The sequence below is a fragment of the Neodiprion virginianus genome, chromosome 5, assembly GCF_021901495.1.
Source record: "Neodiprion virginianus isolate iyNeoVirg1 chromosome 5, iyNeoVirg1.1, whole genome shotgun sequence".
NCBI lineage: Eukaryota > Metazoa > Arthropoda > Insecta > Hymenoptera > Diprionidae > Neodiprion > Neodiprion virginianus.
The window spans coordinates 33,733,705-34,294,673 of NC_060881.1; the positions used below are offsets into that span (position 1 = coordinate 33,733,705).

At 39.7% G+C, this 560,969-nt stretch overlaps 18 protein-coding genes and 5 long non-coding RNA genes across 59 annotated transcripts; 13 read left to right on the forward strand and 10 right to left on the reverse strand.

Annotated features, from left to right (window-relative positions):
• The first annotated feature begins 4,745 nt into the window (after nucleotides 1–4,745).
• LOC124304414 (tyrosine-protein phosphatase 99A) lies at nucleotides 4,746–322,977 on the forward strand. 4 transcript variants are annotated; one of them, XM_046762635.1, is made up of 19 exons: nucleotides 4,746–4,845; nucleotides 122,713–123,015; nucleotides 228,010–228,133; nucleotides 276,838–277,019; nucleotides 284,593–284,780; nucleotides 285,299–285,413; nucleotides 299,295–299,495; nucleotides 310,165–310,445; nucleotides 310,530–310,786; nucleotides 313,055–313,350; nucleotides 314,334–314,554; nucleotides 314,667–314,792; nucleotides 314,873–315,048; nucleotides 315,112–315,403; nucleotides 315,483–315,654; nucleotides 315,768–315,892; nucleotides 315,975–316,252; nucleotides 316,374–316,509; nucleotides 318,398–322,977. In XM_046762635.1, the coding sequence occupies exons 1-19, from the start codon at nucleotides 4,761–4,763 to the stop codon at nucleotides 318,872–318,874; spliced, it is 4,035 nt and encodes a 1,344-aa protein (XP_046618591.1). In that variant the 5' UTR covers nucleotides 4,746–4,760; the 3' UTR covers nucleotides 318,875–322,977. The 4 variants fall into 4 exon arrangements, with proteins under 4 accessions (XP_046618591.1, XP_046618593.1, XP_046618594.1 ...); XM_046762637.1 differs by having other exon boundaries at nucleotides 314,876–315,048; XM_046762638.1 differs by having other exon boundaries at nucleotides 313,067–313,350.
• Nucleotides 109,090–110,557, reverse strand: LOC124304421 (uncharacterized). Its single transcript, XR_006908182.1, has 3 exons — nucleotides 110,529–110,557; nucleotides 110,336–110,421; nucleotides 109,090–110,217 (listed from the first exon to the last, which is right to left on the reverse strand). It is a non-coding gene; the product is annotated as an uncharacterized LOC124304421 (long non-coding RNA).
• Nucleotides 301,634–309,437, forward strand: LOC124304416 (uncharacterized). Of its 6 annotated transcripts, none has more exons than XM_046762654.1 (6): nucleotides 301,634–302,253; nucleotides 303,749–303,820; nucleotides 306,511–306,727; nucleotides 306,909–307,729; nucleotides 308,404–308,573; nucleotides 308,787–309,437. In XM_046762654.1, exons 3-6 carry the CDS (start codon nucleotides 306,526–306,528, stop codon nucleotides 308,827–308,829), a joined length of 1,236 nt encoding a protein of 411 aa, XP_046618610.1. In that variant the 5' UTR covers nucleotides 301,634–302,253; nucleotides 303,749–303,820; nucleotides 306,511–306,525; the 3' UTR covers nucleotides 308,830–309,437. The 6 variants fall into 6 exon arrangements, 5 of the variants coding, with proteins under 5 accessions (XP_046618610.1, XP_046618607.1, XP_046618608.1 ...); XM_046762651.1 differs by having other exon boundaries at nucleotides 301,649–302,253; nucleotides 308,417–308,573; nucleotides 308,787–309,190; XM_046762652.1 differs by lacking the exon at nucleotides 303,749–303,820 and having other exon boundaries at nucleotides 301,649–302,253; nucleotides 308,417–308,573; nucleotides 308,787–309,190.
• A 778-nt stretch (nucleotides 322,978–323,755) lies between the features above and the next one.
• On the reverse strand, nucleotides 323,756–332,858 carry LOC124304419 (uncharacterized). 3 transcript variants are annotated; one of them, XR_006908179.1, is made up of 5 exons: nucleotides 331,855–332,858; nucleotides 330,690–331,385; nucleotides 329,575–330,567; nucleotides 329,193–329,387; nucleotides 323,756–324,427 (listed from the first exon to the last, which is right to left on the reverse strand). It is a non-coding gene; the product is annotated as an uncharacterized LOC124304419 (long non-coding RNA). The 3 variants fall into 3 exon arrangements; XR_006908180.1 differs by having other exon boundaries at nucleotides 329,575–329,726; nucleotides 329,818–331,385; XR_006908178.1 differs by having other exon boundaries at nucleotides 329,575–331,385.
• A 1,963-nt stretch (nucleotides 332,859–334,821) lies between these two features.
• LOC124304418 (galactosylgalactosylxylosylprotein 3-beta-glucuronosyltransferase S) lies at nucleotides 334,822–336,834 on the forward strand. 2 transcript variants are annotated; one of them, XM_046762656.1, is made up of 6 exons: nucleotides 334,822–334,961; nucleotides 335,257–335,639; nucleotides 335,715–335,980; nucleotides 336,072–336,278; nucleotides 336,368–336,506; nucleotides 336,595–336,834. In XM_046762656.1, exons 2-6 carry the CDS (start codon nucleotides 335,270–335,272, stop codon nucleotides 336,639–336,641), a joined length of 1,029 nt encoding a protein of 342 aa, XP_046618612.1. In that variant the 5' UTR covers nucleotides 334,822–334,961; nucleotides 335,257–335,269; the 3' UTR covers nucleotides 336,642–336,834. The 2 variants fall into 2 exon arrangements, with proteins under 2 accessions (XP_046618612.1, XP_046618613.1); XM_046762657.1 differs by lacking the exon at nucleotides 334,822–334,961 and adding an exon at nucleotides 334,973–335,162 and having other exon boundaries at nucleotides 335,255–335,639.
• LOC124304420 (uncharacterized) lies at nucleotides 335,903–336,890 on the reverse strand. The gene is made up of 2 exons (XR_006908181.1): nucleotides 336,774–336,890; nucleotides 335,903–336,261 (listed from the first exon to the last, which is right to left on the reverse strand). It is a non-coding gene; the product is annotated as an uncharacterized LOC124304420 (long non-coding RNA).
• A 180-nt stretch (nucleotides 336,891–337,070) lies between these two features.
• Nucleotides 337,071–457,902, forward strand: LOC124304415 (plasma membrane calcium-transporting ATPase 3). 16 transcript variants are annotated; one of them, XR_006908171.1, is made up of 17 exons: nucleotides 337,071–338,067; nucleotides 371,294–371,318; nucleotides 406,366–406,645; nucleotides 406,728–406,925; nucleotides 407,276–407,505; nucleotides 407,602–407,737; nucleotides 407,862–407,996; nucleotides 411,444–411,479; nucleotides 413,588–413,964; nucleotides 414,052–414,536; nucleotides 414,810–415,855; nucleotides 416,293–416,507; nucleotides 416,635–416,786; nucleotides 421,134–421,266; nucleotides 431,297–431,365; nucleotides 434,355–434,441; nucleotides 456,323–456,455. XR_006908171.1 is itself a non-coding variant. In XM_046762646.1 (16 exons), exons 3-16 carry the CDS (start codon nucleotides 406,489–406,491, stop codon nucleotides 456,542–456,544), a joined length of 3,591 nt encoding a protein of 1,196 aa, XP_046618602.1. In that variant the 5' UTR covers nucleotides 337,071–338,067; nucleotides 371,294–371,318; nucleotides 406,366–406,488; the 3' UTR covers nucleotides 456,545–457,902. The 16 variants fall into 16 exon arrangements, 10 of the variants coding, with proteins under 10 accessions (XP_046618602.1, XP_046618601.1, XP_046618598.1 ...); XR_006908173.1 differs by lacking the exon at nucleotides 456,323–456,455 and adding an exon at nucleotides 448,531–448,551; XR_006908172.1 differs by lacking the exon at nucleotides 456,323–456,455 and adding an exon at nucleotides 439,444–439,579.
• LOC124304422 (uncharacterized) lies at nucleotides 379,558–398,652 on the reverse strand. The gene is made up of 3 exons (XR_006908183.1): nucleotides 398,422–398,652; nucleotides 398,282–398,352; nucleotides 379,558–379,946 (listed from the first exon to the last, which is right to left on the reverse strand). It is a non-coding gene; the product is annotated as an uncharacterized LOC124304422 (long non-coding RNA).
• Nucleotides 457,903–460,784: 2,882 nt separating the features above from the next.
• On the reverse strand, nucleotides 460,785–461,410 carry LOC124304423 (uncharacterized). The gene is made up of 2 exons (XR_006908184.1): nucleotides 461,373–461,410; nucleotides 460,785–461,016 (listed from the first exon to the last, which is right to left on the reverse strand). It is a non-coding gene; the product is annotated as an uncharacterized LOC124304423 (long non-coding RNA).
• An 8,421-nt stretch (nucleotides 461,411–469,831) lies between these two features.
• LOC124304424 (enhancer of polycomb homolog 1) lies at nucleotides 469,832–476,531 on the forward strand. Of its 2 annotated transcripts, none has more exons than XM_046762659.1 (7): nucleotides 469,832–470,281; nucleotides 470,585–470,723; nucleotides 472,270–472,511; nucleotides 472,688–472,944; nucleotides 473,025–473,160; nucleotides 473,309–473,623; nucleotides 473,937–476,531. In XM_046762659.1, exons 1-7 carry the CDS (start codon nucleotides 470,129–470,131, stop codon nucleotides 475,482–475,484), a joined length of 2,790 nt encoding a protein of 929 aa, XP_046618615.1. In that variant the 5' UTR covers nucleotides 469,832–470,128; the 3' UTR covers nucleotides 475,485–476,531. The 2 variants fall into 2 exon arrangements, with proteins under 2 accessions (XP_046618615.1, XP_046618616.1); XM_046762660.1 differs by having other exon boundaries at nucleotides 473,312–473,623.
• A 6,679-nt stretch (nucleotides 476,532–483,210) lies between these two features.
• On the forward strand, nucleotides 483,211–491,396 carry LOC124305300 (segmentation protein even-skipped-like). Its single transcript, XM_046764553.1, has 3 exons — nucleotides 483,211–483,686; nucleotides 484,282–484,469; nucleotides 489,576–491,396. The coding sequence occupies exons 1-3, from the start codon at nucleotides 483,419–483,421 to the stop codon at nucleotides 490,416–490,418; spliced, it is 1,299 nt and encodes a 432-aa protein (XP_046620509.1). The 5' UTR covers nucleotides 483,211–483,418; the 3' UTR covers nucleotides 490,419–491,396.
• A 19,550-nt stretch (nucleotides 491,397–510,946) lies between these two features.
• Nucleotides 510,947–513,371, reverse strand: LOC124306392 (protein FAM185A-like). Of its 3 annotated transcripts, XM_046767057.1 has the most exons (5): nucleotides 512,999–513,368; nucleotides 512,532–512,796; nucleotides 511,950–512,155; nucleotides 511,630–511,813; nucleotides 510,947–511,557 (listed from the first exon to the last, which is right to left on the reverse strand). In XM_046767057.1, exons 2-5 carry the CDS (start codon nucleotides 512,698–512,700, stop codon nucleotides 511,232–511,234), a joined length of 885 nt encoding a protein of 294 aa, XP_046623013.1. In that variant the 5' UTR covers nucleotides 512,701–512,796; nucleotides 512,999–513,368; the 3' UTR covers nucleotides 510,947–511,231. The 3 variants fall into 3 exon arrangements, with proteins under 3 accessions (XP_046623013.1, XP_046623012.1, XP_046623011.1); XM_046767056.1 differs by having other exon boundaries at nucleotides 510,947–511,548; nucleotides 512,532–513,371; XM_046767055.1 differs by having other exon boundaries at nucleotides 512,532–513,369.
• A 157-nt stretch (nucleotides 513,372–513,528) lies between these two features.
• Nucleotides 513,529–521,072, forward strand: LOC124306394 (uncharacterized). 2 transcript variants are annotated; one of them, XM_046767059.1, is made up of 5 exons: nucleotides 513,529–513,655; nucleotides 514,773–514,838; nucleotides 519,928–520,450; nucleotides 520,536–520,698; nucleotides 520,818–521,072. In XM_046767059.1, exons 2-5 carry the CDS (start codon nucleotides 514,795–514,797, stop codon nucleotides 520,925–520,927), a joined length of 840 nt encoding a protein of 279 aa, XP_046623015.1. In that variant the 5' UTR covers nucleotides 513,529–513,655; nucleotides 514,773–514,794; the 3' UTR covers nucleotides 520,928–521,072. The 2 variants fall into 2 exon arrangements, with proteins under 2 accessions (XP_046623015.1, XP_046623016.1); XM_046767060.1 differs by lacking the exon at nucleotides 513,529–513,655 and having other exon boundaries at nucleotides 514,754–514,838.
• Nucleotides 513,678–521,604, reverse strand: LOC124306390 (mitochondrial tRNA-specific 2-thiouridylase 1). 3 transcript variants are annotated; one of them, XM_046767049.1, is made up of 8 exons: nucleotides 521,480–521,604; nucleotides 515,347–515,495; nucleotides 515,115–515,280; nucleotides 514,864–515,048; nucleotides 514,557–514,783; nucleotides 514,321–514,488; nucleotides 514,025–514,252; nucleotides 513,678–513,916 (listed from the first exon to the last, which is right to left on the reverse strand). In XM_046767049.1, the coding sequence occupies exons 2-8, from the start codon at nucleotides 515,429–515,431 to the stop codon at nucleotides 513,728–513,730; spliced, it is 1,248 nt and encodes a 415-aa protein (XP_046623005.1). In that variant the 5' UTR covers nucleotides 515,432–515,495; nucleotides 521,480–521,604; the 3' UTR covers nucleotides 513,678–513,727. The 3 variants fall into 3 exon arrangements, with proteins under 3 accessions (XP_046623005.1, XP_046623006.1, XP_046623007.1); XM_046767050.1 differs by lacking the exon at nucleotides 521,480–521,604 and adding an exon at nucleotides 516,300–516,389; XM_046767051.1 differs by lacking the exon at nucleotides 521,480–521,604 and having other exon boundaries at nucleotides 514,018–514,252; nucleotides 515,347–515,739.
• LOC124306378 (presequence protease, mitochondrial) lies at nucleotides 516,408–519,748 on the forward strand. The gene is made up of 2 exons (XM_046767007.1): nucleotides 516,408–516,471; nucleotides 516,598–519,748. Exon 2 carries the CDS (start codon nucleotides 516,600–516,602, stop codon nucleotides 519,651–519,653), a length of 3,054 nt encoding a protein of 1,017 aa, XP_046622963.1. The 5' UTR covers nucleotides 516,408–516,471; nucleotides 516,598–516,599; the 3' UTR covers nucleotides 519,654–519,748.
• On the forward strand, nucleotides 521,598–525,655 carry LOC124306398 (uncharacterized). Of its 3 annotated transcripts, none has more exons than XM_046767076.1 (4): nucleotides 521,598–521,998; nucleotides 522,145–522,446; nucleotides 522,553–522,807; nucleotides 522,969–525,655. In XM_046767076.1, the coding sequence occupies exons 2-4, from the start codon at nucleotides 522,222–522,224 to the stop codon at nucleotides 523,197–523,199; spliced, it is 711 nt and encodes a 236-aa protein (XP_046623032.1). In that variant the 5' UTR covers nucleotides 521,598–521,998; nucleotides 522,145–522,221; the 3' UTR covers nucleotides 523,200–525,655. The 3 variants fall into 3 exon arrangements, with proteins under 3 accessions (XP_046623032.1, XP_046623034.1, XP_046623033.1); XM_046767078.1 differs by having other exon boundaries at nucleotides 523,023–525,655; XM_046767077.1 differs by having other exon boundaries at nucleotides 522,204–522,446.
• Nucleotides 525,656–526,622: 967 nt separating this feature from the next.
• LOC124306388 (membrane-bound alkaline phosphatase-like) lies at nucleotides 526,623–530,243 on the forward strand. Its single transcript, XM_046767046.1, has 7 exons — nucleotides 526,623–526,771; nucleotides 527,577–527,681; nucleotides 527,880–528,100; nucleotides 528,188–528,553; nucleotides 528,894–529,236; nucleotides 529,320–529,631; nucleotides 529,888–530,243. Exons 1-7 carry the CDS (start codon nucleotides 526,696–526,698, stop codon nucleotides 530,073–530,075), a joined length of 1,611 nt encoding a protein of 536 aa, XP_046623002.1. The 5' UTR covers nucleotides 526,623–526,695; the 3' UTR covers nucleotides 530,076–530,243.
• A 1,389-nt stretch (nucleotides 530,244–531,632) lies between these two features.
• On the forward strand, nucleotides 531,633–534,956 carry LOC124306387 (membrane-bound alkaline phosphatase-like). Its single transcript, XM_046767045.1, has 7 exons — nucleotides 531,633–531,813; nucleotides 532,502–532,615; nucleotides 532,804–533,024; nucleotides 533,127–533,492; nucleotides 533,561–533,903; nucleotides 534,000–534,311; nucleotides 534,700–534,956. Exons 1-7 carry the CDS (start codon nucleotides 531,738–531,740, stop codon nucleotides 534,885–534,887), a joined length of 1,620 nt encoding a protein of 539 aa, XP_046623001.1. The 5' UTR covers nucleotides 531,633–531,737; the 3' UTR covers nucleotides 534,888–534,956.
• A 2,979-nt stretch (nucleotides 534,957–537,935) lies between these two features.
• On the forward strand, nucleotides 537,936–543,786 carry LOC124306381 (sodium-dependent nutrient amino acid transporter 1). Its single transcript, XM_046767037.1, has 10 exons — nucleotides 537,936–538,175; nucleotides 539,524–539,583; nucleotides 539,663–539,743; nucleotides 539,806–540,290; nucleotides 540,748–541,122; nucleotides 541,213–541,402; nucleotides 541,487–541,663; nucleotides 541,727–542,003; nucleotides 542,075–542,169; nucleotides 542,841–543,786. The coding sequence occupies exons 1-10, from the start codon at nucleotides 538,161–538,163 to the stop codon at nucleotides 543,009–543,011; spliced, it is 1,926 nt and encodes a 641-aa protein (XP_046622993.1). The 5' UTR covers nucleotides 537,936–538,160; the 3' UTR covers nucleotides 543,012–543,786.
• LOC124306399 (uncharacterized) lies at nucleotides 543,500–545,474 on the reverse strand. Its single transcript, XM_046767079.1, has 3 exons — nucleotides 545,218–545,474; nucleotides 545,031–545,108; nucleotides 543,500–543,942 (listed from the first exon to the last, which is right to left on the reverse strand). Exons 1-3 carry the CDS (start codon nucleotides 545,431–545,433, stop codon nucleotides 543,850–543,852), a joined length of 387 nt encoding a protein of 128 aa, XP_046623035.1. The 5' UTR covers nucleotides 545,434–545,474; the 3' UTR covers nucleotides 543,500–543,849.
• Nucleotides 545,475–546,534: 1,060 nt separating this feature from the next.
• On the forward strand, nucleotides 546,535–551,455 carry LOC124306382 (sodium-dependent nutrient amino acid transporter 1-like). 2 transcript variants are annotated; one of them, XM_046767038.1, is made up of 9 exons: nucleotides 546,535–546,678; nucleotides 548,016–548,376; nucleotides 548,672–548,942; nucleotides 549,016–549,390; nucleotides 549,462–549,651; nucleotides 549,990–550,166; nucleotides 550,241–550,340; nucleotides 550,420–550,691; nucleotides 551,063–551,455. In XM_046767038.1, the coding sequence occupies exons 2-9, from the start codon at nucleotides 548,025–548,027 to the stop codon at nucleotides 551,240–551,242; spliced, it is 1,917 nt and encodes a 638-aa protein (XP_046622994.1). In that variant the 5' UTR covers nucleotides 546,535–546,678; nucleotides 548,016–548,024; the 3' UTR covers nucleotides 551,243–551,455. The 2 variants fall into 2 exon arrangements, with proteins under 2 accessions (XP_046622994.1, XP_046622995.1); XM_046767039.1 differs by lacking the exon at nucleotides 546,535–546,678 and adding an exon at nucleotides 547,213–547,366.
• On the reverse strand, nucleotides 551,374–555,872 carry LOC124306385 (sodium-dependent nutrient amino acid transporter 1-like). 2 transcript variants are annotated; one of them, XM_046767042.1, is made up of 9 exons: nucleotides 555,554–555,872; nucleotides 554,553–554,856; nucleotides 553,782–553,998; nucleotides 553,338–553,712; nucleotides 552,679–553,045; nucleotides 552,518–552,617; nucleotides 552,029–552,205; nucleotides 551,852–551,946; nucleotides 551,374–551,776 (listed from the first exon to the last, which is right to left on the reverse strand). In XM_046767042.1, the coding sequence occupies exons 1-9, from the start codon at nucleotides 555,590–555,592 to the stop codon at nucleotides 551,630–551,632; spliced, it is 1,821 nt and encodes a 606-aa protein (XP_046622998.1). In that variant the 5' UTR covers nucleotides 555,593–555,872; the 3' UTR covers nucleotides 551,374–551,629. The 2 variants fall into 2 exon arrangements, with proteins under 2 accessions (XP_046622998.1, XP_046622997.1); XM_046767041.1 differs by lacking the exon at nucleotides 555,554–555,872 and adding an exon at nucleotides 555,006–555,275.
• Nucleotides 555,873–556,042: 170 nt separating this feature from the next.
• On the reverse strand, nucleotides 556,043–560,551 carry LOC124306384 (sodium-dependent nutrient amino acid transporter 1-like). The gene is given in 7 exon segments (XM_046767040.1): nucleotides 556,043–557,004; nucleotides 557,081–557,175; nucleotides 557,253–557,529; nucleotides 557,642–558,008; nucleotides 558,073–558,748; nucleotides 558,878–559,124; nucleotides 559,662–560,551. Coding segments are annotated over 7 exon segments (1,833 nt in total). The 5' UTR covers nucleotides 559,698–560,551; the 3' UTR covers nucleotides 556,043–556,869.
• Between the last annotated feature and the right edge of the window lie 418 nt (nucleotides 560,552–560,969).

Genomic DNA, 560,969 nt, shown 5'->3' on the forward strand with positions numbered 1-560,969 from the left:
ACTGTTGTCTATTCTTTCGCATGATATATGATAAGCTACGACGATTATGTATGAATTGTATCAAATTTGAAATGATGAAGAAACGGAGAAGGAGAAAACAGGCTGTCACACTGGCTATGAGAAAAATTTTCATTCGCCTGTAGTTAGTAGAAATGTCGAGTAAAATGAGTATCGTCATAATATATCGGTTCTAATATTGTTGTGGAATTACAAGAAATGGTGGTGTACAAATAACTATTCAATGTGATTACATTTTTTAATATGTAATATATATATAAATAACGTTCAACACGTTTCATTACTTTACTAGTTGTTTCAGTCAAGCGAGGGCTCAACGTCAATTAATTGTCTTACTAACATAAAATTATCGCAATAGTTACAAGAAAAATAAAATGAAGCAAGTCAAGGGCTACAATAGCAACCAAAACTAGAAATTTTCCTCAATTCATTCTTGCAATGACCTCTGATAGGTTTCATATTGTTTGCAGCTATAATATCGTTATTATTTTTTTTGGTCTTTTCACGATAATGTCACAGGATGTACATCCGCGTACATAAGGAAGTGGTACCTTTGATAAATCATTGCGAGGGTGAAATTAGAATGAGAGAAGGTCGCGGAGGCGTTTACAAGATATACATATAAAGTATCATATACCTATACTAGAAGAGGATCGTTGATTCGATAAAAGAGGGCTGAGGTTACGCTGGTGAGCAGGTTCACCTCTGTGGGATACGTCGGGTCACCTTGGCTTTTGGTGGCCCCCGCGATGCGATGGTCGCGAGGGACGAATAGTAATGGCGTCGTAAACTTGGAAATTACACCCAAAATATAGGTACCCCAGCATCCGCGGGGGGGGGGGGGGGGGTGAGAATCGTTTGAGATCGTTAAAGCGTAGCAATGCAATTATACGGCTGTACACACAGGGTGGTTCCGTCGAATCTATTTTGTCAAACACTTTGGGCCCCACGGTTTCCCAATTCCGACTTGCAAAATTCTAGCGGGATAAAAGTCTTACATATGCGTATTGGGGTTGCAATTCGTTTCCAAGGGTTTTAAAAGATCAATTGATATATTTACATTGGATTCAAAAGAATATGAAGAAACTTGTCTTGGGGGAGAAAAAACGGACGGAAATGAAGAACGTCTGAGACTTTTGGTCTCACCAAGTAATCACATTTCATTTCAAACAATTACGTAAGAACCAGACCGACTGAGTATGAAATTTGGATTACTACCGAGAATTATCTTATAACGTTAATGTTTTATCGTTTAGGATGCAGGGAATGTACAAGTATTGGTTTGAAAAGAAACATGCGAAATACATTAACATTTGAATGTTTAAAAGGAATTGGATCGTTCCTTCGGTATATAGACACCGAGCCATGTCGTTTCGCACCCTCCATATCGTGGTATTCATCCGACGTCCAGGTTAGCTTTTCATTCATGCATAGCCTGCAAGTGAACGCCCGTCGGCTTCACTGGTCTCGGTTAGGCTCGCACGCACTAAGACGATTGTCTATTGCCTGTTCCTCTGAGTCCGGCTTACGATGCCTTGAATGTAAAATGAAAGCTTAACCCCCTTGCGAGAGTGCGTCCCGAAGCCCGCAACATTCACCTCACTAAGGCCGCGGGTATGAAGCTTCTGGGCCGTCGTTTTACTCTCCGTTGAAAACCGCAACCATCACCAAACCCACCGTCAAACCAGTCCAGAACGGCTTTGGCCTCCTGTAGAAGCCTCTCTAACCGCTGCCCATCGCTGTCCGTAACAGAGGTGAAGGACGTGTAGCTCGGTTCATAGTGCATGACTAATTGTGTAAGAAAGACCTTCGCTATGTTTGACAATTGGAATTTAACCATCCTTCAGCGTTAGGTGAATCATGTCCAGTCTGTTGAATCCAAAAGTTCGTTTATCGTCGTTTCGTCCGATCCTTTGACGACTGTCTTTGACGCGGTGTTGGCTTATTGATTCCAATCAAGGTTCAAATTCCAATCCGAGACGCTGATAATACCTACGAGGAAGGCCGTAGTCACACCTTGGTCGCCTCTACTTGTGAAACTATCTTCCAATTAGCGAGATGTTCGGTATAGTTATAGAAGAAAGATGTTGAGGTTATGTCCATGGTTGAGGTCAGAGTTTAGGGTGTTGAGTGAAAGGACTAGGAAAGTGAAGTTTTGGAGTCTTGATGCTAGATTCGGTTCGGTTCATAGGAAAACGAGATTTAAGGGAGACTGGAAGGCAACTGCGCTCTCTATTGCGTCAATTCGTGGCTTTGATGATGAATTTTGTTGTGGAACGGGACCATGTAATAACCTATTCAAGGTACCCACGGATCTTCGGAGAAGCACATTTTTGCGCGTTATGGTACAATGGCTGGGGAATGGGGCGAGGAAGATGACGTAGAGCTATTTGAAATGGGATTTCATTCCCAGTCGAACGAAAGAAGGAACGTCTGTATCACGCGACTCGACGCAGGGTTATTGTCAATCGTATATATCATACATACACGCATACACATCTCTCGTCGACGTGAAATTGCCGAATCTCTTTCGAGCATCGTTTACGATACGTTATCGCTCCGCACCATCCAGGTTGAGGAAATTTTTATTGCATACATACACATGTCCTTACGCAGCATCGTGCAGGTTAGTCTAGTCATTCGTATTTGTCATGCTTAAACCGATTTCCAATTTACAATATCAACGCATGGTTGCGTAAGGAACGGCAAGTTTGAACTGCGGGTGTAAGAATCGTCGGATATAAATTCGTCCATGTGGTTAAAAGTCACCAACGATAGTTTCATTGCACATCGATTTCACTTTGAATATAAAATACCAGAATCACTTATTCAACTACTTCTTGTTGGAATTATTATCACGATCAAACATTACAAGGCGGTAGAAATCTCAAGAATCTTCATTTCGCTCGAGTTCAGTTCGAAATGGAGATACTGCGGTTCGCCAGAAGCTCGCCCACTAACAATACTCCCGTAAATGCATGTCAGTGTGTACGTACTATACATCTATACACACGTTGTAGACTATGAGTTTAATAATTCACCACCGATTTAGCCCCGTTATTCGCATTTATTTGCGTTGGGCCGACTGGATTTGCGAACTATGACTTGGACTGAAAACACCTACACATAGATTGTTATTAAATTTCTAACGTTTCTCCGAAGGACTGAACGGGTTAATTTAATCATGTGTAACTTTATCAACCGAAACGTCGTTTCCCTCCCCTGAAGTTGAAGCCAATGATTAAAATCCTCTTCGTTTTGATTTTGGACTTGGAATGGTTTTAATGGCGAAAGACGTCAAAAAGAAAAAAATTTCGACAGTATTTCACATCCCAATTTCCATGACCTTCGTCGCGAATCTGTATCGACGCGTGCGCTATCGGTCCTATGGTAAGGACCCTTGCAGACGGAAGGGGTAGTTTGCCGATGGAGACGGTGGGGGTAGTCAGGGTATTCCTGACGCTCGATGGCCCGCCAGTGTGAGTCGTGATTCTGCGGGACGCGCATCGCCGCGAATAACTTCGTGCGCGACTTTGCCCTCTCACCGAAACCACGAATTCGCGGAATTGAAGATCGGTGAAAGTTTCATCCTAACCGAGATGTCGTCGACGGGTTTTCACCCTCGACGTCAAGCCCTTATCTAATCGTATTCGCGAGTGATGAAAGATGCTCTCTGTTGTTATCACTTTTAAATCAGACCACCTCGAACTTAGGAGGACCTGCACGAAACAGACTTTTTACCCAGTTGGAACCAATCAACATGACGAGGAGTGCCGTCATTTTATCCATCGCCAGATCCCATGAGAGTCTTCACTCTCCCCGTGCGTCGTTTTATTCAGAGTACAACGTCTGATTCATTGATTGTGAATGTTTACAACTTATGGTTTGATGGATTGCCTGCGGGACAAGGTGTTAGGTAATTTGTAATAATACTTGCAGGGTGAATTTCAACAACTTGTCAAACTATTGATAAAGTCTCTCTCTCACTCTCTGGTCTGTTGAGGCACACTCTTGATATTCGTTACACGACTGGTAATCATCGATGGAACACTATTTCAAAACAGTTTCAACCGATGAACCAGCTTTGACAGATACGTTGAAACTGTGACGCTGTGGTTTCTTACAGTGGTAACATTCAGTTACGAAGTGTCAGTGATGCTGTAACGTAGTAAAATTGTTCGTCAAATCTTGGCGCGAATTACAGTGCGGTTCTCCTTCTACGGTGATCCACGGTTTTGGCTAATTGCTTTTCTAGTTTCGTATTTCGTACAATTTCATCGGATGAGGATCGCGTGTTGGGTGTAATTTTATACAGTGTCCGTATCAATGCAGGTATAACCGTTCGCGACTAATCGAATCATCTACGCAACGTGGGTATAAAATAAATAGAGTGAGAGGAGCACAGATGTATGGATGATAAATAGAGGGATGTGACCGAAGGGTTGGGGGGATGAAAATGTGATTATAACTGAAAAAAATTGACTGTCTCATGCAGTAGAGATGAAAACTTGATGTACGTACACTTTATGAAGCTGAGATTTGCCGATGGATCTCTCTAACGTCTTTATGTTCATGATCGAGGATCAGTTCGGTAAATTTGGACGCCCTAAGTCTCGACGAAGGTTTTTACGCGAGTGAAGTTGGTTTAGTTTTTTTATTGTTTTTTTTTTATACCCAGTGCCGATTGACCGAGGATTTCGAAACTAGTCGGCGATCGTTTCAACCGAAAATACGACCTCGTCATGGATCTCTGGAAAAATGGACAACTTATTTATGCCTATTTTATCTGGATCTTAGTTCGAGCTGTAGCGGCTGGTCGCGTATTTGGTGAGTACCTAGCTATGATATAGATTAAAAATTTCCCGTCGGATTCGTTCATCGTGAAATCCCGTCAACGCGTCTTACAGATACCTGTATACAGGATTTGTCGAGGAGGAAATAGTGGTGCGTAAATTTTCCTCCAAGGACTATAAATAATTTCGAAGGGCAAGTTAACGACACTCGAGATCCCCTTCAGCCGAGGAATGGACCTTGCAGATATACTTTTCACTCCCTTTATATATATATATATTTTTTTTTACCGTACACAAGGGACCCAAGGGATTATTGTGGTTTGTTTTCTTTTTTTTTTTGAAAAAAATATAATATCCTTGGAAGGTGGGCGCCGGGTCGTTTTTCTCTTCGTTTCGTACACAGTGGTCATGGCTTAATCAGTCGCGTCAAGGAAACGACTCCGAAACACGTTCTCTGGCAATAAATAACCCCCAATTAATCACTGCGAATAGATAACCCGGATCTCCGCAGGATACACCGAGGGGTGCGTTTGAAGGTTGATAAACCAAGTTTATGCGATTATTAAATTAACTCCGGATGGTTTCTACTTTGAAGTGAAATGCTGCACAGACTCGCCTAGATGTGCGACACGATCCCGCTGGAAATCGCGGTCTTGCTTCCATTCCATTACAACTTCTTACCGCTACATTTTCCATATACTTTGCAGTTACAAATTATATTTACTGCATGACCTAGTATCATAGAATAAACTTTAAATGCCGACGATATTTTATCAACATTCGTACAGTTGGTGAATATTGCTGCTTTTCACACGTTCAAAGAATAGCTAATGTCAATTGAAATGCCAATTTTATGTCAATTTTTTTTTCCTAAATCTCACTAGGAACGTATGTGTGTGTGTGTGTGTTTTTGTTTTTTTTTAAGTTGATTAATTTTTTCCCTTCGACTTATAACGAATGTCGAAAATTTTTCCTCTGTACTGAATCAAAAAATCTGAAAGTTTAAAACTTCTGATCTGTTTGAGGGGTGGATTTTAATTTAGTATTTCTAAATGACGGGATGATCCTTGGTTATTATTTTTTTTTTCTTTTCGTCTTCTTCTTCTTTTTCTTCTTCTTTCTTTACCTTTACTGATCGACAATATGAAGAGGATGATGGACAAGTCATCGAAGTTTTATAGAATTCGTAACAACCGATATCAACCTTAGTTTTCAATCAGGCTATGATGATCCGCGAATAGCCCCGTCAGTCTTGCGTATTTTCAATTAGTGATTCTTAATCCACGGAGTCATTAATACCGTCGATACTTAACGACGGGTAAATTCCAGCCTGACAACCACCCGGCACGATGGGGTGGCGACTGCGGCGGTTCCTGGCTGTCGGTACAGCGAAATTGAATTTCACGAAGCGATTAGGGATGAGAGAGAGCGAGAGAGAGAGAGAGAGAAGGATCGGAGGTGCGGGAGAAGAGGGAAAGAGGAGCACACCGAAATTGCGTAGGTACAAGGAATATCGATTTCAGCCTTACGTGTGTCTCCGGTCCATCGTTCCCTTATATAGGCATATACCAGCTCCATTTACCCACAATTGTTGTTCTGTCTTATCTCGTTTTTTCCTTCGTTTCATCTTTCTTGGAAAACAACGTACTTTCTCTGCGATTGTACTTACGTGTAACACGTGTACAGAATTTTTCGAAGCAATTTTTTACGTACAAGTTGAGGTTATATTAGATTACGTTAGTTTGAATTAGGTTAGGTTAGGTTTTTTCATCTTTCTTACAAAATAACGTAGTGTCTATGCGATTATACTTACGTGTAACAGTGTACAGAATTTTTCGAAGCAAATATCTGCGTACATGTTCGGATTAGGTTAGGTTAGATTAGGTTTTTTCATTCTTCTTGCAAAATAACATGGTTTCACTGCGATTATACTTACGTGTAACACGTGTACAGAATTTTTCGAAGCAAATATCTGCGTACATGTTCGGATTAGGTTAGGTTAGATTAGGTTTTTTCATTCTTCTTGCAAAATAACATGGTTTCACTGCGATTATACTTACGTGTAACACGTGTACAGAATTTTTCGAAGCAAATTTCTGCGTATATATTTAAGTTGGATTAGGTCAAGTTAGGTTAGGTTAGGTTAGGTTTCTTTTCTCAATCTCGCTTACTTTCTCACGTGACGGGCGAAAAATTATTCGGTTATATTTCGTCGACAGTAAGGAGGAAACATAAATAAAGGAAGAAAAATCGTTGGAGTTAGGTACTATCGGTTTTCATCTGCAGAAGTCAGCCAGTGAGCCATATAATTGTTCAAGGTATAAACTTGTCAAAGTTTCGAAAAGTGATTTATCATCATCATCATCATCATTATCATCGTGGTACTGCAGTGTGATGAACCCATTAATTAAGATTGAAGTGAGGCAAATTAGAAAATGCTCGCTTGTCGTCGAGCAGCGCGAGTGTGATTGGCGTGTGAGAATTATGTATAATTACATTAAACACGTGCGTTAAACGACTGTGCATGGAGTTGAGAACGGAAAGGGAGAAGATAGAAAAAAAAAATAATTCGTATGTCAAGTTCAAACCACTCGGCTAACGTGTACACAAATGTCAGAGCCGGAAAGCACAGCTTAATCCGTACGATCGACGCACGATCAAATTTCTAAACACTCCGCACGAGGGGTTAAAACCTGGGGTTGCAGGGGTTGCGCTCGTCTCTTTTCTATCCTGATTAAGTCGTTGCAGATCGTGCCGGAAAGTGTCTTTAGACGTTGAACGCGCCTTCTTGAGGTGAGGAAGGGTTTGCGGATTGGCACCTTGATCTTGACGGAAGGAGGAGGGGGAGGCAAAAACCCTGAGCCCTTTACGGGGTTGAGGTTTGAGGTCAGAAAGGGGTGAACCGTTGAACAGGTAGGGGGAAGTTCCCATCAGTTGTGGGAAGGGGGGCGGAGCCAGAAGTTAATTAATACGAAATCCGAAAATCAACGGAACTTATAGCATGAAGCCTGAGTAGAAAGAGAGAGAATTCCCTCGAACTACGAAGTGTAAATAAAATGTGCGAGGGGCCATTTACTCCTCAATAAATTCATAAAGTTAACAGCTGGAAATTAAATTGGTAATCTAAGGAACTTGAACGCCCAAAATTATTTTTGAAATATACGACGTGGAATCTTTTGAGGCAACTGAAATTCTGAATTTAAAAAGTTCCGAAAGCGCCAAATTCCGAATATTTTCGCGGTGAAACTTGAAGCAAAGAAATCAAACTTTGATGAAACGTCAAAGTTTCAAATGGTCCGAAACCCGATGCTCCATGTTCCGAAAGGGCGTAACTTCGACGAGTCAAAGTTCCGAGAATGAGAAAATTCAAAAACCTGAAACATCGAAATTCCGAGTGATCGAAGATTTTCAGTTCCGTGGATTTCTGGTTTGGTGAAATTTCACCACTTTGAGCTTTCTTTGTTTTGGATTTTCGATATTTTTACGTTCGGAATTCTGGTCATTCTGATTTTCGGTTCTTCTGATCTTTTACACCCACTCGTTGAGTAGACTACGCCGTGTGAGTATATTTTAATTTTCGGAATGTTACTCTATGGAAACTTTACGTTCCGGAATTTTGCTCTGTCGGAAGTTTACTTTTCGGAACTTAACTATATCGTAACTTGAATTTTCGGAATCTTGAATTTCGGAACTTTGAGCCGTCGTGTTTCCGACATTGGAAACTTTGTTGTTTCGTAAAGGTTTGATTACTCTACTTCAAGTTTCACCACCAAATAATTTGGACTTAGGCGCTGTAGGAACTTAAATCCCGCCTCCTGAAATCATTCGAGATCACTTGAAATAATATGAAATTAGTGACAAGAATAGCGTGTTTTAAAGTGTTAAAAATCATGAAAATCGTTGCAAGTATTGCGATAAAATATGCTAACCGGTGCCAATTCATAAACATTATTACAGTTAATTTTTAGTTCATCGAGTGATTTCAAGCGATTTTTAGTATTTTCCTTTGATATGGAAATCGTTGAAAATCGCCCAGAACTCTTGTGGAAATCATTAGAAGTCAGTGGTGACGTTGAAACTCAATGGAAATGACTTCACGATGGGACGAAGATCGACAGAAATCACTGGAAATCGATATTAGTAATTTTCAAGCTCTTCGCTGTTCTTTTAACATATTGAAGTTAGTTACATTATAGCAACGATAGCATGCTGAGGAAAAATCGTTATTTCGCGATTTTGGAGTTGTCCAAAAGTCAGTAAACCGTAATAAAACAAAGCACACTCGTATTTCGAGATCTTAGTTCCTTCAAAATCATAGGTATATTAAGAAAATAGTGTTTCCTTTTTTTTCCCCAATGTTTCGTTACGACAAAGTTACCAACTTAAGCCTCGTCTTCTTTTCGAGACGAGAGAAGAGCAGGCTCTCTCCATAGATCTTTTGGACTCGCCTGTTTCGCGGAGGGATGAAATTTACAAGCGTTTGTCACGGAGTACGGAGAAGGCCGCATTCGCGTTCGCCTTCCCGCACCCTGAGATTATCATAAAACGTGCATTCCGGGCGAATCCCCTTGAGAAAAACACTAAAACCCCCGTCGAGAGGCGAAGCCTCTCGCGTATCTCGCGGTCGGAGTTAAGGAACGAACGGATGAAGCCTTTCGCGCACCGCTTCTTCAGTTTCGGTTTGAATTTGAATTTTCTCAGAGAGTTGGTTCAGAGTCCTCTAAAGCGCCGCTCGAGCTTTTTGCTCTGAGAATTTTGAAACCTAACCTAACCCAAGTTAACCTAATCTAACCTAACCTATACCAACGCTGAAAATACAAGCGATTTCTATTGACGATGGTTAATTAATAATTGAACGCGTATAATATTCGCGGTTTGTAAAGATTTTAAGGCAGAGTTCCAAATTGATTCCTGAGATTCCACAGATCACCGAGTTTCCCTCATTGTCGTCAATTTCATAATCGGGAAAAATACTGTTTAAATTTTATTTGTTTTTATTTTTATGGATTTAAACAGCCGATGAGGAAAAAATAATTGCGCCGCGTATTCTTTTATTTCAACTTTCTGAAACTGCACTACAATTATACCTTGTTCCCACGGTGGATTGTGATCGAGATAGTTATGACGTCTCACGTACGTTAAGATGTATCTGTTATATGGCGAAAACACTGAAATTCAATTATCTGTAAAATTCGCAATTTTTAGTTTTAATAAAAAAGTAAAAATGCCCCTCAATTATCTGAAGTTACTGTATCAAGATTCGATATGAAAATTCAGAATAAAGGCTGATTGCTACTGTTGCTGCTGCTGCTCCTGCTTCTGCTTCTGCTGCATATGGCGACGCACTTGATTTATGTTTTCACCTTATACACGATCGTTCAGGTTATATTTTTCGATCGCGTATACGGAATATGAATGGGAATGGGACGGGGGTGCAGGGTTATCATTGACAGGGTATATATATGTAAACATGTACATGTATATATATATATATATATATATATATATATGTGGCGAGGGAGGGGGGGGATATTATTGCATCACGTCGTGAGAGGAAGACGTGGATAAATGGGAAGATAGATAGCTGGAGAGAAAGTAAGTTTGCGTGTGTGTGAGTGTGTGTAAAAGAGGGAGAGAGAGAGAGAGAGAGAGAGAGAAAGAGGGGGATGAAAGGAAGAGAGTAAAAGAGGTATGGAGGGTGAAATACGGAGGGGAGTTTTAGGACGTAGAATAAATCGTATAATGAAACGGTAATATCATCACACCTGATTGGCTACTCAATCGATCTGATGCCATAAAAATCGCTGTTAAATATTGCTCGATTTTCGTGCTCCCCTCTTGCAAAGGGGATTTCATTTAGCAAAGTCAGAATCGAACGAAAACGTGTATAAGTATAAGGGGAAGTAAGACAGGAAGGAAGGAAGGAAGGAAGGAAGGAAGAAGGTCTCCGCGATTCTCCGAAAGCTTCAACAGAGTCGATCATCCCGATTCTCCCTGAATCTGAGGCAAGAAAGATAACGGATGGGAGGATGGGGTAGGGAGGGGGTAGTGGAAAGAAGACAGAAAGGAAGAAGTATAGAGAAGAATAAAAAAAATTTCTCGCGAATCCCGCAGTATAGATGGCCGTGTAATACTTCGACACTTTTATCCAATTTTATTTTACAATTCTCTTCTTTCCGGGTTGGTGAAATTGTTTCAAACTTTTGGGAGATGATAGTGTTTACAATTGAGCTGCTTGTCTGTCGGTTCGAAGAAGTTTGAAAAATTGACGGAAAACACTGAGCATACTTGTGTGAATTTCCCGTCTTTTCGTATTTTTACAAAATTTTTCACACTTTCGTTCCGATCGTATAAAAGAGCTCTATTTTTGAAAACACTGTAATTTCGAATTGAGGTAAGAGGGGGAAAAGTGTTAAAAAAATCTCCAGCAACGTCATTCGCGTCAATCAGTCGAAAATCACTGAAATCACCGGATCAAAAATGTCACAGGTTGACAATTTTGAACGTTGCAATAGTAAAACCTCTTCTCAAATTATTGCAATTTCAATTAGCGTTATTCGAATTTGCTGAAATAAATGTTTACCGAGCGGTAAGGATGTCGTTCTATTCGTGTTCGCGCCCGAATAACATAGTCGTAGATTTTTCAAACGGTTTTTTTTTTTATCTCCTCCTAACTTTTGATTCAAATGGTCCAGTCGATTCGTCCTTAAACTCCATTAATTTCCCTTCGCCTAACTCCGACGCGATACGCGTCTGTAGCTACGTTAGATACAATAATGTACATATATATATATATATATATATATATATGTACATTATTACACGTACACGTATATACAGATACATAACTTCGATAAAAGCAGAAATAACGGAGGCGGTTTGTTCCTCCTCGATTAAACGCGCCCCCCCCCCCCCCCGTCTGTCCGCCCGCTCGCTCCGTTACGCTTCCTTTATTTCTGCACGTTTCGTTTTGTCCTTCGTAGCCGAAATATCTACCCTTCGTTTAAATCCTCTCTCGTACACCATCCACCCTTAGCACGTACCTGCATATTTTTTGCGGAAAGAGGAGGAAAAAAAAAAATGGAGGGTGAGAAAAAAGGAAAAAAAAAGAAAAGAAAAAAAAAAAGATTCTTCACCCTGTGCTTTTTTTCCCCCCCTCTCTGGGTATGATGCGCAGGTGTATTGTTGTTACATAGCTTTTACTTTGAACTCGGTAAATTGCACGTGGATAACTGAGGAGGGGGATGCAAAAGTGGAGAAGAAAAGAAGTGAAAATTCGAGTTTTCATCCAACGTATAAAAAAAAGGGGGGGGGGGGGACACCATTAACTGTTTCTCCGCAATCCTTTCTCCTCTGCGGAGATCAATCCTGCGATTTTGTTCTCCCTGTAACGTCGTAGAACGAGAACCCGATACGGATATCGCTACCGAGAACCGAGGGACTTAGTCCCTCAGGATAACCCTTAGAGACAGCCGAAAGGACGGGGTGAAAAAATTCCCGCCTCGATTTCGACCTCTATCGATTCATTGTTATTTTTTATCTCGATTTCTCACCCCACCAACGCTCATAACACCCTCTCTCACAATCTATCACCAACTTTTTTAATTGATTGACATACAAAATACGATTTTTCACCGTTTGATTCGATTTTTTCTCCTTTGTTTCACCTAACTTTTTCTCTCCCACTCTCTCTCTTTTCAACATCAAGTTTCCGCCCTGTTGGTAAATTTTGACGCTGAAATATCAGGTTCATCGTATCAATGTTTTGCGATGGGAATTCGATTTTATATACAACAAGAGAATCGTTCAGTCAGTCAAACTTGTCGGTTTTCATTTTGGCAGGATACATTTATTTCTGACATTAACAAATTACTTATTTAATAACCATCGCGACAAAACACGTCAGATTTTCTAGTTATTTTTTTGAATCTGCAGCATATCGATGTTGCTCTCAATAACATGTTTTTCCATTCGAATATCGACAACCTTTCATGTTCACACCATTTCACCTACACATAGAGGATTCAATTTTTTTTTCCTACCCGAAATTTTTACCTTGGCGCGTAGAAAGACGGCGGGAAATTGTTAATGACGATTCGGTATATCTTGCGCTGAGAATGGCGACCTGCACGATGAGATTCGGGGACGCGGTAGATACCCGTTGAAAAATGAGGCCGATCCCATTTCGTAATGGACGTCCAACCGGCCTGAGAGCAGAGTCCTCGAGGCCGCTAATCGGGTCGGTATTTTTTCAATTTCTCGCACCCTTCTTTGACCAGAGCGTCGTTAATGAATCGGACGAGAATTAAACTCGAGGTTAATTACCTAGTGGCAGCGGTGGGATTAACACGGAAATTGAACTAATTACACTTGCGTGTACCTACTGCGTGTAGATATATTTCAAGTCTATTGCAGCCAGCGATTGAATAGGGCGTAAAAAAATTATCCTCGGATCGATTTATTATTGAACGGGGAAAATTAAGATTAACAGTAAACCCTACCGGGAGAATTCCTTCGGGTTTAATGATGCGAACGACGCTTCGCCGGTAGATAGGCAACTTAAGTCACATCTCCGGTACTTGCCGCCTGTAAGATGTAACTCTGATTGCCTATCTCTTGGCGAAGCGTAATTCGCATCGTTAACCCTCGGTTTTCTTTTTTTTCGGTAGATTGAACAGTCTCGAATTAGTGTAGCATTCTTTTCGTTTTCGCTGAAACAAGGTCCGAACCTTGAACTAGTTTGTGTCATAAACAAAACATAAAAAAGGCATACCAAAGTACAGATGTAACCGGAATGCAAAATATTTAGACCAAGGTCCGATGGGACAAGTTAGACACATGTGTGTATGTCACGTCCTCTCTAAATAATCAACTTTCCATGGCTGACGCCAACCGGCGTTAGTTGGTAACGAGACGCCTAATGTGAAAAAAATGTAAGAGCCTATTATTCATTAATAAATATTATCCGGTGAAATATGAACTCCTGTGCGATTTTATTTGTGCCAGACCATACGGGCGAGTAACCTTTTAACCCTTTCGTGGATACATTTTTCCTTAGGGGTCGCTGATTACGAACCTGAACTCGAAATTCAAAAATTCAAAATGGCGGATATAATATAGCGGACAAATAGAAACCAAAAGAAAAATTTTGTAAATTTTTTTTAGTTCGTATCGAATTTGTGTAAGAACTGGCATTCGTATTTTCATGGTAGATCAGCAGAAAATGCTTTTTTCGTGGAACAGTACGAATTTCGACCATTTGTTCATACGTGCTATTTTAATATAAATAAATGAATACATTTTTATCTTTAGACTTAGAAATATTTCAGGGATCATGCGGAACCAAAAAACTCGGCAGTTGTTACCAAAAAAGTAGTTTCATAAATAAAAAGCCGCAAAGAAAAAAAAAAATGTGAGACGGCTGAGCTTTCCAACGTGAATTAAATGGTCGAGAGATATCGCACAGGAATTTTAGAATTTTGTACAAAGTAACGTTTGGACCTTCTTCCGCTTGAGAAAAGGAGACACAAAAAGAAAGAAAAATACCGACATTAGTCCGAAACGGTTTAGTGCCGATCCTAGCGCGCTGCTTCTCCATCAAATAATCGAGCTCACCTGCATTTGCCGGTTGGCTGGCAAGTCCCGCGGAACGTTGCGTCATCGGCGCTAACGACACGACTGCCTGCAGAGGCAGTGTCAGCGTCATAAGCACCGCTAGTGACGGTGGTCGGTGTGCTAGTCGGACCAGCAGTGGCGGCAGCAGGAGGAGCATCACCATCACCACCACCACCGGCAGCGGCGGGAGTTTAATTAAAAGTTTCTGAGATGTCAAACGGGAAATTTCGCGTAACCATGAAGCATGCTTTGGACGACTGAGAGACGCAGAGAGAGGGAGAGAGAGAGAGAGAGAGAGAGAGAGAGAGAGAGAGAGAGAAAAACGACATCAGCTGCCGGCTTTGTGGACACGAGCATTCGCCTCACTGGTTAAACTCACGCGCTTTCAGAGCTTTTGCCGGTCTTTCGTAACCCAGGCGCAAAAATACCTCTTGCAACTAAACGTAGCCTTCGTATAGGTACATACTTAGAAAACGTGATAGATTTGCAGGGATCGATTTACATTACGCTCAAATTGTTTATCTTGCAATCATTCGATACGCCTACATCCCTACTAATGCATTCTTCGTACAAGTTTTAGGATGTAATATTTGCACGAGGTTGAAGTTAGTAACGTTATCGTAACGAAACATTGGGGAAAGAATCACTATTTTCTTAATTTTACAGTGATTTTGAAGGGATTGAGATTTTGAAGTATGAGTGTATTTTTTTTCATTACGGTCTACTGAATTTCAGACAATTCCAAAATGGCGAAATAACGGTTTTTCCTTAGCAAGAATCGTTACGATAACGTTACTAACTTCAATATGATGATATTACAGGGATCTGCAGTCAGGTTACAAATTTGACGAAACAAAGATCGAGAAAAGGTACTGACGTTTATTAAGTTTCATCCAAATGACCGAGACCCTGTGATACAGAAGAAAAAATCAGAATCAGAAAAGCAACAGCGATTGTTCACCGAAATCAATAGTAGAATGTACATTTTTTGCTGCAACTCGCGGACTTTTTTTCAGCTAAATGTTACTCGAATAGCTTCAGTCATACCTTTTGAACTTCTGTCTCTTAACGTTTGTCTTTCAGCACTTTTCAGAAACGACTGTAAGTCTCATGCACCTTTGAAAGTGTAAAGTACACGCCAATCGTGGAACATGTAAAACGATATTTTCGTGTGTCTGCGCGATAGCAGCGCAGGCCTCATTAATTAAATCTCCGATAGTGTTTACCTTTGGCGTTTGGTTAATGGCAGGCATTTTTCATGCAGACTAAGAACTTAGTAAAGGAGAAAAACACTTCTGTACGAGTTATAAGCTTATTTTACGCGCGATACTTGATTTGACATCACAGAATTTAGTTTCCACTGCAGTCGACGGGTGGACGCGAGGATATTGCTTCCTGTAACTGAAGCATGTTTAGGTTTTGGTAGAATAGAAATAACGGTCCAAAACATTGCATCTGTAATAGTGAGAGACCGTTTTTTTTATTTGGAAAAATCGTCGAAAAGTTTCGTCAAAGTTTTCGAAATGCATGATTCAATGTCAACCGAAACAAAAATGAAATTATATCAAATAAATATATTTAGCAACAATTGATCAAAGTTCTTCCTGCGTTGCTATAATTTCAAAAGACACGAGGTATGTATGTTGAATATAACAATTTTTGCCCTCGAAGACTTGAAAAACTTTGAGAATATCCAAATCCAAAATTAGTGGTAAGCTTGGACAGTTGATAATTGTGATCGATTCGTAACTTAATACTCGTAAGACGGTACAGACGAACGCAGCCGGATAAGCTCTATTACACTTTATATCCTGCACGTTATTTGGTGAAAAAGTGTATATAAGATAAAGAAAAAACGACTGTTACCCCCTCAAGGTTGAGTTACACGTGCGGGCGTGTTACACACACACACACACACACACACATGTATACATATATATAGATATGTATTATGTAGGTATTTATGTAAATATGTATGTACATCAATTTGTGGGTATTCAAGAATCATTAGGTTATCCGGATAATTAACGATCTAATTTTGGATAACCCGGGGAAATGAGTGAGTTCGGTGGCGGCCAGCAGCAACGAGGTGCTTCCTAACTTTTAATTATGATATCGCGTGAGCTTCCATTTCGATCGAGGAACCCAACCGGACTCCCTGGCATGCAGTGGAAGCAAATGGTCTGCCGGCCCCATGGAATTGCCAAAAAATTACCCTTTCATTTCAACAAATTGATCGTGGAAGGGGTTAGCCTAAACCCTGATAACATCGGGCATCGGGGATGATCCTTGCCAAACGAGACCTCCTTTCCCTGTCAAACCTCTATGCATGTATTATAGATGTATGTACATAATGGGCCGTTGCGGATAATATCGAAATCGCTATTTTTAATTTTATTCCCCTCTTAGCACGTTTCAAGGCATAACAGAAGAATATGACACGATTTGGAAAATATATTTAATATTTAAAAAAAAAAAAAATTACTCTTCTAGTATTTCTGCGATTTTGGCGAATTAATCATTGTTACTAATAATCAATTTTGATAATTATATAGAATTAAATATATATCGAGGGTGTTTTCACAAGCAAAAGCCGCAGTGTGTTAGTTTGCCTAACGTTGGGGGGAATAAATATCGGTAAAAGAGGCCGTTTGTTTTACCGATATTTGTTCCCCACAGCGGTAGGCAACCCAACATACTGCGGCGTTTATTTGGAAACATCCTGTATATAAAGCTTCCTAACTGCGATGAGCGTTTGAAATGAGGAGTGATAAGTTAACAAACGTTTCATAAATATTAATTAATTGCGAATAAACCACAGGTGATAAATGAATCGCAACCTCATCCATTTCTCACAATCAGCCGACTATTTCTGTAATATCTTATCGTTTATGCCAAGTCAATTTTACTCTTCGGTATTGTCAAATGCAAGCCGGATAAATATCACAGATGAACAGTGACAACGTTTCTCCTTTTCTCTATCCACCGCTCTTACGTCCTATTTACAAGGTCGCAATTGTCATTGTTTTCACTCTTTTTTATCCCGAAGATAAGGAAAATACTTGAATTTAGCATAACGCTTGTATATACGCTGTGAAAAATTTTTAATCATGCTTACTATCCAGTCTTCTATCAACTAGATTTCTCAATATCATCGAAAAATATAGTTCAGGGGTAGAAAATGATAATAATTTTTCTAGCAGTATTCAGAAAATTTACTATGTGTCACTGTTTTTTCTGATTATGGCCACTTGTAACTTTTGAGATAATTTTAACGTTGGTGTTGCAATAAATTAATTTTGTGGCTTGATTTAACTGAAAAACATTAGTAAACAAAAGAAGCGGATCAAACGTTGCTGTAACTGGAAAATGTAGCATTGCCAACTGTGAGGGCACTGCATGTTTACTTTTATCATGTTTCACTATAATACCAACTATATTCGCAACGTTCTTCTAACGAAACTCATTTTACTAGAATCTTCTAGTAAATACAAAACATGAAAGAGTTTATAACTTTTCTGTACTTGTGACTTTGACTAGTATTTAGCCGTTAGTAAATCAGGCTCAAGTCGATGACCCTCATTCTGCCATACAGGTATATACATGCCTATCTATCTACCCATCTACAACATCGAATCGATAAATTCAACGATTTCCCTGCGAAATTCTGCGAGCGTCAAATTGGTCGCTATAAAACGAAATTGCCACGTTGCAGCTCACTTCCACCCCATGTAGAAACATGAAAAAATTTTTATTGGCCGAAAATATACTTTTTTTTTTTTGTTCCACCCTCATGTATGACACGAGTATATCGGTATCTGTTATGTACAATATACGTATATAAATATATGTTGTGCATACTCGGACGGTGAAAATCATAAATCAATCATTTGTCCGTTAATATAGACGATTGTATTAAAAATTGAGATGTTTTTCCATTTCGTCCTTCTCCAATTTTTCTACGCAACCAAAAACTGTATAAATATCACGTTTCATCTCACCGCGTGTGAGTGTGTGCGTATCTTGAAGGCAAAAAAAAAAATACAAAATTATCTATCCGTCTGTTTCTTGGTTCCCCATGAGTTAGGTATTACGGGATTGTATTTAGTTTGCTAATATGGAATATGAACTCTCGGGTACATAATATACGGGGTCGTTTTATACGTAGGAATAGCGCTGGGGTGGAAGTTTTGTGCGAGATTTTAAAGGTACATTAAAAAGATGGCACCGAGGTTGAGGTCTGAAGGTTGTCGCGTGGTAAAGTTGAAAACCGCGTTGCCTTAAATTCGCGGCGAGAGAATGAGAGGGAGGGGAAGAATTTAAAAAATTTCAAGAAATACAGGATGAAGTGTATAAACATGAAACGAAGAAAAGCCCCTTAGACTTGAGCTTTAAGAATTTTAACATTTGTGAAAAGTTTTTGCACAACAAAATATGACGGTCCAAAACCTTTCGACCCCCAAAAAAAAGAAAAAAAAAAAAAAAAAGAAAAGCAAAGTTAGACAAATGCAAAACAATTTGTGTGTTTCCTCTCTGGCTTGTGCCACATTTTTTTTTACCGATGACGTTTCCGCGTTACCAGGTTACTGCTTTACATGTATAACGCTGTCAAAAGAATAAAAAAAAACAATCTCGGAACAATTCAATTTAACGGGTGCCAATTCACACCTCAAATGTCCGAGCCAAATATTTTGTAGGACTGCAACGACGCGGAAACAAACCGCCAGGGGCGGCCAACCTTTGTTGTTGACATTTATTACTATTCTCTTTCGTATGACTGCAGGTATAGAAATTTGTTATTTGTGCTGTTATTTTTTTTTTTTTTTCTTCTTTCATTCCTCCCTTCATCCTTATCTTTACGTACAAATTTGTATGTATTTATTTTCTACATTCGACACGCGAACGGTAATTCAAAAAATCTCTCGCCATCTGCAAGGGGAGGATTTCCATTCGGAGGTGTCACGAGTACATGTATACGTAATATTATATTTGATACAAGCGGGAAGACAATCGCCGCGGGATAAAAGTGCGCGTACGTAGGTACGTATATACATATATGTATATATGTAATATGCATATGCATGTATATCGGTCGGGGGAAAGCCGGACCGCGCGGTTTAAGCAGCCAATTTAGGCTAATGGAGCCTCCTGTGGTTTTTCCATTCGCCGCAGGGACAGGAAGCATCGGAACCGCGACGAGTGCCTTTGCCCTGCGTACATAACACCGCGTATCTCGTCGTCCTTCTCCGAGGGTCCCTCGGTTTTCCACTCAAATCGCGTCGTCTCACCCCCTTGACAAGCGTAAACAGCCCGGCAGCAGGCCGGCCGGTCGGTCGGACAGGAACGCGTACCAGTCAGGGTGCATAATTTATCTTCTTTATTCATCATACGCACCAGATATATGGGGTGCCTGCCTGTCCTTCCACCGGCACACGCATTACATCCCTCGCCGAGGCATTAACGACCGAGTGGACTATGCCTTTTGTGTTTATTCTTTCCGCGGCGAAACAGAAAGAGAGAGAGAGAGAGAGAGAGAGAGAGAGAGAGAGAGAGAGAGAGAGAGAGAGAGAGAGAGAGAGAGAGAGAGAGAGAGAGAGAGAGAGAGAGAGAGAGAGAGAGAGAGAGAGAGAGAGAGAGAGAGAGAGAGAGAGAGAGAGAGAGAGAGAGAGAGAGAGATAGAGAACCGAAGAGATCAATGGCTGTCTTCACCCCCACCCCCCACTCAGCCTCTCCCACTCTCTCTTCCTCTCCATGTCCCGTTTTTGAATTTTTACTCTCCACTCTCTGGAGCCTGCCTTGTTTTCATTACACACATACTTTGGTTGCTCGGATTTTCCCTTCTTTCATCCTCCCCCCTCCGCGCCTTATTTTGCCCGGGGTTGAAATCAAGGCTTCCCTGCGGGTGCAGGTGAGTCTCTTCCTTTTCCACCCTCTTTTTATTTCTTCTTGATATTTAATTAGGTACGACCCTTAGGCGATGACGGTGGTAGGTTTAAAGAGGATCGTAAACTAATTTTGTTACCTCAAATATTGTATCTCACACTATACAGCTCGTTATTCAATCTCTTCAGTTTTGTGGGGTGTGTTGTACGTATAAATGTATACCTATATACGCATGGGAATATAATATACAAGCTGCGATGATGCGATGTGATAAGGGTCTTCTTACTCGCGATGTAATACACCGCGGAGCGTTGGATACCGTCGAGCCTTGTTTGTAGGGTGAAAAATCTTCACCGAGCTTCCGTCGTCCGTCGGCTAATTGGATTCAAACTTATCCTAGGACTACGTGATCGCCAAACAATGAACCGGGATGTGAAAGTGGTCAATTTGCGGTCCGGCACGCGACGCCATTCTCCAACCCTAATGTGCACGAGACTCGTAAACTTCCTGATCCGGGTGACCCTGACAGTCCAGGGACACCTGAGAACCTCGCGATCAAATCGCGTCATTGGCCAACATCGATTCTTCCACGTGTCATATCCCTTCCAACTTGGGGCAGACATATTTTGTCACACGGATATTTATGTGGCGGGTTAGGGGAGAATGAAAAACGGATCAACGGTTGTCGATGTAACTGATTATAAACTAAGCTCTTGTCAAAGGTGTTAAATTTCGGACAAACTTCTCTTGCCGTCGTTTTTGTTCAATCCGATATTCTGTTCGAAAAATATTCAGGAGTTGAAATGATATCGGGGCTGAAATAAAATTCGAGCTGCGCTTCAGTGGCGGCCATTTTGGTCTTTTTGTCTGCGTCATTTCACTGGCGTTTGCGTCGTGTATCGGTGTGTGTTTTTTGCGTCGAACAGCGTATTGTTCACCCTTGACATATTGATGGAACGCGATCGGTTCTCCCTGCAAAGAGGTACCTATGGTTTCTAGGGTGTCTAGAGCGAAGTCTGTGTACAACTAGTTAAACTTTGTATTGAAGTTACCCTGACGACCTCTCGAAGTGGATAACACATCTCTACTCTGCATGTGCAGACTGTAACCAGGTCGCTATAACCAGGCAACCCCCAAAGGAGAGAGGAAACTTGACGTGTGGTATTCAGGTTTCGCGATATCAATGAAAATCGGTAAATGCCTATAATACTTGCCTCGAGTCCTTTCGATATCCCGAGTCCCATTGGCCAAGGAATAGGTGGGGATATTATACCGCGGGTGATTAGTGACCGTGTCATCAATAACCAGGAAATTAATTCGAAGGGCGAAATAGCTACGGGAGGGGGGAGGCGCAAGCTCTTCGAGTAAGTGGTTACCAAAGGACCCGATCCTGTCTTCGCTAAGAGAGAAAGAGAGAGGGAGGAATTATTACAGTCAGAAGGGCCATGAAGCCACGCTTCCTGGCATATAGCTGCCGGTGAAAGTTCCTCCGGAGTTGAGGAGGGGCCAGCTAGGCATACATACACAGGCACCTTTGCCTCTCTCGCAAACTGTCGTCCGTATAAATCAAAAGACATCTGCGACTTTGCACACCCGCCAGCTAGCGGGGGCTGCAGGTTAGTTTAGGTTGGCTCATGGTGCTCCGAGCCTAGCAGCGCCACCTTATTACCCTCGTCGAGTCACGTACAAGAACGACCAGCCTTGAAACTCTCTCTTGCAGGCCACCGTAGCATGAGTTTCTTTCCAAAAGTGTACCTACACCTATACCCATACCACCATGCACTCCCTGTTCGCGATGCTGTTACAACCTTCGGCTGGCGAACATGCCGTTGGAACACCCTGACACCACACTTATAAACTGTTGTACCTAAGCGTTTTCCTGCAGAGGACTTTGTTGTTTTTTTTTTTTTACCTCTTAGTTAGGAGAGGATGAAAGGTGGGACGGATATCTTTGCAGTAATATTTTACACATCTAGAGTGAAGTAAAGCACTTCGTTTTCTTCTTTTTCTTTTACTTTCACTCTGCTTCCTCTCGCATCCAGTGTTTATCCTTGACGAAGAGGGGAGCGACCCAGTTTAGCCTCATTTTGTACTTGAGGAGATCCACTAATTTTTTCGTCAAAGATCAAACGAAACTTTTTACGTAACCTCTCGCTTCCTGACTCCTGTATTTTGACTCGCATCGGTTGTTATATCTTCAAAAACTTTTTTTTGGTGTGCGTGCGTTACGTATTTATTAAACTAAGTGTTAATAGGAGGTTTTTTTCATCCCTGTATAATATCATGTACACATTTACTTTGAGCAAGAAGAGACGAAGGAAAATTACCTCCTGAATTAAGAGACTCTGAAGTGCGGAATGGGCGCAGCCGGTGCTCTGCTCCCATATTTTAAACACTTAACTAGGCGCGCAATTGCCTCCCAAAATTAAAAAAACTTACTCAACGTAGCAGCTCGGTAAAAGTAAATATCCTGCGTTCATGGGTATCGATTTTTTGAAAAGTTGAGCGGTTAACTTGGAGGATGAAACGCATTTTAAAGCGTTACTTATGGTTGATGTTATGGTAAATATTGATACTTCAATTACTTCGTTATCAGTTTTTCATTCGATTAAATAACTTGGCGAACGAAAGTTAAGAATTTCAAGCCAAGAGTGAAGTTTAGTGATGAAAATTGACCGAAGCTCTTCATATCTGCTTGGCCATGGAGATGAAAGATTGAACAATTATCGATTTATCTATGAGAGGTGCAGGGGTTGTTTCAATTGAAAGTGGACGTAGTTAGGCTTTGCCGGTTTCAAGTGACGACAGCTTTTGTTGCAGGTCTGGGGTTTTCGGACGGTCGTTAACTAAAAAGGGGTTAAAGTGTTGGAAACGAGGTTCGCTAGGTACGTTGGGTGGGTTTAGCATAGTTGCGAGTCTACAGCGAAGGATTATAATTTGGGTAGCTCCGGCTCAGCCTTCGTGACGATCGTTAGCTCGGCCTCGAAGCTGCCAAGCTGCTACTGCTGCCATGTAGTAAGGATTCGATGCAAACTCGAATACTAACCGAAATGTGTCAGCCGGTCATTAGGAACAGTGAAAACAGTATGGAATTTCGGAAAACTTAGGGACAGCTTTTGCCACTTGAAACGCGGCTCCGGACTCTGAATCAGTTGAAAATCAAGTTGCAGGGATCAGGGAAAATGCATAAGAATGTGAAATCGTGTTTATTGATCGTCGAAACAAATTACTCGATCAAAAAATTTCGTTAAAAATTTTTATCTGAATGTAAATTCTAGTTTTAGAATACCGCTAAATGCCAAGCACAGGCAAGACTCAATACACGTGTGTATCCTATACGCGACAATTTTTTAAGTTTAACTATCGGATCTAATAATACTTTTATCAAAGCTCACATTGTAATTGAATTATTGTTGCCGTCATGGCGTTTACTGAGATGAAACGCTCGCTAAATTGCATGTGCTGGAAATAATGTTAGAGCAAAAATAAAATTCCAAGTGTGTCAATAGCGGCCATGTTGATTTCATGCCATCGTTGGAATCGGCTATTACGTGAAACGTATATTGTCCAGACACGCTGTTTTAGGAAAATTGATGAACTTTTTTTGCGGTTAGTTATGTTTCAAACGAACAGCTTTCTCATTTGTTGATAAATTATTTTGAATTATTAATTTGTGACTTAGCGCCGAAATGTTAACGTCGTTTATTCTCGAGTCGTTAATATAACCACTATTACTACCCTTATTGTTATTCGTTTCGAGTTTGTTGATATCAATCAAAATCTCGTCACTCTGTCATTTCCATTTGGCAGAGTTCCACACATAGAAAATAAATTCGAATAACGGAGCAGAATATATTATGCGGATTCACTCGGGCGGATTCACTTGTGTGACACAACATTCCGGGAAATCTATAACTCTGCTTCCAGTTGCGGACGAACAAGTGAATCTTTAAGTAACGTATCTCCATATCATGCTACGCATACTTACATACTCGAGACGGATATCGATCTCGATAAGTGTATAGCAACCCTTGGAAATAAAGTATAATATAATGTCGTAGAAACAAACCTGCTCGATGCCGCCGTCGTAAGGAATCTTCTATTCCAACCACGAATCTGGGGGTGACTGTACGTCAAAAGTGTTTCAAAACCAAATAAGTCCATTAAAACGTTATAATCGCTTCAAAGACATCAGAGTTTAACCATTTCGAACGATGTAGTTATAAAATCTTTTCACAAATTGCTGACATCTTAGGCCATGTTATACAAATTTATTGATATTCATGTTTTCCACGTATCAGGGGTGTTGTTTCATTCGTGTTTACCGTATCATCGGCACGAATAACATTGCCGGAGTTTTTTTAAACGGTTTTTTTCTCACTTCCCAACTTCTGATTCAGATTCTTGAACCACGCGACGTTACACTTATGATTACATTTGTCATCTCATCTCTCTTTCTCCATGTATCGTATTTTGCTCTTACTTTATCCTTTGCCTCTATCTTTATTTTTGTTTCCTTTTCACCCCACAATAGCCCCCTGCCAATAAGTGCTCGCCAATAGAGGCGTCCTCAATCCGGAACGTCGGTGACATTACGACAATGCTGGATGAAAGTTGGCGGTGAGGGGGGAGAAATAGTGACTGACAAAAGCCACCGGATAGCGAAGAAACGCATATAAGCGAGAGAAGGAAGAGACTGAAGTCGGACGGAAGGGATGAAGGGAGAGAGAGGAAGAGAATTTTTTCGGGGGGTTGGGGACATGCTCGGTGTGTGTCTTTGTCGTACGAAGGGTGAAGTTCTGTGCCCTATGTACGCGTATAAATTTAGGTATAGATATACCTACTACACGTATGAGGGCTACGTAGAAAAAAAAAAAGAAAGAAGAAAAAAAAATATATATATATACCTATATGTATACATCTCACCCCTGCGGAACGAATCGAAGTGGGCAACCTTTTCCCTTATACCCATAAATACATGCGGTGATTGTGCGGTGGTGGTGATTGTCCCGCGGGTCTATCTCTCTCCTTCATCCTTTATCCTTCCTATACTTTCTCTCTTCCCTCTATCGCTCCATTCCGTTTATAGTGCGAGAATACACGCCGAAAACTGCGGGGTGGCGGCTGGCTGGTGTTGTTTTATGCTGATGAGTCACAGTATACGCGGCTATTTCCCAGAGATTCGCGCTACGACGGTAGTAAAAATTAGTCTTGGTACATTCCGTGTAACTATGTGTGTACAAGTCACACCTACATAATACGTCTACATATGTATGCAAGGGTGTCGCCGTTACGTTTCGCATACATATAAGCTTATACCCTACATACATTTTACCGGGTCGTCCTAAATTTTCATCCCCCGTCCCCAAAAAATTCGACACCCCTGCAACCACACGTTATATCTTAAATTTTTTTTTTTTTTATTCCCCCCACCCCTTTCCTTTTATCTCTTTATCTCGATTCTTCTCTTTCCTCTTATATATTTCATTTCTTTTTCTTTTCTTTTTTTTTTTTTTTTTAGATTTATATATCTATAATGTATATATGTACAAGACGATTTCTGATATTGCTTTTCGGTCTATAAATCAGGGGAAAGTCTTTCGCAGATTCGTATAATATGAACGTCGTGTCATGGGTTTTTATTACATACGGGAATACGCTTCCTGTGTATAAATATTATATAGTCAGTGGGTGTACAGAGAACGCGTTTGCCCGTTACATTGTATAACGTCGAACGGCAAATTATTATTACCGTCACTATTTTTATTTCATCTTCTTCTTTCTTTTTTACTTTTTTCATCACTACTCACATTCCTGGAAAAGCTTGCGCGATAAAATCACTCATTATATAGGCATGTGATATATGTGTGAAAAAGAGAAAGAGAGAGAGAGAGAGAGAGAGTGAAAAAAAGAACAGGAAAATGTTTATTGCTTATGATTTTTTAAGTATACTTGCGCCACCCAGCGACACTCTCTAGCTTTTGTGCTTTTACGAGCCGAGACGAGACGTATAAGAAGCGACGTTAGGAGAGGAGAGGAGAGGAGAGTGTGCAGGGCTTGTAACCAATATACTTTCAGGATTAAGTAAACCATTTCCTTCCTCGCGTTATTTACATGACGCGTAACCAAACGCGTTACGTTACCCAATTACATTTTACGACATTAATATCAGCTCCTTATAAAAAATTCTCTCTGCTTATCACCAGAACGACGGTCATATGCAAATGTAGAGAAACATGTATTTTGGTTTGCGTATGTATGTATGTATATGGGGTTTTCAACGTGAACACAGTAAGCGGTTGACCGTGATATTTGTTTATTTCATCAAGGAATTTTTCCATGTTGATTCGCCCCCTGAAAATCTGCCTAAAAAATTTTCAAATTTTTCGAATCACTCGTTTTCACCCTACGAATAAAATCTCAAAAACATCCGAATTGATTTTTTTCGAAACAAGAAAAAAAAAAAACAATCCGTTTTCGGAACAAAATATTTCACCCACGATTTAGAGTGGAAGGACGACTTTTTTTTTCTATCCTCGTACCTGTTCAAAATGTATTATAATACATTTGTTTAGTTTTTGGATTTTGTTTGTCAAGAGAAAAAAATTTTTCTTGAAATTTATTTTTAATGATGGTTTCTTGTGGTGAAATATGAAATAAAAAGAAGCTCCGTTTTGTAAAATTCGATCTTCTTTTCAACGAAATACATCTTTACTCCAAAAAAACCACCACTTGAAAATAAAATTTAAAAAAATAATATATTCAGCATTCTCATCCCATTTTTGAATCATTACCAAAAAATAGGTGTTTTCGAGTCCCTGATGTTACAAAAACGTTCCGTTGATTTTAAAAATGTTCATCTTCGTACCCAGGACATTTCCTCGGTTCATGAGGTCGCTACACTTTTACAAAATGGCGGAAAAATTTGAAAAAATTATAGGTATTATTTTTGACCAAAACAAATCGAACAATCCGTTGCACATTAGAATCCCAAAGCGTCAGGCCGATGACACGTTGTTTTGACGTGAAATGCCTCATTTATATATGTATATACGTATGAATGTGTAAACTGTTACTTTCCTTTCTCTTCGCAACCCCTTCGTATACCTCGTTTACAATTGGGGTGGGTCAGTAGCGCACAAACGCAGATGTTATCGCGAAATGAAATGAGAATAGAATACAACGACAACGGCGAAAAAAAAAAACGAAAAAGAAAGGGTGAAATTTTTTTTAATTTCACTTCCAGTCTCGTAACTCCGGACAATGCATTTTTTCATTGAAAAAAGACAGGATACGTACGTAAATATTTTTTCCAACTTTTTTTTTCTACTCTCATTCTCTTCTTCATCTCCAGTCACGTGCAATTCGGGGAAATGATAAACGTTGGCTTTTCGCCAGAATAGGTTCAGGGTGGGCCCAATGGATCTGTTTGTTCTGTGATTCAAACCTTGTCGTATATACCTAGATATTTTCCTGTTTCTCTTTTGTGCATGATATTTTTTTTTTTGTTCTGTCTTCTCTTCATGTTTCTTACATGCTCGCGTTCGGGTGACTGATTTTTTTTTATCCTTTTTTTTTTTTCGTTTTTCGCGGTAAGCTCTCAATACGACGATGCAAGACAAAAGAAGATTAAAATTTATTCGAAAACTCGGATTACACCTATACGATATACTTTTTACAAACCGTTTTATTGGAATGCTTTTTGTTCCTTTTTTTTTATCATGCGTACAACGATATCTCTGATCAGGCTTCCCCTAACATTATACATAGGCACATGTATATACGTTTTTACACACATATATATATATATATATATATGTAATGTATCTGACGCGATGTGTAACTTATCGATTGCCCTTTACGGTTTACCGCTTGTATAGCTTTTGTGATTTATGTCATCCATTGACATAACCGCGGGAGGAGATACTCCGAACATAATCTTTCAAATCTCCGGACTAGGGGACGTTTCTATCACCGTTACTATTGTTGTTGTTTTTTTTTTTTTTTGTTTGTTTTTCCTTACACAATCATGTCTCATTCACTTACTACCAATATAAAGCTCCGCGAAGAACCAGAAGGAGAAGACGAAGACGAAAAGAGAGAAGGAAATTAAAAAGGTACGGGACTAGAAGTTTCTTGTTGAAAACTGTTCCGAAATAAGGAGGTGAGGTTAAAGAGAAACACCAAGAAAAAAAAAAAACAGAAAAAAATGGAGAGGGTAAAAAAAAGTATAAAATGAATAACACGTCCCGTCGACGGTAAAAGAAGCCGTGTACATATACATGTATTACACGTAGGTACCGGGAATTGAGATTCTCCCTTGAGCAAAACTGTTGTGTGCATCACCTCGTCTCGTTGTACACGTATGTACCTTCTCAAGGGCGGAATACACGGTATTTCATACATTCACCGAAAACGGCTGTAAACCCTCTTGTAATGTAATCCTCAGTCCTAAAATTGGGACGCCCACCCTTTCAAACCCGGCACGGATCAGGTTGGGAAAACCTTTGCTTACCGAGTCTCAAAAGAAATACACGCGGGTTGTCGTTGCCTCTACTTTGTGCTCACCGGTTAAATAGGATTAAAGATAATCTTCAACATTTGCATCGAGTTGTTACTTTTATTTATGGATTATATCTTATACCTATATACAACCTGTGTACAACCGCAACATCAGAGGATACGACGCACGCAATCCTTCCTCACATTTTCCCTTCAGCACGATTCATTCTCACCCTTTTCTTTTCCCCTCTTTGACTTCCCAATTAACAGATCGTTCATACGTTTTATGATTACAGTCGGACTCTCGTTATTGAAAATTAGAAACTATAATACAGTGAAGTGACCGACGGTGTTGCAAGATGGCTCAACCAGCTTCACTCCGAATCTGCCAACGTTTCCCCCTAAATGTCCCTAAATTGGAAATAAAGTCTTACCAGATTTCCACTAGATTTTTCCCCAGTGAAATGGCGGGTACGGATGGCCTTGCGGATGTGTAACGCAGTTGTCTAATTTTAATTTTCAATCTTACATTTATTCTATTTAATGTTTGCAGAGCAACGTGAAACACATTGGTAACATTTGATATCTCAGGAATTACAGTGGTATTGAGGAATCTCACGAATCAAGACCTCCTAAATCCAAGGGAAAAACCCCAGATCGGGCAACACTGGTTATCGAACTCGATTTCAATCTCGAAACAGGTTGTGCGGAATGAAAATCTCTAGCATTCGAACTTGTCCTCATTTTCACCTAGAACTAGCGTTGACTACGAACTGTTCTATCAAACTCAAATTTTAATACTTCGCTTTTCTTCCATGCTGTTTAACGAGTTTGGTAGTTTTCAGACGAAATATTAGCTCGAGTCTTTCATGCAGTCTACATTGTTTGAGAGTTGTCCAATTCTAGGGAATCGGTTGAAACGATCACGCCGTGAAAGTTGACGGAGAAAAAAAACCCTAGATAGGTTTTCTATTATTTTCATCTCGTATTTCCTTTGCTTATTGCGAGGGAGCAAACCGCTGGAATTGGACCGGTGGTACTTCCAATTCCAGAGCGTAGGGTTATAACGCGGGGATATAACCGGGTGAAAAGCAATTAATATGAATGACAGGAAACAAAATTGAGTAATTGGTGCGAAGGATGGCGCTCTGCGTTGCGGAAGGAGGAAATTATTTAGTTTGCCGTATAGCAGCCATTACAAGCAAGGATCCCTGAGTTAAGGAGGAGAGAGAGAGAGAGAGAGAGAGAGAGAGAGAGCGGGAGAGCGGGAGAGAGAGAGAGATGGTGAATTTGAATTTCCGATGGAATATCTAGGCCCAACTGTCGGCAGGCAATGATGTTTGCAAAGTCTTGAAACTAATTAATTAATTGCCCGAATGAAATTTCCCTCGTTGGAAACAGCCATCATTTCAATATTGGCACCCTCCCACGTATAGGTATCTGTAATGCGGGATGAAAACGCGAAACAAGATTCCACTATCTCTCGGATTTACGGCGATGCTGCGGAAAATTCTGTGTACCTAACTTTATCACATTTCATTCGTGGTTCATTTTGATGTCCTTTAGGATGGTTTAATAAAAAAAAATTTTCTTGTCGCACTTAACCCCTCCCTCCCGAATCCCTTGCCGCCAAAACGTTAGTATTTGACAGAAAAAAGATCCTCTGGAAAGATGAGCTCCCTGGTTCAAAAGTCTGAAATGTGGTTTTTTAAAAATTTGATTTCCCATTCATTAAACTTTTTTCGTAATTTTTGTTAAAAGTTAAACAACTCGTAAACTGTTCATAATTTTTTTAATTTATGTACGGACCACCGAACCTAATGTCCATGTACATACAGTGCATACATGCATAGCTTATATATTTGCGTGTTTAATTTAATTCGCGTGATTCCTTGCTGTTTATCGAGGATTCGAAATTCCGTACGTTGTAGCTTTAGAAAAAATATGTAGTTCCTCGGAGCCAGCCGTTGGCTGCCGAACGATTATGGGCTGCGGGTCAAGTGGACGGTTCTGGTTAAGCTCGTGCTAAATTCCGTGTACTTGCTGCAGCCGGACTTGTAAAACCCGGATTTTGTTCGACTCGCGCTGTATATGCCATTCCGACTTTTGTGCAATTCACAATAGGTGGTAATAGCCATGAGCGTTGTAGAAAATCAATGAACAGTAATCGCAAATCGTACGAGAGTAAATCTGTACTGTGAAAAGAATGATCGATATTTTATCAATACAATTGTTGTGAACTTTTTTCGCTCTCCCCCTCCCCCCCCCCCCCCCCCCCCCTACTTTTCAATTGAGGTGGCAACTTGCCCGAGACTCTCTTTCTTTATACATAACAAAACCGTGTAAGAAAAGAATCGAAGGAGAGACCGAGGGTTGGTTATATATGCTAGTAGTAATTGGATGGGTTATTTCGTATTCAACTCGCAATGTAACAAAGCAAGGTTGAGGATAGGCGGTAAGTTGTAAATCTGGTTGGGAGGCCTCGGCCATTCAGGATGTAGGTATTCGGGCTTTTAAATAACAACTAGAAGCTCTTCGGGCCCTCCTGCTCCTCCAGGAAATGGCTTGGCGGAACGCGATACGTGAATTGTGAACTAATTAGACCCTTCGGTCTTTTTGAAACTGTATAAAGAATAATAGACCGAATCCGGGAAACGCAGCTGGAAAGTTTCCTCCATGCACTGCATATTGAGCGGTTTAATAACCTCGGAAAGAATGGACGAATTTTTTTGCTCGTGTATTTGATTACATCTGTCATGAGAGAATATGATAAGAAAAGAGAATATTAGTTATAAAGTTGAGATTGATTTTATTATTTCATGGGGAGGAAACAGCCTTTGCGCGTCGCAATTTAGAACGCTACAAATCGACAGCTCCGTTATTCTTGTATTATTTCCGAGCAGTGACTGTTAATGCGGAAGATAGTTGATTGGGCTTTGCCAAGGGTTGCGAAAAGAAGTATCCAGGCTCTCGAACGGTTCCTTTAGGATTGAAATTTGATCCGAAAGTGGTGTTGGTTCGCGGAATTGATAACGAATAACATAGGGTCAGATATGGTGGTGAGAAAATGCAGAGAGAGAGGGAGAGAGAGAGAGAGAGGGAAGGAGAGAGAGTGAGAGCGAGAAAGTGAGAGGGGAGGCTCGTCGTTAGGTTGTTCTTCTCAAATTGCTTGAAGAGCGTTCAATTTTCGTGAAAATTAACGCTGCTCGCGGTAGAGAAGGCACTTAGAGAGAAAGAGAGCGAGAGAGAGAGAGAGAGATAGAGGTAGGGCAACTCCCCACGGAGATCATTTTCCGAAACAACGAAACAATTAAGGAAAATTGCCAGGGTTCGCCCGCGTCTTTCTTGGGTAAGAAATTTACTACGCTATTATTGTTTTGCAATGGTGGCTGTAACCTACCAACCAACTCAAGTCTTGCTCCCTTGCCTGGGGGAACTGCTTCTGTTGCTGTTAATGCCACTCTGTTCCGTCAAAGGGAAAAGATACCTGCTGGATCAAGAAAATGGGGGGGGGGGGGGGGGATGGAAACACAGACGAGCTTTTTAAAATGTTTTTATTCTTTCTCTGCACAAGATTTTACGCGCCTATTAATTACGTTCTATTAGGTATTGTACAGGAAATTGGTTTTGATATTTAAAGACATAAATGAAGTTGAACGGATTTTGTAACATTATGCATAAACATTGCGTAAAAATCAGATTCAGGAAACTGAATACCCAATTGCGCATGTGCCAAGTTTTCTGTGTCTGATTGTGTCGCAAGTGTTTCGAGGTTATGTCAACTCGAACGCCGAAAACAAAACACTTAAAACTCTGGACGCGACATAACCTCGAGAAGCCGGAAGATTTTTGCAACTAGCGTCCTTTAAGTTGGTAAACCTGACAAGCTGATCCATCTAATCGAGTCACATGATTTTGCACATGCGCATTTGGTAGTTTAATGTTTGGTATGGTTATAAAAGTAGCAGAGATCACTTTCAAACGGTATGCACGTGGAAACATCTCTGTTACAATTACCACTCACGTTGAGTGATGACGCAAAAAAATAAAAGAATATAAACAGAGGACAAAGTATAAATCCAATGCTCGGGTCGTTGGCAGCTGTGTGCAATCCGCGCAAACTTTTCTCATCCGCTAATTCAAAGAGCGAGTCTCAGTCATTGTCCCTCATTCTCGTCACAATTGAGTGATTCCAGGCAAGCACTACTTCTAGTCCGTACAATAATTAAAGTGCACTCAGATTTTGTCCAGATACTCGGAGTTCGTCGGAGCTTTCGAAGCAGTGGTGCGGATTCAGGAACTCGCACGTAGGACGCATTTCCGGGTTGATTCATGCCTCGCCGAGAGCCGCGGCGATTTATATACATATATATTTCTACGTGTATATATGTGTATATAGTTATGTATCATGTAGTATACGTATACGTTATGTATTATTTACGTACCATTCGGTGTGGCACGTGTACATTGCACACCTTTGCATTCTGCACTACACCTGAAACGTGTCTGCTTGCAGAGAGGATGTACTATCGAGTTCAGAGTCGTCCTCGTCGTCAGACGAACTCGTGCGAGGCGAACAGTGCGGCAGACAAAGTACAATTTGCTCACCAGATCACATTAGGAGATTAAACCTCAGTCGCGCAGACGTTAAGTAGTCTAGTCGAGAAGTGAGTTTTCTGCGAAAATTAGTTACAGGTCTCGTAAAAATATGAGCGATAGCTCATTCGATCCGGAATCACAACCCGAAAAAGGAGTTTTTTGGATTTTTTCTGCCGATGAAAATTACGATTGTTATTAACAAAAAACTAAAAAAAAAAAACGCCCTTTCGTTTTTTGGCTATAACTCAAAAATTATAAGTGATAGCGAAATTTAAAAAAAAGATCCTAAAAGAGGAGGAAATTTCCGATGAAAAACTCCGTACTCCCGGAATTCTAGCTCCATTATTTATAATTTTAATTTAACGCTGAAAGTAGGCTTCCGCGCGGCAGTTTCAGCATGCGCGCGCCGCCACTATAGAGAGTACTGCACATATAATAATTTTTTTATGTCATTTAATGTTTTTTTAAAAATTTGAACAAATTCAGGAGTCATCTAGAGACTTCAAAGAATACGGTCCCGTTGGAATTTTATGTCTATCTCAATTTTTCAAAAAGTTATGCAATTGTTAAGTAACTAACTTTTTCCGGGTTTCCGTTATTAAAGAACCCGGTATAAAAGTTTAAATAATAAACCTAAAAATATTTTGCTTCTTGGAGCCTTTTTTTATAAGCATGCTGAATAATATGACGTCATAAAACTTTTATAAAATTTTTTATTTTGTTAATTATGAATTTTCACAGTAACAAAAAATGGAAAATTCAAAATATTGTTGTTAAAAAATTTTTTTTTTCAATATGTTAAGCTATCACTGATTTCAACTCTACTTTATACATCAATCAATACCAGTTTTAATTTTTTTATGTCATTTGTTTATAAATTTTTTATAAACAAACTTATAAATTTACAATTTTTCAAAATTTTTTTTTTACCATATGGTTGTAATGTAGAAATAATGATTTTTAAAAAAAAAATTTTTTCTTAAAAACATTATCTTATTGTTGTTAATCGTTTGTCTCATTTTTTCATTACTTTAATAAATTATTAAGAAATCGTTTTTTTTCTAAAAATCATCATTAACATTTCTCAATAGAATAGCAAAAAAAATTTTTTTTTTAATCAACAATTTGTTCATTTATTTATTTAACAATTGATTATAAACTATTTTTTTTATTTGTTATAATTTTTTTCTAGAAGATCAAAAAATCACAAAAACAGCTACCTGCAACAATATGGCAAAAAAAATTTTTTTCTATTTTTAAAAAATTATCTTGTTTTTTTAACACGGCTAAGTCCAGCGCTGACTCGATTTGTTAACTAACAACTTGCTGTAACTTTGCAACTATTGCAGATACAGTTTTCGACCTTCGAGTCATTTTTGTGCAGCATGAGTTGAGCTTCCTAATAAAATTTTAACCTAACGTTTATCAATTATAGTTTACTAATTACACGCTTTTATTTACAAACGTTTACATTGTCCATTCCTTACAACCCTTATATCTCATAAACAATTAATGTTACGACAAATATGCTTCAAGGCATTCTTATCACCCGATTATTAAACTATTCGAATATATTTTTTTTATATTTTTAATCTTATTTGTTTATGAGATTTTGGAATTTTTCTTCAATTATAACATATTTTATGGTCTTCTTTTTGGAAAGAAAATTGGATAGAGGAGATGAGGAATAAATCGTCAAAATAATATATAAGCAATAGTTACGTGAAAAATCATTTTTATTTATTACAGATGATAAATTCCAAAATCTCATAAACAAATAAGATTAAAAATATAAAAAAAATATATTCGAATAGTTTAATAATCGGGTGATAAGAATGCCTTGAAGCATATTTGTCGTAACATTAATTGTTTATGAGATATAAGGGTTGTAAGGAATGGACAATGTAAACGTTTGTAAATAAAAGCGTGTAATTAGTAAACTATAATTGATAAACGTTAGGTTAAAATTTTATTAGGAAGCTCAACTCATGCTGCACAAAAATGACTCGAAGGTCGAAAACTGTATCTGCAATAGTTGCAAAGTTACAGCAAGTTGTTAGTTAACAAATCGAGTCAGCGCTGGACTTAGCCGTGTTAAAAAAACAAGATAATTTTTTAAAAATAGAAAAAAATTTTTTTTGCCATATTGTTGCAGGTAGCTGTTTTTGTGATTTTTTGATCTTCTAGAAAAAAATTATAACAAATAAAAAAAATAGTTTATAATCAATTGTTAAATAAATAAATGAACAAATTGTTGATTAAAAAAAAAATTTTTTTTGCTATTCTATTGAGAAATGTTAATGATGATTTTTAGAAAAAAAACGATTTCTTAATAATTTATTAAAGTAATGAAAAAATGAGACAAACGATTAACAACAATAAGATAATGTTTTTAAGAAAAAATTTTTTTTTTAAAAATCATTATTTCTACATTACAACCATATGGTAAAAAAAAAATTTTGAAAAATTGTAAATTTATAAGTTTGTTTATAAAAAATTTATAAACAAATGACATAAAAAAATTAAAACTGGTATTGATTGATGTATAAAGTAGAGTTGAAATCAGTGATAGCTTAACATATTGAAAAAAAAAATTTTTTAACAACAATATTTTGAATTTTCCATTTTTTGTTACTGTGAAAATTCATAATTAACAAAATAAAAAATTTTATAAAAGTTTTATGACGTCATATTATTCAGCATGCTTATAAAAAAAGGCTCCAAGAAGCAAAATATTTTTAGGTTTATTATTTAAACTTTTATACCGGGTTCTTTAATAACGGAAACCCGGAAAAAGTTAGTTACTTAACAATTGCATAACTTTTTGAAAAATTGAGATAGACATAAAATTCCAACGGGACCGTATTCTTTGAAGTCTCTAGATGACTCCTGAATTTGTTCAAATTTTTAAAAAAACATTAAATGACATAAAAAAATTATTATATGTGCAGTACTCTCTATAGTGGCGGCGCGCGCATGCTGAAACTGCCGCGCGGAAGCCTACTTTCAGCGTTAAATTAAAATTATAAATAATGGAGCTAGAATTCCGGGAGTACGGAGTTTTTCATCGGAAATTTCCTCCTCTTTTAGGATCTTTTTTTTAAATTTCGCTATCACTTATAATTTTTGAGTTATAGCCAAAAAACGAAAGGGCGTTTTTTTTTTTTAGTTTTTTGTTAATAACAATCGTAATTTTCATCGGCAGAAAAAATCCAAAAAACTCCTTTTTCGGGTTGTGATTCCGGATCGAATGAGCTATCGCTCATATTTTTACGAGACCTGTAACTAATTTTCGCAGAAAACTCACTTCTCGACTAGACTAAAGCCACATTTATACATTATGTGTTTTACATACGTACGTATGTATGTCATTTACGCGTTTCACGTTATGCTGTATGCACAAATGCGTGTACTTGTTCAGATTTTATACCCGGTCCTCAATCGTTGTTAGAATTTTTAAATCATCCATTTTCATCGATCGATAATGCGTCGAAAAATTCATCGTGTAAATTTTATTCAGAGCAATCGAGAAACATTTTTTCGTTTTTTTTTCAATTTTTGGGTCAAACCAGAGAATAGAAAAAATTCCCGAAAGAGTAATTAGGCTTGTGGTTTTTAGTGGTCGTTCGATGTTATTTGGGAGAGGTGCGTGCCACCATTCTGTAAACGGAGAACAAGAGGCGTGTAGACGAGTGTAATTGATGTCACTTGAAAAAACGTACATCTATCTATAGCTGTCAAACTGTGAACCATATTGCGAGTATTTTTTTTTTTATTATTTGCTTTTTTTTCTTCATCATTTCAATCTAGTCGAAGTGGACAATTTCTCGTCATTGGGTTATTGTACGAGCTACGATATGCAGTGATAAAACAAATTCCAATCGGGATTTATCGCTCTGGAACACGATCGCGGGTGGTGGATTTAAGTATGATTTATTCAGTTGGGTGAAATGAAATGTTTGTTAACTCGAAGAATTCAAAGCAAATTTGATAATATACAATTTTCAGCTGAATGAGTTGTACGATATTAACGAAAGTCTTCTAGTTGAAATATATGTCGAGAAGATCATTACCGAACGATTAAACTAGTTTAAAAGGGGGCAGTCAGAAATCGTAAGTGAGTTAAAAACGACGATGAACTAAGCGGGGAAATCCGATTTCTTTCCCTCATTCACTTGAGATGTTAAACTTGTCGATATCGTGCTTAAAAACGAAAAGTCACTTATTGTGATTCAATAACAAAAGCCGCTAATTCCAAATGACGAAGATTTCATTTTCATACTCACTTCGGACATACCTATAAGTTGGTAAAACGTAGACTCGTTACGAATTTCTCGAAAACGCTGTCCAATTTTTTATTTTCTGCACGTATAATTCCCTGATTAAATTCGCGACTGGGAAAACTGTATCGGTTTCCATAGCCGTGTGTATTCATCCATTTTGGAACGGTCTGCGGGATCCAAGATTTAACACCTGACGGCTCGCATGCATGGAGTCCGCGGACTCGAAATCCGAATGCGGCAAACGTTCTTCATACACCTGTCAGAATTGCAGTGACACACGGCCAGAGGAACGTGCTGGTATCTGGTACGGATATACGGCTGCCAGGGAAACTACAAGCCTGCGGACGCCTCTGATAGCAGGGAGGAAACTGCCGGTTATCCGTGATACTGGGCGCAGGGCGAAATCAAGAGGGAGATGTATAGTCGCCATTTATATGCCGCGTAACGTGTAACCAAGCACCTTAGGGGTGAGTGTATCGGATTGTCTGAATCAAAAGTTGGGAGAAGAGAAAGAATACCGCTCACAAAAATCTCTAGCAAATGTTATTCTCTAACCTGAAAATCGCGATTTCGTTGCCATTTCTTGACACTCGGGATGAACAGTACGGGTCGAAACTGGTACGCATAAGGTATTTTTCTTTACGAAATGTACTATTATGTAACGCCAGCAAGTTTTAAGTGGTTTTTCGTGATTGCTTTTCGTACGCAAAGTACCCGTTTCTATGACGGTCGAGTGAGTCTGCGAATGCGCATGCGCGGAGTACTGAAAAGACCACTTTCAAGTTCCAGGAGTGAAATGCGGTCATTTATGTGCTGCGCGCATGCGCTCTAGCGAACAAATCTGACGTTACGCGACCCTAACATCAATTTCGTGCTTCGTGAAAAAACGCGTAACATTCTCTTGTTGTATAAAGAATCGTGAGCAGCAAAGAGGCAACGGGATTTCACCTCGCGTATTTATTGCAAACTCACGCTCGGTCCGAAAAGTCCGAGTTTGCCTCCTTGTTACACAGTATATTAATCTTGCTGTATGATAGAATTGAATCCGAATAAATTCGAACAGCGTAAGCTAAGATGTCAAAAGTTTAAGAAACGATTTTATCATTAGAATGCTCCAAGTGATTGAACTTCGGTGATTTTTATACGATTCTGATGGTTTTGAGTTTATGCTCTGACGTGAGATTTGTTGATGTTTTACGACAATTTGTGTCAACCCAAGAACATTAAAAATATTGTCAAAAACAGCAGAGTTCAATCATTTTGTCTGAAAAACGGTCTGATTGAAATATCAGCAATTTGTTGTCAAAATCACGTTTCTTTTTCTCGTAACATACGTCAATCAGTCTAAATTGACATTTATTCCCGGAACGGTTAAAATTTATGGTCGATTACTTGAGATATGTTTATTTAGAAAATTTCGCGTTAGTATCGTAGAATTTTTGCTTTTACCTTCTTTTTCATCAAGTAGAACAATAGCAGAACAGTGTTTCGGCACCGTGTGCATTGAAACGCTATTTTTTTTTTTGATTTTTGTCACCAACGCAAACTTGGATCATTTATTCGACCCAATTTTTTTTCCCTTTACTTTTATTTTCCTTGATCTATCAAATTACACTTTCTTCATCTTATATTATCGCAGGGGTTTCTTTTCCCCCAGAGTATTTCCCCCGCTTTGTTATTGCGGTATGTATTTTTCATTTTTTGCTTTTTTTTTTCCTTACTTACTCTCGCATTCTCTTCTAGTCGATCGTTATTTTTTATTTCTCGACAATTTTTTTCTTTTCTCCTGTTATGAAGGTGAAAATCGGAGGGGATTCGGGGGTCGATCGTTCCGCTCGGAGCGAACTTGGAAATATTGTAATCCCCGATTAAGCTTCACGGTGGAATGGTTCTCGAGCTTAGCATAATTGTATAAACGGTTCATATATTTCGAATTCCGGATAGCGCGTCGGTTTTGCATTTTACGGGCGGCGTAGGCGACAACGACGGGACGAGAGACGAAAGGTGACGCCGTTTAAAATAATTCCGTACCCTGCCTCCTGCGCCCAAATCCCCTGTCTATTCACCCCTATTCTTTTCCTCCTCTTCCTTCCCCTCAAAAGAATTTTGCATACAGTGCGTCAGTTTCGTAATTTTTGCACGCGACTCTCCCGTATTGAGAAAAATTTTTTTTTCAAATGTAATAGAAAAAAAGAAAAGTAATTGTCAAGAAGAGCTGAAATATCGGTTTGAAATGGTAAAAAGTTTGGTAGATTCATTGAATTTGATTATGCGGTGGCTTGTTTTATTCAGAGGACTTGTTATATACTTTGTTTTTTTCGTCACGATGGGCATCGTGAAATATTAAATTTTTCAAAATTGAACCGAGTGTGATCGATAAATGGTAATATCGAATTTTCAGAAATGTGAAAAACAAAAATGACAAATATCCTTCATAATTTCAGTACTCTTTCTTCGTTCAATTGATAAAAATCATCTTTCGTATAACTCACGAATATGTTAATTTGACGAATGCTCAATGAGCGACTACTTCGTGATAAAAATTGACAAATAATATTGATGTTCGATTGACCGATATCCTCGGGGAAGAGTCGAGGCCTCCCTCAAGTACTATCGGGCGAGAGCGAAAGGGGAGCAAGAGCGGAAAAGAACAAAGCAAACTTTGGTCGCACGAGCGATTGAATCTTATATATATTGTATAATAATACATATGTATGGCGAATGTGTGGCATAGTTTTGTTTTTGTCATATACGAAATCTTTCACGGTAGAATGGAGGGGTTGGTGGATATACACGTGCGTATACGTATATGTATATATATATATATATATATATATATATATATATAGTCGTTTTGTGTGTAGGTGACGTTTTGACGCCGGTACCGAAATATTAAAGATGAATTATTATATCGGCTGCAAGTTGTTAAAGAGGGTTTTTGGCTTGAACGCCATCGATTCGAAGCATCGAGGGGTGGTAACCACACTAAAAATATCCATAAAAAGTGATTTACATTCAAGCTTCCCTGTGTATACCTTTATATATGTATATATTTTTTTTTTTAAATAGGGGTTAAAAAAAATAAATAAAAGACAAAAATCGTAAAAATGTTGATAACACAAAGAAACCGAAGAACAAAGGTATACGCGATGGAAAAAAATGATACGCGGAGCAAAACGCGACAGAGGAAAAAAAATTTGGCAAATCGTTTATTATAGGCATTAACACGCTTCGATTTTCGAAATTGATCTCTGTATTTTTAATATTGGGAATGAGATGCCGAACAATTATTTACCTTTTTTAGTATTGTTTTGTTTTTTTTTTGTTGCGCTTTTACTTGTTGACAAACGTATCGTTAGAATCGATGATTAACGCACACGATAAATCTCACATTTATAGGTATTTGTATGATTTAAAAATGCGACTGATTCGATCTTATAAAATAGTGAGTCTGACAACGTTTTTCGATTCAAATTGAAAACAATTCAGAATCCTTTGAAGAGCGGCAAACTGGAAAGGAAAACCAAAAAAAAAAGAAGGCGCAAAAATGAGCTGTTGGTCCATTTAATCCACTCGATGAATCTCAGATTCACCGCGCTTTATCAACGCATCGTTATAATATGAAATATAGGTGTACACGAGTACGTAGGCACGAGTTGTTAATGAAATATTTAAGGACCATTTCAATAAAAGCTCTTCAGAGTCCTTCTCTACCTGTAGCAGCATGTTGGTAAAGAGGATGAGAATGCGGAAGGGGTTGTAGGGGCGAGGCGTACGGGAAGGGTTCATGAATTATTAAAGGATCGTATTAAATTTTCGAATGGCAAATGTGAGCCTTATCAAATTACACTTGGCTTTATATTATACCTGCCTATACGTTACATACCATATATGCTTATATCAATGACGATAACTCGCGAAGAATGATCGAGAATGTGTTTGAAACAAACGAAATTTCCATTTCAACACACGTTATTCCATCCGAAAGAATTATCATAACAGCAGCATTAATTAACGAGGGCCGATGGAATACGTGTGTAAAAAACAAAGAAAAAAAAAAAAAATGGGGCAGGTGTTAAATATTCCCTGCATACAGGTGAAAACGACGCAGGCAGGTTTTCTCACAAAACGTGATACTTGTTTGAATTATCAAATTTTTCCCCCTCATGCCATTCACGAAGTTCAGCTCGCATGGCGCCAATATCTGAAGTTAAGTCTGGCGATGCACGGTTCACTCGGTAATACTTTGGACCAAACTTCTCCTCGCCTTCCCTACAACCTCTTCTTCGCAAACTGTCTGCCGGTTAATAACTGGCTTTGGTTACGTGGCGTATAGACGCGCTGCTAGTTCGATCAAGTGTAAATCTGCACTCCCTCGGAAATTGGCGATGCATGAACTTCCCTAAATAACCGTCAAGATGCAATGCTGCGCGAATGCACGGCGTAATTGTCTCAAACACGACACGTGATGAGAGCCGCTGTGAATACGTCGGTAACGCCTTAGTGGCGCTCTGTAATATCAGTCCCACTCGACATGTTGGTGTGCGATATTACCGATCGGCTTACCGAATCAGCGGTTCTCATCGCATTTTGTTTTCAATTTAAATACGCTTGCTACGGAACCGGTTGGAATCGAAACGTTGAGTGTACGTTAGCTGTGACGTTTGCCTTCTCTGTAGGTCTGAGAGTCCTGCGTTAGTCAAAAATAGAAAACGTTCAGAAGAACGTAAAATTTTAACTTTCAATAAAGGTTAACGGTCAAGCATGTGTTTTGCTGGATATTTGAATCAATTTGTAACCGCTCAGTTTCTGGATATTCGGCCGGATGACGCAAAGAATTTAGTATATTGTGTCACAAAGTGGCAAACTCGGTATTTTCGGGCCGAGCGTAAGTTTGCAATATGAGTCTTAGGTGAAACGACGACGTAAAATGAAAATAATATTTGAACAGATATTCAGGGACTTACTGAATAAAACGAATTCAAACATACACGAGAATAACTTGTTTCATGAAACTTTGTTGATAGTTGAAACTTCATGTAAATCGAAAATGTTTCGAGTTTCACCGAGGTATGCTGTTGAACTGTTTTTGAAGTAGAAATCGGAATGAGTATCGGTCGAAATGTTTCACTCACATTTCATCCATCCGACACTTGCCAACCAGATATATAATACCTAAAAAAGGTTGATTTTCATCGACGAAAAGTCGAGCAACGAATCAGGTAAATAACATGTCACATCAGAGCTGTACTGAACAAATCTGAAACCGAAGGATTTGTAACTAAATCTCATCGAGCGAAGCTCCGAAACCAGAGAATTTCTATGGATATCGGAGGGAAAATGTGTAACGTTGTAAATGCATGGGTTGCAAGGTGCAGCGCGGTGAAAAGATGTCGAGAAAATTCAGCGGGCATTCAAAGCTGGTGTGTATACATAGGTATAAAATATGTCTATATATATACGATCACATATGTATCTAGTGAGAAAAGAGGTGTCTAGTAATTTTAGCATCCGAATCGTAACGGAATAAGAACCCCTCAGGTTCGTTTCCCCGAGGACAAGTGAGAAATATATATATATATGTATGTATATATTATGTATACATACACACACACACACACACACGTTATTATTGTACGCCATAGGTGTGGTATATCGATATCGGGAATGTTTCATCCGTGTCTTTCCGCACTCCAACCTCCGTTGGTTCTCTCCGCTTCTTCTTCACCACCGAGTGCTGCAGGGAGCTAAGGGAATATATACTGATACAATTGCGAGGGAGGTAGCTGACTAGATTATTTCGCTTGGCGAATAGCGAATAGCGAGTGACGGAGAGAGAGAGAGAGAGAGAGCCCAGCAGCTCGGCTCAGCTCGGCTCAGTTCAGTCGAGCCGGTAGGAATGCCTCTAGGGAATCGCAATTTACGACGTTAAATTCGCGTCACCAACTCTGAGCGCGAATTTATCAAGTCTTGGTTGCAGCGAGGAACCGGAGGAGAACCGAATAGCGATACAAGCCATTACATTGTCAATTTTTTTTTTCCCCTCTCGGATCTTTTTGCATCACTGGTCTCTTGCCTCTCTGGTCCAATTTCTCTGCACCTTGCGATCCTTTTTCACTCTTGATTCTCTCCACCCACACACACACACACACACCGTAGGCTATTTCTATTTGCGTACGTGAATGCGTATTAATAACTGGGCGAGACACGTCGTTAAAACTTGGCTTAGATATCGACCACTTATTCCCTTTATATATTCTCTCTCCGTTTTGCACTCGTGGAAGTTTGAGAAAGGAGGATACGAATTGAAAACCAATATAGCCCGCGAGATGGGGTATTACAGAGGTGTGCTCGGAGGTTGTTTTCGTATTCGTATTCGTCTTCGTCTTCGTCGCCTTTCTCGACGAATATATAGTACATATGTATATATAACTGTCAATGGCAAAATATAATTTATAGAAATCTAAGAATCTGCAAATTAAATTCCCCGCGCGCTAACGCTTGTCCCTCGATCCTTTCCCTTTCCTTTTACTCCTTCTTGCCCCTTCCGTCACTCTATCGCGTTTTCTTCGATTTAAGAACTCCACGTTTGGAAGGAATTAAAAAAGTTGGTTGGACAAATATCGATACCATATTTCATTTTTATTTTTTTCAGTTCACTTGAAAATTGCTAGAAAGAAAAACGTGCACATTTGTTCGATATCATTTTACGATGGTTCATTTTATTCAGAAAAATATTTACTTACCTACACATACTCGTAGCTTAGGAATATGATAACTTGATGAAAAATCAATATGCGAGTGTCGCGTAGTGGAATGATTAAAGAGCATCGTTTTTGTGGAATAAAAAAAACGCTACGCTATTTCGGGTCAAGCTTGTAGCATCGAAGGCATCAGCATTCAAATCTCGATGTTACGGAATGTTGTCTACACCGCAAGTGGAAGGAGTCAATCAAAGAGGATATCTTAAAGGGTGTCGTTCAATATTTGTCTAGCTTCTTACCCCGAAACGCGCGAAGCTCACTTCCCCTCTTTTCTGGTGTCAAGACTTCACCGAATTGTTGCGCGTTTGTCGTCTCGTCGACTGGGACCTTTTCACCACCAGAGTCGAGAAGCTCGATCACCGTAGAGACACTTGTGGATATTTAAGTGTCAAAAAAGTCACGGTTTGGTCAAAAAAGTGTTCTAACAAAGGTTCAAAGTGTTTCACTAAAGCTGATCCGTTTACATGTATCCGACGGATTAATCACTCATCGATTTGATGTACTTCTGATTTCAAGATTACAAAGATTCCAAAAGATTTCAAGGATTACAAATGGTTTTAAAGGATTTCAAAAGATTTCCAAAGATTACAAGAGACATCATGGGATTATCAAGGAATTTTTTGAAAGAAAATTTCAAGGATTCATATAGATTTCAACAAGATTTCTGGAAAATATACCAGATTTCATGAGTGATTAATCCCTCGCATGTACCTAAATATATTTTATGTAATAGAACTTGACCGGTCTTTATGTTGCATTAGACATGCTCTAATTCGCACTCGCTAAATTCAACTCGATTGTGTTTTATCCGAATTTCCGAAGAAACTGACGGAAAGAGATGAGTGGAAAAATGTTGGACACAAGATTCTGAAACATTGCGCACCGTATAATTTCGCTCCGAAACGTCGGTTTATTAGAACTCAAGTTTGCACCCTGCTGTAGGTGCAATTTAATGCGCATGCAGAAAACGGGGAAACTGCGAGGGACAGCGAAGCGGAAACAAACGGCGTTTTTCAGCAAGATAAACGGATGGCTGAGCCCGAAACGAATTGAAATTCGTAAATATGCGAGACCGTATGCAAATTACGTACATGTACTATATCTACTGCCGTCGTGCCGTTTCTAACTAGAGTTTCGTTATAAACGTTACGCCGAGTTGTCACTTTGTGCATGAAGAGCAGTGAACTGAACTTGCAAGACAATAGAAAATTCTAATAGGAAAGAATTCCGCACATCTCGCGTACATGTTACACATGACGTATCAAATATGGTATCAAGTAATTTTCACGCAATATATTTAATGTGACATTTTATCTCTATGGTATAATCTGAAATTTGTTGTATCGTATACATCAAATGAATTCAAGCAAATTTTATGGACGTTGACTTTAGATTATAACATTCGAAATGATTGAACTGCCTGTGATTTTTATATGATTCCTCGTATGTCTTTGGGCTCATTTTGTTTTCGCAATAGTGATGTACAGAGATGGCCTGACAATATTTTTTACAACGATGTATTTCCAAAGTGGGTAAACACAGATTTGTTCTAGTGCCGTGCAGCAGATGTTTGCCCGTTTATTAAAGGAATATTTTTCAAAAACTAACAATTTTTGGGTGCCTGGTCAGCGAGTAAAATGAGCCCAAAAACATCAGAATCGAATCAAGAACACCAGAGTTTGATAATTTTGAACGTTCTCGTTATAAAAAATTTTCTCAAATCGTTGTTGTCTTAGCTTGTGCCATTCAAATTTACTCAAATTCGTGTCTAAACTATAATACATGGTAGAAATATTGTTACATTCGTGTTCACTATCCTTTTAAAATTCTTCTTCATTCCGCGGAATGTAACACAAACAGAACGTGGCTGCGTTTAAAATATCTTTTCGCATATTCCAAAGGGGGTGGAGGTTTCGTATTTGGGGAATTATTTCGTCGTCTTCATCCATGCGGGTTAGTTGATACGTTTCTGTCCTGTGCATTGTACATATACAGTATATAACGTGTATCTATAAGCCAAGAGCGGTGGGAGAATCTCTTTGACAAGGAATCCGCTGGCATCCTGTGCATATACTTCTCATCCCTTTCACCGACCGAGTATGGCGTTCGTCTGCCGTTGGCGGGCTGTTAGGACTCACGGTCCAATGGGCTTCACCCTGGAGCATTTAATTTAATTCAAACGCACGAATTCGCCAGCTCGGTACTGCGTGGCACACCAACCAATGCGTAGAACCAGCTGCTCCATTTGATTCTCAACCGATTACCGATGCGAGGATGGACCCTTCTGGATACCGAAGAGGATGCGGATCTTTTGCCGTGAAAAATTCGCCTCGATTCACAATCGTGTCTCATTTTCTGGGTTGGTTATTTTGCACACTCAACAGCGCGGGGTTATGCCTTGTCTATATGCACATCTATGTGTATATATACTTGGAAACCATTTGGAACTCAACGATGTCGATACACTTGTTGAACGAATTGGGAAAGAGGAATAATCACTTTATACTCGGTGAGCTTTCTTTCAAGCTTCTTTGACTCGCAATATAGTAGATGTTTTTTCTGGTTTGAAGCTTGGGATGTTCAGTAAGAGAGCTGGATTGGCTGGAAAGCTTGGTTTCGATGTTGAAAGTAACGAACATATGGAAGTTGGAATGCAGGAATTGGTATTAACGAGTCCATTGCATGATCAGCCGCATGCTCTGGGGTTCGAGGAAACGTTTTCGCTGTCGGTCATTAATCAACGGATCGTAAATGTAGCCTGGACTTTAGTCTTTGGTATCTTCGGAGCTGTGGAACACGGGAATATAATCAAACCGCGCGTGTACAGCCATGAAAATGTTTTATGGGGCCGCCCCGTTGACACGGTGGGTATACGTATACGTATATCCGACACAAGCATCCGATGTGCGACTTGCATCGCACCTCATCGTAAACTTTTCCTTGTCTTATTTGCACCGCGATGTCAGCGAGCTTCGCAAGTTTCAATATTACACCTTTCACAACGTGCGAGCTTTCGAACGCTTCCGGCTGTTCCAAACCTTCTTTCATCAATCACGCGTTTATACGACGTTGAGGAAGTGGCATGTGTGAAAAATAACCCCAATACTATATATGTATATGTGCGTCAGAGAGCGACACACTTTAACTTTGTTTCCATGTTCACAATATTCGAGTACGTGTATTTCTTTCTTGGATTACCCAACGAGATTACCTGAACGAACATGTTTCCCGTCCTTCTGGATGAGAGTGCGGAAAAATAGTTGACAGTAAAATGAGAAATTTCAAAGTCTTTCAAACAGATATCATTATTACAGGTTCCCACTCTCAGCGCTTCAATTACTTCCCAATATCCGTTTGGTCATCAAGGCCAAGGTTCGTGGAAATGTTTGTACGAAATCGTCAATGGATGGGGTGTCCGTTTCACGATGGTTCAACCTGGAAGTGAATATGAGCAGTGAATGTCGTAAGGTTGAATTGAACGTGTAACAAGCCTGGAGACAGGAGATTTTCTCGGGTAAACAATCGCTGGACCATTTCCTTACTGTCGTCTCAGGTATAACCTGGTAGCGCGAAAGCGCGGCCAATCGAATAAAGGACCTCATCCTGCGGCCGGTGGCTCGTGGCCTCGGGCTCGTTTGACCCTGTACAGCAGAAGGAGCCTGTGCAGACGTTGGTCGTCTGCTCGTGGAGTAGATTATGTTACGTTTTACGCACGACGGGGTGGGTCAGCCTCCGGGGCAGAAGATCTCTCTCCCTCTCTCTCTCTCTCTCTCTCTTTCTCTCTCTTTCTCCCTCACCGTCTCTTTTCCTGTCTTTCCTCTCTTTTCTCTAATGCCATCAGGAATCCCAAGACCCGAAGGTGTCGCGTGGGTCGTTGGGCAAGATGTGCTCCTGGGGGTGACCCGGCCCATCCCCCACGTTCTCATCCTAGTTATTCTTCCTCATCTTCTTCTTTGCTGAATATAAATAAGCTCAGACCAGCTCTTTCTCTATCAGACTCTCTGTTTCTCTCTCTCTCTCTCTTCTTCGGTATTACACGGGTGAGGTGTACCGCCAGCAACGTCGGAGGTATCAGATCGGCGAAGAATGACGTGGAATACATGATATTGAAATGTAGATAGATACATAGGATGATGGTAGGATGAAGAGAGGTATAAATAGATAGATGGAGTATTGTTTTGCCTATAATAGGTAGGATGACAAAGCAACGGACAGAGTTTTCTCTAATTACAATTTAACGTTTAACAACAATTTGGCAATACCAAGATAGAACAGGCTTTTTCCAACTGATAAAAAAGTTTCGAGTAATCTGACTGTAACTTTGACATTCCTTAACCAAGCTGATTTGATGTTTAGTGGAATACCATCCCAAAATCTCATGGCTGACACGACGAAGAAGGAGTTTTCGTAGGTTTTGGAGACGTGACTGGGTGTAATTAAACATAATTGAGACCGATGAGGAAAAAAAATTTTCTGCGGACGGATGGTTTTCGCATTGCTCGAAGCAAGGCTAACTTGTTTTATTAGATATCCTAAAGAGGAAAACTTTATTTCTCCCTAGGAACTTTTTATTTCCTTTCCAAAATTATCAAACACCATCACGCGTTGAATTAAACCCTCGGGGTATTTTATTATACGCTGCGTGGAAGCGGGATATCGGTTATGGCAGTTTTTTTTTCTCTTATGATTGGAAAAATTTTCCAACCGTTTTTACCGCTGCAGGGATAATTTCGTCTCTTTTCGTCGCCCGAGAGAAGGTTAAGGATAATGGCGTGCCGCGAAATCCTGATGGGAAATGCGGTTCGGGCGGGAGTCAGACCGACGTCCAAGTTCGGAACAGTTTAAAAGTTTGCAAAGTGGGACCAACTGTGTCTCTTATTTACTCTGTGTAGTTTAACCGATCGTGTATGTTTAGCCGATTCTTACCCTGCAGTTATAACGACGCGAAGTTCTTATATGTCATATATCAAGGATTTTCACCTCTCTCTACAACTTATAACAACAATTTTACCACTCTATTCCCATCCTTTGGATTCCATTCCTTTTTGACACTGCTCTGCGAAAGATTTGCAAAATTTTTGAAACTTTGCTTTATCGGAATTGTAGAACTCGTCAAAAATGTCATGTTTTCTTCAGCCTTGTAATGAGCTAGTTGAATTTCTGTTATATAAGATTTAGAATTAATTTTATTTCAACAATTTCAGTCCGTATTTCGGGAAAAATTCACTGTAAATCAATTCCACCTACTGCGTAATTTTTTAAATGGTGAATCCGAAATTTCCAAAGTGATACAGAAGAAAACAAAAGAAAAAATATAACGTCACCGTAAAATGATCGGAAGAAAAAGCTGAAAGAAATTCTTGTAGATTTTTAAAAACGGTACGTGATAAGAGTGTTTCAATATTCACAATCCAAAAACACTTGCATAAATGAAATTGTAGAAAAAAATGATACGCTGGTCTTAGAACCGATTATACCTGAAAAATTGTCAACCGAATTGGACACTGCGAGATCAAAGTGATCAAATTGGAATAGAATCCCCGGTATGTAATATGTACGTACACGTTTCTTGTGTAACCATAAAATGGAAAAAAAAGTAAAAAAATGGAAACTCATATATGGTTGAAATTTGTGGACGGTCATGTAATATGCGGCCTCGTATTCATCGCGACTATAGCTTCACCAGTATAAAATACAATCGCAGATTGTAAAGGTAAAAATCGTAAAATAACGATAAAACTGACGCGATATGCACGGTGCCTGGGTGCATTAAAATCCAGCGAATCACCGCGGATGATGCGCTCAGTGTTACATTGGATTTTATCCAATAAGATCGAAAGGAGATGAGAGCTTGCGGATAGGATTGGGTGCCCATCATGGAAGCAGAGGCAAAGAGAAAGAGAGAGAGGGAGATGGACGGATAGATAGATAGATAGATAGAGAGAAAAAGAGGTAGATAGATAGATAGATAGATAGATACACAGATAGACAGATAGAGAGATAGATATTTTAATGTTATCCATAGCGGTGTGGGATAAGATGTAAACAATCAGAACGCAGGAAATATACACAGAAAACGAGTAGATCAAACTTTACAAGAAAAAAAAGTAAGTACGACAAAAATAAGAATAAGGATAGACTTAATAACTAATAACAAAGAGCAGGGTTCAAAGTGATACTTGCAAGAGAAGTAACTCAAAACCGAAAACAATTTAAAAAACTTGAAACTAAACTAAACTTGCACCCAGCGAGTGAGTCGGCTTCGATGGCCTCCAGATATTCGACAGAGGGAATACGAACAGTTCAGGCACCATCTCTCTTCCTGAGGGAGAAGAACTAAGAAAGAGACTCTTGTCAGAGTGGATGTCGCGCTCTGTAATGCCGGGTATTTGAGATAGGCGAGAAAATATGGTCTATGATACGTATAATACAGGGATTTAGGAATGAGTAATAATTACAATCAGTCGGGAATTATAGTAATGGCGAATTAGCCGAGGACTAGGCATTGTTTTCTCTTACAAACAAACAGCTAACAGCAACCTCTCAAACTTAGCTCGTGTGCATAGACCATGTGAATTTCTACTGCGGCACACGAGTCGCAACGAGAAAGGATCAGAGGGGAGGGGGATAAAGGAGAGACTCATCCTGCACACCAATTAATATTAGGATTAAACCGGCAATTAACCTAGCCCTAGCCTTCGGTATAACTAAGCACAAACTACCAACTGCGTTTAGAGCAGTATTAATTAATCTTACAATTTCTCTTTCTAATATATTATACCCGTGAAAATTTGGCATATTATTTTTTTTATACTTTTAACACGTAATTTTTACATAATTATATTTATGTAACTTGGTCGGAATTTTGATTTGACGGTTGAAATGAAAAAAAAAAAAAAATAATACAACATTAACACAGTGAATTACTAAATATCGAATGGTCCGACAATCGCTACGCTTTAATGCGCATGCGCTAAAAATTTTGACAATTGTCGGTGTTGAACACAAATGTCAAAAACAGCGGTAAAAATTTTTGAGGTTACGTTCATAACGGTTGGTTGCCCTGGCTTTCAACTGCTCTCGGATTACAGCGCATGCGTATTGACGTGTAGCAGTTGATTGAACCATTCAGTCGTCAAAAATTCATCCGGTATATGGATGAGACGTGTAACCTATAATGGCTCTTTAAAATTTTCCTCGACTCTTGGTGTTTTATAAAACTTTTGATTACACGCAAAATTTTTTTGCGTTCTTGTAGGATTGATCGACTTTCTAAAAATAATATCACTCTGATTAGATTCACAATTTTTGGAAAAATTATGTATAGACTGGCATCAGCTCCGGTTTTTAAATGTTTTGCTTATCCAAGTACAAAGTGAAATGACGGTCTTTTACAATCGAAAGGTTGCTTTGTAAAATGAAATATTTACGTCACTCAGCTGGGTGAACGTGAAACTTACTCGTATAATTATACTTTACCTACTGGGATTTGAGATTTTTATATGTACATTCGTTTGAATTTTGTAATCCTTTACGTACGATGAGAGTATTATAATACCATCGATATGGAGGCAAAGGAATGGCACGTGCACGTGATATGTGTGTGTGTATGTGTGTGTGTGTGTGTAACATCATCGAGATTGGCATTGCATCGTGATATTTTTAATTAACTTCAAAGAGTCAAGTTAATCGGTAATATCTGTAAAAAAAAAAAAAAATTTCCCTTTGCGTGAAAGTTCTCGTACAAATTATTATATACTGAAAATATAAAAGGGGCGAGATTTTCATTTGGTAATTTTACATACTGGTCCGGATCATGAAGTAGAATTTCCCACGTGATATCGAATCTCCGAAAGTTCAATTCGCAGAATTAAAAAATGCATATAGTCGAAGTGTGTACAGAAAAGTCGGAATGTTGAAGATAAAAATACAGAATTGTCAATATTTCTATCACTTTTATGTACTCTTATGTTTATTCCGACGGTTGTATATTTTCACCTTTTTACATTTTGACTTTTGACGTACTTCAGTCTCTTAAATTTTAAAATAATTCTGGACTGAAATAAAAAGAGATCTATTTCTCTTGAGAATAATTGATATATATATATTCAATTGCCTAAATTACTTACTTTTTCAGCGTACACCACAATTGGATTCTCGCATAATTGAAAATTCGACATCGTGACTAATCGTAAGACATATCATAACGTTCGATCCCCATTCACCGATGGGATTCAATTACGTCGTTGTAGAATAAAACGGGATTGCGGTATCGGAGATATAAAATCCCAGGGATGTAAATCGAGTGAAAATTGTGCACACCGATAAATTCAAATCTCTTATATGCTCAAAGTAATTCCTGTGTGTGTACTTAGGGGAAAAGATCACCGAGTAGTTCAAGGAAGATCTCGCGATATAGGAATATTACATATTATAATAATTCCGCCAAGTCTAAAATTTCGAAGCTTTCGTGCGACAATCGACTTACTTAGTCGAGGACTTTTTCTTCGTCCTCTTTTTATTCCCTTTCTTCTCATATTCCCAATGTAAACGGAGTGCTAGCCGTCTCTCTCTCTCTCTCTCTCTCTCTCTCTCTCTCTCTCTCTCTCTCTCTCTCTCTCTCTCTCTCTCTCTCTCTCTCTCTCTCTCTCTCTCTCTCTCTCTCTCTCTCTCTCTCTCTCTCTCTCTCTCTCTCCTCTCTCTCTCTCTCTCTCTCTCTCTCTCTCTCTCTCTCTCTCTCTTTCTCTCTATTTCACCCCGTGAAGTAGGAGAACTTTTGCAAAAATCTCAAGATTTATGCCTTGCGCGGGGTTTCAAAAGTTGGGTAGTGATCTAGTTTTCTCGATCTTCTCTCGATCTTCCCTCTCACCCTAACTTTCTTTCCCCAGCACGTTTTGCACGGGGTTATCACCGCCCTGAGTTTGGAAATTATTTGCAAGGCTTCTATTGTGTTCTTATAGCTCGTCTCCTTATTATTATTATTATTATTATCATCATTATAATTATCATTATGATTACAATAATAATTATTATTATATTTCCAATATCGCTCCCCGCAGTAGCTTTCCTGAACTATTAATTGCTGAACTTCGTAAGTTTTTGTTGTGACTCGCCCTGTTCGTACCAACAGTTCTCACAGGTTTGTATTATATATTGATTGAGAACAAGTGAAAGGCGGAATCGAGAAGCATAGCATGGATGCGCGTGAATCCATTTTATTTGTGTATATTTATTATTTATTTACAGAGTGAATTTTTAACGATTGCACATTCCGTCGTCTGCTAAAATTTAATGAGCACGCGCTCCTATCCGAGAGCGATTGTTTGCCAGTAAGAATAACGTTCGTAAATTTTGATGACAGTTCGTTTCGACGCGATGTGTGTAACCTCAAAAATTTTAACAGTTGTGAGTTGAGCTGAACTGTCAGTTACGACTGTCGACATTTTTGAGGTTACGTTTATGACGGTTGGTCGCACTGGCCGCTCTTGGATTGTAGCGCATGCGCATTAAGTTTTAGTAGAGAACGGAACGTGCAGTCGTTAGGGATTCACTCTGTTTGTATAAATAAATGTTAATATGTTCCAAATTTTCAGCAAATTTTGATCAGCTATTTAGAGTGAAAAAATGTCTGTTTGACTACAATTTAGATACGTACAATTATTCATGGCGTACGTTATGATACGAAAATCCGACGACCTTTAGGCGTTTAAACCTTGTCGTTTGCGAGAAATATGTCGATTATATTTATCACCATTTTGAATTAAAGCTTTATTTTCAAATTTTCAGCAGTTTATAACGTCGCGAAATAAAATATAGCATCATCTGTTTTTCCGTTTAAGAAAGTTACGTCTTTCCGTATATAAAATACGTTTTGATGTATAAGATTTTCAGAAACTGCCGAAAAAAGTAACGATGTTTTTTTTTAAACATATATATGGTCCCCTATATGCAAAGTACCGCAACATAAATTGTTATGATTGTTTTGTGTGAAAAAGTAGACAATTTTGAATATATCCTAATATTTGTATAGGTGGATAAATAAGGATTATAATGAAATCGCTATAAATATTCTAGGTATGTAGAATATATTCAGATAACTTGAAATCCCTGGAATATTTATGTAAACTATCCAATTATGATTCCATTTTGAACCCACTTTATCAATTTCCGGGAATTCTCTGTACTGTCCACTTTTTTGCACAAAAAATAAAATAAAATAGACATGCATTTTTTAATCCCCTGTGATTAAAAATATCGATAAACGTCTGTATGGATAGTTCCTCAGAATCTACGTTAAAATAGATTACATATTCAGAAAAATGTGATTTAATTCTTGTTCACGGAAAGCACATTAAGGTCACGTTTTTTCTCGATGCCAAGACAAACGTTCAATTCGAAAACGTGATAAAAAATTTTAACCTAGGCATAAATAATTCCAATAGTTTCATGTTTTAGTGTACACCGTAACGGAATATCCAAATTGCAGGCAGATTGAAATTTTTATTCTAAAAAGGTGGGTGAAAAGTACAAATATCAAAAAATATACACGGTTTCACGTTATATTACATACCGATCCACATACGTATACGTATATGTAACATATATTCATATGTATAGTAATTGAAATAAAATTTCATGAAATCTCAGCCTTTTCATCCCCTTCATTTTCTTCCGACCTCACTCTCTTTCCTCGATTTCTCTCTCTCTCTCTCTCTCTCTGTCTTTGCACACTGCCGCACGCTACCATTTCTCGTCCTTTTTTCACCCCCCCCCCCCCCCCCCCCTGTTCGGCTCTCTTCTTGTACATTGAATTTATTTTTCTCTGCAGCACCTCGTTGCGACGTTATTTATGCGCACAAATCCCTCGGGATATCGACATCTTTCTCGCTTTTCCCCATCTCTAAGCCACCCTTATCCATACCTCCTCTCGAAGAAAGAAGAAAAAAAGAAAAGAAAAGAAAAGAGACAGAGAAAAAAATGAAATAAAAAAAAAATACCACCCTCATACCGTAGCGGAACGAAATTTCATCCGTATATAATTTGAATACACGGCGATGACAGGCAACCTGCGAAAACTGCATTCGTTTCACACGCGGCAACGATCAGAAGATTTGAAGATGTCGAAAATAAAAGGAAGTAGGCTGAGAATAAGAATAAAATTTTAATATGCATCCCATCGAGATGAAAGACGACGACATTAGAACTGATGCAGAGGTTTGGATTGTGCTGGAAACACGAACGAGGAAAAAAAAATCAATGAAATCAAATAAAAAATAGTAAAAACGAAAATAGGAACGAAGCGAAGAACAAATAAAAGTAACCGATGCGTCGTTATCGCTGCAGCATGCGTGCAAGCTTTTATATACCTTAGAAAGCTTTCCCGCTTTTCGTGTTTTTAACGATGTGGAACGATTCTTGTGGAAGTTTTACGATATAGCACAGGTACGTAGGTGCAAGGATACATCCTTTGAACCCTTGTGGAGTTTTGCAACCGTGAAAGCTCAAAGTTAACCGCTTTCCTTTAGTAACGATAGAATGGAAAAGTATTACGGAGGGAAAATTTTCTTCAATTTCAATTTCATACTCACGAAAGATTGCAAGATATGACCGAGTATTAATAAGAGACGTCAGAGGTTAAAAAGATTATCAGTCCTGACGAAGACTCCGGACTTTATCGCAGTACAAAGTCGATCAAACGGATGATTAATTGAATGCTGAAAAAAAATAAAATAAATAAAATCAAAAAATAAATAAATACTTGTTCGTCGATTCAAGCGAAAAAATGAAACGAAACGATTGTACGATGGAAAATTTAAGAACAGAAAACTCGTGTGCAGTTAACTGTAAAATATCATTAAAATCCGTGAAGGATCCAAATTCCAAAATATCCACGCATGCGGATCGAAGTCATTGCTAAAGACGATCCAAGACGCAGAAGGATATTCACCGAAAATATATGCAAGAATGTTATACCTGCAACGTTGTAATGACGCGTAAAAGAAATGCACACCTATGTACAAATCTACATGTGTGTATATATACATGTATTTACGTACATGCGTCACACTTTAGGGAAATGGGGTGTACGGATGCATACCTCATGCACCGTTATACGTGGTTGCCTAAGCGTATGAAACCTGTGTGCCTTGAGTATATATACGCATAGATACTTATACGTATATGTATATGTGCAATATGTGCGGTGACACTGTATAAAGGTGAACATTCCACGGATCGTTGATTAACGCATGCATCCGCGCAGTTGGCGGAGAGCTAGGAGAGACTGCGGCATAAAGAGAAAAGGAAACTGGCTGGTGAATTAGAACATATAAAGACCGGGAGTGAGACCTTCGTGTATGGTACGCATGTACGAACATAATGTAGGTACCTACAACGTTCTGTTCCGCGTTATGCGACATCCATGGAAAGCCTTGCTTTACCACTTTTGTCGTCTTTGTTTCGTTTTGAAATGGAAAAACATCCTGTCACCGACTACCTTACTTGTTATGGACAAAGCTTGTGCAAGTACTGTTGGAGCTTGACGTTGAAATTCAAATTCGAATCAATCGACGAGTCACGGACAAGAAAGAGACAATAAATAACCACGAGTTGTGATGAGGATTAGAGGAATTGAGGATTACATAAATGGGTTGTAGTGCTCAAAATTACTCTCGTCGTGTTCAGGGGGTGTCCTGGTAGATTTTGACGCTGTTGAATACATCAGCTCCCATATATCACAAACACGAAAAAGGACTGGACCCTTCAATTCACGCTGAGACGCCCAGCGTCCTACCTTTTTTTTCCCAACTATTTTTTTATCAAACTACTTTTTTTTATAACAACTGCCAAGTTTTTTGTTTCCACATGGTTCCTGAAATATTTCTAATTCTAAAAAAAAAAAAAAAAAAAAAAATACAAAATTCATTCATTTTGTTTATTTATAGCAAACATAGCACGTGTAAACAAATGGTCGAAATTTGTACTTTTCCACGAAAAAAAAAACATTCTCTGTTAATCCACCATGAAATTCCGAATGTCAATTTTTACACTAGTTTTTGTTTGTCCGCCATATTGGATCCGCCATTTTCAATTTTGAGTTGAGATTCTTTATTAGTGATCCCAAAAACGACGTAACCTAAGGTTTTATAAAAGTTTTTGAATTTAAGTCGGCCATATCGGATTCGCCATTTTAAATTTTCAAATTTTGAGGTTAGATTCATAATCAGTGACCCCGAAAGCCCATTTATGTAAAATTTCAAGTAATTCTCGTGTAGCGAAAAATGTATGCGTGAAAGTATCAAAATCCCAATTCCACATGAAATTGTGAACAAAAACAATCCAACATATTTTCATTTGAGGCAGGAATAAAATAAAATGTCCTGTATTCTACCAAACCGTAATAGTAAATTCGTAGAGTCCATACCATTTCTTTGTTCCTGCGTCGAACGAAAACGTGTCGGTGTATTTTTTTTCGGAATTGCGTATAGAATACGGCCGTTGAACACTTTTCCATGCTTGAGATACGTGGAATTCGATATTTTGAGATACATACGTCAACGTCGAAATTGACCAGGGCTTCCCCGTAAAGACACTTCTCACCGGTATGACGCTAGAATATGTACCCAATTTCTGGCTGACTGTATGTTTTGCGTGCCACCGCGATTATTATCTTCTAATTTGCGGTAGGTGAAATGTAAAGTACCACTCGATGTTAAACAGGATATTGGTCTCGGGATATTACACCAAGCGGTTCGCCGCAGCTCCAGACGGTAATTTGTTACTCAGTAAATTTCTCTGAAATACTGACTGGCTCAGTCTATGTTCCACGGTAAACCCTCTGCAGAGGTATTCGCAACGTTTCATAGAAATTAGTTAACAATCCTACAAGGGATATGCGAGAAACTAACATAAATGTCCTGTTCGGACAATCAATGTAGTCGGTAAAGTGTACAGTATCGGTTGATTCGATCGTCATCGATTTTGAAGAATTTCATCTTCTCCCGTTTATCGTTTCGGATACACCGCCTGTTGCGTAATTTCAACATTCAAACCTGTCATAGACTCGAACAACTCTGAGGGACGAAATGGGGACGCTTTACCTTCCAGTTCCACGATATTCGAGGGTACCTGGTGCGCAGCGTCGAAATGCAAATCAGGGTTATGATTATCGCCGAGTAATTGGAAGGTACGGGTATATTGTATCAATCGAATTGAATTCGAACGTGATAGCTTGCCGATTGGATCGGGTGATTGTGTTACTGTAACTGACACTGACCCCATGTCAAAGGACCGAATGCCTATGTGGGTGAAACGAACGGCAGAACCCCTGGAGGAACTCGAGCTGGTGTTTAAATTGCTTTGATTCGTAGGCGTTGAGAGCTTTTGCCGCATTGTACGTATAGTATACTAATTGCAGGAGCCAAGTGGATCGAGGGGACCGGTACAGCTGATTTTTCGACAAACCACGAAACCGACAAATAGACGAATCTTGATCATTTCATCGTTGATGTCGATGGTTCCGTTTTCGTGACGTGGAAATTTACGTAAGATATCAATAAGAAACAACGACACAAGGTGTTGGTAAATAAGTCAGTCACATTTCAAACAAAACTGGTCACTTGTTTTGAACATCTTGGAAAATCATCGGTTGCATTGAACTTTTTTCGCAAGTATTTTGTTCGGAAGATTTGGCATTTTCTATTTGAACGAGGGAGATATTTATTTTTATTTGTTGTTCTACAGTTGTGCATCAGTAGATGAAGGAATATTACATTCTTGTGTTTTTTTTTGAAGACATTTCGACTTACGAAAAAAATGATTGTCAAAGACGTTCAATCGGACCAACAATGCTTGAAAATCAAAGTGATGGATTTTGTTTTTAAAGTGAACAATATTTCTATTTAACAATGCCTACCTGATATGTTTATTTCAAGTCTTGCATAAATTACAGGTCACGAAGCCCAAACCATCGACATCAACCATGAATTTTTACAAATCTCCATAACGAAGGGAGGTCAGAAAAAGACGAAGATATGGTTATACTTGAGTTTCGCGGATTATTGAGCAATGGACTCTACTGGTATTCTTAAGATGGCTCAAAAATTTGACGAACGTTATAAAAAGAAAAATGCACGAGTTTAAAAAGGTACTCGCTATACATTCTCAACCAAAAGTAAGTCTCGTTGACAATACGAATACTTTATGATATGATAAAAAACGGGAACAGACCAAACGCAATAAAGATCATGAGGAAATTAAATTTGAATGATAACGGTGTTCAAAAGATATGAATAAATTGTTTAAACGAAACATTATTCAACAAATTTATAGGCATTATTTTTTTTTTTGTCATATGAAATGCATTCGTTGATTTTTCTGAATACACTTGAATACACTTCTGAAAAACCTTGTGCATTGCGATTAAGAAGTTTCCGGTGAATTGAACGAACAGTTTCGTAAATACAGCATTTAAAAATTTTCGACCACGGAAATTTCCAAATAATGAGAAACTTCATCAAAAATTCATGTGTATTCGGAAAAACACAACGAACTCATTTCACATGACGAAAAAAAAAAAAAAAAAAAAAACGTTACCTAAAAATTTGTGAAACTCTTGGTTATTATTGTTGTTAAGATTTAATTTTCTTACCGCATTTGTTGTCGTTGATTTTTTTCCGATTTTTATCTTATCACAAAGTATTCAATATCGTCGACGAGACTCACATTTGGCTGAGAATTTACTGCCGGTATATCCTTAAGGTTAGATTATTTTTTATCCCGCTAATACGTCGTTGGCCGCCTGCATATTCATGGCCGAAATCGGATGAAAGCGAGCTTCACATCGCGTGTCAATGTTTGTTTAGTCTCTTAAAAAGAGCTCGGAAGCGCTGGGAGGCCGAAAAGGCGGAGAAAGCTAATGGTGACACCTGGGCGGGACACCCGTCATTTATCAAAACATGATCAACCATTGTACAGTTCTTATTATTATACAAAACGGCTCGGTGTGTAACAAGAATTTTCTTCCCTCCGGACATTTCACACGTTTTCCATTTATAATACTCGAGGCTGGCAGCGAAAGGTGTAGCTTGTTATTTTTGTACATTTGGACACGTGTTGTTCGCTTTTTTTTTTCTACCTTCGGACGGTACACACAAATTTATGTATAAGGTTGTTATACACACAGCCAATATTCCCCGGGCTTTTTCAATCTCCCGGCAATCATTGCGCACCTCGCGAGAATTAATTGCTTCAATTGACGTACATGCATATTAAAAAATCCATCTCTGAACGGAGGGAATTAGTCGAATCGGGTCTTTGCATTTGGGAAGAGGGAAGAAAAAATAAAAAAAATATTCCACACGTATACAACAAATAAAACGGCAAAACAATTAGGTTATATTTTTCTTCTTTCTCATCAAAAAAATATGATTGCGCATGTTACCAGTAACGGGATTTCACTAATTTCGTAATATATTATACAGAGTGAATTCCTAACGACTGCACGGTCCGCTGTGTCCACTAAAATTTAATCCGCATGCGCTACAATCCGAGAGCGATTGTTTGCCGGGGCGACCAACCGTCATAAATTTAAATGACAGTTCGCTGCGATGCGATGTATGTAAACCTCAAAAATTTTGACAGTTGTCGGCGCTGAGCAAGACCGTCAGCGACAACTGTCAAAATTATTGAGGTTACGCTTATGACAGTTGGTCACCCTGGCAAACAGCCGCTCTCAGATTGCAGCGCATGCGCATTAAATTTTAACAAACGACGCACCGTGCGGTCGTTAGGAATTCACTCTCTATGCAGATATACTTTAGCAAGAGTGACGTCTTATTGATGTATCTTCAAACCTATCGTACCATCGGCTTTGATCGTAAAAATAAAAAAACATCACTCAATTATTTTTGCTTTCTCGGCTAAATTCCCATGTAAAATTATTTCACACGAATCCGTCAGTGTGGCGGTTCAGGTGGATTTACTCATTAACTTTATTTTTCTAACTTTGCCCTTTTTTCTTTTATCTCCTTTCTTCTTTTTTCAACTCTCGCTTGTGGACAATTCTCTAGTCACCGCTTTTCTTTTATCAATCAAACCCCCCCCCCCCCCCCCCCCTCCCTCTCTCACTCTCTCTCTCTCTCGTTCTCTCTCTATCTCTCATTCGACTCTGCACAGCTGAATTTCCGACAGCCCGATTAGAACATGCTGACGCAATCTGATGGTAACTTTCGCACCATCGTGGTGTAATATCTCGGCAAGCGTTGAAAACAATTTCACCAGCTTTCCCCGCGCACCTAACCACCTTCCGTTCTCCTCTCCTCTCCTCTCCTCTCTTCGCCTTTCCTCTTGGTCTCTCTATCTTCGTTTCTTCATTCATATTTATCTTTTTCTTTTCCCTCTCGACGCCGTGTCGCGTTTCCCTAGCCTCGGGTTATGAGTTCTTTTCCCTCACGGACTTTTTAACGCTGTAAATTCCGTCCGTCTCTCAATTAACCGGTATTAAAACCGTTTTAAAGTCGTCGGCTATTCTCTGTCTTTCGGAGGAGGCTCAATTTCGTTATCCCTTTTTTTTCTTTCCGCAGTCTCATATTCCATTTTTTGTCGAATTTTTTTAGGTCATAAACCAAGAGATTTGAAATTAGACCGGGATAAATTCTAACTGACAAACTGTAACGCTGGGTTGACGAGTATTCGAAATGATATCATCATACGTGTGAAATAAAATAAGATATCGGTCAAAAAGCAAGTTCGCGCGATTTAATGAAAACCTTTGATCATTGCGAGCTGCGAACGAGGGATTATGTGAAAAACCTGTTACACGTTGAACGAAGAAAGAGTAGAGTCAGAGGATAAAGGCACTCGAAGTGATGAAAATAAAAAATGGCTAAGATCGTCTCAATCGTCAAATTGAGAACCGCATCGCGTGCTACGCTATGAAAGAAGCGATTCGGTCGTTTTATTTTTAAATTTATTTTTACTTTTTTCAAAATATCTCACTGCTTCATTTGATGACATTTTAATTACACCGTGACCACCAATTAGAACATGGCTGGATATTAGTCGGATGGATTTGATTGTAATTAATCCTCTACGTGTCGTGTATTACTGTGTGTATATGTATAATATATAACAATTGCAACCGATTTATAATTCTCATTCGAAAAGATATGTTCGATTGTATGATGCAGGGCACTGGCGCGTGATGCACCCTTCGCATTGTTACCTCGTAATTATAACGCTGCGGTATTCGGCCGAGTTAATTAATCAACCCTGCAATTAATGGCTGACGAAGCAAGGACGCGGTGGCATGGCAGCGATCGTAACTGTAGGAATTGATGGCTCTATTTTATCGCGATACGCTGCCACGCCAGTCGTATAATGAACAAACGAAAACCGGTTGTAATATATAATATAATACGAGAGAAATTTTAATGAAGAAGAGAAACAGAACAAAAAAAAAAAAAAGAAACTAAAAAACAACGACATATCATGTATGTATATATATCACTAATCTGACTAATCTCTATTGTAGCTAACGGTCGAATGATCAATAACGCGCATGTGCTAGAATTCTAGAGCAAATGCAGTTGTTTTGCCAGGCTGACCAATCGTCACAAGTTCAGGTGACAGTTCGCCGCGATGTGCCTAACCTGGAAAATGTTGGTATTCCTGACAAAACAATTGCTTTTGCTCTAGAATTTTAGCGCATGCGCGTTATAAAGTTCAACCGTTACCTACTCACTCTGTATGTATACGTTATTGTTATTTTTGTTGTTCTTCGAGGTTTTGAATAAAACGCACGCGCTTATAGGAAAATAAACGTAGAATAGAGATTTATTGCTTTAGTAATATGTCGAACATTGGAGCCATAAATCTTTGTTATCGGGTTACTAGTACGACTTCGTTTAGGGTGATGCCTAGATCGTGGTGTATAGATGTAATACAGAATTGATTGTTATGAATTCGATCACGCGATTTGCCATCTTCCTTTCACTATTCTTGTTGTTTTCATTATTTTTTTTTCTCTCTCTCTCTCTCACACTTCCTACATCGCGAAAAAAATTATTCAAGGCTGGAGCTTACTTAGCGGTTGTAAAGGCAAAGGCTCGCGACCAGCTAATTAGTTGGACGAAGCACAATATAAGGTGGGTAGGTAGGTAGGTAGAGAAGGGGGGGGGGGGGGGGGGGGGAGAGGAGTGGAGGGAGGCAGGCTTAGACCAATTAAAATACATTAGCGGAATTGCCCGCGAGTATTTGAGCCCCTGAACACTCGTTAAGAGTTCCCTGCTCCCGAGACGCTGAGGATACTGGAGGGATGTTGGTACACTGCAGGATGCTTTTGGTTGGTCGCCTTCAGCTAACCGGCGAACCAGAAGAACGGGACGAAGAAGGCCTTATTGTCTTATGCCGCCATGCCGTTGGGCTATGTTGTTGCCTTCCTCATAAATGGCATTAAAAAGATTTATTGCTCTGCCCTCTCCTGCCCTCTGCCCCCGTTTCTGTTACCTCAGCAAACCCGGCTTGAGCAGCATCCCTGTATTTTTCCGAGCTTTATGCCCTTTATTTATTCATATATTTTTTTTTTTCTTCTTGTTTTCTTTTCTTACTCTTGTATATTATATTCCTTCACATTTTATGTGCGTCTGCCCTCACTGCAATACAGTAACCATTTTTTTTTCTAGTTAGCGAAGCGCTATCAAAAGTATCGTTATTGTTGTTATTATAATCTTATTTAGGTGAAAATAAGTTATTCGAAAAATACAGTTGTTCGAATATTACCGACGTTTATTGGATATATTTCTTCTAAAGCGTGGTACACCTGGACGACGCCAGCGCCTCCCTTACGAAATCATACTAGTAGCTTGGTAACAAAGATGCATAATTGCCATGATCGATATATTATTGGAGCAATGAAACTTTTTTTTTTATCATCATTTTCGCTAAACGTTTGAGTTTTATTCAAAACCTCCAACTACAATAATAATGATAATAATGATGATCATCCTTCATAGTGATATTTTGTGCACACACGTCTTATCACGATGCTGCGTGAATTTGTAATTATAAATGATTACAAGACTTTTATCTTGTAATTGAAAACAAAATCAATTGTACACCACAAAACTCAGTTTATATTCGAAACAAAATGATTGTCAAATTGTAATGGATGGTTTTTTTCGAATCCAATCAAAGGCAATTTGCGAAAGTAACTGACGGTATTTTGAATAAATTCCATGTCCAAAAAAAGAATCGTAGATGGCATTGCACAATAAAAATTTATTCGAGAAAGCTGTCAATACCTTTTATGAGTTGTAAATAATAATAATCGTAATAATAATGACTTCAGTCTTGCCATACTCTTTCGGGTATGTCCCCAAATCAGCTGATAACTTGTAAAGGGTGAGGGAGGGATGGGTTAGTGACCATCATTATGGGTCTGCAGCTGTCTGTCCAAAATGTAATTGTATCCTGCCCAACGTTCGTGTTATGCATTCATTGAAGTCAAAGAAAGACTAAGATAGCTTGACGGTTTATACCCTACGATGTTTTTACAATCGTTTCATTCGTCACGTAAATGAAGTTGAGGTGCTCTTTTATTTCCCGATCGATTCGCTTGGAACCTTTATTTCTTTTCGTCTATTTTTTTCTCCCCGTTCGTGGGAAATGGTTCTTGTCCTGATGATTCGACGGGAAGTTAGGTGGAGCCGAAGAGATAGGAGGGGAAAAGGACGGAATAAAGTAGGGAACATTCACTTTGATAACTGCACTAAAAGCCCGTCCAGCAGTTAGAGTCAAATAGGCCATCTCACCTGACGATGAACCCCCTTACACCCGCACTCCGGGTCGTTCTCACGTTCAGCGGCACCAGCAGTTGTTCCCTCTCTTCAGGCTCGACTTACCAATCCGTTCTATGTAACCTGGTTTCAATGTCGCCCCTTTTCCTTTATAGGATCACCTAATATGATTACGGTTGAGGAGTTTGCTTGGTCGGGAATCCGCGCCGCCTTGCAGCTTTCTTCGGCTAATCGGCAAACACACCGCTCGAAAGGACGTCTTCGAGGTCCTAGCTGCCCTTGATTCGGATCGCAGACGTCCTCCGGGAGAGAAGGATACCCCAAATCGATTATTTCGCAAAATGGCCCCCGTGTTTTTTCACTCTTTGGCTTCGCCCTTGCATGGAATTAAGTACTCTTACTGTGGATAACCGCAGGTCACACCGACAACTGTGAAAGTGTAACGTGCCTCGTAAGAGGATGCGGCAACAAACGCTTCACTCCGATTTCACCCACGGCTCTTTTGTAATTATTAAACGTAACGCTTCCGCAAATGAGATTTCTCATTGTACCATTTAACCCGCTGTTATTGGGGGCTAAAATCCTCTGGTGGTATCGCAGTGCGGCATTTATTCGAGTAATATTCGTAGCTGTTCGATGTAATCGAGCGTGCGGAACTTAAAGTATTTTCGACGAAAGAATCCGCTTTTTTTTCTCATTTAAAGGTGTCTCATTTTTATCGAACTTACATTTCCTTGATGCTGTACGTTTTTAACACCGTTATAAAAATCCGCGCACCGACTGCCCTGGAATTCGATGAGAATTTGATCGTCATTCTATACAGTTCTATACCTGCAGAATACACACGGATATGCAACAGAGCAGAGGCGTTCTGTTCTGCAGTGCACGGAATCCAGGACGCACTGTCAATTCAGTCTGTCCACATGCAAATTTTATTGCAGTTGCTCTTCAACAAGCCCCCAGGGTTATTTATGTCATCGAACCTAGCTTCGATATTCGTCCCACTTGTTTGGCCACCGCATTTCCTCCCTGTGCAAATCGTTCGTCTGCTTGCCCTCTAACCCTTCGACACGTGGTTAGTTTTTTTCTATTTTTTATTTTTTTTTTCTCGTCAATTTCAGACGTCGATCATTTATCAAGTGCTTCGAGTTACCCTATGTGCAAAGTAAAAAACCCCCCGAGTAAAAGGGGGTAACTACCGTTGAACCCGACTTCAGAATTTCAAAACTCACACGACTTCGCATGGCTTCAAATAATTTCAAACGACCTCAAGACACTCCGCATGACTTTATATGACTTCTCGACATCATAGCATCACACTTCCAAGTAACTCCAAGTCACTTGTCTTCATGACTTCTTGGCTTCAAGTGATTTCAAGTAACCTGAAGACACTTCGCGTGACTTTACATGACTTCAAGTGATTTCAGGTGACTTTTCGATTTCACGACTGCAAGTGACTTTATAGGATGTTTTTTACAGTATATACCTGACTTCCATAGTATCCTGACTCTCCCTCACCTGAGTATGAAACGACGAGTATCGGCGGTTTGCAGCTAAGTTTGATAAAATTACATCCACTCCTCCCGTACCTTTTCCTCGGTAATACCATCCCTCGTATCGTCAGCTCGGTGAACTAGCGGCGTGAGTTGAATTTCAATTGCGTGCCAAGTCCTCGTCGTGCCCATCTCACGCCCGCAGGTAGTCGAAACGAACGGACCACCGCGGAACTTTCCTATTGAAAATAGCTCTTGGGTTGGAAAAAAAAGATGTTGGGGCTGCATGGGTTCACCCTGGGGATTTTGAAAACGATCCCGTATCCCAAACGTCCTGGAGGAGGGAACCCTCCGCACTGCACATTCTATATTTCATGACCAGCCGAGCGTTTTCCCAGCTGTGTCATTTCTGGCACGCAAAAATTAATCCAATTCTACGTTACTGGTCATTTTCACGTTACACACTTGACCACTTTCGCCGATGGAACTCGCATGGAATGGAGCTATTTGTACTAGCCTCAATTCACCATGGACTATTAACTCGGTTATATTGTGCACATGGATCAATCCCCCTATGGGATCCGATAACGCACGCCAAGTGCAGCAAAGAGACGTTTGCCATGCTTCAGGTCGGTTAATACGCTTGGCTCAAGGTCCGTTCAAACGGTATGAAAGTGAGTGAATAGTAATTCACAGCCATGGTTCAGGTGCGCATTTCATGATAACCAGCGGAGTAACTCAGGTGATACGTTTGAAATTGGAGCAAACGCGTGATTTCAGTTTGTACAGAGTACACATGTAACAAAGCAAAAACTGAGGCGGAAAAGATTCCCTGAGAGAATTGAATATCCCGGAAGAAACTTGGGGGAAGCTTTTTACCAATGTAAATTCCTTATCAAACTTTCCCGCCGATTACAAATTCGGAATAGGAGAAAGTTTTCTCTTCCCACAGACGAGAGGAGCACACAGTCGATCCTTGTTCACACCGGGCAGGATCAGGTCGTTTCCAACTGGGTTTCGGAATGAGGAACGGGACGTTGTCTGCAGAATTACGGAACGGAGGAAGTTGCCAGGCGAGGAAACACGAAAGATCCAGATGAACAAGAGCTGAGTCCATGATTCGGGTTTCCGAACGAAATGAAATCGATTCGACACGTCAATCCTTGGCTCGTCAGTGATCACAATCAATCTGCGCTGTTGGTGTTGCGATAGAAAATTGCAAAGCGTTGACATTTAGAAGACCTGGAATGTCGATTGAGAGTTCGGCCAAGTATCGTTCATTATTTTGAGTACCAAACCGCTGATTAATGATCTCATGAAATGCAGATTACACTGCGTCGTGACGACATCCGATATTCATGCGGTATAACCCGAGAAGATCGAAACTTTCGTTCGGTATTCAAGAGGCCGTTTCACGAGGTTGTTCAAGGATTTCAAAAATAATTAAACACTGCAAGCTACCATTGGTTTAACCGGCAATCCGGAAAATAACGGTCTCTCATCTTTTGATTCAAGTGTAATGGCATAATTTTTGGACAGTGAATGTTAGAAAAAACAGAAAATTCGATCATCCTCGACGGTGTTGCAAAACAGCGCACTTAGTTGCCTCATACCGGATATGACGCTGGATTAACCCGTAGAGGACAGGTGGTTTACTTTCCTTATTTGCCCGAGGCGTTTAATTGTTCCGGCACTGGTCTGGTCTGACCCAGCAGTCCTGAGTCCGTTCACGTAGAACGGATTCCGCCTTTCCTGCTTTGGCATTGAACAGCCGTTTGTGACCCTCGATTAGCCGGGAGCACTCGAAGCAAAGGCACAATCGCATCTCAAACGTGGCATTGCAGTAAACGATCCTAATTCCGAGGGTCGAGATACCCAGATATCAGTGACTGCAAAGTGATGCAACAAGAAAGTAAAGCTCTCGAGTTTGGCTCTCCCATCGTTGTTTATAAAAACTGGAAGGAAATGCGCACGCCGAGTTCTTAAGTTGGCCGAGAGCGTACCGGGTACCTAGTTCGCTAACTAATTGAACTTCTACTAACTCTTCCGGAGAGCGTTGACCTTGGTTTACGTTATACGTATACGTTGTATACACGCGTCTGTGTGTATGTATATTAAAATATATAGGCCAAGGGTATAACGGGTGAGGGTGCAAAGCTTCCCTAAAGGGGATGTGTTGTGTTTACATCATACAACGCAGTAAGACGATTTCACTTCGAAACATCTTTTCCCAATCATACCTAGGTATGTTCACTCCATACTTTGCGAGTGTTGTTTTTCTTTCGTTCTACTCCCGCAGTGTGGTTAGGTATCTTATTTTTTCGACATGTTATACCTGGGACAGCGGACATCGGAAGGACATTCAATATTGATGATTACAGATCTGGAAGATCTGTAGGGAAAAATCAACCCAGGTGCAACGGATAAAGTCGTATGGTGTATAAGGGTGTACCGTGGAGAAAATTGATGAGAAAGTGTTCGACAGGGAAACAGATACAGTGAACAATGTGGGGCAGGTATACTACATTGTGCGACGGGGTTTGCGGGAGTTTCTCAACGACAGAAATAGTTCGTCGAGAAGTTGGTTGGTGTCGTCGTCCGCGAGGCGACCTCGCTTAAATAATTTATTATTGGAAATAGCTAGAGGGACGCGGTGGCGGTTGGGATCGTAGAATGGGGATGAAGCAGAGAGAGGACAAGGAGGAGGAGGAGGAAGGCTAGAGACGCACCTTGGCGTGTCTTTAAATTTTCACGAGTAGGTAAATTCAATTACCAGGCTTTTCGACGATTCCTGAACTTCGCCTAAGCCTTTTTACGTATTGTACGTAATACCCTTCAATGTTAACTGAATTTAAATTAAAGCAATTCACAGTTTGAAATCTCGATGCGGGTATTATATACACACGATACACAAATCACGTAATTATTACGTATATTATATATTCTCTTCATCATTCCTTTCCCCACCCATAAAAAAAAAAAACAGAATTTCTCGGTGATTATATATTTTCTGCATATAGGTACTCTAAACAATTCGTATATTATTCACAATTTGTTTATTTTTTCTTCTCTCTCTCTCTGTTTTTCTCCGCTAGTACTATCTACACTCTGCTCACCATGCTCACGCTTATTATTATGAATTAGTTGTTTAAGGCACTATTGTCCCTATCTACCCCTTTTTCTCTGTAAACTAGCTTCAATTAGTCATTAAGAAACTACTTTTTTTTCTACAATCTGTTCTCTTTATACTTGCGGGTCTCCACCCTAATATAATAATAAACGGTCTATTATATTCTCTTTCTCTTTCTCTCTTCCTCTCTTTCACGTGTTTTGACTAACAATGCGACAGGAGAGAGAAGCTTTATAAAAAATCTGAAAGATCGCAACAGCATATAGGGTAGATATTATAATTTTACGGAAGTTTGCGTTATATATAATTTATAAATTCCCTGGGGGGGGGGGGGGGGGGGGAGGGCTTCGGACAAGGAGGAGAGATTTTTTTTCTCTTCGAATAAAAATTCGTTGAAGAAGTCTCGCGTAACCAAAACTCTGTTCACGGTTCGAGTATAGAATTCCTGAAAATGAAGTGAAAATTCAGGTGCCGGAGACGACGAATATGAACGCCCGAGAGGCTATCAGTCGAGATTCAAATTCAATTTCAAACCGAATGGCAAATCATTAGTGAGCCAGTCGTGACTTGACAAAAACTTCTCGGACAATGATTGTAAAAGATTTTCGTTCCTTTTATCGGACTGACAATCAGTCAATCTTGAGAACGAGCCGAACATTCAGCGCTGAAACGTCAGACAAATAAGGGATGTAGAATGGAAGAAAGAGGAAGAAAGAAGGGAACAAAGCTTTCAGCTGAGAAAAATAATCAATTACCGAGGCAGATTTTGTGAAATAGATAGATCGTAATTAGTAGTGAAATTTATTGTCTTCCATTCAATCATACAGAATGATATAAAAGATCTTCGTTTTGCTTAAAGACACATGCTTCATTAGTTTTCCATCATTCTTCTGGTTATACGTAGTAGAAATACAAAAGGAGAAAAAAGACGAAGTAACACGAAAATAAAAATGCTTATTTCGTTTTACGAATGCAAGGATTTTTATTTTACATTATTCTGATAATTTATATTTATACACAACGTCTCCTTTTCTAGAACTTTTCTTTCCCATTCTTTTCTTAATTATGAGAATAATTGCAGCTTTTTTTTTTACGCTATCTTCTATAAAAGTTATGAGTTTCATAAAGAGTTCTTTATCGGAACCTTCAAAAATGGACATGGAAAATATATGTATCTAAACTATCGTCAGTTCTCAAAGGTTCATGCGATATTTTTGCATTTGTAAAGTATAAACAGTCTATTAAGGAGTGTAACAATGTTAAATACAGCAACTTTTGCACAATAATGACAGTAGTATTCATTTATGCGGCAGCACATATCTTCATAAATGACTTTGTAATTATATGGACTGAGAAGTCTCAGGTGTACAAAGATTTTACGAATATGCATTTGGAGCTTCAACACCAAATAGCTTAGAAGTTTACCCTTGAGATGAAGGTTCGGGAAAAAACACCATTGAAGAGGACTTTATTTTCTTTTCCATACATATAAAAAGGAACGATATTCGGCGTATGCTTCTAGTAATGCTTTTATAGGACGGAAGAAGGTATCTTTTACCGGAGCAATCCAATTGTACTTAGAATTAGGGTTTGTTATGAAATTCTGGTGAATTAAGTTTCGTTCAAACATAGGAGGGGGTATCTTCTGTTATGTAATAGTGATAGGTGGCAATTATGCCACACCGAGACTCGATTACTGATTTCGTTATATCGACTACGTTATAGTGCAGATTCTCAATATATTCCGTTGCATAGTTGCTTAGCCCCGGTTTACAGAAGCTGAGGAATCTTATTAATATAAGCTCGACGCGGGATGTTTCCCGGCCGTTGAAAATGCCAATAATGATATTTCACGTTGGCGTATCAGCGTCAAGCCAAGGTGGAAATTAAAAGCTTCATCTCTTCTTCTGCCGCGGGTACTCGCGAGAAGATGACGCATACTTACACAGAGATTGAGCTCGGTGTTGTGGGTACAAACGTTGATGTGGTGTGATATAGTGAGCCGCTCGGTAGCTGCTGCAGGAAAGCGAAATAGTCCCTAGTCAGCAGAGCCGAGGAATGACTGAGGGAAAAGTTGGAGGAGTCAGTTAAGGCGTTGGCTCCTCAATTCTTGTCGAAAACTGTGAAACTTGATTTGAAACTTTCATATCGCGAGGTCAGCATTCCTCTCGAGTATGGCTATGCCGATCTAACGATCAACAAACTTTTCAACAATTTCATACGTAGCTCGCCTTTCCGAGAACACACCCTTCAACTTCGGGCTCGGGAAATTCTACCCCACAAATCTGTCCAACTCCCGTTTAGTCTGATAGTTTGCCAATCCAGTGTCGGTCTTCGGACCTACTGACACCTCGGAGGGACAAAGGCAGCGAGTGTCTTTAAAAACGGCAGGGAACCGTCTAGGTACTGTCAAATTACGATGTTTAGAGATGGAAAAGTCTGCAGTACTCGCTAAGCTGGCTAAGTTGATACCGTGAACGAAAACTCGAAAACTGAAGACTCTCGGCGTGGAAGAAGACAAGTGTCTCTGCTCCAGAAAAGGGTGAACCAATAGGTGTCAGATCTATCCTTTGCTATTTATTAAAAACAGATCTCGAATCAGGCTGACATCGCGAAAATATCACGAATTACATACTTCGTACATTATCCATTGAATTTCCTGATTGATTAGAATACTCATTAAACATAGAAATGTTAAGAATCCATCGCGCTTATGCGAATAATAAAATATCTGTCAATTATAAAAACTGATGAGTACAATGTTGCAAACGGCAAAAAAGAGGAAAAGACACCCACTGTCATCCAATATACTTTTATTCAAACGTCGAGAGGTCGATGAGTTTCGGTTTAAACTAAACACTGTGTATCGAACTTGCCGAGATTACAACTTGTAGCAAGGGTTATAAACTTCCCCCAACTTTCTCATACGCGGAAGCTGGGAGGCTTGTTCGACGACGTGAGCCGAGTCACGCCGGTACTGCAGACATGCAGAGACCAAAGTCATCCATTACCTCGAACCGTACGACATGCCAGAAAGACAAACTGAAAAAGAGCACTCTGGCAGTACGTACTTCTGTTAATATAAAAAAATGTATCATGTGTACAGTCCAGTGAAAACAATGCCCGCGTGAAAAGAATTGCGACGTTGAAACTGGACAAGTACAACTGAGCCTATAACCAAGTTAGATTTGGATAAAATGATGTGTTCTTAATACAGCTAAACGTAAGAAGAAAATTATTACGATTTCTTTCAGGCATTATTGCGTATTGACGATTTTTTCATTTACTGGACTGCACGCCTGATGCATTCTGAATTCGTCAACCTAACCTAACCTAACTTAACCTGACCTGACCTGACTTAACCTAACTTAACTTAACCTAACCTAAACTAACCTATCGCAAATCAATCCAACGAAATGTTGAATCAGGAGGAGAATTGGAATAATGGTGTGAACGTGAGTAGCTTGCAGGAAATGCAGTAAATACTTAGGGGTACATTATGCGAGAGGGAATATAATTTGCGGGTAGCAGCTGCCCGCCTTACATGGCTATATATATTTGTATGTGTGTGTGTGTAATGTACATTATACGTACGGTTCGAGTGTATAAATGTAGCCTCGTTGCGGATGAGATGAGGGACGAAGTGGGGGATTTTGTATAAAACAGGGGCATTTGTAAGGAGTCGCACAATGGCACTGAATAATATCACCTAAATGAGAAGAGACCTGCGGAGTAGAGAGAGAGAGAGAGAGAGAGAGAGAAAGAGAGCAAACTAACGCGGCAAATTCTCGGCTGAGGGAGAAAACGAGGCGAGAGGCGAGATTTCGACTACTGTTGGTACGCTCTGCCTACAACGGCCATTTTGATGCCCCGTTAAGCTGAAGCGACTTACCACTCGCAGAGTTGTTGCACTGCACACGATATTATTATTATTATTATTATTATTATTATTATTATTATTATTATTGTATATATATATATATATATATATATATAATACAAAGGCCAAAAGTGGCAGAGACGAAACGAAGGGGGTAATCAATACCTGGCTGGTGCAGCTTTTCTTGTCGTCTAAAAGACGACAGCTTAAGGGCGCAGGATAGGTGAAGTACGTACACCTATGTGCCATAATATATCTAGAGAGGTGCACATGCACGCGTCGCTTATATACGTAAAGAGGGGGATAAGAGAGGGAAAAAAGGAGGATCGAACCTCTTTTAAAAGCCGCGGAGTTGAGGAGGAAAGGGAAGGGGGCAAAGGGAAGAAGAGGATAAGGAAGAGGAAGAGGAAGAGGAAGAGGAAAGGGGGATCGATTTTTCCACTGTATGGTTTTCTTTGATCGTCGGTACCTGCCGGCTTTGCTGGCTCTCTTTCTCTCTCCCTCTCCTTCCCTCTCCAACTGCGTACCTACCAACCTACTTAATTACTTGAGGTTTGCTCGGGCGTGAGACTTAAGTACTTTGGAATCCGAGGATCCAGTACAAAGAGTCACCAGAGATAGGTACGTAGTTGACAAACTAAATTCTAGAATTACTCTTCAAAGACAACTCGAGCTTTGGTCCGCCCGTCCCCTTTAATTCAAGCTCAGTATCCTGCGGGAGCATGATCTTTCCGGTCCTTTGACAAAGGGATTTTCACGCTGGGAGATTAGAGCGGGGGATATGATTTGGGATTTTGATAAATTATCGAAGGAACATAATTTTATTTCCGGTAGAAAAAATGTTGGTTTTTTCTTTTTACTTGTAAAATAAACAAATAAGAATAATATAACTTTACCATACGCAATACTTACGGGAAAAGGATACGCAGAAGAAGATTTACACGGATGGATTTACGCAATTGCAGATCTCGTTCGTAGACGGTCGTTTTAGCTCCCTGGACACCTGGGCTTGTTACCCTAATTGATTACGTCATAAAACGCCTAGTTTACTTCACCGCGGGTCATGACTGGTACAAGTCTCAAAGGGGGTCGCTGAGCGATCCTGTGGAACTGAGCCCCGAGAGGAAAAATAAAAATGAGTGAATAAAAAGAGTGTGAGGGAGAGAGAGAGAGAGAAAGAAATGGTGAAGAAAAACGAGGGATGGGGGAAAAGTTTAATAAGTGTTGACAGTCACGCGTCGGCTCAGGAGCGACCTCTTGAAATTATTCGGGGCATGAAAAGCGGAGGAATGAGAGAGAGAGGCGAGAGTTTAAATAGGTGTGAGGTAGACCCAAAACAGGCATAATACCTGCAGGAATTTGACGATAACAGAGGTAAAATCTCAAAAACGTAACGTATACGGTGCTGAGTTGTTGTGCCACGTGGAGAGATATTGAAAAGGCAATGAAGACGGGTGTGGAAAAACGGTGGATGTTGCATATATGTAGGAACCGTTTCAATCCGATTTTATCTAGAGGTTTGAAAAAAGTGCAGAACGATCGAACCGCGTAACGTGTTTCAATTTTGCAAGAGCGGTAGCAAAAAGGCTGGGGGCTTGGATTTCACATTGCGGTGGATACCGGGAATCCCCGTTCTGACCCGCAAGAGCTTTCAGACTCCGGGGCAACTATTAACCCAGCGCCGTAGATATTGAGGAGGAGAAAAAGGCGGGAGGAAGACGGGGGTGAAATCGGCAACGCCTCGCCTCGTCTTGCCTCGACGTTCTAAGAAAATGCTAAACACTCGATCACTTATTGGAAACGATTTAATGGATTATAGGAAGCCCCGAGGGAAAGAGAAAACTGTGGATCGCGGTTTCTTTTCGAAGGGGGAAAGTAATACCCTGAGTCAATACCTTTTGGGGGGTGGAAAAATAACGGCGGAATCTCTTACCGATGACAAGTATGCCTTTTTAACCTGCTCGTCGATCCGACCTCCCCAGAATTCATTAGCCTTTATACATAAGCGTTCAATTCACGACAAAGAGACTCTCTTAGTGGCAATTATACGATTCCCGTTCAAAGTTTCCGAAAGATCACAGGATAAATTTTCCCATCTCATTTCGCGTCGCACGGAACGAGCCAGTAGCAATTTTCCAACCTATTGAGAATTATCCAATACGAATTCTCGACAATTCTTCAAATGCTTCAGTTATTCGATTTCGAATTGTTTACGTCACGAAAATACGTTTGCAGAATATTTGACAGACTCATTGAAACATTGGCAGAAAATCAACATGGCCGCACGTTTGCACGCCTGCGATTTCATTTCGGCTGTACAGTCGTTGTCAAAGCTTTAAAACTGTCAAGTCTTGTTTTTTATCAGAGAAAAACGTGGCAAGAACAGTTTTTCGTCATCATCACCCATCCAGGGAAACTCCGAGACATGAAAATTAGGCATGGAAAACTCGCGTGGATCCGTATACGCGCTTTGCCGGCCGGTTTCTCTCAAGGAGCGACTCGACGCGTAACCTTGAATCTGTGTAACGGATACCTTGAATTTGGAGGGTGAGCGGCTGATCGAAGCGAACGCGAGGAATAAATTGGCGGACATAAATCGATCGGTTTGCTTTTAATTAAAGTAATGCTCGTCGACGCAGTGATTTTCTCTCTTATACACCAAATCCCTCTTCTCAGTTCCACCGGTGACAAACTGCTTCCGAGAGCGAGAGCTCGATATTAATCTCTCTGTGCTACGGATTCTGGAGAGATTTTCCGTTCTTCGCTCTGCGAGAGAACTCCAAGCTGTTGTCTCTCTTTCTTCTCGTTCTTTCTCTTATTCAACTTCTCAATACCGATCAAGAAGACTTTTGACGAGTTCGTTTACGGGTTTTGTACCTACACGTCGACATAACCTCTGAAGTAGATGCTTGAAAATTGAAAAATCAAATTTGTCGCGAAACTGTGAAATTTTTTCCAGTCTCTTTTCCATCAGCAAACTGCAATCGAGGAAAGAGAAAATTTCCTTCCATTTCAATCTAGGTATATTATTTATTTATCTATTTATTTACTCTCAAACGAAACAATGAAATATCACCGAGACGCAATATCGGAGAAGTGATAAGCCGAAGGGGTGAAAATATTATATACAGGATCGTAAAGTGTCAAGATTCGTATATCGCTGCACATAGAAACGTCTTTGTGTCGCGCACGAAACTATCGATAAGTTGAAGCGGCCGCGTGGGACGATTCGAAGGCAATAAATTTAGGGATTTAGTTGCGGCGAAACGTGACGGGGAGGAAAAGCGCTCTGAAAACTGGCGCCGAATCCATATCGCCGGTTATTGACGTACCCGGCTATTGCTGCAGATTGTCTTTTTCCTCGCCTCCCGGGCGAAGGAATACCTTTTCTCGAAATTCCCCCCCTTTTATTTCGGGTCACTACTGCAAATTGGCGGGTCCTCGCGGCGAGAAGAAAAAGATTCGATGAGGAAGTTCGGTCCGGATTAAACGTGTGAAAAATGTATCCGCTTAGTTAACCTCAAAGTTTGGCGGTAGAAATGAGGGGAGAAGTAGTTGCCCTTTTCATTTGATAAATTTTTTCCCTTCCTCAGAGCGAGGAGAAGACCGAGTGCAGGGCATCGAGGCGAACAATGGTAATGAAATTTTAAATGATCGAGAAAAACCAATGATCCGGTTCAGAGACTCGAGTAGCGTTCAAAGGCGACTCGCCTCTTCGTCATTGATAAAGAAAAGCCTTTCGATTCTCTCAGAGGAAGAAAATTGAGTCGAATAGGATCGACGTGAAATTTCTCCTTTTCCCCGAGTGCCACACGGGTTTCGAAGAAAGGCTCCTCCTCTCCAAGCCTTTGCCGACTTTATTCCCATTCGAATCGAGTATTAGCTCAAGAGTTTTGATCAAAAATTGAAAGAGCCACGGTGCGGGCTTCGTCAAGTGGCTTCATAATCACCCCGATTTGCCCTTCGGAGATGCCTGCTTCTCTTCTTTTCGTGTGTTCGACTCAACGGTATACCTTTTGTTCATTCGGCTGAACCTTGAACTACAGTGACGCGTAATTGGGTCACGGATTTTCAGAAACTCGACATTTCGAGACCAAGATTCGCAACGAAAGAACAAATTCGCTCGACAAAATAACCGCGGCGTGAATTTAAATATGGATAATATCTTTTCATTAGGTGTAAGAAACAGTGATTCATGCCTGAAGTTTGCTCTTTCATGCTTATTATTAAAATCCAGCGTCAAGTGACCCGGGGGTACGAAAAATTTCCTGGCAACGGTTAAACGGAGAATTTTTTCCCCCAACCCTGATGTTTTTTTAATCAGCTTATATTTATTCATGCCTTTAATTGTCAGCGTCACGATCATTATTATCATATAAAAGTAAAAATCTTTTCCTTACAGAAAAGTGAGCTTGTTTGAATTTGATATGATCGAATAAATGCATAATTAAATTTACGAGTTAAAATATTTATAAATGTATATGTATGTATATTATCAAATATACGTATAATCTATACAAGTGGATAAAAATAAAAGTGGAAAAGGCTGAAAAGAGATATTCTTTTCGATTGGAAATTTCTCCGGGGGTGAAAGGATGAGCAGGAAGAAAGAAAAACTGTTTAAAACTTGAAAGAGATTTACTTGGCAGTCGATCAAGTCGAATCCTTCGGGTAGGGAAATTTTTATTAGACTCTCTTTACGACGTGCTTCGTTCAAAGCAGCGCAAAAGATCTATTCAAATCTCGGAATGAGAACGGGAGAACAAATACGTGGGTGGTGGGAAGCGGGATCGAAGGCTCTTTGCTGCATTTATTTTCCTTTTCAAATGCGTTATTGATCTGTTGTATACGGATATGTAAAACCGTTTGGTTTCTACCCTAAAGAATAGCAGCAGCAGCAGCAGAAGGAGCGGTAACGCGATACCAAAGATATGTCGGAATACAGATACCAATTTCGCAACAATTTCATAACACCCTTGTTTTTATACCGTAGGTGCTAAATTTTTCTACATTGAAATTGTAAGCTGCACGACTTCTCAGCGGATATCTTCTTCCGATCCCAGATTTTCTCATCCCTCCTTCTTTCATCCCTTCTCGAAAATGTACAACGGAAACAAAACGCGACGCGGCGGGTTGCTTTTGACTTCTCTCTATCTCTCTCTCCGAGACGAAATTGTAAATTGTTAAATTGTTTTGGTTGACTATATTTTAAAGTCTTATTTGCGTTTAGTTGGTATATACTTATGATTATGTTCTGTGTTCTATTACTTATATATTGTTATTCCAGCTTACCTCCCTATTGTAGCTCGATTATCGGTTTCTGAGTAATTTGTTAACTCATTCACTTTTTTCTACGGTATAATGTAGAATCTTGATTTTCGTTTTTTACGATTTTCTCGAGATATATCGCATATTAAATAATCGTCAAGCATGCGAAGTAGAGGTAAAATTTTCTGACAAATCGATTGCCACCATTTATCTTGCAGAATTATTCTCACATTGTGAGAAAAACGCAAATTCTGAAAAAAAAACAGTCTCCGAAACATGTCCAAGACGTCTAAAAAGCGTCCAAATTCGCAATTTGAGCCAATATTCTCATTTTAAACGTGAACGGGTTAACTTTATTCTCGATGCATAACACTTGTACGTTTTTGTGCCGTATGGTTTGTTACAAGTCAAGGAAGATAAATCGAATCTATATCTATCTATCTATCTATCTATCTATCTATCTATCTATCTATCTTTTTCTGTTCTTACAATTAGCCTAATTGCTTTATACCTGTAGGTTCACTGCCTTAGTATAATAAATATTGGTCTATTCTATTCTATGTATCTCTCTCTCTCTCTCTCTCTCTTTTTATATAATAATATATATATACACTTTGTGCTATGCGGGGAAACCACCGACTTTGCTGCGGGATTTTGGCCACTCGCCGGCTTTGGGACAGGGGTTGAAACGCGAAACAAAGAAGGGATGACGAAGAATGGAACGCGTCCGAAATCCGCCACACCGTTCAGGGATTCCTAATGCAGTTATCACGGGCATGTAAGCACCAATGGCCGATCGCCCTTAACGCTTAAGCAAATCTCTAACCGCAAGCTGCAGAGAAATCTTTGTCTACGTGCCAACAAATTTGGGCAACAGTCGCTCAATTCCGGATTACCGATAATATGCACGATTTAATCATAAAAATAAACGATCCGAATCCATCTTTGAGTGTTTTGTGCAATTTATTTTCGTCAGGTTGAAACTCGTAGCGTTTTCGGGAATAATTCTTAATTGGTAAGCTTAGGATTTTTTCTAATGTCCCGGTGAACAATGTTAAAGAGAAACGGATCTGTTCGTATTTCGAAAAATTTCCCTCCCCATAAAATCTGAGAAAATAGTGATTTTTATGTCGGTATTTTGTCACGTTTAACCCTGCTGTTGTGAAACATCGTATTCGTACGCCGATTTCAAACTGACGAGACGCGAGTGAAAGTTTCGAAGATCGGTTGTCATTTGTGGCGTCGATGGTGTTATTTGAAGAAGAATCTCCGAGCAAATTATCCGCTTCGTCCAATTTGGGGAAAGGCTCCCTATTTAAATCCCTCGTTCTCCCCGGTTTTCGGTCGACGGCACTTCCCTCGGCTAGAGCCTGTTTAGGATTCACGTCGCGCCTACGCGATCCATTTTACATGTCGAACGAAGAAACGGCTTTCCGCAAACTCACGCTCAAATAAGTTCCAAGGAAAATCCTAAGCGTTCGCCACTCGATAACCGTGAAAAAAAACGAAAGAAAAAAAAAAAAAAAAAAAACGCTACATAGATAGTTAGACACAAAAAACACTCAAATTCTTACGAATTTTATCCTCAAATACTACACTCCATGTCAAGCTGGTTTAATCCTGGGAAGCTCAATGTCTCTCCTTTCTTTTTGCAACTTTTTATTTATCGGACTACTTTTTGGTGACAACTACCGAGTTTTATGATTCCACATGATCCCGGAAATATTCCTAAGTCTAAAAACAAACTAAAATTTATTTATTTATTCATTGCAAAAATAACACGTGTAAAAAAATGATCGAAATTTGTACTCTTGCATGAAAAAAAGCATTCTCTGCTAATCTACCATGAAAATGCGAATGCCAATTTTTGCTCAGATTTAATACACGTCAAGAAAGTTCATAGAGTTTCAAAATTTTTCTTGTTGCTCTTGTTTGTCCGCCATATTGGATCCGCCATTATGAATTTTCGAATTTCGAGTTCTGATTAGTAATCAGTGACCCCAAAAGCACATGTATGCAATGTTCCAAGTGAATCGCATGTAAAAAAATGTGAAGCGAATATCTCAAAGAATTTTCCTGAGAACCGATCTTATATCTTATACTTATGTAAAGTATAAAGATCTGCGTATATATATATATATATATATGATATGTTATATGTTTAATATTTCGGGGCGGTATTCTCGATGCCATTTTATGAAAATTGATAAGCCTCCTTGACTGGCAGGCAGCGAGACTCATGGAGATGGGAAGGATCTTGCGATTAGGCATGGAACGCCATCGATAAATTGGATCAAGTTTTTTTTTTTTTTTTTTTCTTTCTCCTTTTTTCGGGAAAAGCTTGAGCTGCTCGAAGTCAGCTTTGTCCCTTCGTCAGGAAAGCGGGCCGAAAGATTTAAGGGGAAACTGGCTTATACTTTCGGTATACATGTATATATTTATACATGTATACTTATACATGCCGAAACGGTGATCGGTGAAAAAGGCATTTGCGTTACGGGAAAATCGAGATTATATCGAGAGGATCGATCCTCGAGTCGAGTTTTCTGTGAAACTCACCGTTAAACCCAAACAGATAGGCAACGATACGAAATGTAACTTGGGTCGTCTATCCGTTGGCGTCGAGCGGTATGTTTCACGGAAAATTCTTGGTATGCATTGACTTCAAAATACTGTTGTTTTTTTTTTCTCTCTCTCTCTCTCTCTCTTTTTTGAATGACAGTGTAAATTTTATTCACTCGAAAAATGAAATATTATGCAAAAGACGGGAAGGAGACGGTGATTTTTGTTTTTACTTGTTCTCGATTTATCGTCTTTTGTCGTCCTTTGGTGTTCGATCAAATGGCTATCCAGCCGTCTGTCACCAAGAATTAACGCGAGCTCGGGGATTAGTGTAATTTACTTTTCCATTCCTGCGGGCAGGAGCGGCCGGCGAGTCGCAGGTCTTCCGTCGCTAATATTAAAGAGTGAGAGAGATGGGAAGTGAGAAAAAGAGAGAGAGAGAGAGAGAGAGAGAGAGAGAGAGAGAGAGAGAGAGAGAGAGAGAGAGAGAGAAAGAGAGAAACACGGGGCTCAGTTAGTGAGTCCGGATGAATACTGTCTGCCCGAGAAGCTGCTAGACCGTAAAACCAAAACCCTGTAACCAGAAAATGGAATTCGCCAACCCACCGTCCGTTATTTAATTTGAATCCTATATACATGCATATACATACCTATATATATACCTATATATATATACTTCCAGAAGAAGAAGGAAAAAAAACAACAACGAAGAGGAGAGAAAAAAACGAGACAAAAGACGGTGGAGGTACAAAAAAAAAAAAAAAAAAACAAAAAAAAAACGTGAAAATATAAAGCTGCAGATTTTTACGCTTGAAATAACTGACGCCTCCTCCCGGTTATATTCGTCGCGTCACACGGTACGAACGTTATTTTTTTTTTCTCCTTTTTTCGCAAAGTACGAATCTTCGCGGGAACGTAGATAAATAAATAAACGAAAAATTGTGTCGACGTGTAACAACATTTACGCATGATAATTAAAACGTGGTTAATTTTCAATTATTAGTTTTTAACTATTGACGATTTTAATTTGGTGGAAATTTATTTTTCTTTTTCCCAACATTAGCGCCAAATATTTATTATTGTAATATTCTTGATGACGAAACTTGAACTCGGAGGTAGGTAAAAAAATATGAAAATGAATTAAGTAAACAGAATTTTCCTGTAATTTTAATCACCCTTTTATCATCATGCTCAGCCGCATTTAGTCGGTGCTTTTTTCGCGGCACGTGAAAATATCAGAGATTGATCCGCGTGGCAATCCATCATTCTCATAACGTTGTTGGGGGTAAAAGTTGGAACTGTCTTTTCTGCTGGTGCGGGGCCCGAAGGTACGATAAAGGTATATTTATTTGTCCATTTCTGAGAAATATTCGTTTTCCCTTACCTAATATTGTTATACGCTTAGTGTTTGCGTCATTTGTACTCGTACACAGCGTGGTGATACAAGTTTCACATTTTCACTTTCTTATTTGAGAACCTACGACGTTCTATTACCGCAGCAAAAAAATATATATGTTTGAAGGGAAATCGACTAGTAAGCAATGATCTCTGTACCAAACGGATCGCCGAGTCTTGCTATGCTTTCAGCACATGGCAACTTGGGCCGATTAGAAGTCCCAAAAACTGACATTAGCGCTGCGATATCCGAAGTCAAACTAACGGGTCACGTGGGTGATAGCCTATCAGAAACAGACTTAGTCACGTGGTTCTGTCACCTGAACCAATGACATACGCAGTGAACCACGTGATTCGTTAGTTACACCGAGAGTATTGAAGCGCTGGTGTCGATTTCGTCTGCTTCTAATCGACTCATCCCGAGGACGCTAGTCTATCATCCAGTTAGTTTAGAGATCAGCGCTTGTAAGAATGGTAGCAATGGTAGCTGTAATAATAACAAGCAACGGAAATTTGTTAGTTTTTTCATCTCGATAGTGCGCTGCGAGAAAACTGTGTTACCAACAAACGTGGGGGATAAACTTGACAGTTTTACTAATCTTTGGTTACTTCGTCATCCAGCTTCATTCAGGTGATAATGTTTTTCCATCTAGGTTGTCTCGAACAAGGGTCCTATATTAAAGCATTGAGTATCACCCCGCTGCTCGTAGATACCTAGGTGTAACATCTGAAGAGTGAATACTACTCGCAGCGTGGTCTTCGTTTGAAATTCTAGGCTCTATCCGGGTTCTTAAGGAAAGACAATAGAGAAGACAATAACGTCCCTTCAAATCAATATTCCACGGTCGGTTGCTCTGAGCGTTCTGAACGTAGGTGTAGATGTACATACCTAGGTCTATATGCACGTACCATATATATATATATATGTACCCTTGTACGTAAATACATGTAGAGATATGTGCATATACGTACAGGTACGTATGTGCACACACTGGGCAAGACGTGTGTGAAATATTCACGCGCGCATGCCGGGTCTCTCTATGCAGAACTTGAAGATTCTTTTTCTTTCTCATCCAAGTCTCATACATACATATATAATATACATAGATATATAACTATATACATATATGCATATATGTATACATACACACCCCATGCATATTTTCGCCAGTCTGAGTTTTCTCTTTTTTTAACCCCGTTTTTTCGCCGTCTTCTTCTTCATCTTCTTCTTCGTCTTTTCTTCTTTGCCCTATTCTTTTCACTTTTATTTTTTATCATTGTCTTTTTTCTTTTACCGCCTAAAACTCGAATCGCGTGAGTTCTCTCTCTCTCTCTCTCTCTCTCTCTCTCTCTCTCTCTCTCTCTCTCTAAGACCGATCAATAATTTCAACACGCCCGAAAGCCATCTTTTCGCTCGATGTAATCCAAAGTCCCTCTTTAAGATGGAAACACGTGTAGCTTACAAACGATCAACACTCTTTCCATGTTCCAAAAATTTCTTCGCCTCTTCTTCACGAGCAATAAGATGAAAATAGGATACCAATTACAATGCTAGCGTTTATTCGATCGATTTGTACAATAAAAATACGGAGCGGAAAAAAAGTGAGGATCACTCGTGTTTCACCTATAACTTTAAACGCAACTATTGGTTTTCAGTTTACTCTCGTTAAAAGAGTTGTCGATGGGCTGTCAAGTAGCCGGAGTTGTTTTAACCGTTAACGCTTAGGTAAAAACGGAATTGTAATTGATACGATTGTACGTGGTGTAAGAATATCGGGAAAATCCTGCCGAGGGATCTCTGATCGGTAAAAATGATGCGGGAAAAGAAGGTGGGGAGAAAGTTTCGAAGTGGAAGAAAAGCGAAGCGGTGTAAGAAGTCAAGTGTAAAAAAAAAAAAAAAAAAACCAAACAAACAGGAAGAAAGAGGTTCGGTGAAAAGTCGCCTTCGTCGCACTTTTCGTTCCGTTATAGTTATATAACCTAAAGTGTACCAGAAGCTGCCTGAGTTATGTTTTCCATTCGAGTACAACTACGTACGTGTATACGTACGTATAGGCAGGTATGCATACATATAAGGCCCACTTGAGCAGGTCGAGGAACTCGTTATTCCCCCCACAAGTATGTCACACCAACCCTTGAATATGCGTTTAGAAATTGTTTAAAGTCGCATATTTTGCTACTGCATGTAATACTTTCGAAATTTTCTCCACTCCTCCTCGTTATGGTTCTTCTCGAGTTTTGATCGCAGACATTTTTTTTTATTTCAACGTAAAGATTACATTCCATTTATGGTACCCTGACAGTCTCATGAAACTGAACACCCAAATGTGGCTGCGCCGAATCATGTGATTCGATTGGTAGATTCGACTAATTCGTATCGATGTGATTTCGTCTGCTTGCCAGGTTCACCAATTCTCAGTTGCGGCCTAATGCTAGCTATCGAAATATCGAAGACGTGTTGAGGTTATGTCGCATTGACTTTTTGGGATATTCAGAACGTGTCGGGCTGCATCCAAGTCAATATAGCCTCGAAACGCTTTCGCGTATTGACAGTTTGCGATAGGACCCAATCAGAAAAGTTGGCCAGCCTGTAGAAACAGGCGAAATATTTTGCGCATGCGCACTCGGGCGTTCTGAACAAGAAAAGTACCGCGATGCCGAGGAGATGGTAGGGTTTAATGTGATAGACGCTGCGGAAGTCGGAAATTTGATTAACCAACAAGGTGACACTGATTAGTTTGTGGTATGAGTCGCTTGAATTAGTTTTCTAACACTTGCTCCATGCATCTGTCAGGTGTGGCGTAAAATCAGAATATTCGTGACGATCCGGAAATACAGATGAGGATAAATTAATTAGCGTCAATTATCGGTTTCTAAGTATTTCGGCTATACATATATGAGACTAGATATGAATCCATCGCTATTTCAGATTTTCATCTCGTTTATCACAAGTTCTGGGAAAATTCTTTGCGTTGATGAACTCTGGGTTTTAAAATTATATTTAGTTCTTGGATTTCGGAATGAAAGCTGCAACTTCTTTACAATCCTGGGAAATGATTGGTTGACTTGAGCAAATACGCCGATGAAATATTATGGGGAAGGAAATGGTTTCGTTCATGTAAGAAAATGGCAATCAGAACAATGATTTCGCTTATTCAAGGAAAGCACGCTTACTCGGATGAACAGAAAGAACATACCTTTCGTCGTGTTCGGTAAATATTGAATTTTTCTTTTTTTTTCCGTGCCATCGCTGCTGTATGCGGATACGAAAAGAATGTCTAACTTGAGGAGGAGAAGTTGCGTGTCAAACCGCGCGGTTTCACTGGCGTAAATATCGAGTAGGGAGATGTAGGCTTGAGGGTGGAATACGAGTCCCAAGCTGGTCATCTCGGCGTAACCGAAGATTGTTCTATACCTTTTCTGAAACAACCGAAGAACCGCCACAGGAGTAATTCAGTGGCATACGGGAGTCGGCAGGGCAACTTTACTACGGAAAAACTGGTTGGTGGATACATATATATGTATATGCGAAGGTCTAACCGAAGGAAATGACGCTGGCTTTTTCACTCTTCGAACAATCGATGTTGTTCCGTTCCGTTCCGTTCCTCCCGTTTCTTATACCCAACCCACCCTCCACCCTCCATCTGGCGGCTCAGCTACGATCATCGCTTTTCTTCACTCTCCGCACACTTTTTTCGTCCTGTATAATTTATTTTCTATTTTCTCCCTGATTCTTCGCATCGATATCGTCGCTACTTACGACTTACCTCGGTTTCCTAACCTAACCTAACCTAAACATCGTAAGCTCGGTCGACTATCTTCGTATATAAACTGTATTGAGAAGAGCAGGCTAATCTCAACATTTTTTTAAATTCATCTCGAATGTTACATAACACTGGGATGATTATACTGGCCGGAACGCAATTATCGCCCAAGGACAGACAGTAGCGAAAGCTCCGAAAGAGGAGTGCCGACGATAAGTAGGGTTATGTCAGCAGATGATTAGTGGAACGCGTCACGCGCAGCTAACTTCACTGATGTTAAATCCCGGCTCGGGTTTCTCCCTGAATTCGTCGATATTGAAGATGATATTTATCGGGCAAAGAGGGTATGAAAGTACATCGGCCCTTTCCGGGGGAAATTCTAATGTTCAAAGACGCTCTTTATTGCTAAGGATCCCGCATAAATTTCGAATCTCCTTTGAGTATGATAGCAGAACCGTACATGGTTCTTGTGAAACGGAAATTCAATATCATCTCGTTCATCCGATGAGTGTTAGGCGGTTGCCATTTCGACGAGGAAGTCATCTGGTCACCACTCGATGTACTCTGACCTGCGAACAATGAAAAAGACGAAGAAGAGCGTATTATAAACCGCGGGGTGAGATTTCTTTTTTCCAAATTCCGCCGGCATGCGGATTGAGGACCACTTTGAAGCAGCGGCGACACTTTATGTACACTGATAAAAAATGTTTCGAAAGGTCACATAGTAAGATCAAAGCTAATAAAATTATATCTGATGTAAAAAGTTCTTGCGATGAGGAATCAAATGTTGAAACACTGAATTTCAAGTGTAAAAATACTTTTTTCCTAACAACACCAGAGAAGTCATAATATTCTAATGTTTTTTCACCAAAAAAGCTGTGTATAGCTCGTCTAGTTCCGAAGAAAAATATCTCGTATCGTTCATAAATGAAATCCATGCGAATTGTCTGAAGTAGAAGACTTGGACAATTTTTGCAAGTAATTCGATTGCGGACAACATGAGCTATCCTTCAACAAAGTTTGACAAACATTATAGAATTTTTCCGTGAAAAATGCTAGAATTTTGTGATTTCCCTAATGTTAGTGATTTAATGAGCTTGCCGCCGTTAGAATCCATCATTTGAAAATGTTTTATTCATCACGGAAGTATTTCTAGTTAGACGTAACTGGATTAGTATCTATATTAGTAGGAGCTTCGAAGCTTTATTTTATCACATTTTTGGTTCAACCCCTTTCCGACCCGACTGTACGTTCTATACATTTTTAACCTAACCGAACCTCACAGAGTCACTCCTTATATACGAGTTTTTGGGGAAATGCTGAGGGCGCAAGAGTGGCGAGGCGCGGAGTTTGTCGATGTCGCTGGGTTAGAGGGGCCCCGGAATTTGAAGGAGCGGACTAGATCACCAGCGCTCCTCGCGTCTCCTCCCTAGGGAGTTTCATTCGACCTATCAAACCTAACGCTTTCACCTCTTATCTCGACTTCAGACGCCTTCGGTGTGTGCCGCTGCTGGCTAACTGGTAATCGTATATCGCGTCTTCTTAGCTCAGGGGGTTTCGCCTCCTATGAGCTTTGGAGGTTTAACGCGACCCCGGCATCACATAACCTAACTTTGACAAATTGCCCAAATACTCATTCGGACATTCTGTTATCATTATTATTACTCTTTCTAATTCATATTTTCTTTTTATTTCATATTAATACCACGATCTTACACAGAGGTTTGGAAACTCGAGCACTTTTTTGAAGCGGGGGGGTGTATGACTTGGTGAAGCAAGTTATTTAGTTGCTGTTACGACCGCCAGAGTCGTTGCGATCTAGGGACTTTCGGCTGGATTCGGGATTCGCTTAGTTTTACATCATTGTGCAGTGACAATTGCGAGCTCATTACGTGTTACATTATCGAGGTTAGGTGAAATAAATATAGGCTGCTAGACTAAAGTTTTAAAGTGCGTTTCTATCTCTATTGCACAGCCACGCTTAGATTACAATGGTCCTACCGGCCAGGCCGATAACAACGAAACGAGCATCACCAAGACTGTATGTAAGACCGCGATTAAGACACGGACTTGTTCATATTACTGAACTAGCCTGCAGACAGTTCATTGTCAGAATTACATGAATCAGAGATCAAGTTCAGGGTATTGTCGAAATCGTTACAGTTTATCGGAATCGTCGTGGAATTGAAGAAATTAACAAATTTAACGTCCGCGACTTCTCTTCATTCCCCGAATTGCGATAGAATAAATTTCAATCGTTCGTTTCCGTGTCACCTGCAGCCTCGTCACTGTTCTTCCGTGTCATTCGTCAAATCAGCGAGTCTTCGGTGAAACGAAAGTAATAAAACATTCGTTTCCTGGATGAAAAGTAGTTTCCTCGTAGGTTCCTCGTAGGTTTCCTCTGTCGCTCAGGCTCTTGGCCTGTAAAATTAACGAGCATGAATGAATGCAACATCATCACCGCATCGATGTGGAATGATTCGATTTGATAAACCGCCGTTGGCGTCATCTTAGACAGGTATGACAGGGTAATTGACATGCGTATATTCCGGTGTTTGCATCGTAAATGGAAAAATATGCTGAGGCAAAATTGGCGAAGAGTCTCTTAGTATAATCCGGAGTGGTGCATAGCTTTCCATTCTGTTCCATTTCGTCTCGTTTCATTTTATCTCATCTCTACTCGACTCTACTCGACTCGTGGCCCGTTTCTCTCGATAAAGCCTTTATTGTTTGCGAACCGGCGTACAAACAAATCCAGCCTGCGATTCACTCGAGACGATGAGTAGCTACTCCGTAAGAAATGTACGCCCTACAACCTTTCTTTATGTACCAAGATTGCGAATTTGCCTTAGACTTTTCATAACTACCTGACCCGAACTCGCTTTGTTCTCCGATCGTTCGGTTTTTTTTTCTTCTTTTTAGTCTCGAATAAATCGTCCATTCGATTAACCCAACCTGCAGACATGTTGGAAAAATTGAACCTTCGTCGATATTAGCGAGCAATTTTTATGATGCTGAAGTTGGTAACGTTAACCTAACGAAACATTGGGTAAAGAAATTACTATTTTGCATGTTTATAGTGACTTTGAAGTAGTTAAGTTTTTAAAATATGAATATATTTACCGAATTTCAGACATTCCTGCAACTGTAAGATAAAGATTTTTCGAAACGTTAATCGTTACAATAACGTCACTAACTTCAGCCTTATCAATTTTTTACATCGGATATTTAAATCAGTGAGAAAATACACGTCTTAGCAAATTTCTAATTACACATAACACGTGCAAGAGCTTTGTTAATTTAACTCTAAAACTTCATTTGTATTTCAGTGAATTGTAATTAGATATAACGAATTCATTAGGGTATTCGCTTTAACTGAAACATTATACGTTTATATAAATACATATATTCATACACATATTCTTCAAGTTAAATTTTCAAATTACCATTGCGGAATTCGACCGTTATTCAGACTTGACTTAGGACCGTCTGATAATATACGGAGAAATGAAATGAGTTGGGATAACCTAAGTATATATTCTATACTTACCACATCTCAGCATCACAACTCTCGTCTCGCTGATGATATATTTCAATTACATCGTTATTATTCCAAAAAACATCGAATCTCCATCGAATTATATTATTCGCAAAACTCTGTGCAGGTAATTAATACAATATTTTACAAATCGTTCATCTCTCGAGACGGAATGAAATATTTTTTTTTCCCTCCCCCCCTCCCCCCCCCCCCCCCGGAGTTGAAACGAGCTACCTTAGCAGCCGCTCGCACGAGCTTCTTTATGCTGTCATGAAATTTACGATTACCGGCAAGAATACCTTTGCATATTTCCCGCGATATATAACGCATTTTACTCTCCTTTTTTCTTTTTTTTTTTATTATTCTACACTCCTTCTCTTCACCCTCTCTTCCGTTTATTTCTTTATTCCTTTGAGTGTGTAATGCCTTCTTTTTCTGCTGTTTTTATTTTTCATTACGACTTCTCGTCGCAAAACTTGTATTATATATTAATATACGAATGGAATTATCAAAGAAAATTTCAACGACACGGTGCAGTGTATATATATATATATATATATATGTATGTACATACATAAATTAATAAAATTCTTTTGTCACGCTTTTTTTTTTCCTTCTCTCTCTTCTTCTTCTTCTTCTTCTTCTTCTGTTCTCATGTATATTTACTCAAATATAAGAGGGTGAATTCGTTACGCTTTCATTTCAAACTCTAGGACGACGACGACGATTATACATCGCTACGATCAATGATCAGACGGTACAAACAAAGCGCAATTTTCACGCCGCTGCCTGGATGAGAAGTTTAAAGCAATACCAACATCGACGTTAATTCCCGAATCTCCCGAACATCAACGTCCGCAGTTCCGTCTGTTATTTCGCTAATTAAGCTGGAACGGGTATCACGTGCGTTTAACTCGCTTCCGAAAGCATCCCACCCCCTATCCACCCTCCCCCCCCCTATCATCCTGTCTCTGTCTCTCTCTCTCTCTCTATTTTCTCGAACGAAACGACGAACGGGGGCGAAAAGAGGACGGAGAGCTTTTAAACGTCTGGGTTTTCTGGCATTCGTGCGTCTATATACAGGTGTAGGTGTATATTGTGCACACAGTTGGTCGTTGAGGACGAGTAAACGAAAAGGGAAAACTCCGGAGGGTGTTCACGGCTCGTTTATAATCCTCGCGCGGCTGTCAGCCTGCCCGACACTTCGGCAAACGCCCTTTAACAGCCGCAAGCAAGGACTCGGAGGATTCCGGTCCACCGATGTTTGTCGATCCGTTTCCAAAAAATTCCCCGGCTCTATGCCGCACCTGCCGCTCTTCTACATACACGATGATATATTATCGTCGTAGCGGCGATCGAGAATTTTAAACCTCTGTGGCAAAATTTGGTATTTTAGGGAACAGACGTTTTCTAACTAGCAATTTTTGATAACAACACTTACAAAGTATCGAGTATGCCAATTTTTGGATAATGTAGTCGACACTTTTATAGAAGAGACTCTGGATTTTTACTGATTTCTTAGAAGCCTAGAATACTTTGAAAAGTTTTATGGACTAAAGGTGTGAAAAAAAAAAAACATGTGTTCTGAACCCCTTGGATAAAATTGTCGAAGTGGATTCTTTGCGTTTTTCATCACCTTTGATGATATATTAAAAAAAGCATTGGTTTCGATCGAAAATTACTTCTTCGAATTTCAATGAATCTTCACGTTTTCAAACAACCAGAATCCGAAAGACGGGTTTTTAGAAACATGTCGGTTCTGTCCGACAAACTATCGCGATGATATCGGAAACGGCTCGGTGAAAAAATCTCAAGCTTACAGGATTTTACAATCAAATGAGGGTCGTAAAAATACGGCTACGTCTCGTTTAATTTTAACTCCCGGTTATGCCGGAAACAAATCGATCCTCAATGCTTGACCGACAAATATTATATACTTTTTCCTCCTTATTACTTTTTCTAAAAATAAACGATTATGTTTTTCCTAGTTTGTATATTTGTTAAAAAAAAAAAAAAAAATTCAGAAACGTTTTTTTTTTTTTTAATTTTGCCGTCAAAACTTTCACATTTGGCCGCCAAGTCCTATCAGTTTCAGATTTTTCACCGGACTGTTTTCTAGATCATAGCGACAAAATTTTTTTTTCTGCTTGTTCTTCCTTTTTTTTTCTTTGATATTTTATTTATTTATTTTTTTTTTTTTTTTTTTGCCTTCTCTTTTTCTCTCACCCTAGTTTTACGCACCTTTCGACGCTCGCCTTCGATAACGGCGGCAAATGGAAAGATTTACCACCTTCTCAACGGGAGCCCGATATTTAGAGGTATGCTGCAGGAGTGCCTTATTCGCTAGCTCCTAGCAAATATCGGTTGATAACTCGACCGTGCTTTCGGTGAGAGCTTGTGACAGGCGTCGCGACGTAAAAGCGAAAACCCTCTCGGCCCGAAACCCTATTCGCTTCACCCTTCTTCGACGTTTTTTTATACACAGGTTTTTACCCATACCCACAGCTTCCGTTATAAAACTCTTTGTCTCTGTTTCGGTGTAGCGGAAAGTGAAAAGAAAAAAAAAAAACCATTGCGATAACTCGAGTGTGTGGGTGAAATTTTTTCGGTCTATACCATATATATATATATGTGTGTGTGTGTGTGTAAAAAGTGAAGGTGGGTAGGTATATAATAGACTGTCTCAAATATTGGGACACATTTTTCTTCTTCTTCTTCTTTTTCCCCCCTCAAACTCTGGAACATGGGATAAAAATTAAGTTTTGCCACATATTATATATATGTGTGTATATATATGATAAAAAAATCTTCTCGTCCTGTAAGATTTTCAGTTCTGTGAAATTCTGGCTTGGTGAAATTTCACCACTTTGATTTTTCTTTGTTTCGGTCATTCCGATTATCGGTTTTTCTCATTTTTTTTACACCCACTCGTTGCGTGAACTACGCTGTGTGAGTAAATTTCAAATTTCGGATTTCTGCTCTATCAAAACTTTGTTTTTCGGAACTCTGCTCTACCGTCACTTGAATTTTCGTAACATCGAATTTTGGAACCTTGAACCATCCAAAACTTTGTTGTTTCCCTAAAGGTTTGATTTCTCTACTTCAAATTTCGTCACCAAGTAATTCAAAATCATGCACCGTCGGAACTTTTGAAAATCGGAACTTCAACCCCGCCCCATTTGAACGAATCTCACCCCTCGCGGGTTTCGTGCATTCACGCGAATTCAGGTAATCGTCAAAATATCTTGGAGCATGCACGACGACGATGACGATGACGACTGGGTGGCGTATAAGCCTTGCCGGGTAAAGTACACAAGGTATCTAATACACCATATATACGCGTATAATACATACGTAATCGCAAGAAATACACCTGTGTTTATAAAACGCTCGGGGCTAGAAACTCCGGCATAAGGGTTAGTCCGATATCTAAATTCACCCATCAAATATAGATGACAATAGCGATACGTTCCTCCGTCGTATTATCTATATTGGCCACTCACTCGACTCACCGCCGGCGCAAAGGGCGCCTGTGATTTCGTGGTGGAATCGCTCTCGTGGGGAATGTCAGCGTAGCCATGTATAAGTAGTGGTTAGCCTCAGGGTTTCAACCCCGTGCGCCAATCTTAGCCTCGACAACGAGCCCATGGAGGAGGTAATTTTCTACTCACTCGGCGATCGGCTACGTTTCCCAATTTCCCGATATCCCGACTCCGCTATAACCCAGTCCCTTTTACCGCGTCGTCTTTACTGGCGACTTGAAGAAAAACAAAAATATACAGGTACATATATGAAAAAAGAAAAACAAAAACGGAACGTACGCAATTACACGTCCATATCCACGTGAATAAACGTGATGGAAATTTATCCGAAATCAATGAAGGTGAATTTCATTGCGCCAATTTAGTCGGGTTAGGGTTTGCGGGTTGAGGTCGTTGGGTACCTAGAGTCCTATAAATTTGACGCATGATTATGGCTCCCAACGGAGTAAAAGCTCGCCATTCGACACACAAGCACACGCCCAGTGGAAGTGTCTGTGACTCCCTTGGTTTGCGCGAAATCATTATAACGGTCTCTGGTCGGGTGTAGACTGTCACGTGGATGTTACATGGATAGCGGTGTTGTTTTCGTAGCCGACGTTGTTACGTCAGGTGTAGGATCGTACCATGGTCATTAACGAGCAGCGCAAATCTATTGTTAATTGAAGCGAATGAAGTCGGCCATTCCACAGGTTACCCACCATTTACACCGTATATTGATGAGCCACAGGTCGAAGGTACGACAGCCGACGTTGAATATCATCGCGTAATCGGATCAATGTCGTCTGCAGAGGACGGTTTATCATCGTATAATGCGGAAGTGATGGGCGAATAGATCGAGCGAACGGCATACAACCTTATTTATTATTCCCATCGGTTACCTTTCGTTCATCGCCTTTCTCGTCATCCGCTTCACCTGCAATAAGCTCAATCCCAACTTGTTATCTCTCTTTCTGATTCCCTTCTTCTTCTTCTTCTGGTTCAGCCAACCGACCCCCCGTTATATCGGAGCCTCCGAGCGCACCGCAGCCAGGTCTCGCTTATCGGCGACGGATTCGCGATCCACTTTCTAATTTTCCACCAGAGAAGAGCCAAAACCAATCCTGGTTTTCCCCACAAAGAGCGAAAAAGGGACTCCCTTCTCTTCCTTCCCCTCCCCCCATCCCCTCATCTCCACCTACCCCTCCATCTACCACCACGCTTCGCCTGTCGTCGCGACGTTAGACGCCGCCGGGGTCAGCAGGCTTGGTAGACCTCCACCTTCTCTTCACTCTTCTCGTCATGAATCTTCCAGGAACGTTCCTATGATCATCGTTCCCTTATCCTCAACTTGGCAATTTGTTCAAAGCGAGTTCATGGTTGCTGCAGGCGATATGAAGAAAGCGAGAGAGAGAGAGAGAGAGAGAGAAAAAGAAAGATAGGCAGAAAGAAAGCACGATAATTAAACAGGGTGTTTTCTGTCAAACTCACCAGTTATTGACCCTGTCCCAATTATTCACCTTTTTTTGATTGTATCTGTTTGATCCTTAGTTCTAATCGATAGATCGATAATTTATTAAGTCCGTAGCGATATTGGACAAGTACGCAAAGACAGAAAATTAATACAATTATTACAATTGATAAAAAAAAAAAAAAAAAAGAAAATCACATGTAATATATACGTGACAGCGAAAAATTGAAAGCTGATACAAATTTGGCACATCATTAGAACCATTATATCTATAATGTTATTTGAGGGAGTATTTTGTTGCAGATCTGTGTAAATGGGTCTAAACGTGTCAATGACTGGTACAATTACCTTATCGTTCCTCGTTCGCGATGATCTTCTCGTTCAGTATACATATGCCGGCGTTGAGCGGGTAGTTTCACCGAAAACACCTTATTCTACAAACGGCCGTTTCTTTATTCCGGGGTATGATAATGAAAAGCCGGCGATGCGAACCAAGATGGCCCGCAATGTTTTTAGCGGTAGGATATGTAGGTACATGGGTACCTGTATTGAAACAACAAGCTCAAACTGACTGGTAGTATCCGCGCGTGTAATTTCTCGGCATAGGCTGCGCGGCGTGCGAAACTGTAAATTAATTAAAACGGTATATTGTTGGTTGAAGGGGGGGGGGGGGGGAGGGGGGCTGCGGCGTGTTGCCATACACTTATATACACATTGTGTTGGTACCGGCATAACCGGCGGGTGAGAGACCCGGTAATATATGGCCGAGTAAATATCGTCCTATCTTTATGAGTTACGGGGATTTACACGCCCGACTACCGGCAACATGGTAATACACAAAGTCCTTTTGACTGACGCGCTTCCGCCGTTCAAACACTTTGCCCCCTTGCCACGGCTAGATTCAATCGATCACATACCTCCGAATGCACACTAGAGAATCTCATTCAGCTTATTCACGGCTGTCAAATGACTCCTTCTAACCAAGACGGAAACTCCTGTCTCAATTTCTTGACTATACGTTTAGAGGTAGGGTTATAGCTTCATTCGAGGTTCATTAACATTCATTATTCCACAGAACATGCGATTTGTGATTATGTTATGCGAATACTCGTGGATCGATGCCGAATAAAGTTTACTTTAATGGAAACATCAAAGTTTTTTTTTCTTCCTCTTTGTTGTTGTGAATATCTACAAGTCTGGGAACTTAAATTGCAATTATACTCCTGGGAATGGGAAAGTTTGACGGGAAAAATATTATCTCTTTCTCACATTATCGTTAGCTAGAGTAAGTGTTTTTTATTGTAAGTTACATAAATTATCATTTGCGAAAGTTATAATATGCAATTGAGTCTGGTGTGACGTCGCACCGTATTTCTTTCCAACCTGTTGAATCGGCTTCAACTAGTTTGTTGTCAAAAGAAAATGGGAAAACTTTAAAAAGTGGTCAAATTATTTTACTCCAAACTAGTGCTGTGCGATTAATCGATCAATCGGCAGCCTCAAAATCGATTAATCAAAGATTTCAGTTATACGTTTTTCCAATTAATCGATTAATCTAAAAAAAAGTTAATCGAAATCGTCGATTAATCGATTGATCGAAAAAACGAATGAACTATAATATCATACTCACTAAAATATAAAAATGAAACAAAGCATCCAGTAACGATCAATTTTGAAAGTATTATATAGTGGTTGGTACGAAAAGCTAAGGAATCTGTAAATTTGGTGAACTTGTCTGGCATAGAGAGACCTCCATCCCCTAATATCGTTCGACGGATTGAAACTAATGTTGGGAAACTCGGTTAGAGAATTCAACAGCTTGAAGCCTGCTAGTCCTGGAAAAATGTCGCTGGCGTCAGACTGCCAAGTTTCTACTCGAACGGACTTGAGATACTTGGACTCGACTGCACAGCCAGCGTAGCTGTAAGGAGGACGGCGCTGGCATCAGCGGCATCAACGGGAGTTGCTGGAGTCTCATGGCTTGAATATTTTAGACGGGATCCTCCGCCGCTCAAACTTTGGAACTTGATTCGTTTCCAAGGCGCCGCACGCGACCCTCGAACGTGCTTCGCTCGCTCCTCGTTTCCACCCCCAGAGCCGAACTTGGGAATTATAAACCACCCCTGCATCCGCCGAGGCTAAACAGCTTCATCAAAGAGGCGAAATACAGCCGAGTCCCGAGTGGCAACGCGGACGAAAGAAATCTCAAACTGTTTTTCACGTCAATCGATATTTTAACACCTCAAGAATTTCCGCGGATACGTCTAATGATTATCGATCAAACCGGCTGCTTACCCTGACTGAGACACCTTTGACTTATTAAATCAACTTCGAAGAGACAAGATTCGCAAGTCACCAAGAATCCCGCGCAGCTGAAAATCTTTCGGCCAGTTTTATCTTCACTTTAAAAATTGTTAGTTATAACACTTTTTACAGGTAACTGAATTTTCTCAACGAACCGGGACTTCTTACATCTGTCACTACGATGATATCCGTTCTCTGAACGTTTCATCGGTACGTTTTACGTGATCTCATCGAATCTCGACACTTCTTTCATTCATAACCATCGGAATCTGGATCTGACGAGAATCATTCTGGTTTTTGCAGAGATCATTTTGTTTTTTTCTCAAATTTATTATGTCCCAACCGTATAATCGTTTGTTATTCGCTTCTCGTATCCAATCGCACTTGTTCAAAGTGGATTCAAAAAGAATTATGCGAAAGGGTGACCAGTCAAGCCTTCCCGTTCTTTCCGCTTTCTGAGCTCCTTGCCTCGATGCTCTTTGTCGTTTCTTCGGCTAATAGAACCCTCGACGTGTAATTTGCAGCAGGGCACAAATCTTTCATGACGTTTTAGTGTTTCTGGCTAGAAACCGTGCCGCCTCCGTGGCACGAGTTAGACAACACGCGAATGCTCTGTAAACAATTACAGTTATACGACTGGTAATAATGTGTCGGTCGACCCGTAGCGAGAACAGCCTTGTACCAGGGATCGATCGATCGATCATTGTGCAGGCACATAATGCGCTTTGAGCCTCGAGGTCCCTTTTCACGTGCTGGAAATATCGCGGCACCAGCCGGTCTGTCAAGGCAAGGTTCGCGTAATCAGAGGAAGGACATTAGTGAGAAGGAACGTTTTCCCTTCTTTTTTGTTTCCACGCCGTATCACCGATGAACCGATCGAACTTCCAAGCAGCTGCAGCACGGGGATCAAATAAGAGAGATAAATCCGGTGGGGTCGATATCTTCGAAAGTCGTTTCTTGGCCGCAAGATGGCGACTGCGATACAACTGTTACCGGCGGAATAAATCCGAAGGAATAAAATTGAGAGTGGAAGAAGGGAAGAAGATAACGGTTTCGAAAAAGCGCCAGCTCCTCTCGAGTGATTTACAGGAATCGGGTATAACAACCCCACCGCCCCGCATACAAAGATAAACTTATGCCTGATGTAAAAGTTTCCCTCTTTCTCCGCGCACCATTCACTTCATTCCTCTTCATCTTGGTGACTCTGCCTTACATCCACCATCCAGGCTGTCTCTTTATATTCCTGTCCGATGAGATAGGCGAAGAAAAAAAAGTTGAAGCAAACCGAGTTAATTCAAGTCAAACACCGTATGTCTAGTCAAATTTCCCGCATCGATCAAAACTAATTCATCCTTGGGGCCGAGCTGCTGTGCAGAGGATCCCGGGTCCTGGGCTAGAGGTGAAAGGCAATGCGTATAGCTTAACGAATTGGATTAAACTAAGGACAAAGTTTCACGAGTGAAGGATCTGTGTTGTTAACAGCGATTAAGTATACGGTATTAAGATAATTAGTCTCAGAGTCCTTAATCACGGTCGGTTCCCGTTTTTCTGCTGCCCGTTTGTTTATTTTTCTTTTCGTGTTTTTTTTTCTCCGTTTTTTTTCCACATCGCACTCTCAACTTCGCTTCGGCGAACGGTCTGCGGTAAAGTCTGAGGAAATAACACTTGCGACCCGTTCGCCAATTGATCCTCAAACATCGTACCCACCTAATTTCATTCCTTTACCCAAGTTTGCCTTTGCGGTGTTTGTAAGACTTGGGTGAACAAGGGTGGAAACTGGATATTTGAGAGATCAGTTCGGGGGCTTCGAACTTCGGTTGGTCAAAGGTCGTTCCGGCATTCCCTCAGCAGCCTAAGCGGCATGAGGCATGAATCCACGACTTTGGTACCGTCGGATCCGCGTGGCCCAGCTCTTTCGAAACTTTCCTCCTGCGCAGTGACACGTGAATGGTATCACGTGGGCTTGACACGACGGTTTGAAACCTATGCAAATCGCTCGAATCTAAACTGGCATTAACGGATTTAAAAGCGATACACGCTTCCCTCCGCGGGGAGGACTAAAGTCCCTCACCACTCAGCCGTACTCCGGCTATTAGAATTCACTGCTCGACTTTGCCTGGCTAATCCATAGTTTAGGGACATGTAAAACCGCTTATCAGACTCGCCCTACTCCCACGACTGTGCACGACCCTCGGCAGCTTTCGAGAGTCGGCATTTCGGGTATTGTAAAATACCTTGAAGCCAACTGAAAACTGTTCGCGTATCAAAATGCGGACCCTTATTGTCCCCAGTCAACCGACGGACGACGTTCAGGAATTACAAATTCGAGAATCGGCGGGAAGATAAAGAGATATGATAAAGAGTACGCCTGCAGGAAGAAGATGAATATTCCGTAACGTTTTAATCGCACCAGTTCGCACTTCGTAACTATACCTCGGGGAGTCGGACGCGGAAGTGGGTCGGTATCTACACCAGAAGCGGTTTGAGGTGGCTTGGTACGTTCCCGACTGCTGTCGAGTCCCGAATGAATTAAGGATAACGAATCCAGTGTGTCGCGCAGTGTAAACTGCTCAAAGCAACACTCCCATGTTTCGGAGGAATGTGGAGGTGTGTGTCGTACCGCACTAACCACCGTTGGGACTCCACATCGCATGGAGTGTTTTCTACCTGCAGACGTATCGTCAAGAACGGGATTGGACGTGTTTTACTGAGGTTCTTTCCTAGCGTGGTTACGAGGTACATACCAACCGCCATTTCGATGAACCTCAGCCGAGCTTGTGTTCAAGTTCTTTCCTCTTCGGCGTATCGTGATTGCCCTAATCCACGCATCAACGACAGATTTTCGGCAAATGGTGGATCTTAGGGGGCGATCATGTCATCGAAATATTGCAACCAGCTATGGTTTCGAGTTCACGGTATCGATGTTGAAATATAATTGACCTAGCCAATTGATTCGTCAATATCTCAAAGGTTTACTATCTCAGGGATACCAAAATGACTCTTAAGGGGTTACATGTACCTGATTGTGAGACGGCTAAAACTGGAGTTATGTTTAAGAATTTTTTTCGTCTATAAAACTGAATTTTATCTAACACCCATTTATATGTCTTTTAAAGTATGAAATTTTATCTACATTGTGTGAAAATTTGGTTGAAAAATGTCAAACGGTAACAAAGTTATTTTAAACTTACATGAAATCGTCAATTCCTGGATCATATGACAGATCTTCCTGAGATGCCGACACTGCCATTAGATCTTTTTTTTTTTGCTGTGTCCACCACATTCATTTCGTCCTTTGATGCCCTTATCACTGCTCATCCGATCGGTTACAAAACGCTATAACTTCGTCATTACTGCGAATATCTTCATGAAACTTCCAGGGTAGAAATTGAATGGATAGTACTTTCGAATAAGAACCTGTTTAAAAATGCTTGTATTTTGTTTTTACTTACTTAGGTATATGTAACTCCTCGAAACATCCCTCTTAGATCTTTTCCTTGGGACAAAATACAAAATTCACAAATTCTCCTCCCGACTCACGTCGATCACGACTCGTTCAAACTCGATCCAAACACTGTTTCCGGAACCACTTGCCATCCTGCAAAATCCGGGAAATTAGGCAGGATGTCGTCGAAGTGAGCCGCGAAGGCATAGCGGATTCCGTCAGCTCGACGCCACGACCACCGCGCGCGCGCGCGTGTGTGTGTGTGTGTGTGTAGTGATTCAATCAGGATGTTTGTCCGTGAACAGTCAACCGGCGTAAACCCTGCAAACCCTTGCAAAGCTCAACGCGTGCTTCGTAGTCCGATCCTAATAATTATTCCAAGACAGTGCTGTTTGCCAAATCCACTTACCATCCGCCACCCCGAGTGTGTGACAACGGCGGTGTCGGCGGGGAAAAACCGGGTAGCTATCCACGTACGTCAAGTGACGGTGACGGTGCGAAGAGAATACAGATCACGCGAAAATCGGCCGCGATTTGGCACCTCTCCGAAGATTTGGAACATCCGCAAAAAGACGAACCGGTGAAACGTTCACGCGTGAAGCTAAATTCACTGGCTCTAGCTGTGCTTGTAGTCAGTCATCGTTGCGAGAATAAAATACGTGATTGCTCCAAGATTACAGTTTTTCCTACTGATTTCTAATACGCACTTTTATAACGTTGTAGATTTCCCTCTCGTACTATGCCATTACATTCGATATATGCCAGTCTTAAATCATTACACTTTTTCATCAATACATTATATATAAGATATTGTACAATGTTGATTAGTTTCTTTTTCACTTCATCGATTACATCACCATTTATAATGTTTACGCCTTTGTCTCTGATCTTGTCAATGAAATTTATTACATTTCCATAGGCTTCCCTCCAGGCAATTATGCCATGGGTGGCAATACTATGTTTTTCGAACGTTGAAATGCCTTCCCTGACTAAATGGACCCTCAGTCACGACGTACCTACATACCGACCTTGCACTGGCCAATTCACACGCATGTGCGAGTCGGTTCCTTTGGATGATTATGCGTACATATATGTACATACCTATATATATATATATATACACATGTATGTATGTAACAAAGTTTCGTGGTGTTATCTTAATCCGAGGTAGCCGGTAGGGTTTTGTTAACGCTTAGTTCGTATTCCGTCATTGTGTCCCATTGTTGCCACCTTGGGATGAATGAAACTCGGCCTCGAGTCTCAAGACGGTGAATTATGCGCACGAAGATCAAGTCTACGGTCTGGGTGTCGAGGAAATTGCTGTTTCGTACTTATGCAACGGTACTCGGTGTAATCTAATTATTGCAATATCAACCCTGATTTCATATCTCGACTGACAAGAGGTAAAGTTTCGGCTCGAGGCCCCCGGTACACACTAGTTAGACGTTACTCACACCCCCCTTGGTAACGCCTTCGTGCATACTAATAATAATTAGAGCGTCTAAATAGGGGCTCACGCGTGTTGCCTGCCGGTTCGCTTTCTCGAGCAATCCCTGAGCTGAAATCGTCTCTTACTTAGTGTTTTTATCACGTTAATACCGACGGTAGACTTCGACTCGGCCAGCACCGAGGCAAGGGCGCTCATTGTATCGCGAAATAGACTTTTTAAACTCCGGAGAATAATGGCCGGATGGGAGGTTATTGTTTCTTTTAATTAAACCCCGCAACGAACCTGCGAACCTTACCAACCCTCTTCCAAGAACGCTCGCACATTTTACTAGATCGTTTTACAAGCTTCACTTTGCCGAGCCGAGGATGAGGATTGGAAGGGGCGAGGATATTTCCAAGACAGTAGCTTCGGCGCCTGTACCGGAGCGTCTTGGTGCGGGTGGAAAAATTTAGTGTGATTAAATTTCCTTCCTTATTCGACGTGTAGCCGTCGTTGAATCGTCGACGAGTGACGCGCGACGCAAAGAGAGGCGAGACGGTCGAACACCGAACTGCGAAATAGACCCGACGGGGGGTTAAACGGCACTTTTCAATTAGGTGCAGGGTGATACGTACGTATTACGCGTATAATCATACGGAACTTGAGTATAACTCGAGTGAAAATTCAATCATAATAAAATTCTCGTCTCGATGCGACGTGTGGGTAGAAATTTATAATAATAAGCCATCGTATCTGCGACATGACGGATGGTAAAAAATCCGTAACAAATGCAAGGACATCGAAAGTAGAATATTTACATGACCTGTGAAAAATTCATTGTATAGTCTCCGGGACTTTTGAAGAACAAGAAAAATTCAGGACCACTGCAACTGCAGGACGCCATGTGGAAGTGGAAGGCAGAGCTATCAATTTCTGAACCCCGTTAAGAGGGGGAAAATTAGTATCCTTTTGTTCTGTAACATTTCGCACCTAGAATACGAGTATATATGTATATGTACTCGAAGCCGTCGTGCAACTGATGCAAATTTAAATTCTTACAAATGTAGCGGGTATTGTTCCTGCAAGTGGTTTATACCGCTCAGTGCAGTTATGATTACTCGAAACGACCAGCGGTAATGATGAAAACCACCTCGCAGTTTACCGAGCCCACTAAATCACCGTACAATTAAGTTGCCGCGAATAGTTATAAGCGCGAATGTAAGGAACGGTAACGCTGCCGCGTCATTCGTTCCAGGGAGTAGTAATTTCCTTCTCTCGCGAGATATTTATTACTGATGAATTACACTTAGAGCCTTGGTCGTAACTAAATTATCTTCACTCCTGCCAGACGGTGCAGTTTCTTCTCATCAAAGGATAACACCGATTATAATTTTATCCGGTAACAGGGGGAAAGTAAAACTTTGTCATTCAGTACTTGCGGGGTGTTACAATTATATCACTCTGCAGCGATGGGTTCAACAGCAACGATTTACTTCCCTCCCATTTTCCAGCGTGATAATTTAAAAGTTTTGACATAAAGAAGGAAACAAACAAACTTTTTAAAAAAAAAGATTGGTTCAATTTTCAGAGCTCAACAAAGTCGTGTCAATTGTAACTTGGCAAACCTCACGTCTCGGTTGACACGAAGTGAGCTTTAGATACCGTCACGGTGTAAGAAAATAAGGTGTGTTACTGCGCATCACTTGCCGCGTCGACCAATGAGACACGTGCCCCCGTATGACGTCATTTTGAGCGGCATTTTTAAAATCTATAAATCAGCCATTCCTTCTCACGTCCGCCGAGTCTTATTTGATTGGGGAAATAATATTGAAATGTGAAATAATCGGTTACAGAGGTTATGTCGTACTTTTCACGACAGAAATGGAACTTTTGTCGTAACGTCATGTGGGGATTACGTGACTTTGCTACCGCGCTGCTCCGTTCAGAGGACACCTTGTTTCCTTACGCCGTGGGCACTCTGGTATAAAATAGAAAAGAGGAGAGGAAACTGAGATGCAAATTAAAGGACACAATGTTACACAGATTTATTCATGTTCGCGCGTTCGGTATCGACGCCAGTCATAAACACGTCGAGAGATCTCTTGTGCAGGTTTCCCACTGAAATCAGTCCGGATCCGAGTTCATTGTTCCGGGATTTCGGTAGTTTAATTAAGAGCCGAACAAAGGGTGGACTCCGAGCCGTTCTCATACCTACTACTAGAAATCGGAGTGTGATACGTCCTGCCGCGGCCGCAGCTTCCGACATGTGCCGGAATCGTTACACGTCCAGTCGGTGAGAGCCGCAGCGTTTTTCCAATTAGTAAATAAACCCGTACGTGTATGGCCATCGGTCGATAGAATGCATGGCAGGGTGAAATTTTGCCGGGGCTAAAAAAGGAACGGGTATCGATAAACAAAAGGAAAAAGGAAAAAGGTAAAGGGACAAACGCGAAGTTGAAATGCCGGGATGAGTAAACCTCGCAAGCTGGATAAAGCTGGACGATGTTGCTCGCGTTTCCAAATGCTAATGGATTGGCGGTGAGACAAATTACTATGAAAGATTTTCTTCAGGTAGAGATAAAAAACTAGAATTTCCGACCGACAAAAGGACCAGAATATCGCATTATAGAGAATTTAAAAATGTGGAAATCTCAAGCGGAGAAAATTGAAAATATAGAAAGGTCAAAACATGGAACAGAAACTGTTTGACATTTTACGTTCTGACCTTTCTAACCTTTTACCGCTCCATATTCCGAGATTCAACATTTTTAAATTCTATAAATCGAGTTTTCGCTTCTTTTAAATTTTAATATTGTGTCCCTTTGATTTTTTCATCTTTCTATATTTTTACCCTTACCATTTTCCTCGACCCTGTAACGACCTCGCAAAGTTGATGATAAATCTGTGTGATTTAATCACGCGACGATTCTTCCATAAGGGTGAGTTAAATACTTCTCTGAGGCATTAACGTTACTTTAAAATGTCGCGTCACCTAAACGTAAACTGCAAGTCTGAGACGTGATGGGAAGATACTCGGATAAGAATTTCGGTGCAAACCGCGGCTGGGAGTAAAAAAGATTGGGACGTTTTATCCTCTCCAACAGTCTCTGCCGCAAACCCACCATTGCACGGTTGGAGAGGTGGAAAAGCTCAGTGCTTAGGTGCACGGAGTGAGAGTTTCTTAGGAATTCCACGACAGCGTGAAGAAGAAAGGAAAGGGAGGATAAGGATAAAAGTGAGGATAAAAAATAAAACGAAGTAAAAAATGAAGCGGAGAAAGAAAAAGTAGATTTAGTTCTCGAGCAGGACAAGGAAACTCGGGACCGGCTTCGCTCGTTTTTGTGTAAGAGCTAAAACGAAGCTAACAGAGATGATTACTATCCCTCCAGGCAGTTATCATAACTCCTGTACTTTGTACATAAACATGCCTCCATGCCCTGCGCTGGGGGAAATTAAAGTCTTTGCAGGGACAAAATGTACCTACCTTTACGCCTCCTCGCCTCGTTTTCCTCGGTGTTCGTTAAATAACCGACAATTTTCTTCGCCCTTTACGAAACGATTGATATTATTTAACCTTGATTATCCAATTTCTAAAACTAATCGAACATTAACGGTTATCGCGAGGGAACGAGAGGCTGGATTCGTATAAAATCCATGCAGGCAGGAAAGTTGGATTTTATGAGAAGCTTATCACATCCCGCACAATGTGTGAAAATAAAAGTCATCAGAATCTGTGAATTTTTTCCACGGTTACGAATGATTCAAATTTGAATGGTTGAGAATATCATTCTTTTTGGAGATAATATACATACCAGCTTTACCAGCCGTCAGCAATATTTTCACTAGAGAAATCCCGAAGTACGGGTCCCTTCCGATGCGTCATGGAATGACAAACTTTATTCTGAATTGACGGATCCAACCAAGATAAAATCGACCATCAGGCACGGTAAAACGTGAATTGAATCTTTTGCCCAAGGAGGATAAATTCCAAGAGCTTTTTCTTCGCAGTTAGTCGATCAGACCAAGAAGAATTGAACGACTGAGAAAACACGCTGATGACCCTGATGATGAGAACGATCACCGGTGTGTAAAACCTCGAGGTTCGATAGTTGGGCACGTTACCTCACCTTAAATGAAAAAGATTTCCTTGGGTTTGTCTCTGCGGAGACGAGTAACGGCGGTTGGTTGGTTGGTTGGTGGGTTGGCTTGGCCAACGTGGAACAACGGAAATCTAATTTCAATCTGGGTAGGTGCTCGAAGAAAGATAAAGAGAAAGAAAGAAAGAGGGAGAGAGAAAGAGATTGCGAACGAGTACGAATAAGGATCTGCTCGGAGGGATGGGAGGTTCCAGAAGCGACACCGAACAGATACAAGTTCCTATGTAAATACCTACTTGACTCGAACTGCGGAATCCTACGCGGTGCAGGATGAGGACAATGGTAGTAGGTACCAGGTAGACAGACTCCGTGAAGATGGGGCGCGAATCAAGAGTCGCCTCCTTCCGGACGACGAGTATGTGTGCATTTGAGGTAACTACGTTACCATAGATTGGGGTTAAGCTCGCGCGAAGGAGCTTCAAACTTTACTTGTTCCATGGCTCGTGCGCTTTCGGTCTTCGGGATTCTATACCCGGTTCCGTGCCGAGGCAAAAGAGGGACGGGAAAACGAGCACGAACTGGAAGAAGAAGACGATTCGAAAAAAGACTGAACTTAGCTTCCGGGAGGAGGTGATTCGTTGAATTCTCCCTACGAGTTGAAAATTCTCTACCATACTTTTATTGCTCTTACATGCGGGATGATGTCGAGATCGATCGATGTACTCCCGCGAGGGCGAATCGATTTATTCCACTCTCCTGGATGAATTTAATTTCTGAATAATATATTTTAAATTCAAACAACGTCACGGTCTTTTCCTATGCAAACAAAATCTCAAATTCATAAGTGATGCACTTTTTTATTCCTACGGGTGGTACCTCTTCGATGTTCTCAGACATGGTGGCGTGAATAGAAAAACATTTGTATTCATTTTCAGATAAACAAGGCTTTTTCCGTTGATTGTTGGTCAATAATTATCTGTTTGTTTGTTCTCTGCGGCGAAACATGTTCAGGCTATTGGCTACAAAAATTCACTTGTTTTTAGGATAGGTTTTCAAATTCACTTGTAAATTTGATTATATCACAGAAAGTTCGCACGTTTTTCTTTGTTCGATCGAAGGAAATATTGGTTAATTTAGTTCACTAGATTCTTACCTAAATTCTACTTGGCTGAGTAGTAGTAAAAGCCCTGAACTAGAAACGAACGAGCTTCTTTACAGACTAGCCTGAAGTTGGTTAGCAATACTAATCGAAAAGTGGGCCGGTGGTACGGAATAAAGAAACAGTCGATTATTGGACGTCAATCGATAAAGAACCTTACATATCATCCTCATGACCATGAAAGTCTACGAATAGAAATAATATACAAGTGACGGAAAATTTCATATGAATTAAAACAGTCTTGGTAAATTATGAACGTGAATTCAAAGAAGCAGGAAATAAATCAGTGTTTAAGTCATTATTAATCATCGTGAAAGAATTTCAACGTTTCTTTGCAATAAAATCATGGAAATACTCTTTCAATGAGATATGAATATTATGGAGACGGATCTGAGTTTGACAAAGTGCGAAGCCTCGTTTCGTGCAGCGTTGCACGTTTTGTTTCGAGACTTCGGGGTCACTTCAATCGGAATTTCTCCTTTGTTGCAAGAGCCGAAAATAGATGAAGAGGGAGAAGAAAAAGAAGTAAATGTATCAGGAACTGGAACACGAAACGCGTTGGTCAGCTAACGAGGGAGGTTGTAACTACATCCAAGGATTCCGCCCCGTGTAAAAAGAAAGAGGATGAAAATAAAAAAAATTAAAGGACATGAGAAGGACTGCCGTTAATGTGAGTAGTGAGAAAAAAAAAGTATAAGAAAAAAAGAAACATTCACTGCCGTTGCCATGGGAGAAAAATGTTCACCGTAATGACGAGGGTGCAAATATTGCAGGTATAATTGGGGTGTATATATATATACATTTTGGAGCATGAACATTTTTTTCAGCATCCACCCTAATATATATATTGAAAATTAAAAAAATTAAAAAAAACATAATTGAAAAATCTTGGGTTAAACTTGAAAAAAGATGATCCTCAAAGTTTCAATGCTCTATCTCACTATTAAAGGGTGCCGGCAGATTTTTGATTTCGTTTTTTTCCTTAGAAAATAAGATTTAATTTTTTTCAGACCTTGATCTTTTTGAATTTTATAACGTTTCAGAAAAAAAATCAAACGGTAGACAAATAAGTCTGGGATTAAACATACTTTTTACTTGAACATTTTCAATTTTTCATGATGGAATAATCAACGTGGCATGAAAAAAAAAAAAAAAAACAGCTTAGAAATGAGTCTGTGAAAGATTTTAAAGAAGGATGAAATAAAAAATTAAATGAAAATAGTTCATAAAAAATAAATCATGTGTGCACAGACGGTGTACGTTTAAATTGTATTTTTTAAAGCTCTCTTATTTATTCGTACATTAATTGAAGGATTTCTCAATAGTTAATCAATGGGACGCGATAAACGTAGTTAATAACTATTGCTATTACTGATAATGCGTCATATAATATATATAAATGAATGAATAAATACATGTATAAAGAAGTATTACTTTACCAGTCATTGTTATACCTGCAAAAATGATTTGCCTACAACTGCATTACTTCGTTAATTTGGAATTTTTTTTTCCGGCTACGGTGAAAAGTCGAAATAGTTATGAAATGTACGGTATAATGAGAGGTGGAAATTTTTAGGGTTTCGGTATACGTACCTGCCGTTCTTGGGTTTCACCGTGTTATATATTAATGGTATTATTGTGAACCAGCCGCGGTACGCCGACGAGAACGTATCTTGATGGTTTTCGCCACAAACAACTCGCGGCTAATCTATTATTGATACGCGCAGGCGTTATCTTCCCGACAGTAATAGCAACGCAAATAATTATACTTGGGAATACCGGCTCTGGGCCGCCACAACCTGCTAAGGCTGAGCCAACCGCCCCTGCTGCCGGCTGACACGCGACCATAATAATTACGGTCACCCCATCGTATTTCTTACTCGGCGAACGCCTCTCCCTGCACCAGCTTCAAGGCGAGACACCCTTTCCGTCACTCCTTAATGCCCTGCGGGTGAAACCGAGAGATGTGCCGTCAAAATATCGCACTGCATGCTCTTCTCTCCCTTTTCGTATTATTGTTTTCCCCATTCATTCCGCCCGAAGACTGCAAGCCTCTATCGCCGTCATTTTGACCGGAGGGGTCCGTTTCTTACATCCGAACTACCGATCGACTGTCCTTTTATATTAAAACAATAAACGAAGTTCTGGAAGACTTTCGGTAGGACGTATTGACCGAGACACTGTTAAATATGAACAAGTCTTAATAACTGTGCAATGGTACACACATATCGCGTCCTTACGCCATCTTTTTTCGTGTTATCTTACTGCAGCGGTCGTTTTCTGTTCCACATTCCAACCCGGTTCCAGCGTTCCTGTCCTGTTCCACATTCCCGTCCCGTACCATCGTTCCGCTCCTGTTCCAATTTTCTCTACCGCATTCCATCGTTCCTCTTATTTTCCACATTCCTACTCTGTTTCTGTTTCATCGTTTCGCTCTTGTTCCACATTCCTCTACCTTATTCCATCGCTCCTCTCTTATTCCACCGTTCCTATCAGACCGAGCAAACTTGAGCTGCAACAGTTGGAATTTACTGGATGTGACGGGTAAGATATTTTACTAAATCAACCAGATTTCGTTTCAGTTTATAACACAAATTGTTCTTCTGACTGAAAAAAATACCATCCCTTACGCCACATTCGGTAAAATCAACAAATCCTGTCTCTGTGTGTATTGTTCAATCTTATCCAAGGGCCTGACTCGCATGTCAATCCGAATCTGGTGAAAAAATCAGCCAGGTTGTTTAATTTCCGGTGGTAAATTTTGCCGCGTATAAGGTATACTTTTCGTATGTTTATACGAAAATCCAATCCACTCATTCTGACCTGCTATACTCACACTGTCGAATGTTGTTCCTTCTATATCGTACTGCAGCACAACAGCGAAACGAGGTAGGAAATGGCTGAAGCGGGTATGTAATTACGAAAGAGCTAATAAAGAAGGTAATTACAGTGTTCGACAAGGTATCATTTACCTTATTGTGTACTGTGTCAGCGGGCGGGTCTGCCTAGAAACCGGCCGACTGGTCACGTGACGTACCTATGTCATTAATTGTAACCACGCGATTCGTTTCATGCAAACACAAATATTTGCCCTCTCGACGTATCGCTATCGCTATCACGCTCAGCTTCTCTTCCGTATTTCAATGCATGGCCTGCGGGTCATTCACTAAAACTGAGTGAGTAAATATCAAGTGTTTGTACATCAACTTCGAAACTGTGTAAGTTGCACAGCTTTCCACACGTTCGAGGAGTCCGTTTTTTTTCTCTCCTCATTTCTTCCCAATGCGTCCTTTCAACGGAAATTGGCAATACTTGGAACAATATAACTGTCGAATACATGTTTTTCCGTCGGTTTACAATAGGAATCGAATTTACTGTTGCTGGTATAATATATAAATTTTCATACGTGCTCGAAATTAAACAATAATATTTTTTTTAGGCTGAAACTTCGATTTTCGACGAACGCATTGTTTACCCTGCACGCTATTCTTCGACGTATTTTCTTCTCAATATTGTGTAAATACGCAAACATATTCTCTTTGCATAATTGAGTACGGAACTGATGTACCATATTGATAGAGAAAGTCGCGATAACCTTTTCTTCGATCGATGTACGAAAATGGTTTCGCAAAACGAATGAGAAATTGAGAAAAGATATTTTCACGGTTGCCAAGGATCTGCTGATCCCGGCACACTTCACGCGGATCGTTCATTTTCCATTCCATGAATCGCCAATAAGTGATGAATACTGTTTTACCGACTATATAGCATAAACGAACGTCCACCCTCAAAAATCCCGAGGCATTTCGATCCGAACAACGAAGAATACTTCTCTCTCTCGAGATATTGGGCGACAAGACCGAGCCGGTGGAATAACAACTTTTTGTCCCTGAGGAACTCTTGGAGATTAAAAGATTCAGGAATTCCGTCAACGTCCCGCGTGAGCTTGATTGATGGTTTCAGCAGCCAGCCACTTTCCCCTCCCCCCACCCCCTTCGCTCTCTCTGTCTCTCTCTTTCTTGCCTAAGGTTGCATTACCACGGCATAGTAAATTTATCATTCATTCATTCATTCTTTCTCTCCCATATTGATTGGATAATTTTATGGAAACTGGACTGCGATTTTGGACCAATAAGATATCAATCGAGTCCAATCTTAAAAAAGCCATGTCCGACGGATCTCAAAATCTCGAAATCTTTCGAAATCTTGAACCGTTGTTGACATTTCATTCACGCGCCGATTGGATGAGCGGGTTAATTGCTATTTTTTCTGGAATTGACTGTAAATGCGTGACAGTTTGTACAAGGGAATGAAAAAATTAATATCATCGACAGTCAAGATACCTAAGTGCGTTAAGATGTGTTGAATAAAAATTCAATTAATATCCGATAGTAATGATATTGAAAAAAAATGCTTGTGTATGGAAAAGTTTGGAGAATATCAAGAAAACATTCGTGATAGAACAGCAGTTAATTCAAGTGGATTTCAGTCTATCATACATGTTTCTTTTCACCTAGGGGATACAAGATTTTCACAACTTAGTAAGAGGCAAGCAATCACACGGCTAATGAGTAATCAGAAGATTATGTATTTATGAATGATGAAGAATTTTTTGTAGTAGGTAGCACTGAATGTGAAAAAAGAATCCCGGTCACAATCCGCGATTATGCGATACCGGTGCATTAAAAATCGATTCAATGCCGTTCGCACCGCGTCTGAAACATCGAATAATAAACCATGCAATTGTGTCACGTGAATATTGATACGGATGTTATAGGTGCCTGAAAGTGCAGAGTTGTTTCAGAGAGGATTCCGCTGCAGCGATATAAAATCCATATTTATTGCTTTACTTGGCGATTGTTTCTGTCAGCACTGTTTATGACGTGCGGGTGAAAACAGCTCGATAATCGCTAACGACGCTATTGTCCACTGTGCAGCAGGCGATGAGTAGAAACTGCCAGCTGCAGGCACCGCGAAGCGCTCGCGTGTTAAACTTTCATTTTTCAATCGTTTGCTCGGAGGAACAAAAGCTAAAGTAAAAATAAATTATAGAAAAATTAGAAGGAGAAAAGAGAAAGAAAAAAAAAAGTAGAAGAAACACGCTACGGTATAAAGTTTTACACAAAACGGTGCGTTTTTCACACCCTCAACGTTTGAATGGCTTTTTTTTGCCATCACACCCATTATATCGTACAACAAGAATTTCATTCCGCTTTTGAAAATTTATTTTCACGTTTAATCTCTCGTCGTATATTACGAGATTCCTTCGCCTCCCACCTTCTCCTATACCTTGTGTATCAGTCATCTTCATTCATCTCTCAACGTCTATACATCACTGATTCTTTCTTCGCCAGCCACATCTGTTGCGAAACAAAGCCACAAAATGCGTTTAACCATCCTACCTACTTACTTACTCTGGCTCTTGGCTTCGTTGCGGCCGATCCCACAGTGTAATAAACATGCGAGTATAACTACCACTGTTTTTTTTTCATCCCTTCGCTTTTCGCTCCCATTTATTAATAAATTATATTTTTCTCTCTTCGATTTCTCCGGCGGTGATGCTTTTTATCCCATGAACATTAAAAGGGGGCGAAGAGGGACGGAATAAAGAAACAGAAAAGTTTTTCCACAGGGTATTGATGATCATATTTTCGCCAGAGTAATTGATACGAAAAACGAGTGTATATACATGTATATATGTATATATATGTATATATATGTGTGTGTGTGTGTGTGTGTATATATTTATATTGTATATAGATAGAGTCGGCCTTTCATCACGTGGGTGAAAGTTTTTCGGCTTGTCACGCAAGGCTGAAGAGGAAATAGAGGAAGAGATCCCGACACTCGAAAAGAGGAGCTTGCGGCTGAAATCATGCTCGGAAAACTCGTTCGTACGGGAGAACCGGTGTTATTTGTTGTTTTTTTTCTTTGTTTTTTCTTCTTTCTTCTTCATCTTATTCTTCTTTCTCTTTCGTCTCCTTTTCGTCCCTTTTTCTGGTCCACCAGGACCCTCGCTCTGGTAATTTACTAACGAGGAAACGTGAGACAGAAAAAGGATCTCCCTGGTAAGGGTTGGTTACCGAAATAGAGGATGCGGCAGAAGAAAGGACGAGATTATGACGTGCCAATCGGCCGGATCATTTCAATCAAGCTTTTCCCTAGCACTGCCTTATACACACCCATTGAGCTTTTACCCGCTCCGCCGCACAGCCGCCTACCCCCTCCTCATTTCCTTGACTCAGCTTTAAGCTTTTTCGCCGTTAGCTCGCGTCTTTTTGCAACCGAAGATCATTTTCCCGATGATTAAAGTAATTTTTTTTTTTTTGGTTTTTAGCTCTCTCTTTCATATCCATTACGACTCTGCTACTCTGATTATATACTGACCGACCGACCCGACATCAGTGATATTTACCACCGACGATTAAAGGTCGAAAGAATTTCTTATACTTATGTACCAGGTGTGAAGAAGATAAGTTTAAGTATTTATAAAGATGTACGTCAGAAATTTGGTTTAATTGCAAAAAAAAAGTTGAGTCGGCATTGGCTGGATGAAGGGAAGGAAAAAAATTGGGTACACGGGTAGTTCACTTCGAATAGAGTGATTATATATGATGTAGAAATAATGTAGCGAAGGAAGGTACAAAAAAAAAAAAAAAAACAAACCGTGTAGCGCCGGTTGGAAAAATTAGGGAAATTCTGCACACGACGAAATTAAGGGCTAAGCAAATATCAAGGTAATGTGTCCGTGAAACGAAGTTAGGTAAACACGGTGAACGAGAAGTAAGATACATAAACAGTAATGTTGTAACAGCGTTTAACAAGCACCTTGATGCTAATTAATTATGTCTTATGGTTATCGTTAAAACGAACGACCGTCGAGTTTTGTGCGCAGGGGTTTTCTTGCATAGGAAATTAAGTAGCATATCCGAGGTGGTTTACGATAGGATTCAACATGGCCGATGAGGTACGTCGACGGACCATGAGCCCTGAAATTGGCCCGGTCAAATAATGGCGGCCGATGTCGGACGTGTTCCATAGCTAAAATTAAAGAGCGTTAGCGGTGAAACAATGGCGGGAAATCCTCTCCTGCGGAAGGTATCTCGATCGGGAGCATCGACTGCGCTGGGAAGCTTTGATGTCGTCAACTTCCGGTGTCGTCGTCGCCGTTGTCTCAGTACAGGGATCAACCGGATATCATTTTTATACGTCGTCAAACACAGAAGTTCGCTTCGTTACCGGAAGTGGAGAAGGAGCGATCGTCGTTGTTGAGATGAAACGGTCGGGCACCGTTGCAAGTCAGTTGGCTGCTAAATCGTGGATGAGAATAGGTCCAGGTACCTAAGCCATTCGGTTGCAGCCCGAGTTTCGAACAAATCAGACCTCAGCCCCGATAAATTATTACCTTCCGCAAAGCTGCCGACCCTAAGTTATCGATCCCGTTAACCGGAACCGGAGCCGAAATCTGCAGGTTGACTAGTTGAACAGTGGCAAAGCATTACCACACGAAACTCTTATTAGCTCATATTATTTGTCACTCTGTGACGTGCGAACGATCTTCTTTCACTGCTCGAATGGATGTTCGACATGCTGCTTTCGGGCAACCCTGCAGGGTGTGAAGTCCCAGTGAGTCCTTGGTTGTCTTCAGTGAGACGAACTTTGCCTGGAATCGAAGCATCTGGAAGTCAAACTTCGAAAGTCTCCTTACGCTGCTCCAGTGCTGACGACGTTGATTGTCACCTAGGCTCGGTGTCAATCCGTGATCTGGGTGTTTGTAAAACGGCAGGTCGAACGGGTTGGCAGGGACATTGAATAAAGTAAGGACATGGTCGCTTATCCCCGCGAAACTCGTGAAGATATTTCACTCAAGTCAGCCCGAAGGTCTGATCCGGGGTAACTTTACGGTCAGATCTGAATTCCATGGGCATTTATACCCAATTACGAGAAAGGGTCTTAGTTAGCAGTTACTGTCTCTTCCTCAATTTAGGTTAATTAAACCTCAAGGCTCGTCGAAAGCTGTACTCCATATCCTCTGAGCCCGAGTCGTAATATGACTTGTGTGATTGGTTCAACGTTAGTCCCGCACGTTTTTTTCCTCCTAAATCCTCGAAATTGTGATTATTTGCTATTTCGAGTGTTCGACGAACGGTTAACGATAAAATGATCCCTTTGAAATTTCATAGAAAATTAAAAAATTACCGCGCATGTGTGTTCACGCACTATGGAATCGGGTCAAGCCTCGCGGATCAAGCAGGCCGATGAATTTGATGCTTTGAACTAGCGTGATCAAAGTTTTGAGCGGCCAATCAGAACGTAAAACCTGAAATCCATCCTCGACAGAGAAACGCGGAGTTGTAATGAAAACGTAGTTCGACCGCACTCCAACCTTTGAATAATACGCGAAAACCAGTGGCCGCTGGGTAATCGATTAATCAACCTAACCTAAGAGTCGTACACAACCTTTCCCACCTTTTACCCTCTATCGCTGGCGTTACACGTTCTGCTGACGCTGTCTTGGCCCAAGTCGTTTTTGGATCGTGTATTTCGGTGTTCATTTCTCCGAGTTTTACCGGCGGCAGCTCGACGTCCGTATACCTTAAACCCACATAATCCCGAGCATCGTAATTTCCAACGGCTTCCACGGAATTTGATACCGCACATTCGTTCCGCTGACTAGATAAAGAATAAGTCCGGTCCATACCAGGTACGGCATGCCTTTTTTTTTCAGCCAACTTTCTCGTCATCCGAAACGGGGGAACTTTGTCGCTGATAAAGCGACTTGAGATAAGTCGAAGCTCACGGACTGCAGCTCGGTGATTGAAATAAACGGTGTAATTCTACAGCTACGGTAGCCGTAAACCGTATCGAAATAACAGATGTGAAAATATCTGAAAATTTTGTTGGTTTTGATTTACAGATATTCGCATCCGGGTCCCCTTGTCGCCTATTCTGATTTCCTTCTCTTCTATCTTCTTCTTCCTCCTCTTCTTCTCTTTTTGAATAAGATATCCTCTGATCGCGTGGAACGAAGTTGGCGTAAGTCAGCGATTGGAAGCGACGTCGGATCTGAATTATCGACCGGGTCTGGCGGGCCATCCTACCCATCCCCATTCCGTTATATCCATCCCGCTTCTTTCTCCCCGTCGAGTAAAACTCTAGGATCTTCCGAATAGCAAGTAGTTCCAGTATAGACACACACACACACACGCATACAAGCATATATATATATATACGCATATGTACACATATACCCATAACCACACGCGCACGCACACGCGCGTTTACATACATACAAGTATGTAGGTATGTATGTTCATAATCTCGGGTATTCCATGGCTGAAATTGAAGCCAACACGAAAGAAATTGACGCAACTCGACGGCGCGTGTCTTCCTTATGTACACGTCGTCTCCCTTCTCAAACTTTGCACATTACACTCGCTCCTTCAAACTTATACATAACACAACCTATACGCGGGACGAGAATCGCCCAGTCTACAATATCCGTTTTCTTCTTCGTTTTTATCTTTCAAATGTTTTTCTGTCGGTCATACCTATGATGCTCTCTCACCTCGGCCTCGGCAGCGTCATCGACGGTATGAAACTACGCGTTTGGCGGGTCAGTGCGCTTCACGAGCCGCGTAGGTTAGGACGGACCTGTCAAAGAGGTTATGCGCGCGGCAAAAAGCGAGGATCGAGCGTCAAAAGGTATGGAATTTATCGAGGCGTGAGGGCGGATCGATGATCCCGGAACATAGGTGGATGCAAGGATTTCACGAGAGGTTTCACCTCTCGGATAAGAGAGAGAGATATATATATATATATATATATATATATATATATATATATATATATATATAGCGGGAACTGGGAGGCCTGGAAAACCCGAGGCTTTTTTTGCACCGTGGCAAATCTTGGTCGCGTAAGCAAATTATGCTTGCGCCTCTCGCCCGGCCTCGTCGACCGTCAAATCATGTTTTTGCCGAGTCGGTGAGCAGTGCGTATGAGGGATGTCACCACCCTCGCTAACGTTACACTTTACGTTATCCTTTGGCGAGAAATTTGGTCAATAATTGCCAACGTCCGATTCAGGGCTTTGCGCTGAAATCTCTCGGGGAAAAAAGCTGCAAAGAGATTCGGATATTCGCGTAAATTCCTCCGCCACTGCCCGCCAAGATAATGTCCATTCGAAGGTCACGTCCAAGGTTGAACAAAGGCTCTTATCTTCACCTGCGGAGCAGCTTCGACCGTGCATCAAATGTGTTATGATAATCGTCGGAGTAAACTATGGCTGGTTCTGTGTGTATATTATGCAATAAGTATATAGGCTTTGCGGTGGAAGCTTTTTTGTACACTCGTTTCGCTTTTTCGTGGTTCATGCAAATGTGTGGTCCAGGGTTTTCGCTATTTTTTTAAGATTACGACCTTCGGGCAGAGTCCAAGGTGAGTGGCGGGTTGGTTAATTTTCTTAATCGCTACTCAGTCTGTCTATGAGGCAAGTTTCGTTCTCCTTTTTACCGTAAAAAAGTTCATCTTGAAGTGAAATGCCTCGCTCGAGTCCTGATATCTGTGGGGAGTGAAAACTTTTTTAATGTTACTCTCGTTTCCCTTTTTTTTTTCTTTGTTTTTCTTGTTCGGTTCTACTTATGCCTATAGGTACCTATAACTGTGGGCTGTATATAAGTTTGATCTTTAAGGTTTTCATTTTGAGAACGGGGTTATATAATAATAAATTAATGAAACAAGAATGCAAGATATGACGTACAGTATAAACCGCGAACGCGGGGAGTAAAAGATAGATCAGGATGAATTTTGCTAGGTAGCTATTCATAAGTGAATGAATATACATGTGAGCCGCCTATACGTATGTATGGATTCTCCCTGACTTGCCTGCAGAACTTTTAGATGCACTCTATGAAATTAAGCCAAAGTATACCATGAATAAATATGAGCATGTTTGAAGGAAGTGGAGATAGCTGAAGAGAGTTATGGTAGAACGCATGACAATTTGGCGTCAGCGATATCCTCGACCTTTTGCCAGCGAAATATTATGCGATTCCGTGATACGGTTCTTGCAGAGAAAAGGGAAAGAGGAACCAAAAAGAATGAGACGAGAGTCGGAGGCAGAGAAGAATGGCATCGATTTTTAGTAATCGAGTCAAATGATCACGGAGAGATGGGATAATATTTGTGGTTCTTAAAGAGTCGAAGCAAACTTGGGCTATTATTAATAACAAAAGATTTAACGACGCACAGTCGATTAAATGTCGACTTTGGTTAGCCGTAGGTACTCGTTTCGGTTGAAGGCTGTGCAAAGGAACGGAGGAATCGAGGAGGGAATATGGTTGGGAAAAAAGGAGAAAGGAGGACAGAAACCGACCGTCTCACTCGCTTGTGCGGAGTGGTAATAATTTTCAATCCCATCATCTTGGGATGAAGCTCTACCTAAAGTGTATTTGCTTTCCACTCATTTCGTAAAATGTATTTTAAAGTTGGCTAAAGGTAAAGGTCTGCCCTTTCGTCGAGGGTATAAGTGTATACATAGTATACCTTATATACGAAAGCGAAGCTGTTCACGGCGGTTTCGCGAAAGATTTCAACGAAATTAAATTGAAAGGATCTTTTCACCGTGATCAGCAACCGATCCGGCACCTCGTCACCAAGTACTCAGACAGAAAAGCTTCCTTAAACATTATCCCAAAGTACCCCCTAATTTATGATCGACGATACAGCTCCGCCGCTCGCTTGAAGACAGTGCAAACATTCATCACCCATTGCAGCAGGTCCGTGATTATCGTAATCAGCGACTGCTCGGAGAACGACAAACACGGCAACATCCATGGTGTAAGGTAACAAGGTATGCTCTGAACGGAGATGCGCAGTAGCAAAGTCACGTGATCTCCACATGACGTCTATTTCTGTCGTAAAAAGTACAACATAACCTCTGTAACCAATTATTTAACATTTGAATATTATTCCCCCATCAAGTAAGATTCAGTGGACGTAAAAATGAATGGCTGTTTTATAGCTTTTAAAAATGGTGCTCAAAATAACGTCATGTGGGGGAATGTGTGTCATTGGCTAAAGGTGGCAGTGATGCGCAAGAAGACACCTTATTTCCTTACACCATGGTGACATGTTTTATTCGAGGTTTAATTTTTCGAGCATGGCAACCGTTCGGGATAAACCAAGCGAGTGAAGTGCAGTCCAAGTGCGCATGCAGTTTTAAACCCGTCAGTAGTGAAAAGTGGCAGTCGTTCGCCAATGTTGGCATTGTCGAACGTTTCGCCTCTTTTGTACCCAGTCGGCTGTCGCTTATCGGTCAGTAGCTAGCCAGCGATTGGTCGCCTTTGATCTCAAAAGAGCGGCAGAAAGTGAGACTATTAAAACACGTATTGAATCCAATCGCGGCTACGGGCTGATCGGCAAAAAGCACACTCGACTATAACGCCTGCTCGCATCTGCACACAAGCATCTCATATCCATGCGATCGTTCTAAAGTTTGTGTGTGTGTGTGTCCATGTTCAGCCGCTGATGTCGATATGCAGAAATTCGGCGGAGTGGTGCAATGCAGTCGAGACTCCGTGGTTCCGATCTCTTTTCCGTAGCCTAGTCTACGCGTAACATTTTCAAACTTCTCGTGCACAGCTTCCGATAAATTTGATGAATTCGTAACGAACTATGAAGGATTAATTATTTCAAAGCTTATTGCGTATTTTCACCCATCGATATCGTTGTCAATTGGATACTGTGGATATGGGGCATTCCGTGCTACCTCAACCAGGATTGACATGCTTGTTACGGAGTCGAGAGTATATCGGATTTCCATTACCATACAATTGAAAAACGATTGGACAATGATTTTAGCGAATTAAGCACGTTAAAGTGCTAAAAAAAAAAAATCGAATGATGAAATTATTCCATTTTCAAATTTTCAAGAACTTGAAGCAGATGAACCTAGAAAAGTGTTTGAGTATTCGTATCTCGAAAACGATTGCACAGAAAAATGAACAAAAGTTGGGGTTTTAACGGCTATAATATTACCTCCAAAAAGTTTCAACGATATTACAAACGGTGGGGTCGAAACCTGGTCGAGTTGGCCGAAATGCCCCATAGGAGGCATGGGAAAATGGGCACAGGTAAATTGTTGAGTGTGGGACGTGTGCCCGCACCTTCCTTCGTAACGCGTATCCTATCGATTATCGAGTAGCGTTCGTTGGATGGAAAAAGCCTTTGCCAGTAGCCACGCGTACTAGAGAATGAAAGAGAGGCGTCCATTGTGCCTAGCTTGGGGGACACAATGCCTTTTTGTACCTGTTTTCGATGTGCTTCAACCCATACATGCCTTCCATGTGACAGACTTTGGATACACGGACCTCTGGTGCGCGTTATTACGAGGATATCGATTCCATTCACTAGCGATAGCCTGGTCCTCTCCGCAAAGTGGTTGACAAATCCCCTTCCCCCTTTAGAATAAAAAAAACAAACAAAAAATAAACGGAAACAAAAAACGTCTGAGAATTATCATCATTGCGTCAAGCAGACTGGGAATAGGAAAAAGAAGCAAAAAGATCATCTCCATAATTTGTGGGATTTGTTGGTGTTCGTTTTTTAAACGAAGATTGACCACAAGCAGATCCACGATGAAGTGGAGTTTGAAAGACTGTAATATCGCGCGTGACGAACCCCCAGAAGAAAAGGAAAATAATGTATTCCTCCGATAATGAAAGTCGTCTCTCTCGATCCTCTTTTCTCTCTTTCTTTCTGGCCAACCAATTTTGAATGAAAAGGAAGAAAAACGTAGTAGAAATCACGCTCGGTCGCTGAGTGAGGCCCTCAAGAGGGTAGGAAACCAGCCGTTCAAAAATTTAATCAGCGAGGTAAACATTTGCGAACACCGTGGTCAGGAGTTGGCCAGATGTGAGTTCTGGGGGAGGGAGGGGGGGATGATAAAACCCATCACCGATCCAGGAGCTTGTAACACCGCCGAAAGACGGTTGTGAAAAAATACCAATCGTTGAAACTGAAATTGAAAATATTTGAAACGTACTAGTTTGGTGGGGCAGCTTTCGTCCAGAAGCTACATCGATTCTTCCGGCAATCGTGAGAGAGTCTCGGGGCGAGGAGTGTCCGACCAATCAGTGAAAACGACTCGATTTAGTTGCCGTAGGGCATCGCGCGATTTCGAAGTCGTTCGGGAATCCAGAAGGAATCGGTTCCTCTGGCAGATCTTATTCGCATCCCGATCACGTTTCGGTGTCCAGTCGTGCATCCTTTGACCACCCCGTCGATGTCCGGCTTTTGTAAGACAAACAAAGAAAACGGCACAGATTTAGTTACAAAAATTCAAACTCGTACAACCACGGATTCGTAGACGACATTCAAGAATCGTCTGATGGGTGGGTAAAAAAAAATACCAGAGGCTTGAGTCTTTGGGTCAGGGAATATATATTGATCGATTGATTATTCGCAGTGATTCTATTTACACAAAATTACCGAGACAAAGTGGTGAAACTTGGCGAGCTGAGCAATAGCTGAGCGACTGCGCAGGCGCGAAATAATTCAGCACTATTGGTCAGTGCAATCGTGACGCGGCTATACTTTCATCTACAAGCTAGGGAAGCCAACTTATCTACTCGAAACGTGGCACAAGATGTCAAAATCTCCCGAACGGAAATTGTGTTGTTACGATGACTCCCAGCAGTGATTAAGGAAGTCAAGGTAGTTAACAATAAAACTTAGCCAAGTCTTCCCGAATCGTTGCATCATTCATTTAATATCTGTTTAACTTGAGAAATTCGCATAACCTACACAACCCCTATACGTTGCGTTTGACAGCTGGAGAAGTTAGAGTTGGCTAGCCTGCATTAAACTTCACAAAGCTTACGCATGCGCATTCGAACGCTCAGTCTGCTAAGTTTCACCATTTATATGGCTCGGTATAAATTTTTCTGAAATTTGTTTGCACTGTGACGCATTTCCTGATAGAATTCCCTTTTCGATGTTTCAGACGTGACGGTGATACCGCTGCAGCCTGTGAACGCCGAGGCTGGTGGAAATATTTCGCTTGCCTGTCCAGGTGTCACTGAGCAATCGCTTGTCCTGATGTTGGAATGGCGAGCGAACGGAGCGCAGATACTTCAGTACAGCAGCAGCAGCACCACCGTTTGGAAGCACCGTAACAGAGTCTCCCTAATCGCCGACAATTTCGCCCTCTTCTTTCATCCCGTTACTTCCGTTGACAGTGGCGAGTACTACTGTCTTGTCAACAACCGTCCAATGCCGGAAGCCATCGTCAAGCTCATGGTTCAAGGTAAGTGAAGTTTTTCCCACTACTGCGATACTGTATTCAAAATTGAGTTCCGATACAGTTTTGTCAGAATGTTTTTACAGAGGTGTGAAAAAAAGAATTAGTAACTCTGAATTTTTATCAACACAGTTCAGCGATTAATAATCAGAAACAGGTTACCTTATCGAGTACCGTTCGTTAACGCCACATACCTATACGGAGTGATTATCTATAGACAGAATGGTCCGTCGTCTGCTATGGCTTAAGGCAAAAGTGCTACAGTCCGAGGGCAGTTGTTTGCCAGGGCGACCAACCGTCACGAACCTAACCTCAAAAATTTGGTCAGTTTTCACTGGTGTCGTGTCCGACACCGACAGTCGCGCTTGTTTGACTTTTTTGTTAATGAAACCTGAAAAAATCACCCGACATCGATATTTGATAGCATGAATATATTTTGAAGTGAAACTCTATGAGTTTATTACTCGGCTTTTACGTAAATTGTTTTTGCGGTCAATTGTATGGCTGGGTGGGAATTAGAGTTTACGAGATTTGTATGCAATCCATCTGTAAACAACATAAGCTATAATTTATTATAATTGAGTGTATAAAGGTAGAGTTTTTTTCTAATTGCAAGTTAATTAACTTCACCTGCACTTGTGCTTTGGACACTGTTTTTATCACTCGACTGTACACGTCAAGCAACTTTGAGCTGCATATCATCTCTCTATGATTCTAAAAAAGCCCCGGATTACAATTAAAAAAAAAAATCCCTAAAAAGTATCCTTTCATATGATGAGTTGAAATTTTCATACATGGAAGCAAAAATGATGGGATATATCGTAGAGATGTATTTTTCCAATTTATCCAATCACGCGCTCGCGTTCTTCCGTATCTTTTAATACCCATTGCAGGATGAAGTTCACCAACAAGCAAATTATGCAGCGCGGGTTTTACTCTCCTGTAATCTTTTCCCCCGCGGTGCCCGTTCCAGGCACCCCGGTTGGTTGGTATCGCGTTTCAGAGTTTGCGAATTATCTGGTAATTAGCTGCTTATTACACTGCGACTCGCGAGATTCTCGGGAGGAAAACTGCTGGTTTGCAGCTTTGCTAGTTCGTTTGTTGAAGCAGCAGCAGCAGCAGCTTCGCCACGTACATGACTCTATACGTTGCTGCCGTTGTGTGAGACTTTAAGCTCTCGTGTGGATTTCCTCGACGTCTTTATCCTTCTGAAACCGTTTCCGGAAAATCTGGGGTTTGGAAATGTAAAACTTCTTCGTTGGGCGTATCGGATAAAATTGAAGCAGGCCTTCCTGAAATGAAATTTTATGCCACGGTAATCTTTTTTATTATTTTCAGTATGTGAATTTGTTCAGGGAAATTGAATCAGAATTTTCCTCAGGCAATATAAAATTCAATAATAGGCGTCGAATTTTGAAAGATTTAACCACGAAACGAAGAATCAAGCTTTTACTGTCTTCTCGACTATTTAGACCATGAAAATCATCCACAAAATCATTTGCCTATGGATTTCCGGGCGTTGGGACGTATTAAATCTAGAATTAATTAGATTTTGAATCATCTCACGGTTGTATGCGAAAACATTCTTTTCTTTGTCACGCAGTAACTGGAAATGATGCAAATCATTTAAGGTCGAACAGATCTTTCGAAACTCATTTTAATCCAACATTGATAAAATTTGGTGAATTGACTTGGTGATTTTGTCTGAGTCAGAACGGATCAGAATTCGAAACAAATCGGTCGAGTTATACTCGAGTAGTTTGCAAAGATGCAAATATTTTTACCGAGTTTTTCATACCTGAAATCCTGAATTCAGCCACATTACTTTTAATAATTGTAACAACCTGACATTTAGTTTTTTGTTATTAACTTCGTTTTATCGACTCGTTTCTTCCTAGACTCGTTTATTCACTTTATACCTAAGGAGTTATATTAGCAATAAATGAAATTAAAGTCGGTGCTAATTGCCTCGCGCGGCACTAATTGCGGAAGGAGTTGTCAGAAACAGGAGATTTATTACAAACAACCCCCCTCCTCGATGAAAATTTTCCCTCCTTGCAGAATAAACGCGCGTTAGGAAGTATAAGTCAATGTAATTCGCGTCCCCGGCCAGTTTACCAGCCGCAATCGCGTCGGTTGGATTAACTTTCCAGACACCGGGATGAAGCTGCCGGGTTTTCATCTTTTTTTTTTTTTTTTTTTTTTTTCATCCTTCCGTTCCCGTATACGCCGCGCGACACTTCGGCGAAAAGTCAATAAACTCCGTTTCTATTACGACGACAACATTTTTCAAACTTTTTCCGTATTTACACCGATATCAAAATCAGCTGTTGCGGTTAATTTAATTGTAATTAAATTACACCAAATCGAATGAAACTTCCGGTTGGTGCGTTTTTCGGCCTCCTTCTTCTTCTTCTTCGTCTTCTTTCGATGCTGACTGGGATTTCCCCCGTTGAAAAACTTTTTTCTCTAGATGTCTCGATTAACTTCCGAGTTACAACTCTCAACTTTTTCTGCCTCTTCTTTTTCTTTATGCCCCCCCCCCCTTCCCCCCAACCTCGCAGAAGTTCCGAAGATTAACTTACATTGTACTCAATGATTCAACCAGCTGTGCAGAAATAATTACAATTATGGTCGAACAGTTCCTTCTTGTCCCCCCGTTTTTCCCTCTCTTTGAAAGGATATTTTAATACTCGCTCTCCTTATTCGTTATAAAAATCGAATTTCTCATTTATCTCCGGAATTAGATTAATTATCAGAGACAGCTAGGTAGCTCAGCTCTGGATAGATAGCCGGTGGATCGGTTTGCCGAGAGCCCTCGGCCCATTTGCCGGAGCTCATTCCTCGCGACAAGCGACCAACTTATCCCGAACTATTCGACCTCGAACTCCGGGGATAGACGGGGCAGAATTTCAAAATGGAAAACTCGCTTCGGCATCAAGATAATCGAGACTGTCTTGTTTACTTTCCTGAAATTGTGCCTTCCCATCGCATCGTCGGATGGGAACGATTGGATTTTAATCTGCGCTACGGGCGGGAATTGAGGAACAATCTTTGGTGGGAGGACCGGCGGAAAGTGGGAGTGGAAAAGGAAACAAATTTTAATACAACAATGTTCGTCCCCCCATTGTTGCATCAGACGCGTGGGTGGAAAAATTCGGAGAATTTTTCAGCGGGGCTGATCCTTGACTCGCAAGTCGTCTAAAAATCATTCGGTTCGCCGCCATTTCTCTCGAAGGCTAAGGTTTCTCCCCCTGCTCTTCATTCTTCGCCCCTATCTCTTGTTTCTTCTTTCTTCCTTTCTCTCTCTCCTGCAGCATGGAGTGGATGGCAGGGCATGAAACCTTTTCGAGTTCCCTGAGCTTCTCTTCCACGACCGTGGTTGCAGCCTTTTTTACCTTTTACCCGTCACTTTTCCTTACCAAAAGTTTCAATCTTTCCTTCAGACTTTCGCGACCAGGGCTGTGTAACTCTTGAGTTCCTCGATTGAAGCGGTACTTTTTTTTTTTTTTTGCACAAAACCTTCTTTATTCTTTTACACCTCAAGAGAAACCGAAGGCCGGAGAAGACTAAAAATAAAATCTACACGAATATTTTATAAATATTTGTTTTCTTCGTGCATTCGGGAAATGTGAAAGGAAAAAAAAAGGTGAATTTCCGAAGGTTCCGGGAAACAAAGCTACCCTGTGTTTTATTTCACGATACTTGTCATGATGTTCAGATTACAGCCGTGAATATCGGATAACATTTAGTTCCGTTCATGTATCTCAGGTAAGGGTACGATTCTTTTAGGATAGAAGTATTTAAGGTTTTACTACACCGTTCGATATCGTGGTAAAGAAGCAGTCGGTACGATGCAGAATTAGAGTGGCTCTGTATTTTCTACATAGATATATGTAGATAGGTAGATACATACATACCCTTGTACACGTATGATATGTGTATACAGGGAAAGAGAGAGAGAGAGAGAGAGAGAGAGAGAGAAAGATAGGCACATACACGTAGCTACGTATCGACAGAGTTTCTCCATTTTGAGGGATGATGTCTTTATCTGATGCTCCGAGCATACCTACAGGCACTCGATGAATAGATGCCTATATTTGGTACCATGCGCGTTTCGACGTTGCTGAGTATTCCCCGGGGATGACGATGAGGATGAGGATGGGATTTTTACTCACCCGCAGTGCAATGTCTGTTACTCTAATATCTATCGTAGTATTTTAATCGTGGATTGAACGGCGTTACGCAGCAAACGACCCCCACATCAAAGGGAGGCAAACGATGTTTTTCATGGGCTATCCGGAGATTAATATCTCTCAAGCTTGTACGAAATACTTGGTGAAATATTTTTCATCCTTATTTAATAACCTGCGAGACGCGTCGATGTTTCCTAGATTTGAACTCTAACCTTATTACGCGTCTGATGAAAGATGAAATAGGAGAGTGAATTTAAAATGGCGAAATAAGGTTGCCTTATGGAAATTCTGCGCCGTTGAGTTCTCACCGAATGTCTCCGGCTTCCGAGGTACTTTATAAACCTCTTGCAAGAGCGCGAGTAATAGGAGCAATATCGAAGCAATGATCCCGGAAGAGGTTTTGCGGGCGTAAAATTAGAGGGGAGGAACTTTCGGTATGGGCGCCAGGGCGAAAACTTTCTCGGGACAAATATTCGGGAGGGAGACGAGAGAGAGAGATAGAGAAATTGGGGGAAATGTAGGCGGAAGGTGTATTATATCGAGCTTGTCCCACGCTAGTGAGTATTTTGGTGGCAGCGGTGGGATAATGCGAGTATACAGAGTTAAGACTGGCCCGGCAGTTTGGCAGCCGAAATTTCCCTTTCCAAATGTAAACGAAACGGGTTCCTTTGTCCAGGGTAAAATCCGCGAGATGAAATTGTTCCGGGAAGACAAACAGAGTTTGGCAAGCAAGCGAGAGACAAGTCAGTTTGAATGAAAATATCTCGGTTTTAAACGTAAAACGTGATTTGGGGCAAAATTTTCGTTTCGTTTAAATTTACCCAAGGATCGACTTGATATCGATGAAGAAAGCGCGAAAGAAAAGGAAGAGAGAAAGACAGAGAGTAAGTATGAGAAAAGGGAAGGAAAACATCTCACAGTAACACAAATAAAAACGTTTATTCACATTTATGGCATGCGGTTTACCCCGAGTTGGAAATCCATTCTCCCGCAAAGCTTGGCTCAATTCATTCGACTGCAGGAGCAAGGATCAGGACGAATTTCAATCGGAGCAAATATTGAACGCTGACAATCAGCGTAACTCGATTTCGGGATGCAAAAGGGACCGCGTAATTTTTTTATTTTTTTTGTTTCCAACAGTAAAAAACCCACCGATAAAACTATGGCAGGTGAATTTCAAAAAACTCGTTGAAACGTTTTTCTATGCATTTAAGTTGCCGACGCATCAGGAATGGACGAATTTTGTGAACAGCATCAGAAGGCTCAGATGCTATCAAAATAATGTATTTTTGAAAATTAAATTAAGGTGAATAATGATTGCCAGTACATCGGGAATCGTCCAAGAAAACTCGTTCGAAAACTGGTTGAGTGCCCCAAACCTTGAAACTGGTCCAATATCGTGAAACATTTTCCACAAATCACGCAACATTACCTCGATATTATAGCTTTCAAGTAATGGTAGATTCCGCAACTAGTGCATAAAACAGGTGATTCCCGCCCGTGTTGCGGATACTATTTTTCCTAACTGAGTGTGCAAAATTTGATTTTCGAGGACACTAGTGCGGGAATGTACTACTTGGCACACTCATTTGGGTATATTTTTAGACCATTCGTCGTCCTGATGTTTTTTTTTCTTTTTTTTGTTAAAAAATTTCGAATCCGTGCCCTGCTTTTCAGTGATACCTAATTTCCCAAAATGCGTTTCTTATTTAAAACAAGTCTCTCGAGAGTAGTTCTCCGGTTGGTTACCGTATTACAATCAGCATTTGAATATTCCTTCTATGTTTGAGTTGGTCGCTGACTGGGTGGAAAATTTTGCATACGGAAAGATATAATCGTAAGTTTTACTGTATTCGAATTCTGACATGTTTCCAGTTTCAGCGATTTCGCGATTCTCGCTGCGCGGCTTGAGATAGGCGTCGAGCTTTTATTACCGCTGACTTTGCCCCGAGATAAATGCCGATCGTTCTCCCGGCAGTTTCTCAAGCCCCTCCCCCCCCCCACCCTTTGATATTTCGGCTAATTAAGTATACCGTGGAATGTCGTATCGTTACCGTTGCTCACGGAGAGTATTAGGGCGTTTAGTTTCTCCCTGAAATTCGAAATCGCGCGTCGCGACGCCCGGCGAACTCCCAGGGAAATCGCATCGGCTATTCCGCCCACGTAGCTGGTCCCAGCGGTAACCAATATCCCCGCTATGTCAACCATTAAAATGAATATTTTTGAAATCCTCGCATCTCCCTCCCCGCCTCCGCTCACGGCCATCTTCTCTGACACGTACCGGATATCAGACGGTGTTACATTTTTCTTATTCCCTCAGAACGTTGCGCCACTCGACAGAGACGGATACACACGCATCCATACGCGATAGACAAAAATTTTCAAACCGCGATCTCGGAGTAACGTGACGGAATTTCAACTCGCGTGTGGTATGTCATTGACTTTTTTTTCTCCAAAAATCTACAGTTCACATCCAAATTTTACGTCTGTCTAAATTTTTTCCAGTGAACATTGAGACACTCAGACTGTGAGGGATGAAATTTCCTAACCTAACCTAACCTAACCTAACCTAACCTAACTTAACCCAACGTTTACGGTAACTTTTCCATCAGTCTAAATTTTTTAGATCGAAAATTGAGACACTCCGTCTGGCAGGGGTGAAATTTCACTGAAAAAAATTTAGATGAAATACACATATAATAGAAAACCAGAGGTAGCTTCAAATTTTTTTTCAGGTCAAATATCACTCCTGTTGGAGTAGCTCCGTTTTCTCTTCAAAATCGTAACATTTTACCCAAAAAAAATTCAGAGCGTAAAAGATTTGATCACGGTTCATTGTCAGTCAAATCTTGGTCAATAATTACTATTTTAAAAACCGATTTTACCACTTTCCACGTAATGCGAGAATCGATTCTCTGTTCGAGTTTTCATTCTCCTTATTCCCCTTTCGAACTGCGCCTGCAGATTCGTTCAAGCACTGCGGTACGGATAACTGGGTTTCCCTTTGGAGTGCACGCGGTTCGTTGAAATTTCTTCGCTAAAAATCTGGTAGAGCTGCATTGCCGTAGCGTGTACGTATGCGTGTACGTAGATGTTCGTTCAAGTCCCAGATACATTTTGACGTACGTCCCTCGTCAAAGGACACAAATTTATTGGACATCCAATGGGACAAATTGGATTCTTTGACTTGCAGATATAGAGCACCGGGCTTCTAAAGGCGAAAGGCACCCATCTGCCCCTTCCCCTCCCCCCTCTCACTACGCATCTGTAACGACAAAAGGATAATCCCTTTCGATATATTATATAAACGTATGTATCATTATCTTCTTTATTTAAATCGACTGCCCCTCCGCTTCACAATCCCGTCTCTACTTTGGGATGAAAAAAATTCACCAAAACAAATCTCATCAGTTTATTTCAACGAGTCAATATACTTATATTATATATTATACAGATTTATATATATATCTTCGGCTGAGTCAGACTCTCGGTAATCAGTCTAGAGATGCTGTTTTTTTTTTTTTTTTATCTTTTTTTCTCATCCCTGATTGGTTTTAACGGAATTTTCAACAAAAAGAAGACTTTGATTCCGATCAATTTATCATATACTCGTATACCTACAGTTTGTTTGCTAAATGTAAAACTCGAGATTTTGCGAAATTCTAAGTAAATCTGGACGAACCATAACATGATAATAAATCGCGTCTAATGCAATAAGCGTGAGATATTATATATAATATATTATTACTTAATTCCAGTCTGATACACTCCCAATTTTCCAATTGATGTTATCAGGTATTGTGTTTTAAACCCCAGGAAAACATCAGAATGCACCCAAACCGTTATAAAGAAATCAAAAACTCAGTTGATATTGGATGTAACGGAGTACCTATCACGTTATTTCTGGCAAACTTTCTAACGAATATTTACGTGAAATTGAGTCAGCAATAATGCTTCGTTGTGTAGAATTGAAACTTGGCCAACTATTTTGTTCCGCCGATTCACACAGTAAAGTCCATTCCTGCAGACATTAGGCAGCTTGTATTATCCGAGCTTCAAATTTACTTCTAGATCATTAAGCGCCAGTGGAGATATAGGCAGAAAAGATGAAGGGTGTGAAAGCTGTTCGTTATTTATTCAGAGGAAATGTATCTTTTTTTTTTCCCCCCTTGAATCTCCTTCGCAGCTCTTCGCTGCGAAATCTTTGTTGGACGTACCGCATCTATTAGCTAAATGATGGGATCCGTCCCCTTTGACAATGGATGCAGGGTGTGCGTTTCGAGTGTCTAACGAGACGAGTTGCGCAACGATGGATGAACAGGGTGGTGGACGGGGGGGAGGAGGAGGAGGAGAGAAAATAAAAAAACTAGGGACGAGACACCCTCTTTTCGTAACGCTGCAGCTTAACGACATCCCGGTGAAGAAATTAGTCTGATTGAACGTGCAGCGCCACGAGACGCGGCTGCACAAATTGCTTGCATTCATTCATGCGCGAGTCGTCGAAAGGATAACCTAGAAATCTCGGTTCGTTAGAGTGACCTAGTCAACGACCCCAAATCACCGTTGAGTATTCAATTTACGGCCGACTTCGCGACGCAGCTGCAGGTTATACGTTGAAGATAAAATGGTGAAACGTTGCAACGGACATATAAACGCAAAAACTTTTTCGACGGAGACGTTTGACCGTATACAATGTTTTGTATAGCAAATATTTTTACTGCACATCTTTGTTTTATAGATTACGGTGTGATTTTAGATATTGGGTCAAATGACGTTTGGTATTTGTGCTCTTCAAAAAGCTCTTTGCTTTCAAATAAGGTTGGTTACATCTGATATCCGATCTCACGATTGACTATCAAGTAATGACACTTGCTTACATCTCAGAATATTTTGGATGATAATTGATCATCTTGGAGAATTTAATGTAAGAAATAAGTTTCACATGTTAAATACCGACATCTTTACGATCAGTTTTTGCGTTTACTTCATCTTTGTTTTTGCAAATAAGTGGCTTAATTTGACACGCAGAATCGTGAAGTTAAAAATTGTATGATAACTATTCAAGATAGCTGTGACGTGATGAGGTTATATACGGAGTTAATCCCAATGACTGCAATTTAATGCGCATGCGCTACGTTCCAAGAGCAGCTGTTTACCAGGGTGACCAACCGTAATAAATTTAGAAGATGTGTGTAACCTCAAAAATGTTGGCAGTTATCAGTGGCAGCTGAGCTCAATTCAGAACTGTCGAAATTTTTCAGGTTAGAGGCGGTTGGTTACCCTGGAAAAGTAGGTAAAAATCATTAAAAAATTATGGAAACTAGTTTCTCTTTTTATTATTCCGACAGTCAGATTAATGAAATATTTAGTCATGCAATGAATAAAAATTATTAAACAATAAGAAATCGAGCCGAGCGACTATTTTAGTGAAAATACGAGTGGACGAATTAGTCCTAGGTCGCCAACGAAGGGTTATGAATTCACTCTGTTGTAAGAGGAAGAAAAAGTCGCGAAATCGTTTTTTGAAAGGGAATACTCAAAACCGTACCGAATATCCCGTAATAACGAAAACAAATACGAAAATACTCGGTTTATGGGAAACTTTATATTAAAAGTTAAAATTTCACGCCGTGTAAAAAAGAAAAGTTGCAGACTTTTTTCACGCAGATACGCGTCCCCTGAAAAACCCGGTTGGGAATCGTCATTGATCGGGAAGCCAAAACCTGGAGCATGGGCGCCCATGACGATCAGCAAGTTTCACAATCGTTCGTGTAAGAGAGGAAAAGGAGGGAACGAGCTCTGCTAGGAATTTGAAAAGAGCGGGAGCGTCGTTTCTGCGGCAGTTAATCTTTCTGGGGTTCCAACAATCGCCGGTAGACCCCGTTATCAGTGGGTTGACGTCATTCGTTGCCGAGGTCGACATTTTTTATTGGTCGTTGGCTTGTCTCTGAAGAAAAAACACGAAAAAGAAAGAAAAAGAGAGAGGGAGTGTGAGAGAGAGAGAGAGAGAGAGAGAGCGAGAGAGAGAGAGAGAGAGAGAGCGAGAGAGAGAGGGAGAGAGATGAAGAAAAAAAGAAATTCACCGTAAATTAAGGGTTTAATTTGATTAATGTGGTGGACCTGTCTTGAGGGTGCAATCAATTAGAGTCGGTCCCTCGGAAGAATTCCCTCCAACGACTCTTCCGTTGATCCATGGCCACGGATTCTCGGCACCAATCAAAGAATGACAATTACTTTTTGATTCTCGTCAGGGAGTCTCGTTGAATCAGCGCCGACGAGGATATATCTACAGTACAAATTATTTACACCCCTTCTTCCTTCTTTTACCGTCTTTTTCTCCAGCACGACGTCGAGAAAAAGAATTCACCTTGGCATTGTAATCAGGTACGGAATATTCCGACGATAAATTGGAAAAGAGGTCAAAGAAGCGAAGAAAAAAGGAAACAGAATGAATAAAACGAATATCTCACGCATCGAGACGAGCAAAAAACTAATATTTTGAATCCCTTGCAACGGTCGACGGAATAATGAACAGTTGTAAACACAGGCGGAGGTTTTTTCGATTTTTATTTTTTTCACCGTCATTTATTATTATTTTCGATTGGGGGCACGTTTCGTAACTTTGATCAATCGATGAGAGAAGTTTTTTTGTCTGTGGAAATCGGTATACGTAAAGTCAATCAAAACGCTGCAATGACCGTTTGATTCAGTCTCCCGAAGGTTTGAATTTATTCATACTAGGTATAACACGTATATATTTGGTTTTGAATAAATACGTACTGGACTGCAGGGTTCGATTCTGCAGAGGTGAGGGGGGATCCCATCGGGGATCGGGAACGGAATGAAATTTATTTCCGCACGGAGAGACAAAGTCTGAGAGGAAATCCATCAAATTTTCTCTGCCCGTCCGATTTCCGAAAGCTTGCTTATCGAACGTACAACGCTTGTGTGTCTGCCCGTGGTCAGAGTGAGATGTACGCGTGGGTTTCATCTTCAAAGTGAGGACGAGACTTGATCAAAGATGTATTTCTCAAATAAGTGGAAACACGCGCGGGGGCAGCAACAGCAGCGAGACTGAATTTAATTCCGCGAACGAAAAGCGAGAGGCGAGGCGAGCTTTTCGTCAAAAACGCATTTTTAAAGCTATGGCATCCGACGTTTCATGCCAGCCTGGAATCTTTGATACCCGCTGATCCGAAATAACAAGAATGCCATTTTTGATGTTTGCGAAAGAATTCTCTTCTCGCCATTGTCCTGCACTACCCACCATTTTGTTTGTTTGTGTATCTTCTGTTTTTCAAACGTGGCGTTTGGTCGGATTTCAACGGTTCAAAATAAAAATGTATGTGGGACGACGAGAGAATAAAATTGTTCTGTGAAATCTCTTCTCCACCACTACCCAACTTCGATGCAATAGTATGCGGGAAAATAGAAGACGCACAAAGTCGAATTTAAAAAATACGAATATCTTTTTGACAAAGTTATAAGAACGTAGAAATTCGCAGCTTAGAAAAGTAGAAACGTAGAAGAATAACGTACAGAAAAGTAGAGTGTATACAATCAGGGCTCGGATGCACAGCAAAAACCGGGAAAAGTTAGGGAATTTCAAAAATAAGCCTGGAATTTTCACTGTTTCGAAGAAACGAACTCGTTTTTATACTAAGTACTGTCGATCTTGAAAATAAGAAGAAAAATTGTACTTAAAATTTTGTTTCATTGTACCACTTCACACATTCTATGTATATTAGTCAAAACCACGAATCTTCTTTCGTTTTTTCTTTTTTTTACGAAAAATTACAGGCTGTTGTTTGTAAATTGATATTGAAGCAGTAAGTTAGTTACCAGGTAATATTGAAGGTATTAATCTGTAAAAAAAAATTGTCATTAATCAGCAGCATATTTCTTGAAAGGTTACTGAAAAAATCCTATTTTTTCAGGCTGGAATACCTGGAAAAGTCAGGAAATTTTATATTCCAAAAAGCGTACGAAACCTGAGAATCGTCGGAATTCTGGTATATGCTTATTCATTCAGACGATTACATGTATATCACGGTTTTCTACACATTGATTTTCCAATATCTTTCTATACTTTCTACACTTCGTGGATTCTGTGAACCGGATTTTATTGATGATTCTGATATCGTGACCCTTTACTCGTTATCCTTTCCAAACTTTCTACATTTCCACCCGCATTCGATTTCAGCCTTTTTAGATTTACTCGTATTATAAAGCGCATTTTTTCGCTGCCCATGCTCGACACGAGACTTGAACGGAATTGCGGGACACTTTCGAGTCACGGCAGACAGGCGGGAAGAGCAGAGAGCAGAGAGCAGAGAGTCTACATTTCCTTGATCCTATTTTCTCAGGAAACCCGGTGAATCCTGCCGGCATGGCAGTGAATTTACACTCAGGGGATGAATTCAATTGGTCGCTCTACAGCTCGAAGACGCTTCTGTTCCTCCTCCCCGTTCCGTTTCTACCGCTCTAGCAGGGCTCACACTGTCGAGTACCTACACCAGGTTGATAAATGCTCAGCTACCCAGCTACGTGCAAGATGAATGGACTCGGCGGCTCTAGCGTGATGCCAATTTCTGTTTAAATTAATTAAAACCTAATTTCCTCATCCTCGCAACCGCCGCGCCAACATCGAAAAGGACTGACAATTTCGCACCTCAGAAACCAGTGACCTGTTACAAAAAAAAAAAAAAACTAGAAAAATCATCTTGCCTAAAGAGACCAATCTTGGAAATTCCTCTTATTCCCGGTATTCAAAACAATGAAAGTCTCGAACAGCAAAGATTTTTAGTCTCGAAAAACTTAAGGGAATGGCTCGGTTTATTTTGCTTGATATTTAATCAGTTCTCAGTGAAAAGCAAACCAAAATCATTAAAATCGGTTTTTTTTTTTTTTTTTGAGATATTGTCAGACTAAAAACGATCATAAATCCAAACGTCCATCTAAAAGTGGTCGGAGGTGATTCCCCGAGACTTCAGGGAACGTGAGGATCCAACGAATACCAAATTTTCAAAGTCAATCATTTCCCTAAGTGTAATTTAGCAGTATTGAATTGTCCCGATATGAAAATCAGCACAGTAACAGATAAAAAAGAAGATGTGAAAAAATAAAAATTGAGAACAAACGACGCCAATGCGTGAGATTAAGCCGATCTCCCATCAGCTGGTAGGCATACAACCGGAGTAAGCTAATCTGAATGATTTACGTCCGAAACGTCGCCCCGCCTTTCCCTGATACAAAAGCTCAATTGCCGTCGAGTTTAACTCCGGTTCCTTCATAATTGGGTGGGTTCACCACGAAATTTCATTTTTTTATACTTTCAAATGATAACTCGGTTTATAAATAACAATTAAAGAAGTGTATGTATTACATTGTCGCATAGCATGCATGCGTAATATAACGACGATATAAAAATCAGGACCGTTTGAAACTGTCTCTTTCGCGCCATGTTCATCACGTCATTGGTGATGTTTCTAGCCTATAACCTAGAGTTATTATTTTAATCTAAAGCATCGATATTTTGACATCTTGTCACGCTGAAGTTATGGTTCTTCTACCTATTTAGTACATTTTTTTTTCATAGAGCTGCCAGATTCTCAATTACCAGAGTGGCAGCACAGGAAATCGATCGAAAGAAAGTAGACGTACAAGGAGAGTTCTGGATACAGATCCCGATACCGAATTTACAGATCCCGATACCGACTTTACAGCTCAGACACAGACCCTTTTTTTCAGGTATGTATTATCTCCACTCTGGTTAACTTTCTTGGTCATCATCGGAAAAAATTCCAGTAGCTCAACGTCAACCAGAGTGGGAATAACCCGCACCCGAAAAAAAGGATTTGTGTCTAAACTGTGAAGCGGTTAAAAGTGTCGATAAAATGTCGGTAACCGGATCTGTATTCAGAACTCTCCTTGTATGTTTTGTGAAGTATTAGTGACCAGGAGGTAGATTGAAGAATGAAGAAAGTTTAGTCGAAATTCCGGTCAGGTAAATGGAAAAATTTAATCGTTGGGAAAACGAACATGTTTGCGTTTTCGACGTTTCGGCCGGGCCCTGCCGACCATCCTCAGGAAATTTTGACGACCTGTTCCTGCTTAGGTGTTATTAGTTCAGCATTTTGGACTTCCGTGTATCCTTGTATGTCTACTGAAAAATCATTCTTCAAATGCGAACAATCGAAACAGCAAGCAGCACCAGCAATAATCCGGTTCTGGACTGCGTGCAGAACAGTGCGAACCTCCGGCGGAATTACTCCGGCGCAATAGGAAGGCGAGATATGGTAATTTGTGTGGCGAATGTCCCGTGGGCACTGTGGGACACACCGGCGTTGCCTCCCGGCACTATATTTCGTCTATCGATTCCGCAACCCGGTCGGTTTCCCAAAGTGTGTTGGTGAGCCGGTGCAGCACTGGCCCAAACCGTATCGCCCGGCTCGCTTTAAAACGGACTGATGACCCGCATTCGGATAAAGGGCCTACTCAAGGCGTGCTTCTGCACGCGACCCTCCAGCCCTGCAAAGTACACATGATCGGGCAGGACTGCGGAGCGCGAGAGCAGCGGTTCGGGTTACCGAGATAACGCCTGAAATCGGGGTGAAAAATTGAACGGCGCGAAGTCGAGATTATCTCTGCATCTGAAAATGTCGAGTCCCGCCTACGTTCGCAGGGGTGGTTTTTTTTTTTTTTTGCTTTACTTCTCCTCAGTGACACTCGAAGACTCGGTCAGGGAAGATATTTTTTTTCCATGAAAAATTCATTGACCATAATATTCTTTGATTTTATAATAAAATGAGCTGGTTCCATTGTATTTAACGAGATAAGATGCGTGGAATGGTACATATATTCAAGGTTTTATCTACGATGTTATAAATTATAAAGATGAAGTCGCACGTGCCACGGATTTAGGTAAATTCAATCATAATATTCATTTATAAGTGAGACGAATCTGCAGCTATGAAACGAAACGAGTACGGACAGACCAGTGAATTGAAACATGTTGTTTTTCTAGATATTTACAGGGCTCTGAAAGAGATGGACACTACTCGTCGGAACGAGGTCAACCCTTATTCGTGGACGATTTCTAAATTGAATCACGATCCGAGTGGATGGTGTACGTAGTCTGAGCGAACAGTGGACTCGCAGTTGTCAGATGAAAGGTTGCAGGTGCGTCGGATGTTTCATTTCTGCTTCCTCGGGAGAATTTCTCGCGAAGAGACGTAGTACAGGGAGATTAACGTCGGGGATATCTGGTGACCAACTAGAGGTGGGTTGTAGAGAAAGAGCTTCTCGGAAGGCGAGCTTCTTTTATTTCAAAGCTCCGGTGAACCCGAAGGAGGCCACTCGAGAAATTAATTAAGAAACAGAGTGGGTATAAGGTATTGAGTCGGGATTGCGAACTCGATGGAAATTCTTTGAAAGTCTTACAACTAACAACAAAAAGGAGACGCAGTTTTTCGGTCTTCCCAATCCGCTTCGTCCTCCTCCTTCACGCTCCTAAACGATCCACGTCCAATATGTTTTAGAGAATGACTTGATAAAGTCTCGCCGAAAGGAGTTTCAATGCTCGTCCGAGTCACTCGAGGACTTCTTTTTACTGCCCCCATTCCGTTTCACATACGTATCGACTGTCGCTGATGCATCCCTGCCTCCTCCTCTTCTTCCTCCCTCTCCCACCCTAGATAATCTCACTCGGTAAGTTACTGGAAAAACGATCGTCCTGGATTCTTTTTATAATAACTTCAGTCCACGCCAAATTCATACGGGGAGGAAATCGGCGTCACGTGAACTGTAGAAGACTCGAAAGCGCGGATGGAAAGATTTTCACGGACCCCTTTTACACTGGACCGGACAAAATATTAGATCCCGAAAAAAATGTATTGGCTGAGCCAGTCATTTTTCATTTTTTCCACACTTTTTACTTGAATTTGGATATTTTTGATTAGACAGAGGTTTTTTTTACTATGCGTTTGAAAATCGGTTTTCTAGTATAAAATTGATCAAGGATCGAAATTTTCTGTGTATATACTTGAATATACGTACATTGCGAGAATAGAATGAAAAAATTTTTCAAAAATCGACTTTTTGAATAATCCCAACCGCCTGCAACCCTTGAAATAATTTTTCTCAATACCGAAGCGATGGGTACAACTCGCCATATTCAAATTTCGAACGATTCGCATGTCGAATGGTCTGCGAAACTCGTGATTGGACCGTGACCTGCAATCTGCATCGCGATCTCCAATGTCCTGTGCCAACTCCGTTCAAGCAACGTAACTCTCGAGTGATAGGTTATGAGGTTGAGTTCCCCTGGCGAGTTCCGAAGCCGCGGTACGGATATCTTATTGGTATAAGAAAAGTAACAAGTTGTCTCTTTCCTTCGTTCCCCGAGAGACGGGACAATATTTCAGTATCGGCTAATGCACGTTATCAGTCCCGTCGGTCCCGGGGGACATCGAAAACTCCCGGCCACCCGCATTCTCCAACTCTCCGCAAAAACAAACACCATTTTACTCCTGGCGCGTGTTTATTGCCCTTGATCGCTCGCCCTGCAGACCCCGAAATTTTCTCCTCTTACTCTTTGTCCAAGCCTCATCGATGATAAGCTACCTTCTCCGTCAAAGTCACGAGGTTAATGTGACGTTTTTTTTTTCCTTGCGCCCCACCGTCATTCAATTCCATCGTGAGAGAACGATCCGATTATTTCAACCCCTCAACGGGACGACTCGTCAAAGGCTCCGGACAATACCGAGATTCCATCGAATTTGAGGTTAGCTGCAGGATCGGTTGACGGTTCGAACTCACGAATCTCGCCATTGTTCACCCGTCTAACGAATCGTTATACAAAATTTCAACTTGCTCTCCAGTGTTTTCTGCTTTTTACTCGTTATGCGCAAGTTTCGAGTGCTTTCTCGGACGCGTTTTTTTCTGAAAATTTAGTTCAAATTCGCTTTGCGTTTAATAAATTCTGGTGGAATAACAACGTCTTCGTTCAACTCCGAGGTGGGAAAACGGAGAGGTTACAGGTACCATCTTCGATCGGGAAATGCCGGTATACTCGTATACCTATCCAAGTTGTGAAATCCATTTGAGAGCAGCAAGTTCGTTCCTCGAGAAGGCATTAGCCGGCTGCTATGCCGGCCGAATGTATTGAAAGGTATTCAAGGCAAAACTGAACTGTGGCGGTTTTAAATAAACATTTAAAACTTAGTTTACGGAAAGTTCTCGGCAACGGTTGCAGTGCCGGCTGCCTCAGGACACGGGTAGCGGTTGAGTAGTACTTTAAAAGCAGCTTAAATTTCACTCCTCGAAAGCTCTTTGCGAGGGTGCGTCAGTGTGTGTGTGTGTGTGTGTGTCTACCTATACCTGTGTATACAACGCAAATGCATTCGGTCGTTTGCCAAAGTTGACAAAGTTATTAGTGAAATGGAAAACCAAACAAGCGAGCAGCAAGATAAGTATCAGGAACAAACAATGTGCGGCATTAAGTGCGCGAAATGTGGATGATTTGACCAAGATAAAAATTCAAAGAGATCATCTCTCGCGGTATGTATACATATGTATGTATACATATATATGTACATGTATATATATATATATATATATATATACAGGGTGAATTCGTAACGACTTCACGGTCCATCGTCTGCTGAAATTTAACCCCAGAACTAATGTACGGGGTCGTTAACGACCCCGCTTTAAAGTTGCCAAGGTTGGTGTTTCGTGAACGTAGGTGAATTTTAATTTTTTACTCAAATGAAAGTATTTGACTCATTATTACGTAATTTAAGCGCGAATAGTCACATACATACATTATCTAAAGCCATAAACTTCACATACCGAAGCGTGTATTTTCTCCGTGTATCTTAGAGTTGAGGTAAAAATCAGGAAAAATTATTCAATCGTTTTCGAATGATTTGAAGTTGGTTTGGACGATGGGACTAAAAGAAATTCTTCAACAACCAAAATAAGCATCCCAATGTACATAGATTCGTGTGTTTGTAATTACGCTTGTATACAAGCTTACTCAATTATTGTTTGCGTCGGTGACGAGGCATCGTAGACAAGCGACAGGTAGGTTATAAAATATGTAGGTCTATAGAACGACCTAGGCAGGTAATTATTCGTTGATTCGCGGGCACGCAGACCTGCCGATAAGATCTAAATAATGCGCCGAGGCTCGTGTTAAACTGACAACGTTGTTGGAGAACACGCGTCAGGGAAAATAATCACCCGAGGGGTTGATCCGCGTGATCGCCCGAATACACAGTTATTCTGATGTACGCATATACAGGTCTGTATAATACACCTCTGTCTTGTACTCCTAGTTATCTGTTATATAAGACACTTGGAATTAGTGGAATTAGGCGGAGACGTATTACGGGCGAGGAGTGTCAACGTGCAATGTATGCATGTATGTATGTGCCTACCTACAGACCTACGGATGATCCACGCTCCGCGTGTTCCTCACTCTTAACATCCGAAGCCCACCTCCCATTACCCAAGATGAATAACTCATGGCTACATGAGACGTCCATTCGGCCTCGTGTCGCTAGCGAGGGGTTGCAAGACTTGCAAAATAGCTGGTCGATTTCTTGTGATTTTCGAATCAACGAGATTGCCAGTGATTTCTAAATTTTAGAAATCATTCGTTTCTAGACCGTGAAGAAATTAATATCGATAGATTACCAATAATTAATTTACGATCAGGGATACGCGGCTCTCTCGATTAATAACATAGATTATTGAAGAAATTAGCATCATTCTTTTATTCTCTCGTAAACATTTTCGTGAAAACATAAAATTTTTTTGGTACGTAGACGTTGGATAAATGCTTGCTCGCTTGCTTGGAAAGGGGATGAGTGATTTCCACCGATTTACGAAATCACGCGAGTTTTTTGTGATTCCCAGATGACTCCTTAAGCATTTTAAGAAATCATGAGGAAATCAGGAGTCACGCAACTTTTACCAGTTGCCTGTCTGATTTCGGATGAAATGGTCGAATGATTTCTTTCGTTGAATGAGCTTCATTCTTCGATCAAAGAATCCTGATGTGCAGGAATGAATTTCACGGAAACAGAATTGGTTTGTCAAAAAATGACAACAGTTTTACTCATTTTATTACGAGATGATCGTACCTTGATCATTAATCAAATTATTGTACTTTTGAGTTGTAAAAAAATGGAGTCGTAACTAAAAAAAAATCATTGGTTATCAACACTTGATTTCAAATCGCTTCAAGGTTGTTAAAAATTTAACTAATTTTCTTGATTTCACCCTACTATTGTTCGTTTTATTATTTTCTACAAATTTTGTTGGAACGAATTTCTTACTTTTCGTATTTTTTTTTCTTTAAGCTATTTTCGTGGTAATAAAAATTTTATCCCTTCTTTCAACTTGAAAATAGCTTCAAAACACAGTGAGATACAAAAAACAGAAACACCGTCGAACATTCTTTTGTTTCTACTTTATTATCAAGCACCGCAAAAAATATTCTACTAATAAACAAAATCGAAAACGACTAAATTCAGCGACGTCTTCCTGTAAATATCCTCCACGTTCGCCAAACTGCAAATTGAAATTACTAACTGCGGTATGGTCAGCGATCTCGATATCGCGCATCCTCCGACCGTTTTTCGGTAACCGTTCGTCCACACGAGTCAACGAAAGAACGACGCAGAAACGACGATATCGAATACATAGCTATTCATCCAGAGGAATAAAGAACGTTTCACTTTCCATCTTTGACAGGAAACTCCGCCCACCTCTCTTTACATATTCTCTCTTTATATCTCGCACCGCGCGGCGGGGAAAACGCGACCCTTGTTCGTCCGACGGCTGCATATTCATAGGACAGTCTTCGGCTCGAACGACCCTCTATGAATACATCATTCTTTTCATGCTCCGGTATTTTCTATACGTATATATATATATATATATATATATATATATATAGGAGCGTTATGCATATACTTTTCAAAATTCGAACGTCTCTCTATTGCAACGTTGCAGCAGCAGCAGCAGCAGCGGAGCCGCGGAGCTGCGGAACCGCTCGGTCGGTACAAAATTGATGCGAACGTCGGTAAATCCCGGTATTAACAAGGTAATTGGCACCCTGCTATACCTTACATCAACTGTGAATCCCCTCCCTTCCATCACTCCCGTTTACCGCGGACGGGAATCGTCCTCGAACGTTAACGAATTGCATTTGATTATTTCGATTTATATTTGCAATGCAAAATCGTTTCCTTTGCTGTATGTATGTATACATGTATATATCTGTGCGAATATATAAATCGCGCCAACGGCATTCATTACTCCGAGAGACTAGTAATTCTATTTCCACGCGTTACATTTCTACGCGGAGATTTTTACCACACCTTAACGATCTTTCTACTTCTGCTGCATTTTAGATGAAATGGATTACGCGAAAATCCAGAGAAAGGGGTTTTTTTTTTTTTTTCAAGTTGGTATTCGGAAAATTTCTATCAAATACTAAAATAAAAAGATTGCGGCAAAACCTGGAGGAGGTTAGAAAATATTTATAGGTGGCCAACAATTATTGTGATGTTATTTATTTACTTTTTATCCGTGCCCATGTCTAAAGAATCGGAATGAGTAAACGTGCGTGAGAAAAGTGGCGAAATGGTGTGAAGAATCTAATTTTTCCTCGCTAATTGAAGAATGCAGTTGATGACCAGCTTAGCCAACGTTAAGAGAGATATGTTAATTGTGAATTATTATCGCGCTTGAATTCGTGAAATGAAAATATGGCTGTCGTTCAGTCGGTTGAGATACCATTTCACTTGAATCTCGTCGAGATTTGATTAATGGGAAATAATAAAACACAGCGGGAATGGTTTGATTGTAAATTTTTTACCAAAAATCAAGAACAGCACAACTCGTCATAAGTTTGAGTGAAAGGTTAACGGATTTCTCTCGTATCACACAAGCCGATATCTTCGGACAGAATCGATTCTCCATTTGGCAGTTGGCTATAAATATTGTGTTAAAATATGGATCGCGGGCTCTGCAGCAGGCGCTCGCTTTATCAATAATATTTGTATAATTGGTGAGAATCGGACAGTTATGGAGTATCTTTACACATTCACCTCTCCCGGATCGAATCAAATAAACAAAATCGCTATCTAAGATGCGAGATTGATTTTTCTCTCTCCAACGTTCGTAATATCGATCTACTGACAGGCCTGTAAATCTTTATTACTGCCGCCTATTTAATACCTCGGCAATATTTTTCTTTTTCGTTACTTCATTATTATTATTATCATTATAATTTTTTTTCATTTTTTGTCATTTACAGACGAACCTCTGGCATTAATGGATAGTTTCCAATGGATGAGGTTGTTTGCAATTCCCTGACTTCGTTTTTTTTTTTGAAAAACGAAAATACTCGACGAGAATGTATCTTTTTTTCTTTTAAGAGAACAATTTTTTGAACACAAGGTACAAGACGAACGTCAATAGGTGTTTTCAACGAGGATATTGTTTCACAGGCGGATTTGTCGGTGAGTAGAAATTGAGGAATTTAGAAATTTTCACGAGTAATTAAAAGTCTGCAAAAGCGACGTCGAAAAACGATTTAAAGACGCCGTGTAACTATATAGACGAGAGACGCTCGCGTATACACGTCGCTCCCGCGCGTCGTTATTACAGAGGCAATTAAACCTCGCGATAATTACTGTCTCTTGTTGAGGTGAAATTTAATTTGGTCCAAGATGGGAGGATTATCGGAACGGCGTTGACCCGCGACGACCTTGGATAATTTACTTTTTCGCTTCTGCGTACGTAATTCAATTTTCTCCGTCCTGGAAAGGTCTTGTGCGCAAAAAAGTGAAGGAGAAGAAAAAAAAAAATAAAATAAAATAATAAATAAATAAATAAATTTAAAAAAAAAAAGAAAGAAACGGAAAAACTCCTCCAAGCTTTTTAATTTTAATTTTTTTTATTATTACATCAAGCTCCGCCGAAGCTTCGCCCGGACTAAATATCGCGTCATCGGTATGATATGAACAAACTTTGAATTTTACACAGTCGATGGAAAAGGAGAGGCATATAGGGACGAGAAGAAAAAGAAAAAAAAAAAAAAAGACGACTGCTACGGAATAGCAAGTTTTAAACCGAAATCGCGAAAAGTTTATTATTACAGCGGGAAAGCTTGAAGGCTGTATACTTTATATAGGTACAGATCGATTGATTCGCCTCCTCGTGTGTTATTGATCTTCGGATATAAAGTCTACTTATATATTATTAACCGCCTCGGCTCTATCGCTTCTCTATTTTTTCTTTTTCTTTTCTTTTTTTTTTTACTTTTGCACTCCCTTTTTTCGCCTCCCTCTCTTCCCTTGCTCCTTCATTTCTTTCTCTACCCTTGATTTCGACCTTTTCCACGTCTTCCGCATGGAATAATTCACCCTCGTCGTATTATCACACATGTAATATAGATTCGGAAAAGAAGATGGAACGTATTTATTCCAGGCAAGCGTTGGCAGATATTGATGCATATCGGTTATAAAATATTATCATTTTTGTTCAAAATCTAAATATTCAATTTTCCCATTAAAATATGTACGTTCGAAAGTGTTATTACACCACTACGAAAAATTGTTTTTTTTTTCTTTTGATTGAGATTTTAACAATAAAATTTGCTTCATAAGGAGATGTTAATAACGCATTAATTGCTCGGTAATAACATCTTGGCAAATATAACGTTCATTGCATGTATTTAAGAAGAAAGACAATATATATAACGTATTTAATACTCAATGAGTAATGAATTCACGTTTTATCGAACACGTTAATGTGTATTAAAAATTAATAATAATTAATATTTAATAAAGTCGGAATAAATTGATCAGGATTTAATTATGAATGGGATTTCTGCCATTTCCAGGTAATTAATCGATTTGCCAATAATCTTTTCAAAAAGCATTAGCTAACGTTGTTACCAATCGTTATCGCTAGCGGTGATAATGGCTTGTTGGATTGACACGTCAGCAAGTATTGTTAGATTAGATTCGACGGTCACGGGTTATGTTACGTTTATTGAGATTGAGTTTGTTTCGCGCTCGGCCGACTGTGGCGCTGCAGGTTTACCCGCGTTGCCAACATAACTGTCTAGTGTAAAAAATTAACCGTCCCAGATTCATTGTCCCCAAGTACCTTGTACCTTGGGCGAATGTATCCAGGCGAAATGCGAAAATATTTATTCCCATTTGAAAAAACAGCATGGCCTCGAGGTGCGAAAAAAAATAAATAAATAAATAAAAAGTAACAATCAAGTGAAAAAACGGCGGAAAAAAAAATACGCGAGTATGATAATATCCGGGAATATAAGAAAAGGCAAGAAAACAGTGAATCGAAATGTATCAAACAGCGAAGCGCACTCATTTCTTCGCTGGTCTTCCCCCCCCCCCCCCCCCCTTCCCCGTACTCAATAATTCATTAGACGCGTTTTGACGACGTATTTATCTCCGAAGTGATTTTTCAGGTTTCATCAGCCACTTCCGCCGAGCTTTCTTATAGTATATACACACACACACACACATATATATATATCATATACCATATATATATATATATACACATACATATCATATATATATATATATATAGGTACATGTGACAACGATTTCGGTAAAAGCTTCATCGTTTATTGTTAGCTGACAATGAATCGATTGAACCCGAGCCAAGCGACTGTAGACGACGAATTTACCAAACAAACACGACCTGACAGACTATTTTGACATCCCTGCGAATCGGTTGCGAATAGTTGATGTAGCGGAAAAAAAAGGTGTTAAAAATATATCGTAATTTTAAAAGGTACTCCCGAAAGTTCAAGTTTTCCCAATTAAGTAACATGGGGATGAAAATTGTAACCACTCAAAAATCAGCGACACTTAATTTTACAGAATTGATCCTGGAAATATTTTGTGGTTGTAGAAAAGTAAATTCTTCGTAAAAGTCTCCGATGAGCGTAACTCCTGACTCGAGTGTCATTTTTACGCACAAATTCATTTTTAACATATTTTTATTGGCTAAATTTTTTCAATTTGCAACGAAAATTCGAACGGAATATTAACTCTGCAAAATACTTCCAAGATTTTATAGCCCGTATCGTTGAATATGGCTGATTGGTGAAAGTCTAAAAAAAAGAGAAGCGGAAACATTTCTTTCTCACGTTAAATAGAACAGGAAAACTTTTTGAAATTTTGAAAGTGACATGATAACAATGAATTTCAAAAGTATTTCCGATGGGAGGGAATGAAGAAACAAAATGTTTCTTAGGGTGTTCCAAAAGAAGAAAAAAAAAATATATATGTTTATATACTTTCAAATGCGCATCAAAATTTCGGTAGAACATCTCAAATGAAATATCTCAGCCAAATATGACGTACTTGTTTAATTTTTTCCGTTCTCATTTAAATAACACGTAAAAGAGAAATTGGAAATTTTTAGAATATTTTTTTTTTCTCCTAAACGACTTGACTTATAAACTATCTAAATACAGATTCTTTTATGAAATTTCGCGCTCTAGGAAAAAGTACCGAGATAGAATTTTCATAACTAACCAATCAACAGATATTCGGTAGATGACCGCAATGTTTATAGGCGAACATCTCTCAAACGGTTAGAGTTAGTAAATTTCTATCTCAGTACTTTTTTATACAGCGTGATATTTCCTACAAGAATTTGTTTTTAGACAGTTTATAAGTCAAGCTGTTTACAAAAAAAAAAAAAAAAAAACCAAAAATTAAAATAAAACGTTTTTTTTTACGTTTTATTTAAATGAAGAAAAATAAAATATGCACTTCCAAATATCAATATTAAGAGCTCATATTTGGCTGAGATATTCTGTTTGAGATGATCTACCGTACTTTTGACGCGCGTTTTGATAAAAAAAAAAAAAAAATAATTCTTGGAACACACTAATGTTTATTCAAAACGAATCATCTGTCATTCATTACCTATAATCAGAATCGTCGATTATCCAAAAGAATATCGCGACTCGGCTCTCCCTCGCACCTCGAAGGGTTGAAGTACGTACAGTTTTCGGTAAACGGTACTCCTCTTAATCGTGATTTTCCACCGAGTTGTTTGAAACTGGACACGGTCTCGATGGTCGCCACCGCGGCTCGTTGGTTTGTTCGCTTCGTTCATTCGTCGGACGGTTGGTTCGCCGTATAGACAAAAGTTTAAGTGGCAAACTTTTAAAACGTTTGACGTGAAATTACAGGAGCGCTGCCTCCCTCCCCAGCTCGATTCGTTGTTGCACCCCCTGAAACTCGCGTGATAAAAACCGTACAATCTCCATACAATAATTACATCTTTAAATTACACACTCGTGCCTCGTCTCCACCGTTCACGGGCATACGTGTGTGCGCGCGTGTGTGTGTATATATCTATACATACGCGTACATAAAATGAGCGTAATTATCACACCCACCAGGGTGTATAACATACGTACAGCTGCAGCATTCATTTTTACCTCCTGCACGCGGTGTAACGTAAAACGCCTGCCGAGAGTTGCTATAAACGGTAATTGTGTACTGAAAAGAGAGACTCGCCATCATCGCGGGTAATTTTCATTTTATTTCCCCTGCACATTTCTCGTTTTCTTTCCGTGTTCATTTTTTTATTCATCCCCCCCGCCCACTCTCTCTCTCTCTCTCACTCACTCTCTCTGTTTCTCCTTTTCCTTTCCATTATTTATTTATTTTTTTTTTTTTTTTTTTTCTTCACGCTCACTGCGCAAAAAAAACATTACACACAGCTGTCCTCTCTACTCTTCTTGAGGAGGGTTCAATTAGTGCGAATAATACCGAGGGTGGTGTATAACAGATACCTTATATTATACCCTCGTTTCCTTTACGCGTGCAGTCGGCTCCATACGAAAACCAACGAAACACGCGGCAAACGGAGAGGAAATTTCTCAATCCGCGATCCTCAATCGTGACGTATGCTCTTTGAATATAGGAAGAGGAAGAAGACGAAGAGGAGGACAGATATTTGGAGGAGCGAAAACGCTGATTTGTAATTAAAATCAGGATCACTTTGCGATGCCTCGTTCCATCCGAAACTTTCAGCTGATATACCCTGCAGTCTCTTACGTCTCTTACCGTGAAAATCGTCCTGAACGGTTAACAGAGACAGAGAGAGAGCGAGGGAGGGAGGGAGGGAGGGGGGGGGGGGGGTGAGAGTCCTAAGCAGTATGCACGCGTTATAAATCGGGCTCCGTGGCACAGGGCTCATGCATTTTTTACGAGCTGGATTTAACTCGGAGCGCTAATGAGCCCTTCTATAACGCGTTAGCACTGATTACCCTTCTTGAAAATTCACCTTTAACTCGGTCTTAACGCTTCAACTTCCCAGAGTCTGCAGGGGATCCCGAGACTAGAAGGACCGACCCTTTTTTGAAGGGCCGCAAAGATCAAGCTGACTTTGGTTAACTTTGGGGTTAAGTTTCGCGGTGTGAGAGTGAGGCGAGCTCGCGGGGAGAGGGAGGAAGGAGCTTTGGTTAAATGTCACATAAAAGTATATACTTTCGTAATTTTTTTTTCTTCTTCTTCTAATTCTTCTTCTTCTTTCTTTTCCTTCCACCGTACATACCGCGCGTTATCTCTCGCGGTGGAAATTATTTTCAAATTAAAAATCGTCGGGCTCGTTTGGCGAGGGATGAAATTAAAAAAATGATGAAAACGGCGGAAGGAAGGAACGGGGATGGAAAAAAAAAAAATAAATCGGCAAGTAAAGATCAGGGAGAAACACCCCGGGACATTGAGACAATTATTCCTTACTAATTATCTCACTGGCATTATAAATCTCCGTCAATTAATAATCCTTATTCTCGAAGATTTCATTTCAAAAGATTCCTCTATCACTCCCTTTTATTCATTCTATGCAACGGTTCGCTAAATTCTTTAGCCCTTTGCATATTCGACCCATGTATTATAGCCGTCCTCACCCAGAATTATTCTTTTTTCTCCCCCCGTTTCAGACACGATTTATTCTCGTGACTTTGCAACCTCGTGGATAGAAAAACAAATGCAAGGAAACAACTTGAAACAAACATCGCCCCAGAATTATCCATAAAAATTCACCACTTTGTGTTACTCCGTCGATACCAACATGCACGACAGTGAAACTCTTCGGAATTTGGTGATTAGTGATTCTTGAGGTTTTACAGGGCGTGGATTTGCGTTAAATAAATTGAAATCGGATTATTCGAAACGTATTGGCAAACGTTAAATCGCAGATTGTTTTCTACATATCTACACATGACCAAGGGAAGGGTCCAACAAGGCTACGCCAGATCAAGTCCTGAGCCAGTAGTCTGGGTGTAAGGCGCCGAATTGGAGGTAATGGGTACCTATACAGTTGGTCCTGAAACCTCGAAGCCCCGACCCAACAACCCGCCTATCCTATCACTGCGACACACTCAACTCAAGCGAAATTATTCACCGGATGAAGCGTCGGGTCAGGAAAAAATGCATTATTACCATAGCACTTTGCTCGTCTTCCCGCAGTCTCACGGCGTTGTCGACATTTCCGCAGGCAGGCTGGCTGGGGAATATCAAAGACTGAAATCCCTCGGTCACAACTTTGTTCGTAACGAAGTTCAGCCTCGCGAAGGCAAAAACTTGGCACCGAATATTGGCTGTTTTTACTTTTGTGAAATGATTGACTAATCGGGGCAGAAAGTGCAGCAACCGAGTACCGGTGATTTTTAGTTCCCGAAATTACATTGAAAAACTAGTCAGTTGCCTGAGCGGGGCAAAATCGAGCGTTGTAATTGATCGACAAACGTTTCTCGGCCTCGACGAATCCTAACCTAGAAGTACAGCGGCATCATCTATGCAGAGGTTCTCCGTCCTAATTGGGTGATTTCGGTTGTTCGGCCAAGTGGCGCGAGTAGGGTTGAAGCCATTTCCGAAAACTGCATCGTAGAAGGTGGAGGAAATAAGGAGGAATGACGGAACGGAAAAAAGAAAACGAAGAAGGAACGAGAGGGAGGAAGAAAGAAAAGAACAAAGAGAGATCGTATGAAGTGGAAGCGTGTTCACGGGAGAAAGTATAAGCCCTGCGGAGTGGATCGTTAGGAACGATACAATAGTCGACAGAAGGTAGACCCTACCCTTCTAAATTGGCGTCATTTTGTACGCGCGATTTGATGGGGCTGAGGAAAGGAGGGATATACATAGTACACTAACCATCCCTCCGCCTTTTCCCTTCCCATCGCCAGGCATAAAATCTCACGGATTTCGATTCAGGCTTGGTAGGTGAGCTTATATAGGGCGTTTCCAAGTAAACGCCGCGGTATGCTGGGTTGCCTACCGCCGAGGAGAACAAATATCGGTAAAACAGACCTACCGAGTTATCGATAGGTAGCGTGCTTAAAGTTCTCCCGAGTGAGCTGCTACCGCTCGTGTCACAAAGTTGTGTATAAATAGCCAAGCAATTGTTTCGTTGTTTATAATCCATGCCGAAGCGGTCAGTGATCACGTTCCGGAGTCACGTTGAAGTAATTATGCCTCGGTAGGTCTGTTTTACCGATATTCGTTCCTTTCAGTTGTAGGCAACCTAACGAACTGCGGCGTCCACTTGGAAACGCTTTGTGCAACAAACCTAACCTGATACGGGAAGGTTCGCAAATAACCAACGATTTCACGGATAAAAGATACTAGCATTATCTTTATTCCAATCTTTGAAATTCGACAAATGGTCTATAATTGTGCACATTACGGACACCACCGGTAAGTCACGGAATTTCGAAGATTCTGCACTTTTCACATCATTATGATGTCGTCCATTATCTGAAACTGGAGAATCAAGTGTTGTCAGATTCAGTACACTTGGAATTTTTGTTTTGTAGTACTATCGATTTTCAGCACTTTGAAAATTTGAACAATTGCAGACCATTCTTTGAATCGCAAAGCTTAAAATAAAAATTAATTTACTATCTTTTAGTCTTATAATTGTTGCAGGTTATTTCGAAACCTTCCCCTATCAATAGCAGCTATTCAAAGTTAACTCAGGCGCAACAGGGTGACCACCCCTCTGGACCAAATCTAATTCCACCCGATCTAATTTATCCGAACCCAACAAAAACTAATTCAAAAAATAAAGAGGAAACAATATTTACAAAAAACTTGACAATCGACTTACGGGATGTAAAAATAATACAAAACCGTGTTCGCAAACCTTAATCTGCATATTTTTTTTCACTACGCAAACCACACGCTGAAAAAATTATCATGCATATTTTATCCTGTCAGACTTAATATTTTTTCTGTTGAAAAAAAAAAAAAAAAAAAAATGGTACTAGTATACCTCTCTTGTATTATTTGTCCCCGAAAACGTGAAGAATCTTTGTATCTTTGTGCTAAAAAAAAATTGACTGCTTACAGTTTTTGGGTTAAATTGTGCAAGTACGAACAGTGCAACGTCGAAGAGTAAAGGAAAAGGAAAGGTAGAGGGAGAGAGTTGGAAGAGGGCGAGATAAAGAGCGGTTAATAATTTATTCCATTAGACGTGGTCTCGAATGAAGAGGGAAGGAATACTTTTTTCATGAGACAATTCCGAAGCAGGGGAATCCCCGCTGCCTGGCCCGCGGGCACACGACACCAACCCACTCACTCGAACCTGTATAAGGTCACGCTGCCGGTAATTTGCAAACAATCCTTCTCACTGTCGCGGCTGACTGCTCGGAGGAGTCAAAATGAAAGGTGGGCCCTCGTCTCGGCATATAAACGAGCAGATATGAATAAGGGGCCGACTTGTAGCTCAGCCGCTGCATGCAAGCCTCATCTCAACCTAGGTATGTACGTACATAATGTCCAACGGTGTAAAACTTGACGCGAAGTTACACGCGCCGTGTAATAGATACCTGATCTCATCCGGATACACTCGACTCGAGAATACAGAGTGAAACTTTCCTCCGACTCGCACGGTCTGCGGATGAAACTAATACAAAGTGATGTAACCCGGGCCCTTCTCTTCCGTCATCCATTTCACGGAGACTCGCTCGCCTTTACGAATACAATCCATTCGTAGACAATCGTTTTTCTTTTAAATATCTTTTAGATTTTTTTTTTTTTTTCTTTTTTTTTTCATCACATCACGGAACCGGTAATGACGTGAACGGCGCTAACGAAGCCGTTGACTATGAATTGGAGCAGATAGATGAGGGGGAGGGGGAGGGATGATAGAGAGGAGAAGACGAGGGAAAAATAAAGAATCGATTGATGAGATTTTAACGATTCAACCGTCACCCGGACGGCCAGTAAAAATTTCCACCCTCTCTGTGGGTGGTGGAATCCATGCAGCTGAAAATCGAATTCTGTGAACCAGGATTCTGCTGACGCCGCTACTTGGATGACGAGTAAATAAAGAAATTGCCTATGTTTCCTTTGTCGGGGTCGCGTTGCAAATGAAATTGTTTAACCGATAAATCGATGTGCATTCGGCTGTCTGTCGCGTTTCGTTACTCGGTGCATCGGATGGAAAGTTCGTTGACGGGGAAAAAAGGTCTGTGCGGGTTGTACGGGGGAGTGGTTCCCTTGAAATGTGGGTGGAAAAAATTGGCCGTACGCCCTGCGTGATATTAACGCATGTACAGTCGTTTTAAGTATTTATTCATTTATTTATTTATTTTTTCGAAAGGTAATTTCGCCAGGATTAATTCTGCGCGATAGTTTCGCCGCACCTGTTTCTCTGTATTGGAATAATTCCTTCACCATACTCTCTATGGTGTACAGTGAAAGGGAAAGAGAAAGAGAGACAGAGGGATGTGTGTATGGATTTACGAGCGGTGTAACAACCGCCGTATTAACGACGTCATAGAGACGTACGGTATAATTTTTATTACGCGAAACGAAATTACATCACAGATCCGCATTAGAACGAACACTGACAAGTTAATATTACCACTGAATTGAATAAAGGGTTGCGATAAAGTTACTCTGCGCAAAACTTATTGCACGAACAATTCCTGCTGTTGAATGAAGTTAATTATGCACTCTTTGCCAGTCCACACACTTTTTCACGAACAGAGTTAATGTGACAAGTGAGGCGGGAAAGTTTGCTCGTTTCTTTCTTACAAGTTTTACCTTTCATGTTCCACGAATGTTTTTCACTTTGTCGTTGTATCTCGTAACGTTCGTATAATATAGACGGAAACTGAAGAACCTGGTTTCGTTTATTTTTTTAATTTTTTTTTTTTCTTCTCTTCATCACCAACGCTTGTGCCACGCTTTTCAATTTTCTCTTCGAAAATCGTTTGAAAGAAGGGATGAAGCAAAGAAGAAATATAGCAATAACAAAAGATGAGTGCGGCGCGGTTTATTATATATGGTATAATATAATATGTTTTAAGGTGCATCCTGAAATCCTTTGCTGCGGTATTGCTGTTACTGGTAGAAACAGCTCCTGTAAAACATTTGCTTCGCATCGCATTTTACGAGGGTATATAAAGACACGTTAACTTCTGCGGTGAGGATTTCGCGGGTACCAGAAAGCACTGAAACGACAGGCAACCAAGAAATGGTAACAAACGGTGCCCAGGAACCACGGACGATATTCCCACAAGCACGGGTATACATTGTAGGAACGCCAGATGCAAGAGGCTCTCGATAGCCTCGAAGCCACTAAACGTACAGCGTCTCATTCAAACGTACTCTCAACACTTTTTGCCCGAGTCTCTCACAGACACGGAACTGGAAACAGACTCGAGATATCGCTCCGAGGATTTTCACATCTCCGATATACACAGAGAGGGAGGGCCGGATTTTACTTGTCCAGATTTACGCGGATGAACAAATAAAATGAAATAACAGAAAAACCCGGTGTACTCAAAGCCTCGAGAGGCGGGTTTGGATCTCTTGGAAAGATACAGGGGGCTACATTAAAATGTGAACAGGTTTTAACACCGGTAGCCTGGCTTCAAAGCTTTTTCGAATACATATGTACAGCGATGCTAAGCTTTCTCCCCCCCCCCCCCCCCCCCGTCCGTCACCCATTCCCACTTCAAGAACCATAGAAACTCAACGGAGTCTGCAAGCCAAATCTCTCGTCTCGGATTCACGACAAACTTTTCGAAATGTAACAAACACGGAGGCTCCGGTATAGCGAATAAATCGGTAGCCATAAATAGACAGTTTTGTACTTTTTCTTTATTTTTTATTTTTTTTACACTAACATTATGACCAAAGTTACAGCTACGTAGTTTGTTTGTGCATTTTTGTAAAGTGTTTCCTCCGCGCGGCGATGTTCAATACTCGTTTCAGCGTGCAGTCGAGATTATTGACAAGCCGGTCAGTGTTGGATTTCAAGACACAAATACTCGAGGTATACAATTCCAGGAGTTTCGAAGAAGTTAGACAGAAGTTGCGTTGTGCGGCACAGCATCTCGTGTAACAGACACCTTTTTTGAATTGGTTGTTCAAGATTTACATTCCATTTTTGAAATTTCGCTGTCATATTTAAATATATATATTTTTTTTTGATAATTGGACGTTTAAGATGTCAATGTTGATGTTTTAAGAGGGATTATGATGCTTTTACATATAGTGAGCGCGATAAATAAACTAAACCTTGAAAATGCCTGTTTTTACACAATGAATGTAATTGTGGGAAGATTATGGGGACTAGAAAAGTAGTGCTCGATAATCTTGGGTTTTTGGGGTCACTGAAAACAAAGCCGACGACAAAATTTCAAAATTCGATATAGCGGATCCAATATGGCGGACTGAAAATATGAAAAGTGATATAATTTGCTTGAAATTTGTCACTCGGGAGTTGTCGGGGTCGATGAAAACTAATTCGACGTCAAAATTACAAAATATAATATGCGGAATGCATTTTGTGCATTTTAATGAAGGAAGTCGCTATTACGATTGTAAATTCATTGTCAACGACCCCAACAATCCTCAAGTAGAAAATTTCGAGCAGATCCGATCAATTTTCTTCATTTTTTGACCATCAAAATGAATCAGCTGTATCGAATTTCGTCATTCTAAATTCGTATTCTTTAACAGTGTTCTTAGAAACTACCGAGCAACAAAGTTCAAGCAAATGAGATCAATTTTAATATTCTCAGTCCGCCATATTGGATCCGTCATCTTCGATATCGTGATTGTGATAGCGGAATCGTATCTGGTGACCCAAAAAACCCTTGGGTTTTTATTTTCACGCCATTCCGATCACTTTCACATCTTCAGTCCGGCAATTTGGATCCGCCATTTTGAATTTTGAATTTTTCTCAGACGTGTGCTCATTTTTGAAATCAGCGACCTTCAGAACCCTAACATACCCAGTTTCAAGGAATTTGACCGCACGGAAAAACCTATGCTTCAAAAGGTTAAAAAGCTTCCGATGTTCAAGCTTTTCCTAATTTCTCGAATTGTGAACCCGAGACTCAATAAAAGTGTGATTACGGTTTCGGCATTGGAATTGCCACGTGATACGTAAACGTAAATGACCCGTGATTCCCGGCAATAGGGAATTAAAGATAAGCTGGAATGATGGGAAAGTTTTTACAAAAGAGTCGAGCAAGGATAGAGACAAAGTCGGGAAGAGAAAAGGAGGTAGGTAAGGAATCGGTATAAATGTTGAACTACGCAAAGTATAATAATTCCTTCCGATAAAACTCGGAGGAAGTTGCAGTGGCTGCCGGTTAAGGTGGCGGTAGTGTGCCGGTGCCGTGAAAGGCCAGCTTTCAAACTCGTTCAACTTCGAATCAACGACCAGCTTCTGTAGATGACACTTTGAAAACTCTCGGTGAAAATTTTGCTTGATCCGTAACGCAGGCAATCAGGCGTGGCATCGCTTCGCTTCGTATCGCGGAGAACGGCTCCGTTTCCACACGGGAAGAATCCCGGCTCCATGTTTCATGCAGCTGTTCGAAAATTCATGGCCAGACTTATGAACGACACTTTTCAACTTTTTACACACATACACCGATTCTGCTCAACGATTTCAGGGCGCACACAAAAGCACCGCGAGCCTCCCCCCCCCCCCCCCGCCCCACCCCCGCCGGATATCCAATCCCGGAAACTTTTCATCGTTCTCAAAAGTTTTGCGGTCGATTTTTCCGTACCTCAGGTTACAGCGCCCGATATTTTCACTGTCTTAATTTTATCGCCATGCAGCCGGATTCCAACGGAGTCAGCGACATGCTATTCCACTTCCTAGAGTCTATTCTAGACTCCGAAACTCTCTCTCTCTCCCTCTCTCTCTATCTTTGTTGGAGAATATTGCGAGCTACGTAGATTCATAAATTTCTGAATCAATAAAGCAATTAGGGATCGATAACGATTTGGGATTCGAATCCGAAGATAGTGGAAATAATATCAGCAACCATCGTCAACGTTTTAACGTTGAATTCGTACACGTCATATATTGAGATTGTCACTTTGCAGCGCGCCATCTGGTGGAAAAACATCAAACTAATGCAGCCAGGCTTACAACTGACCGTTGACAGTCTTTTTTCGCGTGTGGATGGTAGAACAGGTATATAGTTGATTACGTTTCGTTAATTTATGTGACATGATTAATTGGTAATCCCAAGAATTACGATTTGTCTTCATGAAAATTAAAAACTTAGGTTATGTGGTGATAAAATGGCGCTGACAGCCAGTCTGTGGCGTCATGAGAATACTTTCCAACAGTAGAGAGTGAATTATCGGGCTCACTGGCCTAATGTTTATGGGATGAGTTTCCGATCGCGAGTGGATATTTGATGGTCAGGGTTATTAGCCGCAAGATATTACGCACTTGTTAATTGGTCCTGTAATCCGGCTTTGCGAATAATCCTGATGCGATAACGATCTATTTCGAAGAATTTATTCAATCGAAGCTAAACCCGCGGCCTCGTTGAAAATCAATTTGGGAATTCATAACCTCAAGTGATCGGAACTCGATTGCTCGCGATTTTTTATTATTAATTTTTCTTTTCCCCCATTTTTAAGCTCGCAAAGAATTAACCGTCCCGAAATTGAAGCCAAAAAATAATGAAATACCTACGTCTGCGGATGAATTTTCACAAGGGAAAAGATAAGCTCACTTCACACGCCGTACAATCAGCTAATAATAAGCATAATTCGTGCATGCCGCGAAATTCCCTCTCTCGTCTCGGAAATGCAGTCATACTAGGAACGTGGCGTACGTCCTCATTTTTGCCCCGAGGAATGTTTATTTTGAAAATTCACAAAGTAAAGTTGAAGCCAAGAGTTGAAGTTGACAGGTGCAGCTAGAGAGGCACGGAGATAAGAGCGTAGAGTGTGAACTCAAAGGCAAGCGCTTGCAAACACTAAAGTGGCGCTAAAGTTGGCTACCTACACGAGAAACACATATCCTCTGGCCAAGGACGCCTCTCTTTTATTCTTTCCGCTTTCTGTCTTTGTTTTTCTCGCTAGTTTATATACTTCTCTCAACTTCGAATATCCGACAAACTGCATCTCTGCTTGTCCACTATCTGCCGTACTTGCCATTATTAACCCTTTAATTCACGCTGGGACGCTCGGCGTTTCATCTTTTTTTTTGCAGCCTTTTATTTATTCAATTACTTTTTTGGTAACAACTGTGCCGAGTTTTTGGCATCACATGGTCCCAATGCGGTTGGACAAAAAGTTGTCCAGTTGATCAATAATGTAGCGACGTGGTTGGAACATCTAGTCTGATTCACGATATATTCAGACTAAAAGTCATCCAATCAATCAATCAATCAATCAATTATTCAGAATTAATTTGGCTGAAGAAATAATAGAGCAAAAGAATTGTTTAGTAAATCAATAGTTGTCTAGCAATGTAGGTCGACATTCAATCGGTTATTCATGTAGTTAGACATTCAAGTGGCTATAAATTGAGATGAAAAATCTTTATAAATACGATGGCAAAGCAGCGGTATAACGATATCGTAAGTGGGATAAATTCGCTGATCATGTTGGTAACCATGTGCCCGCGTACGTGCCATGAATGAAGGGGAATTTTGTGCGAGTACGTTATTTCAGGATCGTGGAATTCGTGAACATACGTAGGTACAGCCGGTGAGTATAAGTATTATTTTGCCTGCGCTGCTGATAGCGGTTTCTCCGCAGGTTTACTTGGGACTGAATTGCGGTTAGGTTAGGGTAGGTGAAAATTGGGAGTAGATATCTGGCCAATATCTGTGGAAAAATAAATTCCAAGACTGCCCCTGCTGGGCTGCCTCTGACAAAAGAATATTGGCTTCTCTTCGCGTATATACGTCGATCGAGACTAGCAGCTTTTATGGTTACATTCGTACATCGTGCTTCTGCAATATAATCTCGACCGGATTTGGGTCAGAATTGCTGGAGCAATCGTTCCTCTCAGTTTATCTCTTTTCTTTCTCTCTTTTCATTTTCTCCTTTCCCTCGGAATTCGAACACGATGCACAGCTCGAGTATTGAAAAGTAATAATTTTCGCGAGGACCGTTGTTTTCATAATACAAAACTGGAAATAATTAATTAATACTTAATTTAAACTATGCACAGTTTAGTACAAAAATATCTCTCCAAGATGTACGGCTAATTTCGTTATACCTGATCAAATGGAAATGAGAAACCCTCACCGATTATCACTTTATCAATCATTTTGAAATATTATACAGAATATTGTTGCGCCCCTTGTGAAAGACTGAATTATTTTCATTTTTCCCCGAGAGTAATCTGTGCCTGCAATATCTGTCAATGGCAGAAGGTGAACCTTACGGCGACAGTTACATCTACGGAGAGAGGTTCGGGTTGACACGGGGTATATATCGAGGTCACTCGGCGTCGCCAGGATGGAATCCGAAGCGTACCTTTGGAAATACACTTTGTCAGATCGATATAGGTAGACGACTGGCTCGGTCTCGTACTCCGGATGTAAGAAGGGAAGGTGGATTTCCGGTTTCTGAATCGGAAATTACGCGGAATCCCTTCAACCCGTGAATCCGAGTAAGCGAACGACCAACTTGCTTTAAAAGTTGGCAATTAACACGCTTGATTAGACTTTACCGGGCCGTTATGCAAAGTGTCGATGTCTTAAAGATGCCGCGGTAGCTTTCGACATTCTCATAACGAGACGGCTGCAAGAAGCTAAGGAAATATTTTCACCCATCACACGGACAAGTGTCGCAGCGATCATTAAATTTTCCAAGACAATGTCCGATCGGTTGGAAAGTTAGCTGAACATACGTAATTTTATTAGAAACGTTCGTGGATGCGAGTCGAGTGATTTTAACATTAATCATTTACCCTCGAAGTTGAAGGGGGAAGGATATTATTTTTCTCACAGTATTTCTCAGCTCGGAGGTAAAAGTAAGAGAAGATAACGTTGAATCATGGCGGGTAGGATTATTTTCTCAATTACCGTAATTAAATTTTGTTAAAAAAATAATTCGAGCCCTCTGTAAATATACGCCGGTGCGATTCACGGTTAGAAGATATGATAATAAAGGTTTCACTTCACTTCACGGTTCGCCGGTGGAAAATTAAACCTAAATTTAATAGTTAATCTGGAAGTTGAAGCTGGAATCGTGTTCGTATAAGGTATATTGTAATAGGGCCCGCATTCCGCTGGCGTGAAATAATCCCCAGATCATTGACCGGCGAACCGTGCGAGACTGGCAACCCTAAGTAAGGCTGCATCGCTCGAGATAAGCGATTCAGGGATTCCCCGACTTCGAACCGTAACCAGTCCGTCTATCCGCGACGAATTCAGGGACCAGCTACGACTGAAAGCTACTCCGTGGCCTACCCAGGGAATAATTCAAACGGCAAATTAGATCCCTACTCCGAGTTAAGCACGTCTCAACTTCCTCTCCCTTTCTCCTACCCCCCTTCATCTCTCTATCTCTCCATTCTCTGCAGCCAATCATTTGACTGCACGGTTACTCTCCAAAAGGCTGCGAAGGCTTTACTGTCCAATAACAGGCACCTACATCAAACGGCTCGGATTAATTTCTATTGCTTCGTCATTCAACCTGACGGAGAAAAATTTTCACTTTTCATTGTAATTTCACACAGGCACGTTGCGATACGTCCGGAATATTGGAGTCAGATTTCCTCAAGTTGGAGAATTTTCAAGTATAAGTTTGGCAGAGTGAAGAAGCCAACAAATAACAATAAAGTTCATAATTGTATCCTATTTTTCTATCCCTTGCAAAACGGGTTTCGTTCGAAGAATCCAAAACATCGAAATATCCAAAGCCCGAAAGCAGATATCTGCTCGTTGCGAGAAAAGATGATACGTTAAAAGAATACCGCGAAGAGTGAAAAACCGTACTTCGATTCTGATAGACCAAGATGAAAACTGAGGAGATCGAATCGCAACGGAAAAATATTCATCCAACGCTCTGTTTTATTTTTATTTATGTTCCTCGTCGTCTGCCTTTTGGATATATATATTTATTTATTTTTTTTTCTTCTCTTTCAGACGTTTATTTTTAAGATAGGGAACGGAAACCGGAGAGACCGAAACGTAAAACCCTTCCCGTTCACTTCTACATTGCCCAATTGTTATTCCTGGCCTGGTGAAACGGCGTTAAATCTTTCGCGCTCCTTTCATCTCCGGCTTCTTTCAATTCCGGTTACTACTGACTGGGTGGATTGTTCTCTATACACTGTTACATCCTGCGTCAACACCTTTACAGAGCATGAAATTCCCCGGAATATCATTTCAATTCCGTGTTTCGCCCTGCTGGGTTTGGTCAAGGACTAGGTATATAAACCGTTGACGTGGGTCCTTGAATTCCAGCTTCTCGCCGGTTATACCTACTCGAGTTTTACGCCAAGCAATACCAATTCCACGTTTCAACTGCTCCTTTTGCCGTTCGCATCGAAGTTGACCCTTTTTCCAATACTACCCGAAAAGCCAGAAAGAAAGTAAAGGTTCAAAGAGAAGAACGCCTATTTTTGTCCCAAACATTTTAAAATATATTACAAACATTCTCGTCCTACGGTCGGCGGAAGAATTTTTCGACGGTTTCCGTAACAGTCCATGATACAGAGAGAGCGCGGAGCTCCACCGACGAGGAATTATCTCACCTAGCCTAATGCGGCTGGTGCTGAATTCGGTAGAATTATTTTGCTGTGGCGAAATCCTGGTGGTTGGTTGTTTTGCGTGAAATAATTTCTGCAGGCAGAGCAGCGAACGGATCTGACAGACGGAGTAAGCGTCCACATAAACGGATGACGAATATCCAACGTGTTTCGCATTAGCATAATGCATCGCTACAATCATAATTCTCTCTGTGAGTGAAATCGTGATTTCCTAAGCTCGTTGACAAAGATTTAAAAATAAGAAGAATAAAACAAAAAATCAATATTCGTTCTCCGATAAGTTCGGAAGCTGCAAATGAACGAATCGGATTACTGTTTGTTATTTCCTCTCTTCTGGCTGAAGTGGTATATGTATACCGATAATGGCTATTCCGAGGCGAAATTCGCTAAAATCCAATTTAAATTATAAAAGCTAAAGGCTGTCGGAATCGATAGGCGTGTACGTCATACGTCGGTCCAAAATCGATACCACGCGATACGATTGAGGCACAGTCAATTCAACCACATCAATCTAACGGGGTATAAATACCGTCGATGCACACTGCACAACGTTCTCAGGTCGAGCTGTTCGTTACTCGTGGCAAGGCTGCATTGAAGGCGTGAGAACGTGTCCTATAACGCTCTTAGGGAAGAGCCAAGAAGAGCACGTATTATGGGTCGGACATCTGCAGTGTCCGTATGCGCATATCCGTTTAGTGATGCTATTTACGGAGATGATACTGCAGCGGGAGCTGCGTCTGGTAATTGATGCCTTTGCGAGCCTCCCATTTAAGCTCGTGTACGTTTCGAACCGGGCGCCCGAAGCGCACCTGCTCAAAGTGCTTGAATCAACTCGGGCGTGCGCCGGTGTATATGTGAGCTTGATTTGAGACGGAAAGCAATTGCCAAGGATCGATGGACCCCGTGACACGTTGCAAATGCTTCCACATTCCGTGGACAATGTCCTTTGTTTGAACGCTTATGGATGTACTCATTCCCAGCTGCGATTCTGGGACCCCGGTGGATCCTTACACTAGCAAAAAGAAGACAGAGAGCGGAAGTTGGACTGCTCTGTAGCCAGTAAGAAGGAGGACCTCTCTCAGTAACAAATACTCAACCCATTGTTCACCCCCAGCATCAGTGGTGACCGTTCTCTTAATGAAGTAGCGTTTGAGGATCCTTGCTTTCCGATCGTCGTCGCGATAAGATTGATAGTGGCTCAACGTGTGTGATAAGATAGTGTATAAAGCGGATTGTTCTTAACTGAATTTTATAGTTATTGATCTTATCTGCTTCCGAGTGACGAAAGCCGATAGAATTGGAGGATAAGAATAAAAAGGCAGCGGGAAAATGTTGCTTGGATTTGATGTTGGGTCTGCATTTTTTGAGACTTTGATTGACGACTCACTGCGGAGGTTACATATTGTATTAGGGGTTGTCAGGACCGCGGTGAGACATGAGGGATGTAGTGAAGGAAATTCACGCACGTTCGGAATGACATTTTTGTAAGGTACACCTGATACTTGGCTATCACGGATCTCATCCCGGCGAGACTGCCAAGGGCAGAGACTGTGCTTAATCGTCAAATTCTCCCGGGGGACTCTTTCTTTCTCTCTCTCTCTCTCTCTCTCGTTCTCTTTCTCTCTGCAGCGAGCCACGTCGAGCGAGGAATGAAAAATAGGAAGGAAACGGCAGAAAAAGGGATGACTTGATAGAAGGGAAAAACCAGTGGGAGAATCTTGATCGAGCGTTAATGAGAAAGCGTCGAGGCTCCTTGCCTTTTTATTTCCCCCATAATATACATATATACAAAGGCTATGTACGTGTCTATACTGCACACATCCGCTCGGGTCCTGATCTTATTCAAGATCTAACGCAAAGGTGGAAAAAGGCATGCCTGAGGCTGGGATAAAGATAATTCCGAGAATCAATCGATTCGACTTTTGGAACCATTAGCGAACCTGTCCTTTCGTGATGGATTAGCTACCAGTTACCGCCCAGGACGCGTATTCTCAGCGCTTGCGACGCCAGCGGTTCTACAAACCCCTCCCATCGCCACGGAGTGCGCCCATCCATGCTTCAACTGTCAAATTGAATTGCTACCAGAGGCTGTTGAACCTTGCAGCATACTGTTTTTTCGTGTGTTCGTTTTTTTATTTCAAATCCAGAATCACCGGCTACATGCGGGGCTTGGCTACCTCACAACCCAACCATCTGATTTCCCACGACAGTGAATGTTCAACTCCCGGAAAGTAAACTGTATTACGAAACAGTTAAACTTGCATATATAGTATAAGCTCTGGAACAAACCCCAAATATTTCCTACGAGTGTGTTCAACGACTAGTATTTACATTAATTTCAGTTCTTGCCCCTTCACTTCGGCAAAGCACTCAAGAATGTCATTAATGGCATCGGTTTAATTCGTAGGGATTTATCACCGAAACAAAGTCACGCAGTTATTTTCTGGGAACCTGATGATGGACGTACTCGTAAGTCACCGAGGAGGTAAGACACAGCATGCCACGCCAAGAGGGTTTCTGCAACTTTACCTTTCCGACTTTTCCGCGAGTGTCGAAATAAATAACGTCGCTTATTTGTTACACTACCGTCTTCACGCCCTGCGCAGTCTGTTGGGAACTTTTCGGAAAATGAATGATGACGGGAATGAGAGAAGAACACTGCGCCAGCACGTGTACATCGTGCATGGTAGTTGGAAAAGGGGGTTCGCTCGATGGTATTGAGGCAGGAAAACTTTCCACGGCGATATCCTAACTCATGCTGATGATGAAATCCTGTGGCCAGTTTCGGATCAGAGACAGGAGATCACCTTGCGTGCTTTGTGCTGTTTGTACACATGAAAATTACCCGCAGGGCAAGACCGGAGCGATACGTTCCATTTGTGGTCGGACCGACCACGCTGGTAAATGCTGACCGCAAACCTAGTCCAAGAACCTACTGTTGAGATAACTCTGAACTGGATGTAAATTGGTCCACCTGGATCAACTAATCGGTTAATGAGGCCAATTACTACTCATGCGACGAGGCCATCCTTCCGGAACCAATAACAGCCTCGTCCTTCCGCGCGGTTCTTGCTGGCCGATTGGTTCAATTTCATTCACACGTGCCCACTTAGAGGGACAGTCCGTTCGCTTGCACAAATGCACGTGACCAGAACTGCAATCGTCTCTTCAATCTTAATTAGACGACCTTTTATAGTGCCCCTTTCGCCGGGGTTAGTTTGGGAAAGTACTCTCTCCGGGACGACAGAACGTGATGGTTTTCTTACAGTTGAGCGTCAGAGGGGGACAGGGAGGAAGAGAGGAAGAGAAGGACAGAGAGGGGAGAGATAGCTGAATTCAATATCCGCGGGTGGGTACGTCGAAATTGTACCAAGCCCCGATCGTGTAACATCGATTTTTAATTTACCTCAAAAGCCAAAGATCAAAGTAAAGCGAAGGTTTTTTTCTTGCGTGTTTTTTTTCTTTTTCACCGGCGTAATGTCATCAGCCCTTAGAATGCAAAGTAATTCCTGTGATGAAATAACGTGGGTGGGTATCTGCCAAAGTCGTACATACCGCCATGTTTGCGCGCTCTTCAGATTTGCTTTTTATTTCCCGAGTCACAGTTCGCCGGAGTTTGCCTTTCGACGACTTCACTTTACACCGATTTCTGGGATCAAAAGGGCTGATATATTGTACCGATAGGGTCTCACTCTCACTACTCTTTTCATCGTTATACCCATTAAACTCGAATTCATTCGGTGACAGCACCTGAACCCAAAAACCCACTACCTTGGCTAGATGGATTTTCAATGGTGCGTTCATTTGTTTTCCTCCACCCCTGACAAACATCCGCGACAGTCGCAACTTGGGTAATCGATTTTACATTTCCTTAGTCCTGCGGGCTGCGCGCCCCGCCAGAAATTGATATTCTTATTTACTGCTCGTTTGGTGTGTTTTTCATTCAATACCGTGTGATTTAAGCGATCGCAATTAACATCAGTACGTGTGTCGTATTTCACTTGAATATTTACAGAGTAGCATCATCTACGAGGCTCTGTATTCACGGGTACCGCGGTCGCATTCATGACATCAAAGGGCCGAATCCAGGCGATAACTGAATCGCGAAGTAACCTACACCATGCCAAAAAAAAGCTATTGATGTTTGAGTGTGACTTGAGAATCACCTGGGAGTTGAAATTATGTCGAGGACGGCAGGCAGTGATCATTCGTTATTTACGCAAGCCGTGGTTCAGAGGCCAGTAAGGGTGTTTAGTGTGGCTGGCCGTATAGCTACCTCCGAGTATTTTCATTTTCCCGCATTCCCGTGCATTAATTACGTTGATATTTACTCATGGCGAGGACGGTTCTATGTTGGTTTTGTATTCCTCATCATATTCCTGCTGTTAATACTGTTTCCTGGAAGCGAAGCGGTTAAAGCAGACCTGTCACTATAGTCCTACTTGTACTTTCGATGTACACACTGTTAAAAAGTAAAGCCCCGAGTTGTTCACCACGTAAGCCACGTCAACAAGCATTTCCACATATCGAAGTTGTCTTGTGCTGAAATCAAAGACTTCCGTTGTCACGTGACTGGGATGAAAAATAGTCGGTTACTTGGTTCGCGTTTGCAATTCCTTCCCGGTTCTCAGGCCTCGTTGGAACCTGGTTTTACCTCTCGGTGACCGCGTTCCGTTTCATTCCATTTCGTTCCGCTCCATCCTACTCCATTCTATTCCATTCCGTTCCATTCCATTCCATTCCAGACCCCAAGCCTCGACAAAAGCTCATAATGAAGTTGCGCCTCGGGATTCGCAAGGAATTTCTTACATTATTTTAGGGGTAGAAAATTACCATGGAAAGTAAGTTATATTTATAGGTGTGGGTACTGTGAATAACCAGCAGAGTGTGTAGTTCCTAAAAACAGGTGAAGAATTTGAAAATTAACGAGAAACGAGGGCTGAAAAATATCCCGTATACATATATAATTGTAAATTGCAATCGAATCAAACTTTTCCTCAAAACTCTATCGTATACGTGCCGGTTTAATTTTATGGTTGATTAGACGGGTTTACTGTCGCCACACTACGTCACCCTTCGGCTGGCCAGGGTGGCGCGGGTAATTGCGCTGGTGCAACGCCAAATCGAATCTCCGGCTAGTGGAGCTAATCCTAGCAACCCTCCAAGACAACCTGCATCCACCCTCTCCACCCGCCTCAACCCGTCCTTCTCCGTTTCCCGGCTTCCGGCGTTACTCTGTGACTGAATAGATTTGAAGGCGAAGAAAAGTTTGGTATTCTCAATCGTACTGCAAAGTGGAAGAGGGCCACGTCCGCGTTATGTATTTACGAGTGAATCTAATACTTTTTTGTTCACCTTGAAATTCCAATAAAACGTACAACTACAATTCCTGTGGCGTCCCGGCGACAGCTTTTTTATGTAAATATATAAATTCGGGGAACGAGATTCATCGCGTTCGTATCAAACGATCAATCAATCCCCAAACAGTTAATCGGACGTCCTAAAACTGTCCAAAACAACAATCGGACGGAAACGATCGATAAGGATTGATCAAAATACGATCGAGGATGAAAGAAATGGACGCGTTTTGTGCTCAAAGCAACACCCGGCGGGTGAATAGGGACTTAAGTGACAAAAAATTGGCGGTTTTCGAGCTCTCTTCGGCGGAACGAAACAATAGCGACAACCCATCAATCGAGAACATGTAATCATAACGAGAATCATTTCGTGCTGATTCAACGGACAATTAGAACACCATTACATATTCTGATCTACATCGATCGATACTTTATACTCGGTCACAATGAAACAAAAAGCAAGAGTTCGTTTTTCACTCGATTAGCATCTTTTGTCTGGTGAAACCTGTTGTCTCAATAGTTACTTCGCCACGTGCAGCAACGTCGACAAAAGAATTTCGTGTCTCGTATCTGTCGGCCTTCCAAGTTTTTTCTCTCTGTTGATACTATAATCTGATTGTCAACGACAAGGTCAGCCCACCCTTTCGGTAGCGGCTAGTTAACTCCGGCAACACGCGGCATCGGTATGGCGGCATGAAGTGCAGTTGGTGGGGAAAGGAAGGAGCTCGAAAGTCGGAGGCCTCTACCCCAAGCTTGCTTCCAATCTGATAAGACGTTACACCGCGCAATTATGATCGCCACAGATACTACAGAACCGCTTGCTGCTGGACGAGTCTCTTGTGTGGGTGAAAAAACAAGCCTGCCTTTAAACTTTATACCTTCAAGCGATATTTATAACACACGCTCTTGTGCACGGCGTTTATGCTTGCGTGACCGCCCTCTGTACTCGAATCGGTGTGATGGATTCCTGGTGGAGAGTTTTTAATTCGCGTTGTACAACACTACAAAAATTCGAACTGCACTTACGCTAATATCCTGATTTCAATAGTGTCGAACAAGAATCCGCACTACATACTTGTGCAATTCTAGCGTAACTGAATGGAGCCAATAAAAATGAATATAAGCTCCGATCGATCCTTTCAATAGACATGTCTTGTCTTCGTTTGGAAGCCGGGTTAACCGATCAGCGTATCTTCATCGGATTCGAACAAACCTTTCAAGATGTTTCGACTTGAATTGTGAATTATATATAGCGAGCTGAAGAAAGCTGTTTTGCAGGACGGTGTAGCGTATATGCCGAGGTCCGTTATCTCGGAGATAGGAAACGGGGTCTCGACCTGGCCCTTGGGAAACTAGGAAATCTAAGTTGGACTCCCTTGGCGATTATATACGTGTCTGAGGTAGGACTGCAGGTACAGCGAGAACCGCACATTATATCTTGAAGGAGTTGACGAGAAAAAGTATCTTCTTCAACTCTCGAGGACATTCGTTGTAAAAGCATTTTGTCCACGTGGTGTGGTTGAGAGGAATAAAATAAAAAGGTAGCCAAAATATTTTCATCCCCTAGGTTGGCAGGAATACGAAGCTGCAGCGCTCTTTCAGAGCTGGCTGCTTATACGCGATGTGGCACCTGGTAGCTGAAACTTTTACGACGGATCTTAAAGTTGCTGTAATTCATCAAAGGATGAAATATCACTGGGTATCTACTCTCCTAATGTCTGCTTCTCGCCACGCCTTTACCCATGTTTATACCCATACACGGAGAGGCATCGGCGACGTGTTTGTCAGATATGTGTGTACGTGTAAGCCGACGTACAACGAGTTTCACAGTAAATTATCAAGCCGAGACTTTAGTGCTTCCTCCACTTCCGCCGGGGAAATATTACGCCAGGCTGCGGATCTCAAGATTTTAGCAGATGAGATGATGCGAAGTTTAACCGGGTGGCGACACCCTGTTGCCATGATATCAGGAAGCCGGAGTATTTCCCGCGGATATTCTTCCCGTTCTACAGGTAAAGGGACGTCTTACTGATGATACATTCGAAGGATCCATACCACAGAGAAGGAGAAAGAGCAAGAGAGAGAGAGAGAGAGAGGGAGAGGAAATGGAAAAGGACTAACGAGGTTTGGAATCAACCAAGGAAACCCGGAGAGACTCTGACAGTCCTAAATTACAGGGTTGTGAAAGAAAGGGGAAGAGAGGGAGAGAAAAAAAGATGGGAATAAAGGTTGTACCTAAGCTCAAAGTGCGTTCATGAGGACGTACCGAGCGAAAGGAAAGTCTCTGGTTATAAATATGTAGAGAGACTCTCTTGTACGCGGTTTGATGCGCCCAACCGATAAGATCTCGAGGACAGAAGGAAGCTCTGGCCCTGGGGGAATGACGCGGGACTCATTTCTCCGCTTGGTGAAATTTTTCATTCTGGTTCAAGAAAAGTAGGTGGGTTGGTATACGCTGGAGAACGCGATATTAAAGAGTTTGACATCGAGTTTGAATCGAGCTGGGAAAAGTTGGGGAGTGAAGAGGTAAGAGGGGAAGAGGCTACTTCCTGATCATCATCCATCTTCTCTGCTCAATCTATTCTATCTTGCCTTCTGCGTTTATAGATACGCACTTATTAGAGGAGAGAATTTACCGTCTCTTCTTACCTCAGATTTTCTCACCACCCTAAAGAGTCTTTGCTCGGTCGTTTATCACCGAGGAAGCCGTAGTTAAAGCGGTGCTAATCTGAGACTAATATTAATACGACGTCGGAGCAAGCGCGAGCTCTGGGACGCCACCGTTGGAATAACGTGCAAGTTTCCGCTCAAACTTCAGGTGGCAAGTTATTAAACCAACCAACTTACCACACCTCGTCTTCTCCGCCGATCCTCCGTACTATTTATGCTTTCCAACGATTTACGGTGTATACTTTGTGCGCCATTCGGAACGAAACATTGATTCGGTAATAATTCTTACTCACCCCTTGTTGAGAAAAATGTACTAACAATGAATATATTACGTATTGTATACATGATGCATTCAAATGCCGAAAGTTGGTTAATTACACGTGATGAAATTCACCATCTGTACGGGGATAAATAACGCGGCAGTTGCAGAGTACCAAGTTTCTACACGGCCGCGACACAATAGCGAACCTCCAGACAACATGGGTGGGAAGGACCACCGTTGAAAGTTTGAAACTTTAACGTCAACGGCAATTAACGCAAAACTATATGTACGTACGTATATACGTATAATGGAAAGTCCGAAGTTAAGAAATCCGTGCTGAAACAGCAACGATTCTTGTGCAGTGTAGAAACAGACGAGAATGAGAAGAATCTCAGCGTTCCAGGTTCTTAATAACATCGCGAAATTGGCTCAGCGATGCGAAATGAACCGAGTAACGGTGGAAAACTTGTACGTTCCAAAAACTAATACACCTACCCGTATATAATTTTGAGGTAGCTACGCAGAGTTCATCGTAAGTATTAAGACTTAACGGAGCTGCTGCTGCTGCCTCCGGAGTTGTTTTATATTATATATAATACGTATACATAAACATGTATATATCTATATATATGTATATATACATATACGTTATATGTAGATAAAAAGTGCAGAGAGTAGAAGCGTCGAGGTGCAAAATGGGCCGAGTAAGAGGAGGAGGTGGAAGAAAAGTAGCTTCCATGGCAAAGTTTAAATGACATTGTTATTAGAATTTTGTTATCGATGGTCCGCACTCGTTCGAGCTGCCGCTACGTCGCGCTCTTCCTGCTTGGTGTTCAATATCATAAGAATAAGAATTGTTGCTTATTGTAGTCCGCGTTCACCGCAGCTCCGAAGCAGTTACATGGAACCTGCACATCGATACTGAATATTTTTTGCACTAGAATATTCGTAGGGATAATTACAGTTCGTATACTATCTACAGTCGTTCCCATACAAGAGAATTATAACGTGTTGATCGGTAAAATTTCACAAAACTTTATGGCGCGAAGCTTGTGTAATACCTACAACGTTTATAAATCATACCCTGGCATTGTGTGTGTGTGTGTATGTAAATATGTATATTGCTCAAGTTAATTTACATTTTTTCCCCGTAAATGAAAGAGATAAAAAGAGATAGATAGAGAGAGAGAGAGAGAGAGAGAGAGAGAGAGAGAGAAAGAGAGAAATAAAAACAACGAAACTGACTATATCACTTAATTCCCACCGTGCTGTGTAGAGGATTTAAACTGATGATTAAATTGTAACTCGGAGCGTAAAAGCATTCGTTAAAATGACATCAAAAATGTATCATATCTACGCGTTGTAGTACAAGGTATCAGGAGGCTCAAAACCCTAGGCAGTATTTTAATCTGCCACTGTGTAGAAGTCGTGGTAAAATGTGCTGCGGTCTGATTCGATAAAAGTTGCGAGGTGTTAATTGAGAGGAAAGAGAAAGAGAGATGAGGAGGGGAGGGGGGGACTCAGTGCACGTTTCAATTTCAATGAGTGTTTTTCTCGCCTCGTCGCCTGAGCGGCGTGAACCGTCAGAGGTTTGGTAATCATGACTGATCCTGTCGCTGCAGTTGGTCCTCGACTCGGATTGCGGCATGCTTGGGTTAATCAATTGTATTGACTGACACTGACTCGAATAGGTGTATTACTTAATGGACACACGGCGAATCCCCAGGTAATAGGCATTGTCTCCATTACCGTGTGTCAGCAAACGCTTTCCCGCTAACCAAGCCCAACCTGGAGGGTCTCTCTGGACCGCCACCTGTCTTAATAGCCCGCGAAACATGGTCCCGGTATTCCAACATTACGGGGTCCGCCGAAACCCCATACGCATCACCAAAAACCCCAGCTAATCCAAGGCTCTCGCTCTTCGCCTTTCGCGCATACAGAGCCCCGAGGCATAAATTTCGGGTAAAAGTTTTTCACGAAAAACAAAAACTGGCTCAGTCGAAAACAATGGTCTCTGCCTCTGCACCGGCTTACGATCCGCGAATGTGTATTCACTGGAGCCGCATTTTCCTCCGGAGCGGAAACGCGCCAATGTATAATACGTTACTATATAATAGCCGTTAGGTGCTGCTGCGCTGGTCGCACATCGAGAAGCGTCGAGTTATCCATGTGGTTAATGTCGCCGGTCGAGCCACGTCAGCCAACGTTACGCGTATTTTTGAATTTCGTAATCAGCCCTCATCGTTGTATCGCGGATCAGATGGTCCGAAAAAAATCCCTCGCTGTATCCCGCACGCTTACCCTTAAGAGTGGGGAGCGAGGGGCGAACCGTATATTTTTTTGAAAGAAAATGAAAACAATTGGATCAATTCGAGTTTGGAGGATTTAAAACATATTCTAAAATATCCTTAAAACTATAACTAGCAAAGCCCTCAAACTCAAATTGCTTCAAGTGTCTTCATTTCTTTTTTTTTTCCAACTCAGTCCCGGAAACCCGTTGAAACCCAACAGCTATAAAGTTGCCAGCTTTTTAGAATCGGGACTCGGCTGCCTGCCTACCGAGGAAATTTGGAATCAATCGAGGAAGGAATGGGTAGCTCACGTTCTCCGCCATTGATCAAAACCTCTTCGAGGAGCTTCGGAACGTCGATTACGTATCCCTGAACTCCCGATCATCAACCATACGCCGCGTTGCTCCCTGTCACATCCACGCACATATATATATATATACATATATATATCGAAGACGTCTTAATGGTATAAATTACTGGCAGGTATATAATGCAGAGGAAGAAATGATGTGCGGCAGTTCCATCGCCGCGATCCTAACGTACTGATACAGCTGCGCGATTGATCGGAAATTCGTTTCATCAACGTTCACGTAACATATCCGTTATGCAATCTGATTTATCGAGATAAAATGAAATTGATCTATCAATTTTGTGTATGAAAAAAAATTGTTCCCTCGGGAACTTATAATGTTGCGGATTTATCCTATGGGCAAATTCTAATACACTCCGACAGTGAGAACAAAATTATTAATTTACCGTAGCAGCGTCGAGGGAGGAGTATTAGGTATATTATATTCACTCAGAGTATAAGTTATATTGGTTTTGTTGGGAAAGTAATAACCAGTGGTTGAAGCTGCGCACTAGCTATCTGCCCTGCCGTAGGAGATTTGAAGCAATTTGTACGTGGTTTATAATTGCGTCTGAAACTCATTTCATTTCATTCTGCGCTCACGTAACGTATGACCTAAAATTTGAAGAATAAAAAGTCAAAATACAGAAAACTGTTGTCATTTCCCCGTCATTTTTCACTTCGGCTGAGATCGATACCTATAGGAACCAAGGAAACAGCGTTTTGTATTTATTTATTATCAACTTATTTTCCCCTTTCGTCAATTGAAAGGACTCGGTAATTTTTAATCGACTCAGTATAACATTGCATACTCTTGCAACGATAAGAGACTGAAAAGAAGGCCGCAAGAGACACACGTATGATTATTTTATGGAATCTGTAGAAAACGATGAATAGCATTCGTGGGCTTTGAAGAGTCTTGCACAGAATGTGAACCCCTAACGAAATAAGGGCGTCCCTGCGGTTACGTTTCCATGTGTCCGCGGGTATGCTCGTCATTTATTCATCTTGTATATGAATCGGAGAAGCGATACACTCACCTGCCAACCAGCAGCGAATGGGTGCAGTGGATAAATACCAGGGAATACGGAGGGATCCCTTTCAGACGGGACTCAAGTAGCTCCTATGCAATGGGCAGAGTCCCACTCCGTCTCAATGCCGAATGCGTATAGCATCCGGCATGATGCGCTTCTCGCGGAACTGGGTTATATTCCAGGTAACTAGTGAATTTTGAATACCCCAGGAATGAGCAGCAATTTGTGAAGCCTCTTGAATCGCAGGTTTTACGCGTATCTGATCGTTAGGTGTAAGTCAGACCGAAGCGGCCAAAATAGAAAGAAGAAGACAGTGCCTCTTATTCAAATGATTCTCCCTCCAATCCAACATGACGCTGATTGTACAACTCATGGAGGGGTACAAACCGATATGAGGAGGAGGAACTCAAACGGGAGAGTCAACAGAATCTGCCCACTAAAATAGTACCCGCTAGTGGACCTTCTTCACCGAAGTGTCAATGGTTGCAGGAATGCTCAAGATCGATCAATCGATGGTTTTGCAATTGGTTTGGTGGAAAGCCTTATACTCTGGGACACCAGTGCCATTTTATTTCAGACAGCTATTTGCATACATGGAGTTTCTCCTCCTTATATAGTCTTCATGTTACAACCGATTGGACTCTCTTCATCAACAAAAGGTCGATTTTTCTGAGGAGTAGGTACTCGTACTTCTCAAGCCACTTTGACAAGGCTGGTCCTTCAAGCTGGGGAGCTTCTGGAGATAATTGATAACATATATACACGTCTAAGAAAGTCTAAGAAAGTTCTTTCAAAGTGGAGAGTGAGGTGACCTCCTCCTCCTCCTTTCCTTCCTCGAAGTCGCGCGTCTAGGGAAGCAACTGCGTATGTCTGGTTAAAGAATCTGCGACGGTGGTGGTGTTCCACCGATTGGTCAGAGGATAGGCGAGGGTCGTGGAGAAGGTTGATTATACCGGACGTCTGGAAGATTAAAGGGTATTAGACCGACTGCTCGGACTGCGATGAGAACTGGAAATGTTTCTGGCTATGGTATCGGACCGACATTGAATTCGAAGAGAAAACTTTTCAGACAGTTCTAAGCCAGTCACCTGTTACGCCTATCAATCATGTGATATACGTGAAACGGCTCCAACACTAATTGCGAAACCTTTTTCCCTGTTTCAGGTAAGTCACTGTCCTGCATTACCGGCCCGGGAAGGCAACGGAGTCAATCCGAAGAGGTCCTCTCGGAACGAGTGAGTCCTCGCCAAGTGTAACACGCTCGGTATTATTGATATGGAGTGGATTTAAAGGGCGGGCGTGCCCAAAACAAAGTCGCGTCGAGTGTGCGGGGCCTCTAATAAAGCCCTCTTCCGGTCGGCGTGCTCAGGAGGGGTTCTGCTCGCGAATGAGTGTGCGGGATGGACTCGCGAGGGATGGACGTATAACTTTGGCAGGGGAATCCCCTCGAGTGGGCCAAACTGTAGATCTAACCGTTCTTCTGACGGGACTCTCGCCCACCATTCCGGCAGCCCAGCTGGCTAGCCGCCTAGCCGCTTAGCTGCCCAGCTGTCTTCTGCTACTGGCCGTGAAATGGACCCAGGAGGAGTAAGCCTGACTGGTCCAGAATTTACAACCTACACCCCGGTATTTCTCGCTTAAAAATACACCCTGGTGCTTCGCTGGGAGCACTATCTCTGCAATCTTTCACCCGACCCATCCCACGGCTTTTACCCAGGGTCTTTTAATTACTCCACGTATGCCGCTGAGCAAGAACTTGCGAAATATCCCAGCCAACGTTACTCTTTACACGTCCCTGCCCCTGGCCACTCTAATTGCCTATTACAGTTCTGATACTTTTACGATACCTTGAAAAAATATCCGATATCAGTTGCTGTACATGAATGATGAGTAAAGTGGACCACATCGCGTTGCTGGTTTCAAATATACAATGTACATATAGTCTAAAGTGAAATATGTTTTAATGAAATCGTGAAGCTGAAGTTAGTAATATTAACGTAACGAAGCATCAGGAAAAAAATTATTATTTCGCAATCTTAGAATGGTTTTGAAGGAGTTGACTTTTCAAAAGCAGAGTATATAATATATGGTTTATCATGGTTCACTAAATTTCGGATACTGCTAAAGGTGTGAAGTGAAAAGGAAATGAAAGACAATGCTAGTTATCCGTGCTTCGTTGATAATCCAGACCTAAAAAACACGAGAATCAATCTTGCATGAACAGATTATGCCTTGGAAAATTAAGCGTTCTTATTGTATTCTCTTAACTGTTGGTCCTCCGATCTCCCTGACATCTTCGCCCGCATTGCTGAGGGTTTAATCAGTAGCGAGATTGAAACAAACAAATTTTGATTCTCAAAATGTCGAAAAGGGAGACTTAACCCCCTTGGACTTTTTCACCTCTATTTATTCCGATTTTGGACAACCCTGAAATGAATCTATTTAAGTATCGAGGATGACAGTGACGTAAAGTAAAGCGATTGCGAGCAATCGATAACACGTCACTTCGACCATATGTTACGTTACTGTCGCATGCGGCTAAAAAGCACGACAATTTTTATCTTCTTCGTCATCGGTTAGTCGTGCGATGTTTGTACGCCGATTTCTCAGTTCCTTGTCGTCTATTCGAACTATCCATAGTCGAATACAATTTTTCAAAATTTATTGTTTAAATATTGTAAAACATTGGCAAAGTTAAGGTACTAAGGGATCCTACGAGAAGTTTGAAAAATGTGAGGGGTCGGGGGGGGGGGGGGATGGTATTCACGCCAAGTGACCAATTAGGATTAATGACGGAAGAACATCAGTTGCAATAGCTGTCCATCAGAAAGAGATCAGTAAAAAGAAAAAACTATGACAAAATTCATCCGCGAACTTTTTCTTCGTGTACACAGATTTTTATACACAGTTTGAAAGAAAGTCTCGCTGACATCGCGATGATTTGGAACAAACGTTAAAATGTATTAAAAACCAAGGTACGTGTACTTCGGCATGAAATTCTACATTTTAAAAAAATATTTATTTCCCGTAGCGATGCACGCCGAGGTAGAATTTACGAAAAGTAAAGTAACGGCAGTTCAATTATAAGGTGTTAATTGATCTTTCACTGTTTTTTTCCATCCTTTTCCTTTTTTTTTCTTTCCTATTCTTTTTTCTTTTTTTTAATTCTCGCTCTCCGTCGGTTACCCAACCCGCAGAATTCTCTTTGTATCGCGATATTTGCTGAGGGGCGAATTTGTTCGGGCGGTTCATTAATGAAGCCTGTTCGAGAAAGTCGCTGCAGATTGTAGCCGATCACTGTTTTAAAAGCTGGTATACTCTTCATTATACCCGAGTGCTTTTCGTGATTCGATTTTTTACCTCCGCTTCTTTCTGTTCTCGTTGTTTTTTTTTTTTTTCTCCATTCGTTCGTTTATTTTTTAATTAAATTCAATTTCATTACTTCACTATCGTTCAAACTGCGGTAATTCAAATGTAATTTTCATACGTTGTTTTACGAGGAAGTGTGCAGAACCAGGGATACGCTGGCTATATATTAATTTCATACGTCGACTGGCCGCAAAATTTTTCAAAATTTTCCTGGACGAATCCTAACATCCGTCGTGATGCTATAATATCGAAATGTCGTAAAACCTCTCAGGAATTATGTACAGCAGGCAATAAAGGGCCATATAGATGAGTGTGGAAACTGAAAGGGGACCCTAGATTAGGGTGTATCTGTGTCTCCACCCTCGTATACGGGATGTAGTTGTAAGCCTGATGTATGGCAGCGTTTCTCACTCACGCCATTCCCATTTTTTTTTCTTTCTATTTTTCCCACCCCTTAACTATTTTTCTTTTCCTCTCCCTTGGAAAATATCACGGAAACGTAGTCATAGATTGCGTCGGGTCCGTGCCAAAAATTGAGACGAAATGTTTCCTTATACTCACTCTCCCTAATATTTGTACTAGAAAGTAGGAAAGAAAAAACGGAGGACCAAAAAAAAAAAAAACTTCTGAAAGCCTACGTCGAGATTGCTATTTCTTTTTTTTCCCCGTTTCGTTCTGACAAAAAACATGATAAACGAAAGAAGGAGAGAAAGGGAAACAAAGGAAGGAATAATAAAAATTGATCACGGTTGTCGGAAACTTCTATCTCTTTAATTATCTCTGTGTGACCAAGGGAAAATAATTTCAAATACGTTTTTGTTTTACTTATTTCATTGCTCTCGCTCTTCTTCGGTCCTGAATTTTATTCGATTTTCAGCATTATTATACGTCTATAGGCATTGCAGTGCGGGGATTAAGCCCCGTGCAACGATTTTGCAATTCCTGGGTGCGCAGATTAAATCTGCATTCAGGGCAGCTTGCAACACCCGCGAAGCTTGGCTTTGAAAATTTACATGAAAATTTGCGAGCAGCGTCCCCTCGGTCACTCGTGAATCCGGGTTTATATAGGCACGGACGCGGTGCCTACATAAATTTATACTCTACCGGTGCCCTCGTATCGCTGACCACCTAGTTGAATCGGCTCAAACGCATCTGCGCGTCGTGCGGCAGTAGCGCTCCAATTTGCACCGCTAATTCTACCTTGGCTCGCATTCACAGGCATTCACATTTTGTCAAGAAATTGTCTATATTTTAGAGGCGTAGATTTTTCAACGAAAATATGAAAGGAAAAATGCTATTGTACATGTGAATCGTTGCACGTTAGTATGAACTCCAGCCTTGGTAAATAATGTTGTACTTTTAGCAGATAGCAGAAATTTATCTCAGGCAATTCAATATCGCAACTAATCTGTGTATGCATCTGATAAACGGTCAATGTACGACGATCTCTTGATAAAATTGACAAAAAAGTTTAGATTTTCAACTCACGAGGCTATCCTGAACCCTTCAATTTACGCTGAGACGCTCAGCCTCCCAACTTTTTATTTATTAAACTACTTTTTTCATAACAACTACCGAGTTCTTTGGTTTCACATGGTCCCTGAGATATTTAAAAGTCTAAACGAATTATAAAATTTATTTATTCATTAATTACAAAAATAGCACACGTAAACAAATGGTAAAAATTTGTATTTTTCCACGAGAAAAGGCATTTTCAGCTAATCTACCATGAAATTCCGAATACCAATTCTAACTCGAACGTAAATACGCACCAAAAAATTTTGTTTTTGTTTTTTCGCCATATTAGATCCGCCATTTTGAATTTTCGACTTTCATGTTCAGACTTGTAATCAGCGACTTCAAAAGCCCATAAATGCAAAATTTCAAGTACATCAAATATAAGGACAAACGTATGCATGAAAGGGTCAAGTTGTGATTGCATTCATTAGTTAAATGCTCGATACACCTCAATTTGCCAGGTTCTTAACGACGCTCGAACCTCGGCTACGAAAGTACCCATCAATAAGTATACGCATATGTGTACAATTAAGCACCGTTTTGCGATGATTCTCAATCCGATTCGGCGCACCCAACTCGAGAATTAGCCAGCCGGACAGAGATAAACTGTGGGTTATATACATTAGGAAACGCATTTATACGATGGCGTATCCTGACGCCATATATACTACACTGTCTTGTCCAGTGGATGCTATAGGGTGATTAATTATGTCGAGGGCTGGGCCGTTTCCACGAGGTGGAGAGCAGGGGGGGGAGGGCACCGGTTAAATTATAGCCACTCGCACGGCTATACAGCCTTTCTTTTAAGAGGAATTAAGAAGAATTCTGGCTTTTCGCACTGTGGGCAAGGACTCACCTTACATATCTCCTCGGCGTCCCCGGAACTTATCTCTCCGCAGGTTACCGCCAGAACATATCTCACCAACATCCCGCTGACCCTGATCCTTGACGTTCGCCATTCCCAGGTTAATTTACGGGCAATCGACAATTCCATCCGAATCCACATTTCCTGACCTTGTTCTGAAATTTTAACACTCGTCTCACAGTGACACGGCGATATAAGTAACGGAGATCAATTTTTTTGGGTTAGGTGGTACATTAAAATGCTTAGAACATAACTTCGATATTAATCCTCAACTATTTTAGCACCAAATACTCGATCGTCATTACATTTTGAGTATGGAAATAAATTTTGCAAACATGAATGAAATTTGTCGAATGATACATATAAAATATACCTTACAGTTGTCACCGACAACTTTTTACCTGACAACTGTTTCACGATATCACATTCCAACGATCACTTTATCCTATGGACAATTTTTCATCACTTCGTCACACGGTTAATCATTTTCTCATTTAGCTTTTACTAGTGATTGAGGTTATGTCATGCGGAAAATGGGCGTAAAGATAAAAAGACCAGCCTATGAAAATCGGGCCCAAGGCCCCTGGTTCTTTGCAAGTGAAACGGAACAGGTACGATAGAAAGCAAAGCGAAAGAGGACGGGAAAAACGCGCAAAGCGCAAGGAAGCCGCTTCGCGGAAATATATATGTCGGTGGGGCGGTAGGAGCAGAGGCTACTGGTGGGTTTAATTTGTTGCAATCGTAAACCTTGAAGGTACTCTGCTGCTGTACTGTTATCCAGCTCTGAGATCCTCCGGTTAGGTTCTCTTAGCAGAGCTTCTTCTTCCATTTTGGTAGTAGGGTGGAGGGGATGCAGGTCGTTTGGGGTAGCGAGTTTATTTTATGGACGAATTCAAGCCCGGCCTCCTACTCCAGGACGAGCCAGGCCGCGTTGACCGATTACCTCAATTCTGATGGGGCAAAAGACGACCCGGGATATCTTCCTTCCCAGTCGAAAGTGTAGCGGACTTTTTTATGGCTTATCAAGGCTCAGTCGCTGCCCGCCGCGGAAACGGTGGGAGGGGGAACTGGAGGAGGAAAGGGGAGGGGAACCGCTGCTCAGGTTCGTGTTCGTTAACCTAGCAACACTTTGTTAGAATAAATGGGAATGGGAAGATTAGATTGGATTTTCCCAAATTCTACTCTAGTTTATTGGCTCAATTTAAAAGGTAAACCTCTAACGGGCGGCAACAGCGTTTTTCCTCTGTATCTCTCTCTCTCTCTCTCTCTCTCTCTCTCTCTCTCTCTCTCTTCCTTCTCTCTTCAGCTTCCTTCGTTCCATCGACACTTTAAAATGTATTTGAAACCCTCCGCATCACGGATTTGCGGTGTTAAGAATTTTTCTTACATCATAATCCAAAGGCTTCTTCAATCCAGCTGTGGTGTTTGTACTTTTTCTTTTCTTTTACTCGCTCGTTGTTTTTTTCACACCGGCATGAAAGTGAAACCTTATCGTGACAAAGGTAAAAAGTGTCGGAAGTCCTGGTGTATATAGCGATCGAGTGATGGCATGATTGTGTTTCAGTTGATGAAATAAGGAATGGAAGTTAAGGCGAGAGAGCTGGGCACGTTTTATCTGTCTGATATTTGTTTCGAACTTGTGTCCATTCCTTCTTCCGTCGGTTAGCACCAATCAATTGCCCAAGGGAATAGAAGACGAGACGTACGTACGGCTCGTGGGGATATGGAAGGAGCCAAAAACGCAAAGGTCCTTCCTACATGATATAAAAAGGGAAAAAATAACACGATGAAAAAGAAGAAGTAGAGGGAGAAGAAAAAAAAGAACATGAGGAAGATGCGGGGCGGTGAGGGGGTCGGGGAAAAAAGGAAGGAAAAGAAAAGGAAAACCCTCTGGGAATTCTATTTTCGTGTTGGGATTCAATTACCTTGATATTCATGCCACGGGAATTGCGTTATGCCGTAGCTTACCCATACGTATGTATATCATGCATCCACGTACTTTCCCCTTACTTATGTATACATCTTCACGTCGTACACACGCGGATATACATGCCTCGTAGCAGGCGTCGAGGAACACCCTCTAACGTTATGGATCATGTAGGTACGCACATGAAGATGTACAAGGTACAGGCTGCGGTGTCGTCGACCTGATCTAATTCCTCGTCACTTTTCCCGTCATTCAACATGCGGTACATCTTCTCGAATCATTTTATCGGCGACGTGTCTCTTGTGCCTTTTTCGTTTTCTTTTTCCTACTGATGGCTACGTCGACCGAGGTATGTGTAGTTACCCAACGTACGCTTCCCCTATCCTCGAAATCCTTGTTGTTTCAAGGGTTTCAAACACTTTGGTTTTTAAATTAATCGAGTTCATTTAATATTTGCGAAAAAAGAATTCAATTCAATTAAATTATACGGCTGTGATTTTAAGTAAATGTTTCCTTTCCTTCGGGATTCTGACCTGTTAAAAAGTACACAACGAAGTACTTATTGGACAGATATTAAAGTTTCACTTATTATGTTGTTCCGAGGCTTTGGTATATTAATTATTATAATACGCCAATTCTTCGGGGTTTTGTTTGCGTAGCTAAGGCGAAGATTGAATGGATTACGTAATGATGCGTCCGTTTTCTTCGGACGACCCTCTTCTGTTCCTTCGAACTCGTTATTCTAATGTCATATACCGTGACAGTATCAAGTGACTGAACATCCAAGGTTGACAAACTCATTTGCGGACAGGCACTAGCTTCAAAAATTCTCAGGAATCCCGAGGTTATGTAGCGTTGGGAATTTGTAATGACCAAAATGTGATTGGTCTGTATTTGAGTGAACATAACCTCGATACGTTTACGTAGTTGACAATTTGCACCAAGGCCCAATCAGATAGATTGACCAACCTGTTTGAGTAAACGAAAAACTTGGCACATGCGCACTTGGGTGTTAAGTTTGATGGTACTGTCACAGTACAGTTTTCGACGAGTCGTGGCATGGATTCGTCACTGAAAGGCGAGAAAAACACATTATAAAAAGACCATCTAATCATCATGAATCCTCCGAAGGGTACAACTCCTCTTGAAGACATTCTCGTGCAGGTATTCTCAGCTACTGATGGAAATATCAATGAAAATAGATTCCAACGCGACACCCAGTGATCTGCACACCGAGGTCGGCAGGGATGTGTGGTTCCATCGTCGATTCTGTGGCCTTATCTCGACCGTTTCCATTTCTCACCCTTCCTCCGTCTTACTCTCCTCACGCCGTCGGCGAAGTTTTCAACAAAGTTCCACCTATAGCGTCGTGGTTTCCTCACCATCTTTGTTTCGGCATTGAGGTAACAAAGAGAAGCCGCGCAGCAATAATAATTGTGACGGGTTACGTTACCCTTTGGCCACCTCTTCGAAGTAGTCAGTATCCCTGGGGGTTGAATGGGTAGGTCACCGGGCTTTGTTCAAGTTGAATATTACTCATACTCGAGGAATGACATGATAGAGAGAAAGCTTGAAGTATAGATGAGTCAGTTTTTTCGACCCGCTACAGAAGGGGCATCTTCAGGGTCAAATTGCGAAATTTTGACGAGAATTTATACGGGTAAAATGGCGGGTTGGGGTGGAGCATTCTTACGGAAAGGGGGTTTCGAGGCATTTTACCCGCTAGCATCGTCGCGCGGTCCTGGGTGACAGGTAATATATACAAGCACGAGAGCCTTGCAAACCAGCGCGCAGGAAAAGGAGACACATGTAAGAAGGGTACAAAATGATTTACACCATCTCGCAATATTACGGGTCGTTCTTCGCCACCCGAGTTAAAGTTTAAATTATTACCCAAGCTCGTTGTTCAGCGAAGGAAGATGACGGGCTGGGTGGGACCAACAGCTCCACGCCTCCGACCTGCAGGCTATTTCAATTTACAAGGACTCCTTGACGCCGCCTCGCGAAAGACCGTAAGCTCCGCAAAGCAACTTTCGCGGTTATTTCCGGTTGGTGTTATGGATCAGTCGGCCGGACCGTCTGAATCGAAAGTTAAGAAAAGCGAAAACAAAGCGTTCGAGAAAACTTCAGCAATGTTATTTGTGCCAACCATAGTGTACACGGATAAAACAACATTCCTACCATGTAATGGAAGTGAATACAGCGAAATTTTCCATTAACGAACTCCCTCGGGACTGACAATATCGTCAGTTATTGAGGAGTTTCCGTTAACCAGAACAATATGAACGTGTAAATTGTGCTGCTGGAGATTTTTAGACTGTCCGTTGTAAAAAGGTGTCCGTTGTTGGGGGTTGTCCGTTAAAAGAAGTTTCATATGTATCAATTTTAATTCGCACCAGGAACGATATCCTTTGCCTACAGCTTTTCTCACCAGGAAGGTATCCCAGGCCGATCTCTCCGATTTTATTTCTTCGAAATATATTATAGTGGGTTAAAAACTAAGATACACTTTTTTGTTATCTACTATTAAACACTTCAAGGTGGTGAAACCACTCTCCAAAGTAAGGCATGTTACGGAGGAATTTGGCAGCTTCACCCACAAGACTATAATATTTTTTAACCAATCCAACTGGAAAAGTTTTCTCGTAACGAGAAATAAAAAATGTAGTTACCAAATCGCCCCCTGACATTGCACGCCTTACTTTAGAGAGTGGCTTCACCCCCTTCAAGTGTTTAATAACAGCTTGAAAAAAAAATCAAATCGGAGAGATCGACCTGGGATACCGTCCTTGTCAATCTCGAGTCAAATTCTCGGCTGTGTTCGAATGACCCAATACGAAATCTTGACCCAGTTTCCATCGTTGCTTAAGAGTTTGTTACTACGGATGAAACCGCTTCAGCCCAATTAGCATGAACACACAGCGCCATCTAATCACAGACCTCTTATTTGGCACTGGCCTCTCTTCTCAGGAGGCAGATGTACGATGTTATCCTTCGTAGACGAAGCGCTTCCATTCTGAGCTTTTCTGTCGGTCAAGAGGTCTCGAAAAGGTTTGCAAAGCACTGGTAACGATCAACCAGACATTCCGCAAAGTGAAAATAATTACGTCATGCAACGGTGAGTGGCTCCCTGCCAAGGATGGATGTTGTGCCAGGATCAGATATCCGCGACTGCTGCTGCACTGTTGTGCTTCAGGAGTGGTCAGTTGTCCGGTCACCGTTCCGGGAAGTTCAATTCAGGACAGCACGTGAAGATCGGATGAATTTCGTTCCTCGAGCAGCGGGAAACTTTTTAGAATTCCGATCACGAATCCAGCTTTTGCCGGAATGCGGTGTTATACTCCGACTCTAGGAGCCTTTTCTTCGACATTTGACTCCGCTGCTGATCAGTCGACTCGAAACAACAACTGCAGGGATTCTTTATGGCTTGGCTCAACGGATCAGCCTCGCAAAGCCTTCGGTTTAACTCTTCGAGTTGATCGCACCGACTGGCAACCTCCTATCTTTTCGATTTGCCAATCAATTAACAGCCAAAGCTAGACTAAGCGGATGTCGTAGCACGGAAGCCGCCAAACTTCCGGCGGTTTCTCCGTCACATGGCACGTTTGTATAACTCCCGTTTGTTCAGCCTGATCATCGATAATGCCGGCACGTTCATCGATCACCAAACCATTCGGGCTGATACCAACTCCCGTCGCACTATCAAACGATACCTACCGAATACACGCGCGTTCATGAAGATCGTGAGATTCTACGTTCACCGTTACAGAGGATTATGTCACACACACACACACACACACACACAGACGCGCCAATCTCTGTTCCACATCGTTTTACCGCAGTTTTCTCTGTTTACGGGTATAATTTTTATTTATCGCAACGTGTAGCCTATCCCAGGGGAAAGCTAACCGATGGTTACTCACTGGCCATTATATAGAGAGAAAATGCGACGGGGGAAACACCCGGTTTAAAATTAGTTTTACCAATCGGCAAAATTATCATTTGTTTTGCTCCTATTACACAGGTGAACTGAATTCTATTGAGATAAATAAATTTCGATTCTACACACCGAATAATAACCCAAACATTCATTTGTTACTTACAAAGTTTGTTTTTGTCTTTTTTACGTTGATAAATAAGTCTTAAAGTTTTTGATTGTTAGTCAATATGGGAGCCTATTCGGAAGAAAAAGGAAAACGTTTTCACCAAGATGTGATGGCTTTATTGTTATTAACGTTATCAGGGACCATAGAATGAGAGCATCACGGTAGATTACGTTTCAGGTTTAATACAAGAAAGTCCATATGAAAATCGAAGATGTACGAAAAATATTCATTTTTAAGCTCGGTTAATCAATTCTTTTACATTTTTAGTTTACTATTAATTATTATTTTATAATAAAATTGATTAAAATGCAAAACTGAAGTTTGTTTAATTGTTATTTACAATAAATGTCTGGGAAAACGGGTAATTTTTCTCAAAATCCGGAATATCGTTTTGGTATGTACAAAAGTAAACTCTGTTCAATAAGACTATTTTTTCATTCATGAGTCACGTAGAAGAAATCAAAATTTGACATCTAGAACCCAGAAACGAAATTCGTGTTGACCGATGTTAGGCTCGATGTACGATTATAATAACCATTGTATAATGCTCGGAAATAGTCGATGGTGGTTCGCATGGCTTCGTATTTTATTCAGAGTGTAGTTTTCTGCGAGCGACGCAACTATTCGTACCACACTCTCGGACTGATTTACTTTTTGAGTAGAAAATATTCGAAAATTTACCGTCCCTCGGGGTGGTGGTGGATGTACGAATGGCTTTTTGGCGCGCTGAGTCAGACACCGTTGCTACCCGGCGACGACGCCAGGCTAGCAATTACTCTCTGTGGGTCGTTACACCCTGGAAACAATCTGCCGCCTTCTCTTCCCGGACGACAACCAGCCTGACTCGAGTTATTTCAACGTTACGGACGCTGTTCTCACCACTGCGCTGCATATCTGTCGACTTTCGTAGACGTGAATTTATCCACAGAGGCACATCCAGTCCCTTACGGGGAATGAAGATTGGAAGGATGTAGAAATTTTTTCCCATGTCTTTTCTCCCCGACTCGGTAATTGCTTTTCAATTTCACAAGTTATCACACGACCGCGGAGTATCTTTGATCCTCTTTTCTATTGTCGTAGAATTATTACGGAGAGAAAAAAAAAAAAAAATTACGGGAAAAAGTCAGTCGATTCCTTCCCGTCTTTAATCTATGAATATAATTTTACGCGCGAAATAAAATAAGCAAATCGTAGCTTTAATTTCCTGAAGAGGAGCAAGAAAACTAAAAGGGAGAAAGAGAAAGAGAAAGAAAAAGAAAAAAAACACGTTGTTCCAGATTGGAGACGAGTTCCAAAGACTCGCTTCAATGCTCCGAGCTAGTCTTCTGTGCCTCTTGCATCCCCTCAGCTCGGCCTCTTTTTTTCCAATTTATCATTTTTCGTGTTTCCTTTTTTAATTTTTTTTTTCTTTTTTTTTTACCGAACAGTTCTGTTGCCGTTTTTTACCAAGACTTTATTCCCCCATCTTTCGAATCACTTTTATCTTCTCACTCGCCCGTTCTTCAAGCACTCAGACAAGCGCACGAGTATTTTAGTAATTATCGGGCGAACCGTTAATTAGCGATTCACTCGCGGAATTGTCTTGCTTGATTCCCGCTTCCCTGTGGCAATTGAGAGCTCTGCTACTTGAACCTCAACAGAAAAATCAATGGTTTACTCTTTTGGTATCGACATATTTTTATTGTATGTATTTTAATACAGAGAAGTAGCTCCGTCTATTCATTGGAGAGAAGAAATCCTGAGTGAATTCAAAACTCCCAGGGGACGATGCTTAATTGAAGAGTTGAAATTGCTAAGGCACCCTTTTGTGAGCATAGTTGTGTAAATCCAAGAAAATTCTCCATCTCTCTCTTTCCCTCTCTCTCCTTGCTTTCTCTTTAACTAAGAAATTTGTTTGAGAGGTGTAAATCGTTAAAAAAATTCATCCAAGCTTCGAAATGTAAATAATGTTTGAAAATTATTGTAACGAGAGGGGGGCGTATTAGTATAAAAATGAATGGTAAATTTTGCTGACCTTTCGGAAGAAACTTGAACGAGCCTAAAAATTTCCGCCTTCATTGCTGCTGATTCCGGGTCAAATCCTCTGTAGGCGGAAAGTTGCGTTCCCTGAGACCGTCCTTGGCATATCGTCCGGGACGGCTCGAGTATCAATTAGTTAAACTTTGCGAGGTCGGAGAGAAAGCGGCCATCCCATCAGAAGCTCGTTGTTATTTATAATTTCATATCTGATTGCACCACTCTTAATGAACGGATGAGTGATCGGAGGGCAAGCATAATCGCCGCTCGAAAGGAGGAAATTTATTTCAGGGTGAAAAAAAAGTAATCACATTACAATAATGAGTGTCAGCACGCAGCGATTATGCGCGAGGAAAAACGAACCGGAAAATCGTGGGAAAAGATAAACGCGAACCTGAAGAGAGCCGATGTATAGAAATACGTGGTATTATATATAAGGTGGAAAACGGAGCTGGAGCAGATTTTGCAATACCTGAACGGAATAAGAAGGAGATGGCGAAAAAAGTTTGAATATGAAAAATAAAGATGCAGCTGCAGAAAATGAGGAACGTGACGAGTATCTGGGTAAACGATGGTACAAAGGCAACGGCGACGCCGGTGGCATCCAACTTACGGTGAGGGGATATATAAAGGTATACATACCTGTATGCGGGATATGTGCACGATTCTCTTTACCACAAAAGAAATCTGAAATCAAAATCTTTCACTGAATTTAAACTCTTGGTACTCGAGCACTCGGTTTCGAACGCCGTTTTCGAAATTCAAATTCTTCGCCATGTTCGTTTTATTCGCTGAAGTGAAATGCCTCGAAGTTATGGAAGAGAGATGAAGTGGAACGAGGCATTTGTCGGTGATTTGAAACCCGATTCAAAGACGTCTGAGTTTACGTCAAGATTATCCTGCAGGGTGTAATTGACGAAGTCTATTCCAATGGAGACGGTAGCGACATAGCGAGCCAGCCCAGTCGATTCGAATCGAATCAAATCGGATCGCATTGAGGGAATGCTTTGGTTACCACCGGCATCAAGTTTGGATTGCGTGTTATTGGTTCATGAATAACCTAATACCGTCAAGGAAACAGGTAATTCGTTTCGGCTCACAGACCAATACGTCAAGATCAGCCTAATGCGATTTAAATGGGATTTGAAAACGGGCTGTGTGACATAAGGCCGCCCCACCTCTTCATTGGTCACCCGTGAATCGCGTACCCTTCTTCTCATAAATATCAAAATCCCCTGGACTGCTCTAAATCAGGTTGATACGAGTACCGCGGGAAACGGAAGACGTGCTCGATGATATTCGGAAACTGGTTGACGGGTACAATTTTCGGTTTATTTTCGCTCATGTAATACATAAATGGAAAATCTCGAGGGTAAAAGGAAATCTCGCGAATCCTGCGTGAAAACTTTGCCAGCCCTACGGAACCACGGCGGTGGCTCACCGCATGTGTCTGGTTGAATAAAGGATCCCATTGAGGATTTGCGCGACGTTGGATTAGACCTACTACCAAATTGACTTGGTGATGAAAGATAAAAGTGGTTTCGCGGGGTTTCACCTTCTGACACACGACTTTCGTCATGGTCAGCGAATACGGGGAGTTTTTGAAAACGAGGAAACCTTGTAAAACGAGTGTAGAAGAGAGGCTATCGCTAGGAATCAACACAGCGTCGCGTCATATCGCGAGTATAACTTGTCTGTAACTAAACGTGCAACGTTAATGACAGCCGCTCGTCAAAAGTCCGTGGGGACTTGTTCGGAGCCATTCAAGCGGATCCAAGTGAGCGTGAATCGTGATCCTTGACGAGGACTCGAGCCTCGAGCTCTCGTGCAAGAGTTAAATATATTTGTATGCATGGAACGTCACGTCCACTGGCACTAACATCCCTGGCTCGAGAGCGGAGGATCCTGTATTTTGGTTCGTTTCCCTTCGGAGCTACGAGGGACGTGTACAGGATGTTTCAACGCCCATTGCGTGATCAATCATGGATTAATTACGAGAAGATCCGCGCCCTTGCTGTTTCACTTTTATCAATCCCACCGCTGACACCAGATTTTGTTTTTCATAGTCGCCTTGCAGAGTCTAGGAACTTGGACTGAACTCGGGCTTCACCTAAGGAGTTGTTTGAACGAATTGGATAATTTGGCGGAAAATAATACAAGGCATTTAACGTTAATTCATTGTGTTCAATAGAGGAGAAAAGAAGAAAAGTAAAAATAATTGCTCGATTTATCCGGACGTGGTAATCTTTTCTTTTAACTTTGTTTCGTGCTAGAAGTCGTGAGCGTTATATCCCGTTTTCCAAGCGGAACAAACGTTTCGCTAATTTGTATTCATTACTTTCCATTGTGAAGCAACTAACGAATATGTTGCGTGTCTCGGGCTCATTCGCCGAATTTATCATGCTCGCTTTCAGAATTTCATATTTCTCCGGAGCGCTGTTCTCGCGCGAGATTTAACTCCGTAATGCGAGTAGCCAGATTTGTTAATTAGAAACAACAAATGCTGATTGCACGCGTTGAGTGTTTTCCGTAAATAACAGAATGTTTAAGGGATCGAAAATCTGTGAAAATAAAAAAGACGAGAGCAGATTTTCAGCTAAAAATTCAGAATAACGTGGCGGTAATAAACTCATCCAAATAAACTGCAGATTTCTCGGGTTTCCTCTTTGATACGAGAAATGCTGTGAATATAATTTCTGCTTAAAAATCAACGGACCGGCTGCGAATGACGTTGTGAATAGTCGGACCAGCGAGCTCGGCACTTTCTACTCACTGAGCGCATCCAATGAGACACAACAAAAACCCGAAGCGAGTTCTGCTTGTATGGAGAACGCTATGGCAGGGAGGTCTCATTGACGGAACACATTGTCCCACCGAAGCTATTGTCTTCCCGTGAGCCATTGCAGCTGCACGCGTACCTACACGTATGAAAGTGCAGGATGACGTACTCGACGAGGAAAGCGGGACAGCGATCGCATCGCAATGTTAAAGCGGCCTCTATATCTCGACTCGACAGGCCGAAGGTCGCAGCACTTTGAAGAATCGGACTCTATCAAACGGAAGTAACGACGTTTCGGCACATGAAGTCGTCAATAAACGTCGCCGCCTCTGTTGCCCCTGCAACGCGTAAATTCCAACCTCCGTTACTCGTTCATTGGTGTCACCGGTTTTCAAAATTTATACCACGGTGTCGGACTTCATCCCTTGGCGAACACAGCCGCTGGCCACGAATGGAAGGAATGTCGACCGATAAAAGACGAACAATCCGAGCGCGCATTCCCTCGCGAGTGATTCGTGTGATTCCCCTGAATACCCGTTAGCTTTTTTTAAATTTAACCGTGCACGTTTCCCGGATCGATATGCCCTCTGCTCAAAAACACCCGGCATGCACCGACTGCGGGTAAAACAGCAGTTTTCCTTCCCAGTACACACTCCTAGGAGAATTCACGGAGCGGGTGAACGCGGGATTCAAAGGACTCGTTTCGTCTCTTCTGCGGAACATTTTCATGGAGCACCGCATGACGGTTCATCTCCTTTCTTCCCTCTCCTTCCACCCTCTTTTTCTCTTGTTCTCTATCTCGAATAAGCGTGCGAATTAGTTTCTGACGGGTTGAATAAAACATGGCTTCCGTCAGGACGGCCCGAATCCATCCCTTCAGATCTCCCCGGAATCCTGGTCAACGGGTTTTGTGTATCGCCCTGATGATGCGGGACTTCGCAGCGATGATATTAATGCCACCATTCGGGCAAAAAGGGGTTTCATACCTTCCACGACCCAGTCGGTCAAGGCTTATCTGACGACCGCGTCACACCTACGTTCAGTTACTCACAGTGTCTACTGAAATTTACACCAGGATATGCGTATTGCACCATTGTTCAGCTTTCTATCACACATACCAGGCATCCTCCTCTAAAGGTGGCGATGCTTTGCCAAGAATAGATAGGTGACCGAAGTTAGATGTGAAATTTATACTACCATTCCTGAAAAGATTTGACACAGCATTTATCGCAGACTCAATAAGCCGTACAGTGATATCTTTTCGATAATGACAGTACAAACCTGAATTGTAGTTTTGGTTGCATGTCCTCTGAAGACGAACCGGACCGGTATTCTTGAGGGAAAACTTGTGCTGTACGTATGGTTGACCCACAAGGTACGTATCCCAGATCAATCTCTCCAATTTAATTTCTTCTGTAACATGTTACAGTAGACTAAAAACTAAGCGACGCATATTTTTTTTATCTGCCAGTAAACACTTTAAGGGGGTGAAATCACCCTCCAAAGTAAAGTATGTCAATGGATGATTTTACAGTTCTTCGATTTTTTTTTTTTTGTTTTTTTTTATAGAGAAAATAAACTCTTCATTTCTCATTATGAGAAAACTTTTTTAGTTCGATTCGATAAGAAATATTATATTCTTGTGGGTGAAACTGCCACATTGCTGCTTGACATGCCTTACTTTGGAGGGTGGTTTCACCCCTTTAAAGTGTTTAATGGTAGGTAAAGAAAAATACATGTCGCTTAGTTTTTAGTCTACTATTACATGTTACAAAAGAAATCAAACCGGAGAGATCGACCTGGGATACCTTCCTTGGCAGAAAAAGAAATTCTCCGATTTTTCTACAATGGAACTAGAAGAATGGCGCGGATTTCCTTCTCGAATCGGATTATGCAGACAAGACTTGTTGCCGGGGGTGACAATCGAGGTGTAATTTCTTCGCGGGCAATAGCATCAAGAGTCGGTCAGATCGTGATAAATCCCTGAATCAGAGCATTGTTTGAGCTGGCGGTACCGCCGGTTGAAGAGGCGTATTAATCTCTGCTGAAGTTTCCTTTTCACACCACGGGAGTGCAAAGCAAGGCCAGTTTTCAGGGGGCAGCAGTGGAGCTGGCTGTGGATACACGCGGCAAGAGAAGACAATAAATACACAATCATATTCTCCGTTTCCATTATCGTCGAGTTATTATGTCGGTTTATTATTAGGTTAGCAGTCCTTTCACAAGAGGCCGGCGGTCTCGTCCTTTGTTTTGACTAAAAGTGCCCGTCATCCAATCGGCGTCGTTATCTTCTCCTTCTTCTTCTTTATCTTTCTTTCATTTTTCCACCAGGGAAATATCAATTATTTCCCCTAAAAATTAATCACGCATTGGGTTATTGTAGAATTTGTGTCAACAATTATTCGCAATTTCCCCGCTTTATCAAAAAATTGAAGTATTATGTACAAATTCTTCGTTATTTGATTACCCCGTGGTTTCCACATTTTTGACACTGTTCGAACCGTTGTCGGGACAGCGAAACAACGCGTCTATCAATCACGCCATTGATATTGATATGTGTACCTACATGTTGTACCACGGCATTGTTCAATCTAAAAATGTGATAGAATGCTGGTATGGCAATATTTGGAGGTGCCGAAATTCGGCTGCGCGAATGAGAAGCTAAAAATTTGAAAGCAAAAGGAAAACACGCGCGGCCCGTGAAATGAACGGTATGAAAAAAGTAAAATATTTTGCTGAATACGACAACTCGGATTCGTTCTGGTTATTGCATCCGTGTTGCTTTTTCTGCTTAATACAGTTTCCCCACCTTTCAGATCAATGCCATGCTACGGTTTAATATTGCCCGCTGTTGCAGATGGAATTTTAGTCTCATTGTTCACCGCCGAGTGCTAACCATGCATTCTTAAATCCGGATGTACACTTGCACTTATTGTTAGTGAGTGATAGTTCAAAGTAACTCAAAGTCATGTCAAGTCATTCAAAGCCGCTTACTAAACGACATGAAATTTTGCAGGATGGCCATGAAAAGACCGGTATAAAATGATCGCGAGAATGCCATTAAAAGTATGTTCCAATGATCATTCTTCGTTATATTCATCATGGTTATTTGGTGTCTCTTCAAGTCTTAAATTCTTTAAGTCAGTTTTGCAATTAAACCCACTCTACTATCAGATCTTATTTCCACCGAGTCTTGGAGGGAAATATATCTGGCAGTGGGCGGATTCGAAGACGTCAGAAGTGAGGCCAAGAGATATGGAACGGATTGTGAGGAAGCGGAGTACCGGCGAATGGTTAAAATCTCGGTGGGGTAAAATTTCCGTTGAAAAGCTCTCTGCACTTTGACGATCGAGGATGATGAACGTTTCCGAGTCTCCATGTTACGTGGCGATCTTGGCGCGGTTCTTGGCGGGTCTATCCCCTGTCAGAAGCGGTCGGCCGCGCATCGAAAGTCGATGAAAATTTATGACTCTTCGTGGTCAACGAGACTGGCCTGCCACCATCACGTACGATCCATCAACACGCGCTCACTGGTCCTACCAACTGCCTAAAAGCCCCGCAGCGGCGCGCCCATCTTGGCAACGAGCGATACCCTTTATTCATTATTACTGGGACCGGAGGATTCGCAGTTGCTCGAATTGATCGAGCACCGAAAAATTCCCAAATGTTAGCTCAGGGGGTCTCTCACACTGTCTCGGACTCTTACGTTAGAAGGTACGGTGTGTTCGACTCCTCCTTCATCTAAGAGTAAATTTTCGATACTCAATGCTAACTGCCGTTCCTTGAATTAACGCAGGAATCAATTAATAACCTTGAAAATTGTCGACGGTGCTGAAAGGCCTTCGAGTACGGCCCCGCAGAGACTCTTGAAATCTGAATATTCATTCCGACGCAGGGTGGTTGTGTGTCAATGCTTGAATATCAATGAAGAAACGGTTCAATTGAAGGCCTTAACAGATATCAGTGCACGTCGTGAAGTCTATCCGTGCACTCGGCGAGGAGTTGATAACCGGAAAAGGGGTGAAGCCCGGCCGGTGCGGGTAGAATTGAAGCAGGGTAAAAAGAGCGGGTGGCTCAACGAGCGCGCAGGTAACACTCGAGTAAATTCAAACGTGAGAAAATTACGAAAACTAGAGTCCAGCTGTGGGGTACAGTGTCACGGGGCCGTTGGTGGGTCGGTATAGGTACATAAGCACACGTATGTGGCCCGTACATACATTTACCTCGGGGTAATACACCGGTCGAAAGCGCGGAGCAAGATTGCCCCGTTCGCGAAAAGTAATTGTCTGCAATCAAGCTGTGTCCCGTTTGCCCCCCTAAATGTCCGGAGACCAGAAGCGCCGGGATGCCGTGACGTTGTCCACTGGGTCTCTCGCTATTATCAATCCTCCGACCATGCGAGAGTGACGGAGAAAAACGAAAAAAAAAAAGATTAGACCATAAATTACAGGAATTTTACTCTAGTTTAATTTATTACATGACTGTTTTCGTGGTAAAATTAGTCGAATAGGAGATATTGTCAAACAACTGTTTTTCGGCGCCATTTTTCCAATGCGGCTGCTCGAGCGGTAAAGATACGAGGTGGCAAAGTGAAAATTCGAGAAAATCATGTTGAAATCTACGAAAATACTAATTTTCGAAACTTCTGGAAAGCTTTTCAGGTAGCCCCCTTTTTTAGTCACAAATTACTGGACCATGTACAGCAGTGCAGAATAGAAGGAATGTTCGTCCTCTGAGTGAAATTGATCCTTGAGAACTCTTTGGCACGTGGCTTCCGTGCGCTGACAAACCGAGGATGACAATTCGAACGACTCACGTCTCGGTAATCAATAAAGGTTTATTGTTGTTCGAGTTCCTGTTTGCCCGTCGTGTAACGCCGAAGGATATACCCTGCGTCTTATCAAAGGTGTATCTGGCCTCAAGTCGCGGCCAGATATATCCCTGATGAACGCTCTGATATCTGGAGGCCCTTTCCAGACCGGCCTGAGCACCAAGACCATCTCTCTAAGCGAGATAAGCAGGACGTGATCCCCGACTTTGCCAAGCGGCGGTGGTCATGTGGCTCCAAAAGCTCTTCTTCGATCGAATCCAGACCTTTTTTCCTCTCTCTCTCTGTCTTTCCCCCTTTCCGAGACCCAGGGCAGAAGAAAAATAAAAGGAATAGACCGAGTTTGCGGCCGGGAAGAGTAATTATTGAAAGTATGATTGGGGCGCAATTAGGTGCGCTTCCGACTCCTCGACAAACCCGCAAGCTCACCGTCTTCGAGGATAAGTTCGCGGGACGGTTAACAAGGTTCGCTCTAAGGTCACGTGCCTATCGAGTCTGGGTATCCTGACCGTAAGGACCAGGCCGAAGATTAAGACCCGAGGGTGCAATTCGATTGTCACCCTCGTACGTTTGTCGTATCGAATGATCGTTTAGGCGGCAAAGTATGTAGGTACCTACATCCAGCGAAATGAGCGCCCTTTACGTGCGCCGGCGTCTGTATAATCCTCCTTAATTAGTACCTACCTCCGTCTAACGATCGTGCTCCTGTCAGGCAAGATTCGCAGCAACGAGGATCAGTTCCTGCAGTCCCGAGATGCGATAGCCCGGAGCAGTTGCATCTTCGCGCAGCTGAGCGCAGCTGGATTGGCATTTTTGAAGTTGCTTTCGCGGCCCGGATTGACGTCCCGATCACGCTATTTAAATGCACGACACAGCTGGGAGAAAAAGGCGCGGAATAAGATTCGATCGAAATTGTCGAGTCGGGCGGAGAGACGCGGAAACGGTTCCCTGGCGAGTACGTGCGACGCTAACTCATCGTCAGCAGTTTTGACCCGGCATCGAGGGTGCAAACGTCCAGCCGATTAAATATTCCGCTTTTACCCCGATTATTTTTAATTTTAATTACCATTTAGCGGGATGGAACGCGGATCGCTCCGGTGGTCCCGGGCTCTAATGAAAACGGAAACCCGAACGCGTATACGGGCCGGCCGGAAACTCCGGCTGTATGATCTGGCTCAGAGATTGTAACGTTAACAAATCCCCAGAGATGATTCAGTTATTAAGCAACTCATTTACCCGGTCTCCACGCGGTAATTGAAATGACCGCGTTTTATGATGCCGTTTTCAGATCTTTTCGCTGATTATTTTATACGATCAAACTCGCGATAACCGGACTCGAGTGTATAAAGAGTACCTACCTCGATATCCATAACTTTCAGTTCGTACTAGAAAGGTATACCAGGTCGATCTCTACGATTTGATTTCTTTTGAAATACGTTATAGTAGACTAAAAACTAAGCGGCACGTATTTTTTTTTATCTGCCATTAAAGGCTTTTAGAGGGTGTTACCACCCTTCAAAGTAAGGCATGTCAACGGGCGATTTGGCAATTATAATTTTTTTATTTTCTTTTTTTTTTAATTGAGAAAATTAAATTTTTCTTTTCTCGTTATGAGAAACTTCTCCAGTTGGATTGGTTGAAAAATATTATGTTCTTGTGAGTGAAACTGCCAAATCGCCTCTTGACACGCCTTACTTTGGAAGGTGGTTTCACACACTTGAATTGTTTAATGGCAGATAAAGAGACATACGTGTCGCTTAGTTTTTGGTCTACTATAACATATTACAAAAGAAATACAATCGGAGAGATCGATCTGGGATACCATCCTTGTTAGAAGTTTCGACCAAAACGGAGGCACAAGAAAATTTCCTCTGCATCGAGCCATGGCTGCCAGATCTATATACCATATTTAAAAACATACAGCAATTTGTTGATGTGTGATTTTATTCGCCAATCGATTGCTAATTAGTTTCTAGAATGACAACCTTAAAGTTCCAACTCTTCTGTGGATAACGAATATTCCGAAACAGCCCAATATATTCCAATATAGTGAGGTTTTGTTCCTAAATGGAGATAAATTATTCCAAAAAAGCAGGATATCATACCAAAATAGTAGCAATTAATTTCAAAGCATTGGATCGTTATCCCAGGATAATTTTTGCAGGTTACATTCACAAGTGAAGGTTACCTTTGTTTTTGCTATTTGCTCGTTTGCCAGCTAATGCTGCTTTTTTCATTCAACCCAGCGGTGCCTTTTCACTTGTCTTTTTCTATTTTTTTTTTTTTTTTTTTTTTTTTACGAAAAACTTGAGCAGCAAAAAAGAGACAAACTGCTATATCGTTTTTTGAACATCACATGTAAATCTGACGGCACAGGTGTGACAGAGATGACAGTTTTTTCATGTCTAAACAATAGCTCAAAATGCTTATCTTCAATCTCGTCACTCTTAAGACGATAATGATGATGGCGATAACGGTGATCATTATAACCCTGTAGCTAAGAGCTCGGATCCGAGGTAATTTTTCACCGGTGTATTGATAATGGTAAGTAATAACGACGGTGATAAAAATAACAACAGCTCGGGTCAAGGGGGCGAGTCTCTCACCTGATGAATGCAGAGCAACGCGGGGCTCCGATATTCCGAAGCGAAGGAGAGGGAGTAAAGAAATCGCTTAAAATAAATTGCTGACAAGCCCTCGGGTAGGTAATAAATGACGGGATGGTGCCAGAAATTAGCAATAATTAGACAAAGTTTACAAGGTAGCTCCGAAACAGAACTCATCCCCTTAGAGAGAGCCTGTTCGTTGGGGGAAACCGTGTAACAGAGTGTAGAGCCGCGGAGCGAAATCGATAAGTGTAAAAGAGCCACCAGCCACCTAAAAGCTCGCGGTTTCTCCCTGTGTGCGTGTGAGTGTCTGTGTGTGTGACAGCGTGGGTTACCAAATGAGAAATTAAAAGACAGCTAAATAAAAGTTTACTTATTTTCAGGACAATTACCGTGAGGTTTAACTTGCCCCGGCAAGATGGAGCAAAAGTTAAATTTAGAAACCCGCGGGAGGAAGGGAGGGAAGGAAGAAGAAGAAGAAGAAGAAGAAGAAGAAGCAGAATAAGGGGAAAGAGAGAGTGTACCCACTTTTTTACGAGCTAATGAAATTTATGGCAATGTTCCAACTTACAGCATCCTCGTTTTCCTTTTTTGCTTCGCCATCATGATTGCCTATTGCAAAAACGAATGTCCTTTTATTGTTGTTACTGTTATCGCTATCGTTATCCACTTTATCGTCCTTTTCCACCATTTCTTTCATCACCGTCACGAACATTCAAATGAAACATCACTTTTAAGAAGATCCAATTCTTAAATAGTTTCTAATTCTTTAACCAGGTGGCGATTACTCGTGATTTCACTATTAAACTTAACCTCACACTTTTAGTACGGTATTCTCCTTATCGTTCCTTTCTACCGTTACTCTCGTCACCATCGCGAACATTCAAATGAAACATCACGTTTAAGAAGATTCAATTCGCAAATAGTTTCCAAATTTTTCAACCAGGTGACGACTCCTCGTGATTTCACTATTTAACCTCACTCTACACGTGGCCGCCATGATTCCAAGATGGCTGGCCATGGCGCTGCAGGCTGATTCTGCATTGCCAACGTAAAAGTCTCGTCGAAAAACTTAGCCATCTCAGAATTACTGCAACCAGAGACTCATTCGCTAAACTTCACTCGTTAAACAGGTCTAGTGTCTGAAAAAAAAAAATTATTATTTTTGAGTTTATATTTAAACGAATAAATTCTGTTTCTATACATCGAATAATAACCAAAGTCTTCAGTTATTACTTATAAGGTTTGCTTCTGTTTTTTTTTTTTTTTTTTACGTTGATGAATAAGTCTTTCATTAGTTACGTGGAAGAATTCAACATTTGACATCTAGAGTCCAGATTCAAAGTTGATGTCGACCGGTAGCATCAGTTTTGAAAATGAACAATTCTCGCACTGGTAACGTTTTTTTTTTAACTAAATACCAATAACGAACAATAGTCGAACGCTTGAAATTTTTTAAAATCAGGCACAATTCAAATTTGAAATTTCTATCTTACGATGTGCTATTGAATAAAAATACAAAAGTCGTAGCGACAAAATAGCAATAATAATTAACACGAAGACAGAAAAAATTTATCAAAATATTGTGAAAAATTGGAATAAAATAATACCGAACGAATTTGAAAAAAAAAATGTTGTAGTTCTCGTAATCTAAATCCGGGTGAAGACGAATCATTTTCATATTTTTATCAACATCCCCTCAGTGTTTGTTGCACACACCTATAAAATTCTTTACATCTCGCATTGCGCGGAGGATTCAGGGCAAAATCGTCGTTTCCGCCAGTTACCACAACGGCCCAGCAGCAGCAGCGTGTTCAACGCTGGCTGAAATCGATATCTCATATTTTTCGAATTGCTTGGATATTTTACCGCCGCTATACAGGCGCAGTTTCATCCAGGTTGATAATGGGTTTTATTTCACCCGTTCAATTACTAGGAACGAAGCGAATTCCCGTGATCGCTTGTCTCCCCTCTACCTCCTCATCCTCATCCTCATCCTCCTCCTCCTCCTCCTCCTCCTCCTCCTCATCCTCCCACCCTTTCTCCCCCAGTCAATCCTGGCATAAAAATATATGGAAAAAAATCTTGTATTGCGGAAGCGGCGATCAGCGAGCCGGGATTTTAAAATTTGAATGGGATATCGCGTTTGTACGGAGAGAAGAATAAGAGCAGATTTTACTCAAAACTGCAGAAGAAGAATGACACGTTGATGTTTTTGAAAAAAAATAAGGAAACAAAAAAAAATATCCACGACAACCATATTTTTTACTACAGATGTAGCAGATTTTACTCTACGCTCAGTGGTTTTCACTAATTCTACAGTAAGTTCTTCATTTTACGATACATATTTTATCAAAAATAAACCTGACGTGTCCCTCTTTGCCTGTAATTTTGAGTAAAATCTGCTCTTTTATACTCTCGCTGTGGGAAAACAGAAAGTCGTGATTGATTTTCTCCGGTATTTTCGGCTCGGACATGTCGTCAAATTTCACCGTGCTTTTCACTGTCATCAATTATATGAAATAAAAATTTGATGCGGGCGTTTCGCAGCGTTTCACTTGTTCACCGTTAATTTTCAGTTTAGACGGTTTAGCCGTTTTCGTACGCGCGCTTAACCTGGACAAGTAAAAATTTTTATTATCAAACGGTAAAGTTTCAAACTCAACGGTCAGCGATTACGACCGTCGGGCTAATTAATTTGACCTGGTAGTAAATTTTAGAAAATGAAAAACTGCGCGTGGAACGAAAGCCATATTTTTACCGATGAAATATTTATAAAGCTTCCCGTTCGCGTTCCGATATTGCAACGTAAAAGAAACGCATCCACGGGTTATTCTATAGTTTTTTTTTTCTATCTCCGCAGCTCTTCTCACAATTTCGATAATTACTGTACTTTCATCGCTACTCATTTGAAAAACCTCATCTCGTGTACGGAATTTCTATAAGCCCACGCATTTTTGAGTATATTGATAAGATTACAGGAGAATAACAAGAACTCATCAATTTTAGCTTCCCACGCAGCGATAGAGTTTTTTTCCACCTTTTTTTCAAACATCGTCAGAAATTTCCTAATTAGTTATTAAAGAGTCTGGTGAATGGAAAATCCATACTTTTTGTTCGTCTAATTACGCGATGGCTGCAGGTCAAGTATTTATGGAATCAATAACACAAGTCTGGAAGCAAAAAACTGCACATGTTTTTTACACTTTTTCTTATAGATTATCGCTCACTTAAACCGATAAAAATACTCAAAAAGTTTCATCACGTTAGATTTTTTTCTTGAAACTCCTGTTTGTAGTTTCATTTAGAGTGAAACTCCCGTTTAATTCGAAATCTCGTATCGTAATCTTGATTCTAAAAATCTTATGCAAAAGTGATTTCTTACTTCCGTTTAATATGCATTGGAGAGAGACTCAAGAACAAATACAAACAGGGAAAGCAGAAGCGTTTTCGGAGGTGTATCAAAGAGAAGAAGAGAAGGTTTCATGAGCAAAAAGAATGAACACCGAATGTTAAATGCATTTCATAAAGAAATTGTTTGCTTGATTTTATAAGAAATAATGTTTAGGTCATTGTAATAAAATAATGCTTTTCTCGTTACTTTTTATGCTTTTTTTTATGCAAACATCTTGTATTTTTCAAGAATAGTGTACGTGATCGAGAAAAATGGACGTCATTTTTGGATTCAGCACACTCGAAAACTTTACATTTATCAAAAAAATCTCACGCAGCTGAAAATAATGTTTTTTTGCAGACCTGTGCAATTTAACATAAAAACATATTGAAACTATTGACGAGATATTGGAACGTCGATATTTCGTTTGTAATCATTTTACAATCATGAGAAAATCGTTCGATTTAACTTTGCAATGACTTATTTTATCTAAATTTGAATGGTTTTTCGCAATTTTCGCTAAAACAAATTTGTCTTCACACGGTTAATACAATATTGCAGCTTGTTGATAAAAATCGATATCGCTGAAAATTTGAAAAATCGGGTTTAACCACACAAGCGTAATAACATGAAATCAGTGTCCAATATGAAATTTTAGAAAATTACGTTCAATCTACCGAATGAAATGAGTAATTTCATTCCGAACTCCAAATATTCTGAATTTTTCACAATTTTTGGATTAATCCGAGAAGAAAAGACAAAAGGATAAAAATCATGTCTACAAAAATAAGCTCTTGTTGATAATTTTAATATCCTTTCGTCTTCCGCCTTTAGAAAGATCATCGTATCAGATCGATAAATAGCGTTTAAAGAATACTCGATCCGCGAGTGTCCGTGATGGATGGGATTAAGAAAAAAAGTATTGATTTTCAACCCACCAACCGACTTAATGTTGTGTCTGAGATGTCTTATCGAGAGATTTCTCCTTTTGCCCGAAGTGCAGAAAACCTATCCCGACGCTGTCTGGCTCAGAGATGCATGTACTACGTTTCGGACTTTCGCTGGTTTTTTTTCAACGTCTGACCCTTCGCTGGTCTTCGCCACTGAGTCGGCTGACCAGTCGAGCGGCTATATCACCGTTACGGAGGTTAGTTGACCAAAAATCGATTCACCTCGTTAATTTTTTTACGAGATAGTCTCACGTAAAGCATATATCAAATTAATATATTCGCAAGCTGTGAAGTTCTATTGAAAAATAAAAAAAATAGAAAATGCCAGAATTATGTAAAAAGATAAGTTTAAATATCGATCCTTCGTCTTTTGCTATAAAATGGTTGAAAATCTAGTAAATTCTTTCGATTTCACTTTGCTCGATGGCTCGTTTCACTCGGAAGACCATTTTCTACAAATTCATGCCCAGACACTTTTTTGTTATCCTGTTGAGACTGTCGAATATTCATTGTTACAACATTGATCGGATATATTGATTCTGATCAACAAATGAAAATATTAAAGTAGCTACTGAAAAAAAGATACATCTGTTGGTGAATTTGTGAAAAATTGGATTCTCAACGCAACGACGAGCCGTCCGTTGAGTTAAATAAAACGAATACACTAGAGTTGTAAAAAATTTATAAACGATTCAAACTGAAGCGTCGATGCCTTATAATTCCATTATTTTCATTCTTACGTTTATTTCTATACATATCGTCCTAGATTACAAATATAACAATTTTAAAAATATGTACTCAACGTTCAGCCATCTCGTAATAAAATTGATAAGAAGTATCGATTATTGGCCAACCCACCCTCATTAATTACTCGCCATTTTTCTCACGCTCTTAAAAAGCTATTCGAGAATATGTTTAGATCTGGTTGATGCTGTGAAAATTTACACCAATAACAATAATAAAACTCACAACATTAACAATTTTTCATGGAAAAATTAAATTCGCCGCAATTTCAAATTACAGGTCAGCTTCAAAGAACTGCGAAGCTCCAGATTAGAAAAAAAAAAAAAACAAACAAAACCAAGAAGGAAAGAAATAATGTGGATAATGAGAAAATTTTTTTCCCTTCTCGAATTATCCTCGCGTGAAATGTCGCCACACGAGTAGGTATAATGAGGGGAATTCAGTCCGCGCCAACCTTTAAGGGCCTCTATCTATCACCTGTTTTTAGTCCCCAGCATTCCTGTCCTTCTGTCCGTTCACCCGTTTGTTTGTCTTCTTCCGTCACGCGTTAGGATAAACCTCGGTTCTCTAAATAAGCCCAATTTTCTTCCGCACAGGTTATGCCGACCTCACCGCGATCTATTGATTATTCAGAAGCCGAGCGAGTACAAGGGTCATATTTCAAACCACCAGCTTTAATATTCAGGATCAAACCGATATCCGGATCACCGTTACGCGAGGCGTTTTGGCTGTTTATATATCGCGGCTCAATTGACGGGAAAAGGGGAAAATGAAATAAACAAATTGCGATTGATGGAAATCTAATTTCGGGTGTGTATAGAAACACTCTCCAAGACTTTTAACTAATATTGCACACGTCGAGCAGTTTCGTTGGCCAAAAATCGATATTTTACGTTCGTCTTATTACGAGATAATCACACAAAGTATTCATCGGATTATTAAATTCGCGAGCTCCGAAGATCTCTTTGAAAATAGAAATATAGTGGAAACACTGGTATTTTACAAAGAAAAGCTTAACTACCGATACTTTATTTCAGATTCTCTCGCAATGGTTAAAAATCAACTAGATCGATTTGATTTCACTCTACAACAGCCAATTTTATCCAAAAAAACAGCTATTTTCTGCGATAATACTGAAACAGATTTTTTTTTACACTGGACAAATCAATGTTTTCATTAGTCGATGATAATCAATATCGCTGCAATCCTGTAGAATCAAATATTTAACGATGCCAACGCGATAAAAAAAAAAAGAAGATATTCCGATGACTTGTTAGAGTGAGAAAAAAAAATAAAAAATCGCGACTCATGGCCGATCGACCTCCCTGACCAACTTTTAAAATTGGAAAACGAAGCAAAGCAGCCAGCTTAGACTGGCATATTCTTTTTTCACGGATGCTGGAACGTTTTTTCTTCCGAGTATAGTACAAGTATAAGTTGCCTATATCAGACGCACCGCCGGGAGGTAATGGATATTTGAATATGAAGGAAGCGATCGAATACGAAAGTAAGGGGGCGGCTAAAACACTTACAAGATATCCCGGCAGAGAGTTGTCTCAGTGTATTCAGCGAAGTGATTTCGGCTGCGTTTGAAATTGAATCGAGTCTCACGGAAGGTGACCGTAAAAATTGACGAGGCGAGCCGACGAAGCATTGATTTGTATACACCTCCGTGTACACTTGGTCGCGGTGATTGTGATACGGTCTAATTTTTTCAACGAGTCGGTCACGTCGGCAATGCAGAATCAGCCCGCAGCGCCATCGCCGGTCGGCCGCGAAACAACGTGAATCTTTGTAAACGTGACATAACCTATGTCCGTTGAATTTTATATTTTTCAGTCAGATTAACACTTACCTTATGTCCGTCGAATTTTGTAATTTTGGCTGAGATTATCTATGTAAACACAACGTAACCCATGACCGTCCAATTTTGTAGTTTTGGGTTAGGTGCGACGGTCATGAGTTGTGTTATGTTTACAAAGATAATCTCACCGAAAAATACAAAATTCGACGGACATAGGTTGTGTTATGTTTACAAACATTGAGCCTGTTTCACGTCCGGCCGTTGATGGCGCTGCGAGTTGATTCTGCATTGACAACGTGGCCCAGTCGTCACAAAAATTATCCGTCTCGGGATCACTTCGACCGAGTGTACGTGATATCATACAGCGTAGATGGCAATGGCGAAACAGAAGCTCGCGGGTTTCCTTCGTTGCATTGATATTCGGCTGCGGCAATATCTCCGAAGAGCCGTGACTGCGACGGGAATGGGAAGGTACCGTCGAATGAAAAATGAGACACCCAACCCCGCAAGAAAAACCGCGGACATTGAATTGCGAGAAAAATAACGAATTCGAACCCGTCACATTCGCGCGTGCAACGAGCCTTCGTCATCGGCATTTTCCGCCGTATTATTTATCCCGTATTTATCTTCCCCCTCCCCCTTCGGAAACTGGCAGAAAGGTTTTCTCTGTTTCTTATAACCTACCCCATGCGTCCTGAATCTAATATGTCAGCATCGATCACTCGACGCGTCCGCAATGATTGTTGATCAAATATTTTCTCCCATAATTATTTTCATCTTTTTCTTATTCTTACACCGTGACAATCTCATGAAGCCGAACATCCAAATACGCATGCGCCAAATCATGTGATTCCACTGGTATATAGATTCGACCGATTCAACCAATGCTTGTAGAATGACCATAATTGTCATGTCAAAGTTAGACATCAAAATTCCTAGGCACTTGGAGGTTATGTTGCGTTGAAAATTCAAGATTGCCAAAATGTGAGCGGTCTGCGTTTGCCTAAACGTAACCTTGAAACCTGTCGAAACAGGTGAAAAATTTGACGCATGCGCACTGGGATGTTCAGTTTCCAGTGACCGTGACATTGTAGCAAATGAATGAACGCGATATTTTCTCCATCTTTCACCGTCGAAATAATCGCCCGCGGAGTCGAATTCCTGCACGAGTCTCCTCGTTATTTCAGGCAGCAACCAGCAGGACCTTGTTTCCTGCACAGCTGTTCTCTCGGTGATATTTATGACTGGCGATTATGTACGCTTTCTTCTATGCGGAGTGAAAAATCTGAGAGTGAAAAAGGGAGGTTTACAGGCTAATGACGCCGGCCAACGTTGCGAGCTCTTACGTATCGCGGGTCACCAGCAACGTGTACCGCCTTGTTTTGTCCACGTCTATGAACGTCTCGCAGAAAACTGGCGCGATTTAACAAATTACAAAGAGACACGACAGCTACAACGTAACGGCCAAAGTAACGAGCTCGCCGGCTAAATCCCGACACGTTGATGCCCCATTTTTGAATCCGTAATCCCTTAAACAACCGAGAAAAATATCATCCCTCATCCCGGATTAGCTTACGCGAATGACGAAAAAAGAGAAACAAGGGAGGGAGAGGAAGAGATAGAGCCAGTCTTGGCTTGTTACGAGTCGCTCACCATTCCCCATAATTTGATACTCATCTGTCTGTATTTTCGTTCCAGCTGGGTGGAGGGAGTAATTTTTTCGATTCGTAGGTTAATCACTCGGAATAACATCGCGTCATTTTTTTCATCGCAAAAACAACATTAGCAGGGGAAATTTCTTTCGCGAAACCTAACGATATAATAATAATAACAATTATTGTACGCTGAAGAAATTCTTCGGGGTGTATCGAGTTGGATATTCTTTTCAGATTCTTTCCCCTTGAGGCGCGTACAGTGGCTAAAGTTATTTAGTATTTATAACGTCTTGAAAATTGAACCGAAATCCGAAGATCCCCCGGACCGAAAAACACTTTAGGAGCTAACCTGAAGAGCCGCATCAATCAAGATATCCGCGAACGCGCCCCCGCAGCTTTCATTCCTCGAAGGCGGGCGAGCTTCGATCGCCATTTTCTCACTTTCCCGCGTAAACTGTCACGGGAATTGATACAGTTTCACGGGCGGTGTAAGCAACCTCGGAGAAAATACGAGGATGAAGTTAGTAACGTTACAGTAACGGCGCATGTTTAGGAAAAATCGTTACTTCGCACATTTAGCATTGTTTGAAATTCAGTAAACCATGATAACCCAAAAATACTCATACATTTTGAAAAGACAAGTTCTTGAAGGTCATTCAGAGATTGCACAACGACGACTTTTCTCCTGACGTTTTGTTACGTTAACGTTATTAACTTCAGCATCGCTGCATCGTGAGGAAATTACCTCTCGCCGTACCGAATGGGTGACAACTGGTTATTAGAATGGCGTACGAGTGGGATCGAGGTGCTTGCAAATCCTGAATATGCTCTTGCCTAATCCTCCGAAAGCCGTGGCAAAAATTAGTTTATCGGATTATCCGACCGGGGCCCTTGAGCTCTTCTCGCTCTGTGTAAACACATCACATAATTAATGGGATCCCTGATCAAAGCGATAAACAAACTGTATCGCCCGTAATTACGGCAATTCAATTGGAGGAGTGCTTCCCAGAACCTCAACAGGGTTTCCTCTGTGGGAAGGGAGGCTGTGCCAATTACATCGTTAATAACGCGACTTGGTGAGTCGTGATTGTTCGATAAAATTTTCATTGGTACACCTGAAACCGCTTAAGACAGAAAAAAGAAAAAACGAAAAAAGCGTATTCCGCGAAATGGAACTGAAGTTTCAACTTATTGTCCTAACGTCGTATTGAAACTCGAACCAAGCTCGAGGAGATAAGCTATTTTTCAAAATGGCCGGATTGAATCGGGACGCAGTTATTGCGGTTATCGAAAAGAAAAAACTCTGCCACGGTGCAAATTGAGAATTTTCAACAAACGACTGTAGAGACCGGCTTCCAAAGGAACATTTATCATTCCACCGGAGGTGCAATTGAAAAACGAAAGACTCTTGGATCGTAATTCAAGAGGTAAAGGCAGGCGGTCGTATCTCCTCTAATGTATGTCTGGCATGCCATATATATATGTATATAATCCATACATACCCATACTGTAAAAGTGTTTCATGGTTAGACTGTTCCTCGAATATCTTCCTCGATATTTGAAACGCCCAAGAATTGCAACCGCCATTAAATACCGCGTAGCTCGATTTCACGAACATCTTCGTTCCACTTTCCGTGTATACATACATAGTCATCATTCATAGGGTTGGATATCAAATTTTTTTTAAACATTCTCAGATATATATTCCATGATTAATTGCGCCGCCGGTAAACTGCCGTATAGCGAAATTGTTGCCACGCATACTCGGCGAAAATACATGGGGCGAGAAAGTCAAAAACCGTAACAGTATCGATCATCTTCGAACACCGAAACGACCTGATAAATAACACGTACCACTACCACCAGGCCTCGAAGTCTTGATCAAAGTTTGCGGACTCAGACTTGCAGATTACACAGGCGTCGACAGTCTCCCCGGAGTTGTTATACCAACTCATACATTAATCAGTCTCAAGTAATTGTACCATTAGTAAGAATCATCCCCTTGTAACCGTCGGCCGGTTAACCATTTCAGTCACACATTTCTCAACTCAATATTTTGCCCCGAATTTTGTCACTCGGGGGGTTCTTGGGGTACCTGATCATGAATCTGATGTCAGAATTTGGTAATTTCTAAATCCAAGATGGCGGATCGAATATGGCGGATGTGAAATCAAAAACACTATCGAAATTCGATGATTCTGGCAAAAACTTGTTACTCGGGAGTTTTTAGGGTTATACGAAGTAACAAAGGTCATTTCAAGTCGTAAATAAACTGTGATGAGGCTAGGAGATGGAAATTTTTGAGGTGAGACGCTGAACATCTCACTGTGATTGAAATGGTTGGGAAGTAAGAAAGATTGATTTTGCAGTACACGATGCAAAGGATTCCAATTCGGATCAAGGTACGAAAAGCAACTGCAGCGTCAGGATTCAAATGATGCGTTTCGACTTGTAGTGGGAAAGAGAAAGCTGCAGGGAAACCGGAAGGGGTTGAAAACGCGGTGAATCAGAGGAAGGGGGATTACTTTATCGCGCAGTTTAGTGGCCTGGCGACAAATGCCACCTTGGGAAAAGAGCGGTGGCGTCCCTCAGGGCTTTCGGGAAGACACAAACGTTGTACGTGGGTTAAAACTGCAGCCGGGTACAGATACTAACCGCCACACATGCGCCTTTTAGCCAAGAAGTTTTAGAGTCTCGGCGAGTCTCTTCGTCTCCTTCTTCCGACTCCCGAGGGACACTCACTTAGCAGTTTACACCCGTTAGCTTCTGCCGCTTTGATATACCGTTATTGTTTCCTGCTGGGCCACGGATGATTTCCGCTCGACGAACCAGAGCTCAGACCCTCGTGCGAAAGGTAGCGGGTATCTTGCGCCCCTCGAAAGAGAATGGACGAAAAATATACGGAGTCAAAAGCAAACGATGGTTATCTGTCAAATTTTTTGCTATTCCTCGCTCATCATCATTTCGCTGCCGTTCCACTTTATCCTAGCATCAACCGTTCAACGGTACTTATTAGTATATTGTGCAACAAGGAGGCAAACTCGATCTTTTCAGGCCGAACGTAAGTTTGCAATGTCAGTCGTAGGTGAGCCGAAGACGAATATTGCAAATTCGCGAGGCGAATAAACCATTGTTTCCTTGTTACACACGATTGTTTATATAAGAAGAGTATGTTTCTGGTATTTTCACGAAGTCCGAAATCGAAGTTAGGGTCGCGTAATGTCAGATTTCTTCGCGACAGCGCATGCGCGGAGTACAGAAGAGACTACTTTCAACTCCTAGGACTTGAAAGCGGTCTTTTCGTTACATCGCGCATGCGCATTCGTAGACTCGATTGACCGTCATAGAAACGGGTACTTTGTGTACGAAAAACACGCATGGAAAACGCTTGAAACATGCTCGCGTTGTATAAAACAATTTATACGCTACAGAAGAAAAAAAAATATCGTACGGGCTTCTGTAGGATATAATTCGTTGACATTCTCACACTATCCGATGTTGAATTTCCCAATTGACCAGAAAATTATTCTGCAGTTGTCAAATCAAAGCAAGTTTAGTCGATTTTGACAGTACAATTTTTTCCATGGTAATGATAATAAAATTATTCACTATATAGTGTGATCACAAAGGATAAGAGGGTATATAAATGGAAGAAAATAGATGAATCGGTTATTTCTTCCACGCTTGCTTGCTTTATTTTCTTTTTTTTGATAACTCTTATCATCCAAGAAAATACCAAGTTGGATGATTCACTGCTGAAGCAACACTCTATTCTCCGCGCTTCTCACTCTCTCTCTCTCTCTCTCTCTCTTTTTCTCTCAAACGCTTTGGATAAATATTTTTCCGAGAATTGCGGTGCACCCTTCTTTCTCTCTCCCATCGAGTCTTACGGGAGAACAATTCGCCCCGCTATGCAAGCCGCGACTCTATTTGTGCCCGCACCTAGTTAGGAGGTAAACTTTGAGGTGCTCTAGCGCATTCATGGAAACTTGACGAAGAATAAGAGAGAAGAAAACAAAGCGAAAAGCGAAAGCGTGAGTGGAGACAGGACGGGGGACTAGAGGGGAAAAAAAATAATGATAATAAAACAAATAAAAATAACACACCGGATATCCTTCACCTCGCCCAATTTTATCTCCTTGTGATATATACCTTATTTCTCTGGTTTTACTTACCAAGATTGCAGCCTGGCTACTGTGATATGTATTTATGTATATACATGACCACGTGACCACCGCCTGCAATTTTCATGTACATATATACATATATATGGGGCATTCCACGTCAAATTAGCAACTCCACGTACCTCACCCCCTTCGATTTTCATCATTTTTTAGTATGACGTTCTTACCAACACAAAAGGGTCTTCGGAATTTTTTCCAATTTTCTTCAGGCTGTGATAAAATTTATAAAAATTCATAAAACCAATTACGGAAATGCCATTTTTGACAATCTTAAAAAAATTTACACCGATTCAAGGATTCAAAACGTCAATTTTGAGCAACACGCGATAACGGGATCTTGATATTTACAATTATTTTCGCAAGCTTTTAGCTTCGTCGTGTCGGGATTGCTTTTCCTTTGTTATTTTTCATATACCTCGATCTAAATAGATGGCATAATCATATTATTTTCGTGATACATGCTCCATACATATGTCGGTATGGGTGTGGGACAGAAAGAATTAGGAGAGGAATTACACAGCACCTTTTCATCTGTATCTATGATCTCTGTCGTCTTTATCTTAACGCATTCTCCTCCACCGCCCTGTACTACTCACCTGTGCCAACCGACGTATAAACGGCAACTTCCCGTTCTAGCTCCGCGTAATAATTTAGCCTAATGTACTCTCTTCCTCCCCTCGTAGGGACCATGATCGTATGCTTGGCCCCGTTTTGGCTCTCCTAGCTCTCTTCCCGTGTCTCTCTCCGACGATACCTCATCTGGAGATACCCTTGGGACGCATAAATCCCACCGAGTTCTTCGGGCTGGTTGGAAAGAAGCAAAATAAGCAACAAAAAAAAAAAACGAAGAGCGTAAGAAAGCAAAAAATGAAATATAAAAGACGCGCAGAGACGGACCTCCAATGAAATTGGCTGAAGGATCTGACTGCGAGTTGATAAATATCGGTCGATCACGTTACAGGATCAGTAACATTTACGGAATACTGTGAGGTTAAAATTTTTCGATGGTATTCGATAATTATGATATCTATTGGAAAATTAAAACGCTATTTATTGGCAATAGAGTTCCGAAACAACTAGTGCGCCAATCTAAACTCGCTGGCGTCTAAGTTTATACTCGACGATACTCGGAAGCCTGTAGTCGTATCGTTTGCAGTTCAACCTCATTCAGAACTTATGAATTGATTTCATTTTCATTGAATAAATAATACGTTCTGTATTACACAATTATACCCATGGATCTGTATGTTTTAATGGCTTTCAATGATAATAAAAAGAGTTTATAAGAATAACAGTTGAAACTCGTTCAACTTGTATTGATAATTATTGTTTATTTCTTAGTTCCCTTTTTAACTTGAAACAATACGGGCTCGAATCACAAACGCATATCAAACGAATCCGTATAAATACTCTTTCAGAAAAGTTAAATCAAAGAGCGGGGAAAAAGCCAAGGAAAAAAAGGAATAAAGAGAAACAACGCGTGTACTAATTTAACGAGAAAAAAAATTCGGCTGGTGTTGATTATTATCGTGACTCGAGAGCTTTGATGCCTTTGAAGATCGTACGCATTTAATACCTGCACGCACTGAACTTGACACTCGGGTTTCGAAATTACGCAGCGTTGTAAAGCGAGGAAACAACCAACAAAAAAAAAAAGGAGGAAGAAGAAGAACAAAAGAAAAATCGGCGCGTGAAAAGCGCGGTACAAAAAAAAGCTGCACATATTTTTGATGAACGAAATCGAAAACCTCAAGAACGGCGACGAGCGCCTTGACAAAGAAAGTAATGATTCCCACAGCGTTGTTCTCCTAACATTCTTCATTTCACCCCTGATGGTTTGTCGAGAAAGATGATACTCCTTTGGTCGGTTAACAGATATTGTGTACAACGTGATGAGCGGCGACACCTTGGATCAAGCGAGTTGCACTGTAAAGAGGTGCGAAAATCGGAAGGAACCAGACAGGCGGGGACGCGAAGTCTGAACGAAAAGAGATGCTGAAGGGAGGGAAATGAAAGGGCTGAACAGTGAAAGCGAAAAACAATACAGACGGTCTTGGCGTCATCCCTCGATGCGGTGTAACGCGAGTTTTCAGAAAATAACTGAGAAACAGGCGTCCTCTTTGAGTGACGAGACCCTTTGGGACCGACCAAATATCCACGTCTTGAGACAAAATCCTAACACCCTCGACGCAGAATGCCTGCCATGCGTGATAATACGGGCCTTTCTCTCTTTCTGGCTTTCGCAAGTCGAGTCGGACGTCAAACAAAAATGGAAGACGCGTTTTTTCCTCCTTTTACTATTTCAAGTCACACCGTGAGAATTGTACTCGAGGAATCAAGTTATTGCAATACCCTGGAGAAATACTGGCGAGCGACAAGCTGTTTTTCAAATATCAACCCCCAGGCTTGTCCTATTTTTGGATCATCGTAAAGTGACTGAAGATATTCCGCCGGAAAGGTGTGGAAAAGAAATTTATTTGACAAGACTCAGTGATGGCTTTCAACAATTTTGCAAAATATCATCTGTTTCAAGTTGAATGAAGCCGAACCAATTGGCCAAGTTTCATATAAATCATTCCGTCGGTTTTGGAGTTAGTGTGAGACAAAAAAATTCTCATTTTTGTGGATCGCAGAAAAATCGCTCGGTTAATTTTGATGAAAAATGAAGAGGCTTCAAGTTGAAAATAAACGCATTGATTGATACCAAAATCATCAAAATCCGTTGATCTATTCTCGAGATATTCGGACCTGAACTTTTCGTTACCGGGATGATTATAACAACTTTTTCTTCCCTCTAAATGACGCAGAGAAGCGAGAAGTTGAAACAATAATAATTATAAGAGTGATAAAATTATGTCAATAACGTTATTCTTCACACAAGTATCGAAATTTGAGGTTTCGAACATATTCGAACGCGCCGTCATTGGCGAGCTACTGCAGCCAATCCAAGACACGCTCCGTGATTCCATAGTTTTGTCGTTCTTCGAGTGACCGACTTGAAGTTGCAGCGCTGCTAGTCACGTGAATTCACGCACTATTCCAAACAGTTAAGAACGGTAATTAAACCGTCCAGCAGAAGTCTTACTAAAGTAGAACAAACCTGATGCTTCATGATATGTTCGTGTAATTCCTCACAAACGACACAATTAGTTTGCAACCCTTGATTTATTTTCTTTGACAGTTCGTTCATCTGATTTCTTTGTTTCCTAGATGCGAATGGAGGTAGATCAATATTTTATTCAAGATAAGATAGTAGAATTTTACCATGATGGGTATCGCGTATAATATTGCATGTTCATATTTGGCGGAAGGAAAGTTTTCTGGAATGTTTTTTTGTTATTTACAGTTGTAGGTTATTTCTGATCAACCACACGTCGGTTTTATCCACGTATCCTGTACTGAATATCTCAAAACGAACAAGAAATAAATAACGCAACTACAGGAATAAAATAAAACTATACACGCCTGTCAATAAAACGTTCTCCAACTAGATTTTTTCTTATTTTTTTTTATACATCTCCTCATCGAATGTTTCAGCATGTATTTCACCGTAGTTCATAATAACTTTCTATATTATTCTTACGCTTCAATTAACCTTCGTATTATATTACATGTACATGACATGCAGTGGAACGAAGCTCCGTCAGTCTACTGTAAGCCGCTAGAAATTATCTAGAAATATGAAACGCAGGTTTCAACGAGAGCCAGACCGGCTCAAACTGCTGTTGGGCTATTTCGATGCGTAAACGTGTACACCCTTTTTTACCATTATAAATTTTTTTCTCCCTTCAACAAGAATGAAACACGTCAGATCCGTAATCCATTATCCGAGTGAATTACCCTCAACACCTATACCTTCTATTTCTCATCCACGTTTCTTTTCTCCTCTTCGTCTACCCGTTACGTTCCGCTTCTGCGGCAAAGCTCACTCGTTAACGGATACAGGGTGAGTTTTTCTAACAACGAAACGATCCGTGCGCCTGAAACAGGCAACCGGAGTCACGGCTCATGCTTAGGTTGAGCACCATTCCAAACGTCAAACATAACCTAAATATTAGGATATGTAGAGAACGATGAAAAACTGAATTCGGACAAACGATTAACCCGATGATGAGGCAATTAGGAGCAAGACTGACGTCAAATTCGGTCCTTCGTGCCTATGATAGGAAGACCGGATACGATGCTCAACCTGGACATTTGGCGCAATGCCGGTTGCCTGCCCGAGGCGCACGGATCGTTTCGCTGTTAGAAAGACTGACTGTGTGATATTAATTTTCTCTTACCACGTCAATCCTTTCTCGGTCGCAGGTATTATTATATACCTGCATCAATGGCAGAAAACAGTGAACGGCGAAAAATGTGTATTGGACTAGGGGGGAATCCAACAGCCCCCGAGCAGCAGCCATCCTGGGTCAATATATCGCATCCACGTTACGTCGGTAACATGGCGGAATTTTTCGATTCGCTTGCGAGGATATTTATGGTCCGGGTTGCGGGGGTTGGGGGAGGGGGTCACAGCTTGCGGCGGATCACCGTTGGAACGGCATTGCTCCTCGCTATACGCTTTCAGCCTTCCGAGTTCCCGCAAGCCGACTCGGGAAAACTGTTTTCAGTTCCGAGCTCGAACGAAATAAGTAAAAGAGCGCTGGATGAAAATGGACAAGGGAAGAAAAATCCTGCACCCGTTTTTCGAGTTTAACGACGGCCGGGGGAGTCCAAGATGGCGGCCGCGGGACTCGCCGATGCGGGTGGCCAACCCCCAGTTGTATGGGACACCCTTGCACCGCGATAATGGAATTTATCCAACCTTACCCACGCTGCTGCAGCCACCAAGTTTTCACTCCGGGTCCAAGAGCTTTCTCACGGCTTCGCAAGCTTCCGCTTCGCTAGCACCGCAGGCCCCCTTCCTAGTTTCCTCCCTCAGACGTTGCTTGCCCCTTGTTGACGAGAGCAATCGTGCGAGGGCTTTTCCTACCGGCAAATAACCCGAGACTTGGCACGCGTTTCAACCGGCACTGTTGTTTGTTTTTGTATACATTTTCTTCCTTACTTTTCACTTATTTCTGTATTACACCGGTTAACGCGAGTTTTCAGTCTTGGTTCGGGATGTCAAATTTTAATTTCTTCTACGTAATTAATAAATGAAAAAATATAAAACTGAGGATTATATCTTTGCATGTACGCAACGTTTTGAATCAAGCCACAAAACCGACAACTCAAAGAACAAATATGGAAAGAGCGGACATATTGCTGTAAAATAGGTATGACCAAAAACTTGGTTTACACTATCCATTTCACAGGGATTTTAATATTAAAATAAATGTCAGAGTACCCAATGGTACGAACAGATATTTAATCTCGAAACTAAGAAGTGAGGTTATCATAATGCGTGACTTTCGCACGATTTTCGTGAAAATTGAAGGAATCGCAAAGTTTTCCGCAGTCGAATAAATTTCAAATGAATTTTCTGCGATAATTAAAATAACAAAATTTTACAAACATAACTCACCTTGTCTTTTGACGTTGTAATCCATCGTCTCGTTCTTTGTTTTGGAATGAGGAACAAAAACCAACTGAAAGAAAGAGTACAGGAAGAATATGTTATTTTTTCATTTCGTTTTTTTTTTTTTTCTCTCTCTTATATTATTATTATTCAAACTTTGTAAACCGGAATCTTTATCAGAGTGCCGATTTTATTGATATTATACCGGCGCACGGCCCGCGGCGAATTTGAAAAACATTTATCGTTTCGTAGCGTGGCGTTGTTTGAATCCCAGGAGTACTGTAAATATATTCGTAACGCCATGTAAACGGTGGTTCTTCGATTCGTTAAATAAATAATTCATTAGCCACGGGGTTTACCCGGCGTTATAGGTTCGTGGGCGTAAGGCGGGTATCTCGCCTATATCTTCGTTTCTGGGGTGAGTGTACATTATACGTCCGCATGTACACCGCAATACATAAGCATAACCCACCCATATACGGCCACACGTACCTACGCGGTTCTATATATATCGAGAAAAATCTACATCGCGCCTAATTACATTACGGATCCAACTTCCCTTTCAATATTTATGCGCCGGAGGGGGCGGTCCACCGCCATTTTGAAAATATTATCTCTACCTACCCCTAGATTGAAAGAGCAAAAGAGGCTCTGGGCGAGCCTACCGAGAGATAGAAAGTGGACCGAAGGGTGGCGGGAAGATTACATGGAACATAATATCCCAAAGTATAACTTATACTCTTTATATGTAAACACGAGTATAGGTACGTCTGCAATTTCGCCCGTGTCTGCAACACCCTTCGTTAATTCTCACCCTCACCGGACCAAATTGTCCATAATTTTTCTTTCCCTCGTTCAATCAAGAGTGCAGAATGTACAAGGATATTCGATACGGCGAGACTTGCGTGCCTATGATTAAAAATTATACATGTATATATGGGGCGTTCAACCTCAAATAAACAGCCCATGTACTTCATCCCCTTCGATTTCAATCATTTTTTAGTACGATGTTCTTACCGACCCAAAAGTGTCTCGGAGTTCTTTTAGGTATTTTTTTTAGACTCGTTGGAATTTGAAAAAAAAATGGAAAAACCGATTCCGATAACACCGCGTTTATATGAGGCGTTCTCCATCACTTCAGTCACTTTTTTTTTACCTCTGGATTCTGTCCCATAATGGGTATACAGTAGTACTACTTGACTATTAATTGCGATATATGTTATATTGTTAATGATGAAAGTATAACATGTATCGCATTGAATAGTTCGTGGAAAAGAGAAACTCAGATTTGCTTCAATTCACCTTCCTCGGTATAATATTTAGTCTACTCGGCAAGATCGCCGAGTTCCACGATGACAATTTTTTTATACGTTCTTAATTCACTACCAAATACCCTTTGAAATTAAAAGCATCGAAAGAAGATAGAAAAATTCCACATTATCCGGTGAAAGCAGCCTTTCTGATGCCATCAAAAATATAAGATATATTGCGTTAAATAATTCATGGAAAAACTTGTTATTGTTTTTATGTTAAAAATTTTTTTGTCTCACTTCAGTCTTCCATGATGTACGAGTTTAAAAAAAAAAAAACATTTCCGCAACGAGTAAATTACAAAATCTGAAAAAATATACACTTTGAAGTAGTACTACTATACAACCAATTGTGGAATACATCAGAGAGGATATCAAAAAAAAATGTGGCTGAGTTAATGGAGAACGCCTCATACATACCCGAAAAGTGTATTCAATTCAGTATCCCATGCGTGTATAATGCAAGGTTACACAAAGTCCGCGTCGCATATCTATGTATAATGTATTACGTACGGAATTGCCAAGGTGTTCGGTTCGTTCATAGGGTGATATATTCGTCATGGTACGCAGTCCTTCATCGCTCCTCTCTATCTCTCTATCTCTCTCTATCTCTCTCTCTCTCTCTCTCGCTCTCGAGATAACCGATGCTTCCTGGGTAATGAAATTTTTGAAATACCTGGCAGCGCGTGTCTCCGGTAAGTGGAGGGTGCGGTTAAGCGTTCGATTTATCGTGTTCCACCGGAAGGATTCGATAGATCGAACGGAGGAGAAGGAAATAGAGAAGGAGAAGCAAGCAGCTTGCTCTGAAACACATAATATACACATCTGCCATATACTACAGGATTCCAGGCGACAACGGGACAAAACTACCGTCGACATTCCCTACCGAGTAAATTAGGTACTACACCGTAATAGAGAAATGAAGAGCCAGATTATATAGATTTTTATTCCAAATTAACAAGTGATTATAATTTAATAATGTAGCCAATTATCTTGTGGATGTTATCACGTGTGGGGGAAAATTTCTGGAACATTTTTATCGGCCAATGTATATTAGGAAAAGGAGAAAAAGAAATTGGAACCAAAGAGGGTGAAAAAAAAAAAAGAAAAAAAAATGGAAAAAAACTGCTGTCTTTATCGTTACAAAAGCACGTATACTTGGAGTTTAAGGAAGAGCGAGGGTGCGGAGTAAAAGAGGGGGAGGGAAAATGATGTCGTATTTCTAAACCTCCCTCTATTATTCCGACACCGTTTATCGCTCGGGTCGTTACAAATATCTTTCTCGGTTTGGTTGCGAGCCTCCGCCACGCCGCGATGGAGCTACAGCTATAAACTGGAGAGTCTAATACATTTTGAGAAATTTAGTAACAGCCGACCCAGCACCGCAGGTGAAATAAAAGATTCGGGAAAAAGAGGATATTATATACCTGGTCGCGTCACCTGAAAATAAGAGAGAAATACGCGCAAAGACGTTAAAAGTAATAGCAGGCATGTAGGTACGCATGAGTCACCGGAAATCGTAGCTCTTTTTAATAAACGGTGATGTTTACCGTGTTTAACGTTTTGCCTGCGATAAGGTGTAAATCACAGTCTGTTTTGCCAACAATGTACAACCACAAACATACACGCTCATACGTGTGTATGTAAGGTATTCTCCGAGGTCAATAACAAGCCAAGAATTATCGCGATGTAGACCTTATATCTACATGTTAAATCTGTAGCAGCTACACGGGCATGGAGTGGAGTGCTCACACAGAAAGACGTTCCGCTTGGCGCGTTATTCGAATCGTAAATATATATCATTCATCTTGCAGCGTGGCACGCAGTAAACGTGCGTTAAGTAGGAGCCGCGGGTGCAATGATTTAAGGGAAGACGTAAATCTCGAATGAGCTATGATGAAACGAGGTGAACAGCTTGCCCACAAAACATCATACCATACATAACGCGACGCACGAGCCATGCCAGCCCCACGCTGCTACATCGCTCTGCTCCGCTGCTGCCAGTATAATATTTATTATGCTCGAGACAGCTCTTCTTAGCCCGAGGAGGAGCGGATGATGTTACTGCACGGTGGGTTACGCACACAATACAAACACAAACACACGCACAGGCATCTTCAAAGTCCGTTAGGGCTCAGGGGTAGGCGAGACGTCAAGTGCATCCACGGGACTTTACACTGCTGCCAACTGTAATCACCATTTTGATTTCAACGAGGTTGTAACTAGGGAGCTCGAGTAGTTTCCCTTCCCTTCCCTTCCCCCGGACGCCGCAAAGCAATTTAACTCTGGCGTATTTCTCTGCACGCCTGAATCACAGTAAAACAAGGGGGAAAAAAAAACGAGAGAATGAAAAGAGGGAGAATAAAACATACAAAACTAGCCAACTGTCGTTATCCGGAGATCGGGCGACGATCGTACATACATACACACATTGTAAATGAAGGTACAACTTTGGAATAACAACAACAGAAAGCAAATTCACAGTGGTTATGGGTAAAATTCACACTCGCTGGAGTTGAAATCGTAGACTTCAATTGATTTTTTCCGTCATTTTTTCAAACGTGACATAATTACGCTCATACCCGGTTACGCTAGTGTAGCTGAAGTATAATAACAAGCGTATCGCAGAGCGGCCATTTTAGTTCGAAATTCAATTAGCCAGCATTCGTGCGGTATGGACAGCCAGACGTGAAACGTCAAAAGAACGCATGAAGGTGTTATTTTTTTTTTGGGGGTAGAGATCGATAGAGTTTTACGAGTATTTACTCTTCGGTGCGGTGCAACCCAATCAACTCTTGCACTCTGATACGTCACCTGAGAGACCGATACCATATTTTACTGCATCCTTGGCGTAGTTTGTATGTCGTGAAAGTCCACAGGTATCCAAGTGTACGAGACCACTGGGGAATGTCAGCGGTAGCAAGGAAAAAGAGAAGGGAGGGGGGGGGGGGGGGGGGGGGGATAAAAAATATATCAAGAAAGAAAAAAAACCACCGTCAGACGCACACACGGACGGACAGACTATGCCGCACCTGCAGGGTCAGAGCAGAAATTCCCTAAGGAACAGTTGGTAAGAAATATACTGTTCCACCAGTTATCTGGTACTGGATATTTCTTCAGCGTTTATTTCCATCTGATACGAGCCGGGACGGAGTCACTCTATTACTTACTGATAAAGCGGTCTGATACAAACAGTTCCTTTCGCCCTCTCCCTCCGACCTCTTCGCGGTCTCCGTCGAGTGGGTGTAGAGTATATCGTAACAACACCGCGGTGTAAAATTTCACCTCTTCAACTCACGAGCTTCCTCCAGTAGTTCACCCTCGCGCCGAGCGATTTCTAATCAACCATCTATAATTGATATAGTCTGTGCAGGGGCCGGGTGAATCTAATATCCGCCTATGAATGAGTAAACGCTCATGCAGGGAAGCTGGCGAGGCGTTTTGCCGAGTCAAGGTTAGGTTAGGTTAGGTTGGCAGAATGTAAAAGTACTCCGACCAATATGGCGTCGAGAAAACCATTCAGCTGATCGATTCGACCCAATTTTACCGATGTCAAAGCACGTCAAGCCTCGCGCAACCTGTCACGTTTCCATTTTACCATATCAAACCAATTTACGGTAAAAAAGAGGCACGGGAAAAACTCGCAAAATTAAGTACGACTGTTTTCAACGATCTTCCACCAGATGGCGCTAGTTACCTAGACTTTGATTGTCTCGTAGCTTAAACGGTTTTGAGGATTTCCGCAAGCTTGTCAAATTCACTCGAGAGTTGTTCAGAAGAGAACGGCTTCGGATTCCATCAAGCGCGTGTGTGTTGCCAATCCTTATTCCTCGCGGCGCATGAGTAAAACGGGACAAGAGGGAAAGTGGTATGATTTGGTATCCACCCGGTATCGCCGTGTATAATCTTAATTTACATCGCTCGATTCGTATGATGAGTTGATTATCACCGCATGGTTATCGCAGGTTCGTTTGATTCATTGCAATTACCGCATTGAACAGCCGTATATACCTGGATATTATACGTATACAAATACGTGTATGCGTACAGCGAAGAGCAAAGTGGGGAATGTCGCAAATGTGGCTAATTCATTAGTTAGGCGAAAGCACCACTGTAACACATACAGAGATTATTACAGAGAGTGCGATGCGCATACGGGCTGATATTCGGATCGCTGACTGGGCGAGCTAGCAGCTAGCGAGCAACCAATTTCAACGATTATTTATTCCTAATGAAAATGAATGGCTCCCTGTCGAGTAATGGGGTAATCGTCCCGCTATTTACCTGCCTATTTACGTACCGCAGAGTCTCGTTGCTCCGTGTTTCATTCTGTATGTTAATATCAGTGTTCGTCATAAAGCGGCGCTAAATTTGCGAGCAAATCTTATGCTCTAGCCTTCTACCGTTCTAAGAAACGGTTTTTTCGTCTTAAGCTTGGAGGAAAACGAGTTTTCTTTGATTGTGTTATCTTCCTCGTTAATATTGTTACAAAGGGTGAAATGACCCGTTTTATCCCCTTCTCTGATCTAGTACTAATCGTAGATAAAAGACGTATAAAAGCTTTCATTAGTCATAAAATGAATAAGGTTGCTGCGTCAACCGATATTGTTGTAAAAACGGTCTCACACCGAGAAACACATACCGCTAATGAAAGCATTTTTCCTCATCTTCTAATTTTGCTGCCTGTTTGTTCGCTTCACAAGCTCACGAACTTGTTCTATTTATTCTGTAACGCCCAGTTCGTTACAATGTAAGTAAATATGGCTTAATCTACTCGAATAGTTGGACAAACAAACGTCATCAGTGTTAATGAGAAAGATAAGTAAGTGATTTTCATTCGAAATTTTAATAGCTTTTTCAATTCTATAACCCGAGCAATACAAGTTTCGAATTCAATCCCAAAATTTGTTACACAACGACAGCGCTATTCAAGTCAACTAATTTCAGCCATTTTTAATCCGTTTTCTTCTTGCGAAAATTACTAGGCGCTTTGCGCAAAATGGTTAAAAAGAAATCGGCCGAATTTATCAATGAATACGCGAAAAAAATTGAAGCGAATGAAAAAAAAATAAAAAAAAAAGCAATCTTCTGTTGAATCGAAATCACATGAGTGCGCGAATCGAATGAAATGGAAACTGCGGACCAAGGCAAAACTTGCCTAAAGAGCTTTACAGAGATTCCGAAAACTCAACTTCAGGCTAACCCGGAGCTTCAGGGTTTTGCCCCTTTTTCTTCTCAACGACGTGCAGAAAGCTTGTTATATCCACTGACCTGCGTAATCTACCCGTCTCTTTATTGCGTGACTGCTTATCAGATTTTCGCCTCGCGATCAAAAGATCGTAGATTTCGTCGACGAGATAATTGCCTTGATTCGTTATACGTACATGCTTATCACTAACTTGTGTCGCTATTTTCCGTATACATCGTTTCTCGTTCTGTTTTCCCACGCTGATTTAATTGCTCGTTCATCAATTTCCAGCAATAATTGTCAAAAAATCCTGTTTATGACTCGATAATACTGGAGTTTCCTTCAAAGAAGTGAGAATTCTGTGAAGCATATTGAGTACTACGTTCTAAATTATTAATATTCACGTTAGATTGAACGCTTGTAACGTAAGCGAATTCACAATTATTTGTTTCACTGTACCGTGGATTTATACATACATCTCATAAAACCTACGTCTGAAAGAAAATTAAATCAAGAGTTAATAATATCGTTATTGCGTGCCGCAAATCTTCCCGAGTGATTCGACAAACACCCCCGCAGTATCTCGTGGGGGTTTCCGAACTGAAAATGTGGGCACGACAGTACATGAAAGGAATGTAATTACGCGTGATTGGAGTCTTCGTCGAATCAACGGAGAAATGAATTCGTAGAAATGCCAGTGGACTGAAAATCAGCTTATCGAACGTAACCCCGATATTTCATTTCCCTGAAGACATAAGGAGCAAAATGAGAAGCACAATAACGTAATTTGTTTGAATACTTTTCCCAGCAACAAAAGACACCGCAGCTTTTGATCGAGCATTAAAGAATCTTTATTTCACATGAATCATTCTTGTTATAGATATATGTTCAGAAAGATGCAAGGATATAAAGAGTAATGGTCGCATAAAACAGAATAAGAAAATAATAGTAAAAGAAAACATGAACACCGAGAGAAAGAGCAGTAGCTTCTTTTGTCCAGTTGTTTTCCTTCCTTTTTTCCCGCCCCCCGTACTAATTACACACGGCACGAAATCTCTGAAGAGAAATTAGTTGGGACTTTGTACCCTCGTGTTTGCTTAATGGAGTCGTAAAAAATTTACGGGATCAACGCTTGTGTAGTGCAAGTAACAAGAGAATGCTTAGATTCTCTAGTAATTTTTTTGTTCCCCAGACCGTTTCACTTTTTCGCACGCTGCATTTGGAATTTTTGCATCGCTTCGGTTTCATCGAGATCAACGAGGCAGATAAAAGGGTTCAGGGGTTGTTCCATCATTTTCGTAGAAAATAAAAGAATTACCAAATAACGACGAGAAGTTTACCTCGTTATTTCACTCGAGGCGATGACCCAGGTGGGCTTGAGGTAAACCGAGGGGAGGGTTGAATATGCAAGGAAGAAGGATGTCCCGTTGTAACGTCAGCCCAAGAAGACAAAAGGAGTTGGTGTAAATCAGGAAAGTGACGTTCGCTCCTTGCCCGATCCCACCGCTGGCACCAAAAACATTCCACTTTTGCGATTTTACCCCACGAGCCACGCTGTTTTACCATCTTTTTATTTCCATCTCAACGTATATTTTTGCAGGTATAAATTTTCCCACGACTTCTCTTCTGCTCCTTCTTCGCGCCCAGACAGCAGAGACTGGAAGGTCCTTCCGTATTTTCAGGGTATCCTCTTTTCAGCCTGCGAATCTACAAACGTGTACGACTATATACACACGCGCCGGCATATCTACCCACCTACATAACAGCGAGTACTCTACGAAGAAACATATGTAGAAGTGACGATGTAAATTTCACCCTTCACCCCTGGGGCCTCTTCTCCACTGTATTCCTTCCTCTTACTCGGCGTGTGAAGCCCTTGGCGAATTTCCATCCAGAAACACGAGGACCATCGCCTTATCTTTTGTCTCCAAATAATTGTTTCCCACACCCCTCGCGCAGCTAGGTTTACGGAGAATACACACATATATTAGGGTGCCGCGCAAGCCTCCCTGTCAAAATTATTATTTTTTATTTTTCCTCTCTCTTCGCGCCGCCTTTGCTACGCCACTCTTCAGCGGCGGGAACCCGAGATGCCGCTGCTCGGAATGAAAATTGTTGAAACGAGGTTCGCGCATTCTCCGAATCTCTAAAAAAAATTTCAACTACACACCGTGACAGTCTCAGGGAACCGAACAATCAACTGCGCAAGCGTCGAATTTCTCGTCTATTTGAACAGGCTGGCCGATTCTGTCTAGTTTGGAGTTACGAGGTTAGGTTGACTTTAGAGAGGGTACGCCTTCGATGGTCTAAAATCATACCTATTTTAAGGAGTTGTTTTTCAAGAAAATGAAAACACTTGGAGCAATTTGAATTTAGGGCTTCATCATTTATAGTTTTAAATACATTTTAAAAGATTTTCATTGAAATAAGTTACAAAAAACGGCAGCTTTTGGATGTTCAGTTTCACGAGTCTGTCACAGTGTATCGTGGCTTTTGTTCTTCATAAGCTTGAAGTCAATTGATCGCAGCAACTTTTCCCTCATTCCTTACAATCTGTTATTTCTTATAGCCAATCACTGACGAAGTTAGGTGCGGTGAACAAATATTTGTCCTGAAAAAGCAAAGATCTAATATCCTCTTCGCGAAGATGTATTTTTTCTCTCGTTAGCAAACCTACAGTCTCCGTTCAGCTTTTGCGCGTACCCTATATATGTTTTGGTTGGGATTATCGCTGGATTATCCCTCTCCTCCAATGCTACGTTCTTCTTACCGATTTTTTGTCCGCTTCTTTTTTCCTCCTTTTCGTTAGTCTCGACATTTCTCGCGCAAATCCTGTTTGAAGAGTAGAAAATTTTTTTCTAAATATATTCGCACGTCGCACCGTGTCAGCGGTGACGAGAGGAGATTCAATAAAAACGAAAAAAAAAAAAAAAAAAAAAATTCCAAAAGAATATACAGTCTGGTGAGAAAGAAACGTAACCTGCATATCGTTTGTTTAAATTTCAGCTTTTGCAAGGCCAGCGGTGATTTCTCACGCTTATGGCCGCGCCTGCAGACAAGCCCTGAAAGGATAAAAATGAAAAACAAACCCCAGCTCGCTCTCCGCGCTGTTGTTATACGTGTACCTACTTTCCGAACTATAACGGCGATGCGGATTTTTTTTTTGTTCCAGAGGAAATTCGCTGATGTCGTTATTCGCCCGATTTATATACAAGAATAAGGGATGTTTACTCTGCGGGTGAGTTTAAGCTTCTTAAAAATGGATTCAAGTTGCCCTCGAAACGTCCCTCGGCGTTTAAGGAAACCGTTGTTGTACCCTCGAGGCACCCTTGATTCGCCCTTCTCACAAACCTCAGGCGAAATTCGTGCCGCGGTGTAGGCACGCACCTTACTACCCACCCGGAGGCGTAAAGCATCGAGGCTAGGTCTACATCTGGGTGAAATTTCACAGGTTAATTCTACAGAGAGACGGCCCGTCGTTACATGGAGTACACTACCTACGCGTATTCGTTTCACGATGAAAATTCACCAAATTATTCAAGCGCAGCTTCACAATTCAGCGATGAAAAATAAAATTTTACCGGACAGAATTGACCGTTTTTTCTTTTTTTTCCGCCCCGGTAATTATAAATTCCGGTTTGATATAAATACTTGATATCTAAAAAAAAAAAAGAAAAAGATAGCGTGAGATAAAACCTTAACTGGTGTATAAATAATTTTAACACTAATTTATATTCAACACGCAGACACCTGTAACTTGAGCTCGTACAACGTTCAGCATATCTAGTTGCATCCGCACCGGGGTGAAAAGAAAAAAAATTTAATTAGAGTTAAAAGAAAAAAAAAAAAAAAAAAATACGTAGTCCCGAGATTCTTGATTCTACTGAATAAATTAATCAAGATGTAATGTACGTGATTGGAATTATGCGGCTAGCTAGTAAAATTCCTGTGTTCTTTTGTTTCTCATGCACAGAACTATAAGAAAACAAAACAATAGAAAAATATCATATCATATATATTTCCGAATTGACCACGAGTTTCTTCTGTCGCAATCTTCACGCTTCTGGTCTTAAGTTTTCCAGCGTTTCACTTGTGCAACAAGCCAACACTTTATGCATGTATAAAGTATAAAGTTCAGGCTCGTGCAGAAGGGATGAAGACTTAATCTCGGGGTCAAAGTTCGCCGACCTCATTTGTGTGATTTTATGCAACCTGTTCGTAATATGATATCGCAAGGAACAGCGAGCGTTGCATATTAAACGCTCACACTTATCCGATCGCATGACTGTGCCAGCAATCTCTTTTCAAAACGTATACCTGGAAGCTGGTAACGATGCAAAGGAGGAGAAAGGACAAGAGGGGAGAAAAAAGGGTGGAAGAAATATTGAAAACGCTATTTGTTTCGTTGCAAAATCGTTTCCCATCGTTCAGCGTGGATCGTATACTGTTCGATCGATGTTCAAAGATCAGATTCTGGTCCGTCTATTCTCGACGATCATTTATTATTTTACGAAAACGACGAAACAAGATTATCGAAATACACGAGCGAAACTTGAATCGTCGTTATTTACGGTAGGACAAATCCGAGATACCGTATTTTAGTTTCTGAAATTTCATTCAGGATACAGTCAAACGCAGGGATGAAATTTAAGACAAACTTTCGCGATAACAAACAGATAACAGCCGTCTTGTATCCGAGGGTATATTTCTATCGAACAAGTTTTTCCATTTAAATGTTTCCCGCAAACGATTAGGCGCGTAACGGACGATATATAATGACAATCGATGTCGATTTATGCGACGCCATATTCCCCAGAATTGAAGGGAGGAGAGTGAAAAGAAAGAAAGACAAAATGATCCGAACTATCGTTTGAAATATGTAACATCTGATCGACCTGTTTATTTTTTCAACTTTTTTCAAACTCTTACAATCAGATCTAGAACCATAAATTTTGTTGATGGAAATGAAGGAGGTAAAAAACGCTTTGAAATTTTTTTCAGACGTTCCAGATCCGCCAGGACGGCCGTTGATAATGGCTTTCACATCCCGTTCGGTAAATCTCTCATGGGCAGCGAGTGCAAACTCGCACAACAACCCGATCTCCAATTACGTCATCTACATTCGGTGAGTGAGATAATAATTTAATCATTCGAGGATTTATTTCTATGCACAAAAGTGCCGGGGGTGCAAACCTCCACTCAATTTATGCGCATACACGTTCGCAGGAATATTACATGTACGCATGTATACCTGCGGCCCAACAGGCGGATAATTTTCTTCCGATACAAGGTACAACAAACCTCCAGGGATTTATTGTCACAGGAAAAAAGAACCAGAGGCAAAGAATTTATCGCTTTGCGCAATTTCGCCCTGCAGTCCTATCTGCCTGCGATAATGAAAACCGTGTTTAGGAATGTGTACGCATCAATAACCAATACGTCTCGGGTCCCCGCTGATGAAAATTCCTCTGATAAACTCAGGATTTTCAAACACTTTGGAAAAATAATTTAGAGCCTTGCGAACCGCGAACTGTGTGATTTTTCTGCGTAATGTAAAATTTTTCTATAATTTTTCACGCGCAACTACCAAGTATCGAGATTCAAATTCGCCAAATTCTCAGTGGCTGGTCAAAATATCCCAGTCACAAAATCTCCCCAATAAAATTCTCAGCACAAAGTCCTCCCGTACAAGATTCCTGCTGAACGAAATCTGCCTTGAAACCCCCCTCCCCGTGCCTTGCGAAATCATGGGGGAAATTTTGTAGAGGGGGGATTTTGTGCAGGGGAATGTGGCCCGGAGGAATTTTTTTCGATGAGGGATTTTTTCAGAGGGGATTTTTAAATAAACCATTTTTTCTCTATCGCTAAATTATTTCCTTTCGGGATTCCTGAAACTTTTCCCAGTAGGAGTGGTTTTTTTTTATCTTATGCTTCGAAAATTGTCGCCTCAAACCGAGAAGCATAATTAGTATATCTTTAGCATATTCAATTGGGCTGTAAAATTGATCGATTGATCGTAAAAACGATGAATTGAAACACCGATTGGTTGAAAAAATAATCGATCGATGTCTACGATTAATCGTTTAATCGCAGTAAAGAGAATATTCGTCCGGAAACTTGCATTAGATTAAGCAGTTCTAGCGAGGGTGCCGGTAGAAGCATCCGGAGAACGCACTCGCTTAATATCAATTCCGCACTTAAATGCTTTGGTGAAGAGGCGGCTGGGCGAAGCGAAGTGAGGCGAGGCGAGACGCGGCGCAACACTATCTCGTCAACTATTAAAGCAGCCCCTAATTGCTCGTACGTGGAACAGGGGTGATTAATGACATTTGCTCGAGGACTCTGTGTACACGCCGAACACGGTGTGCAACGGCGATGACTCTGACGTCGGCGAGATAATGCCCTCGAGAAATCTCGATCGAATATCTATGGTTATGTACGTACATACCGATTTGCACACGTGCGGAGTGTTTCCAAGCAAACGACGCAGTATCCTGGGTTGCCTACCGCCAAGGGGAACAAATATCGGTAAAACAGACCTGCCGAGTTATCGGTAGGTAGCGCGTTTAGAGTCCTCGCGAGTCAGCTGGAACTGCCCGTGTTGCCAAGTTGTATGGATTTGGCCAAGCGGTTGTTTCGTAGTTTATAACCCATGCCGAAACGTTCAGAAAATCGCGTTCCAGCGCCACGTTAAAGTTAATATACGACTTGACTTGACTGATGTGACAATGACTCGGTCGTTCTGTTTTACCGATATTTGTTCCCCTCGGTGGTAGGCAATCCAACATACCGCTGCGTTTACTTGGGAAGATCCTGTATAACGTAGCTCTGACTTGTGCAAGCGGCATGATTTTTCGCAATCTCCATTACACACTGCAGATTGCAGGTCTCCTGCTGGAACGAATCCCAAGGATTTGCCGCCCAGTCAGCGTATGACGTCTTTTCATAAACCAGCTACTACAAAAGCATTAACGGGGAAGAGAATACAAAAGAGATGTCGTGGGGCTTTTAGTGTACGTTTCGGTATATCTAACTATTAAAGAGACGAAGGAAGAAGTGGAAATTGAGAAAGGGGACGGGGTCCTTCTTTCTCATGGTTTAATTCTAGTACCGTATACCTCATATCTGCGTTAGGAAATATAATTAAATATTTTATTAACTTACCCAACTGGAGCACACACAAGTATATCCGTATAACTATGTATATATATATATATATATATACATATAATATAGTTATACGGACTGGCCGAGAAAATCCATGCTCGTCTGCGAGGCTTGACTTAATTTAAAATTTCTTAGCTAGACTGCCGCCGCCGCTACTGCAGCTGCACAGCATGGGCTCATAAAGCTGCATTGCTGTTTTGTTTTTTGTTCGATTCAGGTTTTTTTATTTTTATCATTTTCTTCCCCGTCCTTTTTCGCTCCGGTTAATTGTGAGATATTTTATTTCCATTCCCCTTTCTCTACTTCTCATTCTTGTTCTTATTATTTCACCCACTTCTTTTCTTTCCGTAGTCTTCCTTTATAGGTATGTATAGTCTGAGTATTTTTTCTTTTTATTTTCAATATTAAGCCGGAAATATATTCCGGAGTCCTGAATACGTGGGGTGGTTATTTTTATTTTCCTTCACAAATAGAGCCGGGTGCAAAGAGCCGAGAGAACGCGTTTTGTTGGAAATCTTTAATCATGTTTTTCACGGGGATAAGCCGGGATGATAAGTTGCGAGAAATATATCAGGGAATGTCGTTAGGGGTCGCCAAATATTGGAGTTTCCCTGAGAATTTTTCTTCCATATTCTCTCCTTCTCATTCCGTCGAGGGTTACCTTCTCTATTCTCTCTGCCTTTCTCTCGCTCTTCAACACACTCAAGCTCGATTTTCTGTCTTTCGCTACACCCGGGGTAAAACTATTGTAATACTTCAGGAAAGTTGGGAAAAATATTAGTTTTATAGTAAAGTTTCTAGCCAATGAGTTTAATTTGACCACTGGAAAATTCTTACGGGAAAAGTCGACGGTTAATTACCTCGTAATGAGCAGCCGTTATAACGGAGTCTGGCTGCTAATCAATGCTCACACTCACTCTCGCAGTATACCCAGAGCTGGAGTAGATAAATCAGTCACAGATTTTGATTTTTACATACATAAAGATATACATATATGTGTTTTTTTCTTTTGTTTAAACGATTGCTGCGGATTGTAATTTAGAGATATTTCAACATCATACAAATACACGAAAATGGAATCTTGTCGTAAAAAAGGAACGTCATTATCGACAACCTTGGTAGCATGAATATTTTCTGCAAACTTCTTCACTTTACTTTGTGTTTCTTTCTTTTTTTTTTTTTTTTACTACGCACAGCTTTTTCTGAAATTTCGTACAGAATTTGTACGAATTATTTTGGGATTAGATAAGAAATTGATGACCGAAAAAATATTTGAACAATAATCGGTAGCTGGACAAATATTTATACAGTAATGTTCATTGATGCCTTCCCTTTCCGGCTAACTTGTTTCCAATCCGAAACAAAATGCGAGTACGATTCTGTACGAATTCCAGCCATTCATTGGCACATAATTCGTATAGAACCGAACTTGCATTTTGTTTCGAACCGAAAGCAAGGTAGCCGGAAGGGGAAGGCATCAATGAACATTACTGTACATGCTAAAACGAATGACTCAACAGAAATTAGTACAAGCGTCGATAACTGAACTAGAATTTGGACAAAAACCAACAGTTAGGTGAAGAATTGGGCAAAAAATTATAACCGGAATGGATAAAAATGGAAAAGGCACAATTAATTGTAGCAGAATAAATTTCTAAAGAAGACAAAGTAAGAGATGGAGATCGAATATTCGTTGTAATGTGTTTGAGGGTCGTGAAGAGCGAGACAAGATTTCCATGGTATAGGGGTTGCATCCTGCAGTTGAGAGAGGCACGAGACTGAGAACAAAAAATGGCCTTGATCGGATCATCGATAAATTTGGAATCCGGTAAGGAAACTTTGATCTGAAAAGGGTGGAGGAGTAGACGTTTTAGTTTCATTTGATCTTCGGTGGTTCTCCGACAATTGATAGCATTCATTCGGATATTTTAGGAAGGGCCCAGAATCGCTTAACGGAAAGCTAGGTCATCTCCTCCACCTTCTCCTCCTCCTGCTCGACACGATTCCTTCCCCCTTAAAGGATTTCTGACCTCACCGAAGCTCTTTATTTCCTGTATGAAATCCACAAAAGCGAATCCCCCTCCTAAATTTCGTTATCGCACACCCAAACCCATAGATTAATTCTAGAAGAATCAGTCTCAAACTCATCCTGTAGTTAGTCCTGCGTCCTCCATTCAGCCCTCGCACATCCTTTTTGAATGCTACAATGCGATATTGCTTATTGGCAGTTCGGCTGCGGGATTCCACCTTCGAAATATTACTACCCTTACAAGATCTTCAAGGCGATCGTGACGTCGTACCAATGACTCTCCTTACAAGGAAGGTATCCCAGGTCCACCTCTTCGATTTGATTCCTTTCGTAATATGTTACAGTGGACTAGAAACTAAGCGACACGTATTTTTTTTTATCTGCCACTAAACAATTTAAGGGGGTGAAACTACCCTTCAAAGTTGGGCATGTCAAGGGACGATTTGGCAGTTGTTTTTTTTTCTCTTTAATGGATAAAATTACATTGTTCATTTCTCGTTATGAGAAAACTTTTCCAATTGGATTTGTTAAAAAATATTATGTTCTTGTAAGTGAAACCGCCGAATCGCCCTTTGACATGCCTTACTTTGTAGAGTGGTTTCACCTCCTCAAAGTGTCAAGTGGTAGGTAAAAAGAGTACATGTCGCTTAGTTTTCAGTCTACTGTAACATATTACAAAAGACATCAAGTCGCAGATATCAACCTGGAATACCTTCCTCGTTAGTTTCGAGAACGAAAAAATTTCCACGGCTACCTGAAGGAATTTCTCGCCGAGTTCGGCGCTGTCTCGGCTTAAAATTTCAAACGAATTAAACGCCCGCGTCGTCTTGTTCCCGCAGTTACTTCACCCTACAAGCCCTGAGGGACGCCGCGTTGAATGTTAGCCCTTTCAAGGGTCTCCAGCAGCGAAGGGATTCCGGTCGAGATAAATTAGGCTGATCCGTTACTCCGGAGGTCCGTCTGCAGCGGCATGTCTACATTCACGGCTATACGAACGCTCTTTGAACTCGAGTAAATTGGCTTCGTGTTAAATCATTTTACGTTCAAGACGGACGCACCTGCAGATTTTATAATCCGTTCGCGCTTAGGATTGGCGTTGTTTAATTTATTTGAGCAGAAGAACGGGTGCAAAGGCCCGAGACTGATCCATAGATTATCTGTCACTCCGCGCAAGTTTGAACTCGGCAGAGGATGGAGGGAGCAAAAAATTAAGCACAGTTCGATGGTCGACGCGTTCCGCTCAATAAAAGGGGTTTTAAACACTCGACTAGGTAGCCGCGATAAAGTAAGCATTTAAGCGCGTCAAATAAATCTTCCTCAAGCTTGTAAATCACCTGGTTCTATACGCGAAAGCTCTAGTTTCGACTCCGCGAATTTTACGTAGGTAGGTAGGTAGGTATATAAGAGCGCCTCTGCCCGCCGACCTACGGGATCTGTAGTCGCGCTCGTGACTTATCGGCGCACACAGTTTGCGCGCAGTTCTTACACACCCAGGCTCGCAGGCAATAAAATTCCCCATGCATCACCGTCGAGGGTTGAAAACAGGCTGATGAACGATCGGCCACCTCGCACCGCGAGCCCCTTCGGACCTCAAGTTCAACCTCCGAAACCGCGACCTAACAGCGCCCTCACTCCCGCAGCAGTGACATTCTTTACGCTCCTCTTCAGCTATTATTTCATTCGCTAACGAGCTCTGTCAGCTCCCACCATTTCCTCTTCGACCCCGCGGTGCAGGAGTCATCCTTTTCCACACTGTATGCTCATCCTGGCGCTGCAGTTAGCCTCCTGCACGCTGCTTCCAGTTGGGTCACCGAAAAAACTTTACTGATTAATTTTATGGCGCTTTCTTCCTGCCTTGCTGACTCTCAATCCTTCCCGATGATCGATCGATGTTACGTGCAGGATAATCGTTATTATACACACCGAGAGGAAATGGTGAAACTTGATTAACGTCATGTCGTACTCCTACCTTTACCGACCGAGCAAACTTCCCCATTTTCCTATATTGAATGAACAAACGCACAATGTTGAATGAAAACAGTCTCACGATAGCTCGTTTTACTCTTCAATATTTCCAGAATGGCAATACGTATCTCAACTATGCACTTTTCGGTCCCTGAAACGTGAGAAATGTGGAAATAGTAACAGGTGTTAAAAAACCACACATTTTTTTGACGATTTTCGAGATACGAATGACTCTCCTGAATGTGACTAATAAAGAGCGATGCACCGTCAAAATTTCAACCTTTTTCGTTTGTTTGTTCGTTTATTACAGGGAGAAAAAGGGTGATTTGCTCGGTTGGTAAACGTAGGAGTACTACATAACCTTAAGTGTCCGACTGCGCAGGCGCAAGTTTTGTCCTACTTTTGTACCGGTTGGCCACCTCATGTTTCAGCTGGCGAACGCGACTTTCGGAGGTTATTGTAGGTTATGCGGATTATCTTAAGTTGAGCAGATCTCAAACAATCGATGTAGTGATTTGAGAAGGCTCGGTAAACATTTATTACTAACTGACCGATGACTGATGACTGCTACCGAGTCATCGTAACAACATAACTTCAATTCGTCTCTCGACACGGCAGAGTTCGACATCTCATGCCTCGTTTCGAGTAAGTTGGCTCCCCTGCCTTGCAGACGAAAATATTGTCGTTGTACGATCTCGCCGACCCACAAATTCCAATTATTTCTCTCATATGCACTCAGCCTGCAAATTTTCACCGTTTCGTCTATCTATAAACTTTCGTCGTATACCGTAGTGTAAACATCCGAAGATTGAAGTCAATCCGCAGCTCCTCTATTTTGTTGCACTTGATTCCGGCCGCCGATCTTCATCCAAGCTCCGAAGCAATCGCATTCAATGTCCTTCCGTCCATCCGTGCACTTCCAATTAATCGAAAGGGCGGTCCGCAATTTGCCATCAATGTGTAGATATATATACATAGTATACATATATATACACCGACACATACATAGAGAGACACAATATACAGTGCTGCACATGCAGCTGGTCCAGAAATCTGTGTCGGCGTCACCGAGTGTGTATGATCAAGGCAGCAGCATCGCAGTTTCATCCTACCGAATGCATTCGGTGTACACCGAACTCGTTCGAATAACGATGCAGCGCCGGCAATTCGAATATCGAACAATTCCGTTAAGATAGATTAATTGTGGGTGTGCGGCCAGCAGACACGCATCCAAGTGTTGGTATGCATTCATGGATCTATGGAGTGCGGGAATAATTATGGTGGCGTGTCCAGAGTTCCCAATTAAAGTTCATCCATTACTCTCGTTACTCCACAGCTATAAAATCCACCTCCTCGTCAAAAAGCCCATTTTCACATGCATCTGCATAATCCGATATAATCGGCGCCGACATTTTCTCAACGGATGACGCTGATGATCAGCACTGTGATTCTTATTGTTATCATTATCATTATTATTATCAAGGGTATAAAAGACGCTGCCATATTTTATTCACCTGTAAAACGAGGTGCAAGGTGAACTGCAGCTCTTAAAACGGTTGACTGCTGGTGGGATGTCTTCGAGGAGACGGAGAAAGAGAGAGGGAGTGGTTAAAAAGAAAAAAAGGAGGGGAAAAAGGAAAGGGAAAGAAAAGGAGAGGAGAAAAAACGTGACTACGCCGAGATACGGCGAAGGTAATTCACCATGTATTTCCAAGACTTGGTGCTCAGTTGAAGACATCTCGAGCTGGAAGGGCCCTTCTCTCGTTCATCCCCCCCCCCCCTACCGCCCCCGCCGGCACCTCGTCCCGCCGCTGCGCCTCTTTCATTCTCTGGTGCTTTTTTAACCTCCCCTTCGCCTTATAGTCCGGCGTAAAAAGGAGCGTCAATAAATTTGGAAGGAGGTGGACTGCATGCCTGACTGACTGCCTTTCGTTCCGATAGTTCATCACCCGCTGATCGATCAGAATTTTTTTATTTTTTTTTTGTTTCTTATTTTGGAAACACGTATATTTCACCATGCTTGTGTTACATACTCTATTATACATGAAATACACATATTCAGAGTAAATGTATCTCCATGGGAGCTAATATTTGCATGGTAATTAAAAATCTATTACGTCAAATATTTGAGCGTGCACAATTAAAAATAAATCAAGGGCGGGAGGGAGAAAGGAATTTCAATTAATAACGTTATACTATCATCGTTGCATAACAAGCATTGTTAGAATTTTGTTATACATAGAAGATGATAACCCATTATTATCGAAATCCAACCGCGATGCTATAATGATGAAGTTTTTCGCTGACGGAAAAACAGCTGATAATGACAATGGTATAATGTGTGGTAATAAAGTGGCAGGTGTTGGTTATCGGTAAACGGAACGAATAGCCGCGAGATGGTCTGTCTGACTGCAGCGGATGTCGGAGATCTTGGAGAAGAGAGAGTGCCTGAGATGATCCTGAGGGAATCCGCTCTTCTGACCTCTCAGCTAATTCCGGAAATCCCGAGCTATTGCCATGTTTATGCGAGCGCTGTGCCCAACTCGGGAGAAACAAGCCGGCCATTTCAAAGATTAGACAGAAAACTTAATTATAAAGATTCTGATTGGCTGGACGCTTCTGGGATTTGTTTTTCGAGCACAGCTATCCGCGATCCTCCTCGACTCCTTTGTACTTCTACACCGCGTCCCCATTCACCTTTAACGCTATAGAACGAAATTAACCTTGTGTATTCTGACCTTATATCGATACTGGAAAAGCTCACCGCTCGTCTCTAATTTGTCCAATTTTTTCTTTTCTCTCTCTCTCTTCTTTTGACCCACACGCTATATCGCTTTGTCAAAAGTTTTATCTGTCTATCTGTCTATCTATTTATCCGTCTACCTATATGTCTACCTATCTGTCCACCTGTCTATCTATATGTCTATCTGTCTATCTATCTATCTATCTATCTATCTATCTCGCTCACACACTATCTCGCCCTCTCAAAAGTTTTATTTGTCTATCTATGTATCTATCTATCTATCTATCTATATGTCTATGTATCCGCCTACCTATCTACCTGCCTATCCGTATGTCTGTCTAACTATCCATTTATCTATCCACTCGTACAGCTACATGCCTGCATAACAATCTATTTCCTCTATCCATCTGTCCGTATATCAATGTATTTAACGATCTATCCGTCTGTCTGTCTATCTATTTGTCCGAACTTTCCTTTTCATACGCGCTCGCAATGAAATTTTTCATCCATTAAGCTTGTACGACTGGGTAAATACGTACATTCTGCACGTCAAAATATCCGTTGCTGTTTGTACACTTTGTTTTTCATGATGCATGTTCGATCACCGCGTGAGAGAGATTTGACAACGCTGCGAAATGTTTGTCGAACAATTTTGGTTTATTTTTCTCGTTTTTTGGGTAGATTCTGGTTTGTCGTGTCCAACCGGTTCGACGTGCAACGTACCGTGAAAAACTACAAACCAAATGCATACAAACGAGTACATACGTATTCGCGAATAATTAATTTACATCCCGAAACGCGCGGCTCGCGTTTCAACTTTTTCCTGTCAACTACTCAATTTTCATTTTTATCCGGCCACACGGCTGCTGGATGCTCTTAATTTGTTGATTACGGCTCCAGTTGTTATGGTCACCGACAGTTATCGACAGTGAGTATCGCTTTACAAAATCGAATCGGATTCCTAATCGATGCTGGCAGTACGGTAGTAGCAACGGCTGATTTTATTTCTCGTTCACACAAACTGCCATCGGCAGAGTAATGGGAAAACAACAAACTTCGCATCGATACAACATTACCCACGCAGAATACATATTCTGCGAAACATAACCTTTGTTACACTTTCATTATTCTCCGTACTTATCACATTTTCATTCCATCAAAGAGAAAAGAGAATACCATTAATATCTTCGTCCAACCGAGGATTTCGCGACGACATGAAATGCCTTTATGTGCGGATAAATCCGTTTAAATTTCACTCGCAGGCTACTGGCAGAATCAGAATCAGGGATCACTCGCATCTATCCGCTTACGGTAATGAGTCACGACTAGCCCTTCGACGTTTAATGATAATTTTCGGATATCAAACAGACCGTCAGAATTATCGATAATACGTAACGGTATATACGTAGTTACATATATATATATGTGTGCGAGCATCACGTGTGTGCATCCGGGATCGAGTTTGCTTTTAACGGTGATGCAAAATTTATCACCCCCTTTCCCAATCCGCTCCCCCCTCACGCCTGCCTGCATGGAATTATCTGATTTAATTCAATTTTCGCCGATTGATTTTTCCCCCGCTGATTTTCAACAGGCAATTATTATCTGCTGAGCGTGTGTGTGTATATATATATATATGTCTATATAATTCATGCTCGTTCCGGAATATGATCTCCACTATGGACAACATACATCGATCAACTGAATTCGCTCAAACGAAGATCCTCGTTCAACCTTGAGCGAACTTTGCTATACGTATTATATAATAGATAGTCGCGATCGAGGATCTCAACTTGAGCGGAAGTAAGAGGCTGAAAAAAAGAAGTAAAAAAAGAACAAGATCACTCCAATTTCGTTATAAGGAAAATGTTGAAATCTTTCACGGCTGTTAATCAAAACGAATTTGAGGATGTTCAGGCGGTACGGCTCACGTGAAAATAAGTCGTGCAAAAAAATAATAAGACCAGGCGTTACGAAGTTATACTCAAGTTCGTTAAATTGAATATTGCGATGATTGGAAGAATCTATTCGCAGTATCAAAATTGAAGTAAAAAAGGTTCAGTGTATACGGTTAAAGAAATTTAAAAAAATGAAAAAAAAACTAGTACGTTCGTTCGATTTCACTCTACGTTGAACAACGCGTTTCGGAGCGAAATCTGTACAGCTAGAACCTTATTATACCTATAACTGCAGGAAGTCGAAGAAGTTGTAGAAGTAGCGACAAATCCGTGCCAATATCGCTCCTCTCTATATACCGACGTGTATAATATAACCTACTGCAGCCGGTAGAGAAGCTTACGGTGATTATCTTTGACTGGTTCAGCTCTGCGGTTAGTTTCTCCCGGTAGGATTATCTCCAGGTCTTCCACGACTCCCGATATACAGCGGGTGTGTTGGTGGGTGGATATGCACCCATCCACCACATCCTATGTGTATTCACGTATATAACCTGCACTGTACAATGTAACGGCACGTACACACCCTCCGAAATCCCCGTTACGCGTACTCCGAGTACCTACGTCGATATTATCTTCGAGTAATAGTTTCGTTCGGGGTTACATTTGAATGCGGACAGAATTTCGAATGGCGTTGGCGCTCTTTTGGCCCGGTGATCACTGGCGAAAATTTATATTTCCGAAACCCAGATAAAAATTTCTTAACCGAATTTGCATGCGCGACGTGAAGTTTTTTTCCTTTCTTTTTTATCGAGAATACAATGAAAAATTCTGATAAATGCTTGTACAGGAATTTCCCAAACGGAATGTGAGTTCTTTGCAAAAAGGAGATGCCTGAATGATTAAAACTTTTTCGTAAATGATACCGAACGGTACTTTCACATAAGTGTAAGAAAATGTTATACATTTCTGAAAAAATTGTTGATTCTTTTTTTTTTCTGTCTTCAGCAGAGAACGTTAATGTGATTCAGAGAACGCAAGAAATGCAATATGCTCGCGTTTTATCAAGTATCTCGTATATTCGCAGCACGCGTTACTTCGTATATGTCATAAATTTTCGCACGTCATCTTATTTGAGAAAGATTCTAACCCCTTAGTGACGTTGACTAGGGACTTTTGCCTTGAACGAGCATTGCCTGACTCCCGCTAGATGGCGAAGGAATCCGGCGCCTAGTGAGATTTACTAGTAATTTTTGCGTCGAATGATAATTGCGTAACTCCCGCTAGATGGCGAACCGGCGCCGCGGGGATTCTCGCTAGAAGAATACGGGATTCAAAAACGCTGAACTATATTCTTTAAGCGTTAATCTCCGTCGTTCGGAAATTCCGTGAATCCTGCAGATTGCAGTCAGATTTATGCGTGTCGTATATAACATCGGGCACTAGTGCAGTAAAGCATTTCGTGCTAGCCAGGGCATAAATAACGTGAAATTACGCCCTAGTTAGGTATATAAGCAGGAAAAAATCCCCCCCAGGAATTCTGCAACAGGGGCGCCCAGCAGCGAATAGTGGCCATGGCATAGGTATACGTCAGATAATAATTGTCATAAACCGAAAATTATGTGCTGGAAGTAACCTGACAACCTTCCTTTTCCTAGCTGCCCGAGTTTCCAGAATTTTTCCATTCTTTCCCCTATCTCTGTCCTTTTCTCTATCCCTCTCTCTCTCTCTCTCTCTCTCTCTTTCACTCTCAACGATTTATACACGATCCCGTGGAGTTTTGACGATGCCTATAAGAGGGAAGATTGATCGCCAATGGGGGGTCGAAACGAGGGAAAGAAATTGTTTCTTCTCCTTCCCCCTCCCTCCTTCTATTCAGTTCTCAGCTTTTTGTTAAACTCCTCGTTACAGCAATTGCTTGAAGGTAATAGCTGTACGGAGAGCAAAAAAAAAAAAACCTGTGTAACAGAATTATTTCGAACGAATTTTTTCCGGAACAACTGAGAGATGGAGAGTTGAATCTTCCGGTGGTGATAAACCTTTAAATACACCGTAATTCGTTTCCTATACACGTACGTGTATATGCACAGAGTTATGTGTATGTGTATACAGTACGTATATACCTGCAGCTAAACGGGAAGGAAGATATACACTCGACCTTTAACTTTTAACGACCATTCCGTAAACAAAACTCGAACGTCAGTAAATATAATTACTATAATTAAAGGCAAACATATACTCATTATTTGCCTTTTTCTGGGGTTAAAAGTCCCGCGGTGTGGGCTCGTTTGATTTATTTATACAACTCCTGCGGCAGCTCACGGCGTCCCGCGTTTCTTTAATCGGTCGGCTTAAGCTTGTTAAGAAACCTCGCGAGGTGAAATCAATACTTTTCCGTTTACTTTATGACAAGGTGGTCGCACTTCAAGTATTTGTCAAATTTTTCTAATCGTAAGTTAAAATTCTTTCCTTAAAAATGACTATTAAAAATAAATATACTTGAAATGTGAACAAGAGCTTCGATGTCGATTTTTTTTACTTTGAATCACTTTGAAGTGGCAAAAAATCTAGCTTACTCGATCTAGTATCTTTCACTCTATAATATTCTACCAATGCTACCACGACAGTTAATTTTTCAATATCAAACCGATCTAGATTTTGATCAACGAACAGCATCATTCGATTGATTGAGGAAAAAAACCTTTTGTCGTAAATTTCTGAGATGTACGCCCAAGGCGGAAAGTATTTATTTTCAACTTGCTAACCTTCTTCTTCGGAGAAAAAAAGAATATACCCGTCGACGGAAGACAATCCATTACACCGAGACTGGGTGCAGATTTTTTTTTTTTTTCTTTCGACTTTTTATCAATCAATTTATTTCTTGTTCCGAATAAGCGAAGTTACGTTCCAAAGTCGTTTCTGTACTTTAAATACGGCGGCGGGTAAGCATCTGTATTTAAGTGAAAACAATTCGAAAACCTCGATTAGTATTAGGACACCCTAATTTACGTTCGGCAAACGAATAAATAAATGAAGAGAAAAGGAAAACAAAGAATACGAAAATATAACAAAAATACTCGTTTTCCTCTTTCAGCAGAACGCGTGGAACGAGGGCAGGGAATAAGTACCCACTGTTTCCTTATTCATTATTTTCAACAAGTTGAAAGCTTTTCCCAATTTTGTAACCGCAATTATGGCGATACGAAGCTCTTCGAAATCCCGACTCGCGCATTCATCTCGGGGGGCCTATCAAACTTTTAAAGTTTACTTATATTTGTTATAACATCGCCCCGTGCAAACCGATCAATAAAGTAATCTAAAATTCTCTCAATGTTTTTGATTAAACAGCATAAATTATACATTCAATCCGTTGAGCGATTTGAACTTTTTACTCCTGTAACGCGTGTGTATCTATATTACGTGCCATCGTGTGAGCATCGAGACAAATTAAGGATAAATCTACATCCCCACCGCCTGAATCAGAAGTTGGGTCAAGTTGGAAACCTGTTTTAAAAATTCGCAGAGATAAATGAAGTAGACGTGTTTAATTATTCCGAATACTCGTAATTACAGAACCCTGTTCTCAAATTTTCGATACCTCAGCTTGTGGTATTCGAATCTGCCCAAATTCATTCCGATTACACGGTAGGAATGTTGTTTCATTCGCGTTCACTGTCATTTGCGAAAGAAACAATATTCCTGGCGATTTTTTCGACTATTTTCATCTCTTTTACAAACAGTCGCACATTTCTCGACCCAATGTTTTGGCCTGAATTTTGAATCCGAAGACAGAATTTGATCATTTCCAAATTCAAAACGGTGGATCCAATATGGCGGATCAAATATGGCGTATCCCATACGGCGAACGTAGAACCGAAAAAACTATGAAAATTCGATGACTCTGACCGAAACTTGTTGCTCGGGGAGTTTTGGGGTTATACGAAGTAACAAAGTTGTAAATAAACTGTGACAAGGCTAGGAGATGTAAATTTTTGAAGTGGGACTGCGAAGGGTTAAACATATTAAACACTTTTGAAATGAAAAGAAAACGAACAACATTGTAGAAAACGATGTTCGCGATAAGATCGCGGAGTCGTTCAGAGAGATAAGAAAAAAAAAAAAAACGAGCACAAAATTAGACAAGACTTTCATTTGCTTAATACAATTCGAAAAGTACTTACCTTATACTTCTCGCGTCGAGTTGGTTATGTATATAAATACCTCGACACTTAAGTGGATACAAAAGGGTGAAGATTCTCCGAGGTCGGAAAGCTCTTCTCTCAGCAGCTCGCCGTGTTCTGTAATAAAAGGTTCGCCAAGTGGTTAATTGCTCTTATTTAGTAGGATATAATCCCATTTACCACACGTTTTTGAACCCTTGCAATTATACAAGTGGGCTTTGAATCCCCAGCGCGAATGGGAATAATTAACAAAATTAGCGCCAGATCAAGCTGCTAATCCCATCCGATATCCTCCCGTATCAGTTAACCTTTCGGCTCCCGCTCAGCGTCCCAACGTTTTGCGATTCTTCCAGCGCCATTACGTTATATTTACCCGGGAAGGGTTATCAGTTTTCCAAATTTCACTTTTCTCGGTTTCTGTTTGACCCTTTTTTTTTTGTTTTTTTTTTTTGGAAAATAAACTTCGAGACGAGGCAATCTAAGAGAGAGAGAGATAAAATGGAGGACGGGGGGTGGGGGGGGGGGGGGGAAGGAAAACCCTGGAGGGATAAAATGAGAAAGGAGACTTTGCTGCTGCCCTATGCATCATCTGTAATTAAGAAATGCCACGCACTGTTCAAGTATTCCAGCCTTAATCCAGGGAAATGAAATTAAAAATTATGAAGAGGTCGGAGCGGGAGAAAGAAAAAAAATTTAAGCTTAAATTTACCGCAACCCCGCACTTTTTCCCCCATTTTACTATACGCTAAAAAAATCTTACTATATTACAAGGGAAGATCTAACGAATTTCGGCCGGCTTCTCAGGGTTCAAGTTCTCATTTTACTGCGATTTTTAGAGGTTCGAGGCGTTCGTGAAAACCATGTTAATCAATTTTGTTTGCATTCTCGAATCGAATCTTTGTCTTCAAATTTCTAGCACTTCCTGTCGTCGTCGTCGTCGAGAAAAAAAAAAAAGAAAAGAAAAGTGTAACCTAGTATATTTTTCGTGTAAAAACGTCTGATGTTTCCAAATTTGAAATCTATTTTCAGCTAGATCCTCAGAACTTGACGAAAATTCGTATATTTCCGAAAAAGACGAAAACAGTTTTCACGTTTATTTATTTTTGTTTTTAGTGAAAAATTGGACTTTTCGGAGTGTGTCGCGAATTTATGCAAGTTCGACTGAAATCGGATCAAAGTTGAATCGTTATATACACGTATATAAACATTCCAGGGATCATGAATTTTCTGACGAAAATATATCATACATTTATTTCGTACCCCTCGTTTGAGATAATTTTTTTCACAAAAATTAACAAATAAGCTACTTTCTTCGATTCGTCGTTTCAAGGCTGTTTTTGACCCTGTTTTTTTTTTGTGGTTTTGACCCATTGTCCGTAAACGGGCCTGGAATGATTTACGCTTATCCAGCTTTGCGCAGCTAGTAAATGCACATAGGTATGCGCCTATGTTAACCGACTATTGATCAAGTATGTACAAACCAATTAATGCTGAACCTCACGGCTATTCATCTACATTAATAATTATGCTAAGCCCGAGTATCCGTCCTTCGCGCAACATTTCGGCGAATCCCAAGCTCTATGCATATACCTACCACCGCTAAGGATTACATACAAATTATTACATCCTGCTACCCGATCTTAATTATACCTGAGTTACACCTTCCCGCCTATTATAACAATAATCGCTGTGATAATATATTACGAAATTTCGAGTGTGTCGAAATGTGATAATAATACTTGTCCGTAGCGCCTCGTTCATTTTTTCACCACGCGTTCACATATTTATTCGATTATTCGCTCTATGTTCAAACGAAACGTTTACCTCTAACGGACTTGCCATCAACGTGGACATCGTGGATTTTATAGGTAAGAAATTAATACCTTTTGTTTCTTTACAAACTGCGCGATTTCTTCTACCCCAGACGAAAAGTCCAAAGGAAAAGATTCGAAGCAAACGAAAGGTTTTTATTGTTTTAAATTCTGATCGTTTTACAACAGGTTCTACATAGTTTCGATGCCTGTCCTTTGGACTTGACTCAATTTTTGCAACTAAGACAGTATTTATCGAAGTAATTATTGTTTCATTTTGCTTTATAATACAGTATAATATTGATTTTGAGAGATAATATTTAAAAAAAGAAGCCAATGACGTTTGGAGTATTCCTTAAAAACTACTTACGAATACTTAATAGCTAATTGGTTATAATTTTTGTACATTGTCTTGTGTTTCTATTTCTACACAAGAATTTGTTTGTCGATAATGTTTGTTGTTCTATCACCCAAATGTTCGCGTATTCTATAATTCAAGATATTACTTACACGACGCGTTGCAGTTATTTTATTTCCGAAGTGACACAGGATTCGTGGATTCAATTTGGAGACGCCGAAAGGTTTAATCTGCTCCCCAATCAGCGGTTGATAAGCGGATTCAGCTTTGTTCTGGAGCTTAAAAGCGACGACGGAATTTAAACATTATCAAACTGTTATCAAGCTTAAGCATTATGTAACTTCGTTACGCCAATGCGGTGATGCAACCCGTTTGTTTGTTTTTTTCATCTGCTTTGTTATTATTCTCTCAATGTAAAATACCGCAGGATTTTAATAATCGTGAAAATACCAATTTCCAAAACTTCGCCACCGCACACCATTAACAGAGATTACTTTAACGCCTCCGTTAACAACGAATATGTCGTGTGAATTCGGCAAATTCCGTCTCTGTGTTAAATCGAGCCAAAACCGAGGGTCGAATTTATATTCAACAGTTTTTTTCTCCTCACTCGATATTTTTTCCATTCGGATATTGATGAAAAAATTATTTCCGACGATTCGTCGAACAATGCGATTATTTCGCAAATAACGTTCGGCATCGGTATGCGATAAATTATTACTAATGAAATAAATTGTCTCATTCGATCTCACGCGAAATTTTGACGCTCTAAACGAATGTTAAAAATTTATGGAATGCACTCCAGTCGGGTATCAAATTTGTTGAAAGAAAATTGCGACGATACAGAGGGCCAAAAATTTTTACCAAAGCTAATCTAGTTACGACTAAGTAAAAAATTCCTCCTGTTACTTATACGTGGCAATGTTATTAAAACACTGAATTTTGAGTGTGAAAACCTCGTTCTGATAAAAAGATTAGAGAAATCGTGTCGTTCTGAAATTTTTTTCTTAAAAAATTCACAACGCTTGTGAAAAAAAAAATTGTCCGAGTTGAATGTCCGATGACAACAACGATTCTACATATCGGATTTTCTTCTTATCGGTCCAAGAAGAGGATCCTCGATTTATAGCCCACTCAACGAAGACTCAATGAACAGACTAAAATATTTCCCATAAAAAATGGTCGACTGTACGTTTTTTTTTTTTATTCAGAAATACGTTTCGACAGATTTTTTTCTAAATATGTTGGATTCAACTTGATTAGATCAACGTTCGGTATTGAATCCTTTTTCATCTGTAATGTTTTTCATCGCACGAAGAGTATAATTCTATCATTTCTATCGAGTCTATTTGTTTTTCTCCATATCGTCAAAAATATTGATAAAATCTTAAGGGATGGCTGAATTTTCTCAAGTCCGTTTTGCTTAAGGGAGGGAGGCTTAAGCAAGCTTGAGCTCCGGCAGAGAATAACCCTGAACGAGACGAAGCAACCGATAGGGAGTATTTCGGGTGTCTAAGATGTTATTGGGCGGGTTCATAAATTCCGTGAGATTAGCAACCGACCGGAAATACTCGGGAGGCGAGGCTCAAACCTCGGGAGAGGAATATCGGCCTCTTCAAGATACCGGCTTAAAACCGTTTAATCGTATTACCACCACGGTGAATATCAAAACACCACGGCTCGCGTTCGAACCAGTTTCCAAAATCTAGCCATTTTTGAAAATTGTGATGAAAATTTTATCGTCGATGGCTGAAAAAAAGACTCCGGAGCTCTTCTGGTATCTGTAAAAAAAAAAAAAAGGGAACTCTCGATTTTTACTATTTTTTTTTTTCAAATTTTCAATTAGTTACAAGTGGTTTTTTTTTTTGATGAGTAAGAATTCTCGACCTCGTATGTAATATATTATGTTATTGGTGATCGGTCAATTAAGAAAACGTAATTTTAGTTAACGTTTCGACCCGGGTATGGGCCCTCCTCAGAACGATTTATTTAAAAACTGTCAAAAAAACAAACAAAAGGAAAATAGGACTTAAAAAAATTAACAATGGTACTAATAGTAATCGGACATAAATATTGCAGAAGTAACATTCTCAGAGACAATAAACATAGTTGATAGTAAGAACCTTATGAATAATTATGATAAGGATGTTTTTTGATGTTATTTACCTTTTGAGTTAAGTAGGTGTAATAAGATGTAGTCTATTTCACAATAACAATTGGCGGAAACTGTGTTCTTTTTAGTGACGGTAGACAATGTCAATCTTCCAGTTGTTTTTTTTGTAGGAGTTAAAGGTTGGTAGTCATTTATTTAAAAGATTAAAGAACTATGTTTTTTTCACAGTCAATATGTCATAGTGTTAAAAGGTTATTGAAAAAAGTCAATTAGCAATGAAATTAATTCACAGGTGTCAATTAGGTGGAGGTAAGATCTTTATAATTACATCCTACATGTCTAACGAAATATTGTTGGTTGAACCAATTGGTCCAACAGGTGAATAACGACTGATGGGGAAAAACACAATAATCCAGAGTGATTTTTTTTTTTTTTTGCAATGTTTTAAAAAACTATAATTTTCACACAATTTCAACCCTAGAACGGTAACCAGAGATTATAGCACAGCCCACGCGAATTTAAATTTCCCGCCAACAAACAACAGCTTACATTTTCGACTCGAGAAAATCAATTTGAAACATCCATCTTTAACTTTGTTTCTTTTTTTTTTTTTTTGAATGTACGCAAGCAGTTTTTTGACTCGCGTGATTCTTTAAAAAAAAAAAAAAAAAAAAACGAAGAAAATAGGACGCTGTTGGACCCTTGACGACATGATGTATCCAAGGGATGGAATTTACAAGATTGGGGCGTTTTTTCACCCCCCCCCCCCCTCCCCCCCCGTTACCGGAACGGGTAGAAAAAATATCGTTACCGTTCTAGGGTTAAATCAATGAAATAGAGGGTGGAATGGAATAATCTTCGATCTGTATTCGGGGAATTCGGTCTTCTTTTTTTCGCAAAAAATTGATATCGCCTGAAATTTCATGGAACACTTCGCTCAATCTTCGGTAACCGCGAGGTGACTGAGAATAAATGTTTTTACACCCTCGGCCGAGACCCGTCTGGCCTCAACCGATATTGCAATTAGGGCAAGCGTTTAACCCACGGTCCCGACCCTTTTTGCAATAATTAATACATTTCTATACAAGATATACGCACTTCGATGAACACCGACGGGCATTTAACGTTATAGGTACGTAATAATCCGAATGAATAATAGATATCGCATTGGTTTCAAGAGCCGCGACGTTTCGAGTAAGAAGCTTCGTTTTACTGTTCGGAACGAATGTTTTGTGTTTCGTTTTTTTTTTTTCGCTTGAATTGTAGATAATTTTGAGACTATCTAACCTTTCGATTTCATATAAAATTTCATTGTACAAAATTGTTGAATTTATGAAATTGAGGAAACTATGTTCAGTCTTATTTGAATCGATCAATAAAGTCCGCCATATTGGATCTGCCATTTTGACATTGCGAAGAATGGTTTTCTGAGCAAAGCGACCAATCGTGAGGAAAAATGTATCGAATCTGCTATAACTTTTACCAATTTTGATATAATTTGAAACGATGCGTCGATATGCATTTAAATTTTTCGTCCAGAGTTCCAGTAATTTTTATTGTTTTGAACAGTTACTCGCAGCTTGCGACGGTAATAGTTCGATGAATATTCAATTTACGAATATTTCGTAAAAGAATTAACAAGCGGTATCGATTATTGGCAAACCTGAAACCTCGTTAAAAATGGCTTGAAAATACCTATCCGAAAAAAGTCATTCGTATACCAAAAGCTGTACCTTTTTCTCTCTGTTCGAAGAAAATATGACGAAAAAATCACATCTTTGCCCCTTCGGAATGAAATCGAATAAACTTGGGAGAAACGAGCGCCGATGTTGACGGTGCCGCCGTCGTACTCAATATTGAAAGAAAAAAAAATTAGGCGATAAGAATGACTGCGATAAGAAACGGGCAACCAGCAGGCGTGTCGTTACTTGTTGACGAAAGTCGCGAAGCTATAGCGCGGGCTTCGGGAATAAAAGACAGAAATATTCGGAGGAGGCTCGAACAACCCTTGGAAAGTGGGACCCTCGAGGAAAAGACTGCGAAGAGGGCGAGGCGCCGAAGAGAGGAGATCCGATATCCAGTCGAAGTGCGGAGTGCGAGCTCCGAGCGAATGGTCTATTATATCGACACTGGATAGAGAATTTCAGACGATTGACGCACGGGGCTCGTTAGAGTCTTTTCTCATTTTCTTTCGCCCCAGCTTCTTTCCTGCTTCTTTACTTTCCGCCTTTCTTTTTCCTCCCTCCTCTTTTTACGCCGCTTCGTAACTTGTTTCTCCCTCTTATTTTTTTTTTTTTGTTTCTTTATTGTAGGGTGGTTCTGAAAAAAGTTATTTTTGAATTTCAACCGTCTCGCCTCCCCCCCCCCAAATCGACTCCACGTAATTCAAAAATAATTCCCTAATTTTTTCAAATTTTCATCTCAACTTTGACCTGTGCCCCAAAGAGGGTGGATTTTTACATTGAACCTTATTAGGGGAAAATAAAGTCACCCGAACGGATTTAGACGAAATTTGGTATAGGCGGGGTTTTTGGGTAGCTGATCACGAATCTGAACTCGAAATTTGAAAATTCAAAGTGACGGATCCAATGTGGTGGGCCGAAATTCAATATCAAAACGGTTTCATCCAATTGTGCTTTTCACCCCAAGAAACAGCCTTCACGTAACGATTGCATACACGCGGTGTATCCTTGGTACATCTAATTCACCCTCAGACGGAGTTGAGTCCTGAAAAAATAGAGGTCGACTCGGTATTAATTATACTTTTTTAATCTCTCCTTTCATCTCTGACCTTTGCCTCTTTCCTCCATCTTCCATCTTCCTTCTTCACCCCGCCATATTTCGCCTCTATTTTTCTTTTTCCCTTTTTTGCGCCGGGGCAGCTTATTATTTTTTCCACTCCTCTGCGTGCCTCCCTTTCTCTCTCTCTCTCACTCTCTCTCTCTCTCTCTTTCTCATTCCCACTCTCTGCACTTCGTCAAAAGCACTCCGATTAAGGTTCAACGCAAATTACGAAAATCAGAGCAACGCGCGTAGAGATTTTTCATCCGCGATGTGGTTCTGCAAAATAATCGATGGCCGCATGCACGGACCGCGAATCCCGATGATTAGGCGCAAGGATATCGTCCGGAGCCCCGGGAATTGGCGGGAAAACAACGAAATCGCGCGGGAAGTGAAGCCGAAGTTGACCGGATTGGCCGATTCTGACAAATTTGACCTTTTCGGGCTTCGCGCCTTGACGCGGGAATGACGGATACACATCCCATCCTGAATACAGCGACTTGAGCTATTCGCAAAGTTGTCCGGCAGATGGCGTGCGGCTCGAAGTAACCTTCTTGAAGTTGGCTTATAGCTAGTTGGTCGGGTTGGAGCGGAGATTGCAGGTTGCGGGGTTAAGCCTGGGTTTTAGGTCGGGTATGAAGTTGAGTCCGCAGGCCAAAACTCCGCAAATTAGACATGGCTCTGTAGAATTTAATAATGTAATTTAACTGTTCGATCAATGTTTGTCCTCAAGGAATTTCATTATCACGTAGGAACGGCATTTGAATATTCGGAATATGTCACCTTCGTTTCCAAGTTTTGCGTGTTTCGGTAAAGCTCGTCACCGTCGAAGGTCAAGTTTTTTTCAAATTTGCTTCGATATTTTTTTTTTTTAGCTTTTTTCAGAATTATTTTTTATCGTATCGCTTTTCACCAGATTAGATGCTGATATTCGGAGTGTCGCGTGATTTGAAATTCAGTACCTTTTGTTTCTTTGATCGTGAGGCAATCACACATTGAATATTTATCAAATTGATTCATTCGTAATCAATAGCGACTTGTCTAAAAAAAAAAAAAAAAAAAAAAAAAACAAAAACAAAAACAATAAATAATAATACTGAAATTAGAAACACGAGCTTGGATATCAATGTTTCGTTTAAAATTACTTAGTGGTAAGATATCTAGTCAATCCATTCGATTTAATCCCACTCACCATTTTTTTTCTCCCAAATTCATTAGAACAAATAAATGGTATCCAATATTCAAATCAATACTTCGATTTGTTAATTAAAATCGATATCAGTGCGAAATCAATGGCAACGCAATCTTAATGAATCAAAGATACGAAGATTCTGACGTGTTGAAAAAAATGTTTAATGGGATTGTAGGAAATATTATTCTCATTAAATTCCGTCATCGCAGTCTAAAATCAATAATACCAGATTTTTTAGCATTTCGAAACGATTTCAAACGAGCAATTGATATCCGAATTCGGTCTACAATTTCATTGTCTTTTTTTCACGTATTCAGGAATATCGTTAACAATTTGAATCAATAATAAACGGCTGTTATAATAATACGTCGAGCGGTTCATTTGGCCTTTTATTTATTTATTTTACCACTGTTTTGCAATTAATTTAACCTCTGTGATACACACGAAACCCCGCATATTCATCGAGTGTACAACATTCCCCCATAGATGATAAATTTGATCAGTTTGACCCTGTTACGTGCATTGCACTGCGATATATACATATTTCCACCACCCCTCAAACACCCATTCTCTTCTTCTTCATACACGCGTATATACATATATATATATATATATATATACGTATACATTGCACCAGCGTATTCCACGGTGCCATTGTACGTTTTCATGCGGTTCGAGCGAATAACGATCATTTCTGAACTACAGCCTCCGTGAATCTGTTCAAATTCACTCGAACTCTGAATCGTGGAAGTCTGAATTACACAATGGGTTTAATAAACATTTCTCGAATGACCTACCGCGTATAATAATTATTTTGCCGGTTATAATATAACAGACCTGACTTGAAAATTCATCGTTCACCGAACTGTGCATGAATAAATTTTCGTTCAACATTTCACGCACTTGTACCCTTTCTCAGCCGTTTGCTCTCGTCAATCTTCGTCGCTGTTTCATGACGCTCATATTATGCCTGATTATAGAAACTGTACAACGGAAGCTGCACAAAATCGCGTTAATAATAAGTATAAAAAGAACGAGGGAAATACCGAAGAGAACACGACAAACGGCCCGTGCAGCATTGTTGGCCTCTTTTCGTTTTCCTTTCTTATTCTTCTTTTTCTTCTTCTTCATTCTTTTGTCACTTGACAACGAGCCAGATACCCATACATATAGAGTTTCGGTGGTAGCAGGACGCGTCGGTGAAAAGCGCGTCTTCTTGTTCGCAGGGAGCTTTCAAGTGGCTTCTCCTTAAACGTACTTGACGTTTCGATCTTCGACCTCCTGCAGCAACACCAGCAACAGCAACAGCAACAGCGGACTCAAGGAGATGAGACACTTGGCAAATATTATGTCAGTGTAGATTCTATACGCGGCAAGGATATACTTTGGATCGACGAATGAAAGGAACGTGACACGAAAGGGTGGGAAGGTCGAAGGCTTTACAAATTTAAAAAATCGCCGGATCCTTGGACAGGAAAATAAAGATAATAACAAGTCACGCGCACAATTTCCCGATTGTAAGAAACAAACAGATTTCGTTCTTTTGACGTATTTGTCATGTTTTGTCCTTTTCTCATCCCTTGCCGTTTGGTGCCGAACACGTTTATACATCTATCTAGAAAAAGAGGCAAGAAGAAGGAAACAAACGACGTTCCTTCGCTTTGTACACAAGAAACTTCGATCCTTCTGATGTCTTTCGACATCAGGATATATAATGATAAATAAGAAATACCTTACAAAAAAAAAAAAAGAAACTTCAGCGCGGATGGCTTAAGCTGTCCTGACTGTTCTCTTCTTCTTTGTTCTTGCCAAATCGTCTGACGTGCAGAATCGTCGTAATATTCTAGTTTTGTATTCGCTGTCAGGCATCCGCGCGTTTTTACACCGGTTCTAATTCCTTTTTAAGCTGTTTACTGATTGCAAGACCCAATTTCCCTTAGATAAATGTGTAGGCATTACGGTTGTAGTTGACGTACTCGAACGACATAGACATGAGGCTTGCGTACCTTGCACTGTTCGTGCACTGCACGAATATAGAAACGGCAAAGTAGGTTGCATGTCTGATGTCTACGATCTTAATCCTCGGTTGCGAGGAAACCTCATGCATGATCAGCGGCTTGTTAATATTACTGCAATTCACAACACACCGGAATATAGCGATTATAACTCGGCAATTTTCATGCAAACACAATTTTCCCAAGATTCTGAAACTCCGCCATGTTTAATTAAATTAAAATCAACAAAACACATGTGCAATCAATCATTATAATATTGTATAACATGAATATGCGTGATGAATGATAAATCGTGAATAAAGAAGATAAATGAAGAGCGGAAAATAGCGTAAAATAAAAATTTACGTTCTGCAGATTTAAATCTGAAGGTGTGTGCATACGTGGATACCGGATTGTTTCGCGGGCTCTTTAATAAAGACTCAATGCGCCTGCATTTACGCAATTCAGGGTACATTTCATCAAAATTCGCCTGGTTTCGGCAACCGAGTCTACATTTGGCCGATCTGGTTTTGTTTCACTCTTCGCGATTGGCCGGCTCTTTTTCAATCTCTCCAATCACGAATCATGAAACAAATGTCGATCGTTGAAACGCACCGTCGGTTGCCGAAAACAGGCGTACCTTCGATGAAGCGTGCTCCGAGTTGCATAAATGCGGGCGGTTTTACCTCCACGTTACATGCCTAGAAAAAGAAGATCCCGGTATACGATGTAACGGCCATGTCTGCTGTATCGGTGTATTTGAGTACTCACATATTGAGCATAAATGCAAAACCTTTTCAGAATGCTCGACTAGAATTCTCGACAGTGTGAATCTCTCTTATCTACACATGTTTCGCATCGCTACTGTGCAGAAGCAGCATCGGCGTGGCAGGCATTAGTTTTTCATAACATTTGAATATTAATCAAGGTAAACGAGTGCGAGATGCGTGGTAAATACAATGAACACACGTATGTTATGTAGACTCGCGTGAATGTACCGGGGGTAATATAACCCATTGCATGAGTCGAGAGTCGCGAGTGTGTAAGGTAGGTATAATATGGATGGATGCAAACGTAGGTGTGACACGTGGATCGCGAGTGAAGGTATCCCGCACACTGAGCTGAAACGGCGATGGTGGTGGTGGTTTGGTATTAACATATGAACAGCGGTGTGTGATACATATTAACGTGTAATATTCATATGGAGATTTCTCCCAGAAGAGCATTATGGATCTAACAACCCGTGGCCGCGCCCTAACCCGATCTACATAAATGCCGGCATCTGGCACGATTTGCTTTTCAAACTCGACCGCGAAATGCGAAATTCGAAACGCTGGCACACGACGTTTGGTAGGTTGGTGGTAGGTTGGTATCCTCGTAATGCGGTTCGCCGACTGCAGAGCAGCCCGCGAGGATGGAGATACCGAAAGGCTACAGCCACCCTGTCATCACGTCGTATCCTGCACACGCGAGCAAACCCTAAATCCATAATAAAACCAGAGCCAATTTCGCTCCTTATTCCTCACACCAGCTAGGCCTTCCCCTCGTGCGAATAATCATCCCCCCCCCCCCCCCCTCAAAAGCAAGAAAACAAAAACAAAACAAAAAAACCACTCCTTCGCAAACATTCGATCAAAAAAAAGTTGTAATATTTACGTTTTTTTTATTTTTCAGAAACAAAAGTTTCCAGGGTTGTATATGTATTATATGTACGTGACGAGTTAAATGAAACTTTATCGAATCCGAATGATCTGTGATATATTATCTACAGGTTCACGTTTGAATAGAATTTATAAAATTTATTTCCAACAAATTCGAAAATAAGACTTGTTTTCGACGAATACATCAGACCAAGAATCCAAAACTCGACCAATCCCAATGAAATTTGTCTCAATAAGTTTGTTTCGTGTCGCTGAATTTAAATAAAAGCTTTATTAAAGCTTGAGAATTCGAAATGGTAAATCCAACACAGCTAATATTGAAATGTACGTACGCTGTCAGAGTTATGAAAAGAGTGAAATTTACTCTTCAGGTTCTCCATTTAATCCAGAGTGCAGAGTAATTTGATGGTGGGGTAAAAAGTCATATTATACCTACGTTATACGTACGGTTACACAGCATCAAGCTGAAGATAACCGGTAATTAAACAAAAACAGGTTTTTGTACCCCTTCATGAAAAACAAAAATGAGATAAAAACCGAGAGCGGGGATTCGAATAATGAGAACTATCCGTGGCAGCGAGAATAGTTTTTTTTTTTTTTAATCCCGTATTTCTAGATTTACTGCTGTACATTTTGTGTGCCCAATGCAGTGTACACGTACATGCCTAAAACTGGCTGTTGTGCAAGGTTGGTACTGCACGTAAAACACACGTACCAACAACTGCAGGACCGTGAGTGCACTCACATTGGGAACGCGAAACAAAAAGCCCTCAAGCGAACTTTGGAGTAAAAACCTATAGAACAACCGAGCTTTACTCACCGATGATTAATTCTATCTACGTACATATACCCTACATCTGTTTATTCACCCAACCCCCGTGGGAATCCGCAGGAAAACGCGCGACGGAACGCCATGTTTTTATCTGCTTTATGGTTAATTACATTAGTAGGTACCCGGAGTTTCCCACTCTCAATAAAAGTCACGTATTCATACCCGGTGGTGTGTAAATTCCATTCGATAAACTATTATGATTACTGATCAGAATAGTTGTCGAATCAATTTGTCAAATCTTGTTTTTTCACTTGTGAAACCGTGATAATAGACGATAACCAGGTATATTTTGGGGTCGGAATACGCCATCTGGTGGCGGCAAATCTAAACGGGCCTTATTTAATCACAAAAGCTGTTTGATTTCGCACGTTTTACGCGAAACCGAGTTAACGTCACAAAATGGAAGTTTAACAGTCTGTACGACCCTGTACGCGCCTCGGTAGTTGCAAAATTCACCTGAAACGATCAGCTGATTGCCCAAAGCAGCGCCATGTTGCCCAAACCATATCCACAAATCCCGAAACTCACGTGTTTCCTTTGTTTCCGTGAGGCTGTTAGCTTCTGCAATGCGAATTGCCAAGTAGCAAATCCTGATGTGGTTTGGCAAGGTGTAGGGAAGACCAGTATAAAATTATCCATTCCTACTTTCTATGAATCTACTAACATCATCTAGGAAACAACTTATGCGTTACGTCCGACAGGTGTGAATGTAATGGCAGATTACGAGCCCCTGTCGTCGGTGAGTTATTAACAAGAAATTAAAATGCGTTGTTTTCTTCCAAGACGAGGATATTTTTGATATCCATAATATAATTGGAGATGTGTTTGTTAGTATTGGTTGTGTCATACTCGCATTGCACTGCCGTTCGAGTATTGAATTCCACATTGTTTTCGTTCCTATTATTTCGGGTGAGGTTGTATTTTGTCTCGATATGTAAAAATAACCAAAGCGAGATCTTTTTGACACGGACGGATGCGGAAAATAAAATTTAGTGCATGTATTGCAACTCACAATATTCCTTTATATGTGATCTAAATTGTACTTAAATAGATTAAAGCAAAATCTAACTGCCACATAATAAATTTATTTCAATAAAATTGGCGTATTTTACATGGGACCATTTTACAACACAGGTGTTTAGCAATATTGTTATTTTTTTTTTTTAATATTGGAAACAGCTTCACTCAAATATTTTATTCTAGCAGTTGCAGAAAAGGGGCCCATAGTTCCATTACACATTAATGAAAAAAACACAAGTTCTTTAAATTTGAAAATAATGTTTTTTGGCCAAGATGATCATTTTGTATCGTTTTTATTCCTGCACCATGGGCAGCTTCAGGTGCATGGAAGCGCATCTCATCGCGTCGCATGGGTAACGTTATTAGGGATTGAATTTCGTTTACCTCGACGGGCGGGAAACTGAGTAAAAGGGTCATAAAAAGTTGTCGAAATCGGAAAACTTTTATTCGTTTTCATCCCTTGTGGTTTCTCCGATGTTTCCTTGTTTCTCTTTTCTCATTTGTTACGCGCGTGCTCCAGAGATCTCTCTCTTCCTTCTCTCTCTCTTCCTCTTTCCATCTCCGAGCTTGGTCTAACTCCTTCTATCCATCCTCCATCTCGCTTTATGCGCTTGTACTTCGCTCGCCGCCGTCAAATTTCAAAATTACCCGCGCCACTCGAGAGAGAAAATGAAAAAGAGAAACAATCAAACAAGAGGGGAGGAGCAGAAAATTACGGAAGCATACCGGAGAGTTACCAGATTTTCATCAAGTGCCTCAACTTTCCTGTTCTCCGTCCTTTTTTTTTTCATCATTCTCTCTTTCAGTCCCTCCTAATTTCAATTCTTTAGAGCACACAACAGCTCGTTTCGACAAAATTTATTTCCCCCTCCTTCGTACTCTGCTAGTTGAACCCAACGCCTATAACGAAATGTCATCAACGTCATATATTCCGGTGAAGGTTCTCCGTGCATAGGTCGCCTTTCGTTCTACGTGTGTACATCACGTGGCATATGGCGGAGTTTCACGCGCTTAGGGAGAATTCCGGTTGATGCCCATATTGGAAGTTTTTATCCGTGTCTCATGACTGGAATTTAATATAAAGTCCCTAAATAGAGTTTTCGAGACTCTTCAGAGGATATGTCAAGCTCCGTGACTTCTTAAGATTTTCTTAAAATTGGTTTGTACCCATCAGTTTGCCTGCTTCCCCCTCTCAATGAGGCAACCAATTTTTCCCCCTGTTACACGCACGTATAATAAATGGTGACCGCACATCGTACGTTGCGAATATGTGTGATAATTCCTGTACATATGTAAATAATATCTAAATGATGAATAACGATAAAGGTTGTCATGCATCGAAGTAGAAGATGAGGCAAAAAATTGAATAATTAAACGAATTGAAAATGAAATGAGAGTGAAAGCGAGGCATAAAAACCGAAAATCATTAATACGCGCAACACAATTTTCTTTAATCTTATTTTTTTACTCTGCTTCCCCTCGATTCATCCTTGCGTACCTTTCTTAAATTTATGGTTTTGATTTTCGAGTCATTTATTTAACGAACCGTCTCTTTTCTCTTTTTCCCTCCGTTTTTTTTTTTTTTTTTTTAATTTCTCTCCCCGCCTTCTGCAGAGTCGAAAGAACGAACGTAGGTACAAACGAGCGAGCGAGTGAAAGAGGATAATTGGACGGAGTGTTATTATCCTCGGGTGGGCATATGCGGAAAGGGAGCGCATAATTGACTTCTCTAATTTGTTTTTAAATGTCAAAAAAATTAGGCCGGCGAGGCGCCGCGTAGCTGCATTTATACCTGCCCTTATTAGGCCCTCGCCAGTTCTCGGCCATTCGTCACTTGCCATTTCAATGTCGCGTTGAATTATTCCCTCCCGCGTCGATTCCCCTCCAAATCCTTTTCTTATTTACACCGTTTTCCGGTTTCCACCTCATTCCCATTCTTCCTCTGTCTCTCTCCCCGCCGTTTCATCGAATTGTTCGACCGTTACACACTCCAGGAGTATACAAATTGACCCAAGGACCGTTCTAAGGCAAGAAAAGTGAGCTTTCGAATCGTACCCCTAAACACCCGCTCAGCGTTTTCCCATTCAATTCGGCAGAAAATTATTCAAACCATCGACCAGGCAGTCAGTTAGTCAATGCGTCGGGCACCCGGTAGTAAAAAGAAACAACCTTATTGTGGCGTCAAGTTTCCCTGCAGCGTCCCATGAATATAGAGAAGTCAAGTGATCGTTGCAAAGCTCTGAAACGTGGTCCGAAATTCTTCATCTTTTATCCTTTGTTAAACCTAATTCGAAATTTCAGTAAAACGTACTACTTGTGCCCGAAAATTCTCCCCGATGAGGCCACCATCGGTCCTGTTATCATGCAACCATGATAGTCCCACGAACGATCGACTCAATTTATACATTAAACCCAACCCACAGAATTTGCCGCGGAATGTGAGGTATAGTGTTGAATTTATAGGCCCTTAGGCTAATAATTATTCACTGAAGCTTCGTGACTGCTCAGCACCGTCATCTGAACAGTAAAGATCTTTATTAAGATATGAGCTATAAGTTTTACGAGTGCGCGCGTGTCTCTCTCTCTCTCTTTCTCTGTCCCTTTTGTTCCCCCTTTCCCCCACCATTTCTCACTCTATCTCTCTCGCTCTGTTTCAAATTTACTCTGTGACGTAATCTGATTCACCGACCATCAAATCCGGTTCATTGTTTTAGGCACAGCTCGGCAGGTCTTCGTTCAAATTTGACAAATGCATACCAGCTAGGTGGAAAGAAACTTCTGTAAGACTGGAATATGAAGGACTGCAGTAAGGTTGGTAAGAAGAAGCGTAGTCAGCTAACTTGAGGAACCGTAATCGATCGATATACCTGATCTGAAAAGTTTCCCAAACCTAAAAAGACGTTCACTCCGATCCATAAACTGTTCCAAGAATCTATAAATCACTTCCTTGCGTTCCATTGGCTAAACTTTTTTATCATTTTCGGAACTTCACCTCGGGTTGTTGGACTACTGTGCCGTATTCAAGCGTAAGTTTTGGAGTCCGCAAACTCGAAATCAAAACACGTTTCTAGGCATGCTGATAACAATAAATTCATGATTCTGTCAACGATCCGAAATTTGAGAAGGTCAGAATTCCAGCAAACTCCAGAACGGGCTCAAGACTCGGTGAAATCATCCAAATGGTCGGCATAACGAATTCGTAGTAACGAATTCGTAGTGTGAGCCCTAAATTTTTGAGGCACCGGGATTTATCCAGTACATGAGGGACCGTAGCATGCATATGCTAGTGTCGAGAAATTTCAAGGGAATCAACTTGATGTATCTTCTTGACATTTTTTTCATATCCCGTTTCTAGGCCCCGCTTTCGTATTCATTCAGACTGAAATTACGGGTCCAATCAACATCAGGGTGACTGAAGAACCTCTACCAGGGCTACGGTAGCCGCGTCATTTACAGTATCAATTGAACGATAAAGGTATGAGGAAAAACGTTCGCCTTTGTACAAATGATCCTCCTATACACGAAAAGTTGGTACTGGTGATGCTGACGTTGAAGAGAACAGCCCAACTATCGGAGCTTATTCTCCTCGGAGAGGCATCTCAAACATCGGAGTCTGTGCACAAAGAAGTTCAACCGATAAGATTCAATAGCAAAACTCGGCCAAATATCTTTTGTCACCAGAAGTGGAGAGAGGAAGTGAGGAATGGAGAGGAACGAGTGAAGGAACGATGGAATGCCGTGGCTCACCCTGCAGGGCCATTGTCCGCGTTGAATCGAACGATAAACGACTGCCAACAACGACTGCAACAACCTCGTAGGTGCCAGTAGAACCGAGAAAATCTGTACGGTTTGAAGAAATTCTTTTCCCATCGATCTCCAGCGTGGTAAAATCGAGAAGAAAATCCAAATGACGTTCAGCGGTGTAGTTCCAGATCAGTGATGTTAAAGAAGAGGTGCCCAGGAATCTTCATCGCAGCCAATCATGAAGAGCCAGTCCACCGTGCAGTTAACAGTTTCCATTTAGAGCCGAAACTGTACTGGCGAGCTGCCAAGTGGTTCGAACCTTCTTACGGTGAATTGCATGCAGTGCCACAGGGTCACTCTGAAATTTGCAGGCTTGCACTGTTCACCAGAGTGTGAGATATTAGGATAACACAGAACTAAGTTCATTCTTATCGTCTTCAGCTTCTTTGATCGGCGCTAATCTCACCTTGAGAACTTGGCTTTCACATTGGGCAGTTGGTTCCTGTTCGGTCTTCGTTCACCTCCATTGTATATGTACGGACCTTGGCCGAACATGAAAAAGACATTGAGAGGAGTCTGAGCCTCCTCTGGGACCCAGAAGACATTGGCTTAGAAGGTCGAGAACAAACGGCTTGCGTGGAAACTTTTGATAAATATCAAATATTCAGGGTGTTATACGCTACCCGGGGATGAGAAACGATGCGGGAGTTCGGAAAAAAAGAAGGAACGGCAACTTTACACCGTACGGAGATTTGACAGGGAAGTATTAAAGGAGCATTCGCTCACGTTATGGACCAAGCGAATAGCAACATGCCGATTCCGTTGGGCGGTTCGAAAGATATTGAACTGAATAGTTGAGCGCCAGGGGTTCCAAAGTTGGATTCAAATTTGTTCCGAGTGTTAAGGTCCGCGGCCATATTTCCATCACCTTGAAGCACATTTTGCCGGATAACGACGTGATCAATCAATCGAAAAGACTAGCCTAGGTTATAGGAGGGTTTGAATCGCTATTCGAATCCATAAATTTTCAAAATTCTCCTTCAGATTATGGTACACATACACATACAATCCGAGGACGATTAATGTCTGGGAAAACTTTAAGGGTATGTCAATAAAGTGTATAATCCATAACCGGTATTACATATATCATGATTTAATGCAGTTACGCGATATGGCAAGTCAAATAAACCCATCACACACTTCGCATCATGGATTTTAAAGCCATTTAGAATGCATTTCATGCGTTATGTATTTTAATTACAAAACTATTTAATCTACCGGATTAGCATATTAAAATTCATTTAATATACCACGTGAACGATTCACCTTGGATATAATAAATTGCCTGACGTCCATTACCCGCCGTGCAAAATCCTGGGGCTGAAACGACGAGGTCTGCCGTATAGTTCACGTTCTATTGACTGTCGGTTATAATCAGGAGAAATCATGCGCATGATCTCCTGCATCATTAAGTATTCACCAACTGTCAAATTCCCTTGTACATCGTGCTAATGCGTCAGTGTATCAATTAGACGGGCAAATTGAACGTCAAGTGGCTAGATGGATTGGATATTATATTTGCTAATGTCTATAAACCGACAATTTACAACATCATTGAATTTCGCGCGCGATACGCATCCCGCTAATTGAGCACTATACCTACGGGTTCCTCGTTTTGCAACTATGGTCGCACGATCGCGTTATATAATGCATATTTAGGAAAAGTAGGACTCTGCTGATTATTGTTGCTAGTCGAGTTTCCCAACTTGAACAATGGCTTCGATAGTAGAAAGAAGTCAAGTCCATTGTTGTCTAGGCGGGCTTTCAGCCCCCAGATTTCAATGGAAAGACTTTTGTGCATTTCCAGGACATCCGCACAACGCTTTCTCTCCCTCAATCCTGAACTTACAATTTTGTCACCGTTGATTAGATTTCACTTCTCATGAAGATAAGACAGCTCCGATGGAAAACGGAATGAAAATTACATCTGCGGTATCGCGAAGGGAACCCGGGTCCTCTTTAGAAGTCAAGATTTGATCTTCTCCTTGCGGAATCTTCGGCTTGAATAAAATCAATTCCGTCCAACGCGTTCAGCTCTTGAGTTAAAAAAGCTCACTCGAGTGATTGATGAAAGACAGATGCGACTTGGATAAAGGAAATGACACTGTAATGTAGAGACTATAAAAATGTCGTGTCCAGCCTCAGGAAGGATTCTTGGAATATAAAGTAGATAGGAGGAAAAAAATAAACCACCGTTGGAAGATTCCGAATAACTCCGAGGGCCCCAACCCTTATCTCATACTTTTTTTGCACCTACCTTTTTGCCAATGATCATTTGCCACGCAGTGTTTCCGCATCTTGGAATGCCCAACTGTACCTTCTCCAAGCAACCACAAGTTCCCGGCACAGTTGAAAGAACAACCGAAGTCGAAATTTTGACCCTAATATAAGCCTGCAAAGTTCTACGTTCGGTAGGGGATAAATAGGACCTACAGAGGAGGTAATGGAAGATGCCGAGGACTATCTTCTATTAAATAGTGATCCCTCTTCTAGATATAAACTTGGCACATATTTCCATTTTTTCCACGGTTAGATTCAAAGTAAAACGTATTTAAGACCTCCGTATGGGCCCACTGTATCCTTAACCGTAGAGTGTAGTATATTCGGTACAAGATTATCGGATACAGCAAATATCGATGTACAAGACGATGAATCATCCAAAGACATATAATAATTTGATCACAGCATGACTATCGAATAACTTTACAACTACGGAACAAGATACAAAGTAATTGTTTTTGAAAATGCCCATCTTTTTTCACTCGTCACGAAACCGATGTTTGACTTATAATAAAATTCATAATCTCAATTTACAAATCTTTTTACAGATCTGTTGGTTTCATTTTAAACTAGAACGGAATCTCAAAACGATCAGTGTCTTGCCGTACGACAACCGCGCTAATGGTTAGTGGCAGTCCATATACGAATGCTCAAAGTTAGTTCGACCTCTCACCTTACACTAATCCGCTGGACACTTTCAAACGCGGGAAGAAATTGCGCTACGGCGCCCCTGGCGGCAGACGCGCAAGTTATTCAAGAACGAGTCAGAATTCCGAAATCAAACTCATTGATCAAACACTCTGCAATACGTGAGGACCTCAATTCCGCAAGTAGACTTTTACGTAAGAGGAGCAGGACATGCAGCACTAGAATATGTTACAGTGGATGTCGCAGATCATGATGTATATAAATATTGAGCAGAGATTAGGTCTCTCAAGGTTCTAAATAAGATTAACATAAGGTCTAAAGAGGATTTAATAAGGCTTTACTAAGTACCTGCATGTCTACCGCAGGGTTAAAATTTCGACTCGGGTCTTGAGACCCTGCAAGTCTCGCATGAAGTTCGTGTTATTATTCGGAGCTTTGGCGTCGAGAACTCCACTTCAAATCAGTGTCAATGCGAAATCTGTAGGACCTCTCAAAACGAAGGAAGTGACGTGCCGGTGTTTGGATATCGGAAGCTCCCAAGGACCTGGCATGCAGGGCATGTTTTCACTGTGTGCAAAAACACACAGACGGACGACCGCGTTCGTATGGAATCTTGTTTCTCCTACGCAAGTTTCCTCGGGCGGTAGATACTACCAAATTACCTAATGAATTTGACCTAATAAAGTCTAGTCCCTGCAGTGCAGCTAATGGAGAACGTACGTGTAAAGCTTCGTTGAAGCCAGACAACAAGCAGCTTATTAATTTCAAAGGATCGTCACGAACGAAACTCTCGGAGTTTATTTCACCATTTTATACACGGATTAAAATGTTATACGTCATTTCACAACCACTCTAGCTCTCTAAACTAGCAACTTCGCATAAAATAGTAACTTTTGTATACCTCAAACACCTTTGCACAATCATGATTCGTACGTGTTTTTGTTGGTTAGAATATTCCCATCTATGTTTATACTTAATCTACATTAACAGAAAGAATAAATGAGCCTCGGAGAAAAGTAACAATATGTCATCCGTTCGAAGCGGGAAATGATGTATTCCGTATCGTTAGGTTATGAATTGGAGATATTTTTATTTTTTTTCACTTTTTTCAGAAGGATTCACGCTACGATAAGCGACAGGATGATTGATCCAGGGATGAAATAAAATGGAGTGTATGTATAATATCTCTGCGCCACGTCTTTTCTCCCAATAATACATTTGTAACCACTGCAGGTTATCAGTGGAACCGAGTCGTTTTTTATGGCCAAAAAATTTCTATCACATCCTGAAATTGTAATGAAAACTGAGTGAAATGTTCCTGATAAAGAAATTGAACCCGAAGAAACGGGTCGATGTGGGAGGTAAATCGGAAAATACTTATTCCAAGATTTATCAGAAAAGGAAAACCCACTGCAAGATGAGAGGAGTGCGGCCGGTGTGAAGATTAGAAAGTGAAAAGTATAGAGGTGACAAGATGTAGGAGCAAAGATTCCCCGGTGAAACGACGCCGATTTCTTTCACAAACGGCACTCGAGATTGAATAAGGGCCAAATAAGAGGGTCCTTTCGCCAAATTGCTAGGTGAGACACACACCTGAGGCGCACGGCCGACTCGCCCTTTCCCTCAGCATCTCCTCGAGGTGGAAATCCGCCATCCTAACCCAACCCGGCAAAGAATCTCCCGTCCCCCGAAACGGCGAGAAGACACGTTTGCAAAGACAAATGTACCACCCATACATCTGCAGCCGTGGATAGCGCCGTCTTCCGTCGGCCCAACAGCCCCCAGGTACCTGGGCAAAGTATTAGGAAACGTCCTGATAAATCATCTTGGCTTGTGACGTCATTCTCGAGCTTTCAAAATTCTCAAGGGATTGACCCAATCCTCCAGCCCGTATTTATCCGACCCAACAAGTCCGAGATAGGCGACACCGTGCTTTCCAGTTAGTCTCTCATCTCTTCTTGTGCAAGGTAGATGTCTGGACGCACCTTTCGGATCTCATGTGTATACGTCACTTTTCTTTATGGAATATTGTATTGTGAGCTTTTCTAATCGCGTAACGATCCGTGTGCCTGAGGCAGGCAACCGGAGTTACAGTTCAGGCTTAACCCTCTGAGTCGCACATTATTGCGCTGAGCCAAGTTTTCCATCAAGATAGTATTCCATGGTTTTTGGGATCGCTGATTTCGAATCTGAAATCGAATTTGAAAAATTCAAAATGGCGGATACAATATGACGGACGAAGATTTCAAATTTGATCGAACACGGTCGAAAAATTCTATGCACGGTTTCTCAGAGTCGCTGATTTGTTTTGACATACTGAATTTTCAAAATCTGATTTCAGATTCGTAATCAGCGAACCTAAAAACTCCTGGGTAGGATTTATTTTTCAGATTCGATCAAATTTCAAATTTTTTACCGCCATATTGTGAGAAACTCACAATTCGTGCCGTCAATTTATAATTTTGAAAAGTAAAAGGGTCAATAACTGGCATAGTTACCTCACCAAAACATCATATCGAGTCACTATCGTCTTCCGCTTTCGCGTATAAGATGATACCACCAGGCAACGGACGTTGAAAAATGCTTAACTCGGCAATTCGGTGATTTCGCAAAACTCACGCCTTCCATGGATTAGTTCAATTTCGCGAAGGTATTATACAGAACCGCAACGAGTTCTGAAGGAGCGAAGAGGCTTACGCCGGTAACACCATGCCGAAGTTGAAAACAGTAATTCACTTCCGCCAGCAGCTTAATAATTAAAGTTCGTCTTATTAAAGCTTCACAGTATCGACGACGAGCCAAGCGAATAAATTTGAAAAAGACCCGGTTTAATTATCTCCGGTTGGTAGGAAGGTACTCTCGAACGATTCTCTTCATTCATTAGGACGATTTATCAATACTACAATGGTTATAATTCAAGGAGGTTGTTGAGTCGAAAATCAATATAGTCGCGTATCGGGTATTTACCTAATTTTTATATTCGTAAGCTGGGATGATTTTACTGAAAATGCAAGAAAAACTAATACTGAAATTACAAACAAGAGAGTTGAGATCCGGATCTTTCTCTTTAAAACGATTTGAATTGTTAAAAATCAAATACACTAACCAGACCTCACTGAGTAAGTGAGTAACGACTCGTTTTATTCGTAATTACAGTTCTTTAAAATCTCACGAAGGCGATTTCTTTTTTCATCGTGTCAATATCGTTAAATATTTATTTTTCCGAAACTCCACTGACACTGAATTTGATCAACAAGAATTAAATTAGTTCGATAATTGCTCAATGGGAGACTACCTTGTGACGAGATTACCAAAAAGTATCGAATCAACGTTAAGTGGAGTGAACTAATTTCCAGTCTCTAAAATCTACCCGTAAAATCGGCCTATTAAACCTTTCAGCGTTGTAACGTAAAACATTGAACCACGCGCTGGTAATTCTCTAATTTCCAGCCCATGAATCTACGCAATGTATTTGGGCGTTTCAACTGTTTGTTTGTGATTGAGTCGGTTGAAATAAATTGAATACCGTGTGCGCTAAACGTTACACTCCCCATCCGATGAGGAAGAGGATCCTTGAGAGAAGCGTCTGAGCCCCGATTTGCAGATGTAGTGCTGGAAACGCGATACATTTGATAGATCGTCCTACCATTCGAACCTCTCTCCTTATACGGAGCAAGGGAGTCTCGTATATCTGACGTATCAACTAACTCGTAGCTGGCCGATTCGCCCTCTCTTTCTCTCCCTCAGCGCCGCGGAGAACGAAAGAAATTTTCTCCTTTTTCCCGTAACTCGAGTTTCTGTTTTCTTCATCCACCTCCAGCGCACTTATCTTCCTCTTCTCGATGATATACCCTTGTACAAGGGCATGGTATAGGTATGGATATATTGTCGAGGGAGAAAACCTTTTTCGGGAAATGTGATTCAAGTCGCCAGAGGTATTTTTAGTCGCGGAATAACTAGACGCAGATTTTTTTCCACAACTGGTTTAAACCCTTCTCCCTTTCTCTGGACTCGAGGTTGAATTCTGAATCAATTTACCCTGTCTCTCTAAGCCTCGACCCCGGCCTCCACCTCCGCATCTTTCTATCAGTATTCAAACGTCGAACCAAGATTTAAATTCAAATTCTGACGAAGTATTGTTTCCCTCCGACATTTGCGAGTAATATTATAACGTGAATGGAACCGTCTTGACTGCACCGCGTCACGCTAACGGAATTCCAATACTACACCATTCGTAGTGCGGTAAAAATTCGGTGAACTGCAGTGAACGTGCTACTGATCTTGTTCGATTCCAAATTATACGCAATCGTTGGATTATTGATAATTGACGTAAAGACGAAAACGCAAATTTGATAAATACTCAACGTGCTACTTTGCCATGAGAAAACCGACAATTAGGTATGAATTCTCGACTCGCCATCCTTCTGAAACAAATATTCAAAATGGCGATGGTCCGCGAAGGGCCCGAAGCAAAGAGTAACTTACTTTACTCTGGATTAAACTAGCTGTCACGGTTATAGAAGTGTGATATAACTGGTAAGTTAGTTTATGGAGAGCGGACTAGGAATCTAGTCACGCTTTATGCCGCCAGGTTTACTGCGATATCATTACCCTGGAATCTAGCGAGCTTTGCTGGCCCAACGAAACGGCGCCTTGTCTACTATTTCAGGATTCGAGGCGAGAGTCGAGATTAAGTTGTGTTTCTTCCGTTTTTTTTTTTTTTTTTCTCACAGGGATACCATGGCCGTGGCTAACGTCACTTATAAGGACATTCGGGTCCCGAAGTACACCGTAGGCGTAGTGGCGTCATGAAATCTGATAACGCATATCCATTCCCATATCAGGTTTCGCGTTAAATACATTTTTTTGCCAAGAAATATGAGGACAATTAATCCTCCGGCGTATCTGCTTTTTTCTTCGTGCACATATTTTCTCGTCAGTACGGTGGTGAAAAATACTTTCCACTGATCGATCAAACGGAACGGGAAACTTCGATAAGCACATTATCTGTACTGTCGCGTTTGAATACGAATAAGCATCTATTCGAGGCTGATGGTATAAACCCGAACGCGTTGTCAGGCCGGCTTTTGACGCACGATATCCATGCCGTGTAACGCGGATAGGAACAAATGTGACAGTTATTTGACCGATTGATCGTAATCTGCAGCCCATATGTCATGCGGTAGCCGAATCGAACGCGGGCCGAGCTAATGATCGAAATGAAACCGCGATTGATGAACGACAGCTGCACCTACAATGAGTTTTACGTTACTACCGTTTCGCTTCGAAGAGAGGGAAAGTTTACTCCGGAAAATAGCCGCCGATCGGTTCAACCATCGAAGATCCACGTGTTCCTAAACTCATCAAATACCTACCACGGAACCCCTCAAGGTATTGAAATTCGGAAGCCCCGAGCCAACTTTTGACCTGTCCCAAACAGAGAAGCTTATGATAATCGCAGGCAACGGACAGACAATTAGACGTACCTACAATCAAGTGAAACTTAGGCTTCAGAGGAGCACCAGCTGGAGGGCTGCAGATAACCATCATGTCAGGCATGTGTTTCCGCTCCACCAAAGTTTGGATAATTAATGTTGAAGATGAAATTCTTGCGACGATACTCCGGCCGAAGTGAATAACGGATAATAAGGGAGATATCAATCTTGAGAGAATCAGGGGGTGGGCGGCGGGAGGTCCAAGTCTTTCATTTCAATATCGGGAGGCTAGACACGTCCAACAAAAGAGAATTCTGATCAATAGTTCAGCCCATACTTCCAATACCCGGAGAGCGGAGCAGGAATATGCAGGGGAATGCGGTGGATGGATAGTGGAGAAGTTTTAATTGAGGAAGTAACACGAGAAGTCGTGTCACCTAAGTAATGCCAGCATCTTCGCCGAACTCTTGAAAAGGTGGGCGATAAGAGCGGCGAAGAGAGCCCTGAACGACTCTCGGTGAAATGAGATGAAGAACTGGCCGCCTTGCATAGCAAAATTTTGTAGAAAACACCGCGAAGGGAGATGAACGGGGAATAAATTCTTGCCGCCGGGTGTGACTCTCTGAAAATTTGGATCAATATGAAAGAAGTGTCGAGCAAAGCGGTTTGCGCGCGGTATTTGAGCCGAACTCGGGTCACCGTTTTCACCCCTGTAATCCTTGGAGCAAATCTTAATGTTGCTCTAGCGAAGACAAACAGGGATGACTGACCGTTCTCAAGAGCCACACTTGTGCCGGGTTGACCGTTTGATGAATCCAGTTAACACAGGGTGGGAAATCCGAAGCGGAGCTCAGACTCTGTAGCCTAAGGGAACTACTTTGACTTCCCGGTTGAGCCAATTTGCAGGACACACAATGACCGAAAAACGTTCCTCGTCGAGGATATTAATGCCCGAACCATATGGGACGGGGGGTGGCCGTAAGAGATCGCTTTAACACCTTTTACAGCTGACCGCAATAATTGAACCTCTACCCGAGATTATTAATAAAGTAAGAGGCGTGTGTATATAAACCAGATTCTTCACGTGACTAACATTCTTTGTGACGAAGAATTTCCCCTAGCTATAAAAATTCCCTCCTCGTTTCTTTCATCAACCTAGACATAATATAACTTTCAGTATGTAGCGAAACATTTATCCTCCTCTGACGATTTTCGAACGCAATTTTTACCACCAATGGGGCGGTTGAAATTTACGACACGTGTGCAACGAGTCACGATCGTTTACCTACGGACTATAAAATCATGGATCACAATTCGTTTAATCCAATTTAATTAAGTTCCTCGAAGACTGGCCGCAATAGCGAAGTTTTCTGGCACGCTGCAGCGTATAACAGCTGCTGTATTCTGCAAAAGCATTTCGATTCCAATTGATAAATTACCGTATTGTGTACGGATTAATACCATGAGTTGAAGTGTCAATGATTACTATCGAATTTATAATATAAAACGCATCAGTTCCATTCCAATTTAACGAACAGATCAACAGTTCTCATTAGTATGTAAATAACGGTTTGTGGGCGATGAAACCGATTGAATAAAATAGCAGTTTCAACGGCATGATGAAACCGGGCGAATGGGATAGGTACTCTCTATTTAGCAAATAACCGGACGAACGGCAAAAGAGAGACGAAAGTATCGAGTGATGCGAAGTGTTCGAAATTTTTCTAACGGAATCAAGTACTAGTAGACTGCTCGTGTATTCACGAAGCAATTTGATTTCCATTCAAAATTAATGAAGCCTCTTCCGGCGTGTTTTATCGGCATGAATGTTACACAGTCGTGGAGTGGGCATGGAACAATCAATCATGGCGTACATTGGCGAAAAACAGGGAACAAGGTGTGCAACATCTGCTCACCCTCCCGCCTCGAGTGCCTCTACACGGTCTGGTCATTGTGTATTTAAGGTTTTAATCATGTTTTATTGATTTGAGTGCCGGCTAAATATACACATCACATACACCATCCGTTGATACACTTTGTTAGGAACGAGGGTAGAAAATAACAATAAACGACACACATCACACAAGCTTAATGGTTCCTTTCGTTTTGCGAGTCGTGAGGATCGAAAAGTAGAACGGTCACGACATCGAATGATTAAGGATGCGGTAATCGAACTTAGGTACCATAGAATTTCAAAATGTACGCTGCTCACATGCAGGGCCATCAGAATTTACACCGTAAAAAATTGGCGTGTTAGATCGACACCAAAAACCATTCTATCAAAGTCCACACCGCATTTTTTTACAGGGTATATATCTTACTTTTCGATACGCTTTGATTCAGAGTTTTCAGGTCAAGTACGCTTAAGAAGCGCTACCAAAGAATAAACAACCATGCTAAAATCACTATGAATTGTTCATTTACCGCCGTAGTCAACCTGACTTTTTAAATCCTCGGTATCATAATTTTATGAAAATTCGATACCTATCAAAGAGCCGTGTTACGGTGGATATTATCGTCAACGACCATGTTATACCGATAAGTGGAAAAGTCCCTCGAGCGTTGGATTATCTCTACACTTTGTCGTTGATCAAACTCTTTCCGGTTTACGCGAGACGATCAATGGACACTTATAGCTGTACACTTTGCCTAAAACTGTGATGCGTAAATGATGTAGAGCGCAGCCGGCACCGACCCCTCGACATATATGAGACAGCTAATACCAGGGATGGTCTATTAAAGCCACATTTAATGGAACTTGACGTTAGTAGCAGTCCACTGAGCGTTATTAACCTGCGAGGTATGGTGTGGATGTGCCGGCGAAGGGTGAGCTGGGTGTATATCGACACGTGACGCGTATCGAGCACCTCGAACCGGTCGAACTTCACGATACGTCTTCAGCCTCGTCGTGTCCATTACGCGTTCCTTGTTCAGCGAGTACTTTCAGTGCTGTGAATTAGAGGCATTAGCCAATGGTCTTAAAAGGTGAACGGTGCATTAAATAGCCTGCGGCACACGCGAGCCTGGAGAAGCAAGAAAACTTCGCTCGCCTGAAAGGACCGATCAATTCTAGAACTTTGCGATACTCCTAGAATTATTTTCGAAATTCATTATTTGATTTGACAAACGGATCTTCACTTTGACAACAAACTCAGAAATCAATCACAACAGCTAAAAATTTGGCTAAAAATTCTATCTTAGAGAAAGTGCAAAGTTCGAATATTTTAGGTTAATTGAAAAATTAACGACGAAGCCAGGAATCGAACCTGGTGTCTAGAGACGAAATCAAACATATAGAAATTTTATCATCAATTTTCGGGTTGCTCTTAGTGACAAAAGGGTACAACGTTTTTCCTGACAACTTGGGAACGGCTCAGGCGATTTCGTTCAAAATTTAATTAGGTCGAAATCCTGAAGAACCACATCGATTGAGACCAAAATTGTCGAAATCTTATTGTTTATTCCCGAGATATCGTTGTACAAAAAATCGATCCAATGAAAGCTCAACTCTTCAATGACTCGCTTCAGACCACCAATTTTTTGCAATCAAAATTCAAGCAAGTTTTTTTTATACAGAAATTTTACGTATCTATGATCAACCTATCGCTTGTTGCTCCCGTAACTTGCGTCACTAGTCATTGGCACATAAAATTTTACTAAAAAGGAAACTCCTTCCAGTTTTGATTCAAAAAGAATAGTGAGTCACTCAGAACCTATTGAACATTACTGTACAGTGTACACAATGTATAGTAAAGTGCATAAATGCCTTAAAGTTCCGGCCAACTTGTTTTCGGTCCTGACAAAATACGAGTTCATTTCTATACGAATTACGTGACAATGACTGGTGATGCAGCTGACGCGATGAAACGGATGCATTGTCACATAATTCGTATAGAATCGAAGTCGCATTTTGTTTCGAACCGAAAACAAGGTAACGGGAAGGGTAAGGCATTAACGTTGATTAATGAACATTACTACATTAACGAACAAGTAAACAGAGAACCAGTATTAACATAACCTAAAATTTTATTTCCATAGTAATGAAGTTTGGTGAATTCCTGAAAATCTTTTTTCCCAGCATCAGCCATTGCGGTGTTGATTTTTTTTTTAGTTCGCCCGAAGCTGGTGGTCTGAAGTCGGTATAGGTAATGCAGATTCTTGGACAGCGTAAACTGCAGCAATTATCTCGACCGGCGTGGCGGTACCGCCTAGAAACTTTCCGTAACAAATCGGTGCCCATTAATATCCACTATTAATTAGTGCAAAGCGGTAACGCGAATGCAAATCTGAAGACGGTAAAACCCTTTCTCGACTGGTGTGCTCATGCAGCTCCGCCCGCGTTTCAATTATTAATTGCCCGTGGCCCTCGACAATTCAGCTGTAGCGGCTGCTCCGGGTTTCGCGTAGCCGCCACTCGATGCTCCGGCTGCCTTCGAGCCCGCGACTCAAGCAAGAACAACTATCCCAGTTACTGACTTATGCCTCTGATTAATCCAACACCACACGGTCGCGCGGTCTATGTCTCCCTCGACAATTTCCCCGACCATGGGATCCCGGAACGAGCTGAATCCCATTTCAAGGTCCCACCACGGTTGTTACAAGCCTCCGGAAAACCGGCGAGAGACGGAGAATTTACAACTTACTGCGAAAGAACGGCCATTCGACATGGTGATGGCCACTTAAATTGGCCGAAAATAGTATATGTTGAGTAACAAGGAGACAAACTCGGTCTTTACCGGCCGAGCGTAAGTTTGCAATATGACTCGTAGATGAGCCGAAGACGAGTATTGAAAATACGCGAGGAGAAAAGATCGTTGCCTACTTGTCGCACACGATTCTTCGTATAACAAGAGTGTGTTACGCGTTTTTTTTCACCAAGCACGAAATTGAGGTTAGGTTCGCACAATGTCAGATTTGTTCGCGACAGCGCATGCGCGGAGTACAGAAACGATTACTTTCAACCACGGTCTTATAGACAGGTCTGGGCACTCCAAGCCCCTTCCTATATAACGCAGCGTGACCGTCTTGAAGCCTGTGTTTCTCAATTTATGCACCAAAGACCGGAGCGCTGCAATCTCCGAGGCCAGTGTATGCGTACTAAGTAGGCCTCTCCCTCACTAGCGCTAGCGGCGAAAATTCACAACATCGGCTTCATTTTCGAGCACGGTTTTACAGCCGGAGTGCGCAGACCTGTCTATAAGACCGTGCTTTCAAAGATCCTAGGACTAGAAAGTGGTCTCTTCAGTACTCCGCGCATGCGCATACGCAAACTCACTCGACCGTCGTAGAAACAGGTACTTTCTGTCCAGAAAACACGCATGAAAAAACTTCGATTCGTCTGCATCTACACTGAGGGAATTTTAAACCTTAACTGTATACGTTTTTTTTACAATAAATAGAGAAAATGTGGTTCTGAGCACACGACATAAATTAATTATCAATCTGTGATTTCTAGTAATTTCAGTATGTACTTTACTATTATTTTTTGACACAGTCATTCGAAATATATTGTCATATTACTGTTGCTATAGATTAATGCTGGCGGAACAGTGACTTGAGGTTGAATAAAAACGAAATCAATCTAATTGTACAATAACTAGAAAATTTAGTATCGACAACAACATAAACATTAAATAGTTACGAGTGTCACATTTTCTTGCCATTGCAACAATATTTAAAGTGTGAAGTGGGGTTTAAAATGAATAACTAAATTAAATTCCAATAAACTTTATCGGACAACCACTTGACGTAGAAGAAATAATTGAATACTATGAATTTTAATCGAAATAATTGAGTATTGAATAATCGGAGACGGTTTAGACTGTCGAGAAGATTTGTAAATGCCCGATTCGTGTTCCTGGTCCAATTTCAATGAATAATCACACATTTTATTGGTAAATGAACTCTGCACAAATCATCAGAGATATATTTTGAAACAAGCCAATACTTCACGATCTACGACTTCTATTGATTGTGCATAAGTTGTTTTTTCGGTCAATTGAAGAACAAGGTACAAAAATACAAATTCAAGTAATTCGAAGGCAATTCATTCACAAACAAAATTAGTGAGGACTTATTGCATTCGCATGGACTGTACAGTTTTTTCTGCACAAGCAAAGCAGACTATTATTATATCTCAAGTTATTCATAACTGATGTGAGCACTTTTTGTGCAAATTTATTGCTTTTCTCTGTTTCTCCGCCTTGAGTCGACACCGAGTTTATCGCATTCTCTAATCATGTATTTTGATGAAACCTGCACAGCGTTGTTTACACAACCTGCACCCAACTCAGCAACGGACCGATCAGACACCAATAATAAATATTTCAAGATAACGGATACATCGTTAGTGGATTATTGGCCAAGTATAAGTACCAAAATTGATTGCACGATATATAAACCGGGGTGGAATGGGTTATAATGGACGTATATATTAGGGTGATCCTTAAAAAGGTCATTTTTTAATTTCGACCGACTCACCAACCAAATCGATTCCAAATAGTTCAAAAATAATTCCCTAATTTTTCTAGATTTTTATCTCAACCCTAACCCGTATCCGAAGAGAGTGGATTTAACCAATTAACCCTTTCAGGGACACATTAAATCTAACGAACGAATTTCCAAGAAATTTGGTATAAAGATGTTTCTCGGACATCTTCCGGACTCGGGTTAGAGTTGAGATAACAATCTGAACGAAATAACGAATTGTTTTTGAATTATTTGGAGCCGATATGGAGGATGAGCCGGTCAACATTCAAAAATGACCTTCTTAGGGACCACCCTAGTACGAATGGAATACGGTTGGTCATTTATTTCCCGTAATTTCCGCACACGGGTGGAAAGACGTCAGCGTCCAGGATGGGAGAAATGGTAAAATAAATTCTTGCAGAGTCCGGTAATGGTACATCAGGATTATGCCAACGCTCCCTCGGGATATCCCAGAGGTACCGGTTTGGCTCGAATCTCCCCTGCTAAAAATCTACACCTCCCCAATCCATTTCACCAAAGGGGAATATTCAGCATGATCGAAGCGAATTTTCCTATCGTAATACATGCAAAATACGTACGGGTATCAGAGTAAAAATATTATGCAATATATGTATATATATATATATATAAGGGGTATTCCATGTCAAATTAACAGCCCATGTACATCATCCTCTTCCATCTTAATCATGTTTTAGCAAAACACCACTTTTTAAAATCTGAAAAAATTCACACAGATTTTATGATTCGGAGTGTGATTTTTAAGCACCGCGCGATAAAGGGATCTCAATATTTACTATTTTTTTTTTTTTTTTTTACAATAAAATACATGTAACGGAGAATGTGACCGAGCACGTGTATTATAAACGGGGAAATTATTTGGATTCGATTTGGGGAGTGGCCCGGAAAAAATTCATTAACGCCATAAATATAGAACCATCCTAATACGTACAGATATACAATACCGACATTATCCTCATACCGAACAAGTCGAATGCTGTTCATCTTTTCGATCCGAAAATTTTACATCCATAGTTAGAAAGCGATAATATTACACACGTACCACTGCTGGACATCCATCTAATATAATATTATTATAATTTTCATTGGTTTTGCGGAAAATTAAGTTTTTTTAATATTGCAATGGAAGGTATAATCAACTTTGCCATTATTGTAGTATTTTCTTTTCTCCTTCGCTCTTAGCTCTATACTCGATAGAGCTTCTGGTCGAGAAGGCAAAGCTCGTAAAATTTTACAACACTATACACTTCTCTCTGAACGCAGTTTTGGCGCAGGTTTAAAACGTTGGAGAGAGAGAGAGAGAAAAAAAAAAGAAAAAAAAATAGTAAATAAATAAAAATAGAGGAAAAGTGAAATGACCGTGAGATGTCCAGTTTTACGTTTTACTTACATGGATTCTATTTTTCTTTTCAGGGTTGGCGAGGACGGGTCTTGGGACGAGATGGGCGGAATCGAGACACCGACCAACGATACGACCTACACAATTCAAAACCTGATCCCATTCACGGTATACAGTTTTCGTATTGCCGCTGTAAACGCGATGGGACGAAGCTTGCCGAGCAAAGAATCTTACTACATGGTCACGCTGCGAGAGGGTAGGTTTATCTTTCACTCTTGTCTGCCTATGGTTTTTATAGTTCAACCCGCAAAATAGTCCGAGGCAAGAAATAAAGAATGAAATTGAAAAAAAAAAAAAAAAAAACAAGCCCTCGAAGTTCCCGTTCTTACACTGCAGGTTCCAAGTTCTCGGAAAAAAAATATCAATATCCAATTCGAATTTCAAACCACGAATTCAGATTCGTGATCAACGATTTAAAAGCCCTCGGATACCATATTACATGACATTATGACGATTTTTTTATTTTTAACCACTCCGATCGATCCACCATTACAAATTTTGCAAGTCTGACCTTGGATTCGTTGGCGGTGACCCAAAAAACCTCAGCTTACTAATTTTCACAAAAATCCGAATATTTTTCGACTTTTTTTCCACCATATTGGATTTGCCATTTTTGATTTTGCAAATCTGACCTCAGATTTGTGATCAGCCACTTAACAAACCTTTAAGTACCAATTTTCATAAAAATCTAAACATTTTTGGTTTATTTTTTCACGCCCATTGAATACGCCGAATTTAAATTTTGCAAATCTGATTTTATATTCGCGATAATACCAGTATTCATTCGAATCCATCCATTGATTCTTAATATATCATCATTTTTATTGTTTTCATGGAGTTTTGATGTTTAAATAATTGAAACAATACTGAACCGATCAAAGCCAAAATCTAATCGGTTTTAAGTTTGGAAAAGCAGCGTCGATTGCAACGAAAATCATTGAAATCTGGGAACTCGATATCGAGATATCGTCGAACAAAGAAATTGATCACGTACATACACACACACACACACACACACACACACACACACACACACACACACACAGACATCCATTCGAGAATGTCAGATTACAATAACTTTCTTTTTTCTCTGGAAACAGAGGGACCGGAAGTTAAAAATACCGCATGCAGGAAAAAAGAGAAAGACATTTTCATGTTTCCAGGCGAATTTTCATATCTGAACGAACTTCGAATATTTTGTTTTCTCTCTATCTCTTAATTAATTTCGCAACAGTAATATTTTTTACGTTCTAATTGGTTTATTATTCATGCGATTCTAATTTTGTCAAATTTTGTTAATTACATATGTATAATTTTCTGCATACAGCACCGTTATGTTAATTTATTACTTTTTGTATTGTTTTTCCCGTATACATTTTTTTTTTTTTTTTTTTGGCCAAAGGCTTGCCATGACATAATACAACTAACGAATCGCTCCAGCTCTCTCTCGCTCTCTTATATTCAATCTCTTTTATTCACATACCTAAAAACTTTTGCAGATTTTTCATTTTTTTCCTCTCTCTTTCGTATTTTTGTCTTCCCGGTGTAATCTGGCATCTACCTAACAGCACCCCATGGAGCGTCACGCTGTTCTCAAGAAATCCCAGCAAGAATAAATCTAGGCGCGTCTATTACTCGCCCGAATGGTGCAGAAAAGGAACTTGGGTCTCTTTGCACTCGTACGCGAGAATGATTATTCAAAGGAATGTGCATGTGTTGTTTGACAACGTCGAACCTATAATAATATGGATGAAAAATTATTACGAAACAAAAAAAAAAGAAACGATAGATTTCGTTTCTCACATGCTCGCCTTTTTTCGACAGATTGTTTTTTCGCACTTTCTACACACCTCTCATTAGTCTGATTACGTAACGAGTCACGTCCATTATTTTTGTCTAGAGGTTGCTGAGCGACGTGACGAAACAATTTTCGCGTTTCGCGGAATTTGACGTAATCTGATATATCTAAGGACATACACAAACCTGCAGATGATTGAGTTGGAAAATTACTTTGGATTTCGTAACCCGCGACTTAAGGGGGTGTTCCCTAATCTCGCAAGTTTTCCGAAGTCTCGTCGTATATATTGACAAATATCTGTAGGCGTCTACATCTCCATATGAATAAGTGAAGAGTATAGAAATAATGAAAAGTTGAGAAAATGGGTGAAACTGCAAAGGTAGGAGAAAAGCAGCGGGTGACGATTGCGGTGAAGCCGTAATCCCTCTCTCTCTCTCTCTCTCTGTCTCTCTCTCTCTCTATCTCCTCGAAAATACCAGATTGTGCTCTCATTCTCCCGTCCCAAGACGTCCGTTTCGCATCTCATTTTATAATTACTATTCAAATCAAGTCGACGAGAGAAGCCTGACCGAATGAATTGGCTGAAAGAAAAGCTTTCATCTCGAACTTTCTTGCCTACGCATTATGCGTTTTTTTCTTCGTTGTTGTTAATTTTTTTCTTCTTAGATATATTTCACCTCAATGTCAAGCTTCGATTCACTTCTCACTCACGATCAACTTCAACGTTCGAACGCACGGTCGAAAAAATGACTTACCATTTGTGTATAGTTTCTTTGTTTTTTTTTACCGTCGGTAAAACAGTTTTCACGAGTATGTTATTTAGAGAGGAGCCGTAAAGTGCCGGTGCAGGGGAAACTCGTAACAAATTCCTTGGGCGCTTAAGGGCAAAACGATAAGTAGGCGAGTCGCCGTTATACATGTACGTATACATATGTATATATATATGTATATGTGTGTGTATGCCTATGTATGTACATGATATACATGCATAGGAAAAGAATGGGGGAGAAAGGAAGAGATAATATTGGCCGAATTGCGAAAAAGAACAAAAGCTCCGAACTTCGAGATAGGAAACGTTCGTCGTTTTCGTCGTAAGGACTCGCCTTTCGTTTTGCTTTCACAGTTAGATGATCACAATAAACCGATATCTGCGGACGGTCCGCGCCTTGTGATCTACTTCTTATTTTACCACCTCTTTATTGTTACTCCGACAACAGATATAAGGAAACTCGGGGCCAATAAGTATACATGTATACGTCGATCTTATTTCCGCTACCGATTCACTCACGTAATACTTGCAGCAAGTTGGATTATTTATAAGATCACGAAAATTCAAATCCACCCAAAATCGCGGGCGTGAAACTACAGTATTTTTAAAAATAATCACCGTAGTGGTGAAAGAAATTTCATCAGACAGACATCAACGATTACAATATCTGTAGGAAATTGAGCGGTTAAAAAATCTTATAGTTCATAAACGTGATTTTTATACAGGTATATAGATAAAATTTATGAAGCTTCAAGCATCGCGATATCCTAGGTGTGTGTATAATATTTTCTTAAATGTTTATAATACAGTTTGATAGGCCGTTACTGTGAGTTATATAATACGAAGAAGAAAAAAAAAAAACAAGTAACGTAAATAGAAAATAAAAGTACGAACACACAGGAAAAATGCATAAAAATGATCGAGGTCGTAAACGTAAAAGGGAAAAGTGAAAATAAAAGTGGGAACCATCAATTACGCGGACACGTGTTCCTATCCCGAGGCTACGGTCTCTACGTGCAATTCAGTCATCCTTCTGCGCGAGGTTTTCATCGATCTATTCCGTTTTTCTTCCTCACATCATCATCGTCGTAACTATCCGTATGATTGTTATACCGTAACTATTTGATTGTGTTTTTAAATGGCGGATTTGCTCAACGCTGACAATGAGAGACAAAAAGTCATTGGATCAACTAAATGTGTCGTCACGGCCGGTGAAGTAAATATTTATTCGCGTCAATTCAAAATCTGTTGGTTTAACAAAATATAGTTGAATCAACCAAACATTTTCAATCGATTCAAGATCTGTTGGTCTAGCAAAATTAAGTCGAAATCAACTAAACATTTTCAAACAATCCAAGATTTGTTGGTCTGGCAAAATTTAGTTGAAATTAACTAAACATTTTGTTAGACCAAAAGATTTTAAATTATCACAAACAAATATTTACTTCGCCGCCCTTGCGCGCACGTTTAGTTGGTTAAATGACTTTTTACTCTCAGTTAAGGGCTGGAGGGAATCTTGCTACTAATTTCACCCTGTAGCTATACTTTGGCCTGTTTGTATTGTATATAGCCAGGCCCTGTAGCATCATGGGTAAGGGTGGGAACTCTGATAGCTTTAACTGAATTTCTGCCGGTGGATCAATAGCTTTGGATGCTGCGCTGCACCGACTCAAATCGCACTCAACCCCCGGGAGGAATCCCTAAATCCCTAGGCCATTGCAGCCTGGCGACGTTTTATGCATTTTTATTACTCGGATGGATGTGAGAACCCACTCAAGTCAGGAACACGTCGACTGTCTAATTATTATGGATTCTATCCGGACTTTTTCTTCAATCACGGTGGTGATATGGAAAAAAAGACACTCTTTAATATGAATTGCAAATGAAATTCAATCGCTAATTGCCTTCTTTCGAAAACATCTTTAAATTTTCAAAATTTCCAGACACAACGGAAAGCACGAACAGCAATCGCAAAGTGAAATAAAATCCGTTGAAAAGAAACGTGAAAATCGTAGAAAATACACCTTTGTTTACCAAATTACACACCGAGTGATGTTTGCAGGTGTCGTTAGAACGGGACCGCTAATGACAAGTGATTTTTTTACTACCGGTTTGACCCGATTTAACGACCAATTATCGAACAATTTCACCGCCAGCTGGTTGCCTTTGGCTCTTAACACTCTCGTGATTACGTGACCGGCGTTTAAACCCATGTGCAAGTTGGCGTTTTCGATTATTCTCATTGTTCAAGCTGCGAGCTCTTTGATCATTAAATTAATGCCAACAGAATTGAGGCAATGCGCTTTCACCGCATTCGCGGCGTGCTGGGAAAATATAATATTATAAGCTCGAGCTACTGCTGAAACTTTTCATAAATCCAACAAATTCCCTGCGTTATATGCCTTACACCCTTCGTCTGTCGTAAACGCGCTGCTACGGACAGGAAAAGTAATAATATGTTAACACAGATTGATGTGGATGTGGCAGTAAAACCAACGTTTCACACTTATTAAACCGCGATGTTAAATTGTTTAGTAAATAGGAAAATGGCCGCTGGCTAGCCAGCCGGCTCAAAGCTACGGCTTCTTTCATTTGGTCAAGTTTATTTGTAATATCCAACTTCCACTCTACCTCGTAATTTGAGCTTTTCACATTATTTCATGTAGTCTCCGAGGAGGTCAGAAGAAAAAACGACAAAGTTACTACTTCGAAAGAAGTCTCCGCGCAGCGTTTATTTTCTCTTCTTTTTTTTTTCTTTACCCTTTGACACTGACCTTAACCTTCCACCACTTTTCACCTGAGGTTCACAACCCCATGGTTATGCTGCAATTTCATTTGCCCCGCGATGTGAGCTACACACGTAGACTTGTACGGACCGTGAACTGTTTCTTAAAAGTAATAGGGTCGTGTAGCCAACCGAAAGTTTGAACCCCCGTCCCCATTGGGAATAACTTCTGCAGCCTCCCTCGGCTTCGTCTTTTTTTACGTTGGTTTTTGGTAACGTTTTTTCCCTTCTTGTCTTTGCCTTTTTTCATACATATACACTGGATAAACGCTCCAAGGCAAATTCTAGGATAAACTTTTGATTAATGGTTTGGCAAAACCATCTGAATTTCTGCCCCAAAACAGAACGATAAAAGCATAAATAACTGTGGTTAGCAAAAACGATGCTACAGACGTTAAATATTCTAAACCGATAGTGATTATCGCGAAGATGATGATCCGATTTATTATCCATTATAGAAAATTTTCTTCTCTATGACAGTAGAATACTTAATTAACAAATTCACAGCCACGAATCGGTTGCTCGGGATAGAAGTTCAGTGGATAAAACTGGCGCCATTTGTTTCGGCATAATCCCTACAGACAGGAAAGAAGAAAGTACAAATGCCAGGTTATGTACAGCTAGTTTGAGAGAAGTCAACAAGTTTCACGATGTACTTGAGTATCGTAAAAATTGACGATCATGAGGCAAATACACGCTGCGCGGTCGGGCAACGTTCAGAAAAGCTTCGTAAAATACAATTGCGGTTATATTTTCACGTATCCACCTCTCATACCCATAATGCCTTACCCTTTTCCCTCTAGTCTATGGAGAGACCAACTTCCGATTGCCTCGTCTGGCTCCTCAGTTTCGCTCTTTGAACCTGAGTTCGGCAGCGGAAATAATCCAAAACATCACACGGTTCTACAGGGTATCATATCACATATATTTCACAGGAATACACAGTGTTGTCAACCAAATGCATCGCAGTTCTGAAATTCGCATGTTTTTTCACTTTACGATGCACCATTCCAATACATCCAACAAAAAAGAAAAAAAAAAAAAAAACTACCCAACCAAACGACACTCAAGGCTTAGAAATATTCGCACAATCTTTTGAAGTACCAACATAATTCTCTCTTTGTCCGTAATGTGCTCTGTATGTTTGTATACTCTAACTTGGCGGTGCTCTTTTTTCACATATTTTGTAATAACCGATATATTGGTATGTTTCGTGAGTTATTGTACTCAATCATTCTAGTATTGTAGTGACCGATTTGAGGGGTGGGGTTCAAGTGCCGAATTCAAAAAGTTCCGAAAACTCATAATTCTGAATTATTTGGTGGCGAAACTTTACGTAGAGAAATCAAACTTTTATGAAACAACAAATTTTCGAATGGTCTGAAAGGCGACGGCTCAAAGTCCCGAAATGCAAGATTCTGAAAATTCAAGTCATGATAGAACAAATTTCAGAAAAGTAAAGTTTCGATAGAGTAAAATTCTGGAAATTAAAATATACTAAAAAATCAGAAAAACCGAAAATCGCAATGACCGGGATTCCGAAGGCAAAAATATCGAAAATTCAAACAAAGAAAGTTCAAAATGGTGAAATTTCACCAAGCCAGATATTCACGGAACTGAAAATCTTCGATCGTTCGGAATTTCGATGTTTCGGATTTAAAAATTTTCTCACTTTCGCACTTTCGGAACTTTGACTTGTCGGAGTTACGCCCTTTCGGCATGTTGTCCTATCGGAGCTTTGAGAATCGGCTTTCAGACCATTCAAACTTTGACGTTTTGTCAAAGTTTGATTTCATTACTCTTAAGTTTCGCCAACAAAAGATTCGGAATTTGGAGCTTTCCGAACTTTTCAAATTCGGAATTTCATTTCCCGCCCCCCTATTCGTGAAGCGTGGTTACGAGGCTACATTTACATCCATAAGGTAGAGAGGAACCACCGTCGCGTAGGGAAATGGTCACCGGTAGATTAATACGGGCATTCTAGTTAGGAGTAGTTTAAATGAGTCCAGCGTTGTCTCACCGCTCGGATGCTCTCGCACCTGTCTGCATTTTAATGTCCTCCCCCTCGAATTGTTTCTGCAGTGGATTGCGAGCTACATTGCATCGCCCCTCCGCATTAGTCGGGGCAGCGTGCACATTTGCAGCTTGGCAAACAAACTCCCGCAAACAATGTATCCTGCGCCTTGCGTTTAATAATTTGATTGTTTTGACTGACAAGTGTGAGAGTAACGGAGGTCAAGCGTAGAGCTAGGCTAGATAGAGATTTGCTTCGTTGCTCATACCGTCGCGTCGGGCTATTTTTAACCCGAAGCCGGGTCTATTTACACACATGACAAAATGTCGAGTTTCAGCTTCGGACCGGTCGCCGCAGGCTTTAACCGTCCAAACTTCACTTCTAACTACTTATTTTGTTTCAGTACCTGACGGAAAGCCGACGATCACAACAGCGCACAATACTTCCGCAACTTCGATTCTGATCACCTGGCGACCCCCGAACAGGGACACCATTCACGGCGAATTTTTGGGCTATCGTATCGCCTACAGACCACGCGACAGAGGAAACGAGGATGTCAAGGAAATTTACATACGCGATGCGAACGTCGAGGTGAGCGGAAAAAAATTATGTTTCGACCATTGACGCGGCTAATGTTCTCGACCTATTCACGCCCCTTCTTGAAACCGTCCCTTCTTTACCGTGCCTAAAACAATGGACTTCGACAACATCGTTAGTGACATTACTGCCTCAGGGCGTGTGGGTCGGGTTCAGAGGTCAGACTGGTCAAGGCCTTGTTTATTACCAAAAAGGGTATGGTGACTCCCGTAAACATTCCAATTCTCTAAACATGGTTTACATCTTGCCTCCGGGCAGCTAGGCTGACTTTAAAATTAATACGCTGCTATTTCACGGGCTTTAACTTACGCCTGAAATTTTTTTTTTCAACCTTCAACTTTTCCAACCTCCCGACTACGTTTACCGAGTAGTTACACAATGTCGCCGACTGACCACTGCGTCAAATAACTTTACAGCATAACCGAAACTTTAACATAGTTTGACACTTTTCTGCCGCGCTAGAGACCAGAGTCTCTCATTTGCGATGTTGATCGAATTCGTTCTCGTTCCAGAGCCACACTATTCACAGTCTGGAAACTTACACACAGTATCTTGTTTCGCTGCAAGTTTTCAACCCCGAAGGCCTGGGTCCGTCCACCACAGTCTTGGTGATGACTGATGAAGGAGGTAAGTTGATGCCGGATTACAATTTCACTAGTTCCTGTTATAAGTTTTCGCATTTGAACTCTGCTCACGCGAAAAATAAAAAAGGAAAAATAATACCAAGCCTCATGGGTATGATAACAAATTGGGAAAAAAAAAAAAACCATCACGTTGTTGTAAATCTCAATCACGATTCTAGCGGCGACAGTGCGAATTTCTTTATCCAGAACTCACCCGAGAAGGTAACGCAGAACACTGTCTATTCAGTCGATACAATTCGGTGGGTACAATATAGTCACGTGATGGGAGGCTAGCTGATATGCGATCTCATATTTACCGACAAACGGTACTTTTTTTTTACCGATGGTAAGCCAGTGCATTCCCCGAGTATTGATAGGTCAGAATAATTCCCCCGTTCTTGAATAACGTAAGATCCTACCACAATAAAGAAACCCTTGAGTAACGAACCGGTGAATTTCGGAATTATAGTGAATAGTAAGGATGCATACTTTCGCCAGTTCCAACGCTATTTCGACTAGCTCAAGCTCCTCAGCGGACTACAGATAGAGCCACTGCTCTAAAAAGTGAACGGAACTGAACAGGAGCTAACTTTACACCGAAGTACCTGAGGATTCAGGGCCCGATTCTCTAACAGTAAAGTCGCTCAATAGCTGACTAGCAAAGAAGAATCGAGTTAGAGCGAATAGCTTGCGAGTTTAAATGAATGTTGAGATACGGTGTGATGATTGTTTGATTTATTTGATGGAAGGTCAGTGCTTCGTGTCGGTGACTAGCGTGCGACGCCGTTCGAAGTCTAAGCCAGTTGCGTTGCCGATTTTGAAAAATTCCTCTTACTCCTAGGCAAAAAGGGGCGCGAATAGCTCTTGGAAAACTTGTAAAACGGGTCGAGGTGCTCGGAGCGAGATGTACGTCACTGACCTCGACGTTAACACCCCCCCAAGCCCTGGAGCCCGACGGTTGTTGGGTCGTTGGATGGGATCAGTCTGGTCGAACGGGAGTTGCGGCGCGTTAGTGGTGCCTGTCCTCGTTGGCGAAGATCGTGAACGAGCTCGGCGGTGAGACGACAGGCTGTAGAAAAATCGCTCTCGTCGGCTCCGGGCCATCAGGCACGCGGTGTTCGCAGTGCAGTGACCGACACCAGAGCCCGAAGAACCGCAACGATATCCATCAGCAAGAGTAAACGGAGGATCGGTCCTCCGCTCTCTCGCCATGAACGGTTTGCCGGAGAACAATCATCGTCAGGGTCGGTCAGCGGTGGATTGTAAACAAACGACGAGCGCCGTTTTTCGGTAAACGTCGTTAGCACGCCAAACTCGAAAACAAGCGTAGCGCATCACCGGCGCTTCGTTACCGACGGAGGGTGTTGTTCACCTGCGAAGAGCATCCAGCCCAGGATAGGCTTGCGCAGTGACGTTCGGGCCGAGCCGATGGGTCGCGGGCATCATCGCGATTGTGTGCGCGCTCGATGTTGCTTGCGTGTGAGATGGGTCGATTATAAACCCGTGAAGGGGCAAACTGTGGCGGCGAAGGCGGCGGCGGCGGCGGTGGACCAAGTCAATGCATATTCCAGCCAGTGCAGGATCGAATAATGCCTGATCGCCGAGGCGTTTTGCCGGTTATTAGAATCGACTTGATGGAAAATCAAACGGACGCAAATCTCCACTGCCATATAAATTGAAATCCGCGCCGTTATTCACGCCACTGGTTTAAAGTTTGAATACAGTTTATGATTATCGCTTCACTGCACTCGTGTGAAATGTAAAAAAATCATCTGTACACCTCGTTCCTCAATCCGCTGACATCCTCTGCCGCAGCGACCGTGCGAAACGGTAACCTTATTATGTGTGCAGTGTGAAGAACACCGAGGTTGTTAGCATCGGTTCTTTGTGGTACGGTTTTCAATGATTTTTACCCTCGGTGCAGAATGCAGCTGCTGCTGTCAGGCTGCAACTTCGTTCCTGCATGCGCGCATTGGTGATCGCACACATCCTCGTGCGTATGATCTGTAACGACAAGCCGGGCGTCTCTCTGTGGACCAGGATGTGTCAACGAGCGTAATCTCGACGCGAGCGTCGTGAATGAGCCTGTGCCGCAATGACTAATCGAGGAGGATATTGTTCGATACCGTGAAACAAAGAAGAGAGAAAAGTTAAAAGGTTTCCAGATAGTGCCGCGTGGCTTACAGGAAGACGACACCCGGTTACCGAGAAACTGGAGAAAAAATCCACGAAAAACGAACGTCGTATATGAGAGGAGATTTTTCACGGGCAGGTCATCGATCGTGTGCGGTAACCGTGCGGGCGACAAAGAAGAAAGTGAGAGAGAAAGAGAGGGAGAGAGAAAGATTCGTCAAATCCTTTGTAAACGAGAGACAGGAGTGACGGCGATATTCAACGAACCTGTAACGAATCTCTTGCGATCTGACGTTTATCTGTCAAACTTGACGTAACAACTGGAATCTCGAAGTGTTATCGCAGAGAAAAGACTTGAATTATTGGCAATACGTCAGGATAGTTGAAATCAACCAAATGCCAATCAATAATTAGCTGTATGCCTAGAGACTATTTATTTTCGATTCTTTTCTTTTCTTTTCTTTTTTTTTATACATAGTTTATAATTCCTTTCTTATAAATGCAATTGTACAATCACGACGATAAAGATTGCCAATAAACGACTGAATCGTTTTATTACACCGTCAGATATAAAATTTACTACGGATCTGCATAAAATAATTCGCTTTTATAAAACGTGTACGTCATACGTAGCAAGACTTTGAAAAATTATACACGGTAAATAAATCTTGATAAAATACTACCGCGGTTAGATACAGTGATTTCAACCAGAGGAACTCTTGTTCAAGTGCAGTGTGAAGTGTAGAATGGAATATAATATGGATGAACTGGTGATACGTTAGAAGGATAAGCGTAGAGAAAAATATTTCGAGAAAGGGCGAATAGGTAGTGAAGTAAAAAGAAAGAAAGAAAAAAAGTGGGCCTATCGGGAAGATATTCGGCCGGCAGCTCTAGCAGCACGGCGCAGCTGCGCAGGCAGGAGGGCGAAAATTTTAGGCCAAGATGGTCAGCGGTGCTCAAACGAGGGCTGCGGCCGCGATCTGCTTCTTCCTGCTCGTCCTCGACGCCACGGCTTCGGCCCAAACTGAGGAAACAACCGAGGATCAACCGACGACCATCGGCATCGTGCCGACTACGATATACCTCGGTGTTTTGGAAAAGAATCAATCGTTGTCGGATGACAACAACAACAACAACAACAACAATAACACGTCACAGATAGGTAAAAATCGAGCCAACAATTAGCGAACGAAATTCACGGTGCTTAAAAAATTTGCGGTGTCTGTACTGTAGAAAACTGTTTCCGGGATCTAGGATTTCTCGTTATCACACATTACCGGCGATTATAATACCCACGCAGTTGTCAGTACCGCAATTGCCGTTACCAATGACGGTGTGTAAACTTCTTCTCACATCGCTGCATGGCTTATGGTCACAATTCTACTCGGACCGCAGCTCCTTGTCTGTTTTATCGCGCGTGTATACATCGGACTATTCACATCAGGGAGATGTTTTTTTATTTCATTGGCGGAACATGGTCTGAACGTTACTTTTTGACATACAAAGAATCTTCTTGAAGTAAAGGATTTTAACCCATTAAAGATACATTTTTCCTCTCGGTCAAATTCCTTGAAACTAGGTATGTAAGGGTCCTCGAGGTCACTGATTTCAATATGAGGACAGATCTGAGGAATTTTCAAAATTCTAAATGGCGGATCTAATATAACGGACTGAAAATGTCAAAGTGATCGGAATGGCTCGAAAATCCACACTCAGAGGTTTTTTGGATGACCAAATCCGACCCCCAAAAAACCCCCGAGTAACGAACTCCATGCCAATCGGATCAATTTTTATATTTTAAATTCACCATATTGGATCCGCCATCTTGCATTTTGAAATTCTGACGTCGGATTCGTTTTCAGCGACCTCGAAAACCCCCGGGTAACGAATTTCATACGGATTGGATCAATTTTTATATTTTCAGTCCGCCATATTGGATCAGCTATTTAGAATCTCGAAATTTATACGTAGGATTCGTTTTTAGCAATCCCAAAACCCAAGACTACCTTGTTCCACCTTTCTAGTCCCCATAACCTTCAAACAATTACATTTATTCTGTAAAAACAGGCTATTTAAATACTTCGTTTATTTATAAAGCTCACTATAGTCATGAAATCATCAAGAATCCCTCTTAAAACATCAACATTGAAATCTTAGAAATTAAATTATGCAAAAAAAAAAATTACAGCGATATCTCAAAACTTGAATGTAAATCTTGAAAAACCGATTCAAAAAAGGTGTCTCATGTATGAGACGCTGTGCCGCAAAAGGTTAGGCTCAAATCTAACATTACGAGGTGCCTCATTTACGTCACTTTTTCTCACGTAAATAACATGTTAAACAACAAACCTTATTTCAACTCCATGCACAATTTTCTAACATAATAGTGAATAGTGTCTCATAAGGATGTAATCATCTAGATGGTTAGATTACTTTTACAAGTGTTAATTTTTAAGTTTTTGTTACGCTGAAGCATCGGGAAACCAGATATTCGCAAAATCAGGTCTTTTGATACCTCATGTCAAAAATGACTGACTAAAGCCAACCTTGTAAGGTCTCCGATAACAAATACGTATATTATTACTTATATTAAACAGAAACGAGTCCAATTGTCAAACTCGTATACTGCAGGGTTATTTTGGAGAATTCTCAAAAGAAACTGGTATGAGAGGATTTTTAACTAGGAGAACACTAACGTTTGTACCTCGTTCCAGCAAAAAGAATAAAACATCACCTTAATTTGTAACAGTTGAGTATACATGCTCATTGCGCTACCATGATAGTAATCTGATCACTCTACAGACGAAAAAGCTGGGACTTATTTGGTTGTCGGAAGTGCGGAAACATTCTTCTTTCTCTCTTCCTTCGCATCCTTCTGATCGTTTCACGATCACCCGCTTTACCCCACATCTAAAACCTCTTTTATGCCGCAATCTCGACGTTTAGTTTCGACTTTTAATACCTCGTCAGGCTTCTTCTTGTATTCATTCCCGTTTGGACTGTTTCTTTTTGGTTTCCGCTTAGCTCTCAAGACGGAATGAGAATCTAAAGATAAACCAGAGTCTCTCCAGAGTCACAGACATTCCAGGATTTCTCAGTGTGACATATTTTTCCACAACAATAACTTATGCAGATCAACGTTACAACCACAAAAAATTCAGGTTTATCACGTTTAGCCAGTTTCGAAAATTGGAATTATAAAAATACGCACATCGTATCGCACTAACAGATGAAATTTTGCAAAGAAGACACGATACTTCGATGAAAACATTAAAATGTGCTAACCAACCGGATTCACGGAATTACGTTCCCATATAATCACCATGAGTTCATCGTTCTCGTGGAGTGCTCTTTCGAATATATTCAAACTTGGTGGTTATTTCCGAGCCTAGAAGAAACAGTGCAGAGATTATCTGTGAGAGCGTGGGAAAAAGCGTCACCGTATCGCAGACCGAATATAAGAATAATTATCACGAACGTGTGCGCAAGATAAATTGCACGGCGAGTGGCCGAGCTGTTCTCAGACCGGCATGCTCCGTCACATATCACGTCCCAGGGTTGAACGGCGAGCAAGTTTCACGCTAGTAAACGACACCTCGCTCGCATTACACAGGGGACCGAATCCCGACCCTCGGCTGTCCGCGATCACGATCAATACTTACCTACAATCGCAATATCCGAGCGCAGCAGTGTCACCGACACGCAGGTCAAGTCACCGAAAGAGAACCAGACTTTTCACAAGCCTATAAATTATCCGGTTCTCTATACAGCTGTAGATCCTTCTCCCCGCAATAACTCTTCGATCACTTCCGATAATTCACTCCGCGTCCACAGATTCCGCACAAGTTTCTGGGACTTGTTGCTGCGATTCCCAGCGATTAGAGATCGATTAAGACTATAACTGATTCACACTGACGTCGATTTAAGTTTTTTCATAAATGCAAGTTTAGTGAGAGTAGATGTACCGGTTTTGGTGATCTTGGTATCAGTTCCGGACATGTTCATTACGTGTAATGGGAGGTTATGTACCAAAGTGACATAAAGATGCTTTCGTCCACTTTAACGCTGATGTTTAAACAACGAATTTTAGTCATAATTTGTGTGTATTAAAGAGATGTAAAAAAATGACATTGTGAAATGCGGGATTTTATTAAGGGGTCAGTAATAGCACAGTGACCACAAACGGTGATGCATTTAACCCATCAACGTTCTCAGATTTCTCACCGCGTATCTTCTTTCCTTCTTTCGTATCTTTTCGTCCCCGCCATCTTTCCACTACTATATACCTGTGATGTATAAACGACTTCCGCTTCAAACTCACTGGTTAGTTTCGCAACATGTGCGCAAGTGACGCCATCTGTAACACCTCGTGTTTTGTAATTACTCTTCTTCTTTCCCACCCACGGATTCATCCTTCACCGAGTTCCTCGTCACGCCGCATCCAACTTAACGTATTAATTATTCTTCACATCTGCGATTGACGCCATCGTCACGTCTAAACACATGTTCAAACTATACCGACGGACATGTGCGAAACCGAGTACCTACGGCATAAATCGACATTTTTACAGCATTGATCGTTCTTCCGTCTCCATTCAATCGTCCACGTATCGAATTAACTATTTAAACACAGGCGCAGAGAGCTAGAGAGGGTCCTCTCTCGTCGACGTCGATTCATCCGGTCACATTCTCCGTTAGCAAAGCCAGGCGTGCATGTATAAAATCTAGGCCAACGAGACGTTCGGATTTTGACTAGACGCCTGCGGTGGGTTTTCGCCAAAATTTTTGCCAGTTCTCATCACACGTTTGTTGAAAACCAAAAATTCTACAAAAACCTAATCTACACCACAAGGTACAATGAGGTTGAAGTTAGTAACGTTACTTACTTCGCAGCTTTAGGATTGTTCGAAATTTAGTCAACCATGATAAACAAAATATACTCATATTTGGAATCTCCAAATTCTGGAAAGTGATTCTAAAATTCTTCAATGATAATTTTTCTTTCCGGGGTTCCGTTACGTTAACGTTACTAACTTCAGTCTCTTAAAATATAATAGTATTAAAATTGACCAAAATTGGATTACTATAGTACAATCTCTGTAGTCGATTCAGAAATTTGCCATCAGATGTACTCAGTTCAGTTTTAGATTGGAACCAAGTTGTAGTCAATAGAAGTCCGCAGCGCATTTTTCGCGCAGTGCAACTACATGCATGGTAGATTGGCTGGAATGTTCAGAAGACCGAGAAGAACTGTTCATAATTTTAGTCTTCTGTCTCTACCGCTTCTCTGAAAAAAAAAGATACTTAACGTACCTACGCAAAATCCTAGTTGCGGTATTGGGCATAAGAGGAGAGAGAGAGATGGTAATTGAACGAGCAAACGGGTATCGTCTGCGATCTCTTTGACCTTAATACGGATTGCAGTGGAGAGAAAAAAGAGTAAAGAGGAACAAGGACAAAAAGCCGAGAAGACGGAGAAAATCTACGTTTCTTGTTGATTGTTAACGCTCGCATAATCTGTTGACGCATACTCTGTATGTGAATGCAATCATAGGTGCATGCATAAAGGGGGTTTCACACATGGGTTTTACGAACAACAATACACAGACGCACTCCATTCAGGCCTCATCCTCTTTCAAAACACGTCCGTTCCGTCCGTTCATTAGCCAATAAGTCAGACCCGTGTGCATCAACTGCGTCGAATTCCGTCTAGAAACATCAACAACAAGTGAACAAAAGAAGTATGAAAGATGGAGAATATAGGAGGACACAGAAGAAGGAAAACATAAAATTTCAGAATCGCAATCCGATACAATCATCGATGTAATAAAATCAGATGTCAACAAGCATGAAGATAACAACAAGCCATGAAAAGAAACAAAAGCAATTCCTGCCTATTTCTATGCCGCTAATAACGAAAATACGCTTATTTGTTTATCTGTTTAGTTTGAAGATTTTGAAAATTGTTCTCCTGCGCCGAAAACCTGCATATTTTTCCAGTTCGGTTCATGACCGGTAATTATTTCTCTACCTGCGAAAGTTGCCCAACGACGTTGGTCCTCTTTCTCCGATTCGAAGTAACGGTGGTTCAGGATGGAAACACACCGTCAGTCGATTCTTTTCTCCGCGTCACACTATTTTTCTCTCCTTTCATCGAGACTCATCGAAGCGCATCTTTGGCCAATTACACAGAGATTTCCCTTCTCGAATTAGTATCGCGTTAATTGCGATTCGCGTAATGAAATAGCTGATCATAGAACGGTCTAAAAGAGAGCTTAAATCTGTGGGACTCAAGGCTGCGGATAATCAGTGAGAGCATTGAACGGTTGTAGGTAGTAGACGTATACGAACTTGAAGCGAGACCTTTTAATCTAACTCATTTATGTAGTTAGTCAGAGCTTATTTCTTCTCTAATAGCAACCCATGATGACATAACCGGTAACAATGGATGCAGACGTGAAGTACAAGATTCATGCCATAAATTCAGTCAGCTCCTGCATATTCTCGGCTCATTTCGACCACCTCCACTGGACAATTATTTTCGCTTTCGTTTTCGTCTTATTTGTATCGAAGGTTTTTTTCCTCACTCTGAAACTCGTTCTTCGTAAAACTATTATCATACGTTATGTATAGAGACTGTATACATTTGTGTTGTTATGGCAGCATTTAACTTCGTCGAGATATTTTTCTTTTACGGTAATTATATAATATCGTATGGCTCGCTTGCTCGCTCGTTTTCTCGCTGCTCAGACGCAATATATTCATTCATTTACAAGTAAATAACATAAATAATCACCGCACACTTGTGATTATACACGTGTATATAATTGTATATGTCCGTTAAATAACGATGTGAAAATATTTTTGTCAATTTCTGTAGACGAATTTGTGTGTTATACGTGTATAAATTTCGTTCCGTGAGAACCAAATAACGAGCAAACAAAACAAATGAAAAAAACTACGACCACATGTATGCCAGCCAAATATCTGTTCATTTAATCATCAATTCACCGTTTATACGTTAATGTGCAGGTGCACGTAAGCTTGGACTTTTTATTGCTATTATAAATGAAACTTATCGGCAGCAGCTTGACCTGTGTCAAGACATCTACAACCAATCGAGTTGAATTAAAATAAGTACGTCGTGCACATGAAAACGCAAAGGAAAGAATCCGAGCACAATATGAACTTTTCCACAAGATATTCGATTCAATTTAGTGTACAGAAAAAAAAATCATCGCGCACTTTCAAATCTTGAAGGTCAAAGTTATGAAACGTAACATTTTAGTCAAGTTTGATGATAATGGGGTTCCAATTACATTTCATTGTTTAATACGTTTCAAGGTGATACGTCGATCTCATTTCTCTCTTTCACTTCATCTTCCCGTCTCCGCCCTTATTTTTTTTCTTTTATTTTTTTCTTCTTAATTCTATTGTTCACGGATGAACGCTTCGCTGCACGTGCGACTTAAACAACCGATAAGTGTTGTTGAACATGATTAATGCGGTTCGAATACGTATACGCACAGACCTGCGTCCGTCCACGTGTAACGCAGGTTATGTTGACAATGAACGCGTATGACTCTCCGACTCTTCCGTCAGCCCGTAAAAGTATTATATATAAAAGACGAAATTGTTGTGACGATCAAGTCGTGCAGTTATAATGCAGACGTTATATATATATATATATATATACATATATCATTCGTGGAACCGTTTCCTGCCTCTTTTATTCCGACAAACTGAACAAAACAGGTCCGAATATATACCATAATCATCGTCATTCGCTTCGCAACTATAATATAAAACGCTTCGACTTGTACGGCGAGCGAAAAACGTTCGCGTCTTGAGCTGCTGACGGCATACGGGAGTTTTTCAACGATTCCCCTTTGCCTACTACGTAGGTACAGATGGGACGGTATTGCTTACATTGTGTTGGCACGGGGTCTTTGCCTACCGGCTTTGTTACCTTCGTCGCCATCATCGTTTCGAGTTTCGCATTAGGAACGCGCGAGCTGCGGGACTTGGGGGACGCACACACCGGCTCGTCAACCTCTTTATTAACGATATATGCGACGTACAGTCGGGTCCGAAACCTGCCGAAACATAGATTCAAATAGTGAAACTGAAGCTGGTCGAGTTTAAGCCAATTAAAAAACCGGCTGTGAGCCAGCAGCGACAAGTATATTAAAACACAGAATTTCAGCTATAATGATATATTCAATTGTGTAACAAGCAGGCAGACTCGGTCTTTTCGGGCCGAGTGTGAATTTGCGATACGAGTCGTAGATGAGCCGAAGACGAATATTGCAAATACGCGAAGCGAAAAGACGTTGCCTCCTTGTTGCACACGATTCTTTATACAACAAGAGTGTGTTGCGCGTTTTCTCACTAAGCATGAAATTGAGGTTAGGGTCGCGTAATGTCAGGTTTCTTCACGACAGCGCATGTGCGGAGTACAGAAAGGACCACTTTCAACACTCCTAGGATTTAAAAGTAGTCTTTTCAGTACTCCGCTCACGCGCATTCGTAGACTCACTCGACTGTCACAGAAACAGGTACTTTGGTACGAAAAATATGCGTGAAAAACGCGTAAAACATGTTCACATTGTATAAACAACTTATTTGATCAACAGCGTTAGAGGAATCGTATGATTGCATTATTTTTTGTTTCATTATATTATTTTCACGAACAAAATGAACTAAGTATTGTGTTTCAGCAGAGGGTAAGTGGACAAAAATTATAAAATAATCTATAATTACTCCAACGTTGTTAATATAATGAAGTGTCCACAGTCGAAATTGAGTGTTTTGAAACTTTATCCTATAATAGAAGAAATATTTTTTTATAGTTAGATGTTAATTATAGATTCCTTCGTAAACCTTTGTTTTATCGCATTTACGTTACAACATCTTTTTGTCATGACTGTACGTCGCATTATACATTTTTAAACACACACCAAGTCGCCTGCATCACATCCGAAGAATATAAATTATATCGCACGTATAGAAGAGACACGCGCAAACTGAGCATGATATCTGATGTTATAATCGATTGAAAATCAACGAGTCGAAACGAGAGCAAAAAAGAGATCTTTTTGTTTTTTGTTACACTGTCTAATCGCTCCGCTTTGTTTTTCGATTTACGTTATAATTAACGTTCAACGAGGCGTGAGAGCTGGAGAAACGATTAATTTATGTAAAGATGGACGTATTGCGTGTATGTATATATAAATATTATTCATATTTATTCAGCTGCTGGCGTTTTTCTCTCATTTCCGTGCGTAACAGGAAAACGTAACCGATAAGTTTTGCCGTTTTTATCTCTCTCTTGCAAGCAATAATTCTTGGCCGATTCAGCTCGTATAAGTAAAGTATCTCGAGTCTGTAAGACTGCAAGGATATTCTACCTGTTATTTAAACGCTGGATAAACAACTGGGTCAAATCAACACCGTATATACACATGTATATAACGTATGCATGTACCTGCATAAGCGATAATACATTAGGCGCATGCACATATCAATTATACATAATATATACACACACCGAGTAAATTCCTATAATCGTACGGCTCTAAAAATCACACAAGTACTTTGTACGCGTGCGATTTAATCAAAATGTCCGATATAAAAACGAGTTGCCAGACATGGACGTAAACATTCATTTTATTACCTTGTCGTTCATTAGCACTTGATTTACATTTTTTTCGATGATTCTTTTCACACCTTGACGGAGAAATAAAATAAGCTAACTGGAATGAGGAGGAAATGATATTTTATCCATGTATACCTGTGTACAAATATATTTATTCATCTTTTCTTAAATGCAGAATTTCTTCCCTTCCGGGGATTTATCACTGCACGGGAATTCGACCGTAAAGTGCAGATCAGGTTAACAGCTTTTGAGTAAATAATCTTTAAAACCATAAGTACAGACGGTTCTTTTCGTCCAGGTAGAAAAAGATCTTTGAATCGATTATACGGTTGAAATTTTTCTTCATTCTTTACGCTATTTGCGGTTACAGTGATTTTGCCGATTATCTATTTGTGTACCGTAAAGAGTTCTACAGCGATGATTCATAAACTTTAATGGGATGATTACAAATTTACAACCCTGGACTCATATTTCTATAGAACGGTTGACACAAACCGACGACATAAGCGGTAAAACGGAAGTCGGAGGAATATTTTCAAGTTACGATAACATCATTCACTGTCCACTTGATTTTATCTTTTGCATTTTTGTTTCTCCACTACTGCGAATCTATACATTATATTTAGGATATACTCTACTATCCTTATGAAATAAATAAAGTAGTTAGATACTTTTTATTCAAAATGCCCGAGAAATAATTTCACCGGAACAAAGTAAATTGACAGCCTTACTTTCGAGGACGGTATCTCAGGTCGATCTCTCTGATTTTATTTCTTTTGTAATATGTTATAATAGACTAAAAAGTAAGCACTCATTTTTTTTTCATCTGCCATTAAACACTTTAAAGGGGTGAAACCACCCTCCAAAGTGAGGCATATCAAGGGGCGATTTGAGAGTTTCACCCGCAAGAATATAATATTTTTTAACCAATCCATCTGGAAAAGTTCTGTCGTAACGAGAAATGAAAAATGCGATTTTATCAATAAAAAAAGAAACACTGCCAAATCGCCCTTTCACGTCCCTTACTTTGAAGGGTGGTTTCACCCCCTTAGTGTGTTGAACGGCAGATTAAAAAAAATACGTGTTGCTTGGCTTTTAGTCCACCATAACATATTACAAAAGAAATCAAATCGGAAAGATCGACCTGGGATACCTTCCTTGTTAGTCATGCCTTTGCTTTGTATTTTTTGTTCTTCATTCTGCTCGTTTTATAAATAAATGTTCGTCAATATCTTGGGTCGAATAGTATTCAACAAACTTGTACGCATGCTCACAGAGGCTAAGCGTCCCTTCACTTCCTGCGGAATACCGACAAACGATATATTGTGAATATGCCTACGTTCAGATACCCCGTATATAAACACGTATATATATATACGATGTAAAGAGAACAACTGCCCGCAGCAACTTTCACTGGCTGAAAAATCTTGGATTTATTTAACCTGCCACGCTTTTTCCCTGCTAATGCACCTTTGCAATGTAGACGGTCCTCTTCTCGTGTTCGTCGTCTTATTTTCTCTTCTCATCTTCTCTTTTTGTATCCGGTCAGTCACACTGATCCGGATTAACGTCGGTGTGCGGACAACAAGATAAACTCACTTTCATACGTGAATAAATAAACTTTTAATGATAATGACCTTGGATCATGTTACTACACAAAATTCATATCAAGCCGCACGATGCGATTACGCTGAGTAATCAACTTCAGGGTTGGTTAATGATACAGAGAATTCTTTGTATGCAAACAGATTAAACAACTCGGCGAATATCATTGAAACCGCAACGACGACGACGACGACGACCCGTAATCCAAGACGAGAGATCGAAATTCTTTCGTCGTGTAGTTTAATAAGAAGCTTCCGCTCATTGAGATAATGTAGGAGTGAAGGGTCGCAGATCATCAACCTCGCTACAGAGTCGGGCAGTAGAGTTTTAACATGACAAGAAAAAGTGTGAGGCTTTTTCTATGGGATTCAAAGGAGGAAACTTGCTGGATTCCCGATAATGGATCGCACAACAATCTCGTGGATATTTTTTGGATTCTCAATTTGAAAGTTCAGATATTTACAAAAGTTCTTTTCTCTCTTGTTACAGTGCCGACTAAACCTTTGAACTTGACCGTTCATCATGTCACCTCATCATCCATCGAACTGTCTTGGGCCAAACCTGAGAATGCCAACGGTATCGTAATGGGGTATCGGATCTACTACATGCATTCCAATTACACGGATGTGAAATCCCATAAGAACATGGACATGACGAATAGCAACATTTACTTCAACCTCAGCGATCTCAGTAAGAATCATCCCAATAAACACACACCAGTATAAATTTCGTATATGAAACGTCGAAGTCGTTTAATAATGGTATAAGTATAAAATTCAACCGTATCACATATACTGTAATATTTCGGATGGATATTATTCGTATGATTACTCTGTTTATTATGCGTATTTCATTATACAGAAGTTTAAAATACGTATTATTATAGCAAAAGCAACGTATAGTATATTTGTTCATTATTCGTACGAAAATCGTTTAAAACTTATATGTTTAACGATGTTGGTACTCCATCTTTCAACGTTTTATCAGAATCGTTTCATTTGAATTTACAAATTACGAGCTATTAACGTTCACGAAATTCGTTTATGATTTTGGTAATCACAACATATAATATTCATTCATGACACAACTGCCAGCAACTTTAATTAGACGTTTATCATACTTCCTATTCACCATTGCACAGCAGTATATTGATTGTTTTATGAACGTATATCTTCGACTATTATAATGTACGTTTTATTGGTATTTCTGATCTACGCGTGATAGACGTTTATGAAATTCATTTTCAATCTTGGTGTCTACAACATCTATATATATATATATTAGGGTGTGTCGAAAATGAACTTTTTTTTTTTCTTCGCTCCTACCACTCAAAACTTTAGGTTTTGACATTAAAGAGGTCCTCGTTCAAGGAGGGCGCTGTAGCTTGAAGTTTAGAAGTCGCTCAACGAGGATTTAGGTTTCCCATCTAATTAACACGTAAAAAATATTGTTTTTCGTTCAAAATGATGTCAGGCAACCATAAAATTGGCGATGTCTGTATTTCTTGGCTTATTTGAAAGCATGACTCATCCCCTAAACGATGATAGGTCGTTTTTCGACTTACCTTGTTCCAATTTTTTTTTACGCCACTTTTCGACCACAATAGTCACTTTTTCAAGTTTACAAAGTCTCCAAGGTATCAATGAGTCCAAAATGAATTGCTACAAGTATTGATTCTTGATTCGAATATAAATAACCAATTCTAAAAATTGGTAAATTCCGTATCTTCAATTTTATTCAAAAAACCATGTTTATTTTGAGAAATTTTGTATGTTTCACTAATTTTTGGAATTGGTTATTTATATTCGAATCAAGAATCAATACTTGTAGCAATTCATTTTGAACTCATTGATACATTGGAGACTTTGTAAACTTGAAAAAGTGACTATTGTGGTCGAAAAGTGGCGTAAAAAAAATTGGTACAAGGTAAGTCGAAAAACGACCTATCATCGTTTAGGGGATGAGTCATGCTTTCAAATAAGCCAAGAAGCACAGAAATCGCCAATTTTTTGGATGCCTGACATCATTTTGAACGAAAAACAATATTTTTTACGTGTTAATTAGATGGGAAACCTAAATCCTCGTTGAGCGACTTCTAAACTTCAAGCTACAGCGCCCTCCTTGAACGAGGACCTCTTTAATGTCAAAACCTAAAGTTTTGAGTGGTAGGAGCGAAGAAAAAAAAAAGTTCATTTTCGACACACCCTAATATATATATATATATATATATATATATATATATATATTGTACATTCATCATACAACTACCAGCAACCCCAATTAAGCGCTTAATTATTGCGGTTTTCCACTATTGCACAGAAATATATTCATCGTTTGATGAACGTATTTTTTCAACGATTATTGTTCACGTTTTACTGCTACTTGTGATCTACGTTCAATAACCGTTTATGAAATTTATTCAATATCGGACTATTTTCAAGATACATTGAATTGTATAATATGTATATTTGATCAAATGGGTTCATACTTGTTTTACTTCAACACGATTGAGGAAAATTCAACGTTGAGTACAATATTCAGATTATGAACGCACTTTTAGTATTCATGTATGCGGAACCGCCTGATGCCAAGCGGTGGCCAAATCAGTTGATTATCTTATAATTAGTTTCCGAAAAATGGACTTTAATTACCCGTTATTTTGATGCCAATATTATGTGGTAACTAAAGCTGAACACTGATCTTGTATTCATTTACCGGTGCATGGAACATAGATATAACCAATAAAAGGAAGAGAATAAAGAAGTGTCCGAAACGTGAATAATTTCGTACCAAGAATAATAATTTATTGTACATTTTTATAATTATTTCACAATATTGGTTATCATATTATAATATATTAAATCTCATTATTTGGCACGAATTACGTCAAGACTTCAATATCTTGTATGAGTACTTGCTAAAACAAGCGTTCATCATATCCTGTCGCATTTTTAACGTCGTTTGTACGTTTATTTTTCGCGCTATTTTATCGGAGTTCTGTGCGTTATACATTGTGTCACTACTGATATATTATTCTCCTGCTCTGGTGCGTCAGCGTCGGTAACGCTGCAAGCTAGAGTAAGAGCGCAATAATTATATGTAGAGACAGAACTTATCCCATGGACCGCGCATTCATACAGTAAGTGTAAGTATAGCGAGTGGTAAGACAAGGACAGCTCGGAATAACACGGGCATATATGGCAAAGTTGATTCCCTTTTGGGCACGATCTCTCTGTCGCTCTTGCGTCTCCTCTATCTTTGTCTTTGTCTGGGAGCCTATATTCATCCCCACCCTTGCAACTGGCCTCAGGCGCTGGTTATGGCGTTATTCGTCAACCGAATGCGGAGGTGCTCGGATCGATCGGTGATCGTGTAGCAAAAAAGGTGAGAAGCTATTGTTAATCTGCGGCCTAGACGGAAGAAGCAAATTCGTCATTAAATAACGCTGGTAAGTACAACTACATATTTTTCCAAATATGGTGGTATTTTGTCTTAATACATCGAGCATTCTTGGTTGAAAAAATAATGTGTTTTGCAACTCAAATTCTGTCTCTTCTGTATTTTTTTCTTTCCTTTCTTTTCTTTCTTCAAAAGAAACTATGTGTAATGTTCTGCGTCTTTTTCTCTAAACCAAACGATGTACCATAAAAATATGGAATAGTTTATTGTTTATTATATAACGTTCATGAATATTTTTGAACTGTTTTTAAACGTTATTTATATGTGTTAAGTTTACTATGATACGTATATTATAGGTTAATTATATTAGTTCTTGTCGAATTTGAGGAAAACTTCATGTTAATAATCATCCCATGTGATCATGCGGTTATTAGTAACTTTTGCTCTGTATTGTTTGAAATCGGTTTCGTGTTTATTATTTTTTTAGATACCGTTTCAACATATCTATAACATACATATGAACTCGTAGCATCTTCCAAAGTAACAAAGTATAGTAATACAGCCACGTAAATATTTCTGTGCCATCGAAATCACAGAAATATTATTTTGACAATATTTTTTATTTTCTTTTCCCTTCAATTGAAAATAACAATTATTATCCATCAGAAGAAGACGGTCATGTTAGACAATAGAGACAATAGAGAAGATCCGTAGCAATAAAGCTTTTTCACCAGTTAGTGCAACAACTTATATAGAGGTTTATTAAAAATTATGTATTTTGATCCAAAATTCTGTTTTGTGTATATTTTCTTGGATTTGGGCTGAATAAATATTAAAAAGGGATTTGCACCTGAATAATTTTGTAAACACTGGTAAAAATAGTGGTCATCTACCCATCAAACGTATATAATACGCAGGAAATTCGTAACAAGTAATTTTATTCCATTGGATTTGACTTTGATCTTTACCGATAAACGTATAGTATACTCATGATTTACGTTCAGTAGTAGGCGTCATGATATACTATTCGAAAAGTATTAGAATATAAGCAGGACATCGGCCCAGAATTGGTTCAACGTTAAACTACGATCTTGTTTAATTTGTAGTAACAATAAATAGCGATACATAGAACTATAAGTACTATAGAATAATAATATTAGTAACAGTACTATCTAGTCCTGAAATATATCACGATTCCTACTACTGAACGTAAATCATGAGTATACTATGCGTTTATCGGTAAATGTCAGAGTCAAATCCAATAGAATGAAACTACTCATTACCTGCGTATTATATACGTTCGATGGGTAGCTGACCACGTTTTTTATTCGTGTTTACAAAATTGTTCGGCTACAAATGCCTTTTTAATATTTATTTAGCCCAAATCCAAGAAAATATACACGAAACAGCATTTTTGATCAAATTACTTAATTTTCAATAAAATTTTATATAAATTGTTGCGCTAACTCGTGTAAAAGCTTTATTGCTATGAATCTTCTGTATTGACTCACGTACTACGTTCATTAGGTTCATTTAACTTTTAGTTTTCAGAGTGGTGTGCGGATATTTACGACAAATAAGGCAAGCACGTTAAAGCGTACATCATTTCTTGTCTGGTGTGTATTATTATTTAGTTTTATAACATGCCTCATGATTTAAAAGTTCTGAGTAAACGACATTTGCGTCGCAAAACAGCTATAAATACTCGTAAAGTATTACTGAGTATTGCAGGCAATAATTGTGCACTCGAGCACCTTACGAAATCACAATTAAAAGATGCTAGTCATGAACATGTGTCTTGTATCGGAGAATATGTGCACTCTATAGATAGCGATTATGATGTTGATCATATCCATCAAAGTAATGAACAGAATGAAGAAAACTCTAATTCGAACCGCGATAATAAAGATTTCAAAGACATCGAAAGTGACATAGATAGCATCAAAGCTACGTTGTACAGTTCTGAAGATAATTCAAGTTCCGTCAGCGATGAAGTGCATTTAGATGATGAAACGAACTTTGTTGAAAATTTGCGCGACTGGGCATCTTCAAATAACATCACACATAACGCGATCGATCAATTGCTAGCATTATTGAAACCAGCACATCCTATCTTACCCTTAAGTGCTAGGACTCTACTTCACACGTCACGACGTATTGAAACGTTAAATTTAGACAACGGAGAAATGTGTTATTTCGGTTTGGAGAAATGCTTGAGACAAAAACTCGAGTCAGGTCTCAAAAAAGGACTGTCACCTGAACATACGTTGCGAGTTGATTTTAATATTGATGGGATTCCCGTTTATAAAAGTAGCGGAACATCATTTTGGCCAATTTTGGGACGCAGTATTTCAATGATCGATGATAGCCCATTTGTAATTGGTGTTTATTATGGTACGGGTAAACCGATGCCACTATCTTCATATTTACGAGATTTAATTAAAGAAACGTCACGTTTAAGCACCAATGGTTTTGAGTTTAATGGCACCAAATACTTTGTCAGAGTTGGTTTATTCGCGTGTGACGCGCCCGCGAGATCTATGTTGAAAATGTGTTTAGGACATTCGGGTAAGGATGCTTGCGAGAGGTGTAAGATTCGCGCAGTTCATCTCAACCGTAAACTGTGTTATCCATGTGACACCGAATTCCAGAAGCGAAAAGATAGTGATTTTGTTGCACCTAGTGAAAACGATCGTCACGTTAAAGGACGTTCGCCTCTTTTAGATCTTTACGTGGGACTAGTCTCCCAATTTCCTTTAGATCCCATGCATTTAATCTACCTGGGAATTTTGAAGAGGTTGCTCCTTAAATACTGGGTCGAGGGTTCACGTGATTGCAAATTGTCTAAGGATATTTTGTTAGAAATTGAACGTATAATGAAACTATTGGCGCGATATGTTCCGGCAGAGTTTCCTCGAAAGCCCCGTGGATTTTTGGATTTGCATCGATGGAAAGCGACAGAATTTAGATTTTTCTTGTTATATTCCGGCCCTGTTGTAATGCGGGATGTGCTAGATCGAAAAAAGTACAAACATTTTTTATTATTGTCTGCCGCCGTGTATATTCTATCGAATACAGCCTTGTTCTCGCGTTTTCGAAACATCGCGCAAGATATGATCGAAAAATTCGTTACTCAAGGTGCTAAGATATACGGACAAAACTTTGTCGTATATAATGTACATTCGCTGCTGCATGTCATAGACGACGTAGAACGATTTGGCCCATTAGAAGAATACAGTTGCTTTGTGTATGAAAATCATTTGGGCCATTTGAAACGACTTATTCGATCGAAACGCTTGCCGCTGCAGCAGCTGAGTAATCGACTTGAAGAACTAAGTTCTATTCGTAAAACTAATTGTCAGGAAAAATTTATTCCTAAACCCAAATTTATTGGAAATTCTCGTGAATGTCAGGCTCTGGAAACGAAAAAATTCAAAATATCAATAAAAAGGCCGGATAATGTAGTAGCTTGTGGGACAGAAATATTAGTGATCAAATCAATCCTTTTCATTGCCGGAGAATATAGAATTATAGGTACTCCGTTCAAGTACAAGCGAGACCTTTATCAGAAACCTATTAAATCTTCCAAACTAGGGATTTTTTTCGTAAGAAGTTTCAACGTAGCGAAATCTTATCGCGTCGATGATATATTACATAAATTCGTCTGTCTTCCATTTAAAGATGGTTTCGCAGTAACTCCGATACTACACGAAATGAAATAAAATTTTTATTTTTTGTTAAACATCTCAACGAAACGAGCTCTCGACAAAAAACAGATGATGAACCTACGATTCTCGGCAATGTGTACGAGGAAGAGGGATTCGTTCAAGACATGTATAGTATGTCTATGTCTACCTCGCACACATTCCCGAGAATCGTAGGTTCATTATCTCTTTTATATTAAAAGTTTGCTTCAATTGAGATGTTTAGCAAAAAATAACATTATCGTATACCTATTACCATATACCGTATATGCCGAGTCTAATTTACCTAGTAGTCCAATATACCCAACTCTACCATATGTTCATAACATCACTTTTGAGCTGATTTATTATAGTTTTGTACGTCACATTGACGTTCAAGTATTGGTTAGACATGCGTTCCCAAAATCTTCATAATGTTTCATGATCGATTCATCTTTTAACTTATATACTACCTTGCATATTCCTATGTTGATGTCCTAATTAAAAACTTTTAAACTGGCACTTTTTGCTCAGAGTGGAATAAAAGTGCTTGAATTTTGATCAAATATAAATTTATACACCAGACTAGAGAATATGATACATTTAACGATGTTTTTACTCAGTCGTGCTGCAGAACTATGTATGCGGTGATTGAATTCTTGGTTGGCGAAGATAGAGAATGCGCATTGGTACCAGTTCTTTGGCTGGTCGAAAACAACACCCAATGTTACTGGCCACGGACAAAAACTGAAGATCATTTTACAAAACTTGTAAAATCAAAGGCTGCCTATGAAAAAACATGGCCAAAGTTTGCCATTCACAAAGTACTGCATACCGGAGGTGATTATTGGAACGTAGAACTTTTTTTTACAATTGTATACGGATTGAATGTTTCAATCATATTAATTTTCACTTGGATAAGAGTTACGACGATATATTTTGATCATATTGTACATTTGTGATTAATTTTGCTAATCAATGAGCATTCGGTATTGATTGATATTCCTTGATTAACTAACAGATGACTACCACGACACCGAAGCAACGATGGCGCGCCTACTGGAGCTGGGCACGTCCGATGAATCCGGAATAATTCGCAACATCGCTAAAAAATCCACTGTAATACCTCAGCAAGATATTACCAATGACGTGGACGAGAATGAAGCTACGAACAGTGATGATGTCGAACCTGAGCCGCAAAAGAAAAAACGTAAACACAAAACCGACAAGAAGAAGGCTAAAAATCGACACGTTAGTAACAAAAAAAAAAAAACGAAGCGTTCTCGTGAAAGTTCAAGTAGTTTAGGTTACACCTCTTCAGCTGACGAGAATTTGCCACCGTCCGAAGTCGATGAATCGACTTCTAACCGTAATAAGAATACTCGCTACATTAACTCAGCCAAAGGATCTACCAAAAATCAGACACCAAAGAAAAACTTGGCCCACAAGATCGTACAGCACCAGTATAATGATAATTCCCATGAGTCACCGAATCAGTTGTCTGGATATGAAACATCAAATAGAAACATTTCTAGTAGGATCATCAGGTCTACCACGCAATATGACTTATCAAGATCCTTTTCACAACTTGAACCTTCAACCCCGACCACATCACGCGAACAGAATACCTTTGAAGAAAAAACTCTGCAGTATTTAGAACACATTAAATCCTACACTGAACAAAACCATCTGCTACTACGTAAAATCTTCTCAAAACAGAAGGAAGTCAGCATCGACGTAACAAAGAAACCAGCCGAATTCCCAAAACTTCCTCTTAACTCCATGGAAGACTTCTCCAACCTCGAAAATATCCTGAAATCCGAAGAGCATCGAACTTATTTAGTGAGTAGACCTTGCAATCATATTCAAAATATGTATGTCATGACATACGGATAGGTACTAATACCGAGCGTATTCTTCAATGAGGGCCAACCCCCTCCCTAGCGCAAACCAACACAGGCACATGAGGCTCGGCCGGGAGGGGATAGAATGCCAGTGGCCATGTTAGTCTCCACTCGACCGAACTTCACGTACGCGTCATGTGCCTGAGTTGGCTTAGCACTAGGGAGGGGGTTGTCTCTCATTGAAGAATACGCTCGGTATGTGTTGACTGCAAAGGAATAATGAAAATTACTACAGGCATACAGAATTGCGGTTCGTAACGTTTTAACCCTCTCGGACCGTATGTTGCTTCTACGCAACACGCACTTTGAGGCTTCATAAAACTGTATCGGTCGCAAGGTCAGGGTTCTAACTGCATAGTTCCATTAAGCAAGGTCAGATGGCCTTATAGATACTCCTAAACCCTGAGGTAAACTGCTTTCACCCATCGAAATATCAATATGGTGAGAGATTTTCATTCAACATGAAATCGGTCTCGGTCTGATCGAGAGGGTTAACGTTAAAAAATGCTGAAAAAATATTAGGAATCGACAATCTCCAACTAGTCAAAATTGTTATCGATGTTGATAACAGTAAGAATATTTTGAATTCAATTCGACATTCATTCATTTTAGTATTTTGTTGCAGACCGGGAAACTGGCTTCTATTGGAGGGACAAGCGGTCGCCAATGTGTGTTGGCTATAATGAGGTCACTACTCACAAACGAATTAGCGATGCAATTCAATTGGGCAGGGAGGGACAAAGTCTCATTTCAAAAGACATTGACAATGGAAACTGTTTACGGTAATGAATAATTCATGAAATTTTCGAGAAACAGTTATTACTTGGATTTATCGTGTGAAAACAATATTATTCACACATTATTATTCAAATTATGCAAACTGTTAACTTTTTTCCCAATATATTCGAGATTCATCACAATTTACATTGAAATTATTCCTTATCAGTTATCAATATCGTGATATTGTACCTTCCTTTTGATGTATTTTTTCTCAGAGGCTGTGAAACAAACCTTTCTTGGCAAGAAGGAAATTGGTGATGCAACCGAAACCAGTGTTTCGTGTGCCGTGAAAGACTGGTTAAAACTAGCTCGATCACGGCATACCTATGTACGAAAGAAGGGCTAAGAAACTGTGGTAAACGTCAACTAATTTTAAAAACAGTCATATAAAAGTACAAATCATACAGGCATATAAATATTTCTGATATAAGTGTAATATTCTTAGCGTTTTCTGTTAGTTGTAACTACCGTGAAGACGAAAGTATAGTGTAGGTTGAGCTGTGTCTATGAGCTACAAGATGTACCTTTTTTTTTGATAAATGAGTATTTATAGATATAAGATATTTGTGTAACGTTCTAACAAAGATATAATAAAATCGATTCACATATATAAACTAAATTCGTACGCTTTCTAACTCAACCCAGACTTGTTTCTAGCTAACGTGAAATGATCTTCCTCTATAGCAGTGTACTATATACGCTTTCAATTACACATCCAAGATACGTTATGTATTCAAGTCTAGAGGTCCAATTAAAAACGTTTTTTAACACTGTATAATATTCGTTTAGACATAAATAATGAAAGATTAAAGCGTCATTAACAGAAAACATTTTGTCACGTTAGTTAAACGGACATTGTCAACACATTTTAATAGAAAAAATTTCCTTCATAATTTGAGTTTTAAAACGTACTTGCGAAACGTCTCTTAGTAGTCATCAATATCCAAATATTAGACGATTACCATAAATATTAAAATAACGGATTTTCGATACGTTTTATCAACAAATTGAGATACGATTTATAAATGTTTGGTTTCAAACGTATAAAATTTGCATATGAACAACTATCGTAAGACGTCCACCAAAAACGTTTAATAAACCGAAATCACGGCGGACATTCTTCGCAATAAAATACGTAGGTGCTGCACGTTTATTCTACAGAATAAAACGTTCTTTTTTGACGAATTTCATACGCTTTATATACTGGCATTGTTTATTGGGATTTGACCAATTGTATGTAAACATAACATTGTCATTTTACATTGGGTCGGACAGTTTCCCGTAAGAATCAATGTGAAATCACGAAAAATTTAAAAGTAAAATAACTTCGGTATGCTGCAGATAATCGCTTGGAATTTTTATACAGGTGGTTAAAATAAAAGCGAGAACAATTTGTATAATTTTCATTGATCTAACACGATTTTGACCTACACGCAGACGGGCTTTCTAAAAGAATTTAATCTCATGATCACTGCACATGATATTTTTGTCGTGATATGCGGCCAGGTTATAAGAAATGAGAAATAAGCAGCATGAGTAAACGAGTTGGTTTTAAATTCTAAATATAAACCCGGAGCTTCCTGGTTATTTCAGAACCGTACACAGAGTACAAGATATGGGTGAAGGCCTACACTTGGAAGAACGAAGGTGAACCATCGGACCACATTATTCACAAGACCGACATCGCCGGTCCATCGGCCCCGAATATACTGAATTTGACTTGCCAAGCACAGGACGTGATTTACTTCCAATGGCAGAGGCCTGGCCTCTTTTGGAACTCGATAGATTTCTACTACATACGATATCGCGTCGAGGGCACCAATGACTTCGAGGAAATCCCGATATCTGCCGACAAAGAGCACCTCGAGAGCGGAGTGAGTATATTCTCAGATCTAACTGATGTCGAGGCGACTCCATAAGGTTTTCGATCATGAATATGTAATCGATTCTGATTCCAGACAACGATTCAAAACCTGTCCATGAACACCGTCTACGAGGTTACAGTTCGCGGTGCAACGCGAAGTGTAATCAATCCCAACGATATAATAGTCGGAGAAAGCTCACCGCGTAGGACGGTGTCGGTTGAACCAAATTGCGACAAAATACCACCATCGATGCGTCGGAGCAGCAAGGAATTCAGCGCCGGTGTTATAGCCGGAATGGTATGCGCCTGCTTCGCCGTGATGCTCGCCATTACATCCTTCGTGCTATGGAGGTAAGGAGAAAAGACACTCTTCTCCTCCTTGACCGTCATTATCGCCTATGTTCGAGGTCAAACCCTTTAAGTAAGTTTCGTACCAACTGTCTAAGAAATACCTATATTGTTATGGAATTATTTTATTAGCGAATGCCGCCCTGCTCGGTAACGCCATCGTGTAGGATACAAAAACCACGGGGTTTAGAAGAATGATTCAACGTCAAAACAATTAATCTCCACCGATCTAGGGTATTTTGGCGCCGTTGGTACCGAACTTACTCAAGTGCAGTCCAGCGCGAGATATTTTTTTAGAGAAAAAAGCTGCACTCCTAGGCACACCATGTATACTCACACCACGGTCCATTTGGACTTTCGGTTAATTTCTTCTTCGAACACTTCTCGGGTACACTTGATTCTAATGATTCCTAACCTAAAGCTCATTGTTTCCTAGCGCCAAACCTGCGAAACTTGAAGCGTAGCACAAACTCAACGAACTGACATCGCCTTGATAGATCATGCTTTAGAACATAATTGAGGTTGAAGCTAGTAACGTTACTTGAACGATGCATGTTCAGAAAAAATCTTCACTTGGACCCTTAGGGTTTTTTGAAATTCAAGTATCAAATGATAACAAAGAAAACATGTTCATAATTTGAAAGGTCAACTGCCCGAAAATCGTTCTAAAATTGTACAATAACTGTTTTTTCCATGATGTTTCGTTTCGTCACGTTAACGTTCCTACGATTGTACGTCCAACAGGGTGTCCAGTCATCATGGAATTCTCATGGAATTTGATGCCCTCTGGAAAAAACCTAAAAATCTCATGGAATTGCATGTCGCGTCTGGAATCTTGAAACTTGAGTCTAGGTTCATACAAATTTAGCCAAATCTTAAAAATTGTCGTTAAAACTCTGAACTCCTGGAAAAATTTTGACTATCAATCACACCTGTATCTATCTCGATACTATCAAAAAGAACTAATCTTGTTCATATTTTTATTGCATTTTCATTCATCTTGTACTTGAAGTCGACCTAGAAAAATCTTAAATTTTTTATGGAAAATCTGGAATTCTCATGGAATTACGTTTTGACAAACAACTGGACACCCTGGTCCAAGGCAAAATGCTCAAGGCAATGAGTTCCGTGATAGTCGCGGTTCAAGTTGGAATCCAGGCAGCTTACAACTATACTAGACTTATACCAGACCCTCGGAGTGAAGTAATCCCGCAATTACCAAGAATAGATCAAAGTTGTAATACATTGCAAATGATCCGTCTAGTTAAGTACTGAAATGATCAGAAATCGCGAACCATTCCACTGCCAGAATTGCATGTAACTCCGCGGTGGTAAAAATGACAACTATATTAACGCCAAGGCTTTCCGAAGCTACGCGGAACAGGCACAGCGTGTGGGTTTCTCTGCCGAGAGGAGAAGCCGCTTATGTGCCATTGGTAGAATTCACGGAAAGCTTGTACCAATAAAATTGCTCGCTTGGTACTCGCGGACCATTCATGGTCTTGGGAAGTAAACTCTCAGTCTTGGCTTATTGCTCGAAACGTAAAGCTAAGTCAGTCAAGTGGCGTGCCCACGGTGAGTGCAAGTCTTACGATTTTGAACTGCTAGGCTTTAGTCTTCCTTATAGACTGCGGAACACGTAGTTTCGCAGAAACGGTAACGCCCATTCTGCCTGGATTGATGTCAGTATTTAGAATTTGCGGTACGGTTTGCCGATATTTGCGAGAATCAGTTCATCTTGGAGGTCACACAACAGACAGATGAATCGACACTAATTAAGGAATTAAGCCCGGATGGCGATGGATTCGAGTTAGCCCGATTAGAATCGTGGAACAAGTGTGTGGGACTTGAGAAAGTGAACCATCAGCTTGCATGGAGAGGAGGGAGGATGCGAGAATACTTGTCCCGAGATCGAGACACCTTTGATTGTATCAAAAACATTCACACATTCGTATAAGATAACCGCTCCTTTGCGTTGATACGATAATGTGCTTTTATCTGACAGTGCGATAAGTTCAACCGTGATAAATGCAGTGGTATTTTTTCGTCAGTCTTTACTTATAAGCGAGCTATAACAGACCCCCGAGACCGTGAGAACTGTATTATCGTCAATAATTATTTACGATGAAACAATTGATGTGAGTTACTTATATTCCTGTTGTTAGAATAAGTAGAATAGAGAAAAGAAATTTCCGTGCTTCTTGACCATCAGCGATGTATGAAATGTAATATAGAGATGCTTGAAAACGTTGGAAAATATTAATTGAACAGGCCATGTCTCAGGCCGATGTTTAGAAAATGCTTTCACACCGCTTACTACTACCTTGACGACCCACCGAGGAACGTTCCCACTCTACAAGACTGGGAGAACACCGAGCAGGATGGGGAACGAACCGCTGTCGCGGTACAGAATTTTGCCCAACACGTTGCGGCCCTGCATGCCGACGGGGATATCGGGTTCAGTAAGGAGTACGAGCTCATTCAATCCGAGACCGGGGATTACACGGTGGAAAATTCACAGTACGCGGAGAACAAGACCAAAAATCGTTACCTGAACATTCTCGCATGTAAGTGTGAAAAATTGATGGTGAAATAGGAATTATCTGCAGACCCTAACGCAAGGTTTAAGGGGGGACTCCGGTGAAATTTTGATAATAGCGAGTTTCCGTCTTTGAAACTTCTAAAAAAGATGTCATCAAAAATTCCTTCCAACACGATTTAGATTATGGTAGTATATGTTCTAAAAAAAAATTTCAATCTTCTGCGATGAAAGTGTCATTTCAAAAATGAAAAACTCGGTGCTATCGAAATTTCACCGGAGACCCCATTAAATGAATATCCGAATGTAATTGGTCAATGAAATAAAAGTTTTTTTTCTCTGTATGCAGTACTTATACAGTACTATGAGGTATATCGAATATGTTTCCAAAGTTCATATTATCGAATTCATAAAATTTTGGAAATTAGAGACCCTTTGATGAGACGAAATTTCATACAAATTAAGTCATTATTTGCATATCAAACTGGCTCGTTGGATCATTTTGAATTTTCAGAATTTGATATCGCATTCGGGTTTAGCGATCTGAAGAATCTGTGTACTGGAATCCAAGTGTACTTTTGAAAACTTGTTTTCAACCCATCTTTGGTACAAAACGTTCATTTCAATTCAAAGACTTGTTTCTTGGTTTTTTTTTTTTTTTCAAAACTGCATTTGTCAGAATGGCGTCAAGGATAACTCAATAAGCAATCCTTCGAACGAATTTCAAAAAGTATAATTTGATTCCTTACAGTTTTCTTCAAGGGTTATACCGTAATCGTTGTAACTTTATTTTGCATTTATATATTTTTTTCAATTGAAACAATATCATTTTTCTTCAGATCGCTGCAATTGCTTCAATTTTCAGTATTTTCATTTGAAAGTTGATATTATAAAAAAATCTAAAACAGGCATACTTCGTCTAATTCAAGGATGCCTTTTTGCATCTTCCAAAAAAAAAAAAGTTTTACACTGGACTCCCCCCTTGTAAACACATGGAATAAACCTTTTCAGATGATCATACTCGGGTACAATTGCTATCTTGCGGAGGCGGTCCGCCAAAAAAGGGTCAGGACTATGTTAACGCGAATTACATCGACGGTTGGCAACGCTCTCGAGCTTACATCGGTACTCAAGGTCCATTGCCGCCGACATTCGACGCTTTTTGGCGAATGGTCTGGGAGCAGCGGGTGTCCATCATTGTTATGATAACGAATCTAGTCGAGCGCGGACGTGTAAGTTGATTAATAAACGCATACAAAGTCATTCATATCTTTATCACCTCTGAGGATAAAACGTCCGAGAGCTTACCGCTCATCTATAATTTACTTGCCCCCATTTTTCCAGCGAAAATGTGACATGTACTGGCCAAAGGAGGGCACGGAAACTTACGGACACATTCAGGTGACTCTCATGAGAGAAGACATCATGGCCACGTACACCGTTCGCACTCTTCACATTCGACATTTGAAGGTATATGTCTATATAAGAATTTATAGGTTCTAGTAGACGACGTAAACGAAACTACGAAACTGTAATGTTAAAACTCCAAGCAGATTAAGAAGAAGAAAAGCGGCACCAATATGGGGGAGAGGACTGTTCTTCAGTATCACTACACCGGTTGGCCAGATCATGGGGTGCCGGATCACCCGCTACCAGTTCTCAGCTTCGTGCGAAAGTCATCGAACGCCAACCCGCCGGATGCTGGTCCGATCATCGTTCATTGCAGGTAAGTTGAAGTTTGAAACTATAGCAGGCCAGTTGTTCAATAGCGAACTTTGATTCTCCACAGCGCCGGAGTCGGTCGCACGGGAACTTACATAGTGATCGACGCGATGTTGAAGCAAGCTAAAAGCAAGGGGGAGATAAACGTGTTTGGATTTTTGAAGCACATTCGAACCCAGCGGAATTTTTTAGTGCAAACCGAAGAACAGTACATATTCATTCACGACGCTCTCCAGGAGGCTATAGAGAGTGGAGAAACTAACATCGAGGCCAACAGCCTGCTTCAGCACGTGCGGGACATGCTGTGTCCGAATAACAACAAGACCGATCCGTGGAACTCGCTTGACGCTCAGTACAAGGTAAGTACATGCATTTACATGAAAAATGTAGCATCGGTTCGACTCGACTTTTCATCTCTCTTTCGCCGTTCACTTACAGCTGGTCACATCATGGAAGCCAAAAGATTTCAATCTAGTCTCGGCCACGAAGCCCTGCAACGCGGTCAAAAATCGGAACATGGAGGCTTTGCCAATTGAAAATGCAAGAGTCCATTTGACTCCGAAGCCTGGAATTGATGGAAGCGATTACATCAATGCTACTTGGCTCGCTGGTGTGTATGGCTCCTCTTGGCTGAATGTTACACAGGCGTGTGGAAGAAAAGTGGTACACAACACATTTCAAACATTCGATGGAATACAACTTAATCTGTGATCTTTGTTTCAGGATTCCAACGTAACCGGGAGTTCATTTTGACTCAGCATCCTATGGAAAACACTATTATGGAATTCTGGCAAATGGTCTGGGACCACAATGCTCAAACAATTGTGATGCTAACGCACTGCGAAGAGGTTTGTCTCATCTTGCAAACGCTTCTTCAAGTATCTCATTATAGCGGAAAAAAGCAAATCTTAACCCGATTTTCACCGTCAGGACTATCCGGAATTCTGGCCTACCGAGGGTAAGGACTTGGAGTCTGAAACTTTTCGAGTGAGGCTTTGCGGGATCAAGGAAACAGTGAATGGCGTTGTTTTGCGGGAAGTTGCCGTTCGCTCATTGCAGGACGACTACGAGTTGAGCGCGAGGATTGTCCAAGGTCCTCTAGATCAGGGTGGCCCCTGGCCTCACAACAACAACCCGAAACTATTCGTCAACGTTGTGCAAGATTTTCACCGTGATTATCAGAACGGTCCAATTATCGTGATGGATAGGTAAGAAGAGCGGTTAAAATGGTTGAAGTGGGCACTTTTGAGAGAAACTAAGAATAATTATAACGCGACAGAAAGAACGTTGTCACGATTTTCAGTTTCTTTATTGCTTCCATTTCGGCAGATACGGTGGAATCGAGGGTGGGCTCTTCGTCATCCTAACGACGCTGAACAAGCAGCTAGAATTCGAACAAACGGCCGACATTTACATGTCTGCAAAATTACTCTATATGAAACGGCCGGGAATCTTCAGATCTAAGGTAACATTTACACTTACTTGACAACGCAGTTTCACATACGAGCAGGTCAATAATGTGTCGATACAATAATATAACAAAATAGAGGTTTGTGCAGCCGAAGCTATTCAAATTTCTAAATTTAATAATAAAGTCCCTGTGACACAGAAAATCAATTTTGAATCTAGTCACTTACACCTATGGAAACTTCCACATTACTTACACGGGGTTACACAGATTCCAGTCAACTTTGGAATGTTATTACTCTACACAACATTACGTTACGACTGGAACAAAATTCTGAGACAAAATTTAACAATTCAGAAATAGACTCCAATATTAGTTTTAGCAAAAAACGATGGAAGATCTGGGAGAAATTCTTGAAGCAAAAAAAGCAAAACAATACGCAATACGTAGATGGGGTCTCTGAGAGGCCAAAGTTTTTTCTAGTAAGTTACTAGGGTTAAAACGCTAAATTTCAAGTGTTAACGTAACACCTATTTAGTAAAACAATGTGAGAGAAATTCCATTATTCTGCAATTTTTTTACTGAAAAATCTATACAGTTTAACCGATTCTAGTTGAAAACGTTGTAAATTAATGGCCTTACAAACCACCTGAGCCATATTTCGTCATCAGCTCGTCAGTTGAGTAAAAAAAAAAACCGATATGTATGTACGTCCATAATAGTATACAGACAATTAATTTATTATCCAACAAGCAATAGAAGAGAGTTCATATACAACAGAGAATTCATTTACGACTAAAATGAGGTATTGTAGTAAAGGGTTCTCAACCTCCAGGGTATATATTAATGTTTTTCGTTATCGTAGGTCAACGAGTTTCGCTCGTTTACATTTCGGCCCTTTGAGGGGGGCCCTTCTCAGAACTGTCAAGTATATTTTTTATTTACAATCAAATTAACTTTCAAATATAATCTGAACGTCAATGCAAAAAAATACAAATCATTGACGTATACCTACATTAGTAGGAAGGGTTCTCAACCTCCAGACTATACGTATAATAACGTTTTTCAGTGTCGTACATCGAAGAAGATTTTTCTTAATTTAAATTTTACGTATGCAAATATAAGTATAGAAGGATTTGTATATTCTTTGCTCGCATCGTTACAGTTTGTATTTAAAAATGCTGATTGTAAACAAAATATATTTTAGTTCGTGTGAGGAGAGCCCCCCTCAAAGGGTGGAAACGTAAATGAGAATATTGTTTCTCTAAAATTTCTTCGACCTGCGACAGCGAAAAATGTTATTATATATTTACATTAGGTACACGTACAAATGAATTAATAAAAAAACACGGCCAATCAGAATCAAATCATATCCAGGAGAGAACAGCAACGTCATCAACCACAATGGCAATATAATTGAAAACATCAGTACGGTAGTCATGGTACCGAAAGATCCAGACAAATAGAAGTGTTTGTCGACTAATTTTCTCGTAACGATGTTCCAAAGTTTATTTCGTTGTTGCAATTGTTGGATGCAGGTAGACAAGAATAACGAACCTAACCTAGTTATATCGTCATCGTAGTTGACAACCTGGCTATTCTTTCCTGGACATGATTTGGTTCTAATTGAACGTGTTTTTTCTGAATTAATTTTTACGTACGCCTAATGTAAATATACTTAATGATTTTTTTGTATTTTTTCGCATCGACGTTCCGATTACATTTGAAAGCTAATCTGATTGTAAGAACAAAATATACCTCACAGTTCCGAGGACAGACTTCTTAAACCTTCTGTCCGACCAACGATACCGAAAGTAATTAACGAAACGAGGTATTGTTCCTCATGTTTGGCAAAGCAGCGCTGATTTGAGGTTAAAAAAAAAAATGGTAGAATAATTCGATCTTTACCACGTTGGTTGTACAACGAAATTTTTTTACCTGAAAGGAGGACTACATCCTGCTGTACCAATGCCTGGAGTCGATGTTGTCACCGAAAACGCAAGCGGAACCGGACCTCTACATGACGGCGAACGGTCACGTGACGTCGATGAGCGAGGGAAACGAGGCGCACCTCCACCACCATCACCACCACCACCAAACAAGCAGAGAAAACTCGATGCAGCACATACCCTCGGAATTTTCGGCGAAGACACCGATCCGGGAGTACACGACGAGCATAGAGATGACCGAATACCCCCCGGAGTACGTCGCCAACAGCGTGAACGAGAGGATCTCGAACCACGTTAACGAGCACGGGGCGTTAACCGGGTCTGTTCGAAACTCGACAGTCGCCGGGGCGAATCCGTTGAGGAATTCAAATATCTCGCAGGGCTCGGCTGAGCTCAACGGCTACGTTTCGAACGGCAGCACGCGCGTACCTCCCGAGGGGATGGAATCGACCTGCGTAATCGTACCGCCATGATCCAAAGCCATGGTTCGTTGCCAAGGCGCGACGACTACTCATCGTTCCGAAATGTTGTAACGGACGCTTCGGCTGGCAGGTGTAGATTTTTAAACAAAGAACGCTGTTTCCTCTCCGCGAGAAACAAGTGAAATTATGCTGACGCGTCGGATTCGTCGACGAACGACGAAACTAGAGACAGTCGCGTTGATGGACGCGCACGGCTAGATCTTAAACTCGCGAAGACAACGAACGGCGTCCAATTTTCAGACTGACGATGAAGTGCGCGAGGATTTCCATAAATCCCGCGAAACTTTCTCTGCTATGATCAATGATCGACTGACTGGCCAGGGTTGCCGATGTTTCGCTGTTTCATTGTGCAGCACACCTCGTCGTAACTCGCGAGGATTCTTGCCCGAATGATCAGGCGAAATGGATTCGTTCGACGTTGTTTGACACGAATTGGAAAATGTGCACAACCATCACGGCGTGTGTATAAACAACTGCAACGTATCGCGACGGAGAAAGACGTGATTCGAGAACGAGATGTTGATATTTCTGGAAATAAATGAATCGACCACGGCAGCCAATCAACCATAAACTGTGAGACTAGAGATTTGGAACTCGTGAAAATATCTTCCGCACAACAACAGTGGACGCTTGGATTGAGAATCGGTTCCGTTGTCGATTGTTTTATCGTGTAAACGAATGTTCAGTAATAATATAGGGAAACTGTCGACATCGATGTATTATACGAACTAAATTCTCGTTTTCGTTTTCTTCCCTCTCGTTGGACGCATAGAAAAAAAAAACAAGTATAATGAATACGGAATCGTAAAATTGGACACACGAAAGATTACAAGTAAAGCAAAGTAACGAACTTTCCTGATATACATTTTACCTCTATTTTTACATCAACTGCATTCTTACAAACTTCATATCGTGGCAACTACACGTATGCGTATATTCGACTTAAGTTGCATATGAATTAACATCGATGAATACACGTAACTTTATCGCGGATCAAAGAACATCAAGTGACTTTTCGTTCCAAGTACACAATATTAGCAAACGAATTGCTTCGGAATAGATTCGTGTTCCCTTAGAAGCACTCGAATTCCCAAATTGGTTACAAACTGCACGCCCGTTAACGTCGTGATAGTGAATTGCGTTCCGATTCACCAAGTTGCCAAAGAACAATTAAATCATCAATCGAATTTCAATTGATTGTCATAGTTATAATATGTAATTAATCGTGCGCATCGTTGTAATAACAATTAATCGAATCAATTGTGTTTTTTTTTTTTATTTATTTTAAAAAATTTTTTTTTCAAAGTAATAATTATTAGCTAATTATATTTTCACGGCGGTACGCATTGAAAATTTACGTTGAGAGAAAAGCGAAAGAAACGAAAATTAAAGGAAGAAAGAAAGAAGGTTACATGCGTGCACGCAAGCTCTGTGTGTTGTATATAAATATGTACCACGTATCTATATCTGTTTCTCATTCTCTCTCTCTCTCTCTCTCTCTCTCTATCTCTTTCACTCATTTATATAAATATGTATATAGATTTCTAAGAAAAAAATTCGGGAGCAGCTGCGGTAATCAGCGTGCAAAGTTCTCATCCCAATTATCATACCTACACAGGACGATACGCGAGCAGTTTGTTTGAAGGAAATATGCTGCACCTGCAGCTGCCACACTGCAGCCTGTGTATGTACATAAAAATCTATACATACGTCTATATAATATAATTTACGTAGGCCGTCGAATGTATTCATGTATGATAGTGTTTTGTACATACAGTGTGAGTGACTATTATATACATATTAAATAATTTTAAATAAAAGTAATAAATAAATAGTGATAAATTTAAGTCAAAAATTTAGAATGTATGATTGACTACGTACGTTTATTATGTATATGTACATTGTACATACCTATACATGTATACGTCTAAACTGCTTGGTTACTGTTTTTAAAACTTCAACGATTTTTCATAATCAAATTGCGATTATACTTTTATTTAAAAATTCCTAGTCGGCGTATTATAATAATAATAATCATAACTACAACAACAATAATAATAACGGTAATAATAATAACGATAACAATCGTTTTATTGTTACAGAATATTGTACATCGCTATTTATGTTATTAAATTCTTATCAAATTTGTCTCACAATTAATTTTATTTTGTAATAAATTTTTCAACTCTCTTTTCGTTCATAATGAAAACGATTTGATTCTTCGGATTTTTTCAATTTAGGTATGAAAAAAAGATTGTTGTAAAGCTTCTCGTGAAACAATTTCTAATAAAAACAAAGCTGCAAGTGAAGAAGCTTCTATGAAACACAAAAAGAAAATTGAAAAAATTGAAAAAAATATATAGTAAGATGTAAACACTCTAAAATTCAAACTAAGTTTTGATGTTATTATTAAATTTTTACGGGAGTTTAAAGAAAAATTGATGTAAAATTGTATAACTTATATAACATGTAAGTATGATATACCTAATATGTATAACTTTGATAAATTTAAATGAGATTTAATCTAATCTATGCAATTTGAACGAAATATTTATGGAAAATGAGGCTATATATATATATTAGACCTGTCCTTAAGAAGGGCAAAATCGAATTTTAATGGTCTTACCCCCCACATTGGTTCGAAATAATTCAAAAAAAACGTCCGAATTTTAAAAAAAATTTCACTCCATATTTACCCGTGCCTAGGAAGCCTTACTTTTTCCCATAAGATAAGCCATGGTTTTTCGGGATTTTTAATCGTTTTTTTACCGCTGCCGTAATTATCAGCCAAAAAATCGCTAATTCTCAGAAAATGTTGACAGTTGTGTTACCTTTTTGTCCAATTTTTTGGAAGTCGATACAAGCATTTTTGGGCTACATTTTGGGTATATATATTATATATATATGTAGACCTGGAATGTCTTGAACGGTTTTTTTTTTTCTTTCCAAAAGATATTATTATTATCATTGTTATCATTAAATAATCGAGTTCAATTCATGCGGGATTGTATTAATCATCGTAGACTCGATTGTACTTCGCTTTTCTACCAAATCATTGACATCGTCACAACACCGTATTAATTTTCTTCGTTTTATAACGATCTTGAAGTAAATTTTTACTTTTTCAATCGCTCGTAATTGGATACAACAGTGAATGTGGGTGGAGGAAAAGTTAATGTCTTTAACAAAACAAGAAAATGCCATGGTGAAAAAAAAAAAATTTACAATTATACATTTCAAGTACCGCCCATGTTCGAAACTCGTTATGAAAGACAACGTATATTGTATATTTTCTATTTGTTGCGAAGCATATGCCCATACACACACAAACACATAAATATTACAATAAATCACCGATGCAAAATGCGTAGAGACAGCATTTAATCGAGCCAGTCGAAGAAATAGAGACTCAAATTTTTTTTATACGACATTGTACTCTACGGCACACGTTATGTTGATTGTTGTAATTACTATATAATAATAGAATAATATATAGAGAAATTAATAACAATGTGAACGTAGGCGTTAATTATTATATAGATAAATGAAGGATATAGAAATTCTATTGTGGTGTCGTCGGTAAGATAATTTCAAATTTTATAACACACAAACATACGTGGATTATAACTTTTCTTGTGTTATAATTCGACAATATTATTTGCTTTCTATTTGAAAAAAAATTTTTTATTTTTTCTCTTCCTCATCTTTTTACCCATAGTTTACTTGTAATTTTCAAATTTCATTTTACTCACAACGAATCCTCACGCGTCTGTCGTACGACGATTTAGTTACAATCTGCAATTTGAACTACGAATTAAGGATTCAACAAATGGGCATTTAATTTATGAAAATACGTGCATTTCCGGATCGAAGCCTCAGACTAGATTCACGTTTTCATGCATTCCGACATTTACTTCAAACTCAAAATATATTCTCCGGATAATGTGAAGCAGAAAAAAGAAAAAAAAAGAAAAAAAATTACAAAACGTTCACATTATCGAAGAGTTTCTATGTTGATGTCACACTATTCCAGCCGAGGGGAGGTGCTTTCGAAGACTGAAAAACAAAGAAAAAAAAAAAAAAAGAAATGAAAACAAAAGAAAAAGAAATACAGAATTCTTTGCTAATTAATTAAATCAATTACTTATCGTTTTATAAATGTAACATAAAGGAGAGAGAACAACAAAAAAAAAAACATATATATATATATATATATATATATATATAAAAAGGAACAACAATTTAATATTACGATTCACAAAATCGCTACACTCGCGTTGTGTGTACTTTATATATGAGATAGAAAAAGGAATAACATTATTATAGAAATGAAATTCGAGCACAATTTTAATGCTTGTTGCACGAATTATAATAATATTATGTATAGCTGTCGACTCTCGATATGGTACATAGTAGTTGGTTAAACACATTCGTATCTATGTATAAATCATTAATAACTATAATGATAACAATAGCGACTATAATAATGATGGTACACAACAATGGTAATAGTAATAAAGAAATACAAAATAAAAAGCGAACTGTTTTAATTTACTTCAGTTTATTTATTTGTTTACTTTATTACATAGTGCACTCGCATTATATAACAATGCAACAATTAAATTTAAAAAAAATTCATCTAACAATCAATCAACAGGTAATTGTACTAGGAATAATCGGCACTTGTCATTTCGCGTAACGTGACAAATTGGCGAATTATTTATTATTGTTGCTTAACGCAGATATGATTACGTGTAATGTAGAGATTATATATCAATTGTACATATTATACATTACACATATACCGAGGCAATTGACATTTTATTGAAGTGGTTTTCTTTTCTTTTTTTTTTTTTTTGTTTATCACACCCACGTCGTAGATGCACTTGAAACATTTTTATAACTCGTCGAATAACATAGAATTCCGTCATCTGGATGCTCTTCGTGTAGCAGTGAATTATTTATTAACGTCGAAGAGAATTTGTATTTTTCCGTAATTTTCATCTTACTAAACGAAATGAGAAAATCAATCCCTCCTTCGCGTTATGATGTAATGATGGTCATACGTACTATACTATCGTTATTATATACATACATATATATATATATAAAAATTGTACTGTCACAGTTGCAAAATTTCGTTAGATACATATACATAAATATAAATCATGCATATATACATATTATATAATTTATCAAAAAATATAATTACTAATATACATCACATGTTATATTAAGAAAGAGAAAAAACGAGTGAACGAAAGAAAATTAGTGATTTTAATCAACTAACTGTGTCCATGAAATATTAAGAATTGAATAAAAATGACAAACCAATGTATAGAAAATAATGTTATCGGCAAGGTAAATAGATGTTCATATTAAATACGTGATAGGTGATAATTATTAAATGACACATACGCACTCTAATTACTTGCGAATATAGTTCCTCGAAAAATTCTACATTGTAATTCATTCATCATCATTTCTCGCTTTATTAATTCCTTTATTCTGCACTCCCCGATCCATAAGTCTGTTGATATTATTCTGAAGAAAAAAAAAAGAAAAAATTACGAACGAATACCCAAATCGATATTATATAAATATAAATCTGTGTGTTGTAATATCGTGAATTCGAGGAAATTATTGTAAATTCTGTACGACAGATTTTTGGTCCGAGAGATCAGAAAAATAATAATTTCAAGAACGAGGGCTATCGATAAAAATTAACAATACAAGTGTTTTAGGTGCACATAATATGTAACATAATGGTTATACGTTACACGGTGTGGATATTTTTTCATGGCTATGAGAAAAACGAGGTAAATGAAAATGAGACGAGGGATTGATCGCTCACAGATTTAATGTACACCTGATTTCAAGATTACAAAGGGTTCGAAAAATTTCAAGAATTTCGTGGGATTGGAAAAGATTACGAGAGATTTCACAGACTGCAAAGTATTTCAGGAGTGATTAATCCCCTCGAAATGAGATCAAAGAAATCTTTGACGAAAATTTGATATCCCAGCCAGTTTGAATATGTAACGTATATTCGTGTGATTTCGAACGCATCGCGATGTGTTGGAAAAAAACGTAATATTTATACCGCATAATACATATAAAATTTAAATGAGTTGGGCTCAAGTGATGAATTATCATCCATACACCAGGACTCTTGCGCAAGAAAACAAGTTGTTAAATATATATACATGTATACATATATATATATATATATCTAATTACTTCATCAAGATGTAATATTTCATTCTACACAGACACACACACGCACATGTCGAATAATCAGTACCGACATTAATTGCAATACGGCTATCTAATTTAGAAAGATAAAAACCATCTCATGATTCTCGTGTTGCGATAATAAACAAGTGAAACCGAGCTACGCGGTATTTTGGCGGAAGAATTTTCAATTGCGATCCGTGTATCAAAAATGTAATCTCAGTCTGAAGTTGACCGAGCATGATACGAAATGAAGTTTGGCCTTTGGCCGTTTGAATCGAACGTCTAAATAGTTGGAAAGAAATCCGCCAGATGGCCATAACGATGATGACACCGTTGAAACAATTCTGCGGGCGGAACTTTCTGTGAGAGAATCTGTGAACTTTGAACAGCGAAATCGCATGTTGGAAGGGAAAAAAGAAGTGACAAAACGACAAAAAATAAAAAGACAATTCACCGAAGACAACATTACGCGACCAATTAAAGTTAAGTTTATCGTTAAACCAATAAAGATAGTAAGAAGATAAGAAGGGTGGAAAGAAAGTGAGGGATAAAAACGAGATAGACAAAATATAAACAGACATTTAAAATTATATTTAATGTAACGCGTGTGACTGGGTATAATTACCTATATTATGGGGTAGTCCAAATGAACGTGAACAAAGTTTGACCTCCACCCCCACCGAATTACGCTAGACTGTATCGAAAAAAACGATTATTTTTTCTTTTTTTCTTTCTTTTATTGTCAATTTTTTCGATACAGTCTAATATACACGTGAGTTTCAAATGTTGACGTTTTGTCTACAAAGTATGCCTATTGTCTGAGATAATTTAAATTATGCACACATTACATTGTACAGATATTGCATAATATTAAGCGGTGAAACGCATCATTTTTCATAAATTATTACGTATCCGATTAGATGGCGATTTTTCTCTTCATCTTATACGTTATAACATATTCTCTCGAATGCGTATAATACCTAAATATACATATATACTGCCAGTAACATATACATATGTGTATGTATAAAGGCGATCAGAAAGTATATATATATATAATTTCAAACTTGTATATATTTGTACTGTACAGTTATAATACTTACGAACAAGCATAAATAGAAATCATTTGTCGCTATCGAGAACGTATGTAGTATCTATAATGAAAGGCTACGAAATTATAAAAATTCACAAAATCAACGTACTGCTTTAAGTCGAAGCTGTTTTTATTGTACTTCTTAAAAATGTTTCGGTAAACATTTTATACAAAAAAAAAAATATACATATATATATATACGTAGCGCACGTATTCATATAGTAGGTATAGCGATGCTGTGCCGATAGCTTAGAAAGAAAAATAGAGTAAGCAGTGCTGAAGAGAGAGTGAAAAAATAAACGAGATAACATAAAAATTAAACCAATGCTTGGAATATTGTACGTTTCACAATACGTTACGTACAAATAAATTTTCGTTTTTTTCATGTACGTCAGTCGAAATTACCAAATGTATGTATCTGAATATCAACAATCTATGATATAATACGGCAATATATTTTTCTTTTTTTTTTAATTCAACCTATCTTGTTTATTTCTATCTTGGAAAGTGCTTCCAGTCATTCCAAGTGTTATTTATTCATGTAAATAGAGACTGTAAATATAAAATATAAATTTATAGATACATATGAAATTTTATAATAAAATTTTAACTGTCTAATTACTATTAATATACATAGAAAAAGAAGTTAGAAGATAATGCTGGATGTACGTACTATATGTATAGAATTACAGACTTACACATTATCTTGGTAAATATATGTAACATACATCCATGCGCGGATGAAGATAACTATCGATCTAAAGAATGCAGGACTTTATAACGATAACTAATTTTACTGTGAATAATATTAAATATATCTATTATGTATGTATAATGCACCGATGTACATGAGATATACATGTGTATGAAATGGTTTTGTCAAATTTTCGGATGTACGTGAGAATAACTATCGCGAAAATTTGAACATGAGCTTGCAGGCATCGATTTAGCCCTCTTAGTCAGAATGGGATTCTCAGCGTCCCACATGAAAAATTTCCATGTCCAAGAATTATCGCAGTCTATTAACAACTTGAAATGATCTTTGTTACTTCGTATAATCCCAAAAACCCCCGAGTAACAAGTTTCGACCAGAATCATGGAATTTCGATAGTTTTTTCGATTTTACATCCGCCATCTTTGATCGGCCATCTTGGATTTAGAAGTTATCAAATTCTGACTTCTAATTGGTGATCATTCGTGACCCCAAAATCTCGCGAGTAATAAATGTCAGGCAAAAATATTGAGTTGAAAAATGTGTGACTGAAAGGGTTAAAACGATTCATGCTTCATCTCCGTGCAAGTCTATCTCTGCTCCTGAGTGTCTGTACATAATGCTATGCCCAATATCACGCAGCTGTGTGTCGCTTTGAATGTCTCTACTCGTCGACCACATTATAGGCAATAATTTTATCAATCATTAATCTGGCAATGAATTTTGGGACAAATCAAGCGACGCGATAATTACAGACAACTTCACATAGTAGTAAATATAAGAATTAATACTAAAAAGATAAACGGACAAAAGACACACTGGCATAGAAAATTTTGATGTCACGAGACCTTCATTCGTCGAAAAATAAGGTCGACTGTGCGTTCTCTAATTAGTTGTAAACTGATTTTCTGTATATGTTTATAATATATATATATATATATATATATATATAATATCATACATAGGGCATCTTATAACGGTTGAGCAATAAAAATTGATGGAAAAACTATATGTGTGGTATCGTTCAAGAGGTTACTCGCTCGTCTGACCCAAATAAAGTCACCCAGGAGTTCGTATTATAACGAATAATTTTTGCTAACAAATGGTAGATTCTTGCTTTACTTTAAGTTGGGCGTCTCATTACGAACTGACGCCGGTTGGCGTCGGGCACAGCAGGTTTGTGTCTAACTTTTCCATCGGATCTTGGCCTAACTACTTTACATTTAGGTCACAAAATATGTTTTTATTCGGTGTTCCGTTCTAGTCATACAGTAATAATATACACATTTCCAATAAACGTTTCAAAACGTTTTATTTCACAAGAATCTGGAAAGATTTTGAATCGAGGAAGACTTTATCGAATTCTCATAATCGTTAGCCGTTGATGATTCCGCCGAGTCCGATCAGTCCGACAGAGTTATTGTTATTTGTCAAACGTAAAGCGACAGAAATCTAAACTGTTTCCCAACCATTTCAAGGAGAGTCGTAAAAAGTTCTATTTCCAAACGGAAATTGCCGTACTAACGCGCAAATATCGTATACGCGGTGCAGCGAAGCAAGGTACCGTAATTTTCCGATGCATCGATACGGCTCTGAAATCGATCCTCGAGTGATTCTCATCTAGATATAGGTAGGTATGTATAATGAACATGCCTACGCACTCAAGTCTGTTTTCACTCTGATTGCGGTATCGACGTAATCTATTTGGCCGAGAACGTGTATCAATTAAGGGTAAGTGCCATGCCTGAAGTGCGTGTCAGGGTGTGTTTAATAATAGGCAAATATATCCAAGCATGTGGTCCGAAGTTCAACAGGTTACTGTCGTGCGCTGGCATTATACGTAGGTGCTGTCAAATTGCAAAACTTTGCTCGTGAACAACTGACAGTTACGCAAGTATTGATTGCAATTCACAGCACATGGAGTCGAGGGATTAGCCCTTTCAGTCACGGTGTGATGCTCAGCGTCCCGACTCAAAAATTGCCATGTCCTAGCCTTATCGGAGTTTATTTACAACTTCAAATGATCTTCGTTACTTCGTATGAACCCTTTTTGGGTTTTTCCCCCCGAGTAACAAGTTTCGGCCAGAATCATTGAATTTTCGTACTTTTTTCGATCTTACATCCACCATCTTGGGTTTATAAATGATCAAATTCTGGCTTCAGGTTCGTAATCAGCGACCCCAAAAATCCCCGAGTAAAAAAATTCAAGCCAAAATATTGAGTTGAATAATGTGTGACGATCAACGATTCTATTATTAAACACGTACTTGTTAGGAGTGCTGAAATGGTTTTAATAAAGCACACTTCATCGAGTCCTTCGATCTATCACATCACTGATTACGTGTACAATATTGTGTTGATCATTTCCAGTCTTATTTTCAGGTATTATCTTCGTAGGGACCAGTGACGAAGTTATCAAGCCTACGTTATCCTTGACTTTGCATGATTTGTGATGTTATTACCTGTGAAATTTTCAAGTTAGCTGAAACCTAACGAAGATGATCCATCAAATTTTGAAGATTGTCATGAAACTTTTATAGCAAATAAAATTCGAGCACTTTATGATCTGTTTGAATATCGGTCATCAAATCAAGTTGATTTTCCGGGACAACATTGTAAAGCTTACGTGACCTGCGACATCCAACTCACCAATCGATACTAGCCAATGTGTGAAAAGGTTTACGACTGTTCGGATGGATTCCGATTGTCACCCTCTCTTCAGAATTTCTGCATTTCTGCGTACGTCGATGTTACGCCACTCGACTCTGAGCTGTTCAGTAGCATAGTATCCGGTATTGGCACTGCAAAGGTTCGAGTAAAGACCACTTGCGCCGTACGGTGTGAGTTCATTTCACTGTCAGTAAAGACAATATGAAGTGGAAAACGGGTTACCCGATATCTTTGATGTTGATTTATTACTTGGCAAAATTTGCTGGACTTGCGTCATTCACCCTAAGGAAGAACATCATATACCCGTCCACACTTCCGGGGAGACTGTATCCGTTCGTCTTTGCTACCTGTAATTTACTCGTGTCATTCATAACGACTTACAGAATTATGAAGTCTGTTGAAGGGGATTCGACAACGGTAGATAGAAACGTCCAGCTGGTGTACTATTTTGGGAAACGTCTATGTACGTTTTGCGCTCTGATCACGTTTCTAAGTATGCACAAAGATACCATTGAACTAATGAACAAGTTGTGCATCGTTAGCAACAAGCTCAAGATTCTTGGGATCCAGGAAGATCACAGCAGATTTTTCAACAACCTCTTTGTGATGATCACAACCGTCAACATTGCCAACTGTGCAATAACGCAAATTATAACTCTTCTGAGTATGAAGCAATCAATTGTCGTAACTGTCGAAAATCACATCAGCCGATTCACTGATTTGAATGTGATATTAAGCTTTTGCTGTATCCTTCTCTGCATCAAACATCGTTTTTCATTAATGAACGAAAAATTGTACGTATTGTTTCAAGCTTTACATCCCTACGGATTTTTCAGCAGTTTCTACAGAACCTCAGTGATTAATTCGAGACAAATTTCCCGCGACGTCAACCGATCAAGCAGTACAGCTGTAGTTTCTGCTGGCGTTCAAAACATTCGGATTGCCGCAACATTGCACTTGGAACTCTGCGACCTGTTAGAACGTACAACTCGTATATTTGCCGGCCCAATACTTGTATTCATCGTAAAATCCTTCTTCACTATCGTTTTAGGCAGTTACTGGATGTACAAAACTTGTATGAGTTTAAACCAAACCATGTTGGAGAAATTTTCAGTATTCTCTATGAGGGCCTTCATCTTGGTGCCCGCACTTCGAATGTTGGTTATCATTACTGAACTGTTCGTCATCGCCCATGCAGGTGCTACAACTTCGGAACAGGTATGATTCGTACGAACGAATGATGAGTCTTGATGTACACAAATAAGTACAATTAGTAACAATCGTGGTTAGTACTTCAAAAATGTCGGTAACTGACATTGAAACGTAGCTGTCGATATAAATAATACAGCACTAATCTGACCTTATCCCTTCTTCAGGGAGAAGCTACCAAAGCCCTGTTGTCGAAAGTGTGGATGGATTTTCAACCATTGGAATTAGCGGAGAAGGTTAGTATATTTTAGTTCAACTATAACCTGCTAATTTATGCATCTGATTGATAATCGGAATGCATCGATTGACATTAACTATTGCAGTTTCTCATGTTTTCTACTCAACTGTTGCACAAATCACCTGCTATATTTATTTGCGGATTGACACCGGTGGACTATTCTTACCTGTTCAAGGTATGACTAATCAGCTGACTTGAATCGCAATTTATATTGCAAAATAGACAACGTCGTCTTGTAAGTTTCAAAGTTGTACTTGGTCAGTAAAATCCACACTATAAGTACCGTGATATTTCTGTGTAGATATTCTGCACCGCTCTGCCATACATCATCATCATGATACAACTAGATACAACGGGATAGTAGTTAGATTAATCGAAGATGCTTCAAAGAAGTGGGAAATGTTATTGCGCGTAAGTATTTGCAAAAGTAAAACAGCTCGAATGCAAGTCTGTATGTGTGAACGTCTTGTGTCATTGTTATCAAATGAGGAACGAAGAGACTTTGACTTTTAGTAAATTTTGACAGCAAACTCGATGATCGACTTCCATGTTTCATGTTAAGGCATGAAGTCATTGAAATATGCATGGCTACATTTATTGATACGTTCATCGTACTAGATGTTTCCGGAAAAGTCATGAAAATTGCTGTTCCACTGTTACCCAATAGTTACTCAGGTGAAGTAACCATAGTCAGGTGGCACGACATATGTATGCTCTATAACTCTACGAGAATGCTCACTCATTCCATAATCAATAAAAATGTCATTGGACTGTCAACACTACAAATACTACAAAAATATGCAATGTATTACCACAACGATCGGCACGTGATAAAATGGTAGAACGCGCATAGTATTCGCCATCGATTTTGCAGATCAATATTGAGGTTTGCTGAAGTGAGTTTACGACTCAAGACTTGATTATGATTATCAGTCGGTACGATAACGTACTGAGAACGCCTTTATGGGTACCATTCTACTGTTCAAATTATCCTGCATTCAGTACCGTCTTAGCTTTCTCTGAGAGCGAATGTTTTACGTTGTCGGTAATAGTTTTTTTTTCCAGCATGTATAGTACTTCCAACGCCAGGCGTATAGACTGGACGTTGCGTTCACAGAAAATACCGATGATGCTGTATTACGTGGCAAAAACTATGGGACTAGCACCATTCACTTTAAAAAGCCACAAATTTTATCCACCGATCCGTCTGGTTAAGGCATATTTGGTTTTTCTCGCTATGCTTCATTCAATAGCAGCTTTAACAACTTGTCTATGGGCCGGTTCCAAATCATCTCCTTCAAAAATCACCACGCAAGTCAGTGTATTGTCACACTTCATATCACTGATGACTCCAGCCGTCATCGTGTTTGTAGGTCTGTATGTGCACAAAAAGATCATTTTGCTCATGAACAAAGTGTACAGCATCTGCAACGAGCTAGAAATTGTGAGCACTATCAACGATGATGGAAAATATTTTAAAAACTTTTTCACTACCTTCGCTATGGCAACTATCACCGTTGGTATATTTTCTATCACCGACTGCATCCTGCAACCCTACTGGACGATTTCTATTTCTATTGCTCATGGTCTTCAGCAATATATTCGTTTCAACGTGGTTCTAATCTATGCTGGAATCCTTCTTTGCATCCGTCAACGTTTTGAAACGTTAAACAAAAAACTGTACGCCTTATTTCAACCAACTCGCTGCTTCACTCCACACATTTATTTGTCGCATTTTGTCGCGAGAAGAAGACAATGTGAGGATCAAAATCAATCAAGCAGGCAGGATTCCATCGTCATTCAACGCCTTCGGAAAATAGAAGCATTACACATGGAGCTATGTGATTTGGTAGAACAGACGAATCAGGTATTCGGCATCCCCATTCTCTCCATTAGTTTGCAATATTACATAGGATTCGTCGTATTCTTTTATTGGATCTATTACTTTGTCATAATGACGTCTAACGAGTCCAGTTACTCGGGACAACTTGACGACGATGCTTACCTGAAGAAATTCTCAATCACAAACACGATCGCAGCGTGTACCCTTATGAGATTAGTTGTTCCAATTGCTGAGATTCTCATGATCGCATATGCGTCTGCAACAACTCGCAAACAAGTAAGATTGGATGAAGCTTAATTCATAATAATTGAACATCGTTTGCAAGTGGTGTTCGTCTGGAGCATAATTCGATTGTTGAATATCGCTAATCGATCAATCATTTGGAATAATTGGTCAATCAGACATCGAGTCAAATCATTCAAGAATGTAGTGGTAAATTAAAACATTACTTTCAAATATGCATTCTCAACTCCACAGGCAAACTCCACCAAAGATGCAATGCTCAGAATGTGCAACGACTTCATAACGGAGAAATTTGAGGATGAGGTACGATCAGAATTACTAAAGGACCATCATTCACGAGGGAATCAAAACAGTGCTGTTATAATCCACTAATTGTCGCATTCTTTATTACAGTTCTACATGTTTTCTCTTCAACTGTTACACAAACCACTCACTATGTCTATATTTGATTTCTTGGATTTGGGATATGCGTACCCGTTCGAGGTAAGACTTCAGATTATCTCATTGATACTAAGGGGCACAACATTTACCAAGAAAACATTCTGCTATAGGATTAGTCTGATTTCATTTGAAGGTGTCCATCATTTTTAAATAAATTCATGCACGAATTATGGTTAGTTTGGAAATATGCCGAGTATGACAAATGAATGGTAACATGTAGAATGAATAAAGTTTTTCTGTTTCCAGATTGCATGCACCGTTGCAATGTACCTGATCGTTCTAATACAACTAGCTTCGGATTGATCAAACTCCCTTTAAATGCAGCTAATTCAACAGAATATAAAGCAAATTATTTATTACATATGCGCAAGCAATTTCGAATAATGAAAAACTTAAGTAGATAAGCTTTCCTTCGTGTCTCTCTTGAAACACAAGAATACAGACCAATAAGTCCAAAATAATCCGATGAAGATTCTGCGTTGTCGGAATGGTGCATATGCAACATGTTGCAACACTTATTGTTAGTTTGAATAGCTTATAGTCTTATACTCTACATAGGGCACGTAAAACAAAAATAAACCGCTACCCGATTGAATGTGAAAAAATCGAATGCCTTGGCATAGACGCAAGATTTATCAGAAAGTGCAAATAACATATGAATTCTAGATTCGTATAGACATACCTGCAGAACATGTTGCACAAAGAAATCCTGTTCCTTTGTATGTTTCAATCAGTGCGTGCGACTAGTATTTACCTATTTTATTCAGCTTTTACTTGTAGTTTGACTAAATGTGGAAACAAATAAAGTGTGAAAATATAAAGCAAAAAATTTCCATCTCGCCATTTTTCTACAGCTAAAAGTTGACAATTGATTGACCGTAAGTGCAGCATGCAAGTCGCACACACACGTTAGCACCGTTTGAAGCTTATTCTGCAAATTGGCGAGCTGATCCGAACCAAGCCGATTGTTTGTTTGATTATTTAACGAAAAATTGACAAGAGAAACATATTAATTTTGAGGTTAGAGTGTGATTCAAACGTGAAAACAAATTTCTTCTATAAAAGTTCAGTATCAAACTAAAATTTTTTGTCTTATGTCACATTATTTTCACAATTTTTATAAGCGAAATATGAAGTATTTGTCACAATCAAATTCGCAAAATATTCGAACGATTTCTGCTAATGCAAATGCGAATGCAAATGTTAACACTAGTACAAGTCTATGCTACGCACACTCTTGGTGGGACTAGGGGTCAAAGGTATACATGTACCACTGCTTGTACCTAACCTAATATAGCCTAATTTTTGGTAACCCAAGTCAACCTAACCTAATCTGAACTCAGTAATGTAAGAGATAATAGATTCGCTGTGAATACGGACCGTCAATCAAAAGTAAGTGCATGAAGTTCCTAGGATAGTGTGTTTGTCAATACGTAATAGGTTTGCGCACACTTAATCAAAAGTCAACAGATTCTAGAAGAGTTAATTTGATCGATTGCACCTAAAACCCATTACGTGATAAAAAAATAAACGCTCACAAATAGTAATAGAAACAGGAAATGAGAATGATAGATTCCTCGGAGTTTTATTAAAAGTCAACTAACAACATAATTGTTTCTTCTATTCGATTATTTAATAATTAAAATTTCAGCTCCCATCGTTTTATCAGAAATTTTTATATTTGTAGGTTATGATTGCCCATGAACAGCCTACAGACTTTAAAATACGTATTCTTCTCAATGACCTGTCTGGCTGCGATAGCCGTTATCGCAGTCTTGATGTCTGAGAAAATTGACAATACTAAGGGGACAGAACACCTTTCTATTTTCCCCGATGAGGTGACCACTTGTTATGAAGACCAACCAATTCGTGATGATAAAGGAAATATCTCGGGGAATACCAACATACCGATCATATACTTTGTCACACCAACATATCCTAGGCGAGAACAAATTCCAGAGCTAACAAGACTGGGGCAGACGCTGATGCATGTTAAAGACCTTCATTGGATAGTAGCCGATGACAATAGAGAGTGCAACCCGTCTCTTGTCAAACTGCTCAGGAAATTTGGTAATTATAAACTTGACAACAATTATGAATTTCAATATCCGATTATGATCAACAACTCAAATCTCCAATACCCAGGTATCCCACTCACAGTCATGGCTAGTCCGATGGCCAAGAGGTTCTGGAGCGATGAAAAAATGAAAATACCAAGGGGGGTCGCCAATCGGCGAGCTGCTCTAGCTTGGATTCGAAATAATGTAAATAGTGGGGTTTTATACTTTGGCGACGACGACAATACTTTCGATTTGGAACTTTTTGATCAAATACGGTACACTAAAAAAGTTTCCATGCTGCCAGTCGGTTTGATTGGAGACTTTGGAGTGAGTTCGCCAGTCGTTAAGAAGGTAACAACTATCATAAATCTGTACTTTTTATTGCCTGTTACAATTTCGGACTGTTATCATCGCAGCAATCAAAGTTCTTGACATTCTTAAGGGCAAAGTGATTGGCTTCTTCGACTCGTGGTCGGCCGATAGAGAATTCCCAATTGATATGGCCGGATTTGCAGTGTCCGTAGAGTTCTTGAACAAATCACCAGAAGCCACCATGCCGTACAAAGTGGGTTACGAAGAGGACATGTTTCTCAAAAGTTTGGGACTCCACGTTGAAGATATAGAACCAGTTGCTGAAAATTGCACAAAGGTTAGAAGATCATTACAGCAATAATTCTCATGAGCCTAATAAAGATAAGAGATGAAGAATTAAGTAACTGAGGGATCGAACTCTTATAGATTCTAGTTTGGCACACGCAAACGATCCAAAAACCTGTAGCTAACTTGCGACTGAAGTATGAGCAATCGGGCACATCATTAGACAAACTACTTAACGAATTATACACGTATGGAATAGCATCTCGTAATTATGAAAAAGGTGAGTAACAACTGCGTTTCAAATAAGTTGATGCTGCACAATCAGATATACTGTGAATTCAGATACTTTTCTGTGTACAATCTTTAAGGAGTCAAGACTTACTACACAAGTGGAAGAATTCGAACAGGAGTCTGAAGAAACGAACAAAATTCATCTACCAGCAATATCTGATGGGTGTTCCTACTATAATTAAGCTGACACAGTGTAGATCTGTTTATAAAGGTAAAATGCTAGGCATTACCAACGCCTAAGCTGAATTTGACATACCTAGTAAGAAATACCATTGTAGATAATGTAGATAAAAGTTACCTACAGGGCATCAGCAGTACGTTCGACTAAATCTATAATCTTATCGACGAAGGTGCTCCGTCAAGATTATAAATCAATTTGTCTATATTATCCAGAGTCTCTCTGAAAAGTTGTTGGTACGTCATGAGTTAGCGCACAGATGTCGATGCGTAAGCGCTGCACCAAAGATTACAGCGATCGACTCGCGGCAGAGGCGTGTACGCGACCTCCACCCTTGGCGGCTGCGTTGTTTGTAGTGGTACAGAAAGGTAAAGAAGAGGGCATAAGAAAGACTGTAAGTAGAAGCGTGAAAGAAAGAAAGGAGGAGGGACAGGGCGAGTGGGAGAAAGAGAAAGCAACCAGAGTGGGGCTGCGCGATCCTGTCGGCGCCTGCGTCTCTATGTATGAGTGCAAGTGGCGCCGCTACCGACTTGTGTGTATGTGAGAAAGCAGGCAAGCCAACCAAGTTGAGACGTCGTTGTGGCCCCGCGGCAGCGATTACACTTCGGGCACCACGTCCCGGTCGGAGCGCAGTGTGTTTGCGCGTAGAAGAATCAGTGGCCGGCGCCCCGGTGTGTACAGGGTTTTATGATTCCGAGAGTGATTGACAGCAGGTGAATATTGGCGCCCGTGTCCGCCCTTAATTCACACGTTACATCCGCCGCTTATACTTGGGCAAATACATATTTGGGAGATAATAAAGGCGCGAGATTAAAAGAAAATTAATAATATATCAATAAGAATAACAACTATAACAATAACGATAATAGTAACAACAACAACAACAATAATAATAATATTAATAATAATAATAATAATAAATAAGGAAAGCATAGACACATATATAACGTTCTTCCATAGGACTGGATTTCACTACGCAACCGACCAACCACACCAAGTCCATCCATCCTCTCTCAACTGCAGGCATTCTCATTCTCTTTATAATTGAATGTCAAAACTATCGATGATCCGGTAAATGCACCAACGTCATAACAATCGTCGTCATTATCATAATCATTATCGTAATCATCGTTGTCATCATTATCATAATCATCATCACGATCATCGTTATAACCGTTACTACCACCACCGTCAGCATCTTCGTAATCATATACAATCACGAACTTAAAAGGTTATACGCACCAACAACCTACCAATTAAAACCGTCGATATAGTGTTTCGCTTAACTATTCGTGACGTCCTGACAACGTGCCGATTACAGCAAGTTTTTAAAACACCGGCTACCAACGAGGAGAGCACTGGATTAACTTGCGTAAGTACAATTACACACCATCGTTTCCTTACCCGCATCCTCATCACGGCTTTGTATGTTTTCTAGTTTTATTATACTCTGCAACAATATCCACCTGGTATTTATCAGAGAATGTATTTGTTTACCCATTCTCTGACAACTTTTTTTACCATGGATCCCTAAGCCACGCTTCCTAAACTAGAGGTAGAATACTATATATAGGACATACATACACCTAGGATGAATCAGCTACGGCTGGCACTTGGCAGTGTTACCACCCGCAGGCTGATTAGGCTCGTTCCACACGCCTGCAGATTGTGCATATAACGAAGCTGTGATCAGACCACGGGTAACTTAGTCCACGGTAGGTAGAGGATCATGGCGGAGTAAGGAACCAGCCGGAGATACGCAGAAGCACACCATGTATCCATGTGTGTTGTATGAGCGTGTATGCGCGCATACTCACAGCGTATGCTTATCCCGATCAATACACATGTACCCGACGTATTCAGGCCTACCCAACACACCCGCACCTACCGTGTACACAATGTGCCCAGAGATACGGAGAGACGGAGAGGGAAAGGCGCGTTTGCGCGCACGCGTTCAAACCGCCGCGCCGCGCCGTCGTTTTTGGTGTGGGATTTTTATCGGAACTTGGGAAATCGATGCTCAGGAAAGCTTGTACAGCTTCGTTTTTTTCTTCTCGTACCTTTTTTTAAGGTTTTTTGCAATTTTTTTTTTCATACATTTTTTGCCTTTTCTTAACATCGTTGTAAGAAGATAAAATATGCGAACGAACCTTGTACAACTGGCGGATGGATTTCCATGAGTAAACTTTTCTTTTGTATATTATGGACTATGTATTTTTCTCTACGAATTATAACATGTATACCCTGTATAGTCACATGGCTTGACACTATGGTTTTAATTTATACACTTTCTTTTTCATTTACAACCAGAGATTTCACCTATCCACCAATTGTGCTGTCACTGCTCTTCGGAGAATGGAATCGTTATTGCCATTTTCGTGGGTGACATTTACGAGTCATTGACATTATACCATACATCGATCACGTCGCGGAACAAGCTTCCTGAAAATTTTGTATAGATTTACACCGTCACATATATTGACGTCACAACTTCCTATTTATACGAATCTTAGTAGGAATATCCTGACTGGATACCAATCTTCTTTTATCAGAAGATTATTTTATTCTGTGAGTGATCGTTTAACTAGTCTGCCCTTACCTTCAACCCCGCTATTTCTCATCGATGTTCTCACTTAATCGGAGATAATATAACGTAATAGAACATGAGCAATCATGATAAAACACAAGTGTCAGTTATCAGACAAGACAAGATATATAATACTTGATTTATCGAATTCAATTGCAAACACCGAAATTAACGAAAAGAAATATAAATCAACAGCAACGCCACTAATACCTATAATCATTTTGTCCTATAAATACCTTGCGTATGTCGCGTGATAAAGTGTGATTTCATCAAACGTGAGCTCTCGTTAATTTTCGCTTCAAAATTATTCGCACGAAAACCATAATTATTTGTTCTCATTGACAAATGAGACATATTTACTACAAAAAAAAATAAAAAAGAAGCTCAATATAGTCCCTTAACGACTTCACAACTGTAGGGTTCACGTATAAATATTCCAAACACATGTGAAAATGAGCTTTGCCAAAACACGAGAAGCTATGTGATTGATATGCTTGTGATACCTTCCAATGAGTTTTACTATGCCCAAGTATGTATTGCGACAATAGCAGAAAAATCTGACGCGAGTTCTGTACCAATTTTCCTATTGATTTGAGCTATTTGTCATAATGGAAATAGCTCTTTTCTTTGATATGTGTGAATGATAAATTCAGCTTCGCTGATTCCGTACATTGTTAGTATGTACGTGACTTGCCAAGCTCTTAAAGGGTAAAAGCAATCAATGGTATCGTACATGTTTCGAATCCTTTCGCGTGGTTAATCTAATAGCAAGACGGACTTGGAATGAATGTTGAAAGTCTGATAGTTTCTGAAAACTTTCATCTCTTATTGACCGATTCTTGATAATTCGGCTTTTACGCCAATCGAGTAATTTGATATCATATTTGATAACAATCGTCGTACAAACGGGAGACCCAATCCCCAAATATCTACAGCATAATTTCACTCGAGTGAGAATTTAAAGTCAACTTTAGCGACGGATGGAAAATTCAATAAACGATTGCGTACGTGTTATGGGACTGGGTTACGTTATAGGATCGAAACTCTTTGATATGAACAGACGAAATTACAAACACGCAACACGATATTAATGCAAATGCATTATGCCGGGCATCTAGTAAAAAGTTAAAGTGGTGGAACGAGAGAGAAAGTGGTCGATTTCGGAGAGGTTGATTAGTCGTTTCATAAAGGGTCAGAGTATTACATCCGCAGAGGTAGAATTGTGAGAGGTTTAACTATACGAGTTGGCCCTGCTGTAGCTGATTACAAAGGTACACAAAATACGGATTCAAATAATCTAGTGGTACTGGCCTATTTTATAAAACTCGACCCCGGTACATAGGTTGGATTAACATTTCGCGTATACTGTCAAGATACAAGTTTGGGTCGGATTGGTTGGTACGCTTTGTTCGCATTCTTGACGAGGCAATGAAACGTGACCTTAAAACGAGGTTCTTGTAATATTGACGCGCGACGCTACTACCATCTATGTGTACTTATGTATACGTACATTTTTATACAACGTTAACGTAGGTTTTATAACTTACCAAAACCACCGAGTGCATATTTTTAACTCTGTCGTCAAGTCCAGCAGCGTACAAGATAATGGTGGACATGTTTGGCCAATATCCGTGCAGAGATACATACGAAGACTGTTCCGATGAGGAAAAATTCACGATTTTCGCAAACCAGTTTGCACTTTGGAACGTGTATGTGCGTGCTTTCTTCCTCTGGCATCAAATTATAAGAATGTAGGAAAGTATGACAGTAGAGAAAACGTCCTTGGCTCTCAACGTGGAACGTACAGCGAACGAGACTCGTAATTAGACGGTAATTATTACGAAATTTCACTGCATTTCGCGAAATTACCGTACAGGATCACTGAACAAGTCGGAGATATGAATTTTAGATAGAGGCGCCCTATTGTCGTGTTGGTCTAGTGTGTCCCACATGAGCCTTGACGCCAAGAATATCCACGCGGCCAGCTCCCCAACTCAAACTCTGCTCTGGTGGAGCGAGGATTCCGATCTTGGACATCCATATACATTGGATAATTGTTACATACACTGAGTAAATATTGCAACAATAAAAAAGAGGAAGAAAAAAAAATTTGACGTCCTGTAATATGGTGTCGAGAATTTCAGCCGGATGAGAAGAATTTCAATACTTGAGCTGACCACACCTGCTCTCATCGGCAATTGTATGTGTATACCTATAATACGTACCTATAGCTAGTTGTTCAAGAATTATATTTTCTTCTTATAACTTCTCCTGCAGCCAGTAGTTGCAGAAACAAACTTGAACACACAGTTTCTCCTCTGTCCTGTTTACTCAAGCTTAATATCTACAGAAGAAATATACTGACGCAGAGACGTGGAGTTTGCAAAATTTGTTGCATTAGTTTTACAACTACTGAATTGCTTTCCATTCTTGCGATTGCATGACTTTTCGTTTGCACTAGATCCTCGACGAGTCTCACGTAGAAAAGGGATTGCCGATTAGACACGTAGTCGACAGGCATTTCATTTTAGTCAAAGCCTGCCAAGTGTGAGGTCAATGAACCTGTAATTCCATGAACGTATCCGGCTTGTGCTAGATTATTTGTACACCTGCATATTCGAGGTTCAATGTTGACTGATTCCGATACAAGCATGAAACGGAGAAAAGAAGAAAATAACTGGTACTGCTAAAGCCAATTAGCTGCAGCTGCAATTCCCGCGATAAGAAAACCTGAAGGCTGGAGACCGCCTTAGTAATCTGTGACCGGCGAGCAATTCGCTAATGACTGGATTGCTATAAACCAGACACCGTCATTGCTCATCAGACGATGTCAAATATTGAATTCTCTAACTTCTTTCATTCGGTTGCTACAGATATTCATCAGTGCAGCTTGAAAATCATGGGTTTTATGTCATCGTCATTCCCGCCAAGAATGTTATCGCAAAATGAATAATATCGGATCACTGTTTTAACGTCTAACTACCAATACTATTTGTAAGCCACCGAATCGTTATGGGAACTGTTGACCTATCCGAGGTAAACAAAAATTTTGTAATTATAATAACAAGATCTCAGTGTGAACAAATTTCACATAACAATATTGTAATTCAATACTGGATTACTAATTAAATAGAAATGTGCATCATTTTCAAATAACACTCATAGTTTGAGTCCAATTAACTGTGTCAAGATTTGGGATGATTTTCCGTCTAAATACGAACAGAGAGGGAAGTTGAGAGAAAAAAAAGGAAAGCAATTAACAATCTTTTGAGAATCAGGTCAACGTGATGCGATCGATTGTTGGCCTCCAACTGACGTCACAAATACTTTTAGCCAAGACAGCTCGCATCGGAATTAGCCTTATTCTAAATTGGAACACACCCATGTGTTCTTGTTCTTGGTAAGCGAATATAAATGGCTCCCCAAATTTGACAGTAATTAACCATCGAATAACGTTCACTTGACCAGCTCTTTTGAACAAGCCTCGATGAGCCTGAGATTGAAAAAATGTTAAACCAGATTTCGGCTCACATGAAGATTTTTCGTATGTTTTCCAATCCTTAGCTATGCAACGCGGAATGTCACATATTGGTTTTAGAGGAAATTACCTAAGTGCTAATTAAACCGGACCATACAAATTTGCATTTATAGGGTTGAATAACGTGGCGCGACAATTGAGGTTAGAGGCGCGATGTACCGGCGGGTAAGGTAAGTAATCAGAATTCCACAGCGTGCTTGTAACGAGGGAATCACGGAGCAAAAAGTGAAGCCCCAAAGGAAACTGGAAAATTGCATCATTAAAGTCCGGCGGAGTATAAAAAAACCCTCGAAGTCTAGTTCTTCTTTCTAAAACAGTTTATATTCTAACTAGCACCAAGCCTTCGCAAAGGCAGTCTAATTTCCGTTTCAATTGCATTCCGTTCGTTCGAGACCCCGCGAGGCTCGACCATGGCGTTCCGAAATTAGTATTTTGAATGATTGACGTAATCAGAGTTGGGCGGTGTAACGAACAGAGGCTAACTTGTTATAAGATTGTGTACGCGACGTTCGTTATAGCCGATTGTACCTTTAATTGATCCTAACTCCGAGTGCTTTGCGTCACCGCAGTATTTGCGACAAAATAAAGGTGTACTTGAGCCAAATATACACTCGTACCGTATAAGCGTGTAAGGTAAGTATACCGGTTATTGACCCTGTCCCGAATATTGACCTTTCTTAATTGTAGGTATCTGTTTAATCCTTAGTTCTAAAATTACCAAAAAAATAAATTTCTAGTGTCTATCCCTCGGTAATTGGTTTTAGACGTCAAGAAATTCACAATTTGTGCTGTAAATTTATAATTTTGGAAAATAAAAGGGTCAATAACTGGTGAACTTACCGTACCAATTCACAATTGCGTTCCTCAACATCTGCACCACATAAGTTTAATATATCACAATGCTGATTGATGATAGTAAAATTATACTGCAGCGATGTGTGAACATCGTTCGGCGGAAAAGTTCGGCGACACGGAAGAGAGCCGAAGACTTGATTATACACATATCGAAGCTCATATTCCGCGAGCGATCGCAAGAAGGTCGTAAATATTTTACGGCCTACGTGGGCCGAAGGATAAGTCTTCAGGTGTGTATATGTATATTATATAGTATATGGACTCACGCCATTACTTGAAGCAAGAAAAAATACAATTATACGCTTGCTAAACCGAAATTATATACTGGGCGTTGATTGCTACCTTTCATTGCTTATCTTACGCTGATTAGCGATAAAGCTTTTCGTCAAATCTAAACGTTCTCGGCCGACATCATTCGTCGCGTATTATTATACTGGCGTCGAAGTTCCAAGTCGTAAAAATCTTTTTCGGAGTAAAAGTTCCGACTACTAGCCGAATATCTAAGAACATTAAGTAGCAGAAAGTTATCATCTTGTCGTCGGGTAACATGTATGAGCACTTCATTATGGCGGGAGTTAAAAAAATGTCTCCTTTCTCTCTCTCTCTCTCTCTCTCTGTCTCTCTCGCGGCAGTGTAATTCTAGCGGCGTCTGCTGCTCATGGCCACTGACAATGAGCTTCGCTTTGTGCGAAAAAAAAGTGCTGCTCTTTTTTCCTTATTTTGATTTCTTTCTCTTGTACACAAGAAAACAAAAGGTATCATCTTTTCCAAACTTTTTTCGTTTGTAATTTTTTCCTACGTGATGAAACTGAGGCCAGCCTGAATATACCAGTCTTATTTATGTATATACCCCAATGAACTCCAATCTACTTGAAAATGAAACGAGACATTTGTCGTAGGTATACATCTATAGTCGAAGCCACGCCCTGCAATGCATGTACAGTAAGGAAGTGTCATGGATAAATGTCAGAAGGACAATATGGCCGCGCGATATTTTTTGTATTCGCAAACTATACCGTCGTAGATGGTTTGTCGCGTATTCGCATTGGAATCAAAACTTCTACGCGATGTAAACAAGCTTGAACTGATATAGTTATCGGTCATGGGTGTGGTAAGGTTCGTGTATGGTGACGCGACGGATCGTCCAATTATCTAGAAAATTTCACCCTGCCCCGTGCAGCAACAATATTGACAAAATAATTTTAGCGAAAATTGGAGGCTTAAGTTAATAAAGACTGGTAAATATACGCAAGGTGTATACGGGAGACAGAAACCAATAGCCGTAAAAACCTGATAATTAACATGGCTACCACGAAGAGGATCGAAGAAATACTGAGAAAATTCATCGTCATGGGAAAAAGTACATGCGATGTTTTTGTTTTGAATGTTTGTTTCTTTCTTTTACCTTTACCAAAGGTGGCTACCGCAACCGTCAGCTTTTGTCTACTGGTACGGAGTCAGGGGAAGTTTAAATTCAATAGAAACAAAACAGTTTGAAAATCAGATATAATATGCTGCTATTGTTCACAGTGAATCGGTAGTATTCTATCATTTCAAACATGTCGGCAGGAACTGTCCGTAGGTCATGAACAACACGATACGAGTATTACCTCTTGCGGATCAATGCGTAGAAGTATAAGAAGTCGGGAGCAAGGTGAGAAGAGTGGGAACCGATTTATGTATCCGTGTTAAACTTAGTTTGCTAATTGACAATGAAAGAATTTGTTCGGGTAGAGAAAATCAATTCGCAAATGATAAGGATCAAAGGGGTTGTTTGTAATAGGATTAAATTTGTTGGGCAGTATCTGAGCTAGGATCAAAGTCCGAAGTCGATCTCTTTGACACGGTCCGAAAGGGAAGTTGGAAAAGCGAAAAAAACTGAAACGAAATAAATCTGTACACCTAGCATGTTCCGAATTCGTCACGTCTGTATTTCCTTTCTGCGAGTATCTTCAAATCGGCAATGGGTACAACAGATGTAAGTATAGCTTAATGTGGAAGTGTGGGTGTTCCTAAAAGGCTGGTGAAAAGGTTTGCTGTCTTCTACTCACGGCTGATGGCGCCAGGCTGAGGAATCAATAAGATTTAGTCTGGTTGCTTTTCTAACCCCCGTCGGTCGCGGCCTACATAATAAAGCAGTCGGCCATACGCCGCCTCAATATCGCGTCTCAACGTCTGGCGTCGTCGTCCTGGATCCGTAGCCTACTCTATGCCTTGTCCAACAGCTACCGATATAGATTTCCATTAATTCAGGGCTAAATTTTCGCGAGGGAATTATCCTCAGACGTTGAGGCAAACTGTCGCGGCGCTGTTGGTCAGAAGCTCGATAGTAAAAAACACTGCATGAAGGCCTTATCCTGTAAGTGAAAATTTACGTCAACTGGAAAGAGTTTTCCATTCACTTTCCATGGTTAGGTTTCATCCATGCTGACCTGGATTATCATTTTTTCGTGCATCGTTAGGCGAATTTGATTCCCATTATAAGAGGATGTGCAGAAGTAGGTTAACCGTGGGTAAACACCTATAAGACGTCGATAAACCCTCCGAGAACCCTTAAGCTCGACAGAATCCTTCGCCTCTCCTCATTGGAGCGCTCCTTCATTTCCTCGCTTGGACGTATCGACTTTCTTCAACGCGTATACCCACCGGACACAGAGATCCAACTCCGCGACGCAAGAACAACGAGTTTTCCATCTTTCAATTCCACAGCCACCAGAAATGTACGTAGTATTGGTGCAACTGCTCGCAAAGAACGTTAACTTATGATACGAAAAATCATTTCAATAGAAGGTACGGAGTATTAATCCTTATACTGGTACTACCGAAGTTGAAATGTGTCTTTAACGAATTATCCGATGAAGTAATTTAATCACACGAGCCATTACCAGTGCAGATATCGTTAAGGAGACGATGCATCACTCCTCCAAATTTCAGACCCCAGCAACCTAACTATAGAATTCTTCTTGCGGCTGAAAATTGCAAAGATCTTTTCAGCGAATGTTGTGTGAGCTACACAATCAATGCCGAGAAATGCCGATGTAGTCACTCATCCTGGTTTCAAAGTTAAAATTAATCATAGTCGAAATGTATTGACGACAATATCGATGACGATTTATTTTTATGAAGTCACCGGATCTCTCCGTCTTATGACACTGCGTGTCCAGAGAATCCAACCGAATTAATCATTATACATGGAAACGCGGACGCGAATCGGCGAGTAACGCGCTGATGACGCGCCACTGGATACGAACTGACGTCATCACCCTCACCTATGTACCTCTATAACGTACCTCGGCATTCGTGCAAATTACTGGGTGGCTCAACCGGTTGTTGTACAGTTCTTATTCAGTCGTTGCATCACAACACCTATGACGCAACGGAGATCGAATTAGCAGCTTCTTCACTAGTTTAGGAATTATTCGGATGTCGTTTGACCACATTGCAGATTCCGTGGAACTCGAATCAATTCCGTTTGAATAATTAATCGTGGACCACGTCTCGTGGCTGTTTAACATAATTTTTTCGTACCTTGTGCTAACGAAACAAAGTGCAAAACATACATTTCCAGACTTGGGTTACCGTGATTTCAAGCTTTTTGTCTGTTCAATGAATTAGAATTTCTTCGGGAATTCCCATTTCGTGTTCATACCATTGTTTCCGATGATGGTGCCAATTCTACACTCCGTCGGCTGAAAGGAGGAAGCGAAGGTACGCCTAGATCATTATTAGTATACTATTATAAGGCAACGAAGATAGATGGCGCCATTGTAATGTCGTGCATTTTTGATCGTGCAAAGTGTTGAATTGCGAGGCCAAGTTTTTTAGCTTTGCTAGTTCCACAAAGAAGCCTTATAATCATCGCGTCACGCATCAAGTAGGAGTAGTGATGGCAAAATTTCAGCGTATCAACGTGGTCAAATAATTAAGAACAATAAACAGATGGAACTGAATTTACAGTTTGTATAGAGCTGGTAATTTGGCAAACCTCATAAATTGTACAGTCGGAGAAACGTGTGTGTGTGGGCCACGCATAAGAGGACCGGGATCTTATTTATATACCTACATTTCAAGGCCGCGCTGCTGTATCTTGCGACGAATCACTACCAGTAGAGCACAATCTTCTTTGTTCAGGTAAAAAATTCAAATCTAGATACTAAAAGTATGTGACACCTGCATTAACGAAGAACAGACCGATCTGCTGTTTGCTTGTTCAGCCTTCGCTGTGTTTGCTATTTGTTAGTTTTTCGCTTTCCCCTTTCAGTTGCCGTTCTCTTATAATACACGTATCGTAGCCGTACCAAAATTATATCTGTAATTATCACGCTGACTTGTGGTAGTTAATGTGGTGGTCCCCTGTTCCCAAGGACGGTCGCTGTGAATGATGAACTAGAAACGAGCGATGGACATTTTCTTCTTCGCGCTCATCGCTAATTCCAGTTTAAACTAGGAACTAAGAACACGCCTGGTTTGCAGTCGGCTAATTTATTGGTCTAATCGCTTGAAACCTAATCAGCTATCGCGGCTAGTATAATGGTGTGGGGCTACCGTCGCTATCCCTCCGAACGTTCCTGAGTGTCATCCATTTGAATGCGTCGAATTTGTCGAGTGTCTAACCGTCAGGAGAGTGATAGGAAATCTCATTTTACTAATGCAGCAGCAGCCACCAAACCTAACCTAACTCCAATGGAACACCTAAAATACCAGCGCATAATCAACGATTATCGCAGAGTTATCATTCTGAAATACATTTTTTCACCTAATCTGTAACCTTTCAATAAATAACATCTTACCAGGAAGGTATCTCAGGGCGATATCGCCGGTTTGATTGCTTTTGTAATATGTTATGGTAGACTGAAAGCTAAGCTACGCGTATTTTCTTTATTTGCCACCAAACACTTCAAGGGGATAAAACCATCCTCCAAAGTAAGTCATTTCAAGGGGCGATTTGGCAGTTTTTTTTTTTTTAATTGATTAAATTACATTTATTGTTGCTCGTTATGAGAAAACTTTTCCAGTTGGATTGGTTAAAAAATATTATGTTCTTATGGGCGAAACTGCCAAATCGCCGCTTGACATGCCTCACTTTGGAGGGTGGTTTCACCCACTTAAGGTGTTTAATGGCAGATAAAAAAGAATGCGTGTCTCTTAGTTTTTAGTCTACCATAACATATTACAAAATAAATAAATTCGGAGAAATCAGCTTGAGATACCTTCCTTGTTAGTGAAATCGTTAATCCCAATTGTATCGGGCTCGTAATTGTGTTGCGGTTGGAAGATCCAACAGTCGATTCATTCTCAACGAGTCTTCCGCCCCACATTAGATAAGCCAAACTTATTCACGTTGTCAATTCGTATTCACACTGTTCCATTACCCACTAACCTACTTGAAGGAGTTTGCTGATTTCCTTTCTATCGTCGAAAGTTTGTTCTCGCGCGTCACAATTTCATGCTGTATCGTTTTTGTATCATTCATCAGTTACAGTCATCATTTTATCGCAAAAATGTTTAGCTTCACTGTCGAAAAAACAAAAAACTTGATCTTGCCTTGTGGCAATACGCATTCGAACCCAATAACTTCGGCCGTAGTGTGGAGATGACATCACTTTTACTATCGCGGTGACATCATGTATCTCGTAACCGGTCAACGGTTGTTGGAAATGTTCAAATTTAAGAGAAGATAGATTTGAGATGATCACAAAACTTCTAACTGCACGCACTTTTACTAAGAACACTTTGAAAATAATATAATACAGTATGACCAGATTTCACGCAACTGCCTGGCTTGAAAAAAAATTTGTTAGTAATTTTTTAACGTAACGGTGTTTTGGACAATGAGGCATCGGTTGCTTCATCTTGTGTTTTTTACGATGGTTATAATTTTTCTCGCAGCGAGTGTTACCTGCATCACCTACCGAACAAACGGATTCGCGGTATTGGTTTAATCGTAAGTTATACATAAAAAATTGGCACGCCATTTTCATCGCCTATAAGAAATCGATACCGCGGTCTTGTATTTAAAATTAATTGCCGACGAGAATGGAATCGTAGTTGAAGGTCCTGAAAAATCTAATACAACAGCGAGCCAGCGTCATCGACCGTTTTGCGCGGCCTGCAGTGTGCCACATCCTATTTGTGAAAATTCTGATGTATAACCCGGTGAAGTCTACCTTACCAGCTGCACGTGATTCCAATCGTTGCCTTTCTCGACGCCATATTGGAAAGGCGAAGCAAAGCCTCGTCGCGTGCTGCGGTTCAGTCAGTGGAAATACTAGGAACGCTGTCCGCAAGTGGCCAATTTCGTAAAGTTTTACCGTTCAAAAATCACGAGGCTGCTCATATATCGACAGCAAAACAAGATCACGGAAGGAGCTCAGGAGCGTGGCAGTTTCCGGTTCTAAAACCGGATGTATTACTGAGGCGATACTTCCTGATGCATGACATAAATTTGTTTTTACTATTTTGTGCCGGCAGGATGCGCATTGAACGATCGATTTCACTTGTCACTTCTTCAAAAAGATTATACACGGCAGGCCCATCACACCCGACCTTGACGTCGGCGCAAAAAAAATTGTTTAGTGGTTAGGTTCGGCTCACAGATGCCGATCTGTTTGTCCACGGTGAAGCCGGGAAATTTTTGCCCGTCAATAGATTGGACAAGAGGAAGAAACTGCCAACGTACGACCCTGTTTTGAAATATTTTTAGCAGTTGCCTAATCGCTTTCAAGGCAGGGCCGTAAACTGTTGGCAAAAGAGTCCCGAACTTTCAAACAATGTCAAAATTTAGTATAAACATGCTATAAAGAAGTCGCCGGCGACGTAACAAAACCTGTTCCTGGGCAAATTTTCGCCTCAAATCTTTTCTTAGACGTTAGTTTTCGGTATGCCTAGGTAGGCTCCGTGCACCTAGATTCTCCAGAATATTTCCAGCTACCCAAACCAGCCAGTAATGGTATGAGGGGCAGAAGAAAAAAGTTTTTTCTCTCTCAACCCGCGTTATACACTCATACGTGCATTCAGTCGACGATTGACCGATTGATGGAATTCAACATTCGATTCCTTCGACTTCCCTTTGCGAGATTAAAGACACGGTAGGATTCACCCTCGTAGATACTTTTTTTGCGATTGCCTTACACGCGGAGCTAGTAAAGCCCTAAATTGATCTCGCATCAGCCCTCTGCAGAGCCACATTACTCATCGGTTGTGTTTGGCGCTCGTGCGGTAAGGTAGATTCATCAATTACGGTCGAAGCTGATCCAGACGCCTGCACGTCGGCCTCTTCCTCTCCACATACTTCCATCAACGGGGAATTAAACTTCTTTTTACAACCGCAGTAGGGAAACGGGGCTAAAAGATATCCGGGTGGGTATAAACGCTTATTCGAGCCCCGAACAACGAAAAACCCTGATGTTTGGTAGAAAAGCCTCCTGTAGGCGAGCGAGCTAACCTATATTAACCAGGTCAACCATGGATAGCGATCTGTATCATCATTAGAGGTGCAGCCTGAGACAAGCGCGACGAGACGGATGTGACTATAGAAGAGGACGGGCGCCTGACGGACTCTTTTCGAGAGCAACGTTGACCGTGTCAACAAGGAACGACGCGACGTTGAGGACGGGACAGAAGTGTATCCAAGTGCAAGCCACAGGTGCATTGGCATCGGGTCAAACTTGTCTCGACGCGCATTGTTTCGCCCTGCCTCATCAGGTTACCATTCCACAGCGTGTAGTTGGAATTTTTTTTTACATAGGCATATCGTAGATGATTGATTCTTTTTCTTCTTCTTCTTCTTCTTCTTCTTCTTCGCAAGTATCTTGTTTAGCTTTCGATATTTATTTTTCTTCGTCTATTTCCCTTTACTTACATCCGGCTCTGCAGCGAGTTAATTACTTCTCTCAATAAAACACACCGTTTGTTTCTCGCAGTTTTATGTATCCATCGGTACCTATAACCGGTGCGGTGGTCAACTTCGAAACGAACATCAGGCTACGAAGATTTTACATCTTGTTATTCTCAGAGTTTTTTGATTATTGTCATTACTATTTTTTTCTTTACAACTACCATCAAAATCTCGCGTAATTACTTCTTTCCGTAAACTATTAGAATCGAATAACCTTCTCGCAGCTTCGACCAATATTCTTATGACAACGTTAAATCAAGGAAGCATTTGCAAACCTTGAAATAACCAGAACGAATTATTCTCGTTCGAAATTTCCTCTATATTATCAACAGAGGACTATGCGTAGATGATTATATTATGAATTCTTGATCGAATTTCTCACCTCTGTGACAAACTGCATTACTGCGAGTAGATATCGGTTATAAGCTGATGAGTGTACCTATAATGTAATAGAACGAAAATAAATTACATAGGCGTGCAACGCTGCGTTAATACCTAACTTTATACCTGCAACGTGTAATACATACTACGTGATGTAAGGAATGTAAATTTTTAAGTACTCGCGAATGCGAATATACATTTTTAAATTTGGCGCCATTTCTCTATAGCTAAAAGTTGATAATTGATTGACTGACAGTGGACATACGCATGCCACTTTCAAGCACACATTAGCGCTGTTTGCATCTTATTACGGAAATTACCGAGCTGATCCGAACTAACTCGATTGTTTGTTTGATTATTTAACGACAAATTGCTAACAGAAATACGTTAATTTTAAGGTTAGATTGTGATTGAAACGCGAAGACAAACTTTTATAGTTATAGTTTAAAAGTTCATTATCAAACTAATGTTTTTTCTCTTATTTGATATTATTCTTACGATTTTTAAAAGCAAAGTTACAAGTATTTGCGACGATTTTTGCGAATGCGAATGCGAATATTCGTTACATCACTAATACTTAGGCATGCGCGTCGAATCGATATTTTCACATAATGATTCACACATACGTCCGCGCGTCTGTCTGCTCCAAGTCTTTCGTTCCGTCTGGTCCCTAGATTAAAGTTAAATCTTAGCTAACCACCTGGCGTCGAGACACTGTTGATGACGCGCGGGGTTAGAACCAGGCCAAAAATTCTTCTCATTTTTTTTCCTCTTCTTCTTTTTCTTTCATTTGTACCTAATGACGAAACGAGAACGGAGCGACCCTGATACAATTAGCGTAAAATTTTGTTCAGAATTTTTAATTTATCCCAGCACCTGTAGCTACTCGAAATCACACCTGCGCATCTTATAATATATGTACGGAATTCTTCTGAGAGAGTTAATTAAACTTCGAACTGCTGTGTTTACTCTTTATAGCAGATCAATGATCTCTGCACCCGAGCAGTTTAATATCGAACGGAACGTCGAATCGAGGCCAGAAGTTCATCCTCAAAGTTTTTCATCTAACCTGACATCAAATCCCGATCAATTAACTCGCACGACAGTCGAGATGAGTCTGGGGTTCCTCGTTATAGTTACAACGTAACGCACGTCGATATGTACATACTTATAGGTCGAGATATACCTAGATATATATACAACAGTACATACAGTGACGTCAATCTTCGTATGCGTGTATATATATAAATACTGTTATAATTATAAGGTGTCATCCTTACATATTGCGACTTTCATTGAAATATATTATAGACAGAAAAGAAATAAGTAGTTTTTATACATGGTGCACATCTCATTGCCGTGATTAACCAACTCTGTGCCTACTAGATTTTGCAACAAAGTTTTTGATCGCTCCTTAATTCTCATATTCACCGTTTGACTTGAAAACTCTTTCTATTAATTCTATATTGCGCGCAGTTTCATTGTTTTTAAATAACCAATTGAAAATTTGTGATCAGGCAGGTAGGTATGAAGAAAAAATTCATCGAAATGTTGGTCGATGATACAATTTACAATGTAAACGACGTTTCGGCCAGGCCTTGCCGACCATCTTTAGGCTACAAAAGAACTAACAAACGCTCAACGAGACATACGCTTTTTCTAGGCTATATCTGTTTGTTAACAAGGTCTGTCCTTCTGTACAGTTAAGTTAAATTTATAAGGATGCTTATGATATCTTGAAATAATTATCATGCGAACGGCATATTCCTCTTTTTGAGGTTAGTTGCACAATACTAAAGCTTGTGACATAAAATTTAAAAATAATACATCAAATATATTATGTTACAGTTACAATTAAGCATGAAATACAGTGTTTCGGGGTTGATTTTAAATTAATTACAGCTAGATGGATTTAGATTACTCGCAATTATTGACGCTTTTGGAAAGAAGTGATCGGAATGTTTTCCCATAACAATAATAGTGCGGGTATCTCTAATAATGGGGGAATAAGTGCAGATTCTCTTTCACGCTGCGGCGTGGAAAAGATCGGTGCTGACGAAGTCACCGTCGAAGGGCAGGCCAATGGAACGTTTCATAAATAGCCAAACGCCGACCGCAGCGACACGCGACGACGATTCGAATCGCAACCCCAACTTTCGAACCGAATACTCCGAATTCCATTTTGACGGTGCGGTCGTCGGCGCTGACATCACGACGACGAACTCGACCTAGAAGATCGACGGCAGTCTCAGAACACAGGCGCGCGCAGACGCGTCGATACGTGATACTTACATACTAGCCTGTGTTTATATATAGACATATCTTTATCGCCAGCGTCGCGTCATCCGTCTAGACCGGTGGTATAATTTTACCAAAAAATTTCTTTACACTAAAGGTTAAATTAACTAGTATAATTAGGTACGACAATATACCATGTATACTAAGCACGTAAATTCACTTGAAAATTGAACAGATTTTAAGAACAAGAACAAAACTAACAATAATTATATAATTCGACAGTATTTTATCCCTATCTGTAGATATTTCATTTGGAATAGAGAATAAAATTACGAGGTTGAAGTTGGTAACATTATCGTTACGAAACATTGGGGAAAAAAAAAACTGTTTTCTTAATTTTACAATGATTTTTAAAGAAATAAGATTTCGAAATATTGGAGTGTTTTGTTTTATCACGGTCTACCTACTGAATTTCAAATAATTCCAGAATGGGGAAATAACGGTTTTTGCCCCAGTATGAATCGTTGCGATAACGTTACTAACTTCGATATGATAAAAAAAAAAAATTCTAATATAGCAGGATAATTTATGCAACGCAGGAAAAACTTAATTGAGGCTCAGCTGCTCCATCTGTGACGGTATATTATTTTTCATCCCTTTCCAGTCTTTCTCTTGATTCAATTTTTTCAACACTCCGCCATTTACGCCGACGAAATTAACGATAAAGGAAATAGTGAGTGCAATAATTGTACAGCCAAACTATGAATCGTTTTGGAGAACACTGGCATAGACGTAAGGTAAATATAGAGTCGTACGACAATGACTACTGGGCTTTGCCCTCGAAATTTTGTCGGTCTCTCAGACATTCTGACGCAACGAAGCGCTGCTTCCTTCTCGTCATGCTTATTCGACAGACGCGTATGCATACATGTGTCATGTATTGACGCGGCTAGTTCTTTAAAGAAAATCACGAGTGTCACAGCGGCGGGCGAGGTAGAGGAAGGGGGGAGGTGAAGGGAATGAAAAGGAAGGGGACGAGAAGAGGCGGGGAAATTTAGCAGCCGACGTAACAATCCGCACTAACTCTTTCTTATTACACTTACTCGCATCGCTGTACGACCTACAATTCGTTTAAAGAAGTAAAGCAGTTCTTATATGCTCCACGCTCAGCGCTCGAATCGGACGGAAATAGAATGACGCGCCTTGAACAACGTGATCCACGACGATGGCAACGCCGGTGTGCCGTGGCGAACGCGTCGCTCAGCCTTTCTTAAAATTCACGTTGATATAATGTAATACCTGCCCCCCCCCCCCCCCCCTCCTCCCCTCTTCTCCACCGACAACGGATCGATGCTGAGGAATTTCAGGCGGGATTTATTCATTCTCATCGTCAGCCTTTTTCTTAATTTTTTTTTCTCGCGACTGGGCAAAATTCGATTTTGCGTATCCAAATTAGTGCGCAAAATAGTACATTCCCGTACTAGTGTCGGAATTAAATCAAAATATCTAGTTTACAAGAAAAAACATTTAATTGAGTTCGGAAAGTAGTACGTTCCCATACACTGCGGGAAAAATAGTATACGCAACACGTGCGGGAATCACCCATTTTGCACACCAGTTGCGCAATTTACTATGTTTCAAAATATTATCGTTAGCTACTTGGATATTTTTATTTAGTTACTGTCTTTCCCGCGCGTAAGGCTGAAGAATCCGATTAAGGATGCATGGAACATACCGTCGGGTCAGAAATGTACGAGTATTGGAACGAAAGGTTCAACTGAAGCAGATCAATTTAAATCGAATTACGAAAACTTCCGTGAAATCCAAAAAAAAATCACACATCATTATTAACACCATTAGAGAAATCACATCATTCTACTATTCTATTATCGAAAAATCGACCTAGTTTGTCCGATTCATTCATAAATTAACTTTCAATCAGTCACCTCTGATTTTTCCTTCAGCTTTTCGGTTGACGAAATAAATCCGATATTTTATGAGCAATCGTTGTAATTTATAGATCATACATTTACGATTAAGCAAGAAATACGTGATTGATACTCAAAATCAAACCCATGCCTTTTATGAAGAATATCGAACAAGCGCGATTTAGATTTCCAATTAAGAAATGAAAAAACAACGTATAATATCTGTGATGTTATTATTATAATAAGGTGTGTACAGTTAAAAATCAATGTTCCAAATATTTGTTCCTGTATCATGTGGAGTTTATATACATATATATATGAGTTACTTTTTTTAGGTTAGATTCAGTGAGACGTTTTAAGCCTGTGCTTAATTACGTTTCTATTTGAACGTTTTTGTTTACCATACCGTACATTTCATACATCCAATTAATTTCTCGGTATATTTATATCGTACTATATTTTCAGTGTGAGTATAACCTAAGTATAGTATCTAATTACACAAGTTTTTTCCGTTGTTTTCTTCCTCTCTCTGAATCGAATTTCCAGTACATTTAATGCGATCAGGGAATGTGTCTAACGAGATAATGAGCACCGATAATGATTATCATATCGGCGGAAGTTACGCATGCTGAACTGATCCAGGAAACACGGTCGTGAGTGAACCTTTGTCTTCGTGTAACTTCGTTAAAAACTTTTGGCTCAATTTTCCTAGAACAATGCGAAACGGTCTTCTGCGCAATCCACCGTGTAATAGCCGCGTTTGAAGGTATTCGCGGAACTAGTTAACTATCTGCACAATCATAGAAACCGGTTGTTGTACCCAAAAGTGAATAGCTCGGAAGAATTGGAATGAAAAAGAATTAAATTTCTTTCTCAAACCCTCCTGGCATTTTCATTTGTTTATTTATTGTTTTACAATTTATCCCATCTTCAAAAATGTTTTGTCTAGTGACGAATTGAACCTTGCGAAGTCTGAGCCATAGCCATACAATTAATCGACTTGTATCGCTTCCATCTGTTTAAATAACAGCCGAGAACAGTGCGCAGGTACTTTTTTTCTCTGTTGCCTTATTAAACTCGGGACAAATTAGCGGTAAAGAATTTTGAGCATTCCCTGTATCATTGTTCGTCTTCAAAGTAATTCCTCGCGAAAGCTGTCAGTGAAACGATAATAGAAACCACCACTTGTGTAACTGACGGCGTACGTACACAGTGATTCGTAAATATTTAAAACTTGGATGGATACGTCGATTAGATATCGATATAGGATATTTAAGGAACAAGATATTTGGCGAATACCAGAGTAGATATCCATTGGATATCCGGAGGCATGTTATGGATCCGTCCATTCCGTTAGACGCAATGTCTATCCAATGACGTATATAATTCTCTCAATTCCCATCTGAAACCTCGGGCGAAAAATTAATAACATACTTTTTAAACTCAATCAGTGTATTTGAAAATAAAACTTTACATTCAGTTGGAAAGGTAATTTTATAGTTGGAAGGTGAAATTCAAAGGGCTCTGGGTAAGAGAATGATATTTCATACCGAAACAATATGTACGGATTTTGCTTTTAGTATCTTTCACTATCTCAATATTTCACCACATACTTAATTGCTCTTGAAACGATAAGGTTTTCCGGTGTTTGAAGTAATTATTCCACAACAGCCGCGCAAACTCGAGCTGAAATATAGATGAATGTTATTACCAAGCAAATCCCAAGAGGAAGAAAACGTAGCTTTTATTCGGTTTCTGTGACGAAAGCGAGAAACAATATCCACTCGTTCTAAAAGCTGACAAATAATCCCACCGTCAGGGAATTTCCAACACATGTGATAACGTTATAATTAGTTTGTAGTCAAGTCAAGATAGGTTGAATTAGATTGCATGCAACGATTTAAGGATGTATTTAGTGCAAAATCAAGTACCGAAGTTTACAATCAATCACCGAATTAATGTCCGATAAGTTTTATCAGAGGTCTATCATCCTGGTATAGAAAAAATGTCCAATTTCAATTGATAATGGCTCGCTCCGTTTGTAAATGAATTCCACATAAAACACTTGATATGATATTTTGGTAAAAGGAACATATTTTGGCATACAGCATTAGTTTATTATAACTTGTGTTGATTTTAAGTTTGTACAGTTAATTTAAGAGTTGGACAAAAAATGTTATTTATTGATACTGTACATGCATACACGGTTGCAGTTTTTTCATTAAAGAAAGAAAAGCAGAATAACATGATGTCTAAAAATATCTTGTCAATTGAATTCTTCCCGTTGCAAATTCACTCTTTCTTGTTGTTTTCCACATTTTCAAACCTGACGAGTCAACTTGACTCCGCAATTTTTTCGATCGGACATTTTTTGGCTGAACCGTATTACGGCTGATACATACTTAAGATCCATGGTGAGAAAATTAGACTACTTTAAACCAATGTTAGTGTGGACAATTTGCAAACAAGATCCGCTGTGAAGTCACGGTCTGATAAATTTTGTCTGTAGTCACAGTGAGAAATATGGCAGGCAAAGTTGCGCCTGATATACCATTGGCATATACCTTGTTCAACGAGGTTTAAGAATATCGTTGACCCGGGTATCCATGCAGCTCGGTTGGTGTATTAGGCGAGGTGAAGCCATACTATGTTCAGTCTTATCGTTAGTTGATGCTGAACAGACCTATCGTTTCATTACCTTAATGATGTCGACGATTACCACCAGTAGCTTCGTAAACAAAATCTCACCGGTCCGAATATAAACTGAATATGTGTATACGCGTATGATACAGCTAGTAACCTGCACGGATCGCCGAGGAATTAAGTTCCTTCTATTAAAATCCGCAGCTCGATCGGAGTTCCTTCGAACAATGGCCGAACAGTTGGATCAGATCGAGGTTGGACGGTAGCTTAGTACCGGAAATATTTCGAGGATTACTGCCCGCTTCAGACCTCTGGTCACGTAATATACACGGAACGAATTGACGTTGTAACATAGACGTAGTATGTATCAGAAGTCGATTTGTCGTTGGAAAACCGTTGCATGACTGCGCTGCGTTTTCTTTAATTAATTTAAAAGTTTAAACTACCGTCGACTTTTAATCGTAACTCATCGATCGAAAATCCGCGCGTTTCGCGTGATTCGCTGCAGGCGAATGATGTCACGTTGCCAGCACCTCCAACGGACGCTTCTGGAACTATCTGGTAAATTTCGCGGAAATTGAAGTGAAAATACGTTTTTTCGCGCGAGTATGCAAGGTGGGTATTTTTTCTGTAGACTATGGAGGAGGACGGGCGATCGTTCAAGGTTCGCAAAGGTGTTCGCGATTCACCATGAAAATAGAAAAGCGAAAAGCCATCCGTCCACGTCGCGCTGCCTATAGGGAATAGATAAAACGATGAGTAATATTGCTAAACAATGGTTAACTGTTAAGTTTAACATAACACACACACGTGTATACAAGCTGAAGGTGGCGTAAACCATCCGAAAATAACCATGCAGGTCCAGAGACGGCCACACTTGGTAGCTTCGGTCTGTCTCTCTTTCCTTCACACTCGCCCTACCCTCTCCGCCATTTTCCAGAGCCGTTGAGGAACAAAGTGTTAAGTTACTCAAAGTCAAGTTCGATCCTCTTACCAAACTTTAATGCCGTTACTCCGTTCACATCGCTTCCCTCCAACCCCCACCCCGTCATTTTTCACCTGCAGGATTCTCCACTGATTCCTCCATTACCATCCGACTTCCGGTGAGACTCTCTTCGACTCTTTTCTTGGAGCCTCGCGCCTCGATGGATATGCAGTCTTATGCTCGTGCAAGGTATATACGACATGTAATTACACTTGGCCGGATGCCTGCTGCTTCTGTCGCCTACGGCTTGAGACAATGGATATATTTTACGTATGTACCTTTCAAGCCCACCTCGTAAACCCAGCAGCCTGGTTTATACCCAGCAACAAATAAACCAAGATGATAATTAGTTCGGCGAATATATCATCGAGGCATTACTCAACCCTCCGTGATTTGAAACGGGCGAACCCGTTTTGCACTAGACGCTTCAACCACTTTGTTAACTTCTGAGGGAACCCGATGTGTGGTACATTAAATACCGTCTGCACTTACAATTAAATTGGTTCGCTGCTCATCGCAAAACTCTAATCTCTGATCTCCTCAATCCTCAAGAACTTTGCAGTTCGTGTCTCATCTGTGTGTGCAGGTACCGTAATTTTTGGCCGCCTCGCGAGAGCGCCATGCGCCATGCGAAATGCGAAATACGTTTCTGTTCGTTCGTCAAGAAAGTCAATATTATGCAAGAAAGTTTTCATTCAACTGAAGCATTCGGACGAATAACTGTTTTCATGGTAATTTTATTACCTGTCGATATGTTACGGATTTTTCGAATCTAAAAATCTGGACTACCTAACCTCTTGATGTTAGAAAACTGATGGATAAAAAAAAAAAAAAAAACTGCACGACGCGAGGAATGATTCGGCAAGATGAAGTTGTTGAATGAAGTTGCGTCAATTATCGCGTGAAATGTTTTTTTTTTCTTCCTCATTCATATATAATGTAACAGTAGTCCCACGGTAAGATATACATATAGCCAAATTATGAAGAGAGGTCAAGTCAACATGTCTACAGCATCAATAAAAATAAATCGAGATAGGAATGTCTTATCCAAATAACGAGAAAGAATTAAATTTTTCTTATATCTTGTATGTTTATTTAATTTTTTTATTTTCTTTGAACTTCACGTTTCTTCATACGTAAGAGAATGATGATGATGATGATGACAATGAAGGTGATGATGAACTAAAATTGATCCACATGAATATATACAGAGTTTCTTTTTCTTTTGAATGGTCCTATAGGATCCTTTGGGCTGGATCGTGAACGTTTATTAACCATTTATTCTGCCGATCGACGGACTCTTTATGATCATTATCGAATTTTATTGACATCGTGAAAACGTGGAGTAGATAATGTTTTGCCCCGCAGAAAATAAATTCATGTAAAGAAAACATATATTATACACTATGGAAGATGGTAAAACTTTCCTCGGACAATATTGACCGAATTTCAAGTTTTTTTAAATATTATTATAATGTCAGGTATGTACATTTCGATGTATTTTCAAATATCTACTTTTATATTCATGTAACCATGAGCACATTTACTATATGTATAATAATTGTACACGCACATTTCTATCTGCAATGTGACACTTACCTCACGTTGTTTATCTTGTTATCAGTACGTTATAACGATAATTCAGTCGATATCGCTGGACGTTCAACTCCTTCAATCTGGAACTACCTTTACAGGAAAACTTGATTCTACAGGCATTATGTTATCGTAAAAAGAAAAAAAAGAACTACTTCACCCAAATCTTTTCAAACCACAAAATATATTTAATGTATTTATAGCACAGTCATGTCACTTTGATGTAACCAATTTTCCCTTTCATCTAACAATGACATCTATATGTGTATTATGAATTATTTTTTTCGATTTCCTCACCGTTTCTACGTATGTAACAATTGACACAATTTACGCACATCGGTGATAACAATAATTCGTACGCATACTGTTACCGCGGGACGACTACATTAATCAACGATTAATTTACGCAGCTTCTGTTTAACTGTGACGTCGGATCTTCAGAGGTTTGCTAATCAAATTCAAGGAATTCAAACAAACGTACCGCAAAGACGTTCACCGCGCGCCCGCCTTCTATCACAAAGATAAAACTAAAAGTATGACGTTTGTTTGATGGCTTTGTACGTTTTAAGTCTTTTTTCTTCTCACCCTTGCCTTTCTGCCCCCCCCCCCCCCCCCCCCCAAAAGAGAAAGAGAGAGAGAGAGAGAGTGAGATAACAATAAATGTTTGAACTGCAGAAGAGCTCACTTGTTTACACATCTATGTAGAGTGACGCACATAACTCTGGTCACAAAAATGGTTAATTGTTTCGAATATACGCGTGTGGTGTACATATTATAACGTGTGTCATAACATCTGCCTATACAGATAGACGCAGATAGATGTCAAAAAAAAAAAGGAAACGACGCGATCCATACGTGTTGAATTTTTTAATTCTATATTAAAGTAAGATGTACCAGTTACTGACCTTGTCCCAATTATTGAGCTTTTTTGTTGTATCTGTTTGATCTTTAGTTATAAAATTACCAGAAAATAAATTTTCAGCGTCTCACCCTGTAGCAATTGGTTTTAGTCATCGAGAAATTCGTAATTTGTGCCATCAGTTTATAATTTTGGAAAATAAAAGGGTCAATAATTGGGTCCAAACGTGTTAATAACTGGTGCACTTACCTTAATGTGGTAAAAATAAAGGTCAGGGCTTTTTGGCACGATTATGAAAAAGAAAACGTTCCGGGGGGAAATTATTCACTGACGAGATAATAATTTCCAATACCGAAATGACAGGCTAACATTGAGTAATATGCCCGCGGCTAACAGATGCGTCAACAATCGCATTTTCTCTAAATTCAGTATCGTTATAATTACCCTCCGACCTGAATAATCCAAGCTCTCGCAATTTTTTTTTTTTGTCACTTTTGTTTTTGAACCGAGATAATTCTTCGACTGAAAATCGGTCAATTACTGCCAGAGCGGCGTCGCGTATGCGGATACACGTTGGCATATAGTTACTCGGGCGAAGTTATATCCTTCATCTCGTTAATTAACTCGATTCCCAACGTCGCTTCGTTGTTAATTAGCTATGGTATAGGCACAAGGTTGATACTGATACGAGCGAGTCCTCGTATACCTATTTGACGGGATTTCCACAGTGCACGATGTATAAACTCTTCCTACGTCCCTGAGAGTGAAACAAAAAAACAGAGGGAAAAGACAAGCGAATAACGGGGGATACAAAAGATCGTGATGAGCAAATTTCGCCCCCTACATCATTTTGTGGAAAGTGCCGTAGAGTGGTGGCTCTGTCGTCTTCATGCTTCGTGCTCGTGAAAATGATAACAATACTACGCTTATTGAGAGATTGCCATCCTTTTTTTTCTGCACTTAATGTTCGAAATGTGAAAATATCATACACTTAATGGCCTGGAAGCCGATCAGTCAATTATTCATCAACAATTTAAACCAGCCCGCATCCACAGAGCTTAATTCTTTTCCCACGGGTATCTTAATGCAAGCAGGGTAACAGCAGTCGGCCTATTACGAGGATGATGGAGTTTACCGACCGAGTAGGCAAATCGTATTTTACACTTTTTTCCACTCATGAGTGAGGAAAGTGTTTTATAATTCGGAAGATGATAGAATTTTGTAGTTGTGCCTGTGCGGTCACTAAAATAAGTTTCGAAAAATTAACCGAAGCAGTGCAGTAAATATTCTTGCAGCTTATTCTTACTCGTTTTGAGGTTATGGCACGATTTCCCCGTACCTGAATCCCATGCTTCTTATATCTCTCCATCAATTTTCCAAACTTTTCTTGGTGGCCACATAACGACGATCATAAACCCCACAATCCTTTTCCAAAGTTGGAAGCAACTTTGTCCCTCGGTGGATGAAAAAGCCTGTGACACGATTTTCAGAATTCGTCGGTAAAACTCGAAGGTCCGACTTCCCCTTAACGTCCGAATGTCGCAAACTCGCGAGAATGATCACTGGCACAGGTAGTCTACATCTAATTTTATAATTCGGAAACTGCATACCGAACGATATTTTAACTTGACCTAGTATAACGTAAATACGGTACAGTACCTACAGCAGCCCCCTGACACTCACCACTGATCGTATGCTAAAAAATTGTACGCGACTTGTCCCCGTTTTTTAGTTCCTCTACGTGGCGCTAGTAGTAGACTTCTGACACGCTCGCTGCCCTCGCTGACCGCGCGCAAGCTCGTCAGGTAACTACTAGCGCCACTAGTGGTGGAAATTGGCGGCAGAATCGAGGGACATTTTGCGAACCACTTTTAGCACCGTGTGTCAGGGGGCTGACCTACAGTACTATAGTTTCTGTGATCCAGCATCCGCTCTGCGTCAGCTCAGCCTGCGACCAGAACTACGCGATCATGCAAGTTTGATAGTTTGTGATTGGTCAGCCACGTCACAAGAAGTGACGCCGTATCAGAAATAAATTCAGAGCTGAAAACATTTTTGGACTACACGCGCAACGTGTTTTTTTTAATCCGCTGCTGTCCCAGAAGTTTTATTAAAAAATTGAGGCTTCGTGTATTGTGTCGTTGATAAATTCTTGGGTTGAGATAACTAAACTACAGATGAAACATGACAATCCCACCTCAAAGAGGAAAATCAATGCTTAATAGTGCGGAAAATTATACTTGACATATTATAATTGATCTGACAGTGAAAGTATGACTAGGAAGTATTTACTTTATGCCAAAGAGGTTTCAGACCGCGCCGTGGATTTACAATCCGTGACATCTAGTGAGGAGAAAATGACTTCTTTTGTTCTTGGAATAGAATGAAAGAACAGAGACAATTAAAAATTTACACTCAGTAAAAATCTGCTGCCCACACAGGTCTGTAACCAAAAAACTGTACAGGTTTTTTTTACATTGTCTTTCATGATTTTCACTCACTGAAACCGGGAAAAATAATCAAAAAGTTCCATCACGTCAGGTTTTTTCTTGAACTCGTGTTTGTAGTTTCATTTAGGGGTGAAACTCTCGTTTGATTCTAAATCTGTTATCCTATTCTCGATTCTAAAAATCCCACGCAAAAGTGATTTCTTATTTTCATTTTATATGTATTAGAGTGAGACTCACGAATAAATACAAGTAGGGTAACAGAAAATGGAAAGTGGAAGCGTCTTCGCAGGTGTATCAAAGAGACGATGAAAAGGTTTCATGGGCGAAAAGAATGAACACGAAATGTTAAATACGTTTCGTAAAGAAATTGTTAGTTTAATTTTAAAAGAAATGCTCGTAGTAATAAAATGCTAGTTTTTTCATTATTGTTATCCTTTTTTTTTACGCAAAACCCTTGTATTTAGCAAGAATACTCTACGTGATAGAGGAAAATGGAAGTGATTATTGGATTCAGCACACTCGAAAATGTGATAATCACCAAAAACATCCCATGCAACTGAGAAAAAACTTTTTTTTTCAGACCTATGCAATTTTAATTCGCATTGAAATTTATTTCACCGTTTCGCGCTACGTGTGTATGGACAATACATATTGTGCCGTGGACGTTTATGTAAGAGAGATTGATCTGGAGAAACCATTAGAGACACGTGTAGGTACGGTTGATGGTTGTGCGTACATTTATGTGTGTGTGTGTCATACTCGAGAATTTGAGAGTCACTGGCCAATACCTACCAAGATGATGTTATTCGGTCTGTGAGCAGCGTATAAATAACCTTTGGTAGCTTTCCGAGTTCCGAGCTCCTGGACCACTTTGAGTTGCACACGTGTCAATTTAGCAGGGAAACCGAGCTGTAGGCACAAGATGGAAGGGAAGTTGGATGGGTGAATGGCGGGTTAGTTACCTACTCCATAAAACCTCACGCTATACTTATAGATAATCTAATTTTGGAAACAATTCCTCTCTCTCTATCTCTCGTTCTCGTTCTCCTTGTCTTTCTTTCGCCGGGGCTTCAAGTATAACGTATTCGCAATTACGAAAAAACGCAACTCAATTTATGAAGGTTGATAACCACTTTATCGCTCAATCAGACCATCGCGCGAATCCGCATATTCGTTTTTCAAATTTATTTCTGTTTTTATTGTTCGCTCCGGGGCTAAGACTCGAAATAAATCTTCAGAGTTTACTCATTTGAACACTACACTGAGCTGGTAGTAAATTCCCGCGAATTTGAACGATTATATGATATAAATATTTGATCATCCATGGAAGAAAAAAAAATCAACAATCCGCACGACTTCTTTTCTTCCCAGTTCCTCTCCGCCTTTTATTGTATATTTACTCTGAAATTTTCGCGATCTCAAATGCTTGACATTCATTATCTGGTTCGTCTGAAATTTCCCTCGATTTCCTCTTGAATTCGCTGAAGGGAGGGTGGGGACACGGATTTGATTTTCAACCGGCGGTACCGAGGCGTCACTCAGTAGTTGTATCGATCATTTAAAATTGACATTCAATTATAACCTGCATCCGTTGGGATTGAAAATTTTGTCGTTCCTCGGACGTACGCGTGGTTGGTTTGAATTTCACGTAGTGCAAATGCCTTCGGGGTATACAGCAGGGTAGAATACGTAGACGAGATTGATTTCCGCTGCACGAAACATTCAACGAATCCGGCTCGCTGTCCTCGTAATTATCATGCCAAGTCATGAAACGGTGATGCACCTTGATGCCTGCATCAACCCTCAAGTCCCCTGAAGGGTTTTTCACAATTATGCGCAGTATTAAACGTTGTTGCTATTATTAATTCACCCTTCAACTCTTCGTTCTCCCTTCTTTACTGACTTCAGTAAAGAATGTTGGGAATATTAGGGTATTTGAATTACGTTATGAATCAAGGGAAGAAAAAGTGGAGAGAATTTAAGAAATGTTGGGTTAATCTATCAAGTTTTACGAGATGAAAGTTAGTAACGTTGGGGTAACTAAACGTTAGATGAGAATTTCTGTTCTATAATTTTGTAATGAGTCTGAAGAACTCAATTTTCCAAAATACTACTGCGTTTTGTTTTTTCGATTTTTACTAAATTTCAGAACGAATTCTAACCTTCCAAAGTAACGATTTTTCCGGGTAATGAGTGAACGTTATACATGGGTCATTCCACCGATTATTGATTGAAGTTGTGCCGGGGGGTCTGAATTCGACATAACAAAATATTTTATTGAAAAGCACATAACAAAGAGAGCTTTCATGATGTTTTTCAAATTTTTTCGTCGAACCCTTTCGCAGGTACAGTAGAACGAAAATTGCAAGATTTCCAATTGTTGACTTGAGATATTAAAAATATCAATCCCTTGTAAAATTTGTAAAAATATATTGAATAATGGTTTTTGTGTAAAAAAATCTCAGCTTCTTGAAAAAAATATTTTCAATTTCCTCCAGTGTCGAGAAAACCCTGAAAAATGAGGTCAAAAAGTAAAAATCGCTTTTTCTACCAATGTGTCATTTTTTATATTTTTTAAAATATTTTTTTCGAAAAACTGTGACGGCAGCACAATACAGATCGGCAATTCATCACAAAACTTTTAACTTTATTTTGCTATTATTGTATGCTTTATTTTAAATATTCCCAAAATAAAAAAATACATTTTCCGTGTAAAAAAGTCTGAACTTTTCGAAAATAATATAAAAAATGACACATTGGTAGAGAAAAGCGTTTTTTACTTTTCGACCTCATTTTTCAGGGTTTTCCCGACACTGGAGGAAATTGAAAATATTTTTTTCAGTACGCTCAGATTTTTTTTTACACAAAAACCATTATTCAATATATTTTTACAAATTTTACAAGGGATTCATGTTTTTAATATCTAAAGTCAACAATTGGAAATCTTGCAATTTTCGATCTACTGTATCTTCGAAAGGGTTCGACGAAAAAATTTGAAAAAAATCATGAAAGATCTCTTTGTTATGCATTTTTCAATAAAATTTTTTGTTATGCAGAGTTCAGACCCCCCGGCACAACTTCAGTCAATAATTGGTGGAATGACCCATACATTAACGTTACAACATTTTTCAACCTCGTCGAGTATAAGAAATCGGACTCATGATTTTGCTGAAAGAAGAAAGTTAGGTTCGAAGGTTATTCAGAAGTAAAAAATTATTTCGCAAAGCTGAAAATTCGATCTTTCATATACCGGTGACTGCTTTTTTCAGTTAGTCGAACGGGATTTTTCAAGAAACAATTTCAACGTGATCGAATCCGTTATATCCTTTCCGCATTTCTCAAAACCAACTCGACACTGTTTCCCACTGATGAACGTTTGCGAAACACTTCACGTCCTTTCTCATTTTTTTTTCACAATTTTTTATCTTCTTTCCGTCTATACCGTCCTCCTTCTCTCTCTATTATCCCTATTTCTTTTCTATTCACACACGTTTATTTTCACGTTCTCCTTAAGGTTTCCAGCGATAACTCTGTCTCGCGGAAGTTACCTACGTTATTCTTGAATTATATTTAGTAATTTTATTATTACCTCATATTATTTTTATAGCGAACTTCTTATTGTATTCACTTGCCTTGTACTGACTTAGGGGATATTTCCCATGGCTGTAATAAACTCTACTCTCTTTCTTGTCACGCACAACTTTATCAAAACACACTATAGACATATATCGACTGATCCTTTCATCCCGAATTGTAAAGCTAGGCTCCCACGGGCAGGTACCGTTTTAAAATTGAAAAGATTCTTCAAATCATCATCGAGTCGTCTCCGCATGCACCATACGTGTACGTACGTATGTAAAATGTATACAAATTACACAAAGACATTGCGGCGTCAATTAGCACGGACGTAAATCAACTATCTGCACATATTCATAACTGTGAATTTTCTTGCATTCCCTAGTCACGCACACCTGTAATTATGCATGGTTTATCCCTAACGTGTCAATCTACCGTTCGTTAAAATATCTCTGCAAATGAAAAACGAGAATGAAACGAACGATATTACAAACGCCACAAATCTAAGAACTGTAACCTCCCTTTTCGAAATATTCATACCTTATTCTTTGCAGCTTCGTACATATTATACTACATCGTTTCAGCATGCGTGCCTAAGGGATATAAAAGGATCGAACCCACTGCCCACAAATTTCAACATGCCGATATACGTGTAATCAGATATATACAGGCTGCGTACGCCGTAAGGCAGTGTTGGGCATATTTGATTTTTTTTTTAAATATTCATTAAATAATTCACCGCGTAATTCAACCCTTCAACGCGTGGAAAACTGGCAAGTCACGGTACACTGCTTGAAACAGTGGAAATTGAATTTTGGCTGGAAGCAGAGTTTGAATTGTGCAACCGACACGCGCGCGCCGGCCGACGAGTACCGGGAGCCGCCACGCGGCGGCGCTGCGGCGCTTCGCTCTCGCGACAAATGTCCGGCCTCGATGTACTTACGTAGGACCGCTAGGGCCAGGATCGATTCCGGCCGGTGGATGTGTGTCGGAAGTGATAAGAGAATCGATTCGGTTAATCGATTGGTTTCGCGTATTTCTCTACGTTGAGAAATGGATATGTCGTGTGAAATGGGAAAAATATGTCTCAAATAATTGAGCTAATTCAATAAAGCTAGCGTCGTCACGTATCGCAGTGAGAAGTGGCCTAGACCCGGTTAAAAATAACGTACTAGTTCCTAATAGCGTTTATTACCGATATGCAGGGCGCTAATTTTGGTAGCTTTTGACTGAATTTTAAAGCGTTCCGTGGCCTCCACGTAATCAGATTAATAGTGCAACAGCAAAATGATTTTTGCTTAATGTACAATTGAGAGGCAGGCGTGTTTACTAATAGAATATCTCCTCTCAATTTAGAATACAAAACAAGTCTAACATCAAATTTTTTCTGGGGATAGTTCTTACGTTACTCACGTTGTCACAATTAATCGAATCGACAATAATTGTATTGTTGAAAAATCGAATAATAATCGATTAATCTAGCGCCATGTAAGATCAATTCTTCAAAATCGTCTAAGAATTTCGCATCACGTTGCTAATCCCATATCCCCTGGAGTTGAGCTACCGATGCGTGTGTGCATACCTACTTATGAGGCGTTACGTTTGCACACGATTAGCTGCATCATGACTGTAAAATCATTGTTATTGGAATTGTTTGTAATCAATTGATCGAGGCAGAGAAAAATGTTGTTATGTTGAACATTGGAAATCATGAATACGAACATGTCAACTGCACTGTCGTCGAAACACTTACTCTATTCTCAGGATTGTGTTTATGTTCAAATCTATTGAAACCTGGCCTATACCAAAACCTGGAAAGCCCTCAATATTGAAATACGTTAATAATTACATGCGTTATGTAACATGCACTGTACGAAACATGATAATTTGCAATTCTTACGGGCGATGCGATCTTCCCGCTAATCTGTCACGTTCTTATCTAATTAAGCAATTGACGCACTTTGCCACATATCGATACGGATCATCTATATTGATTGAAATAAATATAATATTTTTTTTTTTGTCTATTCAAATCTTGATCAATTGTATTATACACTTGTATGTATATGCCAGTCACATACACAACGCGTGAAATGTAAATTGTCACTTCAGCTGTTTGATCTAATACAGTGAATGACGAAAAATTTCTAGCGTTTTCGACTGATCGTCGTATATAAGAAACGAAAGAACAAAAAAAATAAATAAATAAAAAGAAAAAGGAATCAAACAGTACGACTTGTGTACCCACTACATCGGTGGCTGGGAATTCGGAATTCTATATATATCGTGCGTTTTGTCGGGCCAAGGACATTCCACGGAACATTTTCAAGTTTATTATTATCGGGTGGTAAATGCAAGATATCGTTATATCCCCGCGGGATAGGCGTTAGGATTCTTGAGCTTATTATATTAAAAAGAAACTGGCAAACAGCTCTCGCGCAAACTCGTCAATTTATTTTGACTGATGTTTTTCTTCTCTTTTTTCTGTCTGTTCTCGCGTTCGTCTTCGCATAAACTCTATCAGATCGTCATTTTGTTTTATTGAAATACAATCGTCGACGATGATAATAACTATATTCTAAAAATGAATAAAAAAATTCGTACGGCGCGCAACGCATGTGTATAACAAGCAATTTGAATCTTTTAAATCATCACCGAAGTTGCGTTAACACTCGATAGATTATATATATATATATAATATATATATACCTATATGTACACACAAGTATATATATTCGGATATAAATCGGCTCGCTCTGCCTAGACAGTTGCTATATACACAGAAGACGTCCGAGCAATTCTTGGCAATAGTATAAGACGTCTTACGTCATTGAAACGCTGCTACCCCGACGTAATTTTTCTTTTTGATTCGAGCTGATCGTCGTCCGGAAAGGATTTATTTTTGGGAATCGATTTTGTAAATTTGATTAAAATGCAAGTTTCTCAGATTAAAATACACCCTGGGATAATTTCACTAGTTACATATTTTTTATTTAATTTTTACTTTCCCCTTCTGCACGCGCATTATATCCTAAACTTAACTTAGTGTTTCCATCTTTCTGTTGCAGAATAGAAACCTACGACAACCACGAGGTGCGTATGTGAATACATCATTTTTGTTTCCGTGTCTGTCGTATTTTATCGTATCAGAAAAAGAGCGTTATTTTCTATAATTACGTTTGAGAATGACTCCAGGAAGTTGGTGAGAAATTTTATTCTGGTCAAGATAAATCGTCCGTCAGTTTGGTAGTTGAAGATTTAACGTAGAATTATCGTATTCGATGATCGATCGCTTGTTTGTCACCTTTACCAATTTGGTCAGAGATAATTCACACCTACTTTTATATTTCATATAATAGTTTCGTCGGAATTGATACAATATGGATTGCCACCCGTTTCTTGTCTTCATTTTTGTACACCTTTCCCTTAGTGCTGGATAAATATATGTTTCCCCCTTTATTCCCTAAATTTCATGCGCTTGAAGTTGGAGTTTTTGCACTCGGCGCTTCCTTTCATCGTTCTATAATATTATTGCGATAACCGTAAAAGTTTGAAATAAGATTTGAGTTTTTGGCAAGTCGGTATTATATGGCGAATACAGGCCATTAAAAAAATTAACGAAACTTGGGAAAAATGGACCGAAACTGCAGAATGATTACACAAAATTGTAATTGCAAGCTGAAACATAATTGATGCTGAAAATATTCGAAAGACAAAAAAATTCACAGTAGCTCTCATCAATCAGGGTAGAACGAATGTCGTTCTTTTCTTCCGTTTTCTACTTTTTGCTCGAGCTATTCGATGTACACACGTGGATCCAACCCCTCGACGTATATTGGAATTTTCGAAAAAAAGAAAACGAATCCGCAGCACAATAGTCGATGCTAACAAAAGCATGTGACGATCTCCGTGGAGGAGTACTTGATTGTTACGAAATTTTTTAGCCAAATACCTATTAAGCCTTGTTGGCTAAAAATCGATGGCTTTTATTAATTTTGTTACGTGATCACCATTTGAATATTTTCAAACGCTACTGAATACTTGTTGAATTAGTGTGTTCGTGAACTGCGAGGATCTTTGAAAATACAAAACTAGAGAATGCTAGAATTATAGTGAAAATCCTGTAGGTATCGTTACTTCATTTCAAACTGCTTCAAAATGATTAAACAACTAGAGCATTGTTACGATTTCACTTTCGATTTTTTTTTTTTTTGTTCCAACAACAATTTAATGTGCCATATTTTCATCGTGCGATCAATATCAACACAATGTGTTAAAATCAAATATCCTTCGATGCTGACACGATGCAAAAAAAATGTTTCGGTTCATTTATATAAAAATTCGTTTGAAGAAAATGACCTATCTTGAAATCCAATCCGATGAATTTACCAGATTTTTAACCTCGTTATAACGATGTAAAATGCGGCATCGATATTCAAGCTTGTGTTTATAATTCCACTGTCTTCTATTTTTGGAATTTTAAGGGATCTTCGTAGGTTACGGATATAATAATTTCATGAATACACGATCAACAGCTGTCTCGTAATGAAATTAACGAAAATTATCAAATTTTGGCCAACCAAAATTATCAAGACGACGAAAATAAAACGAACTTGCTATGTAATCCCAACAAATAATAATAGAGGTCAACCAAAGAATAAGCACAGTTCTTGCATAGAACACTTTTGGCACGAGATGCAGATGATACGTACAGGTTCAGAAAAAAAATATTTCCTGGAATAAAATTCACGTGTATTGGAGCCGTCTTTCACCGCTCACTCTTTCTCTCTCTCTCTCGTTTTCTCCTCGTAGCAATAAATCGTAAATCCTTTATGCTTCCTTGTAATAACAAGCCGATTGGATCGATCGATAAAATGAGGTGAAACGAAAAATGTACAGAATTATAGACACGAAGAGTTAAAAGTGGGGATTGAAGAGGTTGATGAGTCACGAATCGATACTCTTTCGTTAATTTTATAACTAGTTAGTTACGCATCGAGTATTTATCCAGCTTTTACATATTCTTAGGCTCCGATGATTTCCATCAAAATGGATGAAGAATAGATATTATAATTACCGACAAGATGTAAATAATCAATGTTTCATTTCTAATAGTTTCAAAATTTTTTAGATATCAGAAATATATTCTTCTAATTTTACTATACGATTACTCATTTTATCCAGGAAATCATTCTCGACAATTTCACTAACAAGGAAAGTATGAGGCCCCCGGGTGACGGATTCTGCTGAAACTTCTACAGGAGTTTCCTTGGCCCAATTTATGGAACTCCCGATGTGTAGTTTCATCTAATTGGCCGTACTTCGCTCATTTTGCGATAGATCAGGTCGTCAAGAATTCCGTAATTACTTCACCAGTATTCCGAAATATTTCATTCGTTGAAAATCTATCAGATTGTATAACCACCGAAACTTCATACTTACCGAAAGAATATCATCGCTTGTAGTTACGAGAAAGTCGTGAAATGGGTACATTATAGCAACTATTTAGTATAACTACGATTACGATTATGTCGATGCTGTAGTTTCCGGTTATGCAACATTAATTGTAATTCTACTTGTTTAGTTGACTAAATTATTTTCATCTAAACAAAGCGGTAAAATCGATTTATTCTGTCACGAACATCAAATTATCGCAATATATAGTTACAAGAGAGTACAGTTGGTACAAATGAACGTTCTCAAGAAGAATAATGGTGACACACATGACTAGACTTTACGATTACGGCTGCAAAGCTCATTTTCATTTTGTACCCAGAGCTATATTTTTAGCTAATGGTGAAGAAACAAACACGGTCGAAGATTGTGCATGTACCGTAACCATTGCATGACTAGAAAAATATCTTGCGGTGTAAGCTCTTGAACATGAAATCACCGGAAAGCTATTCGGTTATTTGTCATTATTTTTATTATCGTCGCTGTTGTCATCGAATCAACGAAGACTGAGATCTGAGGCAAGGAAATTGGTGAATAGACGCGGCGGCGATTCCTACACCTCGCGGAAATAGTCATCGAATGATTTTCTACACTGACCTATACCCACCTGGAGGGCGACGCCAGCCCCAACATGCAGAGTGGCAACACGTCTACATCGATTCACCGCCGTTCGCAAGCGGTTCCGTCCAACTCCTGAGAGAGTGTGTGTTCGTTCGCCTGTCGAGGAGACCCATGCGGAAGGTGGGACCGAATACCAGACTGCCAGGGCGTTGGCAAGTTCGATCAATACATGGCCGCCTACCTCGTCGCTCGAAAGGCTCACTCTGCTAGCCGGCAGCCCCAGGATTCCGTCGTTCGCGTTCCGATTTTTCTCTGATAAACTCTACTCCCTACCTCGCCGCTTTTACCTGCCTTACGACATACTCGGCGCATAACCGGCTGCAAGGGCGAATCGAGGCGTCAACCCGAAAGAAAGAGATTACCTATCAAAACATTCAACATCAGCCTAAACTTCGCGGCGATTACGTAACCTTGGCTCTTTACGAGGCTCAGGTTAGTAACGTTAGCGTGACGACACGTTTGGGGGAAAAAAATCACTATTTTGTAAATTTTTTAGGAACTTTGCAGTTGTCAAGTTTTGATAACATGAAATACTTTTGCTTTATTATAATTTACTGCATTACAGAGATTAATAAAATTACCAAATAACGGGGCTTCTGAAACACGAATCATTACAATAACGTCGCCAACTTAGGCCTCGGTGCGTTTTTAGGAACACACACTGGGACTCACGCAAATTCGGTTGACCGCAATTGTACGTCGCGGTTGAAGAAACCTGAACTCCTTCAAGGTTGAGTCACATGTTCAGGGCCGGATTTAACCTGTAAGAGGCCTGTGGCTACACACATTTTTCGGGACCCTGCGTGGAGATAATGTCTTTGCAAACAAAGGCAAAATTATATAAATACATCTAACAAGCATACGAATTAAACATGGTGTGTTAGACTGAACGAATAGAGTATTTGTGAGATGGTACTATTTACGCATTTTTATTCATTGCACATGTTTTAAAATTATGTGATAGTATTTGAGTGACCAGAAAATCAAGGATCGACGATCATAAAAATAACGATAAAATTATCTACCACTATTGGAAAAACTTGAGATTCGTTGCCTACAGGATGTTGCTCCGAAGCAATGCAGCAAATAGATGGTCTTGATAGTCTATCATTCTGCATACAAGCTCTGTATTTATTGTTTATAAAAGCGGGTTTCGTAAAGGAATGCTCCGATTCATAATGTGCAATGGGAATTGAAAAATAAAATCTTGATATGTTATGTATATTTGGAAAAAGTGATATTAAATCCTTATCGATTGTTATTTAAAATAAATTTTCGGGATAAAGATCGGTGTTTTCTAGTGCTTCCGCTTTCACAAACGATTGGAAAAGATCAAACTCGTATATATATTCATGAATTTCATTCGGTAATCCGTTCTAAAAGAGCCTACAAATGTTTTTTCAAAAATGTGATTGGCAGCTATGGGGTTTTTTTTTAAACTTTCAAATGTTACCAACTTTTCAAATTGATGAACGAATATTTTCAATTTTTTTCCTCTATATTCACACTTCCGAACCGCGAACGACAACATGTGTACACAACAACCAAAATATAAAATTCCCGTACGAAATAATTAATCACGCAAATTACGTCGAATTTTTCATATGTTCAAATCTTTGAGGTTGATTTTGCATCGATTAATATTTATGCGGTTGATGATTATAGATTCTCAGAAGCACGCGATCAACTATATATATTTATATATATATATATACTGTTGAAAAGTTGGACTTTATCTGCATCGTCAAAAGTGTCTTTGGATTTCAAAAAGAGATCGAATAAGGTTGATTCTTTTTCTCCTGATTTATGCAACGGAAAAATAATATTATACACGTGAATACCTGCTGCCAGTATAAGAGAGAAGGCAGCCACTAGATGTCACCGAGCGCATATTTTCCTCACTCTCGCGAAAAATCGGTGTCTATAGAATTGTGATGACTTCCGGCGAATCGGGTCCTCAAAATCACGCTGGATTTCGTTCAGCATCTGCCATTGGCATTGAGTGTTTCCTACCATTTTCAGTGCCACGTAGATCGGTGTTGAGTGAATTCCACCCGATGTTTGAGGATGAATCCGCTGTGTTTCTTGTGGCCAGAATTAATATTCATAATCGCGAAATAGACACTTGTCTGAATAATTTTCATTGAAACAACGTCGGAATATGTAAAATATCTTATGTCTGATTGCAGTAGCAAAAAAATAGATTTTGTCCTGTCTGGATGACGGCAAAATGCGAGAGATGAAATATTTCGTGCCGTTGTTTCACATCATCATCATCATCATCGGCGAAGTTTTAACTCCTCAGACAAAACTGTGAGTGCTTACCTACCCACTTACCTGGTATAAACCTCGTATAGCCTGCACCGCACCCGGCGGCTCTTCGTTGACCCAATTCGTCGTAGGCGGTCGAAGGCTCTGACACTGCTGTCAATATAAGTATAGAAGCGTATACAATTCTTCTTATATTGCTTCGCGGGTGAATATAGATACCAATACCTGCCTATCCGGCCGGCAGCTCGGGCCAATGTTATTATCAGGAAGAGATGATCGCCGAACGCACAATGCCTGCACGTTGTGCGGTAATTCATCATTCCCGTATCTTCCAGAATTATTGCAAGTTCATTTTTTGAACTTATACACGCTCCAGAAACGATGAAAACAATATACATGTGTTTGATTGAAACTTTGGAGCTACTTTTGCTTCTAGTTTCGATTCAGCTCATGTGGTAAAAAAGCAAGATCGATTATTTGGAGCCGCCCTTGACCCTTTGAGTAGCACATTATTATGCCGAGTCAACTTTTATAACAAGATAGTCTTCTATGGACTTCGGGGTCGCTGATTACGAATCTGATATCAGATTTCAAAAATTTAAGATGGTGGATTCAATATGGCGGATAAGAACTTCAAATTTCATCGAATACGGTCTAAAAACTATAAACAGGGGTTTTCAGCGTCTTTGATTGGATTCGCCATACTGGATTTTAAAAATCTTATTTCACATTCGTAATCAGCGATCCCAAAAACACCTGGACGGAGTTATTTCTCCAGAATCGACAGTTTGAATTTTTCGTACGCGATATTGGATCCGCCATCTTGAATATTAAACATTCATTTTCCAAAGACTTTTAATTTATGTAAGACATGTACGTGTACGTGTAGAGGAGTAATTTTCTCGGAAATTGATTATTCCTTCAATATTCACGATCTTTCGATAATCACTCTCGAGTATTGAAAATCTGTTGGTCCTACTATCAGAAATGATAAAAAAAACCGTAAAGAAATATGTTGCAAAGCTCTGTAAATATACGAAAAGTTGATATGAAATAGGTGGAAAGAACACTTAACACTATGACATCAAAGTGTTAAGGATGTCTAGTCGAGTATAAACAAAAATATGACAAAAGACAATTACAATAACTGTAGTGCAACTGGAGCTGATCAATTTGAAACTAAATGAAACGTTCGTGCAGCGATTCACGAAAAGAAAAATCAAACACTGATTCACAATTATAAACACCTTATTATTATCAATGATATAATTTTCAGGTAATAAACTCATAAATTATCGAGAAATATACTATTATTATCCAATTTCTAAGGCGAACAATTTGTTGAGACTTTATTTTGATTTACGTATACAATACGAGCTACTGCTGACCAGAATCGAAGAAGCAGCATGAATTTGTCATTCAAAACACGGTAAAATAGCGCGATATTTCTGACTTTGGTGATGTAACGAGTTGTTCATAGTCAAAATTGAAGTTCGAATTTCATTACATGTGGACAGAGATCAGCTCCCAGTGATCCTTTTTTAACCTCTGTCTTATCACCTTTCTGTTTCAACGAATTACAGACATGAATTTGCCTCGGTTCGACATAAGAATAGATCCATTCAAAAAAATCAAAAGTGCTGCGATGGTGCCTGTAAAGGATGAAAGACTGAGATATTTATACTACCGAGTACGCAAAGGTACTTGTGTAATAAACTCCAGAATATTTTCTTCAATAATATCGCGCAAGTTATAATATATATTGGACCGATCGTGGGATGAGGTCACATTGATCGTTGGCGAACCCGTTATGTATTTTGTACGCGCATCCTATATACGACGTGCCAAAGTGCAATGAGTAAAAATCACCGGGAAAACATATTACCGGGATATTTATTATCGGATGACTCACTAGTGCCTTTGTGGATCAGTATCGAGGTTGGACGCGAATATTGTTGGGTCAGCAAAGCGGCCTGCAAGCAAGAAGCACCGCGAACCGCGCGTTCATCGACTGACTGACTGACTACCCAAGGCAACGTATCAATTAATTACGACTCACCCTCGTATAAAATAATCACCCTATCCATACTTAGCCTCGGCTTTAATACTTTTCGCAATCTTATATTGACCTTTATACGCAGCATGGCATTAATTTCGCGAACCTTTTACGTTGCACGGCTTATTGTCTGTGCAGGATGCACAAGAGGCGCACCTTTATACAGATCGCAAAACTTTATGTAACATGCCAACGCAATTGGTATGAAGCACATCAAATGCTTAGTCATTTAAAGATTATTTTCCCCATCCACGATGATCATGAATCTCAACTTCCTTACTGCAGTGAAGGTCACTTGTTCCATGTTGACGAGTAAGAATTATCGAAGACCAGAGTTTGCCTGGCACATGACGGATGTGGCCAAAATGGCGGTGTACGCTAGGCTTGAATGGAGTGTTGGAAAAGCTTTAGCATGTATTAGGTGGTCGATTTGATAAGATTGTAGTATAACTGAAGAGCATTTCATTTGCATTGGACAGTTCACTAATAACGGGTTTTTGCGGGATATATGTTTTCAAACGTCGATCGCACACCATGTCATAATTTCACCAGTTTGACGTTGTTGGAATATTGGAAATTGTTTCGCGATCGAACGGAAGAGAAGAAAATTACGAGCAGGAAATGCGAGAAACGAGCTGAAAAAGACTGCAAACAGTCGCCAGACAGAGCCCGGCCGGCTAGCTCTCCGATTTCAAAGAAAGTTGAAAATCTCTCGAGAGCTCTCTTCCTCGTAACCCTCTTTTCAACCACCCGCTAATCCAGTAACTCGAGCGACTTTGAGAGCGTTGTTTCATTCACACCTGTATAAGAATAGACATAGAAGACTCGAAGTCGATCTCAAATTACACCGGAAGAAAGCAGCGGATGGAAAGGTTGAAGCAGGACAAACTGATAACTAGTGACGATTTCTTATTGGCGATTGAACATTTTTCAGCTAGATCTAAAAACGGGCGTTCACTACTCCGCTTATCATCAATCAAGTATATGCAGTGAGCTGGCTTATCTAATCTCCTCGCCGTCGTTCACTGTTGGTCTCTGGCTTTTCTGGACCACTTTCGGTGCTCTGTAGTCAACGATAAGCCCCAGTTTACGTCAGTCAAACTGCGTCACTGGATGCTCTGGTGAATCACTTAGATCCGACGTTCACCATGTAGCGTATCGAGTAGCTGCACCGAGTGTCCTCGTATCTTACATGCCGTGATGAGTATTTGAATCGTTCGAAATTGCGTCTTTTCTTCACGTTAAACTCTGCCCCTCGTAACCGACAACGATCGATATTCATCCTCGGCTGATGGCTGGTCACCTTAGGGGGGGTACAGCTTAAACGGTCTAAAAACATACCTATTTAGAGAAGTATTTTTTCACAGAAAATAACACCACTTTAAGCAATTTAAGTTTGAGGGCTTTATTATTTATCGTTTCAGGATTACTTTGTAACTTTTTCATTGGAATTAATGACAAAATGGCGGCATAGCGCATATAAGTAGCGAACGGTCGGAACTCGAGGGCTTTTGCGGTGGTGCATCAGATTGATAACGTGGTAGTTTGCTATTTATAGCGCCATGCCGCCATTTTTTTATTAATTTGAATGAAAAAATTCTTGAATGTTCTTGACACTGAATAATAAAGCCCTCATATTCAAATTTCTCTATGTGTTTTCATTTTCATTGAAAAAAAAATTCCTCAAAATAAGTATTATTTTAGACTATCCAAGCGGTAAACCTCGCCCCCCTTTAACCGAATGAGATTAAAATGTCACAACCGGGCTGTCTTCGAAATCTTGACTAGAGAAAACGCGTTGCGAGTGTGTGTTGTTTAATATGTCGAGAGAATTTATTTTTGGTTGTACGAAATTAAGCTTCAATCCTTACGGAAAATGTGGTGATATTACCTACATGTATGTCGTTGTATACATATGATATTGAAATTGTACTTGGAAGTTGAAACTCAATTGTAGTAATATATCACAAGATCTCGGTTATGAAAATCACACCGACAACTTGCGTCAACCGGAAAGTTGGTGGTGGATAAATTGGTGCTGATTTGATATAAAAAGACGTCAGGAGATTGATAAAGATCTTGTCAAGTGCGTCAAACAACCATTCACGTACTGATCAGTCATATCTAGTTATCGCCCGAGATTGTGGCAGACAATATCATATCTTTGTGGGCTGCAAGATTTACTGGAAAAAATTTCGTTCCCAAGACCCAAGAAACCGATCAATTTCGAGTGACAGTAATTTTTATCACGTCCTGAACGATTATTATACAACTATAACGGAGTAACTGCAAAATCTAATGATTTGCATGTGGAAAATATTGTCATATTACTCGATAGATTTATAGAGTACCGATTTTGCTTGTGAATCGCGTCTGATTCACTCTCTTCGCAATACGATGTCCCACGACAAGCAATTTAATCCCAAAATTTACGACTCATACGATATATACGGAAGTATCATAAAACGCAATAGAATTGTTGAGCAATACCGGACATCAGATACCTATATGAAGTTGGCAACCCACTAAACGGAAATGCATTTTTTTATATTTAAATCGATTGTACTCGGTGTGGACCTGAATGTACCACCTTATATTTCGTTTGTACCTTGAGGGGAAAAAAAATTGGTCCGCAACTCTTGTTGAGCTAAATATTTTGCGTTGATGATAGTATGAGGAGCATCGTTTGTACCTATGTTATTTTGTAAGAACTAAAAAAATTGAAATTCAATTCCTATCGATTTTTTCCCCTGAATTTCCGTGATTTATTTTGATTTTTTTTCCCCAATTTATTTCCTTGATGAATAATTCTATTTAATCGTTGGTACAAATGGGTACACACGATTTCTCGGAGGTACAAACGATATAATCGATGGTACAAACGATATAATCGATGGTACAAACGGGTACAAACGATTTCTCGGAGGTGCAATGCGGTACGAACGATGTAATCGTCCGTACCAATGGGTACAAACGATTTCTCGGTTATATAATGAGGTAGAAACGATGTATACGTTCGCTTATACGGGTACAAACCATTTCTTGGTTAGACAATGAGGTACAAACGATATAGACGTTCGTTTATACGGGTACTAACGATTTCTTGGTTACACAATGAAGTACGAACGATGTAGACGTTGGTACAAACTGGTACAAACAATTTCTCGTTGGTACAATGCAGTATAAACGATATATTCGTTGATACAAATGGGTACGAACGATATAATCGTTGGTACGAACTGGTACAATCGATATATTCGTTGTTACAAACTGGTAAAAACGATATAATCGTTGGTACGAATAGGTATCCACGAATTCTTGATGGTACAATGAGGTACAAACAATATAATCGTTTAAACGAACGGGTACAAACGATTAAATCGTTGGTACAAACGATTGAATCGTTGGTACAAATAATTGAATCGTTGGTACAAATGGGTATAGAATAATTCTTGATGGTACAATGCGGTACAAACGATATAATCGTTGGTACACATGGGTGCAAACGATATGATCGTTGGAACAAACAGGTACAACCGACGTAATCGTTAGTACAAACAAGAACAAACGATCTCTCGATGGTACAATAAGGTACAAACGATATAATCGTTGGTACAAATGAGTACAAACGATATAATCGTTGGTACGAATGAGTACAAGCGATATAATCGTTAGTTCATATGGGTACAAACGATGCAGTTGTTAGAACAAACGGGTACAAAAGATTTCTCGATGATACAATGCGGTACAAACGATATAATCGTTGGTGCCAATGGGTACAAACGATATAATCGTTGCTACAAACGGGTACAAACGCGATAATCGTTGGTACAAATAGGTACAAACGCGGTAATCGTTGGTACAAATAGGTACAAACGCGGTAATCGTTGGTACAAATGGGTACAAACCATTTCTCGATGGTACAATGAGGTACAAACGTTGTAGACGTTGGTACAAACTGGTACAAACGACCTGATAGTACAATGCGGTACAAACGATATAATCGTTGAAACAAACAGGTACCAACGATTTCTCGATAGTACAAGGATGTACAAACGATATAATCGTTGGTACAAACTAGTACAAACGATATAATCGTTGGTTCGTATGGGTACAAACGATGCAGTTGTTAGTACGAACGGGTACAAACGACTGAATCGTTTGTACAAGCGGGTACAAAAGATTTCTCGATGATACAATGCGGTACAAACAATATAATAGTTGGTGCAAACGGGTACAAACGATGTAATCGTTGCTACAAACAGGTACAAACGCGGTAATCGTTGGTACAAATAGGTACAAACCATTTCTCGATGGTACAATGAGGTACAAACGTTGTAGACGTTGGTACAAACTGGTACAAACGACCTGATAGTGCAATGCGGTACAAACGATATAATCGTTGAAACAAACAGGTACCAACGATTTCTCGATGGTACAATGATGTACAAGCGATATAATCATTGGTACAAACTAGTACAAACGATATAATCGTTGGTACAAACTAGTACAAACGATATAATCGTTGGAACAAACTAGTACAAACGATATAATCGTTGGTACAAACAAGTACAAACGATATAATCGTTAGTTCATATGGGTACAAACGATGCAGTTGTTAGTACGAACGGGTACAAACGACTGAATCGTTTGTTCAAACGGGTGCAAACGATGCAGTTGTTGGTACAAACGGGTACAAACGACTGAATCGTTCGTACGAACGGGTACAAACGACTGAATCGTTCGTACGAACGGGTACAAACGACTGAATCGTTTGTTCAAACGGGTGCAAACGATGCAGTTGTTGGTACAAATGGGTACAAACGACTGAATCGTTTGTACAAGCGGGTACAAAAGATTTCTCGATGATACAATGCGGTACAAACAATATAATAGTTGGTGCAAATGGGTACAAACGATGTAATCGTTGCTACAAACAGGTACAAACGACGTAATCGTTGGTACAAATAGATACAAACCATTTCTCGATGGTACAATGAGGTACAAACGATGGAATCGTCCATACCAATGGGTACGAACGATTTCTCGGTGGTTCAATAAGGTACAAACGATGCATACGTTCTTTTATACGGGTACAAACGATTTCTCGGTTATACAATGCGGTACAAACGATGTAGACGTTGGTACAAACTGGTACAAACGACCTGATAGTACAATGCGGTACAAACGATATAATCGTTGAAACAAGCGGGTACCAACGATTTCTCGATGGTACAATGATGTACAAACGATATACTCGTTCGTCCAATCTAGTACAAACGATATAATCGTTAGTACAAACTAGTACAAACGATATAATCGTTAGTTCATATGGGTACAAACGATGCAGTTGTTAGTACGAACGGGTACAAACGACTGAATCGTTTGTACAAACGGGTACAAAAGATTTCTCGATAATACAATGATGTACAAACGATATAATAGTTGGTGCAAATGGATACAAAAGATGTAATCGTTGCTACAAACAGGTACAAACGACGTAATCGTAGGTACAAATAGGTACAAACCATTTCTCGATGGTACAATGAGGTACAAACGATGTAGACGTTGGTACAAACTGGTACAAACGATGTAGACGTTGGTACAAACTGGTACAAACGACCTGATAGTACAATGCGGTACAAACGATATAATCGTTAAAACAAACAGGTACCAACGATTTCTCGATGGTACAATGATGTACAAGCGATATAATCATTGGTACAAACTAGTACAAACGATATAATCGTTGGTACAAACTAGTACAAACGATATAATCGTTAGTACAAACTAGTACAAACGATATAATCGTTAGTTCATATGGGTACAAACGATGCAGTTGTTAGTACGAACGGGTACAAACGACTGAATCGTTTGTTCAAACGGGTGCAAACGATGCAGTTGTTGGTACAAACGGGTACAAACGACTGAATCGTTTGTTCAAGCGGGTACAAAAGATTTCTCGATGATACAATGCGGTACAAACAATATAATAGATGGTGCACATGGGTACAAACGATGTAATCGTTGCTACAAACAGGTTCAAACGACGTAATCGTTGGTACAAATAGATACAAACCATTTCTCGATGGTACAATGAGGTACAAACGATGGAATCGTCCATACCAATGGGTACGAACGATTTCTCGGTGGTTCAATAAGGTACAAACGATGCATACGTTCTTTCATACGGGTACAAACGATTTCTCGGTTATACAATGCGGTACAAACGATGTAGACGTTGGTACAAACTGGTACAAACGACCTGATAGTACAATGCGGTACAAACGATATAATCGTTGAAACAAACGGGTACCAACGATTTCTCGATGTTACAATGATGTCCAAACTAGTACTAACGATATAATCGTTGGTACAAATGAGTACAAACGATATAATCGTTAGTTCATATGGGTTCAAACGATGCAGTTGTCAATACGAACGGGTACAAACGACTGAATCGTTTCCACAAACTGGTACAAACGATGCAGTTGTTGGTACAAACGGGTACAAACGACTGAATCGTTCGTACGAACGGGTACAAACGACTGAATCGTTTGTACAAACGGGTACAAAAGATTTCTCGATAATCCAATGATGTACAAACGATATACTCGTTCGTCCAAACTAGTACAAACGATATAATCGTTGGTACAAATAAGTACAAACGGATATAATCGTTAGTTCATATGGGTACAAACGATGCAGTTGTTAGTACGAACGGGTACAAACGACTGAATCGTTTGTACAAACGGGTACAAACGATGCAGTTGTCAGTACAAACGGGTACAAACGACTGAATCGTTTGTACGAACGGGTACAAACGACTGAATCGTTTGTACAAACGGGTACAAAAGATTTCTCGATAATACAACGCGGTACAAACGATATAATAGTTGGTGCAAATGGGTACAAAAGATGCAGTTGTTAGTACGAACGGGTACAAACGACTGAATCGTTTGTACAAACGGGTACAAACGATGCAGTTGTCAGTACAAACGGGTACAAACGACTGAATCGTTTGTACGAACGGGTACAAACGACTGAATCGTTTGTACAAACGGGTACAAAAGATTTCTCGATAATACAATGCGGTACAAACGATATAATAGTTGGTGCAAATGGGTACAAAAGATGTAATCGTTGCTACAAACAGGTACAAACGACGTAATCGTTGGTACAAATAGGTACAAACCATTTCTCGATGGTACAATGAGGTACAAACGATGGAATCGTCCGTACCAATGGGTACGACCGATTTCTCGGTGGTACAATAAGGTGCAAACGATGCATACGTTCGTTTATACGGGTACAAACGATGTAGACGTTGGTACAAACTGGTACGAACGATTTCTCGATCGTACAATGCGGTACGAACGATATAATCGTTGGTATAAACAGATTTGAACGATTTCTTGATGGTACAATGAGGTACAAACGATATCATCGTTGGTACAATGAATTTCAACCGATATAATCGTGGTACAAGCGGGTACAAACCATTTTCGGTGGTGTAAACGGGTACAAACGATCAAATTATCACGACAATCCAGTACAAACGATATACTCATGGACAAATATTATACTCGAAAAAATACGCATGTATATATAATATATGTATATATCGTTCGTACCACATCGTATCGTCCTGGAACATTTCAATAAAATAATACAAATAAGCCGACAGGCAAACAAAAATGCGAAGGTAATGGATATCAAAGAAAAAAGTATTCTAGGTCATGAACAATGCGTTAGAGACCCTAGGGGCGATGCTAATAATATTACGCATGTGAAAACTCATATGTAAATGAAGATTCTTGAATCTAAACACCTGATAGTACCACTGAAAAGTCGTCTGTAATCATTCGTATCGACACTCTCATCATTTGTACCTACTTGTGCCATCGAGAAATCGTTTGTACTCGTTCGAACTTCCAGAATTTCGTTTGCACCCGGACGTACCAACGAAAATAACATTCGGCATTGTTTTTACCAGCTAGAAATCGTTTGTACCCGCAAGCACCAACAATTGTATAATTTTTGCCTATTCGTACTACTCAGAAATCGTCTGTACCGGTTCCTATCACCAATAAATCGTTTGTACCCGTTAGTACGAACGAGTAATCGTATGTACCGATAGGTACGGACGATTACATCGTTTGTACCGCATTGCACCATCGAGAGATCGATGGTACCTGTTTGTCCCAACGATTATATCGTTTGTACCCGTTTGTAACAACGAATACATCGTTTTCACCCGTTTGTAACTACAATTATATCGTTTGTATATCATTGTTCCATCGAGAAATCGTTCGTATCAGTTTCCACCAACGTCTACATCGTTTGTACCTCATTGTATAACCAAGAAATCGTTTGTACCCGTATAAGCGAACGTATACTTCGTTTCAACCTCATTGTATAACCGAGAAATCGTTTGTACCCATTTGTGCGGACGATTATATCGTTCATACCGCATTGCACCACCGAGAAATCGTTTGTACCCGTTTGTACCAACGATTACATCGTTTGTGCCCATTTGTACGGACGATTATATCGTTTGTACCTCATTGTACCACCAAGAAATCATTCGTACCTCGTTGTACCACCGAGAAATCGTTTATACCTATTTGTACCATCGATTATATCGTTTTTACCGCATTGTACCACCGAAAAATCGTTTGCACCCGTTTGTACCAACGATCATATTGTTTGTACCTCGTTGTACCATCGAGAAATCGTTCGTACCCGTTTGTAACAACGAATATATTGTTTGTGCCAGTTTGTTCCAACGATTACATCGTTTGTACCCATTTGTAATAACAATTATATGGTTTGTTTATCATTGTACCATCGAGAAATCGTTCGTATCAGTTTGTACAAACGTCTACATCGGTTGTACCTTATTGTATCACCGTGAAATCCTTTTCACTAACGATTATAATGTTTGTACCTCATTGTACCATCAAGAAATCGTTTGCACCTGTTTGTACCAACGATTATATCGTTTGTACTTCATAGTACCATCGAGAAATCGTTCGTATCAGTTTGCACCATCGTCTACAACGCTTGTACCTCATTGTATAACCGAGAAATCGTTTATACCCGTATTAACAAACATACATCGTTTGTACCTCATTGTACCACCGATAAATAGTTCGTACACATTAGTACAGACGATTCTATCGTTTGTACCTCATTGTACCATAGAGAAATCGTTTTTACCTGTTTATACAAACGATAACATCGTTTGTACCCATTTGTACGGACGATTATATCGTTTGTACCGCATCGTACCATCTAGAAATCTTGTGTACCCGTTTGTACCAACGATTCAGTCGTTTGTACCAACGATTCAGTCGTTTGTACCAACGATCATATCGTTTGTACCGCATTGTACTATCGAGAAATTGTTTGTACCAGTTTGTACCAACGTCTACATCGTTTGTACCTCATTGTATAACCGAGAAATCGTTTGCACCTATTTGTACTAACGATCATATGGTTTGTACCCGTTTGTACCAACAATATATCGTTTGTACATTATTGTACCAACAATATATCGTTTGTACATTATTGTACCAACAATATATCGTTTGTACATTATTGTACCATCCAGAAATCGCTGGTACCAGTTTATACCAACGTCTACATCGTTTGTACCTCATTGTATAACCAAGAAATCGTTTGTACCCGCATAAGCGAACGTATATATCGTTTCTACCTCATTGTATAACCGAGAAATCGTTTGTACCCATTGGTACGGACGATCACATCGTTCGTACCGCATTGCACCACCGAGAAATCGTTTGTACCTGTCTGTAACAACGATTGCATCGTTTGTACCCACTTGTGACAACGATTGCAATCGTTTGTACCCATTTGTAACAACGATTGCATCGATTGTACCCATTTGTGCGGACGATTATATCGTTCGTACCGCATTGCACCACTGAGAAATCGTTTATACTCGTTTGTACCAACGATCATATCTTTTGTACCTCATTGTACCACCAAGAAATCGTTCGTACCTTGTTGTACCACCGAGAAATCGTTTGTACTTATTTGTACCGACGACTATATCGTTTTTACCGCATTGTACCATCGAGAAATCGTTTGTACCAACGATCATATCGTTTTACCACCGAGAAATCGTTTGTACCAACGATCGTATCGTTTTACCACCGAGAAATCGTTTGTACCAACGATTAGATCGATTGTACCTCATTGTACCACCGTAAAATTGTTTGTACCCGTTTGTACCAATGATACAATCGTATGTACCTCGTTCTACCACCGGGAAATCGGTTGTACCAACAATTATATCGTTTGTACCTCATTGCACCACCGTGAAATCGTTCGTACCCGTTTGTACCAATGATCCAATCGCATTTACCTCGTTGTACCACCGAGAAATCGTTTGTACTAACGACTATATCGTTTGTACCTCGTTTTACCACCGAGAAATCGTTTGCACCCCGTTGCACCACCGAGAAATCGTTTGTACCTCGTTTTACCACCGAGAAATCGTTTGTACCTCGTTTTACCACCGAGAAATCGTTTGTACCAACGATTATATCGTTTGTGCCTCATTGTTCCACCGTGAAATCGTTTGTACTTGTTTGTACCAATGATTTAATTGTATGTACCTCATTCCACTCCACCATCGAGAAATCGTTGGTACCAACGATTATATTGTTTGTACCTCTCTGTACAACCGTAAAATCGTTTGTACCCGTATAAACGAACGTATACATCGTTTGTACCTCATTGTACCACCGAGAAATCTTTTGTACCCATTGGTACGGACGATTATATCGTTTTTACCTTATTGTACCATCGAGAAACCGTCTGTACCTGTTTGTACCAACGATTACATCGTTTGTACCTTATTGTACCATCGAGAAACCGTCTGTACCTGTTTGTACCAACGATTACATCGTTTGTACCTGTTTGTATCAACGATTATATCGTTTGTACCCGTTTGTACCAATGATTCAATCGTATGTACCTCATTGTTCCACCGAGAAATCGTTTGTACCAACGATTATATCCCTTGTTCCTCGTTGTACCGCCGAGAAATCGTTTGTACCCGTTTGTACCAATGATTATATCGTTTGTACCCATTGGTACCGACGATAATGTCGTTTGTATCTCCGAGAAATCGTGTGTACCAATTTGTACCAACTATTATATTTATTAATTCATTTATTAAGGAAATAAATTGGGAAAATAAAATTAAAACAAATTACGGAAATTCAGGGGAAAAAAACCGATTGTAATCGAATTCTCTTTTTTTTTTTGTCAAATAACATCTCTACAAACGATGCTTTTTACAATAGCATCAACGCAAAATATTTAGCTTAACATGAGTTGCAGACCAATTTTTCTTTTCCTTATATTTTTCTCCCCCTCAATGTACAAACGAAATTTAAGGTGATACAATCAGGTATACATCGAGTACAATTGATTGAAATATCAAAAAAATGCCTTTCCATTTAGTGGGTTGCCAACTTCACATAGGTACATCAAATAGGTTAATCAGACTAAATAGTGAACGTGCTATAACGTCGGTAATTCTCTTTGATATTATAAACGTCTGCTAGAGGCCCGATCATCACTGCGCGCAACACAGTCGAAGAGGTGGGAAAAAGTAGGATTTGAATTCTATTTCGCAACGAACTAACTCGTTGAGTATGGTTGGTGAAAAAGAATATCTACACGACGAATAGATCGCTGAATTGGGTGTAAACTACACACAGGGTTGCCACAGACCTGGAAAATCTGAAAAGCCTAGAACTATTAGGGAATTTAAAAGGTGTCGTGGAAAGTCAGCAATTTTTATTTTGCTTATGGAAAAAACTGAAAACATTAGTTTTCTTTTGATGGGAATTAGAAATGATTTTTCGAGGTGATCAATTTACTTTTTTACGTTTCGAAAAATAAAATTGGCTCAAACTAACTTGTACAGATTTAATAAGCTGAACGATTTCAGTTTTAGTAACTTACTAGAACTGAGCAAATGTCAGGAAACACTGGAAATGTCGTGAGATTTTTTCACAGAAATTTCAAACTATCCTAACGCAGCTTTTTCTGTCCTTTGATTCACGACATAAACCATTCGTCGACTGACCCAAGCAAGAATTGTACGCGCGATTATTACGTTGCGTTACGTTGAAATTTCGCGGGGCGAATCGTTTAATATAACACTGTGAATTCCCACGGGGTAATTAATTAATATAACGACGCTGCACGTAACCAGCGGATATGACGTCAATCCTGATCCCGAATAAACGAAGCTGTGGCCCTGGGTACTGGGATACTCGTATGCAAGCGTGTAACACTAGGATGGTTGATATCGGAAATATTGCGGAAAGATTAATGTCAGGGATGTGTGTGGTTGAATCGATTATTAAACTTGTCTCCGTGGAAAGCAGATCGATAGCTTCGCTCCGGGCTGTCTAAAGCTGTTAGGTTTTGGGTTGGCATTACGGTCCGTACGCCTTTTTTAAAACCCTAACTGAAACCGACGATCTAACTTACCTAAAACTAAAAGGTAGTTAATTAACAATCAATGGAAAGGGATTACCCTCAAAACAGTATCAATTTGTGAACTGAACTGCGAGTTTTCATCAATCTTCTAACACATTGATGAACACTGATTATTTATCAACTTGAATCAACTTTCTACCCTGAAAACTTAAAATGGTCGTTCAAGGATTGCGATAATGTCTTAATAAATTATGCGGGAAACGGCTGTAACGATTCTTAACTGAAAACAGAGAACAGAATACGGATGGTGGGTAAATACTTCGTAGAAATGTAATAATTATTGTAGCACAAGTTATGAAATTCCAGTACATACTCCACCACCTTAATTCGATCATTTGAACGTAACCTATATCGCATACATTTATACGTGCATGACGTTTTAGACGAATAAGTGAATTTGATTAAAATTCCGTAACGTAATTGGGAAGTTCTGAAGGATGCGATGTCCTCATAGCTACGGAATATACATATACACTACATACGAAGTGGAATAAAATTTTAATTGAAGCGAAACAAAGGAAGATGTAAAGTTTGATGTATAAAAAACGGAAAGAAAAGAGAATTAAAGTGAAAAAGTAAATATTCTCGTTTGCAAAGTCTTTTGGCTGGGATATCTCGTAATTCAAACGATTCTATTGTTCGAGCTCTGCAAACCACTAGTTTCGTTACCTAACCTAGGCGTCTCGATGTCGCCAAAAATAACGCGGCGCAGAACATTTCCCTCTATCCGCCAAACTGAATCGCACGTATCATGAATCTTTACAGAATCGAGAAATAATTTTGACTAGAGTAATTACACAACTGTCGTCTTCTTTTCGGTAATCACTTTACAGCCGAATAGACGCCATCGGGTGAGACCATAACGGTGATTGAGTCAGATTGGCAGGCGAGGCTAGCGGACGTTTCTTGAATGGGAAAGAAGAGGGCTATAAACAGCGTTGTGTTTAAATACGATCTCGAGTTTCGTAATTATTAACCACCGACGTCCTTCCATGTGCTATACCTCGGGCATTAATTATTAACTTTGTAGCTCGGTACGCAGGCGTACACAGTTGAAACCGTGTGAATTCATCATGACTTGTTACCAGCTTTTTTCGATTATCTCACTCGTTTATATTAATTTCGCGCAGAATCGATATTTTCCTCGTTACTCTCAACATTTCGGTACAGACCACGAGGAAAATAAACTACAAACAGTTTTTTCGAGGAAAAATATACCTTCGAAAAAATCGGAAAATTGGTGAAAAATTTTGTACAAAAACGGAGGAGTCTTATGTCAAACGTATTTATGGTGATTAAACAATAAGAGAAATTAGAGAGACCCTTTGTTTGAGTCAAAATTTTTTTAAACGCTCTTCGTCAACTGGCGACAGTCCGACAAACGATAATAGTTACATGTACGTTGAGCTAATTGTCACGCGTAACACGTTTGCGCGATGGGTCAAGGAGTAGGGAGGAGCGCGTTGTAATCTTTTATGCGGAATCTAGAATGGCAACTAATGTGTCGAGCGTTCACGGACAGAAGCAATGAGTCGATTTTATCACACCCAAGTCGGCGTCCATTCCATGCAACGACAAAAATTCATCGGTCCGCCTCTTTTAGATGGTAAAAAAAAATCTGTATAGAGAAATCGATGGTTCCTTAAACATATTCATAATTTAGGTTACACGAGGCTTTGCCTCGAAGTTTTCCACAAGCAGAGGAGACAGTACAATGAAACAGAAAAAGGAAGTGGAGTTGGGTAGGTTCCTCATAAGGGGAAAAAAAAATATAATCATAGGGCGGTGAAATTAGCCGAAGAATTTTAGGTACTATACCTTCATCCATTAGGTAATAGCCTCAAACCTTTCGTATTCTAACTGAAGTTCATTATACGCGTGGTATAATGCCATTAGTAGTCGGGTGTATAGACATAGCCACATATTACACTGCTATATCATTGAAAATTATATTAACCTTCTCGGTTCGATCGATGGTGATATTCCACCCTTAAGACCTGTTCTCGACTATACCCACGCGCCGAAATATCATAGAAATTCGTACACTGAAAACAGTCGAAGTCATGCCGGATAAAGTACCTACAGGTCGTCTTTCCTGTTCCTCGTGTTACGTGTTACGTAATTCAATTCATTTGTCACTTCCATTTTGTTTCACACTCTAGACGCCGCGCGCCGTTCGATGAACGGCAAGGATTCGAAGCTGAAAGTTGCCTCAACATCCTGATGTAGATTATTCGCATAATAAGGCTGATCGAGTAATACTGTAACCAACGATTCTGTCAACTGACTCCGATTAAAGTCCAAACGCCCTTATCTGACATTTCAATTTTAAGCCTTACTCGTCAAGATGCAACTATCGGTATCACGTAATTTCTCCGAAGAATAATCTTTGGGTCAGTTGTTTTCACCCGGAATGATGTAATTCCATGGCGTCCAGCAAAAAATCCGTAACAAATTCAAGGACATTTCCAAGTCATTCAAAGGCATTTAAAATAGAATATTTCCAGGACACTAGATGAATTTAAGGACAGTTTCCAGGACTTTTGGAGGGCAAGCAAAATTCAAGGACATTTAAAGGACCACTGGACACCATGAATCCACTTCACAATGCCGATTGAAGAAGTTCGAATTCTCGAAACACAGCGGATCAGTTACAGACAGGATCGAACCCACACCCAACCATTAGGGAAAGAGTCGAGGGAGGGATAATGAAGATGAGATTAGGGCATCAGTGGCAGTCGATCGTACATAGACGAACTTATAGTCAGTCAGATAGACAGACAAAGGGGCCATCGTGGGGCTTCAAGTTGCACGACATGTCAGGCTACCCCTGCCGGTTTCATTTGCCATCCATCCCGCAAGGTGGTTCAGAGCAGTTACGGGCTTGGTGCTCGCGTTTTCACAGTCGACGGGCTTCGAGGACTGACGATGGTGCAGAAGTGCCAAATTGACCTTGATCTTCTTTCGCGCCGTTCCTACAGCTTGTATCATCATCAAACGGGGGGCATCGTGAGGCTCACATACCCACGTGTTACGCTCCGGGATCAATTAGCTGATTGTCGCTCGCTGATGAAAATGTTTTCTAACAATCCGCCAGCGAGTTCGGAATCCGCTGATATGCGGTTTTACTAATCCCCAGTCATACAGAGTTCGCGGCCAAGTGTTATTTGTTATGAGAAATGCATGTTTAGTCTTGGCCCCAGCACCGGATCTGTTACGTCAGACTATTTCTCGCTCACTCGCCTGGCCAGACAGCGTTGCTGACTCCCTATCATCGAACAGTAGAGTAGATACCGTTCAAGAACAGTCTAAGAACCACTGAAGTGTAACTCAACGGGCCGCAGACCCCGCGATTGAACCAGCTTCTACAATCGCGTTACTACTCGTCGATAGGTCAACGACTTGAATTTAGAAAAAGAGAAAACTGATTATCGCGCGTAAAACGACGTCATTATTGTTCTCTGAAATTTCACTGCACAATTATGTCCTTGTGCATATTTGACCCGAATCTCTATTCGGGATCAGAGTTCATTCTTTCTAATTCGGTACGCAGAGTGTCGTGAGTGAGACAATACGTTTGTTTGCGTAGCTGTCTCGAAACGAAGTATTGTTGAATCGAAGGGTTAATCACTCGTCGATTTAATGCATACCTGATTCCAAGATTACAAAGAATTCAGGAATTATGTCATATTTCAAAGGATTTTATGGGACTTCGGAAGATTACAAGAGACTTCATGGAATTGCGTAGGATTTTTTAAAAAGATTTCAATAAAGTTCAAAAGATTTGACGGATTCCAAAGGATTTCAAACATTACAAGAGATTTCATGGAATTTCAAAGAATTTTTTCATACGAAACTTTCAGAGATTTCAGAGGATTTCAGAAGACTTCGAAAGGTTTCAAGAGATTTCGTGAAATTTTCGGAAAAACATTGGGCAGATATCACAAGTGATAAATCCCTCGTATTACATGCACGAATATAAGAAACTATATAAACATGCAAAACGTGTAGTGAAGATGAAAAAGAAAAACATGTCAAGAACCCCTCAATAGAGCAAAGAAACTAAAAAATATTCCTGAAGTCTGTGATTGCGATGGTGTTTAGAAAATTTGAAGAGTTGTATCTTTCTGAAACAAACGTTGCGGTATAAATTTAATGATTATCGAACGGACACTGCTTACTCCGGGAAATTCGTGTTAGATGTATTAAGATATTTTATTCGCACTGAAGCCGAGTAAATGCGAGCGTCGGTCGTTCCTTCAAGGATTAACAACGGCTGCTGCACGGCGCCATCGCGCCACGGTATTCGCACATCAATTCCAGCATTGCAGAAAATTTAAGTACACATCAAGCGGAAACTCCAACCAACCGGGCGACGCGACGTGCAAAGCTCATTCCCAACAGACAAGCGGGTCACGCCTGCGGCAGCGTTGCGTCCCAGCAATTAACCTTGACCATAAAAACACCTCGAATCCCTATTTCTCCTGTTTCTTTCTTACTTTTCCTCTTCCTTATCCCCCGTTTCACCGTATGATACAAAATTACCCAGCGAGATCGGCCCTTGCGATCTTCTTAAGTCCTCTGTCCGCAGAATCAGACTCGGAAGTCATCGGACACAGAGATCGGAAATCGTCGAACAGCGCGAGTTGTCGGTATTGGAAAATGTCCTCGTGACGTCAGAGTCTGGTTGTCGGCGCCATTTTATCACCACATTACTTACGTTTTTAGTTTTAATGGAGAGAAATCGTAAGTTTTAGTCTTTCAAATTACTCATGTCACATAAATTGATGAAACTTATTCAATAATATACCTGTTCTACCATCCACACGCGAAAAAACATTGTCAACGGTCAGCTGTCAGCCTGGTGGCATTGGTTTGATTTTTTTCCACCAGGTGACACATTGCAAGGTGATATTCCCTGTATGACGTGCTAACAATAACGGAGCACGTTCAACTCGCCCGCTAAAGCTCACAAGTAGGGAACTCCGTTGTCGGCTGACCTAACGCCGTCCGAACTACTAGCTCTCGAGGCATCATAGGCAACGTTCTCCGAGTTCGGTACGTTAGTCTCTACATGATACATTGTATGTATTCGAGGCTGATTCATCCGCGTATAATTAGTCGATCCCGTATCGGCCGGCTACGAACATTGTCGAATAAAAATTGACACTGTTCAAACCTGGTGTGTCTGTTAACCGAAAGGCATTTGCTTGTTGTATTAGTTTATCATTTTAACACGCTCCGTGAAGTCATCGTTAGCTAAGCAGGTCGCGCTAACAAAAGTTGTATTCGCGTTTCCGTAGTTTGCAGCAGTCATGAACGGCTTTAATCATACCGGTCTCCGTCAGCAGGCTACGCGGTTTTGGATTTCACAATGCGCGTTGTTTACGTCAGGCGTTGGATAGAATCCGTCTAATTTCGTCAACGTTATCTGAACTTTATATCGCTCTGCTACAAGTTGACCTTTTCTTAATGTTTAATTTACCGTTTTATCGCTGGTTATTATTACACATATATATACATATTTTTCATTATCTGCTAATATTTACTGACGATTATATACTAGCCGTTTTGTTTTGCTTGACCAATAACGAACGTTTTTCGATTCGGCGATCGCTTGTTAAAAAACCAGACATTCTAATTAGCTATTACGCACTGATCATGACAATCGTGCAGCTTAAATTATATCAGAATACACAACCTGAAATTTAATAAGTATCATTAGAAATTCCATTCCCGTAGCAATGGTGATACATGAAAGAATTAATCCTGAATTGTTTTGCATTGGATGTCAAGTATTTTCAAATAATTCTCTGATTCAGATTCTCATGTCGATCTACTGTTTACTGTACCCTATACATCGCGAAACAGGAAGGACAAGTGAAATGAATACGTGCATTGACGCGTTACCGCAAGACCATTGCTACTCATTGCGGTCAGTTTATGCCGGTATGATAACTAATCTTGGCAACAGTTAGTCACACCAGACGTCATTATACAGATTGACATACGTGGCAGTGACTGGTGATCTTTACATCCATATCGCTAAAGTTCGAAGTCGAAAATTTACTGCAAAACTTACAAATTCTATCGATTATTTAACAAGACTTTTGCCGAAAACTTTGCTGACTTTTGTTCATTATTAATGTTTTCAGTGGCAAGATATCGAAACACTGCAGGATTTTGGATTACAAATATTTTCGCCTTATCTGCTCGCCGAAATTTTTCAATATAATGACGATTCTTCTTCGAACCAATTTCATAAACTGGGATAAAACGACGTGGCTACGGTTCAAAATACACCTGGATAGGGGTGAAAATATACAAAGTAGGAGGGCCACGATATCGAATTTTTGATGAAGCGAAGGTTGAATTTATAGTATTTAAAAATGAGGAAATTCATAATATCGAGAATCAAAAATATATAAAGTTCAGAATATAGAATACCGAAATGTAAAATCGTCAGAATTCGGCTCGATAATAATACAGATTCTAGAATTTCTATATCTTCAATTTTCTATGGATTAGATTTTCGCGTCTTTGAAAATTCGATATTTTGTTACGTCTATCAATCGGCCATTTTAGTTTTTTACCCCCCACCCGTACACTGTTATCCGTCTGAAATAGTGCAGCGAGAGCGTGAAAAGACTTCACAACTGCGAGGAAATTCGACGAGAGAAACTATGTCGGGCCTCAAGGGTATATCTTATAGATAAGGGTTGTTGGAGCATTAGAATAAGTAAGCCGAGTGTAATCCATGCGTATAAGTCAGACCAAACTATAAAATGGGCTGCAATGACAAACCGGCATCATTATTTATATAGCAGCGAGGTATTTTTGCACTGCAAGAATCTACCTACGTCCAGGGCTGCAGCAATTCAAGATATTAATAATACAGGGTGCTTAAATTACCCCAGGAGGGTTGGACAATACCACCGTTATACGTAATGTATAACTATATACGCGAATACTGATATAAGTAATAAATATCTATGATAGGGAATAGTGTTTACGGTATTTATCGAGAAGCAGAAAATAAGCACAACGGGATTGACTTTCAAGTATATTAGTTGTCACTTCGTTTGTTTGTTTATTCTTAACCTACCTATTTGAGGGCATAATAGCTGTGTTGATCGATTGGATAAATTTATAACAGTTTGTATCGTTTTCCGTTATCTGCAAAACAAAATACTCGTTATAAATTCGAAAAACAAAGCAAAAGAAATATTACATCCAATTATCAACCTGCACGCTTTATTCGTAAATAGTCCTCAGGTAAAAAATCCCCCTTCCATTCAAAATGTGTAACCGCGTCCTATCCAAGAATTATTGGTGACGGATATGACGCGACCGAGTCGTACAATATGACCCAGTGACGTAGCTTTTAGTAATCGATTTAGTGAACGCCGGCGTCGTCCCGTGAACTAAGCGTGGAGCGCTTGCGAGCTTCGGCCCGTCGGCCATCTTGGATTTATCTTGCGCGCCAACGGCGGCTCACGAACTCCAACGCAGCCGTACGTCGCGAAAAGCTGTGGGGAGAGGGATTTGGGTGGGTGGTGGGGCGGGAGGGGGGGAGAGAAAAACAAAAATAAGAATAACGCGAAGTAAAATAAAAAGTTGCAACGTGTGCGGAACCGGCGCCAAAGATAAATCCGGACAGCTCTGTGGGATGAAAAATGAAAATAGGATGCGGGTTTGAAAAAAATGGAAGGGAAGAAAAATTCCTGCCCGATTAATTCCTGCATCGGTCCGATCGCCATTTCCCCCGCCGCTCGACACCCAGTTTCTTCGTCTAATTTCTCCCGATCTCGGCTGCATCCTGCCGCTCAGTTTTTTTTTTTTTTTTTTTATCTTCCTTTTCTTACTCTTTTCCATCCCGCTCGGCTGTTCTATACTGTTCACGTAAACGTCGACGTACGCCCAGCGAGCCCAACAACGCGAGGCCATGGTCCGTGGATAAGTTGCGGTCGACGAATAGCGCTTGCGCAAAAAGCCCCGCGGCGTCCACTAGCGAACCCCCCGAAGCCAGTCCGAAAAAGTCATCGCTACGGAACACACTGTACATCGTGTCGTGTAAAAAGGAAAGAAAATACGAGGAAAGAGAAGGGAGAGAGAGAAAATCGTCGTACGGAGAAAAAAAATTAATCTATCAAGGTTAAATAAAACGGTAAAGAAAATAAGTAGCAGAGGCAAAAAAAAAAAAAAACAGTTGGCAAGAAAAACAAGCTTACTCTTCGGTATAATAATAATAACAAAATAATAATAACAATAGATAATAATAAAAATAATAATAATAATAACAATCAAAAATAGTAATAATAATAATCACCTGCATAACGGACCAAATCACGCATAAGCGCGGTTATCGTTTATCATGTTACAGTCTGTTTTTTTTTCTCAGCCATCGGGTTAATGTTTAATATCGCGTAAACTGTCAGCCATCGTCTGCACTGTCCAGAATTCAACCCCGTGTCATCGTTTATAACGCTATCTGAAATTCAACGATTCTGCAAGCACGAAGCCCGTCTAGAATATTGCAACAATACTGTCTTCATGAAAAAAGGCATTAAGGAAAAAGCCGCGATAAATATTGAACCGAAAAGAGTTAGACGTAAAGAGGGACTCGCTAAGAGCTTTAACGACGAAGGGTGACAATTCGAAACTCAACCGACAATCGTGCAATATCTGGGGTTGCGCAAGCTACGACTCTGTCATCGTACGTCTGTGCAAGTTCTACCGCAAGCTTCGATCTTTCCAAGGCAGACGCCCTTAAATTATCGAATCTATCCTAGGCCGGAGGGTAAAAAAAGATCATCCAAGTTCACCAAAGGCCAAGCATATTGCATTATATATAAACACGCATTTCTCGACCGCGTGTACACACATGTATACATACACACGTATACGTATACACAGTATAAAAACGATAAAAAGTGATACACAGTGAAGAGAAATAAGGTCATAAAATACAACAGCCGCATAGAGGATTGTGTGTACATACATGTAGCTAAATGAAAAAATGCTTTATACTCGACGACTCGTATAATATAATAAGTGAATAATCATCGACTGTTCGTGATTAAAGTACGGAACGGCGGTTAAAAAGAAAGTGTTCTTATAAATACGACTTATTCTTTAATTTTGTTGGTCACAATTAAACTTTTTTCGAAATAATAACATTAACAACAACAATAATAATAATTATATTGAAATACCGAGGCCTGAGAGGAGGCTCAATTTAGACGTGTTAATAAATAGCGAGAATAAATGTGTCGATCAAGGTATAAAACGGCTCGTACCAAACAGTAACATTCACCTCTGTACTCAAAAGCGGAGTTATTTTTAGTGGAGACTGTCGTATCGCGGGTTACAAGCAGAGTGCGTGCGTGCTCGATGAATCTGTGCATGTGACAACGGAGTAGCGAGACAGACGGAGAAAGAGAAAGAGAAATAGAAAGAGAGAACCGGAGAGCCTTCTGATTATCACCCAGTAGTTGCTCGTTACTGTGATACTCGGCTGACCGCTGGACGCACGATATACTCGATCTCCCTGCCGCCCTGCGTATAATCTATAGTAAGTAACACACCGTCTAGGTTATAGTTTCCGATTCAAAATTACCGAGTGCTTCGTTCATACGGTCGCCTCGTGATCCTGCGTCTAACTATTTATAACCCTACCCACGTAATCCATTTTTTACCGACTTTTTTGATCATAGTAGAGAGGATAAGAGTAAAAAGATGGAGAACGAGGAGAAATAATCATTCTCTTCGTCGTATGTGAGTAAGTGATGTGAGCAACGAATTATCTTGTTTGTTTGTTGTTGTGTTTTCTTCTTCTACTTCGTCTTCTTCTTCTTTTCTCGTAGACAAGTGCTGTGCAGTAGACGAGGTAATAGATAGACGTATGAATAGATAGATTTGTGGATAAATGGACAGGTGGCTGGGTAAAATGCAGATTGTGGAATAACGCGAATTATGTAACATCTCAAACTACGAGCGAGGTAGAGAGGCAAGCCTGGGCTGGCTTTTCGTTCGTCGAACATTATTTCGGGAGTGCCAGCCAACCAGCTCCGCGGACCAAAATTCTCCCGGACGGACAGACGCCTGGGGATTTCACTTCCATTCCCTTCCGCGACAAAACGTGTATTCATGCATGTTGGTATATACTTACATACTTGCGTATTTACGCTATGTCTTCAATACGCGTGAATCTCCTCTTTCAACTCTTATCGTCGTCACAATCGACGCGTTCGAATTTTACTGCACGCATTGCTCGCTATTCGACGAGATAATTATACGTATTACTTACGAATTACATTTAGCAACCGATTACAGATTCGGGAATATTTTTTTGTCACAATCTCTTTTCGAGTAACGGTTTTTATTTCAATTATTTTCTTCGCCGATCTGTTACACGTATTTCCGAACTCTGTGTATGTGCATGGTATACGCACCCCGTGAATCAATGTGCGAATGATATTCACACCTGAGATTTATTAAATACTGTGAAATATTTCTTCGATATTGAGTTGAAACTGATATGTACCTGGCAGCCGAAGACGTGCGATTTAAAAATATACTTTTAAAAATATATAGACGGAATTCCGACAAATACTGGCTTCAATCCCTGGCCTTTACTTGCTCTCCGTCATTTTTCATTCATTCGATAAACACCACACACATTCGTGTATGATCCATGTAATCGACATTGGACAAAGCGAAATTTTGGCCGAACTCACGTCCGTTATTCTGACATTATTGTCAGCTACAATTTACACTTGCCAAATCGATATTTCCACGCAGCCATTCCATTTATACACTGGTTGATTGAATATCGACAATTATTCACCTTGGTTCGTCTACTTTTCTAATAATTCGAAAATATGTACCAGTATGTTTAGCAACTGAGTCAGGTTTTCGAATAACAATATTTCCATTCGCCCGACATAGTTCCGTGTACAAAATATGTTTTAATGCCAGTACGGCTAAAGAGTGAAGTATGAAATGAAAACTTCGCAATATGGAGAGCGAATATTGATGTATTCACAGATATTAGTAGCTTCTTTGGCATCTAGTTTAAATTGAATCAAGTTCGACTGAGAGGCTCTATGCCAAGGAGAAACCTTGCCTTTTAAAACTGGCTCATTTTCATTTCTCATAAACTGATACTCTACTTCTATTATTTTTGTCATTATCTCACGTAAGAATTTTGCAACGCATCTCGTATATTGCCGGTTTGATGACGCTTGTCAGATAGAAAACTTGTCTCGAAGTAATCAAAGGCTTAGATGATGAACAAAAGACGTTTACTCCTAAGTGCATAAGACCTGAACAAAAAGGTAATCCCAGTTCGCCGCCTCATACATCGTTGATCAATGCTCCAAATTGTATAGCCGTATTTCTTTTTTCAAACTCCTACATCATTCTTATACACGTCGATTGAGGACGGATAAAAAGTACGCATTTAAAATATCCCGAGACTTCATTCCTCCGAACATGAAATATATTACACGTTCAGTTTTCACATTTTTATCTCTTAGTGTATGAATGTGTGCCTATCTATATTAAATATGCAGACATTTAGACCACTGTCGAGACCCCACGTGGTACCACGTGCTCTATAATTATTAGCTCGTCTCACCACAAGCTTTGTGTTGACCCGAAATAAAGAATAGAACATGCCAGTGTGCCGAATCTAATGCCGTCGTCCCATATGCGGACCGATTACGTTATACAGAAAACCGCAAAACAGTACCAATAATTGAATAGGCTTTCAGGCTTCCTGTCTTCCCGAGTTTAACGTCACGATATTTATAACTCTTTCCCGATTACGAGGAAACTAGAAAATTTGCTGCCCCTTTGGCAGTTGAAGTAAAATAAAAAAAAAAACTTTTCATCCCGGTATACCTTGTTACAGCATTTGATATTGAAATGCAAGATAAGTATACCGAGGTGCAAGTCAAGGTTGAATTCCAATCTTAAGATTATCAATGCAACGTTCTCAAATACTCGTATGAATATTTACTCGGTTGTATCTTATAACTGATATCTCAGTCGACAAAAAAGAACAATGTAATAATAATCGCACATGTACCGTAATTGACTTAAGTTAAGTAAGCGATAATCCTGTACAGAATATAACTTATTTAAATCCCATATAAAACAATTGCATGGTAATAAAATTCAAATTTCAAATTTAATTATACACCTTTGTCTCGCTAACAAACAATTAAATGAAACTTGTACTATTTATCTTGCCTCTCGTAATAGCTTCACACTCGTCTTTGCAGTTGGCTTCCTCGATTGACGTCAATGTTTACTGATGACCATAAATATGCCGCATAGCGTATTATACAGTAATCAGTTTTCGGCTCGTTATCAAGCCTCAGAGATAAGCTCATAGTATCTTGAAATCTTCGGTCGCCAGACCCGAAGGCTGTTCAAATTTTCGAAGAGCCCGTTCGAAGCGGCGACGCGTGACACGCTGGTGGGGCGAGGCCTAGGCATGTCTACACGTTAAACATGACCGAGTCTAGCTCATCTCAAAGTTTCATACTCACTCACTCGACAGCTAGCCGGTGTTTCAATAGCGTCGTCGTCCTCGGGAGTGAGTGAGTGAGTGAGTGAGTGAGATAGATAGATACATAGATAGATGGATAGAGAGAGAAAGTGAGGTAGAGAACTAACTGGAAAAAGAAACAGTGCCGGGGTGAAGGAAGGAGCGAGCGTTGCTACATTCATTCATTTTATTTTCCCATATTTATCTACTACGGCCCGTATCGTGTACTACGATACATACAGAAAAAATTAGATTTTTTTCTCAAGCTTACACCTGTCGTGTATGCCATATTATACCTGTCTCTGTTTATTTAATCATTGCGATGCGTTTTAAAGTGATAAGTGATAATTCCTCGAACGCGACGTGCCTTGATCGAACTGTGGAGGATGTTTGATTAATATTGCCGGTACAAGACTACTAGTTGACCAGTGAAACATCCTACATTCCGGTTGCCCGTTCACTTGCATCTACACACGCTCGCATACTCCGTGCTTGGATTCTCCTTTCTCGGGGATTTCTTTTTTTTTTTTTTTTATCTTCTTTCGTACGTGTTTACCTGACCGGTTTTTTTTTTGGTACTATTGGTTTCCTTCTTTCGATTCGCGTGTTCTATGGACAAATTTTGCCGAGGAGTGTGAAATTCTGTGAAGAACAGTAGCACCACGCGGTCTGTGTTTTTAATCGTGGTTCATATTCACTATTGTGTACATACATTCGAAACCAGTGATTCTCGTTGCGATAGTCAGGTAAATTTTAATGCTCTCGTCGTATTTATCTTTCCTTGATTTCTTTCTTCCACCGATTCTACAAAAGTTATGAGTACCAATTATAATATTAACGAAACCCCTTTCCTATGTACTATTTTCTGTGAGTAAATTTTTCCCTTCCTCTTAATTGAACAGTCATAACCTCTATTTGTGAGATATTAAATGTACCGTTATACGGCTTACGTCACTTCTATTTTATGTCATTCGCACATCGGGGCTCGTTCAGCGTCAGACGCGATTCTCTCATGTTTTATTTACTCGCGCGTTCAACACCGTCACTCATTCCCCAGCCTTCCATTTCACATCTCTTTTCCTTTACATTTACAACAGGCCTCTGACTCCTTTTGCTTTTCTGGCTCTTCTTTTCCGCATATTTTCTCTTCTTCACCTACCGTCGTCCCGTATCATTCTTTATTATTCATTCTTATCAAATCGTTAAGATCGGTGAAACATAACCTCCACCCATCTCGCGGACTCGCAGCACTCCGATCCAAGTTGAAGCATCAAGATTCCAGCGTACCATAAATTTGAATTTCGAACGTTTACGAATTATTATACCGAAGAATAGAATGTTTATTCTGTGTACCATACATTTTTCGAAATTTAACGTCCAAAATTGATAATTTGAATAAGTGACTGTTCTGAAGAATCGTATATATTCTGGAATAGACTTTTACATCTTGTACTTCAAGCAAAATTTTCGGAAAGAGATGAAATATACTTTTTCAACATAAAAGCGTCTGTTTGTATTTGAATGAATGCAACAGAAGACTTTTTTTTAAATGTTAGCTTTAATAGAAATGATGATACTCGTAATAATAATATAATATACCGTCTCGTGCAATGCGACTGCAGCGTTATCATTATTTGTCGAACAAATATTACAATTTGCTGTCTACCCAGTAAAAATGATTGCGTGTCTATCATATTTGTGTACGCGTTTGATTTTACCCTACTCATCTGATTCACCGTGCTTAATCAATTATTATTGCTTCAAGTTTGCTATTTATAGATTTGGAAAGATTCCACAGTAACTGCATACATCGATTAAACTCAATAAAGAAATGTTCGACACTTTATTGCTTTAAATTTATTTGGAGATCAATTAGTACTCTCTATCTAAAGATTGCCATACAACTTTTTAAACCACATACTTCAAATCGTTGAAAAATTCTACAGTAAAGATCGTTATTCCAAGGTTTTCAAAATTACTTGACTTTTTGTACGATCATATACCAGAATGCATTAACTTTTTGTTATATATACAATAGATTTTAATTCTCCATGAAAAAATGAGCAAACAGTCATTTTCATGTATGAAAGCGTGACGAATTTCTTGGCGAAAGAACCTATTCTTTTGGTACATATCTAACATTTGCACAAGAAATATCTCGCCAAGGTAAAATAACACTAGCGAAGCCTTGGGGCACGGAACGCTCTTCGATTAGTTAGCGAAACACAGTTTGCAGAGAAATGAAAGAATGAAAATTCATCACTACATAAATGTATTATCCATATTTATATTCAGCTTCCGTTGTTCAAGCAAATAATATGAAGAAATAAGTTTTCAAGGACCAAAGTCCTGACAAGCAGTGCAGATTTGTCATTTCTTTTATACGTGCGTAACTTCTACCTTCATTTGAACATGCATGAATCATCTCAAAACTTGCAGATACAGACTAAACCCTGAAAGTACACCATCATTAGCATCGCTTAACGAGTAGAGCTATAAATAAATATTTGAAAAGTGAATCAGTGCTAAAATATACAATTATGCATTCTTGAAACGTATATCGATGGCGCTGTCGCTTGAAAATACTTGATTAGGCACTGGACTTATCTATGTATCTCTTGTTTGCACAGATTTTGGACCTCCAGTTACTTGGAGGCTACGCAAGTAGCGACAACGAAGCAATAGCAGGAGTGGGTCAGCTTTGGGTAACTACCCAGCTGTTGGCGTGAGCCAACCAGATCAGCGAAGCAAAAATGGCGACGATAGATGGGCGGCCGGCCCAGTATGGGGTGACTCTGAAACAGCTCCGGGAGCTCATGGAGCACCGGGGTCCAGAGAGCATTGCAAAAGTCAACGCCCTTGGCGGTGTTCAGGAAATATGCAAAAAGTTGTACACCTCCCCTAGCGAAGGTGATTTTTCCACATATATTTGTTTTTATGAGGTTTTCTCGAGCATCGAAACGTTACTGATAATTTTTATCAACTCCATCAGGACTCAGCGGATCCGTAGCAGACATGCAACACAGACAGGACACGTTTGGTTCTAACATGATACCTCCAAAACCAGCAAAAACGTTTATGCAATTAGTCTGGGAGGCGTTACAGGATGTAACACTTATTATTCTAGAAATAGCGGCATTGGTGTCGCTCGGTCTTAGTTTTTACCAGCCCACTGACGACGAAGCCATCGGTAAGATTTCGTTTCGTATTACCAATTTCTAACTTTTTCAATTTCTAGCTCATTCTTATCAGGACAGTATATCTGAGACCTGTAGCATTGTAGAAAATGGTAATTGCGTCATTTGTAAACTATTCCAATATTCATCGATACCATCACGAATGTTCAGAATTAGCCAATCCAGTTTTCCTTTAACTCGTTCTAATGTACATCGCTGCGTTGAGGAAAGATTGCGTACGCTGTGCATCCGATTAAATACCATTTACTATAATCACAGATCAAAATTTGTCAAATTATCATCACATGTTCGAGAAGCTAGGATACGATTAGTTTGTTTGTTTTTATTTTCACTCGTTTCACAGGGCCAAAAGTTGATGATGCAGAAGGGCAACATGGATGGATTGAGGGTTTGGCAATCCTGATTTCCGTTATTGTAGTCGTATTCGTAACAGCTTTCAACGACTATAGCAAGGAAAGACAATTTCGAGGTCTCCAGAGTCGAATAGAAGGCGAACACAAGTTCTCTGTCATTCGACAAGGGGAAGTCAAGCAAATATCTGTATCGGACATTGTCGTTGGTGACATATGTCAGGTAAATGATGTTTGGATCTACAATGCGCGCATTGTTTTTTTTTTTTTTCTTCACAAAACCACTCGATCTTATCTCACAATTTCAATTGTTCTACAGGTAAAATACGGAGATTTACTTCCAGCTGATGGTATCCTGATACAAAGTAACGACGTTAAAGTAGACGAGTCAAGTTTAACAGGAGAATCAGATCATGTGAAGAAGGGGGAATCATTCGATCCTATGATGCTGTCAGGTAATTGAAAAAACACGATTGAATTTTATAGTGGTTGATACTTGCGTTGCTTATTCGTTTCCAAAGACCAAGTTTGAACGATTCTGAACAACGATAAAAAAAAATTATTGATACATTTATTTAGGTACCCACGTCATGGAGGGATCTGGTAAAATGTTGGTAACCGCAGTCGGTGTGAACTCCCAGGCTGGTATAATTTTCACTCTGTTAGGAGCAGCAGTTAACCAGCAAGAGCAGGAGATCAAACAGATGAAAAAAGGTGCGTATTTGTCATTCGTATCGCAGGGGATCAACACTATCAGGTTTGCCTACAATACCCAGAGGTGTTCAGCCTTTTACTCCGTTGATGAACGCGATATTCCATTCATCGATCAGAGATGAAGACCTATCGATATGTACGTTGTAAAATAACGGAGTAACAGGTCCAGTTACTTTTGTGGCATGTCCATTATCAGATTCTCGGTGAACAGAAACCGGAAGACGACTCTCGACTAGAAATAGGGAACACAAAAAAAAAATGGATTAGCATGGTTTTTAAGTTTGATGTGGTCTGATGTGATGAAGAAAATTGTTTATTAAAAAAAAAAAAAAAAAAAAATAGACGAAAAACAATCCAAACAAAATTTTCGTACAAAAATACAATAGACGTTATACTTTTGTACACCGTGTTTTTCCCTTGGCATGAATTTGCTACGTTTTCAGAGTGGGTTTAATTAACGTCTACTAATTACGTTTAAAATCTGAAAAGCCATAGGAAAAGTGTAACATACGATTCTATTTCAAATCAAATTTAAGGTAAAAAGATACAGAAGAGAGATACGCGTTTATTGTTCATCTCTGTCTTGAGTAATTGATTCTCGACGCATCGAAATTATCCACCTCGGTATTATTATGCATCTTGCTCTGTCCCACTTGCCCTTGTCCTCGTACGTTACATATTATACCTAATTGTGATTTATATTCAATAGGTATTTCACAAATATCTGTGGTGATTCTCTGTTTCCCCCCTGTGCCTGAATTGAATCGTTTACACTCTTTTCTTCTTCTCTTTCATTTCTTTCCCTTGAATACTTTGCCGATTCGAATTGTTCCAAATTTCTTCTATACTTTATCATTCAGCGTTACCATGCATGAAGGGAAAGTAAATAACCGAGTGAAAATGAAGACGAAATTGTAAACGGTTCAAATTTTTCGTCCATTATACAATATATGTATGTAGTTGACCCGTTTGATCGTCAATCCCCTGTCTATTTCTTCGCCGTCAGTCCACTCCGGAAGGTTTGAATCAATATTTACGCGAATGTTTGAAATGTGCCGATGATCGTTGGTGCTAAATTCTACTTTGCATACAAACGCTAATGTTGCACTATTCATAAATACCAATGAATTATTTATTCTTTTCTTATCGGAACGAATAATTAAATTTAACAGGCCATTCGAATATTCAGTCACGCTGTTTTTTACCATTTTACACCCTCCTAAGGCGGAGGACCCCATATCACATGACGTCACGCAATTTTTTTACCCCCCTCTTGGCATGATATGATGTATTCCGTTCTACCATTTACAATTTGTTAACCCCTTCAGTCAGACATTTTTCAACACAACATTCCGGCCTGAATTTTATTACTCTCAAGATTTTCGGGGTCGCTGATCGCGAATCTCAAGTCAGAATTGGGTATTTGCATGATTTTTATATTTCTTAACTTTTGATGTTTTTCGATTCTATAAATTTTTTTAGAATTTTGAAAAAAAAAATATTTTGTTTTTGTTTATAAATATTGAAATAATTTAATAAATAAAAGTGGTCCTAAATCACATAAAAGTCACGTGACATAAAACGGAATGTGATTGGTTTGACGTCATTGTGCTGCTACTGGCGCGTTTATTTGAATCCACAAAGAGTAATGTACAATATTTTCTAGCGCTAAAAAAATTTTAAGTAAGTTTTTTAAACTTTAAGTTTGATACATTGTATAATTAATGTCAGACTTCGGTGAAAATAATTAAAATAGAAATCAGTTTTTGTGTGGTGTTTTTTTTTTTTAACTCCCACGGATAATTGTGTGGAGGTTATGATCACGTCAATGTTATTATACTAAGAATGTTAAGCAAGCATTAGTTTGAGTATTTTTACAAGTTGGTACTATACACCAACAAAAATCGTTTTTTAATGACATATTAAATAATTTAATAACTTTAGTTTATAATAAACAGCACTATCAGACGTTCTTTTCATCAATCACAACACAGAGCAACAGCTGATTACACGTACGGCGTGCTTACAGGAGAACTTGGCGCTAAAAATTTCAAAAAAAAATTCAGCATTGTGACGTCACATACGCGAGATGGAGCTACTTATTCATTTAAATATTGCCTTTTTTTTATTTAATCAATTATTTAAATACTTATAAACAAAAACAAAATATTTTTTTTTCAAAAGTTCTAAAAAAATTTATAGAATCGAAAAACATCAAAAGTTAAGAAATATAAAAATCATGCAAATACCCAATTCGATAATTTCTAAATCCAACATGGTGGATCCAATATGGCGGATGTAAAGCCGAAAAAACTTATTTGGGGTTATACGAAGTAACAACGATTATTTTAAGATGTAAATAAACTCTGATAAGGCTTAGAGGACATGAAAATTGTTGAGGTAGGACGCTGAGCATCCCACTGTGACTGAAAGGGTTAATATGACTGATAACGTTAATTGGCCGATCCAAAAACGAATATATATGCATAAAAAAAGCGTGACATGACGCTGCGAGTGTATCCCTCTATCCTTCGTCAGAGGTCGTCACAGTGAAGCCCCCTCCCCCGATGGGCGAAATATATCGATATATCAAAACCTCGATATTTTTTCCTAAAATAATATTATTCGATATTTTTAATCTCAGTATCAATTTAAGTATCAAATTTGATATATTTTGATTTAACGTAGCTCAGTATCCAATTTTAAGCGTTGCGTATTTATATTGGATGGAATATATAAAACAAGAGTTTTTCTCCCTGACTCAGAGAGTTTATTCCTACCTCCCCCCCCCCCCCCCCCCCCTCCCCCCGCTCAGAACGTTACGTAATATTTGAATGGCTGTACAGAAAATAATGAAAAATAGCTGTTTTTCTCGCTACTTACTCGTCTATTTTCCGTATATATTCATAAACCTTCCAGGGTGTTGATAATCTTTCAAAACATCAAGTTATATAATAATAAATATACACGCAGGGTGTTTTATCGGTATTAGCATAATCCGCTTTTACAAATATCGTAACTGTGAAATTTTCGTATTTTCTGGCACTTGTTATTTGTGAAACTTTTTTTATATTTTCTTTATAAGCAAAAGCTGTGAATTTTCACCGGCTAAGTAATTACAATATCACAGTTTGAACGAGCAGTTTCCTTTCTTTTTATTTTTTCTCAATGTTTATTCTCCGTTCTGTCTCTCCAGACACAAACAATGAACGTAGTAATATTTTTCAGAAACACTCCGCGGTATATTGTTACAATAAAAAAAAAAACTAATGATGAATAAACGGGAAAAATAACAACACTCGATGTGATTAAAAATACGAATCAATAAAATAAAAAAAAAACAAACAAAATTGTCCTCATTCCAATTCTACTTACTCATTTGGTATGATAAACCTTTACCACAAAGATTGCTAATGAATTTTGTTTTGCATGGGTTTTTTTATCTAGAAGCTAAAAAGCAGCGGAAGAAGAAGTCTGCACCAGGTGATTAAAATCAAATAATATACTTTCCTCTAAAGAAATATTTCATTAAAAAATTTCGTACATGCAATCAACTATTAACTCTCATGCTATTCAGACTCTAATAACTTTACTACACGTGGTATCTTTTTCAATATCTCAGGTATCTCACACTTTTTCTCTGTTGATATATGATGTATACACATATAAATGTATGAACACGAGGCGTCCCATTCAATCAGTCAACTGTGATAACGCGGGAAATGATAGATTCGGGAGAATAATATGAAGCAAAAAATACTTGGATCAAGTTATTTTACTGTATTGGTATATTCAAATGAAAACAATATTCTATTCTAAATCATTGGAATCAGTCTAATGTCGGTCAGAAAAAATACAGCATGAAAATCGTGATTGGTTAGAAAAAAAAACAAATTGAAACGATAATCGTTTTCACCATCGGCGATATTGTAATGAGTTTATTAAAATGGGATACCTTATGTACCTACATACGCACATCAATTTTTTTCTTTTAATCATTTAAGTAATATTTTTAGTTCCTTACAATCAAATATACGTTTTACATATTACGTATGCTTATAAACGGTACACTTCTAATCTAACAAACATTTCATAACTTACTTTTTCACATCGTCCTTATGTTATAAGACTTTAAATTTTTATTCTGTACTCAAACCAATACAAAAAAGAAAACATCTTCCGGTCAACAAGTTGATATCAAAACTCATCGCACATTTCCACTTTCTTGCAGGCTTTTGCTTGTGACTTCTATAAGTTTTTCGTTCACAACATGTGCATTAGAGTCTTCAGAAAGTAAAACATTAACACTTTCTCTTTTTTCGATCCCTCATTTTTCATCTGAACTTAGCATTATCCGGAACTTGATTCTAGATAAAAATACTTGAGAAATATTTTTTCAAACTCTTGAAATGATGAAATTTCAACATTTTTCCAATGTTTTATATGACTTCAAAAATATCGCGGATCTGTAGTAGATTGGAAAAAATTACTCACTCATATACAACACTAGTTTTTTTTTTGATCCTAACGCAAAACAAAAAGAACAATATTTTTTCTAATGATGATTGAACCTAAAGAATTTTTAATTTCGATGCTTTGAGTGAGCAGTTTTTTTACCGCTTAAATACGAGAGCAAAATCATTTTATTTATCACTTTTTTAAGAGGCCCAATTTCAGGTTATAAATCGAAACATTTTGAGGGGTCGAGATTGAACATTTTTTCTGCTGACTTGTTCATGTACATGAACAAACAAATTAAAAAAACAATTCGCATTCAATTGTTGCCTCTACATTCGCATGTAGCATTCCGTTATCGCCAACACGTCACTGACTATATCGACGCAGCATATCGACGCCAAGTGTGAATAATAATTTAATTAAACACTTTGTGCTTCTATTATAGCGATTTTTCGCAAAAAAATTTCATATCATTCCCAATGTGTTGTGCATACCTTACAAAACTACCTTAACCACCTAGTACCCATATAAAAATGTATCATAATTATTTGCATTATCAGTAATGGATTTTCATTGTTTTGTATTAACTAGTGATATTTTATGTTCCTGCATTTTGGTGGTGTACTAATCTGTTTTTTCCTTTTCTTTTATTACTGTTATATATATACACATAATATGATCCATTATCTGTACTCTGATATTTGTTTATGTAAAATTTTAACAAAAATCGACGATAATCGTAGCAGTGTAACAAACTCTCTAGGATCCTAACAGCTTGACACAAGCTTCATTGTCTTTTTCTGTCTCTTTCTCGATACACACTTCTACTAACAATTTCAATTTATCTGCCGTCTCTGCGCTTGCAATTGTCAGCCTTGGCTTTTTGCCCCAATTCGAAACGAAGCCTGCCATCGTTCCTTCTCTTTTTGTAGTATTGCGTTTGTTTGTTAGATTTTTCATTCTCTCCCCCTTTCTCGTTCGCTACCAGCATGAGAGATTGATTGCAACTGCGGAGAATGGCTGATATCTAAGTATCAAGAAAGAAAAAAGACAAAAAAAAATAAATAAACAAAAAAAGAAGAAATTTATAGTCAATCGTTTTAACTGTGAATAAATTTGATTCAATGACAAAGGAGAGGAAGCTGGAGAAGTAACTGGAAACAGTCACGCACCTGCCAACGAGAAGCGTGAGCCGGCCGAAAATCATGAAGCCTCGTCTCAACCTCCTCCCGAACATTCGAACAAGAAGGAGAAGAGCGTTCTTCAGGCGAAACTGACCAAACTTGCTATTCAAATTGGCTACGCAGGGTCGACGATAGCCGTTCTCACAGTCGTCATACTAGTGATACAATTTTGCATAACGACATTCGTTCAACAAGGAAAACATTGGAAAAGTACGTATGTCAACAACCTTGTGCAACACTTGATCATCGGTGTTACGGTGCTGGTAGTCGCAGTGCCCGAAGGTCTACCCCTGGCCGTTACTCTGTCGCTTGCTTACTCCGTCAAGGTTTGTATTACTGTTTGGATTAAGCGGCGTCGGTTAGATATGTCGCGTGAAGTTACTCTGAATTGATGTTTGATGTTGAAATTTCAGAAAATGATGAAAGATAACAATTTGGTGCGACATTTGGACGCCTGCGAGACAATGGGTAACGCGACGGCGATTTGCTCGGACAAAACTGGAACGCTGACGACCAACAGAATGACAGTTGTTCAGTCCTACGTATGCGAAAAGATGTGCAAGACTACGCCAAACTTTAACGACATACCAAGCCACGTCGGCAACTTACTTGTTCAAGCGATATCTGTGAACTCGGCTTACACATCTAGGATAATGCCGGCTCAGGATCCTACCGAGTTGGCGATGCAAGTCGGTAACAAGACCGAATGTGCCTTACTCGGATTCGTTACCGCCCTCGGCAAGAGCTATCAGACTATACGTGATGATATTCCCGAAGAGACATTCACTAGGGTTTACACTTTCAACAGCGTGAGGAAAAGCATGTCAACTGTTATTCCCAGGCAGGGCGGCGGATATCGCCTCTTTACCAAGGGTGCTTCCGAGATCATCATGAAGAAGTGAGCATCACTCAACAACCCCTTATCTTTACCAAAGATACTCGATCAGCTTCCCTTTGCTTTTTTCGTTATATTTGGAATTTTCCTAGAACTCGTTAAAGAAAAATCCTTTTATTTATCTTCGATTCTATTGAACTAAAATTAAATGTAACTTTCTTTTTATTAATTGTAAATTTGTAAAGTATTTTGGACCGATGTAGGGAAGCGCTAACACACACACACACACCCAACTCATTTTTAAACGGATATCAAAATGGAGTTGCCTTTCGACAGATGTGCCTTTATCTACGGTCGCGACGGGCACCTTGAGAAATTCACTCGAGAGATGCAAGAACGTTTGGTAAAGAACGTAATCGAGCCAATGGCTTGCGACGGTCTTCGTACAATCTCCATAGCTTACCGGGACTTTGTGCCGGGTAAAGCGGAGATAAATCAAGTCCACATCGACAACGACCCAGACTGGGACAACGAGGAGAACATCGTCAACAATCTGACGTGCCTCTGCATAGTCGGCATCGAAGATCCGGTCCGTCCCGAAGTACCTGACGCCATCAGGAGGTGTCAGAAGGCCGGTATCACGGTCAGGATGGTCACCGGCGACAACATAAACACGGCGAGATCGATCGCTCTCAAGTGTGGCATCCTCAAGCCGAACGAGGACTTCCTGATCCTGGAAGGAAAGGAGTTCAACAGAAGGATCAGGGACAGCAACGGCGAGGTGCGCCAGCATCTGCTCGACAAAGTTTGGCCGAAACTTAGGGTACTCGCGCGGTCGTCGCCGACGGATAAATACACCCTGGTCAAGGGTATCATTGACAGTAAAAATACCGAGAGCCGCGAAGTCGTTGCCGTTACCGGCGACGGAACGAACGACGGACCGGCCCTGAAAAAGGCGGACGTCGGTTTTGCCATGGGCATCGCCGGCACGGACGTCGCCAAAGAAGCGTCAGATATCATCCTTACGGATGACAACTTCTCCTCAATCGTTAAGGCCGTTATGTGGGGCAGAAACGTGTATGACAGTATAGCAAAGTTCTTGCAATTTCAGCTGACGGTTAACGTTGTTGCTGTTATTGTAGCATTCATCGGTGCTTGTGCCGTTCAAGACTCACCTCTAAGAGCTGTTCAAATGTTATGGGTCAATCTGATCATGGACACTTTGGCTTCCCTAGCCCTCGCCACTGAAATGCCGACGCCTGATCTTCTCCTTCGAAAGCCTTACGGCAGAACGAAGCCTTTGATATCGAGAACTATGATGAAGAATATACTTGGTCAAGCCATCTATCAGTTGGTCGTTATTTTTACACTGCTATTCGTTGGTGAGACTTCTTTTCTTATACATAATCCACTTCACTGCCCTTTACTTACTTGTACACGGTCACTCCACTCTCTCAACGTACGAATCCTTCCATCGGAATTTTCGGAAAACTTCTAAATGTCGTTCAAAAATTTATCGAACGTGCACTTCTTACGTTCGGAAGCTACAATTCAGTTTTTTTCTACTCTCAGACACGTGTAAATTTAAAACTTGCATCAATTCTTGTTTTTCTAGGATTTCGAAAACGTCTCTTGGGACATCTGCGTTTATTTCGATTTGTATATATCGTGAAAAAAAAAAGATTGACAAGATCTTTCAGCGAATAAATGTAAAAACTTGATGAATAATTACTGCTCGAAAGAGTCTGGACTGCAAGAGTGTGTTCGATCGGGTGGAAGGATTCATTTTTGTGTTTAATTTTTACTTTTAACTTGAAAGGTGACAAGATGCTCGATATACCGTCCGGTCAAGACCCGATCAGGTCTGGCGGACAACCCACTCAGCACTTCACTGTGATCTTCAATACATTCGTAATGATGACACTGTTCAATGAAATGAACGCAAGAAAAATACACGGACAGCGAAACATTTTCGAAGGACTATTCACCAACCCGATATTCTACGGAATATGGATCGGCACTGCTTTGGCGCAAGTGAGTGATTGGACTCTTAAAAATGTTACATGTCGATCGATTGGCGCGACTTGACTTCTCTTTTCCTTTTCCTTCTCTTCTTTATACTTCTTTCGGTTTTTTTTCTTTTCCTGTTTTTCATTTTAAGGTAGTCATTGTTCAGTACGGAAAGATGGCCTTCCACACGAAGGCTCTTACCCTGGAACAGTGGATGTGGTGTCTCTTTTTTGGGGTTGGTACTTTGATATGGGGTCAGCTAGTCACGACGATTCCAACTCGCAAGATACCCAAGATACTTTCGTAAGTCCAAAACACAAAACAAAAACAAAACAGAAATAATATCGATGTCGTTCATTGCCTAAACAATATTTTCCGGTTTTTTTTTCTTTTTTTTTTTTTTTTTTTTAATACTCATATTCCCCTCATCGTCATATCATACACCTAGATTTTGCGGTGTTTGTTCAAAACAAAGGGAAAAACAACTACCATTTAGATGATAAAACCGTAGCAAAGCATCACAATGATCATTACGCATTATAAAACTTATAATACCTCGTTCGTGTCCATTAAACAAAAAACAAAAGAAGAGATTAAAAGAAGGTTATTCGTCTCGTGATTATTCGTGGCAAATATGCTATATTTTTTTTCAACTTGAGAACGTGTTGACGGAATTTCAGGTGGAGAAATAAAAATATTGTCTAGTTTAGAAAATTTCTCCCTGACAATATTTGCTCCGAATGATTAACGACACTTAAAACGTGTAAATAGTATTGAACGAAGGTAACCAGCATGGTACCCATGCGAATAATAAAGATGTAAAAAAAAAAAAAAAAAAAAACAGATATTAGCACTGAAAGATTTTAGTAGCGTTAATAAGATAACAAAAAAGAACCAAAGAAAAAACTTAATTGTATTTATCTAGTCAATTTCTTTAATTAGTTTACCCCAATTAGTACATGGTAGTGGCCACTGCATGCTAGACATCACTAATCCACAGTAATTGATATGCCAGAAATAATTTGTTGAGAATTACGTGTTACGTTCCTATATTCCACTCTTATATGACCAGCAATCAACAGAGTGCGATTAATTCAATTTGACATAAAGAGAAAAGAGGAATAATTGATATTAATTTTATTCTTCTCATGTTTGTTTTCATTTTGATTTTTAGTTTCCTTGTAAATTAATTTAATTCTTTGTTTTTTTTCCGTATTTTCCATATTTGAATGCGTATATATGCCTTGTGGGAAATCGAATGAAGAATAATATTAAACGAGTACTTGAGAAAATATCGTTCGTAACACGATTCGTAACTTTGTCAGAAAAATTGAAATAGTTGCATTTTTTAGATATAGCTTGAACGTTCCCCCATTCCTTCTTACAGATCTTATTTATATATATATATTATTAATATATATGTATAGATAGATAGATATATGTGTGACTGTATACAAAGTATACATACTATACGTATATCTGTATAATCAGTTTCTCTGTCTACACTAGATGTTGCATGATAATTACAGCTATCTAACATCTGCGTACTTGTTTGTATACTAAATAACAAGAGGCTGAAATTCTATTTTCTCCAATCACCATACAGAACTAAACAACGTGACAATAAATTTTCTAATCCTTAGCTTTAGTTTTTCAATGGCTTTAAACTATATTCAACCACATACAAAAATTAAATATGCCAGATAATCGGCAACTAATATGATTATGTAATGCAAAATAGTATGATTTTTATTCATTAAATTGTCATTTTCCTGTTTTACTTTACTTGATTATTTTTATTTATTATTTTTTTTTTATCAATGTTTTGTGTTGTTAATTTTGGTTATTTTTACTTCGATCACGCAACATACACGAGACAAATAGGGGTACTTATCATTGAACTTCACTGCAGTTTTCGTTACATGCGATACGTTTCTTTTTATTCCTATTCTTCTTTTTAATTTTTGCTTCGTTCAGGTGGAAACTCACTGTTCTTGGTCCCCGAACTTTACGACGCCAACGTCGAAGACGCAGGCGTTTCCACAACTTTGTTCCTGGTCCTAGTACATCCAATTCCTAACCCGTAGGTCCTTTTTCCATCTTCAAATTATACGTAACTACAATCTACGATCTCGTCTCTTGATTATTCGTAAAAATACGCTTTAATCATATACGCTGCTGTTACTTCAGATCAGTGAAAACATAACATGCTAATCACATCTGAGTTGTCATATTACGGCAAAACATGCAAGCGTTTTTCCTATGGTGCCGAGCTCGGTTCTCGGTCATGATCCTTTTTTTTACGTGTTTCTCACACCAGCTGTAAGATTTCGAACTTTGTATTCGAGAAGCGGTGGTTTTCCATACTGAAAACACCGCCATTTTCTTGACACCCTCAAAACCTTTTGTTCGAAAAGGTTATGTCTTGACTTTCAACGAAAGCTTCTCACACGTTTTAAAAACATTTGATATGAAAAATATCGTCAATTCGTAAAGGAATATAAGTATATATATTCTCATTATTCCCAAACGCTATTTCATAAAAGCTTATTCTGTTGCAGATCGTATAATTTTAATTACGAGCCCGTTGATATAGATTTAGGAGTTGATAGAAAAGAAACACGAGAGTCAGATACGTAACAACAAACGAATGAATCACTCGACCGCTAATTTTAACGTACTAGGGAGTGATTAATCATCAACTTTTAAAACTACTGCAAGTATAACAATAATGCATGGAAGTCGCTTCCTGCTGCTGAAATTGCACAAAGCGTAGAAAATCGAAATGTTTTCGAGGCTTCCATAAATGTATCGACTAACAATATACAAATAGCTTATACTACCATATCGAAGTAACCTACATTCACGTGCCACTACCTGTGTACAGACAATCATTCGCGATCTATTATGTATACATATCACAAACTCGCCGATTCTCACAAAATGCAATGCGGAGCGATCAATTTATGTTGCAATTCCGGATACCATGCACTCTTGAACAACGATAACTGAAACAATTTCATTCGTATAATGCGTTCTACTATCGTAGAGCTTTCTCAGAGTACACAGATGTTCCGAGAAAAAAAATCAAATTTATTTCCAACGAGCTTACATAAATAATCAATTCAGCAAAAATATTATGAAATCGAAACGTACTTGAAGACGTAAGAGATCGCAGTGAAAATTTACTATTGGTTCAGAATTTATTTTGGCTTTCGTAACCACTCCATGTAATCTAGGTATTTCGTGTAGAATACTAATAATATTTGAAGTAGTTGTAAAAGCCATAGATAGCTATATAAGCAAAAATGAACTTACTCCGTAACGTTCTACTGTCAAATAACAATGTCTTGAAGCAACGTATTTTGGTGAATTGATTATTTTATCCGTGTGTGAATGGTTGGAATTAATTCGAGTTATTGTGCAATTCAGTTGACACCTACTCTTGCGGCTCGTCATTGCCACTGTCAAAATTTTTTAGAAAATCGTCACATCTCTGCGTCACGGATTCCACTTGAAACGCCTATAGAAGTCTTGCTTTGGCCCAAAATATGAAGCTCATGATGCGTAAACCCATCCATCGGATCTTCCTTCGCTAGATTTATGATATATTAGGTTGTGAAAAATTCACAGCTTATGCTCCACACTTGAATGTATGAGAACCCGTCATCGAAACTTCAAGAGAGGATATTGAAAATTAATATTTCAGGCCAAGATACCCAACAGGCTTCGTTTATTCGGGTATTCCACTCATAAAACTGCCAATGTAATAAATTTTAATCGGTGTGCAGAACGGTCCGATGGATCAACTTACACGTCAGAAGTTCCACATTTTGGCTCAAAAAACAACCCTACAAGTTTCTGCACAATCCGTGATCGGAGGTCTGATACGCTGCTCGTCAGTGCGTAAAACTTGTAACCGGGATCATAACGAATCCAACGATACCTCACACGGCATCATGCCAACGGACTTGGTGGTCGGATGTTACCCTTGCTGTTAGATTAGCAAGGGCATAACGACACGGCGGCTTTGGTCGATATGCCGTTACGCTGATACATCGTATGTCATCGCCCAGTCGTCGAAATAGTGCCGTCTTTGGTATCGTTGGCTTTGACGCGCTGCCGGCTATAACTGTGGTATCGCAAAAAGAACAAATCATTAGATTCCTTCAAATCATCAAATAAATCACTGATACCTTACGGTTGAAAAGGAGTTTTTGAGCCAATCAAAGTTCGAGAGTGAATGGAATTCAAGATAGACCCAGACAGGGATCGTATGAGTGTTATCCATCTTACTCATAAATTACACTGTTATTGTTAATAATACTAGTGTTTATTACGATCTACGAACCAACGATGATGATGACGATGATGATGAAGCTTGGGGTTAAAAACGAACTGCTCAGAGATATAAAAAAAAAAATCAGAGACTGAAAAAAGAAAAAGAAAACGGAAAGAGGGAGACAGATTTAAAAGTAAGAAAGAAAAAAAAAAAAGAAAGAAAGGTGCGCGATAGGAATGGGTGCCATGCGTCGCGGAGCTGTTTACACGCCGGAAGCTACGCCGGAAACAAAAGATCGATCGTTCAAAAAAAATAGTATGAAAGGGAACCGAGTGATGAAGAACTGGTTTAATGTTTTTTAAAAATAGATGGGGCCGCGGCCAGCCAGACGATATGGATACAATCAATCTAGGAGACGAGAAATTCGACCCTGACTCGGATAAAAAGCCACGCGCCGGACAAATTCTGTGGATACGTGGTCTAACGCGGCTACAGACTCAGGTAACTATCTATCCCTATCACTCACTCTCTCATGATATATTCGCGGTTAATCAACTACTAACTTATTATACCCATGATATTTTCAAATACATTTACTGTACATACTATAGTATGTATATAGCCATGTTGCAGAGAAACATTATACATTCTTTAGGATATATAAACTTCATATTATTACTATGTTACCGTAGGTATATACAACGTATAACGTATACGTATACATATACCAAATTCTATACCAATGATCCCTGGAGTTTATTATCATATACAGTGGTGTACCTATAATTTTATTCATTCAATTATTTATTTATTTATTTATTTATACCGGTACCATTTCCCAACGTTCGCGTACCGTTCAATTTATCATTTATTCGTTTGTTTATCTATTTATTTAATTATTTCTCTATTTTAATTATTTTAATTTTGTTTTCGTTCAGTAACCAATTATTATTCGTGCATGTATAATATACATGTTCTAATGTACATTTATGGAACAGTAAAATTCCGACTGCACACTGCAGTATTTCACTCGCTTTATACTCTCGGAACATAATATATCTATACTATATAACGAATGTATATAGGTTTGGTATTCTTACGTGTATTTATAGGGAAAGACAAGACTTTTTAATCGATTTTTGATGAAATTTTCCGTCATCCCTTTATTACCACTGCAGTTTAACGAGACATCATTTTGCAAGATAGGTTGTCATTTGTTTGTCTATTATTTTGTATTCTCGTTGTTACGAGTCCCCTCTCACTGTAAAAGCCGTATATATATATTTCTTTTTTTTTTCTGAAAGAGTGAATCGGCATAACCCAGTTCGAATGCACAATTTTACACAACCGCACTCGTACGAGTGAATTGATTGATTGATTCAAAAAAAATGTTCCTCAGATTTTGAATTTTTTCGGCGTTGTATAAAATCCAAACTGGGTAAAAATTACGAAAAAACAATTTTATTCCTAATATATTTAACTGGAATACCGAAGTACTGGTGGAAAATCAAAATGGCCGCCATGCGATGTGCTTGAGAATTTTTCCTGGTTGTACGATCGTCGTTTTCAGGGCTCACAAATTATTTAGCACTGTTTCTCGCTCAACAAAATATCGGTTCGAATAGTTGGCTGATAATTTTATCATTCTCGAACATCTAGAAGCTGGGATTTTTTTTATTGTAAAATTCACTTGTACGGGTGTTTAATGTCTTGCCGATAGTTCTGCACTCTTTATCATACACATTTGAGTACATTTATATACACTCTACACCGATATACATATACATACTTTTGAAGAACTTTGTTTTTCTTGCACTACAATCTTGTTGAATCAGTTTAATTAATTTTCAACATACGTATACTGATAATCTGCTAATATTAATTACCAAAATCTTTCCGTTACTCTTGAATTCATCAGGTTTCTTTCATCGGCATATTCGCGAAAATTTATTTATACTAGATAAAATCCAGTCATAATTCACGTGACAATAATTGATAGAAAATTAAAAATTGAAACAGTTTTTTCAATATCCATGTCTGAGAATTTGCCCAGATTTCTCGTGTACTCAACAGCACAATTTTGCTGTGACGAAACTGTATTACTTGATAACTTCATTCGAAACACACACGGTTCTTCAAAAGTAACCCGTATCTTGGAGTACGAAACTGGTCCCCCGCCCCTAACTAAACCTCTGAAACTTGACACTAAAGTTTCGAAGCAAATGTGTCACCTCAACCTTCCAATTTGTCTGCAATTTTTTTTTGTTTTTTTTTTTTTTTACTAATCCCACACGGAACATCCCATCTATTGGAGGTCCCATACAGGATCCCCACAGCTCCGTAAGACGTCCAAATCCGTGATGGATCTCTGACAGACATCTGTAGAAATCCACAATATGTACGGTCAGATGAAAGCCAATGACGGACACCCATTTGATGTCTATGAATATCCATGCACTTAAGTAATACCACCATAGACAGTTACGAGGTGGCAAATGGTCGCTCCCCCCTTTCGCCATAAAAGAGAACTCCTAATTATACAAACCTCCAGTAAATCTACCCTTTTATTTATTCCGAATTTCGTCCGGTATTTACGTACTTGACTGTTCTTAAATGTCTAGTTTGTCAATTGTCCCATCGTCTAGGCCTTGGAGTTTTTGTCTAAGGTAGAACAAAATACGCACATGACAATTGTTTGACATAATTTGTGTGACGTGACAAAAAATGTCGGTTAAAGGTATTAATGTCTTCCGTACAAAATCGATAATCACTCCAAGATCTATGTGGATATCTAGTTGAACTCTACTTATAACAGATTGACAATATCGAAAGTGCAAATAAATAATGGATAGAATGGATCTCCGTTAGATTTCCAAATTTCTGCTTCACAAAATCCATGAGATCTAGTATAGTTCTACTAGATGTATAATAAGCGGACATATTTAGATCTCTAGTAGAGCTGTAGTGCACTTAATTTCGGTTGAAATAGATGTCTATTAGAGGTATTGCATATCCATCATGGATGTCCATGGTACGTCCATTAGAGGTAAATGTTCCGCGTGGATTACCCACCCCTCTTGCCCCGATTTCTTAACAGCTGTAGCAACAACGATTATTATGTAACTGAGCAGATATGCTAATTATTTACAAATTCCATTATCCGTAATTGCGTCTCTCGGAAAAAAATTGAAAATCCTTTGAAGAAAAAATTTATCGTAATCACTTCTCCTTGTTTCCCGTTCCGATGAAACTAAACTACTAAATTTAGGAACCAATCACCAATTTTTTTTTTTTTTTTTTCCTTTCTGTTGCGATTAGTCGTTATTGTTAAAATTGTTATTGACTCTGTATATACTCATTACATCAAGATAATATCTGAACAAAGAATTGTCGATTTGAAAATATACTTCCCTTCGCCACAGAACGTGCGTAACAACATTCGGTATTAAAAATAATCACCTTAGGTGCGTAACAAACGAAAAAAAAAATCATACCAACATAATGAAATATTATACATCTCACTTGCGAAACCGAGATAGCCGAGTACTTAGAGAACGGAAACATGAAAACGAAGAGGAAAATCGCCGCGTAAAATAGTACATTATGCTACAAGTGCGTAAAATGCGATTTTACCTACTAGTTGCATAATATACTACTTCACGAGTGCGTTAAACGTACGAACGTACGTATTTTTTACGATATTTTTTTGCAATATTGTGCGGAAATTTTATAACAGGTCATTACTAAAAAATCAAATTCAAACTTGAAAAATATAATTTTTAAAATCAAGTTAAATAAAATATAAACGTCAAAATAATCCTCGACATCTACATGTATAATGTATATATACATTTTTTTATTTATGGAGAGTTTTAATATAAAGAGGTTTAACGTAACGATAAACGAACATCTCGAGTAGTGTTGAACATTTCAAATCAGTATAAACACCACAACAATTGTTATCTTGTATGAACTTATAGAATCAACAAAACCGAAAAAAATGGTTAGGAATTCCTAAACGATTTGAAAACACAGTATTCAGTATCACGTACGATATGTTAGAATTACATTATTGTTTACACGAACACTGTAAGGATACACTATTGGGATGATTCTGCAGCTTCCTTCAGCGTCAAATTCGTTAAAATCCGCAGACTGTATCAAAAAGTGCCATTTTACGCACAGTATTGCAAAAGAAATGTGTGTCAACTACGCGCACGCACGCACACATAACCATACGTGAGATGATACATATGCAAATGTGTCATAGGTGAATATGAATAGTAATTTCACGACATTGCACTGAAATTTTTTCGAAAATTTATTCCGTTGTGGAGCGTGATATATATATATATGTATATATATAATTTGAAACAAAATTATTTTCCGATTCTTTTTATTCTATTTTTATATGTTCATCGATCATAATTACGGTTCAACCTGTTTGTATTATTGTATTTTTATTAGTTTGTATACAACATATTGGGATTCAGAGTCTATGCGCGTCTAAAGCAGCAATATGGTGTCGCGCTGAGTTATCGGCTGATCGTTTCAAGTAAATCCCAAGGATATAAAGGAATGAAAAAATTTGTGCAAATGATGGAACCTTCGTTTTACTACATTGAGTTGATGAAGTATCGTATATCCGTTAAAAACGAGTTTATATAACGCGAGCGTACCTCAAAGTACCCGTTTCGACGACTGTCGAGTGAGTCTGTGATTGCGCATGCGCGGAGTACCTTTCTGTACCGCCGCGCGCATGCGCTGTCACGAACAAATCTGATATTACGCGACCCTAACCTCAATTTCATGCATTGTGAAATAACGCGTAACACACTTTTGTTGTACAAAGAATCGTGTGCAAAAAGAAGGCAACGGTCTTTTCGCCTCGTGTATTTGCAATATTCGTCTTCGGCTCACCTACGACATATATCGCAAACTTACGCTCGGCCCAAAAATACCGAGCAATTTTCCTCCTTGTTACGTAATATACTATTTGCAATTAAATATAACAATTTTCCGGCACTAGGTGGTCTCTTTCGATACTCTGGATCCCAATATAAACAATTTTTATTACAATTTGACAACACGGAATAATATAAAATTTTTTCTCGACCTGTGAGGAGCGAAATATATATTTTATATCTCGGATAAATTAATCCAAGCGACGCGGGGGACAGAAGGGGGTTCAAAAATACTAAGTGACGGGTGCGCTGTGAGGTCTGTGTGTGTGTGCGTGTGTGTGTTTTTTTTTTTTATTTTTATATCTTATTTATTTCATTATGATATTGTTATTTTCCATCTTTTCATTAATTTTTTTTTATATATATATATATTTTTTTTCTATTGTATTTACTTATTTTCTCCGTAAAATTTTGGGTAAATAAATTCGCGCGTACCATTTACACCGTAACCTAAAATACTCTGTAGGCACGTGACGCGTTATATAGGATCACTCGTCATTATACAATAATATCGGGAACCGTATATTGACAGTTTGCAAAAGGAACTTGCAGTATGAGATAATGTTTTCGTTTCCGCATTAGGTAATATACACCCAGTATCAAGTGTATTTTATGTAGAAACATACAAAATTACAGTTATTGTTTTTATAATTACAAAAAACTAAACAAAACAACAAAAACAAAGCAACACACAAACAAGCCAAAGAAGTAACAGTAATATTTGTGAAATACATAAGTAATGAGAGAGAGAGAGAGAAAGAAAGAAACAAACAAAAAGCTCATACCAAGTAAAAAAATATCTTCTTTGACAGATAAGGGAAGGAAAATCCTACGAGGAGATACGCAGGCAAATGCATAAGATTTGAGGAACGTTTTGGTGACTTTTTTTTTTTTGTGCGTGTGCGTGTGTGTGTCTTTTTTTTTTATTTAAAATTTTTTTAATCAAATAAAAAAAAAAAGATAGAACTAATGATTAAAAAACAACAATAAAATCGTGTAGAAGAGATAACTGGAGAAAGAATAAAACGAATGAAATCATATCTAATAATAGTAATGGTAACACATGTATTACGTAACTAGTATTAGTCGCATTAACCCGTGCCTATATACGCGTAAAGAAAAAAAAAAAAAAAAAAGGATAGAAAATGAAACACCTGTCGGTATTTAAGTTGCAGCTAAGAGAATGTTTTTTATTATCATACAAATATGTATATATTATATATTATATATATTTATTATTCATCCAAATATATAATATAAAATATATATATATGTGTGTGTGTATGGATATTATCACGCACATTATAAAAGTATTAAATACGTTACAGCTAGTACATGAAAATATAGTGAATAGTTGAAATCATACATATTATTATTATTATTATTGTTATTATTATTATGATTATTGTTACATAATAGATATATATATATATACTATGAAGATAGATATTGATGCATTTTTATAGTTATCTTATTTTATTTTGTTTTATTTTTACTAATTTTGCTAAAATTATGTGTAAACAGTATAGTACTATAGGACACGAAGATTTCATAATAATCAAATATATCGCACAAACCTTTCATATTTATATATTTACATATGCAATTGTACGTTTCAATAGCCGTAACGTGTGACGGTATAAAAAGTAGGTGTATCACACACGCGCGCACATTGTTGTGAGAAGGTTTCATCCTTTCAGGTCGTTTTTAATTATGGCAAATCTCGTACAGCTGTCATTCGTTGCGCTTGACGTGTTATAAAAATTTATAAAAATCGCGAATAGGCATGAATTTTTGCGAAACGTAGAAAATGACGATGAAAAAAGAAAATTGAATAACAGGAAACGCGAAAGGCGTGAAAACAAACAAACAAAAGCAAAAATAATTCCTACCGACGAACGTCGAACAATTCCGATTCAAAGTATATCCATTTATAATTGTGCATAGGCACGTGTACCCTGTAATATACTCACGCATACTTTATGATGCACTCAAGTTATACTGCAGGTTTATCATTTTAGTATTATTTAAAACAATCAAACTAAAATTAATAATGACTCACGCATAAATATTTTTTTTTTTAAATACAACAAAAAAAAACACATGTTTAAACAGACAATTTATACGCGCCTCTTAGGAATGGTCCACGCAGTCCTTCTTAGCCTTGTTAAAGTTAATTGTCTAACAGATTAAACCGCAACCTTACATTTGTTTTATTACCTTTTACTTTGTTTCTTTCACACACATACGCAGGTATATTTTTTATTCTAAGAAACTCATTGTATCTACTTTTTTTTTTTTTTTCTTCTTCTTATCTTCTCCATCCCACAATGTGTTGTACATACATACAACATCTCTGTATTTATCCTTTGTTTCTTACAATTTTTCGTTTATGCCTACATATACATGTAGTAATAAAAAATACGCGATCACGCGAAATTTGGTCGAAAAATAATAATTTAAGAAAACAAAAACACCGACAACAACGATAAAAAAACAACCAACAACAAAAAAAAAAAAGAAAAGAAAACAATTTCCAAACGAAGGGAATTTTTTTTTTTTTTTACCTGCAAAAGAAAAAGACCTCTTCCTCTAAATTTTCAATTCACATCGTTTTCAATAACTTGCATTACCATCGTACTTTTTTTTCATTTGGCACACTTACACATGACACTTCGTCGAATCCACGAGAAACAAAAAAAAAAACAAAAAAAGGAAAAAATAAAAAATACCGCGTTCACAGAATTATAACACCCATTTCTCTATGCAACGATACCGCCCATGATATTGTTTATTTATTTATTAAATGATTTAATCGCTTAAACTTTCCTTTTCTTCCTTCTATTTATTGTTAATTCTGATGCACTTGTATTATTGCATATATTGTATAAAGCTTCGCGGTCACGGAGCGTGGTCACACTTCGCTGCTTCCCTCCCCCCCCCCCCCCCCCCCCTCAATTTTTCACATCATTCTTCTCGACATCAGAACCAAATCCAATACCGTCAAATAATAATTACATCCGCCCCGAAGTCGTGTATCTAGTTTTATTTTTTAATCGAAATCATTTATTCACAGTACATTATATAGTATACGTTTCATTTGGATTTACATCATTGATATTATTATTATTATTATTATTATTATTATTATTATTATTATTATTATTTTTCTTTTGTTTTTTCTTCTATTGACAGAAATAGTAAATCGGAAACTTGACTTCAGTTATACATTTACTTAAAAAATTCAATTTCAAATTTGGTCTCTCTTTAAAAATGAAATAATATATCTAACGAGAATCTATATACACAATACTAAATCCATCAGCATAAATTATAATATTTTCCTTGTCGTTATTATTGTTATTATTATTATAATTGCATGGATATTAAAACAGTATAACGTGACGTTGATAATAACGAACAAAACCGCCGAATCGTTGCACACACACACACATTGTGTTATATACACATAAAAGTGCAGGCACACAACTCATTGATTTATATGGATCGTATATTATATACATGTATATATGTTTGTTTATTTATTTGCATACCGATTTAATTTGTAACATTGGCGAGAATTTAACATCCAAAAAAGTAACATTCGAAACACGCACGCCCGTTAACATGGAACAAAACGCTACGGCGTATATACATATTATAATAATGATATTGTGGAAATGAATGTTGTCGAATGAATGCAAACGCTTTTACCTATGATAAAGAAATAGGTTCATGTTTTATTCCTGTCGCACTACTTGAGAATTTGCTATCATTTTGTACGTCGATGCCAATTACTTGTATAATGCGGTGTAATGATATCTGAAATGTGTCGAATTCCTTCAATGTCTGGAAATTTGTAATTATATATCTAGATTTGCGTGTCATTGATAGCGAAAAGACGAGTGAAAAAATATGAAAGGAATAATTTTGCCTCTCGCAACACTCGGTATAAAATGGCAGCAAAATACTCTCATCGTCTCGCATAACCTATTCTAATTATACCTGTTGTTATATCATTGGTCGATCGTCCGATGAGCGTTAATTAAATACCGTATTATCAAAACGAAGTGAAAGATTACCTATAAATCGACAGTTTTGACTAGACAGTTGTCTAAATTACCGCTATTAATAACAATCTTGCTATTACATATATACAAGATATCATGCGTAATGTGAACATGAACGACATGTCACGAATAAACTGTAAGCCGTCTTACTCTATAGACCCCATCGATTTTTTTTCCGACTTACCTTATCATTGTCTATCGTTTCTTCTTCTTCTATTCTTTACTTGTTTCTTCTTTTCATTATTATTGTTATTACTGCTATTTTTCTTTCATTGTATTTCTCTTATCCAGACAGTTTTCTTTCATTCTCATGTTGCATTGGGTCACGGTTTTTATTCTTCCCTGATTCAAAATTGCAAACGCGATGACAAAAATTCTATCTGCCAACACACACACATATATACGTATACATATATTTCAATCGTCATTATCGTCGATTCAAAATTCGATTAACCGGCAATCCCAAAACGTCACACGAGTAAATAGAAATTTGTCTGGGTCAAGATTGTACAATTTTATTTTTCTCACAATGACACTCGTACAAAGGTTCTCTCAATTGACGGTTGTTGTATTCGTTAGGTACACTCGAAGTCCCGCAGTTTCGCTGATTCGGTAGCGAGTCGGATAGGGGAGTGGGGGGGAGTGTGGGGAGGGGGGAGGGGGGAGACCGACCGTCAGTTGCTCGTGAAGTGTCGAACGGTTAGGATCTGAAAGAGTGACCGACACGGTGCTCGTTATCAGTTTCATTTCGATCATATATCATGTATTTTCTTCTCACCTTTACGATCCAGAAACTCGACGACTTCGACTTTACCTAATTATATCATGAAAATGATTATACGTACGATACGGCAAAGATTCGAATGTTATTTATTTTTGTTCCTGTAATCTTGAACCAGAATTGTAATATGCAAGGAATACAGATTATTTCAAGTTTAAAATTTATTTTGCTGCCTCGTTTATTAAGGAACAAAAAAAAAAATTAAATTTGCCTCGTACGTATAATTCTTGTAATAATCGATGAACGCATACGTATATATCGTTTGAGTGAATAATATTCTTGTAACGGTGAATCGTTTCCGTATAAGCACAACGCATAAAATAGCGTGTTAACATCTTATAAATGCATACGTATACACAATACATTATACATACATTACATGCCTACGTGCTTACCGTAATACAGACAAAAAATGAATATACGAGTAGGACAATGAGTTTTAATGTATGTGTGTATATGTTTGCATATGAGTCAACATTATTATAATTATGTACTGTATGATGAAAAAGCGAACCGCACTGTTCATAAATATTTAAGTCAATACCTTGAGAACTTTTTCCAACTAATTATACGTTATATAGTCTTAAATAATTACCATCTTAATCATATACGTATAAAAAAAAAAAAATTCAATACATCAACAAAAAAAAAAAAAAAAAAACAAAAAAAAAAAGATACAAGTCAAAAAAAAAACTGAATGTGTAACCTACTTTCAGACGAGCAATAGAACTCTGGTGCAGAATGTATCTGTGACAGGCAGATCTCCTTCTCAGGATTACCATATGGTTAGTTCCCAAGTCCAATCTCAGCATTGTTTGATCGTTTTTTTTTTTTTTATATATAATATACTTTTCTGTCAATTTTAATTTACCTTGACTGTTTTGGTTGATTTTTCGTTTCTTAAAAATGTGATAAAGTTTTTGAAAAAAAAAAAAATAAATAATTACAATAATTCGTATATGAAAATACATATAAATTTCGTTTCTGTGCCTCCATTGAAACGTTACGTCTTATCACACGTACAGTTTTCACTTTTGTTCCTTTACGTAATAGATTTTTTGCTTGTAATTCGCGAGTATCAGCTATATTATATCGTATATAGATTGATTGATTGATCACTTTTGATGCGCATATATATATATATATATATATATATACTTACTATATATATAGCATATTATTATTTTCTTTGTTTGTTCTTTTTTTCTAAATCTTTTGTCACCAAATTGCGCCAAGTTTTTTTGCCATCTTTTATATAATAGAGCCTTGCATCAAAAATATTATTATCAACATTGGTTTGTTTGACGTGAATCGTTGCCTGCTGGGCTACGAAAAGTTTAAGTTTGAAAGTATGATTACTAACAGCCTTAATTGTAATATTATTTCACATTTCTTTCCCTTGGGGCTGTGAAATAAAAGAATATATTAATCAATAAAACACACGGGATAAATAGTCAACTGTTTAAATGAAGAAAAATAACGATTTTTAAGAACATGTATATTTCGCTTCGCGCAAGAAATTCGAAATGTACGTACGTATAAATTTTAATGAAGAAAGGAAGGAAAGAAAAAAATGAAACCGATAAGAAATATACGGCTAACTTTTCACAGCCTAAGGAAGACGAAGCGCTGATCTATTTTCTGTTTTCGTTTTCACTTTGTTGTATACATTTTTTTTTTTTTCATTAAACAATTTTTTTTCTTCCTGCAAATTAATAATAATAATAATAATTTGGCTGCCGTGTTGTGCTTTCTTAATGTATTCATAATTTTCTTTTTTCTTTTTTTTTTTCACTTATTTGTTTGATTTTGTTATTAATGTATTCAGAGCTGTCGCGTAATGTCGCATGTAAGTATGTACGTGTATAAAAATATTTATCGAACATTACGATATATATTTAATTATTATATACGATACATATTACGCTGCGTGTCTTTCTTGTGTATTTATATAATACATTGACACTCTTACGTTAAATCGGTGTTCGCTTTTACAGTATATTTATATTTATTTATTTATTTATTTATTTTTTTTCAAGTTTCATTTCGTGTTTTTTCTTGATTTTTTTGTTTTTTTATTGTTATAACGCAGTGTGATGTTGCTGTGATCTTGAAATTGTATGATATTTATCGATATGTATGTTTGTCCTACTGTATTTCATATATACATATAAGATTACGTTTTCTTTCATTCAAATACGTGTCTGTAACGCGGTTTACACCCAACGGGCTCCAAGGCACCGCGCTCATATATATATAAATATATGATCTAGTACGCGGCAAGTTGCCTCTCGATGTGTTACTGCTGCTGCTGCTGCCGATACTTTCGCTGCTGCTGCTGCTTAACATATAAATAACATTATATTAACAATAATAACAATGATATTCCCCTCGTGCGTCTTAGTCCAGTCAATTTTAACGCGCGTAGGCGACAAATATCTCATCATTGTTCACGAAACTGATTGACCGTAGTACACGTTCAGCAATGGCGCCGATACCACCTCGCTTGTTTCTTCCACCTCACGACTTTGAGTCACGCTTACCGCTCGTCCCGGATTCATTTTTGAGGGAAACAATTTTTACCCGCATCCTTGTTGCTGGCATAATTAAGCAGTACCTATCAAAGTTGGCACAATTTGCACAGTTGTCAATAGAATGGCTGGACCGTTGCGTCACACCTTCTCATATGTTAGTCCGTGCGTTAAATTCGACTGGGCAAGAGCGGTCAAATCAATTAACAATATCGTGTAAATAAATAAATCAAAATAACAGTTTAAACATGAAAAATAAACGTCAAAAGTATTTAAAGTAATAATTTCACCGTACCATACATTGGGAAGTGCATGTTATCATAAACTGCAGTAATTAGTTGTCACGCCAAGTTCTCTAATTTTCGTTTCATCTTCACCTGCACTACTGCAGGTTTCCTGTTTTTTTTTTTTTTTTTCCATTTTATCTTGTTTTTTTTTTCTTCAAACTCTGATTGATCATTTCGGGAGTGAGAGTGTGTCTTCAGAAAACGGTCAATACGCTAATGTTTGTCTTTCGTGTCTACATACATACATGTATACGTAATCCGTGATTAATTTTGTTTCTCTTTCATTCTTGTCGTTTTTCATCCGTTCCATATAATTATCCTAACAATAAAATAATTAAACAAACAAACTAACAATAATTAAGAAATAACCAACAGCGTATCGGCGCTCAACTTTCACCTGCACCTGAAAAAAGACTTCCTAGAGTTCGATTTACCTTACTTTGCAGTCAGGTGTTGGGGAGAGAAAAAAAAAATCGGATAAACGCAAATAAAATTTTTATAAATTCGTACACGTATTTACGGGGGAAAATAAAAGAAAGAAAAAAAAAAACAATCATGAAACATAAAAATATAACAAGATTTCGTTGCCTTTGCCTCTAATAATTATTTTCAAAGTGATTTGAGTGAACAACTACTACTGGTTTGATTTTCATTTTCCATTCTCAATTAATTAACCTATGGCAACAACCTTATATAACAGAAGAATTTCGGCGTGCCAAACAAAACTTGGATAATTGCCGTAAATTATAGCAATAACAACAACAACATTAATTATCCAAGTATTAATAATAATAATGATGCAAAGTGTGTTTAAATAATATGTAAAGAATTGTTTAAAAAAAAAAAAAAAAAACAACAACAACAAAAAACAAGAAGCTAAAAATTTATGAAAAAGAAAGCTTATAGTGGTAAAACAGAAGTGAATAAGACTGATGGTATGATTTATGATTTGTTAGCCAGCGGAACCCATTCGAGAGACTGAGGTTTAACAGGGCGGCAGTCTCTTGCCAGTCGCCACACTATTCCTGTCGGAGTACAAACAAGTACGTAGCTTACGTAGATGATCGCCTGTTGTACTACATTGTATTATCAACCTTTTACGTATGCCTAATTTAAAAACCAAAACCAAAGAAAATAAACCAACCAACCAACCAACAAGCTCCATTTCTTTTTCTTTCTCATATACTACTCTTGCGGTGCATTAATTATACAGATGATTATAATGACAATCAACATTCTTTATAGATTTCTCTTTACCAAGTACAGCGGCATTGGTATAAACGAAAAAAAAATTACTCTTCAATCTAAAGGTTTGTCTATAACTACTATTGTAACTGTCGTTCAATTCGTCTACCTTTTTTCTCACTTTCCTGTCTTTCTTTTGATCTCATCGTTTCATAGTGATGTGAAGATAGCATACGTGATCAATTCTAGAGTCACATTAAAAACAAACGAAAAAAAAAAAAACACAACACTAGGAAAATATATCTTCACACATCATGCTGATGCATATTGAAACTACAATTTAATGTAGCCTTATAGTTGTGCACCTCAAGTGTGTATGTGTGTGTGAAAAAAAAATGATTGATTTGTCATTGACTTGATATTACATTGGCTGATGATGTTAATAATTATGATGAAGGTGATGATGATAATGATGTTGATGATCGTGATGATTATGATGATAATGGTTATGATGATGACATGACTTGAAATGAGATGATGATTTACTGCACCGATGTGTTTTTTTCTGTGTAGCGTGGCGAGTCGAGTGGTGGCCGATCGAAAAAAAAAAAAAGAAAATAATATACAATTTCGTTATTAATCAATATCTGTCCACCATTCACTGGCTGTGATCGTAGTAATATAGTTATTACCTGAGTGTGCTGCGTGTTCCGTGACCCCCACCACCACCACCAACCACCACCCCTTTTCACCACCCTCAAATTATGGTGTCGTTTTTTAACCCGTTATATATCGCAACCAAATCATTATTTATCAATTAACACAATTTTACAATTCATATGGTATTATATACATATTATAATATACAAACAAAAAGACTCACTAATCGTGCAATATGTTGGAGGAAAGAAAAAATCATTACACAAATTACACAGAGAATTTTTTCTTCCCCTATTTTTTATACGTACATATATATGCATTACACATATACACATATATGTATGTATGCATAGACGTGCATACTATAATCTTGTCGTTCATTATTTAAACGTTTAATTATCAACAAAATTATGTCATTTAGTCTGCGTTGCACCTTTTCTCTGTCTCTTATTCTTATATTATATAAATATATAATTACAGAGTAAATTGCTGACGACTGAATGGTCCGCTGTCTGCTACAATTTAATGCGCATGCGCAACGATCCGAGAGCGCTTGTTTGCCAGGCTGACCAACAGTCGTGAACGTAACCTCAAAAATTTTTACAATTGTCGCTGTCAGTTGCGTTCAACGCCGACAGCTGTCAGAATTTGTGAGGTTATATACATCGCGACGAACCGTCGTCTAAATTTATGACGGTTCGTCGCCCTGGCAAACAACTGCTCTCGAATTGTTACGCATGCGCATTAAATCGTAGCATATAACGGACCATTCCGTCGTCGGTAATTTACTCCGTATATACATATATACATGTATTAAACATATTTATTATTATACGTATGTATACATTGTGTATCTTATCGTGACTAACAGAGTTTGAGAGTGTTTCGTTGCAGTGAACTAAACACCTTATATTATACATATTATATAATATTACTATTTTACACGTTTCACATCGTAATTAATATTCCCACTGCACCGTCGTTTGATAGAAATCAACGATAAAAAAAAAAGAAAACAACATGTTTTCACACTTCTCTCTCGTCACCTCACCCGCAATTTCCAATGAATATTATACATATATAATTATTCTCACATTGCAACACCGTCAACGATAAAGAAATTGCCATCTGTCGATCGTTGACTGTGTTAAATACATAAATTATATATGTTATATATATTATTTTAGCAAAAAACAATTGGTCTCAAATTTCTGTAATAATTCCTTCTCTTTTCTCTATATTCATATCAATCACTTCTTTTAACTTTCAACTCTGAAACGCACATATTATAATGTGCGGCAATCTCAGCTTTTGTTTAAACATTTTCTTCGCACATCTACGGACAAATCATAATTTTCTATTTTTAAAATCACACAGCTGCACTCGTTCCCTCACATGCAAACGAGTGAACACAAATATATGTTATACGTATACATCGACACGCTTGCACGATAAATGAACACACCCAAAAACACCACCGAAATTGTGTACATACTTAGATATATGTATAAATATACATATAATATTATGTACCTAAATTATGTTACATAAAAATATAAATTATGTATCATGCTGCTGGACGTATTATTTATAACACACATGCAATATATACGCATTATTCACACGTCCAGAAACACATTACCACTCGAGAGAAAAAAAAAACAACTAAATATGACGAGGAGCGATTTAAACGCATTTGGTTCAAACTAGAAAAAGAAAATTTCATGCTCAAAGAATTTATTTATAGCTTTAATTGCCTGTCTTGCCGGTTTCACATCGTATCTCGTTACGGTACGTTCAACAATTCACTGCACAACGTTTTTTTTTTTCCCCTATATTTTCCAACTAACACACACCGTTGTACAGAAACATCCACCCTGCGCTGCGTTTGAATGGATTTTCAAGCTTTTTTCATGTAATTGAATGCATTGAAGAAAACATAATTTCGAAAAGCAAGACGATCCAAACTTGAAACAAGCGCCCGCGCTATTGTACAAACCGAATGAGTCGCTTGTTTTTTACATAAGTGTTGATCGAGACTTTTGTATAAACGAAATGCCGCCACATGCCATACCGAGTTATTGCAAATTTACGGATAAAAAATATTAGACATATTTAATCAGCAAGTTCGTCAAATTCTGTGAAAGGATAAATAATATCGTAATCATTTTTTCGAGCGTGTTTCATAGTGGTGTAATAAATGCGCGTGGCATAAACTTGTATATATATATAGTTGTGAAACAGCGTTCTAGGCAAGATCGTAGAAGGTTTCAAACTCTGCTGAGACGTACCTTATTTCCACGAGAAAATTAATCACTTAAGTTATATCGCTTTATCATTTTTAATTAATGGTTTGCTTTTTTTTCTATTGATTTAAGAATTTTCCGACTACTCGTTTCATTCGTTTTTCTTACATTAAATTCACATTCTGTGATGTAATTGTGTAAGGACTGCGTATAACTTTTATACGTACGTGAAACCCTGCACATAACTGTGACAAGAAAGCCCCCATAACTTCAAAAAAAGTTTTTTCGCCATCACTTTTAGCATCATCATTCTTATTATTAATATTATTATCATATAACAAACGAATATATGGTTTTAGAAAATTTTGCGCGGACTGTTGCGGACCATTGCTAATTGGTGTTGTATTAAAAAAAATTGTCGGACAAATACATGCATTATACATGTGTAGTTTATGTTGTATTCGCGAATAATGCCTTTCGCGGATCATGAGGATAGAAAAATAGGGGCAAAAGGAAAAGTGATCACTGATTGGCAAAAAATCATGTATGATGCGGTTTATTCTTTATTCAATTTATACCCAACTTTGAAGTATCACCTCGCGATCAATTCTTCTAACTTCGTGCCTAGTTTTCAATCAAACTAACAGGTCAACTATGAGCGTCAGTAAAAATTACAGAATTGTTCCTTTTTTTTTCTCATCTAAATTCCACAATACATATCGACACAATATCGGTATTGATTGGAAAAATTCACTTTTCCGCAAATCATTCAGAACTGTACGACTGTGTTCACATTAATCCTCGGACACTTGGAGTATGTAGATATTTAATAATACATCTACCCACTTAATATTATATGTATATATATATACTTCGAGTGTTGATGGACGGATGAAAAAATATTACTTACCGTATAAAATGTGCTCTGACGTGAATTTGAATTGATCCATGTATAGTTACATTAGTTGTGATATTGAATTGGTTCAATTAAATGTTTTGTAGAAAAGCGCATTCGACAATGGTACAACAGTTTGTTTTTTTTTTTTTTTTTTCCTCGTTGTGAAAATTACAGGGACTTTCAAGTACTGTGTCAGTAACGAGTAATTCGGAATTTCGGCGTGTGAATTTGACAAAATTTCAATTTACTCGTTAGTAATGTTATATGCACAATACGCGGGACCTTTGCCGATAATTAACATACGATATGCTGAGATAAAACGGTAAAACTTGGTAGATTGACCGTCCGACTGCGCATGCGCGAGCTGTGTCGAGTTTTCAGGCAGGCTGGCCACCTCAAGCCTCACAATCAGTCGTCAAACGCATGGCTTATAGAGCTTACGCAGGTGATGTTAATTTTTTTTATTTTAGGATAAGCAGATGATACAGTATTCGGGAAGGCTTGGGAAACTTTTATTTTCCACTGACCGACGACTGCTAGAAGTCAACATACCAACCTAATTTCAATTCGGTTCTTGACGTATGAGAGTTTAACGTTTCAAACACCGATTCTAATAAGTTGGCTCACCTGCCTTGCCGTATAAAATACTGACGGGTTACGATCTGCTGACCAATAGAATTCAATTATTTTGCGCACGCGCAGTTGGTAATTCAGTCCGCTCGGTCGGTAATGCCAGCCTGCTAAGTTTCACCGTTCCCCAACGATTTGATACAGTAAAATGTAACCCAAAGATGAAATTACGGAAATATGCTGCAGCAGCAAGAAATGAGTTATGCGCTTGCTTGCAGTTTGTTAGTAGGTAGTATAATATAACAGCTAAATATCATATAGAGTGAGAAGTACGTACAACCGGATCGATGAGATTTATTGACGGGGATAAATTGATCGGAAAGCTGATGATGATGGGGAGAAAAAAAAAGTTGCACTGGCGTGTGTTTGTGTGTCGCTACCCTTCCTCGCCCCCCTGATAGAAGGCCCTTCCCTATTTTTTTCCAGCTACGGGTAATCAGAGCGTTCAAGTCGACTCTAGAGGATTTGGAGGAAAGACGTTCTGTCCATAGTTTACACAGCTTACACAGTATGCGCAGCTCGCGCAGCCACACCGGACCCAGACCTTTATCCGACTTCACGTACATTGACGAAGACCCAACAAACACCAACCTGACAACAGTCAAATCGTTGAAGAACGCCATCGGGAACACTACCAATAACGAGCACAACAGTCAGGACCACGATACAACAACAACAGCATCCGGCAAAAGAAATTGGCTGCCGTCCTTCAACAGTCCTGCTTCTTCTTCACCGCCGCTGCTAAATGTTCCTGGATCGGCTGCAACACCGCACCACCAAAACACCACCAACAACAAATCCACAGTATCCCAAGCCAATAATACCAACAACCAATCGCTTGCTCCCGAATCACGATCAGCTAACTCACCGCATTCGAGTTCCAACAACCTTGCCCAATCCGACGCTGTACCAAAGCTCGTTCACGAGACAAGCATATAAATTCACCGTCATCCCTTTCACTGCCACTTCCGATCTATCAGTCTTTGAGTCTGATCAATTATACCTGCATGGATTCAAAGAAATCAACAATAATGATAATAATCTTAACAAAGATGAAGCAAATTCTACTACTACTACTACTACTACCACCACTATTATTATTATTATTATTATTATTACTGCTATACTATTAAATACGAGAATAAAGTGTGCCTCTTCTTCATACTGACTCGCTTGCGCGGCTTAAACCTTACCCCATTTCCTTTTATCTCCCTTTTATCATTCGCTCCCCGAGCAAATATAATTTCTGCCCTCCGCCTGCGATCTTGAAATAATTTACAAACTGGCAAAAAAACAAAAAAAAAACGCTGTAAACTTTGCAAACCCTTTGTAACGACAAAAAAAAAAAAAAGAAAAAAAAATTGGAAAAAAACACATGATATTCGTTAACGTATGACAAGTGAATATTTATTACTTCTGGATTCGTATAATTTACAACACCTATATTATACATTTCATTCATCGTTTGACATTGAGTACAGAGCCATTTGCAAATTGTCAGATGAATTTGTGGGTTTTTTTTTTTTTTTTTTCATTTTTCCATTTTTTAATGGTCAATATTTTTTGTTTCATTTTAATATCGCCATTAATTTTATTTAGTATATTATTGCTGTCATTATTACTATTAATAATATTGTAATTATTATTGTTTTTATTACCACATACATTATTATTATTATTATTATTATTATTTCTGTTCACCCAGTCCAGTATCCCTCATCTTTCCGTCACTTCCTTAGATTAATAATTACATATTGTTGAAGGATGAAATTTTTATCGATGGTACGAAACGCGGTTCACTTTTTTTCTACCTTTTTTGCGTAAACTGATTATACTCTGCATTACCTATATATATTATATACATACATACATATATGATACATATATTGTTTTCTAATTATTATTTGTCCAGATAATAATGATGATGACGATGATAATGGTTATGATTATGTGGGACGTACTTAATAAGATATTTAGTATTCATTTAAATGCTGTATTTCATTATTATCCTGATTTTAAATCCAATTCAGAATGTATATTGCAATACAATATACAAATACAGACACGGTGTAAAATATTACGGTTATTAAAATCAATACATTCGTGCGCAGTTAATCTGTGCAATTGTGTTGCTATAAAATTTAATTGAAATATCTGTGAGCATATTTAACGTTGAGCTTTTAAACGCGAACTAATAATTAATTAAATCAATTCAAATACACTTTGTAACAAAAAAGCAATTTATTATATAATCGAGAAAATAAGAGTTTCCTTTATTCCCGTTCCGAGTTATTTCATTCTTTTTATCTTTTATTTCAGTTCCTGTATAATTCACGGTATTGGAATGTTATTATTTATTATTTTTTTTTATTTTATTTTTTTTCTCCCTGTATCACACATCTTGCGAACGAAATTTGCGAATGACCGTTCCAATGCAAAATTTACACAGAGATGATACGTGTGTACAATAATACATATGGTAGAGTCTGCCGGAATATTTAATTTTCCAAAAAAAGATACCTACTCGACTTCTATAGTTTATCGTATAACGCGTACTTATATCTGTATACATATACATCCACTTATATACTTTTATACATCCGTTCCTGACCTGCAACTCCCACGCTTAAAAATCGAACCGACAAAAATCTATGTACACATACCTGTGTAACATGTGTTTATTACGTTACATACGTGTGTAAAACCTCTCGAAGCATGTTGGTTGCATAACGTACAGATGTCGGAAAAAAAGAGAGAGGCATACTTTGATGAAACACGGAGTATACGGAGTACGCGTTTTTTGCACGGACTTCTTAAACGTTGAGAGACTTCGCTGGAGTAACGTGTGTTTTGCAAATATTAGTGCTGATCAGGTTAGCTTATTAACGCTTGCCTACGATACGTTCGATACGAGTGCGCCAAAGCGAATTAGATCCCGCTTGCTTGGGATTGAGTTGCGAATGTGTCTGATCGTCTGTATGTCAGACTCTTTGTTAGGGCCTCGTACAAATCGTGTGGGGAGAAGAAAACACTCCTTAACCCTTCGAGTCACGCATCATTGCGCTAGGTCAATTTCTATAGCAAAATGGTATTCCATGGCCTTTGGGTTCGTTGATTATGAATCTGAAATCAGATTTAAAAAATCCAAGATGGCGGATCGAATACAGGCAAAAAAAGTATATGCAGGGATTCTTGGGGTCACAGATTGAATTTGCCATGCTGAATTATAAGAATCTGATCTCAAATTCGTAATCAGCGACCCCAAAAACCCCCGGACAAAGTTTTTTCTCCGGTTTCGATCGGATTAAAAATTTTCGACGGCCATATTGAATCCGCCATCTTGAATTTTTTATATCCGTTTCGAGATCGTAATCAGCGAGCACAAAAATAATGCGGAACATGTATATGTGTAGAGGGCTAACTTTCTTGCAAATGAATTACTCCTTCAATTTACACGATTTCTTTCAATCAATTTGTTTGTAATAAAAATAATTTACATTACTTCGCGACGATGACTCTCGAGTATTGAAAACTTATTAGTATACTACCGCAATATGTTGAAAAGTTATCTAAATGCATAATAAATGGATATAAAATAGATGGTAAGAATACTTACCGCTGTGACTCAAAGGGTTGGTTTTCTTCTATTGCAGACAAATTTCATAGCTGCTAGTTTGAGGGGAAGAGACAAAAAAAAAAAAACACATCGTTCAAACTAGTATGTTCATAACGAGATGGGTATGAATTCGTATTACGGTAATTTGATAAACGAGGACTCGCTAAAATTAATTGATACAGCTGGTTATACATGGTTGCCAAAAAAAAAATTGCGGCTGCAGCAATCGTAGGCAGGGTTCAATTATTACTATACTTCGTATCTACAACGCATTCAATATAAACTGTAATTATACTCGATAATACGTTACATGACGAATCCCGTAGCGACAAAACAGAAAAGAAAAACAATGTGTCGAATCTTCGAAATCGTTTTCACAAACATTTTCGATTATCCGATAAAAATTTTATATCTAATTATATATACTTCGTTTTACTCGGCCATCTAAACATTTCTATTACGATCCACATACTCACACAATCTTTTATATATTCTATTAGACTGCATCCCACGTAACTTCTAACAGTATACTATACTTATATATCGGCCAGCCGTAGTTGACGAAACTTTTTATCACTATTATCGAATTTTTATTTCATTTTTAAAACCCACGCTTTAATCTTACGCCTATTTTATCAATTTCGTTTCACTTATATACATTTCTCATTTATACTTCTTCTTTTATATTCGCTCGCCTGTTATTATATCTATCAATAACGATTCGATCCTATTTTTATTTTTGATAAAAATAATTCTGCAGCTCTCACATGCTATATAACGTCGTATATGCCATCGATATTTTCTAAACTTTGATTGAACGGCGATGAAAATGTATTTTTCCTACGAATTGGAAAACCAAATGCAATCGGAAAAAACGAAATCTTCGTCGTGTAAATTCGGTATTCAAACTTTTTTTTTTTTTTTTTTTTTTATTCAAAATTTTCAATTTCACCATTGATTGGAATTGCGCAGTTTGGAAAATCATATTCAAAATCAAATTATTCAGTAACTTACTACCTCATCTTTTTATCTTATCTACACATTGATGAGTTCTTCTTAACCATACAGGAAACTTCCTGAATCGCTGTACCTAGTCAGTGAAAAATTAAACATGTATCGATGATGAAATATTATAACTTTTATATATATATATATATATATATATATATATATATATATATATATATATATATAAACACACTCTTCGACCAATGATATAGATATATTGTTAACGTAAGGTTCTATTACCCAATATAAATGATGTATCTATTCAGGTGAAATATCAGATACACAAAATGAAGTAAGAAACAAAAATTGAATATAATACGACAGCGCCATATATAAAAAAAGAAGAAAAAAAAAAAACATCGGCGTTATTAAAGTCAATAAATCGATGCCACGATTTGTCACATATCCGGTGATGATCAATTGTTGCGGTGTATATATTTTTTTTAAATACAATGGAAATACAAAAAGTCTATGTATCATAGCTTTAATATAATGATAACGGTGCAGTTATCGCTTGTTATATTAACTTAGGTTTTATTAAATTTGAAATTAATTTTATACATGTATATCGTATACCGTATGTATACGATATACGATTATTTGCATGTATACGTACGGGTATACGTATAACATATATAAGACGTAATAGTGTTATTGCGATGTTACGTTACATATAAACTGGTAATAAGAATATCTTTTGAATATAGAGATTCCAAAAAAAAAAAAAAAACATTGAAAAGGCAAACAAAACACTTTTCTGATCTTACAATATGTAGTTGAATAATAATATAACGAACGCATTCAGACATATTATATATATATATGTGTGTCTGTGTGATATGTACAGAGAGAAAAAAAGGGAATAATAATAACAGCGTATTGAAAAAAAAATTGAGTACATGTATTACGTTATATCCCAGTACAATTAAACTTATATAATCTAGGTCACTGTCAGATACTATCGAAACGTACAAGTGACAACATGTATAATGCAAAAAATCTATTTTCTACACATACCAATTTATGCACAACACGTTTTAAATACGTGTATGACATTAAGAATGGCGATATGAATTTACGCGCAGTCTCGAAATGTGCGATAAAGTCAACCGTTCGGAGACAGAGTGAAAGAGAAAAAAAAAAATTCTTTTCCAAGTACGTGTGATATGCGCTGAGTATTTTTTTTTTTTTTTTTTGTCATCGAAAGCGGATACACATTGATACAATATAACAATACAAACGTGCTACCACACCATTATTTTCAATAGATTTTTACCAAGTAAATAAGCGAAACAAAACTATGTTCACGTATTTCAACCGCGACAATTGAGTACCTACGCTGACAAACGACACATGTGTATTTGATTCTGCATACGATATAAATTAATTATCAAACATATGTATAGTTATAGTTTGTGTAGGTACACAAAATTGACACATGCTGTTTGGGAAAAATAAATGACAAGGATAGAGAAACGGGAATGACAAATATTAAGATATCTCACGATATCGTATAAATCATATAAAGGTTCTTCGTATAGGCGATCTTATTTTGTTATTATTATTGTTGTTCATGCGTACAGAAGATATTCCGACTTGAATTTTAATTTATTGCTTTCAATTATTATTAATATTATTATTATTGTTGTTGTTTCACATTGTCCTTTATGTTTCTTCTTCTCGTTTGTTTACCGTTCACTTTTATTCTGTTCTAGTTTCTTTTCTTTGAAAATCGCCGGTGCTATAGATAATTAATTATGAAATTGAAACCAGTCCCTCCGCCTGCCCAAACAAAAATTATAAACGTTATGTGCACATGCTATATTGTATCGTATGTATAATCGAACAGCTTTAATCGACGCGTTCACGATGTACATGTAATTTCGTTAGTCTCGTCTATAACTAATCATTGCAAGAATAATCGTATGACTAACGTGAAATGAAATAAAGGAAAAAAAAATCATTCGTTTAGTGGGGGGGGGGGGGGGGGGTTAAAAATCATCATACGCGCACATATACTTTCTATTATATAGGTATTTATAGTGCTTGTACAACGTTGTATTTCAAGATATGTACATTATATTATACATGCAAAAGTATGTATATTATAAGTTGTATGTATATACGTCCTGAAATACTTGACGATGTCCTAACCTAACCCTAATAGCTCTGTACAAAATTCGTTTCTTCATCGATATGACCAATTATTCTAACGTCGAGTTCGACGTTTTCATAATCAACAGTAAACAAATTACTATGTAGGTATTATACGTGTGACGGTATAATTCACACTCCGGTGACTAAGGTGACACAACTAAAATATTCGCGTTTTTGAATTTATACTACACTTCGATTGCCGAAATGCGAATCTGTAACCGTTGACCGTGCGAAGTGACACTTGTGTAGTTGCGAAACTTTCCACCAGAGAGCAGAAGCGTCCCTTCAGAGCTCTTCCAACTTGCATTTGTATCATTCTATTTAATGTCACCTTTAAAGATCAATGGATTAAACCTTCAAACCTTTGAAAAACGCCGATTCGTTAGTTTTGTCACCTTTGTCGCCGAAGTGCGAATGTATAGTTAGTATACTCTCACTTTTGTCACCGTAGAATACTTTAATTTTTACACACCGCTATACGTATCTCTATACTATACTCTTAACATGTATCTGTCTTTGTTGTTTTTTCTGTTCCCATTCTTCTTTCGTTTATAACGTTATGTCACTTTTTTCTTGTTTGTGATGTCAATATTATACATACCTATGTTTGTGTCTGGTCGCGTGAGTCGTAACTCCAACGTTATACATTTACACTACCCACATTACATTAATTATACACGCAAACACATTATTTGTCGTACATGTCTAATCGTCGTCACACACAGATCAAATATTATACTATGCTATTTTATCTTGTTGCTTTTTTTAACTCTGCGGACGTTTCTCTTTTTCCGATACACAATACGCGCAGACAGTACAATGCACGAAAATACTAATTCTCACATTTTCTTAGAGGTTATCGACTCTCTAGAGTTTATTCAGGCACTATTTGAACGTTTTCTTTCTTTTTCAAATTACAAATTCGGTTGATTTCCTTTGTTCTTTTCCCCCAACATTTCTATAAACCGATTTTCTTCTCTCAAATTTATGCTTCCGCAACTATCAATCATTGATGTTTAATCCGTGAGACAGTTAGTGCTCATAAAGAAAACCGACGGACATAGTATATCGCAGTATTCGAAGACGTGACTCACGTTTGCATCACTACCAATATTTCTTGTTAAAAGCAACCGATGATAGTTGAACTTCACAACCTCAAAATTGATAATAGCGATTGAAAAAAAGAACAAGAAAAAAAAACCGGTAAGCCCTGATTAGTCCCAATTTTTTGGCACGGATAATAAACGGTCTGTTTATGCACCAGTCTATAACAATGCTCTACATGTTTCTGTGCGCGAGAATGATTGAGTGACCTGTCGTCTATGCCATCGTTTTAACAATGACGAAACGGACACGATCAAAGTCTAACATTGAACTGCATCCACGCAATATAACATACTGTGAATCATTTAATCATCGTGATGCAGCTGTAGTGACACATTTATACGTATTTATCGCAGAATTACGTTGGACCTAGGAATACGTCGCTAAAGAGATACGATACGCTGTGTTCGATATCTTCACCTATACAGTCACGTTCTATTGTTACATTTGTCGCTATTTGTCCCTTTACTTTTTCAATTCTTACTATCCATAATGTTCCTTGCCTCATTATACTACTCTCGTATACCTATTCTTCATACTTTGCTTATATTATGCGTTCCCGTAAGTTTCCACGATTGTACCTTATTGTATACTTATAATATTGTTTTCACTGCAGTCTCACGAGAACGTGAGCGGATAAGTTGAAATCCTCCACCTAACCTAACCCAAACCCTAACTATTTTACTACAAACTCTTTTCGACAATCCCTGTCTCATCGGTCAAAATTGAAGACTATACATGTGCTCCAAAACTTACTCGAAAACACATGTCTTCGGTGTAAATATCTATCGTTTTCTGCCAATTTTTTTTTCTCACCCTTGCTATACATGAATATATACTACATATTATGTATATCCTACTTACTTACAATATCTTTTTTTCTATGCTATACTATCCATGTTACTCGGGCTATACGTATATTGTGAAATATCTATAGCAACAACACTATGCCGGCATCATTAATCTAATCGACCTCTCATTCTATTGAGTCTGGCTATATTCGCCTCTAATCGTCTCCGATGATAAGGTCTGGTTCACAGTTGCCTGAAGGTCGTTTGAAAAGAAAAAAGTGACGATACGTCATTAAACGCCGCGTCAAATTCCTAAATACCAAACGGATTTGTCAAGTGGCCGAATACACACTTTTATTTGCATGTCCACCGCTATTTGTCACATTCTCAACCTCATTTATGCATCGGAATTTCAGTATCGCGAAAACAAGTATATAATCCATACAAATTATGTATATTTATATACACACGACACGTTACACACGTACCCAGAATATATCACACTCATTTCAATCTTGACCGTTGTATCACAGATATGACAAATGTAGCCGTGAAGTTCAAAACTTTTAACACTGCACTGAAAAATTCATCACGACAATTGAATCCGTACAAAAACATGCTGGTTGAAAATTTCGGGAAACACGTTTTTAATAGATTTTCCAAACGAGCTCGGGGTGTGGGTATTTTATTTAATCTTTTTTTTTCTCTTGTTTCCTCTATTTCTGTTGGGTACGTTATTGTATAAAACGAATGAAGTACTTTGAACGTTCGAGAGCAGCTTGCTTCAAGTGCATCTCATGCCATACATAACCATGATGTTACCATTTACTCTTGAAGGTGATTGGTGGCGAGTTGCAGGAACGTTTGATACCGGTACCCTACAGCAAGAGCTCAACAGACCAAGCTGTAAGCGCTCTTCTTCTCTCTCACTGTCTCTTTCTTCATCTATCTCTGTCTGTCACTCTATCTCTATCTTCTACCTATCTATCTATCTATCTATCTATCTATCTATCTATCTCTATACTTACTCTCTCTTTTGAGCCTTACTATAATAACTCTTTTACTCACTTTATCATTCGCTGTTCTATGCTCTTTTCTGTAAGCTACTATAATACTTTTAATGCAATTTTATTTTCACATGTATATACATCTTTATATACATTTTTATTTTTTTTTGCCTTGTTTTGATTTGTGTACAAATTCATCTTGTTATACTATAACCTGTTCGTTGTGCAGTATATTATTGCGTGATAATTTGTATGTCTTTTCCCATTACGTTTCTTTTTTTTTTTTCTTCTTCTTTTATTATTAATTGTATGTAACTTTGTGTGTTGAAAACATTTGGCTTGTATACGCACGGCGATAACCTCACTCGTTGGACCTTGGTGAAGGAGCTCTTTTAATGCGCCGTGCGCAACTTTCTGCGCAGCCGAACTACGCGCAGAGAGCGAGGAACTGGTCAAACAAGTGCGGTTCGACCGTGCCTGTATTTTAGAAGAACTTTTCACCCCCAGTTCCCATTTTCCTACCGTATACGTCGTCAACTACCCTACGATCGACTGTCTGGATGTAATATCGATAAAAATATTCTCTGCCAAGTGCCCAGTAACACATTTGTCTACGGTTCAGTCAAAAATCCAGCATGATCGTTCGTAGGGATCGTTCGTACTGAGATCGGACTAAAACAACCCCGATGTGCAGCATAGTCTTTTGGCTTCAGCTGCATGCAGTTGCGCTTCTAATTCAAAGTGTTGTATCAATGTACGGCATTTAAAGTATACCTCGAACTATGCTCAAGTATATGAATGATTGGTGCGTGCGCTTTATATTTTTCTAATGATTGTTCAAATGCGGATGATTGTTGAAGATATAAACCTGTATACATATAGACGCGTAATGCCGATATTATTGGACAATCGTTGTGTATGCTTGCTTTTCATTATGTACCGTACAAGGCATTTATACCTGCTCGTACAGCTACCGAAGTGAACGCCTGTAAACATACTTTGTATGCCGCTTCTTCTCGAACTATTTTAAGCGACAACATCGACAGCACTGCGGGGCCAAATGGTCATTTCCATGAAACGATCGTCATGTCTATATCATTTTCGTTTTCTCTATCATTTCCCCGATGAATTAACGCCCAATCGCTTTCTACCGCGTTCCTGACAAACCGTTTCCTGTTTCAGAATTGTACTTTTACTGCAGTTAGAAGCAAACTTCAGAACACTGTTCATGGTGTGATAGCATTTTAGTTGTGAAAACATTCAATAACAACCTACAGCCGTACAAGTAGTACACAAATTTAGACGTAACGAGGTAGTCAATGTCTAATCCACACCAACCTAAAATGAAAATACATCGTACAATAATCGCTTCTATGTGTTATTCAGGATTTTCTTTAATTTCGTGTATATTTTTCTGTCCATTTTATTGGCTTCTGCTCAATATTGCATTTTTTGTACTTGTATCGTGTACACATATAAATATCTATACATATAATATACAGCGATGCATCTATTTTCAACAACCGGTTGTTGAAATGGTAATACAGAAGTCAAAAAGAAACACAGAGGAAAGGAAAACTTTAAAAGTCGTGTAGAAACTGCGTGTACATTTATTGGTTGTGTGAAACGTCATAACTGCAGCTGCTTAACCCTTACGTCAATTTTACACGCAGAACTTTGACTGTAGTTTACACATACAGGCGTGTACCTCAACTATTTTGAGACTATCTACAGCAAATTCGGAAAACTAAGTAATAAATATTATCTTTGGATGTGGTAGCAACGGGTCGTGTAACCGTGAACTAAATTTGTACCATCAAATAGCATGTTTATGCTTACAGGCGTAATAAGTATTTATACATCGTATAGACAAAAGAAAATACGAAAAAACTTTGCATTACTATGAAGTACGGCATTGCAAAACGTGATATGATAACAGAAAAAAAAGAAACAAAACAATATTCAAAAATCAAAAGGAAGTGATTATTTTGAAAACCGATTTTCTATTATGGTACATACATATTACATATTCGATACAATGAGTGCTGGTGCTCATCGTCAGGCGAGTTTGGCACAAGTTATTTTTGTGTCGTCTCGTTTTCTTTTTTTCCCTCTAGTTTCTTACCCATACATTATTTTTTCATTTTTCTCCTTCCCACTGAATTCGACGAAATTCAATGCCTGTTCTTCTAAAGAAAATCCTTACGCCTCTCATCCTTTTTCGATTACTTCTGGACATTCTTACCTCATCGCATCAAGCTCGTGTGTAAAAATAATTCCTGCCCTCACCTCCCTCCCTCCCTCCTCCACTACCCACCAAAAAAGAAACAAAAAAACTACACTCACACATACCATATATAACTATATCGACGCGGAAAGTAATATGATGCCATGGTAAGTCCAAACACCTGTACTCATGTATAACCGTCAAAAAAAAAAGTCCTCCGATTGTGTATTTTATCTTATATCCTCAATGAATTTGGTAAATAATAACTGTGCCATAAATTAATTTTGTGTTTAATAGTTGTTTAGACTGTTGAAGAAACCACGATTTTTCTTCTCAACACGATGTGATCAACACTATAGACGAAGAAAATTATTATTTCGTGTGTGAGAATGCTCTTTCAAATCGAATCGTATACATGGGTCTAGATATTGCATTTTTTAAGTTCTTCTCTTTCCGTTATTCTTGATACATTAAAAATAAAAAAAAATTTCATCCGATGTAAATGCAATAACATATATTTAAAGTTCAGTTTGAATTTGACTCAGGCACAGAAAATAGGCTTTAAATAATGTCGAACAGTCGTCATGCTAGAGATTGGGATAAAATTGATATACACATGCCTAAAACTATATAGGTTAATGATCTTTCTGGCAAATGTTTTACAGCCGATTACAAGTCCGTGGTATAAGTTGGTCCTGGGACTAGCAAGGTAAATCTTTTCCTATAGATATACATATATATATACGGTTCGTAAATTGTCATATCTTTTATATCGTATTTTCATTTTTTATTTTTATCTTCATTACCTTCTTTATTTTCCTTCGTATTATATACGCAAGAATGAGAGCTTTCGGTGAAAGGATACAACCGATTGTTGCAAGCAATTGAGACACGGATAAATTGGTTGTGATTGTTATCATTATCATTGGATTGCACCCAATCTGTACAATTGCCGTTTTGTTTTCGCCGAAACCTCCAGGTATAAAATATCATGCAACGAATACTTCGCACATTACGTCATACAATACTTACAATCGCTACTATAGTATTTTCTCATCAACTGTATACATATATAGTATATATATCTATACAAAATTAAAAAATATCTTACTATCGACGGCAACACAATCTGTTTAACAACAAATTTTTTTCCAGTCTTTCACGTATACCTCTAGGTATATACACAAGTATATCACTCTTCAATATTACCTGTATTTATTCCTGTACTATAAATATTCATGTACAAGAGCTGCGCCTACCAATTTTATTACAGCACTTTTTTCTATTATTCATCAATAACAACTATCATATTATATACTTGGCTTTGGGAACGTGATAATATTTTTAAGGGTAAAGAAAGCGGAAAAAAGAAACGAAAAAATGACAATATCTGGACATGTTCTATGCATTAACTGTTTCGTCGTGCATTCTTCTATACATATACTTCTCTCCTTTAATCGTCATTTTTCCATTTACATACCTTTTCTCATTCTTCTTGATCATTAATTTTTCATTCAAATTCCAAACTATCCTGCTGTATACCGCAATCCTTTGAACCTACTTTGGCTCATACGTTACTTTCTGGTGCTTGCGACTTGACTATTCCTACTTATTGTGTAATACCCTATGTATATCTGTATGTATGTATATATGTTCATAATACATATTATACACATACTTGCATTTCCTATTACGTATATACGTGTTAATATGGGCGACGTTACTGTGCGTAGATACTTAATTAATTGCCTATACTTATCTATGCCCTGACCCATCGTTCAATACCAATTTTATAATACATACATCTGTAATACCCACCTGGTTTTTTTATTTTCTCTCCTACTAATTTGAAACACATGCAGGCAATTATACGGACGAAAGAGGAACGTGAACAAAGTGCTTTTAGTACTGTAGTTGGCTGCTAATTTTGAGCTTGGAAATCACGCAATAGTTAAAATATTCCGATCGTAGCGTCAATACGAACTATTATCGCAGTCATCATTTTTATGAACATTGTACGTGCGTCAAGTTTTATTGCCAGCTATTTTATTTGCCGCAAATCAAATTATTCCCTATCTGTATGTTGGGGTTAACAATGAATAATTTCAAATGCCAACTCTGTAATTTATATAGCTTGAATTTAGGAATGCTAATAGCCATTACTCGAGGTTATTTCTTATTTTATTAACACAACTCTACGCGTGTTCACAAATTATCCATTATAACAGATACACACAACTTGAGAGTCCCGACGCTTCGCCGCCTGGCGGGAAAAAGTGGAAACTGACGGAAGCGAACGTAACCTATAATTTTCAAACGGTTTCGTCTGTTTCTCCGCCGGCATCTAGTGTTGACGGATTTTCAAGTTTTACCATTATAATACATACGACACGGTTTCCCAATAAATAGTGCAAGGGTGTACCTTTCATCCCCATAACTTGCTATCCTCTCTATCTTTGACCATGCGACACCTATATTTCGGCTTTATTTTCTTACTTAACGTACACCCACATACATCTATACTACTCTTACACGGTTCATAGTATCAATTTTGACCATACTAATAATTACGATAACACCACATACATATACCTGTGTACAAAAACGAGTTACATCGCGTAATTCTATATACCCTGCCTAAAAGCCTACAAAGAATGTTACTGTAGCAAATATCCGCAACGCATGATTATTATCATGATTACTACGTCGTTCTTGTTGTTTTTATTTCACCGTTATTACTACTGCTGTTATTATTATTATTATATTAAAACTATTACTGTTATTGTTATTACCGTCGCCCCTGACCAATCAGATATTTCTGTCAAGTAATGAACCAAGACTTTTTAACCCTCCGCCGATCAACATGGACGATATCGTCCACCCTGACTTTTTCATTGTTTAACAATATCTACTAATTGAATTATTGAAGATTTCGTAATGCCGACTATCGGAATATCAATTAAGTACCTGAAACTGGTTACCTGCATTTTTTGTAAATCTTTGAAAAGCCCTGAGTGGGGGAAAAGAACCCAGGACGAAATCGTCCATGTTGGCCGGCAGCGTCAGTGAGGGAAAAAAAAAAAAACAAACATGGCCGGCGGAGGGTTAATTTTGTGAATTAGATACCGCAATAGTATCTATTTCATTTATGTGTACTTTATTTCAGGATCAAAATTGTTAAATATCGAGCACACCTAATACGTATAAACATTGTTGTGATACAAATTCTATATGCCGCCTACCTACACTTTTCCGAATTGTTTGGACATTTTTGGTACGCGATATGTGTTATTCGACTTGAAATGATTTTTGCCAATCTCTACTTTCGTTATCACGTACTTTTCTTTCAGTTTCGAATTACATACACGTATTCCTTAAACATCTGTGTGCACATAATACATTATTTGTATGAGAATGCGTGCCCCTGCATGAGATATAGTCGTTTTATTTCTCACAGCTCAAACGCAAGTTATTTTATACATATTATACTATATAAGTATATATATACATATAATGGTTTAATATTACGATGAAGCTTTGATTGTGTCCACGATGTTGTCTTGCCGCATCGTCGGTTAACAACACCTGAAATCTACCTCGTATATTAGAAAAATGCGTAAGTATTTACCACCAGAATTTTTATATATCCCGCTTTGTGCATTACTTGGATTAACTCAATCTTTCAACGTGTCTACATGTATATACGTATTTATCTATCTATGTATATGTATATATATATATATATATATATATATATATATATATATATATATATATATATATATATGCATACGTATATAAATACAAACATACACACACACACACATGGTGGTGGTACTCACGCTGATATACATATACATTACACTTGTTTATGTATATGCATCTACTTATACATCTGTTCTTTACGTATATATATTATATTCTATTGCATGAAAAAGCAGCAAAATCACTATCAGTAGTCATGTTTACTGTGCTGTTGTCAACATCATGCTTACCGTTGTTACAGGAAAATATCATTTTAACTACATAGTGCATTATACATGTATAGTATGTAAGTCGTTTCATTCGCAATCGTACAGAGTGATTTGCTGGTCATTCGTTAACAATTAGTATATATGTATATATTTTTTTTTTCATCTTCCTGTTGTCATTGCTTTCTTCCAACACTTGATTTCTTTCGAACATATTTGTTTTCCATTTTTTTTTCTCTCATAATAATTCTTGCTATGATTTAAAAATGAAAATCATAGACACCGATTTGCTTGAATGATATAAATAATCGTCGTATCTATTGTACTGACACATACGAAATAAGTTTAGATCTTTTTAAATGCGAAAGTATTCTAGCAGAATATAATTATCGATTGAATTTCAAGCAGATCCAAAAAAAAAAAAAAAAACGCTTCTTGCCATTTCAGCAATATAGAATAGATCAGGATTAAGCTTATATTCCATCTTATCAGTTAATCTGCGGGCTTTATGGTTAATATACACTCTGTACGTTGATTCAAGAGATTTTGATAAAGTATGATACATTGTCGAACGTCGTCGGTTGGTTACAGATTTTCGAACCTCGTTCGAAACGCAACCCCGGAGATGTTCTTGACTACGAATAAACGACAGAAGATAAATTGTCGTCAATTCGGTCAAGAACCGTTCGACAAAGTGTCAGCCTTGATATGAAGCATCAATCAATGTTGGGTGGTTTACAAGTGCATGCGATATGTTGAAAAAGCAACTCAAAACCAAAACCCCCCAAAATGAAAAAAAAAAATTAAAAAATTGTTGATGCAAATATTTGACGTTTAGTTATCGGTTGTGGCCTAATTTTTACATCATCTCCAATCATTACAAACGCGAGACTTCCGTCAAGAAGTAACTCGAAACAACCGTACAGTCGGTCTATTCGATAACATGTACGATAAGCAAATCTTTGAGCGAGGTATAATTGATAGAGTTATACTGCACAAACAATAAGCAAAATTGATCACCCTGAAGTTAGTAACGTTAACGTAACGATACATCGGGAGTAAAAAATCTTCATCGGACAATTTCAGGATGACTTTCAAGAAGTTGGCTTTTCAAAATTAGTGCATATTTTGTTTATAATGGATTTTTCACTAAATTTTGAAAAGTCACAAAGCTGCTGATCACCGATTTTTTTCTAAAAACACTAAACGTTACTAACTTCGTCCTCGTGAAAATTGAAAAATCCGAGCAGGTCGCAGCCATGTTCCATTTCCACATCGAGACGATTTTGAGGTTAAAGTTGAAAGAACCTGTCGTCACTCGCGTACAACGTAACAAGAAACAATGATATCGCATAGACCAGCTGTACTTTGTTAATACAACGCTAATCGAAATGACTAACAGATTTTTATGGGATTAATTACAGATCCGCGTAGTCAACGCATTTCGACAAGGTCTAGACGCTCGCTATGGTGAGCACAGTAGTACCACCCTGGCGGAGGTACTTCGCAAGCAGTCATCACTCAGCAAGCGATTGTCGCAGACGAGCAGCATCGAGTACGCGGACAACAATCCCGACGAGCTGACCATACCAGAAATAGACGTCGAACGTCTATCGAGCCACAGTCACACCGAGACTGCAGTCTAGTCGTATACCTAATACTTAATTAATGATACATACATGTATGTGTATACATACATAAATATATATATATATATATATATGTATATACACACACACACACGCGTACGTACATACATACAATATACATACATACATATAGCATATATACATATATATGATGTTTGTGGGTGTAACATGTGTGTACATCCGATGTATACACACACACACACACACACACAAACAGCGTAAGAATCTCATCGCATGGATAATAAATCTCTGATATAACCCTTTATTGACACGTAACGTATTGCAGCGCGTCAATTGCTGGCATGTCACGCGTTGTTGTAATTATTAGAATACATTATATAATATAGATGTAAGAGGACACGACACAAAACATATTATAATTTACATACGAAGAAGGAACGGGGGGAAAAGAAAAACGGAAAAATTCACGCGTAAAACCGTTTGTAATTGTGACAACATCGCAGACCCATCGTGTGTGTGTATACCTAAATAAGTGTAAGCGTAAAATTTGAAAAACTTTGAGAAAAAAAAAAAAAAACAAAACAAACAAACCAACAACACTAAAAATATTGTACCAAAGTAATAACACCACTGCCTCCCCTGTTGTAGCCAAGGTCATTCGGACGACAGTATATAAGTTACATTATACCCAGTGTTTTGACCATTCGATTTACATCCATATTTAAGCAGAGATGCTTGGGCAGTGAAAACAGAAATAAAGCTACTGAGTTGAAAATTTTTGAGGATACATGGGTATTTGTTGAATTCGTTGTACCGATGTATGTATGTTTTGTAGAGATTCTAATGTGCTCGAGTCTGAGTTTCAATTGAATTTGACATTCAGCTGTCGCGTACATTGCGAAGGTTTTGATTTTGACGATTGGTTACTGCCTGTTGTGTCAATGACTTAGCAATTACGCTTACGAGAAAGGAAAGGGAAAAGGATTATCTACTTTCCGTCGGAACACTGAGTACAGACGAATCGACATAAATGATATTATATATTTGTCAGTTAAATTCGACAGCGTTAAGTATAGGGTATTTTGTTTTAACAATTGTTCTCAAGCATCTCCGAGTGAGTATCTTTAATCAGAAACAAAAAATATAATAATATATCTACGTATACATAAATATGTAAAGTTCAGAATAATAAGAATTTGATAGATTTTAAATGCTGAATCGGGGGTGAACTGACGAGGGCAAGTAAAATAAATACAACTATAGGGAGGAAGAAAAGAAAGTCGAAAAGGAGAGATGAAGAGAGGAAAGAATTGAAGAAAGAAAATAACGAAGGGAGAACAAGGGAACATCAGAAACGGAGAAACACTGGCGCTAAACTGAAAGCAAAATAAAGGGACTAAAAAAAAAAGAAAGAAAATCATTGATGAACAAACGTAATTGTTCGTTTGTGATATTGTGTTCTTAGTTAAATTTATTTATATGTATGTATATGTATAATATTGCAAAAACTACAGAGGACAAAGCAAGTATATAAGTAAATGAATAAATAAATAGGCAAATGAATAATACTAAATTTCGCCAAGTGTTATGTAATGTATCGTTTAATAAGTCACTAAACTATCGCCTGTAACATGATCAACTCGCTAGCTGCAACAAATAACAATACGTTGAAGAAAAAAAATAATAATTTTTTTGCCAACGGTACATTTTATCGAGCGTACTGTAAATAATTGTTGGGACGATATACATATACATAAATATACAACCGCAACAATATATATATAATATATATGTATATAAACCGAGATAGAGAGAGAGAGAGAGAGAGAGAGAGAGAGAGAGAGAGAGAGAGAGAGAGAGAGAGAGAGAGAGAGAGAGAGAGAGAGAGAGAGAAAGAGAGAAAGAGAGAAATGTTGTCCGTACGAATAGCTATTGATTATAACAAAGTAAAAAATCAATTCGATTATGAATTATGAATATTTATATGTTGGAAAATATAAATATTCTACAAGTTCTCAGCTGAGCCGCATTGTGCTTGACATTCCATCCGAATTCGCGGTAGTTTTATTAAAATCTAAGTCGACAAATCGCTGCGTCGCATCGATTCAGTAAATTGTCACATCCCCGCATACCTATCAGTGTGTTATTATCCCGCTGCGTGTACTTTTGCACAATTTCCAGCAACGCGTTCTACCAACGGCTCCTTCTTTAATTCAAAATCAAAAAAATGTAATTACCATTTCAAAAATAACGAGCCAATAAAATTTGGAAGTGAATAGTAACAACCTTCGACACGTGAATCTCATCAATCGAATCTTGACAACCTGCACATTGTTACATATATACATATATATGTATGTACACACACACACACACACACACACACACATCTTCAAATGCATACTATATATGTGTATATTTCTCTTACATAATATAGTATCTACCACTTGAAACGAGATGGAATGGTACACACAATATTAACCGCTATACATGTATACATATTCTATATAGGTGGTGTATAAACTTGTCGAACTTTAACTAATATAGGCGAGTTTAAAAAAAAGTAAAAACAAGAAAAAAAAATTAGACGAAAAGAGAAGAGAAGAACGAAGACGAATAAATATAATGGATGAAACCACATTAATTACAAAAACTAAAAAGATATACAAATATATATATAAATAAAATATGTATAGAGAAATCATAAATGCATTCAAATGTTGTACCATTCAAATTGAACATACTTAATAGTCATAATTTTTACAGGATTACTATTATCATCACTACTATTAGTACTACTACTACTATACTACTACTACTACTACCACCATTATTGTTACTACTACTATTACTACTACCATTATTGTTACTACTACTACTACCACCACCATCATCGTCACCGCTACTACGACTACTAATACTATTACTACTAGCACTGCTAATACTATTGTCATTAATTTAATTGTTATTGTTATTACCACTCTCGGAACCATCAAGTACCTTTATTTTCACTTCAATCGCTATCATCATTGCTATCCGTATCTATAGCCTAGGTGTAAAATAGAGTGTGCATGATGTACAGGTGTGAGACGGGTACGGGTTAAAACTATCTGATCACAATGGCGCACCTAAATTCAATCGAACAAGTACTTAAATTATGCTGTATTGCGCGTGTCGTTCATACTCGGCAATATTGCGATTAACTATAATCACGTGTAACGTAAGCTGCATCGTTCGAAAACGGTTCCAACATACTTATGACCGTTACAGAGGTACGCAAATGTATAATCTCTAAATAATGTGCACGTGCAGCCTACTCGTACTTAAATCTATTATTATACCACGTTATACCAACGATTGGAGAAACGCATATACTCAGGAATCAGTCGCGCTAGATGTTTAAAAAAAATCTATTAAACTGGAACCGTTCGTAAACGTGACGAAAGAAATTTATTAATTCATCTTTCTCGTTGCTCGATGAACGAACGTAAATTTGGATCATTTTTTTTTTTTTTTTTTTCCTTTGTACCGCTGCATTTTAAACTTTTTATTGATATTGTTGTAATTATTACTACCATAATATCGTTACTAATGTTATTATTATTATTGATATTATTGTTAATATTTTCGTACACTACAATGACACCATTGGTATCCTCTACATCAAGCAAGGGAACATAATCAAATTTTATTCACCAACAATTTGGCACAACGTATGCTGAACTCTTTAATATACACACACACACACACACATACGTACATTTATATGCATACATATATGTGTGTGTGTGTGTGTGTGTAATGACACTGCCATCACGACTGGATTCCGTTGTTGAACATAGACTATGTATACTTTATCACAGTACTTAGGCGATGAAAAGTTATTAATGAATATTTATTAGTTCCATATGCCGGCAACGATACGCGCCTTACAGTCAAACCATTCATATAAGAATAAACAATATAAATTGGAAAAATCAATAGTAATAACAATAATAACGTTATTACTGTTATAATATTATAGAACGCAATAATGATGTTGAAAAATAAGACGGGGGAGGTGGTAAGGTTCGAAGAGATTTAAACAACTATTGAGAGAGAGAGAAGGAAAAAGAAAAAAAAAAAAAAAATTGTGTATATACGTATATATAAATATGTATATATGTTTGTAATATATATTTACATATATGCACGGATTATATAGCTTATAATTTTGGAAAGGGTCGTCGTCGGGGTTGGTTAAACCTGTAATAGATCTTGAGGTTCATTCCCATTCTGTTCTGTTGTATTTTATCCTGTATACTAATATGTCGAAGGTGTACAGATTGAGTCACCGAAAAAAACAAAAAAAAAAAAACCAAAAAAACAACTTACTCAAGATTTCGTTCTTACTCAAGTCAATCCAACTCGTTCTAAAGTCGCAGCATACACTTGAGGCAAACCGAGATGTTATAGCTTCTCCCAACTCTTACGCGGTATGTTATCAACAGCTGAAAAGTGTTCCATGTCTCTTTGTCGTAATATCTATGTGTATAAAAAAATCGAATGACGTATAAAAAAATTTTCGGAATAAAGAAAGATATTCCAGCTTCTGATCCGCATTGCGGATAATTGACAGTTTGATTAAAGATGAATTGCAAAAAGAAAAAAAAAAGAAACCAACGTAGAGTCGTGATAATATTGGGCAAGATCTGATATATTTTTTTTTTTTTTTTTATATTTACAGTCAATTACAACAGTCGTATGCGTATGTATATAAATATTATATATGTATACATATTTGATGTATTTGCATATAATGCACAAGTTTGAGAAACTAAGCATTCGCTAGCTCAATGATTTAGCGAATAGAAGCAAATAGCACAGAGAAAGAGTGTATGAGAAATTGTAACGATGATGGTGATGATGGCGATGGCGATGATATGGAAAGTAAAAAAAAAAAAATACACACCCGTAAGAAAGCAAGGAGAAGATAACAACAAACGCAACGCAGGGAAAACGTTACGTCGACATGCGTGAACTAGCCAGATCCAAATTTATTGAGCCGAAAGAATTAAAAATTCACTATGTGTCTTGTGACTTGGTGATTAATTATTTATTAATTGCTGAAAAAACAAAAAACAAAAAAAACAAAAAAACAAAAAGGTTTAGGAAAGAAATGCAAAAAACTTTTAAAAAGAAAAAAAAAATTACAAAAAAAAAAAAAAAATAAAATAAATAAATAAAAATTGTGAATTAGAAAGAAGAAGAGGAAGAAAAGGAAGAAGTAAGAAGATGATTAATCATTAAACGAGTAAAGAATATACATAGAAATTATTGTATTTACATAATTACAAAGAATGAATGATTAATTATTATACATACGTACTAAGAATGAAAAATTGCTACTTAACACTATTCCTGTATCTTCTTACGATTAAACTTTACTACATCAATACCTATATTAAATACTACGATATCTAAGGATCTGAATGAAAAGAAAAGTAATTAAATTACATAAATTATAAAACTATTCTACGGTCATAGTTTTTGGTGTTGCGGACGATGAAACTTACGTTGAAACGCTATCTAATTTTCTTGCAGTATCATTACCTCCTTCGAGTCCCTCGATGAATCACGTTAAGAATTTCTCGAAATCATTTTTGGCATTTTTTTTATTACTCAGCAACGAATCTATCGTGCATTCAAACGGTTTGCTAATCCAACTTACGTGTTATCACTCACTGCAATCAGCTTCGAATGCTCCATTCAAACTTGCACCTTCGTCGGAAAGGCGGATCGGTTCGTGTATAAATAATGAATTCGAACTTCGTGCGTACTCGTTGTTATTATTGATATTACCATTATTATTGTTATATTTATTATAATTTACATGAAAGTATATTTACAAAAATTATAATCGCGTCGCTTGACTCGAAAAAAAAACACAACGGACTACACAACCTATATTATATATATGTATATATATATATACATATATATATGCACACACATAATAAAATGCAATGTGTAAATTCACAAAATACCTAACGTAAATAGACGGAACACAAATGCGACTTTATACATAGTATGCATATTTGTATACGTACTTATCCTGCATATAGACATCGTATACATATATGTATTTATATAGATACAACTATTTGTAATAAAAATGGTTAAATTATATAATGACCTCACGCATAAGTAGGAATATTTAAGTACGTGATTATCCACAATAACAACTAAATTGAAGTACTTTACTATCTGTGTACGTATGTGCACAAGTGCGCATCCACGCGGATGATATATCATAATAAATAGCAAATTAATAAGGAATAATAATAATAATAATAATAATAATATTAACAATAATAATATTAATACTAATAACAACATTGAGAAAATCGTGCTGGTGGTGAAAGAAATGTCGATCGAAGGAAAACTTTGAAAAACATACGTATACATATATTATACGTTGTTGCGGAGGGTCTGCAGCCATGGTTGCTGGATACCTTATCTTCGGGTAAAAATTGTGACGGAGAATGAAAATTGAACTGAAATTAAATTATAACTCAACGCTATGCGCGACCTATTGAAATAAATAAAAATCGGTGCTGCAATCTGACCCTATTAATTTCCGCACGCTTGACCCTACATGTTGTCGGCATTGTTTGTAAACGGGCTGCTGTGCTAAACTTCCCGCCGTTAAAATACGAGTATTCAAAACTATCTCATAAAGCTCCGATACTTACTTACTTAAATAATATATATTTTTTACGTGGAACGGAAGACAGAAACGGAAAAGGGGGCTGAGGATTCACGAGAGGAATTAAGGGAAGACATATGGCGACAAATCCTGAGTGTTTGTATTTTATTTTTGTTTTGTTTTTATTTTTTTTTTTTTTCAATCGTTAATTGATTCATATAATATACCTGTCTATACAATATACATATTTATGTACATACATGCATGAAGTTAATAATTATATTTCGGTAGTTATAAGAAGAAGGAACAAGCGCTTAAATTGCAGTGCAGCATGTAATAATATATTATTAACACGGTGACTTAATAGATTCGGTAGTACGATAGGAAAGATGCGAACACACTGTAATACTGTACCCGTATATGCGCGCGTGTGTGTAGATATATATATATATATATTTATTTATATATATATTATATGTATATGTATATGTATATATATATATGTATATGTATAACGTATGTATGTATGCACATGGAAAGTAAATGAAAAGCAGAGTGAAATAAAACTGCAGCACGTATAATTATAAACTATATATATATATATATATATATATATATATATTATATAAAAGTAAAAGTTGAAATTTAAAAAAAAAAAAAATAAAAACATAAAAGGAAAGAAAGAAATTGAATAAAATATAATGAAACAACCCATCGAGAAATCTAATCTCACAGACCTATAAATATACATATGATAAAAACAAAAAAAACTTCAGCAAGTGAATAATTACGTATACTTACCAAAGAGAGATATATATATATGATGTGGAAATACGGTGAAGCAATCTCGTTGCAACTACGCGCTCTTGCGGCCGTACTGACAATTAATGCATGGACAAAAATTGTCGCCAGTCGTTAGCGAACCGCCGAACGAGTTGGACCGTTTAAACTAATCGCAGATTTCGCTAAGTTGCAACGGGACGAGATCCACTGTGTTCAGTGTATATATATTATATACCTATTAAATTTAATCGACTATAAATAATATATACTAATATATTTCAAAGCCCCGTTATAACCTCCACCATCTCCTCCTAATTCTCCTATCTCCCCAGCTCCTCCTTCTCATTATACATATATTACACATACGCGTATATTATATATTATACATATAGGTATAAATGAATTGAATATTATACACATTATACATAATACCATGATACATAAATGTACATCTTTTCAAAAGCTCGACGCTGAGACAAGACGTTGACATACATTATATATATATATATATATATTATATATATATATATATATATATATAGAGTATATTATTATATCAGTTTTGTTAATTGCATTAATCGATTATATGTATGAATCGAGTTTGTAGTGTTTCCTTTTTCTCTGTTTTCTTTTTTCCTCTTGTTTTATTTTTTTTTTTTCTTTCTTTTTCTCGTTTGTTGGTCTTTCCGTATAATTCGTGGGAATAACGATATTACTATATATATATTGAGTATTGAAAGTTAATAAGCAAAGCTTCTATACCAGAACTTATATATGCATATGTATATATACGTACACACCTATGTATATATGTGTGTATATATATGCGTATCTATATACCTATATTATTGTTACGGCCTTTCATCATTTTCTTCCTGCTATTATTATATAATAATACTGACCCGCGTTTTAGGATATAAGCAATCTGTACAGCTCGTCGTAGCAGAGCTTTCGGTGAAAAGATGAGAAAAAAAAAAAAAGATACTGATTTATGTAGACAGACAAGCAACCTAATATAAATTAATTGGTATTGAGAGAGAGAGAGACAGAGAGAGAGAGAGAGAGAGAGAGAGAGAGAGAGAGAGTGTGCGTGTGTGTGTGAAGAAAAAAAACCAAAAAATATATAAGATGAAAAAAAATTCATACATTATATAAAGAATCATGTTATTTATATTAGAGAGGTTGATTACACGCCGCTTGTTAATTATTATAAATAAACAAGGTAAACCACAATATTCATTTATCTGTTTTACGTTTTATTTTTATTTTTTCATTTCATATACATTTATCATTATATATATATATTGTATATATATATGTATATGTATATATATATATGTATATATGTGTGTGTGTATGTATAAATACCTAAATATATATTTATACGTATACATACAACGAGAAAAATTACCCGGCGACTCTAACCGAATGATCTGCTGTGACGTGTCGCGAGGTGAATCTTCATTCTTCAAGAAAATTAACGCCGAAAGCGAAATTATGGCGTATGATCAAGTAATAATTTGGAGAGACTCAATTGTGTATCCCTTCTCCGGGCGTTAACAGCTGATTTAATTGGTAATATCGCCGAATCTTTTTTTAGCTGTGAATATGTGTATGAGTATATTTATATATCAATGCACACACAGACACACACACACACACACACATACACACATATGTATATAATTGTTATTTTAGCAACACCTTGTATAACAAACTAAAAAAAGAAAAAGAAAAGAAGTCGGACCGATTTAAATATCGTCACAATGTTTGTTCGAATGACGCGCATTATCTTTTCATCAATGCACGGAAAAAAAAATTCTGTTCAGCGAGCTGTATTCTACAGCTCCAGTAACTATACGCACTCTACGGTCTATCTTGTAGTTACAGCAACTATATATTAGTCAGCTCTGATAGCTGCAAGTTGTTCAGCTCTCACAGCTGAATGGTTTTGCTCTAAGAGCTGTAAGTTGCGCTGTGCTCTGGTGCGTTGACATATTTCATAACCTTCAAATTTCATGAGTATGATTTAAATACAGTTGATAGATAATTGTTTAAATAGTCCATTCAAATATGTAAATGACACTGAATAAATAATGATAATAATGATGGAAAATAATACTAATAGCAATATAATTGTACTATTTAATAATAAGCGCTGTGAGCGGAGCCGAAAAATTCTGGTCTAGCTCTTCGAACGAAGCTGTTTAGCTGAGAGAGCTGAACAACGTACAGCTATGACAGCTGACTAACAGTCAGTTATACGAACCATGCAGTGCTCTTCCAATAACAGAACGTTTAGTTCGACGAACTGTTTACAAGTAACTATCTAATATTTAGTTCCACGAGCTGAATTTTTTTTTCCGTGTGGATATAACCATTGTCCGAACATATTTCTAAATGCACTAAAAATAGGTGACGACTACTCGCGAGAGTCACGGTAAACATACAATTGTCCGCGAATAAAGAAAATAACTTCGTTATACTGACGTGAGAGTGTAAAGCCATATTTTTCTGTCGTTACTGTTATTCATTAATTAGCATAGATATTGAAGTAATTTAAATAAAATGATAATATCCAGTTGTTGCAGTTACATTAAAAGTATATAATATACAAAATCGAGACGTTTCTTTCTGTACGAAACTTGATTATTCATTTACTCGTTTATAACACGTACATTTCTTATTTATACCATCATTTTTCTTACTACATATTATTATAAACATTTCGTCACCGATATTATACCTGAAAATTCCTGAAAAATAAACTAAAACCAGCACCATAGATACTATAACTCTAGTCATTATAGTATGTCATGCAATGCAACGGTATAATTTGATTTCACGTCCCTTCGCAATTCTTCATGTATATGTATATTGCATACCTGCATACATGTGTTCATTGTGTATGTATGAATGCACGTATCAGTATGACATGGTCATACGGGCATTAGGCAATGCTGCTTGACAATGACGGACTTGCAGACATGAATTCAGGTTACACGGCACCGATCCCAAATATCATTGCCTATTGTCCATGACTGTGCGGTCTATAATTGTTGGACCACGCGAAAGAATAGTTTCGTTGGCATAATCTTAAACGATGCACAGGCAAGCACTATTATCCATACGTACATAATATATTGAAAAGGATGAGATTAAAAATTTGTTTGCGATATATATATATATATATATATATATATATGTATATATGTATATATATATACACACACATATATACGCTTTGTGTATGCATATATATGTATATATTATATACATGTACATGTATATGATATACGTGTATATTTACTTGTTTACTTATCGTAGACGTACGTATAATTATTTTTGTTACAATAGAAATTGCGAAAAAGGAAAAAAAAAAAAGACGTAAAAAAAAAAAAAAAACAAGAAACGAATGAAACGGAGAGGGAAGGAAAAAAAACAGAAAAAAAATCCACTTGAAACAATTGGTGCCGTGGGTTCAGTCTTGCCTGCGATGTAAATAAAGCACTGCCCCACACTTTACCTGACAATGCGGACTGGTCCGCAATGAGTGATAAAATAAAAACAAGAAACAAAAAAAAAATTCATGAATTAAAATAAAAGCAATGCGATATTAACGAGGATGTGCCGTCTTAAGGAATCGCTTCACAAAGTGTCGATTTTGAAAATCGATGACTTCATGGTCCCCGCAGTGTATTTAACGTAAGAAACAATTTTAAATAAAAAAACGCCTATAGGGGGGGTCTGGAGTTGCATGCACGTAACCCGTTGTCACGGGATACCCCATAAGCGTTCATGACAATGATGAGCTATTTTTCTTTCGAATTTTACCCCCTCAACATTAAATGTGCTGTTGACGTCCTTCCCGCTATCTTATATTATACCGATTGGTATGGTTCCCATGAATGTATAAGCTTGAGACGGCACGGGGCCCGTCCTAATTTATTGTAGATCAGTCCATTCCCCGATTGATGTTCGTTACGTAAGAAAATAGGTAATTTTCCAAATTAAAATTTCACGGTGCCACCAAAGTTAAGTTATATCGTGTGTCTATATACATACACTTGATAGGCGCAAGTTGAAGACACAATATATATATATATATATATACACACATATATATATATAGAGATAAAATAAATCCTAACTAAAGTAAAGAACAAAAAGGAAAGAAAAAAAAACAATTTATTAAATATGAAAAATAATTAAAAAAGTACCACCTTGTACGGCACGTTTTACAAGAATAAAATAAAAATATAAATAGTTATTGATTAATTACTCTATCGCGGCTACCGTAACCGTGCATGATGAGGGAAATATGAAAAGAAACCATTATATTGAAAAATACTATATAAATTATTAATGTAATAATAAATTAAATAGTTATTATTATTATTGAATTATAGTTATTATTAATTATTAAATACTATTACGACGAGTGTTTGTGCATAGCGAGCCATTTAAATAAATAAATACAATTGAGACATACCGTGATAATTATTCATCATATAAATTAACTAAATTATGATCGCTGTTTGTCTATCCGATAAAGTTCGGAATTGGTTCAACTGACCGACACTGGATGAAAATTCTTTCAGCATTATTCAACCACGTTCGATTGAAATTACTACTATTCGTACTACACCCGTCCATAATCTATCAATTCAGACTAGTAACTACTGTCGGCCACAACTCATTCAAAGAAACCGGAACCTTGATTAAAATTCTAACAGTAAACCGTCAGGCTATACCGAATAATAAGTTCACACTTGTTGATTTTCATGAGGTGGCGTTCAGGTCACGGCTGCTCATTGTATGAGATTGTTTTGCAGAATTGGCGTTCGGATATTTAAATTTTTCCCGGTCGTATATTTAGTGCGACCGACAATCGCAAGTGCAGGCGGGATTCAATTATTTACTTTTTCCAGAAAACGCAATTGTGTCAGTGTGTTTAAACGTGGCTCTGGGTATATCACTTGCCTCGTCATGCGACGCTCACCTTACGGCCAAAGATACGAACCAGTCCAACCGTTCTGAGCAAATGAGAATATTTGAGAATGAATGTTCATGACATGAGGCCGCTGTCCATATAATTGGACCGTCAATATAAGGATGATAAGAGACACGATGGTATTCATTATCGCCTGGATCATCGACGGAAGAATTTACTGACGGTTACACTTGGGGAAATTTTCATGACCTATACTGTGCGGGTAAGTGGGCCCGGGCCATGAAAAGCCGTGTTAGCGACCCAATAGCTTCTTTATCGGTCGAAGCCGTTCAACACGCCAGTGCATGAGCACACAAATCCCCACTAGGGTAACCGTCTTTCACAGCCTTTAGTCTCACACGGATATACATACATACATGTTACGTGGTTCAATTTGTTTAACAGTTGCCTTCGGCAGCGCTTTAGGCGATTTTTTTATCAACGATAATCCATTCCTATATCCAATTAGTATTCACGACTACGAGCGCTTCCTTTTACATCAAATTTTTGACGCAAAGTGATTTCATTGGTCGGATCTAACGGAATAGGCCAACGAAAACAATTGGCGTCTCGTGTCAGAAAATTGTGGTAAAAACCGCCCTACGGTCTACATTTCATGGTTAAATCTGGATTTGCGGAAAAGATATCAGCGCCCAATACATGTTCCTGAAGCGTGGGCAAACATCACGTCTAACTATAAGCATGTCACAAAATGCAGTCAAACATCGCCTGTGTGTAAACCAGGCTTGAATGTGATCTAGCTATGTAGTTGGGCGTAGAAATATCGCGGGAGTACGGACTTGAGGATAACGTTTCCCGTCTGGGTTCCGCCGCGGGCGATCGTAAACCCCGGGCTAACGCGAATGGTGCAAATGGCTGTGCGTCGGCCATGATGGCTTTTAGCAGGGACCGTGTCACGCAAACATGTTTTCAAGGTGATATTCCTCGTTTCGTGACTGAGTGACCGTGTTCTAGCGCGATGGCCGGCAAAGAATGAGGCTTTGAGCGTGTTCGGTGCCGGGTGATACGGCCGCCGGGCCTCCGCGAGGCCGCCAACTCGGGCCTGAAGGTGTGCGTGCGCGCGATACCCGCGGGTGAAACGCAGTGGGTTGTCAACAGACACGGGAAAGTGCGAGCGAGAGCCTAGCGGGCAAGGATGAGCAAGCTGTCGTTTAGGGCGAGGGCGCTCGACGCCTCGAAACCGATGCCGATTTACATGGCCGAGGAGCTGCCCGACCTCCCCGACTATTCGGCGATAAATCGGGCCGTTCCACAGATGCCCAGCGGCATGGAAAAGGAAGAGGAATGCGTGAGTCCCGATCAGCTATTTTCTTGGCCAGCATGTTTTCCCGTCGCCATCTTAGACGGAGGCACGCTCCGTTCCCCATATTCGCCGTCCGATGGCGCCACCCGTACCTCCACACTCCTCGACGGCGACGTTCGCGTCGAACAGTTTGTCAAGTTTCTAACCAACTGGAGAAACATGAAAGCCTTTATGCTCTCTCACTTCTGCCTGCGGTCCTTCCTCGACTGTTCTTCGTCGAGCCGCTGAGGGAGACACGAGAGAGAAACGATGCAGTCACATTGTCTACGTATCGCTCTCTTTTTTCAGGAACATCACCTCCAGAGAGCCATCTGCACAGGACTCATCATTCCCACGCCAGAGGTTACCGACATGGCAGATGTCGAGGCATACGACAAAATTTACCCGGCAGACTACAAGCTGCCGCGACAACTCATACACATGCAACGTATGTAGGAATTGGATGCGAAAGATATGATACTTGTCGTTTCAAATGCTTCGGAGCAGTGTAAACAGTATGAAAGATGATCGTTTTTTTTGGGAACCTGAATTCCACTGACAGTCAGAATCTGTAAAACCTCATCTTTGGCTAATTAATTTTTTTATTGATAATCTAGACAATGTCTGATGTACGGCTTGACTTAAACTTTCATTGAAATTTTATAGAAATTGGTCAAGAGATATATCGAGGCAATTACATTTCGGTGATTCCATAGTTTGTAAACATAGGTGAAACGTTTCAAGACAACTTTCGTTTATCTCGTGCATGACAGACATTATCATTGACATGTTTATAAATTCAAGCGATTGATTGCATTCAGTCCATTACTGTTACGGACAAAGTAATTTTATGGAGTATTTTCACTCAACTTCAAACTTCTTCAGTATAGTTTTGGTCAATCTGCTGATATTCCCCAAAGGTTTACTCGACTTGATATATATGAATGATAACTGTGGTTTTGCATAAATTTGATGGTCTCGTTGTGCGTCGCAATTGTTGAATGCGATTTTATCAAAAATGAAGATCAAACTTTGATGTAAATTGTACTGTCTACAATTGCAATGAATTTTGGCAACTAAAAATTATGAAGTTCAATGTCAATTCAAACAATACCGTACAACAAAAATTTGAAGATATTATTTGTATTTGAATATTGTGATTCATGAAACGCTGGCGAACTTTAAATCTATCGCTATTTTATGTCTTGATATAAAAGATAGTTATTCCAGATGTAATTAGCAGTGGCTTACCCTTTGTTTATCCGAGTGTATATACAACAGTCGTTTTTGCTCACAAAAACATTATTTACCTTGTCTAAAAACATGTCGGATGTGTCACAATATGCGTAAGTTTTTATTTACGCTTTTTTCCAACAAGAAATAAATTACAACTGGCATCAGTTGTCATCAATTTTTTTTATTGGTGATTCCATGTGAGTACATCTCTCAAATGTCGAATCCTGTAAATTCAGTTGTGAGGCAATTTAAACTTGTTTCATTTCCCAAAAGTACAGGCCATCATAAATAATGTTTTATGTGATAACAAAATATTGTTGGTACTCTGTTCAATTGTTTTAGAATGGCTTTTTACTATTATCAGCCAGGACCTTTCCGTACTGCTACAAGTTTTAATTTGACTGTCTGTTCCTAGTAATTGATGTCTTACAGATTCTAACTCTCATCTGATATTATTTAAAGTGCCGACAAACAGTGACGATGACGATATTACATTACGTGGAAATGTCTTCAGATCATACACCAGCCTTTGGAGGTTCCTCTTTCAAAGTTTACACGGTTGCTTAACACTCGGAACGGCTATTGATTTCGAAAAGTATCTTAGTCATCGTTGTTAATTATTTTTTTTATTTTTATACTTCGTTCTTTATTTTTACGTTTCTTTTGATATTTTATCATCACTATTTTAATATTCAGTATACGAAAAATTAGTAGTATATTTTCAAAGAACAGAGGTCTTAATGCATATGTTTCAACAGCATTTGCGATGGAGCAGGACATTCCCGACTATGACATGGACTCTGAGGACGAAAAGTGGGTTGGTGCTCAGAGTAGAAAGATGGACCTAACTCCACTACAATTTGAAGAGATGATGGACAGGCTGGAGAAGAGCTCGGGTCAAACCGTTGTTACGCTTAACGAGGCCAAGGCCCTTCTCAAGGAGGACGACGACCTCATCATTGCGGTATTTGACTACTGGCTCAACAAACGCCTAAAAACAGTGAGTGTTCCTTTAGAACCCGATTATTTTCTGATAATAGTAATATAAACGACCTGGAACAAATGAATTAGTGAAAAAACAGGGAGCAAAAGTTATCCAAATTTAGCATGTACAATAAGACGTTAAGCGTCCAATATTGGAAATCGTTATTAGCATGTTCTTACCTTTCGTTTTAGCAACATCCCCTGTTATTGACGGTAAGAACAGAACATCGGATTGGTTTAGCCGCCAACAATCCATACCTGGCATTCAGACGGCGTACAGAAAAAATGCAAACTCGTAAAAACAGGAAGAACGATGAAACGAGCTATGAAAAAATGATAAAGCTGCGTAGGGACCTGAGTCGGGCGGTAACACTTTTGGAACTTGTTAAACGACGGGAAAAAACAAAACGGGAATATCTCCACCTCACTATTGAAGTCTATGAAAAGAGGTTAGTATATTCTTTTCCCTTTATCATATCAAATCTCTATTGCTTGCGGCGCCTAACCAAAGACCAACCCAAACTGCCAGGTATCAAGCGCAAGACTTTAGTGGGCAAGTACTAGCTGAGGTATCAGCATTAAAGGCATCCAGGCCAGCTTTTGCACCGCTCTTCGCCAACCAGTTTGGGGTTCACCAGAACTGGGCAAACAAAGTTTCAGGAAAGGTGAGCCGATCGAGTTACCGGGGTTTTGATAGCTTGATAAGTTGAGAAAATCTAAAGGGATACTTTGTACGGTCCTAAGTTCCAAAGTTTCGGACGGAGCTTCAGAACCTATGAATTAACCTTGAGTTAATGATCTGCTTTCGCTTAGGAGGAAGTCGTACCAAGGAAAGAAAAGAGGCAATATAAAAAACGGAAGCACAAAGCGGACGGCAGAGGGACCGGGGGTTCCGTCGGGAGCGTGGGGGGTGCCGACGACGGCTTGTTGCGCAATAGCAGCGTAGCTGGGCGTGGCGGAAGAAGCGGGGTGCCTGGAAGTGGGCTGGACCCGCTCGCCAGCTCCGACGACGACGGTCCACATCCCTGTCACTCTCAACTATCGTTGCCTTCGGACCGGGACGAAGAAGACACCATTGACGAAGGCCAATTCGCTTTCAGGCGTAACAAAAATTGTACCTATTTATCGGTGAGTGTTTTTTCTACTTGGACAAGGTTATTTGCCAACGTGGAGACTCCAATATTGGTTCTACTTCGGCATAACAATTCTTGTCTCTCTTAGTATTTGATCCAAGTTCCCATTAAAGTTCATTTACTTTCAAGGATTGAATCGCATTACATGGTATATTGGCTAAAGCTGATATGTAGACTTCTAAGAACTAAGAAGAAGGATATTATTTCACAAGTCATCCTGAATTTTTCCCGATCTGTTCATCTCCGAGTTGCAACTTTCTTTGATGAAACTTTCCTTGTCATCGCTCCATTCGTTTTGTTTTTTCCAGCCCATACCTGGAGGCTTTGGAAACTGGCCATGGTGCGAGAGAAGCGAAGGCGGTTCCGCAGATAAGAGGTACAGATTTGCCCCGACCAGCATCAGCAGACCGACGCACCTTTGCGTCGGTCTAGCGAGGCGGCGAGTCGGTCGAGGCGGAAGGATTATACTGGACCGTTGCACGACGAACACAGACGATGTATGGTCTTCCCTAGACTTCACGATACACGAACCTGAGCGAGAATTTCTCGACACAACGGAGCCGAGTAAAAAGGACTGGCTCCACTTCCGGCCGAAAACGCCACCCCCTTCTGGTGACGGGACACCGAGCGAGGAAAGCAGCGACTCCGAGTCCGAAGGAGAGATGAGACGCGACGTTCTGCCCCCGTTCCCCTTCCCACCTGAAGCAACATCGATATGCATCGACGTTGAAACAAGCAGCAAGGCAGGAACGACCACAACGACGACGCCAGGGGTGCTTGGGACAGTGGTTGACGAGCCACCGTTCACTACTGAATTCAACATCTCAGACTACTTTCCCCTGGAGTTTTTCTCAGACTTTGATGTCGCGGTTTTAGGATATGGTGCGAGTGCCGGTTGTAGGAGCAGTGCTACTATAGGCGGTGGTAGTGGTAAGGGAAAACAGACAGACAATAGTGAGAGCGACCAAAGGACAGATAATCAGCTGATTGGCTGCTCGCGATTTTTAATAACACCCCTGATCGGCAACCTCATGTCACACCCGAGCCAGCAGGCCCGATCGCAGTGTACCAGTAGTAATAGTAGTAGTAGTAGTAGCTGTAGTAGTAATTGTAGCGGTAGTTCTAGTAATAATAACAGCGGCGGTGGGACTTGTCACATTTTGGTTACCGGCAGTAGTGTCGTTCCTACGGCAGCGGCGGCGTCGACAACGACGGCAGCACCAGCAACTGCGACGGTGACGGCGACGACAACCGTGAATGTCGCGGCAACGGTGCAAAATCGTTGGACATTATCCAGCGGTTTGGTGAACGCTATCAGCCAAGCGACGACGTCGTCAAGCGGTACCGTCGCCACGGAAAGCCGTGCTAATGTTCAAACAAATCGACACTCCAGGCACCACAGACAACCGTCGATAAATCATAACAGCCCCGCTGCAGCGCCAATATTGTCAAAGTCGTTAACTAGTCCTACAAATAATCGGAGCATCGGTGCATCCTCGGGTATAACGAACTTTGGGAATGGTCATCAAAACGGACCGATGACGGCGCTAAGTTATCACCACAATTCGAACTTGAATAATTTGCCAAACAGCACACATCATCCTGTCAATAACCAAACTAGCGGCACTATTAACGCCACTTCGATATCGTCAACTACGCTGCCGACCACGACAACATTTTTATCACACAGTAAACATCAGCCGCAGAGTATTCTTGCAAGCGGTATAGCGCAGAGCAAACTGGCGAGCATCTCGAGACAACAGCAACAACAGCAACAGCAGCAGCAGCAACACGCGCAGAATCAAGCACAGCAAATCCCCACACCTGGGGAAATTACGCTTAATAGTAATAGGTGAGACTAGTTTATATCTTGTCCGTCCAACCGCGTTAATATTCGTGTAACTAGCTAGCTATCGCTACAGCGGTAATCCGTTCGAAAAGGGGGGGAACAAGAAAAATATGGAAGTTTCGCGCCAGGGACAGAAAAGACGGACAGACCGACCGATCGAGACCTCTGAATTTCGCGGCTCGTGTTGCCGTGTTTCTTGGATGGAGGTCTACAATAATAATAATAATTATTTTCTGCCCTAATTTTGTCGAGGCAGGAAGAAAACCCTGATTGTAAATATACTAAGTCTTTCGTGTATAATAGAGAAAAATTTGATAAACAAACAAAAAAAAATTATAAGAATAATTATACTATATTTATAATTTACGTATCGACGATGGCGCGTGTTTCAATTATGCCACGTGCGTGTCATACCAACGGATTTATGTGTACGCAATAAGGTATGTATATACGTACACATCTGCTTTATCATACGCCACGTAAATCACATGACGAGCTTTGTTAGCTGGCGAGCTTAGCCTGTAGCTCGGTCTTCGCCGCCGACAGATGGCATTACGTGGCAAAGTCAGGCCCGTTTTCCGTGCTATACCACAAAACTGTTGTTACTTCGGAACAGGGCTACATTCCCGTTTTCAATGCGTGTAGCTTCGTCGATTCTTACTCCCGTAATCCTCTTCCCGCCATTCCACTGATACATATAGATATATATATATATATCAGTGCACCATTCCCACGCCGATAATTCATTGTCTCGTTCGGTAGATCATTGAAAGAAAGAGAGAAAAAGAGAGCAAGATATATGGTGAAAATGTTTTAATACAGTAATTATTATGATATCAAATAGTGAAACTTGGAGAGTAAATGGCTGAGTGAATGACACAGAGTGTTTAAAAGAAGAGAGAAACGTAGAAGTGCCAGTTGATCATTAGGGGAGACGCCGGCCAATTGCCCTTCCACCCCCCGTCCCATACTTCCCTTTTCCCCACAGGCACAGATTCAAACACATTGTAAATAAATACTGTTAATAAAACGTCTGCTTAATACAAACGCTTTATCACTGTTCATCGTTAATTTTATATCTTTATTCTAATAAACTCATCCTCCGTGTACAATCCTTCATATAAATATCTTGTAACTAATATCCTTCAAATGGATATGCGGATTTCCAGTTATTCGGTATCACTAGATATCAAAAAGCCATTCGACAATGAGAGGTCGCGTATTTTGGAGTTTTTTCATTTTCTTTTAACGATACAGATTCCTGACTTTACTCTGCGTCCGATACAAATTATAGTGTTATCTTACATGCATGTATCAAAACGAGGAGCTTATGGCGTACGATAGCAACTAAGGGGACATCACTGAGGGGTCAGGATCATTAAATTGAAATAATACAACACTTTGCAAAAGATACATGGGGGGTGGCGATACCTACTCAATTATATTTACACAATATGTATTCGCGCAACTACACATGTACACGTATGCATAGTTTATGCGGGGAAGGGACCCCCCCCCCTGATCGGGCACATATGCTCGGCCTGCTATGATGCAGTGCAATAGCATGAACGTGGCTTCCAATCTACCCACACTGGTACAAAATCCCTGTTAAGCTCTGGAATCGCGCTTCTTTTACGAAGGGCGTCCGAGGAGGCGTGCATTATGGAATAGGGTTTGATAAATTGACTCTGCTTCCTAGCTTTCACCCTTCCTTATGCTGTCAAGTGCCGTAGCTGGATTTGAAGCTCGTTGCCGATAACCTCGTCGTCACTCCGTAGTGATTTTTGCGGCGATCATCCTGCCAGCCTACAGCCACGAGGACCGGACAATCCAGGGAGGAGAATAATGAGGAATCGAGGGGAAGAGGACCGGTCGATATTTACCCTGCCGCAGCCTGGACGAAGAAAATTAGGAGGGAGAGGAATCCGCGAATAATCGCCGATTACGCGGGACTCGAGGCTACCGTCATCGCCGAGGTGTTATTCGCTTATATAATTCCTTTGTCTGGAGCACCAAGTTCCCACTGTTGCTGCGATAGTGGATCGGGATTGTTCGGGCCGCCTTGTTGCTGTGAATGACAATGAGTACTTAGACCTCCGTATGTAAGTAGATATCGACGGGTCCTATGGAAACAGACATATTTCTTCAACGGGCGTATTTCGTCGGGCGACTAGAACGGACGTATCTCGAAAAACGCTACAGTAAGTGTAAACAAAGCTCTATTTGTATCCACGTTTTCTATAGTCGACTAAGATACGTCCGTCCTAAATTTCTCGGTGAAATACGTTCGTTCTAGATGGTCCAACGAAATACGTCTGTTTCCACGGATCCGTCGATATTACGCTTGAATAAATAGTGTGTAGGTGTGCACAAGAACGTTGATAGACTACACAAGCCCATCATTCGCATTGCGACAGTCAATAATATCAAATCCGCCACAAGGCGAAGTGAGTCAACAGTCCAATCTACATCCTTCTCTCGCATATCCGATATTATCTATAAAGCTGCAGCAACTCCGGTCGTAATCCCATATGTACTATGTATGCATACTCAATAAGATCGTACGGTTGCTGTATAAAAAGGTGCTGCGACGACACCTACTCTGAGAAAAAAAATTATCGAACCAAACAACTAATTCTTTTTACTTCCAGTTTATTTTGGTTCGAACAATTTCTCATTCGGAACACCCACTTTTTAGTTGAAACAAAAATATTGGTACGTTGATTTAAATGCTATATGCTTTCGAGTTTAATGGATTTCAAACAAGTACATCATTATTTCGTAGGATCAAACTAGAAATCTCGGAACGATAACTTCACTTGAATCAACAAACCTGATTTAATTCGTGAAAGAACAGCGCTTTAACAGCTGAACACATCGGTTCAAAAGTACCGAGAGATTGCAAAAAATAATCTCACGCTTCCTGAAATATTAACGTTATTGTCAAATAGTATATATGGCTCAATGTGATGTTTGTCCGACATAATCAATGATAACTATGATCAAAGAAATGTGTAACATGTTGAAACAAGAATTTGTTTCACAAGACAGGTGTTGATATTCATTTAAGAAGATATTTTGTTCATCAGATTATATAGCTATACACGTCAAACCAAAAACTTCCATGCCACTATAAATAAGGATATGTTTGAGTGGAACCAAGAAGGAGTTCTTGAGTTGCTATATGTACCACATTTAATTCAAGTTATTGACTAATACAATTGAATATAACTTTTCTTCAGTTTTCAACAATGACGTATACTTGAAATTGATATTAAGAACTCTCGATAACATTGCATGCGCACTTGCAACAAATAAATCATTGTTTCTACGAATTGAACATTATTTCACTGAAATAAAATTTTCCCACATACCTTCTTTCGTCGGAAGAATATCCCATTGGTATATAGTAAACATTATTTCAGTGAAGGGACAATTTGTTTTACACGAAGCATGCAGCGCTTGGAAAAAAATATCAAACCAGAAGAGCAACTCAGTGAATTATGTCGCTGAATCTCTACACATTTCTTTGATCATTTAAATTATTTTCTTAACTAAAAACTACATAGATTGTCGCTTTGAATACATGTACTCTCAGTATTTATCATTGATCTCTTTTAATATTTACTAAATCCAATCATTTTTTTTTTCTCAGTGTAGACATCGAAAGGTGTTTTCTGCGTCTGCTTTGAAGACGTATGGAGGCGATATGATTTTAATAAATGGTCTGCGCTTGCCGATCCCTGCTCAAAAAGTTCGATAGAATTTGATAGATTATGATTAGGTATTGAAGAATATCATGGAATAGGCTTCATAAATGCGATACAAAGTGATAAGTCTATATCGTGCTTCTGAATCCCATTCTATAATTGTCTACCAAAATCTTTCATGTGCAATCAAAGTTTTCGATCAGGGATATCCAGAATATCTTTTTAATACACTAACATTGTTTTACTGTTTGTACACCAAATGAAGACAAATAAAACGAACTTCCGAATTCCGGATATAATATTTTATTAAGTATGACAATATTAATATCATGAACAACAAATATAAAATACTCATAACATTAACCAACAATCAGAATAATTATTGTCGCACAAAAATCGCTATACTTTCATTATACAGTCTGTAGTGAAAAGAATTCGTGCATTACAGTGATAGAAAAAAACTGAGGGAAGATAAAACGATGACGGTGCTAGGGTGGATCGTAACCCAAACAACGTCGTATCGTAGTCGTCTTCGCAAGGTGGCGGCTGTTCGAGGAGGAAGAGAAGACTTTGTGGCAAGTATAAAAAACGGAGGAGCAGAGGAATGAAAAAATACCCTGCCGGAAGCTAGACAAGTACGACTTGGACAACCGTTTAAAGGTTAGGCGCCTCAAGTGCTCTTAATTGCTCGAGTAGTTGTAGGCGACGTCGGTTTGTCAAGTAGGCAGTTTATAGAGCTGAGTGGTTCGGCTGCTAATTTTGTTTCGATAGTCAGCCCCTCGCCCTCATCTTAGCCCTCGTCCCCTTTCTCTTCCTCCTCTTTGCTCTCGCGGCTTATCGTACTCTCAGCCTAAAAACGTGTGACAAAAGCCTGCGGCGACACCCGCGCGCGCATCGCTTCGACGCTTATAGGAGCTCCGAACTCGACGATGCTCTGCAGGCCTGCTGCTGGGGAAAATGTACTAAGAGGTGTGTACAACGCGCGGGAGCCGGAAGGCCGCGATGAGGAGGACGAGGAGAGGGAGGAGACGGAGGAAAAAGACTCGAGACGAAGCCGCCCGAATCTGGGCTGTGCTAATTAGCGGAGCTTCTCCACTTAACACTCAAGGCTCGGTCTCCCGCTTTGATCTCACCGCCTGGCTCGCTACCGTCCTCGACCCTGTAGAGACGCGCGTCTTCATCCACACGTGCTAATGCGCCCGTGGCGTAATAAAACAGCTAGGCGCATACGCTTACACGCCCATTATCCGACTGACGACGACTACCTCAGACCACGATCACCGGGCGCTGATCGCAAAACGTTGAGAGCCCTATAAAACTCGAGTTTTCTTTAATTTCGTGATGACGACGCGATGATCCGGCCGCTGCGCTGCCGTGCCGCAGTGGACGGTCTGTCCGACAAGTATATTAGTTGTATTTGACGGTCTACCAAATCTTACTTATTGTTAAATCCAACTCATGATGTCCAGTAAAGAATCCGTAACAAATTCAAGGACCTTTCCGGAACATTTTCAGGTTAGTCGAGGATATTAAAAATAGAATGTTTCCAGGACACAAAAAACTTTAAGGATAGTTTCTAGGACCTTTGAAGGACAAGCGCTATTCAAGGACATTTCCAGGACCACTGGACCCCAGCATCTGCACTTTTATCCTTCGCTTCAAATTAGAACAACGAAAATCAAAATTTCTGAGACACGTCAAAGTAGAAAAGTTGGGAAAGTTAATGGTGAAGACCGCATCGGCATTGCTATGCGCAGGTAAGTCTGACCAGCAATTGTTTGGCTTCTCGAATCACGAAGTGTCCAAACAGTCCATAACACTTTTGTCTCGCCCAGGGTGAAACCGTGATGGGCCTGCCCTCTGCAGGCAAGAGTAAGGTGACCATTGTCTTCGTAAGTGGATTAGCCTAACAACCTACCCGAGCTGCTCCACCACGGTCGTACGTCATAATTCGCACGACAATTAACATAATATAGTTACAGTACACCTACCGCTGATTAAATACTAGATCATTTATGCGATGCGCTCCGTAGAAAAGCCTAATTACAAGTAAATTAGGGTACTCATAGACACCGAGGACTTTCGCTGCTCTTTTGTCAGCACGCGTTTGATGTCGCCCCGCCGGAACTCGGAACCGCTCAAAGTTGACTTATTCTATATTATCCTATAAATAGGGGTCCCTACCGGGTGGATCACGGAAATAACCCGGTATACGCCTTTCGTGCCGGTTACACGCATGCGAACGGGGTTCTCTCCACATATACATATATTTGCACACCCTGCGCATGATCGCTCTGCTACGGTTCGCCGGGCAGGTTAAATCGATCGTTTAATCGAGAACTGCAGCTCGTAATGAACTAGGCGGTCGCGGTGGCAGCATATTAGTACGCGATTGGGCCAGCGGTAATCCGCTTCGATCATCGCTACCGTAACTAGAGTCACGTTATACCGCATACACTCGTCCCAACAGACAGGTGCACAAGAAGATCAAGGGCGGGCACAGTGATCGTCGTGTCTATCACAGAGCAACTTAACGTCGCCATTCATCGACATCGGCAATAGGATTAAGATTTTACCAGTGATCGAGACGATTGATCGCTTGAACCCATTCGGAAACAAAAGATACATATGTGTTTTCAGGAGTTGTAAAATAATCGTTTATAACCCTAATCATTCCTATCTATCCACGTTAAGGAATATACCTAGCGCTGGATGCAGGCTCGTCATTGTTACGATCATTTTCCATGATTTTCACTTTCAGGTATTTAACGCTGTACGTATCATTTAGGTCTATCCTTCCTGCGCCCATTCGTCCTTCACCTTACGTAAGTATATGCTGACCGAGAGGCGGTGCATGGACGAAACTCAGTACGCAATATTACGGTGCAGTCGGTATTGGTATAGGTAGAGAAGATTTCCTGAGAGGTGTCCCAGAGGTAAACCGACAAACTGCAAACCCGAACCTTTCGCAGGTTTCGTATATATAGGTCATAGTTGCTCGCAAATTAGATCAATAATGTGCCTCGGTCGGGTACTGAATGCCGTGGTGATCTAGTCGTAAATTATCAATCACCTATGCGAGCGGTCAACGCATACTTTCCGAACTTGATACTTCTACATTCACTTTTTCCTGGACTAATTGGAGTAATAAAGACTTCGTTAGCTTCGCTATTTCGCATGCACGTTTCTTATACCTACCCGAGGCAGTAAGGAACATAAAATTGTTTGAAAAAACTTCAGGGTCAATATAGATTCTCAAGTTCAGTTAGGTACCATTATAAATCCTACGCGGCCCCGTTTAAACGAGGAAAATACCCAATTGGATCATCGCAGACCAACAATTCCATGGCATAAAATTTAATTGCCAAGTACTGCGGGCGAAAACCAAAACTGGAGCAACGGTTCCTCGGGTACAAAAATATATATATATATATACAAATCGAAATATATACCTCGGCGAAGGCTAGCTCGAGTACGAAGATGCCACCATATTTCTTGAACTCGTTTATTGCTCAGGCTGCAACGGCTCGACGCACACGAGCATGAGTCCTGGCACCAACACATCGATGGACTTATTCACGCACCCAGAGTCCCTGGAGTAGGATCGAGCTTCCAGGGAGGGACATGGAGGGCTGCCGGAGGGTAGGTAAAGGCGAGCGGGAATAACCGTTTTATACGGCAGAATTATCGCAGATGATTCTCTCGCGAAAATCTATGTAGTCCTCCTCGAGCCCCGACGTAGGTGCAGCGTATATACGGATGCTGAGCCGGAACGAGCGGGGGACAACGGCCCGAGTTTGGAAGGGAGATAGGTACAGACCGCGTAGGCGGGACAGGACGATCCTTGGCTCAGCAAGTTCCGGCCAATCGTAGCTGGCGAACGGCGAACGACCGAGGCGACTCTAAGGACCAGCCGATCAATCACGAGCCTCGTAGAGGCAGCATGGTCGTCGCCCGGTCGTTATCGCCGTATATAACCAAACCCCCCCTCGAGACCTTGGCGCAGTCGCCTTCGAGTCTTCGGCGAACCGAGTCACGTCCTTATTTCAAGGTATCTGGTTTACGTGCCGATGTAGCACGGAGACGGAGCTACTCAACGTCGTAATTTTCACGTAAACGTCGTTATATCGTACCAGTTCGCATGACAGTTATACACCGCGGTGTACGCCAGGTGTTCCAAGCGGCTATAAATGAATATTATACTTAAAATTGAAGTGTTATTCGAGTGTGGATGCCGATCGTGATATTCCCGACGGCAAGGATTACCTGCAGTTTTCATCAAATACACTCACCCTCCTCGATTGCGTGCAATTCCAACTCCTGCAACATGCAGGGGTACCAGGGGACCTTCGAACATCAGCCACAGGAACACCGGGACCGGGACCGGGAGGAGACTGTCGTGGTGGACCTTGTTCCTCCTCAGTATCAGCTCAGTCCACCAAACAGTCCACCTCCGACACGTCCCTCCTCCAATGGGGGATCGTCCGCAAAGATACACGGTAATGATACAATTAGTGTTGAAAGTGTTCACTGTGCCGGCCGGTTGTTGGTGGTGTAACTGCGCGAAGTTTAGGGTAAAAGTGCAGCCTTAGCGAGTATAGTTACCATAGATATCGGGCGAGGTTGTAGGTGGTGCGTGCTGGTGATTAATAGCTTCGTAATCCAATTCGATAATCCTTTATTTTTTGCTGTTGTTTGATCTACATCGAAAATTTGGTAATTAGACCCCCACCTGGACGATTCTACGGTATAGCTGTGGGACCCTCTCGAATTGCTGCATTGTAGTCTATAGCAACAATTCTGATGTACCTAGAGCAGGGCCGTAACTTTACAATCCTTTCCAGGAATGCATCCATTGTCATTTTTCCCGGGTTTATTGTGGTAATTATCTAACTACGCCCGTTACTTTCCCAAATAGCGTTGATTTTTATTGCGGGTTTGAAGGGGTATGTCGACCTCTTCGTAACCACCTCGTCTGCTAGGATTTTACGATACGTACTAATAACCGCGAGGTAACGTGTACCGTTGGTCGGTACGTGTATAATTATTTAACCACCATTTGCACTACTGCATCATCTTAATATCGTTTTGCAGAAACCTCGCCGTCGCATCAGCAGCCTCCGCTGTCCTCGATGGACTCCAACATCCGGAGGTATAGAACGGCGTTCACACGAGAGCAACTTGCGAGACTGGAGAAAGAATTTCACCGGGAAAATTACGTCAGTAGGCCCAGACGATGTGAACTAGCAGCTCAGCTCCAGCTTCCTGAATCCACGATTAAGGTAAGAATTCCAAAGTTGTTTAAGCTTTCTTGAGTAGGATGCCTTCCATCGTTACATGTAATATGTTTATATATTATGCGGTCGAGTTGCAGAGGGTCTACGACTGATATGAATTATATACTTGCTTGCACTCCACTGTTTAAAGTATCCGTTATAAATTTACAAAAAATGTATAGGAAGCATTATTCAGGTTCGGTATTGTGAATTTACTATACATGTGTTGAATAATTTAAAAACCAGAATTGTCAAATTTACCGCACCATTGAATAAAATTACCAAAAATTAGTGCGATAAGTATGTCATGTACTTGGATATCATTATTCGACTTATAATCTGCAAATTTAGTACAGGAATTTTGTATTAAAATTTGTTAAATTTACTGTACGAGTTGGTAACGTTATGGTAAATGTATACTGAAACTGTGAAATAAAAAGAAATGGATAAAAAATGGATTAATAATTGATTTCAACAACATTTCAGTTACTGCTATCGCTGAAAACGCATTTTAGATTGAATAGAAGAAATTACCGCATTATCATTGATAATACAATGGACAGTCGACACGGGCATGATAAATAATACAGTCCATGATAGCTTATGAATAAAATATGTTCAGAGTTTGTACTCACAATACAATTTCGAATGAATTTACAAACGTATTTCCTATCCAAACTTAGTCAATTTTCAGCACGTCTCAGTAAATTTATGACGAAATTATCACAATTTGAAAATTTGATTATTAATTCCAAAATTTCCATGGTAGTTTCCCATAAAATTTATACTTGCACAAGTTGAGTAGATTGACAAGGAAATTCCGCAATTTCCAAAGATTCTTAAGAATCTTTTTAAATACTCTGCGTTTAAAATATTATCAAGTAAAACTAAAATTCTTCGGGGTGATTTTAGAATTCAGTTTTAGGAAATTCGAAATCAGAATACGACGAAATTTAAACAAAATCTATAGAGATGATTACTTTTGCCGCAATAGATTTTTAAAATTAACATACTCTAATCGAATTTCTTTGGACGCACATGTGTCACGTAAATGCAGCAGAATGTTTAGTCAATACCAAATGCCGTACCTTGTAAATACTTGTTTGTTTTATTTTTGTTTTTGCCTATTATGATTGATATGGGAGATCAAAAACATGTATAAATAGGATATAAATCATATAAACAAGGGGACGATGAAGAATTTGAGCCTTTTGTCAAAATAAAAGGAATAACGTGAAATCTATGGACAGGCTTACAAAACAATATGACGAGAACGATAATAAATATGACATTGACTCTCAATTGAATAAATTAAATATAAATAAAATATAAATGAAATATAAAGAACATGTAAATAAAACGTGAGTGAAAAATAAATAAAAGGTCAATAAAATATAAAGGGAATATAAATAACATATAAATAAAATTGAGATTCAATATAACTAAATATATAAATAATATGTAATACCTCTTTAAAACCTGTCCATAGTCAAAATAATTAAAATTACACATTCATTCAAACATTCACAAATAAATTAAAATAAAATACGCCGAAATTAACACAGGTCAGGTTATAAAATTGTCTGGGATGATAATAAAAAAGTTTAAATTTCATAAATAAATTAAAAATCACTCATCCCGTTGTTTATTATTTGACCGCAGCTTCGTCGTATAATCGTCTCGATGATAGTATTTTCCGATGGAGTTGCAGACTACGGTTTTTTGGAAGCCTCCTTCGTGCTGACTCAGCAATGCGCGAAAGTTTTGAAATTGATCATTTTTCCGATTTCGTGTCTTGGTTTTATTGTTTAATGATGTGTTACACGTTCTCGTAATTACGGAGACTGACTGGTAATGGCGATGTGTTGAAATGGATTAAAAACTGCTATTAAAAATGAGTATAAAATTTCTGCGGGGAATTTAAGATTGGTCGGCTTGGCGTCTTCCCGTAGAATGTTCAAAATGTTCAGCCGTTTCTTCCGCCTAACGCCTGGATCGAGATGGCTGAGTCAAGCGAAACCTCGCGCGCACTTTGAATTTAAAATATCCTGACAACCTAAATTGACAGATACAACAAATTTAACACAGCAATTTAACTAAATTTACAACACGCTTTTGCGTCTCTCTATTAACCAAGTTAAGCAGAATTGGGGAAAAGTGATTGCACATTTAATGAGACGGCTATAGTAATTCACTTTCAAACGCCAAATTTTTACTTTGCCAGACTCTCGTGTTGTAAATGTGTGGCAAATTTACGGACATTTTTAACAGTGCGCGACCGAGATCATGCAGCTGCAACTTTTTGTAGCAGTATAATATGATAGGTGTGGAAATACGAGCGGCTCTTGCATCCCGCCGGCGCATTAGAGCGACGATTATAACCTTTAAAACGCGCCTCTTTGTTCGAGGCTTCTCAAACGAATCAATTACGAAAAGCAAATATCCTCTTTGACGCCTCGCCTGGAGCCGGTTTTGCCGCTGCCGACTTCCATTTCTAGGCTCTGCGGGTATAAGATACGGTTAGATCTTTGCCACCGAGGTCCCGGACCTAAATCCAGTTGTTTTCAAATTACAGTATATTGTGAAACAAGGATGTAAACTCGGTTTTTTCGGGCCGGGCGTGATTTTGCAATATGAGTCGCAGGTGAACCAAAGACGAATATTGCAAATACTCGAGCCGAAAAGACCGTTGCCTCCTTGTTGCACACGATTCTTTGTATAACAAGAGTATGTTGCGCGTTTTTTCACAAAGCACGAAATTGAGGTTAGGGTCAGGTAATGTTAGATTTGTTCACAACAGCCTATGCGCGCAGTATTGAAACGATCACTTTCAACTCCTAAGATTTAAAAGTGGTCTTTTCCGTATTCTGCGCATGCGCATTCGCAGACTCACTCGACCAACATAAGAACGGGTACCTTCACTGTTAGAAAATTCACGGTGTCGATATAAGTCCACACCGATTAGTGTAAAATTAGACGTCATCGGGGTAAATCGTTCGATTCTTGACACCGAGTGTTCTCAAAATGAACACCAAAATACTGTGGACTTCTGTAGAATATTTTCGGGGTTATGTTCAGCATCGCATTTCTAACAGTGTTGTGTACATGAGTTGAAGTTCGTGACCGTGCAAATATTACACCGATTTGATTTCGTTGGGCGATGGTCAGGGATGGAATGATGCACTTTTAGCAATCAATTATATTTTTAAACGACGTTTCGGCAGGCCCCGCCTGCCGTCATCAGGTTTCTTTTAATATAAAAAAATCACAAATTGTTACATGAATTACATTTGATCACTAACTGTCGCGTTAAAAATCTTGCACATCTAGATAATTATTTATCTCTATTGCGTCTAAATATTTTTTAGTCTTTTAAAATTTTCATACTGTACATAAATGCCATCGCTTAATATTTGATCTTATTATTCAAACTACTATAGAAGATTAAATTATTTAACACTTACATAAATCGACATTCCTTAACGCTTGCGATGTTTATTGCATGGTGTTCGAGAAGAAAGTGAATACCAATCTAACTATACTAACCGGACTGTTCTGTTAATATTCAATTTAACAACCATCTTTGAAAGTCACATACCTGTTTACATGTTTGTTAGCTTACTGGCCTAATTGTTTACATAATAGTCTATGCCAATTTCTATTGACAATTTGAATGATATCCGAATAGAGATGACTCAGGTTTTGTACGTCCATTCTTTTGTTGACTGTATTGTTTTTAGAAATGTGTATCGTTTCCTTGATAAGCCTCTTACGCCAAGTTGGTTTCTTTGCCAATTATCTTTACATTTTCAACGTCAAAACTGTACCCTTAACCGATAAGTGCTGAGCTAGAGCAGATCTATCTGGATCACGCTTTTTTGCATCATACTTGTGATTTGTAATTCGTTTTTTGAGATGCTGTGACGATTGGCCTGTGTAACACTTATCATAGTCTTTACATTTGATTTTATACACAGTGTTGGTTTGTTCAAGTGTGGCGGTTTTTGACTTTGCAGACGTAATTATATCGTTCAAAGTGTTGGTAATTTTATATGAAACATTGATGTTTTCTTTCAATAGTATCTTTTGAACATTTTGTGACAGGCTGTCAATGAACGGAATTGATCCAAGACATTTTTGTTTACTGGCATCGATGTTGTCCACATTGCTATCTGTGCAGCTATTATAATGTTTATGGGTTCTTTGTTCCTGTAAATGCCTGATCGATTTCAATGGGTACCCATTTTTTCTCAGAGTTTCGCGTACTATTTTAAAATTGTTCTCTCTAAATTGAGCATCGGCTAGTATTATGCTTCTGTCGAATAAGGCTGTTTCTACACTTTTTTTGAATTGAAGCGGATGGTGCGAATGAAAGTTGATATATCTTGCAGACCATGTTTCTTTCTGATACCAGTCAGTCAACACTATTCCTTTGTGTAAACATTATTCTTGGATATTAAGGTTATAATAAATACATATGTTTTGACCTTATGTTATGTTATGAATATTATTCTTGGATATTAAGGTCATAACAAAAATACATATGTTATGACCTTTATATCCAAGAATAATATTTACACAACAATTTACCAAGGTCAAGAAATCGTTTTCATCACTATTCCTTTGTAATTGATGACGCCGGTATCAAGAAAGCTAATTCTATTGTTTACTTCTGTTTTATATGTGAATTTAATGCGTGGATGATATTGGTTAAATGCATTTACAAAATTCCGGATTTTACCTTTATGCACACACGTTATTATATCATCTACGTATCTATTGTAAAAAATCAATTCAAAAGGTAGCGGATTGATTACTGTCTCTTCTAGTATATCCATCACTAGATTAGCTAAACTTGGACCAATTGATGAACCCGTAGCTACTCCATAGATTTGTTGGTAAAAACTGTTGCTATGTATAAAATAAGTAGAGTTCAAACAAATCTAAACCATTTTCGCAAATCCCATCTCAGGAATGTCCGCGTGTTTAGCTGTCAGAGCCCCCCGTTCTTCTTAATGACGTTGTGTACGAAACACACGCATGGAAAAACGCCTAAACGCCTCATATATGACAATGTATATCAATCACTCAGCACAGTTTTCTTCCTTGTAGGTGTGGTTTCAAAACCGACGCATGAAAGACAAACGCCAAAGACAGGCATTGGCCTGGCCCTACGCCATGTACGCCGACCCAGCGTTGGCGGCAACTCTTCTAGCCGCTGCAACAGCTTCGCTGCCACCGCCACCTTACCACAATCACCATCATCACCATCACCATCATCAGCTGCAGCACCAACAGACTGGTCTCCCGCCCGGCGGACACCTTCAGGCCGCTTCTCCACCCGGCTACGTTCCAGCCGCGGCCGCGGCAGCGGCAGCGGCCTACTACGCGCGCTACGTCCCGTACCAAACACACCCGGCTCATCCGGCGCCGATTCATCGGCCTCACCTTCCGACACAGACGGCGACGACCACGGTACCTGGGGCCGGTTACCCGCCCGCGGGTCTCCACTCGCACACGCTTTCGCACCAGCTGATGCAGACGCACCATCACCATCAGCAACCACACCAGCTCCAATCCCCGTCTTCGGCGGCCGCTGCCGCGGCCGCGGCTCTCGGTCCCTCGCTCCATTTCCCATCGCCACTGAGCCTCCCTTCCTCTCCCCCAACGTCAGGCCAGCCCACCGCCTACGCGACGCCGCCTCCCGGGACTCCGTCAGCGACGTATCGCCCTGAGCTGAGCAGTCCCGCGCAGTCCGATACGTCGTCAAGTGAGTACGACTGCAGCGGGACTTCTCAGGCCGTGGAGAACAAGCTCTACGTACGAAGCACCGCCGCTACGACACAGACTCAGACGACCACCCTACAGACGTCGTCGAGTACAAACGAAGCCACGAAGATCAAACCTCCGAAGCTGTTTCAACCTTATAAAAACGACATTACTGAAAGGACGTAGGTCATCCGCTGCGGGCAGCGCGAGGACGAATGCTATTTACCAAAGTCTATTATTGTAAGACCAAAAGATGCGTCGGAGTGCCTGCTTGTGTGCGTTGTAGTATGTTATTCAAATTTCCGCAGGCCCGGTACTCGCGGCGATTAATTCCTCTTTACACCTCCGATTCCATTGTAAATTTAAAACGATAGCTGCGCTGTATCTGAAAATACAGTATTGACGTGTAGCGTTTTTATGCGCCAACTTTATATTTATTAGCCATTTCAAACCTGAAAATATACCTGTCATAACACATACATCTATATACATATAAACTAAACAGCTAGGCATATACAGCTAATTATTGTACAGTTAAGCAAATAAATTATTTATGTTATAGTTTTAAGGATATACATTTTACGATTAATATTATCATATTATTACTACGATTACCACATTAATTAATACGATGTACAGTATTTGTATAAAGTATACTATGTCTGTATAATGTGTACACAGCTAGAAAAATTTAACTAAATATAATATCCGAGCAGGTCCACTTTATATTTGTGTTATTCGTTACATTTCTTTTGGTGAATATAAGACAAATTTTTGTGATTCTAAAATTTAAATTATCATATCAATATTTGTTTTGTGATTTTCGGTTTTTTTCTACTTTGTAATATATTAAAAAATGGTTAAATCAACCCAAAAATGTTAGTGGACCTGCTGGGATATTTTTTTCTAATTTATACATATACATGCAGTATGCAGTATACTACACATACGTCATGTTAGATTGTGTAAGAACGAAATGATGAAACTATATAAATATATATGTACATATATTCATCTTATATATATGTGGCATTTTTATTGCATATTACAAAAGGCTCCTCGAACGCTAGGCGGAACCCAAAAGTATAGATTTCGCGGTAGCAATCGTTGATAATTTCCGAAAAGAGCGGCAAGACGACGGTCACGCATTCGAAACTCTGAGAAGGGACACTTTAGAGGCTAGCAATTGAAATATTTCGAAATTTTTCATTTTTGTCTATTTTTGCTCTCGAGTTCAGAGGGTGAGGCTAACACCGCGAACGTGGCCTGTCAAGAGATTACGAAAGAATAGAGATGGAACACGATTCCCGTCGTTGAAGTTAGCCAACGAATCGTTCCTCACCGCTTCGCAAGGTCGTCACTACACCAACAGCCTATCAGCGTTCGCGACAGTGGAAATAGACGTAGCGATAAGCTAGATCTAACAAATAAGTAATCGTAGGTCCAACAAGAACCGGGCAATATCACGAATCGTAAAGGCGGATGATTTGAACTTCCAACTCCGCGTAGCGGAGTTAATCACTTGAGAGAGTGGCGACAGACCGGGAAAACCGGGAAGAGTCAGTAAATTTCGTCTATCGGGAAAAGTCAGGGAATTATAATGGATCATAGGGAAAAACGGGCATTTTTTATAAATCAGCTAACCTAACTTTTGGAAATGGTATTGTTCAATTTCTAACTACTTGTGTGAAATAACGCAATACTATGTCTTTTTAGATCCACATTTATATATTCAAGGTGCACTACTTCTGGAGCTTTTGGTCATAAAAGGCCCCCAACATTACAACCGAACAAAGTTTCGTGGGAAATCTTCAGGGAGTTCTGAATTTTTAGACGGGAAAAGTCAAAGAATTTTATTTTATCAAAGTTGACGCCACCCTGCTGCTTGAGTCCTGGCGAACCTACTAATAGGATCATTATGGAGTAATTTTGAGTAATTCGAGGGAAAAATTAGTGAGAGTCGGTAGATTTTCTTCTCGGCGAAATTCAAGTGGCATTTGCAAAGCAGTCAGTACTAATTTTCTTCCTACGAACAAAATTAGGGAGTGATTTAAATTGGCAGACCCACTAACGGTTGGCCATTTTCAACTTACGAATAAGCTTACTGGACATTTGTTTGGCAGTTCACTTGTTTGGTGGCCGTAGCCTGAGTTTCGCGATTACGCGTAGATTCAATTTTATTTGTTGTAAAGTTAGACCTAGAGTCACTGTTTTTGACTAGAGTCATTTCAATTGTAAATTGCGTGCAGCCAAATTCCGCTGCGCAAGGTCTAGTCGCGTTAGTAGTGTGTTTTGATAGCGCACCTCTCAAGAACATACTGTTAAAAATTTCTGTATGGAACTTCCTAAACTTCATTGGAAGTTTTGTTTGGATAGGAAACAGTAAATTCGCCATACATTTAATATTAATTCAGTGTACAAATATACAATAAATTTACTATACAATTTAGTAAATTCAAATTAATGTTTTGTGTTTTAGATAGATTTAAGTAACTATAGATTTAAGTGAAATCAAAAATTTTCATTGTTAATATAAGATAAATACATATAGTAATTTACGTCATTGCACCGAATTTGTAAATTTGCACCCTAATTCCGTAAATTGACAACTCTTTTGTACAGTAAATGTTTAATAAAGTAACAATCATTTTTAACAGTGTAGGGTGCGTATCTCTGTGTGTGAGTGGGGGCGGCTGTAGTATTAAATATGTTTATTTTTCTTTGGCGATTAGTTGTAAGATTTAACTTTGTTCTTTTCTTTTGTGCTTGGCGAATAACGCCGCATTTAATATTAAAATTAATGTTACAATTATGTAGTGGAGATTAGTGCCTTGGTTAATTTAGGAACGATCGCGGTCAGCGGTATCGAGTAGTATTTTATTTTAGTTCTGTCTCAGTTTTCCTTCGTGCGATAGCGGTTGGAGCGTTCGAATAATCTTGTTTGAGTTAATTTTGTTCGTTATCGAGAATGCGACTAAGCATTGTTGGAACTAAGTTTCGCCTTTTGTTTTTGGAATTAGAAAGGTGAATCAAGTATTTGGATATTTTGATTTTTTTTTCTTTTTTTTTGTGCATAGCTTCTCTTTCGCGATATCGTTTGTAAGATCATTTTTTCCGCCAAATTATTGTGAAGATGTTAAGTTCTTACTAAACTTCTCCTGGTGAGCCAAGTGCAATGATATACTATAATCCGGCGCCACGATATGCATGTATGTATTATATAAAAAATATTTCTTGGCAATGTCACTATATATATATATATATATATATATATATATGTATATGTATGTATATAATAATTCGTTCACTGTCATATAGTAATACGTATATCCGCTTGCATGATTGTGATATTGAAATAAAATCAGTTTTCAAAACAACATGTTCTTCTCCAACAAGTTTTTCCAATTATATAAAAAGAAACCAGAATATATGTACATTCAGATCCTTGATTAACTGTGTACGAATAAAGTATAAAACTTCAATTACGACAGATTATATAGTTATTGTGAGCTAATCTCGAGGGACCTGCACCAAGCAATATTTACATGCAGGTTTACGGGTGATGAGTTATAGCAGCAGGTTACAATACCCTGGGAATAAAATCACATACCCGCTTACGCATGTCCCGCTACAGCTACAGCAAGAAGAGCCCTACTTAACACGGGTGCCGCATAGAATCCCCGGGCGCGTTAGTGATGATAAATTGATTTGTTTCATATCTACTGTACCACGGCGTATAATAAACTACACAAAGTGCACGGGATCACCGCGCCATCTGTTCATGAGACGCACAACACGTAGGATCCTCTTCATCCTGGTGGTGTGAGTAACGCATGCAAGAGAATCTACGCACGTACACACGTCCGCGATTATGTGCTGCATCCAAAGTCAACCTGTGGCGCTCGGTGCGTCGGTGAAAGGAACAATTAATGGCGGCCGAGCGTGACGTGTAAATTCCCGTCGAACGGATTTGCGCTTAGCTCCCCCTGCCGCGAGGCTGCACATGGGAAGCATCTCTCTTTCTCTCTCTCTCTCCTGCGCAGAAATCGCACGTCAGGCCTGCGTGCGAGACACACTTGCACTCTCGCCCCGCAGCCGCTGTTCCGTCGTATCGACCAATTAACTTTCTTCGCCTCTCTGCCCTCGTCGTCCGACCCCCCTGCCGGGCCGAGGGTATCATTTCGGATGAATACCGCAGTTTAACCATTAGTTGAGGGCTTATGCTCGTTGGTGCGGAGCGTATGTTTATGCACCCTGCGGCGTCGCTCACGCGGCTGCGTAGCTATGCCGTCTATGCCTCCGCACGCACAGTGAGTCTGTGGATGGCCGATGTTGGAAATAAAAATAAGTTTTTCGAATCGCTGTTTGAAAAAAGAATCGAAACGTCGATTGTTTGTTAATGGTATATTTTTTTGTAAATTAGATAATTTCCTGTTCACATACGTTATTTGATCAATATATTTTCAGGCGATATTATAAATTATATAATTTCATATTGATATTTACAAGGAGATTGGTGGTTTGGGTGTAGCCAAATCTAGTCTTCGATCGCCTGCTCCTGGATTTACTACAAGAAAATCAGAAAATTATTAATATGTAATCCCATCATCGTCACGTAGATTGAAAATACGTCACCTCAAACTATGCATCAACATTAAACAAAAAATATGCAGAATCTTACAGCTATATGAATAACCTAACGAAATAATTGCCTTCACGCTTTGGATCGCTCATAACCAGAAAACCTGGCACTGTTCTACATCGATTAAAACGAACTTGATTGAAAATTTGAATTTTTACGTCATCTTTATGGAGTATTGTTGGCGTTTGTGTCGGCGATGTTTCTTTATCAATGTTATGAGGAAGAGTATCGAACATCGATTAATCGAAGCTGAAAAATATCGGATGAAGATGATGGGTTATTGCAAAAAAAAAAGAATCGACGATTTCGATTAATCGACAAACATCGCCCATCTCTTAACGCTAACTCATCTGTAAGCAATAATAATGGGAAACTGAAAGCAAACGGCGCGATTCGAGCCAGGGTCGATTCCTCGGGCTCCAATCCGTGTCTTTTGATTCTTGTCGATGGTCACCCTCGCGGCTATTAGGTATAATGTACTGCAATAAAATAATTTAACAGTAAAAATTTCACACCTTGGCTCTAAATTATGTCAGTGACAAACGGACTCGAAGGTGAGGATAACGCAGTTGAAAACTTATTGCAGACATATTCTACAGCGAGCTTGAATTTTTATTATTTACTAATGGGGCAATAGACGTATAATCACAAATTAAAATTGTGTAGTTTAGTAAATAAAGCTGCTTCAAGCCAAGAGTCCCAACGAGATGTATGGTATATATAGAAATATGTTACGTAGGACCACTCGGTAAGTTAGGAGCATATCTTAAGCCTCATAAACAGCGCGATCATGCGAATGATGAAGTGTATGGTGCATCATGTGGCTGAACCGACTCCATTCAGTGCCAAAGTCTCGTAAATAGCTTTGAATAGCATATAACGTTCTGACATGCTGCCATATAATACCGCGGACAAAACAATTACCAGTTATATGCATGATGCCTGCGCTTATAACCTACAGCATACGTATATACGAGTCGATGATCGCTCGAGTGTAAACAGTGCTTCATTGTTATGTGTAACAACTTGTGCCAATCGCTACCGCCAGCCCATATCGAATTTATAGACTGACAAGTGTAGTGGGGATTTATTTCTATAATTTAGCTCGCAGGGATTCTGCAATACCGACTGCACCTTAATTTTTTTCAACAACGTATTTAAATAATTCATTCCTCCTTGGACATTGTTACCAGATGAAATAATTATGCATATGTGTGTATATGTATATTTATCTATTATACAAGAATATTAAAATTCAATAGATGGCGAACGGTTGAATAAGTGTTACAGGTTATAATCTATACCTAAGTATATATGTCTAGCAAACGTCGGGGTAAAATAACCTATTTTTTCAGTGAAAAAATCGTATGAATCTTACAACTTGCTGGTAATAAAAATTTAGCATCCGTTTACCCTTTTCCAAAATATTAGGGAAACGTAACTCGGGTCGTTCTATGTATACGAAGATAAAAAAATGTACATTTACCCGTTCTTTTCCTACCTTTTTTTTTTTTTTTTTATTTTACTTTCTTCCTCTGTCTCTCACGCGTCCCGTGCGGCGACGGTAAAAATGTTAAAATCAACACAAGTCCCAAGATTTTTTGTAACAGTTTGTAAATATTTTATCCTCCTACCAGCCTTCTTATATATAAGAAAGGTGTCTTGTTATTACATATGTTTACATGTATCTTTCTGAATAAAACGCATGAACAACTAATCGTAAGCTAGTGATCGTCATTGACTCAAAAGGGCAGATGAATTTATGAAATGTGTATCGAAGAGCAGAGCTTAGTGAAACAATTATACGTATAGTGTGTTATAAGCACGTATCTATATAAGTTTATTTATAAATTTACCTCGTGCAAAAAAAAAAAACATTAGAGGCTTAGTATAATTCGTAGTGTAATTTTTCAATACGCAGAAATCTAGAGAAAAGGGTACGTATAGAGTCGTTTATTTTTTTGTCATTCGTTTTTTCTCGATCAATTTTTTCTTCAAGAAAGAAATAAACTTACCTACAGTCAAGGTTATATCGTCAAGTTACGTGATTTTTAGTTCGCTTTTTTTATTTTATTTTTATTTTTAACCACCTACGTTGATTGCAACTAAAACTTTTGCTCCGTCACTGAAGCAATAGCGAGATGTTGCAAAACACGTTATTGCACTCATGCTCGCTAATTCCCGCCTATAATCTACCATATTCACGCGCATTAAATTTCGCGCATCGCTATGACGTATAAAAATGTATATATGTCAGAATACAGCCGGGGCTTATACGAGTTTGGAAACAACCGAAAAAACATTAACGTATACATTTTAAATAACTGGACATCGCTAAGGAGTTTACAGCAGGCGCGATTTTGTACGGCGTTACAACGCAGCGTCCAGCGGTCTGTGCAGATGCGGCAAGGCAGGGAATTTCGATTTTTTGTCAATGATTTTTTTACACCGCCAAACAAAGTAAATTATTTTACCTTTACAGCGGTAGATTAGTATTTTTTTTTTTTATCGTCCTCGCGTCCAACGTTCGGGATCATTTACGACCCTATACAACGACTCCGGGTTCCGACCGGTCTCTACCGTTTTTTTTCTTTCCCGCGTGAGCTTTTCCTAGATGTTGCAGGCATGGCATCGTCTACGTAAGTAGTTGACTCGGGGTGGCAAAGACGATAGTCCGGTTAATATTATCGCATAATTTTCCAAACGGCAGGTATACGGTTAGAAAAAGAAAAATGTTCCAGCACGTCCACTAAAAATTATGGGGTAGATTTAACCATTTTCTAATGCACGTATTACTAAGCGAAAGGAAAAATAAACAATTTAAATTTTCATCTCGTGGGGGAAATAACTCGAGGTTTGAGTGACTAATTCATGTAATTCAACTGAATTTTTTTAACTCACAGATAAATTTCTTTAATTCAGTTTAATTCATTTCAATTTCTGAATTTCAATTTTTCTCTCAATAATTCTCGCTAATTCATTCTAATTCAAGTGAGTTCTAAAAAATTTCAATCCATTCCTTTTTATTTTTTGTTCATTTAAATTGTTTTCTCTTTTTCAATTCAGTTCAACTTTCTAATTTGAATTCAATTTTTTTTTTCTCAAACATAAACAGATGATTCCGGCACGAATCCAAACAAATTCAAATCAACTAGAGTTAATTTCTTATAATTCAGTTATTTCTCAGTTAATTCTCATTGATTTAGTTATTTTGCGATAATTCGGTTGAATTACAATTAATTCACGAACCTATCGACACATCAATTCAGTGAGTTATTTCCCCCTCGATTGATACGACAATTAAAATATGGACATTACAAAAATGTATTTCATATTCGCTAAAAAAAAAAAAAAAAAACATAACGAATAAAACAAATATAAAGTGGTCCTGTCGAGACATCATGCTTACTCAAATTTTTCCAACAGTGTATTATAAACACCTGTCTAAGGTACGAAAATACACGCATACAATACTCGTATTCGTGCGTGAAGAAGACCCCTTCAGAGTTTCGCTCACGCCCTGCAGATAGGTATAATACATAAAGGGCCGTGAAGTACATGCATATTTAATCTCCCGTATGATCCGCACGGTTTATGAAACATTAATATCCAATTTATTCCCCACGCGTAGGAATATAACAAACCCCCCCCCCCCCCCCCCTCCCTCGGCTAAACAGATTGTTATAGGTCCGTCAATCTGGGCGGCGCTACGCGTTCACCCTTATAATACGGTAACCCGCGACCCCGAGTCCCGTAGAATACCCGTCCCCGAGTTTAGGGAGTCAGGAGCAGTGCTGCCTCTCCGCGGGATCGATCCCTATACGCTGCATAAGATAAAAACTCATTCCTGCCAACATCGCTTGCACGCGGGACGCTATCTTATCGCAGGAGCAATTAAATGTTGATACTTGACGTCCGTCTGTCCGTCTGTCTATCCGGAAGATACTACAATTGAAAATACTCGAATTATTACAGAGTTAAGCTGAGATATCGATGATTCGGCTCTTTTTAATCGGAAGATTATTTACTAGAAATACAATGTATAGTTTTATTCTCATCGTATTGGGATTGATGAATTTATTCGATTTAATACAATATTGGATGGCAATCGATTGTGATGAGAAAAAAAAGACGTAGCATTATTGAATCGACTACAAAAGAAAAAGAAAAACCATGTTTCGGTGACTTATACACCTATGTGTAATAATAATAATAATAATAATAATAATAATAATAATAATAATAATAATAATAATAATAAAATTAAATAATAGTCATGTGAATAAAATGAGCCATCGTAAAGTGAAATCGAACGAATCTATTTAGATTTTTAACAATTTTGAGGGAATTTAAAACAAAACTAGATTTCAAAGCTTCTGTTTTTAAATACTTTTATGTTTTAAAAGAGACCTTTGCAGCTTATAAAGAATACCTTAAAAATTATTTAACGGTCAACTCTGAAACTTTTACAAATTTCAACACAGATTTTTTGGTGCTAAAAATAATCGCACGCATCTCTGGTTTTACAAAAACTTTTCTTACGCCGTACAAAACATAGCAACCGAAGGATTTAAGAACAAATCAATTTTTAAGGGTAGAGGTCAAAACTTGGAAGGGTCAATATTTCGTATGGCGGATACATAGAAATTGCAAGCATGTAAAAATAAAATAACGAAAGATGAATCTTTCGAAAATCAAAATTTCGAACGATTCATCTTACGTTACTTTATTTTCGCATTTTTGAAATTTCGATATATCGGCCATTCGAAATACAGACCCTTCTAAGTTTCCACCCTCACCCATTTTCAAATTCCCGAAAATAGCCTTTTGTTCGAAATTTCAACGGCGTTGAGGCAGTAGTAAAAAAAAAAAAAAATTCACCCTAGCCCTTTCGCGTGAGCTATATTTTCGTGAAAAAGTGCAAGAGTTTCGGAGAAGATCTAAATTCAAAAAAAGGCCCTTTTCCGAACCGCCCTAAACACGCTAAATGCTGTATTAGATCGTTTGTTTCCAGGTCTCATTTTCAGATAGCGCGATGAAGATAAAAGTCTAGCTTCGTAGCGTCGGTACTGGTATAAATTGCACGATATTGTTCTGAGCAAGGATAATCTGCAGGACGAGACCGAAACGGCGACCCGAGGCGCGTGACGAAGCCAGGAACGGTTCAATATTTAGACGACGTTACGAGACTGTGGATAATTGAGAAGTCAAAACTTTTAACAGCGGGCCTTCCTGCAGCTCCACGTTAAACCGTGAGGGCGTTTCGGCGTCGTTTCTTCATTCTTTGATTTTTTCTCTTACCTACCCGCACGTCTTTGCTCTTGTCGGGCAACATTGCACTGCAGTGTAATATACGGTAGGTCGGATTTTCAACTCGAACAAAAAGTTCCAAGCCTTCCTCGAGACTTTTCCAATGCACCCGAACGACCGCAAATAACTCTTGCGTAACATTCGCGTTTCTTTGGTTGCTCCTTCAAAGCCATCATCCACTCTGCACTGTCAGGAATAAAAGCGGTACGTATGTACGAACCATGGGAAATTGGGAAAGACGCACATTCACTAACGTTGAATCATAAACATTTTCTGAAAAATTACAAGTTCTTTGTAAATAGAACGTGAAAAAGTGTAATAGGAATAATCTGCAATGTTCAGGCCTTTTTACATTAATTTCAGTCTATCAATTGCAAGCAACACTTAAAAGTAGTCAGAAAACAAATCACACCGATAAACACGAATTTAGAGTATCGGTTTTAGATGTCGAACTTTTATTACCTTCACGTAACAAGTAAAAGAAAGAATAATTTTATTAGATAAAGTTTGTGTTTTCTTATAGAAACTAGAACGATATTTTGGATTTTAAGAAAAATTACTTATTTTTTCTAAACATTCACTGCATATGACAATTAAACAAGTTTTAGTTTCACGTTTAAATCACTTTTATTCAAAAATAATATTGTTTCGATTTTTTATTAACCGAGTAGGTAATTAAAATCATAGATTTTCTTCAATTTTAACAAATTACAATCTCCTGGCAGCAAAATCAAACTTATTTCGAAAAATTGCAGTTATTATCGGTACTGATCGGTTCAGTGGATTCAATCTAAACAATAGAAAAAAAAACTTTGTGAAATTCAAACATCGTTACAATTCTATGTGTAACTGCATTATAGAATTGGGAAAACGATTTCGCTAGACTGCGTTCACAGACGAATATTCGTATTCCCATAACCAATCAGTTCGATAACCGATCGTCGGTTGCGAACGACAGGAGGGGCAAGAGGGGCAGGAAAAAAGAGACCTGCGCGATAACGCGTATAAATTAATAGACCAATTAGTCACGCTCTGCTTGATCGCCCCATCGATTCCATCGGGTCGAATTTAATCGCTGCTGAGGCTGTGGTAATCTCGACATGAGTTACAGCTAGATACATAGGTATTGATGCAGTCCAATGTAGATTGTATCTGTTGTATTCATCACGTGTATTGCAAATTCGTTGCGGTGCAGGCGAATCCATATAGGTATACCTGCTACGCTAAAAGCATCATCATCGCTTCCCAGTAACGCCGAAGTATATTGTCGTTCAAGAAATGAATATGAAAATACGTCGAACGTTGAAAAATTTGTCCGTTGAAAAGTTGTTTCCAAGCAAAATAAAAGAAAAAAAAAAACAACAGAAATTATAAGAATCCAGAGCTGGTAGTTAATTAATCGATTAATTCGTAGTTTTTTTGAAACGGTGCTTATGAATTCAAAATTTCGTAAATTTCATTACGTAGTCTTAATAGAGGAAAAGTTTTTAGATAATTTGTAGTTTCATTGAAAATATTTTTCAATTTCAGGTGAAAATATTCATTTATCTTTCACTTATTGTATCAAACAGGTGTACTTGGTAAGCGAGACAAAGATACTAATTGATACTTCAATCACATAAATTTACATTGTATTGCATCGAGGAAAAATAATCGAGTCGATCGATTAATCTAGTTTAAAAAATAATTGATTATACTCGGATAATATAATCGATTATTTTTTGTCACTCCTACAGCGCCTCTCCTTGTATGGTCGGAAATTTGACGGACCGCAGCAGCGTCAGACTCTTGATCTAGCTTTTGCCGAGGCTGCTACGAAAACCAACCAATACACGAACTGCATGGAATGTACTCCGCGCATAAGAACAGTCGTAAATCGAGCGGTCCTCGTTGCGTAGATAATATGGAGGTGCCATATAGCTACTATCCGGACACACCGGGTACCCGGTGTAACAGACACATTATAATGCTTCAGTACGGGACCGAGGCGGGTTTATGCGTTTATGCTCATGGTTGCGTTGGTCGCTACCTTCCTGACCAATCTTTTCTCTCTTTGCCCGGCGTGCAGGGGTGAATTTAAAGGCGACTGGATTTCGTTGACCGAAACACGCCCTCGCCTCAAGGAGCGAATTGCATCTAAAAGCCCTGGATGCAGCCCTGCAGGCCCGGCATCCGCTTCTTACTTCGTAGAGCCACCGACATGGCGACAAAAGAGTGTTGACGGTGAGTTAGCGAAAAGTTACAATGTGCCAGTCCTGAGTTAAATTAGTTTACTGCTAAACTGTAGTGAGCGCGGTCCTTAGTCGAACAGAAGGCAGGTATTTGAACGAGGTAGTAAATCTCCTGATGGTTTTATTTTGGTTTATTATCTCCGCTCGTATATACCATCCATAGCGGAACGTGCATTTTGCAGGGTAGACCGAAACTAATTCAGCCGATCTTATAATAGTAACTGCGGTACACATTCCCTAGGCTTCCGTCAAAAACTCGGTACCTGTACAAACGTTGCATGTGTGATGCGGTACGTGCATCATCGGCTTCGACCAATCGGTCGACGATTATCAGTGAATAGTTTCGTTTGCTATTCGCAAAAAAAAAAATATGGAATATAGGTATCAGGTGACTTGTATTATACAGGAACATTGAGGTTAGAAAAAGTTTTTTTAGCTCTCTAACCTGAAAATCGCGTGACTTCGTCGTGACTTCTCGGCTCCCGTGATAAAAAATACGGGGCGAAACTCGTATGGATAAGGTATATCCATATTCGTTGCGATATGTACTATTTATAATCTGAGCATGTTTTACGCGTTTTTCCATTACCGTTTTCCATACACAAAGTACCAGTTTCTATGACGCTCGAGTGAGTCTGCGAATACGCGTGCGTGGAGTACGGAAAAACCCACTTTTAAGTCTCAGGAATCAAGAGTGGTCTTTTCAGTACTGCGCACATGCGATGTCGCGAACAATACTGACATTAGGCGACCCTAACCTCAATTTCATGTTTCGTGAAAAAACGCTTAACGTACTCTTGTTATATAAAGAATGGTGTGCAAGAAGGAGGTTCTTTCACCTCGCGTATTTGGAATATTGGTCTTCGGCTCACCTACGACCCATATTGCAAACTTATACGCTCGGCCCGAATAGACCGAGTTCGCCCCTTTGTTTCACAATGTACTATTATTCGAATCAGTGGGAAACAATGTGGATTATAGACCCACTTGGATAATTACATAACAGGATTGAAGTAGTGGCATATTTTTCACCACCGCAGATGATGTCTTTCAATATGTCGATCCCGAAATCGCTGCATTGCGAATTGGGGCTCACGGCGCGAGGTTGAGAAACGGGCAATAAGAAGGGTTGACGAATCCCGTGGGCGACGCGAAGTAGATCCCGCAAATACTCGGCAGGATTCACCTATAAATTAGGTAGTACGGTGAAAGGGCCACCGCGGCAGCCAATAAAGCTAACAAGAAGTAATACCGCCTTGCCGCGACCGCCGCCCTTTCCTGATTCATTATCCAATATCCTCGCGACGCATGAGACGACCTCGCCTCGATACCCGCCGTTCCCGGCACCGAAGGAGATTTACGCCCACCGAGCTTTACAGGTGTACCTACAATGTGTACCAATCCAAGCGCATGGCGTCCATAACCTGCACGAACTATTCACGACATTACCTGACGTAACTGCATAAATGTTACATGTAACTACATTTGTTTCTGGATGTGAAATATCTTTCATGAATACGTCAAACTTACGTGTTATGCAAGTTATTCCTCGACTTATTCGCAATGAATTGCTAGAGTACCATGTAGCCTCTTGATCCTTCGTACCGTTGCAGCGTCTTATACCTAATCATTTCGCGATGTAAAGTGTTTATTCAATTCTTTTACACCCAATTAAAAATAATATGAGACGCTGCTTCCACGTTGTGCTTACTTTTTTATATACATAGTTGGCTTGTCAATCATACAAATTGTGATCCATTACTTGCATTTTGGTTCAAGCCGTTCAAGCCGACTGATTTATTGGAACGGAAATCTAACCCATAAACTCCTTCTACATTCATACATATAATTATGTCCTGCTCAAAAGACCAACGAGAACTGTAGTATCAATGACTTAGAACGCGTTATTGCATTTTTTCTGTGTGTAATGCGCACGTATAGTCTGATCTCGTCGGTGTTCCATCACCTCTTAGCCTTAAATCACAAATGCTACGTTAAAACAACGCAGAGCTTCTGTCAAATGAACATCGCTGAAAATCGTTAAGCTTTACCGAAAACATCATCATACGTCAATCATTCCGATAATCACTGCTTTTCAAATCTTGCAGGGATGTGTTTGAAACATTTCGATTTACAGTTTTGCAGAAGAATCGTAATTGCACGGTTTGCAATACACCTACTTTCCATATGAAATAACTGAAATAATAATTTGCATACGATTTGTAAAATGATGACTGCTCAGCAATCGCGTGCTTCCATTGATTGTTAAAAATGTCTAAAATCTGTGTTCTGTGTCCGATTCGTCATATATTTAAGTTCGCAAACGGCTTTCCAATATATGCTTATACATACATGTATTATGATCAGGGGGTCGTAGGGGACACCGGGACTCAAAATTCCGATTTTGAGAACGCGTGAAAAATGTGCGAAAAAAATGTTTGCAATCCTTTTGACTGTTGACTAATTATACCGTCATCGTATTACTAAGTTAACAATCATATAAATGCCGTATTATGAACTGCGTCTGCAACAATAACCTATACCTACTGGCAAATCAGAAAGCCAGATAAATGCTTAGTCACTGTAACGTTAACTTTTAGAAAGCCCGGTTTCAGTACGTCATTACTAAGCTGCCGTTGCTGCCGAGTCTACAAGATATATTATGGTGAAAAATCTTTCGGAATAGATGGACAGAAACTGCGCCACACTGACCCAGAGCCTCTTTGACTTCGGTACTACGGCATGACAGTGAGTATTATTAAAAGTGTACGGTACGTACACGGTATACTGCAATGCATATTATACTGCCGGGCGGAGCGAAAGTGTGCCAAGATTCAAAGATTTCAAGATTTACGATAGGAAACCCGGGTCCGCGCGGTATATGTATACCTATACCTTATATCGTAGTTACTCGACTGTGCCCAGAGACTCGCTGCTAGTACAGTGCACTGTGTGTACGAGTTCGATCCGGAGAACTGTTACCCTCGCCTTAAACGGCTGCCGTATTCCCCATTACGACACGGTAGCTCCATTCTTATGCGTGAACTTTTGCGCCCAAACTTTACGCACCCCCGCAATTAACTCGTTGCAAGGCCATCGGCCTGCCGGGGAGGAAAGCGGGATGAGAAGTTGTACATAGCAAAATAACTGAGAGGCGTCACTGCCTCCTGCCTCTTCGCTCATTGGCGCTTTCTCCGGCAGTTTTTCAAACAAGGATACGCGTTTATCCTGCTTGGAAACTCGTTTTCACGCACATAACCTGGGTGTAATTAAAGACTGTGACACAGAAACGCGGGATTTTTGGAAAATTTGCTCGGTACAATGTCCAACAGAACGTTTGAGCCGTGGATCGACGAACCTTACGACGAGCAAGCAAACAAGAACCTCGTTATCGTAACCTCTGCTGTTCTGATTCTTCTTTTAGTCTTACTGCAACTCGAGTATATTATCGTTTCGAGGTGGTTCACTTGAACCATTCGTCGTTTCATCCGACGCAGCAACAGTGGATTTATGAATGTGGTATTTGTGAAATATATGCATGTATTTCGGATTGAAGCAACAGCAACTACAGTTTGTTAGTTTTGTAGTTATAATTACCTACCGTTCATATTGTCCAAAGAAATATACTGAACAAATTTAATTTTATAATCCCTGCTTTTCTCAATTTACTCCATGTAATTTTTTTATTCCTTAAATTGTAGTCTACTTTCGGTATAATCTTTACTTTCGGTTATTAGAAAGAAATATCTTTCTCTACCGACCACTGTAGATAAGAATTTATAATATAGAATTGCAGGTTCGGAATTAATTTTCTTGGCGAGAAAAAATTCCGTATTTGTATAATGCAGACTTTTGGCATATCACATAGTAGAAATTTATAACATTTCGTAATATCCGAGAAATTTGATGTTCCGAAAGGTGCAATAATTCCGCTGTATAAGAAGATTGTAAATTTGCTGCAAAAACTGAGCTCGAGGAATTTCTAATTTACATGACACGAATGTGAAATTCGGTAGTAGGGTTAAGAGACTAAAAAGTAAAACAAAGTCATTCCGGGAATTTTATCACACAGATTTATGTAATACAGAAGGCAAGAGTCGATAACGAATCCATCTTCGCTCCGCTATACCTACGCCAGATTTTACTATTTTAGCTGCAGGATAAATCAGCCGTATTTGTCTCTGCCACCGACCCCGGTGCAGCGGTAGCACCAGCAATAAATCTTGTTTTCGTCAACTTTCTCCGGGCAATTTCACGAGTCGCTCAATATTTCCAAAATATTTAGAGGCCCCCCGTCGGTGGTCCTCGGCTCTGGGGTGTCGGGCAGGAGCGTTGCTAATCGCCGCTACTCGTTCAAGTGCTCCTTTCTCCTGCCGTGCAGAAGTCCTTGGCCGAGTTTTCGCTCGGCGCGGGGTGCAAGAAAAAAGGGAAGAAAGCAAGGAAGAAAGAAAGGAAGGAAGATGACTCTGTACTGCATCGAGTATAACACCATACCTGTATAATACGTAGCTCATGAGCGTGGAAGCTGGGTGACGAGTAAGTAGGAGGAGAGTTTACGCCGAGGAAAGTTTTATTGACCCGACATAAATAATAATTTCCTTCGGCGGGGAGGCCTTATACCTCCCTGTGCTCCTCGAAACTCACCCTCCCTCGTCCTCCCCACCCTCGGCGTCGCTCCCGCGGAAACGATAATATCAGCGATGAGAGCCGCCATATTGGACGACGATGGGATGCTCGTTCCAATTGTAGGGGGCGGGTTGCTGAGCGAGTGATAAGGGATTCCCCGCCATCTTTCCTATTACATGCGCGCGCCGCGCCGCAGCGAAACCGGGCTCCTCACTTACTCCGGTTATGTCTATCCTCGTCCCTCGCCCCCTGCATCCGCCTTCCAACCTACTCGCGATCCTCCGGGACCAATTAACTAGGATCGCAGGAGTCCCGGACTCGTTTCGATCCGCCGCTCCCCTCCCCCCCTTCACTCCTACCCCACCTAACAACCCCGAGCACATCTCTTATCCCCGTAGAATATACATGCGGAGTTGTGTGTGCAGTTCAGGCTTGTCGTGGGATTGCGGATACGTGTTATTTCAGCGTAGCTGGGCTGCATGGCTACATCTACCTCTACGCGGACGTGCCGCGGGTCGCAGGTGCCGGCGTTCAGAGCCAATTATGCGGACGGCCAACGTCGGCGTCGGCGATGCTCTCTCGCAAATCCCCGGGAGTTTAACTTGTCCGCGCTATAACGGATTAACGGCTGCCATCCATCCGACCCGAGGTGGGTAATTGCTTCCTACCCTTAATTAAATACCATTAATTTCATTCGATAACTTCGACTCGGTGTATATGTATACATATATATACACGCGGATCCTGATATGTTTACACAGAACGCGCCTCTGCGTGTGTGCCCGTATAATGTGGCAACAACGAACCGGCTTGCTTGCCTCTCTACGATAGAAAATTGCTTCGTCTATTCCGTATCTACCCGCTTCATCGCTTCGCTCTGTACTTCTTATATACCTATATCGTCTGTGTATAGTATGTGCCACTGGCACCGAGACAACGGGTACTTTATCACACACACCCATGGTACAGATACTATATACCATGGCAAAGCGACGCAGCGAAAACTAAAAGAGATATATCCTTATCTTACCTATTATCGAAAGCTCGGGCGCTGCAGGTCCCCCCATATTCCTTACCGTCCGCGAATTCGATCTTGTAATGCGGCATTTCGTAGATAACACGTATAATATGCGCCTACGTATGGGTATGTGTTTATTCATTTAGTTACTTTCAGTATAATACTTATATTTCCTCTCTTTCCCTTCGTTTTTATTTTTCCTGAGAAATATCAACCTGTTATGTATATATCTACTAGATCCATAGAGCTCTACACTCTGCACTTTTTAGGTAATAACAGTCATGATTGTAATTACAAATTTCATGCCTGATGTTCAATTTTCTGCACTCTGGAAGAGATTAGTGATAGAATGTATGTTTGTGAAAAATGATTGACATTACGTGCGTTATTATCCTCGGCGAATTGAAAACTTATATACTTATTGTTAAAAGAATATAAAGTTCACAAACAAGAAATTTTGCATTGTGTCATCAGTTTCAAATTTGTCATTCGGCCATTTTCGATATCATCGCTAAAGTTCATCAAACAAACCGACAGACTTTTCCCTTTTCACTCTGATATAAAGTATCACGAAAACAATATTTCCGGCTTGTTTTTATTACATTTCAAATACAACGGAACAAAATAAACTGCAGTAAGATACAGAGTACATAAAGTACATCATATAGTTTTCTTCGACCAGTCGAACGACATGCGTTCGACATCTTTCCCCGTATGCATATACCGCATTCCGCATAAACGTTAACATCTTTCCGTGTCATATGCGCCGAGAATATTTCGCTGCAGCCGACCTGCTCGCAGCCTCTTGCCGGCATGAGCTAAAGCTTTTACCTCGGTGTAGCCGTCACGTGGTGTAGAGAATGGGAGCTGGTATCTGCAGGGGTCCCATTGTGGCCGGATGCCATTTAGCCGTGGCTACGACAGCGGTTGCTACCGCGTGGGTGTTCAATAGAACGGCGAGCGATTAAACGACCCCGGGGGCGATTTTGGGACACGCGCGGCGTTCCACCCTGCGGGCATTCAACGGCGCTCACTCTTGCGGCTAATTCACACTCTTATTTATTTAATTGCACCGAGGTCAGCACGACCACACCTGGACTGCTCGTCAGCTCACCATCCCCGACTTGATCTGTACGCTCATACACGTGTTCGTGCATATATAAGGAATCTACACGCGATGTGTCAGGTTCCACTACAACACGTGCTTGTGTCGTATTTTTATATTCGCGTATAACAAAATAGCGACTAGCGCGTATGTCATCAAAGGATTACTCGTATATCTTCGGTGTTTTTTCGTCTACTTTTTATCTTCAACCATACCTCTGCATCGACACTCGATCAGCCTGAATATATAGTGTGTTCCTGCGCGCGTGTGTGTACGTCGCTACAAGAGTGGCTGCACCCTAGTTGCCGTGTGTTTGACGGGCAAGGGGAGAGGGGGGAGAACGACCGGGGCGAGTATAATCAAATTTAAAATTCCCAACGCGGACGAGAGTTGGCGCGGCGTCCAATGAAAGAGTAAACCGACGAATGTAATCAAATCGGATCCCGCGCGTTGTCACATGACTCCGAATAAGCGCCGCTGGCCCGGAGCCCCGCGGTTCTCGTCCTCCGTCGATCGAATCGGCCCGCGAGATTTCCCCAGGGTGAGAATGAAAGCCTCCGAGACGCCCCCCTCCGTGTCTCCGCCTCCCCCGCCTCCGAATCTTCCTTCTGAGAGTCGCAAAACTCAACGCCCGGGTTCGACAGCCGTCATCAAAAGTTACAAAACAAGGGTACCTCTTAGAACTCCTTTTGAAGGATACCGAAATTCCTCTCCGAGTCTGACGTTCGACACTTCCCCCATCCCTGTCTTGTAAAATACACTTCCAAGAATATCATGGCTTATTCATTTTTTTTTAAATTTCATTACCTGCAGATTCATATTGTTTCTTGAAACAACTGATAAAACTTCACAGCAGCCTGCATGGTGTACGAATTTCTGTAATTACAATCCAATTCGGATTCTCGGTTTGGATTAGCACTAATTATGAAGTGTATAATAGAAGTAGGAATATCTTAGGGTTAGAATAAGTGAGCTGATTTTGGGTGGAAATATGGGTGGCGATGTTAAACGTTAGTTGCCCGTAAGTGTAACCGTATAACCACAGATTTTTATACATAGGCATAGAAATCTGCGTGTGTAACTGACTTCAAAATTCAATTTTGTGTCAATCAGCGCCACGTCGGTTATTCTGGGTACCTTTATTTGCCTACAAAATTTGACCACATTTTAAACGCGTCGTCCATTAGAGAGTATGAGTGCCATCCTTCCGCACTCTCCACAGGGCCAAATCATTCTGCAGCAATGAGTGGAGATATACTTATAAGCTATCGCGACACATCACACACCAAGCGAGTGTTTAAGTCAGTTTAAGTACGCGCTAGGCCGCTGGTGTCGCTAGGCCCTGGGTCAGCCCCTTGACATCACTGCTCGTATACTAAAAATTGTACGCGTCTTGTCCCTGTTTTTTAGTTCCTCTACGTAGCGCTAGTAGTAGACTTCTGACACGCTCGCTGCCCTGGCTGACCGCGCGCCAGCTCGTCAGGTAACTACTAGCGCCACTAGCGGTGGAAATTGGCGGCAGAATCGAGGCACATTTTGCGAACCACTTTTAGCACCGTGTGTCAGGGGGCTGCCCTGGGTCAATTGACTCGGGATAAAGCGCCTGCTGACATCTCGTGAGCGTTTTGAAACACGAACCCCTTCCCGGTTCCCGACTGTTGGGTAGCAGAACATCATGTTCCCGCTCGAACTTTACGTTGCATCCGTTTGGATTTATTTACCCTGCAGTATATGTTACCGACTTGGGCAATAGGTTAAAATAATGCGACATCGGACAAAGAATTTGACAAACAGAAATACTTTTATTCAACAGTCGCGTCAGTATTACAGAGATTCACGCTTAGGTATATATCGGCGTTCACAAGACGCAAGGTAGGTATCGTACATGCATATGCACCATTTGGAATGGCACGCAATCAATCGACGACGATGATTGTCTTTAATGTCCTACGTATATATGTGAAAAACTTGATATAAAAATATAAATGAAAATAAACATTTTTTTCTCATAGTTTTATTATTGTTATGCTTCAACGTGTAGTCGCTCATTGTTCTCAAGAGGTAAGCCTAGCGCAGGAACCTTCCAAGGTTCAAAGTGTCTGCCCAGCTCGCTTTACTTACCTTGATACTTTTATCCGACATTACATCGAGAGAGGTATCTCCCTTAAAAGATTTAAACCGCTGAACATTGCGGGTGTGCTCTTCCATACCGTTTATACTACCGTCGACATCGAGTCTGCCAGCCTTCAGGTTTAACTGTATGTCATTTTGCTCGGGTACTACGAGGTTGACATCGCCTGACGAGGATATGCTGGAATTAGCCGATAAACGAACAACACGTACCCTGGAGGGTCCTGTATTCAACTTCGCATCCAAGGATCCGTCTAGACAAACTATAAAAGTCAAAAATACATCAGGTTGCGGTGAAAAACCCCTTAAATAAACCATCTACTGCGACAACTTACGTATATTCAATCCTCCGTTTCCCGGTATGTCGATGGTAGAATCCATGTGGAGGTTGTTCAGGGTAAGATTACCGTTCTCAGTGGTGAAATATGAATTGGTACAGTAACTGCTGCCTATGTCGACATCCCCGTTTTCTGTGGACACCTTTAAATCCGTGCCCAAAAATTTATCGGCACGAACTGTCTGTAATAGAAAAAAGAAAAACCAAAAGAAAAACCAACGGAGGATGAAAAAGTAACGCAGAAAGAAAACAAAAAGAAAAATAAAACCGATCTGACTGTATGTATACGTATCACGCAGGAGACGGGTGAAATCTCACCCCTCTGTCGACAGTGTTGATTTCAATATTTCCTTGAAGAGTGCGACGCAGAGTAACGGAACCACCATCGTCAGACGACAGTATCATTTGACTCGCCTGCAACTTCTCCCCAGTTATATTACCCGCCGCGGTTCTTACTATGATCGAGTCTGATACCATGCCAGAAACATTGACGCTGCTCATACCGGCTACCCGGACATCAACATCTGAAAAAAGTGAAGCGCAATTCGTGATACCTGTTTTCAGCTGATTTAAAACCATCTACCAAATTATATATCGTGGCTAACTTGTGAAATGAATAGGTATTTTTGCTAAACCCCGACGCACAATGGAATTACTGAACCGTAGTACGAAACCATGCATAGAAGTATCTGGAGAGTAATTATACCTCACTTATGCAGCGCTCAATTGATAGACACTAAAACTGGGCTAAGACGAAAGGGCGTAATTTATCGCGTCTTCATACTTGCAAAAGTTTGAAACTCTGATCTCACGATTGTTAGCCTCAGAGCTACGTGACCTAAGCAATTTTAAACTGATTCATAACATTTATATTACGAAACAAAGTTCGTTTTTTCTTACCAAACCGGATTGGTGACTCTATGAGGCATTTGGCATTGGCGGGAATCGGCGTATCTCCTTTGACTTCCCAGACTTCGCGGTCATTTACTTCGACAGAGATAAGACTAGAGGGCCGGTTCTCCACGGCAGAGTCTTCAACGACCAGGACACGGACGAGGAGGGTATTCATATCAGGATACCTTTCGAAGTCGGTGGGTCGAATTTCAACGTCGCAAGGTACCTCGACGACCACCTTACCAAAAGGATTAACATTCTTTGCGACCTCCTGAAGAACGACCGCTCGCTTATTCTCATACTCGGTGGAACCTCCAAAGCAACGACTGCCCGCCGGAATATTCGCGTACAGTTTTTGGTTCAGACGAAGATACGATAGGAAAAATCGCCCACACGCCGTATTCATTCTGATACCTCCGCTGACCGAGAGCCAGGGAACCTAACTAAATGTAACTAACTTAACCTAGTCTAACCTTATCTATGTTCGTCTAACCCAGCCTACCCATTCGCACCCCTTTGGAGATATTTAGATGGCTTCGGTGTGTGGGAAATAGCGATTATCAGAGTTTACTCGAAAAGTGAAGAAACAGGGTAAGACGTCTTCAGAGACCCGGCAGCCAAATACAACTGGCTCCCTGGCTTTGAATGTATAATTACGGTACCGGCAACACACAACGAGGACCGGCCGACAAGTCTCAGGTTCTACTTTTTAGTACTGTGACCTTATCAACTCTTGAGGATTAGCTGTAGGATTGGGATTGTTCAGAAAAATCTAATTTGGCGATGCGTTCACATTCCAACGCACGTATTTACTTGATGAGAGGCGCGGCTATGCCGACTCTTATGTCAAAGCTTTCATTTGACAGATAATGCAAGAGAGTAGGAACATGCATAAAACTCGGCCAATCGTAACGTTCTTTGGTCCATATATGTCTCTGGTCGAGCTACGCCATTGGTATGGGCTATCAAATGAGCTATATATTTTTCCTTTAGCTGTCCGTGGGGATTCGCAAAGCTTTCCCGCGCTCTGCAAGAACCTTAACCTCAAAGTTCAAAATATAGTCCGACGAATTCGTACGATCAGAATCGGTTGTCTTCTAGGATACACAAAAGCCTGCAGGGACGTAAAGGTAAAATAACGGCAACTCAACGTTTAAAAAATAAATATTTTATCAACTACATGGTAACAAAAGTATAATATTTTAATGCAAGACTGAATTATGCCTGGCCTCCTGAATTGGAGGTTTTAAAGAATTCTGGCATTCCTCAGAATCATCCTGCTCCTCTTGTATATCTTTTCTGTTACTTTGATTTAATGAGTAAAGCGACGGTCCTACGTTCAGCATTTGTGCACCTCCTAGGCACTCGTCAGCCAAATACAACGCAGCAAACTGTCAGAATAAAACGTGGAATTAATCTTTGGAACTTCTATCAAACTAATCTCTTGTGAAACAAAATGTTCTATATATTTTCGGAAAACAAAAATATCGACCTCTTACCTGCCCTGGCGTCACAGCGCGAAGTGGCTTGTTGATACGGATAATCAATCGATTGTCGAGGGTTTGGAGTATTTTGCACGGTACGAGAGGATGGGTGTGTTGAAAGCGAAAATTGCAATTGAGAATGCCTTGGCGTTTAACTAAATCTTCCATGCCAGGGTCGATCCAGTGAACCCTTGAAGTTAGTGCCAATTCCGTGTATAACGCAGGGTGGTTGGTTCCTTGAACCTGTGCATATTCCATAGAAATGAGGGTAGACCTTGCTATTGTTGCCAATTAAGAACATGCAAACGTACCACGAGAATATCATTGGATTTGGAATCTTTACGGAAAACAAAGTATGGCCTTCGGACACCTCCGATTCTACATCCCTGTCCCAAAGTCCAGTGGTGAATGCCGTTGTGCTTTCCGACGACTGTGCCAGTATCTAAGTCTACAAAGTTACCGGGTTTTTTGTCCACGTACTGAAAACAAAGGTGACTTTGTTTTTGGAATAAGTTCATTTATCGCTAGACTTTGCACAGATACAGACCTCTGAGATGAAGTCTTGAAAACGGCGTTTACCGATGAAACATATTCCTGTACTCTCTCTCTTATTAGCGACGTTATACAGGCCGTTTTCTCGTGCAATTTTCACAACATCCTTTTTGTAATATTCTCCTAACGGAAACATAGTTAGCCTGAGAGAATCTTGGGGTATTTGGCACAAAAAGAATGTTTGATCTTTTATTGCATCTTTCGCTTGCAGGAGTTTCACGTCTGCAACCAACATGGAAAGGGATCAAACTGTTGCCGCCATCGCTCATCAGAAAAGGTGCGTATTTTCCATTGTTCCTTACTTTTGTTTGAGACATAGCGTTGGAGGTAAGTACCAAAACTAGTATTTGCATAATGTCCAGTAGCGACTGCATCCGCACCCAGCTTGTTAGTCGAGTAATCAAAAAAGCTGCGAAACTTGATGAACTTGTTGCAACGGATATCTGGGTTGGGCGTATACCCACTCTCATAATCCTTCAGTAAATTACTAAAATAGAAATTCTCTTTATCGTAACAGTCTCTAAACGGCGTCAAGCACCAAGGGATGCTGTACCTGAAGACTTCGTTCCAGTACTCCTTGACGAAGTCGATGCGAGTCAGAGGCACCCCAAGTCTATCGCATACGCGTTCCGCATCTTTGTAATCTTGTTCGATCGTACATGTCCCGAACTCTTCGTTTGCATCCCAATTTTGCATGAAGACTCCAACGACATCGAAGCCTATAAAAGTGGAGAAAAGGTTTGCGTGATACAGCTGTTTATTTCGCAGCTTTTAGAATCGCCAACCTTTTCTCTTCAATAGCAAGGCCGACACGGCGCTGTCCACGCCCCCCGACATGCCTACGACCACCCTCCGGATCCCCGAACGCATAATCTACCCGTCAATGTGCTCCTAGTCTAACCTCACTTAGATTCCGTGGACCCTGTTTACTCCACTGTAAAGTGTAAAATTTTAAGCACGTGGAGTTGATGCGTTCTGAGAAAACCATAGATTAGGTGCGTCAGATAGAGTGGTTCGGAGGTGGTGACTGTAAGTTCGTTAACGAAAGTACACAAAAGTCACGGTTAGGTTAGGTTAGCGCTAGTAGAGAATCCCCAAAAGGCTAGAAAAGTAAGTCGCGATAAAGCGACTGCATCTTTATCAACTATCGTAAGTAAGCACATGCATCACATGCTCGACTTTTAAATCAGCTTTAATACTGTTAGGTGAATATCCACAGAAAGACTACGTTTCCGTCAACGACGTCTCCATCGAATATTCGAGAGTCGCCTAAAGGGGGTGCTGTGGTTGATTTCAACGTTGATGTATATATCTCTAAATATCGAAGTTCAAGTATCTACGCAAAACGGGTTTATCAGCTCTGTTCTATACGCAATTCTGAAGAATAACACTCCAACACATTTTCATTTGATGCAGAAATCAAAAAATGGCATAAATTCTACGAAATCACACGTGGACTTCGATATTTGTAGATATATCGTATACAACCTTGAAATCGACTAGGGCACCCCTTTTATATAGATTTACGAAAAAAATCAACCAATGGCAACAATGTCAACCAGGAACACACCAATACCGATTGTAGTTCCATGCGTATAAATAAGGTATTTAAGGAAGGTGCAATGGACACTAATCGGTAGTCCAATAATCAAGAATTGATTGGAAAAGTCTACATAATTCGGGCTTCTATTGATTATCGAACTTTGTTTATTCCGAGAGTAAAGATTGGTTTACATACGACGTTACGGTTGCGTTACTTCATATGGACTTTATAAGCCAATCACATTGGCCTACAACAGCAAAAGCACCAATGAATTTATAGATCCGATCGTGTCAGGGACAGTCACGAGATAGTCATAAGAACGCATGTCCCCATTACCGAGCAGCGGAGTCAAAAGCCGGGTTTATAGGTTAGTTCCTTTAATCACGCAACCAACAACCTCATTCGGCAGTGCTAGTTATTGCATCAGCCAGTGAGGAGTTATCGCTCTTAGTAATTTTGATCGCGAAATCATTCTCAAATAAATTTCTATCAGCGATGTCTCGCCTCCTCGAGGTGGCCTGCAAAAGAGGGTTGCTGAGACGGCGGTCACAATTCGGCATCGCTCGAGCCTCTCTCGACGCGCGAGTCGCCGTCAGCGGTAAACCACTCGTCGACGCTTATAAGGAGGGTCAGAATATCCACGGATTCCGCGTCAACCAGGTTGCCGATGTGGAAGAGTTGAACCTGACTGCCGTGAGATTGGAGCATCTTGCGACTGCTGCGCAGTACCTCCATCTGCGACGAGAAGATGGGAACAATGCTTTCGCTGTCGGGTTCAGAACGACTCCAACCGACTCGACGGGACTTCCGCATATCTTGGAGCATACAACCCTCTGCGGGAGTGAGAAGTTTCCTTGTCGTGATCCATTTTTCAAAATGCTGCGTAGGTCTCTTGCGACCTTCATGAACGCAATGACTGGTCCAGACTACACAGTCTATCCATTTTCAACCCAGAACCTGAAGGACTTCAGGAACCTACAGGCTGTTTATCTGGACTCCGTTTTCAAACCAAACTTGAGGCTTCTAGATTTCAGACAAGAAGGCTGGCGCCTTGAACATGCCAACGTCAACGATAAGACGTCGCCTATCGTCTTTAAAGGTGTTGTGTTTAATGAGATGAAAGGCGCATTCAGCCAGAATGAGAGCATTTTTGCCGAACGTCTTCTCAATTCTATCTTACCCAGTCATACTTACGCAGTAATATCTGGTGGAGACCCTCTTGTTATACCCCAGCTCACCCATCAAGATCTAGTCAACTTTCACGCTAAATACTACCATCCCTCCAATGCTCGCTTTTTCTCTTATGGCAATTTCCCTCTTGAAGATCACTTGAGATTTGTAAATGATGAATATCTTTGCAAGTTCGATCATGTTGACGCATCAGCGACCAGGGTACCACCTGAAAAACGATGGAATCAACCTAAATCGAAACATATACAATGCAGGCCTGATCCCATGGCTACAGATCCGGAGAAGCAGAGCTCTATCGCAGTTGGCTGGCTGTGTTCTGACATCACTAATGTTCAGGAAACTTTTGAGTTGTACGTTCTCTCACAGCTTCTTCTGAAGGGTCCAAATTCTGCATTCTATAAGTCGCTGGTGGAGCCAAACATTGGTGGAGGTTTCAGTCCTGTCACTGGATACGATTCCCATTCCAGGGATACCACTTTTGTTGTTGGCTTACAAGGCGTTTCGCCACAAGATTTTTCCAAAGTTGATGAAATCGTTCAGAGCACTGTAGCCCATGTTGTGAACAATGGATTTGAACAGAGCCATGTTGAGGCTGTTCTTCATGGTATAGAACTGAACATTAAACACCAGACTTCTAACTTCGGACTCAATCTATTACTGAGCATGACTCCGCTCTGGAACCACGAGGGTGACATTGTGCAAGCAATGAAAGTGAATCAAGCAGTTGCCACGCTTAGAAAATCCCTAGAACGCAATCCTAGACACCTATGTGATCTAGTGAACAAATATCTCAAGGAAAACAAGCACAGGCTTACATTGACAATGTCACCAGACGAGACATACGAAGAACAAAAGAATGCCGCTGAGCGTGCTATCCTTGCCCAAAAATTGGATCGCCTCTCTCCTCAGGAATTTGATAAGATCTTTGAAGAAGGACAGGCACTGGTTGCAGAACAAGAGAAAAAGGAAGATACAAGCGTACTGCCCTCCTTGAAAATTGAAGACTTAGAGGACGACATACAACGTGTCCCCCTTATTGACCTTCATGTATCCGGTGTTCCTTTACAACTCGCCATTCAACCGACTAATGACGTCACCTACTTCCGAGGAATCCTAAACATTGCGGATCTCGATGATGAGCTCAAAGATTTGGTCCCACTTTTTAATACAATTGCCGCAAAGATGGGTACTGCTAACTATGACTACAGAACTTTCGATCAAATGACACAGCTCAAAACAGGTGGTCTGAGCCTCTCCCATCATATCGCTGAGCTGAAGAATCACATATGTAAATTCGAGGAGGGGATCCTCTTTCAGTCGTATTGTTTGGACAGAAACTCTGCTGATATGTGGAAGCTGTGGGAAGAGCTTTTCAATAACGTTGATCTAACCGACATGAAGAGGTTTGAAACCTTGGTGAAGGTGACAGCAGCCAATGTGGCGAATGGAATTGCTGATTTAGGACATATATATGCGCTAAGCAGCTCGGCCAGCCTTGTCTCGCCGATAGCTAGGCGTCGCGAAAGCTTATCTGGACTTGACTTTGTTGAAAAAATGAAGAGAATTGCCCAGGCTGAAGATTTGAGCCCTGTACTTAGCCAAATGCAGCAGATTGCCAAAAAAATTTTAAATAAAAAGCAGTTGAGGTCAGCTCTCAATTTATCGTCAGGTAGCAAGGATAATAGCTTGCTCGAGATCCAGTCTTTCTATGAGAAACTGCAGGGCGAAGCGGCACTAAAGTCACGTCTTATTACCGACGGAAAAGGGCTGGTGCAAGAGAACCAAGGCATTCATCATGTTCTTCCCTTCCCAGTGAACTATGCCTCCAAATCCATACTCACTGTCCCCTATCAGGATTCACGCTTTGCAGCTCTACGAGTGCTCTCGAAGCTTGTTACCTCTGTTTATCTTCACCCTGAAGTGAGAGAAAAGGGGGGTGCTTACGGAGGTGGTGCAAAACTGTCCTCAGATGGTGTATTTTCGTTTTTCTCATATCGAGACCCGAACTCCACACACACTCTGGAAGCATTCGATAGAACGTACGAATTCCTACAAAAGTACACACTGTCTCAAGAAGAGATCGACGAGGCTAAGCTGGGCATTTTTCAACATGTAGACTCTCCCGTGCCACCAGGACACCAGGGAATGACAAAGTTTATCCATGATCTGTCAGACGACGAAGTACAGTTACACAGAATTCAGCTGAAGGCTGTTACCAAAGATCAGTTGATGGCTGTTGCTGAGGAGTTTCTTAAACCAGAATCGACAGGGGTTCTGATAGGCAGATCGCTGATAGGACGCCCAAATCCAGCACTTCAAGAGCGGCCTGAAAAGTGGACAGTCGTTTCACACCAATAGGAGACTGTGGGGTAGCTCAAATCGAATAACATATTAATTGTTTTCATTTAACTTCAATAAATTATCCAACTGTTTACAATTTTCTAGTGAATCGATTACTGTGTTTCATTACTTATCCTTGTCCGAAAAATTAGGTCTCTATGTTCTGTGAAAGTTCCGTATGTTGCAATGCAAGATTCTTTTATCGTCTCTCACTTCAGGAGAAGAACAGTAAAAGTTGTAGGCAGAGACAAAGTTTTCTCAAAAAAATTCAAATATTTCTTCATCATTTCAGTCAACCACCCACTGCTCAGGATTACTATTACTTCAGATGCCATGCAGTGGGTGAGAGCAGCCCAAGTACTCCTTGCAAGAAGACTACCACCGATTCGGAGCCTGGCGTTCTGCCAATCTTTAATAGATACAATATTCTCAACGGGGCTAGACCCCACGTACCAGTTACAGTCGAGGACATACCAGAGTATTTTACTGAGGATAACTATCGACATTGTGTCAGTACAATAAGGACTATCGGTATCGTCAGAAGATATGAACACGAGTCCTATATGCTAGAATCTGTGAACCAGACGACAAATCGAGTTCAGATTCCATTGACGAGAGGGATTAATCGTGACCTGCGGACTTACAAGAGTATCAAGCGCATCATTGGCTCAGGGAAAGAACGTAAGGTAACAAAAAAAAAGAAACTGAAACAAGCAGAAACGAACGCAAATGAAAATAGTACAAAAGTCTCGGCAACAGATCTTCCATATCCAGACTTTATCCAAGACCCATTGCAGATGGGAGATACGAGAGTGGTGAGTAAACGCATCCAAATTTGTGGTAATGGTGAAACGTTTGTATGAGAAAATCGACCTTAATAAACTGTGTTTCATATCTCAGAAAGATGGGACAGTTTACTTGGTACTGGGAACCCTGCAGTGGGTAAAAGGTGAACCTATGATCGATGCTCACAGATTCATCTATGTGCATGACCTAAAGTCTACGTACGAGTCATTCATGCTACAGCATGCTATAGCCCGCCGTCACATTGATTTCTACAAACGTAAGTTGGGGGTTATTGTTAGTCTTGAACTGATATGCAGTACCGTTACTACGTTTATTTTAACATACCCTAACACACTTATCTCTATTTCAAATAATAATTTGATCTTTCTTGTGCAGCCCATCCCGAGGAGATTAGAGAAGTCGTCCGAAGACCGAACGAAAAGTGGGAGCCAGCTTTTCCACGAACAAAGCCAACGTGTAAACGTGCGAACAATTGGCAAAAATGAAGTTAAGACCTGACCAGAATGCAGAGCAGATTATATATGTGATTATAGTGCGTAAAGTTTAACGGTATATGATGTAATGTGTTTAAGTTAAAGGTTTCTTTGAATATTTTTATATCTTATAATAAAATGGAATGAAGTTTGGATTTCTGAATTTTTTTTGCTGTACTCAACTTGAGTCATTACGCATTCGTTTTCTTTTGAGAAATTACGTGGGTACAGGGTCTGACTGAATTGATATAGTGGTTTTCAATGACAGCCGAAATTTTTCTAAAAAATATGAAACGCAAAATATGTTAGTCTTCCTTTGTTGACGTTCTTGGAAAAGAAACCGCTCAATTTCAGAATCGATTAGGTAAAACGCTTGTCTTACTAAAAGCGGTTTTGAGCGAACACTGGCGTAGCAATCAAAGTGTACCAAATAAATTGCCTCAATTGAATTTTCATCAGTCGGTGGTCATTTCACAGTCATAATAATAGCCGACACTGCATTATGCAATATTATGCATCTGGGTACAAGCGATAGTAACATTTGTTCAAGTCATCTTTACGTACCGACCGTTTCCCGACTTGAGTTGCGCAACGCAGAGGGCGCCGCTTAACGATGAATTTACCTCGTTCATTTTCGCTTTCGCCCCCATTAGGTTAGTAGTCACTAGTCAACGGGTTAGCAGTCGTTCTAGATCTTGTCAACGTACAAAGTTGGGTCTCCTCCTCTCTGCCTTCCCGGTGGGGACTATAAATTCGAGCCACTGTCAGATTTTTGACAGCTAGGAAGCGAAAAGGAGAAAGCGCAACAGTGAAAACGCGTTTATGCGTTGCGCGCGCAGATATTTTGCGGGAAAATACGTTTTGGCAGACTTCACACATGCGCACTTGGAGGGATAAAACAAGACAGCCATAGTGCTGTGTATATCCTCCTCGCACTCTCATGACGGTAATGTGACGTCAGGCGAAGCTTCCAATTGGCAGGTTGCGATCAGTCGTGTGTGCATCACAGATTCCGTATTGCGTTGTTTAAGGAACCTCCTGTCAGTTGTTTGCAGTAGAAAACTGGTTCCTCGCCGCCTTTGGGTTGGTCCTGTTTTTCAATCGTTTCGTATTACATACACGAGGCCGTGCAGTGTCTGATTCTCGTCGTGTGTATTTTGTTTTCTTGTCTCAACTTCATCGATCGCGACACCAATGTTTTGTTTTTTGCTTTCTGCACTCAACCGTAGCGGAGACAACTTCTAACGTGTTTCGTGTGGCCGAACTTACGAGTCTAAAATCATCGCAGGTCACGACTAAACGAGGGATGCCCGACAACGGGGCTGTTTACCAGCCAACCACCGTTGGCTACTCCTACGACACCGGGGTCGATGGCTTTTTGGGTGTCGGTTCGGTCACCAGGCATAAGCTCGGCCTCAGAAAATGGCTCGAATGGGTCAGCCTCTCCACCGCAGTCCCTCTAATATCGGCGGGCCTCATCTTCCTCATCGTCGCCCTGGTGTCCAGCGAATCAACCGGTCCTCAAATTGAGGTGCTTTCAAACAACGCTAAAACACTGCCGTTACTTAGTCGCTATTTTTACGTTATTACTATTACCATCGGAAACAATGTGACAATGCATAACTGTATGTCCTCAGGCCAAACAGATTCAGATTACCAAACCTATCGAAGTTCAGCCGATGCCGGTTGCTTCCGATAACAACAGCACTAAGAAATGCTCACGACCGATTAATCGGAATCGATATAGCGGTGATGATTCGAATGGAAGAACAATGACCATTGGCGCGACATTGTTGGCATTTGGTTTTCTTCTTGGCCTGGTTTGGGGATGGCTCCGGTTTTACAAGAAGAGAGAATCGCCCAGGAATGAGCCATCTGGGGGTGGAGGACAAGTATGTACATATTAGGGAGATGCCCTTGTATAGCATATGAACTGAAGAACTGAATGAGTAGCCCCTGTGATTAATTTTGTCCCGAATGTTTTACGCCTGTTTTTCTACCCCGCTTGTTTGTTTCTTTACCTTACACACCACTTTTGTTATTATGATAAAAGATGTTGGGCGGTTTGAACCCGTCAACTGACTTGCTGGTGGGTTCCCCTTCGCAGTACGGGCCGGTACTCACCGAGGTCCCAAGTCACCCGAAAATAAAGCAGATCACCAATCACCAGAATACTGCTTCTGCGCTCTCTGACCAGGAAGAGGAGACTAGGACCCTAATGCAAGAACCTCCGTCTTTCAGCCCTAACTCCAACAACACCAGCGAAAATCAGCATCCAGAATGAACTCCTGCTCGACTTGAAGTGGAGTATTGAGCTTAAAAAAGTCTGGACAGAATTAATAATTTCAAGTAACCTGTTCGTATTTATCCGAGCAGCCAGCAATCTGTTCGTCTTTATTTTTATTTATTTTTTGTTTTACTGAATTTTCAATCAACCAACCAATTCCAGTTGAATTATCAAATACGATCCGGTTATACCCGCATGTTACCGAAAAATTTGACGTTTTATGTGTAGAAACTAAAGATGTGTGAAATGACCGAGCTGGTAAAGAGTCTCTTATTTTGTTCTGTACGTAATTAAATTTGTACAAAAAAGCGAAGAGACCTCTTACATACGGTTGTATAGTATATACGTATTTCTGACTGCTTTTCTTAATCTTCGATGGTCGGGCAATTGCCGCGTTTTCTATTTATATATTGCAAATTTACTTGTTCTGTTTAGTGCCTGAATCGGCTTTGTGACATAAACGTGAGATCTATAAACTACTAATTATACACTTACTTTATGTTTGACTAATAAAATAAGACCTATTGTTTCGTGCAAAGTGCTTTCGCATTTCTATTTTTTAATTTTTCATTCTTCTAGAATCTTGTTCTATTAATTTTATATTCGAGGCATTGATATTCAAATTGTTTAATTCATAAATTCGATTAACTTCGCACATTTTTTAATATCGCCTAAGTCCCCTTCAGATATAAGTAGCGATATTATTAAACAAAGTTGATTCAATTCTTTTACGCTTATAGTCTAAAAAAAAAGGAGAGGCGAAAAAAGCATAGGTATATGAAAAGGTAATTTTATTCAATTACTTCGATACTGGTAATTTTAAGACTAATATTTTCTATTCAATTTTATAGACTGATGATTTAATTTTAATTGAGTAATATGGATCTATATCTATGAATGCTGTCAGTCTTGTCGTTACAAAGTTAGGGTATCGACAAGTTGGCATATTTTATTGCGTCCTCGTGTGCAAAATCACGCTCTCATTGATTACTTAAGAAAGATGTGTGTATATATATTGGCGATTTGATTGATTTACTCATTAATATATTATGTGTTTTACAGGTTGTCTCAACTTACATAAATCGTGCATTAGAATATCGGAAATGAGGACTACTATCGAAAAATGGTTCAGATGATAATATTATAGTTTCGAGGAGAACACACGATGGACACCGATATCAGTTTCGTTGCAAGTAGTACTTCTTGCGAGAAACTAGCACGAACGTAGTTTTCTTGAATTGTACCCGACCTTTTCCTGGAACAGATGTTGTACTTTACGTTAGTGCACATTCAGCCATACGCGATTAAGGTTCATACCATTCACGGATCACCAGTTACGACTATTCGCAACTCGAAAATTTTTCATGATACTAAGTTCCGGGAAAATAGTATCAATAATAACAATTTTGAGGTATGGTAAGGTCCAGCGCAATACTCTGCTCGCCACACTACAGCATTTCCAACGTCGGCTGCAACTCTGTATTCAGACAGAGGGAAATGTGTTTGAACATTTAATAAACTCTTGAAACAATCGTGCTTTTACCCAAAATGATTGCGATTGAAAAAGTACCTAACAATAAAGAAGTATTTAAATACATGAATGCAGCATCGCTAACAGTAATTGCATTTCAAACAGAACATGTATCATGACTTCCCGAGCTTCGAACAGTCATAACTCGCGATCTGTGAATGACATGAACTTGTATCACGTACAGCTAAATTTGCATTACCGTGAGGTACAACATTCTTTCCGGAAAAACAATCGGTTGCTATTCCAGAAAACTACCTTCATGCTAGTTTCTCACAAGCAGTACTAATCAAAACCAAACTGGTATCACCATTATGTAACCCCGTCGACATTGGAATATTCTCATCAGAACCATTTTTCGATAGTACTCCTCATTTCTGAAATATTGTAATGCACAGTTTAAGTTGGCACACCCGTGTACATCTATATCATTGTATATACCTCAGACAATACTTAGGCACAAGGCACAATGTCCCAAAATTTAACATCCTAAAAAGAATTTTACAACCCAACAAACATTTTGGATTACCATGTCGTATTTGAGATGATGAATTTTGGGATGGTGGACATAACTTGGCCGACTTTTGGACAAATTTTGGCTATCGCATTTTCTGGGACGTATAGATGCAAACAAATTTGTATATAATACAACAATTGGATATATGTATTAATTAATATATTAAGAAAAATTCAAAATGCAAAATAATTTATAAAAAAAAGAAAATTTAAATTTAAGTGAGTTGATTAACTTACTCAACGTCTTTATGACATTAAATGTATGTATGTACCTATTAGTGTCTATTGGTATCTATTGCTTTACTAGGCAAACGTCTACGAAGTACTGGCACTGCTAAATCTTACTAAATATGCTATACTAAATATTCAAAAATTAATTGATGAATAATAAATTTATTTTCATTTTTAACAATGTATATTTTACATAATTTATATTTTCTCACTTTTTCAGAGATCAAAATTACGATTAACTGATACGATACCATTATTAAGTTGAACCGTTTGATATGGCTTATGAAGTGTCCAACTTATAACTGTTACCTGAATCACCATTTCATTCGATAATCTCTTTGCGTAGCTAAAATTGAAATCATCTTAATCTGTGTGCTGATTGTATCAAACTCAGGGCGTAACGGTCTTGAATGACTTTATGCCTAACGGCAGCGTGCGAGCTTCGAGGCGAGCCCAAAACTTGGGTTTATTAGGAGCATGGCATTGCCATGCTTTGCGAATGTTTATCAAATCATAAGTGTGATAAAGGGCAGGTGTTTATCGGTAAAAAGAATCCGCAGAATCAACGAATCAGAGGCGATTACAAAATTGTCATAGAAGCAGAAAACGCCTGATCACAATCAGCTATGACACTAGAATAAGCAAAATTCCATACTCAACAACAATCGCAACACTATGTAATGAATAATCATTTTTGATCAACTGTACTGCGGGTTGTCGATTATAAAAATAACAATTTGATGTGCGAATGCGAATCAATTAAATAATCGTGGGATGTTAACGTGCATCGTTTATTTGATAATCCCCTATCACCCACTTGTACACAATCTTTGAGACCATTATCTCTAATCACTCCAAGCTCTTTAAGTGCGCAGTGCAGTTCACGTGACCACAAAGGCGAGATCCTAACTCACGGATTAAGAAATCAGTAAATTATTGGCATTCACGCACCTTTCCATTACACGTGTAATGTGTCGTCAAACGACATGACACGCCCGAATATATGAATGCAAGATAATGCTTTGTAGGTACATACCATGAGTCTCAACACGTGTCGGGGAGAAGAGGGCTCGCCATGAAATCTTATATTAGAAGTTCTGGTCGCCGACTTCCTTACAACAGTTAGATCGGTGCCGGGAGGAGGTTCCTTGTGACTTTAGTACTTAATTATTTTTTTTCTCTCTTCGGCCTTAGCTGAAATCCAGGTTTTCGATCACTATGAAACCTTTACTGCACTTCTTCCTCCTTGCTGTGAGTGTGGCGGCTGTTGCTGGGCGTCCCAGTTTGACGTCAGGTAAATATCGATCGGGATATTGCAACGAGTCTAGATTCAAAGTTGTATCTTGAGGGTGGTGATGTTAAAATACATCACGTACGCCGTACTGCCAATCTTCACGTGTTAAGTCATAAGATCTTTTGAAAGAATTCAGCGTGTAATTTATTACATGATTTATCTTATAAATTCGTAAAAATACATAAAAAATCACGTATTCAATTTAAAAAGCGCGAACCATCAGATATACCAGATCAAAAATCCTACTAAATCATTATAGATTAATAATCGAGTAAATCGGATGATTTGTGTTTTTGTAATTTGTTATGTAATTTGTTATATGTTTTATTGAATTTACAAGAAAATCATTTAATAAATTACATGTTGAATTCTTTCAAAACATTTTATGATTTAACGCATCAACATTTTCAGTAGGGGTGACTTCATGCCATAGTTTTTGGTTTCACGATTTCCACGTTAGGAGCTGCAGTTATATTCAAGTTTATTGCTATACGGTCACGTTTTATGCACGTTTATTGTTATCCTGATATTACTTAAGCGCATGATAATTTTGTGTTAGCTACGGCTGGTGCTTGAACAAATAACTTTTATCTAATCCCATCGATAATAAGCGATTGGCAGAAAAAACGAGCAAAAATTCGAATCGTTGGAGTAACAGATTTTTACTAGCGATGGAAATTTGTTCGGAAACAAAGAATAGGCTTGGGATTGAGTCTATAACTATGTGAACTTAATTCAAAGGATAGCAAATACATAAAAGTACGCAAAGACCTCGAGATGTGAGAATAAGTAATTTTTTTCGCAGAGGAAGCGGAGGAATCGCGGTGGCATCCGAATTCTCTGGAAAAACTAGATAGGTCAGAGAGATCCCTGGGAAAATTAGGTGTTGCTGATCTTTCGAATGAAACGAGTACGTAATGTAAACATAAACAAAGTGCAGGAACCTGTGCTATGGTCTCATCAGTCATAAAACCATAACTGATTTCGTGTATGACTTATAATTTACCGAACAACTATTGATTCTTTTTATAAATATGTTGTATCATTTCTTCCGTAAGTGTCACACTGATGACCCTATGTGACAATTTTCTTCGTCTTGATTTGACAGCCACAGCTTACTGGTACAATGACGGGCAAACCGCGCTCAAGTCGAAGGCAAAAAACAGGCTGAACACAAACAAAGCAAAGAATGTAATCATGTTCCTCGGTGACGGAATGTCAATTCCTACTTTAATGGCTGCTCGAACGTATCTTGGACAGCTCCATGGGTACAGTGGAGAGGAGCATTCTTTGCACTGGGAAACGTTTCCCTTCACTGGATTCTCCAAGGTGACATAACTATAGACAACAGGCTTCTTTTAGATTCTGGGAAAGATGGTCAAGCTCAGAATTTCAGTACCCTTTAACTGCTTCCAGACCTACAATCTTAACCGGCAAGTAGCTGACTCTGCAAGTACAGCGACGGCTTACCTCTGCGGAGTTAAGACTAACAACGGACAGCTTGGTGTCAACGGTATCGTGACTCGCGGAGATTGCGAAGCCTCAACTGACACTGATAATCATGTGTCGTCCATTGCCGAATGGGCTCTGAACGAAGGAAAATCGGCCGGAATTGTTACGACTACGAGGGTGACACACGCCTCACCCGCTGGAGCATACGCGCACACCTCTGAGCGAAATTGGGAGACCGACGCAGACGTGACGGATGACGGTTACAACCCCACAGTTTGCAAGGACATAGCAACGCAGCTCGTGACTGAATACCCTGGAAAAGACTTTCAAGTAAGTCCTTGACTGATAACCGGAGTAATGGTCGGTTAGCTAATGCGCAAGGTAGTATTGAAAAATGTCCTCATTACGTCAGAGCCTGGTTGTCGGTGCCATTTTATCACCACATAACCTAAGTTTTTAATTCTGATGGAGGCAAATCGTAATTCTTGGGCTTTTAATTTGCTCATGTCATATAAATTAATCAAACATAATCATTAATATGCCTGTTCCTACCATCCATACGCATCAAAACACGGTCAACGGTCAGCTGCCAACCCGATTGCATTAGTTTAATTTTTTTCCACCAGGTGATGCATTGCATAGTGACAATCCCAATAACGAAGTATTTCAGGTTGTTTTAGGCGGTGGACGTCGAACGTTTCTCCCAAACTCAACCGTGGACGACGAAGGTAGTTACGGTTATAGAGAAGATGGTGTGGATTTGATCGAGACCTGGAAGCAGAACAAGGCTGATCGTAACAGCTCGTACAGTTACGTTTGGAACCGAAGTGGCCTCCGGAACGTAATAGACAATCCCGACGATGTCGACTACGTCTTGGGACTCTTCGAGAGTTCCCACTGTCAGTACCACCTGGAATCTACCCCCGAAACTGAGCCCACTCTCGCAGAGATGACGGAAGCGGCCATAAAGATCCTACGGAAGAACGACAACGGGTACTTCCTATTCGTGGAGGGTACGTGGAAGGGTGCAAATTCCGTCGCAACAGAGTGAGAGATTAAATTATAAGCTACCGATTCCTTCTTCCAACTCCAATAGGTGGCCGCATTGATCATGCCCATCATTCGTCGTATGCGCACCTTGCCTTGGACGAAACGGTGGAAATGGCGGCCGCGGTTCGTCTTGCGGACCAGCTGACCGAGGAGAGCGACACCCTTATTGTTGTGACGTCAGACCACGCACACGTCATGAGTATATCCGGATACCCAAGTCGCGGAAACGATATTCTCGGGGTCGCCGATATTAGCGGGGTTGACAATCTTCCCTACACAACGCTGAGCTACGCCAACGGTCCTGGATACAAAACGCCATCCAATAGTACCCGATACGACATCTCTGACGACGATTTGAGTAAGACGTTTTGCTTGTTAGGTGTTGTCACATACATTGTAAACCAAAAAATGCGGTTTGGACTTGTATGTAATATTTTCTGGTGTGAATCTAACACTATCTAACGTTCAAGTTCTGAATTGACCAGAAGAAAACAAGACTATAGTGGTTGACACCGGCTACTATTAGTCAATTTTAACATAGCATTTTATACAGTGTAGACATTAACCATTTCGCAAACGTTTTTTTCAACCGCTTTTACTCACAAACCTTGCAGCTCTTGTGAGGTACGAATACGCTGCGACCGTTCCACTGTCTTCGGAAACTCACGGCGGAGACGACGTGGCGATATTTGCTCGTGGTCCGTGGTCCCACCTCTTTTCCGGTACCCTAGAGCAAAGCAGCATTGCCCACTTCATGGCGTACGCAGCCTGTATTGGTACAGGCCTCACGGCTTGCACGTGATGATAGTTGGCAAATCCGTTTTCCCAGCATTTGAGGATTTCAAGACTGAGCACGAATGATACAAAATCCTTATATTTTGTACCCTTGATTGTGCGTTTTGCCGTTATTCAACGAGTGTGAAAAATTCAAGTCATTGTGTTTTCTGAAATAAAGAATAATTCGCAATTACGTAGTACCCGTATAATTTTTTTCACATACCTTCGTTGAAACATAGTCTGATTAATTACCTACGTTTGATGTGCTCCTGTGTAACACACTCGAGAATGGCCCGTTACAAAATCATTACTAATTTCTCGCTCATTGTCGAATTTTATCTTTAAAACTAATCGCTGCATTGATCTGACGCATTATTACCACGTCAAAGTATCATTGAGCCCCAGTTTCCTGTACTCCCATCATCCCGGCTAAATTACACGTGACAGAAGTCTTGCACGTTGATTAACTGAGCAAGATAATCAGCAGCAGAGCATATAAATTCACTGTAAGCAATTGAGTCGAAATCGTGAGACTTATGAGCCGTGAAAATGTGACAACTGTGACGTTTTTGTGTAGGTAAATAAATTAATCGTTTCAAATAATCATGTTGTTATATTATGCATGCATACTGATATTTTGGATTCCGCAGGTCCACGTGGATTCGGTTTTTGCTTACGCAATTGCGCACAAGATTTTTATATAATATTTTTAATCCTAGAACGGTAAGGTTTTTCTTTTTTACTTATTTCGGTATTGTGGGGTGAAAAAACGCCCCAATTTTGTAAATTCCATCTCTCGGGTACATCGCATCGTTAATAGTCCTATAGGGTACGATTTTATTCGTTTTTTAATAAAGAATCACGTGGGCCAAAAACGTTTTTGCTCGAGTTGTAAGAAATTGGTCGAAAATTGATGTGTCTCGAGTCGAGAACGTAAATTGTTCACTTGCGGCCGGAAATTGAAATTCGCGTGGGGTGTCCCCCCCCCCCCCCTCCCCCCCCCCCCCCCGACGTTACTGTTCTAGGATTAACGCAAGAAATTATTCACTAGTAAATTGGAAGTGGAATCCTTCGTAGGGTGCGAAAATTAATTCGTTGTAGATTAATCAAAACATATTTCAGATGAGCTGTATAATTATGCTAGATCTGTGATGAACTGTTTATTGATGTGTCAACCGTTGTTTACTATAATTACGTAGCCAAGCGATGTCACATTTATTTTAGCCATACCCAACGAATTCCTTAAACAGAAACCAGAGTAGGTATAACATATCATAAATGCCGAATATTCGCACTTCACGTATTTATAAACTTTCAATTAACAACGAAGTCCACGTCCCACTGACCATAGTAATCTCTGTCTCTTTAAAATGTTGATCTCAAGTTACGATTTGAGCGTAATTATCAATCGTAACATCGTACTTTCAAGATTATTTCTTATTAGGTAATCCTGTGATGTACAGACGTTAACATGTTGCGTATATCTAACGGCAGATAACACTTACCAATATGAATCTAACTTTGCTTCGGGGCGAAGAGGGTAGCCGTTTAGGCTTATAAGTATAAGTTCTTCGAGGTAGTAGCCTTTCAGCAGTTAGATCATTGCCGTGAAGTGCTTGATTGCCATATCATCAGTTGTCCGTCGCCACTGCGTTTCTTGGTGATCGGCCCCTGCTCTTTGGTCACTATGACGTCACTGCGGCACATCCTACCGGTTGCCCTGATCGTGGCGGTGGTAGCTGGTCGTCCGGACATATCCCGAGGTAAATATGCTTTCAATGTTAACATGCGATCACACAGGTGTCATTAAATATTGAACTTGACTGTCTATCACAATTAAGTCTTATTTTAGTTAAGATACAGTTGTTTTATTTGAAAATATGTGAAGTGGGTGAAGTGGCTTCGATTGTGATAAGCGATTATAGAAGAAAAAACGTTGCTTTTTATGGAAAAACAAAACCGCAGTCGACAACTGATCACGAAAACGTTTAATATTTGGTATAGCAAAGGCTTTTCCATCGATTAATTTGGTCTGCACGGGTTTGAGATATTCTTGAATCAGAACACCTTCTGATAATCGTATACCTTACAGTCTATAACATCTCTGATAACCTTGTTCACCATATCTCATCGTTTCAATTTTTCACCTGCCTACATTTATCGATTAAAACATCATCCACTCGACGTCTGTCTAAAGGTTATTGCATGATGGATATAATTCATCGCACATCCATTGGACTTCTGCGACATCACGGGATATAAATTATCGGGTGTGATAATCATCTCATGCGTTATTAGATTTCAATTATTGGTGGTGTTGTACCAAAGAGAATTGTGGTTGAGAATCCCATTGAAAGTTTATCGGACCAATTGTAGGTATAAACGGGTATCGTTTATGGAATGTGTAAGCTATCAAGATTAAGACTGTGCAAAATCATTTTTCTTTAATAGCGGACATAGAGGAAGAATATTGGCACCAGACTGGCAGGTACACTGCTGGGCGATCACTGGATAGATCTGGATCACAGACTAGTCGAAGTTCAGCTGATCTTGAGGATGAAACGAGTAAGAATTATTTGCTCTCAATTTACTCTGAGAACACCTTGCTATTGTCTGGTAAAACACCGTAAATGGCTAAGGCGTTCAGAAATTTGATAGTGAAATTCCTACTCTCAAGACTTTCTAATTGTAAGTTTAGTATGCCAATCTCTAAGGAACTGTGACTTCAATACCATATGAGATATAATTGACAGCTTCAGCTTACTGGAATAACCTGGCGCAGTCTATGCTAAAGACGAAAACAAAAGTACGTCAGAATACAAATCAAGCTAAAAATATCATCATCTTCCTTGGAGACGGCATGTCCATTCCCACTTTGGCGGCTGCGCGAATGTACCTGGGACAGCTGAAGGGTGAAACTGGAGAAGAGGATGAATTGCACTGGGAATCATTTCCCTACAGCGGTCTTTCCAAGGTATTATACTACAGTTCGCTTTAAGAATCAATGGGTTTACTTCAGAGTCGTTGGAACGTGTGGCAAAGTTTATCGTACGTATTGAAACAACTTTGTTCGTAGACCTATTGCGTGGATTCACAAGTTGCTGATTCCGCCTGTTCAGCAACGGCGTATCTCACCGGAGTTAAGACGAACGATGGAGTAATCGGCTTGAACGCTGGAGTGTCCTACGGAGATTGCGAGGCCATGACCAATACCAGCAACCACTTATCGTCCATTGCCCAGTGGGCTTTGGAAGGAGGAAAATCAGCCGGTATTGTGACCACGACCAGAGTAACGCACGCTTCGCCGTCAGGCACGTATGCAAGAACCGCTGACAGAAATTGGGAGTCCGACGCTGACGTAAATGACGACGGTTTCAATGCCTCGGTCTGTCTGGACATCGCGACTCAGCTCATCACGACGTATCCTGGTCAAGATTTCCAGGTACCTACAAAACTCGAACTTTGAATTGTCTCTTTACCAGGGAATGTGCGAATGAGTAATTAACGCAGGTAATCCTCGGTGGTGGACGTCGTGAATTTCTCCCGACCACAACCGTCGACGACGAGGGTGATTACGGGTACAGAGAAGACGGCGTCGACCTTATCGAGACCTGGAAGCAGGACAAAACTGATCGCGACAGCTCGTACAGTTACGTTTGGAACAGAAGCGGACTCCGACAGATCATCGACAACCCCGACGATGTTGACTACCTTCTAGGTCTGTTTGAGAGCAGTCACTGCCAGTACCAATTGGAGGCGGATCCAGTGACGGAACCGACTCTCACCGAGATGACTGAAGCGGCGATAAAGATTCTGCAGAAAAACAGCAACGGGTATTTCCTCTTCGTCGAAGGCAAGTCATGGATTGCAACGATTCGTTTGACAGAATTTTGAAAAAACGCATTGTGACTACGATTCGCTCATTTCTGCTTTATTCAAACCCGGACAGGGGGTCGCATAGATCACGCTCATCACAGCACCTACACTCGCTTGGCTTTGGCTGAGACGGTGGAACTCGCATCGGCCGTTCGTATTGCCGATGAAATGACGGACGAAAGCGACACCTTGATTCTCGTGACAGCGGATCACGCTCACGTCATGAGTTTATCCGGATATCCAGTGCGCGGTAACGACATCTTGGGACTGTCTGGCATCAATGGCGCGGATGGTCTGCCATACACGACCCTCAGCTACGCAAACGGGCCTGGATACAAAACTCCTTCGAACAGCACTCGCTATGACCTTTCGGAAGACGACTTTAGTAAGCCGTTCTGCTTCCTTTTCGTCGCGTTTGCGCTGCCCTGATGAAAATGATTTCTACGATTTTCAATTTTTCGAGAAATTGTTAGACATTTCATACAATTTTGTGCAAAAAAATGGTTTTCCTACAAAATCGTAAATATGCATAATTTGTCATAAAAACTTGTAGATTTTCATGAAAATTTGTATCTTGTCAGCAAAAAATGTACAAGATATTACAATTTGTTAACGAAAATTAACAATTCTTCACGATAAACTATTCGTATTTACAATTTTTTTAGAAATAATACGAAATGTTCCAATTTCTGTAATTATTCGTAGTAGTAGAAATTTTCATCAAGGTGATCATACAGCGTTGACATCGTTTGTAATTTTTTGTCACCTTGCAGCCTACGTAAGATACGAATATCCCGCAATGGTCCCCCTCAATTCGGAAACCCATGGCGGAGACGACGTCGCTATCTTCACTCGTGGTCCATGGTCGCATCTGTTTACCGGAACTCTGGAACAGAACACCATTCCTCACTTCATGGCGTACGCCGCTTGTATTGGCAGCGGCCTCACGGCTTGCACGTGAAACTTTCAGGCAGTTCGGCGTGATCCATAATTACCTCAGAATATTAATAAACATTAATTTTTTCCAAGCTGAATGTTGAATTGAATTAATCAGTCGAAAGATCCTACGTTTCCTACCCAATCCTCCGCCGAAAATGTCGAAATCTCTTGTGCACAACCGAACGAAACTTTATACAGTATATCCTTATACAGGTTGAGGAAAAAGTATGGAAACCCCTAAAAATTTCGCGGGGTTCGGTGAAAAACTAATTGCTAAGGTTAAATCATAAGTCATTTTTAACAAAGGATTCAATGATAACCTTCGATTTAACCTTAAACCTCATCTTCAAGGTCATTTAGAGATCAACTTTGATTTTTTAAGTCGGTACACCCATTTTTAATGTTAGAATCGAATAGAGCGGGAAATTTTACATTTCTTAAATTTCTTCTGAAAATTTCCCACTCTTTCTGATTCTGGCACAAAAAATGGGGGTTCCCATTTGAAAGATCAAAGTTGATCTCAAAATAATCTTGAAGGTGAGGTTCAAGGTGCAATCAAAGGTCAGGCTTCGATCCCTTGTTAAAAATGACCTAAGATTGAACTTTGGTAATTTTTTTTCTCACCAAACCCCGCCAGGCTACTAAGGTTTTTCATACTTTTTCCTCACCCTGTATATTACGTATAATTTTTTAGTTCCGTGAATGGTATAGATTGTAGATTTTTAGTTAACATGATGTTAACGACAGTGTAGCCATAACGAGTGCAACGGATATTATACAATGACATGAGTATCTGTAAACAGTAAATAACAAAAGGTTCTCCTGGTCATGGGAAACAGCCATGAATGTCAGAGGTTTTTTAATCCGTTCCTCAGCAACGAGGTATGAGTTATTAATGCGTTTTTGCCTAAATTAAAAATTAAAAAAATAAATTTTCCTCAACCAAATTAGGAGAGTCGGAAGTAATGCAAACTTTTTTATCATACTCGTTTATCTCTATTTCGTACTGCGCGAATTCATCATAAAACATTGTTGATCAGTCTTCTGATCGTGGGATACAAATGAAAAACGTCTAGCGTCCATTGTATGTCAAAGAGTGAATATTTATCACCCGATCGTTCCACCGAGATGGGTATCGGTGAATAGAAGTTGTTTGTTCGAAATAAATTGCAGTTGAAAAGAAAAATTGCGTAGGCACGTATATTGACAATGGTTAACAATACTGCGACGTTGACATCGGAGATCATAATATGTATTGTTGCGAATATCTGCTTCGAAAAATATTTTCTCACAGTTACGAGACAAAGAAACAGCCAATGCAACGGGCATTTTCCACGATCGTGGGATTACTAATAAACGATTTCCGCCTATGCGCACTGTATTAAAAAAAATCCTCAGAGACTATTCCTCCGAATGATGTTAAATCTAGGCTTGCTGTACTCGCAGTTTTTCAACATTCCTCCGTATCCTCGACACACGGTGTCTCAATAACGTGCGAAAGTGAGAGTGACAGTGAGAGTAAGATAATGCTTTGTGCCGTGCCGTGCCTTTCCATGCAAGGTTCAAATCGCTGAGTTATGTATACCCCATACACACACATTATACACCTGCTTCTACTGCAATCGTTGCGTGATTTCAGATCAACGTAACATCGTAAAATGCCAGTTCTACATTCAGGGTTTGCATGCTTTTTGGAATCTGAAATTCCCCGACTATTCCAGGTATTCCCGCCTGAAAATAGGATTGTTCCAGTAATCTGTCTAGAAATATACCACTGATGATTGCCAAATTTTTTTACACATTACATACTAATATCTTCAATCTTACCTACATAGTAACTATCTTACTGTTTAACTACCAATTTACAAACAATAGCCTGCGATTTCCCGTGAGAAAAAAAAAACGAAAGAAGGTTTGTCATTAAATAATAAATATACAATGTACGAAGTGGTGCGACGAAAATACATTTTGATTGCAATCTTTTCTTTCTTAACATTTACTTTGTATAAGAACGAGTTTATTTCTTCGACAGTCTCAAAATTCCCTGAGCTTTACAAGTTTCTAGGTTTGCGCGTACCAATTCTCGACATTCCCGTCTCCAGACTGAAGTGGGAAAACCAAAAATTTGTCCCGTCTTTCAGCGATTGACGCGACCAGATGGAGATCGGTAGTCTGAATGTATTATAAGATTATGACTGACGTCATGCATGACGCGTTCGCGGAATAGTCGAGGACCTTTACACACATGAGGATAACCTCGAGTTAGATCTGACTTTTAGGAATCCATACCGGAATTTCCTTGAGCGTTGTACATGTAGCTGCACCATAACTTTGACGTATATGTGCTCTCACAGCCGGGATTCAGCGTGCTAAATCAGATCAGCAACAGACACAGGTACATAATTTAAGAATGCGGAGCTCAGTGCACTCGGAATTGTCATTCTGTCAACGTATTTGTATAGGGTCTACGAAACTTTCTCATTTTTGATCAGCGAATGATGGATTATAATGTTACGTGAATATGAGTTGATTTGTTCGAATTTATGACAAAAAGTAAATAAGAAAGTGTGAAAGACTCGCTCCACTTCGACATCTACGTGCAAGAGAGTATATATTAGGTATAACCAGAGTTCGGTGAATTGGACCATAACGATTTCGATATTTAGGAATTTTTATCCTTTCAGAAAAGATTCAAAAAAGTGTTCACATCTCCACGGTCAGGTTATAGCAGCGTTGCTATAAATGCTACGATTCATTGGCAGTTACCGTTAATAATGGCACTGAAGTCTGCAACGCCACGAGCAAATGAAAGAGTCCGAAAAGAATGTTCCTGCTATTAAACTTTTTTTTCTCGTACCATGGCTCACACTAATTTAGCGATGCTGCGGTAAAAGAGGCTGCCCAAAACATAAACGTTCCCGCGGACCACATTCTGGACGAAGCAAGGGGGAAAAAGAGGATGATAAAAAATATCCGGTGGTAGCCGAATAGCTGAGGTCAGAGAGGCGAAGTACAACTATCCCTACTTCGTAACGAACGATGTTAAACTTTTACAACTGGTGATCACCGACAGGCAGTAAGTGGTTCGACTTCGGCAGAACAGCACCTGCAGATCTCCTCCTCCTTCGCTGCTGTCCACCTGCTCCCGTAAATCGCGTCGAAAGCAGTATATCACCCTGTAGTGGTCCATAGTCTGTGGGTTTCGATTCTGGGTGTTATGCTCACGCAGTGTCCACCCGCATTTGAATCGCTAGACGTGGGCTGGTGAGGCAATTGGGACCAACCCGCGGGCAGGATGGTCGTGCCAAAGGTGGGTAGGCGATATTCCAATAAACCCTTATAACACTGTCAGAAAATTCACGGTGTCAATTAAAGTACAAACATCGTCGGTGTAAATCGGTCGATACTCGACACCAAGTGGTCTTAAAATCAACACCAAAATGGTGTGGACTTCTACAGAATATTCATTTAACACCGCATTTCCAACAGTGCAACTTCAAAATTGTGAGAGAAAATCAGAGCGGCGATATAAGTCGCGAAAAAGTGCTCGTCTCGTGAACATTGATTGAAAAAAAGAATCGGTCGGGAATCGTTACGCATACGTATATATTTCGCAAAGGTTGTCTGTCAAGCCGAGTACATGATGTAGTCATGTTTTGTATACCAAGACGTAAATTGGTAAGATACATTTGTGAAATCGGTAAAAAAAAAAAATTGAGAACACGTTTTATCTCGCAATCGCAGTAGTGTAATACATTCCGAAAGTGTGGACACCGTGAAGTTTGGATGGTTTGGTTTTTCTTGTGCAGGTACCGTGCAACTGAATGATGCGTATAAAATATACTTGCTACTTCGGCATTGATCAATAAATTATGGCCAGCGAACAACTATGCGTCAAAGAATAGCATTGAAAATAGAAAGTGCCCTAAGACGGAATCTCGACTCAAGTCCGTTTAACATCGGGATTCATGCTTTGCAATACACGCGAGTCCCTTTGAAACAATTAACATACTTTTGGCACTACCCGATGTCGAAGCGTATTTCATAGTCAACAAAATCGACGTTTACGGTTTCATTATAAATCCGAACAGTTTTTTAACTGCTCGCTATTTTCCGAGGATTTTAAATTGGCACAGTTTATAGAATACTTGTTCTCACAAGACGACCGATTTCTGGAGAATGTGACGAGCCCAGGAAAAATCAGGTTCTGAATATTGGTTTTGTAATAATATATGCACACGGTCGCGTCGCATCAACTAGGCGATGCAAAAAGTGAAGGTCGAAATCAGCTAGTTACCATTCATGGCAGAGTGAACGTCAATAGAACAACTCGCGACAGCGAGATAGCATTTCGTGTTTGCGATCTTGCGATACTTTCATAGTCAACGGTAATAAAAGCCGGTAAATTATCGACCCAGCATTCGATTCGATATAACAATTTCAAACCATAGCCGAACTATTCGCATGCCGGTGTTATACGGAATACCCATATATTCGTAGATGCCTGTAAGACTAGTCGGTCACGCGTTATGTCATTATTAAGCACGTGGGGAATACCGTGGCTCGCACACAAACCAGAATCGCGGCGAAATATATTTCAGATTACGACGGGTGCCCCTTTCATCAGCCGTTGCGTAACCTGAGTGTTTCTTTCGTAGGATGGGAGGCGGAATCCGTCCTTTCTCGGCGACGACGGTGCAGCCGTCGATCTGGGTAAGGTGAGTACGATATCAAGACGAGTTTATTCGGTGTGATTCCACCCCATCGGCAATTTCTGATCCTTGAACAATATTTCAGGAAATCGCGAGGGAGTATGGGAATAATGATTCCAACTTCAGTCACTTTCAAACGCCGTCCACCGCACCTAAGGAACAAATGGTAAGCTGGTCCTAAGCCTCTTCGAATCCCGTAATAAAACATGGTCGTCATCACGATTTCAGACCATAGCCGAGGACGGCGAGGAGCGAGCGACTTGGGGAAGTGGACTCGAGTTTTTGATGTCTTGTATCGCGATGTCCATTGGCCTGGGCAACGTGTGGCGATTTCCTTTCACGGCGTACGAAAACGGTGGCGGTGCCTTCCTCATTCCGTATATAATCGTCCTCTTCGTCGTCGGCAAGCCGTTCTACTATCTCGAAATGATAATGGGCCAGTTCACCAGCAGATCATCGGTCAAGATGTGGGCCCTGGCTCCTGGCTTTAAAGGTGTCGGCTGGGCGCAGATGTTCTCGATGATCTCCGTCGGGACGTATTACTGCTCTCTGATGTCCTTGACGCTATTCTATCTGATCAAAAGTTTCAGCTACGAACTCCCGTGGTCTAGGTGCCTTGAGGAGTGGGATGGCTGCGTGGACTCTGTCAAGTCCAACGATTCAGTAATAGCCGGAAACGGGACAATGAGAAGTTCCGCGGAGCTATACTTCTCGTGAGTTCTGCTATCAAAAGATAAGCCAACTCACAAGGAAGGTATCAAAGGTCGATCTCTTCGATTTGATTTCTTTTGTAATATGTTATAGTAGACTAAAAACCACCCTTTAAAGTAAGGCATGTCAAGAGGTGATTTGGCAGTTTCACCCACAAAAACATAATATTTTTTAACCAATCCAACTGGAGAAGTCTTCTCATAACGAGAAATGAAAAAAGCAATTCTCTCAGTATTAAAAAAAAAAAAATTAAAACTGCGAAATTTCCACTCGACATGCCTTATTTTGGAGGGTGGTTTCTCCCCCTTAAAGTGTTTGATGGCAGATACAAAAAATGCACATCACTCGGTTTTTAGTTTACTATAACATATTACAAAAGGAATCAAATCGAAGAGATCGACCTGGGATACCTTTCTTGTCAGTGCAGGATAAAATTTACAACATCTTGTTATACTATAGGAAAACTGTTCTGAGGGAAAAGGAGAACATTGATGATGGCATCGGGCTACCTGATTGGAGGCTTACGTTGTGCCTACTTTTCGCATGGTGTTGTATATTCGGCGTACTTGCCCGCGGAGTGAAGGGATCCGGGAAGGCGGCCTACTTTCTGGCCATCTTTCCCTACATAATTATGATAGCTCTGCTCATCCGAGCTGTGACCCTCGAAGGCGCCATCGACGGAATCATTTTCTTCATCAAACCGAATTGGGAGAAACTGTTCGACCCGAACGTCTGGTACGCAGCGGTTACGCAGTGTTTCTTCTCTCTGTCGGTTTGCTTTGGCGGAGTGGTTATGTACTCGTCGTACAACGAATTCGACCACAACATATACAGGTATATTACGATAAATCTAGACAGTTTCGCTCCCACGTAATCAGGTTTTTAAGGATAGTGAACCATGCGATAATTCTGACTCTTCCTCAGAGACGCGATGGTTGTAACGACCCTCGACACTTTCACCAGTCTCATGGCTGGCTTCACGATATTTGGAATACTCGGTAATCTCGCCCACGAACTCGGCACCGACGATATTCGCAACGTTGTTCGGGGAGGCACTGGTCTCGCCTTCATATCGTATCCAGACGCCATCGCCAAGTTTTCGGTGTTGCCACAGGTACGTTTACGATTAGCTTCTCTCGCGTTCCTATTGCATGTGAGAATTAACTGAGCAAATCTATCTCTCAACTGGTCATTTCAGGCCTTCTCCTTTCTATTCTTTCTCATGCTATACGTATTGGGCATCGGCAGCGCCATTGCCTTGGCCGGTGGAATAAACAGCGTGATCTGCGACCAGTTCCCAACGTGGAAACACTGGCACGTTGTCCTAGGAACGTCCATCTTCGGGTTTCTGGTTGGAATGGTCTACTGCACCCCGGTAAGTATGCAAATTCATGCAATTTAACCGTTGGTCTGACGATTTCTTTCACCCCGAAAACAGGGAGGCCAGTTTGTGCTTCAGTTAGTCGATTACTACGCAGGATCCTTCATCGTCTTTGTACTCGCCACGTTTGAGGTGACTGGTATATTTTGGGTCTACGGACTGGAGAACTTCATCGACGATGTTGAGTTCATGCTCGACAGACGGCCGTCGGTTTACTGGAGGCTATGTTGGGGCGTCGTGACGCCGGTTCTTCTCGCTGCGATTCTTATTTACACGATTGCGATAATGGAGCCGTTGAAGTACAGCGGTATTTCGTATCCAGACAGTGCCCACAGTAAGATCATTCTCCCTGATCGACAGTACGTTTCTTAAATTCAAAAATATTCATCCGTGGATACATTTCAGCTGCTGGATGGCTGCTCATGACATTTGGAGCTATCCAAATTCCCCTGTGGATGGGGGTGACGATAATTTCCAAGCGAAATCTGGGGCTACCCGAGGTGAGTTGCTCTTCGGGTTAAACAAGTACTACTAACAAGTTCACGGAGCCTAGATATAAGGAGAATGATCGACATAGGTTTTTTTGGTTTTATTTGCGGCCAGAAAAAAGGAGAAATATCATTTTCTCACAATGTCCATGAGGGTAGAACTGGTGATATCAATGTCAGGTTGACGGCGTCCGTTTGTTATTGTTTGTATCACGTGGTATGACGGGCATTCTCCTTCTTGAATTTAACAAACCTGACGTTAGCAACTCTAGCGCCTCTAGTGTAGAAAGATCTTATTCTAGATTTTCGGCCGTTTCTTATGCATTACGATCGTTTTCCCTATATCTCACCATTTTTGGCGCAGAATTAGTAATGTTAATTTCTTCCACTCGGCTCGTTCCTCTTCTTCGGTCGTTCGAAACATGTGAAACAAGCAGCTGTCAACATTTGGTCATCACTTAATACTCATAATATTTGAACGACCAAAGAACACAGACGCTATGAGTTTCAAAAATCGGTACTACTAACTCTGCGCTAAAATGTGGCCCAATTTTGTATTCCGGAATTTCGTCTCCTACTCTGTTACTTTCTGAATCCTACTATCGCTGGTTCAAGCGTAGTCCGCAATTTGAAGCAGCAGACTATATCACAATTTTCAATAACCGTTATTTCCGCACCTGCAGATGATATACGCCGCTTTTGAGCCTTCCAAACACTGGGGCCCAAAAAACCCGGCGCGACTGGCTTCCTGGCGCGAATTCAAGGAATGTGCTAGAAAAAGACGAGCCGAGAGGACCGCTTCAAAGGCTAAGCAGATCCTATACGTGCTGGTAGGCTGCGAGGAAAAGTTGTAATCTAAATCCTAGTTACATAGAATATTCATCATCACCATTGACGCTTTGCCGATTGCCAATTAGATTTAACAGGATAAGGCACTTTACACGTAATTTTTTTATTTCTCGACTTTATTACGCTACGTTTGTAAGACACATGCCAAGTGCAAGCACATCAGGCCAATCAATGTATAGTATAAATATCACGAAGGTAAAAAATTAGATCGCTAGAAAGTTGCTAAATCAAAACTTCGGGAAGTTGCACTTGTTATAATTGATACTGTTATTATTATTGTTTTTATTGGTTTTATTATTATTATTATTATTATCATATCTGTTTTGTAAGGAAACATAAACTTCTTTGCGAAATTTTTTTTATAACCATCTCGTGTTATACGGTCATTGCAGTAACAAACATTTCCTAATAATTGTATTCACTGTTTGTTGCTAATTTATTATTACTCACAATCTATGTGCTACCTCCATGATGGAAAATGGTATTTACTCAACGGGAGATATCAAAGCTTGTTTTTTTTTTTTTTTGTTTCATTCTAGCTACGCTGTGCGTATACATAGATATGTAATATATACGAGTTCCGATTGCAAAAAGGGCGATGATTCACGGCTGTGTTTCGCAATTATCAGTATTTCTTTTAGTAAATAAGTTGACGGTTTTTCGTGTGTAGAAAAAAGAGAGTACAATTTTATCTCTTGGCAATGATGACATAGCAAAAAAGTGGACAAAAAATATTAATCAATTATACGTATATCTATTTAAATACATACTGTATACCTACTTTATACTCATTTCTATCGACATTGAGATGACGGAAACCTTCATTCATATGAAGCAGGCATCCTAGTCCGCTTCGTAATCGATAAAATTCCAGTCCTCGACCAACTCTTCTTCCATATCCTGGACACGATCCAAGTCCTCCGGTTCAGAGACCACCTGTTGACGAAAATGTCGGAGTCAAGTTTACGAATACCGTCAATGGATTAACAGATTGACTGGTACGAGTTTTCCAGATTTCCTGCCAAAACCGGTAGCCACACACGTTGACTGAACCGACCAAATTAGACCAAAATTGGTACGCGGAGTTTTTTTGGGTCCCTGGTCGTAAAACTTATTTTTTGAATTTGTTACACCCTGGGAGTAAAAATAGGGGTGGGTCAGGGTAAATTTTCCGTTTTATTATGAATTTCGTTGTTATATTGAAATTCGAAATTTTGGAATCTGCGATTTCGTTGCGAAAGCTAATTTTATGAATCTGCCACCCCCTGAGGATGAAGATAGGGGCTTTTCAGGGTAAATTTTAAGTTTCATTGTAAATTTTTTCACCTTCAGTTGCAGATTTAGGTATGCAGTTTTATTTTGACTATGGCTAAGTTTTTACTACTTTATGCTTATTTTCCTCTTCTTTTAGTCTCCAATTTTGGATTCATAGTAACCGAAAAAAAACCCAACTGATGATTTTCAGATCGACTGTCTAGTTCTACAAAAGTTTCAAGTATTGCCGTCGCCATTTTGGATCCTCTATTTTGCAATTCTTCAAATCTGATAAGGGAGTCATCATCGGCGTCCCAAAAAAGAACCCAGTAATGATTTTTAGATGAACTGCCTAGTTTTACAAAAATTTCCATTATTGTCGTTGCCATTTTGTATCCTTTAATTCTGTTAATGAATTCATCATCAGCGACTCCAAAACCCCCCGTGTAACAAGTTTCAAAAGACTTATTCCACTTCTTGACTTTTTGGTACAAGGGTGCTGAGGCCTGGTCGTAATTACCGGTAATTAAAGCCACCATTTTCAGTCCCTCATATTAAATTTTTCAATTTTGCTTACCAATTCGGATTCAACGACCCCAAAGACGATAGTTTACCAATTTTTGTTCAAATCCATCGAGAAATAACAGAGTTATTAAAAAATGTGCATGTATTCAGCATTACCTGTCAATCGGTCAATAAGGAACCCCGATAATGAAATAAAAAGCAAGCTTCAAAGCTGCTCGATGAATCGATAAAAACCCAACTCTGACCTTGATTCGAAGTCTTTCTCTCTCAGCCTGAAGCTCAGCGTCGAATTCTTTCTGCTTTTGTGCACGCTCTTCACAAATCTTCAACCATAAAATAGATCGAACGATATTCAGTCGAGTATCATTGTGATCTGATTTCAGTGTTTACTCATGTATTTTACATAACCAGTAGACCTGCATATCTTTGTACCTTGTAGTTGAGAAGCCAGTGACCGAGATACTCAGCAGGATTGTAAGGCTTTTTGCTGGTAATGTCGCTGAGGGCCTTCGTCAAGGGATTTCTGAAATTACTCATCAAGTAAAAACCCTCGAGAGTCATGTACTCTTCCGAATAAGACTGCATCGATGGGCAAGATTCTTCCGACCGGCTGCGTTGCTCAGCCAATACTTGCCAAGTGCCCAACATTCGGGCTATCTCTTCGTCAGTGAAACCCAATGCTTTCAATAATCTGAATAAAATCGTCACGGTACTTAGTAGTGGTTTTTTTACATTCGTTTCCTTGAACCGAAATTGGAAACCGGTAGCAGATAGACGACTCCGAGTGACCTTTAAACATGCAAACTGGTTTTAGGATAAGCTGGTTCACCTGATTGTCTCGTCGTTGAGCCCGTAGGTAAGAATCCGTTTCAACAGATCGTCGCTGATGCCTTTGCTTCGAAGTAGATCAGCGAGATCATTTTCAAGGTCACGCTTCCCTTCATTGGCGATCAATTCGACGAGCCGTAGAGCTGCGGATGTCTTGTCTGGGTCATCGAACAGTTCCCTCCCATCAGCTCCGAATGTCTGGCCAGCTTTGAAACTCCGTATATCGTCCGGATCCAGACCCGACAGCCTCATCAGTTCGGTCTGCGATATAGAAATTCACCATATGAACCGTTCGCCGAGTACAACCCGAGCACAAGGACGTTCTGGAAATCAAATTACCTCTCGATCCCCGATTCCAGAGAGTAGCGAGAGCGACGACAGCAGCAACTGACGCAATTCCCGCTTCGTGTAAGGTCCAGCTGTTACTTCCACGTGGGTGCCGGTCTTCTCAAGGACAACCTTCTCCGGCATTTCTTTGTACGGTGGTCTCGACATTCTCGCTTCTTTCGGTGTGCAAGTTAAACGGAACAGAATAAAGGCGAGGATGGTGATCACGACGAAAGTATGGTTATCTCTCTGGAGACGATCACGAATTGCCTCGCTACTGAGACAACTGACAATCACCTCCGTGTCAACATTGAGTAACAATTGATGTTGATGGGCTCGAATCCTGACGGCCATTGGAAAAATACTTACTGATTATAACACAGAAATATTACCTGGTCATTCACGGAATGCGTCTCACATTACAGCTCCAGCAATGGAAAGATAAATCAAGGTTGAAGTGTGACAGGAGAAGCGCTCGTTATCATTGTAACGTAGCTCTGTCGTAAATGCAGTATGACAGAAAACGATTAATCAGATAAGATGGGCCTCGATCCTTCATGCAAAGTACTCGTACGACCGAAGTTTATTACTTGCCGAGCTGTACTGCAGTCGCATTGGATCTTACCGTGCAGCTCCGCGAAATAGAAAGTGGTGCACATGGAATAGCCAGTTTTGAAGAACCAAGGACGCGTCACAGGACGCGTTAAAGGACGCGGAAGGAGGAGGGCCACTTACAGGGTAGGGAATGAAGATATTTCCGGAAGTGTTCGTTGACCAAATCATTTTCAGTGATACCAGGTATCCAATTTCGTGCCTCTGTTCTGTTATGGCTAACGGCGACAAGTTTCGAAGTGAACATAACATCAACTAATCTTGCAAGTGGCACAATAGCTTGGGATAAATCCTGTGAAAAGTAAATTTTTTCGGTTTATTACCATCTCGCTTGGGAGTATAATTTCTTTAGGAGTTTACACTCGCTTATGGACAAGACTTACAAAGAGCCGTAAGAATTGAGTGATATTACTGAATAAATACGACATCTGTCTACTGAATGAAAAAATAACAGTCAAGGCCAGACATTATCTATTTCAAGGGTAACTTGGTGGAGAATATCTCGAAAAGTCAAAATTAATCTTATCTGTAATAGAACAAAGTGATATGAGGCACTGCCGTAGGTACCTGAGATAATAAAAGTTGCCGTAAATCATTTTAGCACAAGTATTAGAGATTCTTTCGTTTTCAAGTTCCTGCGTTCTACGTTACGTACCATTAGTGCTGTACGTAATATATTAATACCTCGAGTAGGGTATATCAGTGCACAGACGATGAAACGCTAAATGAATTCCAATGAAAATTAAGTGATTGATCGGGGTGATAACGGGTGCTGCGTAGCGTAAAGCGTTCACAGATTAAGTCGTGCAGACAGGTGATAATCCCACATTATCACATATACCCAGCAAAGTTACTCGTGTCAAAATTTTTTATCTCTTAATTCAACATCATAAATTTCTTATCACGTTTCACAAAAATACCTTGAGTGAAAGCCACACATTACGGTATATCCCCAATATTATGAATTTCTCGATGCTGCGCGATCAACCCTGAAAATGACCGCTCTACTAGGCAGTCAAACTGGATCAGTGTAGATGAGCTTCACATCTGATCAGACAAAAATATCGTCGATACGACGAATAAAGCGGCAGCAAAAAAAGTCGGATAACTTATCAGATGTTTAGGCAACGGTAACCTGGATTAATTTTTTGCTTTTGCTACTTGTTTTGGGAACAAATTAAAAATGATGGAACAGAAAACTTGGTTGAAAAAATTACTGTCGATCACGGATAGATTTTTGTCGGGAAATTGAAGAGTCCATTTAGCGGGTCTGAGGCATAGTATTAGCAGAATTAGTGTCAATGATTTTACTGGAAACTCATAATTTCCTTTCTAAATTTCTATATGCTCGGAGCAACTTGCATATAAATTACATACTGGAATTAAATTCACAAGGCCCGCAGTCTGTGCGATTGTTCAGTCAACCTCTGATTGCCCGGCTGATCATATCTGTTCACATTTAGAAAAACGAGATGAACGGTAGTGACAATCTGGGTTACGAAAATGGTTCGGTCAATGATGGTGGAAAGACAATTGTGGATAGAAAAGAAGAGGCCAAATCACCGCAGTCAGTGGAAACCGAGAGAGCTACCTGGGGAAACAGTATCGAGTTCCTCATGTCTTGCATCGCGTTATCCATCGGATTTGGCAACGTATGGCGGTTTCCATTTACTGCTTACGAAAACGGAGGTGGTGCATTTCTAATTCCATACATAATTGTATTATTCCTGATTGGTAAACCGTTTTATTATCTGGAGATGATTATCGGTCAATTTTGCAGCAGTTCCCATATCAAAGTCTGGAGAATTTCACCGGGTTTCAAAGGTATGTATAAGTATTGCAGTATTCTACGTATATCTGAGCGCGTCAATTTATCAATAAAAATTCAAAATTATGATCAAACGACTTTTCAAAACATTTCTCGTGTGAAGTTCTACCATATCTTTCCGGATGACCAAGTGACTGCCAAAGCCATTCTCCGTTAATAACATGCATGTTAAAAACAAACGAATACGAAGGGCTTCAAAAATGAACACCAATTTTGTGCAACAGAAGATGAGTCTGGTTTAAGGTGACGTACCGTTGATCGAGCCTAACCGTTCCGATTCGACACTTCCAGGTGTAGGATGGGCCCAAATGTGTTCGCTCGCAATCCTCGCGTCTTATTACTGCTCGCTGATGGCCCTGAACTTGTTCTACTTGTTTGCCTCATTCGCCTCAGAATTGCCTTGGGCACGATGCCGAGAAGAATGGGGCGAAAACTGCGTTGACTCCGGAATAGGTCTGAATAGAATTTTGCGAAGTGAGACGAACTCCACAGCCAACTCATCGTCGTTTGGAACAACGTTGCGTTCTGTGGACCAGCAGAGCTCCGCAGAGTTGTATTTCCTGTGAGACAGTCCCTTCATCCTTTGTCTGCATAAACTCAGCTGTCTGCAATTCGTCTGATGATTTCGCTTGCAGGAAGGAAGTCCTGAAGGAGTACGACAACATAGACAACGGAATCGGGCTACCGGACTGGCGGCTGACCCTCTGTCTTCTTGGTAGCTGGGCTTGCATCTGTGCGGTACTTTCACGCGGGGTAAAAAGCACCGGAAAAGCTTCCTACTTCCTCGCGATATTTCCGTATGTCATTATGATAGCGCTCCTAATCAGAGCCTCGACCTTGGACGGCGCGGGGAACGGGATCCTCTTCTTCATCACTCCAGACTGGGAAAAGATTCTCGACCCACAAGTTTGGTACGCGGCCATTACTCAGTGCTTCTTTTCGCTATCGGTCTGCTTCGGCTCGATCATTATGTACTCCTCCCATAACGAATTCAGACACAACATTTACCGGTGAGCAACACTCCGATATGGTGTTTGATAGTTGTGAGACTTCTCATGTGCATTTTCAATGCCGATTACAGAGACGCGATGATTATCACGACCCTCGACACCTTCACAAGCATGATGGCCGGCTGCACCATTTTCGGAATATTGGGAAACCTAGCCTATGAGACTGGAACTGACGACATCAGCACTGTGGTTCGCGGAGGAACTGGTCTGGCCTTTGTTTCTTATCCGGACGCAATTGCAAAGTTCAATACTGTACCTCAGGTATGGAAAAACTGTCCGATTCCGCTATTGGAAAATGTCCTCATGAGCCTGGTTGACCGCGCTATTTTATCACCGCATAAACAAAGTTTTCAATTTTAATGGTGGCAAATTGTCATTTTTGGGGTTTAAAATTACTCATGTCACATAAATTAATGAAACGTAATCATCAACATACCTGTTCTACCATCCACACGCGAAAAAACAAGGCCAACGGTCAGCTGTCAGCCTGGTTGCATAAGTTTGATTTTTTTTTTACGAGATGACGCATTGCAAGGTGACAATTCCACCAATAGACATCGCGTTATTGATACTTTTCTTTCTTTTCATCACTTACACAGCTTTTTTCGGTTTTGTTCTTCACGATGATGTTCGTTCTGGGCATTGGCAGCGGCGTAGGGATGAGTTCTGGTATTATAACCGGGCTATGCGACCAGTTCCCGAACCTTAAGCGCTGGCAAGTTATGATTGGCACTGCTGCAACTGGTTTTGCTTTTGGAACAGTTTACGTCACTCCCGTAAGTCTTAGCTGAAGAATCAAATGACGTCACCTCAGTCGAGGTTGTGATTTGATTATAGAATTCTGTTTCAGGGTGGCCAGTTCATCTTGACTCTTGTAGATTACTACGGGGCTTCCTTCATTGTCTTCATCTTAGCCACCTTCGAAATTATAGGCATCATTTGGATTTACGGTGAGTCATCCACATCTCAAAGTTAGACCACAAATTAATTCAGAGAAACTCGTTCCTTGTCAATGATTAACCGCTGCAGGCTTGGAAAACTTCTTGGAAGACATAGAATTCATGCTGGACAGAAAAGTCGGAATGTACTGGCGCCTCTGCTGGTTTCTTATAGTGCCATTAGCTCTGATCGGTGTCTTCATTTACACCACCATAGAGATGACCCCGTTGACATACGGTGATGTGGCATTTCCACCGAGTGCCCATGCTGCTGGATGGACACTGACTGCTATTGGAGTTTTACAAATACCCATTTGGATGGCGATAGCGCTCATGAAGTATAAAAATTTGTCCTTCAAAGCGGTGAGTGTTGTGCGGTTGAATACTGAAACTGGGGTTCTTGATGCTTTCAGTCACAGTGGGATGCTTAGCGTCTAACCTCGAAAATTTCCATGTCCTAGCCTTATGACAGTTTGTTTACAACTTCAAATGATCTTTGTTACTTCGTATAACCGTAAGAACCCTCGAGTAACAAGTTTCGCGCAGAATCATCGAATTCTGATAGTTTTTGCGATTTTATATCCGTCATGTTGAATCCGCCACCTTGGACTTAGAAATTATAAAAATCTGACGTCAGATTCGTAATCAGCAACCTCAATCACCCCCCAGTAACTAACTGCAGGTTAAAATATTGATATAGAATATGCATCTTTGTCCTCTCAAATTTTTGCTAGATGGTGCAATCGGCATTTCGACCGGCAGCTAAGTGGGGCCCTCGACTAACGCATCATCGTCAAGAATGGCTGATTTTCAAGGATGAAAAAGCCAGGCAAGGAGAGAGCAGGACGCAATCGTGGTTTGTCCAAAAACTCCACGTACTGTTCAACATTGAAGAGACTAAATCCAAAACTTAGCCATGCGTCATATTCGAAGAATCACGAGAGGGCACTATGGTGCATATCTTACGTTTCGAAATTGCATACAGCTACAAGCCCGCTCTCAATGCTATTCACAGCGAGCTATTCTAGGATTTTTTATAAAGTGGTAGGTACATCAACCGCATGAAAGTCAGTCATCATAATTTGAATTGATCAATTAGCAGCATCACCGAAATAATTTTTAATCCAAATGTATTCTCTCTAGTCATCTTGATGACCTTGTTTCATTAAACGCAACGCATATATTTTGTTGAGAACTGTAACTGGTTATTATAATAAATAAGCATTTGAATAATCCTACGGCACACTATACAAATTGTTTGAAATAGAAAAATATATCGATTGACAAATACTGTGCGTTTATCATCTGCCAACTAATACCGCCCAGAACTTTTCTCCCACTGTATTCAGCTTCCGTTCTCGGATTAATCGTTTTATCTCCTTGAATTCTTCCCATTTCCTTTTGGTTTCTGGATCTTTCGGTCCCCATTCGGCTGTTGGTTTAAATATCTAAAAGTCAAAAGTGAAACTCTTATACACAAGTATATAAATTAAAAAATCATGTATGATAAATTTGATACATACGTCGGACCATGGCTTATCTCTGTTCTGCAATCCGGTGATCATAGCCCATGCTGGAAATTGCACGATTCCAAAAAAAAGTAACGCCCATCCAGCAGCTGTAATAAATATTGTTATATCATTTTGTACGTAGACATTGCCGTGTACAACTCTGGTATTTCAATCAATTTTATCGTTCACCGTAGGCTGATGTAGGATATTCCACGTCATTGTACACCAACGGGGTTATATTGATGAGGAAATAAATGAGGATGGTAAAGAGCATGAGAGGCGTCAACAGGCCCCAGCAGAATCGCCAGTAGAAAGACGGACGTTTCCCAGTCATGAATTCAATATCATCGAGAAAATTATCAACTCCTGAATCGGGCAGATAATATCAACTGTCATAATTTTTCTCAATTGTTTTGACCGGTGTTTTAAAGCAGTGATGCTCTATCGAGAATCGGATAATGGACAGATTTGTCATGCCTGTTCTTGATGAACTGACAGTATTACTTATCTTTATCGAATAAAAGATAACTTCGGTCTTTATTCAATAAGAATCAAATAAAAACAAATGACAACAAAAAATATGTTGACCAGTGTATTGGAATTCTTGTTGTTCCGTAAAAAGTAGATAAACCTTACACTGGCTCGTAAATTTTTGACGCTATCAAATATGAACGTTACCGTAGATCCAAGAAATGCCGACCACTTCGAAGCACGCGAGACAAACCAGGATAAAAGTTCCGCCAAAGTAGTCGATCAAATTCAGTATGTATTGACCTCCCTTCGAAAAAAGAAAGATATACTGTATCAAGTGGCGATGAAAGAAATTATGCATCACTCACCGGAGTGCAGTAGATCGTCCCGAACAGAAATCCGACGATGCCGACTCCCAGTGCCACCATCCAATGCACAGAACTTGGAAACTGGTCCATGATGACACTGATCAACACATTGGAAACAGCTACGGCTGTTCCAACACCCAGGACGAATAGCATCAGGAAGAAGAGGACTGCAAAAAGTTGGGGAACGACAGTGAACTTGGCCAATGCGTCGGGATATGATATGAAGGCCAGTCCAGTTCCGCTCCGTACTACAGTGCTTATATCGTCACTACCCAATTCATAGGCCAAATTTCCGAGGATGCCAAATATCGTAGTGCCGGCGAGAAGACTTGTGAATAGGTCCAGGGTCGTCACAATGGTGCAGTCTCTGGAATGTTGAAAAATCAAGAGTAACTTAATAGAGTTAACGCAATTTCGTGGTTTTTTACAGAAAGTTTCTTATAGTATCTTTATATCTTTCTAATTCCTAGTTAGATCCCTACATATATGCCTAGAGCTAAGTTGGCTAACCTGATATGTACTCCGACAGAGACAAACGCTCTCTGCATACAGCCATGTCGTAATACAGACAGGTTATAATAAAGAGTTTTTTTAATCCTAAAACATCCAGCTCTAAAATACCCCATAATATTTCTGGATCGTAAATTTATAAAACAAACCTTTTAACGTTGTGGCGAAAGTCGTTGTACGATGCGTACATGGTGACTGCCCCAAAACATACGCCGAGTGAAAAGAAAGCCTGGGTAACAGCTGCGTACCATACTTGAGGTTCGAAAATTTTCGTCCAAATCGGTTTGTACAAGAAGACGATGCCGTTGATCGCCCCCGGCAGAGTTACGGCTCTAACCAAGAGTACGATCATCATTGTGTAGGGGAACAAGGCCAGGAAGTAAGACGCCTTTCCCGCGCTTTTCATACCGCGTGAAAGAACAAGGATAACAGCAAGCCAACTTCCGGCTAAGCAAAGAACAAGTCTCCAGGACGGAGTACCAATTCCGTTGCTGATGTCGTCGGTCTCGTTCAGCACAACGTTTCTGAAAATTCAAGTCATGTTGTCAGTGGTTTTGTTTGTTCGATAGAGTGCAGGTTGGTGCAATGCTTACAGGAAGAAGAGCTCTGCAGAGCTTGATTGCGGACTGTTTGAAGTTGCGTTGCTGACTCCGGATGAACTATAACAAGTGTCGCCCCATTCTTCACGGCACGTAGCCCACGGCAAAACCGATTGAAAGCTTGACAGCAGGTAAAATAACGTCAGAGCCATTAGCGCGCAGTAATATGTGGTTATGGAAAAGACTGCAACCGTGACACCGAAACCGATACCTGGAGGATAGTATATTGTGTAACAAGGAGGCAAACTCGGTTTTTTCAAGCGAAACGTAAGTTTGCAATATGAGTCGTGAGTGATCCGATAACGAATATTGCAAATTCGCGAGGCGAAAAGACCGTTGCCTCCTTGTTGCACACGATTCTTTACACAACAAGAGTATGTTACGGGTTTTTTCACGTAGCACGAAATTGAGGTTAGGTTCGCATAATGTTAGATTTGTTCGCGACGGCGCACGCGCACAGTGCGAAAAAGACTACTTTTAACTCCTAGGACTTGAATGTAGTCTTTTCAGTACTCCGTGCATGCGCATTCGTACTCATTCGACCGTCATAGAAACAGGTACGTAGTGCACAGAAACACTCATGGAAAAACGTGTCAAACATACTCGCGTTATGTAAAAGCTATTTGTGCAAATCTTGAAAGTTGTACTTGGCCATTACGTGTTGCGTGGGTATAATCACGATGCTGAGAATATTATTCTTTAACACACTATCCCGAAAAATTGGAGTGTCTCAAAGTTCGGAGACAATCGCAATTCGTAAGGTACCTTTGAACGCTGGTGATACCGACCAAATTTCAACGCAGGATCTGCTACTGAATTGGCCAAGGATCATCTCCATGTAGTAAAACGGTTTTCCGATAATGAAGAGCACAACGAGATACGGGATGAGAAAGGCTCCACCACCGTTTTCGTACGCGGTGTACGGAAACCGCCACACGTTTCCGAAACCAACGGAAAAAGCCACGCATGACATTAAGAATTCCATTCCACTGCCCCACTTGGCCCTGGAGTTCCCATTTTTCGCAATTTCCAAGTCCTCGTTAGCAGCTCCGAAATCAGTGTTTTTATCCTGCATTTGTTCATCGGAAGAATGAGCATGAATTCAGCATATTCCAAATAACACAATAGTATTTGATCTACAAGTCTAGATGATAAATAAATGGTTCTTCAGGCGTTGAAACCATGACATCACTGCAAATTATATTCTGTACTGTTCACCTTGGAAGGACCATTGAACCTTATCGAGATTGCAGATTGCATTATAAGGCTTGTGGAGGCTCCTTCACAAATTCACTAAACAGATTAATACTTTAATACGTTCAACAAGAACGAGTAGATTGTCTGTTAACATGACGCAACGAACCGGTGCCTCAATATAAAAATATTTCCCCAAGGTCTGACAAGTATTACTGCCATACGATTAAATGTAAGTACTCAAACAGCTCATCAATAACTATTGAACGCGGTGATCACTCCTTGTCTGGCAGCGATCGAACCGTGTTGTAAAATTGAGCTACTTTAATCCAGGGTCATCCTTCATTGTCTCATCTTCTCAAGTGTCAACAAAATCTATATGAGGTCAAACAGTCCCCATGGGCCACGTGAGCTTGTATCAAAACAAACTTCGGTCACGTATAATTCTTCGGATGATTGAATAGGCGTCTCCAAGATTTGTACATTGACTTGATACATATTATATTAACATGCGACAAAATAAAAAACGAACGATATAGCTCACGTCGGATTTCGCAGTCGTGCATACGCACCTTGTCATTGTCCATGATACCGTGGATATGGTTTAACATCTACCCTACGAACGTCTCCGTCCTTTCGAGTCGATCACATGAGAACAACTACTCAAAGTTTCGATGTACTTATCCACGAGTTGAGCGGGGCTTGTTATTATTGTTACTTACCACGAGTTGAACCGAATTCCTGCGAGACTGCACGATGTCAATTTCGGACGTTCGTTAAATCCGGGCAATAGTTTCAGAAAACGGATAAAAAAAATAATTGGTTGCCAATTTTGAACTTTCGCATGTAAATACGTTTGCGATTTTATCTTGGTTCTGTGCGTAATCTTGCACTTTGAGAATCTGCAAGGGTTTGCAGAATTTTAATTCCTATACGCTGTCCGCATTTTGGAAAAGCCTTGGGCTAAATATTAACCGACGATAAGTTATTATACAGATAATATTTTGCGACGTTTATAACACCGTCGGTGGAATAGGCTTGGAAATAAGCGTGACGCGAAATAGTAAAAAAAAAATTTATTTATCCAATAAACATTGCAAATCCTATAATCACCCATTTGAGGCTATCGCCGAGGAATTGTGTTTTGGGGAGCACTATCTTTATCCGATGACCAATAATTCACGCAGTAAAATTGTGTTAGAGATAAGCGTTATTGCGATATTTTCCATCGTCCACAAGTCATTTCAGACGCCATAAACGTCTTGCAACTGATTATGAATAACACGGTACGCAACATCTTATCCTCACAAAGTTTGACAATGAAAGTAAATCTCAAGCCTACTAAATTGCAAGAACACATAGCTTGAAGTGGGACGAGTTGGCACACCGCTTGCACAAGTTTAAAGCATGCAGTTTGCGCGCCGCTTAGTTTATCTGTAACTCTTGCAAACATCGTAGAGCTACGCGAAACGTGCCAACGACTGGCCTTTGTACAAAGCTGCCGTGTAACCGTTCGCACCAAGCCAAAACGACCAAATGCTGTCAATAAAGTTTACACCTGCCTAGGCTATAAGCATTGACTCCCTACTTCCAGGCTTCTAAAAATGTATATCTGGAGTTAGTTCATTGTTTACATTATACAAAATAATTGCACTGGAAGTAGACGCGTATTTTTTTATTCTTTTGCAGGTGTTATCTTATTCTATTCTGTTTGTTTTTTGCTTAACCGCGTGACATGCCATGAAGCTCACTGTGAGCTGAATATATTCGATCTTAAAAGGTTTGAGTGAAAAATTGTAAGGTGGTCGAAACGATACTGCAATTATGGTGGATTTAGATGATTGGCATGCATATACATAGATTCGATCTAGGTGTAATTTGATGAAAGCTACTTGAAGAAGAGATCATAAAGTCCGTTCGAAGAAGATTTCGCTTTCATGTCTTTGAAGGACTCCCACTCGAGGCGATGCTTGGGGTCGTTCGGACCCCACTTGGAGGTAGGTTGAAAAGCATTCCTGAATGTCTGGCAAAGGGAAAACATTCGCTATAGAAAAGCATTGAAAATTTTTACACAATTCACGCATGCCCTTTTCACTGACCTCTGCAACCGAAGAGCTTTTCTTTATATACAGCTGATAAACGATCCATCCTAACATCTGCAACACCGCAAAGCCCAGGATCGCCCAACCAGCGGCTAGAGACGCATTCATGAAATCGGTTAAAATTGTGATTGAAACTGGCAAAGATGACGAGGCGCAATATGTCACAAACCGTAAGCAGAAGTTGGGAACATAGTGTCATTGTATGTCGGCGGCTCGTATATTGCTACCGTGTATACCAGAATCACGATCATCAAAAGGGGAGTGACGATCATCCAACAAACTCTCCAATAAATCCCGGGCCTCACGCCTGTCATGAATTCCACATCATCAATGAACTTCCGGAGACCGTAGATCCAAAAGACTGTCAGAATTTCTACGGTCCCAACAATTATGGCGACGAATGTCCCGCCGTAGTAATCCACAAGGGTCAATATCCACTGTCCGCCCTGTAAGATAGAGGGAGAGATGCTATCAGCGAAATTCCTATTGTGATTAATCGTGAAATCCGTTAATGGGTCTTCGCTGATCGCCGATACCCGCATTGGCTATCAATCTTACCGGCGTGACGTAAACAAGGCCGATACAATAACCGACGACGGATATGATGAGCATGATTTTCCACTGGTTGACGTGAGGAAACCGATCGCAAACCACACTGAACGCCGCACCACAGAGCGCCATGGCACTGCCCACTCCAAGGACCAACATCATGACGAAGAAGAGGACCGAAAAGAGCTGGGGAACGAACGTGAACCTGGCCAAGGCTTCCGGGTACGAAATAAAAGCCAGGCCAGTTCCGCCCCGAACTACGGTGCTCACGTCATCCGTCCCCATTTCGTAGGCCAGGTTACCAAGGATTCCGAATATCGTGCAGCCGGCAATGAGGCTGGTGAACGTGTCCAAGGTCGTGACGATCATTACATCCCTACAAGCAGCTATGGGTTGTACATAACTGGACGTTGGTGCTGTTGACGGGCTTGATCACTTACCTGTAAAGCTTGTGGTTGAAGTTGTTGTAGGAAGAATACATCACGATAGCCCCAAAGCAGACACTGAGAGAGAAGAAACACTGCGTTATGGCAGCGTACCAGACTGTTGGTGACCAAAGCTTAGTCCAGTCTGGAGTAATGAAGAACATGATTCCGATCCCGGAACCGGAAAGGGTCACCGCCCTGATCAGAAGTGCGATCATGACAACGTAGGGGAAAAGTGCGAGGAAGTAGGCAGCCTTTCCTGAACTCTTGACCCCGCGAAAGAGAACCATGTAAACAGCGATCCAACTGACAAGCAAACAGAGGCTGAGCTGCCAAGATGGTGTTCCAATGCCTTCGTCAATGGAGTCAACCTCGTTGAGAACAACCTTTCTGAAATAAAGATCGACGGTTGGTTTTTTTGTCTCGGTTTGGTTTACAGCCGATGCGTGTTTGTCGATTTCCTACAGGAAGTATAACTCAGCTGAACTCTGTAGTGACCCGTTTCCGGTAACTGCAGTAATGTTCACGGAGCCTCCAGAGTCGAAACAAGTCGATCCCCATTCCTCACGACACGTTGCCCAAGGGAGTTCCGACTGGAAACTGACCACCAAATAGAACAGGGTTATGGCCATCAACACTGTGTAGTACGAAACAACGCATAGCGCAGCTATCAGCTGGCCATATCCGATCCCTGAGAGTAGAAAATTAACCAAGCATCAATATTTCTAGTTGCCATTAGCAAGGTCCTTTGCCTAGGTTTGCAAGTACAGTTTTATTGGTAAATCGGGAGTCAAGAATTAACTAAAGAACACCTTCCCACCTTTCATAGCCGGGGAAAGCGACCATACTTTAATGCACGACTTGCTCGTAAATTGGCCCAGGATTGCCTCCAAATAATAGAATGGCTTGCCGACTATTAGTAGGACGATTATGTATGGAATGAGGAAAGCTCCGCCGCCATTTTGGTACGCTGTATAAGGAAATCTCCAGATGTTACCCAACCCTACGGAAGTCGCAATGCAGGACATCAGGAACTCTAAGCCCCCTCCCCATTCTGCTCTGATTGCCTGAAAAGTTTTCACTATTTTTACGAATATGAATTCACAAAGAATTTTCGAATGCTAATAAATAACTAGGGACAAACTCGATACTAAAATGTTTAGTAGTTTCAGCTTGAATAATTCCTAAAAACTGAGTAAGAAATCCTTGTCTAGACTAGAATACCCGCTTCAAGAGCTTTTCACCAAGTTTCCAACAAAATTACGATATAGCATAGTAAAGAAAAATCTTTGTCGCAATACACGTTGAAAAAGTGAATTCTTACGAATACTCAAAGAATGAAGAAAGATTGCAAAACAGATTAGATATATTTAAGTATGAAATACTGCAAAACGTATTCATCAGAAAATATGCAAATATACATTTATAACGTATACAGTGAAAGAATCAAAGTTTACCAAGTAATAGTGGTCTTCAAAAATTATAAAATTATTGAAGTCATTCTTTGTATAAATTTAATTGCAATTAAAATTAACGGTTATAGAATTACCCTACTTTGTTCTAATAGTAAGTAATTAAGCTTTGCATCAATTAAAAAACGTTACCTGCGGCTTGTTCTCTGAAACGACCATCTTTTCCATACCATATAGAGATTAATAAACCCTTAAAACGAACAATCGACACCTGCAGAAATTTTTCAACCGGGTTAAAAAGTTCGTTTCCGTTCCTTCATAAACGGTTCACCAGGGTTGTGATACCTTTCGTTGTTCCCAGTTAACGCTCAGCAATGTTCACTCACAGCCGGCAAAACCGCACTGCGAGCACGCCGCGGGTAACCTCGAGTCACAGTGATATTTTTTTGGTTTACTGACTGAACGAGGGATTGACGTCTCGCTGTTTGTCTGCGTCACATACCTACTCTTGAACAGTTCGACAAGGTGCGTCCTTGAGCAATTGTAACAGTTATCTCTTATCCGGCACATATTACGCATCTGCAGAAGACGTACTGGATAAGATAGAGCAACGCAATGCGAAGATTTCGACACGAAGGAATCGTGGACGCACTATTAATCATCCTTCGTGTACTAGGGCTGACAGGCGCGGCAAAATTACTAGGGTATAGTTGTGGAGCACTCCGCACCTCGAAATTTAGTTCATGTAGATATGCAAATCTTAGATATTTGCAGTTTCGAAATATTAAATTTATATAACGCGAGCACGTTTTACGCGATTTTCCATACGTTTTTTACGTACACCAGATGCTCGTTTTTACGACGATCAAGTGAGTCTGCGAACGCGCATGTGCGGAGTACTGCAAAGATCACTTTCAAGCCCTAGGAGTTGAAAGTGGTTGTTTCTGTACTGCGCGCATGCGCGGTCGTGAACATATCTGACATTACGCGACCCTAACCTCAATTTCGTGAAAAAACTCTCAACGTATTCTTCATATATAAAGAATCGTGTGCAACAACGAGGCAACGGTCTTTTTGCCTCGCGTATTCGCAATATTCATCTTCACCTCACCTACGACTGATATTGCAAACTTGACCTCTCGAAAAGACCGAGGTTGCCGCCTTATTACACAATATTCTATTTGTTTAAATTACTAGAATATCAATGATTCTGCATGATCACTTATCGGACGATGTAGCTATAATGCATATTCACCAAGATGTAGCTGAAGTATTAGATCTTAATAACCTTCTGATAAACGAATTCATCAAGCTTAACAATTACCGAAAGGCAACTTTAAGTATATCAAAGAAAAATAAGTGTATTTTGTATAAAAAAGACTGAAAATCTTAACGGCGATATTTTGTGCTAGTACAAATTAACCCCCCTCCCTTCGCACACACACCTACACTGAGCACCTACACACTCGAAAATATACATTCTGCCGCGTCTGATAGAGC

Coding starts and splice junctions, on each gene's coding strand:
- LOC124304418 (XM_046762656.1), top strand. CDS start 335,270: ATGAACAGCCTACAGACTTTAAAATACGTATTCTTCTCAATGACCTGT. Junction 335,640..335,714: donor CAAACTGCTCAGGAAATTTG/GTAATTATAAAC, acceptor TCCAATACCCAG/GTATCCCACTCACAGTCATG. Junction 335,981..336,071: donor GTTCGCCAGTCGTTAAGAAG/GTAACAACTATC, acceptor GACATTCTTAAG/GGCAAAGTGATTGGCTTCTT.
- LOC124306388 (XM_046767046.1), top strand. CDS start 526,696: ATGAAACCTTTACTGCACTTCTTCCTCCTTGCTGTGAGTGTGGCGGCT. Junction 526,772..527,576: donor GCGTCCCAGTTTGACGTCAG/GTAAATATCGAT, acceptor TTTTTTTCGCAG/AGGAAGCGGAGGAATCGCGG. Junction 529,632..529,887: donor CATCTCTGACGACGATTTGA/GTAAGACGTTTT, acceptor CAAACCTTGCAG/CTCTTGTGAGGTACGAATAC.
- LOC124304415 (XM_046762641.1), top strand. CDS start 406,489: ATGGCGACGATAGATGGGCGGCCGGCCCAGTATGGGGTGACTCTGAAA. Junction 406,646..406,727: donor GTACACCTCCCCTAGCGAAG/GTGATTTTTCCA, acceptor CAACTCCATCAG/GACTCAGCGGATCCGTAGCA. Junction 411,480..413,587: donor GAAGAAGAAGTCTGCACCAG/GTGATTAAAATC, acceptor TCAATGACAAAG/GAGAGGAAGCTGGAGAAGTA.
- LOC124306381 (XM_046767037.1), top strand. Junction 540,291..540,747: donor TCCGCGGAGCTATACTTCTC/GTGAGTTCTGCT, acceptor GTTATACTATAG/GAAAACTGTTCTGAGGGAAA. Junction 542,004..542,074: donor GTATCCAGACAGTGCCCACA/GTAAGATCATTC, acceptor GATACATTTCAG/CTGCTGGATGGCTGCTCATG.
- LOC124306382 (XM_046767038.1), top strand. CDS start 548,025: ATGAACGGTAGTGACAATCTGGGTTACGAAAATGGTTCGGTCAATGAT. Junction 548,377..548,671: donor AATTTCACCGGGTTTCAAAG/GTATGTATAAGT, acceptor CGACACTTCCAG/GTGTAGGATGGGCCCAAATG. Junction 549,391..549,461: donor TTCAGACACAACATTTACCG/GTGAGCAACACT, acceptor TGCCGATTACAG/AGACGCGATGATTATCACGA.
- LOC124306390 (XM_046767049.1), bottom strand. CDS start 515,431: ATGCGTTCGGGGATCCGGAGGGTGGTCGTAGGCATGTCGGGGGGCGTG. Junction 515,049..515,114: donor TACTGGAACGAAGTCTTCAG/GTACAGCATCCC, acceptor TTTCTATTTTAG/TAATTTACTGAAGGATTATG. Junction 513,917..514,024: donor GCGCTGTGACGCCAGGGCAG/GTAAGAGGTCGA, acceptor TTATTCTGACAG/TTTGCTGCGTTGTATTTGGC.
- LOC124306387 (XM_046767045.1), top strand. CDS start 531,738: ATGACGTCACTGCGGCACATCCTACCGGTTGCCCTGATCGTGGCGGTG. Junction 531,814..532,501: donor TCGTCCGGACATATCCCGAG/GTAAATATGCTT, acceptor TTTCTTTAATAG/CGGACATAGAGGAAGAATAT. Junction 533,904..533,999: donor GTATTTCCTCTTCGTCGAAG/GCAAGTCATGGA, acceptor AAACCCGGACAG/GGGGTCGCATAGATCACGCT.
- LOC124305300 (XM_046764553.1), top strand. CDS start 483,419: ATGCCGATCGTGATATTCCCGACGGCAAGGATTACCTGCAGTTTTCAT. Junction 483,687..484,281: donor ATCGTCCGCAAAGATACACG/GTAATGATACAA, acceptor ATCGTTTTGCAG/AAACCTCGCCGTCGCATCAG. Junction 484,470..489,575: donor TTCCTGAATCCACGATTAAG/GTAAGAATTCCA, acceptor TCTTCCTTGTAG/GTGTGGTTTCAAAACCGACG.
- LOC124304416 (XM_046762651.1), top strand. CDS start 306,526: ATGTATGCGGTGATTGAATTCTTGGTTGGCGAAGATAGAGAATGCGCA. Junction 307,730..308,416: donor AAGAGCATCGAACTTATTTA/GTGAGTAGACCT, acceptor ATTTTGTTGCAG/ACCGGGAAACTGGCTTCTAT. Junction 308,574..308,786: donor GACAATGGAAACTGTTTACG/GTAATGAATAAT, acceptor ATTTTTTCTCAG/AGGCTGTGAAACAAACCTTT.
- LOC124304424 (XM_046762659.1), top strand. CDS start 470,129: ATGAGCAAGCTGTCGTTTAGGGCGAGGGCGCTCGACGCCTCGAAACCG. Junction 470,282..470,584: donor TGGAAAAGGAAGAGGAATGC/GTGAGTCCCGAT, acceptor CTCTTTTTTCAG/GAACATCACCTCCAGAGAGC. Junction 472,945..473,024: donor ATTGAAGTCTATGAAAAGAG/GTTAGTATATTC, acceptor CCAAACTGCCAG/GTATCAAGCGCAAGACTTTA.
- LOC124306392 (XM_046767055.1), bottom strand. CDS start 512,931: ATGAATACGGCGTGTGGGCGATTTTTCCTATCGTATCTTCGTCTGAAC. Junction 512,156..512,531: donor AGAGTCACCAATCCGGTTTG/GTAAGAAAAAAC, acceptor CACTTTTTTCAG/ATGTTGATGTCCGGGTAGCC. Junction 511,558..511,629: donor AAACGGAGGATTGAATATAC/GTAAGTTGTCGC, acceptor TGACTTTTATAG/TTTGTCTAGACGGATCCTTG.
- LOC124306385 (XM_046767041.1), bottom strand. CDS start 555,047: ATGCAATCTGCAATCTCGATAAGGTTCAATGGTCCTTCCAAG. Junction 553,046..553,337: donor TTTCGCCACAACGTTAAAAG/GTTTGTTTTATA, acceptor TCAACATTCCAG/AGACTGCACCATTGTGACGA. Junction 552,618..552,678: donor GGACGATCTACTGCACTCCG/GTGAGTGATGCA, acceptor CTTTTTTCGAAG/GGAGGTCAATACATACTGAA.
- LOC124304414 (XM_046762635.1), top strand. CDS start 4,761: ATGGATCTCTGGAAAAATGGACAACTTATTTATGCCTATTTTATCTGG. Junction 315,404..315,482: donor CGCTTGACGCTCAGTACAAG/GTAAGTACATGC, acceptor GTTCACTTACAG/CTGGTCACATCATGGAAGCC. Junction 315,893..315,974: donor TGCTAACGCACTGCGAAGAG/GTTTGTCTCATC, acceptor TTTCACCGTCAG/GACTATCCGGAATTCTGGCC.
- LOC124306378 (XM_046767007.1), top strand. CDS start 516,600: ATGTCTCGCCTCCTCGAGGTGGCCTGCAAAAGAGGGTTGCTGAGACGG.
- LOC124306394 (XM_046767059.1), top strand. CDS start 514,795: ATGGAAAGGGATCAAACTGTTGCCGCCATCGCTCATCAGAAAAG. Junction 520,451..520,535: donor AGATGGGAGATACGAGAGTG/GTGAGTAAACGC, acceptor TTCATATCTCAG/AAAGATGGGACAGTTTACTT. Junction 520,699..520,817: donor TCACATTGATTTCTACAAAC/GTAAGTTGGGGG, acceptor TTTCTTGTGCAG/CCCATCCCGAGGAGATTAGA.
- LOC124306399 (XM_046767079.1), bottom strand. CDS start 545,433: ATGTTGGGCACTTGGCAAGTATTGGCTGAGCAACGCAGCCGGTCGGAA. Junction 545,109..545,217: donor ACTGGCTTCTCAACTACAAG/GTACAAAGATAT, acceptor TTATGGTTGAAG/ATTTGTGAAGAGCGTGCACA. Junction 543,943..545,030: donor GAGAAAGACTTCGAATCAAG/GTCAGAGTTGGG, acceptor TTTCGTCAACAG/GTGGTCTCTGAACCGGAGGA.
- LOC124306398 (XM_046767076.1), top strand. CDS start 522,222: ATGCCCGACAACGGGGCTGTTTACCAGCCAACCACCGTTGGCTACTCC. Junction 522,447..522,552: donor CAACCGGTCCTCAAATTGAG/GTGCTTTCAAAC, acceptor GTATGTCCTCAG/GCCAAACAGATTCAGATTAC. Junction 522,808..522,968: donor CATCTGGGGGTGGAGGACAA/GTATGTACATAT, acceptor TTATGATAAAAG/ATGTTGGGCGGTTTGAACCC.